This window comes from Emys orbicularis, chromosome 4, assembly GCF_028017835.1.
Source record: "Emys orbicularis isolate rEmyOrb1 chromosome 4, rEmyOrb1.hap1, whole genome shotgun sequence".
Taxonomy (NCBI): Eukaryota; Metazoa; Chordata; order Testudines; family Emydidae; genus Emys; species Emys orbicularis.
Window position 1 is genome coordinate 60,505,547 of NC_088686.1, and position 576,716 is coordinate 61,082,262.

Genomic DNA, 576,716 nt, shown 5'->3' on the forward strand with positions numbered 1-576,716 from the left:
GACATGCATGCGCCTCTGCTGTTTGCACTGAGCAGACAGCAGGATCAATTTCTCCTACAGTGCCTCCTTGATACCCGCAGTCCATGCCCAGTAACATGAAAGTGCCATCACTATTAGTATTGTTTCTCTTAAATGGGAATGCCATTTAATAGGGACAAATGGGCATAAACCAGAGTGACTGCTGACTGGGATAATCTGGCTGTATTGATATAACACCTTGCATTGGCTTTCTAGAGAAACATAGAGCCTGGTTTTTTAATCTGGTTGAGCTGCATTCAACACAGACTCCGATAGGAATGGGTTGTTTAGGTCACCTTTGTGTATTCCAGTCCCAGGGCCAGCTGGAGGATAGTTTGCCCTCCTGGCACAAGCTGCAGCCACCTCAGGAGAGCTCTAGCTTGCACCAGCTAGTAACGACTCCTGAAGAGCCACTCTGCCGCAACACCCAGTCCATACCTCCCGCACTGGAGGAATCTCAGCTTTCTACCACCCAAAAATTCATTCATGCCAGGGGAAATCCTCAGCTGCCTGGTTCATGCAGCTTTGTGGCCTCTTTGTACCACTGGAACAGTGCAAAGGGGATGGCACTAGGGCCAATGATCTGGCCCACAGAATTGGGTCTCTCCTTCCAACTCTGTCTTTAGCTATAACGTCCTCCCAGGAAGACCCAGACATTCAAAGTTTTATTTTAATTGGTGGAGGCTTTTGCCAAAACCCTTTAACATGAAAATTGTGTGTCTTATGCCAACGAGAAAAAGAAAAACCGAGCCCAGAAATCTCAGAATGGGGACAGAATGAGTGACTAATCAGACAGTCATATTCATTATTAGAAACGGATAAACGCCGACATTAATGAACTTTAACTTTCTCTGTAAAATGCTGACCACAAAATCTCTGGCATCAGAACTAGCAAACCGCCCATCAATGCATGACATTTTGTGCACTTAATTCTTTAACTGGATTTGAGCTAATGAAGGGGTCTTACATCATTGTCATTTTTCTGCCTGAGTGGCAAACGCAGAGCAGATGGCACAATTCCTTTTCTGTCCAAGTACAGTTACCTTTAGTAGAAATATTAAAACAGCAAAGTTTATTTGTCAGCCAATGACAAAGTCTGTGTCTAATTTTCAGCTACGCAAAGCCTAAATGTCCGAAGAGTTCAGCGGTCAGGTAGCATCACACAGCCACCTTGTCTAAATTCCACAGTAGCCAAGAAATTAAAACATTCCTCTCATTTTGCTATGGAAGATGCTTACAGAAGCACTGCTAGGCACAAAGAAGTTTCTATGTGTACAGTTTTATGAATAGGCTTTTGCTGCAGCCTATTGTTTCCATCGGCAGTTACAATGTTTCAATCAGAGGAAGAAATGGTTCATTATGTGGCTAGGTTATCAAAATGTAAGCGACTTAAGAGGAAAAAGTAATGAGGTCCCCAGTTCTTTGTCAGGTAAGATAAATCATTCAGATTATTTTATTAAACAGTTTGTTTTATAAATGATTTTAAATTGTTTAAACCCTGGAACTTTAATTTTTCTTGAGATTTGATTTCAGGTTTATATTTGATGGTACTGAAATCTAATGAAGGGGAACTTTGATTTGAGGCTACTTTCTGCCACCCTTACTCACATTGTGAAGTGCCTTCTTCCATGAGTACTCCCACTGAACGCAATGTGACAGCTCATTCATCATAAATTGACAGACTCCGGACCTCGGGGTAAAGTTTTCAAAAGTGTCGGAGGGCTTGTCTACATTTGAAATGTTGCTTCAGTGTAGACACTACATATGCTGACAGGAGGGGTTCTCCTGTCAGCACAGGTAGCCCATTTCCACAACAGGTGGTAGCTAGGTCAACTGAAGAATTCTTCTGTCAACCTAGGGCTGTCTACATCAGGGATTAGGTCGACTTGACTACGTCATTCAAGGGTGTGGATTTTTCACACCTTTAAGCAACATAGCTGGGTCAAGCTAACTTTTTAGTGTAGACCAAGCTTAATTTTGAGCCTAAATCCCATTTTCAAAAGTTACTTAGTCACTTAGAAGCTGGGGTATCATTGAAAGTCAAGCTTTAGTATCTTATCCATTTTCCATTATTCCTGTTTCTTTTTAAATGGACACTTATTTATGACCTACCTGCAGTTTGAAACGATTTCTTATTTGGGAATAAAATGATTTGTTGAAAATACAGAACAAAATCCTATCCATCTGTGCAAATGGAACAAAACAATTAAAGGTCAATGTGATGTCATAGGAAAAAGCTAGATCCTGTAGTGTTAAAAGGGTGATGTGTCCATGCCTGACAGTGAGGAATCTTTTCATGGATGGTGCAAGAATGAAGATGACAACTAGAGGCTACATCTGACTCTCAAGCAGGGCCGGCTCTAGGCAGCAGCAAAACAAGCTGGTGCTTGGGGCGGCACATTTTTAGGGGCGGCATGGCCGGCGCCAGAATGCCGCCCCTAAAAATGTGCCCCGGCCGCCCTAGCTCACCTCCGCTGCCGCTCGCGTGCCGCTTCTCCCACTCCCTCCCAGGCTCTCAAACATGGGAGGGAGGGGGAGATCCTGAGCGGCTGCGGCGCGTGAAACAGCCGTTTCGTGCGCCGCTGCTCCCCCTCCCTCCCAGGCTTGAGAGCCTGGGGGGAGGAGGCAGGGCTGGGGATTTGGGGAAGGGGCGGAGTTGAGGCGGGGCCGGGGGTGGGGGTAATTAAAAAACGGGGGTGGGGGGGCGGCCAAAATTGTTTTTGCTTTGGGCGACAAAAATCCTAGAGCCGGCCCTGCTCTCAAGAAGATGGTCGGAGAAGATGCACACTTCAGAATCTGAGTTTAAAAAAATGGAAGGAAGAACACCAGATGCTACCTGCTATCTGACCAGATGCTAACATTTGTGCAAATACCAACAGTTTGCTCTTCATGCATTGTAGTACATGGTTAACCAGAGCAGAACATTGACCACCTCCCTGAGGTGAGTCTGCTTAACATCAGCAATTGTAGCAGCATTTCTTCCATTGTCTACATTCAGATATTATTATACACCTTTCAACAGTTGTAGGTCATCCCATGTTTTTCTGCTATTAGATAACAAAGATAACAGGGTTTTCTGCTGGAACAAACAGCAGGATGTTGGGAATATTGATAATTTAATAGCATACTTTTGTTTGGCTTTGCTGGGGAGGGCACAGATGGGGTAGTGGGAGAAGGCAAGCTTTGGGAGTCCTTTTCATTTCCTCTCCCCTTTTACTTTCCAGTCACTAACTTCAAAAGCCTAGCACCACTTTGGCAAGAAAGATGGGTGAGAAGTGCTCAGCCTTGCTCCTTCCAAACCCATCAACATTATTCTGTGCATCGCCAGACAGAAGGTGGGGGCAGAAATCTCCCCCCTCTAATGAAGCCAAGCATGGGTTTGATCCAAAGCCTATTCAAGGCAATGGATAGACTCCCATTGGTATCAGTAGACGTGATCAGGCCCCAGGTCTGCACTCCCAACCCGAGACAGCAACGGAGGAGGGCAGGGCCTAAGTTTGGATCCTCCTAAAGCACATGCTACCTGGCTTGAATTCCTTTTGTCACATATGCTGTTATGTTCTTCACATCCTATCTCAGGTACACTATGCTCCATTTCACACTAAAGTCTTTTTGAAAACTAATCCTCACTCTCATTTTGCATTTCTGGAGTGTAGACTCTCAGCTCATTTGTTAGGAAAGCATGTAACTGTTCCAGTGGATGTACTTTGGTATGAATTATTTCACTGTTAATCTACTTTCCTTCCCTCACATGACAGGATTAAGATTTTATGGAGCCCTGTGTAAAAAAACCCCAAACAAACAATGTCATTGTTGTCACCCAATTACACAGAGGTTTGAGTCTCATCTTTTCTCCTTCCTTCAGGCAGTTAATACTTCCACAAGCTGTCTCTCAGTCCCCAATCTTACGCTCTGCTCACATGCAAGAGTGTAGGTTACTGGCTGTTCAACGACCTCCCCTGAACTACAGGCAGATCATGAAAAGGTACAAGGGGAAAAGCAACATTCTTAGGTCAGTTTCTTTAGATTGCGCTCATGAGCTGGTTGACAGCATCTTTTAAATTAATATCTGGGCCAGTGACGTTTTAAAGAGCATTTGCAGCTTCTCTGTACTAGGACCCTGTGCAAGTGCTACATTGGCAACAGCACTCCCAAATGACTCATGGCCAGACATTTGTTTTTAAACACACACGAGGAAGGGCCAGGGGTCTTCAAAATAGTTATTCTTCCCCAAAGGAATTTGAAAACAAATACATCTATAGGGATTTTCTTTCCACTACAGATCTGAGTCAATCTTTGACATGATATACAGAGAGAGCCAAAGCTTGGTCATTCTAAATCATTTGTACTGCGTATATTATTTTGCTTTACTGAAACCACTTTCTGTGCAAAACTATCCTCGTCATGAGAGATCCCCAAGATATTTATTTTGGTTTTCCTCTGTAAAAAGACTTTCATAATATTTTTGATAGTGATCAACTGTCACCCAAAAGCATCCTTTTTAAATACATTTATCTCAACCTCTTAGGTCCCAAAATCCCTTGGGAATTCTGGTCTTAACATCTGGGTTAGAAATACCAGGAGAATGAATGCTCTTGTGCTTTCTCTTTTTGTCTACAATCAGGAGGGGAGACCATGTCTATAGGAGTTCCCATGCCAGAAAAGATCAACAATTTAGTTAGCTCAGCATCCTGTCTCTAACCGTGCCCCAAAGCTGGATGATTCAGAGCAAACCACAAAATCCTCACATTACATTTACTTGTGCAATGTGATACGATGGGGGTGAAGTACAATAAGGCAGTTGCCACACACACACACACTCTTCCTCCCTCAAGGCCTGGGGTGACACTGCAGCACCCAGTTTCTCCTGCTCAGTGCCCCTTAACAACTCCACGCAGTCTGAAAGGTATGAGACAGAAGTTCCCTGCTGGGGTTCTATTTTATGAGAGTCCAAATAAAAAAAAAAAAAAAGTCTCTTCTACCCAGACTCCAGGCAGACCCAGCCCCTTCTCCCTGAGGGGCTGTCTCTTTCTGCTATCGAAGCAGGTAGAGTTGAAGACACAAAACCTGGCTTGCCTTTCTTTGCCTTCTCCGAGCTCCAGCCTCTGGTTGTCATTCAAGCTCCTCATTCTCCTTCTGAGTCAGGACCCTCTAGCCCTCCTTCCCAGAACTGGGTTTGAACCAAACAATCCCTTTTACTCCCCGCTGGAGCCAGCCTTGATCCCTGCAGCACTCACCTGTAGCTACTTTCTCAGACCAACTGCAGCTTTCCAGGCTTCTCTCCTGCCTGGCGCTCCCAGCCCTGACAAGCTGGAGTGTTAGGCTCCCACTCAAGCTCCATTCCCCAGAGATGACCACCGGCATCACTCCTTTCCTCCCTTACCTCCTCAGGCTTGGCCTGAGTTAATCACATGCCTCAAATCATTTTCCCACCTGGGGAGGTGAGCTGATCTTGTCCCAGGTGGGGGGTGAGGCCCCATTTCCCCATGAAGGGGTCAGCCACCATGTGACATGAAGGCAGGATTTTTTTTTCTCACGGTCACCATAGTTTAATGATCAATATATTTCATCACTTTGTCAGGTTAGATCTCAACAATATCACCATACGGATAACTTAACTTTAAATTGCCATGCCCATTTCTCATGTTAATTTAATGTGCTGTGTCATTCACTCTTACACTGCTGGACTTTTCAGATATATTTCATATCACCAACCATGCAAAATCACAGAATTGTTGATAATCTGAGATACAGTCAGACTTTGCACGGATGTCTCTCCAGTGCATTCTGAATGCTGCACCCACTTTACAGCAGGAATAAAATATACAAGCTAGGTGAAAAAAGTGGTGTGTCACCTTATTATTTGCTAGGCCAACCTATTACATGAAGTTCAGGCATGCTGGCTCTGTGGGGTCCAATAGAACATTGCCAGTCTTGTTAACTACAGTTCCCTCAGCAACCTATCTTACCAATATGAATGGCCACACGAGACAAAGGACTAACAAGCAGTCATTGAAGCACCAATTGGTACAAAACAACAGTGGCTAGGTTTCTGAATACTGCTAAGGGTATGTCTACACTACGAAATTAGGTCGAATTAATAGAAGCCGGTTTTATAGAAATCGGTTGTATACAGCTGATTGTGTGTGTCCCCACATAAAATGCTCTAAGTGCTCTAGTCGGCGGACCGCGTCCACAGTACCAAGGCTAGCGTCGACTTCCAGAGCATTGCACTATGGGTAGCTATCCCACAGTTCCCGCAGTCTCCACCGCCCATTGGAATTCTGGGTTGAGATCCCAATGCCCGAATGATGCAAAACAGTGTCGCGGGGGGTTCTGGGTACATGTCGTCAGGCCCCTCCCCCTCCGTCAGAGCAACGGCAGACAATAGATTCGCGCCTTTTTACCTGGGTTACCTGTGCTGACAACATACCACGGCAAGCATGGAGCCCGCTCAGCTCAGCTCACCATCACCATATGTCATCTGGGTGCCGGCAGACATGGGACTGCATTGCTACACAGCAGCAGCAGCTAACTGCCTTTTGGTGGTAGACGGTGCAGCATGACTGGTAGCCTTCATCAGCGATCTGGGTGCTGGCAGCCGTGGGGCTGGCAGCCGTAGGGCTGCATTCCACCAGCCTTTTGCCTTTTGGCAGTAGATGGTGTATTACGACTGGTAACCGTAGTCTTTTCCTATTACAAGTTGGATCATCGCACATTAGCAGAGTCTTCCCTGAGCAGCAGATCGTGCAATAGGCCTGAAGGCCATCGTCATCATACAGGAAAAATGTGGCTATCAGTCTTAGTACACTAACTGCCAAGCGCCCAGTATTTGCTTCCAAGCACCCAGAAGATGCTGAGGGCTATCAGTCATGCTGCACCGTCGTCTTAAGATGTAAAAAATAGATTTGTTCTGTATTCATTTGCTTCCCCCTCCCTCCGTCAAATCAATGGCCTGCTAAACCCAGGCTTTTGAGTTCAATCTTTGGGGGGGGCCATTCTGTGTGACAGTTGTTTGTGTTTCTCCCTGATGCACAGCCACCTTTGTTGATTTTAATTCCCTGTACCTGTACGCCATGTCGTCACTCGCCCCTCCCTCCCTCCCTCCCCTGGTCCGTCAGATACTAGTTTCGCGCCTTTTTTCAGACCAGACGCCATAGCTAGCACTGGGATCGTGGAGCCCGCTCAGATCACCGCGGCAATTATGAGCACTATGAACACCACGCGCATTGTCCTGGAGTATATGCAGAGCCAGAACATGCCAAAGCAAAACCAAGACCAGCCGAGGAGGCGATTGCAGCGCGGCGACGAGAGTGATGAGGAAATTGACATGGACATAGACCTCTCACAAGTCACAGGCCCCAGCAATGTGGAAATCATGTTGTTACTGGGGCAGGTTCATGCCGTGGAACGCCGATTCTGGGCCCGTGAAACAAGCACAGACTGGTGGGACCGCATCGTGCTGCAGATGTGGGACGATTCCCAGTGGCTGCGAAACTTTCGCATGCGTAAGGGCACTTTCATGGAACTTTGTGACTTGCTTTCCCCTGCCCTGAAGCGCCAGAATACCAGGATGAGAGCAGCCTTCACAGTTGAGAAGCGAGTGGCGATAGCCCTGTGGAAGCTTGCAACACCAGACAGCTACCGGTCAGTCGGGAATCAATTTGGAGTGGGCAAATCTATTGTGGGGGCTGCTGTGATCCAAGTTGCCAGGGCAATGAAAGACCTGGTGATATCAAGGGTAGTGACTCTGGGAAACGTGCAGGCCATAGTGGATGGCTTTGCTGCAATGGGATTCCCAAACTGTGGTGGGGCGATAGACGGAACCCATATCCCTATTTTGTCAACGGAGCACCAAGCCACCGAGTACATAAACCGCAAGGGGTACTTTTCAATGCTGCTGCAAGCCCTGGTGGATCACAAGGGACGTTTCACCAACATCAACGTGGGATGGCCGGGAAAGGTACATGATGCTCGCGTCTTCAGGCACTCTGGTCTGTTTCGAAAGCTGGAGGAAGGGACTTTCTTCCCGGACCAGAAAATAACCGTTGGGGATGTTGAAATGCCTATCGTGATCCTTGGGGACCCAGCCTACCCCTTAATGCCATGGCTCATGAAGCCGTACACAGGCAGCCTGGACAGGAGTCAGGACCTGTTCAACTACAGGCTGAGCAAGTGCCGAATGGTGGTGGAATGTGCAATTGGACGTTTAAAAGCGCGCTGGCGCAGCTTACTGACTCGCTCAGACCTTAGCGAAAAGAATATCCCCATTGTTATTGCTGCTTGCTGTGCGCTCCACAATATCTGTGAGAGTAAGGGGGAGACATTTATGGCGGGGTGGGAGGTTGAGGCAAATCGCCTGGCCGCTGATTACGCGCAGCCAGACACCAGGGCGGTTAGAGGAGCACAGCATGGCGCGGTGCGCATCAGAGAAGCTTTGAAAACGAGTTTTGTGACTGGCCAGGCTATGGTGTGAAACTTCTGTTTGTTTCTCCTTGATGAACCCTCCGCCCCTCCCTCCCCACCTGGTTAACTCTATTTTCCTGTAAACCAACCACCCCACCCTCCCCTACCCTCCCCCCTTCGAGCACCACTTGCAGAGGCAATAAAGTCATTGTTACTTCACATTCATGCATTCTTTATTAATTCATCACACAACTAGGGGGATAATTGCAAAGGTAGCCCGGGATGGGTGGGGGAGGAGGGAAGGAAAAGGACACACTGCAGTTTAAAACTTTAACTCTTATTGAAGGCCAGCCTTCTGATGCTAGGGCAATCATCTGGGGTGGAGTGACTGGGTGGCCGGAGGCCCCCCCCACCGTGTTCTTGGGCGTCTGGGTGAGGAGGCTATGGAACTTGGGGAGGAGGGCTGTTGGTTACACAGGGGCTGTAGCGGCGGTCTCTGCTCCTGCTGCCTTTCCTGCAGCTCAACCATACGCTGGAGCATATCAGTTTGATGCTCCAGCAGCCGAAGCATCGACTCTTGCCTTCTGTCTGCAAGCTGACGCCACCTATCATTTTCAGCCCGCGATTCAGCACGCCACCTCTCCTCTCGTTCATATTGTGCTTTTCTGTAATCAGTCATTGACTGCCTCCACGCATTCTGCTGTGCTCTGTCAGCGTGGGAGGACATCTGGAGCTCTGTGAACATGTCATCACGCGTCCTACGTTTTCTCTTTCTAATCTTCACTAGCCTCTGTGAAGGAGAAACATTTGCAGCTGGTGGAGGAGAAGGGAGAGGTGGTTAAAAAAGACACATTTTAGAGAACAATGGGTACACTCTTTCACGTTAAATTTTGCTGTTCACATTACACAGCACATGTGCTTTCGTTACAAGGTCGCATTTTTCCTCTTATATTGAGGGCCTGCCAGTTTGGTGTGAGAGATCACTCACGCAGTGCCAGGCCACAGATTTCAGCTTGCAGGCAGCCATGGTAAGACACAGTCTTTTGGCTTTTTTAACCTTCTTAACATGCGGGAATGGTTTCAAACAGTAGTGCTCTCATTTCCCATACCAAGCACCCGTTGGGTTGGCCATTTAAAATGGGTTTGCAATGTAAAAGGAGGGGCTGCGGTTTCAGGGTTAACATGCAGCACAAACCCAACTAACTCCCCTCCCCCACACACCCAATTCTCTGGGATGATCACTTCACCCCTCCCCCCCACCGTGTGGCTAACAGCGGGGAATATTTCTGTTCAGCAGAGCAGGAACGGGCACCTCTGAATGTCCCCTTAATAAAATTGCCCCATTTCAACCAGGTGACCGTGAATGATATCACTCTCCTGAGGATAACAAAGAGCGATAAGGAATGGATGTTGTCTGCATGCCAGCAAACACCGGGACCATACGCTGCCATGCTTTGTTATGCAATGATTCCAGACTACGTGCTACTGGCCTGGCGTGGTAAAGTGTCCTACCATGGCGAACGGGATAAGGCAGCCCTCCCCAGAAACCTTTTGCAAAGGCTTTGGGAGTACATCCAGGAGAGTTTTCTGGAGATGTCCCTGGAGGATTTCCGCTCCATCCCCATACACGTTAACAGACTTTTTCAGTAGCTGTACTGGCCGCGATTGCCAGGGCAAATTAATCATTAATCATTAATCATGCTTACTTTTAAACCATGTGTAATATTTACAAAGGTACACTCACCAGAGGTCCCCTGTGTGCCCTCAGGGTCTGGGAGCACGCCTTGGGTGAGTTCGGGGGTTACTGGTTCCAGGTCCAGGATGATAAACATATCCTGGCTGTTGGGGAAACCAGTTTCTCCGCTTCCTTGCGGCTGTGAGCTATCTACATTTTCTCCATCCTCATCTTCCTCGTACCCCGAACCCGCTTCCCTGTGTGTTTCTCCAGTGAAGGAGTCATAGCACACGGTTGGGGTAGTGGTGGCTGCACCCCCTAGAATGGCATGCAGCTCCGCGTAGAAGCGGCATGTTTGCGGCTCTGCCCCGGACCTTCAGTTTGCTTCTCTGGCTTTGTGGTAGGCTTGCCTTAGCTCCTTAATTTTCACGCGGCACTGCTGTGCGTCCCTGTTATGGCCTCTGTCCTTCATGGCCTTGGAGACCTTTTCTAATATTTTGCCATTTCGTTTACTGCTTCGGAGTTCAGCTAGCACTGATTCGTCTCCCCATATGGTGAGCAGATCCCGTACCTCCCGTTCTGTCCATGCTGGAGCTCTTTTGCGATCCTGGGACTCCATCATGGTTACCTGTGCTGATGAGCTCTGCGTGGTCACCTGTGCTCTCCACACTGAGCAAACAGGAAATGAAATTCAAACGTTCGCGGGGCTTTTCCTGTCTACCTGGCCAGTGCATCTGAGTTGACAGTGCTGTCCAGAGCGGTCACAATGAAGCACTGTGGGATAGCTCCCAGAGGCCAATAACGTCAAATTCCGTCCACACTACCCCAATTCCGACCCCCTAAGGCCGATTTTATCGCTAATCCCCTCGTCGGATGTGGAGTAAAGAAACCGATTTAAAGGGCCCTTTAAGTCGAAAGAAAGGGCTTCGTCGTGTGAACGTGTCCAGGCTTAATTCGATTTAACGCGGCTAAAGTCGACCTAAACTCGTAGTGTAGACCAGGCCTAAGATGCAGTGCTGTATGTGTCAGCCTGCTATCACTGTCCCCCCACAGCATACATCCATCAGTAACACAAGGTACATCCACAGCAAAGGAATAATAATCACTAATATGGCAAGAGCGGTTAGACTTAGGTATCTAACACTGTCTGATGGTGGGCAAAATCAGCCAGTACATCATGCGGAGCTTCTCTGCACAAGAAGTTAATGATACGCCTACTTAAGCCCAGAATGTGTGAGAGGTTAGACTATATGATCCCACTCCTCGCCCATTTACAGTAGTTACCAGCTAATTTTTCTTTTAGAGATATATGGTATGTACCAGCAGAGTGGGTCACCTGAGACAGCAACATTATGGTTTCTTTCACCAACAGCATCTCTCTCCCCATGGCTTTTCATGCTCAAGGGCTACATGCTGTAAGGTATGAAAACATTTATACATAAGCAGAAAGAGCCTAACCCTCTAGGAAAACCCTGTGTAAAGCCAAAAGCTCTAAGTAGCAGGAGGAAGGCTGCTTTTATATAGCATTCCCTGCCTCTCCTCTGAGAGCCTGATTTGGGCCTTCAGTCCCTAGCCTGCTTCTTTACCCTTCCCCAAGCACCTGTGGGAGATCTGAGGAGGAAGTTAACTCCCTGCTTCTGCTGCTCAGCTGGGGCCTCTATGCCCTATCATAGGGTCTATATAGATTTTTAAAACTCTGCAGCAATAGGTTAGTTTTGCATGGGAGTAAACTCTTTATTCCATTGGTTGCTGACTGAAGTATATTAGCAGAAGCTTTCTAGCACATTCAGTTGCTAGGCCACAGCTGTGTACTACCTAATGATGGTATTATTATTATTTTAAATACTTAGCATTCATATAGCGTCTTCTATTTGAAGTTCTCAATGCACTTTGCAAACATTCAGTCATTTTCACAGCAAAACTCTCTGAGATGAGTATTATTATCCCTATTGTATAGATGGGTAAACTGAGGCATGGATCGGTGGCATATCTTGGATCACAGAGTAAGTCAGTAGGAGCACTGGGAATTGAACCTAGAAGCCCAGACTCCCCATTCTCTGTTCTGATCACAGGATAATCCCTCCCCAGAATAGCCTTATTCTCTTCCTTGTTTCTATTAAAGTTCAAATACTTATTTTCACTTCCTACTTGATTAATAACACTGCAGTTATTCACTTTTATGCATCAACCTTTGTATTTTTGTCTCTGTACAAGTTTTCACTTTAATAACTGCCTGCACAGCATTTCATATGCTGGGAAGGGGAAGAATTAATTACAGTAGCATCCCAATGCAATGCTGCAAACTCTGTAGTGGAAATGGCAATTAATGCAGAATGGGATTTTTCTAGTTTAAAAAATATGGCTAAATTATGAAAACCTAGATGCAAGTATTTTCTGTGTCACTGAATCCCTTGCATTATGAAACTACTGCAAGCTGATGTTTTCAAAGCATCATTTACAGACAGAAAGTACTAAAACACCATGATTTAAAAGCAGATCAGCTACCACGAATGAGTCAGGATTTCATCTGAAAATGTATCAGTGAGTACATCATAAATACTGTCAAGATTTCCCTTTTGTGGCTACTGGTGGCATGCAAATTTAAAATCTCGTTACCTTTATACAAATACATTCTGCATTCTAGTTGTCTGGGTTTAGATACATAGAACTCTTTAGCCTATTAATATTCTTAAGATCTTGTTTATATTTAAACATATTCAGGACACATATATATATGAAAAGAACTTCAAATGCTGGCCTTCCATCTAAATAACATCAATCTGTTCCCTATCTAATAAGGATGTTTATTAAAAAAGGAAAAGGCTGATTTAGTTGACAAAGTACTGGACATAAACTATGTCCAAATCATATAATTCAATGTTGGCTAGCTTACTTCAGGGTCAGAGCCTAGAGACTCACACTATAACCAAGCCATGGTCATAATCGATACTACAATACCTGATTAATATTAGAATCCCTTTTGTAAAAAGAAAAAATCCTGTTTTACAGCCTCATGGGCCGTGTGTGTGTGCAGCTAGATGTGGAATTCCCTGTTCCTAGTTCAGATCATGCCAAGTTTGTAGCTACAACTCCATCCATTTAGTAATTTGCTTCCAAAATCTAGAGACACTAACTGCTCAGAGCAACAGAGAGTCCTGTGGCACCTTTAAGACTAACAGATGTATTGGAGCATAAGCTTTCGTGGGTGAATACCCACTTCGTCAGACTAACATCTGTTAGTCTTAAAAGTGCCACAGGACTCTCTGTTGCTTTTTACAGATCCAAACTAACACGGCTACCCCTCTGATACTTAACTGCTCAGAGAACTTCTCTACAAACATGCCTTTCCTTAAATATACCATGTGACAGTGTCTTTTGGATTCGTAGTCCTTTTCCCTTTGGCTTGCATGAGTTATCTGACTTCAAATTACATTTTCCAATAGAGAAAATGCGGGAAGCAGGGAAAGGAAAATAACTTCATTTTCTATGCAGATCATACATTCCACTGCCCTTTTAGTTTGTCTTCTGAAAGCTCAGATTAAACACGATTTCATACTTGTTCTTGGACTGGTTATTTTGTATAGAACATTGCCTGCTTAGGAATAAACATCTTGTCAGATACAAAGCAACACAGACTGATTTATTCAGCAGTATAAGAACTGTTTCTAGCATGTGATGAGCTGAAAAACTACACATTGATTTGTTAACTCCAGGGATTAAAAGTCTGCTTGAAGTAAAATGCCTTTTATCTATTTTTTATTAAAACCAGAAGATATTGTGTTTACCTGTAGCAGTACATATATTCATTAAATGCAAATGTATATATACATGCTTAAGTGTGCATGGGTGAGCTGGCGGATGTATGTTTACATCTGCAAAGTTGCAATACCTTCGGTTCTGTTTTATGAATTTTTTAGGGCTCTGGAATAAGTTTTAGTAGCTCAGTTTTGTTTAAACTTTTAAAATATTAAGTAATATTTTCTCCCATGCATGATGAAAGGTTATCCAGTGACCACAAAGGAGAGATTTTTCCCTAACCTGGCAGAAACTGCTCTCTACAAAGGGTAGTTATGGAATACTGGCATGTAGGATAAGTTATTAGGAAAGGTCATAAGCAGAAAGAGTATATACTTGAATTCAAAGAACACCTTGGTGGTTGGTTGTTTTTTTTTTGGAAAAGGGCATTCAGTGGTATGGTGAAAAAAAGCAGGAAGGCAGGATTAAGAATAGCCACAAAAGGGCAGATACCTTGGGTGAGCAGGTAGGTTTTTAAAAAATATGTTTTACACACAACAAATCCTGCACCTGGGCAGGGAGTTAGGCAAGATGAATCTTGTGGTCCCTTCTGACCCTATGGTTCTGTGATTCTATGTGTGCTTGAGGGTCTGAGCAGGGATCTAGATGTGCACACATGGGTGTATAGTGGAGCTAGAGGAGTTCATTTGTGTTGCTGAGTAGCTGACCAATTCCTTTAACAACACCCTACATTGTTGAGCTGTCATTTAGGTGAAAGTTGCTGAGAGGAAACTGCATACTCCAGTTTCCTGCATACTGACTCTTTTCTTAAGTGCTCACGAAAAATGCCATTTTTTCCAATTATAACCAGCATTGCAGGTTATAATTCTCCATTTAACCACAGAGTAGGTTTAGGACTGGACAGAAAGATGGCAGTGTAGTTCTGGGGCCAGACTGGAAATGCCAGGAGATTTGGGTTTTATTCTTGACTCTGCTGTGTTCTTCTTGTGTGAATGTGGACAGGTTACTTTAACCTAAACTTTCAAAGCAGCCTTAAAAATGGAGACACCCAAAAGCATCCAACTTTATTACTTACCTGTAGGCCCTGATTTTCAAAGGCCCTGAGCACCTGCAACTCCTAGTGAGGTAATGGATTTGTGAATACTCAGAACTTCAGGAAATCAGGCTTCTTATTAGGTAAACATGGATTTAGGAGCCTAATTTATACATCCAGATTTGAAGATTTTGGCCTTTGTGTCTAAGTTTGGAAGCACAAAATTTGCAGCCTCCAAATTAGAGGCCACTTTTCCAAATGTAGTCCTCAGTATCTCTGCACTTCAAATTCCCCATCTGTAAAATGTGGACAATAAAGCTTCCCTATCTGAGTTCATTAATGACTGAAATGTTCACCGATACTTCAGTGATGAGTGCCCTAACAATGACTATTAATTAATAACAACATAAAAAATAAATGTAAGCTGCCCCACTTTACTTCGCCAGCATGTGTCAGCCTTGACTCCAGCCCCTTTCCATGCCACTTACTGGTTAGTGGCATAGTTATTAAAAACAGTGTTTACATTCACATATCACATGCTTCATAACTGGTTAATAACCAGTGAACCTTAACAGCATGCTGCTCTGCGGGAGATCTAATCTTCTACATGGTTCGGTTTCTGTAGCTGATTGAGTGCTATTTGCCATGTTTCCAGGACCTCCAACTGTGCCACTGGAACTGATAAATCCAGTCCTTTCTCTTCCCATAACACTTTGCAGTTAGACCTCCCACAAAGCTCTTTACCATATATTGTGGGTGCCATTCTATAGCCTTGTGTACAGTAGGGAATTTTCACAAAAAATTCCAACCCTAATACCACTTCACCTGCACCAGAGTCAAAAACATTGGGAGCACTAATGTAAATAGCTATCCGGCCCTGGCGGCCACTTTCAATGGGGTGTTGAGTAGACTTTGGCAAAACTCTCATTGAGGTCAATGGGAGTTTTGCCTCACGAAAGACTGAGTAAAGTTGAAGGATTTGGTCTCTAGAATCTTATTGGGAGTCACCAGATGGCACTAATACAGTTATTCTAACAAGCTCTGCTTGACTGAATGCACAGGCAGTTAGACCTGGGAAGAAATGTTGTGTTAGTTGCAATGCAGGGTTCTTTTAGAATCTGTGTGTGTCACCAGCAAATCCCTGAATGCCTCTTTCACTGGAATAATTTCATAGATGCACGGCCACCACCTACTATGAAATCAAACAAGAGTATTATATGGTGTCAGCAACATTGCAACCCTCATGACTATATAACAATTCTAATGAATATCAATTTTATAAACCAATCACGTGACTTAAATTGACAGTCAGCCATTGCCATTTTTCCATATAAATTATGCTGTATGTGGTTTGTATTTAGGAGACACAAGTCATAGTAGGATACAGTTCTAAATGGTATTGTATAAGGACCTGATCCTGCACGCACTTATTCATACCAGTGGTCAAGGCAACAGGACTACAGACATGAGTAAGGAGTACGGCAATGAGTAAAGACCTGCAGGATTTGACACTGACTTTGAGATATAGAAAAGACTAACACAATTTGAAGATGGAAAGGATCCTCACATGTTTCATATACACTGTGCATCTAGAATGTGTACAGTATCCAGCTAGTTTACAACTGCAGCAGGCTTGTGAAGTTTCAAGTGCGTAAACTAATTTTTCAGTTGTCTGAAGGACTCAAAGACTTTATGGATCATTTCATGTTCAAAGTAATTTGGCAACATTTCTTTCTTGCTTGACTCCAAGAAATCGTTTGCAACAAAATCATGAAAATAACTATATGAGGCAATGTTGTTTAGTCTCCTCCCTCAAAATGAAACAGAATCTTTTCATTTCTGTGTTCTTCAGAACGTTGTCCATGTCACTATCTATGTGCATGTTGTGTAACAGCTGCAGCATTGACCCAATGCTGATACCCTGCAGAATTGGTAAAAACAACACGCAGGCAATTACTTTTTGTTTTACAGCCCTACATTATGCCTGCTGTAGCCTGCTGATCTAAAACAAATTCACAACACAGTTGCGACAGAGGCTGCTCCATCAGCTCCTCAGTAAGAAGAATTTAACAAATACGTTGTAATTTTCAAGCTCTCCTCCACATTAAAATATAATCACAATGTCCACTATTAATTTCTATGTTCTAATACTTTTAAAAACACCAGTAACTGAAAATGCAATGCCTGAAAGCCACAGACTCAACAATTCCTAGCATGCAGTTATTCTTTCTTCTCTGGAGTACATACAGTTTATTCATAGGTTATGTTAGTTATCTTAGATACATATTTTTAAGATGTGTAATGATAGCACAGAAATTTCATATATATATGAGCGTATATATAATGTTCAACTTCTGAATATATCAGCACCAACCTCGTTCTATTCATTTCACACTATTATGTCTGGCATAGATCTGCCTTCCAGTGCTCTTTTCACTGACAGTTAAAATAAAAAATCATGTAATCATACAGGATTTGTAATTTTTTTTTATTTAAAACCCTATATTTTGATCCTATTAATTGACCTTTTCCTTCGAATTAAAAAAAAGATGGAAAGAATAAAAGGAGGGTGGGTCCATATTTGACTATAGTATTTCACCATAATGGTCACACGTTGTGGTAAATACATCTCTGTTCCTTCCATTATAATTTAATCCTGCCTCAACTGTCTAATATAAAGGTAATTCAGAGATTCATTCAGAGTATGACGGTGCAGTTACCTCCTCCTCCCATTTTGTAAGTGAGAATGAATTCAACAAATCTCTTTCCTACTGTGTATGTGATTGTCATGAAAGGAACATAAGATCCTCATCTGCTTGTTGAAAGTACAAGAGAACACACTTGGTCACATTCTGCTCCTGGATGCTGATGAGCGTCTCTTATTAACTTCAGTGGGACCAAGGGCCCCAGTGCAGCAAAACTCTTAAGTGCATGCTTTAGGCCATCCCTATTCAGCAAAGCATTTAAGCATGTGCTTAACTTCGGCACATGCTTGAAGTCCAATTAAAATCAAGGGAACTTCAGCATGTGTTTAAAGTTAAATGTGCTCAAAAACTTTGCTGAATAGGGATGGTTTGCTGAATCAAGGGTTAGGTACTTGCATCAGAGGTTGAATGTGACCCATTGTTAACAAAGTAAGTTAACCAAGAAGTTACCATTATAAAGTTTTGACTGAATACAACAGTATGCAAACATTGTTCCTATATTAAAGTCAGCAACAAAAGTCAAACTGATATTTGCTTTCTTTCAGTGCAGACCACCTTTTCCTTTATTAATTGTTTTAAACAGGAGGAAAAGCAACATTTTCTATGACTTCGTAGTTTTGTTTTTTGATAGTAACAAGAAATGTAACTTTGAAGGAAGAGGATCATTGCACTAGCAGGTTCTTTTGATGTCCAACCACAAGGCAAGCCACCCCAGAACTCTGAAGTCCAGTAGTAATATTTTGGGTTGTTTGTGTTTGTTTGTGAAAAACAGCAAACTGGGGGAAAACAGTCTTAAACAGTTGATCTTGTCATTCTTGTTGTGCGTCTGCTGCCACTAGTACAGTAGCACGTGCAGTTGACTGTAAGCGAGTCATCTCACCACAATATTACTCCTTTAAAGCACATTCCTCCTATTAAACTGAGCTGTCCTTTGCCAATACCCAAAACTGACTAACAGTAAACAAATGCATCTGGGCTTATATTGTAATTTAGCAGAAACTCAGACAGCTGCAAAGATCTCCTCTTAGTAAGTGGTTGGGACCCAGTTCAATAACATATCAGTTAAGCGATCATTTGCAATTTCCCACAACATTTTTGACATAGGTGTAGGGCCACATTTGATGCAAGGAATTGAAAGGCAAAAATATCTAAAGTCTGAGTTTTGGATGCAGTCAGCATGCAGCTTGGGTTTGGATGAGAACATACATACAAACAAAAAATACTGATGTGCAGACCACCCCCGACACACAGACATACTCTGAAAGAAGAAATTAAGTTTTTAACTGGAATTTGCCTGGGTGGCCTCTTTCACTGAGATGCAATTGAGCCACCGGCCAGTGACCACAAGATCAAGTCTCATACAGCAGGAGTTCTGCCTGCACACAAATCCTCACTCCCAACATTATTTCTCCATTTCCTTTCTAGAGCTAAACATCAATTTCCTTAAAAAAATATTAAAACTAAATAGTGTTGCTCAGCCCGTGTGCTGGGTTGCGGGGCTAATGCACCGGGAGACACCAGGATGACAACGAAAATGAGGAGGAAGAAGATAATGGCTGACACTCCAAGGAGACGTGAATGATGCCAGTCAGAGGGCTAAACGCTTTGCACTGTCTTTCAGTCTGCTATTGTATTTCACTGTTTGTGGGATTGTTTATCTATAGTTCACCAAAGAAAGTCAGTACATGAAGCAAAAAGAGAATTGTGGCTTGTATATAATAGCGCGAGGGATGGCTCAGTGGTTTGAGCATTGGCCTGCTAAACCCAGGGTTATGAGGTCAATCCTTGAGGGGGCGATTTGGGACAAAAATCTACCTGGGGATTGGTCCTGCTTTGAGCAGGGGGTTGGACTAGATGACCTCCTGAGGTCCCTTCCAACCCTGATAGTCTATGTACATCATAAGTATTTTTAAAAGCATTGCTAAATTGTCAAACAAAACAAAACAATCCCCATAGCGTCATCACTGCTCACTGCAATTCAGAAGTTCGTGGTACAGTGAACAACACAGATACATTATACAGCTTCTTTTGGGACTTTCCATTTTTGGGAATAAGATACATAGGGTCAGATCCACAGGTAGTGTAAATTGGCATAGTTCCATGTACTTCAATGGTGCTATGCCAATTTACAATAGCTGAAAATCTAGCCCACAGTCACTATACCCACAATACTTTGATGTACATCATTACAAGTCCACTCAGTCCAACTTCTTGTTCAGCCAATCACTAAGACAAACAAGTTTGTTTACATTTACGGGACATAATGCTGCCCTCTTCTTAGTTACAATGTCACCTGAAAGTGAGAACAGGTATTCTCATGGCATTTTTGTAGCCAGCATTGCAAGGTATTTATGTGCCAGATATGCTTAACATTTGTATGCCCCTTCATATTTTGGCCTCCATTCCAGAGGTCATGCTTCCATGCTGACGATGCTCATTAAAAATATAATGTGTTAATTAAATTTGTGATTGAACTCTTTAGGGGAGAATTGTAAGTCCCCTGCTCTGTTTTACCCACATTCTGCCATATATTTCATGTTATAGCAGTCTCAGATGATGACCCAGCACATAGTGTTCATTTTAGAACACTTTCACTGCAGATTTGACAAAACGCAAAGAAGGTACCAATGTGAGATTTCTAAAGATAGCTACAGCACTTGACCCAAGGTTTAAGAATCTGAAGTGCCTTCCAAAATCTGAGAGGGATGAGGTGTGGAGCATGCTTTCAGAAGTCTTAAAAGAGCAAAACTCTGATGCAGAAACTACAGAACCCGAACCACCAAAAAAGAAAATCAACCTTCTGCTGGTGGCATCTGACTCAGATTATGAAAATGAACATGCATCAGTCCGCACTGCTTTAGATCATTATCAAGCAGAACCCATCATCAGCATGGACACATGTCCTCTAGAATGGTGGTTGAAGCATGAAGGGACATATGACTCTTTAGTGCATCTGGCACATAAATATCTTAAGACACTGGCTACAACAGTGCCGTGCGAAAGCCTGTTCTCACTTTCAGGTGACACTGTAAACAAGAAGCAGGCAGCATTATCTCCTGCATACTTATTTGTCTTAGCGATTGGCTGAACAAGAAGTAGGACTGAGTGGACTTGTAGGCTCTAAAGTTTTATATTGTTTTGTTTTTGAATGCAGTTATCTTTTGTACATAATTCTACATTTTTAAGTTCAACTTTCATGATAAAGAGATTGCACTGCAGTACTTGTATTAGGTGAATTTAAAAATACTACTTCTTTTATTTTTTATAGTGCAAATATTTGTAATCAAAAATAAATATAAAGTGAGCACTGTACACTTTGTATTCTGTGCTGTAATTGAAATGAATATATTTTAAAATGTAGAAAACATTCACAAATATTTAAATAAATGGTATTCTATTATTGTTTAACAGCACAATTTATCACATGATTAATAGTTATTAATTTTTTAATTGCACTATTAATAGCGATTATTTTTTTTAATTGCTTGACAGCCCTAAATAAAACATTAATATACTATCTTATACATTACTTATTGCTTTTCTCTTACAAGGACAGTCCATATTTTACTATACCCCCACCATGGGAGGAGACATCACTTTTTTCCAATCTATCTTTTTAAACCATCAATCTTTCCCCAGCCCTTAAATCTGGGTAATGGGGCAGATCCTCATCTGATATAATTTGTCATAGGTGTATTGAATTCACTGGAGCTATAACAATTACACCAGTTGATGCTCTTTACATTTCCATGTCTGTCTCCCCACACAACCTCCACAGAGGATCAAAGCTCTCTTAAAATACATGCAAGGGGCTTGTTTCTCAACAGCAATACACACACCAAGAGTGGGGAGAACCTCTTTCTCAGTTCTTGCTCCTTCGTCCTGCAGAGATAGTCTGGTTAAAGATGATCACTCTTATGTCAGAACAAAAGAAGTACATGTTCACTACAGGATTTGTAATGTTTCTTTTTTGGGCCAAAGTAACCTGTGCTGTATATCAGAACATATGGCAGGGGAGGAGGCAGAAGAGGGTCCTATTGTGTTTTTATGCTTGAATCTCGCAAAACAGCTGAACCAATTGGGTTCCAACTTTAAAAAAAAAAAACTATAAATGCCAGGCTGAGACCAAGCATAGGAAATTTCATTCCAAAACAAATTAGAGGAAGTTCTGAGCAATCAAAAAGGGGAAAGGGTGCTCTTTCCCAACAGATATTTGAGTTTCCAAATGAGAGTGCATTTCTGCAGCTAAACACATGTAATGTATGGTCTGCAATTGCAGTTAACATTTAAAAGCAACCATGTGTAGTTGCCATCTCATTTTGAGTTTGATTTGAGATTAATGTGACTGAATTATACTCCCTTCTTTACATGTACATAATATGCACTGCATACTAAATTTACACACTACATACTACAATTATTCACTATCCACTTATGCATAGGCACACTACCAACATTGTGCTCACATTCTGCATAAACAGAACTTACACTATGCTCAGACATTACATATATCGACTACATCGTCGGCGATCCCTCAAGGTCGAGGATGATCTCTTTCACAGGTGTTTATTTTTTATGGGTTCTTTGGTGACTGAGGAGTCTGATCATTGAGCCACAGGCTCATTGGCAGATGTTGCAGGTGGCGTTGGAAGTCAGGGTTGGGCAGCGTTTGCTGCGTGACAGTTGTCTGTCTTTTCTTTTCTGGTGTTTTTCTGTGACCAGGGCAAGGGGGTTTTCCTCAAAAATGGATGTTCCCTCTCTGACTAGTCTTTGCCATTTCTCCCTGTCCTGGACTGCTGTCCCAGTGTGTGGTGTCAATGCCACATCTCTTGATGTTTATCTTGAGGGTGTCTTTAAACTGTTTCTTTTGACCTCCCCGTTTCCTTTTTCCTTTGGTGAATTGGGCGTACAGCAGTTGTTTTGGTAAGCATACATCAGGCATGCACACACAGTGCCCGCTCCACCTCAGCTGGTGCTGGATAATCAGGGCCTCAACACTGAAGATGTTGGCCTCTGTGAGGGCACTGGCATTAGTGCGGCAATCCTCCCACTTTATCTTGAGGATCTTCCGAAGAAAGTGTTGGTGCTGACGTTCCAGGGTTTTCAGGTGTTTTCTATAGGTCAGCCAAGTCTCACAGCCATGTCCTTTACACACTACATATACACTCATACACTACTCGCACACACACTGCATACTTATATATACACGCATCACACACACATTGCATATTATATATACACAACTTACACTACTATTCATATGCACTACCCACTACATACACTAAACTCATACACTCCAAACTTACCATACACTACATGTACTATACTACACTCAAACTCAGCATTATTACTGGCACACACTACACATCGGGCATATGTACATATGCACTAAAGTCACACATATCCTGCCACCTAGCCAACCCACTCCCTCACACTACACTATAGCAAACTCACTCCGAATTTAAACTGCATGGTTAACCTGGAGACACATGTGTTACTGATCTGACTTGCTATCAAGCTTGGGGTTGGGGGGATGTGTGGGCACTTGTCTGGAGAAGATTGATAACCTGGGTCTCCTGGTAACAACAACAAGGCTGTACAGATAGATCTGATTAGCTCATACGTCTCATCCCACCCACTCCATTGCGTGGAAGGGCTGCTGCTGCTCTCACGTCAGTGCCAGAGGACATGAATGGGATTCCAGACAGCTGGAGTAATGCTGGCAAGGGACAGGTTCTGTCAGTGTGCCCTGCACCGAGATCCCCTATACACTAGGAGAGTACTGAAAAATCAACCACCGCCACCCAGGAGAATTACACAGCTTCCCAGCCATTAACGTACATCTCCTCAGAAGCGCCCGGGGAATAGAGAAGACCGGAACGAGAGATTTTTAGGCAGCAGAGAAAAGAAAGAACTGGCAGCAGTTTTCTTTCCCTGTGAACGAATAGCGATTGATGAGGAATTTGGTGACATCATAATTCTCTCCAACACTCAAGCAAGAATTGCACAAAAAGTACAACTGGGGAGAGCTGGTTTGCAGGGGTGGGGGTGAGTTTCAAGAAGCAACTTCATTATTTCCTATAAAAGGAAAAATGCACTTTCCCCTTAGGAATGATTAACTTGAAAACCATTTCCTCTCCGGCCATGGCGATAAGAATTCGCAGAGCGCCGCCAAGTGGACAGCTTGGATTGGGACGCGAAGGCTTTTTGAAAGTATGCCCATGATCAGAGAAATGCGTCGAGTTAGAGCCGCATTAAAGGTCCGTGTATATTTCACACCTCCGAGCCCCGCTGTGCAAACAGCCTGGCCGAGACATCCCAGGGTTTCAGCCAGTGTACATGAGCACGAAAGTATAGCCCCAGCCCAGCAGTGACCAGCAATGAATTAACTACTGGGGTAGCAGTGGGGAAACCAGACTGGGGAAATCATCTCTGTCACTGCCGGGTTGTCACCCTCTCTCTCTCAGATAGACCCTAGTGCTGAACTACTCCAGCGATCCTCTCAGGAATTCCCAGCACCCCGACTTGGGGTAGAGCAAATCCCTTCACAGGTCTATAACAGTGGATGGCAGAGCCTCCACCATGTGCTGCTGTGCGTAGAGAACTGAGAGGCTGGAGTGTGATCATCGCCCTCCCCCTCCCCCCCCCCCTTTTTTTTTTTTGAAAGGCTTGTTTCTCTCTTGTTGTGAGGTAACTGGATAAACACCAGCCCGCTTCCTGCCCGGCTGCTGCTGATTGGCCCGCGGGACTTTCAGGAATGCGAGCGACCCCTTAAAGGCGAGAGCAGCTCCTCCAGCCACTCCAGTGCACCGGCCAGGGGCTGCAAGCCAAGGGAAACCTCCGGGGGCTACAAGCAGCTACTGATCCGATCCACCAAGCAGGACTCACTGCTACCCTCGGACTGCTCCAAGAACACGAGAGACCCCGCTGCAAAGAGACACTGGCACTACTGGCTATGGGGCTTTGCTGAGCGCGTGTAGAGCGCTAGAGACAATAACTCACCTAAGAGTCACCAGGAGAATCCAAGGGCTTCAGAAGGATATTGATCGCTCTTTATTCAGTGGCTGCAGAAGATATTTCCTCCCCTGGGTTATCTCTAGGGTCTCATCATCTTTTTCTGTAAAGGTAAGTGCTGAAGCAGCACTTTTCTTCCCCCCTGCGACGTAATGTAATTTCTAAGAGACAAAATCCAATCAAGCAGGGGGGAAAAACCAACTGAAATGCGTGAGGGTTTGTGTGTATCTAGCTACATATGCACTCTTCGGTAATCTCTCCCCCACGTAGCCCTTTGCAGTGTTTTCCATCTTCAGGGCACCTGACAAACCTATTGATTGCCAGTGTCCCCAAACGTTACTTTTCTGAATGTAATGGCTATGAGATGTCCTTTTATTGTTGTTCGAAGGTTTGTCTGGGAGACCGATCTTTGCCATGGAGCTACCAGGCGGACTTTTTCTCCTCCTAATGCTTGGTGTCTGCGGAACAAACCAGATCCCAGGTAAGAACAGTGGCTTCATTCTGTATCTGGTGATTATAAAGAGATTTCTTGAGTCAATATTAATGGTCAGGATTTTTTTTTTAAGGCTTCTGGTATCTTTGGTGTTGACTTTGAAGGAATGAAACCTTAAACTGTGATGAAGAGCTGCTTTGATATTTCTAGCCCACAAAAATGCATTAGCCTGAGGAATATTCAGATTAGTGGTTATGAACAGCAAATTATTTCCTCCCGTGGAGAATTTATGTAACCTTCAAACAAGGAAGGATTGAGCACTCAAGGACTTTAAAGTAGAGCATGGTTTGCTCACCTTTCCACACTATGCTGGAAAAAAATGTAGCTGAGGAGCTAAAAGAAGCAATCTGGCATTCTCCCTTATCTTGCCTGTACTGTGCATTACTTAGCAGCATAGACCATATAGAGAAATTATTTATGTACTAGTTGAGATCTCTGTAGGTGATCAGAGAACTCTCACCTTAGATTTTAAAATGGGATCTGACAGATGTGGGCACTCTGCTCTCCTCCCCTTGTGTCTCCTGGTGTGCTTCCCCTCCTCTATTGGCGTTTAAAACTCCACTCGCTGTCCAGCTACCTTTGTGCATAAGTCAGGATGTAAGTGATACTTGCCTACCGGCATCCCAACTGGAATGCGCCATGCCCTTCTGCATAACAGCCCCCCTATGGAACTGAACTAGCTTCACAGCTGCCCCTGCCTGCACTGTCTCTCCACCAGCTCCCCATTCCATTGGACTGACCTTCAACTCCCTTTTAAAGCCCCCATTCAGCCTCAGTGAACACCAGCCCCCAATGGGGCTGAGCTACTTTCATAGCCCCCAGCACCAGAGTGTGCTCCCCCACCCCAGGGGTTGCACAGCCACTCAGCCCCTTACTGTCCTTGTTCACAGTGCTTGCTCTGGTCTCTCCACAGAGTCTGGGGGAGATGATAACAGTGTGTTTGACCTCTTTGAACTCATCGGCTTCACTCGCAAGGGGGCCGGACGTCGGGCAACTGGGGTGCACTTGGTGAAGGGACCTGATACCTCCAGCCCTGCTTACCGCATTGAGGATGCCAGCCGCATCCCAGCCATACCTGATGACAAGTTCCAAGATTTGCTGGATGCCATCTATGCTGAGAAGGGCTTCATCTTGCTGGCTACCCTCCGGCAGGCCAAGAAGAGCCGGGGCACCCTGCTGGCCGTGGAGCGCAAGGACAGCTCTGGCCATATCTTCAACCTGGTGTCTAATGGCAAGGCAGGCACCCTAGACCTGAGCCTGTCCGGTGATGGCAAGCAGCAGGTGGTGTCAGTGGAAGATGCCCTGCTGGCCACTGGGCACTGGAAGAATATCACCCTGTTCGTGCAGGAGGACCGGGCCCAGCTGTACGTAGGGTGTGAGAAAATGGAGAATGCTGAACTGGACATCCCCATCCAAAACATCTTCACCAGGGACCTGGCCAGCAGTGCCAAGCTCCGCATCGCCAAGGGTGGCGTCAATGACAATTTCCAGGTTAGGCGCCTTCTCTCAATCAGCAGCTTCATGGGGCTCCTGCAATGAGAGAAATGCTTAAAGGCACCGTGGCCGCACCTAGACACCCTTGTGACACAGAGTAGTAATGAGAATAGGAGGGGTGCAGCCGCTGATCAGCTTGTGCAGGAAAACTGTCCACATCCAACATAAATAGTCTCCACAATCTACTTGGATGCTTGCATGTTAATGGTGGGTTGTAGAAAATCCTCTTCAAATCCCAAGCTCAGTTAAGCTTTAGACTCATTGGGTGAGAGATGGTGAATTTCCTAAGGCTACAAGAAGAACTCGAAGTTTCTGATCAGATAAATAGTTGTGTAGTGAATTTTGGTAAACAAAAATAAAGCCCAGAATATAGAGAGGAGAAGAAAGGACATTGTATGTCTGTGGAGTTATTAGACACTTAGATCTGGGGAAAAGAGTGTTCAGACATAGGGCTTGCTATCACTGAGTAAACGGGGGGTAGTGAAGCATTCTGGAAACATGCCTCACCCTATTGCCTTTGACTTTTATGTTTAAATTGAAACTGGATTTTCTGTGCAAAATTACACTTCTTTCCCCTGTAATTGCTACAAAAAGTTGTCATTTTTCCTCTGTCCACAGGGAGTGCTGCAGAATGTGCGGTTTGTCTTTGGAACAACCCTGGAAGCCATCCTAAGGAACAAAGGTTGCTCCAGCTGTAAGTCTTCAACTTTTTCTGAATCCACTGACCTATTAAAATAGGATTCCTCAGCATGCTAGGAAGACAAGTTGAGACAGAATTCAGAAGTATGCTGAAATGCAAATCATTATTGTATAAGAAATTACATGACTTTTTCAGGCTTATAGGCAAATAAATGGACCTGGTGACAGCTATGTTAGCAGGTGTTATGCACACTTCAAACGATGAATTTTTCACTTGTAATCTTGAGAGATCAAGTGCGTGTATCTATATTAACATGCATATACTGTTTTGTTTTTAGCCACTAGTGCGATCATTACATTGGACAATCCCATCAATGGCTCCAGTCCAGCTATCCGTACTAATTACATTGGCCATAAAACAAAGGATATCCAGGCAGTCTGTGGCTTCTCCTGTGATGAACTTACAAATATGTTTGTGGAAATGCAAGGATTGCGGTCCATGGTTACAACACTTCAAGACAGAGTGCGCAAAGTGGTAAGTGCCGAGTAAACCCAAAGTAGTTTTCATTAGCTAGTATTTGAGTGAAATACAACTTGCCTCTAAGACTTGTAGACCAAACTACAAGTGTTGAGACAAAGGAGAGCTTTGTACAGAAGATACCTGTAATGCTTTTTCTTTTCTGTTTCATTAAGACTGAAGAAAATGAATTGATTGCCAAAGTAGTGCAGATCACGCCTGGTGTGTGCATTCATAATGGAATTCTGCACAAAAATAAAGAAGAGTGGACTATTGATAGCTGCACTGAATGTACTTGCCAGGTAAAGACTTCTTACAGTTCACAACATGCCAACATCTGTATATAAACAACTGCTACCTAAATGATATTCGTTATGTAAAAGAATGAATCCTAGACAAAACTAGGCACACTTAAACTGCATATTGTATCATCCTCTGAAAGACCCATCTAGCAGCCAGTGATGTAGTAGGCTGTGCTGTAAATGCAGCTTTCATTTAATGTTACTGAAGATGCATTTTAGAAGGGCGTAGGCTAAAAACATCCAACTGATATAGTAGTCTATTAACCAATCTATTTCAGTGATTTGGGGAATGCCTCTGTTTAGTTTACACAAACCAAAAAGTAAACTAAGTTAAATACTTGGGTTCCAAATTAGGCACTCAACTGCACCTTTTACTGACTTAAATGAATAGGAATGAATCCTTGCAGTTCACTGGTAAATGTAACCAGTAAAAAGAAAATCCTGATTCTATAATGAAACTGTTAATGCCACAGAATTTGCAGACATTTTGCAGCCTGAAAGGAAGGACTATTTCATAAAGTTGGTAACTGCTAGCCAAAACTACCACAGAACTATATAAGGAATTCATTCTTCAATATGTTCTGTTCCTGTAGAATGCTATAAAATATCCTAAAATGCTGAATAATGCCATAAATATAATACCACAGACTTCTTTTTTAAAAATTCCTTTTATGGCATTCTTCAAATTTTGATTATACCTTCTTAAAAACACTTTGGAGTACAAATCCATCAAAGCCTGCCTCAATTTGGAAACCAAAGGCTAAGTATTGGATATAAATGGAATACTTGTAGGCCTTCATATTCTTTTTAACTTGTATTCAGCTAATGACATTATGATTCTCATTATTGAATGCTGGTAGCTGTCACAACCATTTGCCAGACTATTTTCTAAAACTATATCAATAAGAAGGCCTGTTGTCCTGAAAGGAACGGAACTGGCAAAAGTATACACTGTATTTTAGTTCTCATTCAGTCTTCTGGTGGAGTTTTTTGTTCTGCCTTCAAAGATCAAAGCCACATCTAACTATAAGTTATGGATTGCTGTTTTTTGAGCCAACTCCACTCAACTCACTTTATATAATCAATTTCAATTCAGATTAACACATGAGAAAGCTGGTTTCAAATTCTTCGTTAGTTCCTTCAAAGTTTGAAATATTTGATATATTATGTAGCAGAGTTCGACTCAGACATTTGGCAGTTTCTTTTGCTTAATTTCTACAAATTCTAAAACATTTCCACCCTTGGTTGGAAAGTAACTAAAGAATAACTTGGGAAAACTGGTCTACGAATGACTGGAACAACTACCACTATTGTGTCAGCTCTAAATACAAGGAGTCATGCAGTAGACTTACTACTGAATCTTTTCCAAGAAGTTCAGTAGATAATAGTCTTTAGCATTTGACCTTTTTCAGCTAAAATTTCATCTTAAACTTATTTGTACTTGCTTAGTTATGATTCTTCTTCTTTGTAGAATTCTGCCACTATATGCAGGAAAGTGTCTTGCCCTCTCATGCCTTGTTCTAATGCCACCGTTCCTGATGGGGAGTGCTGCCCACGATGCTGGCGTAAGTAGTTAAATTTGCCTGGAATTTTAGCTGTAATCTGCTCTGCTCTCTCACTTAGCTAGATATACTGTACTAAAATGTACTCTAAATAACACAATTGGGTATAGGATTACACCACTGGAGAACCATTAGCCTTAGTTTGCATTAACTGAATTTCGAGACCCTTAAATGATCATGCAGTCCTGTTCTAAATAAACTATAGTTGATAAATTAGCTATATTAAATTCTAATTACCACTTCTCAAAGTAATGACCACTGTGATACTAGAAACATGAAGATACTTCAGGCAGTCCAGGCATGGATCCCATTGCATGTTTGCAATGAAAGGAGGGTGGGATGGACATTTCAGATGTGGTTACTTGCTTTTGAATTTGGTCTTTATGGCACTGATCCAAAGAAACATGCCACATAAAGGAAGTTTAACTGTCCCTCAAAAGCCCGTATTACAAAGTACTGTAGACAAATCTAGTCTGATGTAACCAGTATTGAAACTGGAATGCTCTAATACCAATCAAACATAAGTCCTTCTTTTAAATCCATCTGAATTTGGAACTGCTGTATTTGGATAGCTTCATATCAACTTTCTCCAGCAAAATATTTGACTTTTCAATATAAAATTTGCAGAAATACTCTATCTCTTAAAATATCAGAGAAGTAAAGCTGTTACCATCAGGTTCTCTGATAACAACTTTTCTGATTAGATTTCTATCTTCCGCCACAATAAATATAACTATACTGTAAACTATTTACAAAAATATTTTGTCTCGATTCTGCTTTTAAAAAAGTGAATCTTCAGAGTTTTTAGCAACTGAACTATGACCACAACATAACACGAATAATGAATTTAGGAATAACAATAGAAGCAAAAATAGCATAGAACTCAAGTCATAATGACACGTGTTTGCTTTTGACATATCACAGCTATCGCTGTATTAGATCTCAGTGAACAGAGGGTGCTTGTATAGTAAATAAGTGGCCTCATATCTTCAAAGTTTATGGTGAAAACTAAGAATGCAGGTGCTAAAGTTACAACATATGTACCTAATAACTAGAGCTGTGCAGAGAATGGACATTCTGTTTCATGAAAAATTTTGAAATTTGGCTTCATTTTGAATCTGAACAAAACCTGAAAATTTCAAAATTCCCCAAACGAAAGTTTTGAAAACTTTGTTTTGGACTGATCAAAACACTTCATTTTGATTTCAACTCTTTAAATCATATAATATAAAATAAATTTTCCCAACAAAAAGTGAAACATTTCATTCTGAAAATGTCAAAATCGGATATTTTGACATTGTTGGAAATTTTTTCGAGGTTTTTCTCCAAAATGAAATTTTGGCAGAAGCAACATGATTTTGCAAAGCATTTAGATTTTGACCAAACTGCATTTTCTGATAAAAAATGGTTCTGTTGAAGTTCTTCCAAGCAGCTCAACTTATGGCCTAATGGGTTCAAGATAAGCAGCAATAGAACATACATGCAGTCCTTGCCTAACTGTAAGCTGGTCCTCCAAACAGTGAACTGAGAAACTCTTATGAAAGTAAAGTACAGCACTAAACTAGGTGTGTTGCCCTTTCCTTCCTCTGTGCTTGCCACTGAGACAACACGACAGAACCTTCAAAGTTCATGCTGAAATGTTTTGTAAAAGGAAGGCAAATGACAAATGTAGCCTTTTATTTTTTTATATTTTTTTGGCGGGAAAAGGGTTTAAACACAGTCTATAAAATAGAAGTTTTTTATTCCCATTTTAAGCAGAAATGTACTTCTCTTACAGCCAGTGACTATGCAGAGGATGGCTGGTCCCCTTGGTCTGAGTGGACTTCATGCTCTGTGACCTGTGGGAATGGGGTTCAGCAGAGAGGCCGTTCTTGTGATAGTCTCAATAATCGCTGTGAAGGTTCCTCTGTGCAGACTCGTACCTGCCACATTCAGGAGTGCGATAAGAGGTGTAAGTATTTCATCTGCTTGCATAGTTCATAAAAATTACCTGAGCCCACCCTGGGCTTCCACAATTGTAATTTAAGTATTAAATTAACACACGTCATAGTAATGATTTAAACCACAATAAGCTGCTTACAGATGGTACAAAACATTGGTATCTAGCTCTAGCAGTTCCTGAGATTTTTGCCTACTAAACTCATGTCGAAATTGAAATGTATGCAATGGAAGCAAGCATGAATGTTTGTTTTGGCACTGGGCCTGAACTAAACATAGCAAAATCTCAGGGCAGCATGCACTTAATTTTTTTGAATCTGTAGCCATGATGGTGGTGTAGTAAAACTCTGGTTTTTATTTAATATTGGCATTCACACACTGCCAAAAGTCTTCTAGGAACTATGCAGACATGCCTCAAAGAACTCACAGATATCTCAGATTAGATAGTAATAGGTGTTTGTCTCTTCTAAAGTCAAACAGGATGGTGGTTGGAGCCATTGGTCGCCATGGTCATCATGTTCTGTTACCTGTGGCACTGGCATGATCACTAGAATCCGTCTTTGCAACTCTCCAGTCCCACAGATGAATGGCAAACCGTGTGAGGGTGAGGCAAGAGAAACCAAATCATGCCAGAAAGACCCTTGCCCAAGTAAGTATACTGCTCAAATAGAGACTATTACATTATTTAGCTTAAACAACAAACCTCTTGAGCTGGAAGTTGCTATATAATCTATTCCTGGCAACTGTCTCTTGTTAAATCAACTGCTGGGTAAAATCTCATATTTTTTTAAAAAGCTACTTCAGATAAAATAAGTAAATTAAAAAATTAGTTTGAATAACACTCAGGCTCTAATTTTAGCAAACTTAGAAATGAAAAATGTAGGTGCTGCCATTCTGTCACACATACATCAATACCTAGGTTAGATGCAGCTAGTAGTATCTTGCTGAATTTACAATCAGTTCTGTGAATGTTTACATTTTGCATGGATTTGCTTTGTAGTAAATGGAAACTGGGGACCCTGGTCTCCATGGGATGTATGTACAGTCACATGTGGAGGAGGCATTCAAAAACGTGGACGTCTTTGCAATGATCCTGAGCCTCAGTATGGTGGGAAGGACTGCGTAGGTCATGCCACAGGGACCCAGGTCTGCAATAAGCAAGACTGTCCAATTGGTGAGTAACTCTAGTTTTAAAAAAATGGTATTTTTGTAGCCCTTAGATACATTTACATCTTCAAATATTTGTGCAAAAATTACACCTCATCTGAAGTCTGTATTATCTACATTTTAGTGATGGAGAAAACTGAGAGTCAAATTCTGCTTTACATTACATTGCTACAAATCTAGAGTAACACAACTGATTTCCGTGCCATTACTTTGGATTTCTATTTGTGTAACTGAGGGTAGAATACGACAATAGCTGGATGACTTTGTCAAGATAGCACAACAAGTCAGTGGCAAAGCTGAGATTAGATCTGAAGGAGTTTTTGACTCCTAGACCCATGATCAATCCATTAGACAACACTTCTTTCTGTAGCTAAGAATGCAACTGAAACCAATGACTTCTTATTTTCATTTGGCATTCTAATGTCATTGCCACGTAGAAATTTACTATTAGTATTTTCCATTGGTTAGTGAGGCTGTTTTCAAGTCTAAAATGCTGCCATACCCCTTTAAAACAGTCCAAAAAGTTTGTTTAAATTCACATATTGTTAAGGTGCTGGATATGGCCAGACTACTAAAATGATTGACATTTACCATGATTTAATCTTGTGTCTCAGATGGATGCCTGTCTAATCCCTGCTTTGCGGGAACGACATGTACCAGCTCCCCTGATGGTTCCTGGAAGTGTGGTGCCTGCCCTACTGGTTACCATGGCAATGGTGTTCAATGCAAAGATATTGATGAGGTGAGAAGTTTGAGTTCTTGTTTTTAGCCTTTTTTTTAATAAAAAAGTACAAAACACTAAACTACAAGTTAAAAATCCAAATGTCCTAAAAAATCCTCTGTCTAATTATCCCTTTTACCCGAATCTTTCCCACTTCAGTGTCAAGAGGTTCCTGATACCTGCTTTGTCCTCAATGGAGTGCACAGGTGTGAGAACACTGAACCTGGATACAACTGCTTGCCTTGCCCACCACGTTTCACTGGAACACAGCCTTTTGGTCGCGGTATTGAGGATGCCACAGCTAACAAGCAGGTACTGCCAAGTTGAGAATTTTCCTCGTTTATAAAATCTCCCTGCTGCCTTCTGTATTCTGCCTTCTGTATCCTGAAAAGGTTTGAAGTTTTCAGAAAAGGGAAAAAGCAAGTTCTTTACCAGCCTTAATGGTCTGGGAAATTAAAGGTTATCTGAAAAGAGACAGCATAGTACAAGCGTATAATCTGCTTCAGTAAAATGAGTTTTAGAAGCTGTTGCTTTCTTAGCCTTTTAAAGGTGGGAAGGAGTTTGGGGGAATGAACTTTTGTTGAAATGTTGCCAATTCAGAAATGAAGTAAATATTTAACATGTGACTATTTAGACCTGTACGTGCCTGATCCCTTTGAAGATGAAAGGTTTGAATAAGGAAAAATAGCAATTAATGCTAAGATGGCAACTCTGCATCAAGATTTTGTTTCTGAAGGATCTAGGATCAAAACAGCCATAAATTCCTCTTGCCTTAGTGGTATATCCAGGAAGAATGGGGATAGAGACTTTTGCAGTGGTTTTACTGTCTTTGTGTGTGTGGTCTTTTAGGTCTGCAAACCACGTAATCCATGCACAGATGGAACTCATGATTGCAACAAGAATGCCAAGTGCAATTACCTTGGCCACTTCAGTGACCCCATGTACCGCTGTGAGTGTAAACCAGGCTATGCTGGCAATGGCATAATCTGTGGTGAAGATACTGATTTAGATGGATGGCCAAATGAGGACCTTGTCTGTGTTACCAATGCTACTTATCACTGCAAAAAAGTAAGAAAATTCCCCTGTTCTCCCATTTACGGTTTTAAGAAATTGCCTTAGTATATATCTGAGGAATGTGCTAAATGCTCAATATTTTAAAGGCTTATGAGACAGTCAGGTCTTTGAGTAATTACAGATATTAAACTACCTATAGTGCAAGATAAGAATATATTCCTTCAGGGATATCATGGCATTGTATTGTCAGAAAAAGTCCCAGATTGTCGGAGAACCTGTTATTACAGCAGTTGAGTCATGCCTGTAACATTCAGGAATTCTGAACATTCCAGTAATTACAAAAATACCACATTTATGTTCCTATGAAGAGCCTATTTTTGGCCACTCATAAACATTCTCAAATGTCACAGAGAAAAGCTTTAGGCAAAAAAAGATACAGGGGAAGATTATCAAAAGTGCTTAAGTACCATCTTCAAAAATAACATACACTTAGGCTTTTGACTTTTGAAAACTTTATCTGCAGTCCTTAATAATTATGATGACTGGTTGAAATCAATGGAATTACACTGAGGTAACACCAGTGTAAATGAGATCTGAATTATGCTGTATAACTCTAGCTGTTCATGCTCTTAAAAAAATAAAGAAAACATGGCATTTATGCCTGGGATAAAAATATTGTGCACTTTCTCCTTTCTAGGATAACTGTCCCAATCTTCCCAACTCTGGGCAGGAAGACTATGATAAGGATGGAATTGGTGATGCCTGTGATAACGATGATGATAATGATAACATTCCAGATGACAGGGTAAGGCAATCTGAAAGATTCATGCCTTTTCTAGTGTAGCTTTTCCTTTCTCCATTCCCAATGGTCAAGTCCTGGCCTCTGATCTTAATCTTAACAGAAGATTGTAGGAAATTGACGGGCTTGAAGGGAAAGTTGGCTATCTGCAAAGAGATGCCTAACTCTGATTGATTGCATCTTCAGTAGCTCCAGGAATTAGCTGCAGCTGCCTGAGCTTTGAAAATTAGATTGACTGACTCTTGACTTCATGCTTTATTCATTACAATAGCAGCCTAACCAAGGTTTTCAAAATGTCATTGTAATTCACCACTGCTGCAAGTGAGAGCAACTTTATCACTTCTGCTATTTACACCAGTGGTAAATTTGGCTGAGATGCAAAGGGCTTGAAATATTAGCCAATGTTGATAAGTAGGGTGCATGTTTTTTTGCAAATTCTAAATTTGTTTTATTCCACTTCTTCCTCCCAGACATCATTTGGATCCATTACAATCTGAGTTTATTTTTTTAAAAGAAACTGTAGTTCTGATCTGTCCACTGAAGAGGGCTTAACTAGTTTGAATTTTCAAGCATTTTCTTAACTTGCATTAAATCTCTTCCTAAAACAAAAGCCATACATTTCAATTGTGTTGATAAAGCACCAAAGTAGTTCTCTCTTTATTAATAGTGGTTTTGGGCCTCTCCTCCCTCTTGCAGGACAACTGTGCATTCATTTACAACCCACAGCAGTATGACTATGATAGGGATGATGTTGGTGACCGCTGTGACAACTGTCCCTACAATCACAACCCTGATCAAACTGACACTGATAACAATGGAGAAGGAGATGCATGTGCTGTGGATATTGATGGAGATGGTAAGGTGTTCTGTTGCCATTTCCACCCTCCTACACATACGCAGATAGTTCAGTACTGCATAGATGTCAGTTATATGTTGCCTCTGTTGGTACCCCTGTCTTATACTAGATAGAAAGTCAGGTGTGTGATCAAGTCACCTCCTAGTGACTGAGGCTATAAGCACTAATCCTATTACAACCAATAGAAATTCTCCTTTTAGTTTAGGAGCCTGTATTTTTTGAAGCAGGTGGTCCTGATTTATAGCCCTGTTCACACTGGCAATGGGTGTGAGATATAACTAATGAAGTCCTGTGCTATCCCATGGTTATAACAGGGGTCTCAATTGGTTGTTAGATAAATTACTGTAGATTATGCTGTACAAGTGTGGGTATTTTAGCAACATATAAACTGTTGGCTTAATTGTCAGCCTTATTTACTTTTTCAGTTCCATATACAGTATTCAGATTGTGAGTTTATGATCTATGTAAGCCACTTGAATTCATCAACTCTGCTCTGCTCCTTTAGGCATTCTTAATGAAAGGGATAACTGCCAATATGTCTACAACGTAGACCAGAGGGATACAGATTTGGATGGTGTTGGAGATCAGTGTGACAACTGCCCTATGGAACACAATCCAGACCAGGTAGGTTTTTGTATTCTGACCTCTCTCTGGATCTGCTATTCAAATCTTATTTACCATTTAATTTTTACCCTTTGTTATACACGCTGTGCTGACATGACAAATGATGCCTTTATCAGGTGATAACATATCTCACAGGGAGTTCACACAGCTGCTAGCTATTGACTGAAAAATTGAGTAATGGAGGTTTGTGGGACTCTTGTTTGAAATCATATGTGTCCTGAGCATTTTTAATGGGAGACACTCATGTCTGTAAACTTGTCTATGGATCTTGTCAGTTGCAGTAACTCTGGGAATACAGCATGAAATTCACATGGATAACAACTAATTTTAAATAGCCTATGAGAATTTCTTCTCAGTGATTCTACTGTACAGTCTGGAGTGTAGTCAAATGAACATGCTGTACAAGAAAAACGAAGACTATGTAAATTACAAATAGAGACACACGCATTACTAGGGTTGGGGTTTAAAAAAACCCACTGGATCCAAATTAGCTAAAATAAAGGAGTAATGTGACTCAAAAAGCAACCGTTGATTTTTATTTTATTTTTTTCTGAAAAAAAACAACCCCCAAACATTTGCCAGGTGCTTGACATTAATGCAGGTTGTATGCTGAACATCACAGAGTGTGCTAGGAACAGAGGTAGATCTTAGGCATGGCAGGGCCAGAGGCTTAACTAGTGCAGTGCCTTGCATTTCATTTTATATAGACACATTGCTTTTTTGAGACAAAGGTTAAAGCAGTACAAAACAACCACATTTCAAAAGATTGCCTTTGCCAATACAATAAGGGTAATACTGCCTGCTTTCCCCTCTTTATGGCAAAGGCTCAAAGGCATATTCCAATATTCATAAATAATATGAAGAACTAATCTTTACAAGATTAAGTGGAGGTGAGGGAGTTTCCAGCCCCTCCCACTGAATTTGCTGGTTCTAAGACACTCGACGGCAGCGGTGGGTAAAGCCTGTACAGTCCTGTCAAGTAAAAGGCAGTAAGATGAATAGCTTCAGGGGCATAACTGGAATGCTTGTATGGTTCCAGAAAAGTTGTTGCAAATCAGTGGAATCCAGTGTAGTACTGTAGTTGCCTGGGCAGTGTTACATGCAAGGATTTCAATGATGCTTAGAAAGTTAGGTGGCTTTACATTTGCCCCATTTACTTGACTTCTTTCTAATAGGTGGAGGTGAAGTGGGGGGAAGCATGGTCCATTCTATTGTTTTTGTTAGGTTTTTCCCTAGCTTTTCATGGAGTGTTTTCTTGAATAGTTGTTTTAAATTGATCCACAAAACTCTTACCTGTAAGTATTTCTGTAGGGTAGAGTATTAAGGACAAAATAATTTAAACTCTAGCACTTGTAGCAATTCAGAATGTGTAAGTTAAAATGGCCTCTGACACTTCAATAACTCCTGGGGTCTGAGGAGTGTCTGCAAGAATATAGGACAGGCTAACTTTTGATAGCTCTAACAAATATAAAGCTAGATGCCATGTGATCATATTATAGAAACTGACTTTTGTATATACTTCAGCAAAAACAAGATGCTAAAATATATATAAAATGCAAGCAGAAGAGAGTTTTCCAAACATAGTTACTTCCTTTAGTAATGGGCTATCTCCTTACAATACCACTTAGTCTGTATGTTTATAGAGGGCTTTGGAGGCTGTTTCTGTAATTAAGAAAATTATGACATGGAGCGGAAGCCATACAACAGTCTGTCAAAACATTCTTATAATGTAAGAGTGATCTAATGGCTAGGTACATACCAAAGTCAGTTTCATATGGTGCTTGGAACAGAAAGATACTAGGTGCAAGATGGAGGGTAAATTGACACTAGATCTCTGCAAATCTCATGGAGTAAATAGAGACTAGCCTGCAGTGGCAGAAACATTATATGCATAATTGTACATATCCTGGGAAAAAGCTGAAAACCACACTACTCTCTGAGCCCCAGATATTCAGATAAATAAGCCTAAAGCAACTGGTTAGTGAAATGTTAATAATAAAGTAGTTCAAAAGAAATTAGCACAGCTAGTCTTGTCTGAATCACAAAATGAGTGTAAGAATTTAATACTGGTCCTTTTTCTTTAAGTGAATAGCAATCCTAAATTCTAGCCTTCAAAATTTGTATTTCTGTGTCTTTCTTGTCAGCATCCTCAAGTGCTGCAAGAAGTGTTGTGCATTTTAAAGCTTGTTCTTCAAGCTTTTCCTCTTCTCCTTCTCCAACAGGAGGATTCTGACTCTGACCGTATAGGTGATAAATGTGACAACAATCAGGACATAGATGAAGATGGCCATCAAAATAACCTAGATAACTGCCCCTATGTGCCCAATGCCAATCAGGCTGACCATGACAAGGATGGCAAAGGTGATGCCTGTGACCATGATGATGACAATGATGGTATCCCTGATGACAAAGATAACTGCAGACTGGTTGCCAACCCAGACCAGACTGACTCTGATGGTACGTAAGATGAACATTATAATATCAAAACCAGTCATTTTCCACAAAGGCTTGTCTAGCATTACATACAGATGTGTAAAAAATTCTGTTATGAATAACTTGTTCTCTTTTTAAAAAGGATTAAAAAAACCCAAGTGTATACAGTTTGTATTTGTATTATGTCATTCCTTTTTACTGCAGATCTTATGCTGATTCCCAGTATCTTAATGAAGTTTGGGAATATGCCAAAATGGAAGAAATATTGGGATAGGGAGAAGGGATATGAACGTATTAATCGATCATGGCTACTGTAATTAATGTAAACCTAAGGCATATCTTTAAAAAAACTTGACACTAAGATACCAGGGTGAATATGTAAATAAATCTAGGCCTCTTACAAGAATTTGCCTTGTAGTAGTGGCACAGCCAAAACATTGCAACGGATTTCAGTCTCAAGTGTCATGTATGACTTTGAGGCAACTGTAGTGATGCATCATTCTCAAATTATGCCAATGAGTTTTCAGAGTTGTCACTGTGAACCTATACTTTTGTAGGTGATGGACGTGGAGATGCTTGCAAAGATGACTTTGACCAAGACAATGTGCCAGACATTGATGACATCTGCCCTGAGAATGTTGACATCAGTGAGACAGACTTCCGTCGATTTCAGATGGTTCCCCTGGATCCCAAGGGAACATCGCAAAATGATCCTAATTGGGTGGTTCGTCACCAGGGTAAAGAGCTGGTTCAGACTGTCAATTGTGATCCTGGACTTGCAGTGGGTGAGTAGAACATTTTGGATCCTCTCTCCTCATAGTGTCTTATAAAAGTCTAGAAACTTAGCTTTAGGTCCAGCATAAGGCTAATAAAAGCAGAGGCTTCAAACTTGGTTTCCTTATTCTTCACCCAGGATTTGATGAATTCAATGCTGTGGACTTCAGTGGCACATTCTTCATCAATACAGAAAGGGATGATGACTATGCTGGCTTTGTATTTGGTTATCAGTCTAGCAGCCGTTTCTATGTAGTCATGTGGAAGCAGGTCACCCAGTCTTATTGGGACTCAACACCAACCAAAGCTCAAGGATACTCAGGTCTTTCTATCAAAGTCGTTAACTCTACCACAGGTCCTGGAGAGCACCTTCGAAATGCTCTGTGGCACACAGGAAACACCGCTGGGCAGGTAAGAACTGCATTTGTGGTTAATTATTTTCTTGCACCGGAGGCCAGGCTTTATTCTAACAATAAGCATGGTAATTCTGGGGAGTTTATGCATCCTGTTAGTGTAGAAAGGGGCTCTTAGAAGAAATAATTATTTGTAATTTGTAGTTGTAGGATTTTGTGTATAAACTTGATTATGAAGAATAAGCTCTACATAGATTCCCTTTGGAGCTAAGGGACTCTACTAAGTTTAAAACAAGTAGGGAGTCCATTATTTCTGATGACCTTCTGAAACGTTCAACATCCAGCACTAGGCAGATTGAACAATTAAATAGGAACCTCTGTAGGAGTAGAGTTAAATCAGATGGGTTTCAAAAGACTCTATTCAGAGCCTGTCTTTTGGATACACTGTCCAGCTGTAGGCCCTTATTTTGAATATAAAAGCTTCTCGAGATGTTGTCATGGTGTCAAAATATTGCCTAAATAATTGGATTCCTCTGTTGGTTATTTATAATCGTATCCTTCTTTTTTAGGTGCGGACCTTGTGGCATGACCCTCGTCACATAGGCTGGAAAGATTTTACTGCCTACAGATGGCGTCTTAGCCACAGACCAAAGACTGGCTACATTAGGTAACTATTGTTGTGATATATCTGAAGGGACTTGAGGGCAAATGTCATTTTGGTAATGGTTAGCTTTATATTAAAGATAAAAACTTACCACAGCTGACAAGGATGATTTATTACTGCTCTTCTTGCAGAGTTGTAATGTACGAAGGGAAGAAAATCATGGCTGATTCAGGACCAATCTATGATAAAACCTATGCTGGTGGTCGGTTAGGATTATTTGTCTTCTCTCAAGAAATGGTGTTCTTCTCAGATCTTAAATATGAATGCAGAGGTAAGGATGGCATCTTGTTGGTATGACATTTTACTGAAGTACATTGAAATAACAATTGTTTTCTTCTGAGGCAACTTTCTTTAAAACAAATTTAAAGATTGAAATTTATCAATTTAAATTGTGTGTGATTATACAACATTTTGATAATCTTATACTACTCTTGAGACACATGCAGGATTTCTTTTGAGATCTGTGTGAGTTGTGCTGGGATGGATAGAGGACATCCTGTTAATGAATTTTGCATAGTTAAGTTACCATCCACTAAAAGTGAAATGTTGAAGAGACTTAATTGCAGGACATAATGTTTTAAGAGGCATATAAAATATATTTACTTCATGCTTTGAACTACAGCTAGTGATTTTTTTTTAACACCTGGCCAGATTTTTCAAACATGTGCATAAACTGCAGTGTGAAAAGACAAAATCCTTACTTTCATATTAATGTATACATATGCACATGCAAACAAATCCCAATTGGCTTGGACCCATGCAAAATGTATGCACAGCTCATGGTTTATGTGCCCATACAAGTCAGGGTTTGTGTTCTGCTGAGTTGGAGTGCATACACACTTGAAAACCTAGTCCATCACATAACTCAAATCTTTCTTACATTCCTGGCCATTTCATACAAAAGTCTGGCTCAAGAAATTGCTACCAAACGGGTAAAGAACTACTTTTCAGCTTAGTCCCTAACTATAATGATGATTAATAATACAGAAATATTTTAATTCATTCTGTAATAAGTTTTCTGTCTCCTCCCGCCCTTCCTCCACAGATCCATAATCACGAGGTTATTGATCCAGAGACTATTTAAAAATGCTGGTATTGCACCTTCTGAAATGTTTAATATTTTACAAACCCTGGGACCATTGTATTCCTTCCTTCTTTTCTTCTGCCTGCACAAATGTGGACTCAAAACACATGACCTGCCTCAAGAATGCTTTTGAAAGAATGAAACGGAAAGTACACTCAACATATGACCTCGGCTAAAATGGAAGGAAACAAATGTATTTTTCATGAATGAGAATTTGTCTTCATCTAAAAAGCACACATTTGCTTCAGTAAGACATTTGCTTTGCTGTTTATCACAGTGTAATGTCACTGCCTCTCTTTTACTGGTGGTCCCACCAAGTAGCATTTTTGTAATAAGAACATCTTTGGATGTGCTTTGGACTACTTAAAAACGAAAGACATTTCAATATGTGAGGAAAGGGGATTTGGGATGGGAGGGTGGACTTTTAAAGGTTAAACAGAAAATTCCCATGTTTGTCTAAAAGGTGTCTATGCTCTCTGGGGTTTATATCCAGGTAACTTGGAGAAACTGTTACATTTTGGACTAAATATCTTTCAGGTGACTAAAATATATTCCTTGATTTCATGATGTAGACTAGCTGTATTAGCGAGTTAATCCATACAGTATAAAATAGAAACTGTAAAATGGATCCCCAGTGGGGGAAGAGGGCATAAAGATTGACACACAGGATTGCACCAGCTTGGTGAGAACTGGGATTCACAATTGGAATCTAGTACCATTGCCTGATTAAATAGAGATATTTATTTTATTCCACATGTAGCAAGTGCAGATGTAGCAAGAACTTTTCTCCATTAGCACCTGTGCTGGCCTTCAAGGAACAAACATCTGTGCTTTATATTTTATGGTTAAAAAGGCACAACAAATGACAATAGTAACATTCCTTTTTCTACAAATTTCATGGACTTTTTTTTTTTTAATTCCTCACTTTTTGGGAGGAGGAAGAAGGCTGTAGATAAAACCTTAAAAAATGTAAAATATTTATTTTTTACCTATCCTGGATGTCATAATGACTGAAGGACTATTGATAAAACAAAACACAATAAATGCGTCAAGACTATCCATATAATCATTGTTACAAGTCTTCAAGACTGTACAATTGTAAATACAGATTATTTATTAATTCTGTTCTATACTGAACCTAGATTTTAGTTTAGAAAGCTTTTTTGTTTGGATCAGATAGCTGAGATGTATTAATTACAAAAAGCAACTTTCCCATAAAGAATGTGGAGCACAGGGAACAGCAGCAGGGAGGGAATGGAATGAATGTTTGTTGGCTTTTTCTCAGTCAGCGTTCCATGTGTTGGTTTTTTACTACTTTGTGCAAGGCAATTGGTGATGGCCTGGTAGGTTACCTTTCTGCTTCTTTAAGAAACCACAAGTCCTATTTAGATACTGTCAGTTCCTATCTCTTGAGCCTGTTACTGGAGAGACTGGATAGCATTTGTTACTAATCATTTACGTAGTGCCATTAGATGTACATGGTGTTTGACCATTGGTCAACAATATGCCAGACAAAGAACATAATCCCTGCCCCAACAAGTTTTCATACTAGAGGCACAAATGGCACTTGTCTGTATAGCATTGGATTGTAGCCATTTATGAAGTTGCAGGTCGCACATTGGAATGATCCATGTGCAGTGGCAAAAATAGGAGGCTTCACAGAGAAGGTGGGATTTTAGGAGCTCCTGGAAGGGGCTGGGGGGGGGGAGGGGGGGGGAAGACATACGTTAATTGAAGCTGTTCCAGGTGTAAAGGGCAGCATGATTATACCTATAATCCTTTGTCTTTCCAAAAAAAAAAAAAAAAGAGAAAAAAAGGAAAAAAATAACAAGGTGAAACTTTTACGTACAAATATTACCTCATTGTGTGACTGAGAAAAAAAAATCTTCAGATCAAGCAGAATTTAAATGTCTAACAAACTTTAAAGCTACTGTAGAACTTTTTAAAAAATTAAATGCTGTACATAGTCAAATTCTCTTTGCGGAAAAGTATATTCCCAGTAAGAAAATGGCATTGAAACAATGTTAAATACTATTTCTAATGTTGTGTTATATTTTTGTCATCTTGTATACCATTGCTTGTATTTTTATAAATTATTTTTCTCATTGCCATTGTAATAGTTAATCTCATAATTGTGTAGATACGCTATTTAAATAATTTATCAGGAAGTGCTACCTGTAGAGTTAGTATTTCTATTTTTATAAAATGTTTGCACACTGAATTGAAGAGTTTTGCTCCGCCGCCCATGTTTTTGCTATTAGCATAATTTTCTAAGAACATGCTTTTTTGTACACATTTTTAACCATTTTACATTTTAAAGCTGTGTAAGTTGTACAATAAAATTTCTTACATACAAGGAACAATAAACCAATATGGAAATTTATATTTACATCTTTTTTTATCTAGTTTCATTTCTTCTCACTATGATTCTATGGACTACTTGAATTAATGGGTCAGTTTACATTAACTCAGTTGTGAAAGCTCAACTCAATAAGGATAGCAAACTAAGATAGTAATGATAGGGTTGATATGAAAATGAAGCTTTTCCTAGAAATATAGAACAGGGCCAGGATTGAAGTCAATGGCAAGCCAGGATTATATCCCATATGTTAAGCACCAGATGAAAGTATGATGTAGACATGAATGTGTTCCATACTGTGGGCATGCGCCATGAAGGCATGGCTGGTCAGTATGCATTAGAATATGTCAATGGTATCCACTGACCTGCTGTTGGAACCTGGAAGTAGAATGTCAAGTTACTGGGGCTTCACTCTGGAGAGTCTTCTCCAGACAGCCATAGCTAGTAACTTAAAGCTGCCACCCATTGTCAGAGAGAGAAGGAGGGTGAGGTAATATTTTTATTGGACCAACCTCTAGCCAACAGCTTGCCTCTCTAATATGCTGGGACCAACATGGTTACAACACCACTGCAAACATCCATTGTCAGGGCTTTTAAGGAGGGCAGTGGTAGAAAAACTTTGTGACCTTACAAAAGAAGGTGTGAGGGGGGAAAAAGAAGAATCATTCTGTAGGGTGCAGCTGTCTCAACAGAGTGCAGTTTTCAGTCCCTCTGCACCAGCAGGAGGTTATCAAGCCCTTTTCATTAATGACACAACATGGCAGCCACTCCAAATAAATTTAGTGTATGGCATATGTTATGGATTTACAGTGTCTGTGCTATGCCCCAGCTTTTGAACAGTCCTCTGGGGCTACCCCTTTAGTGTGTCAGACCCCCGCAGGTTCACCCTGTTCCACAAGGGTAGGCCATGCAGCCTCAATGACTCTGGAAGTGAGCCACTGGGCTCCAGAACTCCTGTTTCACACCATTAGCTCTGCCCAGGGGGTCTGAATGAGCTAGACAGATGTTCAGCGATACTTACCCCCTTCAGAGATCAATGCATGTCAGTCAGTATGTGCAGCAACACCAGGCAGCCTTCTCAAAACCAGGTTGGTTTTAGTAGTCAACTGTGATACAGGGTTGGGAAGTCCTCAGGTTAGTATAAAGAAGCAAAGGTTAAGACAGAATTCATGCTGGCCAAAGCTGGGCTCTACCAAGCCACGCTGCTGTAGAATCCATCTGGCCTCTCTCCCTCTGTGACCCTTTGCCTCTCAGTCCCAAATGAGCTGCTGTATGTCTGTGTGAACCCAGTTCTTAACACAGCTCCTGACACCCATCTTCTTTGTTCTCTCAACATCGCCATGCTATGTTTGCATGTTCAGTTACTTTTGCAACTAGGTGTTGATCTTTGGGGTTAATTGCAGCCCTTGATATCTCATTCACCCCCACCCCAGACCACTATGTGACATACCTCATGCCTTCTCTCTGTTCCAGGAGAAATATTTGAATCCTACTGGGTAGCAATACCAAGCCAAATGGGTCAACTAAGACGCCTATCGTTCATAAAAATACTACAAAAAATTCCCACTTCCAGTACAGCACATACTTCAGACACATTGTCAATGGCATATATATATGGAACTCACTGCTGAAAAGTAATGAGGCTGAAGTCAGTTTGCTCAGGAATTTCTCAGTTGTTGCAATAGCAAATCCTGGAAAATATGCAAAAATCTCATGATGGCACCCATGACCCCCTGCTACTTTTCAGGGTGTCAACTGGTGTTGTTCTAACTTCAGTGGAGCTACGCCAATTTACCATATGTTGAAGTTCTGTCCTAATATTCCTTTTTCCACAGCTAAAAGATTGTTCAAGACACCAGAAGCATACAGACACCAGTGCTAGCATCTGCTGCCTGCTCTTGTTGTCTTCAACTGGATATTTTAAAACAATTTCTTCTCTGGAAAAATAGCAAAGGGTCATGGGTAGTTTTTGGTGCTCAAGTGTTCATTTTTTTCTTAATGGCACTACTTATAGATGCCAAGAATTCTGAAGGAACTCAACTGTGAAATTGCAGAACTATTAACTGTAGTCTCTAACCTATCATTTAAATCAGCTTCTGTACCAAATTACTGGAGGATAGCTAATGTGACACCAATTTTTAAAAAGGGCACCCGAGGTGATCCTGGCAATTACAGGCCAGTAAGCCTGACTTCAGTACTGGGCAAACTGGTTGAAACTATAGTAAAGAACAAAATTGTCAGACACATAGAGGAACATAATTTGTTGGGGAACAGTCAACATGGTTTTTGTAAAGGGAAATCATGCCTCACCAATCTACTAGAATTCTTTGAGGGAGTCAACAAGAATGTGGACAAGGGGGATCTAGTGGATACAGGTCTGTCGCATCTTATGCACATTTAACATGCGCGATTTCAGCTTTATGCGGTGTGACAAAGTTCCTCCTCTATCTTGGTGGGTCCTGCGCTTACTGGCGGATTTTCTTGCCTCAGAGATTCACCATATGGGTTGGGGAACAGCCCAGAGACCTTCCCCTCTGGGAGAACCCACAGTCCAGGTCAATTGGGAGGTTTGGGGGGAACCCGGGCCCGCCCTCTACTCCGGGTTCCAGCCCAGGGCCCTGTGGACTGCAGCTGTCTATAGTGCCTCCTGTAACAGCTGCATGACAGCTACAACTCCGCAGGCTACTTCCCCATGGCCTCCTCCAAACACCTTCCTTATTCTCACCACAGGACCTTCCTCCTGGTGTCTGATAACACTTGTGCTCCTCAGTCCTCCAGCAGCACACCCTCTCACTCTCAGCTCCTTGCGCCTCTCAGCTCCTCACACTCGCACCACAAACTGAAGTGAGCTCCTTTTTAAAACCCAGGTGCCCTGATTAGCCTGCCTTAATTGATTCTAGCAGCTTCTTCTTAATTGGCTCCAGGTGTCCTAATTAGCCTGCCTGCCTTAACTGGTTCTAGCAGGTTCCTGATTACTCTAGTGCAGCCCCTGCTCTGGTCACTCAGGGAACAGAAACCCTGTCTGACCTGGGATAATAGATCACTCTCCTGTAGCCCTCTGGCCTGGAGGGAGGGAGCTGCTCCTCCTCTTTCTCTGCTACCTGCTTGCTGGCTGGCTGCTAGACCCACCCACACCCTTGGTTGCTGCTGCTCCAGCTACAGCCCCTTGGGGGGGGCCTGCTGGCCCACTCCCCAGAGGAGGGGAGAGAGAGACCCCAGCCATTGCTCCTGCTGCTGGGGATGCCACCACCACCTCCACCTGAGAAGGGTCCTTCCTGCTGGCCACCAGACTACCGCCTGGAGCTGCTGCGTTTGCTGCTGGGGAGCTACTGGAGCCCTGAGGAGAAGAAGAGGACCATCTGCCAGTGGGGGAGCGCATAGGAATTCTACAGACCACCGTGGAGGGGGCCCTCCTGGACTGAGTAACTTTTGAACTGTGTTCTTGTGGTGGGGATCTAGACTGTGTTTGTGGGGACACAGGGGGTGTGGCGTGGAGCCTGCCCCCTGGTCCATCTGTGTCCCCCCCCCCGATCCCCACCACCACCATCATCGTTGCCCCCTCCACCACCCCCACTGGCTACTTACCATCTACCTTGAGCTCCTGCCTCTGGGATTTCAGCTGCTCACCTAGGCTTGCTACGCCCTGTTGCCACCATTGGGCCTGATACAGCAGCCAGCTTCCAAAGACTTTCTTTTGCTACAAGCGCACGTGGCTGCACGTACCCCCCCTTTTGGACTGACCCCCCCCCGTGCAGCAAGCCCCCAGCTTTGCCCCTACTGCCTACCCATTTGCCCCTTGCTGCCTTTTGCCCCTCCCCCTTGCCCCAGCCCCTCGCTAGCTCCAGTTTGTTTGCCTGCCCCGCCCTTTCCCTCTGCAGCCTTTGTTTGACCCACCCCAGCCTCTGAAGCTAGCCCTGTGGTTCCTCTGCCCCATTTCCCACCTGGTTGCTCCCTTCCCCCTGCGGTCCCCTTGCCCTGATTAGCCCCTCCCCTCGTGTGCCCATGTCCCCTCCTATGCGCTTGTACCCCTCCCCATTTTAGTTTGCTCTGTCTCACTGCACCCCCCAATGCTGTTATATCCTCCCTTCCTTGGTGCAACAAGAGGAGCCGGAAACCTTCCCTGAGTCGGTGACTGACCCCTAGCCCTTGATAGCCCCCCCCATCCACCCCCTCTTTTTTTTTTTTGGCGCCCTCCTCCCCTGCCTACAGCCTAGCGGGGAGGAGTGGTCGACCTGCTTCCCCCTTCCCTACCCCCCCTCCAGTGTTTGCTCTCCCCCCGTCCTCATTATGGCAGGGGACGAGGAGAGTGAGACCCCTCGGGCAGACCCTGCTGCCCCTCCTCCACCCGCCCCACCATCGTCCCCCCTAGCCTCTACCTCAACCGCCGCTGCCGAGCCACCTACTACCACCCCTGCTGGAGCACCGGCGGCGGTGGGTAACGAGGTGACCTCCGCTGCTGCCACGTCCCTCGCCCCCTCTGACTCTGGGGGAGTCCCTCCAACCGGCAGGAAGGGCCAGGGCACAAAGAAGGGTAAAGGCCCCGCTAAAAAAGCCAGGCCCTCCATGGCAGGGAGTGCCCCCACTGCCGCGGCCCTGCAACCGGCCACGGCGTCCCTCCCTGCTGTTCCCTCCACCAGCTCTGTGGGTGTCCCTCCCCCGGCCCCCAGGGCATACGCCCAGGTGGCGGCAGCCCCCCCGCCTGCCACTACGTCATCTCCCCCATCCACCACCTCTGCTACCATCTATAGCGGCCGGGGCCCCTTCCCCACCTTGACCAGGAAGCACGGCGTCCGTTGCCTCCTGGTACCCGCTTTGCCCCACGTGGAGACCTACGTGCGGGCGTTGGCGAGGGTGGTGGGGCCCACGGCCATTGTGGCGGCCTCCAAGATGTACGGAAAGGTCGTCTTCTTCCTAGCATCGGAGGCCGCCGCCCAGGAGGCAGTGGAGAAGGGCCTGGCGGTGGGGGGCGTGTACGTCCCCCTGGAGCCGCTAGAAGACCTGGGCGCCCGACTGGTCCTGACTTCTGTCCCTCCCTTCCTTCCAAATGCCGCCCTGTTACCTGCCCTCTCTACCCTGGGGAGGCCGATCTCTGTGGTCAGCCCTCTCCCATTGGGCTGCAAAGACCCCGCCCTCCGTCACGTCCTCTCGTTCCGCCGGCAGGTACAGTTACAACTGCCGCCGGCGGCACGTGACGGTGAGGCGCTCAAGGGGTCCTTCTTGGTCCCCTACCAGGGGGCCCGCTACCGGGTGCATTATTCAACGGGGAGGCCCGGTGCTACCTCTGCCGGGCGATGGGGCACGTCCGGAGGGACTGCCCCTTGGCCCGGCACGGAGGGGCATCTGGGACTCCCGAGCCCCGGCAGGGCGCCGGCCCTGTCATCGCCGGCGCCCCTGGCTGCCCGGCGCCCGAAGCCGCCCCTCCTCCTTTCCGGCCCAACAACGCTCCCGCTCGGGCCCAAGGGGTATCTCCCCTAGTGTGCCCAGACGAGCAGGAGGGCCCCGCCTCTGCCGCCTGCAATCTGGCGGGGCCTGTGGAGGAGGGTGAGGTAGGGATACCGCCGGGCATAGAAAAGGGCATGCCCCAGGGTGGCTCCTCCCTCCTACATGCTGCCCCACCATTGCCTCCCCGAGTCCCTTCGCCCTTGCTCCCTGACCCGACCCCTGTTAGCCAACCCCCGGATGATGCCATGGAGGGCTGGTCCTTAGTACAGGGGAAGCGGGGCAAGCGGAAGGCTCGAGCTCCGCTCCTTCCATATGATGCGGTAGCCCCCCGGAAGACCAGGAAGGGGGGCACCGATGCTGAGCCTTCCGCTTTGCCCCCGGGTGGGTTTTGTCCACCATTACCGGCTAGGGATGACATGGCAGCATCGGAGGAAAGCACTACCCCTCCTCCGGTGTCCCTTCCTATGGAAGCCCCTGATGGAGCCCCTCTCGCCCCCTTACAATCTGAAGCCCCTGCATGCACCAAGGCGAGCGTCGCTTCGGGTGCAGGCGGGGAGAGCCCTGGGGTGGTGGAAGGTGATCTCCCCTCCATTTATGAGGAGATCGAAGCCCTGGGTCTGACCCCGGTTACCCAGGGGGAGGACGACTCTCTGCCAGCGGGCCTCGATCTGAGCAACCTCGCCTCAGCCCCCCTTTCCCCATGTTCTGTCCCCTTACCCACTGCTTCCGCTCCCGCCTCCGAGGAGCCCCTGGACTCTTCCACCAACCCGGCTGCAGATGGCACCCCGCTAGCGGCCGCCGGGCCTCTTGAGGCGACGGCCAGTGCCATGCAACCGGGACCCGAGTCGCCAGGGGACTCCCTCGTGGCTGAGGGGCAGCCGACCTCCTCCCTGGGTGGGGGCCCCGTCGTTGATTCTCCACCTATGGATGCCGTGGCCTTACCATCTGCCTTGGAGCACGAGCCCGGCATCACGGAGGGCCCACCTCCCTCCCCGCAAATCCCTGAGCCCATTTGCGGGGTGCCACCCCCCCCACCCAGGAGCCTGGCTGCTGGGGCCCCCGATCCCACTGTCGCCCCTTCCCCTGTCCCTATTCCTGACTCCGACCCTGCCCCTGACACCGACCCAGTCTCTATCCCATCCACTTCCTGTGATGCTATTGCCGCCCCTGGGGCTGTCTCCTTCCATATCCCAGAGGACGACCCCCCAAGGAGCGGCCTTTGTTTTTCCTTGTCCCGACCCACCAGGGGCTGCTATTTTCCCTCCGCCGCCCCCCATTGAGCCAGGGTCTGAGGCGGGCCACGTGGCGCCAGCCCATCGGACGCCACGTCGAGGGTCTGCCCCCTGCTTGCCCGTCTCGGTGGGCCACGGGGCTGTGACAGGGGCCCCGCTGGGGGATAGCCATAGATCGGTAACCCCACCCCCCCCATACGCTGAGAGAGGAGCTACGAGAGTTCCTTGAGGACGTCCGTGGCTCCCGCAACAAGGTACAGCTTGCACTCCAGCGATGGGGGGATTTTCATCAGATCCTCCGGGCCGCGAGGGCCCTCATGGGGGAGGGTAAGAGGACCGGGAGGCAGGCCGCCGTGGCCTACCAACGGGTCCGCCTCTTCCGTGACTCCTTAATCGCCTACGGGGTAGGTCACGGATTGTTGCGCGGCCCGACGGAGGCCGCGGGTGTCTCTGCCGGCGAGGATCCCCCCCAGCCCTCCTCATGGCACCGATCATCTTCGCAACATTGAACACCCGGGGCTGTAGGATGGGTCTCCGCAGGAGCCAGGTGCTCTCCTTCCTTCGAGAGGGGGGGTACTCTGTGATTTTCCTGCAGGAGACCCATACGGATCTGGCCGCTGAAGCTAGCTGGCGGCTGGAGTGGGGGGACAGGGTCTATTTTAGCCACCTCACAGTTCGTACGGCTGGAGTGGCGACCCTGTTCTCCCCCGACCTACGGCCCGAGGTGCTGGGGTTCGCCGAGGCTGTGCCAGGCCGCCTGCTGCACCTCCGGGTCCGCATGGAGGGGCTTGTGGTTAATCTCGTCAACGTTTACGCCCCAGAGTAAGTGATTAATACCTGGGGGAGCAAACAGCTGTGCATATCTCTCTATCAGTGTTATAGAGGGTGGACAATTTATGAGTTTACCCTGTATACGCTTTATACAGACTAAAATGGATTTATTTGGGGTTTGGATCCCTTTGGGGTCTAGATGCTGGAGACAGGAGTACTTGCTGAACTGTTTTCAGTTAAGTCTGTAGCTTTGGGGGTGTGGTTCAGACCCGGGGTCTGTGTTGCAGCAGGCTAGCGTGTCTGGCTCAACAAGATAGGGTTTTGGAGTCCCAAGCCATCAGAGAAAATGGGCTCAGAGGTAGTTTCAGCACATCAGGTGACAGTCCCAAGGGGGTCACACATTCCCTCGGGTACCTGGCATTAGCCACTGTCAGAAGACAGGATACTGGGCTAGATGGACCTTTGTTCTCACCCAGTATGGCCATTCTTATGTTCTTATGCCAAGGTTGGTACCAGCACACAATGGCTAGCAATTTGTTTGTAAATGACAGAAAGGAAATATCTGCTGTGCTAAGTAAGCATCACTTGCAAAGAATTTTTAAAGGGAAACATCATACTTTCCCCCCCTTCACCTGTGGGGAACCAGCAGAATATTTCTCTTCTAGAATCTCTTCCTCTATAGTCTGGATCTCTGATGTATTCAGGGTGTGGTATTAGATTGTCATCAAACTGTTGCTGCAACACTGATAATTTAAAAGGAGAGGGAACAAAAGCATGCAAAGAACATGGGCTCTTGTTTTGTAATAAATGGGAAAAGTACAATTTTGTACCTCATGCCCTGCTCTTTGCAATAGTCTGAAATACACTCTATCCACCACAAACCTTTTAGCACATCTAGATTCTCAGTGACACACAAGGAATGATAGGTACAGCTGAGGGAGGGTAGGTGCAAAATTGCTCTTTGCATTTGATTTAGGGGCAAGTTCTACATTGGTCCACACCCCAGTATAGCTTAGAGCAGCCTCACAACTTTGTGTTTTTCCCACTCAACTGGCAGCTTAGGCATTGGGGTGTGATGGATGGGAATAAGAGGTAAAATTTACTCTACCTACATGTAATTTTTCTTTCCCTGAAGTGGGCATCTTGTTCTCCGTGTTCCATTACAACTGGGTTATTCTTCCTCATCCGCCAAGCACAGCTTAAATTATAAATAAATTAATGGAGATATCCTATCTCCTAGAACTGGAAGGGACCTTGAAAGGTCATCAAGTCCAGCCCCCTGCCTTCACTAGCAGGACCAAGTACCAATTTTGCCCCAGATCTCTAGGTGGCCCCCTCAAGGATTGAACTCACAACCCTGGGTTTAGCAGGCCAATGCTCAAACCACTGAGCTATCCCTCCCCCCAAACTGCTCCTTTTTCTTTTCCTTTCATTTCAATCTCTCTCTCTCTAACTTCACAATGACTCCAGGTGGAGCTGTTCACAGAACTGTCTCTAATAGCCCAGCCAACTGCTCAAGTTGGAAAAACGAATTCTGACTAATAAACATTATGAAAAATTAGCAATATCCTGGCAGGATACTTTATCTTTTGTCTACTTATTCATTCATTATACAAAAAGTGGAATGGAGACATACAGAAAACAAGATCCCAATATGAAGAAATCCCAATATTTCTCCATCTTTCCCTGCAGGAATGGTCCATAAGGGAAAAAGGAAGGATTAAGGTGTCTTCCCTCCAACTATATGTTAATGCAAATTAGGTAGTGACCTGGATGGGGATCACCATGTGCCCACTTCAGAGAAGAAAAATTGCAGGTGGGTAAGTGTTAATTTTCTCCCTAATAGACACTTAATACTCAGTAAGCCATTCCAAGTTGTAAGTAGCCAGCAGTAAAGCAATCACCACAAATGGGAAGGAAACTTAAAACATCAACAAAACTGAACCATGAGGAAAAACAGCTCTTACGTTAGATGCCTGGGTGTTTGTTTGCTTTCCCCTTTCTTCCTTCACCCACTAGATGAAGGATTTTCTGAAGGAAAACCAAGAGAGAGACAACAGAACCATTTGTCCAAAAGCTGTATCAGGCAAAGACAACACAACTATTTTAAAATGATAAAGGAATGCACTGAAGATCAGGAATTACTTGAACGAAGTTTCTTCACAGGAAATGGTCAGGTACCTGATTGAATAGCCTTCACAAAAGGAGGGAGATCTTTTACAACAATTTGTAGGCCTGATAATTTCCTGAATTTATCCATCTGGAAACAGTGGTTATGCTTTGCACTCCTTCTTAAATTATCCATCTAATCCTAAAACTGGATGTGATTTTTTTTCTAGGATTGATTCTGCATAAATAGAATTTGAGTGTTCCATCCATACCTAAAGTGTTCAGAGAATTCTCCTAGCTTATGGCTTAAAACACACAGAACACAAATCAATAGACTGGTTTAAATGAAAATCATAATTTTGGGGGTAGAAAATTCTAGTGCTGGCTGAGAATCACCTCATCTGGACAAAACACATAAGGAATCCAGAGTGATACGTCCCTCAACTTACTAACTCTCCTGGCCAACGTAATTAATAAAAGTAAAAGGAAGATTACTCTAGATATTAAACAAAGACAGTTCAGAATTACTAGTCTATTAGTCGGCATCTCTGCAGAGACACGGCTTTAAGAAATAGGGTAAAGTGAAAGGCTAGAAGTGAAATAAATATGTTACAAGACTCATAACACTGAGACTTGTACCTTCAAGAAGTTAGGATTTGGACCCAATCAATAGCCCACATAGAAGAAACTCCAGTATATCCCTGATTTTGAGAAAAAATAGGATTCTTGCACCATAAGGATCAAGTTCTCAGAATCCCCTAAAATCCCAGATTTGTGGATAGTTTCTACATTTGTTTTATAGAAGCAGGGGGTGGTGATGAAAGGGACAGAGCCGAACATAAGCACTCACATTTGAGGTCCCTTGCTTCAATGATGCACTCTCAATCCCTTGATACTGACATTTTAGAGCAGGATCACAGCCTTTCAGATTGTTCATTAGAGCTAGCAAGCCACTGGTGTGAGTAACTGAACATGCTCACCAATATCAATTGGATGAAAGCTGCCATCAGGGTCAATAAAATAGCAGGCCAAGATGATCTGGCACATATGAAGGGAAACTGGAAGGAGAACAGCTTAATCACACCTCTACCTGAAGATTCCAGCTATTTTGGTGGTCTGTTGGTACATTTAAGCTAGAAGCATGGGCGACTCGAGGATGCACTGCTGCATTGCTAAGAGAAGCAACCAGCAGATGCAGTAAAAAGACAGGCTAAGTTAGATCACACTGACCTAAAGGAGGCCAAACGGAAAACCAAAGGTCTACTGCCACTGATAGGCTAATCGTATAGACTAGCCTGCTCTGCTGCATCCTGTGAAAAGAAAAAAACAGAGAAAGCAGTGGTAAATGGAGGACTGGACTAGGCCATACTCGAGGGAGCCAAGGGAAGAGAGGGTTAACTGGCACCAGCAGGCTGGCAGTATAGTCTAGACTGCTCTGCTGACTTACTGAGGAATAGCCAGTAGAAGGAGTTAGAAAACTGTGGGGAAATGGCTGTCTAGGCAATGCTGGGCAAACCCACATCTGAGGGGAGAACAGAATCAGTGCACAGAACTCTCAGGCTGCCCTAACATAATGGTAACCAGCGCCAAATATGGAGAATCCAAGTCATATGAGTGCTTTGGGAGGCATTGGGGTTTGTTTGTTTTTTAAACTGAAGTTTCTATTTCAGAGCCTGTGAAAGTCATAGACGATCCCAGAGATAGAGGAGCTGACAGTGTGTGGGGGGTGGGGGGTTTACAGGATACCAACTACAACAAGGACAGACATGTTCTCCTTGAACAATCAAGGAAAAATTCATTGTTAGTGTGGTGGTCGAAAAGGGTGTGCAGGGTCCTGTGCCATGGGTTCTTCCTGCTCCTCTGACTTTCCAGTGTCTCTTGGAGACACTCTTGGACCCCCTATTTTACCCCAGGAAGAACAGAAAAACCAGTCACAGACTTCTGACTTGTTACTTCCAAAATGCCAGTTTCTGCTGCTGAATTTCTGCCCCAAACAGCTTAAGGCTGCCTGCCACACTGCTGTAGAGTGGGAGAGGCAGTGCACTATTGTACTGGGTTATGAGCTTTTGATCTTAGCCGGGTCTGCTACTCTGCAGCATTTTCACCTCAAATACCAGTTTCCTGCAGTCTCCTGTTCTCAAAAATCCTTTGCCTACCATGGAGGGCCCCAAGAAGAGGGAGAAAAATGAAAAAACACAATGGAAAAAGCTACTGGCTGAAGATAGAGAGCCCCAGAGGAACTTCTTGTCCTTGGAGCAGGGGGAGACATTGGGGAATTAGAAAGGCAATCAGCTGCCTGAACAGCTCTTTGTGCCAGTGCTACATTGTGAAGCTTGAAGGAAGGATTTAAAAAAATAAAATAAAGAGGAGCCTCCATGGTTGGAGAATAACGAGGAATAGTCCATGATAACTGTAGGTTACAGCTTTAAGTGGTCTTCAAGAGTTACCAGCTTATTTCCTAAGGGTACTCTTTCCAATATATAAATCAGTCTCAAACAGTAGAGATTTTTTTTAAATAAAGAACTCCGTTCAAATAAAAAGCAGATTTCAAGATTATTTCATAATGTTCCATGCCTTTTTTTCTAGGCCTTAAAAACTTTTCTAACTTAACACCCTCCTGTGAATCTGCCAATGTATCTTGTCTTAAATATGTCTGTCTTTCAAAGTGTAATACGATCCACAGAACAGGGACTGTCTTTATATTTGTGTCCTGTGCAGCTACAAGCACATTTTTGGAATTTAAATAATAAAATTAATTATATACATAAAAACTTAAAATAAGCGATATGATTTAAAATTGCTTTTAGAAACTAATACTTAGGGCAGGAAAAAGGGACTATAACTCTATAGTGTATTACTTTTTTATTTTGTTTGGGGAAGAGGAGGAGCTTTTCAGATAAAATTCATATCTGAAAATTCAGACAGAGCATTAATGAGTTTACCGAAATCCACCTGAATGAATGGAAATAATAATCTCTCTGCTGTCCATCCCTGATTATAATGTGAATGTATCCTTCTTAGCATACGTTCTCTGCCGCTCTTTTCTACTTCCAATTTTTTCCATACAGTTCTGAATTCCTAACAAACATGATGTAGTAATACCTACTTTTATCATAAAGCAAACTTCCCCTCTTTAATCTGTGCGGTAGATCACTGTAGGTTGTTCTTGGCCTGTGCTCAGAGTTTCCACTGACACCATGGATACCACAGGAGTTCTGCATGAGAAATTAGAGCATAACCAGAGAGCCACGCAGTGGATATGATAACAGCCATAGTCCATCTCAGAAAAGACCATTTTCATCATGGTTTTTTCTTCTTTTTTATGACACATTTGGGGTGTTTATTCTCCCCTTGCGATATGTATATAGTTTTTATAGCCCTAATGAGAGTATTTATGCCCACCAAGAGAATAAAAGATTCTATTATCCACAATTTCACTCTTTTGCTCCTAATTATCTGTAGTCCCCAGATGATTTTATCAGGAAATCCAGACATAGGCAGATACCTCCAGTACACTTCATCTAATGGGCCAGATCCCCATCAAGTGTAAACTGTCATAGCTCTATTGACTTCAATGGAGCTATGACAATTTACACCAGCTGAAGATATGGCCCAATAATTTTATATCACTGTCCTATACCAAAACCAACACTTAAGAGTTCCTTGAATCACCATAGCTAAATAGGTATTGCATAGCTTTTCCACAAATCATTTAAGTATGAGATATAATTTCTATTTTAAACATGTTAGTAGCAGGCTATGAAAGAGGTCTCAAATATAAATGCTCCTATTATTTGTCTATCTGAGCTCAAAGCACTGTGGAGTTTATCATTAAAAGGAAGCCAGCCATGGAAAATTGACACACATAACACTGGTCTACAATTTTTGAGAAGTCGTCTGCTTCAGAGATAAAATGTGCTATTTATTATGTATTTTGATGTGCTGAATTCAAATATGACAAAACAACTGATTGGCTACTGTTTCTAAGATATTTAAGTTTTTACATTTTATGTCTATGTATATTGTGTAGATAGTAGAGTTTTAATCATAAATTGTAAACCTAGGTCTTTTCATGTGTTTATGGTTGCTTTACATGAAAATATTTCACCTGTCCTGTTTATGTAACACTTTAAAAATCAGCAATAGGGTTATATAAATACAATTTATTATGAAACAAAAGGCAAAAAACTATTCTGTACATAGTTTAGTCCTATTCAGTGTCTACTCGGCGCTTTTTGGCTTGTCTCTTGTATTCATTAAATGGAGCATCTCTTGTGTCTGTCCAGCAATAGTCTGCAAGCATTGATGGGCTCCATTTGCCCTGATAGCGTTTCTCCATTGTTGCAATGTCCTGGTGAAATCGCTCGCCGTGCTCGTCGCTCACTGCTCCGCAGTTCGGTGGAAAAAAATCTAGATGAGAGTGCAAAAAATGTATCTTTAGTGACATGTTGCAACCAAGGCTTTTGTATGCCTTGAGGAGGTTTTCCACCAACAACCTGTAGTTGTCTGCCTTGTTGTTTCCAAGAAAATTTATTGCCACTAACTGGAAGGCTTTCCATGCCGTCTTTTCCTTGCCACGCAGTGCATGGTCAAATGCATCATCACGAAGAAGTTCACGAATCTGAGGAACAACAAAGACACCTTCCTTTATCTTAGCTTCACTTAACCTTGGAAATTTTCCACGGAGGTACTTGAAAGCTGCTTGTGTTTTGTCAATGGCCTTGACAAAGTTCTTCATCAGACCCAGCTTGATGTGTAAGGGTGGTAACAAAATCTTCCTTGATTCAACAAGTGGTGGATGCTGAACACTTTTCCTCCCAGGCTCCAATGACTGTCGGAGTGGCCAATCTTTCTTGATGTAGTGGGAATCTTTTGCACGACTATCCCATTCGCAGAGAAAACAGCAGTACTTTGTGTATCCAGTCTGCAGACCAAGCAAGAGAGCAACAACCTTGAAATCGCCACAAAGCTGCCACTGATGTTGGTCATAGTTTATGCACCTCAAAAGTTGTTTCATGTTGTCATAGGTTTCCTTCATATGGACTGCATGACCAACTGGAATTGATGGCAAAACATTGCCATTATGCAGTAAAACAGCTTTAAGACTCGTCTTCGATGAATCAATGAACAGTCTCCACTCATCTGGATCGTGAACGATGTTGAGGGCTGCCATCACACCATCGATGTTGTTGCAGGCTACAAGATCACCTTCCATGAAGAAGAATGGGACAAGATCCTTTTGACGGTCATGGAACATGGAAACCCTAACATCACCTGCCAGGAGATTCCACTGCTGTAGTCTGGAGCCCAACAGCTCTGCCTTACTCTTGGGTAGTTCCAAATCCCTGACAAGGTCATTCAGTTCACCTTGTGTTATGAGGTGTGGTTCAGAGGAGGAGGATGGGAGAAAATGTGGGTCCTGTGACATTGATGGTTCAGGACCAGAAGTTTCATCCTCTTCCACTTCCTCGTCTGACTCAAGTGAGAATGATTCTGGTGCATCAGGAACCGGCAGTCCTTCTCCGTGGGGTACTGGGCGTATAGCTGATGGAATGTTTGGATAATGCACAGTCCACTTTTTCTTCTTTGACACACCTTTCCCAACTGGAGGCACCATGCAGAAGTAACAATTGCTGGTATGATCTGTTGGCTCTCTCCAAATCATTGGCACTGCAAAAGGCATAGATTTCCTTTTCCTGTTCAACCACTGGCCAAGATTTGTTGCACAAGTGTTGCAGCATATGTGTGGGGCCCACCTCTTGTCCTGATCTCCAATTTTGCAGCCAAAAGAAAGGTGATAGGCTTTCTTAACCATAGTGGTTATACTGCGCTTTTGTGATGCAAAAGTCACTTCACCACAAACATAGCAAAAGTTATCTGCACTGTTCACACAAGTACGAGGCATCTCTGCTCACTTTGGCTAAACAGAAATGTGTCCCTTTGCAAAATCAAACACTGACAAATAAGAGAGCACGACACTGTATGATTTCTAGAGCTGATATAGGGCAATTTGTTCAGCAGAGTGATGTAAGCTTTGTTATGATTGCATCATCCATGACTTCTAGGAATAACATGATGCAATTCATATCATGTATGACGCAATACCAGCTTCAGATTGCATCATTCATTGTTTTGCCTAAAAAGCAAGTACTGTCCAAACCCAGTCATAGATTTATTCATAGATCCAGTCAAAGATGTATTTTAGTCATTTCTGGTTTAAATAGAGATCCCTTCCCTTTATAACTCATTTATCCTCCGCCATTCCCAAGTCAAGGGTCGTATATACTGACCCAATAGCATATCTTGAAAACTAGAGCCAATCAACAATTTTAAGCCTCATTTTCGTTCTCAGTGACCCAGAATTAGTAAAGTTTGACTACATTTATTTCAGAAGCATTTTGGCTGTAGAGCCGTGTAATCATTGAATAATGACAGGTTTCAGAGTAGCAGCCTCTGTTAGTCTGTATCCGCAAAAAGAACAGGAGTACTTGTGGCACCTTAGAGACTAACAAATTTATTTGAGCATAAGCTTTCGTGGGCTAAAACCCACTTCATCAGATGCATGCACTGACGTTATTCATTATCAACACTTGAGCATTTCCCAATACAGGACAATAGTGCTACATACAATATACATTACTCAGAGTTTCACTGACAATGGCACAATGGATTGCTCATTTTCTGCTCAGAAAACAGATGGGTCTTGCGCAAAAATCTGTTATCAGATGATGAAGTGTTGACATAAAATACCTTTTGTGAACAATCAGGTTACTTGGTAAATTGGGTACTTTTCTTTTAATAAAAACCTTACATTTTTGGAACAGAATTATTTGCAACCTGCTGAAAGACTCATACTGGGAAATATGACAAGAAACATAAAGCAGTACAAAGTTGAACATAGTCAAACTTTTTCTTTGCACAGCAAAAATCAACAGTCTCAAAACAGAAAAGGTCTGGTAAAGCTTCTGGGATAACTTTAAGTGTAAATATCCTTTGCTTGGCTGTGTGAGAGTACACCTGTCCTCGGGAGCCAAAAAATCTTACCGCGTTATAGGTAAACCGCGTTATATCGAACTTGCTTTGATCTGTCGGAGTGCACAGCCCCCCCCCCCCCGCCCCGGAGTGCTGCTTTACCACGTTATATCCAAATTCGTGTTATATCGGGTTGCGTTATATTGGGGTAGAGGTGTATAAGCAAAGAGCTGAGAAAGCCTAAAAAAAACTTGTTAAATCCTATTTTGTTGCAAATAGTTCTATGAGTTGAAATGCTGCCTTTTAGTTTGACAGACCTGTTACCAAATCCTGATTCAGGTCACAAATGTAAAATATTTAAAGGTCTTAACCTCCAGTGTTGCATCACCACACAGACTAACAATCTCTTATATTTCAGCCTAGCTGGCAGACTGCACAAGAATGGTCCAAAAGCAGGGGTTATTGCAGGTCACGACTGAGAGGCATTGGAAAAACTAGGGAAAAAACACTATTCTTTTGCACCCAACCTGTCTTTTTGCATTTCATCCATGATGCTCCAGCGAATGATATTTTGTGGTTACCACATTTTGTGTCTGTTATTATGAGTGTCGTTTTGAAACCAAAAGTTAACATATTTTCCAAATGTTTTCATTTCCTGTGGTTTTACCTAAAATAAAAGAATTTAAAGGAGGCCTCAATTTTATGTTTCAATTACCAAGCCACACACATAATGAAAGGCAAGAAACGTGGTCATGCTGAAGAAAACTAGCTGTGATTTAGAGTGTTTGATACCAAAGTCACACAAACATTTGGGTTAGTATTTTCCAAAGTGGCCTCTGAGTTTGGGTGTCCACCTTGAGATACTTTGGGCTAGATTTTTACAGGTGTTGAGAACTCACATCTTCCAGTGATGACAGCTGGAGTTTTGATTGCCTAGCACCTCACAAGATTAGGCCTACAATGTCTCAAGTTCAGCATCCAAAAATGGCGGCTCACAAAAATCAAAGACAACTTTTTACAGTTCCTTTTGTTCACCATGGCCACTACCACTGAGCCCAGTGCAGGGTGTGAATAAAATTGCTCAAACCTCTGGGATGCCACCTGGTATTTGTGCTCCATGCACTTAGCCATTGGTGGAACAGATGTGGGGGGTTGCCACAATGACCTGATGGGTTGCATTATCACCTCATTTATAGGAAGGGTTACCTTCCCTGCAATAGCCAAGTGCAAAATGTGTATATGTTTGTGAGAAATCTCCTCCAAAACCTCCATTTGAATACCAGGAGATACAGCTATCTTTTTCAGGACCTCTTTGTAGATTTTGTAGTCATCCAGTACCAGAGCGGAAGCTTCCAGTACAAGAGCTTCATCAAGTGATGAGGATTATGTATTCAGTGGAGGTTGATCTTGCACTGCTGAGGTAGATTATTAGTCCAAGGCAAGATGGGGAAACTCCAGCAAATCTGTCTCTGGAGACAGTTTAGTAACAACCATTTGTGTTTTTTTCAGAATCTTTAAAAAAATCACTTTAAAAAGTTCTTTTATTCTCACATAATAGTGCACAAGATGAAAAGAAGATTGCCTCTTTAAGAAAGCAAAAATTCAAGGGACAGAGTAGCGAGGGAGGGAGTGTGGACAAAGTAAATTTTTAATACTGTTATCTCAAACATAAAACAGCTGCTGTTTTCCACCTTACTGCTAGGCATTACCAGAAGGTTTCAGATTCCGATATTATCATTCCAGGTCCTGCATACCTTCTGTTACGTCCAACTTCTAAATTCCGTCTTCAGTTCTTGTTCAGACAAAACTCCCATTAAGGACTGTGGATCTGACTTTCAGTTACGCTATTAGGCTTCTCTATACTGTTAAATTGGTGTAAAGGAGCTTTAGTGCAACTGAGAAGCAGATCCTAAGAAAGGACTACAGAGACTGACTGTGCAAATTAGTTATGTACCTCAACAGTGATTTCCCTACACCCCCCTAGGGGGGGTGTATACCCCCCCTGAATTTCCCCAACACCCTCCCCCCCCAGTTTTGTGAACTAGTTACATGCCAATTTAGTGGCTGTTTGGAAATTTGAATTGAAATCGAAACATTAATACACACTTTAAAAGCATATACAGTGTATGATAAAATACGTGTATCTGAAAACGTATAATGGATTTGAAAAGTATGAACATAGACTAGCTTCCTTATACAGCTGTTGTTTTTTATGACAATGTCAGTGCATTCATTTCGGTGATGTTGGCCAACCTAATAATTTCAAATGATGATTTGTAAGCAAAGACTAAATGAGCTCTCCCTGACAGCTAGTGATGAGCTGGGGCTGGGGGGAAAGGCTTCAAGACCAGATTGTATTTACATTCACACCTAATCTACCTAGGTATCCAGCAAACAGAGCTGTGTTGCCCAAGTGATAGATTTTGGCTGGGGTTGGGTTACAAATCACTTGAATGCGGGGGGAGGGGGCGAATGAAATGTTGTTGTTCTTATTGTATGAGTAAAGGGCAGTCGAACTGTACTTAGCCTGTGCTGATTGAGGGCATCAAGAGAGAGGGTGGGGACCTGTCCCTCTCCACTGTTTAAAGACAGAGTTGATTAGGCTCCATAGATAGTCTTTTGTTCTGTTAAGTGACCACTGCAGCTGAAATCACTGATAATCAGGTCTAAGTGCTTAGTCCTGCTGTGGGGACAGTGTTTCTGTGGAAGAGATGGCCCAGATTGCACTAGCAGCCAGGTTCCCCCACTGAGAGCTCAGCTGAAATCACTGAGAGCTGGGTGGAACCTCAAGAGACCAACTTGCAGAGGTCACAGTGGCAGGTGGCAGCAGAAGGTGACTGCGCCAGGGCCATTGGCAACAGAGTGGTGGAGTGAACGGAGGCAAAACAAACAGCAGTGGCCAGAGCGAACAGTGAGCCGCTGGAGGAACGAGCAAGGTGCCTTCTTGCCCCCCACCTGGGAGGTGTACTCACATGAAAGCACCTCTGAACTCTGACCAAGGACAACACCGGTGAGTGGGGTGCGGTGGAGGGAAAAGTGAGGGGCACGTTAAATAAACATTTGTTTGTTGGACTATATTTTAGTGACTTTGCTCCAGAATGCTAGATTTGTGACTGGGAATGGAAACTTATATAAATATGTTTCCTAGTAGGCCAAGATTTTTAAAACGCATTATTTGCCAAGGTTGTTATCTCACATCGTTGCTATCTTGAGAGGTCATTATGTTGGGGGGTTTCTGTACTAAACATTTTTATTATTATAATTAATTTTTACATAAGAATGGTCATACTGGGTCAGACCAATGGTCCATATAGCCCAGTATCTTGTCTTCCGACAGTGGTCAAGGCCAGCTGCTTCAGAGGGAATGAACAGAACAGGTAATCATCAAGTGATCCATCCCCTGTTGCCCATTCCCAGCTTCTGGCAAACAGGCTAGGGACACTCAGAGCATGGTATTGCATAGGGCTACCATATGTCCGGATTTCCCCGGACATGTCCGGCTTTTTGGTCTATAAATAGCCGTCCGGGGGGGATTTTTAAAAATCTAAAAATGTCCGGGATTTCCCCCCGGTCGGCTATTTATAGACAGAAAAGCGGCGGCCAAGCGCCAGTGGGCACCCAAAGCCCCTTCCCGGCTCCCCCCATCCCCTGCAGCCTTACCACGCTGTCCGGCCCCGCAGCTGTCTTCCCCCTCCTCCACTCCCCTGAACGCTCCGCCCACCTGCTCCTCCCCCTCCCCTGCTTCCCGCGAATCAGATCTTCGGATCTTTGCGGGAAGTCTGAAAAGAAGCAGGGGCAAGCGGGAGGCAGCAGCAGGTAAGCTGGGGTGGGGGGCGCGAGGAGGAGAGCTCCGGGGAGGCGCGGCCCGGGCCAAGCGGCCCCCAGCGCCCCAGAGACTGCAGCCCAGCTCGGGCCCCAGCGGCTCTGGCCCCGGTTCCGGCCCCAGGGCGGCGACCCTGGTTCCGGCCGAGCACCCCCGGCCCGGCCCGGGCCCCAGCAGCGCCGGCCCTGGTTCAGGCCCCAGCAGCGCCGGCCCAGCCCCAGCCGAGCACGCCCAGCCCAGCTCGGGCCCCAGCAGCGCCGGCCCGGGCCCGGCCCGGCTCGGGCCCCAGCAGTGCCGGCCCAGGTTCCGGCCGAGCACCTCCGGCCCGGCCCCAAGCCCCGCAACCCCGGCCAGAGTGCAGCCCGATTCCTGGGCTCTTTAAAGCCAGCTCTGGTCAGGGGACAGGGGTTGGATGGGTCGGGAGTTTGGGGGGGGGGCTGTCAGGGGGGCAGGGGTGTGGAGAGGGGTTGGGACAGTCAGGGCCAGGGAGCGGGGGGGTTAGATGGGTCGGGGGTTCTGGGGGGGCTGTCGGGGGCAGGGGTGTGGAGAGGGGTTGGGACAGTCAGGGACAGGGAGCAGGGGGGTTAGATGGGTCTGGGTTTCTGGGGGGGCTGTCAGGGGAGCAGGGGTGTGGAGAGGGGTCGAGGCAGGCAGGTAGCAGAGGGGGTTGGATGGGTCAGGAGTTCTGGGGGTCCTGTCAGGGGGTGGGGAGCAGTTGGATAGGGCATGGGAGTCCCCGGGGGTCTTTCTGGGGGCGGGGGTGTGAATATGGGGTGGGGGTGTGGATAAGGGTCGGGGCAGTCAGGGGACAGGTAGGGTCGTAGGGGGTTCTCAGGAGGGGGCAGTCAGGGGACAAGAAGCAGGGCGGCTTAGATAGGGGTTGGGGTCCTAGGGGGCAGTTAGTGGCAGGGGTCCCAGGAGGGGGCAGTCAGGGGACAAGGAGCGGGGGGGGGTTGGGGGTTCTGAGGGGGGAAGTCAGGGGGTGTGAAGTGGGAGGGAGTGGATGGGGGCGGGGCAGGGGCGTGGCTAGAGCGGGGCTCCTCCCCCCCAGTGTCCTCTGTTTTGCTTGTGGAAATATGGTAACCCTAGTATTGCATCCCTCCCCATCCTGGCTAATAGCCACTGATGGACCTATTCTCCAGGAATTTATCTAGTTCTTTTTTAAATCCTGTTATAGTTTTGGTCTTCACAGCATCCCCGGCAAAGAGTTCCACGGGTTGACTTTATGTTGTGTGAAGAAGTACTTCCTTTTGTTTTTTTAAAACCTGATGCCTATTAATTTCATTGGGTGACTGCTAGTTCTTGTGTTATGTGAAGGATTAAATAACATTTTCTTATTCACTTTCTTCACACCAGTCAAGATTTTATAGACCTCTATCATATCCCCCTTTAGTCGTCTCTTTTCTAAGCTGAAAATTCCCAGTCATTTTAATCTCTCCTCCTGTTTCATACCCCTAATCATTTTAGTTGCCTATCTCTGTACTTTTTCCAATTCCAATATATCTTTTTGGGGATGGGGTGATCAGATCTGCACATAGTATTCAAGGTGTGCACATACCATGGATTTATATAGAGGCAATATGATATTGTCTGTCTTATTATCTATCCCTTTCTTAATGATTCCCAACATTCTGTTTGCTTTTTTGACTGCCGCTGCACATTGAGTGGATGTTTTCAGAGAACTATCCACAATGACTCCAAGATCTCTTTCTTGAGTGTTAACAGCTAATTCAGACGGCATCATTTTGTATGTATAGTTGAGATTGTTTTCCAATGTGCATTACTTTGCATTTATCAACATTGAATTTCATCTGCCATTTTGTTGCCCAGTCACCCAGTTTTGTGAGATCCCTTTGTAACTCTTCGCAGTCTGCCTGGAACTTAACTATCTTGAATAGTTTTGTATCACCTGCAAATTTTGCCACCTCACTGTTTACCCAATTTTCCAGCTCATTTATGAATATGTTGAACAGTACTGGTCCCAATACCAACCCCTCAGGGATACCACTATTTATCTCTCTCTGGACCCGGAGGTAAGTATAGACGTACCCTTAGAAGAGTTAAATGCTTGTCAGTTGGACCCCAAACAGATGGCTGCTTGTGCATTTGATGGAGCTGCAAACTTCTCTGGAAGACATGGTGGAGTACAAGCTTTGCTCAGAGAAAAGTGTAATCCTAATCTCTCCTATACACACTGCAGAGGCCATCTACTCCAACTAGCACTAGTACGAGCTGCAGAATCTTCAAAAGACATTAAAAAAGCTATAAATGTAATGTCTTCACTATATTCTTTTTTCAGCAAGAGTCCAAAAAGACTGAATATCTTGGAAAATATAGAAGATACACTGGTACTGAAGTTCAAATTAGTCCAACCTGGGAAAACCCGCTGGCTTTCTCATGAGCAATCCTTGGCTGTTGTCTTAAAATTACTCCAGATGTTATTACTGGCTTTGGAAAGTATCCACCAAGATGGGATGGATCTAAGTAGTGAGGCTGGTGGATTACTTTTGCTACTACGTTCAGAGAAGACTATTGCCATTCTCTCTCTCGTAAGTCTACTGTTGAAACCACTTGGGTCATTAAACAATGCCATCCAGGCATCTGCTACAACAGTAGTAGATCTTTGTCCAGCAATAGAAGCTACATTTGGATCAATCAGAGAGCTATCCATTGAAAAAGTACTGGAAGAAGCAAAGACTTCAGTCCATAAGTTGACTAATGAAGGCATTTCTATTGAATCCTTAAGTGAAGAAGACAAGAAGTGTTTGTTAAGACAACTGAAAAAGTACACAGATTTGATTCTTAAAAATCTACAACAGTGACTTCTAGATTCTACTCAACCTCTACGTAGCGTTTACAGATGCCTGTCCTACAAAATACCAACCGTTGAGTGGAGTGAGGCACTACCAGCAATGGGGCTGCTATGTGATCAGGACAGAATAGAGAATTTGAACACAGAGTGGAATATCATACGACAAATTAATGATTTGACTTCAACTTCTTTTTTATCATCACTAGTGGCTCGACCCAATCTTTGTGTTCTGTTTCCTGGGATGAAAGAAGTAGGAATTCATCTCTTGCTACTCCCAGTCACAACAGCTACAGCTGAGCGTTTTTTTTCATCATTGAATAGAATTTTGTGTTCTGAAAGAAGTCACCTTCTGCCTGATCATGTGAATGAACTAATGAGCATATCAATTGAAGGAATGGAAGTACCGGACATACGAGAAGCCACCAAAGATGAACGCATTGCATTCAAGAAGTTCATTAACAGAGTTGTGCAAAATTATAACAAGAAACCAAGAAGGATGTAGACGTAGTGCTTCATAGAAGGCTTGAGTAGCTAACTTTAATTTGTGTGATGATTTAAAAACATGAGTTAAATCTACTAAAATGGTCATGAAACATTTTTCAGTTTTTACTATGATACCATACAGCCCACCTTCAACCTCACAGTCTCACCCCTCATCAACCCTGACATCGCCCCCCCATAAATTCAAACACCCCCCCTAATTTCAATTCCTGGGGAAACCACTGTACCTCAACTAGAACCTAAGGCTACTTGCCACATGATTAAATTCTTATCTTCACCTATTGCTTAATCCTGCAAAGTGATGAGCACTCTAGCAAAGTACTTATGCACATACTTAACTATATGCATAGGAGTAGTCCTGTTGATGTCAATTATTGTTCGTTTAAAAATAAGCAAATGATTATGCACTTTGTTGAACCAGGGACAGAGTGCTCACCACTTTACAGAATCCAGTCTGTACCACAAACAACTCCACTGCAGACAGGAACAGATGCAGTCAGATTTTAGCCATTTTTCTTCAAAACAGTAAAGTGTATGCAAAAAAAGAAAAAATAGATTATTAGAATTGACATGTCATATTTTTACAAAGTTCATACTCAATTTTACTGAATTCAATACAACTTTGTGATTATATCTACTACTGTATGTTGAAATAATGTACATTGCTGGTAAAACACTGAACAATATTATGTAAAATATTCACCAGAAACTCAAGTGGAATATTTTTCCTTTAGAACTCAAACTGCAATGCGTGACAATAATAACTTTCTCTGTAAGAAGAAACTATTTCACAGTAATAATTATGGTACACAGTGTATATATGCATGCCGATTTCACTGTATTCAGAGTCTGAAATGATCATGTATTAATGAAAAACACTGAAGTGTAGTTTACCAATGTTTTATAAAAATGACTGTAAGTTGGAGTATGTATATTACTCTGCTGCCACATCTTCAATCTTCAGATCATCTGCACAAAAGAAGAAATCATACATGAATTGCTTGAAGGCCAATAATATTCAGAAGTATAAATGAAAAAAGTAGTAACTGATTGTGATACACAATCTTCCTGAACACTAATAAGGCCAAAGAAAGCTGGGAATAAGAGCAGTCACTCATGCACATCTACTGATTGGACTCTCAAAATTGAGAAATATCAACTTTTGATGTACATGCCTGTATCTGTGGATAAGTTCGGCTTCTGTTTATCCCAATGGGCATCACATGTGCATCCAAGGGTATTTGACCATCTGCCTTTACCAGTTCTCGAGGGGAAGTAGCGACTTTACTCACCTCTCAATGATAACTGTAATCACTGTTCTCTTAATGTAAGCGCTTTTTTAGCTCTGAAAGTAATTTTGCATCATAGACCTCCATGTTATGATGTACTTGAAATTAAAACTCATACTGTTTTGGAAATAAACAACTAGCTTTATATTTCTGAATTATTTGAAAGTGTAACATTATCCACTACTTAACTTAAACCACCACAGAAGATGTCCAAGCTCATGAGCTAGATAGAGGTCTGAAATTTCAAAGAAGAAAATAGGTTAGGCTGTAGAGCTCCAGTGACAGCTCTTTCCAGGTGAAAAGCTATCTCAAGAAATAGGCATCCAGAAGATAATCAGTATAAAGAGTTTGAGCAAGATAGCTAGTCACAGATGTATTTTAATAATTGTTATTAGAAGATTTATGGTACAAAAAACTTACATTATTTAATGATGCACACTCTCTCTGCAAAAGATTAATAATATAAAGAGAAATAAGTCTGGTATTATGTGACTGTAATCAATGTTAGGTGTTTTCTTTTTAATGCAGTTGTGAAGGTATCTGTGTATTTATTTAGAAAGTCAGTGTTTTTGATCACATGGTCCTAGCAAACACTCAGCCTCCCAGACACCACCATTTCCCTGAAACCGTTGACTTTAATGGAGTTACTGTCAGCTGACTGGGATGAGGGCAGTCTAGCCTAGTGGTGGGAGCAGGCATCAGGAACCAAGGACCAAGATCAGAGCCGGAGTCAGTAATCAGAAACCAGAGCCAAAGGTCAAACTCAGGAACTGGAGCAAGAAGGGTAGCAAGCAAGAAGGGATTCAAGGCAGGGACAGGACAGAGGAAAGGCTGGGTGCAAGGTAGAGGCAGCAGGAACAAAGTAACACAGACACAGACACAGTTGTGGGCATAAGCACTGAGCAGCCAATAAGCTGCTGCTGGTTTAAGAGCCAGCCTACTGCCCCCTGCAGGTGGCGTGACCAATCAGGCAGCCTGCTACAGGCTGGATGTCTGGATGAGGCTGCCTGGAGACTAGCTCTGCTGCAGGCCCTGATTCCTCACAGTTACTCAGAATTTACACAGTCATATGAGAAAGCAGAATTTGGCCCATTTAGTTAATCTTCAACTTTCCCGCAGACCCGAAGACAACATTCTTCTTTTCATCAATTCTAGCAGCAGGGGCCCTATGCATAAAGAAGTCAAATCCAGCCAGTTCTGGTTAGTTGCCTGTTTTCTTGCCTTACCTGACACTCTATGCACTCACTGAAAAAGTGCAAATAACAAATTCTCTATTTTGTGCCATAAATGGCAATGGATGCTTGAGTATTAAGATCTGATAATTACCTGCAAGTCTGTTAACTGGATTCTTTTTAATAGTACTAAATGTGTAAATCTTGCTAGGATTCTTCACTCTTCTTACAATGAAATTGTGTTTTTTAGGGAACTAAGTGATGTGGGAAGTTATAGTATTTCTTGAAGTTAAACACCTTCATTTACTTTTTTGATCATGAGAGACAGTGAGGTGAAACAAGGTTCAACATTTCCATCTGAAAGCTAAATAAATGGATGACACCTCAAATTCCCGCAGGGAGTTTAAGCTACCAAATTTTAATAAAATTTCTCTGTGTGTCTATATTGCCTTCTAAATTGAAAGGGATTAATAAACCAACCTTATAACAAAAGGCCAAATTCTTGGTTGATCAACTGTAACTCCAAGCTTCGTGCCTGCATCTGGGGGGGAGGGGCAGGGGCAGAATTTATCAGACACATTTCTCTATGAGATGACATTCTGTTTTACTGTTTTCTTCCAGATATTGAAGGATCTCAAGTATTTATGATATAGTTTAAGATTTTCTCTGCATTCTACAGATCAAAACATGCTCCATGTCTTAACTCTTGGGGGATATAAATTGACATTGATGTAACTGATTATTCCTCAGCACAGAGTCCTTCTAAAATATCACAGTGAGCACTAAAGTACCACAGTAAGATATTGTAAAAGTCCTGGATCGCTGCAGTCTGTATTTCTGCCTGCTTCAAGGGAGCTGATACTGTAAGATACTAGCATGTAAGATTCACTTGCCTGACAAAACAAGAAGGTCCACTGCAAATATTAAGGAACAGGTCAAAAGCAGACAAGAACCCCATAATATTTAAATAGAGATGAAGAAATATGAACAACTTCTGAGTTTTTCATTCTGTTTGCGGGATACTGTACAATATCTACTTCAGAAAGTGAATCTACAGGAATATATGTCAATGCTTTAGAGTACATCCATTCTCCAAAGGACTGTATTTTCTTAAATAATTTAAAGAAAAAAGATGTGATGCAAAAGCTCAAAAAGACAATTTTTAAGAACTTGGATAAGCTTTTCCCTTCCCAAATAAGCTAAGATAAAATAGACTTTCTTGCCTCCTGAGCTCTGAAAGTCTCAGTGAACATCCCAAAGTAGATCTTATAAGAGAAATCTTATCTCTGACAAAACAATACAGCCTTCAATAGAAACGCGTGAGAGGTACAAATGTAAATACCCCGAAGGCCAATGCACATACCTTCTCCCAGAAGGTCTACAGGCCAATGCCCATGCTCTCCTGGCCTTGTAGGAAAGAGTAGAAACACTGCTAACTTTCTAAATTGTCTAAGTCCAAAACATTATCAAGGATTTTTAAATAAGTATCTTCCACAAAGACCCTATCTTTTAGAAAAGCATAATTACCACATACTAAACTTCCACAATACTAGGAATTATAGTCATACTACATTTAGCAGTATAGTACATTGCTAACTATATTAGGATTTTTTCGTTGAAATTTATATATGCACAGTGTGCTTTAGTAAAAAATATTAATGAGTCATGATAAATCTATTTTTTCTATCTTAGAGGGCAATGGATAACTCACGCATAATGGACCAAATATTGGACTTAAATAGCTTTGTTGGATGGAGTTCAATCCAGCTGCAAGGCCCAGCTTGAATTGTGTCACCTACTCAGATTCTCAGAAGTCAAATGTCCCAAAGAATAGTCCATGATTCTAAACCCCAGGCCTGAGTATTCGCTCTATTACACCAGCTTTACACTGGCATAAAACCATTCACTTAAACAGTTACACTGAAGTAAAACCAGAGTAACAGAGTGAAGCATCAAGCTCCCACATCCAAACTGCCACATATGATGTTCCTGAGGTGTTTTGAGATGATATCAGAGAAGACAATGCTAGCATTGAGAGAGAGGCTGGCTTCCTCCACAGCTGAGCAAGAACTGGGGAAACTGCATGATGGCCTGCAGAGGCTCTGAAATAAAGCTATCAGCCATTCCCATAGTAGTTCAGGGTATGTAAACATGCCTGACCTGTATACAACCATGGCCATTAAGGTCTTACCCCTACCTTCCCTTGGATTTGCGGCTATGTGGCTAACCAGTGAAGTGGTCTGGTAGAATTTTTCACTATGTTTCCTATTTCCAAAAAAGTAAAACATACAATTATCCTTAGTGTGGTTCTTATATTAGGCGCAGTTTAAATATGTATACATAACATGATGCCACTATGGGGATGGCTCTTTTAAAAATAATTAAAAAAAACAACCTTGGAGCTTGGAATAAAGGATTAATAAATCTGTTTAAATAAATATGGGTTGAAACTTTGAAAAGAAATGTATTAGCCAGAGATTGGAATCCACTGGAGTCTCCAAGGGTTTAATTCCTACATTAGTCAACATAATTTATCACATCTAGCTACTGGAGTAATACTGGGCTCATCAATATAATATTGAATAATTTCACAATCTTGATAAATGTTATGAACTTCCAGTCATGGCCATGTACAAATGTTATAGCTACACATGATTTGTCTTTGCAGGAATCACTTTAGTCCTTTGGATAAATAATGGGATCTTCTCTTTAATGTTATATATATAATCAATAATAAACTGACAAAAATAATTAAAATATCTCATATTTATTTCTGAATTTTAAGTTCTACATGTATTTTAATGTCAGAATGGCACATCTGAAATACCGTCTATTGGCCTCAATTTATGGGGAACTGGAAAATGGATGAAAACTGATATTATAAATGTCAGAATTCTTTTTTTATACTTCCTTTCATTCTGCCCTACAGATCATCAGCTTTTCATGAGCCATATCCACTTGTTCCAATTACCTGACCAGAACCAATCTGATGAGTCTAAGGCCTGGTCTACACTGGGGGAGGCAGGGTGGTGGTGGTGAGCTAAGTTGATCTAAGTTACGCAACTTCAGCTACGAAAATAGCGTAGCTGAAGTCGATGTACTTAGAGCTACTTACCGCGGTGTCTTCACTGCGGTAGGTCGACTGCTGACGCTCCCCCATCGACTCCACCTACACTTCTTGTTCCGGTGGAGTACCGGAGTTGACGGGAGAGCGCTCGGCGGTCGACTTACTGCGTCTTCACTAGACGCAATAAATCAACCCCCGCTGGATCGATCACTCCGGAGGTAAGTGTAGACATGCCCAAAGACTCATGTGGCAGTAGGTAAATGTGAAGAGGCTTTTCATTATGAAAAACTGAACCACAAAAGTTTGGGCAGAAAAATCTCTGCTACTTACCTACTTTCTTTCAAAGTATTTGATAAACAAAACAGGTTGGTAAATAACTATGTGCATTTAAACTTTACATATTTTAAAGTGTATATAGCTGAATATTATTCAACAATTAAAGAAACACAGAATAAATATATCAGACAATGTTGTTCTGACATAGTGAACTATCATGACACAAAGACCCTTATATTATTATTAAGGCTACGTTTTAATCATGGGTATTTTTAGTAAAAGTCATGGACAGGTCACGAGCAGTAAACAAAAATTCACAGCCCGTGACTTGTCCATGACTCTTACTATATACCCCTGACTAAAACTTGGTGGGGGGCGTGCCTTGGGAGGGTGGCTCTGGGGGTGCCGCGAGTGCTGGGGGGGGACGGCCCAGGGGGCACTGTGGGTACTGGGGAGGGGGATGCAGCTCGCAGCCACCACAGGTGTTGGGGGAGTCGTGGCCCCGGGGGCGCCTCAGGTGCTGGGGCGGGGGGAGTGGTTGGTGGGGCTGGAGCAGGCTCCCTACCCGGCTCCTGGGAAGCGGTAGCCCCAGCTCCTAGTTCCATGTGCTGCCTCCGCTCCGCCCCAAACCCCAGTTCTACAGCTCCCATTGGCTGGGAACTGCAGCCAATGAGAGCTGAAGGGGAGGTGCCTGTGGGCAGAGTCAGCACATGAAGCTAGGAGCTGAGGGAGGAGAGTTGCTGTCACCCTTCCAGGGAGCTCCCCTACCTTGGGTAAGCAACACCCTGCACCCCAATCCCCAGTCCTGAGCCCTCCCCACACTCAAACTCCTACTGCTAGGGGGTCGGGCCGAGACTGCCCCAGCAGCAGCCAATGCGCCTGACCCAGGGGCTGCCAAAGCTGCTCAGGCAGTCCCCGGGCCAGACGCACCAGCCACTGCAGAAGTCACGGAGGTGACAGAAAGTCACAGAATCTGTGACTTGGTGACCTCCATGACAAACATGGAGCCTTAATTATTATGTAATAAATCTGACAAAGTAATTCTATAGACTTCAACGCTTTAGCATGTGATGTTCTACATGGGAAAATTACTTACCAGGTGTTTGTTTTGTTATGATCTCCTCTTTTCCCTACTCTGCAAGAAAGATACCTCAAATTATGCTAGTATGGCTCCAATGTCCTATCAGGAAGCAGGAACTAAGTGAAATTGCTAGTCTCACAGCCCTATATAAGATAATGGTTCATCTGCAAATTTTGTCACCTCAGTGTTTACCCCTTTTTCCAGATCATTTGTGACTATCTTGAACAGCACTGCTTCCAGTACAAATCTCTGGGGGAAACCACTATTTACTCCTTCCATTCTGAAAACTGATCATTTAATCCTACCCTTTCTTTCCTATCTTTTAACCAGTTACCAATCCAGGAGAGGACCTACCCTCTGAAAGTCCAAGTTCACTCTATCCACTGGATCACCCTTGTCCACATGTTTGTTGACTCCCCCCCCCAAAGAATTCTAATAGATTTGTGTTGAACAATGTCTCTTTACAAAAGCTGTGTTGACTCTTATCCAACAAATCGCGTTCATCTATGTGATCATTCTGTTCTTAAAACTTTGTAAAGAAGGCTATTTGCTTGTCATCTCTGTTTTGTCCTTCTCTGATCTCTTCTCTCTGTCATCCTTACACCTGTCATTATCGTATTTCTTTTGAGAAGGAAAGGGCAGAAAGATCTTGCAGAGTTGTCTCTCCATGCTTCCAGGATGAGGTGGTAAGATAAGACTGGGGTGTGGTAAGCAGGGTCTTCTCTCTGCAGGCTCAGTTTTTGACAGTCTTTCTTACCTCCTCATTCCTGATATGTGGAGTGATAACAGTATAAAGTGAGGCATCATTTTTACAGAATGGGGGAAGCAGAATAATGTGCAATCAAAGCAACCATTATAATCAGAGCTCAAAAATGCTACTGCTATAAGGAGGTGTGATGGTGCTCTGCTAAGTTATACCTGAATCCAAATTTGGAAGTGATTAGATATATAATGGCAATAATTAGTAAACGATGAAGTCTAATTTAGTAAATTAAAGAGGATTTTGTTAAATTACAATATAACCAAACTATCTCGATTTATCACAGACTCTGTAACATTAACAATGTTTTACCAATCTGATGCAATTTTAAGCTAGCAATGATGTATAGATATGTGCCTAGCTGATTTATTAGAACACAATTCTTTTTTTAAAAAAAGAGGGGTGACTCACACAGCTATTAGGCTAAAAATCTGAATTTGGATTTTTATTAAAATATCATAATACAAACATTTTGCATCAGTAAAAGAAATTAGAAATGTGGACACACCTAAAATTTTATAGTAATATATAGTCTCTATTTAACTCTGCACTGGGTGATATGTACAAGTCTGTCTTTACTGAATGTAAACAACAAAAACCAATATATAGAATACCAATATGTATATTTAGTATACTTTTAGACCATGTGCATGCTGTCAGCATACAGGGTTGAAGTGCTGTAAGCAATTCAGATTAATTTTTCTTATATTTAGATCATGATATCATTTTATTTTATTTTTTAAGTATGGAGCTTGTCATATCAGAGAAACAACTCAATAGATATATGTTGGGACTCGTGTGAATTAGCCTGGAAACTAGTATGAGAATATATGTTCTCCAGAAACAGAAAGGAAGTTCAAGATGAAGAAAAGAAACGACAGGTTTTACTATTATAAAAAATATTCCATGAGTATCTAGCATTATTTTCCTGTTGACAGTATTAATCACAATCAATACTATCAAGTATCAGGGGGAAGCCATGTTAGTCTGTATCCACAAAAACAACAAGGAGTCCAGTGGCACCTTAAAGACTAACAGATTTATTTGGGCATAAGCTTTCATGGGTAAAAAACCTCACTTCTTCAGCTGCATGGAGTGAAAGTTACAGATGCAGGCATTATACACATGAAGAGAAGGGAGTACTCTTTGATACTATTGATAGTATAATCAATATAATAAGATTCCAGGATTGTCACTCTGAAGCGATAGAAACAGCTACAAGCATGACTGAGGGCTCTTTTTGTTCAGAATATCACCAGGTTGAATCCTCACTGGGTTTTGCAATCTGTCACCATCAATTTTTAAGTTCTCAGCCATTTTGACTTTATGAATGATACCCATGTGACAGCATGGGCTTTCAGCTACTAGTATTTCATAAAACTATTAATTTGGGGGCAATTACATCAGGGCAAGAATTTTGAAAAACAGCTTGCGTGTGTTATTTTTGGCATGGTTTTATGCTTTATAAAAGTACTTTGTTGCCCCACCACTATAATTGTACTGCATTAGCGAATACCTTTGGTGAGAACCTGCTTCTTTAGTTCATCTTAATCAAAAGCCTATTCTAAATGGTTGTTAAGAGCCTCACCTCCTCTGGTCTGCAATGGTATGCTGGGAATGTCAGCCTCTGTGGATAGCTCATTGTTCATGCTGATGCAATAAAATAGTTCATCCAAGAAAGAGGGTTTTTTCAATCTTTTTGCGCTGAGTGCTCTTGACATAAAGTAACCTTCAGTATTATTCTTATTCTCCATCTCCTGTGAACTTTCTAGGTCATCAGGTTCTTCTATTTGGGCCACAGAATCATGATTTGATGAATGACTAATGGCCAAAGCTTTACTGAGATAATAGCCACAGGTTTCACTCTCTGCACTTTCACATATACTTTTATCTTCGATACCAGCCCTCTCCTGAGCTGTTAACATCCCCACACTACGGGCTTCATCTAACAGTTTGGACAGAGTAGACCTGGAGAGCAGGGTGGAGTCTTGAGTTGCGTAACAAGAGGGACTTATTCCATCAGAAAGAGATTCCTGTAATTCTGGCATGGTAACATTGCTTATTGTTCTTGGGAACTGCATACATTCTTCCAGAAGAGTCACAAGCTGCCCTTCAGAGAGACAAGTTAGTTCTTCAGGCTGGAAAAAACAAGCAAAAATTTATTCCTGTCAAAATATAATAATTAATAAAACCATCACAAAAGAGTTTGGCAGACACAAAAGAATGAATAGGACTCTTGAACATTGATGATATTATTTTGGGGGTTTCCTGAGTTTAAATATGCTTATATGTAATTATACTACTTATTAAACCGTTCCAAAAAGTGTGAGATAGATTAGACACTGAAACTTGTTAAGGAGGCCTGCTGTACACCAGGCACTTAATGGAGAGGCCTTTCATTTCACCTACAATCTCACACAAGACTTCATATTATTAAAGATAAAAGCACAGTTGTTTACTTACTAAGTTAAACAGTTTAGTGACTTTTTAAAAATATAATATTTCCTTGTTGATTTCAGGGCTCTCGGCTCTTTCAATTATCAAGAGAAACAGAATACATAGCTGAAAGATCCATAGTAATTTGGATGATATGTTTGGAGCTCTTACACCCATGTATCCCTTTTTCAGTCAATTTCTTATACTAACAATGAGGGGGCAGTTACGTTAGACAGGGCTTATGATGCAGAAGTTCAGTCATCACAACCTTTAATGCTCCTGTGTAACAGAGCAGAGCAACACCACACAATGGTGTAAGACAGGTACTGAAGAAGACTATCTTTTCCAGCTGAAACTACAGGGAGTTTATTAGATAGCCAAAGTGTAGATACTCAAAGAGCAATTTGGCCAGAGTATCAGGGGTAACAAAATATTACTTTTACAAAAAGTATAAGTTTTTTTTTTTTTAAAGATCACAATTGATCAGGGTCTCAGTTTTACCTGACATCCAAACATGATGGGCCAGATGATCAACTGATGATTTCAATACAGCTACACCAATGTATACTACCTGGACATCTGGCCCACTACAAAACCTCCAACACCACAAACCATGCTGGAGCATTGATCCAGCACTGACTCAGAGAACAGTGCCACCTACCAGCATCAGCACCATTTCCTGCAGTACCTGGCTTTTTTCTACAGGACTCTTATCCAAGTATTGACCTAACATGACTCTGCTTACTTTATGTGATGTGATGAGATCACAGCCCAAAGGGGCATAGTTGAATGGATTACATGTTAAAACTGCTCATTCATGTTTATGAATCGGAATAGCCTTCAGTCAAGAAGAAATGAATACTTCTTTGTTAAATATGTTTGAGGTATTAAAAGTTTCAAGTTGACTCTACAAATCAACAAGTTAGAGATCAGGGGTCGCTTCCAGTCATCACTCTACAGTGAGTGAGTTTTCAAATCTTAGTGTCCTTTAAAATATCAAGTAGATAAAAAGGATGTGAAAAAGCCTGCATTATCAAGCCACCACCAGTTATTGAATGATAGGCAGCATGAACTGAGTTCCTTTGCAGTGGTGCACAGAATCAACAGCAATGATGATGCCTGGGAAAATGCTTTTAAAAGAACAAAAGCCCATCTAAGATCCCACATCAGTAGCAGTTATAGATAAAAAATCTTTCTAGCTAACCTAAAAGGTAAAAATCAGACATGAAAAAGAATCAGGAAGCTCAACATGTAAAGCTGTGTGGCAATCTAATGATGTCAGAAAAAAATATTGTTCAAAGCAACAATCACTTGACTTGAGTTACAATTTATACATATGGATTTCCAATATATTAACACACTAATGAGAACATAAAGATTACATAACGCTTTAGTACTAAGCAAGAGTATTAATACTTGCAAAGTCTTGTTTACAAATCTGCTGGGTGTTAATGCATAGTAATTATTAATAAGTCCAGTCCAGAGGATGATAAATATTAAGTAAAATTATAATACCATTATATAATTCAACAATATGCCCTCACCTAGAATATTGTATTCAGTTCGCCCCATTTCTGAAAGGAGTTAACAGAATTAGAAGGGGCTCAGAGATACTCCTCCATGACCACATGACTGTCTCCATCCTGTGCAGGGGCTCTACCTCTGAGGCCTTTGTCATCCGAACTGGCGTAAAACAAGGCTGTGTACTGGCACCCACCCTTTTCTCCATTTTCTTAGCAGCTATGAAAACATTAACCCAAGACTGTCTACCACAGGGCATTGGCATCCAATATCGGATTGACGGCAACCTCTTCAACCTTTCTCATCTCCGTGCCAGAACTAAAGTAATATCGGCAACAATAACGAAACTCCAGTATGCAGATGATTGTGCTGGAGTTGCACACTCAAAGGACGATCTTCAAACAGCTCTTAATTGCTTCTCTGAAGCTTACAAAAGCCTACGGATAACGCTGATCAGCAGCAAAAAAAAAGTTCTCCACCATCCAATCCCTGGTCAATCATCAGATCCAGCAAGGAAGATCTATATGGACAAAGAAGAACTGGAAAATGTAGACTACTTTGCCTATCTTGGCAGCCATCTCTCATGGAGGGCAGAAATAGACGTTGAGATTCAGCAAAGAATTCCCTGTACCAGCCTTGCCTTTGGCAGACTGTCTCGCCGGGTGTTCAACAATCACAACATCAGAACACATACTAGACTTTCAGTTTATAAAGTGGTGGTAATCCCAATTCTCCTCTACGGCTGTGAGACTTGGGTGACCTATAAAAAACATCTGAAAAACCTGCAACTCCAGCACCAGCAATTTCTTTGAAAGATCCTCAACATAAAGTGGGAGGATTATCACACTAATGTCAGTGTCCTCACAGAGGCCAACATCTTCTGTGTTAAGGCCCTGATTATCCAGCACCAGCTGAGGTGGAGCAGGCACTGTGTGTGCATGCCTGATGTACACTTACCAAAATAACTGCTGTATGCTCAATTCACCAAAGGAGAAAGGAAACGGGAAGGCCAAAAGAAACGCTTTAAAGACGCCCTCAAAATAAACATCAAGAGATGTGGCATCAACACCACACGCTGGGAGACAGCAGCCCAGGATAGGGATAACTGGTGAAGACTTGTCAGAGAGGGAACGTCCACTAGAGGAAAATCACCTTGCCCTGGTCGCAGAAAAACGCCAGAAAAGAAAGGAAAGACAACTGTCACACAGCAATCATGGCCCAACCCTGTCTTCCAACACCACCTGCAATGTCTGCCAATGAGCCTGTGGCTCAAAAATCAGGGTATGTCTACGCTACGAGAGTAGTTCGATTTTACTTAAATCGAATATGTGGAATCGATATTACAAAGTCGAACGTGTGTATCCACACTAAGGACAGTAATTCGACTTTGTGAGTCCACACTAACGGGGCAAGCGTCGACATTGGAAGCGGTGCACTGTGGGCAGCAATCCCACAGTTCCTGCAGTCCCCGCTGCCATTGGAATTCTGGGTCGAGCCCCCAATGCCTGCTGGGGAAAAAAATGTGTCGAGGGTGGTTTTGGGTAACTGTCGTCATCCAACCGTCACTCCCTCCCTCCCTCCCTGAAAGCGCCGGCGGGCAATCATTTCATTTCGCGCGCTTTTCTGGTGAGTGACAGCGCGGACGCCACAGCACTGCGAGCATGGAGCCCGCTGCGACCATCGCTGCAGTTATGGCCGTTGTCAACACCTCACACCTTATCATCCACCTTTCCCAGAGGCAGATGCTGAGAAATCGGGCGAGGAGGCTACGGCAGCGCGGTGAGGACCTGAAGTCTGAGAGTGGCACAGACCTGTCACAAAGCACGGGACCCCGCGCCGAGGACATCATGGTGGCAATGGGTCATGTTGATGCTGTGGAACGGCGATTCTGGGCCCGGGAAACAAGCACGGACTGGTGGGACCGCATAGTGCTGCAGGTCTGGGATGAATCACAGTGGCTGCGAAACTTTCGCATGCGGAAGGGGACTTTCCTGGAACTTTGTGAGTTGCTGTCCCCTGCCCTGAAGCGCAAGGACACCCAGATGCGAGCAGCCCTGAGTGTCCAGAAGCGAGTGGCCATAGCCCTCTGGAAGCTTGCAACGCCAGACAGCTACCGGTCAGTCGCGAACCACTTTGGCGTGGGCAAATCTACCGTGGGGGTTGTTGTGATGCAAGTAGCCAACGCAATCGTTGAGGTACTGCTGTCAAAGGTAGTGACCCTGGGAAACGTGCAGGTCATCATAGATGGCTTCGCCGCGATGGGATTCCCAAACTGCGGTGGGGCTATAGATGGAACTCACATCCCTATCCTGGGACCGGACCACCAGGCCAGCCAGTACATTAACCGAAAGGGCTACTTTTCAATGGTGCTGCAAGCACTGGTGGACCATAGGGGACGTTTTACAAACATCAACGTCGGATGGCCGGGCAAGGTTCATGACGCTCGTGTTTTCAGGAACTCTGGTCTGTTTAGACGGCTGCAGGAAGGTATTTACTTCCCGGACCACAAAATAACTCTTGGGGATGTGGAGATGCCTATAGTGATCCTCGGGGACCCAGCCTACCCGCTACTGCCCTGGCTCATGAAGCCCTATACAGGCGCCCTGGACAGTGAAAAAGAACTCTTCAACTACCGACTGAGCAAGTGCAGAATGGTGGTGGAGTGTGCTTTTGGACGTCTCAAGGGGAGATGGAGAAGCTTACTGACTCGCTCTGATCTCAGCGAAACCAATATCCCCATTGTTATTGCAGCTTGCTGTGTGCTCCACAATCTCTGTGAGAGCAAGGGGGAGACCTTTATGGCGGGGTGGGAGGTTGAGGCAAATAGCCTGGCTGCTGATTACGCCCAGCCAGACAGCCGTGTGATTAGAAGAGCACAGCGGGACGCGCTGTGCATCCGGGAGGCTTTGAAAGCTAGATTCCTGAGTGAGCAGGGTAACCTGTGACTATGAAGTTTGTTTACAGAGAAGCTGAACCTGCCCCCGTTTCTTTACCCAGTGAATGTTCACTATCCTCTCCAGTCACATACCCCGTTCACCCCGTTCACCCCCTTCCAACACACGTTTAAAAATAAAATCACTGGAAATTTGTTAATGAACACCATTTTCTTTATTACTGTTTTCGCGGTAAAGTGTTGAAACTGGGACGCAGACTGTGGTGGGGAGCGGGTGTAGTGTAGTGATGCAAAGGACGCTTCTAAACTCGAGGAATGACAGGCTCCTGCTCCTAGAGCGGTCCGCACTGGTGGACTGGTTGTTTCAACGGAGCCTGCCACCCCTCCTGTTCGGGACTCTGTGTGTGGGGGCTATGTGACTTTGTGGCAGGGGGAGGACGGTTACAGATCCCCTGCTTCGTGGCTCTGTGATCCAGGATAAGGACCGCTGCATAAGATCTCTAACCGCCCTCCCCCGCCACAAAGTCACATAGCCCCCCCCCACAGAGAACATGAAAACCACCTCCAAGACTGACCAGGGTAACTAGTGACTGCAATGTGTGTGTGCCCTGCTGCTGAACCTGCCCCCGCGTCTGTACCCTGGTAAAGGTGACTGTCCTGTCCAATTACCAACCCCCTTCCCGCCCTTCAAACAGACTCTCCTCTAAAAGAACATGATGGAAACAGTAATTAACAGAAACGTATTTTTTATTAGCAACTACACATGAAACTGGGGGATGAAACTGGGACGGGGGCTTGGGTGAGGCGGGAAGGAAAGGACTTATCAAATTTTGGGGAATGACAGCCTTCTGCTACTTGAGCAGTCTGCAGGGGTGGAGTGAGAGTTTTCATGGACTCTGCCGCCCCTCCTTCTTGGGACTTTGGGTGAGGGGGGTATGGGACTTTGTGGCGGGGGAGGGCGGTTACAGATAGACTGCAGCGGGGCTCTGTCCTCCTGCCTCCGGTCCTGCAGAACATCCACAAGGCGCCGGAGCGTGTCCGTTTGCTCCCTCATTAGTCCAAGCAGCATTTGAGTCACCTGCTGGTCTTCCTGCCGCCACCTCTCCTCCCGTTCCATGTGTGATCGATGGATTTGGGACAAGTTCTCCCTCCACTGGGTCTGCTGGGCTGCCTGGGCTCGGGAGCAGCCCATAAGTTCCGAGAACATGTCGTCCCGTGTCCTCTTCTTTCTACGCCTAATCTGCGCTAGCCTCTGGGAGTGTGATGCCAGGGTAGGTCGGGAGACAGTTGCAGCTGTGGGATGGGAAAAAGGGAGTGAATTCCTCAGAAAGATAAATTTTGTTGGGAACAAAGAACATAGTCTTTCTCTGTGAACAAGACCATGCACAGCACCTATCACATGCGCACTCAGGACAAGGTCGAATTTTCGGCCTTTGCTTTCAGTGCCTGGGGTCTTGCAGTGCAGATCACACAAGCGGGGCAGGACAGCGGAATTTTGGTAGCAGGCTGACATGGTAAGCCGTAGACTTGTGGCTGCTTAAAACTTTAATAATAGCACTGGCCTCCTTTCACGTTCAAAGCAATGCTCCTAGCGTTGGCCAGTTCCTGCTGCCAGCAATCCGGCAAGCATGAACTCTGCCCCGTCCCACCCCCTCGCGGCTGTCCCAGGGAAAGATCCCTGTATGCTGCCCCTCTCCCGCCTTCACCGCGTGGCTGTAAACCGCCGGTTACAGTTCTGTAAAGGAACAGGCAAGCAGTCCCAATACTAACATTCCCCTACCTAATTCAAAGCAGGTCACCATGAGCGACATCACTCTGATGAGGATTTCAGAGACCGAGAAAGAAAGGATGCTTCGGGAAAGCCTGCAAAGACCAGGGCCGTATGCCGCCATGCTCTGCAAGGCAATGATACCCGAGTACTTGCTTGTCTCCTGGCGCGGAAACGTTTCGTACTACGGAGGACCCAATAAGGCCGCTCTCCCAAGGAACCTCATGCAAAGGCTTTCCAATTACCTCCAGGAGAGCTTCATGGAGATGTCCCAGGAGGATTTCAGCTCTATCCCCGGACATATAGACCGGATTTTACTGTAGCTGCACTGGCAAGGACTAAACAGTAGAGCGCCTAGGGCAAACCAATCATGATAAACCGGACATTGTTAGATTTTTTTGCAGTAGTTGCACTGCCAAGGACTGAAACGTTAAGCGCCTAGGGCAAACTAATCATGAAAAACCCATTGTTAATATTGTTAATATTCCTGTTCTGTTCAAAATAAATGTTTACATGTTTAAAACACTTACCGACTGATCCTTCCCCTGATTCTGGGTCCGGGTTAACGCCTGGGGACGGTTGGTAGGGGATCTCTGTAAGGGTGATGAAGAGATCCTGGCTGTCGGGGAAATCAGCGTTGTAAGCGCTGTCGACTGCCTCGTCCTCCTCATCTCCTTCCTCATCTTCCCCGTCCGCTAACATCTCCGAGGAACCGGCCGTCGACAATATCCCATCGTCAGAGTCCATGGTCAGTGGTGGGGTAGTGGTGGCGGCCGCACCTAGGATGGAATGCAGTGCCTCGTAGAAACGGGATGTCTGGGGCTGGGATCCGGAGCGTCCATTTCCCTCTTTGGTCTTCTGGTAGCCTTGTCTCAGCTCCTTGATTTTCACGCGGCACTGCGTTGCATCCCGGCTGTATCCTCTCTCTGCCATGGCTTTTGAGATCTTCTCGTAGATCTTTGCATTCCGTCTTTTCGATCGCAGCTCGGAAAGCACGGACTCATCGCCCCACACAGCGATCAGATCCAAGACTTCCCGATCAGTCCATGCTGGGGCCCTCTTTCTATTCTGAGATTGCATGGCCATCTCTGCTGGAGAGCTCTGCATCGTTGCCAGTGCTGCTGAGCTCGCCACGATGTCCAAACAGGAAATGAGATTCAAACTGGCCAGACAGGAAAAGGAATTCAAATTTTCCCGGGGCTTTTCCTGTGTGGCTGGTCAGAGCATCCGAGCTCGGACTGCTGTCCAGAGCGTCAACACAATGGTGCACTGTGGGATAGCTCCCGGAGCTATTACCGTCGATTTCCATCCACACCTAGCCTAATTCGACATGGCCATGTTGAATTTAGCGCTACTCCCCTCGTTGGGGAGGAGTACAGAAGTCGAATTTAAGAGACCTCTATGTCGAACTAAATAGCTTCGTTGTGTGGACGGGTGCAGAGTTAATTCGATGTAACGGTGCTAAATTCGACATAAACTCCTAGTGTAGACCAGGCCTCAGACTCCTCAGTCACCAAAGGACCCATGAAAAATAAAACCTGTGAAAGAGATCATCCTCGACCTCGAGGGATCGCCAACAAACGACAGTTGAGTTAGTATCAGTAATTAAAAGGTAAAAAAAATTTACAAGGATGTTGTAATTATCCCCAAAACAAACATTAGAAACTCAGAAAATGTTGAGTTAAGGTTATTCCTAAAAGAAATCCAAAAATGTTAAGGTATAGAAATGCACAGTGAAGGCATGCAAACAACCTTAATTCTGGCCTTAAGTGATGCCATATTGTAATTTTATAGTTATGATACTGGCATAATAGAGTTTGCAAACACGGATTAAATTAAACGGATTTTTAAAGACATTTGATGTTTAATCGTTTTCCCATCATGGTTTCACTGTATGGACTCACATCTTCCCTGAGGGCAACTTGGTTTTACTCCAGTTGAGAACAATGGGAGATGGCAGCCATTTAACTAAAAGGCTGTTTACTGTTGTTGTTGTTTTTTAAAGAACAGCGCTAATTGTCTGTATTATAGGTAGAATTTTATTTTGGTGAACATAAAGCATGGTAATTACACGAAGACTCAATCTAAAGAATAATGAGAGAATTTAGTTTTCATTAGCTAACTAGATCCTGGACCAAGTTATGGCCCTTTTATACCATTTTCTCATACTTTTAGGTTTTCATAACAGTGAAGAAAATCTTTATTAGCAGGGAATGGAGCCAGAGACTCCTGTAACTAACCCAAAATTACAGGAGAAATCAATTTGAACTCAGGACTTTAACTCCCACCTCTAAGCACAATCCACTAGCCCATGCTGTCTCTCTAAGCTTCTTGTAGTAGTGCTTTAACTTGCAGGGCAAATTTTTTTGCAAGTACTTTTTATTTAAAAGGTAACTCTTGAGCATTTAAAGATATAGTGATATCATGCCATGTGACAATTAACACACCACAACTAAGAAATATGTATTATTTCTGTCTTTTTAATCCACAGTGCCACTTATATGGGAATTACTTTTAGTGATTACATGACAATCTGCAGAAGTATGTAAATACTAACATAAAGAATTACACTGTGTTTACAAGGAACAGCATACTCTAGTTACCATGTAACTAAAGAGGTGTTATTTGTTAAAAATAAACACTTTAATGTACAGGGTTCTACAGCAAATATTTTTAAAATGTGCACCTATGTTTTGTATGCAAAGCTGGTAATTGCACATGTAAATGAGAAACTACAGCCCAGATCATCAAAGGTATTTAGGCAACTAACTCCAATTAGGTTTCAGAGGGGTAGCCGTGTTAGTCTGTATCAGCAAAAACAACGAGGCGTCCTTGTGGCACCTTAAAGACTAACAAATTTATTTGGGCATAAGCTTTTGTGGGCTATAACCCACTTCATCAGATGCATGGAGTGTCATGTGCTGTATATTTATACCTGCTTACTGTATTTTTCACTCAATACATCTGATGAAATGGGTTATAGCCCAGGAAAGCTTATGCCCAAATAAATGTGTTAGTCTCTAAGGTACCACAAGGACTCCTCGTTGTTTTAATTCCAATTAAAATCAATGGCAATTAGGTGCCTAAATATCTTTGAAGATCTGGGTCTAAAAGCACATTTTCCAGTTTGTCATTGTGTACTTTTCCACTGTATATGTAACTATCCTTCCTACATGTGAAACAGCATTTGTAGGATGGGTGCCTATAGTTATGGTTGTGTGCCATTATCTGTTGTGTGCATACACCAATGTGTTCCAACGTGAGTTAAATTGTGAATGCATATTTCCCTTTGTACATATTGGCCTCTAGCTTTTGAAGATTTGACTCTAAAGTGCTACCTTCACTTAATCTGCTATTATTTATATATTTCCATTCAGAGTCAAATATTTTTGTTGAAAGGCTGACAAATTCAGTTAAACAGCTGCCTTTGGACATAGTTTGTCTGTATTTCTATCTTTTCATGGGGTCTGATTTCACATTATTGCTTGTTCCCATGCCATAGAAAATATCTCTGAGAGTTCTCGAGCTACAGTAAGATTTTTAGTAAATGGAGAACAGATACTGAATAATCTACTGCAAAATTAATAGATTGTTCAGTAATGTGGGGAAGGCATAGAAGTGCAGTGAATGTTTAGAAAAAACTACATAAATTAATTTTTTTAAAGATTCTGGTTTCCCGCCTAACAAAAGTGGAGCTGAGTTACCCTGTGCCATTTCATTTATTCAGGTGTGAGGGTTTCTGTTTTTTGAGTATCTTGAAGTCTGATCTTGAGTTATAAAAATATTAATCTACGAATGAATGCTTATAATTGTGAAGGTTTGCTTTTCTAGCTGGTTTCAAAAAGCATAGAGAAATGGGAATATTTTCTACCAAAAAATATTCAAAAACTAAAAGCAAAGACTCGCATGAGTAATGCAATCCTCTAATTATTTACCCAAAATCAAGTTGCGTGTTCATTAGCGAAACTGATTTACTTCCTGACAAGGAGTATTTGTGTAGGGTTGCCAACAAGAAAATAGGACAAGAGAGGAGAAACCCCAGGAAAGGTTTAAGACAGTTCTTGATGTGTTAAATCTTCTATGCAAGAAACTGTTCCTGGCCAAAGAAAAAAAGCAAGCAATTTAGAGAAAACAGGGTTATGTCTGTAGAGTTTAGGACAGTCAGGTAGTTATGGAACAAACTTTCAAATCAGTGAAGAAAATGTTTCACCCAAACATAACAATAACAGAAATATTTTCTTTTTTTTTTTTACAAAATGTAAAAATATAATTTTTTGTTTGGATTTAAACATTGTCCTACTGCATTTGCAACCAGTCTGTGGTGTATGTAGTAGTACGAGACAACCAGAATGTGAAACTGGTCATACAAAAATGTGGAACTCAGTCTAATTTTAATTATCCATTTGAATTAACTGCAAATAAAAAACCACCAGCATCTATGATAAGAAGTAAATTAGTTTTGACATTTTAGACCAAATTTAGACCAGCTCCCAGTTAAACAGGTGCAAGTCTAGTGAAGACTTTACAGAGAAAATGAAGACAAGTGGATTGCATTCATTAAATTTTGGACCTTAATGGTGAGTCGCTAGAATATAAAAGTCAAATTTAGCAAATGCTGGTAATATCAGCACTTTTAACTGAAATGTCCTGGAATTACAAATTGATTTTGTATGTGGCAGCCCATTTCTGCTGGTAGCATGCCAAAATAACAACTGAACATGAACACTCAAAGGCCGGGCTCAAGGTGGACAACATGTGCTGGGAATGTCTAGGAACTTCTCCAACAGCTATAGAAGGTGAGCAGAAGGCGAAGAGAGCCAGGATGGGCTCCTGCCAATCACACTACAGATCTAGTATGTAGCCCCAGCAGAGCATCTAACACTCGAGGAGCAGGAGCTGGAGGACTGAGGAGAGGGAACAAATACTGTATGAATTATCTATGTTGACATAAACAAGAACAATTATGCGTTGCCAGTTATTCTTGTGGTGAATGGTTTCATCCAGGTTAATGAATTTTTAGATAAGTTAGATGTAGACAAGTCAGCAAGGCTGATAAAATTCATCCTTTGGTATTTAAGGAACTAGCTGAAGCAATCTCGGAACTGTTCGCAATTATCTTTGAGAACCCATGGAGGACGGGGGAAGTGCCAAAGAACTGGAGAAGGGCAAACATAGTACCTATCTTTAAAAAGGTGAACAAAGTGGACCCGGGACATTATAGATCAGTCAGCCTAACTTTGATATCTAAAAAGATACTGAAACAAATGATTAATCAATCAATCTGTAAGCATCTAGAGGATAATAGGGTGATAGTGAATAGCCAGCATGGATTTATCAAGAACAAATCATGCCAAACCAACCTAATTCCCTTCTCTGACAATGTTACTGGCTTACTGGAATGGGGAGAGCAGCAGACATGGTGTATCCTGATTTTAGTAAGGTTCTTTACACAGTCCCACATGGCATTCTCGTGAGCAAACTAGGGAAAGGTCTCAATAAAATTACTGTAAGGTACTGTGACAGGGTCAGGCCAGATGGCTACAGGAGGGTGATCGAAGGTAGATACATTAGCCCCAGATTAAGCAGGTCCCCTTTCCCCTGAATAAAATAATGGGCTTTTCCAGAACAATCAGGAAGTTGCTGGAACCAATTATGGCAGGCAGGCTAATTAGGACACCTGGAGCCAGTTAAGCTGCTAGGATCAATTAGGACAGGCAGGCTAATCAGAGCACCTGGTTTAAAAAGGACCTCACTCCAGTTAGTGAGTGTGCGTGCGAGGAGCTGGGAGCAAGAGGCGCACAAGAAATTGAGAGTGAGAAGGCGTACTGCTGGACGACTGAGGAGTACAAGCATCAACAGACATCAGGAGGAAGGTCCTGCAGTGAGCATAAAGAAGGTGTTGGGAGGAGGCCATGGGGAAGTAGCCCAGGAAGTTGTAGCTGTCACGCAGCTGTTACAGGAAACCCTGTAGACAGCTGCGATCCACAGGGCCCTGGGCTGGAACCTGGAGTAGAGAGCAGGCCCGGGTTCCCCCCATCCTCCCAACTCCCTATTTGATACAAGAGGAGTTGACCTGGACTGTGGGTCCCACCAGAGGGGAAGGTCCCTGGCCTGTCCCCCGACCCACTAGGTGGGTCAGCAGAGACTATGGGGATTGTTCTCCAACCTTTCTCCATGCTGGCCAGTGATGAGGTTCGCTGAGTGAACAGCAGGTTTGAGCCACTAGCAAAAGTGGCCAAACTGAGGGCTGCAGTGAATCTGAGGTGAGCAAATCCGCCAATAAGCGCAGGACCCACCAAGGCAGAGAAGGAACTTTGTCACTGTATGTACATAACTGGTTGAAAGATACTAAAAGAGTAGTTATCAATGGTTCACTGTCAAACTGTGAGAATGGATCTAGTGGGGTCCTGCAGGGATCAGTCCTAGGTCTGGTACTATTCAATGTTTTCCTTAATGATTTGGATAATGGAGTAGAGCAGGGTTTCTCAAACTTCATTGCATTGCGACCCCCTTCTAACAACAAAAAATACTACACGATCCCAGGAAGGGAGACCGAAGCCTAAGCCCTGGGGGGGGGGCAAAGCTTGAGGGCTTCAGCCCTGGGTGGTGGGGTTCAGACTTTGGCTTCAGTCCCGAACCCCAGCAAGTCTAACAGCAGCCCTGGCAACCCCATTAAAATGGGGTACCGACCCACAGTTTGAGAACTGGTGGAGTAGAGAGTATGTTTATAAAATCTGCAGATGACACCAAGCTGGGAGGGGTTGCAAGCACTTTGGAGGACAGGATTAGAATTCAAAATGACCTTTACAAATTAGAGAACTGGTCTGAACTCAACAAGGTAAAATTCAATAAAGACAAGATCAAAGTACTTCACTTAGGAAGGAAAAAATCAAAAACACAACTACAGAATGGGAAATAACTGGCTAGATGGTAATACTGCAGAAAAGGAGCAGGGGTTTATAGTGCATCACAAATTGAGTAAGAGTCAACAATGTGATGCAGTTTCAAAAAAGGCTACTATCATTCTGGGGTGAATTAACAAGAGTGATGTATGTAAGACACAGGAGGTAATTGTCCTGCTCTACTTGGCATAGGTGCCGACTCCATGGGTTCCCCAGGGCTGGAGCACTCATGGAAAAAAATTAGCTACCCTCCCTCCCGTACTCCCATCTGCCGGCGGCCCCCACTGATCAACTCCTCTCCCTCCTTCCCAGTGCCTTTTGCATGCCGCGATCAGCTGTTCTGCAGCATGCAGAAGGTGCTGGGAGGCAGGGCCGGCTTTAGAGCAATTCACGTGATTTCCCCCTAAGAGGGCCCCGCAACGTCCCTAAGGATCCTCCGCCGACGTAGAGCCGCCGCCGAAGTCCCGCCGCTGTCTTTGGCGGCAGCTCGATTACTGCCGCGGAAGAAGGACCCTCCACCGACGTGCTGCCGAAGGCACCGGCAGCCAATTGAGCTGCCGCCAAAGTCCCGCCGCTGTTTTCTGTGGCAGCTCTTTCGAATCGGGCCTCGCAGTGCCTAAAGTCGGCCCTGCTGGGAGGAAGGGAGGAGGAGGAACAGGGACAGGGCGCACTCGGAGGAGGCAGCAGAAAGAGGTGGGGCAGGGCCTTGGGGGAAGGGGTGCAGTGGGATTAGGGCCTGGTGCTGAACGGGGGTTGAGCACCCCCAGAGAAAATTAGAAGCCAGCGCCTGTGCTACTCAGCACTGGTGAAGCCTCAGCTGGAGTACTGTGTTCAGTTCTTGACATCACAATTTAGGAAAGATGTGGACAAATTGGAGAGAATGCAGAGGAAAGCAACAAAAATGAGAAAAGGTTTAGAAAACCTGACCAATGAGGAAAGGTTGATTAAAAAAATTGTGCATGTTTAGTCTTGAGAAAAGAAGACTGGGGGTTGCGGGGGAACCTGTTAACAGTCTTCAGATAAAGGCTATTATAAAGAGAACTCTGATCAATTGTTCTCCATGTCCACTGAAAGCAGGACAAGAAATAATTGACAATCTGCAGCAAGGGAGATTTAGGTTAGATATTAGGAAAAACTTTCTAACTATAATGGTAGTTAAGTTCTGGAATAGGCTTCCACGAGAGGCTGTGGAATTGCAGACTTTTAAGAACAGTTTGGACAAACACCTGTCAGGGATGGTCCAGGATATTTGGTCCTGCCTCAGTGCAGGGAGCTGGACTTGAGGACTTTTTGAGGTCCTTTCCAGCCCTACATTTCTATGATTTTATAGTGCTTTTGTACATTTTAAAGCTCCTAGATAGGATCATATGAAGTTAGTTTTAGAATCTTGAGTTAGGTAAAGTGTAGATGACTAAGAAGTACATGAACAGGGTGGTGGCCTAATTCCTCTGAGGTCAAGGGGGATTAGTAATTTCTCATCTGTTTACGGGGCCTCCGAGTTATTCAGGGATGATGGGGCTCACCTATCTGATTGGGGAGCTGACACACTTTTGGCCAGCATTAAAGAAGATGTCAGTAAATGTCTAGGACCCTGGCCAGCAATGGGGAGAGGCCAGCCAAACTAATTGCTGGCTCCCCCTTGAGGTAAATGTCCAGTGCAGGTATTCCCTAGAGAATGGATACAGACAGAATGGATAGGTAAAGGATTTTAAGGAGGCACTTTTTAAAGGAGCAGAGAAAAAGGAAGGGGATTGACTCCTTGCTGTACCAGTCATTGGAGCTCCTAACACTTTATGACCCCCCTTAACCCTCCTAAGAGAGGGAGAGGGTGGCAGGATCTGAGCAGCAGGTTGGCTGGGATCAGAATGGAAAAGGGGGAGGGCTAATGGCAGCCCCTGAGTATATGGAAATGATTATGGAATTACCTGAACTGTACAATTTTTATCAACTGAGTACTACCAGATATTTAAAAATAAAGTTGTGGCCTAATTAAAACCACATCCAGTCCCTCCTGTCCTTCTTCCAGCATAGGTGGACAATGACCCTGTCATCTACTCACAAACTTGGGACAGGTGGTCAGTACTGAAATCCGAGCAAAGAGGCTGCTCTTAGTGTCTATTCAAGCACTAGCTTTGAAAATTCTATTTAGAGAAGTCTGAATAACAGGGGGAAAAGATGGGAATATACTTACATTAAATGTATTCTTTATATGAAACCACATCAGCACTTTAATACCTGGGATTATATAGAAAGTTGATACAATATAATATTTGTATATGTAAAAAAAATAATTCTTTTATGGTTAACTGTACACTTTTAGGAGGCTCAATACTTGGACTCAACAGTAAATTCTTAGGATGACACTAAATTCCAGTTCTTCTAACTTTCATTGTCCTCACTGTAATGTACTTACAAAACCTCATTAAACAGACAAAACATTTACAGAGATACTATTTTAATAACATATAAATGCATCATATTCATATTATTCAGAATATAGAAACCACATACTAGACAAGGCAAAATGATCTATAAAGTCTGATTCCTATTATAATTGGAAAAGCTCCAATTGTTCTTGCTAATTTTTAATAGGGCACTGAATCCCATTCAATTGCTAGGCTTTTTACTGCTAATGGTCCAAGAAACTAATTCCTAGCCTGGAGTCCTGGATGCCTGTTAATGACCTTTCCAGCAGGAATCTATTTATGTGTGCAGCTAGTTCTCCTGACCCCAGTTGCCTTTCTCTACCTGAGGGTCTTTTGTGTTTAGCTGAATTCCTCAGAGGCATGGGTCTATAGGATAAATCTTACTGCATGTGGTAGGAATGCACACTTGTACTTATTTTGTGTACAGACCTGCTGTGACTCTGGGCTTACAAGTTCAAAGCATTAGGAATGTTTTCAATTTCTATACAATAATGGAGACAGACTACTAAATGCATTCTCTATATTAGAAAAAAAGACACAAAGGAATATTTAAGCCTTTTTGTTTTGTGATGTGATATATTTTTGTTGTTCACCTTGGAGGTACTACAGTTAACTGCTGTGACTATGTCTCTGAAATTGTTCAGTTTGATTCCTTAAAATTGTTGGAGATGTATTTTAACTGTAATGCAATGTCAAATGTACGGTTTGTAATCTGTTCTGAAATAATCTTCTCCCTTCCTGCTGAAAGGAATCCATTACAAGAGTGCAATAACCTACTGAAACAACAATCTGGCTTTTGACATATCAGCACTGGTATCATTTGGAAGTTTTAAATAGTTATTTACTAAATGATAAATAGCACTTTAAGTGCATAGCTCTACCATATCACCGACAAGGCAATCCTTGCCCTGTACCTTTCCATTTAGCATTTCACACCAACACGCCCTATCAACAGCCAGGCAATGCCATACATTACCCTCCCTCCTCAATAATCACACATTTGTCAGTCAACACCACTCATTAGGATATTTGTTTAATCTAATACATTGCATACAAAAACAAATGGAGACAGTTTATTATTAAATGTGAATGATTTGCCTGAAGTTTTCCAAAACACATTAAGGCCCAGACCCTGCAAACACTTACACACATGCTTAACTTTGGGCAAGTAAGTAGCATTTCTGAAGTCAGCACAGGACTGGGGTTTACAAAACTTGAAAACTGGTTTTAAGTTGCTGGGTCTTATGCTGATCAGAGTCATATGTTAATTCTGAAGTGCAATTGCCAGTTGCCCGTTATGTCTTTCTACTTTTTTTAGAAACACTAAGAACACAGGAAAAAGATGAAAGGAAAAAAATTAGTCTGACATCTGTGAGGTTAATTCCAATAGGAGATGTAACAAAGACTGCTAAAAAGAATGGGCTGCCAATATAGCTAAACAAGGGTTAATCTGGCCCAGAGTCTCCACTAATTTTGTGCCATTAAAAAAATTAAGGAATGAAGCCAGACAGAATAACTTGAAACATTTATTTTGTTATTTGTAATCCTATTTGCAAATTTTAATGATGCTAAAACTATTATTATTCTAAAGTTTCTACTCTACTGAAATGCTGCTCAGTTAAAATTTAAGGACAACAATTAAAACATCATGAAACACAGCATATGGAAACTAAATAAAATACTAACACGCCACAGTACAAAGATATATTTACATCTGAAAAGAAATCAATTAAAGCTACACAAAGGTTTGCATCCATTCATGCAAATAGCAGTTCTCAGCATTACACCTGGTTCATGAAGAATCCAACTAACTGAGTAGCAGGTGCAACTTGTCTTAGAATATCGGGGTTGGAAGGGACCTCAGGAGGTCATCTAGTCCAACCCCCTGCTCAAAGCAGGACCAATCCCCAGACAGATTTTTGCCCCAGATCCCTAAATGGCCCCCTCAAGGATTGAACTCACAACCCTGGGTTTAGCAGACCAATGCTCAAACCACTGAGTAACCTAACAAGACACTCAGCTTCTAGAGGCAGAGAGAGTACTCTGAATTAGCTAGAAGAAAACTAGCCAATTTCCTTCACACAATTTGAAAGGAGTGATTAAAAAAGACAGAAAAATAAATCGAGATATAAGGATCCCAGGTAATATTAACCATCATTCAACATCCAGAGGTATCAAGCCATTAGGGGTGGATAGAGGTATGGATGGAATTGTTCTACTACAACATTTCCCAGGGAAAAATAAAAGAGCACTGGGATAAAAGAGAAGGTTGTGCATAACTCCTGATCCATGTAGGAAACTTTCCTCTGTGAGTTCTCTCTTTCTGCCCATCTGTTATTCTCCTTCCTACATGTTAGTCCCTTCACCCTTTTCTAGTTTCTGCACTGTATCCCTTATGCTCTTTACTTGTGCTATTAGCAGAAAGTGAACATGTCTAATATCCCATTATCTGAAGATGCTTCTGGGAGCAGAAGAGCAGCAGAGAAACAATGGAGGGGGTGAGAAAGTTGAAGGGAGGAGGGGAATGACAGAAAAAGGAAGAAAAGAGGATTAGCGGGGATCTTATAACACTATTGGTCAAAGGGGAATGTCAACTTGCAGTGTCCTATTTTCATGGGCTCAGTATCAGCAAGGCGACCAGCAGCTTTCAGAACCACAACAAAGTGAGTGTTGAAGGTAGGTGGCTGATGGAAGATGTGAAGGCTTCCCAGGGGAAAACAACCTAGAAACAGTCAAAAATTAAGAAGTGAAAACAGCCTAAAAGCTTCATTTTGTTAGTAGTTTGGGAAGTGGGGGTGGGCGGGGGAGGGGGTGAAGAGATATCAATAAAAAGTTACTTTCCTTGTTTTCCTTTGGTGGGGGTAGAGCAAGATTCAGGTGAAATTAGTGGCCTTGATAGGGATGTTGGTTTGTGTAATTTTGTTAACATTTACAAGATCAATGCAGATAAAACAAGGAGAGACAGAAGAGTGAAAAAATAAAGGGAAGTCAGCTACCCAAACTTTGTGACAACAAAGGCTACTTGGGTAACTGTGCTGATAGCCTGAAAGCTGAAACTAATTTCTGTCTTTTTATCTATCTACACACAGAGTAATTAAAAATGAATATACTTGTGACAGCCTGTACCCTTATGTTCATCCTTTTTACAAAACTAACAAATTTTGTACAAAGTGCCTTGTGAGGAATCATTCGAAAACCCATAAGCTGCTGAACATTATTGTCCTGGTAAAATATGTGTAGCAACATTGTAGGTAAAGTTATAAAATTCTACTATATATGACATGTTCCAAGTTTGGGAAACAGCTTCAAACCAGTTCCCTGGAGACAAACGGCTGGCCAACACCTCAGCCAGGTGTCAACATAATCAAATGGACTATCACCTGGTTAAGCAGCCCTTCCTTGGCAGGAAGGGTGTGAGTGAGAAATTTACATCTTGGAAATGGAACACCTGGAGGTTCCTGTGCAAAGAGATTTTCTGTCGCCTGAACTTCAGCTGGAAATGATTTTCAAAGAGGAAAATAACTATAAGAAGTGAGAACAGAGGATACAAGTAATCTCTCCTCCCTTTGTCTCTGTCCACAACATCTACAATGACTGAAGGATAAGGAAAGGAGCGTTGGACTGGGTGAGGGGATCCAGGCTGAAAGGCATCCAGCCAGTAAGGCTGCAAAAGCATGTGGTGAGAGAGACTTTTTGCTTTGAATTCACTTAGCCTGTTAGATATTAATTGCATTTTACCTTTTATTTCCTTGTAACCAAATTCTGATTGTTTTATCTGAACCAGTGTGTTTGCATTGAAGTGTTTTGGAAAGTCTATTTGAGATTTGTGCTCTTAATAAACTGATGGACTTTCTATGAGCTTGTATTGTCCTCGAGGGTAGTGGGCAGTACAAGACACACACTTCTGAGGATTAGTCAGGGACCGGAAATTTGCTGGTGTCACTCTCCCATATAATTTAGGAGTGGCTGGCTAGAAAACTCATATAATACAGCTGGGAGTAATTTATATGCTGGAGGCTGTGTGGGGGCAGACCAGGAGTGGTTGTTTTCAAAGTGGAGCAGTGTAAAAGACACCCCAGGTTGGAGAATTGAGGGGACACAGCTGTTCAACGTTCCAGATTGTACTCTGGGTAATGTCACAATACTAATCATAGTATCCGATGTTACTTTATCTTCCTCAAAAAACAGAAATTTGTTTGAGTTGGCAAGTAATGAAACCTGCACTTGATCATCTTTGGCCTCACTCTGCAGTTACAAGGAGAGTTTAGCAGCTAGACACACACAGTGATGCCACAAGAGGGGGAAAAAATAAAAAGAAAGCTAATGTGTCTTTAAAAATGGTTTCCTCTAATTTGGAACTGCAGACTCTAAAATAACAAACAATCATATGGTATTACTGCAGGGCAGAGTTAAGGTTGTTTGGGTGCCTTATCTGTGCATTTCTTACCTTATTGTATTTGGATTTGTTTTAAATGTAACCTTAACTTTAAATTTCCTGGGTCTTTAAATGCTTTGTGTTAGGATAATTACAACATCCCTGTAATGTTTTTTGCCATTAAGTTACTGATGCACACTCTCAACCTCAACTCCTTAATATAGTTTTTTGGAAATTTGGAAATTTCTGGAAATTATATAACATGTTATAAATGGCTGCATACTATAGCCAAAATTTTCAAATGTGGGTGACTACATCTGTATTTACGTACAGAGTATGGATTTAGGTGGCTAACTTTAGGCACCCAAGTTTGAAAATGCTGTGTATGCATACAGTTCCCTAGTCTCCTACCAGCTCTTTATATATTGATCAAATAGCTTCTGTACTTACAGATTTTTCAACATAGTATTTTTCACAATTTTCTCTGTTTATAGGAGAATCGTTTGCAGTGGTTCCTTATACTGGGAATGCTTCATTTTCATTAATTGAACCAACTATAACATTTGTGACCTTGATAGTGTACGGCATAATCTGTCACTGTGGTCTGTGCAGTATGTAGATAGCAATGGATTTTTCACCTTCAGTCCATTTGGTATGATGTCCATCTGTTTGCATTTGGAAAGGAAGATGATATCTGTCTGTACTTGTGCAAGTTTCTTCATGAGGTTGATGGATTTCCACTCCATATGGCTAAATGCAGTGCCTTGCATGGTGTCAAGTATCAGAGGGGTAGCTGTGTTAGTCTGGATCTGTAAAAAGCAACAGAGTCCTGTGGCACCTGTTAGTCTATAAGATGCCACAGGACTCTTTGTTGCTTTTTACAGATCCAGACTAACACGGCTACCCCTCTGATATTTGTGACCTTGTTTATTTCCAAAATAGTTTTTGGGAGATTGAAATCAAACATGAATTGTTAAAACATTACACACAAATCCTTCAGTGGTTTATGTACTTTTTTCATATTGGATCCTTTTTTTTTCATTTTGAGAGCTAAAATAATAAAGAAATCCTGTGATAAGTTCTTTTCTTGTGTGTTTTGAAACCGAGGTAAAAATAATTTTGTTTTACAATCCCACTGCAAATTCCACGATAAGCATGTTTTAGTGGTTAATTTGCTTTTGAATAGTATGTCATACACAGTAAGACATAAACCAATGTAAATGGAAGTATTGTAACTGCAACATATACAGTTTTTAAAGATGAAGAACTTCTTAACTAGGAGACACCAGTTTGGGGAGAATTCAGCACTTCTAAATTCAAATCAGTTGAATGTTCAACATGCCCAATGCATTAATCTGTAAATACAAAATAAGCACTTTAGAGAAGGTCACTTCATAAGGTTTTTTTAACTTCTAAAATCTGCTTAGGTTAAAAACAAAAAAACAAACAAACAAACAAAAAACAAAGAAACACAAACCCCAGTGTTTTTGTCTGGACATCTATTTTATGTGCCCAAAAATATAAGACAAGACATTTCACTTTTAAAAAGATGTAAATATGTATAAATACAGATAATTTACTATGCTGAATAAAACTTTCATCATCTGGGCTCTGTAATAGTATAGAACTGTTACTTGGGAATGCAAGTTATTTGCCATGCATACAGCTATCTCATGTCTTTAATTGTTATTATACTGTCATCAGTTTTCCTGATTAAAATACGACTCAACTATATTAATTGAATATCATTAAACTGTGGCTTTGATTTTTAGCAAAGCCAACTGAGTAGACAAAAAATGCTCAGATGTGGTTTTGGCTGTTTTCTGTTACAAAAAGCCCACATACTACTATTATTTTTATTTTTTTGCTCATGTTTGCTTTTATTTTCCAAGCAGTTAGATACGAAGTGGCGAAAGGTGGCTGCTACTGTACCCTCTATCTCAATTTTTAAACTCTAGCACAAACTATTGAAAGATAATAAGAAAACTCCTGGATCAAACAGATCCCTTGCCTTAGCTGAGAAACAGAAGATATGTGAACAAAACCAAGGGCATGGACTCCGTTTCTGATGACATCCAAAAAGCTTCTAACAGTGGTTGTCAACTGACAGAATTAACACTTGCCCATCAAGCCAATGACATTGGAAAAACAGAAGCAGCAAACACAGGATTCCAGATGACAGATCTACCTCGTGGCTAAACATGCCACTGCAAAAGAACTATTTTGAGAACAAGAATTGGCCATGTGAGCAGAAACCCATTAATGGTATGTCTACACTCAATGTAAACCATGGGTTAGTGGGATTTAATCCTACATTGAGTCTTTTCTAACCCATGCTCAAACCTCGGGCTCTGGCATCCACACTGCAGCGCAGACCCAAGTCAAACCAACCATATCCCAGAGTCCCTAGTTCCTCCCTGAAATGTGGCTGCTCTAGCCCTATGACCATGATGCACAGTGGGAAAACTTTCCTGCCTACCATCCATATTACAGGAAGTTTGAATAACCCACCAACGCAGCCTGCCAATCAGTCATTTTGGTCTGTGTGCTCCCAGTTATCAGAGCCAGCAACATGGAGGAGGTGCCTTTTGAAGAACTTCTCTTGCTTGTGCTTTCACTCCTGTGTCAGGAAACTGGCAGAGCATCCGTGAGGCACTAGTGGACATTTCAACAGTATTTTCTGTCCCACCAAAGTACCTGACAGATTTCCTGATGGAGCAGGAGGAGGCGGCAGAGGAGGAATACTCTGTCATGGCAGACTTGCACTGGCAGATGCTCAGTACAATTGGCATGGCCACTGATGACCTCTACGTAGACAGCGCTTCTGGCGCAGGGTCACAAACACAGGCTGGTGGGATCATGCTGTCATGCAGACCTGGGGTGATCAGCAGTGGGTCCAGAACTTTTTTGCATGAAGAAAGCAAATCTGGAGCTTTGTGAGCAGCTTGCCGCCACCCTCCACCATAAAAAGACACAACTGAGGTCACCCTTGCCAGTCCAGAAGCAGGTTGCTATTACCATCTGGAAGCTGGTTATACCAGACTGCTACAGGTCCGTTGCCAACCAGTTTGGGGTTGGAAAGTCCACTGTGGGTAAAGTGGTGGCAGAGGTTTCTGAGGCAATCAGGCATGTGGTTACCCCAACGAGGTAGTCATTAATGATATTGCTTAGGTAAAGCTAACTTCGAAAGAATGGGGATTCCTAACTTCGCCATGGTCACTGATGGGACTCATGTGCCCACAGTTTGCCTTCCTCAAGAAGCACACGGGTACTACACCTACTTGTGGACCATAGAGGCCAATTTATGAATGTCAATGTGGGCTGTACTGGAAGAGTTCATGATGCCTGAGTTTTTCGCCGCTCGGGAATCTACATTCATGGACAGGCTGAGACACTATTCCCACCAAATAACATAGACATAAATGGAGTCAGTGTCTCCACCATTATTCTGGGGGACCCAACATACTCCTTTTGCCTTGGTTTATGAAACCATACCCTGATTTCAGAGGCCCTAGCAAAAGAAAGTTTAATTACACTGTCAGCAGGGATAGAATGGTTGTTGAATGTGCTTTTGGCAGATTAAAATCACGTTGGAGATGCCTACAGACTGTTTGGATACCAGTGTCATCAATGCTGTCGCATTACAGTGACTTGCTGTGCTCTTCATAATCTTTGTGAAGCCAGAGGTGAGCCATTTCCCCCTGAATGGACCTATGACAGAGAGGGGATGATGGATGGGTAACCTCAGCCAGAAAGTGCAGCTACCACAGTTGGAGCTGGTTGCACCCAGGCACCAGAAGTCAGGGATGCTTTATGTGCTCACATTATGGACTTGCACGGCCCAATGGAAGAGGGGGAATAGTGTCTGTAAGAATGTGTTTGTGGGAGGAAGGGGCTAATCAAATGTTGGGGCAGGGCATTTAGTGCTTTGGAAGGTGTGTGGGCTTGATTACCATACAATGTATTTATGAATGACATGATGATTAATGAACTGTGGGGGTCAGTATGGGTTTATGTATGGAATTTATTGAAATGTGAATTGCTGTACTTTGGTTTGCTTATTAATGTTCCTAATCATGTTTTTAGCTTTCTTATCTGAAATCATGATTGTATCATGTATCAAACTCCACAAAAAGTGGGCACATTGTTGGCGAGTTGTCGGAGGTGCAGTCCTTGTCCCTGGTCTTCTGATACTTGCTTTTCAGCCTCTTAATACACTCCCTGCACTGATCACCTGTCAGGAAAATCTGCAAGGCTGCCAGCTTTTTAGCTATCTGTTGGTACACATGGTCATTTCTGGTGCTTTTGCTAAATTCCAGTTCTACTGGCCTCACACCAGAGATTCACCAAAATCTGGCAGTGCTCCCGTGATGATAAAGCAGCTCATTTCTCAAAAGGCATGCTCTGCTCAGGCTCCATTGCAAATCCAGGAGGCTCTCCGAGAGTGTGCTTGCAGATTGGTGATCAGAAGAGAATGGGTTAATGATGACCTGAACTGCTGCTGTACGCCGGGGAGTGGGGTGGGGTGGTCAACTTCCATTTTCAGTAGAGTCAATTGGAGATTGTTGGGATAGAGAGGATTAAGGAATTTGGCCCATGGAATTATGGGATACTTCTGGTGGACTCCTAGGACACGAGTCAAGCGGGGCTGCTTCTACACTGCAAAGCAATTGGGCTCGAACCCTGGGTCGTGGCTTGACTCGTGCTCAGACTCTGCAAGGTCCTGGAACCCAGGGTCCAAGCCTGCATTAGCATAATTGCAGTGTAGATGAGAGGGGGGTAAGGCTTGAGTCTGAGTTTAAGCATGGGCTTATGTCACAGTACATTGTAGTGTAGGCATACCATAAGATTTGGAGAAAGTAGTTATTGACAGAAACACAATAAATGGCAGAATAATCCTTTTACCTAACAAAAGAGCTCAGGTCATCTATACTAACCTTGAATATTTCATATCGACTTTAGTAAGGCTTTTGATACTGTCTCGCATGACCTTCTCATAACCAAACTAGAGAAATATAGCCTAGATGAACCTACTATGCACAAGTGCACAAGTGGTTCGAAAACTGTACTTAGAGAGTAGCTATCAATGGTTCACAATCAAGCTGGAAGGGCATATTGAGTGGGGTCCTTCAGGGATCTGTTCTGGGTCCAGTTCTATCCAATATCTTCATACATGATTTGGATAATGCCATAGAGAGTACTCTTATAAAGTTTACAGGCGATACCAAGCTGGGAGGGGTTGCAAACGCTATGGAGGACAGGATTAGAATTCAAAATGATCTTGAGAAAATGAAGAAATGGTTTGAAATAAACAGAATACAATTCAATAAGGACAAATGCAAAGTACTACACTTACGAAGGAATAATCAATAGCACACATGCAAAATGGGAAATAACTGCCTAGAAGGGAGTACTGCAGAAAATGGTCTGGGGGTTATAGTGGATATCAAACTAAATCAGTCAACAATGTGACACTGTTGCAAAAAAAGCAAACATGATTCTGGGATGTATTAGCAGGAGTGGGGTAAGCAAGACACAAGAAGTAATTCTTCCACCCTGCTCATCAATGATAAGGCCTCACCTGGAATACAATGTCCAGTTCTGTGCACCACACTTTAGGAAAGATGTGGACGAACTGGAGAAAGTTCTGAGGAGAGCAACCAAAATGATTAAAGGTCTAGAAAACATGATTTACAGAGGAAAGAGGGGCGGGGGGAATGATAATCTTCAAATACATAAAAAGTTGTTATACTTGGAGGATGATAAATTGTACTCCTTATCCACTAAGGACAGGACAAAAAGTAATGGGCTTAAATTGCAACAAGGGAGATTTATGTTAGACATTAGCAAAAACTTCCTAACTATAAGGGTAGTTAAGCACTGGAATAAATTACCTAGGGAGATTGTAGAATCTCTGTCATGGGAGGTTTTTAAGAACAAGTTAGAGAAACACTGTCCGGGATGGTCTAGATAACACTGTCCTGCCTCAGTGCAGGGGACTGGACTAGATGACCTACTGAGGTCCCTTCCAGTTCTTCGTTCTATGACTGAGGAGAGTATAATAGCCAGGATGGACTGGCTGCTTTTGAGAAATATGCATTTCACAAGCTCAGCGGAGAAGAGAACTATGAAGACATTTACTTGTGGATACCAAGGAGATTATCCATATAGAGATCTATTGCAACATATTCATATACTTAGTCATTATACTGCATTGATTTCTATACAATTGTTTCCCCAATGAGAACTTGAAATAAGTAAACTACTTTTTCTTCTACTCATTCCTTCTTCATCTCCCTTATTGAAAAATTCAGTGCATATTTCATGCCTAATCTATTTTAATTGGGTAAATTGAAACTGCTTCAAAGTAAATTCAACATTAACTTAAGTTCAAATGAACAAACTCAACTCTAGTTTAATAGGCACATAACTAAAAAAAACTTAAAATCATTTTCTGCACAGAAAGAAGAGCCCTAAAAATAACTATATGTAAAACTGAGTTTGCTCTACAGTTTACAGACCAATTTTTGTCACAAAAGAAAATTAAAACACCAATTTCACTGAGCTTTTCTTATTTAAATCTATGCTAGATGTAAAAACAAAATCATTGCCAGCCAATCCATCCATCAGTTAATTAAAGTGCCTTTTACCAAGCATATAATCCCAACTGTCCCTGCCGCACTAGGATTTTCGTTAACTGAAACCTGGATAGACAATGAAAGCAGTCTTCTCCTGAAGGTCTCAATCCCACAATGATGCTAAGCACTCTGACTCTGATCCAACACAGTACCTAGACATATGGTTAACTTTAAACAAGTGCTTAGGTGATTTGTTTGATCAGGCTGCAGCCATCAGCATCTGGCTGGATCAAGCTCTATACTTTTGTGTAAAGTTAAAAGCACTGACAAGGATGATGCTGCCATTCCTACCACCGTCAACAAAGAACCACTTTTGTCAGTGATAACCAACCTCCTTTTTTATTTTTGTCAATGCTAACCAAAGTCTCCATTTTATTTTTTAAAAAATTAAAAACATAAGAATTGCCACACAGGATCAGACCCATGGTCCAGCTCACTGAAGGGGTGACATGTTCGGAGTTAAACTGCTACTGCTACTTTCTAGTAAGGTTAAAAAAAGGACAAATTGCTAGATACTGGTTTGAAAGCAAATAATTATACCATTAAAGAATAATGTATATAAAATTCGTATAGGACACCTAATCACTGTAGTATTTGTGTGCTTCATATTGTTTAAACAAAATAATATTAAAACAAACAACAAATAACCAGTAATACTATAGTCCACTGGTTGCAGTCCTTAATTTACAACAAAATAACCTCCATGCAAGAGCAATGTTTAAAGACAATTGGATCTCTACATAGTTTTACATGTTTAAGTAGACTTCTAATGAGTATTACCCTCCTGCATCTCAAAGCACTCTCTCATGATAAATGTAATTTTGCACATGGATATCACCATCACAGATAATATGTGCATGTATGTATGTGTGTTGTTATGGAGGGATGGTAGCCATTCCACAGTGAAGGCTGCAACTATCTTCTCACTATAAGCCCATTAGTATGCATACCCCAAAGTCATACCCATAATATCTTTTATTTTTAGATATACATTTTGCATATGTCACAAAACAAGTCTTTCAGGAATGTTCTAGAGAGATTTCTAAAATGTTGTAACTTTTTCTTTTCAAATCCCTCTGCCAGTAAAGCCATGTGCCTAGAGCCTGAACCAAAACTTACTGAAATCAAAGGGAGACTTTCCTTTATTTTCAGTGGACTTTGGATCCGACCCCTAGTTATCATGAGTCCAATTAAAATTGGACCCAATCAAAAAAATAACCCAATCAAATTTTTTCTAATTATAGACGCGTAATGACTTTAATGTAGGATATATGCAGGCCTTCCTTGGACATTCCAAATAAATGTTCACTTGAAATCTTCTGCCCACTGACATAAGGTTTCTGCTGTCAGTTACCTATCTACCTATCTACACACACACACACAAGCTGCCATTGGGGCAGGATCAACTTCATTGGTACTCCTGCGTGTTCACTGTATGATATGGACAAAAGCCCAGAAAGAGAAGACTAACCTGAAGAAAAATCAATAGGTGTCTTAAGAAAAAAGAACAGTTGTGTTGATTAAAGGTCAAAATCTCAGCTTTGTTTTAAAAATTCTTTGTCCCTCCTCACATGGCCCACTGAAGCTTAACTAATTTGTGACTGCAGGAAAAAATTAATAATGGTATCGTGTTGAATTCCTAAGTGTTTCATGAATAACTGCCAGATACATTCAGAATGTTTGCTGATTTACTAATGCTGCTGTTGGTTTATCTGAGTCTTTTCTTTACTTCACTTTTCTTACTTTTACATGACATGAGTAGAGATTCATGTTCTTGCACTTACTAAAAGGAGTATTTTCTTTGCTCAGAAACCGGAACCGGTTCAAACAGGTTTGAAAAGCCAAAGAAAATGTTTTCCCAAAGCAAGTATACTGTTCATCACATTCTTCCATAGGGCTCTTGTGTTTGTTGTGTATGGAAATAGAAGAGACAGATGCATGTAGCTCCTTCCAAAGACCCTGCCATCATTTCAGAAAGAAAAGCTGTAGTCAGAATTTCTAATCTCTTTCTTTTCATATTTTTTTCAGTAGCTCATAAAAATTATCCACACGTTGGTGAGCACTACTGCAATATGAGATTCCCATAGTAGCTTACCAGTAACCTCACCCTTAACCTGAAGAAACCACCTCCACTGAATCTGTGAAAGAATTCAAATTCCCTGCTGACTCAAACCTTGACATCTCATAACCAGACTCAGTTGTGCCAAAGTTACCCTAACCCCATCTATATATATACACAAACGTATGTATACCCCAAATAAAAAAATTGTAAGGGAACCAAAAAAGTGCACGGTGGCTACCCAACAAAGTAAAAGAAGCAGTGAGAGGCAAAAAGGCATCCTTTAAAAAGTGGAAGTTAAACCCTAGTGAGGAAAATACAAAGGATCATAAACTCTGGCAAATGAAATGTAAAAATATAATTAGGAAGGCCAAAAAAGAATTTGAAGAACAGCTAGCCAAAGACTCAAAAAGTAATAGCAAAAAAATGTTTAAGTACATCAGAAGCAGGAAGCCTGCTAAACAACTAGTGGGGCCACTGGACAATCAACATGCTAAAAAGAGCACTCAAGAATGATAAGGCCATTGCAGAGAAACTAAATGAATTCTTTGCATCGGTCTTCACAGCTGAGGATGTGAGGGAAATTCCCAAACCTGAGCCATTTCATTTTAGGTGACAAATCTGAGGAACTGTTCCAGATTGAGGTGTCATTAGAGGAGGTTTGGGGACAAATTGATAAACTAAACAGTAATAAGTCACCAGGACCAGATGGTATTCACCCAAGAGTTCTGAAGGAACTCAAATGTGAAATTGAACTACTACCTATAGTTTGTAACCTATCATTTAAATCAGCTTATGCACCAAATGACTGGAAGATAGCTAATGTGACGCCAATTTTTAAAAAGGCTTCAGAGGTGATCCCGGCAATTACAGTACTGACTTCAGTACTGGGTAAACTGGCTGAAACTATAGTAAAGAACAAAATTGTCAGAGACATAGATGAACATAATTTGTTGAGAAAAAGCCAACATGGTTTTCGTAAAGGAAAATCATGCCTCACCAATCTACTAGAATTCTTTCAGGGGGTCAACAAGCATGTGGACAAGGGGGATCCAGTGGATATAGTGTACTTAGATTTTCAGAAAGCCTTTGACAAGGTACCTCACCAAAGGCTCTTAGCCAAAGTAAGCTGCCCTGGGATAAGAGGAAAGGTCCTCTCATGGATTGGTAACTGGTCAGTTTTCAGAATGGAGAGAGGTAAACAGTGGTGTCCCCCAGGGGTCTGTACTGGGACCAGTCCTATTCAAAATATTCATAAATGATCTGGAAAAAGGGCTGAACAGGGAGGTGGCAAAATTTGCAGATGATGCAAAACTACTCAAGATAGTTAAGTCCCAAGCAGACGGCGAAGAGCTACAAAAGGATCTCACAATACTGGTGGGCAATAAAATAGCAGATGACATTCAATGTTGATAAATGCAAAGTTTGCACATTGGAAAACATAATCCCAACTATACATATAAAATGATGGGGTCTAAATTAGCTGTTACCACTCAAGAAAGAGATCTTGGAGTCATTGTGGATAGTTCTCTGAAAACATCCACTCAATGTGCAGCAGTAGTCAAAAAAGCGGACAGAATGTTGGGAATCATTGAGAAAGGAATAGATAATAAGACAGAAAATATCATATTGCCTCTATATAAATCCAGGGTACACCCACATCTTGAATACTGCGTGCAGATGTAGTCCCCCCACCTCAAAAGAGATATATTGGAATTTGAAAAGGTTCAGAAACGGGCAACAAAAATTATTAGGGGTATGGAACGGCTGCCATATGAGGAGAGATTAATAAGAATGGGACTTTTCAGCTTGGAAAAGAGACGACTAAGGGGGATATGATTGACGTCTATAAAATCATGACTGGTGTAGAGAAAGTAAATAAGGAAGTGTTATTTACTCTGTCTCATAACACAACAAGTGGGGGGTCACCAAATTAAATTAATAGGCAGCAGGTTTAAAACAAATAAAAGGAAGTATTTTTTCACACAATGTACAGTCAACCTGCAGAACTCCTTGCCAGAGGATGTTGTGAAGGCCAAGACTATAAAGGGGTTCAAAAAAGAACTAGATTAGTTCATGGAGGATAGGTCCATCAATGGCTATTAGCCAGAATGGGTAGGGATGGTGTCCCTAGCCTCTGTTTGCCAGAAGCTGGGAATGGGTGACAGGGAATGGATTACTTGATGATTACCTGTTCATTCCCTCTGGGGTATCTGGCATTGGCCACTGTTGGAAGGTCTACACATGTTTCATGAATAGTAAATGAACGAAGATTCAACTCTCTTGTTTTTCTGTCTGAAGTCCCACCTGTGTAACTAGGAAGAGACTTTCTGATGCCAAAGTTGCAATTCACATACACACATACATTGCTACCAACTCTCGCAATTTTATCAGAGGTCTTGAAATATTTGGTGTTCTTCTTAAAGCCCCAGCTTCTGAAGTCAAGCAATTAAGTGAAAATCTCAGCTTTCTTTTAGAAATTTTTAAAAAGCAAGTTCTCATGGTTGTAGAGAGAAGCTTGAAAACGTGACCAGAGTATGCCCATAAACAAGATGACAAATATAAATAACTCCAAATCTATTAAATCTCATGACTTTTGATTGTTTGGGTTTGGAAATATTGCACACAGAGATTTTATTGCTCTTTAGATGAACCACAAATGCAGAACAATAAAGGCTGAGGGAGTGAAGACTGAAAACCTGAAGAGTAACTTTTATAGGGATCCTGTAAAAAAGGTCACTCCATTTATCCTTTGATTTCCACCCAATCCCTCAAGGTCCATGTTGAAAAAGGGGGGGACATCATTCCATTTTACCTTTGACTGTCATGAAGTCCCCATAAGCTTCTTGTTGTAGCAATTTTCCATTAATTAATGGTGGGACATGATTCCCTCCTGGGCCCAGTTAATATCATGCTCAGATTTATTACAGGGATGGACCACAACATAACAACAAAAATATCAACTTCCCCTGAAGTTCTTCCAACTAAGTTGCCTCAGTGAATTCACAAATAGTATCTACTTTAATTTTAAAAAGGAATTAGATTCCCTTTGTTTACTAATTAAAATATAATTAAATATAGCTATTTGCATGAATGTTCTGTTGAAACTATCGAGCAGGACTTAGTGTTATGATTCCTGTTTGACAGTTATGAGTTTCACATTTTTGCTTTTTCCTGCACAGACATTCATAAATCTGACTGCACAGAGCAGCAGTTGAAACATTTACTGTTTGCATTGATGACAGATACATTAAAATTCATTGTACAGGACTTTGATTAGGCAGCCAAATTCCTGTACACAACCTTTATTTTCTCCACAAAAAAGTCACTGTTCTTTCCTTCCACTGCAGTTATTTTAGTTTTGTTTAATTCTCAAGGCCTTAGAAATAAGAGCCACTTTCAGGGTCTCCCATTGTTCTTCTCACTGATAAGCTCTTTCTCAAGTGCTAGAACACCAGACAGCTGAAAAAGTACATTCATTCAAATTCTTGCAATTCCTAGTTCTTTATCAATGCATCTACTGTAGCTAACCAGTAAGGGTGTCTTTCTTTAATAAGCAAGAGAAGGCTGTGGTTTTTGTAACTGTAAGTAGTGGGAGCCCTAGACCTGTGAAAACAATGAAGCTGTATACAAACACCAAAATCACCAACCCAGTGTCGCAGGTCTCATGACAGATGCATAAGAAGCTCGATGGAACCCCAAATATCTTATTTTGTACAGGGTCCCTCTGAAGGCTGGCACCACAATCATCCTTTTACATAATTCCCATCTCCTTCCCAAATGGTCAACATGGATGCTCTTGCTCCCTATTCTCCATAGATATGTTTCAATTAATGTGAAAAACATAAAAATAAGATATTTGTCTAGTGAGAGAGATTTTGCATGAATAATTTTTAAAGGTTTTTGCCAAATAAGATATCTATGTGAGCTTCCTCCCTCTCCAAACTTATGACTCAAGCTCTGTTATAGTCACAGGGTCAAGAATCAGCTGGCAAAAATGTGTCACAGCCAGTATGTTTTAACCATTGACCTTCAAATGTCTTGTGTCAGACAAATATGGCAAAAAAGTGAAACTGCACCAGTTTTCACCATTGTGAAAAACTATGAAAATGTAATTTGCCAAATTCTCTTTATGGACAAATCTTTCAGCACAATTAATTATATAGGTGACAATATTGCTATAGCAATGTAGCACAAAATGGTACACTAGGTGATTCTGCATTACAATTACTTAGGTTAAATATATTGCACTTACACAAAGTAATTACATTTGCCAAAATATTATTGAATAAAATATTTAGAATCTAAAATTAAACTCTCTATAGTTTAACAATACCCTTAAGTCCTTAAGTCCAGTTACCTTTCCACTGATTTCAATTATACTTACACAATTAACCATGCATAAGTGCCATCCTAAATAAGGATGGAGTTAACAGGCTTAAATGCTTTCCTGAATTGGGAGCAAAAAATTAAGTTGTTGCACTAGAGTCTTAAAGTCTCTGTGACAAAAGTTTCTTACAGTTAATTATCAAATCTCAATAGTGTAGGAAGGTTTAGTCAACATATTTTAATTTCTGATCTATTTTGTGCAGGATATGCTGAATAACATTAATTTTAGACATTTACCCAAATATTAATTTTAACTAGTTTTGCTTTTAGGAAAGCAAAACCATTCTGGAAACATATCACAGAAAGGTTCAAATGTTTTTGTATTCCTAGTAAGAGAAATGCAGTTAATTTCATTTCAAGTGCAGTTATATGTGTGATTTACAGGAAAGTTTATATACCCCAGCCATTTGAAAGATTATTTCCATAACAATTAAAATAAAGTACACATTTTAAAATTAACTTTTTGGTGATTGTGATAATTTCATTTACACCACTTTTACACAAATGTACCTATACTGACTTCATTGGAATTACTCCTGATTTACACCAGTGTGAAAGGAAAATCAGGATCAATACTTCTCTTGCTAGAGAAAAGACATCAACGCACAAAAATATTCAGATTTTTTAAATGGAGAAAGAATATGTTTTTAAAAGAAATATGTATGGTAAAATGATCATGACTTTACTGGAGCTAACTAAACTGTGTCTTTCTGCCTATGAGGTCAAAGTTCACATATCACTGATAAGATCTGAAAGATTCATTTACAAGCAGTCTGCTTGATCACATTACAAAGTCAATGGTAGAAACGCAAACCTCTCTGTACCCAGCAGTTTGGTAATTTCTTTACTACATATTGGAATTCTTTACCCAGTTACTTTAGTAAAAACAAGCTAACATTCACAGCTGTGCTTCTGATCTGAATTAATTTTGACAAGTTTTGGTTTAACAAGATATTGCACTGCTCATATTTATGTGGAATTTTATTATCATAGCTACTGATCAGCAGGCAATGCCACAGTCAAATATTGTATGTATATCTTCAAGGTATTTAACAGAAGGCTCCTTTGTTTCATAACACTAATTCAGACAGAGTGTTCCTATGGAAACACTATAGGGAAATTATTGTTTTTTCTAAAACACAATAGTAGCAGTTTAGGATGGATGAAATCAATTTAACTGACATAACTTATTTTGCCAAGAGCACCGCTGATTTTATTGAAGTTTGAGCATTTAAATGGTTTCAGGATGGTCAGTCAAACGATTCAAGTCAAATGTACTGGAATTCTGATTTAGTCATAGGGCAACCTTAATATGAAAAATACCATAGGTATCCATGGAAAGATTTGTGTGTCTCTAAACATGCATGTTCCTCATCTCTTCCATAATCAATTTCACTAAATGTAGAACGTACATGTGAAGGCTAAAGGTCTAGAAGTCTGGAGATTTTATGTTAACTATAGATTATCCTAATTTGCATATCTGATAGATGTGCATTTGCCTATTTTTATTTTTATAATGACAAATGGGACAGAAGGTAAGGCACTTTTCGCTGGGCACAAGAGCCAGGCCTATTCAAATTCTATACACATAAAAAATCAAAGCTGAATTAACCATGTAAAGAATGCATTTCCAAGAATGCATCAAAAGCACTGAACCATGGTTGTGTCCTTCACAATCACAACTTGTTTATTTCCTAATTTAAATTATTTTATTTCAGAGAGTTACATTCAGCGAAGAGAAATGTGAGATGTGTATAGTTTTAAGGACGCAATCACTGAGTAAAGAGAAGGAATTTTTCACAATCACATAACAATGGAAAGATGATTACAAGTGGATAGCAAAGTAAGTAAAGACAGAATAAACTTCAGTGTAACACAATGGGCGATGAACTGTCAAAGAACAGTAAAAGGTGGTTTGGTCATCTGAGTCTCAAAATCAGCAACATGGAGTCTAGTTGCAAAACATTAGTAATTTTCATCATGTTTCATACAATAGGTTTTTCCATTACCCAAATATCCCATTTAACTCATTGTTCTAGGCACTCCTGTGATTTGATTGCAGTGCATTGCCACCCTTTTGCAGGTCAGTCATGTGAACTCATGCGTTCATGTGTATGATCACGCATTCCTACAACTATATAAAAAGCATATTACAAACCTATCTGATTGAACAAAGAAGGCTATGTGTGGTTAAAAAATAGGCCTAAGAATAAAAGCTTGATTGAGCTTAGATATACATTGATCCCTATGAGTTTTATATTACAGCCCTGTGCACTAGATCACCACACCACACAGATGAAGGTTCTCAGTGCATTTGAATAACTGAAACAACTGGGCCAAACAGCCTTGAGCTCATCTCTTTTAAATGCCTTGTAATTTTGCATCTCTTACTCATGGTTTAGGGGTTAAGGTAGGAATGCTTCTTCACAAGACTTTCTTTATGATGTCCGTAGACTCAATTTGTGTTTCTTTACTATATGTTTCTGTATTTGTTAATGTGTTGTATAGAAGATTTTTCCATATATTCAATATTTTGCATTTATTTAATCTAGCTCAAATGAAAAATGAATTTTTATTTTTCATTTTCAAGGAGTCCTCGCAAGACAACAAAAGTCAGTTAGCAAAAACTTAGGAAAACAACTATCTAGCGATTTACCATACTTCTATGGTCTCCATTTCTGCAGTATCTGAGCACCTCACAATCTTTAATATGTTTATCCTTACAACACTCCTGTGAAAAGAGTGCTATCTTCCCATTTTACAGATGGGGAACTGAGGCAAAGACAGAGTAAGTGATTTGTCACGGGTCACAGAGGAAGTGTCTCACAGCATGAATTTAACCCAGGTCTCCCATAGCCCATACTAATGCCCTAACCACTGAACCATCATTCCTCTCAAGATGTTCCAAGAGTTTATTTGGTCTAAATTCATATAATGAGGATGTCATTGAAAAAATTTGTCACTCTTAATGAGAACGGAGAATTTAAATTCCCATTTTTCAAGATATACCACTTGCCCTTTAAACTTAATTCCAATCTTGTATTCCAAAAGCAGAGAAACACCAGAACAGGCACAGGTGGGGGGAAATGCATATAGTAACAATATAATAAAATAATAATATATTAAGAACTATAGTAATAATATGAATGTGTAAGAAATCATTCCCTATTCTGCAGTGAAAGCAGCCAATTATATAATAAAAACATCCTCCGTATTTTACTCTTAGGCATACACATAAGCTTGGACCACAGTGTACCCAAAAACCACAAAGTCAACCCATATGTTCATGAAAATAAACTATGTGGAAAAATCCATCTTTAAAAAAAAATCAAGAATAATAAGTGGATTGACAAAATAATTTTATTTAATCAAGTATACAAAAAAGGACTTTATTTTCCTATGACTTTGAGAAAAGTTTATGCTGGAAGACAACTTAATAAAACAACTCTGATAATATTTACAGGTGAGATATAAATAGGATACGTATCATTTAGATCTAAGGGACATGCTCTCTACCCCAGATCTGGCCTCTTTATGTAGTCTTAGCAGCTGGTTGACTGAGCTCAAAGCTCCCTGACACTGATGTGGAGGGGAGGTCCTGATTTGACCAACGACCATGAATCACTAAGATCACAAAGGGCAGAGCTGGAGCAAAGGGAACTCCATGGAACTCTACTGCATACATTGGCAGGAACCATCCAACAATCCAGGGAAGACAGGATAGTTGCCGGATAGTTGCCAGTATCTGAGTCAACAACTGTCCAGCAAATGATGAGAGGGACAGTAGACAGATTTCAACGACCCTTGCATGATTCTGAGGTGAAGTCTGGCATGTTGAGTCACATATGTGCAAGCTGCCATGTGACCTAGAAGTTTCAGGCAATTCCTTACTGTTGTATGGGAATATACCTTGAATTCTTTGCATAGGTTGAATATTGCTTGAAATCTGGCTTGTCAAATATGCTCTCACTGACATGGAGTCCAGAACCACTCCTATAAATTCAATCCTCTGTATGGGAAGAACTGATTTGGCAGTGTTGGTTAACAGATCCAACACATGAAAGAGGGACTGGATCTTCTCGATGACTTCAGGCAGCACATCCAAACACACACATTTTGCAAATTCATTCTGAAAGGTAGGGTGGTTAAGTGAATGAGACTTGCCATATTAGAAACCTAGGGTGAAATCCTGGCCCCAGTGAAGTCAATAGCAAAACTCCCATTGACATCAATTTTCACCTCTGAACCCTACATTGCCAAGTTTGATGTTGGGGGGGAAGGGAGAGGAGTGAAAGAGAGGCTCTACGTTTAGTTGCCCACTTACACTTGAAAAAAATGCTACACATATGGGCAACTTCATTTTTCCTTATATCTGATTTGAAAACTGAGCATAAATTATATTCTTGACCAGAGCTCTTTAGGTCAAAGAGATCATTTATGTCTAGACTAGATTGAACACTTCTAATTTTCTGACCTGATCCTTATCCTGACTTTGCCAAAAGGTGGCAAAATTCACAGATTATTGTTATCGGGAGCTCACGATGTAATTTGTAAAAATAAAAGATGTGATGAAATATGTTATCCATGTGCAAGTAAAACAAAATGCCTCTTAGATTCATGATCTTAAAGTATTTCCGTCTGTCTTGATAAACGTTAAGTGTGCTTGACTCGTCTGTTTTTAATCAGTTGGTTACAAGCAACCAGCACAGCATGTCTTTACAAATGTCCAACAAAATGAGATGGTAATGCAAGAAAGAGCCAAAGAAACATGAAAGGCAAGGAAGTGCAATCTTTTGGCTCAAAAACATTAATGTGAACACCTTGGCAAAATGACTAAACAGTTAATCTAACATGTGAACACTTTATATCTGACATGAAAACAAAACCTTCTGAATAACAATTCAGAAGTTTGTTTTGATTTGTGCAGTCAACAAATGGTTTCACTGTATTAGCATATATGGACCAGATTCTGATCTTGGTTATGCTGTGGTAAAATTGAAGTAGTTCCACTGAAGTATTTAGAGTTACTGCACATTTTATACTGGTGTAACTGAAACTAGAGTCAAGCTCACTCTCACTGAAATTTCATATAATTTGCAAACTATGCTGTTTGGTATTTTAATACAATTCAATCTTTGTATTACAAACAGGAAATCAAAAAATACAATTTCTGATTCAGAGCATTATACGATCTAAATACTGAGTTGATGATAATGTTGTAAAATTTGAAGTGATCGTGCACTAACAAAGACTGGATATGAGATTCGGTCACATTGCTAGAAAAGCATTTTTAATGTAATTATTAAAAGATCTGATATATCTTTTGCCTTGCAAAACTTATAAGCTCTTTAGAAATTAATTTTTGAAATAATTAGTCTGTCCAGAGTGGCTCACGATCATGACTGCCAACCTCAGGGCACCCGGTCAAAAAGCAGCACTTATATCTGCGAACAAACTTTGACAGTTATGAAGCTGAATTAATGTAAGCTGCGGTACTGCCTCCCAGACTACCATCTGCATGCTGTACTTCAGATGAGTGTCTCTCACTTTGAGTCAAACGTCAACAAACGGATTGATCAGAAACAACCTCAGACTTCTCGCTAACTCAGAAAGTGCACTCTTTATTTGTGATTAGGGAGAAGGTTATGTGTTTTTTCCTGTTTCCCCCCCCCCCCCCCCCTGTTTTCTATAATTCTGATACATGTTTTATGCACTGATTTGTTTATTTGTTTTTAATAGACAATGCTGTAGATAGAAACAACCTATCTAAATATATACAAAAAAAGCTGAACTTAAAATATAAATCAATACAGGTGACTTTAAATCTTATTACAATATGTAGAATCTGTTTGGCCTGTACAAGGTTGTGCTTAGGTTTATGTGGCCCTCCTCTGTTATAAGGTTGGTCACCACTGCTTTACACTATAAATGAATATTCAGTCTATGGACCTTTTCCCACTCCCCAAATCATGAAGATGGAGAGCCAGTCCCTCTGCTGCAGTTGCCAATGCTTGTGTCATGGACAATGAATCTACTAAAATGAGTTTATTTTGGCAATGAGAGACTGGCTGGATGTGCCTTACTAGAACAGATACCATGTGCCTCCTTACACTCTCTAGATAGGGCAATAAATGTTAATCTGCAATACAAAATTAATATACTCGCACAATAAACAGTCTGAAAACCATAGACTACTTAACACACTGGAAATACAGTGTCTGTGGCAAGTTTTGGTTATTTTGTAAGTTACTCTTATTATACAATATTAGGGTCTTCACACTATGAAATTAATTCTGACCCTCATGCTGAGGAGTCAATTCCATGAGAAAGACGAAGACATTTTTAACTTCCACTGAGGCTGCTCAGTACCTCTGAGGTCTAGGCCCGTACTGAGGTCTATATACGCGCGCACGCACACACTTAAAAAAAAAAATTATGTGGCAGTGTTTTACAGACTACTAATACGCCATCTCAAAACACCTCCTTATACTAAATTATATTGCATAGTGCATGTCAGTATAACATCACCCAGTCAAAGGTTCCCTGTCCTAGATCTTAATAGATTTGTGGATGTTTAACATGTATTTCCAAAGAGACTCTTTACTGCAGAAACATAAATGACATACAAGAGCTTGTGTTAAACATTTAATAGACTGTAAGAAATACAGCCCCATCACTTATTCCACATCAGCACAGTAGAACCCTTTGGCTGTTTCTACACATACCTTTTTTCTCTAAAATTTCCCATTATTTCTGACATCACTGGTACCAAAGGGAGGAGTGCTGGTGCAGAAAAGGCTTCAGGGGCACCAGCATTTTAACAAATGTAACATCTAACAATGCTCAGAGAGGTCCAGATGACATCGTGCTTAAAACATCAGTAGGTACTGGCAGCTCATCTACATCGACACACTACTGTGGATGGAGCTATACCAGTGGTTGAACAACAGGATATATTAAGAAAAAAAATTCCTAGCATAGACAAGTTTAACAAATAGATAAATTGAGCACAGACATCACAGACTGGAATATGATCATCACTACTGAAAATACACAAACTTCTTTCCAAACAGGGCATTTAGAATCAGTTGGCATGACTATGGCAGAACAGAAATACAATTGCTCCATAACCCTTAATAAAACATGTAAAATTTAAAATAATGTATCTGTTCTTTAGAGTTTAAGGAAGGTGAAAAACTTGAACAATCTAAAACATGCTAAATAACATATCTCACCTTACTTATTTAGGTTATTCAATTACATATTCTGTTATCTAGCTGTAATACATTGTGTGTGATCCAGTCAGATCTTAAAAGCTATAATCTGGTCAGAACATGGATGGGAGACTTCTAAAGAACTAGTTGCTATAGTGAATAATGTTCATGATTCAGCTGGCTGTGCTCTTCCCTTTGAGTCACTACTGAATTTCAAGCATGGATACTTGAAAGCACTGTTGTACCGGAGATGCCTTCTTCTGAATGAGATGTAAACTCAAGGTCTTAATCAATTTGTTAATAAAAAATGGTTACTGACCTTCCATAACTGTTGTTCTTCAAGATGTGTTGCTCATGTCTATTCCACATTAGGGGTGCGTGAGCCATGTGCACCATTTCTGGAGATTTTCCCCTCAATGGTATCAGTCGGGCTAGCTCTAGCACCCTCTGTTGCTGCATGCTTATGTGCTGGCATAAGGAGCACTGCCGGCTCCGCACCCTCTCAGTTCCTTCTTGCCAGCTAACTCCGACAGAGGGGTAGGAGCAGGGCCGGCGCTTCCATTTAGGCGACCTAGGCGGTCGCCTGGGGCGCCAGGATTTGGGGGGGTGGCAATTCGGTGGCGGGGGGGGAGTCCTTCCACGTTCCGGGTCTTCGGCGGTAATTCTGCGGCGGGTCCTTCACTCGCTACGGGATCCGCCGCCGAAGTGCCACGAAGACCAGGAGCGCGGAAGCACCCCCCCATCGCAGACTTGCTGACGACGACCGGGAGCGCGGAAGGACCCCCGCCTAGGGCGCCAAAAACCCTGGCACTGCTCCTGGGTAGGAGGGCGGGTTGTGGAATGGACATGAGCAACACACCTCAAAGAACAACAACAATTAAGGAAGGTCAATAACAGGTTTTTCTTCTTCGAGTGCTTGCCCATTCCATGTTAGGTGACTCACAAACAGTATCCAAAGGATGTGGGCTCAGAGTTCATGGACATGCGTATTGCAACACTGCTCTCCCAAATGTGGCATCATCATGAGCCTGTTGGGTGATGGCGTAGTGGGATGAGAAGGTATGCACTGATGACCAGGTTGTGGCCCTGCAGATGTCTTGGATCGGAACCTGGGCCAGAAATGCTGCTGAAGAGGCCTGAGCTCTCATGTAATGAGCGGTCAAGATGGCAGGCAGTGGAACATTCGCCTGCTCGTAGCATGCCCAAATACAGGAGGTTATTCAGAATGAGATTATCTGGGCTGAAACTGGTAGGCCTTTCATACTCTCTGCTATTGCCACAAAGTCATCTTGATGCAGAAGAGAGGACATGCCTAACATCCAACAAGCGAAGCTGCTGCTCTTCTGAATTTTTGTGCAGCTTCGGGAAGAAGACTGGCAGGAAAATGGCATGGTTGGTATGGAACTGCAAGACCACCTTTGGCAGAAAGGCAGGATGGGGGCTCAGCTGAACCTTGTCCTTGACAAATACCGTATACCGTGGTTCTGGCGTAAGGGCCCTGATTTCAGAGTCCCTTCTGGCTGAGGTAATTGCTATCAGGAAGGCAACCTTTCAGGAGAGAAACAGAAGAGGACACAATGCTACTGGCTCAAAGGGAGGGCCCATGAGTTTCAATAGGACCAAGTTCAAATCTCACGAGGGAATCAGTTCACAAACCTGATGGTAAAGTCTCTCTAACCCCTTAAGAAAGCAGAATGTAATCTCGTGAGAGAAAAATGACCTACCACCCACTGGTGGATGGAAGGCCGAAATTGTTGCCAGGTGTACCTTGATAGATGTGAGGCCAGACTTGTTTTAGGTGGAGCAAACAGTCCAGAGTAGACTGAAGGGAAGACTGAGTTGGAGAAAGGCCTCATTAGGACAACCATATTGAGAAACACTTCCACTTGGCGAGGTAGGTAGCCATAGTGGATGGCCTCCTACTACCCAGCAAGACCCGTCCAACGTGTTCCGAACAGGCTTGCTTTTCCGGGTTCAGCCATGGAGCTTCCATGCGTTCAGTTGAAGGGAACCAGAAGGCAAGGTGTTCAAGTCTCCCCATACTTCGATGACTGGCTGATCAAGGGTCGCCCAGAGGCCCAAGTAAAGAATAGCATCAGCCTGGTCCAAGCCACCTTCCAAGCACTGGGCCTGTTGACAAACGAGCAAAAGTCAACTCTCATTCCAGCACAGAGAACAGACTTTATGGGAGCAGTGCTTGACTCAAGCAAGGCCAGAGCCTTCCCTTTAGAGGCTCGATTCCAGACAATGTTGGACCTGGTATCCAAGGTCATGGTCCACTCAATCACAACAGCCCAGGTTTGCCTCAAGCTCCTGGGACACATGGCCGCGTGTACTTATGTGATACGACACACAAGGCTGCACCTCAGGCATGGTTAGCTTCAGTGTTATCATCGAACAGACACCATTTGTACTCAGTACTTACTGGTCCTCACCTCCCTCAACTGGTGGAAGGACGCCCGGTCGGCAATCGTAGGCATTCCCTTTGTCGCTCCCCCCGCCATCAATGTCCCTAGTGTCGGATGCTTCAGACCTAAGTTGGGCAGCCCACCTCGATCAGCTCAGGACACAGGCCCTGTGATCCCAGGAAGAGCTCTCCCTGCATATAAATGTTAGGGAGCTCAGAGTAGTCCACTTAGCTTGTCAAGTGTTTCTTCCCCAGATCACAGGCAAGGTAGTGCAAGTACTGACAGACAACACTGTGGCCATGTTCTACATCAACAAGCAGGGAGGAACATGCTCCTCCACCCCATGTCAGGAGGCCATTCGTCTATGGGACTTCTGTGTGAAGCACTCCATCGACTTTGAGGCTCTCCCCGGAATGTCCTGGCAGATCACCTCAGCAGATCTTTCTTCACTCACCACGAGTGATCCCTTCACCCAGAGGTCACCAGGTTCATCTTCCAAAGATGGGGCTCTCCCCAAGTAGACCTATTGATAACCAAGGAGAACAGGAAATGCCATCAGTTTTGCTTGCTGAGCGGGCACAGCCCAGAGTTCCCTTTCAGATGTTTTCCAGCTTCCATGGACAGAGCTCCTATTCTATGCATTTCCTCCTGTTCCTCTGGTACACAAGGTCTATCTAAAAATCAAGCAGGACAACGCGAGTTATTCTTTTAACCCCAACATGGCTGTGCCAACACTGGTTTGGCACACTGCTAAACTTATCAGAAGCAGCCACGCCCCCACTGCTCCCACTCTGCCCAAACCTGATCTCACAAGATCAGCGCCGGCAAGCGCCCTCTCTCAAAGCGCTGCTTTTTATGTTCCTTCCTCAGCACCAGAGATGGACAGCTGTGCCAGAATACACACGGTGCCGGAGGAGCACTTCATGCCAAGGCCAAAGTGCTTGGTGTCAAATCCGAGTGGCTTTGCTCTGAAGGCGGTCTAAGGACAGCTTCCGTTAGGATAGCCGTCTGTCTAGCCTCTCTGTCTTTCTTCGAGGCTTAAAGTCCCGACAAATCTGACAGTGCTCTCTTACATGAGCTTCTCCCAAACACTTCACACAACTGGAGTGTGGGTTGCTCATGGACATAGGCTTACCACAGGAGGCACAAGGTTTGAAGCCTGGGAACCCACTCAGTGATAAAGGAGGGGTTCTGATTATGTACATTATTTACACTACAACTACACTAAGATTAATAAACTACAGTACAGAGAAGAAACCACTGAAAAACGCCTTGCCGAAGCAAGAGGAGTTGTTTCAGCAACCATGATGGGTGGTAAAAAGGAACTGAGAGCATGCGGGACCAGCAGCTCCCCTTATGCCGGTGCAAAAGCGCGTGGCACCAGAGTGCACTAGAGCGAGCCCAACGGAGGCCATTGAGGGGAAAATTTCTAGCAACATTGCACGCGGCACACTCAAAGAAGAAAGATTCCTTGCGTCTTTGTGTAAGTATAGGGGTTTTAGCCTTGGTCAAATTCCAATCCAGGTAACTTTCTGCCTACTTCAATTCTTCCCATAGTTTCCATTGGAAAAGATATTTATCCTCATTTCCTGTTCTAAATCTGTTGCTATGCTCTATTAAGGTATGTGTTTCAACCCTGCTGATTTCTTTGGAGGGCGAAGTTTGTTAAGTGCTGTGTGAACCTTAGAGACAAAAAATACTATATACATGTCAATTATTATTACTACTAAGTAGCACAGAAGAATGGTAAAGATTAAAGGAGAAATCTTGTTCTAAACTGTAACGGTGATTTTAAAAAATAAATCTTATACCAATAAAATACTGATAAATAAATGCATACAGTACTTTGATTAAGAAAGTTGTTCCTAACTATACGGTCATCCATCTACTAGAAGCCATTACATTTTGTCAACACAGAAATGCTCCAGGCTGACAGCCACTTTTCTTTTCAGTTATAGCAATCAGTGAGCTTGATTCAGGATCAGTCCATCTAGGGATTGACTGCAATCATAGCATACCCATCAATTCTGCATACCTGCATAATCTCTCACCTTTATCAAGAACATCTGCAGAGCCTCACAGAATTCCACAGCAGCTACTTACTGAGAGATAAATGGGACAAGTATTCAAACAGGTTTGAGACTTTTTCTTTGCATAATAGAGATGGAAATACCATTGTGGATTGATACTTAGCAAACATATCTTCTCAAAATTAAGGTATAGAATTTTACATGGTAAACTGGATAAGAGGTAGAGGAATTTCTGGAAGAAATGCAATAGCTGCAAATGAAGTATTGCCTATTACTGTCAATGTGCTGAAATGCAGGAATTTAAGAACAGGTATTTAGTCATGTCCATGTCCTCTGAACACACTGGGAGATGAGCACTCCAAAAGGCAAGTCCAGGGCATAGTTAAGGTGTTGGTGATCAACTGGCATCTTTTAAAGCAGTGATTCTCAACCTCTTTGGGCTCAGGACCCATTTGTTAATCTTGATGGCCTGTTGCAACTCTGTAAATAGGCCGCGGGCAGGGAGTTGAGTCAGGTCCTGCCCCAAAGGGGTGGGAAGCCCTGGGGGGAGAAATGACCTGTCATAAGCCAGTAAATAGGCCAGGGGGTCAGGTCCTGCCCCTGAGGGGTGGAAGACCAGGTCTTTCCCGCAGGGTTTGGAGGTCCTGGGGATGGGTCCGAGGCCCTGTGGGGATCCCGAGCCCACCCTGCACTCACCTGGCAGCAGTGTCTTCTGGGGCTCTGGTCCCATGGGGCTGGCTGGAGTTGGCTCCCTGCTCTAGGTACTGCCTCCGGAATCACAGCATTGCTCAGGTTTGGCTCGCCCTCCTCATGGGGGGCCAACTGGGCCAAATTTGTGTGAGTGGCACTGCGATCTGGAGCATGGGGTTGCAGTGCCAGTCACTCAAATTTGGCCTGACTGGCCCACTGTCATCAGGATGGAGGGGCGACTGGGCCAAACCTGAGTGATGCTATGACCCCAGAGGTCATAACACCAAGCTGGGAACTGAGCCCAGCCAGCGCCACGGAACTGGAACCCCAGGAGCCGCCTGAAACATTTTGGCAACCCAATTTTAGGTCATGACCCTTCGGTTGAGAAACCCTGTTTTAACGCACTCAGAGCTCCACATTCATTCAACAAACTGCTTCAAACTTAAATCATGTCAGTGACTCTCCATTTTGATTAATTTTCATGTAGCCAAAGACTCTATTAGTCCTCAGTCACTCCCGTTTCCTTAAACACTGGCTACACAGGCCCCAGACTATGACCTAAGCCACTGTGTTCAATCCCCTTTAGTGATAGCTAATTTAAAAGCAAACCACTTTTTCTTAATAAAAGCCACTGACCATTTCTTAATCTGCATTTTTCTGAATGTATTATTACCACAAAATGTCCAATTCTGAGCAGTGACTAGATGCTGGCAAGTATGAATGTGCAGCACTGCTTGAACAGAAGGGATTTCACAACAACTAGTTAATTTATCAGAAAGTTACTGATCTCTTATCTTTGTCCACTCGTCACTACTGAGATAAGCGTATTACTGGTAAATTCAGGTGGCCAGAAGATCTTTCAGTGCACATCCTTCCTTTGCCCCTGCTGAAACAAGAACTCTGTTTAAATTCTGCCACAACGTGGACTGGCACCATTTTTAAAAACAAGTTACTGCTAAGCTGGCTGGTTACTCATTACACTTGGTAGAGAGTTGATTTGTGGTGGGGGCAGGGAGGTTGAGCAGAGTTCTCTGCAGGGGATATAACTGGTTATTATTGTTATAATTTATTATTTGCATTATCGTAGCACCTAGGAACCCTATTCATGGACCAGGACCATATTGTGCTAGGTACTGAATAAACATAACAAAACAATGGTCCCTGTCCCAAGGTACTTAAAATCTAAGCTATTGTTGTCTGTGTGCCCATGACAAGAGGAAAGTGTCTTCGGTACCTTTTCATTTAATAGCGAATATCCCCTACCCTACTCCATCCAGAACCCAGTTGCAGGTCACAGAGCATAACTTACTATAACAAGGGTGAGAGCGTTCTTTGAGTTAGTACAATCTTCAGAGATTCAAGTTGCTGCTGACAAAGCATGTTTCCTGAGATGGTCTTGCATTTATATTCTAAATCAAAGCTTCCTCTAAGCTGCACAGCCATGCAGCTGCCTATTAAGCCCCGTGCAGGGGCTCAGGGCTGCGGCAGGGAGAGACGCCTCTCCCCACCGGCCCCAGCACGGACCTGCTGCGGCATAGAGAGGTGCCTCTCCCCACCGGCCCCAGTACAGACGTGCCGGCCCCAACATAGACCTGCCCTGGACTTGCCGCGGCCGGAGGAGAGGCGCCAACCCAGCCCCGGCAGGGACCTGCAGTGGCTGGAAAAGAGGCACCTCTCCTCCCCCCACCCAGCCCAGGTGCTGCTGTGGGGAGAGAGAGCTGGGGGGAGTCCTCTCTCCCCACCATAGCCCCTGGGCAGCCTGCACTCCAAACCCCTCATCCCCGGCCCCAAAGCCCGCACCCCCAGCCAGAGCCCTCACTCTCCCACACCCCAACCCTCTGCCCCAGCCCTGAGCCCCCCCACACACTCCGCACCTCTTGGCCCCACCCCCACCACATGAATTTTGTTATGTGCACCAATATGGAAGTGATCACCTCCATATTGGTGCACATAACAAAATTCATTCCACACATGCGTGGGAAAAATTAGTGGGAACACTGTTCTAAATACATCGATTTTGGGCCAAAATAAGTTGCAGTAGCTCCTTATCCAGCATACGCTCCTTGTACTCCTTTCTCCTACACTTACCCTTAGTAGGCATAATATGACAGCAAGGATTTACTCATATCTATCCATCCACACATACACAAACACTGTGTAGTTTCCTGTCACGTGCTTGGGCCCCAGAGTAGCAGAAGGACACGTTTATTTTTGCCAGCAGTTCCGAGGCATCATTAACTCCTATGATAGCTGCTTTTTGAAAGTCCTGGTGGCCAAGCACTTTGCTAGAGCCAAAGTGCAGGCAGTCGCCCAGTAGAGGGGTTGAATTTTCAGAGTTACAGCCCCAGCTCCCCTCAGCTTTGAAGCATCCAAAAAGAAATTTCTCAAATTCCCTGCTGTGCATCCAGACTGCTCCCACAGTAAATTCTCCAGCAGTTGACTAGTCCAAGTTCACAGTGAGTCAGGGTGCATCTACACTGTGATATAAAAACAGAAGCACCAAGTCACAGAGCCTGGGTCAGCTGACTCTGGCTTACAGGGCTCAGGCTGCAGAGCTATAAAATTCTAAGTGGAGACATTCAGGCGTGGTATGGAGACTGGGCTCTGCGACCTGAAAATGGGGAGGGTCTCTGAGCTCAAGCTCCAGCTTCAGCCCAAATGTCTATACTGAAATTTTTAACCCTGCAGCCTGAGTCCCGCAAGCCCAAGTCAGCTGACCTGGGCTCTGAGACTCAGTGCCAGAGGTTCTTTAGCACAGTGTAGATGTACCCTCAGTGACAGAACCAGCAAGAGATCCCATGTATCCTGATTCCCAGTCCTGTGCTTGAAACATTAGGAAGCATTTGTCTATTGATTTTTTTCCTATACAGGTTAAGAATACTTAATAGAATTCTGGAAGTGAGAAAATAAGGAAATATTTTGAAATTAACTTCCCTTACTCTATTCTGCCTCTTAGAAGAGAGAAGCAAGCTGTACTTTAACATTACTGTAAGAAAAATGTAGCTCACCGAGCAGAAATACCAACTGCCTTGCCTTAGTTTAAACCCATTCTGTAGAAACAAATTAGCTGAGCTGCAAACCCATTGTAACAAGCACGGTGACAAAATAATATCTACACAATAGTTTCCTAGACTCTTGAGAAAAGTTGCCCCCAACCATCTCTAATTAGAGCTAAATTGGCTTTAATTTTCTTTTTCTCTTATAAAATGATGGAATTTCATGCACTGACTAAAGCTTCTAAACCCGGCTTACACCAGTACTGAATATTGCAACAAAAGAACCTGAAGTTACATGCCTACAGGTTGGCTGGATTTCTGCCACTCCTGCTTACTATACAACACAATACCATTAACTGATGTCACAGTAGAGGAATTTTCCTCCCCTGGAGTCACATATACTAGAGGTGTTAACGTTCAGGACAAATATGCCAGATTCAGTATCCAATTTCAAATTCATGCTGATAAGGACTGAAGAGAAGGGATGGAAAATACACACTTGGGCCTTGGCAGTACCTGCAGCTATATTCATAACCACAATAAAAAATTGTACTTGGTACTCACAATACTTCCTTATAATATGAGGTTAGGAATGACAGTGGACTAAGCCATTCTCATTGAGGGGAACTTGGGCAGAAGTAACAATGTGTGGTGAATTGAGAGGAATAATGTAAGAAACAACAGGGGCTAGAGGATTAAAACAGTCTGAATTTAGATGATAAAGAAACAGACAAAGGATCCAAAAGAATAACTTTCAGATTTTTTTTAATGTTTCTGAAAGCATTATTCAGTGATCCACTGTGCTCTATTTAAGTGCTGTTCCAGTGGGAAGAAAAGAATCTCATCAGGGTAGGTATTGTGCAGTGGAATTCAACAAAGCATTGTCCAGAGACATTGTCTATTCATCTCTGCCACCTGGTTTTGAATCCAGCCTCACTAATGGCAACTAAAAGCTTCTTGAATTGAAAAGCTTTAGGAGATTGCAAGTGAAATAAATGCAGAGAGACTCAGTATAGTTTTAAGCAAACAAGGATTTACACTGCATGCTTTAAAACGTATGGAGAGTGCTACGCTTGGATTGACACGAAAAAGCAAGGATTTCTTTAATTTCATTAACTGCACAAAAGACGAACCTTCTATAATTCTTGGACAGCTATAACTGAAGCGATCAACTGTAGCAGTGTCATAATGTATATTAAAATAAAGGGAATCAAAAGAAAGTTAAAATAATGGCTAAATAATCATAATTTTTATTTTCTTTTCAAACACTGATTATTGGTTTCTAACCTCTGCAATAACCCACCTCTAACTTCCTTCCTCCTTTTATCACATCCCACAATTATGACAAATGCTAATAAATACTAAAATCCTTAAATTTCAATGTCAGATTAAAAATCTTCCATTTTAGCATCAGTAGAGAATTTGGAAATACAGTAGTTTTAGAAAAGATGATCACTACTTAAAGCAGCTGTTTTCCTAAGAAAGGCACTGTCCATTTGCACCTGATTCATAGTAAAGTACATACATTCCCCACTCTTTGCTTTAAAATTGAGTTTCTGTAACTTTCACCACCACTGCTCCCCTCAGATTCAGAAAAGATACTCAGATTTTCTTGTTGGGGCTTATAATCATAGAATCATAGGGTTAGAAGAGACCGCAAGGGTCATCTAAGCTAACGCCCTGACAAGATGCACAATTTGTTGTGTCTAAACCATCCAAGACATATAGCTATCAAGCCTCCTTTTGAAAACCTCCAGCAAAGGAGTTTTCACAACCTCCCTAGGCAGTCTGTTCCATTGTCCTACAGTTAGGAAGTTTTTCCTGAGATTTAATCTAAACCCGCTATGCTGTAGTTTGAATTCATTGCCTCTTGTCCTGTTCTCTGTGGCAAGAGAGAACACCTTTTCTCCATCTTTTTTATGGAAGCCTTCAAGTATTTGAAGACCACTATCATGTCCCCCCTTAAGCTCCTCTTTTCCAAACTAAACATACCCACTTCCTTCAGCCTTTGCTCATATGGCTTGCATTCCACCCCTTTGATCATCTTTGTCAATTGCCTCTGTCACTTTCCAGTTTCTCTACATCCTTTCTATACACTGGTGACCAAAACTGGACATAGTACTCCAGCTGAGGCCTAACCAGCGCAGAGCAGAGAGGTACTATCACCTCCTGTCACTTGCCGGCTATGCCTCTGTTAATGCAACCTAAAAATGCATTTGCTTTTTTTGCTACAGCATCACATTGCTGATTCATGTTGAGGTTGTGATCCACCACAACTCCCAGATCCTTCTCAGCAGTGCTGCTCCCACACCAATTATCCCCCATTCTGTATTTGTGAATTTGATTTTTCTTCCCTAAGTGTAGCATCTTACATTTGTCTTTGTTGAATTTCATTTTGTTGTCTATAGTTCAGTTCTCCAGACTAACCCTAACCCTGCATGCAGAAGGGGAGGAAAGTGCTGCCTCAGGAGATCGTTATCTGTTTACATGCTCTGCTGCACTGCCACTCTGCACCCTCCCCTGCAGTGCTGCCAAGACTGGCTTCACTTCCTGTTTCTATAGTAACAAGAAGTTCCTAAGGGAAGCATGTCAGAGAAGCATGTCATAGGCAGAAGCTGGCAAAGATCAAGGACACAGAGCATGTGGCCCATGGGCACACAGCTTTTTTCTTTCCTTGAATGGAGGAGGGTGATGGGAAGCTGGGGCAGACAGGGATGATAGGGGGTATAATGATGGAAGAAATGGAAGGATGAAGTCAGGAGTAGACTGGGAAAGGTCATGATAATTAATTCCAAGGTAAAGGAGCAGAGCAGAGATAATGACCACAATGGAGAGGTGAGGAAGGAGAGACAAAGAAATGGAGAAAACAGAGATGGGGGTGGGGACAGAGAAGTTGTGAGGGAGACAAAGACAGGAAGATGGGAGGACTTGGAAACGTAACACAAAAAGAGGAGAAAATTGATAAAGAGGAAAAGAAGAAAAAATAGTATGAAACAGAGATGGAAAAAGAACAAGTCAATTAAAGAAAAGAATAAGCAAGAAAAGACAAGTTAAAGATGATTTTTCTTTTAATAATGTATTAATTTCACTATTTTTCTTTGTATTTTGCTGGCAGAAAAGAGGAAACCTGAAAGAATGGGAGTATCTCTGGGTCAAATCTGACTCTTCTGGAGAATAGGGATACTTTATTCAGGATGGTTGTGGTCCTCGAGTGGGGAGTGAGGGAAGGGAAGCTGGGCACTAGCCATTCCCCTCCACCTCCAATTCAAGCACAGCTCCTCAGACATAAATATTTTAAAAGAGCTCTGCAGATAAATATTTCTAAACTTTTTAATAGATGGACAGGACAATCTGTTTCATTTTCCTTTTGGCTGGATCATTTTCACTTAGGAAAGGTGGAATTTCCTATGAAAGATCCATTATGGAATAGACAATTCCCATTGCTGATTTGTTAAGTGAAAATGTTTAAGGAAGTAAACAATTCCCCCCCCCCCCCCCATCATCTCTTCTTGAACAAGCTTTCATTGGAAGAGGTCAAAGCATTCCCAAGGAAGTTCAGCCTAAAAGACTGAGGAATATTTCTGTAGAAATAATTTTTAACTTGCTACCTTTAAAAGGATTTAACAATATCATAAAACACAGGCAGATATTGACTCTTTTTGCTACAGGATAGGTTTGCAATGAGGGATAAATGATAGCAGAAAGGTGGGCTTGAGCCAAAAGAAGTCCCCCTTAATTGCACTCATATTATTCTATGAAGTAGAGACACAAAAAGCTTGTCGGACACTCCATTTGCCCCCTAGTCATACACTTCCAGCTGGAAATGAAAACAAAAATAGAACATCCTGATGAAACCTTGAAAAAAGGAAATGTATGAAGCTGATCATTCTTGCTGATCCATTTGTTACAGTCCAGGCTGTCTTCCTAGTTGATGGTTGTCAGACTGTGTTAATCAGAACCAAACTTTGGATCCCACGTGCTTACAAGCCATCTGGGCAGCATCCAGACACTGTTCCTATTTCTGGCATCTAAGGGTACACCCGCTGCAGCAGTGAGTCTCAGAGTCCGGGTCAAATGACTCAGGCTCACAGTATGTGGCTAAAACCAGCAGTGTAGATGTTCCTGCTCGGACTATAAAATCAGGCTGGAGGGGGTGGATCTCAAAGCCCAAGCTCCAGCCCTAGTGGAAATGTTTTCACTGTCATTTTTAGCCCTGTAGTGTGAGTCCAAGTCATTTGACCCAGGCTCTGAGACTCGTTGCTGCAGGTTTTTGTATTTTTTTGCAATGTAGATGTACCCTAGGGTGCAGACTCCCTGTCTGAAACCTTTCCTTGTAATGTGGATCCTGAGGATAGGTCTACACTACAATTAGACACCCATGGCTGGTCCATTTCAGCTGATTCGTGTTCGTGGGGCTCAGGCTAAGGGGCTGTTTAATTGCAGTGTAATTGTTTGGGCTGAGGCTAGAGACTGGGCTCTAGGGCCCTGCAAGGTGGGAGGGCCCCAGAGTTTGGGCTTCAACCAGAGCTAGAATGTCTACACCACAAATAAACAGCCCCTTAAGCTGAGCCCCACGAGCCCAAGTCAGCTGGCTCGGGCCAACCACAGGTGTGTAATTGCAATGTACACACTGTGACAGTCCAACTGCCCTAAGCCTCAAGACCAGTGTTGAGACTTCCCATAGCTCCCTGTCATTCATGCATGCTTCCCCAGAATCCACTTCCATGGGCTCTCTGGTTTATAGTTTAACTCTTCAGGGATATGTGGCAGGTAAGGTAATGAGCACAAGTTTTGCAAAGGAAATTCTTAAACACAGACATTTACTCAGACAGCATAAGAGTTACAGACCTATGCAAAACAATAAATGCCTGGATCAATCCTCTGCCTAACTGTACAGGGGAATGAGAAGCAGAAAGCAACTCTACCTCTATTGGTTATTTCACTACCTCTTCCCGATTAAAAAGATTGAATGATTAAAAAAAGAGTAAACGAACAGATGTGTCCCTGTAATATCAAAGCAAACTGTACTGTTACCAGTGGTTCCTACCCCTGCAACATACTCGCCCGTGCTGGACTGTAGGGACTGGCTCGACTGCTCTAGAGGCAAGAACAGGTCCTGGCTCACTGCACCACTGATCCCCGGTCGCCTGTCCCCCATACTCTTCCTCCTTTTCCTCATCCAGCACCTTCTCTTCACCGTTCACTTCTGGGGCCTGTGACTCCAGTTCCCCCGAAGTATCCACAGGACTCTTGAAAGTGGTCATGGGGTCTCCGCCAAGGATGGCATGCAGCTCTTTATAAAAGTGGCATATCTCTGGCTCCGCACCAGAGTGACTGTTAGCCTCCCTTGCCTTCTGGTATGCCTTTCGCAGCTCCTTGGCTTTCATGCAGCCCTGCTGCATTCCCTCTTGTAGCGCTTCTCCACCATGCCCTGAGTGATCTTCTTGTAGATATCGATGTTTCTATGGATGGATCTGAGCTGTGCCTGCACAGCCTCTTCTCCGCACAGACCCAGGAGATCCACCTCCTGTGTGCTCGAGAGGCATTAAGGTGAGCTCTCAACACCAAGCAAACAGGAAATGGAATTTCAAAAATTCGCAGGACTTTAAAAACGGAGGAGTGTGTACCTTTGTACTGGCTGCCAGGCAGCAGCATTCAAAATGGTGACAAGAGCAGTCACGGTGGGGCATTCTGGGATACCTCCTGGAGGTCACTAAGGTTGATGTAAGTAATGCAGTGTCTACATTGACACTGTGTTAGTCTAACTACATCAACCTAAGCGCTACGCCTCTTGTCGAGGTGACGTTATTAGGTCGGTGTGTAACAGGTGACTTACATAGACGGGAGTGACATTTTAGTGTAGATGCTTACAGAGTTAGGTCGATGTAAGCTGCCTTACATCATCCTAACTCTATAGTGTAGATCAGGCATCAAAACCCTCACCATCCCTGAAAGTCCTTGGGTTTGGTTAGTGTCCTTGGGGGAAAGCAAAGCCTGTCCTCCCCCATTCCTCCCGCTGTATCTTCTATTTCTGGTGATGGACTGGCCCCTTTGCTTAGAATGCATGTCAGTTATCTCATTTAAAAGCAGTCTGTGACACGTTTTCTCTTTTTCCACTGGAGATTTTATATGCTCAAACTCTTCCCCCCCCGTACCCTCCCCCACACACATAAACTGGATTGCTGGCAGAGAGTCATTAAGAGTCAGTGGCTTGCCAATAGCAACCCCAGTGTTCTACCAGGGTACAATTATTCAATATTGATGGCTCCTCGATAGCCCTATTTCAGCTTCCAAGACAGTCTGTTTCTGCTACAAAACAGAGGATCTAATCCACACCAAAGGTCACAATCAGAAATATTTCAGAAAATATAAAGAAATAAGTTGACAGACATATTCCTCAAACTGTCACACCATTCCATTGTGTCAACTATGAATTTAATACCCTTAAGACTTTGAGGAGAAAAAGATTCTCTCCCTTTCTGATTTTCCATTTCCCGGAGAGTCATGACTTGCCTCCCCATGCCTCCAAGAGTCACTAACTAATCTGCTCTGTTCATCTTTTTCAGGTGCTCTGCTGCTCCCCCATTTGAATCATACATAAAGTTGGGAAAGAGGAAAAGCCAGGAGATGACCCTCACATAAAAGAGATTGCAAATCATGCAATAAACCAATCAAGGTGCTGGTTTCACCATGTAACAATGTGATTAACACAAAATCAATGCCTCAAAAAGCTCCTCCTGTGACTGGTGTGTTTCCTCACAGAGCAGAGGATATATGGTAAATAGGAGACAGGTGGATTTGCTGCCTCTTTCATGTTGACTGGCACTGTAATAGTTACAACATGATAAAGTTATATTTAATAACTACAGACAGTAGCACATCCCTATTTATTACATTTTCTTTTATAGCACACAGTTTGTATTTGGAAGCCTGCCCAGAAATATCTGATAGACATTTAATACATGGGAAAGCTTTGGAAATAGTGAGCAAAAGAAAAGTAAGTGTCTGCTATTCCTTGAGCAATGGAGAGTTCTTTAAGAGAGAAACACAGACACATGCAGTGATAACAATCTTTCCAAAAGTCGTTCTTTATTGAAGGATAGCTCTCGACCAATTTACTTCTACAATATACCATTCTACAGGCTTATGCGTGAATGTATGTAAGGAATAAATGGAAGTGTTAAATAGAGACATGTAAAACAAAGTATTTTCCTTTCATTGATCTGAAAGAAGACAAATAAAAACGTATGGAAACCACTTAAATAAGCAACTTACATTTAAAGACACAATGTGGGTGAGGTAATATCTTTTATTATTTCAACTTCTGCTGGTGAAAGACAAGCTTTCGAGCTTACACACAGCTCTTCTTCAGGTTTGGGAAACTTAATCAGAGTGCCACAGGCCTGGTCTACACTACCGAGGTAAGTCGATGCAAGGCAGCTTACATTTACCTAACTCTGTAAGCGTCTACTCTAAAATGTCACTGCTGTTGATGTAACTCGCCTGCTATGCCGACTTAATACCTCCACCTGCGTGAGAGGTGTAGTGCTCATGTTGATATACTTGGGTTGACGCAATGTCAGTGTAGACACTGCATTACTTACGTTGACTTTATTGGCCTCCAGGAGGTGCCCCCCAATGCCCTATCATGACCATTGAACTCTGATACCCTGCAGCCAGGTACCCAGGTGAATGCCCCTCCCCTTTTAAAGCCCCGCAAATTTTTGAAATTCCATTTCCTATTTGCTTGGTGTGGAGAGCTCAGATAGCAACTTCCCAGCTGACCATGTCGGCTCCACACTGCAGATGTGTTCCTGCCTGCAGTACACAGGAGGTGGTGGATCTCCTGGGCCTGTGGGGAGAAGAGACTGTGCAGGCACAGCTCCGATCCAACCATAAAAATGTTGATATCTATGAGCAGATCACTCAAGGCATGGTGGAGAAGGGCTACAAGATGGACATGCAGCATTGCTGAGTTAATGCCAAGGAGCTGCAGAAGGCATACCAAAAGACAAGGGAGACGAACAGTTGCTCTGGTGCAGAGCCATAGACACGCCACTTTTACAAGGAGCTGCATGCCATCCTCAGCGGCAACCCCACCAACACACCAAGGGCCAAGTGGATACTTCAGAGGAGTCAGTGTCACAGGCCACCAGAGTGAACCCTGAAGATGACGTGTTGGACGAGGAAGAGGAGGAGGAGAATGGAGGATCCAGTAGCACAGCGAGCCTGATGCATGGGAAGGAATCTCTGGTAAGTATGCAGTTTGCTTTGAAATTGCAGTGGCACATCTGTTCATTTACTCTTTTAATCATGCTACAAGAGGTAGTGAAAAAAACAATAGAAGTAGAGTTGCTCTCTGCTTCTCATTCCCTCTCCCCCATTAATCAAAGGGGGAGTCCTGAAGAACAGTTTGCTTATGTGCACCAGGATGTCACTCCCATGAATCCTCCATTCCAGAGAGGATAGGGGGGAAGCTGTCCCTGTCCTGTCCCACCCACCAGCTGTGCTCAGGTACGGGTCTGCTTGCTTGAGCTTGCTGGAGTCACTCTGCCTGCCACTGCCGGTGCGTAAGAAGGGGAGCTTCTTTCTTGCAGTGAGGGGGCAAAATGGGAGGGCTCAGGGGAGAGAGGAAGGGCGGATGCCAGGGACACTGGGGATGATCATGAGGATCATGGGGTGGATGTGGAGGCAGCATAGGCCAGGGCTGGGAGTCTGGTAGGGGGAGGGGCAAGGAAGGAGCCATGTGGCCAGCCTGGATGGGCGTCGGGGGTGGGGAAGGGGAGCAGCAGGGCCAGGGGCTCACGATGGGGGCGGGGGGTGTTTGGAGGAGCAAAACCCATGGGGGATTTGTGTGGGAGAGAGATTTTTCTTGGCCTGGGTTCCTCCGGCCACGCAATAAGCTAGACGGAAATCCCTGATGTGCTTTTAGCAATGCACGGGATTCCTTTAAAGCCATAAGGGTAGGAAACAGGTATTTTACTTTAAATAAGGCACGAGTGCAGAATCAGATTCATATTTCATGAAAGGAAACCAAACTTCTCATGTGATCTGAGCCAGCCTACTAGTAGCTGGTAAGCACTTAAAACTCCAGTGCATCCTCCAAATCTTTGTTGTGTGTTGATATGAAATTCAAAGGAGGGGGAGGATGGTCTTGTGGTTAAAACACTGGCTTCTCTTTATAAGACCTAAATATTATTATTATTTTGCCAGAGACTTCCTTTATGCAAGTCGCTTAATTTCTCTCTGCCTTAGTTTCCCTATCTATAAAATGGGGATAATTCTTTGCTAAGAAGGGCATGTGATGATGAACTTCTCTGTGAAACTTTGGAAGACTGTGCTATAGAAGGACAACGTATTTATTAAAATATTAGGGATGAGACTTTAAAGAATGGGTGCTTAAGTCAGGCACATAGGGCATTATCTTGCATCACTGAACTCAAGGATACTATTGCCGTTGATCTCAATGGGAACAGGATCAGAGCCCTAAATCCTTATTGAGGCTCCTAAGTAAGTGGCCCAGTTTTTCAAAGCACCCATCAGCTTCATTTCTGAAAAACTGGGTCACATATTTCAGAGCCTAACTGGGGCACATATTTAAAGGGGGGAAAAAGTCTGGGTCTGTGTGTCTGGAGGTTATTGCCTTCTTTGAGGCAACAATTATTGCTCTTCGGGTATTTAAAAAAAAAATCTGCAGCCAACACTTGTAGAACATTTAAGAGCAATTGTCATGCAAGGGTATGGAACTGAGTAACTGACATGTGAGCAATATCAAGGTAACTTGGTGCAAGTTACTCATTCTTCCTTGATTATGAACACATTTTGCATTTGAGTAATGCTTGCAAAATTGTTATGAAAATTTACCAGTGGAGGCACAAATTGTACTAACCTGAACTTATATTTTAATGAAAGCAATATTTTACTTGCTTGTTCCCACCCCCCCAAAAAAAATTGTTTACCATGTGTGTGTGGAGTTTTGTAAGGTAGAATCAAGTCAGACTATGGGAAATGCTTCAGGAATGTGTGATTACGTTAGCAGTTCCAGAGTTTTGTGACTGATAATGTGGCATTCCCTAAATTAGTAGATTAGAGCCCAATCCTTCAAACATTTCCACACATGTGCAACGTTATTTACACAAGTAGTCTTATTGACATCAATTAGAGTAGTGATGTGGAATGCAGCTAATGTTGGTATGTTGATTACTTATGTGAGTACTATTTGCTGTGTTTGTACAATATGGTTTCAATCCGAGGACCCAATTCTGCACTTAGTGGAGAAGTAAAATCTTTAGCAGAAGCCATGAAGAAGACTCTGCTGTCTTCCTCTTTAACTGCAATATAGCAAGGTTTCTCCTGAGAGAAGTAGTTGCTTTGCCTGCTAGTTCGTAACTACACTTAAATGTCCTTACCACAACTCAATTAAATTGTATAAAGTACGTACACTATCACATTTTGATCTAATATGTATTTAAACACCCATATTTTAGCCAAGCTTTATACCAAAGATTTTTTTCATAATTCCTGAAGTAATTTCATCTAGTCATATACCTAAGTGCATTCTGTATTAACAGGAAAAAGAGCAGAACATTACTGCAGCCAGCTCAGGGAATACCTCCACGCACTGTGCAGCCACAGGGGTTAAAAAGCAAACAAAATGTTAGGATACATATGGAATGGAGACTAAATGGAAAGTAAAATAATGCCAATGTATAAATCAATGGTATGACCTCATCTGGAATACTATGCGCAGATCAGATCAGATAGGGATAAAGCAGATAAATAGAGGGAGTTCAGGCAAGGGTGCTTAGATTGATCTGAGGCATGGATAACCTCTCATAAGTAAAGATATGGAAAAGACTGGCATGTTTACCAGAGAGATGTGCTAGAATTTTCAGAAGAGCCCCAGGAGTTAGGTGTCCAACTCCCATTGAACTTCAATGGGATTTCATTGTCTAAATTTCCCAGGCGCCTTTGAAAATCCTAGCTGAGATAAATGAGAGAGGACCTGATAAATGTGTAGAAAACAATGAATGGTACAGAGAAGGTAGATTGGGAACTTCTGTTCACCCTGTCTCATACTCTGGGAACAAGGGGCTATTAAATGAAATCGAAAGGCAAATTCAATTCTTGTAAAGGGAATTATATTTTTCACACAATGCAAAACCAGCTTGTGGAACTCACTGCGATCTCATTGAGGCCAGAAGCTGAGAAGGAGTCCAAAAAGGAAATCTATCAACCTCATGAAGAAACTTGCACAAATACAGACAGATATCATCTTCCTTTCCAAATGCAAACGGATGGACATCATACCAAATGGACTGAAGGTGAAAAATCCATTGCTATCTACATACTGCACAGACCACAGTGAGAGATTATGCCATACACTATCAAAGAAACTGAGGAACCACCTGATCAGCATCCTATACAGCAAACAAGAAAACATCAAAAAAGAGCTCTCCAACCTGGAGACTTTCATAAATAACCAACCCTCCACACAAATGGACTTTACTAAAATAAGACAGGAGATCTACACTACACACTTCACCTCTCTACAAAGGAAAAAGGACCGCAAGCTGTCTAAAATCCTACCTGCCACATGGGGCCACAACAGTGGTACCCCAACTCACCCAGCAATATTGTCAATTTATCCAGCTACACACCCAACCCAGCAGAAGAGTCTGTCCTATCTCGGGGACTGTTTTTGCCCCAGCACCCCCACGAACATGATACAGTTCTGCGGTGATCTGGAAGCCTACTTTCGCAGCCTCCAACTCAAAGAATACTTTCAAGATAACACTGAACAGTGCACTGATACACAGATACCCTCCCACCAACAACACAGGAAGAAGAACTCCACATGGACTCCTCCTGAGGGTCGAAATGACAGTCTGGACCTATACATAGAATGCTTCCGCCAACGTGCACAGGCAGAAGTTGTGGAAAAACAACATCGCTTGCCTCATAACCTAAGTCATGCAGAATGCAATGCCATCCACAGCCTCAGAAACAATCCTGACATTATAATCAAAGAAGCTGATAAAGGAGGTGCTGTTGTCATCATGAACAGGTCTGACTACCAGAAGGAGGCTGCCAGACAACTCTCCAATACCAAATTCTACAGGCCACTTTCCTCAGATCCCACTGAGGAATATACTAAGAAACTGCACCATCTACTCAGGACACTCCCTACACTAACACAGGAACAAATCAACATACCCTTAGAGCCCCGACCGGAGTTATTCTATCTACTACTCAAGATCCACAAACCTGGAAATCCTGGACGCCCCATCATCTCTGGAATTGGCACTCTTACTGAAGGACTATCCGGATATGTGGACTTTCTGCTCAGATCCTATGCCACCAGCACTCCCAGCTATCTCCGTGACACCACTGATTTCCTGAGAAAACTACAAGGCATTGGTGACCTCCCAGAAAACACCATCCTAGCCACCATGGATGTGGAGGCTTTCTACACAAACATCCCACACACAGATGGAATACAAGCTGTCAGGAACAGTATCCCTGATGATGACACAGCACAACTTGTTGCTGAGCTTTGTGACTTTATCCTCACGCACAATTATTTCAAATTTGGTGACAATATATACCTCCAGACCAGTGGCACCGCCATGGGCACCCACATGGCCCCACAATATGCCAACATCTTTATGGCTGACCTGGAACAACGCTTCCTCAGCTCTCGTCCACTCACGCCTCTCCTCTACCTATGCTACACTGATGATATCTTCATCATCTGGACCCATGGGAAGGAGACTCTGGAAGAATTCCACCACGATTTCAACAGCTTCCACCCCACCATCAACCTCAGCCTGGACCAATCTACACGGGAGGTCCACTTCCTAGACACCACAGTACAAATAAGCGATGGTCACATTAACACCACCCTATACCGAAAACCCACCGACCGCTACACCTACCTTCATGCCTCCAGCTTCCACCCCAGACACACCACACGATCCATCGTCTACAGCCAAGCGCTGATGTACAACCGCATCTGCTCCAACCCCTCAGACAGAGACCAACACCTACAAGATCTTCAACAAGCATTCTCAAAACTACGATACCCACACAAGGAAATAAGGAAACAAATCAACAGAGCCAGACGTGTACTCAGAAGCCTCCTGTTACAAGACAAGCCCAAGAAAGAAACCAACAGAACTCCACTGGCCATCACCTACAGTCTTCAGTTTAAACCTCTCCAACGCATCATCAGTGATCTACAACCCATCCTGGACAATGATCCCTCGCTTTCACAGACCTTGGGAGGCAGGCCAGTCCTTGCCCACAGACAACCCGCCAACCTTAAGCATATTCTCACCAGCAACCACGCACCGCACCATAACAACTAACTCAGGAACCAATCCATGCAACAAACCTCGATGCCAACTCTGCCCACATATCTACACCAGCAACACCATCACAGGACCTAACCAGATCAGCTACAACATCACCGGTTCATTCACCTGCATGTCCACCAATGTTATATATGCCATCATGTGCCAGCAATGCCCCTCTGCTATGTACATTGGCCAAACTGGCCAGTCACTACACAAGAGGATAAATGGACACAAGTCAGATATCAGGAATGGCAATATACAAAAACCTGTAGGAGAACACTTCAACCTCCCTGGCCACACAACAGCAGATGTAAAGGTAGCCATCTTACAGCAAAAAAACTTCAGGACCAGACTCCAAAGAGAAACTGCTGAGCTTCAGTTCATTTGCAAATTTGACACCATCAGATCAGGATTAAACAAAGACTGTGAATGGCTATCCAACTACAGAAGCAGTTTCTCCTCCCTTGGTGTTCACACCACAACTGCTAGCAGAGGACCTCACCCTCCCTGATTGAACTAACCTCGTTATCTCCATACTGATTCTTGCCTGCATATTTATACCTGCCTCTGGAAATTTCCATTACATGCGTCTGACGAAGTGGGCATTCACCCACGAAAGCTTATGCTCCAATACATCTGTTAGTCTTAAAGGTGCCACACGACCCTCTGTTGCTTCAAAAATGATTAGACATTTATGGATAGTAAGAATATCCAAGTTATAATATAATTATACGTTAAAAGAAATACCCCAAGGAATTTTGGAAGGGATATAAACCCTTAACATTCTGTAGGGCATAAGCTAACCTCTGCTATTGGGGAATAGGAGTAAACTTTCCTATATTTCTGTGTTCCTGTTATTAGAAACAAGTATGACATATTTTTGGAGTCCATCTAGATTTAAAATTAAGGGTGTTAAATATATATATTTAAAATAGCCATTAAATTAACCCTACGCAATATGAATTCTCTAACCAACTTACGAATTAAAAATAAAGCAAAACAAAAAACAAAATTAAAATCTTAGTAAACTAAGCAGCATCTGTTGTTCATCTTGTTAAACTGCCATCTTCACAATAAATCCTGAGTTGCACTGTTTATATTACTAAATGCTGGAGGCAGGGTCAGAAAAGGTGGGTAAATATGCATTTATTTTGTGGATTTCTAATAGTGCACTACAGTGCTGCATTTAATTGTATGTTACCAGCTGCCCCATCATTCAGTTTATTTTTACTTTTTCTGCAAATGAAATATTCCTTTTATTACAAGTCAAAAACTCAGGAGTTAATGGAATATTCATGGTTAACAGCAGGCTACATCTTTCTATATAGTTCAAGTGTGTTGCTCACTTTGAGCCTTTTAAGGTATAGGTCCTCAACCTCATTATATCAGAGGGGTAGCCGTGTTAGTCTGAATCTGTAAAAAGCAACAGAGGGTCCTGTGGCACCTTTAAGACTAACAGAAATATTGGGAGCATAAGCTTTCGTGGGTAAGAACCTCACTTCTTCAGATGCAAGTCTGAAGAAGTGAGGTTCTTACCCACGAAAGCTTATGCTCCCAATACTTAGTCTTAAAGGTGCCACAGGACCCTCTGAACCTCATTATAGACTCACCCCACTAGTGTGAAGAAATATAGGCCTATAATGTTTAACTATGGTTTGATGCACTCTTGTGTTCTGTGTATGACAGAGTCATTGAGCTTCCTTATGCTATACAGAACAGTTCTGTGCACTCGAGTTCTCTTGTGCTCCTATCTAGCCCTTCCAATTAACAGGAGGCTAGACTGAAGATGAGAGTTCCTTCAGGCCTGAGCTCAATAGAACCTCCCAATATCTTTTTTTATCTCAGGCGTTCCAAAGAATAATTTTCCAGTCCTGGGTGGTGTTCCATGAATGCCTGTCAGCTTTATTTTGCTCATCAAAGCATCTGTTATAGAGGTACAAACATGTGGTAATTGTTCCAACTTAAAAATAAACCATACAAATTCCTCCTCCTCCTAACAGCAGGGACTATCTCTGCAGACATTTTTCCACCAGATGCTCTTTTTAGGTGTTTCTATATCTGAGTGAGAACACAAATTCCCAAATAGGGAGAGACAGAAATAAATTACTTTTGTGTCCCTTGCTTGTGTATGAACCAGACCACTTGCAGCGATTCTGGAAACACACTTTCTCCTGGGGTCTTTCTGGAGCACAAACCGCTTGATCGATAATGATTTGTCTAGGTTCCAGTATATATGAAAGATCTAAGGTTGGCTGTAGAGTAATATTTCCTGAAAGCAGGGTTGCAAATGTGCTTACACTTTTTATTAAGATGGCCACCATCCAAGTCCCCTTTACACCAGGCCTGTGACAGTCTGGAATTCCCAACGGGTCTAGGAGTCCTACATTCCTCACCCTCCAGGTGGGCAGAAACGTAGGATCACGGCTAAAAACACGTCAACTTGAAAAATCACATTTCTGTCTGAAAACTTTGTACCTACTATAGTGACAAGCTAACAAGTAAAATTATGAAAACCAAAAGAGATTACGGTATGTGGGGGGGGGGGGGAGAAAGAGTCTCCTCTACTTTTATGCAGTTTGTTTATGTATTGATGGCACTTTGTGTATAACAGGGGTCGGCAACGTTTGGCACGCGGTTCGCCAGGGTAAGCTCCCTGGCGGGCCGGGCCAGTTTATTTACCTGCTGACACGGCAGGTTCGCCGTCCCGGGCCAATGGGGGCGGCGGGGGGCGGCGCAGGCGAGGGATGTGCTGGCTGCGGCTTCCCGCCGCCCCCATTGGCCCGGGACGGCGAACCGCGGCCAGTGGGGGCCGCGATTGGCCGAACCTGCCGCGTCAGCAGGGTGCTTACCCTGGCGAGCCGCATGCCAAACGTTGTCGACCCCTGGTGTATAATCACTTTGTGCACAGTGGGATACCTGTGCACAGTGGGATACCTATCCAGAGTCCACTGCTCTCTGCATCAATGCAAGAGCTGCTAGTGAGGATGCACACCACCAACACAAGGAGTGTAGTGTGGACATGCAAAAGCGATTTAATTACTGTGGCAGCTGTATGTCAACGTAACTAAGATCAACTTAATGTTGTAGTGTAGACTTGCTTACAGTTAAACACTGGATGGAACAGATTTTTTAGCATGAGTAGTTAACACATGTTTCAAGAGACCATTCAACATGAAATAGTAGCCCGTTAATATCCCTCCAGTCACGGGGAAGAAGGAGGTGGGGGAAGCAGTTGGGGAGAAGGGTTGTCAGTGAGTTACAGATTATTGTAATAAGCCATAAATCCAGTGTCTCTATTCAGTCCATGATTTTTAGTGTCTAGCAAAGTCATGAATTTAAGCTCCCAGGCCCATTTTTGAAGGTGCTGTGCAGGTTTCCTTTGATGATGAGGGCTTGAGAGGTCAGCTATGGAGTGACAGCATTGTCAAAAGTGTTTACCCACAGATGATACAGTATTTGTATCTTTTATCATTTTTCTATGTCAGCTCATTCGAGAGCACAGTGATTGTCTGGTTTCACCCATAGTTGCTATTGGGGCATTTAGTGCACTGGCTGAGGTACACCACATATTGTGAAAGGCATGTATAGGACCCATGGATCTTGAAAGGTGTGTTGTGGGGAGTGTTGATCATTGTAGCAGTGGAGATATGCCTGCAGATTTTGCATCTGTTGTTCTGGCAGGGTCTGATGCCACTTTGAAATTGTGTGTCCTGGTCTATAGGAAGCTAGGCCAAAGCTGAGTGCTTTTGAAAATTCCACCCATAATTTTTGTGAGGGTTTTAAATAAGAGTTTTATGTTGGATTTTTATTTTGGGATTGCTGATTAATTTTGAGAATACTGATCAGTTATTTTGGGTCAGTATTAATATCACTGTGGTTTGATTAAATGTATTTTTCTTTGTATTTGATAAGAATAATGTATTTATGTTTGTCATGTGTGCAGCATAGAATTTATTATGCCCTTTACTATTCATTTAGGGATTGGTCCTATGAAGTCCTGAGATTCTTCAACTCTCAATGAAGTCAAAAGAAGTTGAGGCTGCTGAGCATTTTGCAAGATCAAAGCCTTACTTGATTTTGAGTGCCTGGATTCTGTAGCCAGTGTGATAGGTAAGCACACTTTTAAGGAATCCTTTTAAACACAGACATTATAAAATATACAAAATTAAACAGACTAATATGAAAATATAAATGATTCTGGTTTATGAATTATATTTCTCCCTTTTAAAATATATATTTTCCCAACAAAAGAATTAAATTTCACCTCTTGATATTATTCTTGTAGCCAAATATACTTCTCATAGCTACCTAATTTAAAAAATATTAAACTTTGGCAGTAAATCACCTTCATTTTTTCGAATGCCTTTGGTATTGAATTCTAGGTCTGCAGCTAGAAAAAAAAAACAAGACAAGTGTATTACTATTGCACAGCAGGATTCAGATTCCTTTTTCTAAGTAAAATTCCAGACATTCCATGTTTCCCATAAAAGGAGAAAATAGTCAGCGTTAAAGTGGATCAGAAGCGGTGCATCTACAGTTAAAGAATATCAGAAAAAAAGCTAGCCAAACCAACACACCTATTGCAAGAATATTTATGCTTAATACTCAGCAAAAACTGTTGTAATACATGCACTGCAAGTCATTGCTTGAACTTAAAATTAGTTAAAAATTGTCCAAAGGATTTGAAGCTACTTAACTAGTAAGTGGATAAAGTCAGCTTTGGGTCTGATTAGCAAAGCCCCATTCGGCCATAGGTGCAACCACTAGGTTGGAGGCAGAGGGACAGGGAAATGTGTTCTCCCCCTCACTCTTCACTATCCCTTTGATGTCTCCCAACAGTAAAGCTGCAGGTCTCTTATGACATTACATCTGGTTGCCCACAATTTTTTTTCCACATTGGACCTATGAACATAACAGATTATCTATGCTAAATGTGCATACTTATTATATAAGCAAATCCCTAAATTTCCATATGTAAATCCAGTAATTGCATAGGCAAATACTTATTTGCCTATGAAATTACACAATTGGTGTGCCCAACCAATGTATGTGGATTATGCACAGTTTGCCAACTGGGTGGGATTCTGAAAATTTGACCTTTTCCTGTGTTGCCTGACTGGCCAAGGTAACATATGAAAAAAAATTGTTAGTTTTGAGATTTAAATCACGGAAAGTTCAGAAATAAGGCTTCCACAATAACTTCAGTTCTACACCTTTCTCTATATGCATTATAAAACAAGCTCAGTACTAAGTACATATCAAATTGGAGATTTAAAATGAAAGCTGTATTTCACTTATTCTATCCAGGCATTTCTCAAGTTTTTTTTTTTAAATCAAACATGCATTTTTGTCATCTTCAAATAACTCAGAAGTGGCTCAATGGATTTTTGTGAAGCCTTCCAAAATAATTTACTTCTAGGCTTAGTCCAAGATCAATGGATAAGATTTTATTTTGTCACTCTCAGATTTCTGAACATACAAATTATGGAGCCAATCCTGCAAACACACATGTGAGTAATTCTGCTCAGGAATAGCCCTTAGAATTCACATTACACATGTGGGCTTGTAGGATCAGACTCTAACAGCAATATAAAGAATCTAATAACTTAAACAAGATATGGAATTGGTTAGACACATAAAGAAGATTTCTACCTGCATTAGCTCCAATCCTGCAAACATGTAAACACGTGCACAGCTTTACAGATATGAATAGTCCACCTGGTTTCACTAAGACTACTTGTTAAGTACATACTTATGTCTTTGTCAGATCAGGACCTTAATTTGTATAGAAGGTGACCAGATGTCTCGATTTTATAGGGGCAGTCCTGATATTCAGGGCTTTTTATTATATGAGTGCCTATTACTCTTCACCCCCTTTCCTGATTTTTCACACTTTCTATCTGGTCACCCTATTTTATAGTAAGTCAGGAAGTAAGTAAATTACAGTAAAAATTTGTTAGTCATCTCAATCAAGTTCCTACTGGATTCAATGGCATGTCAAAAAACCATGACCACCACATTTGGCACCTTTCACAGCACTCCTAGAAAAGGCAAGGATTGAAGACACAAGGAGACTTATTCCAGGTCAGGGCTGCTTTCACATATAAATTAGTTGTACCAATTAATTACAGTATCTGTATTTACTTTATTTGTGATGCCCTAAATTCATATTTCTTTATTTTCTTCAAAATGGCTCCAGTTTTCTCATTCTTAACTTTAAATTAAATGGCTTTTAATGCTGCACCCAGTCAAAACCTCACCAAGTTGTTATAGTGGGCTTAGTCATCTGTGAATTCACCTGTTTTACATTAAGACAACAAAACTTAAGGCTCTCAAGTCTGTTCCACAGAAACATCTACATACATATATTTTGGCCATATTATTTCAAATTTTATAATTATCCTCTTTCTTGTGGGATCTGGGTACACGGACACACACAAAAAGGAATAATTATACTACATTTTCTTTGTAGAAATACTGTAATATCTCTTGTGAAACACACAGAGAAAGCATTAACAATTTTATGAACTTAGGTAATAGATACCCCTCAAGAATTTTTAATATTTAAGCTAAACTCCAACCCAGTAGTTCGCCTTGTTGTTATGTGGATGAAACACACTAGGAGCAAGATCACTATTTTTCTTATCAATGGTTCTGGTGTTCAGTTCAAAGTCAATAAATAGTTGTCAAAATGAAATGATACTGAAGGCTACAGCGATGAGCCACCAATATTTCAGACAACCTAAGCCAAATTATTCTCCTGTTTCATTAATCCTTTTAGAACTAGAATGTTAAACAAAAACAGATGTCTGAAGAGAAAGATGCATGATTGTTGTTTGTACAAATCATCACCTCCTTGCCATCTAATTAGCATTCCAGATTCCCCATCACTCTTGTTTTATTACATATGTGGTCCTGATGGGACTCTCAGAGTGTGGGGAATCCATTTATTGTTATATCCTGATGAAATAATCCATTTAATAGTTTTACCAGTGATAGTCTCTCCTTCCAACAAAAACAATTACTTATGTTATTAACTTATAAAAAGGAAATTGAAATTCATATGCACAGAACGTACATCAAGCTCCTTTTTAAGGTGTCTCAAAAGTTGAACATCTGAAAATGGAGATACCACAATAACTAGTCATTTTTTAAAATCTCTGCCACCATCTCTCTCTTCTCTATGCCGATTTACATAGATAAATGCTAAAGGGAATGACATCAACATGCGTAATATTAGGCACCCCATGGGACCAAACCCTTCATTCACTGACACTATATATGGCTGAGTATTGGAAAAATGTGGGTGATATAGCTTATACCTGCCTTTGTACTCAAAATATAATCTATAAGTATTCTTCTGAATATTTTAGGGTGGATCTCAGAAAAGTGGACTAGTCAAAAATGAGTCATTTACAACAAGCCCTACAGATCTTGGCATGCTACTGTGATGCTCGCAGATCAGGTGTCAGCTCATGCCAAGGTCCCTAGGCCCCACCGAACACTGGAAAATGCATAGCTGGAAACCAATATGGCATATCTGTGTGTTACTAATATTAAAATAGATATCAGAGTTGTAAGACTGTTTAGTGTTTAGACTTTTTAGAATGCTTGTAGGATGCTTCATGTATTAATCCTATTTATAATATCTGTATCCCATGTTATCAAGTAATGTTTAAATGTTTGTTCTGTAACTAGAAAAATGTTTGCTAAGGACTTGTCTTTACATACAGTGCTACAGTGGCACAGCTGCGCCACTGCAGCACTTTAGTGAAGACACCACTACGTCAAACAGGAGAGCTTCTCCCACCAGTGTAGTTAATCCACCTCCCTGAGAGGCTCTCCCATTAACATAGTGCTGTTTACACCAGGGGTTAGTTCGATATAACTACATCACTATGGGGTGTTTTCAGATCCCGGAGTGATGTAATTATACCGATATAAGTCTGTAGTGTACACCTGGCCTAAGACTGTAAATTCCCCACAGTTAGGGGAGAAGCATTACCAAGTGTGAAGTGCTAGTTTACCACAAGAGATGTTATCTTCTCCCCAACAAAAGAAGCTCTTTAGACATTGGACAGGTCATTGTGGACAGAAGACTTTGCTTATTGCTTCCTCCATACTATGAGCCCACATCCCATCACAGCTTGAATGTTGGGAAAAGGGAATAAAAATGCCTAAGGAGAAATTAGTATCTTTATGCTGTCTGGTCTCTGAGGGGACTCTGTGTTTAGAGTGGAATCCTCATTACTTGTGGAAAAACTGAGTGAATGGGCTTTTCTCACATGACCTGCACATGGGTAGTGGTGGTGAACAGAAACTTTCTCCTTCAATGTATGCAGTATTTTCATAACCACTCTGCAGCTACAATTACAATCTCTGGGCTGTAGTAGTGGGCATAAGCCACTGTCCTCCCTCTGTGAAGGAATTTTGTGAAAGGTGTACTTGTGCAAGAGTGCTGGGGGGGTTGGTAAGACTTCTCCCCTTTCTAAATAATCCAAGTATAATATATTCTAATCAAAATACTTCTTGTTAAAAAGATTTACTTAACAAGCTGCAGAACAATCTAGGTGCTAAAAGTAATCCAGTTTATTCTTGTTTTTATTAGCATTTAATCATTTGCAGTCAGCACATCTTGTATACACAGAACACTAGTTCACCAAGTTGAAATACGAAGGATAATTACTTTTCAGCACTATATACTAATTGGATAAACAAGAGAGGGAAATTCAACAAATATCCCTAGAATTATTGTTAAGTGTGAATTTAAGAGCTATTTTTAATATTTTTAATGTTAACTAGTAGCAAATAAAGAATTAAACACTTGGTCTTAAAAGAAAAATTATTTGAAATTTTCATTTGGAGCTGACAATTGGCAGCCAAGACACCTGTTATCATCACTAAATTTTAACTTACTGCTTGTAGTTCCATGACAGTTCCAGGACTGTGGAGAAGAGTTGTTTTCTGTTTTGCATTCTTTTGTTTCTATGTTGGATGAAAGTTGGTCTTGTGGTAAACTCACCAAACTGGAACTCAGGGGATCTAGGTTCAACTGTTAACTCAGCAAGGATTCCCAAAGATGCAATGACAAATAAGAGTACGCACTTCCGGCATATGGCTTCTGATAGCACAAACAATGAATCAGATGTTTGGTAAGTGATGTAGCCACTCTATCCCAGCACCATCAACTGGAGATGTCAAGCACATCCATCCACCATCAAGAGGGTAGTCCATAATCAGATGGCATGCTGTTTGTTCTTGAGCTCCACAGGAGCAGGAGGGGGAGCTCAAGAAGCCCCAATGGCAAAGATGTAAGTTAAACAGCCCATGATTATAATGTATCCTGTTATAACAAAGAAGAATCTTTTGGTTCATATGGTTGTTCGGAGGGGCATGTGAGAGGTGATTTGGGGAGACTAGGGGATGCAGATCTGTCTTGTCTATCTGCCAAGAAATGTACCACTTATCCAAAATATAGTCCTGCACACCCTGTTCCCGCTGTTCCTTAAAGAGGTCATATCCGATGTACTGTCTGAGAGGCTCAACTATTTCAGAAAAGAGATGTCTTGACTACGGTCTGCATTTTTGATGTTGCTTTGAGATGAAATTGTGAAGTAAGTTATCTTAATAATTGGCTGCATGCAGTAATACAGCCAGGGACCTACCTTTGTGCCTAATCGTCGGAGAAGCTATGCCCGCCAGAACTGGAAGGCTGGAGACTGGAGTTGTACAGATCACACCAGTGGATCAGAGGGCAGAGTGGATCTTTGATTTCAACTTGCCATAATGATGACTGGAGTTCCATGCTGTTGCACAGTATTTGGTATGTACAATAAATTAGGGCAATGGTAGATGTCCATAAGATTGTGGGGCTGGTGCCTCATGAGCTGCTGGCAAGCCTGCGGAGGAGTGACACACTCAACTGGATTTTAGCGCATGTCTTCTTGATGTATTGTCGAAAGAACAGAGATCAGTCAAGCTTTATCCCCAAATAAGTAGGGTCTGTTAAGAAATGATTGGCAGATTGTTCAGAATGATGTGCAGCTGTCAGTGAGCTAACCAGTTGGTGAGATGGAAACAAGATGACACTGTCTTTAGTTTGTTTAGTTCAAATCTCCACTTTGAAAAGTATTTAGCCAAGGTGATTTCATTAGCATACACAAACTTAGTTTTGTGTGCGTGTGCACACGCATGCAAAAAGATCACCAGAGTGAGTACAGATCCCTGGGAAAGTCCATTGTTCAGACGACATGGTTGACTTAAACCACCTCCGCACTTAATCATTATTCTGTTAGAAATCATCTGCATAATAAACGCACTAAACAACCTAGAAACTGACTCAAAGACAAGACAAGAGACTTTTCTATTGACAAATCTAAATGTAAGGATTTTGTTTCCTATGCCTTTGTATACAAAATTACATTCATTTTTAAAGGCAGGTCTGATAAACACATGCAGCTCCAACTGCCATGAGATTCAGTACACCTCACTGCATTTAACCTGGTGCACTATAGTCAACATGTGTTCCACTGTGAACAGATGCAAAACAACAGATAAAATGAAAACAGCAAGTTGTAGCTTATAGCCCTCCTCTTGCATTCATTTTACTTTAAGAATCCTTGCATAGCTGACAAAGCAATACACTTAAGAACAGTTTTTCCAGTGTCTTGGGCTCATTTCAGGAAATCGTAGAACTCCAGTCTGGGATATATCAATGAACGCTGGTGAAGAAAACTGGATAATAAAATTATAAAACAATATATCACAGTGTGACAAGAATGTGGATCATATAATAATTTATTTTGGTTTTAAAATAAATTTATTGTGTCCCTTTATGGTGTGATTACACTGGTCCTTGCCTTACTGGTGCATGACTAAACATGTTTTCGTTAAGGATTTTTTTAAAGAATTCCATAGAAAATGAAATGTCCTAAATTGTCCCAAGGTGAAATCCCAACTCTACTGAAGTCAATGGGAGTTTTGCTATTAACTTCAATAGGGCCAGAGTACATAGATGAACTAATTCCTCTTGATAATCTCCTTTTAATAGAATAGACTGAAGCTAGCACCAAGGAGCATTAATGCAAAATACATTATCTCATCAAGCTAGGAAACCCCCAATACTGGCATTAAAGAACAAGGCATGCAGTATCTATTTAAAAAGTTGAACTGCGACTCAGTTCCAATAAACCATTATACTCTTCACTGATTTTCAAAAGGTGATATGCCCTTGCTGTCCAATCTTACTATTTTCCTCATGTAAAACTCTCATTAAAGCCACTGTGACTTTCATCTGAGCAAGGATGTCAAGATCAATCCCGTACTCTCCAGTGTACATTTTTTTTCTCTTCCATGCATTTCAGACTTTGGTCAGACACAAACATGAAATCCCTTGGCCTTTTTACAGAAGTGCTCTTTTTTGGTTTAGTGAAATAAATCCTATTTAGAATTACTGTATGCCTAAATTTTAAAGTGAATGGATACGAATTAACATGCGTCTTCCTTACATTCCCAGGTTTTCTTGCAAATAATGTTCCCTCTAATATTTCATCAAAATATTTCATCAAAATAAATAATCAAGAGTTCAACGTTTAAAATGTAAGTGATACTCCTGTGTCAGTCTTTGGAATTCTTTATCTGGATTGTGTATCAACACTATTTAGCTTAATCTGACATATGGCATATATGAATGGTCAACTAGCAGATCATAGCTTCAGGGAGTTATTACTAAACAAAACAGGGTTTGGGACACATGTTGAAACAGATTAGGTTAAGAGCGAACTGGGTTAGAGAACGGTTGGTGCACATTTTGTTGCGGAAATAGTATGATTGGGGAAAGTTAAAAATCAAAAACAAAACTGCATGTTAAAATCTGCAAGCAACGCAGCGAAATTTCTTTCCTGTTTTTTGCATGCACAGTAGAATTTTCAAAAATAAAATAATTACTATTATGTCCAAAAATGTTTTAAAGCAACAAGAACAGCCCAGAAACATATACTGTGACCTCATAATTCTACAGGCACACAGTGGGCTGAAAATGAAATCTTGTATGGTACTTTATTCGTGCTACATACTGTGCCTAATCTATTCACCCCACTGCGAGATGTAAAGGGAAACATTAAACCTAGGCTAAAAAATGGAATAAAATTTGCCTGAAAGAAGTACAAAGGGGGAAGCAGAACTCCTGGAGCTGAGCCAAAGCTCTCCCAGAGCACATTCCACATGGTCGAGTCTCTTGGACTCTTTAGAAGGGGTCACTCCAAGGTCCCAGATACCTGTAATAAGTACTAGATGTCATGATAAATTGGTGTAATGTAAGTACTAAGATTAGATTAGGATAGATACAATTAGACAGAGACAGACAAATGAAGAACAAGTTGGGGCAGCTGGGGTTCAGGGCTGGAGAACAGCCACTCTACATAGCATACACCCCACCCGAACCATTAGAACTACCGCCAACAAAGCAAGCAGGAGACATTGCTGCTAGTAACAGGGCAAGCCAAGTAACGATAAATAAATAAATTAAATAAATGAAAGATAAGAAGAGGCAGGGAAGGAATGGGGTTACAGCAATAACATCAAGTGATTGTTTAGGTTAGTAATACAAGCAGCCTAAGATGTGCTGCAAGGGATTCTACGCAGCCATGGCAGCGCTTTAACGTGGCTGTGTAGTCGCGGTTCCAGTGCTGGGAGAGAGCTTTCCCAACGCTGTAATAAAACCACCTCTGTGAGGCTCCCAGCGCTGTAGCGCTGTCTACACTGCCACTTTATAGCGCTGAAACTTGCATCGCTCGGGGGGGTGTTTTTTCACACCCCGAGCGAAGAAAAGTGCTGTAAGTGGCAGTGTAGACAAGGCCTCAGTGGCAAGCCCTGTGGGTTTAGACTCCCTTTCAGGAGAAAACAAAGTAGGTTTAAACTTTTTACTGCATTTATGTTTATCATTCAAATATTTGTCAATTTTCTTGATACCTATCTAGCTACTACTAAAAATATTAAAATAAGGTTTTTCCCTTGCATAGTTCCATCTTCTCCTACTTGCTCCTGCACTGAAGCCATTTTTTTCAACATTTATGATATCTGTTATTTACATGACAAACAAAAAGACTCCAAGTGAGAAATGCAGTAATTAATTCAGTAGAAGATCCAGCTGAAGTGGAAGGTGGGCACTGAAGTGGTATGCTCCTATCCATCCTACCACAAATATCAGCAGAAACAGAAAAGAGGGCTCTGAGAAAAACACTGGCCAAACAGATTTCCTGTTGTAGACATATCTTGCTTTACTTAAGTTTATTCCACTATCTTGTTAACACATTCCATTCTGCTACCTGGGGAAGCCATTAAAATATTTTCATAAACATGGGAATGTCCTGGAACACCCTAGGGCACTGGGACCATTTAAAGATATGATCAGTCTAAGGGCTAGTCTACACTTACCGGGTAGTTCGGCGGCTGCGGATCGAAGTTCCGAGTTCGATTTATCGCGTCTGGTGTGGACGCGATAAATCGAACCAGGAAGTGATCCCCGTCGACTGCGGTACTCCAGCTCGGCGAGAGGAGTACCGCGAAGTCGACGGGGGAGCCTGCCTGCCGCGTGTGGACCGCGTCTGAACCGCGGTAAGTTCGAAGTAAGGTATGTCGAATTCAGCTACGTTATTCACGTAGCTGAATTTGCGTACCTTACTTCGACTTGGGGGGTAAGTGTAGACCAAGCCTAATAGTTCATTCCCCCATTTGATATACAATACACTTGGATGAAGGACAGACAGGCAGTTTAGTGAATTAATAACATTAAGAAGGGAAAAGTGGTAACGTGGGGTCATCCCACAACTCAGCTATATTTTCTGGACAAATTGGGTTGCACAAATGTAAGTGAGGGCAAAATTTGTCTAAACTGATCAAACAAGGAATTTTTTCCATAAGGTTCATTTTCCCATGGAATTTTTTCCACCATATGAGATTACAGAGAGGTCAACCATGAAAGTACAAGCAAGATTTAACTAAGTCATTCTGTACCTGGCTAACATCCAAATATAAGGTCAGGTGAGGTAATATACTAAGTGGTTTGGGGATTAAGTTTTTACTTATTTGCATGTGAACTAGGTTCAGTGAAGTGTCAAACTTTAACTGAGATATTATTCTAATGCTTAACCACCATTCTTCCTTCCCACATTTTTAAGATTACTTAGTTATTAATATCCATTCACAACAATGGGAGTTCATTCTTCATTGTTTAAGGGCTGTGTTCTCAAAGCATAGAGATTCTTCTTATGCAAGTCTGTCCAAAAACTGATGTCTTGCTGATTCTCCCCATGGATATGAAACCAAGTATGGACTGGAGGGCTCCATCTCCCAAACTGAGTGATAATTTAGGCCCCAATCCTTCAAATGGCTCTGCATCAACAGACGCCTGCACCCACATGGAACCCACTGACTTCTGCATGGGGTATGGGATCATCCCATACTGGAACTAGCTGTAGAACTGTGTCAAGTTTGGGTCCTTAAAATAAATGCAAAATTTGATTCAGAACAATTCTAACAAGCAGGCTGGATGATTCAATGTATATGAACACACTAAAATACAGAAGGAAACCTAATTTAAAGATTAGACAAACTGTCAAGTTCTCTCTTCTCCAGGCAACAGATTGTTGCAAAAATAAAAACAGGGATGAGAGGGAGGAAATTTTCAAAAATGGAAGACATTAGGCTATTAGATACTGGGTCCCTCTTCTCCAAGACTAAACATATCAAAACATGTTCCACACCAGTTAAGTAAAGACACACATGCAATTTAAGAGTGCCCTAACAGATTTAATTTCCAACCTGAGAATTTATATAAATAATAGCTTACCTCTATATAGCACCTTGTTCCTGAAGGATCCCGAAGTGGTTTACAAAACCACACAGGAATCACTCCATTTACTACTTGAGTAGAACAAGTCAACTGCTTTAGCAGTGCACAACATTAAAAAAAAAAAAGCAACATATGACAGGATGCAAAGAACAAATCAACTAATTAAAATTATGGGGGAATTTCAGGTATGCAGAATATAATTACCCATGCAGGGATTTGTCCAGGACACTGGGGTTAATACCTCTACTCTTGTTAGGAGTAATGTAGAGCTTTAATGACCATAAGTAGTTACAGCTTCTGTTTTATATTTTATCCATCAGACTGCCATCCCTCTGGAAAATGTGCTGGGAAGCCTGCTTCTCAGAAAGAGAAACTGAATAAAAATCCAATCTCTCCTGCTAAAGAAAACCATCAAGCAACAGCAGAAAGGTTTTATTGAAGATACTTCTTGATAATCAGACAAAAGCGCCAGTCCATCCTGAATCTCGGAGACCTGAATCAGTATATGGACAAAGGGAAATTCAACATGATCATCCCAGGAACCATTGTGGCTCTTCTAAAACAAGGCAACTAGTTATGTGATCTTGCTCATGTGGACATTTGCACAGTGTACTTTGATCTGGCTGCCCTGACCATGTCAAGGGCCATTCAGTTCAAGACAGGGCAGCCTGTGCTGCCTGCTTTCAGGATATTTCCATGTCAGACATATGCAAAAAACCAAGTTATATTATCAGCTTTGCTACTAACTTAATAAGTGCCATTGGGCAAGTCACTTAATTTTTTGGTACTTCGGTTTCTCCAGCCATAATATACCTACCTCTGTAAAGTGCTTTGAGATCATAGGATGAAACATGCAATACAAGTATAAAATATTATGCCTACTGATATGTTGCACATGACTTTTTTCTTTTGCACACTTTTATTTTCAGTAACATTTTTACGGTTTTAGAAATCATCAACTTGGGGATAAATACGTGCCATCCTTAAATTGCCTTATGCCACTCTTTACTTCCATAAAAAGAACAGGAGTACTTGTGGCACCTTAGAGACTAACAAATTTATTAGAGCATAAGCTTTCGTGGGCTACAGCCCACTTCTTCGGATGCATATAGAGTGAAACATATTGAAACATATAGAAACATAGAGTGAAACATATATACACACATACAGAGAGCATGAACAGGTGAGAGTTGTCTTACCAACTCTGAGAGGCCAATTAAGTAAGAGAAAAAAACTTTTGAAGTGATAATCAAGATAGCTCAGTACAGACAGTTTGATAAGAAGTGTGAGAATACTTACAAGGGGAGATAGATTCAATGTTTGTAATGGCTCAGCCATTCCCAGTCCTTATTCAATCCTGAGTTGATCGTATCTAGTTTGCATATCAATTCCAGCTCAGCAGTCTCTCGTTGGAGTCTGTTTTTGAAGTTTTTCTGTTGTAAGATAGCCACCCGCAGGTCTGTCATTGAATGACCAGACAGGTTAAAGTGTTCTCCCACTGGTTTTTGAGTATTATGATTCCTGATGTCAGATTTGTGTCCATTAATTCTTTTGCGTAGAGACTGTCCGGTTTGGCCAATGTACATGGCAGAGGGGCATTGCTGGCACATGATGGCATATATCACATTGGTAGATGTGCAGGTGAACGAGCCCCTGATGGTATGGCTGATGTGATTAGGCCCTGTGATGATGTCACTTGAATAGATATGTGGACAGAGTTGGCATCGGGCTTTGTTACAAGGATAGGTTCCTGGGTCAGTGTTTTTGTTCAGTGATGTGTGGTTGCTGGTGAGTATTTGCTTTAGGTTGTATTTATAATTTGCATAGGAATGTCTACTTTATCATAATCATCTAAACTAAAAAGGCATTTATAATCTTCTAGGTTCCTGACTTTATTTAAATTTGCCAAATCTGCTGAAAAGATCAGAATCAAACTGTGTAAAAAAAATGCACAACAAAAAGAAATACATCCATCATCCATTTCAGTTCGGTGCCCTAGACTTTCTATTGTAGTTTAATCCCATCATCTCTCAGAGTAAAGCCTGTTACTATATAAAAGGAAAGTGCAAAGCTCCCAATTTAAGGACTAGTTACAACTCATTAAAGTGAGGACACACATAATTTGAAGCATTAGAATTTATGCTGAAATATAATGAGTGGCTATGAATCAACCCTGCATGGATTAAACTAATTCCTGGAATGCTATTATGGAGAGTACCTTGTGCAGAAAGAATGATCCTTCTGTTTGCACAGCAACTAAACAGCTTCAATTTACTTTTAATCGATTTGAATAGAGATAAAGGCCCAGCATTTCAAAATGTGGCCTCTAAACATAATCAGCCTGAATTATGCCTGTTTCACAGTGCAGTACTTGCAACCTGGTTACAGGAAGAAGGGATAAGGCTGCACTCAGTTTATTTCACTGCTTAATTTATATGGTAATTACAGCACCATAGCCAGAATGGAGAGCATCTGCCAAAACTGAAGGCCCCACAATAATAAAACTGACATGTGCTGTGATATTGTTGAAGTGCTGACTAAGAAACTTCTTTTATCTCCTCTTGAAGCCATAAAATGGTGTGCCTGTTATTACTAGCAGGGAATTTTAACAGCTTTGCATTGACAGCAATTATGTAACACATGCACAAAACAATAGAGTTTCACATCACTTAATAAATCCTTGAGCTCTCTTAGTGCCAGCTCTCTTGCTGGCTGGATTTTATGGTCTGGTAACTCCATCTGACCTCCAGAATATTGGAGTATACAAACCACAATAGCAGTAGAAAATTATTAGAAACAACTGGCTTTTGTCCCCATTAGATCGATTTAATAAACGGGGCATGATGCATAATCATGGGTTAATTAAAAGATTTGCTCATTCACTTTATTCTCTGTAGCTAAATGATATGAATGTCTGGCAAGAAATCAAGCAAGATATATATGAGTTTACTCACTTAAAAGAACATCCTTTATCAAACATCTGTCACGTGGGGGAAAATGTCAGTTCCTGAGCCATATCATATTAAACAAATGTCAAGTTGTTTTGGATTGAAATTTTATCAGCATAAAACAATTTCTGTTGAATTTCCCTAAATCTAAATCTGCATAATTGCCACCAATTATCCACTTGGGATCATCAGTCCGGAACTTCCAATGCTAAATTCTAATGCATTTGTATTAGTACTTGGCATATAAAACTCCTAACTCCAGTGCCAAGAATCTGGAACTAAACATACTGGAAATGTTCTTATTATTATAAAGAGTAAAAAGAACAAAGAGAAGATTAAGGGATGACTAGATTGCAGTCTATAAGTATCTACATGGGGAACAAATATCTAGCGGAGAAAGATATAACACGATCCAATAGTTGAAAGTTGAAGCTAGACAAATTAAGACTGGAAATAAGATGTAACTTTATAACAGTGAGAGTAACTAACGATTGGAACAATTTACCAAAGTGGTGATGGATTCCTCATCACTGAATTTTTAAATCAAGAATGGATGTTCTTCGAAAGATATGCTCTAGGAATTATTTTGGGGATGTTCAATGGCATGTGCTATACAGAAGGTCAGACTAGATGATCACAATGGTCCCTTCTGGCCTTGGAATCTATGACTCTATGAAAGAAATACCTATCAAAGAGGGATGTTTGGCTGACTGGAAAAGATGAGTACAGAGAAAGGTAAATAAGTTATAAATGTAGTGTGGACTTTATACAAATACAGCTGTAGGGAAAGGTAAACTAGCAACAGGCGAATCCTTCCTACCTTCCTTACACCAACCTGCCTGAGTACCAAGACCAACTACCTAGGGCAATTGCAAATTATGATTATTATTAATATAAAAGTTTATTCCTTTATTTGAATCCTAAACTCTCTGCCTCAATATCTTGTAGTAGTGAGGTCCACAAGATAATTATGCATTACATAAAAAGTTTTTCCTTTTTCAATTTGCTGTTAAATGTCATCGGTGTCCTCTTAGTCTTGTATCGTTAGACATAGTAAAACAGGGAGGGAGGGAGAGAGGGGAAAAATAGATAATCATCTATATATATTTAAAGGGAGACTATATCAAGGACAGAAAGGAATTGTTTAAGGAGTTAATTACATTCCATGAGTCCTACTTTATGTAAAGAAAACTGTATCCTGGGCAATAGAAACTCTTCCCAACAGAGTGATTTATCGGATTTTGAAATAATATTCCAAGGGAAATTGCAGAAGTCCCGTGTCCTCTGTATATGCACAAACCAATACAGGCCAAAGCATTTAAAAATACAATGTAGGGAATAATCTTGCACTGACAGCGGGAGTAACCAGGTGACCTAACAGCTCTCTTCCTTATCTACCTCCTACCAGTCCATGTTTTTTAGCAAGTTACCTGCAGGACATTAGGCATATACCATTATTTATTTAAGCTGTGAGCCACAAGGACAGACAACTTTGTATGACAGCTGAGTGAATATCTCAAAAAATATTTCCAGGAATATTCACTCAAAATAAAATTCAATGTTGCTTTGTCTGTGTTTGCACCCCTTTTGGGTTGCTTTCTGAGAACAGTCCAGCAACTGAGTTTACTGGCAAAAACATTCACAAGGAACAATGAATTTTAAGTGAATATGAGAGACTATCTGCAGAAAGCAAATTCTGAACTTAAGCATGAGTATTTACATTGGAAACCTGCTTCTAAGGGTTAATCTCATTCACACAGGGGATAAGAGAAAAGTAAACTGCAAAACACCTCTGGCATCTGGGCTGACCTGTAGAAGTACAGGCAGGAAAAAGTTATGCGGCTAAAAGATCAAGAGAGCTGGATCCCATCAAACAGTCAAGGCCAACTGCCTTGTACAGCAGAAAAGGAAGTGGCCCAGAGAAGAATAATGGAGATAGACTTGAGCTTAGAAAAGAGATGGGCTGTGAATTGGAGCACAGAGTTCCTGGACTAGCAAAATTGTTTGTATGGATTTTTTTTTATTTGAACTGCTGTTTGCATGCTGGTGGGGGAATAGCATTAGCAGAACTGCTGTTTACACCAGGGAAAGCCATTTACTTGAACTGGTTTTGCATCCAGAAAGGAGGGTCTTGGTGAGGAATACACCGTTAACTTGTGTGAAGCCAAAAGTGTCCAGCTAATTCTATAAACAGCAGTTCAAACAAAGCTTTCCTCTCCTGAGTACATACAACCAGCTGAGAGGGCGGAATAATATCTGAGTGTAAAGGGTTGGAGAGGAAGACAATCTTTTCTATTACAAGACCCATATATATAGTCTATTCAACTGACCAGTATCAACCTAACATTATCCACAAATAGGGACGTCTCTTTCAGTACCATCTGTATCAGAAATACCAAATAAGCCGAATAGTTATGGAAGAACATCTCTATTAGAGTACAATACAGTGTAACTAAAAACCTGTTGGGTGATTAGACTCTTTAGATTCATGTGGGAAAGCTTCCAGAGCTTTTCCAAAATCAGTTTTAATCCTGTTTATAGAGTCAAAAGCAAAATGCCTCTGAGAAAGAAACAAGAGCATTCCAGCTGGAAATAGAAGAGTGGGCATGAGGGAGATCAGGAGAAGGAATGGGATGGGACAAGTGGAGAGGTTACAGAAGGAGAGCAAATGAGACACTTCTGTATCTGTGACAGCGAAGAAGGAAGATAGCTGGAGGGGAATTAGTGGAATCAGAATTGCTCAAGGGTGTTTTGTAGACTCTATACCAATAAAATTTAACAGATTCTTCTTTAGCACAAATAGTAGCAACCTCTACTTTGGGAGCAGTGTCTGAATGATCTCTCTCCTGACATGCAGTCCCAGGTATCCATGGTGTAACACCATAGTGATAAATGTGAAGTCATAGGTAGTCATGGCTTTGTGACACTGTGTTTTCAAAAGTGAGAAAAAATTATATTTTAAAAAAGTAAAAAATGGAGAAAATGCTAGGGAAAAGATGTAAAAAGTAGGAAAAGTTGAAAAGAGTAAGAAAAAAGCTGAAAAAACAAGTGGGAGTCTGGGACTCTTGAGTTTTAATCCCACTCTGGTACCAATCTCCCTGTGCAATTTTTGATGAGTCACTTAACCTCTGTGCCTCCTATCTGTATACTATTCTATACATGCTTCACAGGAGTGTGGTGAAGCTTAAGATGCCAAACCTTTACTTACTAGTGTGTGGAGAGACTGCTGTACCCACATGGAGTCCCAATTAATTCAATAGCTATTATATGCAGGATCAAGGCCTAACTAATAGTTGTGAAGTCCTTTGAGATCTTGGGATGCCAAGTAAAATTTGCATAAGTTTGCAATGTTACTTGACTGCTATAAATGTATTCAGTTCAATTGGTCTCAAGTGTTCCGGGAAATTATTTGTATGTGTTAAATTACTAACAGTTCATATAAATAAGCATCTCTTACTTTTACAATTATTTGTTTTGAAAGTAATTATCACATTTTCAAATGGAGGAATTCATATTAAGAGAGTTCTAGCTAAGTGTTCATCTGCCTCTTTTCGTTTTCACTACTGTGAAAAACTGTAAATATTAAGAACATTATAATATTTTTTTGTTTCAAGCATCTGAGCAAAATAACTGCACAGCAGTTAATTTGTTTTTCTGTTGCATATTGTTTATGGCAGTGCTTTCTTATATCATTTTTTGTTTATACAGTAAGTGTTATGTGCAGGACATCTGGTTTTCATACTAATAATTACTTCCAGGAGGAAAGTGCTACCACTTTTCATTCTGAAATAGTTCTGTATAACCACATGAATAGAACACATATTGCAGAATTACGTAAGCAAAATATGATTAAATGTTATTTATCAAACCTTCAGTACCTGCTGGCTAATAGCGCTTTGCTGAAGTGAGGTCAACACAGTCACAGAATAAGAGTTGGCTTCATTAGGACATGTGGTATGCTTTTTTCCTTTCAGTTTATACAGTGAAGCATTTAATAGGAAATCACTATGATAAATAAATATTGTACATTTAAGCATAAACACGTTTATGAGAAAACCAGATGTTAGAGGATAGTGTGTATACTAATACATAATTTTTGTCTAAATATTTGTTACTTATGTGTAGGCTTGGGAGATTCGATTTTTGTATTGGTAAATGTTGATAAATGTCAATTTCACTGTACATACACAAACCACTGAAAAACTATTTCCATCAGTAATAATCCAAATTTACAGATAGACAAAGTAAGAAAAATGCTGCTAGAGAACTTATTAGAGTTTGATTTAAGGCTATTTACTTTGTATATTTTGATATAGGAGGTTGACAACTTGTGTTTTAGTGATAATAGAGCTCTAACTTTTTTAACCTCAACATTTACTGTCAAATAATTATTACCTGACCTCCCATAATTTCCCACAGTGAAAATTTAAATTGATTAAAAATAGAAAAATGCTTAAAATAAACAGATATTAGCTGTCAAAATTATCAGAAATAAAAATTGTATATTGACAAGCCTACTTCTGTGTTACTCAAATTTCTAACGGGACCACCACTGTAAGATCCAATTGAGTTCTGAAAACATGTTATGGCTATTTTCAAGATGTTACTTAATATGTTAGGATGACAGAAAAAAAAAACTGTATAGGAAACTGAGTGCAAACTCACTAGACAGATAACTATATTGTAGGTTTGACAAAACTAGATATGAGAAGGTTGCTCACCCTGTGCAGTAAGTGGGGCTCTTCAAGATGGTTGTCCCTGTGGGTGCTCCACTTTAGGTGTCTTGGCGCCCTGCACTTATAATCGGAGAATTATAGTAGCAGTGCCCCGGTTGGCCGCACCACTCCGAGCGGCTACTTAGCATATGCAGCCAACCAACCCCAGTTCCTTCTGTACCCCAGAGGATCAGCGTGAAACTCCGAAGAAGAGGGGAGGAGTGGGGGGTAGTGACGCACCCACAGGGACAACCATTTCGAAGAACCTCAGTTACTGCACAGGGTGAGTAACCTTCTCTTCTTCTTTGAGGAGTGTCCCTGTGGGTACTCCACTTTAGGTGACTATAGGGCTTCGGAGTTGGTTTATTGACAGTGGCTAGCACTGAGAGTCCAAACTGTGCATCTGCAGCTGATTGTTGCTCGATAGCATAGTGCTTAGTAATAGTGTGGGCAGAGGCCCAGGTGGCAGCTTTGCAAGTGTCCGTGATGGGTATGTCATTGAGAAATGCTGTTGATGTTGAGAATGCTCTAGTGGAGTGTGTGCAAACTCCTGGTGGAGCAGGGAGATTGTTCTGCTGGTAACACAAATGGATACAGCCCGAGATCCATTTAGATAGTCTCTGTTTAGAGATGGTCTGACCCTTTGATCGTTCTGTTGTGGAGAGAAAGAGATGAAACGATTTTTTTAATGGTTTTGTTCTTTCTAGGTAAAAGGTTAGCGGTCTTCAGATGCTGAGCATGTGAAGAGAAGCCTCCCTGTTGTTGGCGTGTGGTTTCGGGAAAAACACAGGTAAGTATATCTGTCGATTTAGATGAAAGAACGAGGCTACCTTGGGTATGAATTTGGGGTGCGGTTGTAGGACCGCTTTGTCTTTACAGAATGTGGTAGGTGGATATACCATTAAGGCACCTAGCTCTCCTACCCTTCTTGCTGACGTGATGGCGATCAGGAAGGCCACTTTTATTGATAGATGTAGCAACAAACAAGTCGCTAAGGGTTCAAATGGTTTCGCCATGAGGCTACGGAGGACGAGGTTAAGATCCCACATGGGTGAAGGGTCTTTTACCGTTGGGTAGGTATTCATCATGCCTTTTAGAAAACGCTTAGTCGCCGGATGAGCAAAGATAGTGGCTCCATCCATGTTATAACAGAACAAGGTGATTGCAGCGAGGTGTACTCTGATGGAGCTATTGGATAGCTCTGATTTTTTAAGACCCAGTATATATTCCAGGACCCTGGGTAGGGGGGCAGAGCACGAAGAAATATGGTTAGTCTCGCACCAGGTGTGAAATTGTGTCCACTTCTGTGTATATGTTTCCCATGTGCTTAGTCTGCGGCTGTTCAAGAGTATGTTTTTAACTTCATCGGAATAGTCTTTGTCAATACCCGTCAGCCATGGAGAAGCCAGGCCTTGAGATGGAGAAAAGCTAGGTTGGGGATGATTGACGCATCCTGAGTCCTGTGTCAGGAGGTGAGGTATTAAAGGGAGGGTTCGAGGTGGTTTCACTGCCAGCTCTCTCAGGTATGGGAACCATGTTTGTCTGGCCCATGTAGGGGCAATGAGAATGACCCTGGACTTGTCTTACCTGATCTTGTGTATAACCCGACTCAGAAGTGGAATCGGAGGGACCGCATATAATGGGGCGCCTCCCATTTCATGAGGCGGGCATCACGCAGGGAGTGGCGTCGCAGTCCTACTTGGGAGCAGTATTGAGGGCACTTTGTGTTGTGAGCTCTGACAAGTAGGTCTATAGCGGGGAACCCCCCATAGGCTGAAGATAGCGGTGAGGGTTACATAGTCCATCTCCCACTCGTAGGTTTGTGAGAAGTCTCTGCTCAATTGGTCTGCCATGGTGTTCTGGTGTCCCAGCAGTTAGGATGCTGAAATGTCTACGTTGTGGGAGATGCACCAATTCCAGAGGCGTATTGCCTCCATGCACAGAGGGTTTGATCAGGCTCCCCCTTGGCGGTTTATGTAGAACGTGCATGCTATGTTGTCCATAAGGACTTTGATAGTAGTGTTGTGGATTAGAGGAAGGAAATGCTTGCCTGCGTTTCTGACTGCTCTTAGTTCTAGTATGTTTATATGCAAGTTGGCTTCCACTGCTGACCGACGACCCTGGATCATGTTGTCACCTAGGTGAGCTCCCCCCCCCATGAGGGAGGCATCCGTGGTGATCGTTATTGTAGGAGCTTTCTGTTGGAATGGGACACCTGAGCAGACGTTTTGTGGGAGTGTCCACCACTCGAGGGAATCCTTCACTTTGCGGGGCATGGTGAGCCGCCTGTTGAGGGAGTGCTTGTGTGGTATGTAGCAAGTGCAAAGCCAGGCTTGTAGGCATCTCATATGCAGTCTGGCATATTTGACAACAAAAATTGTAGCAGCCATGTGCCCCAAAAGTTGTAAGCACATCCTGGCGGACGTTTGTGGGCTGTGTGACCGTAGCAATCAGAGTGGTTAAGTTGAGGAAGCACTGTTGAGGGAGGCAGTCGAGATAGGCTTCTATAAATTCTAATTGTTGGACAGGGACCAAAGTGAACTTCTGAAGATTTATTTGGAGTCCGAGGTTCATAAAGAGGGCCATTGTGGTTTGTGTGGCCTCTAGTGCTGCCAGCTGAGTTGGTGTTCATAATAGGCAGTCGTCTAGGTATGGAAAAATCATGACACCTAGTCTGCGAAGGTGAGCTGCAGTGACAGAGAAGACCTTGAAAAAGACCCTTGGGGCGGTTAACAGTCCAAAGGGTAGCACTTTGTATTGGTAATGTTGATGTCCTAGGGTGAAGCGCAAGAATCTTCTGTGCGCTGGGTGAATGGTGTCATGAAAGTAAGCGTCTTGTAGGTTGAGAGATGAGAACCAATCACCTTTCTCCAATGCCAGAATTATTGTTGATAGGGTCACCATTTTGAATCACTGTGTTCTCACAAACTTGTTGAGTTTGCGTAGATCCAGAATGGGTCTCCATCTGCCGTTCTTTTTCTGAGTGAGGAAATAATGGGAATAAAATCCTCTTCCCCTGTGTTGAGGTGGCACTGGTTCCATGGCCCCTAATTACAGGCGGTGGTTTATTTCCTGTTGTAATAGGGGCTCATGAGAGAGGTCCCTGAAGAGAGATGGCAAAGGGGGTGGGTAGGTGGGATAGAAATAAATGGGATGGAGTAACCCTGCTGAATAATTTCCACACCTATCCGTCTGTAGTGATCTTGTTCCAGACTGGGTAATATGGTGACAGGCAGTCCCCGAATGTTGTTAAGGTGGGGTTAAGTTCTATAGAGAGTAGAGAGGTCTCAGGCTCTCAACCAGATCTTCAAAATGATTGCCTGGAGGTGGAAGGCTGGGACGTGGAAGGCTGATCTTGATTCTGTCTTCGTCCCATCTGCCTCTGTTTGAGGCATTCCGTATAGTGTCTTTCGGGCAGGGAGCATGGTGCAGCCCAGAATTTTTGGCTGTAAAACCTGCCTTGCTTTTTCTTGATTCCAGAGACATAGATGCCCAGAGTCTTTAAGGTGGCCCGGGAGTCCTTTAAAGTATGTAAGGATGCATCTGTGGATTCTGTGAACAGTTTCTGACCCTCAAAGGGTAGGTCTTCCACAGCACCTCCCTCGGGAACCCAGAGAGATGTAACCATGATGCCCGACGCATGACAACGGAGGTCACGATGGAGTGTGCTGCTGTGTCCGCAGAATCGAGGGAGGTTTGGAGGGTCATCTTTGCAATGACAGAGTCTTTGGAGATGTTGGACTTACACGCTTCTCTCTTGTCCTCTGGGAGATGTTCAATAAAAGATGACATTGTAGAAAACAGGTTGTGAGTGTATTTTGCGAGCAATGCAGAGTAATTTGTGATGCGGAATTGCAAGGTGGTGGAAGAATAAGCTTTGTGCCCAAAGAGGTCTAGCCTCTTCCAGTCCTTGTCATAAGGGGTGGATCTGGACTGTTACTGTTTGCCTCTCTGATTTACTGCCTCCATGACCAGTGAATTAGGAGTGGGGTGGCTAAAGAGAAATTCAGCCCCTTTTGCCGGCATGCCATATTTTTTATCCAACCTTTTGCATGAAGGAGGGGCCATAGCTAGAGTTTGCCAAATGATTTTGGCAGGATCCATTTTGGCAGCGTTAATCATCAGTGCTATTTTTGCCACTGGAGAATGTCAGTGAGCTTATGTTGAGTCTCAGGGAGCTCAGACAAGGAGATGTTGAGGGAGTCCACCACCCTCTTGAAAAGGTCCTGAAAGGATTTGAAGTCATCCCCTGATGTGGGAGGTGGTGACATGATCGTTTCATCTGGAGATGAAGATGAGATATGCGTAGGTGGCAAGGTGTCCCCTTCAGGTGCGTCCTGCTGCTCTTCAGTCTCCTCATCCTGGGCCTCTGAAGGCGCTGCGTCCATTGGTGAGGGATAGCAGGGTGTTCTGGAGACCGATGGGTTAGGCGGTCTAATTTTCTGGGCCCTATAAATGGTCCATGGGTCCCAATATGGCCAATTGGGTGGGAGGGCCATAGGAGGTGGCAGCCAGGATTGGGGCTGCCAAGCTTGCATGTCTACCAGTGGCTGGTTATGTGAGGATCCAGATTTAGGAGAGGAGTAGCGAGGGGTGTACAGTCCTGGATCATCCTTATTGTCATCAGTGGAGGGAGGTGGTGCTGAAGCCCCTGGGGTGATGATCTGGCTTGGTTCAGGCCTTGCTGGGTACCGTCAGTACCAAATAGGGGGATGTCTGGTGTAGAAGAAACTGTCAGGTCTGCCTGTCTAGTGAAAAGTTCTGGTACCGTGAAGCTTGGTGCCGGGGATGGCAGTGCAGTCTGAGAGGAGAGGGTCAGAACTGTTGGTGCCGAGGTCTTGCTGAGCTGTATATGTGCAGCAGGTGGCGCCATTACAGCAGTCGGTGCCAGGATGGTCTTTGGCACGGTCGATGCTGAGCTAGGGAGCTTGGCTTTAGATCGCGCACCTTACTGAGAGCCTGCCCATACCGGGTCACAGAATCATAGAATATCAGGGTTGGAAGGGACCTCAGGAGGTCATCTAGTCCAACCCCCTGCTCAAAGCAGGACCAATTCCCAACTAAATCATCCCAGCCAGGGCTTTGACAAGCCTGACCTTAAAAACCTCTAAGGAAGGAGATTCCACCACCTCCCTAGGTAACCCATTCCAGTGCTTCACCACCCTCCTAGTGAAAAAGTTCTTCCTAATATCCAACCTAAACCTCCCCCACTGCAACTTGAGACCATTACTCCTTGTTCTGTCATCTGCTACCACTGAGAATAGTCTAGATCCATCCTCTTTGGAACCCCCTTTCAGGTAGTTGAAAGCAGCTATCAAATCCCCCCTCATTCTTCTCTTCTGCAGACTAAACAATCCCAGTTCCCTCAGCCTCTCCTCATAAGTCATGTGCTCCAGCCCCCTAATCATTTTTGTTGCCCTCCGCTGGACTCTTTCCAATTTTTCCACATCCTTCTTTGTAGTGTGGGGCCCAAAACTGGACACAGTACTCCAGATGAGGCCTCACCAATGCCAAATAGAGGGGAATGATCACGTCCCTCGATCTGCTGGCAATGCCCCTACTTATACAGCCCAAAATGCCGTTAGCCTTCTTGGCAACAAGGGCACACTGCTGACTCATATCCAGCTTCTCGTCCACTGTAACCCCTAGGTCCTTTTCTGCAGAAATGCTGCCTAGCCACTCGGTCCCTAGTCTGTAACAGTGAATGGGATTCTTCCGTCCTAAGTGCAGGACTCTGCACTTGTCCTTGTTGAATCTCATCAGGTTTCTTTTGGCCCAATTCTCTAATTTGTTTAGGTCCCTCTGTATCCTATCCCTACCCTCCAGCGTATCTACCACTCCTCCCAGTTTAGTGTCATCTGCAAACTTGCTGAGAGTGCAGTCCACGCCATCCTCCAGATCATTAATGAAGATATTGAACAAAACCGGCCCCAGGACCGACCCTTGGGGCACTCCGCTTGAAACCGGCTGCCAACTAGACATGGAGCTGTTGATCACTACCTGTTGAGCCCGACGATCTAGCCAGCTTTCTATCCACCTTATAGTCCATTCATCCAGCCCATACTTCTTTAACTTCCTGGCAAGAATACTGTGGGAGACTGTATCAAAAGCTTTGCTAAAGTCAAGGAATAACACATCCACTGCTTTCCCCTCATCCACAGACCCAGTTATCTCCTCATAGAAGGCAATTAGGTTAGTCAGGCATGACTTGCCCTTGGTGAATCCATGCTGACTGTTCCTGATCACTTTCCTCTCCTCTAAGTGCTTCAGAATTGATTCCTTGAGGACCTGCTCCATGATTTTTCCAGGGACTGAGGTGAGGCTGACCGGCCTGTAGTTCCCCGGATCCTCCTTCTTCCCTTTTTTAAAGATGGGCACTACATTAGCCTTTTTCCAGTCGTCCGGGACTTCCCCCGATCGCCATGAGTTTTCAAAGATAATGGCCAATGGCTCTGCAATCACATCCGCCAACTCCTTTAGCACCCTCGGATGCAGCGCATCCGGCCCCATGGACTTGTGCTCATAGTTTTTCTAAATAGTCCCGAACCACTTCTTTCTCCACAGAGGGCTGGTCACCTTCTCCCCATACTGTGCTGCCCAGTGCAGCAGTCTGGGAGCTGACCTTGTTTGTGAAGACACAGGCAAAAAAATCATTGAGTACGTTAGCTTTTTCCACATCCTCTGTCACTAGGTTGCCTCCCTCATTCAGTAAGGGGCCTACACTTTCCTTGACTTTCTTCTTGTTGCTAACATACCTGAAGAAACCCTTCTTGTTACTCTTAACATCTCTTGCTAGCTGCAACTCCAAGTGTGATTTGGCCTTCCTGATTTCACTCCTGCATGCCTGAGCAATATTTTTATACTCCTCCTTGGTCATTTGTCCAATCTTCCACTTCTTGTAAGCTTCTTTTTTGCATTTAAGATCAGCAAGGATTTCACTGTTAAGCCAAGCTGGTCGCCTGCCATATTTACTGTTCTTTCTACACATCGGGATTTTTTTTCCTGCAACCTCAATAAGGATTCTTTAAAATACAGCCAGGGTCCTTGGCTCCTCAGGAAGTCTCGATACCGGATGTTCCCAGTGCCTCTCGGTCCGAGGCTCTCAGTGCTGTCGGTACCGGGGCAGATTTTTTGACAGGAGATTGTTTCTTTTTAGGCGAATCTCGCTGTGGCGATGACTGAGACCGGTGTTTGGTCGCCTTTTTAGGGACAGAGTCCTTAGAAGCGGTCTTGGTAGTGGAGCCCTTGTCTGATGCTGCTGCTGGCAACCGTTGGCCAGGAGGCATCCTGGACTCTGGGTTGGAGACTGGCCTGAGGGATTTCTCCATCATGAGTAATTTAAGTTGGAAGTCCCTGGCATTTAGTGGCCTGGCAGTCAGTTTTTTACAATGAGGGACACTTCTGAGGAACATGGGTCTCTCCGAGACAGTGGACGCACTGAGCATGGCCGTCTGAAACAGGTATCGATAACCTGCAAGTCAGGCAGCATTTAAATCCAGGGGAACCAGGCATGCCTGTGGAAGGTCCAGTTCTGGAGAGAAACAGAACAGCCCATGTCCAAGAAGTTGGTGGTGGTGGAGGGCCACCAGGGCGGGAGGAGAAAAGCTACCCTAAAATATTTTTTTAAATATGGAAAAAATTAAAAGTAATGGTAACCGAAGTTAACTAGATTAGAGGGGATAAAAGAAAAAGGAAGAAATATAAACGTTCTACGGAGTTGAAGGGGCACTGCTGTCACGCCGACTCAAGCCAAGGGCGGTAGAGAAGGGACCGGGGGTCGGTTGGCTGTGCATGCTAGGTAGCCGCTCAGAGTGGCACGAGATGGCTGCTGTGTGTGTGTGGCCAACCAGGGCACTACTACAAATCTCTGATTATAAGCGCAGGGCGCCAAGACACCTAAAGTGGAGCACCCACAGGGACATTCCTTGAAGAAGAAATATAATTGCTTTCCTAATGTTTTGGGGATTGGGAGAGTTGGGGGGAGGGGGGTTGTTGCTGTTTTGTTTGTTTGTTTGTTTGGACTTAGTACTGCACTCCTATTGACTTCAGCTCGAGTTTTGCTTACATAGAGACTGCTGGATTGGGCCCACCGAGTTAAATTAATGCCAGTGCACAGGGCTTGGACAAGATCATATGCACTACTTTAGCCTCACCTAAGGTCCTAACATAGGGTTTAAATGGTGTGTGAGGCTTTGTCCAGCTCCTCAGAACTAAAATAAATTTTACCCTGTGACTTTCTCACAGACATGTATTATACATCATTACTAGCTACTATACCATCAAGGGTATAAAGAGACACTTCCTGCCAATATTTTCTGAAGACACCAATGTGTGCTAACATTTTCTAACTTTCATATATCCATTTAATTTTTTCTCTGCCCTCCCTATTCTAAAATGCTGACTTCCTCATGAGACTCTGAAAATTATTTTGATATTATTTATATAATATATTTTCCCACCTTAAGATTTAAGTTTTTATACAGGATAGGATACAAAAGATAAACACATAATACTAGAATCACTGTTAAGAATTTACAACCATATTTTATGCTCAGCTGTTGAACCACCTGCCTGGTCAGAATGTTAATTAACAAACTCTTTCCACAGCTGTGCAGACATCCCTGATGACACTGGTTCTCAAATTAAACAAAACTGTGTTTGGCTTGTGCTCAAGAAAAATGGGTATGGCAGATATAACTAATGGAAAAGGATATGAGTAGTTTACTGGTACTAAGTACTGTGAAGCTGAAATAAAGAGAAACTAAACTATTTAAAAATAAGCGAATAGGGTCCCAATTAAGGTAATATGTCACCACGTACCCACCTGTTATTCTCATTTACTTTGAAAATACCAAAACAATTACAAGTACATAAGGCCAGTGTGGACTTACAGTAAAGCACTGGGAATCAAGATTATTTTTGTAGCTTCACAGAAAAGAAAATATGGGGCCCAGAGGAGTTTCCTGTTAATAGCTTGCCTAGATGTAGGATCAAAATCAATCATCTTCGACACTGCAGCAACCCCATATTTTCTGAGTAGGGTTCTCACTTATCACAAACAGGTAACTAATGGAAGCCATATTTCAAAATGTAAAAAAAAAAACCCACTAGATTTGTTATCCTTTGTATACAACATTCTTTTTATCAATGCTCAGCAACAAGTCTTCGGAAGCTGAACATTTTTGAAGCAGTAACGACAATGCAGTTTACTAAACAAAGCTAAGCTCAATGGTTTCCAGGAAACTGAAAGATGAAAGAATGTGGAAAGACACTGCCATAGCTTCAAATGAAGAACAACTGAACTAAGGTCAAATAGAAAACCAAAAAGAAATTCAACAAGGGCCTAGAAACCATGGTCAGATAAATTTCAGTTGGATCGAGACTTCAGAATGCATTTTTAACACGGCATACAATACATTCCTTGGTATATTATTTCATTAAGGACGGGTTTTTTTAAGAAGTTGGGAGGGGAAGTCACATTGTAAATCCCGTAATGATTCTCATTTACTTACAGCATAACACTATAACTGATTTACTTTTATTTTTAAATACTAAGAACATAAGAATGGCCATACTGGGTCAGACCAAAGGTCCATCCAGCCCAGTATCCTGTCTACTGACAGTGACCAATGCCAGGTGTCCCAGAGGGAGTGAACCTAACAGGTAATGATCAAGTGATCTCTCTCCTGCCATCCATCTCTACCCTCTGACAAACAGAGGCTAGGTTCACCATTCCTTACCCATCCTGGCTAATAGCCATTAATGGACTTAACCTCCATGAATTTATCTAGTTCTCTTTTAAACCCTGTTATAGTCCTAGCCTTCATAATCTCCTCAGGCAAGGAGTTCCACAGGTTGACTGTGCACTGTGTAAAAAAGAACTTCCTTTTATTTGTTTTAAACCTGCTGCCCATTAATTTCATTTGGTGGCCCCTAGTTCTTATATTATGGGAACAAGTAAATAACTTTTCCTTATTCACTTTCTCCACACCACTCATGATTTTATATACCCCTATCATATCTCCCTTTAGACTCCTCTTTTCCAAGCTGAAAAGTTCTAGCCTCTTTAATCTCTCCTCATATGGGACCCATTCCAAACCCCTAATCATTTTAGTTGCCCTTCTCTGAACCTTTTCTAATGCCAGTATATCTTTTTTGAGATGAGGAGACCACATCTGTACACAGTATTCAAGATGAACAGGAGTACTTGTGGCACCTTAGAGACTAACAAATTTATTTGAGCATGTGGGTGTACCATGGATTTATATAAGGGCAATAAGATAGTCTCCGTCTTATTCTCTATCCCTTTTTTAATGATTCCTAACATCCTGTTTTTGACTGCCGCTGCACACTGTGTGGACGTCTTCAGAGAACTATCCACGATGACTCCGTCTCCAAGATCTCTTTCCTGATTAGTTGTAGCTAAATTAGCACCCATCATATTGTATGTATAGTTGGGGTTATTTTTTCCAATGAGCATTACTTTACATTTATCCACATTAAATTTCATTTGCCATTTTGTTGCCCAATCACATAATAACTAAAATTATGACTCAACATTAAGGGGCACATGTTGCTTCCCTTTGTGGGTTCAGCAGTTACCAGATCCAACAGAACCAGGGAGATTTTACTGCATGTATATGCAAGGGTAAGGGAGGAGTTGGTGGAGGCTTTTGGGATTTTAGGAGATAACATAGTGGTGAGCACCTAGTATTGGATGTCATGGACCCCAGCTCCACTGGGTTTCCGTGTGGTCTCTCACACAGGCACGGGTCAAGGGAGGTGAATAAATCCACCAGCCACTGCTCCTTGATGAAGAGGATCACAGATCTTACTGCAAACTGTGCCACCTGGAAGAAAAATTACCTTCCCCTGTCCTCATAGATACTCAGCACCCAACCACACTTGGGCTGACCAGAAAAAGGATTTGGGGATAACTATGCTTCATGTGTGTTTCTGAAAGTGGTTCTTCAGAGCTTTTCCATGAAGTGTCTCTGCAAACTTTTTTTTTAATTGTTGAAGGTCCATAGAGAATTAAATTCTCAATAAAATTGAATTATTTTTAAAGTTGCCTAATTAATTTTTAAAATGGCTTAGAACAGTTTCATCCCACAACAGATGTGTTTCAGAATGAGCAGTACCTGAATCAACAGATCTCAGATCTGAGAAAAGGGTTAAACATACTGTTACAACAGCAATTTGTAAAATGTTTGGTACAATAGATGTTCTCCATACAAAAGGAAAACATCATACAATTAGTTTTATATGCCATGTTCCTGTAGCCATGTTGGTCCCAGGATATTAGAAAGACCGGGTGGGTGAGGTAATATATTTTATTGGACCAGCTTCAGTTGGTGAGAGAGACAAGCTTTTGAGCTTTCACATAGCTCTTCTGTGCAAGATCAAAAGCTTGAGTCTCTCAGCAACAGAAGTTGATCAAATAAAATAAAATAAATAAATATATGGAGATATACCTATCTCGTAGAACTGGAAGGGACCCTCAAAGGTCATTGAGTTGAGTCCAGCCCCCTGCCTTCACTAGGAGGACCACGTACTGTTTTTGCCCAGATCCTAAGTGGACCCCTCAAGGATTGAGCTCACAACCCTGGGTTTAGCAGGCCAATGCTCAAACCACTGAGCTATCCCTCCCCCCTCACCTACCTTGTCTCTCTTTTTTATGACTGTGGCAAGCCATTTCCTAACACACAGTGCAGGACTGTGCACATTCCTGCTACCTGAATTATCAATTACTTCTAGTACAGACATATATCAAACAGGAATTTTATTTACTTGGGAATTTAATTTGTTATAATGCAAACAGATGTAATATCTTAATAATCAAATCAGTAATAATATCATACATTTAAAAATGTCATTCATACAGAAAGATAAAGCCCTTTACAAGTATGCATATAAGCATCACATCCTCTACTGTTGAAATGCAGCCTCCTTAAGGTGGAACATAGAAGTTCTTTTCAGAACACAGCCATATTACAGAACAATTTAGGGTAAAGTGAAGGAGAATACCCTATCCAAGTACAACAGGAATTTTAAACAGAGTATCATTACCCAAACTAGAATTTGAGTCAAGTATCACAGGGGTAGCCATGTTAGTCTGGATCTGTAAAAAGCGACAGAGAGTCCTGTGGCACCTTATAGACTAACAGATGTATTGGAGCATAAGCTTTCGTGGGTGAATACCCACTTCGTCAGACGCATGCGGTATACATGTGCAAATTGAGTATACATCATGGCTGACACCCCTACCTTGTGGAAAATGCCATGAGCTCTGCCATGATACAAGCAGTCATGATCAAGGAGTACATTTTCACTTTGAGCTGGGAATCACCCCCGCAGCTTGAGTAGACAGACGTTAGCTCCCATCACCTAGTGCACTAAAAATAAAATATAGCCATAGCAGCACGAACTGTGGGATGAGCTAGGGTCTTGGGCGGATACATATTCAGGAAGGCTAACCTATCCTACCATCCTGTGTTGCTGCTCGATAACGCTGGCTTGATGACAGTTGGTATGAGTATGTCTACTCAATCTGGTAATCACACCCCCAGCTCCAAGTGTAGATGTAACCTCAATTTTATATAATATAAAAGCACTTTCAGCAGCGCAATGGTCCCTAGCCCATAACTAGGCATTGCTTACTGACTCAGAGGGAAGGGTGCCACCTATTCAATAATGAACATTTCCTGAAAAAAAATGAGCTTTCAGTGCAAAGTCTGCCATCAAATACTGCCAGGGCCAAGCACTCAGTTTTGCCATGAAACTATTTGATGAAAAGTTAAAGAGCTGCTTTCCTAACTAAGGAGTTCTGCTATGCAAACTATGTCCAAAATTTTCAAACTTGGGTGCATAGGCAGCTAAGTAAACGTGGTCTGATTTTTAGAGAGACTGATTGAAAAGTCAGGTCACTTATATTTAGCTTCCTATATACAGACTGGGTACCTGAATGTAGCCATCCAAATTTGAAAATTTTGGCCTAAGAGGTCTAGTTACTGCAGATGACATGTCATGATGATATAGGAAAGCAATCATGTTTATTAATACAGGGATCTAAAATTAGGAGATGATTGATAATCCAAAAACTAGTAATTTACATATAACCTTAATCCTCTTGATAGTGGATTCCCCCAATAATAAATGAAGACTGGGAAGTGGCCAGTTTTTGCATGTCATTATGATGTACTCTAAGAAAGTGACAACAAATTTGGCAGTGCTGTGATGTCATTCCAAGAAGCTTCACTACTGAGATGTTGTTTCCTAGAATGTCATTCATAATGACAAGGTAAGTGGAGTATCTTCTGAAGGTTGATGTTCTTTCAATGAAGAAATGTATACTATTTTATTTCTATTATTTCAACTACTGGGAGGGAAACCCCATCTTAATTTACATTTGGATGCTTCCATATTTTATGCAGACAACCCAGAGAATTTATAAGATATGGCACATCCATATAATTTTGAAACTGTATGTCATAATTTCATTGTTATGCTACCAGCAACAGGTGATGTAAAAATGTAATATTTCCTTCAGAAGTAGTTTTATGAATTAAATGTTCTGAAGTAGTTCTCACACTATGCAATAAAGCTAACCTAGTCATGGCATACACATTACTACAGGCTGTTTCTATGTTGATAAATACTGTAAATAAATAATAGGCTCTAGTCATATAAGGTTCTAGACACATACAATCCAGTCAAGGAAACATGTTTGGCATGTTACGGGGGGTTGCGTGCCATAGCAGATACCAAGAAAATACTATGTTGTGCTGATCAAGCCTTGAACCTGAGCTATTAACATTCATAACATTCTAATGACTCAGTAGCCCATTACATTCCAAAGTGCAGTAATGTCCTGTTGTGGACCACCACACAGAGCTGCAGACACACTGCCTGCGATTATATTTGCCTCATTAGCAAGGGTCAGTGACGAGAGAGAGAGAGTAATGCATGGGTCAGTGACTGGAATGGATGACATAGCATGGATTTATTTTATCAGTTCCCCAGCAGACCTAATTCAGTTAAATTGAAGATTCACAAGATTGGCTTAAACTATTTGATTAACAATTACTTACATGCTAACCACAACGTACTAAGGTGGAGGTCAACCACAGTTTAGAAATTGAATAGATGAGGAGCTAAATATGTTCTCTTGCTGAAGTGGCACATACTTGGATGGAGTCTTTGAATCTCTCATTGTCTCTTTGGATCTGATCCTGTACTATTTATGTCGGTAAACCTCACTGAAGTCAGTGGGAATAAAAGAGTCAATTAGCCAAGCTCACTTTGCAACACCTATTTAAGGAGTGCGAGATTAGGTCTTTACAGTGTGAGTTAGATGGAAGGGTTTACGGTATATATCTCAAACTGGATTAATGTTGAAAGCAAGCTTGCTAAAAAGTCAGCCAAAGTAGGCAAGCAAGCAACAGCTGTTAATACAGCCTGTTGGAAGTTGTAATGTTTTTCTTTTCCTTCTCCCTTTCTGTGTTTCCTGCTGTTTGATAAGGAATTTTCCCTATTACGTAAATAAGCTCCCTTTATTTTTGCTTCTGAGAAAACTTCAAATTCAGTTATTTTTCTTTATCATCTCCTCTCTTTGTGAAGGACCTCTGTACCCTCATCTTAGGGTATGTCTAAAGTGCAATTAAAAACCTCAGGCTGGAATGTGCCAGCTGACTCAGACATTCAGGCTTGGGCTGTAGACCAGGCTCTAGGACCCTGCAAATTGGGAGGATCCCAGAGCTCAGGCTGTAGCACAAGTCTGAACATCTACACCACAATTAAACAGCACCTTAGCCTGAGTCCCATGAGCCCAAGTCAGCTGGGACTGGCCAGCCCCGGATGTCTAATTGCAGTGTAGACATACCCTTAGGCTGTTTGATCCTCCTGTGTCCACACTGTCACTCTCATGGCCCATTAGTGGCACTACTACAGAAGAGGACCACAGCCATCTCTATACCCTCAATCAGTGACTGTGATATGCCCATTGTTCTCTGCCTCCACTGAGACCAGAGCTCCCTTTTCTCCAAGAGCTTCACACAGTAATTTCCCAAATATTAGACTTTGTTCAGCTTGAATTAAACAAAATAAGTATTTTTGTTTTTTTTACAAAATCGAACAAAAATATAAAATAAAAGTTATCTTACACATTTAACATGTAATTTACTATACAATTCTTTAAACTGGCACTAAAAAATTAAATTACTGAATATTTGTATAGCTCACCTTATTCCTCAGGTAGAGAATGAATTCATTCCTATAGTAACAACGATATGACAAACATACAATATCTCTAGGAGTGTGACAGATCTTCCTAGAAGGAATGATCTCCCTTCTCCCAAGTTAAAACAGTTATGGGGGAAAAGATCATTTGATCCCAAAATTTAACCTAAAGAATCACAAAATACATATTAACTTTTGGAAAAAAATTTATTCAGTCCTTTGTTTGAATACACAAATGTCTAATTTATTTTCCTTTTACCCAGCATAATTCTTTAAAAAAAAAAAAAATTTTTTTTATTCATCTGTTTAAAATGAACAAAAGGGAGTATATAATTGTCAAATATACCAAAATAAATCATTAACTTTCTCTAATTTTGTTTGGCTAAAAAGTACATCCTACACTTTTCTTGTACCAGTTCTCTTTTCATGTTAATTAAGAATCACACTAGCTCTGGGAAATATATTAATGTGCTGAATGCTAAATCTTTTTAAAAGTTCTGACTCTTGCCCCCCTACCCACTCACCACTTCTGCAAACCTAGGGGTAGCTACCTACACAGAGAGAGGCCACCCGACATATTATGATACTTAAACTACCAAAGATGATCTATCTAAGGCAAATGTCTACACTATGGAGTGCCCCTTATTATAGATGCAGCCTACACCAACAGAAGGAGGAGTTTTTCTGTCGGTACAGGAACACCATAGCCCCAAAGGATGTTATCTACATTGATAGAAGCCCTCTTCCATTGGCACAGCTGTTTTGTGAAAAAACACAGGGGGGTTGTCAGCATAGCTATGTCAGCCAGGAGTGTGGTTTTTTCAGACTCCTGGCCGATGTAGCTATGCCGATGTAACTTTTAAGTGCAGACCAAGCCTAAGGTATTTATGTGGCCCCCATTACTACAGTAACTGAGCATTTCACAATCTTTAAGGTATTTATCTTCAAAGCACCTTTGTGAAATTGGTTAGTGCTATTATCCTCATTTTACAAATGGGGAACTGAGGCATGGAGAAACTAAAGATAGACATTTTGAAAATCCTAAGTAATTTAGGAGCACAGTTCCTTTGAAAGTCAGTGGGACTTGTGCTCCTAAATCAATCAGGCACATTTGAAACATCCATCCTAAGTCACTTGCCCAAGGTCACAACAGGAAATCTATGCCAGATGAGGGAACTGAATCCAGGTTTAAGAGTCCCAGACTAGCACCCTAATCATCTGACAAGCTTTCCTCTTTGGAACAAAGACAATGTGAGCCAAAGCAACAAAAATTGAGTAAAAAGCAATCCAGTTGTGGGACTTATTTTCAAAACGGGGCCAAAATTTCCTCTCAGTTACACCAGTGGCATCTGTGATCAGTCAGTGAGGTTGTTCCAGTTTAACTTACAGGAGGATTTAGTGCATATTAGAAGTCAAAACTTCTGCAAATGTAAACACCCTTTGTACCAAGGTCTGGCTTCTTGTTACTGCCTTGAAAGCCCTGACTAATTCTGGCCCTCTCCATCTTAGTCTTGTTTTACATGCAGGAGCAGATTTACCATGAAACAAACTGTGCGGTGGCACAGGGCCCCCAACAAGGGGGCCCCCAAAATGCAGGACAAATATCTGACAACCTGCCCCCGAATCCTGACTATCGGTGCAGCAGGGCTCAGGCCACCCCCCTTACCCCCTCCTGTACCCCAACCCCCTGCCCCAAACAAGGTACCTCACTTTATTTTTGTTTAATCCCCTTAACTTATAATATAGGAGGAGGATAAAGAAAAAAAAAGAATGAAAAATGAGGAGGGGGGAGACAAGAGAGCATGTTCTTTTTCTTGGCTGGGTCCTGGGGGGGGGGGGTGTCCAAAAATGAAGCTGCGCACAGGGCCCCACTAACTCTAAATCCACCACTGATCACATGCCATGCCTTCTGCTCTTCCAGAGATGCCGGCCTCATCCAACCACTTGGCAGATTCTCACACAAACATTTCTGTGGCTCCTTCTACATTGACCCCTACAGCATAGAACATTTTTGAAGGACCTACTCTTTCCATAATCCAGCTCTCCTGAAGGCCACCTCTGCCTTATTGCCTTTGGGAAATTTGCTAACAACCCAGAGAAATAATTTGGAATAGTTTACCTGTCCTACTTAAATTAACAAATGTATTTATTTATTTTTAACTGAACTTACAGTATACCCCTTTTTTCCTGCCTTCTGCGTATTTGTCTATCTTTAGATTGTGAGGTCTTCAAAACAGGAAAGCACTAAGTGCACTGTGAATACTATTAGAAATAATAACACTACCAACAACTCCCCCTCCTCCTCATTAGAAAGTAGTGATCCAGGTTAAGAATCTTGCCATCATTTTCAACAATGGCCTTTCTGTACAAACTTGTGTGTCAGATATGGTTCAAAATTGTTCTTTTCCAAGTGCACAGGTTGTGTCATTATTTAGCCTGTGATGATTTGACGACAGTATGCCAGCTAGAGGGGCACACCAAGCACTTCCATCAGGTGGAGAATGCTTCGCAGAAAATACCACGGTAAGAACATTTTGTTGCTTTGTAAATTTGGGGCACAACAAATGACAACACCATCTAGCCAAATTCTTAATCAAATAGAAAAGTCTGCTCAGCCAGTTCCATCTGTTCCACCTGAATCCAACTGGTTATATACCAACAGCAAAAATAGCTTAAAAAATTAATTATATTTATCTGCTAAGCTGTTTCCTCCAGAATTTCCCTACTTTTTCCACACCCTTTTGCCCTGGAAAATACACAGAAACAGTCTATGTCTTTAATCTTTAAGTGGGCACTAACAGAAATCTGGTCAATTAAAAAAAGATAAATTAGAAGTATTTTAAGGTATCATGCTGAAACTTGCTGAAAATTTTTAGTTTTATAAACCCATTTTCTTCATTTTTAAATGTTTTTCTCTTGCTTTTTGCAATATGAAAGACTGACAAAACTAAAAGGGAAAACTAACTGGCCATACAGGGAAAACTATGAAACTGACTATATTCAAAAGGTTGTTAAATGCACAAAGTTGGAAACTAATAAATTACTTTTCTCCAATCTCTTCCAGTTACCTCTATTTAAGGGATTACTCACAACAGTAGATAAAAGAATTTTGTATTGATGTAAACAAAAATTATTTTTTTTGAGGTTTCTTTTTTACCATTCCATCAGTGGTCATCACTCATCATCATCTGACAACTGCAGAAATGAGCCCTCTCTCTCTCCAAGCTCCATCCTCTGTATTGTTAATCTCCATACAAGAGACAGATACAATCAGTGTCTTCATTTTAGTTTTAAAGCATATGTTCTAGACTACACTCAGACCATTGTTCTTGGGACAGACATTTCCGGGATGACAGGCTTATACATGAGACTTCTTGCAGCAATTTTTTCCCCACTCAACTTGAGAAATGCTTGTTGAATCAACTGTGCTGAAAAACCTCTCCGCTAGAAAGACAAGGTGAGTGAGGTAATATCTTTTATTGGACCAACTTCAGTTGGTGAAAGAGATAAGCTTTCGAGCTACACAGAGCTCTTCGGGTCAGTCAAAAACCATCTACAATTTATTTTATAGAAATCAGTTTTCCTGCATCAAGTTGCCCATGCCGGTTTTCCCTCTGCTCAGTTTTTTGTCCACTCTGGTGCAATGGTGAATTACAGTTTAGCCCTCAAGCAACAGCCTAGGAAAACACCTCCCATTTAAGCATAAAACAAGAGTCCAAACAAAAACACACGTCCAAAACTTCAAAGAAACAAGTCCTTCAGCCCTGGGATTAAACAATAGCCCCAACATGGTCTGTCCTGGTCTACCCCCGGTTGATGCCATAACTAAAAAGGCACCTTCTCCAGAAATTCTGGAAGGGCCCTAAGTAAGAACCAGTAACAACAATGAGTCTCCAGCCCATACCAGAATCATATTGTCCTTAGCCTTCTCCTTTTATTTCATCCTCCCCAGAACTTCCATGTATTACCTCTTTACATGCCTTTTTCACAGCTCTTCGTGAGCTGACAGCTTCCCTGCTTCCCACACCATGTCTAACCTCTGTCTCCAGAGTGCTTCTCCAGCAAGCAAGTTCTGATGTCCACAATTCAAGAAATATGTTGATAATTGCAAGGGTTGAGAGAAGAGTAACAAGGAAGATTGGAAAACAGGCCTTACAGTGACAGACTCAAGAAACTCAATCTCTTTAATTTAAAGAGACAAAAGTGACTTGATCACAGTCCATAAGTAACTACATGGGGAACAAAACTTTGATAATGGGCTTTACAATCTAGCAAAGATATAACAAGATCCATGGCTAGAAGTTGAAGCTAGATAAATTCACACTAGAAATAAGACACAAAATAGAAAGATTACCGAGGATTGTGGTGGATTCTCCATCACTGGCCATTTTTAAATCAAAATTGATTTTTTTCTAAAAGACATGCTCTTGTTCAAACACAAATTAATTCAGGGAAGTCCTATGGTCTGTGTTATACAGGTAAGACAAGATGATCACAATGGTCCTTTCTGGCTTTATAATCTATTAATAAAAATAAGCAGCTGTTCTCCTTCAACTCTGAGAAACTTACCCTAAACAAAATATCTGAACATTGCAGTTCACCTAGCATTAGTTTTGCTCTGACATTGCTTTCAAGCTATAACAGAAAAATGTGTCCACAAATTAGAGTTAAAGGGAAAGAAGTCTGATATGTTATTTGGAAGATTCATGTGATCACTCAGGTTTGGGCTTGTTGTCAACCCTTGCTCTATGTTTTAGGCATAAATACAATATACTTTGTGCTTAGAGGATCTTTGTAAATTTCATTTCTCTTTCCCCCACTTCGCTTACCCTAAAATAATTATTGTCAAAACTGAGAAATTATCCATTTTTTTTCTAAAAAGTGTTACTGAGTTACAATTCACATTTTATACACTTACTAACATTTTAACTTTCTTGCTTCCCATTGGTCTTCAGGTACTGTATTGGGCTAGGTAAATAATTGTCAGTTTAAAAAAAAATCATATGAATTAAACAAAACTAGCTCACAGAGTTAATGTTAGAGCACAATGAATTATTTCAAACATATGTGAAGAAGCTACACTAAATTCTATAAGTTATTAGAAAGTACTTAAAATATTTACTTCTTTATGTGTATATAGCAGTCACTCTTGAAAGGCTTCTTCCATTCTAAAAGAGAGTTTGAGAGATATTCCCTATATATAAATGGGGAGTATCATTAGAACTGGGAATCGCTCTCAAAACTAGAGAAACTTGTATCATATATTTCTTCTTTTGGGGTTAATTTTATAAGCATATGTAATTTTAAGCTCCAGCACAGCTTTCAAGCTTAAACTTACAAGATTTCCCTCCAGATTTTTCAGCTGTTGATTAATCTCTTTAAGTCGGTTTTGTTGCTCACGGTGCTCATGTGTGTCTCGCAGGGCCTTCTCACCTGGAACTGCTTCCAAACTTCTATTTGCATAAGCCAGAGATGCCTGACAAAAGTAAGAGTGGACACAGCTAAAACATCTTAAAATATATGCTTTAAAACAGAAAAAATGCTAATTAGACCTTTACAGAAAAAAGTGAGAGAACATTAATATTTATGCATAATTGGTTAGTTTCACATTTTGGTCAATGTATGTTAATAGTATTTAAATATCAAACAGGATTTTTTCCACAAAGAGTATTAATTAACTCTGTTCAAACTTGTAAAGGAAAAGAATAAACATTCATATTCAAGATTTCCAACAGTGGAGGGAGGACTTTTCAACAGCACACAGCACTGGTCTAACTCCAGTTGACTTCAGTGGACCAATGCTGAGTACTTTTGAAAATCTCATTTAAAATGTTTCTCTCCGATACGAAGCCTGAGTAAACAGCCTTTGCACAGTGGATCTATGCGGGGACATGAAAGACAAAACCCACCCTCTAACCCATAGCCAAGCCATGCGGCACACATGCAGCTAGACTGCAACCACTACTACAGAGCATAGGTGTACAATTTTACAAATATTCAGTAGTCTGGGACCAGATTCTAATGTTCTTACGCAGAGAGTATTACCTTAATTATTGAAATCAACTGGACTGTTCATGGGATTAAGGTAATATTCAATGTGAGTAAGACCAGAATGGAATCTAGCCAACTGGGAATGCTAAATATTGACAAAATTGCAAATCTACAAATGACAAAAACAGGGTTTGCCTTTGGTAACCAAGGATTCAATATAAGAATCCAAGTCATAGAGTAGTCAAAGTAACAGCAAAAAATTTTGCCAAACTCTAATTACCTTTAACCCAAGAGAGTATGTCCAACTATTTAAATAAAATCCTAGTCTAATTAATCACTCTTATTTTCAAAAGCACCTCATCCATTCCTGATTAACATATATTCCTCAGTAAAGGAAACTAAGTACTATACTTAACTGGAAAGAGGGACAGTTTTCTAGATTTAATAATTCAGATGAAAACTTCTCAGCATACAGGCTACAGTTTGTAAAAAGTGTGACTGTTTAAAAACAATATATTTTCTGGCTAAAATGCATAAGACAAATAAGTGATTTTAAGGGGCTTTAAACCATAACACCAGTGAATCATGCAATATGGAGTTTATTTCTCAGAGTGAGTATTTGAAAGTACAAGAGCTATCACACAATGGCTCCCAGTATCACAATTCCAAGAAATCTCAAGCACAGCGGAAGAAGGTATAAGAAGAGTCATCTATTGAAGCCTGGAATCTCCTCAAACTGAACCAGCTTAACCCTCAATAGGGTGAGCTATCTTCAGCCAAACGTGAGCTATCTTCAGCCAAGATTCTCAATAATGACCACCTATGGCTAGGTACCTAAATGCATATTTAGCTATCTACATAAGTGGACTGAAGTCAATAGGCATGCATGATTAACATCTTTGCAGGGTATAATATCAAGAACCTGCACCACTTATCTCTATTTCTATACATTAATTCAATATACAGTATATCATCTTCATATTTTCAATATGAATGGAGAAGTGGCTCAAGAAACCAATAATAAAGATTAAAAGTTACTCCTCTTCAGGCACAGCATTTATTGGGAGTTGATGTAAGGCTTTTTTTTCTCCCATGACTGCAATGTAAGAAAACCCATTTATTAGGTAAAATAGAAAAGATTGTGACAACTTTACATTTTCTTACAAATTACACCTATTTCTGCAATGAAGTCAAATTTCTAAATCCACCTTTATAATCTGCATACTTACAGAGATAGTGCCAGTTCTATGGGTACCATTCAGTGTGGATTATAGCTGTGATTATAATTTGTTTAGGAAAATAACTAAGCGTTATAAGATATATACAGAGAGTGAGAACACAGTTAGTGGTACTGCAAGGTCACTAAATGTTATATTGTATTTCCCATTCATTTTGCTTCACTATTATTTTATTTGGGATTTTGAGTATATGGATAGCAGGTGGATATTTTTATATGAATTTAGACTTCAATGAACAGAGCTTAAATTGCATGTAAAGCCACTAAAAATGTTTTTATCTCAATATGACATAGCTTTAAAAGGGTAATGATGAGAGAAGACACTCAACTCAAAAGTTACTGGCTCCAAGTTCTTTTTTTCCCCCCTGCACATTGTCCCGAACAAGGCTTTTTACTGGCATTGTCCCTGGTCCTGCAAACACTTAGACACATGCTTCACTTCATGCCCATAAGAAGTCCCACTGCATAAGTGCTTGGAGGAGAAATAATAGATGTGGAAGGCAACTGTGACATATTTCCATCCCCGCCCCCATCATTTCACCCCATTATAGTCACTCAACATGTCTGAGTCTTGTTGCTTCTTTGGTATATGCTATATGGTCCTATGAGGAAGAAGGCATATTGGGGTTACCTAAAGCTACTACTTTATCCTACTCCAAACATGGCTTTAAAACTCTGCTGTAATGCCTACCAATCCCTGCCAGCTGACAATCACTAGGCAGACAGTGAACTATGAGTCTACGACTATTGTTTAACATTTCAAAGCTGCTTGTTTCAGTGTTTGCTCATGAACCCCTTCTCCTCACATCCCAAATCTATTTGTTCCAGCCACTTGTTGTTTCTTGTCATATGTCAAGATTGTAAAGTCTTTTTACTTCATTTCTGAAAAACAAGCGCATATGGTCTGAATTCGCAAACAGGGCCCCTAGGCACTACCATAATACAAATAAATAATTATAATAATTATAAAATAGTAATAAAAAGTCAAATTATTCCAAAGCAGTGTGTTTTGTTGGGAACAGTTTCAACAGGAGAGATTAAGAGTCTAACTCTATATATCACAATAATTAGGGCACTCCCAGGGAGGTAGGAGATGCACGTTCAAGTCCCTTCTCCGAACCAGAAGAGGGAGGATTTGAACCTGGGTCTCCTACATCTTGGGTGAGTGCTCTAACCACTGGGTATTGGACATAAAGGCTGGGGAGTATAACCTCCTCCTCCTCCTGTCTTTTGTGCAGGGCATGCATGCTCAGGGCACATACACACACACACTTAAGAAAAATATAACAGGGAAACTATGAGTTAGGGTTACATTAACAATTCTGACACATACCTTACAGTCAGCTTATATGTATACACAAAACAGACTATTTTTTCCACTGGCCAGCACAGAAACAGTCAAATATGTATTCAAACATCATTCAGATGATTATTGAAATGTTTACTATATCAAAGCCATGACATTTTGAATATTTTTAAACAATTGTAAGGGAATTAAATGTGTGTAAATTTGAGAAGTTATCAATTAGAGGTAGAACTTATTATCTAGATAGTTCATTAGCGAGACAGATTGAATGGATTGCATGATTTGTTATTGCAGCTTAGTCAAAAAGGAATATAAACACTATGACTATTTCTCTTTAGAATTATTGTTGTGCACCAGCAGCACACATAGAACACAGAATTAAACAAAGTTAAGAGCCTGACCTTTTCCCCACTGAAATCAATGGCAAAATGGCAATTGTCTTCAATGAGAGCAAGACTTAACCTCAAGACAAACCATATACCACAAAAAAGCACAAGGACGACCAGGCAACAATGTTGTTACTCAACAACACAGCAGATTCTGACTTTTTTATATATGTAATATTAAAGGACTTCAAAACTAGTGGGGATTAACAGTAAGGCTCAGTACAAGAACTATGTTTAGATGGATTTAAAGATGGCGGGACTGGAATTTGCCACATCAGGATGACAAGGGCATTTGAGGCATAGAAGGCACCACAATGGAAGGGAAGGAAAATGCAAATGAGATTGTCAGAAAGAACTCAGTAGAGCAGTGAAGGATGAGAAAAATATTGGCAGGAGCAAAGTTGGGCAGAACTGTGAAGGTCAAAGCAATCACCTTATAATTTATGTCAGAAGGAAGGCAAAGCTAAGGGAGGAGTTGAAGAGGAGGAGATGTAGTCAAAGCAGTGGGCAAGCAAGATGATCTCAGTAAGAACAGGTTTAGTTAGACTGCAGGGGTACAATGTGGAAGGCAAAAAAGGAGAATGTACAATAATCTGAATTATAGATTAATAAAGCCTCAATATCAATAAAGAGATTTTAACTTTAGAGATGAAGAAAGGACAGAATTTAGAATTGTTATACACAAAAAAGATAAAGTATCTGGCAAGGGTATGGATATAAGGCGGGGAGTTAGGGGGAAGTGAGGAAGAGGAGAAAAAAGAACGTTACCAAAAGGTAAGGAGCTGAGTAACAGTGAAGATGGAAAAGATGACAACCCAAGACGACCACCATTTCCCAAATAGTGCACTCTTTACTCTGACAAAGACACCTGATAAAATACATTTGTGCCCTGCAATTCTGTTGGGGCACAAACAGGCCCTTTGATTACTAGTCCCATTGATCTACCAATGCTGTTAAAATGCTTCTAAACAACATCCATTACTTAGAGTATAGGTACCTGCTCATCTAATCCATCATGTTGGTGTGGATGCTAGGAGCACACACTGCCAGAGGGTTCTTTAACAAAAACATGAGCTCCCAGAGGGTAGGTCTACACTTACCCGTTAGTTCGGCGGCAAGCAAATCGAACTTCTGGGTTCGACTTATCGCGTCTTGTCTGGACGCGATAAGTCGAACCCGGAAGTGCTCGCCGTTGACTGCGGTACTCCAGCTCAGCGAGAGGAGTACGCGAAATCGACGGGGGAGCCTGCCTGCCGCGTCTGGACTGAGGTAAGTTCTAACTAAGGTACTTCGAACTTATACGTAGCTGAAGTTGCGTACCTTAGTTCGAATTTGGGGGTTAGTGTAGACCTGCCCTAAGCAACCTTTTGCTCTTTTGACAAGTTACTTATATAATTCATCTGGTTATTATAGCTGACTGCTGTGACTAAGATGTCCGGTTTTTCTAATGAAATAAGCCCCTATCAAAGATAAATGGAGATCCAAGAGGTTTACTGTGACTGCCTTCATATCATAATTAGGGCTCCGTATCTGTCACGGAGGTCGTGGAAGTCACGGATTCCGTGACTTTCCGCGACCTCCGTGACTTCTGCAGGGGCCAGGGTGGCTGACCCCACAGCCACCCAAGCAGCTGGCTCCAGGGCCAGCAGCTCATGTGGCCCTCAGGACAGCCACATCAACCGTTGCTCCAGCAGCCCCCGGCAGCAGTCCCAGGTAGGCCGGAGCAGCCGTGGTCCACGGCCCTGGGCAGCGGTCCCCAGCCGACTGGCTGGAGCAGCCGTGGTCCAGGTCAGTGGTCCCTGGCCGGCTGGCCAGAACAGTGGCAGCGGTCCCCAGCCAGCTGGCTGGAGCAGTCGCGGTCCAGGGCAGCTGTCCCCAGCCAGCTGGAGCAGCTGCGGTTGACGGCCCTGGGCAGTGATCCCCAGGCAGCTGGCCGGAGCAGCCCTGGGCCGTAGCCCATGGCAGCAGGTGCCGCTGGCCCCGGGCGCCCACCCCCAGCGCCGCCCCTTAGGAGTGGGCCCTCCACGGCTCTCCAGAGCCCCCCCCAAGATTTAATCACAGGAATTTTTAGTATAAGTCATGGACAGGTCACGGGCCATGAATTTTTGTTTATTGTCCATGACCTGTCCATGACTTTTACTAAAAATACCCATGACTAAATCATAGCCTTAATCACAATCAGGCATGCAGATGTTCTGAGGCACTCTTTGTTCACTGATCCTGGGTTTATTTTATTCCCAGATGAGTTTTCCAGTTCTTCAAGTTGGCATTTGTAGTCACCATACCAACTCTGCATCCTGTTGTCCCAACCTAGCGAATAGACAATAGTGCGTCTTTGGTTAACGAGGTCAGACAATTTATTCTACCCTACAAATCTTAGGTTTCCCATCCCATTTTTTCAAAATTGTACTAAACTGAATCGATATTTTTAAGGAACACAAAACAAATTAAGAGACAGGCATTTGTAAAAACATTTAATTAAGATGGCATAAGGAGAAATGCTTCGGATAGAAATAAGATTTTCATGAGAACCATCTCTAAGTAAAAAAGAATATTAACCATGGAAAAGCATTCTGGATCCAACTGGACTGATTGCAAAGAGATTAATAAAGTACACTTCTGTAATACCCAAACTGCAGTACTATAGGCTTAAAGCCAGTTGTTAAAGATTTCAGAAACAAAGTCACAGCATAATTCCTAGAACCTGAAAATATATCTAACAGCGACAAAAAGCAGTTCTCTCCAGGAACTTATGGTAATTAAATGTTTGTACATGATACAATTTTATTTTGGGAATCTACTTCGAAAGTACTATCAAATACAATTCTTGGCAGAAAAAATGGACAGATTTATTACACACACTGGAGGCTAAATTTCTTAAATTAGTGATAGTATTCTAAACAGAAACAAAAACATATGATTTAGAAACGACAACAATGTTCTTTTTATTATTCATCATCATGACTACACTATTCTTTCTTCAGAGACTATGGGTGATATTCTCGCCCCAATGAAGCAAATGGGAGTTTTGCCATTGACTTCAGTGAAGCCAGGATTTCACCTCGTGAGTCAAATTAGTCTCCAATAGGAGTTGCACCCATGTCAGAATAATTTAGACTTTGTGCTGCACTGAATTAAGCTACATGGCAGGAATTCTCTCTCAGGCTTACAGACACTGTTTATAAATTTGTTGCTCTTCACTGTAAAAAAAAAAAAAAAAAACCCTAATGCTCCCTCACACAGCAAATTTCCTACATTTCTGTAAGCTGTCTTAACCATGAAGCCCAGAGTCCTTTGCCACAAGCAGGGCTGAAGCCTGGAACCCTGAGGGGGGCTGAAGGCCAGAGCTCTGCACCCCGAGTGGGGCTATAGGCCCAAGCCCTGCAAGGCTGGAGGTAAGGGATCAGAATCTTTTTGCGGGGGGGAGGAGGGGTGATCACAATTTTTTTTTAAAGTCCAAATGGGGTCGCCAGCACAAAAAGTTTGAGAAACACTGCTCTAAAGTTTTAAATTGTTTTATTTTTGAGTGAAGGTATGTAAAAAAATCTACATTTGTAAATTGCACTTTCACGATAAAGATATTGCACTATAGTACTTGTATGAGGTGAATTGAAATACTTTCTTTTGTTTATCTTTTTTACAGTGAATATATTGTAATCAAAAATAATATAAAGTGAGCACTGTACACTTGGTATTCTGTGTTGTAACTGTAATCAATATATTTGAAAACGTAGAAAACATCAAAGATATTTAAATAAATGGTATTCTATTATTGTTTAACAGTACGATTAAAACTGCAATTAATCGTGATTTAATTTTTTTAATCTTACAATTAATTTTTTTAATTGCTTGACAGTCCTAGTTCTAATCCCTGCTCCAAAGCAGACCCACTGGGGATTTGATACTGGGCTTCCCATAGCCCGAGTGAGTGCCCTAACCACTGGTTTATATGGAATAAGGGGGAGTACCACCTCCTCATTTTCTGTGCAAAAGGACTGACTTGGCTTAGATCCCTAACTCCAGGAGAGAGTTTGCGGAGATAAGTGCCTCCTGTTGCATAGCCTTGGGCACTTAACTCCCATTGAGGGCCAGGACTTAGGCCATACTTCTCTTCTCAGCATTTTATACTGGCTAGTTTAGGCGGCTCCTTGCTCACTGTGATAGCTTTTGTGAATCCCATTTATAGACCCCTAACTCTCCACATACATTGTATAAGGAGCCTCAGTGGGCTCTGGGCTGAAGAGTCCACTGGGAAGCCATTACCTAAAGTTAGGTACTACAACACTAAGCCTAAATTGTGGATCTGGCCAAATAATAGTCCCAGGGAGAATATATGCTAGAGCATACTCAAACCTCAGTGGTTCAGGAGCAAGATTAGCAATCAACATTACCCAAAAGAGTCACAATAGTGTGAATTCATTGTTTCATTTACTATAGTACTATATATTCATATTTAAACAGTATGACAGAGGAAATATTTAGTGTGTGTGTGTGTGTATATTTGTGTGTGTGTGTATATACACACACAAATATAGTGTTGTAGTATATACACACACACACACACACAAATATTATTCTCACAGCAAATAAGATAATACCCTAGTGCAAGTTGATAACTTAATTGGTTAATAACATAGTAAAAGGATCCTGATTGATCAATAACTTACACTGAGTAATAATTAAATAACACAGTATTTTGACACCCTGTGCTGCCAAATGTTGCAGGACACATTAAAGAGCCACTTGCAGCTCACAAGCCACAGTCTGAGTTTCACTGTGCTATAGTAGGTTGAATAGCTCTGCCAAAAACAACTCTCTGAGTTGCAGGGGCCCAGATGCCAGAATGTCTCTCCATTACTCTAGGGCATGCCACAGAAGCCAACCTCCCTCCTACAGCTTTCTCAGCCCTTTATAGGAATCACCTGACCCCTTCCCAGCTGGTCCGATAATTGAATGTGGCTGGTTGTCCCCAGATGTCCAGCCCTTAAAGGGGCAGACTACCTTGTTATACAATTACAGCTTCCCATTTTTAATTGAGGATGGGGTGGAGAGCTAAAAAGATAGTGCATGCTTTTTCAAAGTGTCATAGAGGTATATTAACAGTTACATGCAGGCTGCACAGGAAAGACAACTATATAGAGAGAGCTTGCAGTTCAACTATAAAGTACAGTTCAGGGAGAAGTTAAAACAAAATAGCAGATGCTTGAAAATGTTCCAAATTATCACACACATTAGCCACAACATCATTTGGCCAGAATGCTTGGTGCAAGACGAACTGTTCCCAAAAATGATCTTAGGAAGTACTTATGCTAGTTTAGGTTTCTAGAAATAAATAAAGTAAGGGATTTATTTTGTTAGAAAAACAGGAAATGCCATGAAAAAATTGAAAAAGGTATCAGAGGATACTCCAGTTTGCTCTGAAGAAGGATCAGTTGCACTGTTGTTGCTTTAGTTATTTTGTTTTAGAAGCTCACAGAAACCTCAAAAGCACAGATGTTTCTTCTTTGTACCCATAGTGATTAAAAATATATCAATGCAGGCAAAAGAGAATGAAGTGCAATGGAGAGAACTAGATTAATATAGATATAGTCCTAAACAGTCCTATACCCTGAAATATTTTAGTATAACATGTTTCTGTTGTCTAATATTTATAACCCTAGTTAAATTTAGTATTTTTATATTAAATGACAGCATCTGATAGGGTTCATGCTTTATTTTGACATCCTACATATTGAAATCATATCTTAGTTCTACCAACAAAATCCTCTTTTTTTAAAACTGACAGAGTAGCATTTGGGACAGTCTCCAGTTACAGGAAATTGTTATACTTCTAGGGGTGGGATGGGGGGGGGTCCACCTGAAAATCTAACTGAGAAATGAGAACCCTCTGAAAAATGTTTTACTTAGTGCTTTAAAAACAACAAACACAACACAACACTTCTCTGAACATTCCAGTTGCATGGTGCACGGTCCCAGACCCCATTACACTCCATGCATCATTCTGAAGTGATCATACAGAAATGAGCCTCCAGTTGGGACATAGACAAAATGGATCTTTCCCTGCCCCTTAGCAAGATACTTGTTAGCCCAAGGGAAAGCCCAATGGGTGGGAGACAGGTGATGTAGACTGAATATTTCTACTCACTTGTGGTAATAATTCTGTAGTATTTTTAGTAAAATAATTTTTGCCCTTCACAATCCTCATTACTGAAACAGACCTTTATACTCCTACCTTAGGAGGGAGACAAGTATCAGCCCCACCCCCCATTTTACAGAAAAAATAACCGGAAGGTTAAACAAGGTGGTTTCTGGCTGAGCTGGGAATAGAACCCCGGGATGAAATCTTGGGCCCACTGAAGTAGAAGGGAGTTCTGACAGAAACTTCAGGGGGGCCAAGTTTTCACCCTAGGTCTCTAATATGGCAACTCCAAGTCTCATCCACTTAGCCACACATCTTGGCAGATGTGCTAATCTGTGTGCTTAGCCTGGGGAGTTTGTAACATGGGGTGGTTCCTGCATGTGTAACTCATTGTTTCAAAATGCTACACATTCCCCCTTTACTGTCTGGCCACAGAGGATAACAGCCTACCAGATTGAAAATCTCTTCCATTTGGCCAGGTAGGTAGCCCTGGTGGCAGGTTTCCTACTGCCAAGGAGGACTTGTCTGACAGGGTCCAAACAGGAGAGCTCCATCAGGTTCAGCCATGGAGCTTCCACGCCGTGAGGTGCAACAACTCGAGGTTCGGGTGCTGCAGATGGCCATGATCCTGAGTTAACAAGTCCGGGAAGAGTGGTAAGGTGATCGGGGCTTCCACAGCCATTTCGAGGAGGGGTGTGTACCAGTGTTGGCAGGGCCAGGCTGGAGCTATTAATATCACCGAAGCTTCGTCCCTTCGTACTCTGAGGAGCACCTTGTGAACGAGAGGAATGGGAGGGAACGCATATAGGAGGTGGTCCCCCCATGGGAGGAGGAACACGCCCACGATAGAGCCTGGGCTGTGATTCAGAAAGAAGCAAAACTGCTGACACTTCCTGTTGCGTCCTGTTGCGTCGCATGTACGTGCAGTCATATGTCCCAGGAGTTTCAGGCAATTCCTTGCTGTGGTGGTAGGGAACTGCCTGAGACTTTGAATGATATCACCTAGGGCCCGGAATCTCGCTTCTGGGAGGTATGTCCCAGCCTGTGTCGAGTCCAGTACCGCCCCTATAAATTCTATCCTCTGAACCGGGGACAGCATTGATTTCCCCATGTTCAGGAGAAGGCCCAGTTTGTCGAACGTTGTTCTTATGAAGTCCACTTGTGCCTCCACTTGAACCCTGGAGCGGTCCTTGATGAGCCAGTCGTCGAGGTACTAAAACACCTGTACCTGCCGCCTGTGCAAGAATGCGGCCACGATTGCCATGCACTTGGTAAATACTCGAGGCGCCGCTGACAGGCTGAAAGGGAGGACTGTGAACTGGTAATGGGTGTGGTTGACCTCAAACCTGAGGTACCTTCTGTGGGACGGTGTGATAGCTATGTGAAAGTACGCATCCTTTAAGTCAAAGGCAGCATACCAGTCCCCTGGATCCAAGGAAGGGATAATGGAGGCCAAAGAGACCATGCAGAACTTCAGTTTCTTCATGAAGCTGTTGAGATCTCACAGGTCTAGGATGGGCCTGAGGCCATCTTTGGCTTCTGGCATTAGGAAATACAGGAAATAGAAGCCCTTGCCCTTCAGCTCCTGAGAAATCTCCTCCACTGCCCCCAGCAACAGAAGCGATTGCACCTCCTGTATGAGAAGTTGCTCGTGAGAAGGGTGCCTGAAGAGGGACAGGGAAGGGCATGAGGGCAGAGAATTAGAGGGAGTATCCCCTCTCTACCGTGTGGAGCACCCAACGGTCCAATGTGATACGGGCCCACACAAGGTATAAAGGGGATAGTTGGGATGAAAAGGTAAGGTAGGATGGATCCAGTTGTGGCGCTGGTATGTCGTCCTCGAGCGCACCTTCAAAAGGTCTGCTTCTGGCCCAAAGACGGCCTGGATTGGCCAGAGCCCCGGCCTGAGGATGGGTGCGGTCTTTTCCTGCCACTCCTGTTTCTCCTCCGAGAACCATCCTGCCGGTTCTGCGGTTGGTAGAACCGCGAGGGAGGCTGCGGCCAGAAATGCTTCCAATGAGTCGTGGGGGTATGGAGGCCCAGGGACTTGAGGGTGGCCCTTGAGTCCTTTAAACTGTGGAGTCTTTTATCAGTTTTCAATGAGAAGAGGGTCGAACCCTCGAAAGGGAGGTCTTGTACGGTCTGCTGGACTTCATAAGGAAGACCTGAGACCTGGAGCCAGGAGCCCCTTCTCATGGCCACCCCATAGTCATGGTGCGCGTGGCCGCGACCGCTCCATCCAGCGCCACCTGCAAGGAGGCCCAGGCAATGAGTTTGCCCTCCTCTACCAGTGCAGAGAATTCTGTGAGGAAGTCCTGTGGCAGCAGCTCAGCTAATTTGGCCATCACTCTGTAGGCATTGAAAGAGTACCTGCTCATGATGGCCTGTTGGTTTGAGATGCGGAACTGCAATCCCCCCGTTTGAATAGACCTCCTGGTTTTTCAGGGAGGGTCCCTGGTAGCCCTGGCGCTTGTGCTGCTTGGCTGCATCCACGACCAGGGAATCTGGTGGGGGGTGGGTATACAGATGTTTGTATCCCTTGGAGGGGACAAAATGCCTCCTTTCGTTCCTCTTAGCTGTAGGGGGAATGGAGGCCGGAGTTTGCCATAAGGTTTTTGTGGTCTTGTTGATTGTTTTTATCAGTGGTAGGGCAATGCGGGAGAGGCCGGAGGGGGCAAGGATGTCTACCATGGGGTCAGCATCCTCCACCACTGCCTCCGCCTGGATCCCCAGGTTCTGGGCCACACACAGCAACTGCTGCAGGACCCTGCTATCCTCCAGGGCCAGGGAGGTTGATGTGCCCACCACAGCCTCAGCCGGGGAGGATGAAGAGGAGAGCCCTGGGAGAGGGGCCTGCTCCCTCCCATTGGCGCCGAGGGAGTCACGCGGTGTCCAGTGCTCCCAAGCCGCTGTTCCCGCTATCGCTGGCGCCGGAACCACCGGTGCTGAGGCCTACGGTGCTGAGGTTGCCGGGCCCGCTATCGATGCTGCTGCTGACAGAGGTACTGAAGCTGGCGGTGGCGGTGTTGACATTGACAGAGCCAGGGCGACAGAAGCAGGTATCACTACCAACCATGCCCCCGGTGCCGATGGCCCAAAAGACACCGACACCACCGACGCCGATCTGGACCACGATCCGTTGTTCTGACCCTGGCTCTGATGGTAAGCCCAGGGTGTCCAGAAGGGCCACTGCGTCGGGGGTTGCCACTGGCCTGGCCACGGCGCCGGACAGGGCTGCTGGTCATGCCGGGGCCTGAACCTTCTGCTTCTGGTCCTATCGGAGCAGTAGGATTCCGCCTCCTACTCCAAGGTCTCCGAGTACAAAGATCATGGAGGAGCGGTGCTGGCGGGTGATGCTCGGAACTGGGGGACCGGTGTGGCTCCCCCGCATGGGCAGCCCATGCCAACAAGTGCCATGCAGGGGATGGAGAGCAGCATGCCATCATCGCCAGCTTGACCCTTGATGGTATCGGGGGTCAGGCAGTCACCGGCGACCTGTCTCTCCTCAGAGGGGAGGACAGCGCCGTGAGCCTCATGAGATTCTGTGCCACCTTGTACGCCTCTGGCATGGAGGGGAGCTGAAGCTCTCGGCCATGCCAGTCCGAAGACTGGGCAGGAAAGGAACAGGGACTGGCTGGGCAGGGAACTGGGATGAGAAGCTGGAGGAGTGGAGTCAGACGGGTACGCAGAGACAGAGACATGACTGAACCAGGGACAGGTTGGAGGGGACAGGGTGGAAGGGGAATGGGCAGAAGGGTCTGTGACCATTATAGAACACTCCCCTACAGAGCCTGTAATGGAACCCAGGTTTCTTGAGTCTTACTATTCCTCTGCTGTCTGTAAGTATCTGAGAAGACCACTAACAAAGTACATCTCATCCCCTTCTACTGCTTATCTACTACTACTACTATCACCACCACCACCAGTTACTCCCTTAGTTCAAGTGGTAGATGTCTGTGCAGTGGATCTAAATGTTCTAACCCTGATGATTAACTATGTGGGTGTCAATATGATGTGACATATTCAAAGCTAGTTTTTTGAGTTTGCTTTTTTAATACAGACGCCCCCCGGTTACTTACGCAAATCCGCACTTATGGAAAAGGTTCCATAAGCTAGAAATAGGAGGGGTTTTTTTGTTTGTTTGTTTGTTTTTACGTAATTGTCGGGTATACGTTTCCGACTTATGCAAAATTCGAGTTACGCAAGGCGTTCAGGAACGGAACGCTTGCGTAAGTCGGGAGCGTCTGTAAACCTAGGAAGTTACACACACAAAAACTATACTAAAAGGTTGCCTGTGCAACCTTCATTCTGCTCCCTTGTGCATATTCATTATTGTACAGCTTTTAATTACATGATCAAATACTATTTTTTCCACAGGACCCCTGCTTCATTCAATGCACAGGATGGAAGGTGTTCGCTTAATAAACAGCTATTCAGTATTTTGCTTCAACCTCATTTTTTCTAATGTGTGGTGCAATGCCTTATTTACTGCACACTATTCAAATCCTGTAACACAGAATTGTTAATTTTCTCCTGGGTTTTCTATGGTGATCATACCTATAGTATCAGAGTGCTTCACAAACATTAATTTTCAAAGCATCCTTGCAAGGCAAGGGATGGGGGTATTATTCCCATTTTATAAATGAGGAACTGAGGCACAGAGAGATTAAGGTCACCAGTCCCCACTAATTTTAGGTGCCCAATTTGAGATACTGAGGTCCTGATTTTTCAGAGTACTTAGCATTATACATCACTTTATACATTCAAAGCAAAGTTCCCACTGACTTCAGCTGCCATTGGAAGTATATAGCATTTTTGTAAGTCATATCCCAGGGTCTCACTTTGGGGACCCAGAAGATGAGGAACACACAATTAGTGACCACCTGTGAAAAAAGTTTGGTTTACGTGACTTGCCTACCATCACATAAGAACTCTGAGGCAAAGATAGGGATAAAATCTAAATCTCCAGGGCAGCATTCAACTGCTTTATTCGTGAGACTATCCATTCTCTTCCCACAATCCCATGACTCCTTCATGAATCACTTAACTGCTGCAACAAATGAGGCAGGGGTTCTACAAACACCTTCAATACATACACCTTCAATACATAAACTTGAGTCATCCCCAGAGCAGGTCCATTCTGTGCAGTGATGGAGGCAGTCATTTTGTGGAAAACATAGCATGCAATCACGTAATTAAAGACATAATGCAGAAATGCCCAAGCAGGCTAAATTAAGGTTACATAGGCAACTTCAATTCTAGCATTTCCTAACTTTCGAGTGCTTGACTTTAGAACCTTAATGTTATTTTACCATAGTTTTTGTGTTTCTAATATTAATATAACTTGAAAGCTTACTTTGAGTGATTACTACTAACTGTAGCTTATCTACCAAATGATGGTGTGTGGAAGGCAAGTGCTAAAAGAAGGTGTGTTTTTTTCCTGGTTTATTCTTTAATATTTTCCCTTTCTTGGTAACTTTTTTTTAAGGCACTTTTTATTTGCTTAGCCTTTGGCTGAATGATGAAGCATGCAAAACACTATAACTCCATGCCCTGGCATGTATTATTGGTTACCTAATCTCGTATCATATACGCTCATACTCCTATAAATCTTCGGCAGTACAATCGGTGAAAGAGATGCTCTTATCCTGGGGCACATTATATCTGGTGTGGAGCAGATCTGTCACAGTTAAAATTTATAAATCAAGTTATTCATTCTAAAAGTTCAACATAGTGGATTACAGGAAAAGGAAAATCCCCAGAGCATTCAACAGAAAACACTTGAAGCAAATGTTCTCTTCTTTCAAACCCCAATAACTATTATTATTTTTCAAGCACCCAGAAATGTGCTAGGTGCCTTACAAAGCACCTAAAAGACAGTGTCCCTAGAGTAGGGTGACCAGACAGCAAGTGTGAAAAATCGGGACGGGGTGGGGGGTAATAAGAGTCTATATAAGAAAAAGACCCAAAAATTAGGACTGTCCCTATAAAATCGGGACATCTGGTCACCCTACCTTAGAGTGTACAACCTAAATACAATATGACAAACATAAGGGTTACACAGATAATGGAAAGAAGGGAAAGGAGAAGCAAGGATGGAAATGGGTGACAAGTTCTGTTTCCTTTATTGTTTAGTTTGGTTACCTTTCCTCCACCTCACTTCTGTTGGAAACATGGCAAAAATGAGTTTTTAATGAGGGATTTCAATTACGTCAGGGATGTTGGTTGACAAACTGGAGAAAGCATTCCAAGAATAAGGGACAGGAGGGAGGCTCTGTCACGAAACTAAATAAAGGGGATATCAAGGCTGAAATCGCTTATGGAGCAGAGGAAAAGCAAAAGGAGACCAACTCAGTGATGTAAAGAGGGGTTATGTGATAAGGCCTTGAAGGCAAGTACGAGAAGTTTGAATTGCAGTGGAGTGGCTCAGAGGAGACAACATCTTGAAGTAACAGACAAGAAAGACTTTTGGCAGCAGCAATTTGAATGAACAGGAGCAGCAGAGGTTAGTATTGAAACATCCAGGACGAAGAGATTGCCATAGTTGAGACAGGAGATGATGAGGCTTTGGTCAAATCAAAAAGGGTGGATTTTAGAACCGTTTTGGAAGAAAAAGTTACCGGACCTTGCCCTTGTTAAAGGACTTTTGGGAGAGAAGGAGAGGTAGGACAAAAACTTTCTCTCAGTCTTTTGCTCTTCATAGACTACTCCTGCAGTTTTCCCAGGTCAGCTTTATCCTGAAGTCCACACAAAAAATAGAACCCTCTCTGAAGTTGGCTTTTCTATCTCTCTTCTGCAGATGTGAAAAGATTCCCTAGTGTTCTGAGGTAATAAAGATTACTTGTTGCTCTTATCTATTTAATAAAAAGTAACTGTCAAAAAGGCATTGAAAAGAATTGGAGGAAAGGGTTCTGTTGGTGTTAGGCTGCAGAAGATCAAGGCTTTATTCGGGAGTGAGGTGGTGAGAGTATATTCAGGATTATATATGTATAGTAATTACAGTTTGAGAACAATTATCTGGGTACCAATTGGTTAACACAAAGTTTAGATAAAACCTATCACCACATTTAAATAGGGAGTATAAAAGGATGCTGGACTGAATTAATAAAGTCCTTTTAAAGGGTTCAATTGTTAGGTACATTTCATCCAAATGGCTTTCTCGTTAGAAAGAATATTTGTGTAAAAACAAAGATACCATATAAAACCTTGCAAATAATTTCCTAAATTAGAATGTCAAAAAAAAACCCACCTTTATGTACTTCAAAACTGCCAGTTTATGGTCAATTTGTAATCAGTGGCATAGAATATTTATTTATGGAATTAATACACTCTCCAATTCTTTAGTTTTCATAACATACCTAAAAGGTAATAAAATGTTTTTAAACTTTCTAAAAAGCATATACACACAGTATTTCAGATGTTGTGTGTTGTTGTTGGTTTTTTGGGGTCAAGTCAACTCAAAAACTTCAGAGCATTTTTCTGCAAAAGCAATGACAGGTCTAATGTGGCCAAACATAGTGCTTCTTATCATGAATAGTCCAACTGACTTCAGCTGGACTGCTCATGGTTATGAGTGTTATACTGGATAGTGTTTGCAGGATTGGACCCATAAGCCTAAAAACAATGTATATTAACCATATTTATGAATGTGATTAAGTTAACGACCAGTGGGGGTTGCTGCTTCACACACTAAAACATCTGTTCCTAGTAGGGCATTAACATCAGTATCAGGAAGAGCTTCCTCCTGCACTCGGACAGCTGGAGGAACATTTCTGTTATTCTGACAAAATGTCAGAAACAGGATGCCAAAAAGGAGATAATTCAGAATAATGTAAAAATAAAACTAATGATACAATTTCAAAAAACTGTAAACCTCAAGGGAGAAGACAAATTCACTCCTCTTTAGCTCAAAGAGATTTTTGTTTCTTTGATAAATAGATGACTGAGGACATATGGCTTTGCAAATGTATGGCTCTGTAGAAACATCTGTTCCAACAGCACGGTAGATGTAGTACAAGAGAACAAATTTGTGTAAAGAGATGCAAAAATTGGGATATGTCCCTGCATTACTTTTGTTTACAAGAATGAACACTGTACTATACATTTTTAGTCAGCATTTTCAAAAACACACACCAGTATTTTGCTTTAGTCAACCCAAACTTTCTGCCCATTAATTCACAGTACACTACATTACTGAAGACAAGAATGAGAATTTAGACTCCTCCAGGCACAAAATCTGAACAATGCTTTTTTTCAAATAAAAAACTTTAACACCTTTTACTACTAGCATCCAAAGGGGGATTATTTTCACTACATTTGTTACGGTTTCTAACTGCACATACTTCAGCAACGGATCATGGAAAACCGTCTGAATCTTCAAAAACAAAGAGGAAACTCAATTTTAGTCCCCAAAAGACAGAGCTGTCAGCAACTATGGTAACACCACATTATAAAAGTACAACTGAAGTCCATTGTCTGTTTAATAAAATTCAAGTTACAGTACTCAGATTTTGCATCTGAAACTTCCTGATATATTTAAGTGTATTTTTCACTTTTCTACATGTTTATTTTCATTAAACCTCAACATATATTCCAAAAAAGAAATCTATAATTCATAGGCATTGTGCATTACTGTACCTGATAAATTTGGCTTGGGACTTTTGAGCAGGAGCTGTGACTTGCAGAGAAATCTCTATTAGAGAGTACTACTTGGAGTTTAGCATCTATTTCATTTAGGTGCTGATATTCCATTGGTTCAGGTGTGTACCCTTCTCCTGGTATTAGCCAACCAGACACATCTTCCTATAAAAAGTTAAGAGAAACGGTTATTTCATATGACCAAAGAAAATGGCTGTTTAAGGCAAACATCAACATATATTACTTCTCAAAGAAATGTTATTTTTAAGAACTAAAATATAGTGAGCTCTCAATCACATGAGTGTAAATCTGAGCTCCCCTGAAATTAATGATGTTCTTCTAGTGTACCTGAGAACAAAATTTCATCCAATAATTGCAGGAATACATTTTTAATTTTTCTTAAATATAACTAATCAGCAATTTTTAAAAAGTGTATGCAAACCTTCTACATTAAAAAAAATCTACATTCTAAAAAACATACATTTATACCATCATTTTTCCATGAATCATTAAAATTTAACAGAAAAAACATACTGCATATGTACAATACAGTTTTGCAATGCTTATAGCTTCTTCTTTCTAAACAAGACAAACATGTCCTCATTAAGTTAGAAATCTTCAAATTAAAAGCAAATCAAAAACTAAACCTCAGACTTCTTGGCATGTAAAAATTTGTTTATTTAAATCTCAAAAATCTCAGAGACAGTAATCGAATGGAACTCTATCAACAAATATGTCACTGCATAATAAGAGAAATTTTAAGTCAAAAGGTAGTTTTAAAAAGTTTCAAATGCTTGAAAATATAGGCTCTGAATAAAGGCTCTCCTTCAAACATAAATACCACCTCATTAATGTAATGTATATGCAAGTTCAAGGGTGTGCATAAGCTTCACATTATAACTTCTCCCCAAGAAATCAGATGCCACAGCTAGCACACCAGTGTTATCTGGCAAGCAGAGTAGGAACAGGACAGAAATAAGCAGAATCAAGACAAGACTAGCTGAAGGGGAGAAGAATCATGAGGGCCTGCTTTTGTGAATGTCGGGCATACAACTGTATGCAAAAATATGTAGTTTGTTTAAGTTAGTATCTGAATCTTTCCTGCACCGTAAAACATCATTTAGGGCATGAACAAGGCTCCACCATCTCTATCATGCTGTTTGCTCAAATAGCTACCTTGCTGTGTTTCTATACAGTAATTTTTTTTACAGGGATAGGTCCTTGGCCTATCACTCAACCCCTTTTCATCTGGTCCCTATGCTTTGAGCTTGGGTGGCTCTACCAGGGGTTAGAACTCCCGCTAGCACAGTTCTCCAGTCACCGGAACACACAGGCTTTCCCGCTGTGTTGAGGTGCAGTTCCCAGAGAAGGACACGTGTCTAGTGACACTTAAACTGGCCATTTAGACACTCAGTTGGGTACCTAACATTGGTGTAAATTGACTCAGTGATTTACTCTGGATTTACAGCAATGAACTTTACAGTGATATTTAAATCCAGTTTTGGGGGGGAGATGGGAGGGGAAATCAGGCCTCGAGTGACTAAGCACAAAGAAATCATCAGTTAATGAATGAATCCTTTCAATAAAGGGCCTAATCCTGCAAGCTTTCTGCATATGGAACTCTCATTGATTTCAGTAGGAGTTCAGCACTTGGGGATTTCGCAGGACTGGAGCCATAATCTTTTGTAGACAAATGGTGCTACACAGAAAAAATTGGTCCATGAAATGACACTGGTAAAGGAGAAAATAACTAAACGTAGCATTCATTTATTACTTTAAATAATAAACTGGTATCACTTCAAAGTGACATCTTACTGTAATTTCGAGGCATTGTATTTTTTTTTTAAAAATGAAACTTAAAATGTTTTAAATGTAAGTAATTGAATGGATTGGTGAAGATTCTTTAAAACCAATCTTTTGTGTAAATCAATTCACTAGAAAGAAAGTCATTAACATGCGGTCTGAGAAAAACATACTCATCAGTCCTAATTCAGTGCAATTCAAGCCAAAAATAATACCTTGCAAACTCTCACTATTGTCTTTCCCTGACAATATCTCTCTATGCAAAAACTGATTATATACCGCAGGCTAAAATATGAATTATGTAAGAGAATACACATGGAATTAATAGCAACCAAGAGTTGCCAGAAGTCAGAGGAGTCTGCATACTTTTATGATAAAAACCTGAAATAAACCTGAAAAAAATTAGAAGAGCATGTCAAACTAAATTCAACAGACAACCACAAATTAGTGGCAACATTTACTGTTTGAAACAGCACTATGTTAAAATGCACTAGGGAACATTACAAAGAGATTCTCTATAAATTATATTATATACATTACTCATTACAGTATATACAATGGAAACGCCCAGATGCCCCTTGATTTTAAACATCTACAATAAAACTCAAAAACTGCTAAAAAATAAACCCTGAAAAAAAAAAAAGGTTTAAATATAGTGTGCCAAATTTGTCCTGACTTACATCCCACATAACATCAGTGAAGCCAATGAGATTGGACGGACTGTAAGTCAGGGCAGTATGTGCCTGGCAAAGAGATGGTCTCCTAGGGCGCACCCTAGGTGAGGGATGAGCTTTAAACTCACACAGCCTTTAATCTTCCATCTCTGGCACAGGTCTGGCTATAGGACAGAGAGCCCTGACACTGAGTCTGTGGAAGTCCACACCTCCCAGGGCTATCAAAGATCAAAAAGAAAACCACATACACGAACACATACAAAATTACAGCAAGACTCTCTGAAGGAACTAGTAAGCAATAGACTGGTTCAGCACCCACAAGTCTCTACTAATAGTTCCAAAGTAATGGTTCAGCATCAGGCCCTCCATTCTCTTGAAGGGGGCCTCAACAGGCTGTGGGTCCCTGAGCAGCTCCTGCCTTCTGCTCAACCCTCTCCAAGAATTGAAGGCTTTGCCTAGAGCAGTTCATTAACCCTCACCAGCCAGTGTCAGGTTTATACACCCCGTCACAGTGCCCAAAAGTGTTAATCAGTTCTTGAAACAACAAGTATCGGAGCCCATTCAAAACAGTCAAGATTAGTCATTTTTTTGATAATTTCCTCAAAATCTTCCCTACCAAAGGTCTCAGGAAATGCCTAGGTCAGATTATAAATCAAATGTGGGGGGAAATAATCCATCTCTAGACTGGTCAGGTCTCAAGTGACCAAGGAAAGCATTTTCCTTTCTGTTTCCCCATGTTGGCCATAATATTCACATTTGTTTTCTACCGATCATTTAATAGAATAATCCTAAAACTGTCACTCCTATTTTCTGGTGTTCACTGTGTATTAAGTCTGCAGCAATACACAAGCATCTCCTAATGTGAGCTGCTGTCTGTCACACACAATAGAAAGTCTCTGATAGGTATCCAAATAACATGGTGACTGGTCCCAATATGAGAACCTAGGTAGACTGTTGCATTTCCATGGCCATGCTGCCATCAGAGTTGGTATAAGAAACAGCTAAAGCATTGCTAGGCTGAAACTTCATTATTCATCCTAAACAGGTGACTCCTGATACACAGAAAACCTTTATTAACTATTTTTGAAGTTGTTTCCTGTTTTAAAAATCTGAGGGACTACACATCTAGACAGAAGACATAAATCTGCATGTAGTAGAGAATGCCATTCTTCATGTTTGGAAACTGTATTACTATTTTTGATGTTGCCCACCAAAAAAACTGTTTAAAAGACTTTCAAGTGAAGGCATTTCTGAATGGGTCTCTCAGGTTTTTCTTTTGTTAATGTGAAAAGTGTGTGCTAGAATGTGGAGCATATAAAAAAAAAAAGAGGGCAGAAGAGGTTTGGGGTTTTTTCATTCTGTTTCTATTAGAATCTTAAAATATTTAGGTATCCTATTGACTAAAATGTCATTTTCATGCTGCCAAATCTGTTTCAAGCAGATTTGGCAACATGATCTGGTAGTATGCTCTGAACCATTTTCTGCAGGAATAGTTAACACATTGAGGGAAGGGAAGATTGACTCATAATCTGGTGAGCTATACTTTCAAATTTTGTTCTTCTAAAACTCACCAAATTAAGGATAGAGCAAAAGCATCTTCAACTACCTCAGTTCCTCTGAGCCACAGTAGCAAGAAGACCTTGAAACTTGCGCCTGCATTTTCATTAGGCCTCCCCTATTGTTTGTACTTTTAGTATTAATCGTTGTACACAGTTGATTAATTACAATAATCAGCATAGCTTTTGGCGTTTACAAGATTTTTAAGCATTTTTGGAAGTTTTTGGCTCCTCAGCCCTATTATGCAGCTCCCAGTCAGACGTAACATAGCTTCCTATCCAGAGATTTTACTTGCTTCCAATATGCACACCATCTGCCTAGTCTGCTTCAGAGTTCAGAGAGAGATTACCCATGTAAATGCTGTGTGATGCAAGTTCCTTTCCCAAGGGCCAGAAAAGAAACGGAGAGGCCAGGTCTTGTCTTCTCATTCCTTGCAGGGCAAAGCTCTGAGCCCTTCTTCAGGGATTAATAAAAAGTGGATACCCTGATGGGCATTGGTTCAGAAGGTTCTGGTGCTCGGCAGCAACCTGGCACACTTACAAATAGTGGGCATGTGCAGAGGCTACCCAAAGAACCTACGTTCACTTCCAATCCCAACCTCCACCTGAGCACAAAGTGAATGAGTGAGTTTTGTTCGTCTTTTTTGCCCTACCAAACTAGCCCAGTCTGTTTCCTAAAATCAGCAAGCCTGATGAGCAACCAACTTACAAAGCTTTCTGGAAACACATTTCCAAGAAGACTTTGTAGATTGCCTGCAATAGAAGTTTTTAATCACAAAGAATGCTTTATTTGAAAGGTAAATTTCCCTTCTAAAATAATTTGCAACTGACGGAATACAGCTCTGTATTCACACTGTACATATTATTGTAATAATCTTTGTACCCAGTATGCCTTAATAAAGTATTTATGAAAACTCAAATTGCTGGTCTGTACTGTCCTGATAAAATATGTGTGCAACATTGTATGTGAAGTTATAAGATTCCCCTGTATGATATTATTAACACACATTCCAAACCACACAGCCCTGCCCAGGCAGAAGTCAGGTCTGTCATAGACAAAGGAAGGAATGTGTGTTTGCCTTAATTTGCATTTAAGCAGTAAACAGAGTCATCAAGCAGGAAGGAAAAACAAAGGAAATTAAAATAGGTGAGAAAACCAGCAGGGAATATCCTTCCAGATAAACTCTTTATCTCCTGGTTCTCAGCTGGAAATATTTTTCAAGAGGGGGAAAAACTATAAAAAGGAGGGACAAACAGCCCAAGGCACCACTCTCTCTCTCTCCCCCTGCTCATTTCATTCTCTACACCTGAGAAGACAAAAGGATACAGCTGTTGGACTTTGGGGGCAGGGTCCTGACCTGAGAGTTGGTCAGTAATCTGCTGGAGCATGTGGTGAGAAAGTTTGCTTTGCAACAAAGATAGTTTGTTAAGTAGATATTATTACATGTTTTATCTTTATTTTTCTTGTTGCCATTTCTGGCTTTTATGCCTCATTACTCAGAGTCACTTAAAATATCTTTGTAGTTAATAAACTTATTTTACTATTTTATCTAACCAAGTGTGTTTAAGTTGGAGTGTCTGGGTACTCTATTCAAAACAATAAGATGGCTTATTATTCCCTTAAAAGAATAATGGACTTCATAAGTTTATACTGTCCAGGAGATGGCTGGGCAGATATGACATATATTTCTGGGGGAAGATCCCAGACTGGGGGTGGGTTGAAGTCACCATGCAGTACAACCAAGGCTGGTGAGAGCCAGGGTGTAGATGGTCAGCTGCATTTACACATAGACACTCAGGCAGTGGCTTGCATGCCAGAAGTTTGTTTGTGAGCGGCCCAGATAGAAGCTACTACAGTAAGGCATTGTAGGGCACCCAATGTTGCAGGACAGAGGTGACAAATCCCCCCACTAATCTGGATTATGGCCTGGTATGTCACAACAACATTACACTCTATTAGAAATATATGGCATTATAATGTTTTGATGGTACAACACAGTAAAATACTGTTAGAAAATTCCTGGCTTATAAACTTCAACACAGTTATACCACTGGATATTACTTAATCTCAACCTCACTCCCATTCAATTAATGGTGTTAGAACAGTATATGCTTATAACTTCTATGGTGATCCCATCACAAATGGATATAACATTGTTGTCTTCCTTACCCATAACACTTGTTGAGCAATGAACATAACATTATGTGCATCTAATGCAGTCATATTCAACTTTAGGGAAATTGATGGTAATGTGTTACCAGAAAAAAAGATGGCACAATAATTTACAGTACTCAGCTAAATTTTTTTAAAGTAGTAGAATCTGATACTATTAAGAGATAAAAAAAAATACCGTTCACTTATTTCCCAATCATATATTAACTTTGAAACTTTACATTTCAAAAAATTACAGAAGCTGAACAAAGAGTAAATAGTGTAAATCACACCTTTTCCCCTTAAATCCACTACCTTAAATCTGCAGTAAGACCTGAAAAGAAAGACAAAGCTAGAGATTTATAGTTTGATAATTGGGTCAGACCAGCGGGCCATCTAGCCCAATGTCCCATCTTCCAACACTGGCCAGTGCCAGATGCTTCAGAAAGAATGAACAGAACAAGGCACTTTATCGAGTGATCCAGTTTCAGCTTCTGGCAATCAGAGGTTTAGGGACACAAAGAGCATGGGGTTGCATCCATGGCTATCTTGGCTAATAGCCATTGATGGACCTAGCCTCTGTGAACTTACCTAATTCTTTTTTGAGCCCAGTTATACTTTTGGCCTTCACAACATCCCCTGGCAATGATTTCCACAGGGTGATTGTGTTGTGAAGAAGTACTCACCTGATGCTTTTTAATTTCATTGGGTGACCCCTGGTTTTTGTGAAGAGGTAAACAACATATCCCTATTCACTTTCTCCACATCATTCATGATTTTATAGAGCTCTATCCTATCCTCCCTTAGTTGTTTCTTTTCTAAGATGAACAGCCCCAGTCTTTTTAACCTCTTCTTTTATGAAAGCCGTTCCGTACCCATAATAATTTTTGTTGCCCTTCTCTGTACTTTTTCCAATTCTAATACATCTTTTTTGAGATTAGGCAACCAGAACTAGACGTAGTATTTAAGGGGTAGGTATACCACGGGTTTACATAGTGGCATTATGATGTTTTCTGTCTTCTTATCTATCCCTTTCCTAATGGTTCCTAACGTGGTTAGGTTTTTTGACTGCCACTGCACATTGAGCAGATGTTGTCAGAGAACTATCCACAATGACTCCAAGATCTCTTTCTTGAATGGTAACTGCTAATACAGACCCCATCACTTTGTATGTATAGGTTGAATTATATATTCCAATGTGCATTATTTTGCACTTACCAACACTGAATTTCATCTGCCATTTGTTGCCCCGTCACCCAGTTTTGTGAGACCCTTTCGTAACTCTTCGCAGTCTGCTTTGGACTTAACTAACTTGAGTAATTTTGTATCATCTGCAAACTTTGAGGTAAACTCACCGTTTACCTCCTTTGCCATATCATAAACATCCATGAAAATCCGGTCATGAATCAGTGCAAATTAAAATCATCATACCTCAATGCCTTGAAGTTCACTGCCATTGTCTTCTATATCTTTCAACAGTTCAACCAATCTTTTCTTCTCTTCCGGTAGCATAACCAGTTGGCTCCCTGAATCCTTTGCCAGCTGAAGTATTTATGGATAGAAAGCATTAAAAATAAAACTATAAAACTGGGTTTGCTCAGAATACTGACAATGGAAAACAGGTTTTCATTTCTGTGCTACTAGTTAAAACCCAAAACCTAGCTGATCGAAACCACTCACAAATCTGGTGGCCTGTAGGAAGTAAATTAGTATTCTTATTCCTGTTCATGGCACAGAAGTGTGCACACGTCAAAAAAAACTCTACCACAACCTTGTTGCAGAGAATGTTAGCAGATGGGTCAAGAACTAAATGATGCATGGAAAGTAAACTGCCCTCTGATAGCAGTAAGTTGCTCCTCTCCATTAGGGTTGAGAAATACTGGCTGAATGGTATAGGACACGTTGCTGTGCCATGGCCTTTGCTATAACTGTTCTGTAGATAGAGAATTTCAAGTCATTCAGTGTCCACCCATTATCTTTTAAGAACACCAAACATCGCTTTTGATTTTTTTAGAAACAGGTTATAAAGAAGTACTTGTCTACAAAATGTATGGGCTGTGGCCAGGCACAGATTGGAAAATATAAACTTTCTCATTGTTATATGACCATCTAAAAGCAAATGGGGAAATGGGGACCTAATTTGCAAATTTGGGCAACCAGTGAAGGATGAATACTCAGCAGCACTTTGCAATGAGCAACAAATTTCTGTAGTATAATGTTGTTCATTTAATCTGGATTAACTTTTACAGAATTAATAATAGGATGTGTCTTAATCAAGAAAGCAACCTATTTGTAGAAGTGTGTACACTGTCATATATATTTTTTGTCAATGTATTTAGTATACATCAGTAACTCCCTAATCTTTTAGTAATTTTAGGCCTTAACACATACCTCGATGTTCTTTTTAATAAAATCTTGAGTATTTTTATTTCTGGTGTCACTTTTATGATGTGTTTTTCCTGTTATTTTCAGTGAGCCACTTGTTTCAATTTCATTTAGATGGTCTGTAGTTAAAAAAAAACAGTTGCAAAAATGTGATTGTTGCCTCTCCAATAGACAAAATCAATAATTACTATTTTCACTATTATTTATTATATTTATAGTATTGGAAGTATTACCTATATTTACCATTAGAAACTATTATCATAACCATTTCAACAGTTAAATGTGGCAAATGCAAGTTTTTCAGGGTCCCCATTTAGCAAAGTTATTTCTTATATAAGATTATAGTTTTGTGAAGGCCAAAATATTTTTTATGGAGATTTGACCTCAAAAATGTTAGACACATTGCCATGATTTTAAACCCATTCTTTTTAAACCTCTTATTGTTTGAACTATATCACCAGTATTAGATAAATTAAGTGGTGATTTTTTGGGAAAGCATGCAACTGTTTGGGGATATTTCAAGCAGATTTCTTAAATGAAACAGCTGAAAAACAGATGAGGTCTTTGATGTTCTACAGTCCCTTGTTGTAACAATTTTTGTTTTAAAACTCACCTTAAATCTTTGCAAGTTATGAAACAAACATGGTTTCTTAGTAACAGTCTTAAATATATTATGTGTGATCATATAAAGATATGTTCTTATAAGCAGATCAGATTATTTAGAAAGTAGCACACTGAACATTTAATTCACCCTCAAGCTATTTTCAGATTTAATGTTTTCTGAATACAGTTTCTCCAAAAACCATATGAGAAGACAATATATGGTATGTGCCATTCAGAGATGTCTAATAATTTTAAAGTGGTAATTCTTTCATGACTTTGGAATGATCCAGATTCAAAGATTTATAAATGACCAAACTAAACAATCAAATTTAATGTCCTATAAATTTCACAAATTGATCTGTTCTCCTGCATACATAATAGTTCTTTTTTTTTTTTCTTTGATCCTGGGGTTAGACACAAGTTTGGGGATTATTTGATTATAAAACTAGAATGTGCTTACTTATCATTGGATTTATAAAAAGATTAACTATCACAGCCTCTAGGAGCACATACATTACATTTAAAAATATCACAAATTAAAGAATATGCAATCTGACCAAAAAAGGCAACTAAAAGTAAGTTCATATAAGAAGTTCTACCCACTCCTCTGCACAGAAGTCTTAGTATATATAGAGGCTGTGCAACGTTCTTTAAGGTCAAACGAACTCTGGCTGTGCAAATACCAATGAAGGAGGTGAATTCCCAAGTGGAGGGCCTCCCCCTTGAAGAAAAATTGCCTCCAACCCGCCAGGGTTCAAATCTAGGGCCTAGTAGGAAAAAGCATCCCAAACTATCTTAATTGCTATCACAGAGCATAGGAGAGACATTACCTTGAAGCTAACCAAGAACCAGAGCATGCAGGGTTTTATAGATAAAAATGAACACTTTGCATTGCATCCTGAAGCCAGTGCAGTCTACAAGCACAGGTATAATAAGTGTCATATAAGAAACACTGCTTAACACCGCATTCTGTGCTAGCCGAAGTCTGAATGGCCTTCAAAGGTAGACTCACATAGAACATCTAATGCAGAATGACAGAGACATGGATAATTGTGGCAAGGAATGCATCAAAGAGGAAAGATTGCAACCTGATGTCTGGACCAGCGGAAAGAGACTATGGCTCCAATCCAGCAGAGCATGTAACTGGATTAAATGTAAAATTAAACACATAAATAGTCCCATTAATGGGACTACTCAAGTATTTATAGTCAAGCACAGTCTTCTCTGCTTCACTGGCTCTGGGCCTATCTTGGCTCCTACCTGGGAACCCAGGCAGCAGAACCCAAGAATGCAACGGACCTCGAGATTACAAACCAATCCACAATAACAAGAAGCCTGAGTAGAAACAGCAAATATCACCTCCTCCTTAGTGCACCCCCCCAACAAACACACACCTCATCTCTCCCGTTGTGAACAATCTCTAGCCAAATCCCTCTCGTCCAACCCCCCCATCTTGGCCAGTCACCAAGAAACCAGGTTACTTTGAATCACATAATATGCTTGTAGAGCTGAGCGTCATTGGCATACTGGTGGCAACGGCAACTTAAAACATTTCACTACTCCCCTTGTGGTCATGTATACATGCTGAAAATAACCTTTTGAGTAAATAAGCAACTGCCCAATGCCACCCACTGGAATCTCACAGAGATGGAAGAATACAGACACTGAAACACAACTCAATCTATCTGAACTGATGCCTGCCACAATAGTATCTCATAAGCAATAGCATCAAAACAACAGACAAACCTAAAAGAACTAGCAAGGATGTCTGATCTTTGTCAGGAGATCCTCAAACATCAAGACAAGTGCAGTCTGTACCATAATCAGTTTAATAGAAAACAAAACAAAACAACACTAAACTGAAGAAGATTAAGGAAGTCTGAAGACATCAAATAGGGCCAGAGAACCTTGACCCAAAATAGGAACATTAGAGACTGGGTAATACTGCACTTTGCATCAACTACCAGATTTGAGAGAGAGTTTCTTGAGCATAGGCCTACTAATTGCACACCTAAGGGAAGATGGTGCCTCATAGTAAGTGTATGACTCAGTCAGGAGCACTTTAATTACCTGAAAATCAACAAGGAATCCTACAAAAAGTGGAAACATGGACAAATGTAAGGATGAATACAAAAGAACAGCACAAGCATGTAGGTCAAAATCAAAAAGGCTAAGGCAAAATGATTTACATCTACCAAGAGACATAACGTGCAATAAGAACAGGTTCTTTATATACATTAGGAGCAAGAGAAAGGCACAGGAAAGTGTAGGTCCTCTACTTAGCAAGGAAGGAAAGCTAACTACTGATGATATCAAGAAGGCTTAGGTGTTTAACACCTATTTTGCTTCAGTCTCCATTAAAAAGGTTAATGGTGATCAGATACTCAACACAATTAATATTAACAACAAGGGGAAAGGAACACAAGCCAAAACAGAGAAAGAGCTGGTCAAAGAATATTTAGATAAGTTAGATGTATTCAAGCTGTCAGGGCCTGATGAAATTCACCTTAGGGTACTTAAAGAACTAGCTGAAGCGATCTCAGAAGCATTAGCAATTATCTTTGAGAACTCATGGAGGACAGGTGAGGTGCCAGAGGACTGGAGAGGGACAAACATAGTACCTATCTTTCAAAAGGGAAATAAAGAGTACCTGGGGAATTACAGACCAGTCAGCCTAACTTTGATACCTGGAAAGATACAGGAACAAATTATTAAACAATCAATTTGTAAGCACCCAGAGGATAACAGGATTATAAGGAATAACCACTATGGATTGTCAAGAACAAATCATGCCAAACCAACCTAATTTCCTTCTTTGTCAGAGTTACTGGCCCAGTGAATGGGGGGAAGCAGTAGAGGTGATATATCTTGATTTCAGTAAGGCTTTAGACACAGTCCCACGTGACATTCTCATAAGCAAACTAGAGAAATATGGTCTAGATAAAATTACTATAAGGCTGGAGAACAACTATTTGAAAGACCATACTCAAAAGTGTAGTTATCAATGGTTTGGTCAAACTAGGTGGCAGATAATATATAGCTGGATTCCACATGGGAGTGGAAAGTATGCTTATAAAATTTGCAGATGACGCGAAGCTAAGAGGGGTTTCAAGCCCTTTGGAGGACAGGATTAGAATTCAAAATGACCTTGAAAAACTGGAGAATTGGTTTGAATTCAACAAGATGACATTCAATAAAGACAAGTGCAAAGTACTTCCCTTAGGAAGGAAAAATCAAATGCACAGTTACAAAATGGGGAATAGCTGATGAGGTGGTAGTACTGCTGAATAGGATCTGGAGGTTACAGTGCATCACAAATTGAATATGAATCAACACCATGATGCATTTACAAAGAAGGTTAATATGCTGGGGTGTTTTAACAGGAGTGTCATATATAAAACACAGGAGGTAATTGCCCCGCTCTACTCGGCACTGGTGAGGCCACAGCTGGAGTATTTTGGGCACCACATTTCAGAAAAGATGTGGACAAACTGGAGAGAGTCCAGAGGAGAACAACAAAAATGAGAAAAGGTTTAAAAAGCCTGACCTAGGAAGAAATGTTAAAAAAAAAATAATAATAAATAAAAGGGCATATTTAGTCATGAAAAAAGAAGACTGAGGAGGGACCTGCTAAAAGTCTTCAGACATGTTCAGGGCTGTTATAAAGAGGATGGTGATCAATTGTTCTCCATGTCCACGGAAATTAGGAAAAGAAGTAAAGGTCTTAATCTACAGCAAGGAAGATTTATGTTAGATATTAAAACTCTGGAATAGGCTTCCATGGAGGTTGTGGAATCACCATCATCAAGTTTTAAGAACAGTTTAGACAAACACCTGTCACAGATGGTCTAGGTTTTAACTGGTGGTGCCTCGGTGCAGGCCCTGGACTAGAGTACCCTTTCAGCTACACATTTCTACGATCCTATGATTATCAGTGATAAATTTTATACAATTTCCAAAAAGAACCACATTGTTGATAAACTCCTAAATTTTTCAATCAGGGTGTAAGCTTGTATTACCTATTTATATTCCATACATTATGGGAATGTTATGTTTTCTAACATCTATATGGCACATAATGCTTCCCTTTCAGCCTTGATATTTTGGAACATTTTACTCGTTCAAATCCAGAATACAAAAGCTCATTACATAATTATAGAACTGTAATAAGGGCTTACCCTGTACAGCTTGCTTTTCATTGCGGTCGTAATCTTCTGAATTAATTTGTGTGTGAAATACTGAAATAAATATTTCATCTTCTTCAGAACGGGAAGGATCTGTTAATTAGAAGTGTATTGAATAATTGTTGAATACTTATTTAAAGCAAATTTTTGTGACTTAACAGTATGATTTACGTACATTTCTCCAAGTATGATACGCAAGAGTCATAGAGGTTTATTATTGGTTTTCTTCAAGTAGTTACAACAATACAATAAAACATTTTACAAGAGATAGAATAGATGGAGTAAAAGAAAAGAAGAGAGGTGAGTAAGGGAGTCAATATGTGAGTAAAAGAATCATTATGAACAAGGGCAAGTAAGATTGGAAGAAAATATCAAAATGTATTATACCACTTCTGATGTATCTATGAAGTCTGATAGAGGTTTTGAGTAAATGGGATTACACGTTTTTTTCTTCTGATGCATTTGCAGGCTTCTATAGGGCTGGTAATTATACGTAAGTGATACAGCCTAAGGCCAAAATGTTCAAAAGCTTCAGTAGACATGAGTAGCCATTTGGGGAATCATCTAGAGATTCAATTGAAAGTTAAGTGCCCAGGGGATTTTCACAGCGGGTGTCTAGCTATGCCCAAGTTGTCAGAAATCCAACTGGCCTCTGTCAGGAGTGTAATCTGGGAGAAATGGGTACCAAACATCCCAGTGCTCAAGAGCTGCTTCAAGTACTCCAAGTGTTAGTCATGCTCCTGGCAAGAATTAGCCAGAGTGCAGGTTAAGGAGAAGCCCCTCACTGGCCGCTCTGCAATCTGTGCACACTTAAAGAGCACATACTGTAAGAATCTGCGTACATTTAAGAGATATAACGAATATCAACTAAACAACAAATTAATACTATCCTTCTCAACTGAAAGCATGATGATGATTGTCATTTCGTAACAACCGAATGAGAGTTTTATAGCTGCAGAGTCTAATTTCTGCCACAATTAGGACAGATGTGTTTCTGCTGCTAGAGAGGTTGAGACAAAAGTGGCTGGATATAAGTGATTTTGTAGATGTAGCTGGCATTTGATACTTTAATGACTCTTTTGAAAACAGAATATTTTCAAAACAGCCTTCCTTGCATCATTTATTGTCATCAAATAAAATAAAAACTAAATATTCAAGCACTAAAAGACAAAGTTAATTACGTTCATTTCTTTATTTTCAACCAGGGAAAGTTCCTCTGCTGCCAATCATACAAAATGACCTGATGAATGAAAAGTATTAACATACTGCATAAAACCTTGAGGCAAGGAGGACCCTGGAAAAATCTACACTATGCACACAGCTGTCCTGATGCCATGCATCAAAATCCACATGACCCATACAGCAGTAGTTACCTTTGAAAAGAAAAAGGAAAAGAAAAGTGCAGTGTGGAGTTTGTTAATAATAACCTCATAAACAAATTTTCTTTCCATATTTTAAAGGTTAAGAGACCTAGTAAAGCATATTCTTTTTATTAGATGCTGACACCTACTGGACAGTTTTAAATTGCTGTAAAGCTGATTTGTAAATCTTGTGTTTTTTGCCCCTGAACAGTAAACTAAATAAATGTTATGCAGTTATTGATGTAAAAATCCTCTTCTCCTGTGTATACTTCTTTACCATTTTCAAAAAGTCCAGCACAGAATGGTATAATTCAGTTATAAAACTACACAAAGTCACAACAAGTCAAACGTTAATGATCAGACAACTATACAAAAAAAACCATTGTGATAGGAAAAGAAACAATTATAATCCAAGATGATTCCAAGTAAAGATTCTCTCATTAAATTTTGTAACAGCCAATAATATAATATTTTTAAGTTTGGAATGCACGAGGTGGTGAGAATCAAAATTCTACAGTGCAACAGGCTACCAAAAGACAACTTTTGGTTATTCTTTTATTTAAGAGGATGAAATATTTTTTTAGATTACAGAGGTCAAAAATTTGTACTCCAAGAAATCTTTCCCCAACCAAAAAGAAAAAGTCTGTGTTTAAGAGCTGGACAAAACAATTAATACATTTGAGAGCAATATAAGCATTGCCAAGGTAATTCAGTGCAAAGCACAGTCAAAATCAAAGGTGGTAAGAGCAAAGCAGGTGTATTTGCTGCATTTTAAATGCAAAAGAGTTATTGTTAAATTATTCTTTGTAACAACGCTGCATAGCCAACTACCCCACAGAATGCTGTGTGTGTCTTCAAAAAGCTTTCTGACCCTGAATTTAATAACCGGAATGTTAAAATTCATTAAGGTATATTTTTGAAACTCTGAATCTGATTATTGTTGTAACCAGAGGTTTACTTAGCGTGCTGTACGATAGAATCTCAATGCACTGGAATTCCAGTTCCATTTGAAATGTTCAGGAGTAGCCCAGGTAAAGAGTGTTATAGGCTGTAGGTTAAATATCCTTGGTTTCAGTAAAGCAGACACTTATTTTCCAGATTTCTTTCTACAGTACTTTAAAGTCATTCCTTCTGAGGGTACGTCTATACTTACCTCCGGGTCCGGCGGTAAGCAATCGATCTTCTGGGATCGATTTATCGCGTCTTGTCTAGACGCGATAAATCGATCCCGGAAGTGCTCGCCGTCGACGCCGGTACTCCTGCTCCGCGAGAGGAGTACGCGGAGTCGACGGGGGAGCCTGCCTGCCGCATCTGGACCCGCGGTAAGTTCGAACTAAGGTACTTCGATTTCAGCTACATTATTAACGTAGCTGAAGTTGCGTATCTTAGTTCGAAGTGGGGGGTTAGTGTGGACCAGGCCTGAGAAGCAGAAGCAGCGTATTCAGAACATTTGCTGGGCCAACCTTCCTTTTCAATAGGATAGTTATGGCCACAGCCTCACACCGCAGGAGACCATATATCTGCTCTGCTGGATAGGGCCTTTTAAAAATGTTTAGCTTTGCTGATGAATTTTCAGACAAGGCTGAATGGCTAGGGATCAAAGGTCAAAATGTAAATGTGAGGGATAAAAAATGAAGATAAAATTGCCAATAGTTAGATTCTGAAGACAAATACAGGGTTCTGTACTGATTACAATAAAATGGGATTCGCCAACTCAGTCTATAAAGCAGCTTAGAATTTTTTTTTCTAACATCAGCCCTGATTTATCTATCACAGACATAAGTTATTCACATTTCTCCTATCTTGCTTCTACTTAGTTAAACCTTCATGGCTACCCAGTCATTTGAAATACTGCAGAATTATTGCAAAGAAAAATCTGTAAAGCAATACTGCCTTGTGAAGGCATGTGCAGCAGCAAAAATACTTTTTATTCAGTTTGAGGTTTAGAAAAATTGTCTCTACAAGTTTTTACATGTAAGGACTATTTTATTGATAAAAGTTTAAAACTGCACTTGTTATGGAAAACATTTTATTCTATTTTAATAGTAGTGATATCTTAGAACTTACAGAAATACAGCTATAATCAACATATACAATAATCTTATGAGATATTTATCATTTACCTGTTTTACTCACTTACCAATGGTCTCCTGCAATGAGGAGGTCAAAGCTAAAAATTTGTTTGTATTTTCTATCTCCTCTTGAGTTCCTGAAGCACTTAGTGAGGTTACAGACTATTTAAAAGAGGGAAAGTATGAAAATATAAGATGGCAGCAAATATATGATCAGATTGGAATTACAGTAAAATACTTTTCCTGATGACCTATCAGAGCCCCAAGTCTAGCAAACTTCAGATCACACACCAAAAGCCTTTTTTGTCAATCAAGCTTTTGGGTAAACATTATTTTCTTACTGTTTTTCTCTTACTTTTTTGCGTGATTTGAATGTCTTAGACCCTCTGAGCATTTATGAAAGTAGCACAGATTTTTAAGTTCTGTATACTCTTAGAATTATTGTACATCATCTATATATGGATTGTAGGAACTACTATATAGTTTTATACATACATACATTTGAATCCTGGTAGACTTGCAGTATGATTTACATTGCATATACTGCTTTACCATTTCAAACCAAATTTTATACATATTATATGCGGGGCTGGTAGCACTGCCTATTATTAACATTGCAAGACACTTCCCAATATAAGACTCTATTTTCACCTATTCATAACCTTGCCTAAATATAACTGTTTGGTCTGAAATTTCCCAGACTTCAAGCTGATTTTTTGGAAAAAGTTTCAGCCAAAATAGTTCATTTCTGAGAATGAGGTTTGGGAAAAATATGTTCTGTAATGTTAACAAAATTCTGGTGACCTTTTTGGTGAGAAGCTCTAGTATTCCCACACATTGGAGCAGGGACTTGAAAGGGGTGGGCTTTTTGTCAGGAATGTACCTTTTATTGTTGGGCCAAGTTATAAGTCTTTGAAAAATTTCAGTCCACACATGCTCAGCAGAGACTTCTTAGGGTTTAGCAGCTAAAATCTCCAAAGAGTCTGTGTGCACTTATTCCCTCACAGCTCCTACATGTGATTGGACAGTGCATGGTGCCATCACCACAGAGCAAGTGAGCATGCTCCACACCAGGAAATAGATTGGGACATGAAAAATGGTGAGATTGGGACTGGCTGGGCAAAAACACTGAGAATCAATTGTCTGGGGGTTGGGAGGACACTCTACTAGACACACCTGATCTGTGCTGGAGAGCCCAGGCAGCAGCTGAGAAAACTTGACATTCTTGTCAGTTTCGCCACTGCTATGGTGAAACTAAAAAGAATGTTAATTTCATATATTTCCATTCAAGATCATCATGTTTTCGTGTTTCCGAAAATAAATTCTGATCCCACTGAGGAGTACCAAAGGAAATGGCACCATCTGCTCAAGAAACTCCCTGAAGCAGCACTGGAACAAATCTACACAGACACACCCCTAGATCCCCGACCAGGGGTATTTTATCTGCTATTCAAGATCCATAAACCTGGGAATCCTGGACGCCCCATCATCTCAAGCATTGGCACCCTGACAGCAGGATTGTCTGGCTATGTGGACTCTGTCCTCAGGCCCTATGCTACCAGCACTCCCAGCTATCTTCGACACACCACTGACTTCCTGAGGAAACTACAATCCATTGGTGATCCTCCAGAAAACACCATTCTGGCCACTATGGATGTAGAAGCTCTCTACACCAACATTCCACAGAAAGATAGACTACAAACCGTCAGGAACAGTATCCCCGATAACGTCACGGCAAACCTGGTGGCTGAGCTTTGTGACTTTGTCCTCACCCACAACTATTTCAGATTTGGAGGCGATTTATGCCTTCAAGTCAGCAGCACTGCTATGGGTACCCGCATGGCCCCACAGTATGCCAACATTTTTATGGCTGACTTAGAACAACACTTCCTCAGCTCTTGTCCCCTAGTGCCCCTACTCTACTTGTGCTACATTGATGACATCTTCATCATCTGGACCCATGGGAAGGAGGTTTTGAGGAATTCGACCAGGATTTCAACTATTTCCACCTCACCATCAACCTCAGTCCACTTCCTGGACACTACAGTGCAAATAAGCAGTGGTCACATAAATACCACCCTATACTGGAAACCTACTGACCACTATACTTACCTACATGCCTCCAGCTTTCATCCAGACCACATCACATGATCCATTGTCTACAGCCAAGCCCTAAGATACAACCACATTTGCTCCAATCCCTCAGACAGAAACAAACACGTACCGGATCTCCATCAAGCGTTCTTAAAACTACAATACCCACCAGGGGAAGTGAAAAAACAGATTGATAGAGCCAGAAGGGTACCCAGAAATCACCTACTACAGGACAGGCCCAACAAAGAAAGTAACAGAACGCCACTAGCCATCACCTACAGCCCCCAACTAAAACCTCTCCAGCACATCATCAAGGATCTACAACCTATCCTGAAGGATGATCCCTCACTCTCACAGACCTTGGGAGACAGGCCAGTCCTCGCTTACAGACAGCCCCACAATCTGAAGCAAATACTCACCAGCAACTACACACCACACAACAGAAACACTAACCCAGGAACCAATCCCTGCAGCAAACCTCGTTGCCTACTCTGTCCCCATATCTACTCTAGCGACACTATCAGAGGACCCAACCACATCAGCCACACCATCAGGGACTCATTCACCTGCACATCTAATGTTATATATGCCATCATGTGCCAGCAATGCCCCTCTGCCATGTACACTGGCCAAACCGGACAGTCTCTATGCAAAAGAATAAATGGACACAAATCAGACATCAAGAATTGTAATATTCAAAAACCAGTAGGAGAGCACTTCAATCTCCCTGGACACTCAATAACAGACTTAGAAGTGGCCATTCTTCAAGAAAAAAACTTCAAAAACAGACTTCAATGAGAAACTGCAGAACTGGAATTAATTTGCAAACTTTGCAAATTAGGCCTGAATAAAGACTGGGAGTGGCTGGGTCACTACAAAAAAATAATTTTCCCTCTGTTGAGCCTCACACCTTCTTGTCAACTGTTGGGAATGGGCCACATCCATCCTGATTGAATTGGCCTCGTTAGCACTGACCCCCCACTTGGTAAGGCAGCTCCCATCTTTTCATGTGCTGTATATTTATACCTGCCTACTTTTTTTCACTCCATGCATCTGATGAAGTGGGTTATAGCCCACAAAAGCTTATGCCCAATAAATTTGTTAGTCTCTAAGGTGCCACAAGGATGCCTCGTTGTTTTGTTTTGGGAGAAATTTCTGTAAAATCTGGTTTTGCTCTGAATCAGACCAAAAGCAAATTGCAAAATACCAACATTTTTGGCAAACCAAAACCCCTGAGTTTTGGCCAGCTCTATCAGACATCCTCATAAGTCGTGATTTCTCTGCCAACAAAAATTGCTGCTCTTTTCATAGAGTGCATAGTAATGGGAGAAGTTGTACCAAAGGTTTTGAATGCCTTTGTTATAATCACCTCTGTAGGTTCTGTTCACATCTAACTTATACATGTCTACTTCCTTTGGATGTCTGGATGCATCCAAAAAAGGACTACAATACCACTTCATATTATATGAGGAAAATTATGGTGACCTTGTGGATGGAGGCCAGCTTAGTTCACAGAACTACCATGTTTGACAGAATGTGTAACTGAGCTTTCACTGAGAGCATGCTAAGTGCTGAAACCCCTTTGGACAAGGTAATGAGAATGCAAGATACTTTCAGGGAGAAAAGGAAGAGACCTACCAACCATGAAGCTGAAAAGTAGTTTTATGAGGATCGTAGATCCTACACACAGATCAAATTTGTTACAGGAATCTTCATATTGCCAAAGAACTGATAAGAGTGGTGAGTCCTCAGGAATCAATTATGTAACTGTAATGACAAATTCTCATGGGTTTCTTACATTGCAATATGTCTGAAGTTGCTGACTGATCTTTCCAAAAAGTGTTGGCATGAGCCTCTTGGTCAGAACAAACTAAAGAGTGTCCTTTGCTTCAGCTGACAGCCTGACTTTGCCCTGATGTGTGTCCCTTGCAACACCAATATCTAAACCTCAAGAGATACACAGACATCATTTGTGAATTTCCTCTGAAATGCTAGGACAGTGTTTATCATCTTCTTAGAATGACTGACTGTAGTTCCTTCCTCTCAGCTTCCCAGACACAATTTAGACAGCACTGGATATTGGTACAGGATAGTTCCCTGTTGCACTATGCTTTGTGTGTGCACTGAGAGTTTGAGAGGAGGTTCTAGTTGCAACTAAATCTGAGCTGAGAACCAAGACCTGAGGGGTTAATAATAAGATGATTATAATAATGTACAGTTCTTTCTGTTCCCTTTCATGTCAGTGTCCTTCACCAGTCAATAACTATTGAATAATAAACTGTGTTCATGAAACTAGACCAGTGGTTCTCAAACTTCATTGCACCGCGACCCCCTTCTGACAACAAAAATTACTTCGCAACCTTAGGAAGGGGGACTGAAGCCAGAGCCCCACTGCCCGGGGGGGAGGGAGGGCAAATCCCAAGCCTCACCACTCTGGGCAAGGGGGCCAAAGCAGCAACCGTCACCCAGGGCTGAAGCCATCAGTCTTTGGCTTCGGCCCTGGGCAATGGGGCTCGGGCTTCAGCCTTGGGCCCCAGCAAGTCTAAGCCAGCCCTGGCAACCCCATTTGAAGAGGGTCATGACCCACAGTTTGAGAACTGCTGAACTAGACTGTTCCCTTCCATAAGATAGCATTCTGAGATATTGTTTTATTGGTAAATATTTAAAAAAAAAAAAACCACACATTGCTAACCTGAAGTTCTTCCCAAAGTTTTGCCCTCACTTCTCTGCCTTGTTTTTTAATTTCTCTTTCTCTAGATTGTTTCTTTGCCAGTATCTTGTCCAATTTATTCATCTTCTTTATCGCTTCTTGAATCCGAGGATCTATATCTTTCTCTTCAGTATTTTCTAGATTGGTAGAATTTGCTGTAGATTAGATATAAAATAGGATGTGAGCTTCAAGCATTTAATAAAATAATCACCAGTCAATAGGAATTACTTGGCAGCAGCTTCAGTAGGAATAGGACCATTCACTAGCATATGTTGCTTTTTGTTGGTTGGTTACAGCAGGAAAGAAATATACAGGTCCTTCTAGAACAGGCCTGCACAACATGCGGCCCGCCTGGGCTCACTGTGCGGCCCGCGGGGGGGTGAGTAGGCAAGCGGCAGGTGAGGGAGGGGGGCTGAGTAGGCGAGCAGGCGGGGAATGAGTAGGCAAGCCGGGCAGGTGGAGGGCTAAGGAGGCGAGCGGGCGGGCAGTGGCAGGGGGGGCAGGTGAGCTGGTGGCGGGGGAGGGGGAGTTGAGGAGGCGAGTGGATGGGCAGTGGCGGGGGGTAAGTAGGCGAGCCGGGAGGGTGGGGGGCTGAGGAGGCGAGCGGGCGGGCAGTGGGGCAGGTGAGCCAGCGAGCCGGAGGGGTGGGGGGCTGAGGAGGCGAGCGAGTAGGTAGTGGTGGGGGGTGAGTAGGCGAGCCGGGGGAGGGGGGCTGAGGAGGCGAGTGGTGAGTCGGTGGCTGACCTGTTCTACTGATCTGGTCTGGCTCCCATCCCCTCTCTCAGGGCCAGCTCCAGGCACCAGCAAAACAAGCAGGTGCTTGGGGCGGCACATTTCTAGGGGCGGCATTCTGGAGCCGGCCATCATAGGTGCCGACTCCGGGGCATGGGGAAAAAGTGCCCTTGCCGCCCCAGCTTGCCTCCGCTCCGCCTCCGAGCGCCCGGCGCTGCTCCACTTCTCCCCCCTCCCTCCCAGGCTTGCCGCGTGCGAAACAACTGTTTCTCGCAGCAAGGCTGGGAGGGAGGAGAAGCCAAGCGGCGGGGCGCTCAGGGGAGGCGGCGAAGGTGAGCTGGAGCGGGGAGTGGTTCCTCTACCCCCCCGTTACTTCCTGCGCCCCCCCACCCTAGCTCACCTCCGCTCCGCCTGCTCCCCTGAACGCGCCGCCGCTCCGCTTCTCCCCCCTCCCTCCCAGGCTTGCCACGTGTGAAACCGCTATTTCGCGCAGCAAGGCTGGGAGAGAGGAGAAGCCAAGCGGCGGGCGCTCGGGGAGGCGGTGGTGGTGGAGCGGAGGTGAGCTGGAGCGGGGAGTGGTTCCTCTACTTCCCCATTACTTCCTGCGCCCCTCCCCACCCTAGCTCACCTCTGCTCCGCCTGCTCCCCTGAACGTGCCACTGCTCCGCTTCTCCGCCCTCCCAAGCCTGAGAGGGAGCGGGGAGAAGAGGAGCGGCGGCACACCCGGGGGAGCAGGCGGAGCAGAGGTGAGCTAGGGCGGGAGGTCACGGAGGGCCTGCAGGAAGCAATGGGGGAGGAGAAATGCGGCACGCCAGGGGAGGAGGCGGTTCTGGGGATTTGGGGAAGGGGTTTAGAAGGGGTGGAGTTGGGGTGGGGCAGAAGGGCACGAAAAAGAAAGGGGAGGCGGCCAAAAATTTTTTTGCTTGGGGCGGCAAAAATCCTAGAGCCCGCCCTGCCCTCTCCAAGGGTTGCAGCTGTCTGGAGGTGCCTGCCTTCCACGCCTTCCTCATTCACACCTCATTCATTCAACAGGGCAATTGATTACAAAGTGGGGGGGGGGAGATCTTATTCTACTTCTAGCAAAAACACATTTTTCTTTTACCTTAATTATACTACCTTAGGGGCCCGCTATAACATATTACCGAGGTTCAATACTGCTGTTTCGGTGGGGCAGCGCTGGGGAAGGAGGGTTTGTTTCCGCGGGGCAGGTGGCGCGGGGCGGGGGTGGTGTTTCGGCAGCGCTAGGGGGGTTGTTTCTGTGGGGCGGGCGGTGCTGGGGGTGTGTGTTGTGTTTTGGGGGGGCTGGGTGGCGATGGGGGGGTTGGCGGCGCTCGGGGGGTTTCGGCCCTCAGCTGTTTTCTTTGGAGTAATATGGCCCTCGCCGCTTTACGAGTTGTGCAGGCCTGTTCTAGAAGATAACAGAACTTTTCCTTTGTGGTAGAAAGGTAGTGGTAGATGTTTGTGTTTCTGGACACATAGGACCAGAGTTCTAGTTTGGCAGGTGTGTAATATTTATTCTGGGGAGGTAGTGGTTTATCCATAGCAAAGGTTGTAACCACAGTCCCATAATAAGGCTGAAACTCAAAAAAAATCTCATGCTTTCAGATTTTTAGAGGTAAATCTCATTAACAACTAAAATGTGTCCTGAATTTTTTTATTAAATTAAGTCATTTTGAGATCAAGAAGATTTTAAACTGCTCCATTTTCAAAATGCTACAAAGCATCTAAAGTTTTAATATGTTCCTCTACCTACTCAACAAAAAGTTTCGATACCAAAAGATGGGAAACTCAGGTACATTTTGACATTTGATCTGGAAATAAGCAGTTGAGGACAGAAACAATAATATGCTTAAGAAATTACCATTATTTCAAAATTAAACAGGATTCTCTGTCAATGATGCCAACAGAGAAATGTATATTTGTGATCAGCCTCTGAACAGGTCTGGTCTTCTTTTCTAAATTGAAAGGAAATTTCAGGATCTAGTAAGATAGTTCTTCTGCAGGCATTCCCCACTCAAATTGCCCCTTTGTTTATAGGAATGTGCACAAGTCCACTTATTTGAAGAGCTAAGAGAGGAAGAAAGTTGACATGACCTGCAAAAGTTACATGGAAAACATGTAATAGAGCCAGAACAGAACTCTGATCCAAGGCTTACTAGTCACTAGATCAGTGGTCACCAACCACTCGATCGCAATTGACTGGTCGATCCTAGAGACTGTTCCAGTCGATCGCGATCTCTGGTGGTGCAGCAGGGCTGCCACTAAGCAGCCAGTGCATCCCCCGCGGCCCCCTGGGGGTGGGGGGGTGGCAGGGGTCTCGGCACACTGCTCCTGCATGCAAGCACCGCCCCTGTAGCTCCCATTGGCCAGAAATGGGGAACTGTGGCCAATGGGAGCTGAGGGGGCGGTGCCAGCAGAGCGGGGCAGCACGTGGGGCCACAGGTGCATGTTGACCCCTTCCAGGAGCGGCGTGGGGCCAGGGCAGGCAGGAAGCCTGCCTTAGCCTCGCTGCGCCACCGACCAGGAGCCGCCCACAGTAAGTGCCGCCCGGCGGGAGGCCGCACCCCAAGACCCAGCCCTGAGCCCCCTCCCGGAGCCACACCCTATACCCCCTCCTGCACCCTGACCCCCCTCCCAGAGCCAGCACCCCAAACCCCCTCCTGCACCCCAACCCCCTGCCCCAGCCCTGATCCCCCCTCAGAGCCAGTACCCCAAATTCCCTCCTGCACCCCAACCCCCTGCCCCAGCCCTGACCCCCCTTCCCAGAGCCAGCACCCCAAACCTCCTCCTGCACCCCAACCCCCTGCCCCAGGCTCAGCCCAGAGCCCCCTCCCACACTGCAAACCTCTCAGCCCCAGCCCAGAGCCCGCACCCACTTCTGAACCCCAACCCCCTGCCCCAGCCCGGTGACAGTGAGTGAGGGTGGGGGAGAGCGAGCGATGGGGGTGGGGAATGGAGTGAATGGGGCAGGGCTTCGGGGAAGGGGCAGGGCCTCGGGGAAGGGTAGATCCTGGGTTGCCCTTAAATTCAAAAAGTGATCTTGGGCGTAAAAAGGTTAGAGACCATTGCACTAGATCATAGTGCCTCCCTTACGAATTACTTGACAACTCTGGGCCATATCCTCAGTTGGCATAAACTGGTACAGAGCCATAAAAGTCAATGATATATTTTTTGCTATGAATGGCCTCGTTATCCATATAAATGAGTAATCCATTTTTAATTCCTAAAAAGTTATTGGCCTCAATGATATGGAACAACAGTTGCAACCTTAACTATGGAATCACAAGTAGCAATTTTATACTTGGACATGAATTTAACAGCCTAGTAATGAAAAGTATTATAATAACACTCTTCCACATCCCACATAGATAATACTTTTTGATTTTCTGACATTTTGGAACCAGATTCACCTTTACAGGGGCCCAGCCCGGGGCTCAGCTGTGCTGGGGGGGGGGGGGAAGAATTCACCACAAGGGAGGATATTAGTGGTTCTGCCAGGGGAAAGCAGCTTTAAAATCCAACTTGGTCTCCATGCCTAAGAGTGCCTCTCCCACCTGGCCTGGACGTGTAGAATTACTGAACAAATCCAAACCTCTTTGGGGTCATCAGACCATTCCTGCCATAGTGGAATGGATGTGGTAAAAGTTGCCTAAAACTGCTCCAGACACACTTACCACCACTGGGTTCTGCAGCCTTGTGTTGCCAAAACCCAGAAAGGTGCATCAGGCACTCAGGGCAGGTCTACACTAACCCCCCAAGTCGAACTAAGGTACGCAACTTCAGCTACGTGAATAACGTAGCTGAAGTTCGAAGTACCTTAGTTCGAACTTACCTCGGTCCACACGTGGCAGGCAGGCTCCCCCGTCGACTCCGCGGTACTCCTCTCGCCAAGCAGGAGTACCGCAGTCGACGGCAAGCACTTCCGGGTTCGACTTATCGCGTCCAGACAAGACGCGATAAGTCGAACCCAGAAGTTCGATCGCTCGCCGCCGAACTACCGGGTAAGTGTAGACTTACCCTCAGAGACCACATCCATCACTATAGTATGAAAACCTAGATAGAATCAAACCCACAAATTTAAACTCTTGACCTTGACACTACATGAACAGTTATTTTCCTTCCTTTTCTTTTATTTAAAGAACTTAAATTAAAAAAAACCACAACCCTCTTGTACCTTCCTTAATTCCCCTCTTGAAATATCATCACCACACACTTCTCTTCCCTCTCCTCACTCCTCCTTTGCCTTTTCTAAGAATCTGTTTTACTGCTCTGTTAACTCAATGCATCTGAAAAATAATACCTTCTTTCACATTCCACTGAGATGCTTTATTGAATTTAGAAGCTTGAGTTTCAACACACTGATCTTCAGAACCTACTGAGCTAGAAATCTATTCTGACAAAAGACCATACAAAAATATAGATTATTTCATATAACTTAAAAATATTTGACTGAAATGTTAAATATCAAAAGAACAAAGTACAATTTTTCTTCCTGTCAATCATAAAATAGCATCTCTAAAAACACTCCACAGCAGATTACTGTCTAGAAAAGGCACATTCCAGTACATTATGACTTTGTGGTTTGAACACAGGACTAGGAATCAAGCAATCTGCTTCACTCCTGGCCCTACCGCAGAATCTTGGTGTGACCTGGAACAAGTCATTTAAGCTTTCTGTGCCTTCATCTCCCTACCTGTAAAATGGCAATATATGCTTACTCATGTTTTAGGGTGAGAGAAGTATTGGGAAGCTTTATTTTATTAATATCTGTAAAGTGTATTAGCACCTTCCATCTGAAGATCTCCTATAAGTACCAAGTATTATTATTAGAAAATGCAGTACTTCATTTTATTTAAAATATTTCTTTTTCAGATGTATATTGTACACTTGCAATTGCTAGGTTGGAAAAACTGAGATAACTGACAAATGCTAGGGCACCTGTCATCCATGACTTTTTTTTCCTCCTCCAAGTTAATTCACATAAGTGCAAATATGAAATACTCAGGGTAGGTCTACACTTACCCGGTAGTTCGGCGGCGAGTGATCGAACTTCTGGGTTCGACTTATCGCGTCTTGTCTAGACGCGATAAGTCGAACCCGGAAGTGCTCGCCGTCGACTGTGGTACTCCTGCTTGGCGAGAGGAGTACCGCGGAGTCGACGGGGGAGCCTGCCTGCCACGTGTGGACCGAGGTAAGTTCGAACTAAGGTACTTCGAACTTCAGCTACGTTATTCACGTAGCTGAAGTTGCGTACCTTAGTTCGAATTGGGGGGTTAGTGTAGACCTAGCCTAAGAACAAAGTTCTGCTCTCATATCCACAGGGTGAATTTTGACTCCATCATTCTGTTCTTACAGACACAGAATTCCCCATCTGCAGATTCAAGAGTAGAATTTTACCAAAGTTCTATAACAGTAGTTGGCATTGCTGACCGACAAGGTAAACTTAGTCATTCTCATACCTGGACGCTCATTAGCATTTTGTATCTGCTGCTGGAAAATGCAGTTAATTTCCCCCTCAGAAGTCTGTGGCGATATTCTCATTTTCTTCATTTCATGCTTCTCGCTATCATCATCTTTGTCTTCCTCTACACTGCTGTTTCGTGAATTGTCTTCTTTACGATCAACTGGTGAAGAAACCTAAAAATTATGTAAATTAACAATTTCCACAAAAGTATTAATCTTTAAAAAATACTTTCTTTTCTTTCTTATGACTGCTAATAATAGTGACACCAAACCAGACTTTGCAGTTCTGCAGCTGCTTCTATCCAGGGATCTCAGAGCACTTTACAAATAAAAAAGCTTTACAACACCTCTGTCAGGTACATAGGTATTATCCTCATTGTACATATGAGTGAACTGCGGCACAAAGTGATAAAATGAGTTGCTCAAAACCTCACAGCAAGTCAATGCAGTACTTTAACTCTGGCATCCTGATTCCCAGACACTGATCTAATGCTACACCACACTCCTTGCCCTGAAATTCAAATTTGATTTCAAAGATTAATATCTTCACAGTGGGGGCAAACACTGTACTTACACTGGAATTTGTTGAATAATTAAATAATGACACTGGAAACATCTCTTAATTGTAATCCACTCATTACAGAGCCCTCACCTTAGTCAGGATGTGCTTAATCAGGAATTCCACTTAGATGAGATCTCCCAAGTGTGCTCAGTTTACAAGTGCAATGACATTTATTCTAACTTGTTTGCAGTGTTAGTTGTAGCCATGTTGGTCCCAGGATATTAGATAGACAAGATGGATAATCTTTTATTGGACCAACTTCCCTTGGTGAAAGAGACAAGCTTTTGAGCTACACAGAGTTGAAGAAGAGCTCTGTGTAGCTTGAAAGCTTGTCTCTTTCATCAACAGAAGTTGGTCCAATAAGAGATATTGTCACATCTATTCTAACTGTTAACCACGCAAATACAACCCAGGATCTGAAAGTCAAGTTGTGCCCTTTCTGGCTCATGTATCAGCATTAAGCCTGTAATAGGGTGACCAGACAGCAAGTGTGAAAAATAGGGACAGGGGATGGGGGGGGGGGGGGTAATAGGAGCCTATATAAGGTAAAAACCCCAAAATCGGGACTGTCCCTATAAAATTGGGACATCTGGTCACCCTAGCCTGTAAGAAAACTGTGACTCTTTTTGTTCAAAAGTTGCAGACGCTGTTTGGTATAGTTGTGGTTTTGGTACAGTTAGTTCAAATTTGAGTGGTGTTGCAACTCCATGTGCCAGGCTGCGACACCACTCACTCAAATTTGGCCCAACCACCCCTTTAGAGGAGTGGTCAGACCAAATCTGACTGAGGGTCACAACGCCACTGACTCAAATTTGGTCTACCCACCCCTATGAAGGGGCAGCTGGGCCAAATTTGAGTGAGTGGTGTTGCAATCTGGAACACAGGGTCACAACACTACTGAAATTTGTGACAACTATAAAAAGTTAAGGTGTGTGCTAAATGTATTCAGAGTTTAGACTCTGTGAAATGCTTGTAAATTGCTGCATGCATTCATCTCACTTGTAATATCTGTATTCCATGCCATAAGGAAATATGTAAGCTTTGCTTTATAACTTTGAAAATGTTTGCTCTGAACTTGTGAAGCCAGGCATGGGAAAACCATTTAGGTGGCCTACCAAGATGAAATGAGACATTAAGGAACATCGTGACACAAAGGATTGATGAATGGCCCTATCACACCTTAGAAATGTACATGCAAGACAGCTCGTCTCATACTGGAAGATTAAGGGCATGTCTACACTACAGAATTATGTGGACCTAGGTTACGTCGGCATACAGCTGCCACAGTAATTAAATCGCTTTTGCGTGTCCAAACTACACTCCTCGTGTCAGCAGCACATGTCCTCACTAGCAGCGCTTATATCAATGCAGAGAGCAGTGAACCCTGGGTACTTATTACACTGTGCAACTTGCCACCATCTAGCACAGGGTATTTTTGTGAGGTTTGCAATGCCTCATGGGGCCCAAAAAAGTCATGCACTCCTGACTGGGAGCATGATTTCAACATCCCAAATTGCAGTATTCTCCATCCCATAATTTCATCTGCATCCCATAATGTTTCACACCTTTTTTCAAAATCCCCACAAACCCATGCTTCCAGCCCGTCATCTGTGTCAGAAGCATGGATCCTGCACAGCTCTGCACTATTGTGATGAGCATTGCAAGCATGGGGCACCTGATCCTGAAGTATTTGCAGAGCCATGGGGAACATGACGAGTCTGTGGAGGCTAGATAGCTGTGGGATATAGAAACAATTCAAAGTTGTTGGAGGCATTCATGGTGCAACTGCAGATGGTGGCACGCCGGTGCCAGGCCCAAGAAATGAGCACAGACTGATGGGATTACATTGTCATGCAGGTTTGGGATGACAAGCAGTGGCTGCAGAAGTTTCAGATGTGCAAGGCCACATTCCTGAATCTGTGTGCAGAGCTCACCCCCGCCCTCCAGTGCAGCAAAACTAAAATGCGATCTGCACTGAAGTGGAGAAGCAAGTGGTGATTCCTCTGTGGAAACTTGTGACACCTGATTGCTACCGATCAGTCGGGAATCAGTTTGGAGTTGAGAAATCCACCATGGGGGCTGTTGTGATGCAAGTGTGCAGGGCCATTAATTGAGTCCTGCTATGAAGGACTGCGAGTCTGTGCAAGTTGCAGGATATAATGGATGGTTTTGCAGCAATGGGGATCCCAAACTGTGGTGGGGTAATAGATGGCGCACACATCCCTATTTTGATACCTGACCACCTTGCCACCGCGTACATCAACAAAAAGAGCTACTTTTCTATAGTAATGTAAGCGCTGGTGGCTCGCTAGGGACACTTTATTGACATGAATGTGGGCTGGTCAGGGAAGATGCATGAGGCTCGCATCTTTAAAAACACAGGACTGTTGCCGGCACAGAGTGCCCGAGGACAGCAACAGCAGGGTCCGTTGCCCGGTGTGCGTCACGCCAATAAACACACCAGGGTGGAGAAGCAATCAAAGTTTATTTGAGATCTCAAAGTGGTGCAAGGAGACAGGCACGTCTCAAATCAAGCACACCAACATAAGCGGCCTTTATCTGTTATAGATTTTGCAGCTAACCCTTTCCCTTCTTCCCCCACCCTTTCTCACCCCCCCTCCTCCATTCCCACCTCTTCCCCTTTCTCCCTCTGGTTACATTACACGACCTTGGCTGTGCAGCTTGTTCTCACTGTTTCTTTCTGCAAGTAATCTTGTCCTTCAGCTAGAAGCATGTAGGTTTCCCTTATCACTACTGCTTCCCAGCTGCTGGCCTGTGAGGTTAGTAAAGTTTAACATGCAGGGGCTTTGATTCACTTAGGCCTAGAGCGGGAGGGCTTTATCTACTCTCAGGTCTTCCAACCCCCCGAGTTACCTAGGGTGATGCCTAGTGACACCAACAGGACTGTTCAGAAAGCTGCAAGCAGAGACTTTCTTTTCAGACCGGCAGTTTAGCATTGGGAATACTGAAATACCAACAGTGATCCTGGGAGACCCAGCCTACCCCTTATTCCCATGGCTCATGAAACCGTACCCCGGCCATGTCGACAGCAGCAAGGAGCGCTTTAACTACTGGCTCAGCAGATGCAGAATGACACTTGAATGTGCCTTTTGGTCATTTAAAAGGTCGCTGGCACTGTCTACTCATGAGATTGGACTTCAGTGACAAAAGTATCCCGCTGGTTATAGCTGCCTGCTGTGTCTTGCATAAAATCTGTGAAGCAAAGGGGGAAAAGTTTCTGCTGGGGTGGAGGGCAGACATGGAACAGCTGTCTGCTGATTTTGAGTGGCCAGATACCAGGGCTATAAGAAGAGCTCAACACAAAGCTCTTTGGCTCAGAGAGGCTTTGAAAGACCATTTCAATAGTGAGCCACAGTAATGTGTGTTGCTGTAGTGTGCTCTACCTGGCACTGCTCTTTTGCACCCAGTATGAATCTTGTAATGAGTGCTGTGTGTGTAGTAATATAACATTGCAAATGCACCTATTACTAGCACCCCAGCCAGCATATGTTGTGAACTAATAAAGATGAATTAAGTTTCCATAAATAGAGTTTTATTCCATGCCCATGCAAACAGACACATTATAACTAAATAAAACTTAATAAATAAAGGGGAAAGAACTTTTGAAGGGGAAACAACAGTCATTTCCATTTCAGAAACACATACACCAACTGTGTCTTTCACAGGTCAGTGCATGTGCAGCTGTGACTGCCTGTACTCTCCCCGAGGTAGAGTGGTAGTGCAGCGGCCCCAGCCGCTATGTGGAATGTGTGTGTGTGTAGGGAGGTCCCAAAATATCATTTTCTATGAGCTGCAGAGGAAGGTGAGCATGGTACTGTTGAACCTGATGGTCAACAAGAGTCTGCAGCATGTCTGTTTGCTGCTGGAGAAGCGCTAGCATCTCCTGCTGCACTTCCCTGTCCATTTCCCACATCTTTCTTCTCTCTGCTCTATCCCTGGTCATGCTGTCTGCGGGGGTGATTCTCCAAGCCCAGTGCTCAGTAGCCAAAGCAGCAGAGGCTTACAGGATCTCTTGGAACATGTCATCCCATGTCCTCTTTGTTCTCCTCCCTATCTGGCTGAGCTGCTCCACTGGTGTGGATGGAAAGAGCCTCAAGGCCACATTTCCAGCTGCAAAAGATACAATGCACATAGGTGCAATTGTGAGTGTATTTACAAGATAAGTGGAAACCTGCTATATAGAACTCACTGCCCTTGATCCACACAAGTTGCGAGCACTAAATCACTTCTCTTTGGGACTGATGGATCATGGTGACCGTCCCAGCTATGGTGAGCATGGCCCTGGGGGAAAGGGGCGAGTTAGGGAAATAAGGGGGCATAGCTCACGGCCATGATTACATGCATATTGGGCAACTGAACTGAATACTGGCACCGATTTCCACAGGCGGTCATGATTTTCGCTGATATCTCACTCCTGAGGGTAACGGAGGCTGAAAGGGAACTGGGCCTGCAGGCGTGCAACTGCCGACTGGGGCCATATACTGCTAGGCTGTGTGCTGCAATGATGTCTGAGGATGTAATCGCTAAGTGGCATGGGAAAGCAGCCTATTGCAGTGGAAGAAATCAGGCAGCCCTCCCAGAAAACTTCAGCAGAGAATTGCAGACTACCTCCAGGAAAGTTTCCTCGAGATCTCTGGAGGATTCATAGGACGTCCCGGTGCACATAAACAAACTGTTCCATGGGGCTCCCTCTGCTGAACTCCACAGGGGAATGAAAAGCAGATGGCAACTCTACCTCTATTGGTTGTTTCACTACCTCATCTAGCATAAGAAAAAAAGAGTAAATCAACGTGTATGTCTTGGTACTTTGTGGGTTCCATCCCTGCAATATCAAAGCAAACTGCATACTTACCAAAGGTTCCTTTCCCTGCATCACGCTCCCCTGTCCTGGACTGTAAGGACTGGCTGGACTGCGCAGGATTCAAAAACATGTCCTGGCTTGCTGCACAGCTGGATTCATCGGTCGCCTGTTCCCAATATTCCTTCTGCTCTTCGCTGTTCACAGTGGGGGCCTGTAACACTTTCTAACTATCCATGAGACTCTTTTGGGTGGTGGTGAGGTCTCGTTCAAGGATGGTATGCAGCTCTGTGTAAAAGCAGCAGGTCAATGGCTCCGCACCAGAGCAATTATTAACCTCCTTTGCCTTCTGGTTTGCCAGCTGCATCTCCTTGGCTTTCATGCTGCTGCTCCCTCTTATAGCCCTCCTCCTCCATGACCCAAGCAATCTGCTCATAGATGTCGACATTTCTATGGCTGGATTGGAGCTGTGCCTGCACAGCCTCTTCTCCCCACAGACTCAGGAGATCAAACACTTCTTGTGTACTCCAGGCAGGAGCACATCTGCAGCATGGAACCAGCATGGTCAGCTAGGAAGTTGTCAGATATGCTTGAGAGTTGCTATGTGAGCTCTCCAAGCTGAGCAAACATGGAATGCCATTTCAAAAATTCACGGGGCTTTAAAGGGGAGAGGCAGCTTCCTGTGTACCTGGCCACTGGGCAGCAGAATTCACAACGGTGACCAGAGTGGTCAAGGTGGGGCATCGTGGGACACCTCCTGGAGGCCACTAACAGTCTATGTCAATCTAAACTCTACGTCGCTTGTGGAGGTGGAGTTAAGTTGGCATAGCAAGTAAGTTACAGCAGCGGGAGCAAAATTTTAGTGAAGACACTAACATGGTTATGTCGACGTAAGTCAGCCTAACTCTAAAAGAAAACACGGTCACAAGAGAATTTTTCATCTCTTTGCTGTTTGAACTCTTACAGGGCCAGAGAATTTAAACTGAAGTAAGAGAACCCCCAGGATTATCCTTGGGTTTGCTCTGAAAGACGTTTTGAATTGACAGATCACTAAAACTCTGTGACTCTTAGGTTTTAAACTGCAACTCATTAGTGTGCATGTTAGCTTGCTTTAACCTGTAAATAACTCAAGCCTTTTTCCTAGATGATAAGCCTGTAGATAGTTCATGACAGGATTGGCTACAGGCAGTGTCTTTGGTGTAAGATCTAGGGTACCAATTGATCTAAGGTAAATTACTGGTCTCTTGGGGACTGGAAGCAACCTGAATATTGTGTGATTTTTGGTGAGAGCGATCACTTAATCACTAAGTCCAGCCTGCTTTGGTAGCAAGATAAACTGGAGAGCCTAAGGGGACTGTCTGTGACTTCACAGTAAGACTGTTATAATGATCCAGGAGTTCATATTTGTTACTGGGTTGGTGAAATCTAATTATAGAACATACCATCGGTTTGGAGTGTCTTCCCTGTTTCGGACACCCTGTCCTGAGCTAGGCACTCATGGTTGTGAGACAGTTCAGACAGAATGATAGCCTGTATCAAAGCAGAGCTGACAAACAAGTTTTCTGTTTGCCAGAGGAAAGATGTTTATTCTTCTCTCTGTCAGCATGTAAACTGAGCATTGTAAGTCGACACAATGGAAGCCACATTTCCATACAAAGTCAACAGGTGGAGGGATGTGAAATCAACACACTGGAGCACACTGGAGAATAAACTCTGGGTACAAGCTATGAACTTTGGGGGATAGAAGGAGAAGGTAAGGAAGACATCGCTTTATCCTCCACTTAGGAAGTAATCAGGTAGTGCAATTACATTCTGGAAAACAGGATCACAACAGGGGGGAGGTTTTAACAAGGTGATTCACAGTCCTGGGTACCCCACGAACCATTACAAACTCTGTCCCAAGTTACATCTGGGCAACCCTCCTGTTATCAATGGGGTAACAAAGCTTTAATTGAGGGAAGAATTTAGTTAATTTGACTAGTGGTACATAAAACAGAATATGATCTAGGCTAATAGAGGGGAAAAGTAGTACAGATTTATGTAAGTCATTAAAGCAAGCAAATATTACTCTAAATACATACAAAGAGCTGATCTGTGTACACACACTCACTCTTGAAACTAGAAATGCATTTTAAGTTACTTTCTTTCTATGATAATACTGACTAGCATTTACATATCAGTTTTCCATCCATAAAGCACGTTATAAATATTTTACAAAGGTTTATTCTTTTCATTTTATAGATAGGGAAAAATAAGACACCCGGAAGTTGTGACATACCAAAGCTCATACCTTTGACAAGCATGGCTCTGGTGTTAGAACCTCCAAAGATGCACTTAAAGCTCTGCTTACAGGATGCGCTCTTGAGCTAGATGCAGGCCTTGAAATTTCATCCAAGTTTCCCCTTGTAATATCCATTGTGATCTAAAATGGACAGACAGAGAACAACAAATGCTACCACATATCAATAGCTTATTTATTAAACAAAAAACCCCACAAGGCTTAGGCAACAAATTAAACAAAACTACAAGTCCTACCCCTAACAAATTAAACAACCTTTATAAACAATGTATACAATACACATACGTTTAAGAAAAGTGCAAAACAAAGTTAGGTATATGAGTTATATAGGGTCCCAGACCCAGCCAAAAATTAAGTAGGTTGGAGGCAGGCACTATAAGTGTATGTGAACAGCGTGTTCAATCCCTAAAAATGTTCTCACCAAGAAGAAATACCAAAACAGACCATTTTAAACCTTGGCTCAACAAAGATAGCATCAAACAAAAGAAAACAGCAAGGTTGGAGTATTTAGTGGACATATAGAATACATCCCAGTAAATGATGTGAAATGTATGCTACAGTCAAATGGCAGTGGGCAATATGACTTTCACTTCAGTGTAAGGCATACCACAATATTATTATTATTATTTAAAATCATATATACAGAACATTACATTTACACAGCATTTTACAAACACAGAAAAGAGGCAGGTATGACAGAAAGGAGAAATTTACCGTACTTATTTATTCTGATTTGCAAAGCTTTTAATCAATCAATTGGCTCCACATCCTATATTTTGGCTGCAACACTTTAAATGTACATTCATATTAAAACATTTCATATAATTATATAGTTACATGGTAGGTTGATCTTATTTATTTATGGAAGGATGAGCAATGACACACACTCCAAGCCCAGATAAATCTTCCCAAACCTTCAGACACTGTCCTCCCCAAATGCCTGAGATAAATGATGAGCCTTGTAAAGCATATGGAAAGTAAATCCACACGAGACTTGACTATTGCAAAAACGAGGAGTTTAATCAATGGGGATATCAAATAGAAGAAACTCTGATTAAAGAGTAAGAAATAAGACTTAGCAAGAGAATGGACAGAGGAAAAAAGAGAAAAGTCAAATTTAACACTGAAGTAGTGAGCCTGGGAGACAGAAAGGTGAGAAGTACGTCATAAACTTCTGCAACTTCTCACACACATAATTTCTTCCTGTTGTGTTCTTTCAGATATATTTTCCTAAAATAGTTAACTTGAAAAATATATTTACATTTTATTTCTCTTTATATCTAGTTTTCTGAGGTGGTCAAAAATTCTCAAACTTAGTCAAGGAGCATTTTGGGCCATCAGAAATTGTTTTTTCACTAAAACAAAAATTGTGTCTTATATTTTTCAGTTTCTTTCCTCCCTTTTTCAGTTACCAAATGGAAACAAGGGTGGGACTTGGCAAAAAAAGAAGAAAGAGCATTAAAAAAAGAAGAAAAGAAAAAAGGGAAAAAAGCCCCCAAAAAACCAAAATGAAAACTTTTAAAACTAAACTTCATAGATACTTTTGCCAAAGTTTTCAATCAATTCAAAATTGTTTCTTTTCAAGAAGCATGGAAAGAAAAGGACTGAAATTCCCTATATGGCTAGATGCAAGCAATTAATCCAAAGTGAGAGCATAAGCCACATGACAAGATATTTGAGTCTATTTTAGATATTTCTTTGGGTTGCTGAAAGATATGCTAATAACAGATGTAAGAGAGAAAATACAGATGAGGCAATATATTTTATTGGACTAGCTTCTGGTGATGAAAGAGACCAGCTCTTGAGCTACAAAGTGCTCTTCTTCAGGTGTGGGAAAGATACTCTTTAAAAATGATTTTTTAAAAGATCACCTTTCCCAGACCTAAAGAAGATATCCATGTACCTCAAAAGCATGTCTCTTTCACCACCAGAAGCTGGTCCAATAGAAGATATTATCTGACCCACCTGGTCACTCTCACATCCGGGACCAACACAGCTACAAAACAGCCAACAGCAACAGATGTAATCAGACATTGCCAATCACATAGCTGAAGCACTTCTTGCACACTGGTTATTCCATCATGTACAGGGAATAACCTACACCCAAGAAGTCTCTTCCTTGAGACAGCCGGATGCAAATACGTGGGCCCCCAGGCGTGCTTCCCTCAAGATTAGTGGCGGGTGCTGCTGCCAGACAACGCTTGCCACATGGCCCCCTTCAGTGCTCTACCACGCTGTGTGTGGGTGCATTTGGAACAGTGCAAACCCAGGCAGCAGAATACACTTCTCGGGCCCAGCAGCATGGAGCTCCTGCTCTGGGGCAACCGGTGGGATGCGTAGCCCTGGTTAGCTCCCCTCTGGAGAATGCCCTGTATGTCGTCTTCCTGTGCTGCCCATTACAGGGGATGCAGCGAGGGCGAGGCTCTGGGGAGGAGCCCCCCCACTCCCCTCATCCACAGGTGCAAGAACTAGGGGTGCTGGGGGGTGCTACTGCACCCCCGACTCGATGTGGTTTCCATCAGGAACAGGATTTACAGTTTGGTTCAATGGCACTCAGCACCCCCACTATAAAAATTGTTCCAACAGACCCTCCCCTCCAACAGACCCTCAGCTCCCAGCCCTATGGAGGGCAACAGACCAGAGCCCACAGCTATGGAGCCCCACAGCGTGCGCGGTCCCGACTCCACCCAGCCCCGCCCCTACACTCACCCTGCGGGAGCGCAGCCAAGCGCTGCAACAACGGACTCAGCGCGGGGTCGCGCGTGCCCCGCTCCGCTGCCCTCCCTGTGCCGGCTGGCGCACCGAGCCCCTTTCCCAGCCTCGCTGCGCTCCCGTGCACAGTACATCCGGGAACGCCGTTTCCATGCCAACCAACAACTACGGTCTCCACGTCCTAGTTTATTTCTCGCGAGAACTGTAACCCCACTCTCTTTACTCCCTGCCGTCGCCTGAGAGTGGGCGGTACCATTCATGGGGGGGGAATCGCTGTCCGGAGCAGGCCCTGCCTCTGTGCACCTAGCTGAGGGAGGGTTCATCTTCCACCCACCCGTTCGTGGCGAAGAGGAGGGGCCGCTCCGCTCTGCTCCCTTTGTATAAATAAGCGAATAGTGTGACTAAGCCTGGCAAGCTCGGGCCCAGCGTAAGCACAGCGCCGTCAGCCCTGCCTTTCAGACGGGGCAGAGAGCGGGCCACTAGCGGCAACTTTCAACTCCCTGCTGAAGCGAAACCCCCTCTCACTGGCTAGAAAACCTACATTGAAACTCACGAGACCCTTTTCTGTTGTCCAAACTGGGTAGGGTGACCAGACAGCGAGTGTGAAAAATCAGGACGGTGGTAATAGGCTTCTATATAAGAAAAAGCCTCCAATATCGGGACTGTCCCTATAAAATTGGGACATCTGGTCACCCTAAAACTGGGAGAATGGACAAGAATAAGTGAAATGTAAACTACATTTTCAAAACTAATTAACTTTTACTGTTTAAAATATTAGTAAACTAGGTAATGAAATAATTTTTAAACAATTTGTTAAAAATTCTTGATGAAAAACTAAAGAAATTCATAAAGTCCCTTTTCATCCACTAGATGGTGCAGCAAGCTGCCTTTTTGCGGGGGGGGGGGGGGTACACGTATCTAAATTCCATGGGGCTCCAGGAATCGCTCGCTATAATAGGGTTTCTGGATGGGTAAAACTCGTAACAACTTACATAGGATTGAATGTGAATGACCGTTACTTCAGAGTAGCACCTGCTAAAACAGGGGGGAGAGGGTTAGGGTTAGTATTCCAATATTCCAAACTATAATCTGACCTTGAGCAGTTAACTTGATAGCTTCAGGCTTTCTACACCGCACATCCTTCATAGCTCTTTAATTGGTTCACTTGTTGGCAGGTAATTTCTGTATCCCTCAGTAAGAGTTTCCAACTGTGGCTCTTCTACCTGTCAGGAAAGTTTCTCCAGAAATATAGATGCGTGCCTATTGGATACACATATATACTCCATGATAGGGTCTCAGTCTTATTCGCTGGTATTTGCCCTCATTTTTGTACAGTCTATATCCTGTCACATCACAACACATACTTCCAGATAATGAATGATTCTTTAGAAATATTTTTGAATGAGTGATATTGATTACGAAGGGTGCTGGACATTTAGACGTGAAGACTGAAATCCTCTCTGTCTAGGATAACCAGCCCAGCAGTATTTCAGTACCTCCCAAGAATTCAAAGAAATAATCTCTTTCTGTGTTTATTCATAGAGCAAGTAATGAACTAGCAGCAGCAGGGCAACATTCCCCACACCAATAGGTATATCAGCCCATACCTATTAGTGAAAGAGTCACCATAACCATCCCGCTCTCTGCTCAGCTTACTAACAAGGGTGCCAATCATGATGGTAGGGGTTTTTGATTATGTGGACACTTATCCATTTGGAACTAGACTAAAACCACTGAACAGTCAAATGATTATTACTTGTGGTCACAACTGTGACTTACTTGGGATGGATCTGAACACCCTATAGAGGCAAAAGGCTTTATCTTATTACCATTCCTTCTGCCATCCAGTGCTGTCTCAACAATTGGCCCAATTACTCATTGCCCTATGGCTCCTTTGTGGCAGCTGGGCTGGTGCCAAGGATCCATGACAGTAGTGCAGGGGCAAGGGGGTTTGTATGCCACCTATTCAGGAATAACAAGCTCAGGGAACATTCCAGAGCAGGGTGGGGACAGACAGGGAGGCATGTTCATAGGAGCCATTACAATAGGGGCACAAGCTTGCACTGGCCTCCACAAATCCCTGAATGGAAGAGGTGCAAGCCACCTCAGAAACCAGTACAGGGATTAATCTAGCCCAATATTTCTAACATATAATGCTAATTTGTGGAAAGGTGAAATCCCATAGAATCCACCATCATACTACAGTCAACAACTTCAACAGTTTTCTTCATAAGTGTCTAGTTTTTTTAGAACAAAAGCTAGGTTGAGATGATAGGAGCTGTGTGACACATTCAACTTGAGTCAACCTTGCTTCCAGCTTGTGCTACATTCTTGAACCAACAGCAATTCATTAGAACTTGCATGCCCATGAACTGTCTATTGACTCCGCTTGGGAACTTTTTAAAGCTCTATCGGGACATCTGCAAGCACTCCAAGGCTGCTTTTCATGGTGTATCTCATGTTCAAGACATAGGGACAAGGCACTTGCTGGAGGCAAAGTCCAACTGCTGCCTCTTATCTAGTTTCAGAGAGAGCACACAGCACAGGCAAGGCACATTGCCCCTAAGTACAGGATGCCACCTACTACCGTTGGAAAAAACATACTGCATTTTCACACTATGTTGTTCTCAAAGGTTCACAACATTAATGTAGGTTAAAGAAAGGACTCAGAACAAAAACCCAAAATCAGCCACTTCTATCTTTTTCTAAGAGAGAACTTTATATTTCAGTGAGATCAACAGTTAGCAAAAGATTCAAATTAATCAAACAAGCCCCAAGCCAGGATTTCTTGCCCAGAGATGAACCTGCTCACAGACAATCTCTCTCTCAGTGTTTTAGAAACAGATGCTTTTATGGCCTCCCCCTGGATCACCTGTCAGTTAGCCTAAATCGTTAACTTCTCATTTACCAGGGCAGGGAATGTGTACCTTGCCACAAGTGTAAATGAAAACCATTTTTTCAGGCCAAACACAGGCACTATATTTCAAATGAAGGATAAGTCTGCTCTAAGTGTCAGCTTTCATATTTCAGCTAGTTTGGACAAAGACCTATTTTTAAAAGTGGTTGACTTTAATGTAAGAAAAGCATACTTGTTTTATTCCTCTGAGAACTAAAAAAATGTCTGCATGGACTTTGTTTCAGCTCTGAAAAATAATTCATCTTTGGGCAGAACATAGAATATTTGAGACCAAAAATGAAATATTTAAGCAAGAGCTGAGCACATGAAAAGGAGAGGTTACAATGCAAAGCATATTTCAGATTTAACTATAAACACTTGCAACTAGCACCTGTTATAACCTATGTGTGTGTCTCTACATGTATTAGAAGTTACATTATAATACAGATTATAACATGCAGGAAGGACAAACCACCTTGTGCCTTTCTCCCCACAAATACTGTAGATGTTTCATGTATATTCCTAATAGTTGTATCTCACTCACTGTCAGAAATTCCCATATTACAAACTGACTGCCATCTCACAAAAGCTGCTGAAATAGCAGGAGACAGCAAGCTAACATAACCCCCCATGAGAGCGGGCCAGGGCCAGTATCCCTGACTACATTTATTATTGCTGCTTGTCCCTACAGAATGAGGCAGGGATTGCCACAAGGCTGTCAGAGCTAATAGTTAATTGTCTTAACACTGCTGTCTCAAATCAGAGCAGATTTTATAACCTACAAGTGTTACTTATCCTTTGGGAATTTCACAAAGGAAGAGAAGTAGGTTTGCAGAGATAGCCCTCAGGCCTGTGGTACAGAGGATTGTCAATTCGTAAGACACCCACACACAGTTCAAGAAGAAGGTGATTTATTGAGAGTAAACACAAAAGTTGTACGATATATACACACATGTAAATGCTGTCTAGAGGATGTGACCTTATCTTTGGAAAGTCTACTCCACTTCAGCAGCCCCATCCCTCGGACTCCCAGCACCAACATAGCAGAATGTTCTCTGAATATGGCCTCTATAATTAGCTCTATATTTCCTCAGCACACCCCTTCAAAATCTGAAACAAGTCACGTGGAAGTTTTAATAGACTATGAAACCATTAACTCTTTTGGCTGTTATACTGTAGAAGCATGGTGTCATGTAGTAGTTAAAGGACTGTGACACTGGGGATATGACTCTAGACTGAATTAACCTCTCTCTGTGCCTCACTTTCCCTATCCATAAAATGAGGATAACACTTCCCTGACTCACATGGGTGTCAAGAAGCTTAATTCAGTGGTTTTCAAGCAGAAGTACATGTACCCCTGGGATACACAAAGGGGGTACATCAACTAATCTAGATATTTGCCTCATTTTGCAATAGGCTACATAAAAAAGCACTAGTGAAATCAGTACAAACTAAAATTTCATACAATGACTTGTTTTTACTGCTCTATAATATCCGTGTTTCTCAACCTGGGGGTGGTGACTTCCCAGGGAGATCGTTGGGTGGATTTAGTGGGGTTGCAAGTGCATGGCCAGCATTAGGGGGTGGTAAGCAGGGAACCCTGCAAAGCTAAGATACATGCTGAAGCCTAAGCCCCACCTTTTTCTTCCCTTTTTACATCAAACACACTTCTCAAATGCCCAGCACAAACCTAATGCCAGCACTGGCAGCAGCCAAAACTTGCAACTAGCTCCTGTTATAACCTATTTGTGTCTCTACATGTATTAGAAGTTACATTATAATATGGATTATAACATGCAGGAAGGACAAAGAACCTGTGTATAACAAAAAAAAAAACACCTTGTGCCTTTCTCCCCCCAAATACTGGCATTATCGAGGATCCCAGACCAGTCATAGCTCTGAGAATGCCCATCACTTCTGCTCATCATGATGAGCACTGTTTCATAGAACCATAGAATATCAGGGCTGGAAGGGACCTCAGGAGGTCATCTAGTCCAACCCCCTGCTCAAAGCAGGACCAATCCCCAGACAGATTTTTGTCCCAGATCCCTAAATGGCCCCCTCAAGGACTGAACTCACAACCCTGGGTTTAGCAGGCCAATGCTCAAGCCACTGTGTCATTCTGTTTCACATGTGTTTGTTAAAGTTGTCCAACCATTTTAGGGGGTACATTAGATATTCACCTGCTCAGATATTTCCTAAGGGACCAGTAAGATTATTATCTAACTGTACAACAAACTAATGAGAGTATCTTGATATGAGAGCATGATGAACGCAGATAGACTGATTCTGAAATTGGTATGAATCAGGTATCTTCCAGTGTATAATGGGATAGAATAGGGCCAAAAATTCTCATCACACTCACATTTTTTTGTTTTAAAAAGAACAGGAGTACTTGAGCTCAAATAAATTTGTTAGTCTCTAAGGTGCCACAAGTACTCCTGTTCTTTTTGCGGATACAGACTAATACAGCTGCTACTCTGAAACCTGACATTTTTTTGTATATCTATCTGAGATGCATATTGTGTGATTTTTGGTGATTCCTTCCATTTTTACATCTGCGTGGCTCCACTAATTAGGTGGGTGGCCCTTCATTCTCTCATGTGTGGCCACCCAGGTGTGCAACTTACAGGGAACTATCTGCAGACAACCTGAATGGAGTTCGCGGACCACAGTTTGAGAACCTTTGGTCCATTGTGTTTTACTCTTCTTCCTGCTGAGGAGACAGCATATACTCAGTCTCTTTTTTCATGTATGTATAGTGCTAAGTTCACCTCTAGCACTCAATAAATAGTACAATATTTATTAAGTTGTGATCATTTTAGAGGACAACATGATAAATTCTGGCCCAGTATTGCTAACTCACGGGTTCAAAATCCTAAATTAGGCCCCCCAAATCATCAGCTTTTTAAAGCATTTTAAACTTTGGGGGTTTTCTTTTGCCTTCTGGTTTCTGAGCCCTTCAGATACACTCATGGCATATTTTCAAGTTTTCCTCTACAACCGTGAGGGCTAGAAACATAGGGTTTTTTTAAATGAAATCTGAGATTCTCACACAATAACAGGAGCTGGGGATTCAAACCAACACACCAAATAGTATGAGACTGACAATAAAATCATAAGAGTTGGCAGCACTGCTGTCCTGACTTATACCCCATGCAACTCCTCTGAGCAGAGTTATGTTGCATGGGCTGTAAATCAGGGAACAACTGGATTCACTCTAAAGAAAATGACAGAGCTTTTGTAAAGGTCATGAAATCTTCTTCATGTTAGTAACACAGCAGATGGTGTTTATGGTTTAAACAACACTATAAATATAAAAGCTAAAACAGATGCAGTTTTCATTTTGCCTTTCTGAGAATGTGTAAATTTTGTTCCATAAAAAACACCATAAACTCTGTATCCAGAAATTTAATTAGAGAAGACTCGTGTGTAGAGAGGCCACAGAAGGCAAGAACACTCCAAGATGTGCTCTTCATGTGGAGTGATAGGTTAGATCATGATTAGGGCACATTCATACAAGCCCCCTTGATACAGTCATAATACACAGTTTCCATGGCAACAGAATTCATTTACCTTTCTTTTCCTAAACCAATCAAGAAGTAGCACAAATTAGGGAAAATGCCATGGAAAACTTGCTTCCATTAATATCACTTCAATTTGCACTCCTCCACTGAACCCAGTTTTAGTTCATGTCAGATTTTATTTCGGCAAAACTGAAACAATAATTTCATCTGCTTTAGAACAGACCGGATGGCAAAATATCAAGAGCGTTTTTTAACTCTCTGGATCATTTATCTTCTGAATATTCTTTGCATTCCCACCAAAGAGAATCTTCTCCTGTCATCAGGCAAAATTATTAGGGTAGATGGTAGCGATGGAGGTGCCCTGTGACAAAGTGAACTCCTCTTCCTGGCCAGTTCAGACAGTCTCTCTCTCTCTCACACACACACACACACACACACACACACACACACACACACACACACACACACACACACACACACACACACACACACACCATTTATTTCCATTTTACACACCAATACCATGCAACACAGCTTATAGCACAGACATCCATCCTCTGAACCATCCTTCTGAGCGCCTCCTAAGATACACCTTGCTTTCTCTTTCCTCTCCTTATATTCTCCCCCCAATTACCCTGTTAGCCCTGTGATTGTCACCCAAATGTTCACAATCCCCCACCAGAATGTGTGTAATTGCCCTCAGCTGGGCCTGCAGCCTTTCCCAGGCTGCAGCAATGTCAGTGATCAGGGTGTTGCTGATTGCACCCCGTCACCCAGATCATAACCAGAAAGCCTTAGTACTCAAATCAGAAAAACAATTTTTAGGAGAACCATTTCTCTACATTTCAGAAAAACTGACCTTTTTCTCGTATTTTTTCTTCTATAAAGGTAAGCTAATTATGGGAAAAAACACTTCTTCTTTTTTTTTTACTCATTTGACTCTTTGACTCGTAGTGGTCTGAATACAGGACCGTGAACCAAGAATTCCAGAGGTCATATCCTAGCTGTTATACTGACTCCCTCAGTAGCACTGAGCACATCACACTGCAATAGCCAGTCCCGAGGTGTGTTGTACCAACAGTACAATCTCGCTTCTAGGTGTTTTGGGGGCTGCATATAATATTTCTTCTACTTTGGCACAGCACCCTAAGTATGAGTGAAATCCTGGCCCCATAGGACTGAGATTTCACGCATGGACTTGTGTTTGGAAAGCCCCCTCCTGCTGAGCCTTTTCCCTCACTCTGCTCCTCCTTCAGGGGCCAAGCATCAAGAGCTAGCAATGGTTGATGGCTAAGCAGAATTGCATTGGAGCCCCAGAATAGCTTTGTGTCCAAAGGCTGGCTGATGGGTGGGTAAAAGTGATCAGGGAGCAGGAGGCTCTGCAACTGCTCAGGCCACAGTGGCACCGGAACAGGGGGGTCAAGGAGCCATGGCCCTCTGACTTTTGAAAGAGGACAGGCCTGGCCCATCCACTTTTCACTACAGGCCCGGCCTCCTGTCCCTGCTCTTCTCTCCGAGGCCCAGCCCACCCTGGCAAGGCCAGAAGCTGGAGCCCAGCCGAGTAAGAGCAGCCTGGGCCGCCACGGACCGTCCACTTGCTCAGGATGGGGGGCCCGAGAGCAGTCCCCAGCCCATGTCCCCGCCTCCTGGCTCCCCTGCCCAGGGCATTTGGAGGGTCCACAGCTTCCCACAGCTGCCTGGGTGGCGGCTGCAGAGGGTTGCCAGGTATCCGGTTTTCAAATGGAATGACCGATCGAAAAGGGACCCTGGCGGCTCCGGTCAGCACGGCTCACCATGCCATTAAAACTCTGGTCAGCGGTGCAGTGGGGCTAAGGTAGGCTCCCTGCCTCCCCTGGTTTTGCACGGCTCCCAGAAGCAGTGGCATGTCCCTCCTCTGGCTCCTCCACATAGGGGCAGCCAGGGGGCTCCGCACTAGGGTTGGCAACTTTCTATTCGCCCAGAACCAAACACCCTAGCCCAACCCCTTCCCGAGGCCCCGTCCGCACTCACTACATTCTCCCTCCCTTGGTGGCTCGCTCTCCCCCACCCTCACTTACTTTCACTGGTCTGGGGAAGGGAGTTGGAGTGTGGGAGGGGGTGAGGACTTTAACTTGGGGTGCGGGCTCCAGAGTGGGGCCAGAAATGAGGTGTTCAGGGTGTGGGAGGGGACTCCGGGCTGGGGCAGGGAGTTGGGGTGAGGGCTCCAGCTCGGGCTCTGGGCTCTGGGGTGGGACTGGGGATGAGGGGTCTGGGGAGGAGGAGGGGGCTTTGGGCTTGGGGCCAAGAGATTTCGAGTGCTGGAGCAGGCTGCATGTTGAGGCAGGGGGTTGGGGTATGGAAGGGGTGAGGGCTCTGGGATGGGGGTTCTGGCTCTGGGGTGGGGCTGGGGATGAGGGATTTGGGTGTAGGAGAGGGCTCCAGGCTGGGGGGTGAGGCCAAGGGATTCGGAGTGCTGGAGGGGGCTGCAGGTTGAGGCAGGGGGTTGGGGTGCAGGAGGGGGTGAGGGTTCTGGGCTGGGGGTGCTGGCTCTGGGGTGGGGCTGGGGCTGAAGGGTTAGGAGTGCAGGAGGGGGCTCCAGGCTGGGGGTGGGGCAGAGGGGACTGCAGGTCGAGTTAGGGGGTTGGGGTGCAGGAGGGGGTGAGGACTCTGGGGTGGGGCCAGGATGAGGGGTTTGGGTGCAGGAGGTTGCTCTGGGTTTGGGAGGGCTCAGGGCTGGGGCAGAAGGTTGGGGCTCAGGAGGGGGTGAGGGCTCTGTTTCGGGGTGCAGGGTCTGGGCTGGGGCTGAAGATGAGGGGTTTGGGGTGCAGGAGGGGGCTCTGGTCTTGGGGGGGCTCAGGGCTGGGGCAGGGGGTTGGGGTGTGGGCTTACCTTGGGCAGCTCCCGGTCAGCGGTGCAGCGGGGGGGGCCAAGGCAGACTGCCTGCCTGTCCTGGCACTGCACTGCATGCTCACCAGAAGTAGCCAGCAGGTCCGGGTCCTAGGCGGGGGAGGGTGTAGGAGCTGGATTTTATAATGTACTATGAGAATTAATGTATGATTTGATTTAACCCTGTCATCCACCCTTTTTGAATAGCAGAAAGGAATGACAGACCAGAACAATCCTTATGACTGATTATGGTCACCCTTTTGTTTTAAGATAAGTTATAACGTCTGCTATGGTTTCCTATATGTATTACAATATAGGCACTCTAGTTAAATATACATTTCTTTGTTTTAAGGTTTTAGTAAGTAAGAGACAGGATTCTCTATTGTGTCTATGTTAAGTAGATTAGAGGAACATTGAAGGCCTGGGTCTCAATGTAAATTGTCTTGGTTATTGATTGTAAAACTTAGCTAGGTTTAATTTGCAATGCCTTTTTGCTCGATATAAAATACTACTGTTTGTATTCTCAGTCTGTTTGTGTGAATGAGGAATGTATGCATCAGGAAAAGATAAGGTGTGAAGGCCATTGTTATAGCCAGAGTCAAGGAAGAAGGAGTGAAGAGACTTAAAGGACATCAAAGAATCATCAACGCACATCCATAATGAAGGGCAGATTGACGACCCTGGGGTAAAGGCTGGCACCCCTAAGGACAATTGATTAAATCGGAACAAAGGACAGGATGACCCTCTCAAGGTGTATTGGAATGTTTACACCAATTAAGAAGTAACCGGTCACAAACGACACAGCAAAATCCATAGGCTTCAACAGAGAAAAAAACATACAAGAACAGGGTGCTTGGCCATGAGACTTTGGGTTCGTCTTGCCACACTCCAGGAGCATCGGATCGCGACCAATAGAGCCCTGCTCCCTTCTGCGACCAATCTGGCTGGCCACTAGATTGATCCAGACTCTGGACTGGTAACTATAAACATCACTGCAGGACTATGTGTGTGTGTGTCTAAAAAGTATATGCTAACTGTGGTATTCTCAATAAATGCTGTGCGTATTTACCTTCCTCTATAAAGATCCCGTGTGTTTTGTATGAGAATAACAAGGGCAGGAGGCTCTACGCGCCACTCTTGCCCGCACCCCCCACCAGCTCCCATTGGCCGGTTCCCAGCCAATGGCAGTACAGTGCTCGGGGCGGGGACAGCACGTGGAGCCCCGTGGCCCCCCCCCTCGCCTAGGACCCGGACCTGCTGGCCATTTCTGGGACACAGGGTGGAGCCAGGATAGATAGGGACTAGCCTGCCTTAGCGATGCAGCACCGCCGACCAGACCTCTAATGGCCCAGTCAGCGTTGCTGACCAGAGCTGCCAGGGTCCCTTTTTGACCAGGTGTTCCAGTCGAAAACTGGACACCTGGTCACCCTACTCCGCATGATGCCGCCGCCCCAAGCGTTGGCTCTGCAGCTCCCATTGACTGGGAACTGTGGCCAATGGGAGCTGCGGGGGTGGTGCCTGCGGACGGGGCAGTGTGCCACGCCTCTGCGTAGCAGCGAGAGCGGGACAAGCTGCTGCTTCCAGGAGCTGCTTGAGGTAAGCGCTACCCGAAGCCTGAACCCCTGAGCCCCTCCCGCCCTCCAAACCCCTCAATCCCAGCCTGGAGCACCCTCCTGCACCCCAAATCCCTCATCCTAAGCCCCATACCAGAGCCCGCATCCACAGCCAGAGCCCTCCTTGCACCCCTTCTTGCATCCCATCCCACTGCCTTAGCCTGGAGCCCCCTCCTACACCCTGAACTCCTCATTTCTGGCCCCACCTCTGAGCCCGCACCCCCAGCCAGAGCACTCGCCTCCTGCCACACCCCAACCCTCTGAGACAGCTCGGTGAAAATGAGCGAGTAAGTGAGGGTGGGGAGAGTAAGCAATAGAGGGAGGGGGGATGGAGTGAGAGGGGACAAAGCCACGGAGAAGGGGCAGGACAGGGGAGGGACCTCAGAGGTGGGGCGGAACAAGGGTGTCCAGTTTTGTGCGAGTAGAAAGTTGGCAACCCTACTCAGGCCAGGCCAGAAGCTGGAGCTGGGTAGGGGTAAGCGCTGCCTGGGCAGCTCTGGGGACCGCAGACCCTCCACCTGCCCTGGGCACGGGGCTCAGGAGGTAGGGACTGCTCTCAGGCACCCACACCCCAGGCAAGTGGAGGGACTCGGGCTCCCCAGCCTGGGCCGGCTCTGGCTTCTGGCTTGGCTGGGGGGCAGGGTCTTGGGGTAAGAGGAGGGGCGGGGGGCGGGGGACGGGACACCTTAGCATTCTACCTCTCTGCCTTTGTTCTCCTATCTGTAAGACAGATATAATACCTGCTGGCACCTACCTCAGAGCAGTGTCTGGGAGAAGAGCATATCAATGTTTGGAAAGCCTCTAAGTGCTAAGCACTGAGTATGCAGAAGACGAGTTCAAGGAGCAAAGAAATGTTATTACATTCCACATTTTTGGTGTTGCTGAGTAAAGTAACCAGAAAAATCAATCTTTCCGAACTCTTCACTGACCTTGACTGGTTTAGCAGCTTTAAAATTGACATGAAATGAAGATCTTTCTTGGCAGCACCCCTGCTGTTCCTCTCTCTCTGGCCTCCAGGGAACAGGAGGGAGGCTGCAGCTTTTCTCAGTTCAAGTAGTAGAGCTTGTGTGTTCAGAGTTGTGTAGAACAGGTTTCAAGTTACAAGGGGGTGGGTTTATTTAATTTTGTTCAGATGTCAAAGTTTTATTGCAGATTAGCAACCAGGTTTTTGTTTTTTAGGTTTTTTCTGTATGAAGAAAATTGATGTGTCCTTGAATTATAGGTTGTTAAAGATTACTATGACTAGTTCCAAAGCAGCAGTTCAATAGGTACAGATACCACTATAACTTCTTTATAACACCTATTGTAATAACCCCTAATTTTACATAGAAAAAAGTATTTTTCAAATGAAATAAAATGTGAATACTTTCCAGGTATATTCTTTTTTGAAAGTCTGAAGGCAGTCAGCTAAACCATTAAGTTATGGCTCCTTACAAATGAGTTTTATTGAAATCATACAGTGTCTTACCTTTTCATGAGTGCTCTTTAGCTTTAAAAAAATAAAAGCTTGATTGTAACACTTTAAACCATACATACCTAAAGATATGCCATTAAAGCCTAGTAGAGAGAGAGAGAGAGGCTATTTTAAAAAGCTCTTTATAATCCACTTTGCAAAGTCTATATGCTCTTTTGCATGCTTTGTAGGAGCCATGCCGTGGAAGGAGAGGAGACAGGAGCTGTGAGAAGCTTCTTCAGGACACAGCAAGTTCTTCAGGACACAGCAAGACAGGGAACTGGGCATCCTACAGAATTCTAAAGCTCTGCGGGGCAGGTGAAGCAAGAGGAAGACAGGAAACAAGAGTGCAGATGCATTTATTCCAGATGTTGTGTAAACTGTGAATATTTGAATACATTGTCAGCTTTCCCTCAACCTTTCATTTCCATTACTTTCTGTTGCTTAGTTGTTTTGTCTTTAAACTGCAGTGTTACTTGATATACATACGCTTCAACTTTAAATGTTAAGCTAGCAACTTAAAAAGTAACAATATTTTTTGTCTGTTGTTTTAGGGTTCGGTGTGATAGCCCCAAACATCACAAGATTAATGAAACTGGGAGTTCAAATCTAGTGGTGTATTCCAGATACAAAACAAGGTTACAACAACCCCTTAGAAACTGATTATTAAAGTACTTGCAAGCAGACCTCTAGTATAGACAAGAGAAAAGGATTATAAAAGGGGACAAATATCAGAGTAGAGCAAACCTGACAGCTTTTTATCTGCAAAATATACATACAGGTATACATGTGTATAAATATATATTAAAAATCAAGTGCATACATTAAATTACTACAACTTCAGAACAACTAAATGTTCTAATGTACTAAAAGACTCCTGGCTTTCTATGCAAGTGTATCCTGCTATGCAATCAAAATCCATTGTTGCCAGAGGAGCCAACCAATGCAGCACTACAATGCTGAATAATTGCTTTGTTTAAAACCCATATGTTATTTAAATATTACATTATTTTCAGGGAGCACTTGCGTACAGGAAATTGACATTGTTTTCTAATCTGTACTTTTCCTTGTAAAAGATTTATTCTTCCGAACATTATGAGTTATGAGTGATTTTTCTGTATTCTTTCTTCTGTGGGGTTATAACGTTCTTCTTAAAGGGATAAGATCATCTTCCAGTCTCTTTGCCTGCCCAAATTACCTCAGTCTTTTCTTCCTTCTTTTTCCATCATTCAATTTCCTTTACTTTCCCCAATGATTAGTATGGGGATGGATGTTTGGGTCCCCCCTCCCATTTGATTTGATGATCAGGAGAAGGTAGAACTCCTGATAGTTAGCTCTTTCCTCATAGCAGGTTACCAGAGAGCATATTGCATAGCTAGAAGTCAGAAGCCAACAAACAGCCTGTAATGGGTATACAAACCCCACACAGGGTTGACACAAGGTTAATGAGCTATTGTGGGCTCAGGCGGCCCTACCCTGCTGTACTTGTGAAAGATGTCAGACTTGGAGGGAAGAGCTTAAAAGGAATAGGAAGTCATTTTTCTGCGGGGAAGCAAAGAAATCTGCAGGGGACATGAATTCTGCACACGCACAGTGGCGCAGAATTCCCCAGGAGTAATCTCAGTGCTGGAGTATTAAGCAAGATGCTCATCCTGAGTTGAATCATACAAACTGGTGTGTATACTGACCCTTTGGGGACAGCAGACCTGGTATTCTGTGAGTGTTTAGTGGATAAGGGGCTGGACACTACAGCCCAGAGGAGAGTGCTTGGGTGGCTAACAGGCTGGTGGTGTCAGGGAGCTGACACCCAGGTAAGTATAAGCAAGTCTCTCTCATGCTGGAGGCAGGGGCGTTACAAGGTGACTCACAGTCCTGGGTACCCCAAGAACTATCACAGGTATGTGTTAATTTCTTTGTGTGTTTGTTGACAACCCTAGAAGAGGTGGACTATCTGGGGCTCTGCTGCAGATCTGAGACTCTCATGACTGGAATAGTGTGGTGGAACACCTGGACAGTGCAGAGCAGAGGCTTAGGTAAATGCATGAGGCTGCTCCAACATTTAGGAGGCACCCTGATGAAAGAATGTAGTGACAAGCCCTATGATGATAATGACTGTTCCTGGTGATCTATCCTGAGTTTAAACCAGCACCCTAAAAGTGAAATACTCCCTAGCTCATTATCACTCACCTGAATTATGTATTGTTCTTTGACTACAGTTCTATCAGAGTGTTGGTTGCTTATAGACTGACTAAAGCATCTGTATTATGCGCTATCCAGGGGCTCATTCCTTCTCTGAACACAAAAGATGTGCTTTCATACATTTCTCTGATTCTCACAGAAGTTCAAATGGATAAACTCTGCTGCAAAAATGACTAAAATAAAATGCTTCCAGCTATCATTTATATTCCAAAGCAATTCTTAAAGTGTAAAAAAATGCATCCTAATCAAATTTGTTTCCTGAAACAATGCAGTGTCCCAAGTGGCAGTTTGAAAAAAATACAAGCCAGCTTCTAAATACATTCAGTGTGAATGGAAACATATATGTTTGTCTTCATAATGAAAAACAACCAAACCCGGTCACCCTCCAAAACAATCCAGGATTAAAATGGTCAAATTCATGCCTGATGTAAGTCTATTGAATTTGACTCCATGTTTATCATTGTTATATTGAACGTGAAAGTAGGAATGGGCAAAACCAAGGGTGGCTTTGTTTTTTCAAGGGAGGTTCAGAGCTGGGTTCCATTTTATCTGAAGTCCCAAGTTTGGAGAAAGGGGAAAGGTCCAGATGAAGACTGCTGGCTTTGGCTCATGCCTACTAGGAAGTAGACCACAAATGTTTAATTTAACCAAAAGCTTATAAGAAAGATGCAGCAGCTGACAGCTTTCTTTTTTAGATGTGTTGTTAATAAAGGCTGCTGATTTAGTAACTCTGAAAAAACAAACACACATTCCATTGTAATGTTTTATCAACACTTACAAAATATAACTAGCAATGGTGATTCTCAACATTTTCCACCCTGGGACCTTCCACTCCCTTCCACTAGCCAGACCCCATTCCCATATAGCTAAATCGGAAGAGCAGGGTGGTTGTGACACCACTTTCTTTTAACACTGGGCTGGTCAGATTTGGCAAGTTATTTTAAACTAGACAGTACATTTTAAAGAAAACTACTTACTAAACAGGCAGTAGGCTACAGGTGAGGGCTTGGCATGCACCAAAGATCTAAACTACAGACGGAGAACAAGTGCGCACAAAGAGTACTAGGGTATCATCACTCTGTGCTTTTGATAAACTACAGTGTGAGACAACAGCAAATGCAGAGATGGAAGAAAGGAAGGGCTGCTTGCAACTGAATAAGGATTAAAGTTCCAGGGGTACAGTAGTTTTAAGGTTGTCTTACAGACTGTCACAGTTTAAAATTCACATTCAAGATACGCAAAACAATATATCTGTAATCAAGGAGGAAGGTGAGCTACAGTACAATGCCTGAGCACTCCTAGATAGACTAGCTTGTTGATAGAATGGACAGTTTGGTTCTGATTCACAAAGGATTTAGGCACCAGGAGTGGAAATCTGCTGTGAAAGTCATACATTGGATGATCTAGTATGAGATGAGTGGTGTAAATTACAATTAGCATATTTGGGGTTTATGCCCACCACTAAAAGGAAATTTAGGGGTTGTGATGTCTCCCTACTCCCGCCAAAGGTAAAGAATGGCACTTACATTTATTCCATTCGGCGGCTAATCATCAGCTTGCTGCAACATCACTTTTTTGCAAGGTATTACCATTTCTGCACCTTGGGAAATGCAGGCAAATAAAGGCAATGCCTTGTGTTTTCACAAAACAGTCAAAAGAAGAGGGCACAAGCAGACTACTCTGCAGGCACATATTTACCCAGGACTCTGGCTATTTACAGCATGCCGAAATCATGCACCCACTAGGCATATGCACCATGCACATCACCATGGGATCTAACTGCCATTGGCTCATGCCCTCAGCACATCTATGCATGCTCCTTTGGGAAGAAACTGTATCACATGGTCTACAGTCTACTTTTCATTAAACTACAGGAATGCATTTGTTTTTAAAGGGAGGAAATGACTATTTTAGACGTTTTTTTCTGTTAATTTTTAAACAATTTGGGGGGCCTCCTACACCACGAATTGGGCTTCCTCATGCTAGTTGATCCTTTTTAGGCCAAAAGTGAGCATACTTTAACTGAGAAAGTAACTGGGCTACAAAAGGAAGAGAAGAGCAACATGTATAAGAAACCTATGGGCTGTTCCTGACATGGCATTTTTTTTTACTTTGCTGTAAGAGGTCAGCTAAAGAGAAAGGGCATCTTTGTATATTTCATTAATGAAACTCTCAGAAACTTGCTGTGTCCACTTTTGTGTAGAAGGGGCATGGCCTAGCTATTTTGTGCTCCCTGAAGTCCTGCCTATTGGCTTGCTGCTGCAACACAGAATAGTTATGTTTTCATTTTACTAAACACTGGAGTGCCCAGACCACAACATGAAAGTTTCACAGGAAATGTACACAAAGCTATACATACCCTTTGGAAGTGAATCAGACCTGTACTACTGTCTGGATTTCACAAATAAAGCAGGAATGACATCAGTAGATATTTAATGAAAACACATTCATAAGGAACACTCTTGTTATATGTTTCCCTTTTGTTTTTTTATGTATTTGGCACAAAAATCAGCCTGTAACAAATTTCAGCATAACAATGATCCATGGGATCACATGTACAGTAGAAAGTGGCCTTCCTTTGTTATTCAGAGCTCCTGCTCCTACTAGGAATCCACCTTGGGAAAGATACTGACTTTATTGTTCCTGCTGATTTTTCTTTCTGCTTTACACTTGGGTTGCTTTGTCTGGATGAGCTCTTCAGGGGTATTCCCCAAGGGAGGCAGCAGTCGCTTCTTACTATTCCGATTTTCTGAGAGCCACTGTGGAGGCAACTCAAAAGGCCCAAAGCCAAACTGCATTGAATATTTGTCATTAACCAGATCTGCTTCTGTTGGCATGGCAGGGGCCACCTGAGCAGCTGAGTCTGCAATGGTGTGTTGTAGACATTTCTGAACTAACGTCTGTTCTACCTCTAAACTGGTGGTAGGGATTTCCTTTTGCTGAAAGTCACCAGAACCAATGGATTTTGTTTCATTCTCCTCATCATCCTCTGTTGGCTTGAAGATTTGCTGCTGCCCAATGTGAAACATCTCCAGAAGCTGGCTACCAGAGCGGACATTGGGCTCCAAGTTAGTATCTGCAACACTCCCAGAGCTGATAATGTTCCTCCTACTATATCTCCGGTGTAGCTGCACTATTGTCCCCACTAAGCACTTCCGTACAGATTTGTTTACAGTCAAAAAGAGCAAAGGATTGGCTAGCAGGGAGACTTTAGGCAACCAGATGGCAGTGAGGAACAAGAAGACTGAAATATCTGGTATGTTGAGTATGGTGCGGTAAATCACCAGAGTCACGTAGGGAACGCTGCAGAAAATAAAGATCATAACCATAGAGAGCAGCATGGCATGAAGCTCAGCTTCTCTCTGGGAGGCATAGGGAATAGAAATAGTGTTCTGAGGGGTTCTTAAGGCAGCTATGATGACTTTTTTCTTTTGGCTGGCACTCAGTGCTCTGCGGATAAGAATCATAAAAAAAAACACCACAGCCACTGGTACAATAACAGTGGTGATGTTATAAATAATGACATACACCAAGTGGCCTAGGGAGTAGCTCCAGGATCCTGTGCAGGTGGACATGGCGTAAATATCAGAAACATTGGTCACAGCAAATACAGGAATGCTGGCCACCACGGCATGGGCCCAGATGTAGATAACCAGGTCTCGAGACTTCGCATCAGATATCTTTCTTTCCAATGGGTATAAAACTGAGTAGTACCTGCCAAAAAACAAGGACAGTTTAAAGAGATGTGAATATATGTATTGATTGTTTAGGATCATACAGTCAGAGAATCATAGGACTGGAAGGGACCTTGAGAGATCATCTAGTCCAGTCCCCTGCACTCATGGCAGGACTAAGTATTATCTAGACCATTCCTGACAGGTATTTGTCTAACCTGCTCTTAAAAATCTCCAATGCTGGAGATTCCACAATCTCCCTAGGCAATTTATTCCAGTGCTTAACCACCCTGACAGTTAGGAAGTTTTTTCTAATGTCCAACCCAAACCTCCCTTGCTACAATTTAAGCCCATTGCTTCTTGTCCTATCCTCAGAGGTTAAGTAAAAAGAAAAATTCTCCCTCCTCCTTGTAACAACCTTTTATGTACTTGAAAACTGTTATCATGTCCCCCATCAGTCTTCTCTTTTCCAGACTAAACAAACCCAGTTTTTTCAATCTTCCCTCATAGGTCATGTTTTCTAGTTTGTCGCTTTTCTCTGGACTCTCCAATTTGTCCACGTCCTTCCTGAAATGTGCCGCCCAGAACTGGACACAATACTCCACTTGAGGCCTAATCAGTGCAGAGTACAGTGGAAGAATTACTTCTCGTGTCTTGCTTACAACACTCCTGCTAATACATCCCAGAATGATGTTCGCTTTTTTTGCAACAGTGTTACACTGTTGACTCATATTTAGCCTGTGGTCCATTATGACCCCAGATCCTTTTCCGCAGTACTCCTTCCTAGGCAGTCATTTCTCATTTTGTATGTGTGCAACTGATTGTTCCATCCTAAATGGAGTACTTTGCATTTGTCCTTATTGAATTTCATCCTATTTACTTCAGACCATTTCTCCAGTTTGTCAAGATCATTTTGAATTTTAATCCTATCCTCCAAAGCACTTGCAATCCCTCCCAGTTTGGTATTATCTACAAACTTTATAAGTGTATTCCAGTTTATAAGCCAGTCTCCTGGCTTGAAGGAGGGAGATAAGGATAGTGTTTTGGTAGCTGTCTGAGTGTGATGTGGGTTGCCAAATGACTACCAGTTTCTGCTTTCTCTTAAACAAGAGTCTGGCTTTACAGGTCTGGCTCTAGAACAGAACTGAAGATCCACACCTGGGAAGCACATGATCAGTGATAAGGCAATAGCTATCCCTACCATACCCGGGATTATATTACATTTTTGTTTGGATTTATGTTCATTAAAAATAACTTAATACTGGTCTTGAAACTTCCAAGTGGCTCTCTCATAATTTTTTTACCTCCATGCACATTGCACTGGTCATATTCAGAAAAAAAGAAGAAGAATGACTGAGGCACATTTATGTTCACTCAAAACGCCAGAGTCTCAATGTTAATCTGAAGGATGTCCTATGATGGATTACCTCTCACAGTACTTAGCACCATCCCCCCTCCCCCCAAAAAAACAACAACAAAGTGTCAGAGGTCACAAACAGGGACAAAATAATCCCAACATTTGTATGTAGGGCAATAAGAAATGTGGACAGTAGGCTAATGCACCGTCAATGTCTTCATCCTAAATATCTTCTGATGTTGTTTCTAAACAAAATGTAATTGTAATACAATATAGCAATACAATATACCCGGCTGATATGATTGGAGAATGGTTGCAGTATTTGGTGTCGTGTGGCATGCAAGTCAGTGAAGTGAGAGGCATGTCACATACATGCTTTTGGCTGTGGTAAGTCATCTACCCTGTGTAAGCAAGCATGATGTCTATAAGTGCTGTAAAATTCAGGAGTCTTAGCTTTACTCTTCAAGAGAGAGCACTAAAAATAAATTGGATATAATTTTACTTGGCATGTGCATGGAAATGGGTACAATAATTTATAAAAACATTTTGCTTTGTAATATGGTTGGTCCTTAACTACAAGGCCTCTGTCAGTACAGTATGATTTTTGCATCTAGGTGCAATGTATGTAGCACTGCATGTGTCCCTCTACTGTAGAAAATAGTGTGGATTTGATTTTCAAAAGTTGTGGTGCCCAAGGCCATCAGTAAATGGATAGTTATACACATACCTAGCAATTTGCACATGCATCTGTGGTAACTGAACAAATTACATGCTCAAATTCATATTCTTGTTTGCTTGCAGATGTGGATGTTTGAGCTTTTAAAAATCAGGATCCGTTCATGTATTTGTGATATTATTGTCCTTTAGGTGGCTTATTTCTAATCATAGGGATTCTCCTTATCAAGTGGTAGGAGCTTGTGCTTTTTGATGCTGAAAGTCATGAATATTATCACTGAGGCCCACATAGTATGCAGTTTCACTGGTGACCGTGGTGTCTGTTGCTTATATGGTCACAGATAGCTGTATAGTGTTTATTGTTTGAGATACTGATGCTTGAATATGAATCTTGAGTATTTCTCATCTCAATAAATGACATGCAAAGCCCCCATATCCTCTTCCTTGAAGATGTCAGAGATGAACAATAGCTTCAATTTAAGCCCCAGCCAATTAATAAATATAAAAATACATATCAGACTTCAAAGGCATCTCATGATACCACAAGTAATTAATGAAGCCTAGGGAACTACAAAACATGAGGTTTTAATAATCAGCCCCACTCAGCCCCTTTTGTTTAAAGAGAAAAGTACAATTCTTTTTCAGTCTCTCTTCAAACCAGAACAAACCAAGAGTCTAGTCAAATAAAGCTGTTCAAAACACTGCCAGTTTGGTTCATAGGGCTTCCTATAAACTTCTTCTTTAATTAGTTTAGGTGAGTTCCCATCCTGAGTTTCCTTTTGAGCTCAGAGTTTGAACAACATCAAAAACTCAAAGGAAAACTCAATTGAGTTTCTAGTGATTTCCACCCCACCATTAATCAGTCCAAGTGCTCTTGAAACTTGGCCAGTTTTGCTCAAACAAGGTGCAAACTTTTTAATGAAACCCAAAGTAGCAAATTATAATTACAAAGCTAAATCCTTCAAAACAGGGTTGTATATATTGGAACAATATGCATATGAATTATGCACCCAAGCCTGCAAACCCTGTGTGAGTGGCTCTAGCTCCTACTAAAAAAAAAATCAATGAGAGCTCTGTTTGCAGAAGCCCTGCAGGATTGATCCCTATGTTTACTTGTATATATTATCCTGATGCTCGCTAGTGCTGTAACAGTTATGGGCCAATCACTTTTCCCCATTTGAAAAATCTGTTTTTCTTGGGCTTGTGCATTTAGTTTGCATTGGGTCAAATACAATTCTCCCTCTTGATCATGCCTGAAATGTCAGGATGTAGTAGATCCTCAACACCCTAAGGGATAATTCTCTTTTCTCCCCAGTCAGGCACCATATAGGGAAGGAAGAGTCAAATCATGAAGACCAGTAAATACAGAAATTATAATGGAAGCTAAAGAGGCACTTCCAGGCATAGCTGTAGTTTCTAATATTTTGCCCAATATTAATGGAAAGGTATTGGACGAAATTCATACCTGGTTTAACCCTGCTGAAGTCAATAGATGATTTGGTTCCTTACAGAAATGACTCAAGTTAACTACACAGTTATCAGATTAGCACAAACTGCATTCGTATGATATACAATGTAGGGATCATTACTTGCAAGTAACATACAACTTTGATGTGAAGTAACAATTTAGTTGGCATTAATTATGCAATTAACTTGTATCACACTGATTTTTACAAGACAGTTTGCTTTCTTTTGGCAGCTGTAACATCCATTTATCTTATGTCATGTGACCAACCTGCCCAATATTAATCTTACACACTGCATATTTCTGTTTTGGTCCAGCACCCTGTTGGACCCAGGTCTGTGCAGGGAGACAGCCACCCACTCAGGGGACACTAGAACCCCCAGGCTGCCCCCCTCTGCCCACGGTGTGGCCTGGCAGAAAGCTGCCAAGAGGAGCCAGCCAGAGTCTCCAGCCGGTAGGGGAAGAAGCAGCCAAAGCAAGGACTGTTGGTGCTTTGGAGAACTTTCTTTAGTGTTGACTGTACTTTCTCTGCCCTGTGCTGATTGGCTGTTTGCTCCAACCCTCCCACTCCCTCACAGTCTCTTCACCTCAGTTTCACTCCAGACCTGCCCCTCTTACCCGCCCTGTCCCCCTTACCCTCTCACCTTCAGGGCCCCTCTCCTTTCCATTTTCTTTCCATTTACTTTATCCTCTCCCATCTATACCTACCTAAAGAGAGTGAGAAAACTGTGGAAATAACATGATTGCTGCCATCACACCGTTCATTCTGCTTGTGCGTTGTACCCCGTTCCCCACCCTAGGTCTGTCTGGTCTATTTATATTGTATGTTCTTTGAGGCAGGGACCATCTTTTTGTTTTATGTTTGTACAGCGCCTAGTACAATGGGTCCCGGTCCATGACTGGGGCTATGACTATGGTAATACAAATAGTAATTTTGTATTAGTCTGGAACCAAAAATGTGTATTTTGCTCACAGAACCACTCATGTGAAACTGTACTTTTCCCTGTTAATAGAGATCTGCCTCAAGATGGGTGGGATCAGAAAGTATTAATCACATAATTAGCGAGTTAATGGACAAGTATCCATGAAGTTTGTTCAGCACAAAGACTTAGTAATAAGAAGGATTAATGACAGGAGGAATAAGAGGATAGAAGCATCTTTGAAGATACATCTGCATATCAAAACCCCTTTGTGAAGTCCATAGATATCAGGATAAACTGAAATGAAACTGTTCCACACAACAGAGATTAATCTTTATATCCATACTTGTGTGCAAGGAAATTGAACTTTGTGGTCACAAAGCTGGGATGGAGGCCGTTGATATATCGGCACAAGGCACCATTAAACAATATTTAACATTCAGATGTGTGTAATTAAGCGGGGAAGGAAATAAAGAAAATCAAGGACAGGATGCTTGTAAATTTGATTTCTTACCTGTCCAAAGCAATGGCAGGAAAACTAAGGATGGTCACTGAGCAGAAGACTTTATGCAAGAACTTGACAATTTTACAGAAGAGCATGGTGTAGATCCACCAACAGCAGTGTGGACTGGCACTAAGGACAATATCAAAAGGCACACAGACTAGACTGGCACAGATCCCAGAGCAGGCCAAGTTCTTAATGAAGCGGTTTGTTACTGATTTAAATACTGATGTTCTGCAGGTCGACCACAGCACCATGAAGTTTCCTGGGAAAAGGGGAAAGAAAAAGACAAAATACAAATCCATACTTTTGACTAATTTGAATGTTTCAAAGTACTGCAAATAAAAGCACTTGTTTAGAATTAGCTATATCTCTTTGGTTCTGTCTAACATTTGTATTATGTAAGCAGAGCAAGACCACGTATGTATGTGCATGCACAATTGGCCACAAAGAGTTCAGTTTCCAAACATAGGTGGTTAACTAGGATGCTCAAACCATGCACTTACAGGCTTAAACTGACACATAGGTGTTTCAAATGGGCAGTTTGTTTTGAGTATCCAAATATGGAAATCTATTAAGGTACCCACATTTCAAAAAATTGGCACACAGTATTTTTAAAGATGGATATACAGAGTAAGAAAACAAAGATTCCAGGTAAAGCTGATTTTACACTACTAGTCTGGGTGTGAAAATGGGTCAGCAGCCTGCTTTATTTACTACCTCTGGAGACCTTGGTACAAGCTTACAGTAGTGCATTGAGGCCTGTATTAGGCGACAAATGAATGAGTTTATCTTCATTTACTTTTCAATTTATGGGATTCCGTGTAGACAATAATGTCTAATTATACCAAGGGGAAAAAAGAGAAGAGAAACACACAAGATGGAATCAACCAAGTTTTTCCAATATTCAAGATACTGTATATATAGTCTACAGTTTGAAGAGAAATGTGGGATGAGGGAGCGGGGAGGAAAAGAAAAAGGAAAGGCAGAAATCAACATTAGTTCAGATAGTATTTATCACTGATCATACTCTACTTCTGACACAAAAAGTCTGACATCAAAGACTCAGTTCTTCCTGAATAACCTCGACAGTAACTAATAATACATAATGTTATGGCAGGTGTCACCAAGTGGTGCTTTTATACATAGTCTTTCAAGTTCTTTTTCTTTAGTGTGCAACATAATGTTCAGTCTTGGGAAGACATGCTGTGCTGTTGTTAGTATTTCTTAGGCAGGGTTCTCTGTAGGAGGTAGCTTCTGTAGAGAGGGAGTTTTGTGAGCGGCAGAAAAGTTTGCTATCTGCCTTTGGCTTTGATTAAAATAAATTCTTGAGGCAGTAACTCGTGTTGCTGCTGGGCTGAGATTCCTGGAAAAAGGGACTGACTGCACTGCATGCTGTCTGACCACCTTTGTTCTAGAACTGATGTATGGGTATAAATAAAACAAGTTGCACTTAGCATATACTCAAAATTCTATGTCACTGATATCTTCTCCACTGGGAAGCTGACCTGCAAGGCTCCAGATATTTGTTACTTCTCAGCAGAAGCATGACACTGGTGTCAGAAGAAGGGACAACACCAGCATGCCATTTTTCAGGATGATTGTAGACCCTAAAATCTCATCATGTTTCCCCTAATTTTAAACAGAACCAGTAACAGAACACATATACCCAGTGACAAGACATATACCCACTACAACTAGAGAGCTGCATTTGCCAACCTTTTCAAAAGTGGCTCAGAAATATCACCCACAAAGCTTATCACCTAACACACAGAAAGACTTATATGCTAAAAACAGAAGGCGAGAGAAATATCACTGCCCCTGCTGAAGGCACAACCAATCCAGATGGGTAGTTGGTTTCACAAGAAGTTGTTAAAGGCCCACAGCTGTCATTGTACAGAGAAGGACTCCTTACCCATGACATTAAAATCTCACAGCAGCAGCACAACGGGAAAGGAAGCAATTTGCCTTTGTGGCACGTAGTGCTGGGTCCCTCCTGCTGCACACCAAGATGTCAAAAAACTCAGATACGAGATTGAGCATAAACAGATTACAAGAGAGAGATTTTTACAGAAAAGAGAACATTCCCTAATAGGAAAAGCACAACCAGAGATCACAACTAGTGTTAGCAGACAGATAGAAATGCCATTGAGTTGAGTGTAGGTCCTTGCTTCATTCTGCCAACTAGCTTTTTAGAAACTAGCCAGTATCTTTATTGTATCATTTCAGAAAAGTGTGCAGTATAACTTCTGAAATATTCCCCATTGATGTGCTGTATAGGATTACAGTAAATAAATATAACTCTTACACCATACAATTGATATAAAATTGAACTATCTCTTATTACCCAAATTCCTATTTGTTAGCTGACAAAATATTTAGCTAAGTATTTACTATTTGATGTGTTTAAAAATGGAATCATCATCTAGTTTTGGCAGGTGCTTGGGCATGATAAAATATTCACCAAGCAGCATTCAATCAGCTGTGTTTAAAGCTTCCTAAAGCACTAGGAGGTATTCAGTCAATCATATCACTTGCTCAACAAAGTATTCCTAGTTATTCCTGTCCTCCAGTTATTAAAGAAGGACACTTCAGACAGTAACAACATACTATTAGGATGCCCTGGAGCAGGGGAGAAGCGGATAGCTTTGTTTGTAAATTGAACCCATTTACCTATTTTGAATTTCTTTAGTAGCTCTTCACAGTAAATCACTAAATCACTGCAAGGTTCACCTCTGTTAGAATGAATACAAATAAAGAAGTTGAGAAAGAAAAGCAACTAGCGGGAGTTTTTATGGTTCAGACACTGCTAGAGAAGAGTTGAGCCATGCTTTCTATTCCTGTGGCATAAAGTTTAATGAAGTAGGACAGTCTGATTCTAGAGAGACAGCCTTGGAGTCAGTTTTATAAACCATGAGTTGTCATATGATTTCTTCCATTGGGAGGTATAGAGGAAATGAAAATAGCACAAGTCCTGACCAAACCTGGCTGATGAGTGGGAGGAGTAGAGCCCACAAGCATCGTTCCTCTCTCTCTCTCTAAGATGGAGAAATCCTTTACGTATACATGATGCAACTGGACCCCAACATGTTTGGTGGGTCATGTCAAACATAGCTTGGGGACAGAGCTGAGTGCAAGCACTCAAAAGGGTATTATACCTCCAAAACCAATGGTTTTTCAATGGAAAATTAATCAGGCACTAATGCTACTCAGAGAAGCATTAACTTTATTTGTACTTGCAGCCATGGCTAACTAGCTCCTAGGCGAGCCAGGCTACCAGAGGAGAATAGGACATTGGGCATTATGCATGGAGTGGCAAGCTCTCCATGCCGATTCCTTGAAATCAGCAGAATTTCCACCATATGCCACAAAGCCACTAAGTCAAAATAAAGTTTTTATTCGCTGTGGATTTACTCATGAAACCTTAGCTAACGTACCCTAATGTATCTAGTCTTCACCTGGATACCAAATTATACTTTTGTGAACATTAGCTAGATCAGGATTGAAGAAAAACTCCCAATACAAAGCCCACACACTTCAAATCTGACTTCTTTTTCCTACTTCTTACTTTCATGAACTCTCACATCCCACCTAGAGTGGAATTCACTGGATGTAAGTATCTTTACAACAGTAACAAATACATTGAGGTTAGTAATAGAACTGGTTGGAAAATGGGTTCCCCCACCCCCATGGACAATTTCATTGAAAACAAACATTGATACCTCCACTTAAAAACCAACAATTTTCAATTTTCAGTAACAACCACAACAACAAAATTTTTTTTTAATTTTTTTTTTAATTTTCTGATTTTTTTCCTTAATCAAAATAAAAGTCATATAGACTGACAGTATGCATCCTCTTTGCATATGGAAAATATAAAGCAAAGTTTCTAAATTCCCTAACCAATGAATTTTATAATGAGTAGGACTCCTAGGTACTATCGTAATACAAATAAATAATAATAATTCTTGCTTGCTTACATTAATGTCATTACCACACTTCTGTTAAATCTATGGCCAATTAATTTTGATTTCACTCTTTTTTGCAAACTTGTTTTTTCACTTCTTAATTCAGATGTGCGCACAGGCAGATCTTTTACATCTGAGGCAAAACGTCTGCTGCAGGAGTAACTAATATTAAAAGGAGTGGCTGCTGCACACTGGAATTATTGCTTCAGGACCAGCAGTTAAGAGAACCACCCACTCTACCTGACCTATGCCACACTTCTTTCTTTCTTACGCACCACCAGGGGATGTAGAGGGGTATTTTAAAACCTTGTGGCAAATAACACAGGATGGAGACTTATGTTTACCCATCTACGGTAAACTTTTGGACCATTTAAGTCAACAGAGAACCTCCCACTAACTTCAGTGTAACCAGAATTTCACCTCTGTGATATTTCATTGCGCACCTGAGGTGATGCACAACTCCCTATCTACATGCCACATGGGCTGTTACAGGATTGCTTTCCCAAACAGTCTAGATTAAGATCTGGGTTGTTTCCCTGTTTTGTTTAATTTCTTCTGCTAAAACCATTAGGTAATCCTTTTGGGATGCCCCACAGTGCTATACCATGGGGAACAGCAAATGCTCCCGTACAGAAAAAAATACAACAGCTCCAGAACAATGTGCACCAATCAGGGCTGGCTCTAGGCACCAGCAAATCAAGCAGGTGCTTGGGGCAGCACATTTGCAGGGGGCGGCATTCTGGCCATCCTTTTTTTTTTTTTTTTTTTAAACTCACTTCCTCCCCTCTCGCAACGCTGCAGAAGTGGAGAACCCATGGGACCCTGGGAGCTGTAGTTCCTTGCCTAGCTCCCTGCCTATAGAGCCAGCCCTGGAGCAGGGAAAGAACTACATTTCCCAGCAATCCCTTGGCAGCTATCAACAGGAAAGGGAGGGGGAGGGAGTGAGGTAGCTGAGCCATGCTGCAGCTTGCTGTGAATGGAGAGGTGGCTGCTAGAACGGGGTGGCACTGTGAGTGGGGGACAAGTGTGCCCAGCCCAAGGAGTAGAAGGCTTTGCCCCAGATATCCCCTTCAGAAGACTTCCCCAGACTGGATTAGGGATACTGGTGTGACCTCACCTTGGAGCCCCCAAAGAAGGAATTGGGTGGACTAAAGGGACAGTGCACCTCTCTATCTGAAGCCTAGCAAGGGATGTACGTGGATCCCACTAGAATTTAAAATGAAAAGTAAGGGAGGGGAGGCTCTGCTAGAGGACCTGGGCAGCTTTAGATACAGTACCAGGCATGTAGGAGGATTTCCACTTCTGAGCCATGGAAGCAGAAAGTGACTTTTCCTTTCCAGATATAGCTAATATTCAGAAAGGGAATCTAGCACTTGCCTTCCAGATTTGAACACCCTCAAAATTCAGGAGTGCTCAAGCTCAATTTGGGCAGCTGTTACTTCATTTCTCCCAAATCAAATATACTGATCCACTGTAACTTGCTGTAGAAAAAGTAGGATAAAATTGAGGAAGCAATGCTTCCCAGTGATTTTTAGGACTGGAATTGCTATTTTCAACAGCCATTGCTTTTTTTTTTTTTTTTTTAGTTTTATTTGTTTAAAAGGAAGACAGTGATTGCATTGGCAAATTCCCTATTGAAACAAAGAGTGGAACAAAAGAATAATAAAGGCACCTCAACTTTTCCTCATTTATGTAGGACAGTCTTATAATATGCATCCAGACATCCTCCAATTACACAAGCTGAAAATTGTTCCGCTTTACTGCAGTTCTGTAACCATATGGGAACCAATCCTGTCTGTGTTCTGTGCACATCCAAAATTCCTGCTGAATGACCCACCCTGGGAGCGAGTTACCAGTGACCCAGGGCTGGGACAGCAGGAGGGTGCAGGTTGGGGGGGAGAGCCCAGGGCTGGGGTGGGGGGCAGCCAAAATTTTTTTTGCTTGGGGTGGCAAAAAACCTAGAGCCGGCCCTGGCACCAATGTAGGTGAATTTAATTATTTCCAATACGTTTCAAGATGTGTGTTGTATCCTTGGGGACAGCAGTTTTAGGAAGAAATCACTTGAGACACAGAGAGCTGTACACCTTGAAAAGCAGCCATTTATTGCCACACACTGAACTAACCAACAACCAGCCAAAACTGGCTGGGCTATCCCCTAATTATCTAACTCAGCTGCCATAGCAACAACAAGATTTTATTACTACGACAACCAAATACACAACATATTCCTCCCCCCTTAATGAGAACATCCCCTAAATAAAACAAACACTATACTAGAGAAGGAGGGTAGACTGCCTCCATTCCCGGCTAAACCCAGGGGATTATTTTGCCCTGTAACTGCGGTGTTGCCCAAGCTAAAGATTCAGCCATTGAGGAGGCCTTCTGTCTCTACGTGGATTATGGTGAACTTTTGGTGTTGGTGCACCCAAAAGTATCTTGGGTGCAGGCCTGACAATGGGCTCAGGGTTCGTAGTGCGAACAGGCGAGGATGTGGTATCAGCTCGTTCAGGGAAGGGATGTATCTCCACCTCAGGCAGTAATGGAGGGGGAACGTCAGGAACAGGTGACTCTTGATTCGGTGTCTTGCCGGAAGTGGTGAAGTCAGGCAACTTAACTGAAGATGTGTCCTGGGGACTAGTATGACCTGGCAACAGCTGATCTACATGTCACCGCCAGGTGAGATCCTCAGCAGTCCGGACAGTGTAGCAAACAGGTCCTGCTTGAGCAATGACAATGGCAGGGACCCATTTAGCTCCAGAAGCATTCATAAAGCTCCATTTGCCTTCATAAAATTTCCAAACTCCTGAGAGACAAACTGCGGTCCGTTGTCATTCACAAGTTGTTCTGGCAGACCGAAATGACTAAAGAGTCCCGTAGTTTTTGGATAGTACTCTCTGCAGTAGTGGACTGCATTATAGACACTTCTGGCCATTTAGAATGGGCATCTACCACCACCAAGAACATGCTTCCTTTTAGTGGGCCAGCAAAGTCAATGTGAATACGCTGCCACGGGTTTTCAGGCTAGTCTCATGGGTGTAGGGGTGCCCACTGGGGTGCATTCCTCACACCCTGACATGACATACAAGCTCTTACCTTTTCTTCAATAGCACTGTCCAATCCCAGCCACCAAAAATAGCTTTGTGCAATTTCCTTTATGCGCACTATTCCACAGTGACCGGAATGTAGCTGTTCTAACATCTGTGATCTCAGTCGTGGTGGGATAATGACATGTCTTCCCCACAACAAACAACCAGAATGGACCGATAACTCCGTTCTCCTGGACATGTAGGTAATGAGGTCGGGTGAGACCGGAGAGGTTCTCTGAGATGTTCCATGCATCACCAGGTCCATAACTTTGGACAATACTGGGTCAACGCGAGTTGCCTTCTTTACCTGAGTAGCGGTGATGGGTGTGTTCTCTACCTGTTCAAAGTAAAAGCTTTCCTTCTGGGCAATATCTCGACATTTGACTGGCAAAGGCAGCCTTGAGAGACCATCTGCATTGCCGTGCAGAGTGGATTTCCGATACCGGATTTCATATGTGTGTGCGGAAAGCAACAATGCCCCTCATTGCATATGACTAGCAGCTAATGGGGGAATACCTGTGTGTGGTCTAAAAATTGAAGTCAGAGGTCGATGGTCTGTGAGAAGTGTAAACTTCTGTCTGAACAGGTACTGATGAAACTTCCAAAGTCCAAAAATGATTCCCAATGCCTCACGTTCGATTTGGGCATAGTTAGTTTCTGCTTTGCTTAGGGTGCGTGAAGCAAAAGCAATAGGTCTCTCTTCTCCTGAAGGCATAATGTATGACACGACCGCTCCCATTCCATAAGGGAAGGCATTGCAGGCCAACTGTAGAGGTAAGGATGGATCAAAGTGCGTCAGAACTCCCGAATTTAGCAATGCACCCTTAGCTTTGTTAAATGCAACATCACAGGCTTAAGTCCACTTCCAGACCTTGTTCTGCCCCAGGAGTTCGTGAAGTGATTTTAACAGTGTGGCTAACTGAGAGATGAACTTCCCATAATAGTTTAATAGTCCTAGAAATGAGCGAAGCTGGCTAACATTTTGAGAAGTTGGAGCCTCCACAATAGCCTTAACTTTTGCAGGGGCCTTATGAAGACCCGTAGCATCAATGATGTGTCCCAAATATTCAACAGAGGACTGGAAGAATTCACACTTGTCTTTGCGGACTCGTAGGCCATACTCTTCCAATCTTCGTAGGGTAGCCTCTAAATTCTTTAGGTGATTCTCCTCATTCCTTCCAGTGACCAGGATGTCGTCCAGATAGCACTAGACTCCTGGCAAGCCACACAAGATCTGGTCCATAGCCCTCTGAAACAAGGCAGGAGCAGACGTTATTCTGAAGGGTAGGCGACAGTATCGATAAAGCCCCTTATGTGTCACAATAGTCAACAGCTCTTGGGACTTTTCATTGACGTGCATCTGTAAATATGCTTGACTCAGATCAATCTTCCTGAACTTTTGTCCCCCAGCCAGCCCCGCGAAGAGGTCATCGATGCGAGGAAGCAGGTATTGCTCTGCACACAACATCAGGTTGACCGTGACTTTAAAATCTCCACAAATCCGGAAGAAGCCATCTTTCTTTACTATTGGAGCGATTGGAGTTGCCCATGGGCTATGGGTAACTGGTATTAGGACTCATTTGTGACCAGGCGCTCCAGGTCCACTTCAACCTTTGGCCTGAGGGCATATGGCACAGTTCTGGCTTTCAGGTATTTGGTTGACTGCCAGGTTTAATGTTCAATGTCACGGTGATTCCCATCAGACTTCCTAGATCCTCTCCAAAAACAGCAACATGTTTCCTTAGTACAGCGGTCAGACTGGTTTCATCTTTAGTCATTCAGTGCACTTCTGCCCAGTTCAGCTGAATCTTCCTCAGCCAAGACCTACCCATTAAGGCTCAGTAATTGCCTTTCACCACAAACAGTGACAGTTTAGCAGCCTGTCCATTGAGTTCCACCTTAACATCAGTAGTGCCCAACATGGGCACAGCTTCTCCCGTGTACATCTTCAGAACAGTTTTCGTTGCCTTAAGCGGAAGATGCTGTAGCTTTTCTTTATACACAGTCTCTGAGACCAGTGAGATGGCTACAATGGTGTCTAGCTCCATGTGTACAGGTTTGCTGTCCAACAACGGGGTTACCCAGTATTCATGTGAGCCCACTGCCAAAGACAAAACGTGGAGTGGCACTTCTTCTTCTGACGAGGTGTCATCTTGACCATCCTGGGTCTGCTCCAGGGTATGCAGATTTTCCTTTCTGGTCTGCCAGACCGCAGGCCTCTTTTTCTTTTGATTACAGGCACACTGTGTCCCTTTTTGCCACAGTGTCGACACACCAGGTCCTTACACCAGCATTCTGATGCATGCTGACCTGGCTTACCACATTGGCAACATTCCTGACTCCCCACAGTTTTGTGAATAGGTTCTTGTGACACCTTATGCACCCTAGGGGATGCACCAATGTATTGCACCTCCTTTGTAGCCAGTTCCATGGAGACCGCAATATCAACGGCCTTCTGTAAGGTAAGCTGAGCCTCTGTCAATAGGCGCTTCCGTATAGCGTCCCTGTGCAGGCCACACACTAACCTGTCACGTAGGGCGTCATTTAACATCCCCTTATATTCACAGTGTTCCGCAAGCTTTTTCAAAGTTGCTACAAATTGTACAACTGTTTCGTCTTCTTTTTAGTCTCTTTTGTGGAACCTATATCTTTCAGCAATTACCAGTGGTTTTGGAGAAAAATGGGACCCCAGGATTTCCACAACGTCACTGTAAGATTTGGTCTCTGGCTTAACAGGGTGTAGTAAGCTGCGTAGCAGGGAATAAGTCTTAGCCCCTACAACACTTAAGAATATTGGCACCTTCTTCTCTTCTGCAATGTCATTTGCAATAACAAAAAGCTCAAAACGCTCAGTATATACGTGCCATTGCACTGTAGTCTCCTCAAAAGGTTCCAGGAGCCCCGTAAGTGTAGCCATGGTTTTAGTTTCAGTTTGCATCATCAGTGCAAACAAGCCAGTTCACACCCCCTTCCAACAGCAAAAAGGTTTTATTTTTTTAAATATATTTTTTACCTTGACTTCTACCTTCTTCTGTTGCTGGGCAGCACAGGGATCCCACCCTCGTTGCCATGTGGTTGTATCCTGGGGGGCAGCAGTTTTAAGAAGAAATCATTTGAGACACAGAGAGCTGTAGACCTTGAAAAGCAGACATTTATTGCCACACACTGAACTAACCAACAACCAGGGCCGGCTCCAGGCACCAGCTTAACAAGCAGGTGCTTGGGGCGGCCATGGGAGAGGGGCGGCACCTGTGGCAATTCGGGGGCGGCAGGTCCCTCACTCCCTCTAGGAGCGAAGGACCTGCCACTGAACTGCCGCCACCGATAGCGGCTTTTTTTTTTTTTTCCCAAGAGCCGCCACCGATCGCGATCGCGGCTTTTTTTTTTTTTTTTTCCTTAGGGCAGCAGAAATGCTGGAGCCGGCCCTGCCAACAACCAGCCAAAACCGGCTGAGCTATCCCCTAATAATCTAACTCAGCTGCCATAGCAACAACAAGATTCTATTACTACGACTACCAAATACACAACAATGTGCATTTTTGTATTTTTGAGCAAAATTCATTATAAACTTGAATATTATTTTTTCATTCCAAGAATCAGGAATGCTTGCAGTTATCGTTCACACATGATTCTGAGAGATTTGAAACTGGTATGCAAATCGATGACTGTTGCTTGCTCCTGCATTTAAAATACCGGTTATGTTCTATCTCTCTCCAATACATCAAACAACTGGAATGCATTTTTAAATTGTTTCATGTATACAGAGGTCTTTAAATAGAAAAGTGTAACATTTCCTCCATCTTGCTGAGACTTCACTAAGCATGTTCCTTCCCTCTCCCCACTTCCTTCTTTGTCTGGCTTTAAGGAATTTAATAACCATATGCAATAGCCTTTAGTAACAAGCCATACTCCAGACCTAGCTTCTTCCATTTACACATAGCTCCTTATGCTACAAACACCCTACACACACCACTACCATTTTCATCAATGGGATTTAAGAATGTAGAGAGTTGGTAGGATTGGGCCCATAATGGTCTGACATTCATCCCGGTGCAAAGATACTAAAACCAATGGAGATACCCCAGAGATTAATTTGGCTGATACATGGTAACCAGCTGTGAAACATTTGGTTATAGTTGTAAATTATCTTTGAAGCCCTTTTATTAGAGTGTGTTCTGTGATTATGCTGGGCTCCTTTCCCAAGAGTGAGCTTCTTTTACTAGTGTAAATATAAAAGGTGGGAACATGGAGTATTTGTGGGAGATTGATTGGCAAATCATTGTTGAAGAAGTTCTGCTGTTGAAAAAATACATGGCTTGTGTCCTGGAGCTATTACACAAAGGTGAATGTGAGATTTATTGCCATTGGTTTACTCTCTATAACTAACTTGGTAAACCAGAAGTATAAAAAACTCTTTGCCTACTGAGGCACTGACAGCTTTCCAGGAGCTCAAATGCTGCACTTAATTCCATAAAATGGAACAGATAAAAGCCAACCACAACTCGATCATAAAGATGTGGCATTTGCATAGCCTCTATCGCCATAGTATCTCAGTGCCTTCCAAATAGAAATAACAGCCCAAGTCCCAGAATTCAAAGCTCCATCTTGATCCCAACAGCTTTTCACGGGGATCCACATCTTACTTAAAAATGAGGAAGGCAGTGGGCTGTAATCTAGTGTACTACTGACTGCATTCCGTCATATCCCTGAGCCACACTGACTTGCCCATAAAACTAACCTTGAATCACACTCATCACAACCTCAAACCTACACTTTTTTGGTTTACAGGTGAGTACCATATGCTTGGTAACTTGAATCTGTTTCTGGCATGTATACAGAGGAATGAAGTAAGTCTTACTCAGATACGAGAGATCAGTGCTCATTTTCTTTGAATGCCTGAGTGGATAAAAAAAAATGTCCCTTAGAATACTAAAAATAGTTGGAGTAAACACTGTGCAGTGGAGTTTGATGTTCTATAAAATCCTTGTTTGCCAGAGGAGTAGGTGTTCAGAAAGTCTGTCTGTCACGCTCCTGCCTCCGTGAATGCTTATCTGCTTTTACAGGTATAAAAGTTTCACATATTTACTTTCTCTTGATCGCAAAATGTAGTCAGTGTAATCTGGAGTGATATTGTATCCAACAATTACACCAATTATATCACTAGTTCCCAATTGTACGTACACAGCATGTTCTGCCATTCTTTATTTGCCTTTTATTTCCTTACTAATCACACTATGGAAAGAAAAAACACAAGAGTAAGACTCCAAAAACTGGACAACTTATTAAAATAAATACAGGCATCACTAGAAGAAAAAGAAAATAGAAGCAACACCCTGTCACTATTTGCAAAGTGATTAATGTATTTGTATCTTCATTAAAAGGAAATCTATACACAGTGATGAGCTGCCAAAATCTTAACAACCGGTTCCCTATCGGGTCTTCGGCGGCACTTCGGCAGCGGGTCTTCAGTGCCGCCGAAGACCCGGAGCGAGTGAAGGACCCGCCGCCGAAGTGCCGCCGAAGACTCGGAGCGCTGCCTGGTGAGTACAAGCCCCACGTGTTTTTTTACGTGTCTTTTTTTAGTCAGCCCTGCCGGAGCCCCGTCAAAACTGTTCGAATCGGGCCCCGCACTTCCTAAAGCTGGCCCTGCACATCAGGGTTGCAAAATTGTATTGGGGTGCAGGTAGGGAAGGCTGTGCCTCTCAAAACAGCCTGTTCCCCTCCCCATCCAACCCCACCCACATCCTGCCCCCGACTGCCCCCCTCAGAACCCGCAACCCATCAACCCCCCCCCGCTCCTTGTCCCCTGACCACCCCCTCCCAAGACCCCCCATCCTAACTGCCCCCCAGGACTCCACCCCCTACCCAACTCGCCCCGCTCCCTGTCCCCTGACTGCCCCGACCCCATCCACCACCACCCCGACAGACCCCCGGAACTCCCACGCCTACCCAACCCCCCCCCCATTCCCCATCCCCTGACCGCGCCCCTATAACCTCCGCCCCCTCCAACTGCTCCCTGCCCCTATCCAACCCCTCCTCCCAGCCTCGGCCCAGCCCCTTACCATGCTGCTCAGGGCAGCATGTATGGATGCCGCGCAGCCCGCTGGAGCTCGCAGCCCCACCCCCTTACCATGCTGCTCAAAGCAGCAGGAGCTGCAGAGCTGCCCAGGAGCAGTCCAGAGCGCTGGCGCCAGCAGCTCAGCACGCTGAGGCTCTGCGAGAGGAGGGAAGGCGGGGGAGGGGCTGGGGGAGCCTCCCCAGCCAGGAGCTCAGGCGGGCCAGACAGGACGGTCCCGCAGGCCAGATGTGGCCTGTGGGCCGGAGTTCGCCCACCCCTTTAATAACCGGTTCTAAACCGGCTTCTAAATTTAATAACTGGTTTGCGCAAACCGGCTCCAGCTCACCTCTGTCTATACATGCATCTCCTGCTATGGTCCCAGCGGTGTGAGTGTTAGTACAGATAAGGCGTTGGCACTTTTACCCATTGTCTAAAGTTACTCTGAGGAGTTAGATGACATGGGGTTAAAAGGCCAATGCCTGTCTATATTAGGACTCCCACTATAGCTACCACTGGTGGCACACTTTAAGTGTAGACTTCCTCACAGACTAGAAGTGTGGTTTCACTATAGCAGGCGAAGACCTATGTGACAAATGCTCCCCTCCACTCCATCTGAGGAGCAGTGGTAGGGCCTCGTACACCACATGCAGCTCTAGAAGGCCACATCTTTACTCTCAAGCCAGATCTGCTCTAGGGAACTGTAGCAAAAGAATCCCTACTGCTGGTGCAGCTGCATCGGACAGACCCCCCATGTTAGCAAGGATTGCTGGCTACTGGCGCTTTTACCACCATCTCAATTAAACCTGCTCAGGATGTTCCTGTCACTGAATGTCTTGCTAAAATTCCCTAATGTGGACATGGTCTGAAGCCAATATTACCCTATGGAAAGTGTTTGTTGCTGACAACAAGTGACAGCAATGAGTGCAGATGACCTACTGCTAGATATGATTTAACTGCAAGAAAAGCCAAGGAAAACATGTATTCTATTTCAGTGATTCTCAACCTTTCCAGACTACTGTACCCCTTTCAGGAGTCTGATTTGTCTTATATACCCCAAGTTTCGCCTCACTTAAAAACTACTTGTTTATAAAATCAGACATAAAAATTTGAAAGTGTCACAGCACACTATTACTGAAAAAGTGCTTATGTTCTCATTTTGTCTCTATGAAATTTTAGTTTGTACTGACTTCGCTAGGCTTTTTATGTAGCCTGTTGTAACACTAGGCAAATATCTAGATGAGTTGATGTACCCCCTGGAAGACCTCTGCGTACCCCCAGTGGTACATTTACCCCTGGTTGAGAACCACTGTTCTATACCAGCTCAGAAACAATTGAAAGCCAAATTCTAAAAAACAGCAAAAGCCTGTTATTCCATCACACATTTCTCTTCTAATTTCACAATTCTCACTTGATTTCTCACTTTTGCATTCTGTGCCATTAGGGTGACCAGATGTCCTGATTTTTTAGGGCTAGTCACGATTTTTGGGTCTTTTTCTTATATAGGCTCCTATTACCCCCCTCCCCCGTCCCGATTTTTCACATTTGCTGTCTGGTCACCCGTGTTTAACTCTCCTGCTGGTTCTGACACCAGTAAGAAATGCTGCTAGAGTATAAGGGAGATGGAATCAGTAGAGCTGTGACCTCTTTTATTTATCCATTACAAACAGGAGGAGGACACAGGAGGAAGTGGAGAGCATTTACTTCTGTGGTTGGCTGATTTTTCACTTGGTAAATTAGTGGGTTTCCAAGCTGAATCTGTGTCATTGGCACAGTATGTGGGAAGTAAATAAATGATGACTGAAATCCTTCCTAACTTCCAATAAATGGTACTTTCATCAGTTTCAAACCTAGAGAATGTTTTTGTAAATCAGCTCAGTAAATTGCATAGCCCTTTGGATCAGCACTTAATAGCATCTCTCTTATATATGTAAACCAGTGATGATTGCAGTGTTGTTGTAGATATGTTGGTCCCAGGACATTACAGAGACAAAGTGGGTGAGGTAATATCTTTTATTGGACCAACTTCTGTTGGTGAAAGAGACAAGTTTTCAAGCTTACACAGAGCTTTTCTTCAGGTCTGGGAAAGGTACTCAAAGTGTCACAGCTAAATTCAAGGTGGAACAGATAGTTTAGCAAAAGTAGTTAACACATATTGTAAGAGACCATTCAAGGTGAAATGGCCCTCTGCAGTCATCGGACAAAAAGGGGGGTTATTGGGTTATAGATTTTTGTAACAAGTCATAAATCTTTATTAAGGTCATGATTTTTTAGTATCTAGCAAAGTTATGAATTCAGCTCCCAGGCTCATCATTTGAAGCTGTTGATTAGTTTTCCTTTGAGGATGAGGGCTGAGAGGTCAGATTTGGAGTGATTGCTTTGTGAAAAGTATTCATCCACAGGCAATACAGTGCTTTTATCATTTTGCTGTGTGAATTCATTTGAGAGCACAGTGACCGCCTGGTTTCACCCACATCATTGTTATTGGAACATTTAGTGCACTGGATGAGCTACACAACATGTTGTGATAGGCATGTGTGGGACCCATGGATCCTGAAAGGTGTGTTGTGGGGCTGTACTGGTCATCATGGGGTAGAGAGATATCTGCAGGTTTTGCATCTGTTGTTATGGCAAGATCTGGTGCTGCTTTGAGTTGGTGTGTCCTGGTCTGTGGGTAGCTTGCTTCTGATGATGAGCTTGGCAAGGCTGGGGGCTGTTTGAAAGTCAGAAGAGGGGGGTTGGGAAAGATTTCTTCGGGATGTGGTCCGCATTGAGTACAGATTGTATTGTTTCATGATACCCTGTATGGGTTCCAGTGTGGGGTGGCAGGTCTAGCCACTTCACCTTGAATGGTCTCTTATAATATGTGTTCAGAGGTATAGTGGAGCTAGGATGAACAGTGTTCCAGCACTTTTGCCACATGACACTGTTTTGCTCTTGTGGTATCCTCCACCGAGTGTGATGTGGCACGTGCATGCAAGATCACACTGGCAGGGGCATTCCAGTAGTGTACAGCCCATTCAGGACTACACCACTCTATGTGTTAACTACTTATGCTAAACAAACTGTTCCACCTTGCATTTAGCTGTGGCACTCTGAGTACATTTCCCAGAAGAAAAGCTGTGTAAGCTGGAAAGCTTGTCTCTTTCAATAACAGACGTTCCAATAAAAGTTATTACCTCACCCACTTTGTCTCAGTGATGGTAGGGCAGTTTGGTTGGGATCAATATCCAAGCCAGGATGCTTATTTCATCCTCTTTGGTCCAGAAACCTGACTGTAAATCTCACAAGATTTTGTCCTTTTGTGAGAAGTCTAATAATTCCTGGTTTGGGTCCAGGTCAGAAATATCTTGATTATGCGGTGCTTATGTTGCCCTGAATACATTCTAGATGGAATTATTTGCCCACAGAAGCCAGTAAAGTTCCTTAAAGGATATTAGGGACCAGATTCTTGACTGATGAAAATCAGCATAGATTCTCTGAAGTCAATGGAGCTTCACAGACTTACATCAGCTAAGAATCTGGCCCTACAAGTTTAGCTAGTGATGAAAGAAATCGTCAGAGAAGTAGATGTTGCTCACTAATTTTAAACAAAAGAAAAACTATTCAGGAATTCAGAGTAGCAGCCATGTTAGTCTGTATCCGCAAAAATAACAGGAGTACTTGTGGCACCTTAGAGACTAACAAATTTATTAGAGCATAAGCTTTCGTGGGCTACAACCCACTTCTTCGGATGCATATAGAGTTATGTTTCACTCTATATGCATCCGAAGAAGTGGGTTGTAGCCCACGAAAGCTTATGCTCTAATAAATTTGTTAGTCTCTAAGGTGCCACAAGTACTCCTGTTATTTATTCAGGAATTGATATTTTTATATTGCAGCAAGCAACCAATAATGCACAAAGGCTGACATAGAAACAGCAATTGTCTATCTTCCGTAAAATTCAGAATGACTGTCTTTGGGAAACAAGAACACATAGCACTGTGCAAAACTTTAACAAATCTGGGAAACAGGTCAAAAATGAAACCAGAAAGTTTGGGTTAGATTTCAGAACCTGTGCTAAACTCTGAGCGCTGGATTAATGGTTTTGGTGAAAACATACAAAGATGAGGGGGTTTTATATGGTTATGTCCTTAATCTGGGAAAAACTTGGTATTTGTAGACTTTTATTTTGAGATTTTGGGGTTTATTTGATCACACACCAAATCGTAGTGGTGTCACATGAAAAATAATGCATGAAATATCAGCAAATGAACTGCCATAACAGAACACTTTGTTTTTCTTTAGTCCAGCAGGCTGAAAATTCATAAAAAGGCATATCTCAACAAACTGAAAAACATACTATGCTTGAAAAATACCGTGTTTAATTACAACTGGCTTTTCTGAGTCTCTTACTTGTGGCAGCCATCTTGCTATAAAAGATATGATTTGTCCCACCTTTGTCTGGAAGCTTAGAGAGATTTTAAACTAGTTTTCAATCTGCAGTTATACTGGTGTAACAATCAGAAAAGGGTTGTGTTTACTATTTACCTAAAATATTTCTTTTTGAACACTGAGCCTTTTAAGAACCTTAAATTCAACTGCCATATTATTAGTGTCAAATTTAAACACATTTTAGAAGTAAACAATCTGTTCAGCAAACAAGGCAAATCCTTCTTCACCCACATACCACATCCCCCTTTTCCCCTTTCAAGCAACATTATTTCATTTTCAGTAATTTCACTTTGTGTTTTTTACTTTCTCAAGCAGCAATTTATTTCTTATAGTATTGTCTGCTAAGGTTAAAGTACAACCTTTCAATGCAAAACACCTACATTATTGCAGCTTTATGGTTTGGAATTTACATAATATTTAGCTCTCATATAGCGCTTCAAAGCCATTTACACAAGCTTAATCCTCACAACAGTCTTTTGAGGTAGATAAGTTAGTAAACTCACAAACATCAAGAAATTCAAAGTTTTGGTTCCTATAGCAACCATAACTTGTTCTTAGCATATATAGGAGCTTCAGCCAAAGCCGCAACTTCAAAGCAGTCGACACAGCTATTTTTAGAGTGCAAGCCCCACTACCCCAAGTGTGAGTGAGCGAGTGACTCCTCTACCTTGGGTCCTCCTCTCATTCCTCTTATTTACCCTCCCCCTTGGTGGATTTGGCTAAATATGGTCTGAATTCCTGTCCAGCCACCCTCTTTTGGCTAATTCCACTCTGCTTCATGACTATGTATGTATATTCAAGTTTATGTGTTTAGGGGATGATATCATTGAGATTCTTCTGCTCATGTCCCAGGTGCTAATTAGTGCAGATTCACTTATGGTCTTTGAGATAATTCCAGCCCCTGGTATGTTCCCCCAGGGAATCCCCTTAGTGCAGGGCTGTTGTAGGGGCCAGGATAGGTTCAGCCCCAGCCTAGGGATATGCCCAGGATGGGGGTCGGAAGAGGAATGGCTCTGCACTCTGGAAGGTCTGGAAAGCAAAGTAACACAAAACTATCTACAATATCGGAGATGCCAACTGCAAGGAAATGAACAAACTAAAAAGTGTTTGGATTTGAGTCAATGGTGATCAGAAATCCTCAAAAGATGCTTCATTCTCCTTTCACAGCTTCTCAGGCTGTGAGCTCAAGTACCTTTTCAGGGATTCATCCTGTTCTCTTCCCACAGATTGAAAGTGAACAGTTAGTAGTGTGACTGTTTTAATTATTATTCTTGGCTTGATAAAGGACTCAGGACTGTCCACACTCATTACTTGTCTTTGGTCTGTTTGTCAATGACAACAAAATATTCACACTCTGATTCCACCCATTCTCCTTGCCTGCCTCCCTCTGAATATACTGCGGTGATCTGAGAGCTCTCAAGAGCATTCGAGTCTGTCAAGAAAAACCAAACCCTTGTTTTGTTAAAGTACACTTGACTTGATAGAATTTCTTGCCTCTGTGACTCTTAAATGAAGTCACGCCCAGCTCTCCTATTCTAGTCCAGGTGTGTCTAGTGTGATGTAATGAGGAGGGTGGGGCTGCCAGTGGGAGTTATAAATGAGACAGCCCAAAGGCAAGGAGGAGTCCAGGATCCTCAGGGAAAGGATGCCCTGAAGGAGAGTCCAGAGTGGGAGAGTTAAGAACCCAAGCCCAGGTTTTAAAAGCTGTTTAGGCGCTGCTGCGCTCAGTGTCACAACACTAACTGATTTAGGAGCCTATATGTCATATTTTAAAGAGATTTAGGCACTTGGGAGTCTAAGTTGCATCAGCTGTCAATGGGATTTAGAGTCCTAAGTGCCTAAATCCCTTTTAAACTGAAATTTAGGCTCTTAAATCAGGGGTTGTGACACTCAGCACAGCGATGCCCAAATAGCTTTAAAAATCTGGACCCCAGAGCTCAGAATAAGAACAGAGCTGGGTTGAGAACTTCAGGGAAGGGATGCCCTGAAGGAGGGAGTGGTAATGAGCAAAGAAGCCAGATCAGGGTGGCGAAAGCAGAAACTTCCCCAGGCTGGAGATCCATGGGTAGAGAGGGCTGGTGTATGAGAGCAGCAGAGGGAGATGCAGAGCCAGAGAGCTAAACCAGTGGAACCAAGAGGGCTGAAGGCTGGGGAATGATGGAGGGCTGAGCCTGCTGATGTCTCTGGGCAGGGGTTGGAGCCGTAGCTGGGAGCTGGGGCATGGTGACAGCTGTTGGAGCTCTACTTGGTGTTTAGATGGACTGCTGGGACTTGAAAGAGTGAATGTACTGTTTGGACTATACTGGGGACATCTGGATTGTGGTTGTGAGACTTTTTGTACCAAATCAACCCTGCAAAGAGCTATTTATATTTGAAAAGCTTGTCTGGGGTTACTGCACGCTCTGCAAGAGGGAAATTGAGGTGGGGGCCCACTTGCAGGGCCACCCGTGAGGCCACAAGGGGACATGCTGGAGGCAGTCATCCTGTGATAGTGACACTGACCCCCTCAGAGAACTTGAAACTATTTCCAATTTTTCTGCAAGGTGGAGATTTAAGATTACTACTGGATCAGGACCTAAGACTGTTCCCACACCAGGCACCAGCATGAACACATGGGGTTACTGTCAAAATATAAACAAATACATTAAAATCCTGAGAAAATAAATGGTTCTTTGAAAGTCCAGATTTGACCTTCTAGCCATGGAAAGCACCTAGAACTTTACGAAATCAGGGCCCCATTGTGCTCGGCACTGTACCAACACATACCAGTCCTTGTCCCAAAGACTTTACCAGATGACAAGGTAAAGGAAAACAGATGCATAGAGAGGTGAAATGACGTGCCCAAGGTCATGCACCAGGTCAACAATAGAACTAGGAAGAGATCCCAGGTCTCCTAAGTCTCAGCATACTGCCGCATCCACTGAATCATGCTCCCTCTCAGCTACAGAATGTCTAGAGCTACCAAACTTTATGCTAGCCATCCTCACATAGCAAATCCAAGGTGGTAACTGGAACATTGCTCTTGCTCCCAAGGGACTGTACTAAAACAGCAGACACTTCTGAAAATTCAGTTGGTCCACTTGACCACAGATCTTGTCCAAACCGTATCTCCCTTGCTATAATATGGATGTCTTTTTGCATTTTTCTTTATAAAGAGGGTAGTCAAAAGCCCATTTATATTCTGAAAATCTATTTTTGCAGGGTCTTTTAATAAGAACCAGACTCTTTCAAGGGAGGCAGTGATATTTATTATACTCTCAAAGATGCAGAATTCAAAGTCAAGCAGCAGGCAACTATTAACTAGAATCTCTTGATTAATACATTGAATTTAATTGCAAATAGGAAAGTTGTTACAGAGCAAATGAATTTCATTTTTAGAAAGAATCCTATTATAATTTCCAGAAGGTCTGTCTCTTTGGCTGTAGCTGGCAGGCATCCACAACTGTCGGAAATGCGAGTGCGTGACTCTGTTACCTTGGGTTCTCCTCTCATTCCTCTTATTTACGCACTACCAAGATGGATTTGGCTAAATATGGTCTGGATTCCTGTCTAGTCACCCTCTGTTGGCTAACTCCACTAATTCAGGACCATGCATGTATATTCAAGTTTATGTGCATTGGGGATGATACCATTGAGATTGTTCCTCTCCTTTACCAGGTACTAATTAGTGCAGATTCAGTTATGATCTTTGGATGGATTCCAGCCCCTGCTATGTTCCCTCCGGGAATCCCCTTAGTGCAGGGGTGTCATGGGGCCAGGATAGATACAGCCCCAGCATAGGAGCATGCCAAAGGTGAGGCTAGGAAGGGGAATGGCTAAAGTGCTCTGGAAAGCAGAGTAGCTCACGTGGGGCCATGGGGAAGCTGCCGTAAGTTAGACCAGTCTCTTGGTGGAACCAGGGGCTGCCCTAACTTATGCTAGGAGCCACTGTGACTACCAGCGTAGACTAGAATCTGTGAGATTTAAAGGTGGTTCAAAGTCACCTTTCCACCCTCCCCCTCCTGCGTCTTTTGTGCTCTGCCTCCTGAGAAGTGCAGCAGAGAATCTGGCTCAATGTGCATCTCAAACTATTTGGATTAGTTCAGTTGTTAAAAGGTGTTCTAGTCCTTTGGCTGCAAGTTACAGGCTTATTTTTCCCTCTCTCCTCTGAGTCAAAGAGGAGTCATTAGAATCTTACCCTTGCCTCTTGGAAAATAGGTTTGTATTGTCTTGAACTAATTTTAACAACAACCATCAGAAAGATCAAACAGGAAGCGTCCCGTGATTTGCAAGATCTAACAATAGGAGTCAGTGGAACGACATTAAGCATTTAGGGCCTGATTCACAAAGGGATTTAGGCATTGTGGCTGAGTGTTTCAAAACCTAACTTTTAGGTGCCTAGGAAATCACAGGAACACTCTGCAATTCACAAACCCTCAATTAGGCACCTGGACTCCCTGTACAATGAATGGGAAGACACATGCGCCTTAGAATGCAACTCACAAAGCCAGCACGCTAGGTGGGGAGTCACCTAAGCTAGCCAATGAGAGATGCTGATAAGAGAGGTGTGTCTTAAGTCCCTCCCATCTTTCAGAAATAGACACCTAAATCCAGGCTGCAGAAAGGAGATCCATGAACAGTGGGAAGACAGGCACTTCTCTGTCTAACTTGTGTGCAGAGCCCAATCTGGTAGAGGTGGCAGGTGCCTCTTCAGATTCCTTCTTCTCATTAGGCAGAGAGGGGACTAAAACTGGTGGCTTCCCACATCGTAAGTGAGTTCCCTAACCACAGGGCTAAATGTTATGAGGGAGGTCCCCCTCCCCTTATCTATTTTGTGTGGAGTTAGTTTCTGAAGATGCCTACTGGATTGGGCCTCACACAATTTCGGCAGAGGCACGGCGGTCTTGCCCTGGTTCATGAGTTGCTTTGAGGCTTAGGCGGAAGATAGGTGCCCAGCTGCCTAGAGTGAGGCAGCAGCACACATGCTCAGAGGCAGGAACATAAGAGCCTACGGAACTTTTACTGCAGAAACTGAGGCACCAAGTGAATTTAGGCACCCATAGAGTTAGGCGGCAGCCAAGTGGGAGTTTTGTGAATTGCAGTGGCACTTAAAAATAGGACTTAGGTCCCCAAGTCTGAAGGTTAGGTGCCTAAATACCTTTGTGAATCCCATACCTAGTCACCCAAACTACTGTCAGCTGCCTCTGGCTGCTGGCACAAAACAGGGCATTACTATGTATTTCACTTCTTATTTTAAAGTCCTGAGCAGTGAACCTCCTACCTCCCACACTGCAGACAAAATGAACCCAATATAAATCTGATTCTCCTCTGCCTTGCACACTTATGCCTATGCAAAGGTGTAAAATGCTACCAAACCAGAATAAAAGCAGTGGAGTATCATATCATCCAAACTTGCTCCAATACCATTATATAAATTTTAATAAATTGTATTTCTTTTGTATTTAATATTGTTCTGATTGTTGGTTGTGGCTATTGAGACAATACTCCTAAAGGAAGCTGGTCGCTGCCATATTGTATTACATAATGCTATATTTCAGACATCAAAATATAGGATCCATTGAACTATTTGTTTTACTTTTATTGCATTACTGTTTAGTTGTTTTTCCTCTTAGTTTTTGACTAAAAAGAAGATACTTCCAGTTAACATTTGTTAAAAATTACTGAGTAACAGGTGAATGCACAGCTGAAAAAAACCTGTGTTCATTACATGTAATCATGAAAGAGTAGTCCTTCTATTATTGGTAATTGAGGTCCTCCTGTATACTTTCATCCTCTCTCAAGAAAGATTTGATTCTCACCCATTAGATTCAACTTCTGTTCTCCTTAGGAGCTCAGACTATAAAGGCTGCAGCTCAAAGTTACCATAGCAACAGCTATTTCGTAGAAATGAAACGATTTTCTCAGTAGGAACATAGACTTGTGAGTCAGTTTTTGTTTTACACTCAAGACGGCACATGAAGATCCGGTGCCATTTCTGAAGCAATTTGAATGGACTTCCCTCCCCCTTCCTAAAACGCCAAAGTAACTGAACAAAACAAAAAAGCCATAACTTTATTCTATACGAATTTTTGCAATGTAATTACTCACCAGGTCATCTACGATCCTTAAGGTGCTTTTACTTTTATTTCTTTACACAGAAATTACTTAGAGTTGAAACACTTTTGGCATATTAGCTTTATTTTCTTTTATCTCTCAGTGGAAATATTTTAAGACTCTCTCAAGTCTCTAGTTTCATGCTGCCTTTGTAACAAAAGAAGTTCTTGCTGATCCTACAAACATAGTGAACAGAGTCAAAGAATACACACCGGGAAGAGAAAAATAACATCAAGCCACTATTAATTCTTGAAGTTTCAGAGATTCAAGTATTTGATTATATAAATTAAAACAACAACAAAAATCAGTAAGACAAAATTACATGGACAAATATTTTGTCTAGTTGCCATGTTAAGGCATTTCACTGAGACATATGTCTATAGAATTCCAGCTTTTTTATTCAGATTTTCAAGGGAAAGAACAACTTATAAATTAAATACCCAGGCAGTAAACTATCAACATCAAAGACCAGAGTGAAATTCTGGCCTCACTGAAGTCAATGGGAGTTTTGCCATTGACTTAGATGAGACCCAGATTTCACCCCAGGACTCCATCCCAGTCAAGTGTTCTGATTTCAGCAGAACTGTTTTAATTTTGGGTATAGAAAGAAGTCCACCCCTCTCTCTCTCTCTCTTTTTTTCCCCTGCAAAGCCCTGCTAACAAAGGGTCATCACTGTAATGCCTCTACGACACCCATTCCCCACAAACTTTTTTGAAATCTTGGTATCTTTTCTAGCCCCTAACTGGATTCCCCATTTGTCCTGGATCCTCTTACAAAAGAATTTTGCTGTTTTCAGCTCAATCCTGTGTGGCCTGGCACTTTTAGGTCTAATAAGTGCCCTAGATTCCTTTGTGCTAGCTACCATTGTGTCTCCTTTGACTGCATCCATGGAAACCCTGTCACTTTTTGACACCCTCATATGTTCCTATGGCAAGAGTCAGAACATTGGCAGGTATGTAATTCAGACTGACCCAAATTCTGTATTTCCTCCTTCAGGGAGGTGCAAGTCCCCTTGGCATATACCACCAGGCACAGCATAGGCCATGCGCAAGATGCATGGAGCTTGCTGAAGTGAAGGGACTCAGAACCAATCATATTGACTGAAAAAGGGCTGTAAATCAAAAATAGATTTATTTTTATCAAATTTACTTGGTTTTAGGAATAGTGGAATGACTAAAAGTAAGGGACTCAGAAATCCTCTGGCAATAAACCAATGCTTGGGACCAAACAAGATCCAAAGTAATAGTAAAAGACTGCCTGGAAAGTCTTGATTTTTGCTCTTGCCATCTTGTATTCATATTAGTTCAATGTTATTTGAATTTTCTCTGTACCTGGAGAGCTGTATAATTCGCACAGCATTCATCATCCAGAAATACAGGCACTGAAGCAAGGTTCTCCCAAACCTGTACTTGAGTATGTGTGTTGGATCCTCTTATAACTGAGTCTGCATTTCTCTACAGCTGTTCTGCACCAATAGTTAATGGAGAAACAAATTCTCCTTTTACTGTACCAAAGATCTAGAGGAGATGATTGCACTAATGAGATTGGGAAACGCTGTGATCATTTCCCCTGTCCCCTTCCTCCTTTTTGTCCCGCGTTAGATCTATGCTTACTAAAAGACACCAAAAACATTATTCAATCTAAATTAGTACCTGGTACAAACTGCCAGCAAAGCAGTTAATCAATCCAGCAGCAATCTAGAGCTCAATCACTGCATAACTGACTTTGGCTTAAATATTTAACCCCTCTGTCACTGCAGAAATACTACATTATTTATATTTCAACAAATTCCTCTATTTCCATATCTGTCACCTTTGTTTTAAAGGTTACTATCCTGCCGTTCAGCCTTCATTTTCATGTATTTGGGATGGCCCCACGTTTTAAAATCCTTCCACTAAGATATAAAAGAAACAAGAAAATAAAGCACAACTTCATGGTAGTCAGAATATCAGTTTTGCTCAGCTTACATGATAACCTCTCTCTCTTTATCCTGTATACCAGATTCTCAGCTCCCCAGATAGGAACAGTGATAGCAGAACAGGGCACTTCAGATACCTCTGCACCATCTGCAACCCACATTCTCTTGACTATTGTATATGAAGCAGCAACAAAAATTCCACCCAATCTAAAGAATTCCAATATTTTGATCATTTTTAAGAAAGGGGACAAGTCAATGTGTGGGAATTACCGAGGTATTGTTCTCCTCTCCATTGCCAGGAAGATCCTTGCTCGCATCCTTTTGAACTGTCTCCTCCCTCTTACTAAAGACATTCTTCTGGAATCCCAATGTGGTTTCAGACCGTCTCAGGGCACCACCAACATGATTTTTGTTGCACCGCAGATCCAAGAGAAGTGTAGAGAACAACACCGGCCATTGTTTATGGCATTTATTGACCTAACTAAGGCCTTTGATTCCATCAGTCATGAAGTATTATGGAAGGTGCTGTCTAGGTTCGGTTGTCCATTGAAGTTCATTCATGTTCTCAGGCTACTTCATGATGGGATGACCGCCAATGTTCTCTGTAATAGGTTGGAGATGGACCCATTCAACATCCACACTAATGTTAAGCAGGGTTGTGTTATTGCCCCAACTCTTCTTTCCATCTAATCCGTAATCTTTATTTTTATTTGTGACCGCCTTTCTTCTGGAATTGGGATTGAGTATCGCATAGATGGCCAGCTCTTCAATCTGTGACATCTTCATTCTAAAACTAAAGTCACCAGGAATGTTATTACCGACCTTCAGTATGCTGACTACTGTGCTATCCTCATACACACTGAGGCTGACTTGCAATCCACCCTAGAGCTCTTCTTAGGTGCCTATCATAGCCTGGGACATTCCCTCAACATTAGGAAGACAAGGTGCGCCACCAGCCTGCCCCAGCACAAGTTGCCTCTCTTCTCCCACAAACAGTCATGGCATTTCCCTTACCCTTAGTAGCCATCTCTCCCAGACAGTTAATCTTGATGTGGAGATTGAACATAGGATCTGTAGTGACAGCATATCTTTTGGAAAGTTCCTCCGTTGTGTCTATATTGACAGAGATCTGCAGATGGAAACTAAAATCCTGGTCTACAATGCAGTAGTCATCCCCATCCTTCTTTTTGGGTGCGAGACATGGTGACATACTAAAGCCATCTTAAGTGTCTGGAGTGGCACCAACAGTGCTACCTTAGGAAGATTCTCTGTATCAATTGGAAAGACCATTTTACCAATGCCAGCATGGTCTCTGCAACTAACATTATCAGTGTTGAGGCAAAAATTATGAAACATCAACTTTGCTGGGCTGGTCATTAGGTGCAGATGGCTGATACTTGTCTTCCGAAGCAAGTCCTCTTTTCTCAATTTAGTCATGGTAAGAGGATCCAGGGGGGACAGAGGAAACACTACAAGGATACCCTGAAAGTATATCTTAAGAAGGGAGGCATTGACCCCATGAACTGGGAAGAGCTGGCTGGCAATAGACTGCAATGACGTCACATCATACATCAAGCCTCAGCCCATTCTGAAGAGAATCACCTTGCTCAAGAGGCTGAGAAATGGCAGAGGAGGAAGGAAAGGGCACAGCATCCCGGCCAGCAGTTGTGCTCATTCCAAGCAACCACCTGTCAATATGTGGAAAAACCCGTAGAGGACAAATTGGACTTCTCAGCCATCTTAAGTCTCATCATGACTTTCCCCCTTGGTAGACATCATCTTCATATCAAGGGACAGACGATGATGATTTCTGCCAGAGCTGGGTCTCTCATGTCCTCTCCCATTTCCGGGAGAATGAGGATCAAGCTGAGCAGCCAGAGCGTGTAGAGCCTCCATCCCTGCCAGGCTGGGTGCTCTGCTCACTGTGAGCAGAATCTAGCGGCCCATAATGGTGGCCAGCAGCTCTGCAGCCCCAATTCTGCAGGGGAAATACGGAATTCTGCACAAATTATGCATTGCACAGTGGCACAGAATTCCCCCAGGAATCTCACAATAAGCCACTCACCTCCTGGTCCTGAACAGCAGCAGCACATCCTCCATTCCCTAAGGAGGGGGCCAGGAGGAGAACGTGAGGGGAGAGGGAGAAGAGACAAGGCTAGATAAATAGAGGGGGCAAAGGGGAAATGTCAAAGAGGAATAAGTGGGGAAGGATAGGAGTGGGGAAAGAGAACCGGGGAAGGAGGAGGAAAACAGTGATGAAGAAAAAGTAGATGGGAGACAGAACAGGACACAGAGAGGAGAGAAAGCAGGAGGAGAAGGGTGAAAAACACTAAAACTAATAATAGATAGGGGGAGCCAGACTGAAAGTCAAGCCTCTTTATTTGATCATATCGGAAAGAAGTTTCTCTCAAGGAACTACACAGCACTTAGTAGCTGATCTTTATTTACAACTGAACCCAAGTAACCTGAAAATAGGAGAGGAAGAAAGGGATAGAGAAAGAAAGAACCACTTTTGATGTGACTAAGGACAAGAAAACATAATTCAATTTTTTTGTAGGCAAACTATTTCTCTGAGTAGGTGGAAGAACAATAATATAAGAAAAAGTGCTCGGTGTCACAGTATATAAATAGCTGCAGCTGAGAGCATAACAATAGTTCTACTTCTGTTTGTTTTTCAGGACTAAATTATATTTTAATTAAAAAGCAACACTTGATCTTTCCAACAGCTGCGCCTGGCAAGTGCTGTAATATTGTCAGTTGCCTCAAGCTTGTTCCTGCTGGGAGGGCTGTGATTTGTCACACTCAAAAGAAAACCTTTCTGTGACCACCTATTGGTTTGCACATGACTATACTATGACTTGATATGTGATTTATAGAGATGACAGAGATTTATAGACGATGTTCAAAGCTACTAACACACACTATCTATGCATCTTAGATATTTCCATGGCAGCCATCATTGTAGTAATTAAGCACAAAAGTACCACTTTTTGCTCCCTATTATGCACAAGGGAAGAAACAGGTAATACAGTTCCTAATGAGGCAGGTTAATTGTGAATAATGTGGATGCAATAAAGAACCCAGTAGGACATGGTCACCTCAGTAGGACATCCAAATTCATTTGTATTTTTAAATTGACATCTCTTGTATATTTAAACTGACATACCAGTTTGGTGCACTTACCTGCCCATATGGGGTCCTGATACAGGACCTGATGGTTCTATTACAACACCGACGTTTAGAAGCTAGGCCTACGTATTTGTTTCCAAGAATACATGATATTTAGCTACCAGAAAATTGTACGTGTAGCATCTTCCAAGCTCTCATACCAAAGTGTATGATGTTCTGCATTAGTGAAGCATTAACAAAAATACAGTAGCCTTGGTGAAGTAAACTGACAGCTGATTAACAGGCATGAATAGCAATCAAAGACTGCAGTAATTATTAAAATTGAACACTTTCCTGCTCCTGCTGTTATAATTATTTCTCTAGCTTTTACCTTTTTTTACCTTTGCAATAGCATTATTTGAAATACAACATGACTATTAATATGAAAGCAATTCTGTGTGTTCTGAGCATAAAGTGTGGAAGAAAAGAATGGAATTCAAAAGGAGCCCCTCTAATTTAAATTAATACTATACATTCTCACTGGAGTTTAAGATATTGATACCTCACTGAGTTTAACTACCAAAACTTGCTAGTTTCAGTTGCTTCCTGCTGTGGATCTGAATTTTTAGTACCAAATGGACTCCATACAGGAACTTAAAATCTTCCATTCATGAAAGAAACTCGTGCAAGTGTGTGACTGTTCTCCAGATACTGAAATATTCAAGGCCCAATTCACATCAAGTAGCACTTAATCATCCGATTAGTCCCAATAACTTCAAAGGGACTACTTGTGCAAGTAATTGCTCTTGAATATGAAATAAGGTGTGCAAAATTAGGCCCTTGTATTTCCGCTGATCCTAGAAGGCTGTTGTAGCAGATACAGAGGTCATGATCTCTTCACAGATAGCACAGCCAAAAAAAAAAGTTTCATGTTAATAATGACTTACTGCATAGCTGTATAGCCTTCAAGTATTGACCTAAAATGGATTTTTTAAAATATGCGAATCCAATCCTTGGGCATAAAGTTGATGCTGCTGGCTTCTTTTTGTTTGGATCTAGAACCCTCTTCTAATGAACTCAAATATTTATTGAAATTCCACTTATAGTTAATATCTAAATGTGTCAGTGCATTGCAATTTGAAAACTTTGAGTAAAAACTCCCATTGATTGTACAGAATGCAGGCTTGGGCCCATATTGAACTTCCATTTATACAGTATGGTCAAATTCTGCCCTCATTTATAAATACCCATTCAATTCCCATTGAAATAAGAAGCAATTAATTAGTGGCAGAACTTGGCCCATAGTGATAGAGTTCTATGAAAAAAATCTTGCTATAAGAGTACCACAATATTATATTGGATTTTTAAAAAAAAAACTTGTTCCAAAGTCTACAAAAGATTCTGCATTGTACTGGACAAATCCAGTTGTGGGGGTTTTCGTATTTCAGTGTCTGGTCAATTGGCATTGTCAGACACTTAATTTGAAAGTACAATAGTTTCCCCTTATTTGAATGTTCATTATGTGTTAATTCCAGGAAGAAAGCCTTTCAATAAGCTAACGGGAGATTTAAAATCTAAGATACTGTTATTTTTATTACTTTGTGAGACAATCATAATTTTAGTTCCTTATAAATGCCTTTTTGTCTCAATTTATGCTGAAGATCGTTTGGATCTTTATATATCCTTTATTATTTGCACCAGTGGTACACTTGCTTGTATGAATACTGAACACAACACAATTTTACACACCCACATATGCCCCTATATCTGTAAAAACTCCAGTCTTTTGTGCTGGATAGCTGGATTTGTAGAAACCTATTTCTGTGTAATTTCATAGCAATAGTATTAGAAAGAAAGTAGATACACACTAAAACTAAATACAGTCCTTGGATACAGCAACTCTCATCATGTAAACACTGAGTGACTGATAAAAAAACGTTAAACTGAAGTAAAAACAGCTGGATATATCACATTATCTAGCTATTTTCTTATATAGCACCCACTGCTGTGGTACTAGAGTTCCATTTCAAACACAAAAACAAACCATCGGAGTACACTTTCACAAGAATGTTTTTGTATTTTATCCTTACATAGGCAAACTAATGAATATGGATTGTTGGAGCTGTCACCTACAATAACACATTCTGGAAAAGCTATTGTATAGAAAAATGAATTATTGAACAGTAATTACAGAAATTCTCTCTGATTTTTTAAAGACAATAAAAATAGCAGCTCAAGCGCTGAAGTGCCCTGGGAAGTACAAATCGTGTCTAACGAAGAGGCACTCATAGAGCCAAGCAGTATATTGTGTGATGTTACCCTCACTCCTCTTGATTTGGTACTGTGTTCGCTTGAATAAAAAGGCAATGTTTTGTGGCAAAGAAACAGAAGGCTCATCTGCACTAGAACAGTTTTACATAGTGTATGTGTATGGCACAAAAATATGTTAAAACCCACTTTTTCAAAGTGTTTGAAATGAGGGCCAGATTCACAAATGGACTTAGGACATCTAAACCCCAGATTTCAGTGCCTAAGACCCAGTTTTAGGCACCAGTGTGACCCACAAAACCGACGCTCAGGTGCTGCCTAATCCTGTAGGTGCCTAAACTCAGTCAGCGCCTAAATTTTCACTGTAAAAGTTCCCTAGGTGCCTAAGTTTCAGCCTCTGGGTATGCACACTGCTGCCCACTGCAGGTGCTCAGTCACCTCTCTCCTGCCTAAGCCCTAGCGTGAGCCACAGTGCAGGGGAAGATAGGTCGTATTTCCCTGCCTATTTTGCCTGCAGGGCCTGATCCAATAGGTGTGGTCAGAGCACACATACCAGACCGAGACCCAGTCAAAATTAGGGTGACCAGATGTCCAGTTTTCGACCGGAACACCCGGTCAAAAAGGGACCCTGGCAGCTCCGGTCAGCACCACTGACGGGGCCATTAAAAATCCAGTCTGTGGTGCTAAGGCAAGCTAGTTGCTACCTGTCCTGGCATCGCACTGCGCGGCACCCCGGAAGCGGCCAGCAGATCCGGCTCCGAGGCGGGGGGGCCATAGGGCTCTGCGCGCAATCCCCACCCCAAGCACCCTTCTCGGCCAATGGGAGCTTGGGGGATGGCATCCCAGAGCCCACACCCTGAGCCCAGATCCCCCTCCTGCACCCCAAACCCCTTATCCCCAGCCCCATCCCAGAGCCTTCACCCCCAGCTGGAGCCCTCACCCCCTCCTGCACGCCAAGTCCCTGCCCCAGCCCGGAGCCCCCTCCTGCACCCTTAACACCTTATTTCTGGCCCCATCCCTGAGCCCTCACCCCCAGTTAGAGCCCTCACCCCCTCCCATCACCCAGCACAGTGAAAGTGAGTGAGGGTGGTGGAGAGCGAGCCACCGAGGGAGGACGAATGTAGTGAGCGGGGGGTGGAGGCTCGGGGAAGAGGCAGGGCTAGGGTTCGGTTTTGTGCGATTAGAAAGTTGACAACCCTATTCAAAATGTGGGATAAGGAGGAGATGCTGGTTCGCTCCTTATAACTTTCAACACAGCGATCGGAGCTCTTACCCAGGATATGGGAGTCCAAGGTTCAGTTTACCCCTCTCTGCCTGATGGAGAGAAAGGATTTGAGGGGGGGGTCTCCCAAGTATCAGGAGGGTGCCCTAAACACTGGGCTATGGGAAACTCTGATATGGGGCTCCCTCAATCTCTCCTGTTGAAGCTGTTCCACTTTGGAGATATACCGTACTTAAAGGGTATGGGGGGGTACAGGGAGACAGGGCCGCCCAGAGGATTCAGGGGGCCTGGGGTCTTCAGCGGCGGGGGTCCTTCCGCTCCGGGTCTTCGGGGCACTTCGGCGGCGGCAGGTCCGGGAGCGAGTGAAGGACCCGCCGCCGAATTGCCGCCGAAGACCCGGAGCGGAAGGAGCTCCGGGTCTTCGGCAGTGGGTCCTTCACTCGCTCTGGGTGTGTTCGGTGGCACTGAAGGACCTGCCGCCGAAAACCCACCGAAAACTCTCGTGGGGGCCCCTGCGGGGCCCGGGGCAAATTGCCCCACTTGCCCCCTCCCCCACCCCCCCGGGCGGCCCTGCAGAGAGAGGAGAAGAACAAGAGAGATACACTATAGCCTGGTGATTAGGGCATCCAACTGGGAGACCCAGGGTCCAGTCCCCCGTTACAAAGACTCATTATTCATCCAAAGTGGAATATAGAGTCATTAGACTTTGGTAATGGCTCTGTCTAAAAGTAGCAGCTGAATTAGGAAGACATATTCTTGCACATACACCTTACTGGAAACTTACATAGCAGCTTTCATGAAAACACAGATATAAACGAACAGCAAGGTTGTGAGCTATTATTAATTAAGAGTGAAACACAGACTTTATAACCAGAGTGGTCTTTCCTCTATGTTTTGAAAATTGTATGAACACATTAGGAAAAATACAGCAATAGTTTACAGCAGTCCCGTCTGAAGATTTCTTTGTTATGTGACATTTGGGTTTCTTTAAAGTTTTTCTACATTCTTTTTTTATTTATAAGTCATTTAAAATTAATGGAGTGTTAATATTGACAGCCTGGGACACCAGGATCCTATACTAGCAACAAAAAATGTACAGCACAGGTGGCTGCAGTGCAAGCTGCCCCACACTACCCTACGTTGTTGTACTCAACCTTGATGTGGAGGGTCCTTTTCTTATCAGACAATATTGTAGCTGTGTCCATGATCCATTCAGCCCTTCCCCTTTGTGCTTAGACTTCTAGTAACAGGGCCAGAGGTGTGTGCAACTTTTGGGAGGGGGAGGAGGGTATTATGATCCTTCACTGTTTTTATTTTATTTTCTCATGTTTTAGAAATGGCAATTCTAGATTCAGCACTAGGAGAAAAAAACATTTTTTTTTGAAGTTTCCAATCTGCTTTGAAGCCTACACAATAAAAGTTATTGAGGTGTTACAACCTTTCAGACTAGTTTAAAAACCGCATTTTAAAGAACCATTTAAATAACCCTAAAATCATCAATCTTTGCTTCATATTTGAAAGTGCCTCAGGAGTAGAGAAATAAAATATTCAGCATTTCAAGCAGGGAGAAATCTGCTTAACATTTCAAGCTTTACTTATCAAGCATGTTAAAGGAAAGCATAAAATCATAGAAATGTAGGGTGGGAAGGGACCTAGAGAGATCATCAGGTCCACCCTTTGCACTGAGGCAGGACCAAATAAATGTAGACCATTCCTGACGGGTATTTGTTTACCCTGTTCTTAAAAACCATAATTAATTAAAATTATTTAACCATCTAAGGTACTGTTTGATAAAAATAATATTTATTGAATACATACATGCAAAAACGTGCAAATGCAATGTTAAAGGTTGAGTATTTAGATATACAAAAAACAATTCCGAAAATGCAAACGTTAATGTTCTTATTACACCATTAACTCACCGACATTGAACAAACTGTAAGTTATACATTGAACAGCCTACTTAGCACTAAAAATGTCATATCTGGCAGTGTAGCAGAACAAACATTTCTTGTATTTCCTTAATCTTTCTTGTGTCTAGATGCTTAACCTTAAAATTGCATTAATATAATTATTTTGCACCTAATTCCCTCTGGGTTTTTAAGCTAATCCTTCCCCCCAACAAAAATACTCGTTCAGGCTTTCAGCCTCATGACTTATTATGATTAGGCTTGAAGAAGTAGATTTTTATCGGTAAATGTCTGTAAACTTCAATGTCACCATACACACACAAACTGAGAAAAAATATTTCCATCAATAATAAGCAACATTTACAGATACCTAAAGTAAGAGAAATGCTGCACAAAAACTGAATAACATTTGATTTACGGATATTTACCTTGTATATTTTGACACGTGATTTTGAAAATTTATGTTTTAAAGGTTATAAAACTTTAATTTTTGAATCTCAACATCTATTGTCATTAAATAATTGTCTGATCCCACCCAAAAAATTTCCTGCAACTGTGAAAATTGTAATAAATAAAAGATGCTTAAAATAAACAATCAATATTATCTGTCAAAATTGTAAAAAAAATAAAAATCAAATTCTACCAAGCTTAACTATAATGTTAATGGCAGTCATGTAGCTAAAATCTCTGCAGTTCTTTGAAACTCTATTCCACAAACACCACAAGTAATTAGCAAGAAACATTCTTACAAAAACCAAAGGAAGTTGCTGGCCTTTTCAAAGTTATATATTTTTTAATTTTACTCGTTAATGTTATTTTGCAAAGAAAATGAAAATTAAAAGCAAATAAAAAAATCTACCGTAAAACAAAATTGCAGGATGGCCCACAGATCAATTTCAGTCAGGGCCGGTGCTACCATTTAGGCGGACTAGGCGGTTGCCTAGGGCGCCAAGATTTGGGGGCGCCAAAAAGCGGTGCCCCCAATTTTTTTTTTAAGTGTTCCAGTGGCCGCTGCGCTGGGAGGGAGAGGGAGTCCGAGCCGCCGGCAGGCAGCCCAGGGATTCCCCTGGGTCAGCGCGCCGCCGGCAGCCCAGGGGTTCCCCTGGGTCCGCGGCGGAACCCCTGGGCTGCCGGCGGCGCGCTGACCCAGGGGAACCCCTGGGCTGTCTGCCGATGGCTCAGACTCCCTCTCCCTCCCAGCGCAGCAGCCGCTCCATCCCATGCCATTCTTCTCATGGCCGGCAGGGGCGCCGGCGTCTGGGCAGAGCTCCGCAGCTCTGCATACGGCACGTGGCACGAGCCCAGCGACGGCGATGGGCGCGACTCAGCAGGGCTTCTGGAGGAAAGGGGCGGCTGGCTGCCTCCTGGCTCAGCCTCCACAGTCAGCCCCAGCGGGGGACACGGAGAAGAAAAGAGCCTCAGGCGGCAGTCTGGTGGAGCGGAGGAAGAAAGAGGACCCCGATGCCCCTGCGTTGGGCAAGGTAAGCGCTTCCCCACACAGCTCGGCCTCAGGTGCCTGTGATCCTGCCCCCTTGGTCCTTGGCTGGTCCCTGCTCCTGCTCCCCTTGTGCATGGGTGGCTGGAGAGGATGGCAGCCTGCAGAGCTTAACTGCCTCAGTGCCCCCCTCTCCCTGCTCCAGCCTCTGTCATGCCCGGTATCTGAGTTCAGGGCTGCCCAGAGGGGGAGGCAAGTGGGGCAATTTGCCCCAGGCCCTGGGCCCCGCAGGGGCCCCCACGAGTATGTCGGAGGCTCCCCCTGCCCCACGAGTATGTCGGAGGCTCCTGGGAGAGGGGGTAAGCGGCATGGTAAGGGGCCGGGGCCGGGCACCCCCCAACCCCATCCCCCACACAGCCCTGACCCCCAGCTCCGAGCTCAGCCCCTGTGAGCCGGGCACCCCCCGACCCCATCCCCCCCACAGCCCTGACCCCCAGCTCCGAGCCCAGCCCCTCTGAGCTGGAACCCCCCCGACCCCATCTCCCCCACACCCCTGACCCCCAGCTCCGAGCCCAGCCCCTCTGAGCCGGAAACCCCCCGACCCCATCCTCCCCACAGCCCTGACCCCCAGCTCCGAGCCCAGCCCCTCTGAGCCAGACACCCCCCTGACCCCATCTCCCCACATCCCTAAGCCCAGCCCCTGTGAGCCGGGCACCCCCGAACCCAGAGCCCAGCTCCCCACCCAGCCCTGGGCAACAGCACCACCACCCTCAGGCAGCGACAGCCCATTGGTACCAACCATCACCATCACCCAGCAACAGCCCATTATGTAATTGCAAATGTATACATACCATTACAGCTTTTAATGTTTTTAAATAATGTATTTAGTGTATTTTCAAATTATTACAAATTAATTTTTTAATGTATTTCACTAGTTATTTTTTACATTTCCAAATACATGTTACTATAGTATTGCAACTTTTTTTTACGGAAGGGGCCCCCGAAATTGCTTTGCTCCAGGCCCCCTGAATCCTCTGGGCGGCCCTGTCTGAGTTTTAAGCCCTGCTGCTGTGTTATGCCTGCAACAGGCAGGCCTAAGTCCGTGAGTGACCCCCATAGCAGCTTCCTGAATAAGTGCTTGGGGGAATCACGCAGAAGAAGCGTGATATTTGTTTGAGTTCTCTCCTCATGGAGGCTGCACTCCACTTGGCGCAGGACAGCAGTCTCAGCAGGACTCTACGCCCAGCACCTTGCCTCGGTTTGTAGACTTCTAGTGCACCCCTGTCACCGGGCTCAGTCTGGCACCGCTACCCCTCACCAGTGCCCAAGAAGCAGTCAAAAAAGTTGGATGGACTGGTTAGGTTAGGTTAGTTGTCATGCTGTTGCTTGGCCAGTGTAGAGACCACTGAATGCATAATATTCCTCTATGATGTTCTGTCCTGAGCAAAATTGGCATGTTATGAGGTAGTGCCTGTGAGGGACAGGTGTCTGTTTATGTCATCCAGCCATCATGTCTTAGGTCTTCGGGGGGAGGGGGGGGCTTTTCCATCCTGCTTTCATTGGATCAAAGTCAAAGATTATTCTCACAGGGAAATTAGTAGGCATTTAGAGCAGATGAGCATACCATCACAGAGAGCACTTGGTAACCATTTGAGAGTGTGTGACCTATTTAGTTAGAAAATGGAACTTTTCATTCAAATTGAGTTTGTACCGTTTGATGTTTTTAATCATTTGGAGGTGCAAGGCTGGTTGGACAGAATGGGTTCCGCAGCACTCCCAGTCAGATTTTGATATGAAGGAAGGAAGTATACGTGACTAAAAAGGGTGTATTTGTGATTACAATCAACATTGCTTAATTTTAAGGGAAAGTCATCTTGATCTCTTAATCAATATTTACGTCAAACAGTTGATGAAATTCAAATAGTGAATTATAGTAAGTGACATGTATTCTCGATCCTTTACTTTTAATAGTGAACAAGAAAAAGAACTGATAGGAATAAAATTTCATTTTTTTCGTTTTCAGTTGATGCAGCCTCATGGCAGATAAAAAAAAAGGTCTGGAGCACAATTTCGTAAGCGGAAGGCTGATAAGCAAAAAGAAGAAAGAAAGCAAGAAGGTTCGTTTCTGAAATATCTCCATCCATTGGCCAGAGATGAAGGTAGTTCAATGCCAAAGGATCAAGCAGAGATGGAGGTGGGGATGGGAGTTTCACAAGTTGAAGAAGAGTTTGAAGAACATAATCTGAATATTGAAGACGAATCAAATGAGACACGCGAGGATCAAAACTTGGAAGACCGTGAAAGCGAAAATGTCACTCGTTTGAATTTGAGCTTTAGTGATCCTGCTACTTGGGCCAAATGCGATGATCACGTCCGACAAATTCTGGTGGAACATGGGCCGGAACAAGTTCAGCAGTTCGATTTTCCCAAAGATAGTAAGCAAAGAAAATTCTCGACAATTCATTACAAATGTAGAGTTGTTAATGGAGAAGAAATGTACCGTCAGTGGCTGCAGTATTCCACATCAAGTGATTCTGTCTTTTGCTTCTGCTGCAAGTTGTTTGGCAGTAGTACTATTGGCATATCATCTCTTTCTGAAAAAGGCTCAAGGGATTGGAAAAACATGTCTGCAATTCTTTCACGGCACGAGAAAAGCAGTGAACATTTGACGAATGTTCAAACATGGAAGGAACTTGAACTGCGATTGGAATACAAGAGAACAATTGATGAAGAACATTTGCGCTTGATTAAGCAAGAAGAAAAGTATTGGCAGCAAATACTAAAATGTCTGATTGCTTTGGTCAGAGTTCTTGGTGTGCAAAACCTGGCCTTTCGGGGAACACATGAAAAACTGCACACTTTTGGTAATGGGAACTTCCTCAAATTTGTCGAATATCTAGCTTTGTTTGACCCACTTATGGATGAGCATCTTCGCAGGATTAAGGACCAGGAGATGCATGTACATTACCTAGGGAAAGACATACAGAATGAGCTTATTCAGCTTCTATCCAATGCCATCAAACAAAAAATCCTAGCATCTGCTTGTGCTGCAAAATACTTTTCGATCATTCTAGATTGTACACCAGATGCAGGCCACGTTGAACAAATGACCACAATCATTCGGTTTGTAGATAGGCCTACTTCAGAGACCAAGAATGAGACTGAATCAGTATGCATAAAGGAACACTTCTTGGGATTTGTGTCACTTACGGAGACAACTGGAGCTGGTATGACAGAAACTATTCTTCACCAGTTAGAAGAGATGTCACTGCCTATAGAAAACTTGTGTGGTCAAGGCTATGACAATGGGAGCAATATGAAAGGAAAGAAAATGGTGTCCAGCGAAGAATTCTGGATATTAATCCACGAGCCTTTTTTGTTCCTTGCAGTGCACATTCATTGAATTTGGTTGTTAATGATGCTGCAAAGTGTTGCTTGGAGGCAACCGCCTTCTTTGATTTAGTTCAACGTGGGTATGTGTATTTCTCAGCTTCTACACATCGCTGGGAAGTTCTAACACACCACGTATCTAATCTCACAGTTAAACCATTGAGTGAAACAAGATGGGAAAGTCGAATCAATGCCTTGAAACCTCTTTGCTATCAGCTTGGTGACATCTATGATGCTCTGGTAGACATCTATGAAGACACTACTCTAACAAGATCATCTGGCAATACGTCACGAGTTGATGCAAAGGCTCTTACAAAAGCCATTTCTAGTTTCAAGTTTCTTGTTTCTCTTGTTTTGTGGTATGACATATTGTTTGAGATCAACATGACTAGCAAACAACTTCAGGCAAAAGAATTCGACATATGTGATGCCATTAATCAACTTGGAGAAACCAAGAAGTTTCTTGTGGGCCGCAGAAGTGACGCAGCCTTTGAGAAAACATTGGTAGATGCAGGTGAACTTGCGAAGGAGTTGGATGTACCGGCACTTTTTGAACCAGATCCAATCCGTATTAGAAAGAAGAGGAAGCAGTTCACATATGAAGCAGATGACGAACCTATTTATAATCCGAAAGAAAAATTCAAAGTGAACTTTTACTTTGCAGTCATTGACACAGCAATACATTCGGTTGAAGAAAGATTCACATTGATGCAGCAAATTAGTTCAGTATTTGGCTTCATATATGATGTTTACAGTTTGCAAAATAAAACACCAAAGCAAATTATGGAACATTGCTTGAATCTGGAGAAAGCTTTGCAACATGGTGAATCCAAAGATATTGATGCCTTTGACTTGTGCAGTGAATTGCAAGCTATTGCAAGACGAGTCCAAAGGAGTTCATCACCGCAAGATGTATTGAACTTCATTTTGGAAAATAAGCTGCCAAATAGTGTCCCTAACACAGTTATTGCTCTTCGCATCCTCTTGACTCTCCCAGTTTCTGTGGCCAGTGGTGAACAAAGCTTCTCGAAGCTCAAGTTGATAAAAACATACATGCGAACATCAATGTTGCAACAAAGACTTGTTGGGCTATCTATCTTGTCAATAGAACATGACATTGCACACAGCATTGACTTGGAGGAACTTGTTTCTAAATTTGCTAAACTTAAAGCGCGGAAACATAAATTCTAAATTATAACATGTTACTCTGTGACCGTGTATTGTGTATAATGTATGCGATTTATTGGGGCGGGGGGGCGAGGTGGAAGTTTCGCCTAGGGCGCAAAATATTCTTGCACCGGCCCTGATTTCAGTATCTTGTTCTCTGGGCAAGCTTGGTTTGGAAGCATGGGAAAGGCAACACTCAATATCTCTCCATTGAGACCATCCTGCCTGATTCGAGACAGTGCTGACTGTTTCCAGAACATTTCACATCCAAACCCCTTTTACTGGAAGGAAGGTCACTATGATATATGAGGCTTGAAGAAGGCTCACACCATAAGACAAACTATAAAAGTAAACCAATAAAAATACAGGAGTTCAGAGTTAAGACTACTCCTCCATCCTTCAAGCAGCCCACTGCCATAGACCTAGATTGTCACAGCCCTAACTTGGCTGCACAAGAGAGTAAGACAACTGGGCTCCCCAGTTCAACCCTTCTCAGACTGTGAGGAGAATGGACTATTACTCCAATACTCCCTGCTGTGAGCAAATGAGTGGAGAGGGGCAAAGAGATGGAAGAGCTCTGCCCTTTCTACTCTCTGGCCAAGCTCACAAATGGAAATAAAATGCTCCCCAAGAAGAGATGAAGTCACTTAGTCCCCTTCACCCCAGAGAAGAAAAGGAGCAGGTGTCAAACTGTTACTCTGACTAATATGCAGATCATTGCTGCACTCTGTGGTCTTCACATGCTAGATGCAACTTCTATGTTTGGTGTATAAAAGGAGCACTCTCCACTCCCAGAGTCATGGACTCAAAACATCAGATCACTGCAGATGGGGCCGTATCATTTGTAATCTATTACTTTATCCTTGCCTGTCATTTTTCCGGTTCTGCTCTGCAATAAAATACCTCAACGCCGCTAGGGGACTTCTCATGTTCTACTCATTTACCCTTCAAATCTGCCAACTTCGCCCCAGTGATTAATATTAATACAACCCGACACCCCCAGCTGCAGTCAACCAGAGGAACTAGAAAGCATTATTTCGTTATACTTATACTGTTATTGCCCTTCAAATATAGGAATTAAAAATAACTAACAATAATGCAATTATTGGTCTCACACTGCTCTGACAATACATAAAGCTGAAATCCATTAGGTGCCAACTGTATAATTTATTCCTTCGCCCCTTTCAACCTTTATTTTGTTAACTTATTAAAGACGAAGAGATATCTTTCATCCAGTTCATGTTGCCAGGAAACAGAATATGTTGAAGAACAAATGTCAGCAACAGAATAAGATCTTTCTCTTCCTTTCATCCATACACATACGCTCCCAGAGTTACCATTACCATTAATAATTTTGTTTCACAAATATAAGCGTAGAGTTTGACAGAGACTCTGTTTACTAACTTACTGGTTTTTGTTTGGCTGTAGCAACAACAAATCTGGTAGCTTGTAGAGTTGAGCTAATACAGCACAGTGAATGTAGCTTCTTTCTGCTCTGGGAATGTTCACAAACAGATCATTAATTCAATTTACACATATTTTTAAATGAAATATTTCAGATTTTCCCCAAAATGGATTAATCACAGTTTGCTGTGAGTATTCAATACTCAGTATTTAAAATTCAACATGTGTGACCAGTCATAACTATCCAACACAAGTAACATGGTATTGATTATTTTTTGTAAATGGGTAAGAACATCTCAGAACCAGGAAAGGGTTCTGAAGAAACCTCTGGGGCTTTTAAATCCTTCCAGGAGAGATAACAGATAAATAGGATTAGGGAATTTTAAATCTTAATGTTTCAGAATCACAGAGGCCTTGACTAAGACATAATTCTTAGGAAAAGTAGGCTATTGTAAGATTTTTAGACTAGGGAGAACATTTTCAAAAGCACCAGCATGATGTAGAGCCTAAATTCCATTGAATTTTAATTAGATCTGGGCTCCTAAGTCACTTTTGAAGATGGAACTCAGGTGCTTTTGAAAATTTTACTCTAGATGTGGACTTCGCATTTTCTCCCATCACATCCAAACAAAGTAACTGTGGTCTTGTCTAGACTAAGATTTAAACGCTGTGAAATTAATATCTTGGAGGATAAGACCATTACTGGCTATTAGCCAAGATGGTCAGGGACACAATCCCATACTCTGGGTGTCCCTAAACCTCCAATTGCCAGAAGCTGGGACTGGAGAACAGGGGATGGATCACTCAATAATTGCCCTGTTCTGTTCTTTCCCTCTGAAGCATCTGGCACTGGCCATCATCAGAAGACAGGATACTGGGCTAGAGGGACCACTGGTCTGATTCAGTACGGCGATTCTTATGTTTTTACTTTCATACATATCACCTCTTGGTTACCTGCCTTAATTCCACCGCTTTGACAACATAATTTCTAATATAGATACATAACTCCTTAAATAGTATCCATACACGGAATTCATAATGACTATGATGACCAGTGGGTTACTGGCTCTTGGCAGAGATCTCACATGCCACCCTTTGGTAAAAACTTAATATGAATTCATCTGACCCAGCATCTCACAATGGGTATGGAACTCTGGCCACCTGCTCTCCTTTGCTGTTGTCTCACTGAATGTACTGCTCGGGAGTGTTTGTGCCTCCTACGGCTTTCATCCTTTTTCTGCTGCACGCCCCATGTCTAAGCATCTGTCTAATGTGAGATTGGCTTCCTGGAGCAGCTGCTCCTGCAGGTAGTGACCCCAAGTGCCACAGACTATGCTGTCCTTAATTAGGGAAATTGAATGTAGCAGCCAGTGTGTGTAAGGCTATAACATAGAGGTCTATCCCCTGCCCTTCAGATTGGTCTCTAGTGAAAAACCTGTGTTGCTCCATAGTTTCATTCTGTTTGGGGAGTGATACACCCTCAGGACTGTTAGCACTGCTGTGAAGCTTGAGGCAGGGGTGAGCTTCAGTGCATTGCAAGTCTTTCTGCCATGTTCCCCAGTAAGGTAAAATAACAGTTTTGCTTTCTTACTGTTATTGTCATCCTGCATGGCCAGGTCTGTGAACAGCTTGAACTCCTCCTTCCATTATGTCTGTCACTGGGCTAGGTTTGTGTCTGCAAAATCCAGGGCTCCAGATCACATTTCCAGGTTGCGGCACTGCAGAAAACTCACTTCTTAGATGTTGCCGCCATGTTCCATTTGCAAAGACTGAAGCTGAATGCCAGTTAAACTGAACTAGGGTGACCAGAAGCAAGTGTGAAAAATCGGGATGGGGGGGGGGGGGGGGGTAATAGGAGCCTATATAAGAAAAAGACCCAAAAATCAGGACTGTCCCTATAAAATCAGGACATCTGGTCACCCTAAATTGAACAAATGGAACTTCATTAAACCCTGTGCACTGCTCTTTGTGACTAAGTTGCTTCCCACCTAACCCCCTGCTTCCCTGATGTCCCATCAATTACAGTCCCTCTAGGGAACATGGGCCCTCTGACTCTAGTTCCACCGATCATGAAAAAATAAGCACACCATCCCCACTCAGGAGATTGTCAAGCAGTACTATGGGCTCTGTGCTTGGTGTAGTTCCCAGCAACCAATCAACTTCCTTGTAGAAGTGGCAAGTAGACAGCTCATTCCCTGAAGCGTGGGTCTCATCCCTGGTTTGGCGGCAGGCCATCTTAAGGCGCTTGCCAACTACTGGTATTGATCGGTGGTCCAGTGGATCCCCAACACCACCAGTCTTTCCAAGATACTTTTGTACACATGCTCATTTCTTGTGCTCATACTGAAGCTAAGAGTCTTGCTCTCCTCACACCACAGATTTACCATGCTGATGCAAGAATTGGACAGCATTCCTTCCTCCACTCAGAAAATGAGCACACTCTCTGAAGTTGAGCTTGAGAAGCAGGGTGGTCTTGGAACATATTAGATTTAGTGGTGGCATGATGCAGTGCACAAACGGGTTGCAAGGGTCCAATCCTACATTTCTTGTGTAACCACAACTTCCAATCTATATGAACAGTTAGCATGTGGCAAGCTGGAGTTTAACTCTACCTTGAACTAGCCTGCCATGCACTAACTGTCAGTGTGGACCCTCCTATTGTGTGCAAAAAGTTCCATATTGCGCTTTGATCTACTTCTATTTAAAAGCAGGGAGATCAAAGCAGACTATTGAACTTTTAGTGTGCAATAGCAGGGTCCAAATGGAAAAGCAGCATGCGGCAGGCTAGTGTGAAGTACATTTATACCCCAGCTTACCGCAAACTGACTGTTCATATAGACAGGTTGGATGTACAATCCTGCCATAAATCTGTACAAAAATTTGCAGCAGAAAACATGTTTATTATGTCAATGCCATTAACTTCAGCAAGCTTGCCTCAGGGATGAATTTGATCCATTTTTATAAGCAGAGGTCTTCTCTTAAAACCAGAGAACATTGTTTGGAATAGGCAGCTGTGTGTTAGTGTATATGTAATAAGACAACTGAGCAAGACTCATTGATTTGGACTGTGTGCATTTGTGAGAGCTCTTTTTGCTTTTAGCTCATGTGGTTTTATAACCAAAGTTTGCTTTGAATTTTGGATATGAAATTAACCAGAAAAATCTAAATGAAACTCAGCCTCAATTGCCCATTTTCAACTGGTTTCAAATCAAAACGATTAATTACATTTTTGTTCAAGTTTAGTGCAAAACCAAGCAAACAAAAATTGCAAAACATGGTCATGTTTGTTACAAACTTCAAAAACCACATGAGTTTCATAACAAAATTTTATACAGCTATAGCAGTTATTACCCAGAGAGAGAAGGAGAGACGGCATGTGAGCAAGCAGAGAGAAAATTACAGAAGATTACTGACCAAGAAGAGAATCAGGAGTCAGAATGAGACAAGATGTAATGGGTCATAGTCATTCATGGTGTAACTTTATTTTCTTCAAAAGAGCTTCACCAGGGTAGGATGTGACTTAATACATTGCAGAATTACTACTCCTAGATTAAAGTCTAGAACCAAATTCTGCTCTGATTTACTTTTTTTTTTTTTTCTGGTTGCAAATCAAACCAGATTTTGTCCCTAGACAGCTTAATGATTGTCAGTAGAGAGACAATAGTAGCAAGGAGCTCCAAAAATTCAAGGTTTCAGGTTATTTAGAATTTGTTATTTTAAGGAGATTCTCCTTGCTTAAAATTAAAAAAAAAAATGATATTCTAGCCCTCTAGTACTGTTCTAAATCAATGCACTGCTGCCTTTTCTGCTCAGCAGCCAGGTACACTGAATCAATACAGCAACAACATAGATGACCTTCCCCCATCCATTCTAATGGAGTGTTAGCATCGAACTAGTCAGATCAACAGTTCTCAGCACCAGGGCCGGCTCTAACTTTTTTGCTGCCCCAAGCAGCAAAAAAAAAGCGCCGCCCCGCCGTAACACCCCCCCACCGAGTGCCGCGCCGCCGAAACCCCCCCGCCGAGCACCGCCAAACAACCGCCGCCCCCCGCCGCGCTGCCGAACACCCCCCACCCCCCGCCAGGCTGCTGAACCCCCCCCGCGCAGAGCGCCGAACACCCCCCACCGAGCGCCGCGCCGCCGAAACCCCCCCGCCGAGCGCCGCGCCGCCGAAACCCCGCCGAGCGCCGCGCCGCCGAACAGCCCCCACTCCCCCGCCGCACTGCCGAACACCCCCCGCCCCGCTGCCGAACACCCCCGCCCCCCGTGGAGCGCCGCGCCGCCGAAACCCCCACCGAGCGCTGCGCCGCCGAACACCTCCGCCCCCCGCGCAGCGCTGCACTGCTGAAGCCCCCCCCCCCCCCGGCGCGGAACACCGCCAAACACCCCCCGCTGAGCACCGCGCCGCCGAACACCCCCCGCCCCCGTGGAGCACCGCACCGCCAAACACCTCCCGCCGAGCGCCGTGCCGCATTGCCCTCCACCACCCCAAGATTGGCCGCCCCTTACCAGGTGCCGCCCCAAGCACTTGTTTGGTTGCCTGGTGCCTGGAGCCGGCCCTGCTCAGCACATTTGTCCAAAATCTTTCTGGCTCAAGTAATTTAAACTTAATTTTAAAAAGTCTGTGTGAGCCTACAAATCAATATCAACTTTACAAATATTAAGTACACCACACTGGATTTTTGACTGGAAAGTGATCACATCTCGTTATAAATGGTTGGCACGTACAGAATGAAATGTATTAAACTGTAGATTCACAGTGCTTTTCTATTTCAGCTATTTCTTTCTGATTTATTGCAGGTGTAGTTGTAGGCGATCTAAGAAGGGCAGAACTCTTTTTGCCAAATTTAGAACAAATTCAAAAAATGTGGCACCAGCTAGCACTTCTTGATAGCCACTTCCTGTGAGTGAGCCCTTTGAGGGCTTAAACTGATACCTCTCCACCTTCCTTGAGGACAGAAGACAATTATAGTTGATAGTCCTCTTGTGACCGTGGGGCCTGGAGGGGGGCACACTAAGAATGCTTAATCAGGGCAAACTTCAAGGAATAGGGTACACAGTCCCCCAAACTGGTGGCTTATTCTATAATTAGATTCACCAAGCCAGCAACCAAACCGCTTCTATAATACCATACTGGTTACCAAGAAGCTAAAATACAGTCCCCTTTAAGCAATCCAGCTTTTGGCTCCCATCCACACAGTCAAGTCTAATATAGTGAGGAGTTACTAAAACCCTTATTCACCATATATAAAGTTCTAACAATCTCAAGAGACTGCCACCAGGTCAATGAATATTTCAAATCTCACCCAAATACACGCTTACAGCCAATCTTTATTAACTGAATCTATTAATAAAAAGCAAAAAGGAAGAGCGTGATGTATGGTTAAGAGATCAATATACTGATACAATATTCAGATAGATCAATATATAGATATGAGTTAAGTTCTTAGGTCAGTTTCATAGCAGAGATGATGAGGCTGCTGATTTGTAAAAGTCCTAGAATCAATTTAAAGTGCTACAGTCCAATAGGCAGACCATGTGCAGAGTCTGTTCAAATTCTTCCATGAGAATTCCAGGGTGAATCCAGAGTATATCTGGAGACCTCAGTTTTGTGACTTAGACTTTCCCTGTCTAAGTTTAAGCAGATCTGAGATAAAAAGGATCAGGCTTGAAGCTTCCTTTATAGCTGAAGCAAATTGGGTGCTGACAGGTAACTCAACCACCTGGGTTTTGATGAAAGTGAGTTGACAGTTTGGTCTCTATTCAATGGGTCCTTTCTCAGATAATACATTAAGCAACAGCCATTCAAACAGTTCACAGATAGTTTACTATGTGGAGTTACAAGTTCCAAAGAGAAATGAGGACAATAACATTATTACACCACAAGTCCCATTTAAATGATACTATCCCCCTTCTGATCTCTCAATCAATAGAATACATTAATGAATCATTAAAGACAGGAGGAGGATTTTAGCATCTACAAGCTAATTAGATCACATTAAATTTCTAACAAGATATAGGTAAACACAGATGCATACAATTAGTATCTACTCTTAATTCCCTAACAATACAGGCCTACATATTAAACATTCTAGTCTATTTAACATGGCTTTGATAACGATCTACAAGGAATGGCCCTGTTTACCCTTTCAATGCCTTCTGTTAAGTTGTTATGGGTCATGCACCGGTTGACCAGTTTGTCAGTGTCACACCGCTAATATAACAGTCACTATCACCAGTTTCAATTCAGGTTGCCTTAATAACAAGTTTACTAGAGGAAAATAAAGAATTGGTAAAAAAAAAAAACAGAATAAAAAATCAGAACTAACTACTATGCAAAAGTATACCCAACTAGGCTGGTTATTTTAGTTACAAACTAGTCAGTAACTAGTTTTCTAAAACTATACATTTCAGAATATCAGACCCCACTCCTTCATTAGTTACAGTTGGGCTCAGTGAAGATGGGATAGTCACCATCTTGGCCGACACCAACAATTGAACCAGGGACCTCCAGGCATAATGCCTAAATGTTCAACAGTGACCAGTGATTTTGGTTCTCTTAATTTTGTGGGTGATCAACTTGAGATATTTCAAAGAATCCTAACTTTCAGAGGGTGGGTGCTCAATACTTTCGGAAATCAGGCCTCTTTAAGGTGTCCCAAGTTTGGCATCTAAAAATTGAAGTACCCAGGATTACTAGTCATTTTGAACAACGGCAACAACACACTTAGACAGCAAAAGTCCCTAGCGCTGAGTGTCCATGGTCACACTGTACTGCTTTATTCCAGGCGTCTAAGAGCTCCACCAGGTTATTACTAGTCTGGTGCAGCCAGCTTAATTGCAGGTGATCGCATGGCCACCACCAGTCCATGACCAGGCAGTGTCCCTTCCTGACCTTAAGTCTGATCTTCAGAGCTCAATGAGTGAGGACCTTGTCTCCAAGATGAACAACATGACCAAAAAGGGCCAGCCAGCAGTGGCCAATGACGACTTCATTCCTGTTAAGGCCAGTTCTCGAAACATCCCTATAACTGATAAGATAGTTTGACTTTATACCCAATACTCACTCTGGCAATGCATGAAATGCCTCCAGCTTCCTGATGTCTTATTTAAGTAGTATCCATGTTTCAGATCCATATAAGAGGATTGGAAGTACGCAAGTTTGATAAATCTGTACTTTTGTATATAGCTTCACCTTCTTTTGGCTCCAGACCCTATGCAGGCCCTTCATGGCTGAGCCCAGTTGATGACAGTTTACTGCCTAGATTGATGAAGTCATCCACTACTTTCATGGTTTGTCCGGAAGCACAAATGTCACAACTTTTGTGCTGACACTCTGGATTTTTGTTTTTGCCCAAAAAACCCTTAGCCTCAAGCTTCCAGATCCAACATTTACACCTAAGTCTATAACATGAGAGCAAAGTGCTGTAACAGACTCACATCCTCCATGGATCAAGCAAAGTGGGACAAATAACACATATTGACTGGTGGGTTTTACAGGAACAGAGGTCTACCCACCCAGAGTTCATTGAAGAATTAGGGTCTTGATTTGCTTCTGTCTCTGACAGCAGCAAACTGTCAGTCCCTGTTAGTCTGTGCCCCATGACTCCTTTAAGTTGCATCCAGGGTAAGTGAGCATCCTCAAGCCTCCAAACCTTTGTCATAACCCAGTTAAGGGGTTTTCCATGGGTACCTCCTCTGTAATATAAGAGGCCATTTCTATTCTCTTCAGGGCTTTGTACCAGGTTTGAAAACTTGCTATTAAAATGTGGCACCTTAAATCATCAGTGATGCACCATCACCATTGTATTTCCCAAATTACAACATATTTGATTAGGTTCATTACCCCCTCTGTAAATTCAGTTTTTTAATATTGCTCCCAATTTGCATTTGGGCAAAACTAATGGTATTGACCTGTTTCACAGAACTTGTTGATCATGTGAAATGGGGAGTTGTTAAAATTGGTCTCCACATCCTTTTCTCATCAAAACTAATTAGGGCCTTCATAATCTGCATAAATACCCTTGTAAAGTACAGTTCATTAGCATGTTGATAGCTCCCTCATCCTGAAAGTGGTTACTTTGGTTCTTAGATGTTTTTGTTAGTAAGTATAATCTTGTTTTTAGACAAACAATTAAATGAATGATGTACTCATTGGATGGTTCAGGCTCAGACTTGCAAACATGTGCTCTAGCTTTAGAGCAGAGCATGTATCTTCTGAGGTTTGAGTTTCATTTAGGTCTGGGAAAATGTAAGTTCAGGACGGCTACATTTTTATTTTATGCAGCGTTGTTGTACCTGTGTTGGTCCCAACATATTAGAGAGACAAGGTGGTGAGGTAATATCTTTTATTGGACCAATTTCTGTTGCTGAGAGAGACAAGCTTTTGAGCTTACACAGAGTCCTTCTTCAGGATTTATTATTTTGTTTGTTTTATTTCACTCTCCTTGTAACCACTGAAGCAGGGTTCAGGGTCAGCTACACCTTTGACCCCTCTTAGGTCTCTCTCAGGTGCACCCTTTCCAAAGGAATGTATCATTCAGAGAAAAAAGGTTAACAAAACGGCCAACACGCATACGTCTTACTTAAAGCTTAGCATTTCCTTCAAAGTTCAGGCAGGCCTACCCTATCCCAGACACAATCCTGGTTCCCAGAAATTGGGTGTCTGCTTACCTATAGACCCAACTACTTACACTCTCTCTCTCTCTCAGCTTCAGGGTCGAGGGGAACTATGCTAAAGTTCTTTGTTTAATCCCCCCACCCCTTTTGATTCCTCCCTACCCATTCCAGTCAGCCTTTTAATCAGAGCATGGTGGAGGTAAAACTTAAAAGGAATTGACATCTGTATTGTTTGTTAAGTAACACTGAGATTGGGTTACCTAAAGCCATTGACTTTGGTTCCTGCAGACATCCAAAACAACCTAAAACTCAGCCCTGGTTTACACTACAAAATTACTTCGGTGTAACTGTGTTGCTCAGGGGTGTGAATAATCCACATCCCTGAGTGATGTAGTTATATTGATCTAAGCACTGGTATGGAGAGCGCTATGTCAGTGGCTGAGCAGCAGCATATCAAATTGCTCTAGAAGTTCTATAGAGGTTCCTGGCACCCACACATCCATTCCAGGTGAAAACAAAAAACTCTCACAATTTGTTTTTTAAATTTGGAGAGCGGGGTTAGGTTTGCAGAGGAAGACTCTGATTTTCCCAACTCTTATGTTCCAGAATTGTTATCATAGGGCCTGGACTACGCTTGTGGTTTGCACTGATTAAAAAAAGAAGAAGGTGGTTTGGTTATAAAACAATTCTTGTGACTTTTAAAACTCTATTTTAATGACTCTTTTTGCTCTTTTCATCTTGACCACCTCCTAACTTTTCCTACGAGATTTTCATGACAAATAATCACAGCTCTTGCCAGGAAGAACTAGGGCAACAACTGTCTCAGCAGATAAACCAGCATAAAACCCCAAAGCAGCAATGTGCATTGATTGTGAATCAAATAAAATGAGCCATACACTGGCTAACACCTTTGTTTATATAAACATTGTTTAATATCATCTGTCACCAAGAATCAATTTAAACCTTTCTCTTGCAACCAAAGTAAAGTGTAAGATTCTTCCTCTCTCCTATCACGATGCTACTAGTATATCATGCATTTCCCATATACATTCCTCCTATATACTCGTGTGGGAAGACACACTTTCTCTAGTAAGCCAAGATCCTATTAACGTGTGTCTCTTTATAACACTGCTTTTTCTGCTTCTGTTGTTATCTCAGACAAACTTTCACTTGGTTTCTTGCTAAGTAGACATAAACCACCAAAATATTCTTCTATATTTACAGTAATAAATAGTAAGTAATGGACTATGAAGGCAAAAAGCATGGCCATTTAAAACGTGTACCAAGGAGACCCTCGCTTCCCACAGCCAGTGGCTCAGTTAGATGGTCCAAGTGGGGATCCCAAAGTATCACATTCATTCTTAGCCATTCCTCATTTTTAATCACTTTCCCCATCCTGTAAGATGACACCTATAGCAACAGCTACCTCCAGGATTCCAGCCTTGCTCTGTAACCACCTACCAGAGGGTGTGAGGAAGTGTTGCTGACATCACCATCCACCACTAAGGTACAGAGTACTGTCACCTTGCAATGCCCAAACAGCCCAAGGACAGGAAAGCTGAAGTTATTGCAGACCTGGTATTAAGCAACGTGCATTGGTGCACTTCTACAGAACTCCTAAGAGGAGTCCCGGACCACTGGTGGGGGGACAAAAAAAGCCTGAGTAATGCTGTGATCCTGTGCACCAGGTCACACCACCACTCAGATCTGGCCCAACTGCCCCTCTGTCATGACAGAGGAGAAGCTGGGCCAAACTTGAGCAGCGCTGTGACCCCCATGCATCATGTCGCAATGCCACTCACTCAAATGTGGCCCAATCGTCCCTCCGAACCTGAGCAGTGTGGGGCCTTGTGAGTGCGGGGTGGGTAATGGGAGCAAGCAGAGCTGGGCAGCCACAGTCAGGAGAAGTCACTCTAGTGTGGGACGGAGTGGAGTGCTGAGCCCGGGGGAGGGGGAGAAGAGGAGTGCCGGTGAGTATCCAGGAAGGTCCCAGGGGCAGTGGGTGAGAGGACTGGAGAGAGTTATTGGTAGTCTATGGGATGAGTGGGGAACATTGTAGGGCTGGGGACCAGCATGCAGGAGGTGAGTGGGGGATGTTGGGGGCTGAGGCGTTGGGGGCTGCAGTGAGACGGATGTATGTCAGGGCTGCTGGGAGGTGGGGGGACTGTGTGTCAGGATGGAAGAGGGTTGGTGGAGGGTTGTTGGGATATATGTATGGAGTATGATATGTATCAGGCAGGGGCACTTTAAGGAAGGGGACACCCTTCCAATTTCTATAGTGAACAGGGCCCCAAAATTCTTTAATGACATGCTACTAACTCTGCTTACTGTGCCTTTCACTGAGCCATTTGTGTCAATCTTTCTGGCTCTTTAACAAGAGCAGTAAATAGATGTGCATTGGATCAAAAAGGCAGAGAGCAAAATGCTCCTCACCTTCTAGCAAATTGTTCAGAGAGGCAAGTGCATTGATCTTCCTCCCCCCTTCCATTCACACAAAGTAAACTTATTGTAAATATAAATTAACACCTCTGTAACATCATTTGTTAACATTAATCCCGAATAAGCTCTCTTTAGAAGTGTGTGCAAAAGCAGCTTTTACCCAAGTCAGGTTCCATGGCCACTACTATACCCTCCAGGTGTGCGGGGTGGGAGGCTGCCAGTAATCCTGTGTAGCTACGAATTCCCAGATCACATTCCCAAAATACCTCTCTCTGAATCGATGTAGCTCCACAATGCACAGCTCTGCTGAGTACAGAGCATGCAGATTCACTATTCATCATCCCTGCATCTTTGCCCCATTTGTGGAGCAGAGCCACAATGGTCTACTCTACAGCCACATGTACTGACAGGTGACAGGGTTTGTCTTTAGGGGAAACCAGTGTTACTGCTCTACCTTTTTCCAGTGGTTATGAATATGCTCTTTTCCCTTTGTAAACACAAGACTGTAAGGAGGATTGTGCCACACTGCCTCTGAAGCTTACACATTATTCTTCCATAGACTCTTTTCTAGGCTGGCTCTTGGATGTTTAGGTCTTTTATTTTATTATTTGACTTCCACTTTAAATAAACAGATATTGTCAAGTTATGAGTGAAGCCACTGCCAGGCAACATGCTGAAAGAGCGCACCTTTGGGCAGGTATGATATTGATGTCTGAAGGAATGAAAAATGTTGCTGGCAATCATCATTCTGGTTTGAACCAGTGTGCGCCCTTGCAGGAAAGTGTGGTGTTGCAGGAGAGCCTTTATTCTGGGTGAGGGAAAAAGTCAACTATCAACAAGTCCAAATAGCCAGTTAAATGTTAAAGAGCACCCTCTTGTGGAGGGTCTCATTTATTAACAGAAAAGCCAGTGCAGAACATAAACAAAACTTTCACTCCAATATCCCAGCAGGGCGACTAAGTCAATCTTAGACCATGTCCCCTACCTGGCCTCAGTGCTTGCCTCTACTGAGGCTCTTCCCCAAGGGTCCTCTTGGTTCTAGTCTGCACCCCTGGGGTTAGGTCTCTTTACTGAAGTAATGTCCTTCTCTGGAGTCAAGGGGAGGCCATCCATTGCGACTCTTCCCCAAGGCTAGCAGATTATCCTTGCCAGGCCAGGCTTCCAGCCAGTGTTTGGGAGACCCCTGGCATGCCTGCTGACTGCAGCCCTCTGTCTAGGAGGCGATCTTCTCCAGAAGTTCCTCTTACAGGCTTCCCATCCTGATGAATTCCCTAGAGCAGCAGTTCTCAACCAGGGGTCTGCAGCCCACTAGGGGTCCACGAGCCCTTTTATGGGGACCATGGGGCTCTGAAGGGCTGAAGCCAGGAGCCACAGGGCTGAAGCCCTGAGCCCCAGCGCCCCCCACAGGGCTGAAGCCCCGAACTGTGGGGCTGAATCCTGGAGTCCCAAGCCCTGGGGCTCCCCATGTGGCAAAAGCCCTGAGACCATGGGCGGAGTTGGGTGGCACAGGGGCATTGCCCCCCCAAAAATGCAGTGCCAGAGTGGGGCAGTCCCGAGGCAACTCTACACATCCCCAGCTCCTCCCTCCCCGCTCCCGAGGCCCCACCCCCTGGCCAGGTCAGAGGGAGGAAGCGAGATCCTGTCAGTGCAGGGCAGGCAACCGCAGGGTTCCCAGTCTCCTGCTGCTGCTGGTGCCCAGGGTTGGGCTGCTCCTCAGCTCCCAGCCCCCTGTGACTGCTCACATAGCCAGTAAGAGCCACCAGGGCGGGGAAAGCTGGTTCTGGGGCAGGCAGAACCCTCGGGGAAGCAGTGACCACAGGGGTGCCCTCTGGGCACCCAGCCCCTAACTCTGCCCTCCCTGCACCCTGAGCTACCCCCGTGCCTGCACCTTGAGCTGTTTTCAATTTTTTTGAGCTGAGCCCCCCACTTTGAGTAATAAATTTTTGGTTGCACCCACCCCAACCCAGAAAGGCTGGGTGGCCTGCTGAGGTGAGTCAGGGGGTGGAGGTAGCACTCCCTCCCTGAGCCCCGCTGGCTCCTGCCCCCCCCAAATAGAAATCAAACTACACCTGTACCCGTTGGCCCCCCTGACCCAGAACCCCGAGTCCCCACACCCCCATTGGGCCCTGGAGTTTTTATAGCATGTTGGGGGGGGCTCAGAAAAAAAAGATTGAGAACCCCTGATCCAGAGAACCCCTCAGCTCCCTGCTCAGCTCTCTAGCTCAAGCTTCTCCTGCAGTCTCACCTCCACAGGAGCCTCCCATATCCCTTTGGAGTTCTCCCCTGACTGAACTTGGGTAAGCTTTTTTAAGGTCCAGGTACCCATTCACTAATCAGCCACCTGGGCTGATTATGCCCAAGCAGGGCCTTCATAAGGCAGTCATGGGCAGACTGGGCCCTAACTCCCCATAAAGAGCAGCTGCCCCATGACCCTGGCAAATAGCGTTGCTCATAAGCGAGTGAAGAGAGGTGTCGTATTAATCATTCAGACACAATAGGAATGCTGGGGTTATGGTGGTCTTGTGCCATCAACACATGGGTGTTAGACAAGATTATGTATTCCCCCCAGAATGATTTGAGGAAGATAAAGTACTGTTTATTCTTTACCCCATGACATATGTTTCCTGAGAGAGGATTTTTAAAATAGTAATAGTGCCCTTCCTCACTTTCCTTGAAACGCTGAACTATGAGCCATCTACATGTGACGATACATTGAGCGTGATATATTCCCTTTCCAAAAGGGGAAAGTTATTAAAACACCCCCCCGTCATTTCCACTCCTTCGATTTTTATAGAATAGAAAACGAAAGAAGCAAGGAACCTGCAGGAGCTCTCCAAGGTGTGTGACATGCTGTTGAAAAAGCCAAGAGCAGTGGATCATATAGAACTATGAACTGGAGAAGCCCTACTGAGTTACCTTGTTTATCTAGAAAGGCTGGGTTTACAGCAAGCACTCTTGATTTAGTGACACCTTTCAAAAGCGTTTCAGCAGCAACTGGGTCACATTTAACTTTCTCATAATGTTTCCTTAATAAAATGTTGGGAAGACTGGGCAAAAGCGCAAACAGCCTTCCTTACAGAAAAAGAAGGTGTGTGTGTGGTGTGGCCACAGTCTAAGCAGCTGGAGAGACTGCACAGTGAGTTTGATTAAACAAACCAACCAGTGAAACACTCCTTGGGGTTTCTCATTTATTTATAGGGTTCTTGTCCAATACAAGAACCAGCACAACTCCAAGCCATGAATATAAAGCAAAACAAACAGAGCAATTCTGTCTCCAGCAGTCCTGGTCAGCAAACCCTGATCTTCCCTTTCCTGAAAAAAGACTAACCTGTTTTTAAGGTTCTGAGCCTAATTAAGCTCATCTAATTGCCTGAGCTCGGGAAACCATTCCCATATGCAACTCTGAACCCTCTGCTGGTATTTAACTTAACTCCCCACCAAAACCACACTATTGCCTGCTTCTGTGGATGTTCACCCTAGAGTATCTAACTGAGATGGGTGTGGCAGGGCTGTAGGATCTGCTCCAGGGGACACCAAACATTCTGGCATTGGGCAGGGAGGGCTGAGGCGTTAAATGAGAGACTTAAATATGGAGACTTAAATATGTTAAATATGGATCCTCTCTGGCTCTCTCATGTTTAGTGAAATTACATGTGTCAACTCCTCAAGCAAAAGTCAAGCTCCAGAACCAAAGTTTGGTCCTTGCAACCATGCTAGCAGTGTGAAGGGGCCATATGTCTGAGAATCCGCAGTTGGTGAAGACAGCACCCGCTGGCCAGTGGAGGGGCCCCTTGAGGGCCATTACAAGCCACTGAAAATGAGATTATCCCAAGGCTGATCTAATTTACACCTAAATTACACCTCTAAGCTAAACTGGCCTCTGGTTGCCCTGGAGACTGAGGGAGCATAAAGGTTGTATACAACCACCTTCTCCCGTCCCACTTGTTTTAGTTTGAGCCGTGCAGCTTCCACGCTCTTATTTTCCATCTTGAGTACATTGCCTCTAGGGCTGTCTAGCTGCTGTGAAGCCAAGCAAGTTAAATATAGTAAAGGCACAAGCTCCCAGATATGATCAGAATCAGTCCAGGATCCCCATAGTTTCATTAAATAGAATGGGGCTTTCTGGAGACTGTGTTTTGGGTAGGTATTTCTGCAGTACAGTGTTATAATTTAATGCTCCCCACTGACTGCTAAGATATAAAATTCATGACTGCTACTATATGTCACTGTTGCAGGAGCAGCAACCATACAAAAGACATAGCACTCAAAAACTACCATTCACTGCACTTAGGAGACACAGTGACAGAACAAAAAGCCAGGAGGTTAAAGAAACAAGAAAATTAAGGGGACTTGACAGTCAGATTGTCCCCTTCTTTTCCACAAAATAACTTTTTTCTCTCATGTATCTACAGCCAACCCTCATTTGCTTTAGCCCACTCCTTTTCAGGCTGTATCACTGCTATGGGGTAAATCAGAAGAGGAGAGCACGATTTTTACTGCACTCTCCTGAGGCAGTCATAGCCTGTAATCAATCCTTCAGCAACACCTGAGTAGCAGCAAATTGTCCAGAAAGACTCCCCCAGGTACCAGTAGAATTATTCTATACAGTGGTAGTATCTGGTTAATCAGAGTAACAAAAATTTGATTGCCAGCAGGGAGTTTCTAACTGAGACTCTTCCACTGTATTTAATAATTTTACAATCAACATTTATTTCAAGAGTAGGTTGGGTTAAATAGAATAAAGGAGATTAAAATCAAAAGTTAATTTTCAATAAAAGTTAGCTCAAAATTCAATCACTACGGTTGAACTGCCAGGGAGTCAGCATGGTTAGAGCAAGGGACTAGAAATATTCTTGTCCCAGCTCTTCTGACTAGCTGTGTCACATCAGCTAAGTTACTTAGGGCCACATTTTCCAGAAGTGGCCAGCCATTCTGGTGCTTCCATTTTTGGGCGCCTAATTGGATGAGCATCCAGAGCTCCTGCTGAAGTCAATGAGAGTTGTGGATATTCAGCACCTCTGAAAATCAAGCCCTAGGTGTCCCAATTTGAGCACCCAAAGTCACTGGCTACTTTTGAAAATTTCAGCCCTAGGCTCACCTTTTCAGAGGCGCTGAGTCACTGATGTTAACTTCAGGCATCTTGGTTTGAAAATGTGGCCTCGATGTCAAAGTTGGACACAGAGAAAACTGAGGCACCCATAATTACAGACCACTTTTGAAAATGTGTCCCTTCACCTCTCTCTGCTTCAGTTTCCTGATCTGTAAAAAATACCCACAGTGGTCAAGGTCTTGAGTTCACTGCATGAAAAATGCTAGTTATGTGCCAAATACTATTACCACCTTCATGCACTCCTGCCCCCTAGTCTACCCTGCTTAATGGATGTTTTAAGTTAAAATATAAAATGTTCACAAACTTCAGGGAAGAACTGTTTATTTCAAAAAGTGATTTTAAGTAGAGATGTCCCTCTGGCAAAATGCTGGTGCTGAATGCCTCCAAGCTTCAGGACCGTTTAGTTTCTAATCTGGATCCAAACTATGCAGCTCCAGCCTATCTGTGGTTTTAAAATGAACTGAAATATGAAATCAGCAAAGAAACAAGTAAATCAGTTCAAGAGAAAGCTATAAAAACCATAAGATGAATTCAAGGCCATATAGTCAATAGCTGGATTGTTGTGGCAAAGAATACACAACACATGATCATGAATACTGGAGGACTGGGGTATAAACAACGCCTCCCCACACAGAGGAAAAGGCACAAGATATTCAATAGTACCAAGAACATATACACCAAGGATTAATACAGAATGTAATAGGCTGCAGCATATTTTAAGTTGCTTACAGTCTTGTCCACAGTCCTTCATATCTATGATACAATGAGGGGTAATTCAACATTTTTGCTTTCCTAGGGCTTATACAAACATTTTCTTTAGGCCCGATACTTGTGTCATGTTCTGCTGTTACATAGAGCCTCTGGACCTCCCCCATCCCGCACGGGGCATGGGGAGCGACTGTTGCTCTTCACGGGGACAGGATTCTTTTCCACTCGTTGGTTAGCTACACAGGCTGTGTGTGGAAGAAAAGATTTTAACCTTCATTTATTTTACCTTGGGAATTTCTAAAGTGCCTGTTACTTTGATAGATAAACATGTAAATATCAAGTTTATCTCTTAACTTGTGCTCAAGTCCCTCCGCAAGCTCCCAGTTATTTTCAGGTGCCAGTTTAAAAAGTTTGTCCTAATCTTCAACGCAATTAATGGGTCAAACCCTAGCTACACTCAAGATTGAGCTTCAATCTAAGAACCACTGATACAGCTATGCTTCTCTGGGACCAGGCAGATCACAAAGCCAGGGATGAAGCGTATGAGTGCTGGAGAGAAAACAGTCTCGGTCAAGGGGATTCAGCTATGGAACAAACTTACAAAGGAAATCCAGTCTGACTGTCTATAGGAAATGCTGCAAAAACTTCCTCTTTGACAGGTTTCAGAGTGGTAGCCATGTTCGTCTGCATCAGCAAAAACAACGAGGAGTCCTTGTGGCACCTTAGAGACTAACAAATGTATTTGGGCATAAGCTTTCGTGGGCTAAACCCCACTTCATCAGATGCATGGAGTGAAAAATACAGAAAGCAGTATAAATATTACAGCACATGAAAAGATGGGAGTTGCCTTACCAAATGGGGGGTCAGAACTTTTGGTCAAATGTTGGAAATGGGCGATGTCCACCTTGATTGCATTGGCCTCGTTAGCACTACAAAAGTAATTTTCTTCCTTTGATATTCACCCCTTCTTGTCAACAGCTGAGAATAGGCCACTTCCACCTTAATTGAATTAGCCTCGTTAGCACTGACCCCCTACTTAGTAAGGCAACTCCCATCTTTTCATGTGCTGTAATATTTATACTGCTTTCTGTATTTTTCACTCCATGCATCTGATGAAGTGGGTTTTAGCCCACGAAAGCTTATGCCCAAATAAATGTGTTAGTCACAAGGACCTTGTTCTTCCTCTTTGAGAAAGCCTTTCCACCACAGCAAGAATGACACTCACAACACTGAAACCACCATCTACCCAACACTTCCCCCACCCCCACCCCAGCAAAAATAAAAATAAAAACCTGTGGCAAACAAATCAACCAACCAACCCAAACCAAAAGATAGACATAGCAGAGTTTTTACTGCAAAATGAGAAGAGAGCCAGAGATTCCAGGAAGTACACCAGGGACTTTGCTATTGCTTTTATGTCAAGGCACTGAGATACCAGTGATTGGTAGCAATAAAAAATGTTGAGATATATAATTTCCTTGTATATCCTGTTAGGAGCCTTTAGGAAAGGGATAGATAATAAGACAGAAAATGCCATTATGCTACTATATCAATCCATGGTACACCCACACTTTGACTACTGCATGCAGTTCTGGTCATCCCATCTCAAAAAAAGATATATTAGAATTGGAAAAGGTAGAGAAAAGGGCAATAAAAATTATTAGGGATTTGGAACAGCTTCCATACGAGGAGAGATTTAAAAGACTGGCACAGACGGTGGCTTCTAATTTTCCTCAGGGGTGCTCGAGCCCCAGCCCCACTCCACCTCTTCCCCCAAGCCCGCACCCTGTCCCACCTCATCCCACCTCCACTCCACCTCTTCCCCCAAGCCCACACCCTGTCCTGCCTCGTCCCACTTCCACTCCACTCCTGGCCCCACCTCCACTCCACCTCTTCCCCCAAGCCCGCACCCTGTCCCACCTCGTCCCACCTCTGCTCCACCCCCCAGCCCCACCCCCACTCCACCTCTTCCCCCAAGCCCGCACCCTGTCCCGCCTCTTCCCACCTCTGCTCCACCCCCGAACCCCACCTCTTCCCCCAAGCCCACACCCTGTCCCGCCTCATCTCACCTCTGCTCCACCCCCGAACCCACCCCCACTCCACCTCTTCCCCCAAGCCCACATCCTGTCCTGCCTCATCCCACTTCTACTCCACCCCCGAACTCCACCCCCACTCCACCTCTTCCCCCAAGGCCCCACCACTGCCCCCCTCTTCCTGACCCTACTCCTTCCCCGCCCTACCTCTTCTCCACCTCTTTCTGCCCCCTCACCTGAGCATACCCCATCCCCACTTCTCCCAGCGCCTCCTGCACGCTGCATGGAACAGTTGTTCCGTGGTGTGCAGGAAGCACTGGGAGGGAGGGGGAGGAGTTGGTCAGCAGGGACCACCAGTGGGCAGAGAGCTTGGCTGACGGTGGGTGCTAAGCACCCACTAATTTTTTTCCATGGGTGCTCCAGCCCTGGGTGCTCCACCCCTGGAGCACCCATGGAAAAAAGTCGGCGCCTCTGAAAACTGGGACTGTTCAACTTAGAAAAGAGACGACTAAGGGGGGATATGAAAGAGGTCTATAAAATCATGACTGGTGTGGAGAAAGTGAATAAGGAAGTGTTGTTTACCCCTTCACATAACATAAGAACCAGGGGTCACCAAATGAAATTAATAGGCAGCAGGTTTAAAATAAAACAAACGTACTTCTTCACATGCTACACAGTCAACCTGTGGAACTCATTGCCAGGGAATGTTGTGAAGGCCAAAAGTATAACTGGGTTCAAAAAAGAATTAGATACGTTCACGGAGAATAGATCCATCAATGGCTATTAGCCAGCATGGTCAGGGATGCAACCCCATGCTCTGGGTGTCCCTAAACTTCTGACTACCAGAAGCTGGGACTGGATCATCGGGGATGAATCACTCGATAATTGCCTTGTTCTGTTCATTCCCTCTGAAGCATCAGGCACTGGCCAGTACTGGAAGACAGAATTCTAGGCTAGATGGACCATTGGTCTGACCCACTATGGCAATTCTCAGGTTCTTATGTTCTGTGTGCAAAACTAAGGATTTTAAGGAAGATATATGAAATAAATATAGGGTATAATAAAAGGGGGAAAATGCATTATTTAGATTATTTTGGTACACTTGCCCTTTTTAGGTACTTTCCGCATTGTTAGTCTAGTGCCTGAAAGTTTAGTTAATATTTAATTGCCATAATCTCGGTATTACCCTTAGTAGACCTCAATCTCCCTCTTCAGGAGCTAGCCATGTGTCATGATTACAGACGAGCCATGCCTTAGATCCCTTTTAGTCCCTCTTGAGAGCACCCCTTTGGGGACAGATTTCATTACTTCCACACCTCTAGTCCTACCACTCAGACTAGATCTCTGGACTGCAGTCCCCATTTACCAACTGTATTAACGTGACAGGCCCAACACTGTTTGGCACCTATAAGCCCTTTTCCTCACAGGACCTGTGTGCGGCAAGCTAATTAAAGCTGGTTCTGACAGATGGTTTAAACTCCCTCATAGATTTCTACCACAACGTCAACAACAACACCTGTTCATTAAACTCTTTCTGGAACACTCCCACACTAGCATCAACTTCCTGGACATCACAGTCAACTTCAACAATAGAATCCTACAGACAACCATATGCAAGAAACCCAGAATATCGCCACCCCTCCCTTCACAGTTCCAGTAACTACCCCAAATACACCAAGAAATCTATTATCAACATCCAGGCACTCAGGTACCACCAGGGCCGGCTCTAGGATTTTTGCCGCCCAAAGCAAAAACAATTTTGGCCGCCCCCCCCCCCCTATTTTTTAATTACCCCATCCCTGGCCCCGCCTCAACTCCACCCCTTCCCCAAATCCCCAGCCCTGCCTCCTCCCCCCAGGCTCTCAAGCCTAGGAGGGAGGGAGGGGGAGAAGCGGCGCCCGTGCCGCGGCTGCTCGGGATCTCCCCCTCCCTCCCAGGTTTGAGAGCCTGGGAGGGAGGGGGAGACTCTGAGTGGCCGCGGCGCGGGCGCCGCTTCTCCCCCTCCCTCCCAGGCTCTCAAGCCTGGGAGGGAGGGCGAGTAGCTGTGGCGCGCGAGCGGCAGCAGCAGCGGAGGTGAGCTAGGGCAGCCAGGGCACATTTTTAGGGGCGGCATTCTGGCGCCGGCCATGCCGCCCCTAAAAATGTGCCGCCCCAAGCACCAGCTTGTTTTGCTGGTGCCTAGAGCCGGCCCTGGGTACCACATAATATGCTCTGAGGAGAAAGTCCAGGATATACACCTTAACACACTTAAAACCACCTTCACCAAACAAAGACACTCCATTAGAGAAGTAAATCGCATATTGGAATGGGCCATCCAAATACCCCAAAATAACCTGCTTCAATACAGAAATAAAATCACCTCCGACTGCAGACCCCTAGTTGTTACTAACCACCCCACACTGGAACCCATACAGGGTATCAACAAACAACTACAATCCGTATTTGATGGGGACCCCCATCTTGAAAGAAATATTTCCTGAACCCCCACTTCTGGCCTTCAGACAACCCCTCCCCCCTGCCTCTCCAAGCTCATCATCAGAAGCAAACTCCCCACATATCAGGACACACCAACTCAAAGCAGCAGCAGACTGCCAGAACAACAGATGCAAAAGCTGCAGACATATCTCCACTGCTACAACGATCAACAACGTCCCCCACAATTCACCTTTCAAGATCCATGGATCCTACACATGCCTATCACAACATGTGGAATACCTCATTCTGTGCACTAAATGCCCCACTAACAACTATGTGGGTTAACCCAGACAATCACTGTGCTCTCAAATGAACGCCCTATCATTGGTAGGTGAACACTTTTCACAAAGCAGTCACTCTATATACCTATCAGTCCTCATCCTCAAAGGAAACCTGCACAACACCTTCAAAAGATGAACCTGGGAGCTTAAATTCATTATTCTGCTAGACTAAAAATCATGGCCTGAAGAGAGACACTGGATTTATGGTTTATTACAACAACAACCTGTAACCCATTACCCCCCTCTTTTTGTCCTAAGACTGCAGAGATGTTAATGGGCCACTCTACCTTGAATGGTTCCTTACAATATGTGCTAACTACTTATGCTAAACAACAACCTTACTCTTTCCTTGCAAGCTTAGTGAGTTCCATTCAGCCCGGTTACCTCCATCTCTGGGTTGGGAGAGAAACCCTACTTTCTGCATCTCCTTCTTGGTGTGTCTGTCTCCATCTCTCCTTAGGGAGCTGCTGACCCCTGCTTCTTCCCTAGCAGGGCTGGCTCAAGCTTTTTTGCAGCCCCAAGCAGCGAAGGAAGAAAAAAAAAAAAAAGCCGCGATCAGCGGCACTTCGGCTGCAGCTCAACCGGGCCGCTTCATTCCTCAGCAGCAATTCGGTGGCGAGTCCTTCGCTCCGAGAGGGACTGAGGGACCTGCCGCCGAATTGCCGCAGAAGACCCGGACGTGCCGCCCCTTCCCATTGGCCGCCCCAAGCACCTGCTTCATTCGCTGGTGCCTGGAGCTGGCCCTGTTCCCTAGGCCAGCATCTTTAAAGTTTTAGCAACATCTTTGATCCTAGGTTTGGCCTAGGAACAGTAAACCTTGCCAGCCTAGTTTGAGTCAGACTGGGGATATTCCCCCAATTAATAGCTTCTCTGATAACTACTGTCTGGAACAGTTTTCCAATCAGTTATGCACCCACCTTATAGCAGCTCCATCTAGGTTGCATTTCCCTAGTTTGTTTATGACACGGTCATGCAAACCAGTATCAAAAGCCTTACTAAAGTCAAGATATACCACATCTATTGCTTTCCCCTATCCACAAGCTTGTTACCCTGTCAAATAAAGCTATTAGGTTGGTTTGATACGATTTGTTTTTCACAAATCCATTCTGTTACTTATCACCTTATTATCTTGTAGGTGTTTGCAAACTGATTGCTTAATTATTTGCTCTATTATCTTTCCGGGTACTGAAGTTAAGCTGACTGGTCTATAATTCCTTGCGTTGTCCTTATTTCCCTTTTTATAGATGAGCACTATATTTGCCCTTTTCCAGTCCTCTAGAATCTTTCCCATTTTCCATGACTTTTCGAAGATAATCACTAATGGCTCAGATATCTCCTCAGTCAGCTCCTTGAGTATTCTAGCGATGCATTTCATCAGGCCCTGGTGACTTCAAGACATCTAACTTGTCTAAGTAATTTTTAAACTTGTTCTTTCCCTATTTTAGCCTCTGCTTCTACCTCATTTTCACTGGCATTCACTAAGTTAGATATCCAATCACTACTAACTTTTTTGGTGAAAATTTAAACAAAGTCATTAGCATTTCTGCCATTTCCACATTTTCTACTGTTGTTCCCCTCCCCCATTGAGTAACAAGCCTACCCTGTCCTTAGTCTTCCTCTTGCTTCTAATGTATTTATAGAATGTTTTCTCTAGTTTAATCTAGTTTTGTGCCTTGGCCTTTCTAATTTTGTCCCTAAATTCTTGTGTTATTTGTTTATATTCATCCTTTGTAATTTGACCTAGTCTCCACTTTTTGTAGGTCTCTTATGAGTTTCAGAGCATTGAAGAGCTCCTGGTTAAGCCATTGAGGTCTTTTCCCATACTTCCTATCTTTCGTACACAGTGGGATAGTTTGCTCTTGTGCCCTTAATAATGTCTCTTATGTTTGCCATTGTTTGGTTTCCTGTTGGTCCGTCTCCCCCCCCTCCCCACACAGCTTCCTTTGATTTAACTCAATGCAGCCATGAGGGATATTACTACACAGGTAAATTGAGGTGCACATGATATTTATAAAAAAAAGAATATACATAACTCCCTCATTCTCCACACCATATAAATAAAGTTTCCGGAATCCCCTGCCCTTCCAAAAAGAAAAAAAATCATTGATGTATATTCTAAAACTGCAGCTTCATGAACAAGTTAAGAGGGAAAAAATTGTAAATCATTATAAATCAGCTTTATAATGTCTAATTATGCTCAGTTTTGAATAAGCAAATTAAATACACACACATTTTTTAGATAAAATCTGCCAACCATCATCCTGAACTTTTTTATAGACCAAATCTGTGTCAAATGTTCCAAGCTGAGAAGAGCTGTGGTGAAAAAGGAAACCCAGTCCTCCCCTCCAGCAGGAAAGTCTGGAGGAGAGGGTTAAAGAGGAGGGAATAGCCACAGAGTTCAGAGATTTCTCCCAGATCGTTCCATCAGGCTGGTAGGATCTGCCTCTTTGCAGCCAGGCTATGGAACCCGCCCACAACCCTGTGAACCCCTGGGATGCTAATGAATCCCAGGGGATTAGTAGGAGGCTTGAGCCATCCATAAGATGGCCTTGTATCTCTGTGCTGGTTCTGTGACTAACACCAGCCTCTCCCATCTCCAGCTACTTATATGACTCCTCTCCCTCTCAAAAGAGGATCCTCAGATAGAATGCATCATTCTCTGTGATGAATCTTTGCTAGGCTGGTAGAAGGGCATAACATCCTCACAGACTCATCCACTGTCTGTCCACTCCTCTCCCCAGACCACCACCCATTGGCTTGATCTATAAAACCACAGAGCACCCTTTGCAGGGTCCAGTGATGCTATTTGCCATTCAGAACAGGATGGGTGTGCTTTGCATATGGAAGGGAACAATAAGATCCTGAATTACTAGGGGTTTATCTACACAAAGTTGCAGTTGTCATCTTAAGGTGATTTTAAGCCAGTGCAAAAGGTAAGTTTAAAACTTGTAAACTGAACCCAGCTTCTCCAATCGAAATAAGAAGGTCCAAATAACTTTTTACAATGGTTTACTTAAATTAGTTTAATTAAACTGATGCAAGTTTGTGGGTAAACAAGGCATGAGTTAACGGATAGTATGCTAGATAAATGATACCTACAACCTATCAGCAGAAAAAAAGCACCAGATCTGAGATAAAAGTTCTGCTGTTCATAGAGAGGAGTAGTACGCACTAGGTCAGGGGTCGGCAACGTTGGCACGCGGCTCGCCAGGGTAAGCACCCTGGCGGGCCGGGCCAGTTTTATTTACCTGCTGACGCGGCAGGTTCGGCCGATCGCGGCCCCCACTGGCCGCGGTTCGTCGTCCCGGGCCAATGGGGGCGGCGAGAAGCCTTACCCTGGCGAGCCGCGTGCCAGCGTTGCCGACCCCTGCACTAGGTAGTTGATCTCAAACTATATCTCATCAAAGCAAACAGACATATACTGCAGAATTTCTTAAACTGTAAGGCTGGCCTTACTAGGGAATCTGTTACCTCTCCCAGAATTTTCAGAGAAAAGCTTACAAATGTAACTGTTTATCTTACATAATTTAATTTGTAACACAGCAAAATAAGATTTTATGTAATGTCCTTAATGACTGCAAACTAGGGAAGAAACAGTGGCAAAGCTATATAGTTTCTTGGGGTTTTTTGGGGGGGGGGGAAGACTATGTGACTACACACTTGCTGGGGCCAGGTGGAGTGACTCTGATGGAGGAGCTAGAACCATCCAGAATCTGGGGTGTGTAGTCACAATGTGTGTTCAGTAGCCATTCTGAATCTATATAGGAAGCTTTCAGTATGGCCAAACTATGCGGCAGGACACACCCATGGTCACCATCTGAAGGTTGAGCCAACTGCAGCTCAGTGAGGAGGAGGCTATGAACTGGAGTATGTAGGAGCCAGCCTGTTGGAAGCAGCTGAACCAAATGGGGATAAAAGGTGTCTACTGTGAGGTCTGTGTCTCAAAGACTGCTATCCATTTGAATTCGTTCCCTCCTTCTCACTAGGGCCAGCTAAAGCTGGTGTGCCAGTGCAGGCTCCTGAACTCACTAGGTTTCAAACTCACTCTGAGAATAAGCCGCACAAAGACAGGGCCAATGAGTCAGTATAACACTACAGTCACCTAATATCCACGGTCAGTGTGGCCTTGGCCCCAAACTGCTCACTTCCCCTACAATGACAAAGATCACCATGGTTCAGAGATGCAGCAGAATCATGGCCAGCAGAGCTATTTCACCTAATAAATTGGCTTATCAACTCAGATAGCATAGTCTTGATTCTGATGTCTGGGCTAACAAATGTGAAGATTGTCAGCATGCTTCGCTGATAAGGAACTGAATATGTATGGAACTAACTGAAAGAAAATTCTACCCCTCACTAGATCACATGATCCACATCACCCTTGAGAGAGTTTGGCCCCATCACATATGCCAAAGTTCAAGAAGCTCTGAAAAAATATTTGATCCACAACCTGTGAAATGGATCCATTCCCCTCCCTGGAAAATCCATTTCCCTTCTGGGGAAAGCCAGTCAAGAACAAGTATGCCCATTACTAATTACTCCTGGGGTAATTCTGTGCCACTGCACATGCACAGAATTCATTTCCTCCACAGATTTCTTTGCTTCCCTGCAGAAAAATGACTTTCTGATGAAGAAGGAAAGGAAAGCCACAACAGCAGTCATGTGACCCTACCTAGCTGTATGTTTTGGGTGCCCAGGACAGGTAAATCACTGTGGGGCAGGAGGTGGGACTGAGAAAGACCCATCTGGTGGCTCCTACCCTACACCCGGCTCAGCTGCTAGTCCCGGCTGGGCAGGATGGGACTTCCTCTTCCTCTGCACGGCATCCGGGGCTGGGTCAGACCCCCACCCCAGATTTCTCCCCAGGCTCCAGGAAGCTCTGCAAACTCCCCTGCCCTGCTTCCTACAACCATCGCTCCTCAGCTGCAGGGGGAAGGATCACTGTATAGGGAGCTGCTCCCCCATCCACCCAATCCATCCAGATCCCATCATAGCCAGCCCCTCCCGCTGAGCCTCACCCCCCACACACTCCCAGAAACCCCCTGCTGGGCCCCACTCCCCCTGCATCTGGACCACCCTGATGAGCCACCCACACCCAGATCCCCACCCCACCGAGCCCCAACCAGCTGCACCTGGATCCCCACCCCCACTGAGTCCCACTCCCCCAGCATCTGGACTCCCCCACATCCAGACCCCCGGGCTGAGTTCTATTCCCCCCACACCCAGACCCCACACCCATGAATCCCAACCACCTTATCAATCATAGAATCATAGAAGGTTAGGGTTGGAAGAGACCTCAGGAGGTCATCTAGTCCAACCCCCCGCTCAAAGCAGGACCAACACCAACTAAATCATCCCAGCCAGGGCTTTGTCAAGCCGGGCCTTAAAAACCTCTAAGGATGGAGATTCCACCACCTCCCTAGGTAATTCATTCCAGTGCTTCACCACCCTTCTAGTGAAATAACGTTTTCTAATATCCAACCTAGACCTCCTCCACTGCAACTTGAGACCATTGCTCCTTGTTCTGTCATCTGCCACCACTGAGAACAGCCGAGCTCCATCCTCTTTGGAACCCCCGTTCAGGTTGTTGAAGGCTGCTATCAAATCCCCCTCCCACAACACACACACTCTTCTCTTCTGCAGACTAAATAACTCCAGTTCCCTCAGCCTCTCCTCATAAGTCATGTGCCCCAGCCCCCTGATCATTTTCGTTGCCCTCCAATGCACTCGCTCCAATTTGTCCACATCCTTTCTGTAGTGGGGGGCCCAAAACTGGATGCAATACTTCAGATGTGGCCTCACCAGTGCTGAATAGAGAGGAATAATCACTTCCCTTCACCTTTACCTGGACCCCCTGCAGAGTCCCATTACTGTTGCACCCAGACCCCCCCCCCACACACACACACAAGCCCCTGTGCATCCAGATCCCCCAACACACACCCAGATCCCACACTGAGCCATCTGCACCCAGATTGCCCCACACAGAACCCTCTCAACCCACTCCTGGATCCCCCCCCACTACACCCCTCCACACTTGGATCCTGCCAGGCTGAACCTGCCTGCTCACACCTTGTGCACCTGGCACGGAGGGACAGGGCCCTGGGGTGTTTCTGGTGCAGGCCCAACCCTTGCGCTGTGTCACGATTGGGTGCAACCTTACTGCTGAGTCCATGTCCTCGCGGGGAGCTGCAGAGTGATCTCCCACCTCTGTGCAGGCAGTGGCCTGTACTCCCCAGTACCATGCTGGAGCTTCCACATTTGTTTGACAAATAAAATTTGCAGAATTTTAAAATATTGAGTGCTGAATTTTTATTTTTTTGGAACAGAATGCCCTCAGGAGTAACTAATGGAGATAGCCAATTCCTCCATCAGAGCTGTATACCTACCAAACTCCTTGAAAACTGTCATAGTTGCCCAATTCTCAAGAATTCATCACCCAACCTTGAAGACCTATCTAACTACCATCTTATCTCAAAGCTCCTATTCCTGGGTAAAATAACTGAGAAAGAAGTAGCCATCAAGCACCAACAATATAGGACATCAGCCTATATCTTGGATGCCTCAACAAGGGCACAGCTACTGAGACAGTTCTAGTAGCACTAAAAGACAACCTTCTGGCCTGTGTCCAGGGCCATAAGATCTCCATGATCATACTGCTGGAATTTTATGCAGTTATTGACACAGTGGACCAAAAAGTATTGATTTCACATGAGAAGATGTCCCAGCACTACAATAGCTACAATTGTTCCTCTGTAGTAGAGCTGAGAGCAGTGATGAATAACTGCTCCTTCTCTCCAAAGGCCTTCACCTGCAGGGTCCCACATCCTACCCCTTCTTCTCTACAGTATCCACATGAGACCACTGGCAAAGGCAGCAAGATACTACAGGCTCAGCTGTCAATAGTATGCTGATGTATTCTGAAATGATGCAACTACCATCACTACTAAAATGTTGGAATTCCTACAAGAAATCAGCTCTTGGATGATGAGCTGAAGCTGTACCCAGGCAAGTAATGCGGTTGAAAAGGAGAAATTCTTTGAAGAGCTACCCAAGATGTTGTCTGCCCCTTCCATTGAAGGTATACAGCCTCCTTTTATCAAAGCGGTGTAACGTCTCGGGGTTCTGTTTGACTAAGGTTGGGTAACTAGGTAGCATGAGTATCTAAAAATGCCTCCTTTCACATCCAGCTTGCTAGGAAACTTCATCCCTTCCTTCTAGTCAAGGACCTGGCCACAGTGATCCATCTACCTGTTACACTTAAGACACAGCCTTCCACACTGGCAGTGGAGAAGGAAGAGTGGTGGGTTTGCTTTGCCCCAGAGAAAGGCCTGTAGAGCAAGACCCAAAACTTCATAATTTTTGTGTGTGTGTAAAACTGTAGCACAAGTTTGGCCGCTATATTAACATAATTATCTCATCTAACTGCACTAGATTATAAAAAGGATTTTTAGACCAAAGTTCATGTTTGTCCAGTCAAAACCTGGCATTCTCTGATTCTTTATTACTGATGTCAGAAATGCTGAAGTAGAAAATGAAGGTTATTCAAAATATTTACACATTTAAAAAAATAATAATGAGCCCCACATCATTGCATGCCCTTCTGATATTTTTGGTTTGTGTCTACCAGTTAAACCCTCTGTCACATATTTAAAGGTCACTGTCCATATTCAGGCCTTGGTAGGCTAGTGACAGCTGGGATCCATTCCCCTTTAAAGCAAACTAACATCTGCTAATATTATCTAATATTATCAATTAAATTATAAAATATATCATCTGCGAATGTACTGTTAATGTATTTTTAACATTATCCATAAAGAAAAAATTACTGGAGCTGTTTGTTTACTTTGTGTAGAAAACTAAAGTCAAATACCAAAACCATTCACACTAACAACCTCTTCACATATTAAAGGAAAAACTAACATAAATACACCACCTACTGTTACAAGTCTTCCCACAAGTCACAGGTATTAAAGAAAAGAAAAAAACGTTATACATCTTTCTTTAAAAAGACCTGTTACTGTTAAATTTTCTTGTAGGGCTCAATCTACATATGGGTATTTAAGGTAATGAGGGTGCTCACGTGAGTATTGATCTGTGGATCTGGTCCCTAGGTTTATATTACAGCTATAGTTTCACAGGGTTTAATCTTAAAGATTACAAAGTAATTCCACACCATAGACACCTAATCCAGCAAATATTTAAGCATTTGCATAACTTTACCATGGGAAGTTAACAACATGCTTACATGTTTGTAGGATCAGCTTCCATTCAAGTGACCTGAAACAAATGACAAACCCTCTACATCCTGAAATTACATTCAACACAGTGCTATCTGCAATATCTGTACACAGCTGTTCTGTCAGACAGGAAGGATGATTCAGTGATTAGGGCAATAGCCTGGAACTCAAGGGAGTGGGGTTCAATTCCCTGCTCTGTATTACAGACTTCCTGTGTGACCTTGGACTAGTCCCTTTGTCTCTCAGCTCTTTGTGAGTCTCCTATCTGTAAAATGGAAACAGTCTAACTTCCCTACCACACAGGGATGTTGTGAGGATAAGTACATTCAATAGAGGGAGGTACTCAGATATTATGATAATAGGAAGTCATAAGTACTTAAAAGAGTTAGTGATTCAGTGCAGCAGAGACATATATAGGGAGAATGGATTTTCAAAAACTAAGAGGTAGAAGTAGTTTTAAGATACTACATCTGCTCCAAGCCCCCTGACCATTTGTGTTGATTTTCAATCACATTTTCCTATTAAAAAAAGTCTTCCCCTCCTTTTTTGTTGTGTGAAAGACCTGCACAGACAAAGGACGCTGACAAAGGCCCCAGACTGCAATCTAATCTGCAGATGCACCCTTGCACCTATGCCAAAGCCTCAGTTACTTCACTGGGGGTCTTGCTGGGTGAATCAGATTGCAATGTTGCCAACTCTCATGATTTTATTACAAGTCTTGTGAAATTTAGTATTTTTCCTTAAAGCCCAATTCCTGGGAAGACACCAATTGCATGAAAATAAGTTTTTAGCTCTCATGCCTGTAGAGAAAAATCTGAATAGATAACCCCATGCTATTCTAAAGCCTCAAGAAACAGAAGGCAAATGAATTGTATTTAAAAATCTAATTTTTAAGCCTGATTTTTTTTTGGAGTCTGATTCATGAATGCCAATATTAGGACTGGGGCTTAACTGAGTATACATATCATTACTTGTATTACAATAGCACCTAGAGCAGTGGTTCCCAAACTTTAACAACCTGTGAATCCCTTTCACTAAAATGTCAAGTCTTGCAAACCCCCTCCTAAAAATGAATGTTTCCAGGGATTTTCTCCTTTACCTGAGTATAAATTATAAAAGCAGTGATCTTGGAAATATAAAATTTGTTTTTATGACATGCTTATTACATGCTATTTATTATTAATTATTTATCATTACAGTATTTTTATTACATTATGAAAATGGCAACACTCTTCCAAGATCTCACTTTAGTAGCTTGTATCACTTTGAATAAGTCTGTTATAAGACAAGGCTCCTATGTTTCATCAAGGAGTATCAGATGTGAAACAGCATGAAGGTATTTAAGAAGCCAACTCAAATTGTTCCTCCTACACAAGCATTCAGGTCTTGAGCAGTCCAGGCAAACAACGCACATTACAACAAAGCTTAAACTTGTTCTTCATAATAATTTTAAAAACAATACTAGCTGCTTATTTAATTTTAAAAACAGCAAAAAATATCCACCTCCCTTTCCATTTCTTATAAGGAGTCTTGAAGTTTAAACCTCCTCAGTGTGATAGATATGCTTGCTTTGATCTGCTTAGCTCTTGGAAGTCCAGGGGCTCCAGGCTGCTGGCCCCCTGCTGTCCAGGGTCCCTAGGGACAGCTCTGTCTGCCATTAGGGAATTTTTTCCTCCCGAGAACCTCCTGTAACATTTTGCGAACCCCAGTTTGGGAACCACTGACCTAGAGACTTTGACAGAATCGGTGGATCCACTGTGCTAGGAACTGTACAAACTCCTAGTAAGGGAATCCATACCACAAAGAGCTTACAGTGTGAATAGACAAGAATTATCTCCATTTTATAGATGGGGAAACTAAGGCCCAAAGAGTAAGTGACTTACTCAGTGTCACACAGCAAGGCTGTGGCAGAGCTAGAAATTGAACTTGAATATGAGTCCCAGTCCAATGTCTTTATCACAAGACTTTTCTTATTCTGTATTCAGAAAGGAAACTATTCAGTATAATCATTTAAGGTAGACTAAAGAAATATGAATTGTTACCAGGGAGAAGTTAATTTTTAAAATTATCACCACCACCAAAATATATCCTAGCACCACTGAAAATGTTCAGTCAGTTGTGTCCAAAAGACTGTAGCCTCCTCCTGAGAGGTGGGGACCATCCGCAAGTCCCTTAGAACTCAGTCAAAGCCACAGGTGCTCAGTAGCTCTCAGGATCAGCTCCTATGTGAAAAGTCTCATCTTGTTAAAATAATTGGCTTTGCATGACTTACCTATTAGTGGCATTTTATTAAAATCTAATGTATTGAGCTCCCAAACTGTATAAATCAAGATCACCTACAGATATGACAGACAAAACTGTTTCTAATGCCTGTCTTGGCTTGTCTCTTGAAAGAAAAGAAAATGTAATTGATAACAAAATGCCACATTACAAATCCTTAGAAAGCAAATATATACAAATGGGTAAAGTTATGTAATAATATATTAGCAGTTACTACCATGTATCTAAACTGTATATGATCTTAATTATTTTAATTTGTTAGCTATTACATAGCAAATAAGTACAATATCACATGGATAACTTACAGCACAAACATTTACAAAGGATTCAGTTGAAATCTGCAGGAGACCAATGTAAAATTGACTGTCTCAAATATAAAAATTCAGTATCATTTATCCAAAACATTTTAAATTAATTTCTATTATAATTACTGTATATCTCATTACCTTTGAAAATAAGAGCACCCTCAATGCATTATCCTTTCATTTATTTGAATTCCCAAGGGAAAGTTTACTAAATAATACATATGCATATCAAGGCAATTTCAACTGACTAATTTTTGATAGCGGTAATCTATATTACAGAGAGCATCAGAAACCTACAGAAAACTCGAAGGCACACTTTATTAATTCCACTTGAGGAGACAGCAAAAACCTAAAATGACAACCAAGAGTTGCCTGTGTAGTAGTAATTTGTGACCACAGTAATTATTGTTTGGGTGTGGGTCACAGACTGCAGCCACCAGTAAACCCACATAACAGAAAAACTGCAACAATGCTTACTTACCCAGTAGAGAGCCTATAAAGATGACAATTTGCACAGTGGTAGTGAAATGTCTGTAGGTTTGCTCCTCACTGTACTCCCCATTTTCCAAGGGTCCGATCCCATTGTAGCTTCTATTGTTCCACACAATTTGTGTATTAGACACATTCCTAATTTCTAAAGCTCTGGTGACATCCTGATAGAGGGCATGGTCACTTTCATTTCTTGAAATCCAGCTTCCATTGTACCCCATGGTGAGTGTTCTTTCTTCCTTCTCCCTACCTAATAATCACACATGATTGAACCAATGCTTTCCACTGAACAGAGCGTACAGGCAAAAGAACTGCTTTTGTGAATAAAGCCAAGTTGATTGTACCCAGCAAAGTCTTCACTGAATTTGTGTCCTGGAAAGCAGGTTTGACTTGTCATGTCTCTACCTCATGAATCATTATACTCAGGAAAGGAAAGAAGGGGGAAAAACATGACTCTGCCCTGCTATTACTTTTCCCATATTTCTTGTTTCTCCATGTCACAGTGTTTCCTCAGCATGTTTTACCGCAACAAACATGAATGAGAAAAATCCAGTCCACACCATACATCACCCTCCCAGCAGATCATAATAAAAACAACTTATTGTACATTAAAATAGGATTGGAAAACTTACAGAAAAATCAACTATGTTATTTCCCCCTGTTCTCAGTCTTTGCTTAGCCTTTTCAAAAAAGGGAGGAAAAGCATCTCTTTTTCAGTGCCAAGTCCCCTACAACTGTCCTAACGCACTATATCCACTTTTCTTACTGTGAAAAATGAATTAATTTTGCATATATGTTCTTGCTCACTTGATAGTAAGAAGACACTTAAATTCCATTCAGAGGAAAGTAAATGAATGCTCAATGGTTTCCACAAAACACCAGCTAGTTCCCATGAAATATAATTTTTAAATCCTAAAACAGATACCACTCCAGTCTTCAATGAACCAAAAAAAACCACCATAATCCTATGTGACCTTCTGTGAGTGTACCCCCAGATCAAGCACAATTCTCTTTAAAAATTGTAATACATGACGGAGCATCCAAGTAATAGAATCAACATGCATTTCATCTATCTGTATTCTTAACGCTCCACAGATTGCAGAAAACCTTCAAGTCTTCAGAGCTTTCAGCAAGTCTGCTTACAGCACTGGCTGCTAGACTGCTTGCTGCTGTGTTCATAGAGATCCTAAAGAAGAGAGATTAGATCACATGACCCTCAGCTGAAGGCTTTGGTTTTTGATGGCAGCCATCTTGCTTGTGGAGCTGTCAGCTCAACGTGCCTGAGAAAGACAGAGGAAAATCAGAAGTTTATTTTCTGAAGGGGGAAAGTTTCTGCCAATATCTAAAACAATTCTAATATTAGGAGGGAGGGGGGAAAGTATTTTATTGTCAGCTTCTGCTGGTAATTTTTATTTTGTTCAAAATTAGGAGTTTCCAAATTTATATTCGTGCAAACCAGTCCTGCAATGTCTAGGGTCAAATTTCCAAAAACCTCTCTGAAGCTGCGTGAACATATCATCTGTTCATGCAGAGTAGGTAGCTTTTAACTGGCTGATTTAGGTGTTTGGACATGCAAATTCTGTTGTTTCATTGCACAAATAACGGTGCATGCAAATTATAGGCAGTTGGGATAAAGTAATTTTGCAAATTTGTCTCTTAGATTGGGTGAAATTTTTGCTTCCTAGCATATTAAAATCAATCTGAGTAATATCTTTTTGAAATATATATACTTTAAGGTTCCCAGTAAATTTACAAATGTTAACTTATTCAGATATATAGTTACATTTTTAAATATGTTACATTAATGTGGGCAGGTAAAGGGTTTCTCAGCTACTGGCAATCAATTATTTCTTGTTGTAAAGATTGGTGAATTGAGTTATTACACCTACGTGTCCCTGTTGTGAATAGGGAACATAGCCAACAGACAGCAGGTTGCACAGGGACCATGTCAGCCTCTGTGATCATGATTTCCTATGACAGCTATGTTCCACTGGAAAATTTAAACTGTCAACCTTAAAAGTGAACTCGTGTGTAGGAAAGATAACTTTCACAGTAATTGGTCAGCAAATCAGGAACTCCATCCCTGAAAGAATGGGGATGATGATGAACTTTAACTCCTTCAAAGAAAAATGCAACTCTCTTTATTCTAGCCTTCTCATAACACCAGATTTTTAAAAATATGATACAAAATAAACAAAGTCTGCTTATTCTTTAATCTTAACCTAAACTTTATCTCTGGCAATTATGCATTATAATAGTCTTTAATTACATAGTCACACACCGATAAATTATGTTAGAAGAATATTAAGGTTACAGAGTTAAGCACTCAAAAGTTAGTAAATGCCAGAGTTAGTTACCCAACAACCTTATTTCAGCCCACTTGTATGGATGTGTGACGGGGTGGACTGGCCCCGCACTGGGACTGAGGGTTAACCCTTCCCTGCTGGCAGAAGAAGCCACGCCCCTGAGGCTTTGCTGGGCATGCTCGAACCAGGAGTAAAGTATAAAAGCCTGCAGAGCTGCTCAGTCAGGGCTGGTTGCTGAGGAAGGAGGATGCTCAGCAGAGGCTCCAGCCCAGGAGCAGTTGCGACCCTTACCGGAGAGAGCTGAGGAGCCAGGGACTGGGACCAGAGGCTGGCAGCTGTTGGAACCCCAGGGAGCACTGGGTGCTGAAGAACCTGGAGACTCTGATGCCACAGGGACTGCTACGTTTGGAGAACGGGTAGGAAGTGACGAAGGGAAGGGAGTGGTATCTCCCACCACTCTGTGGGCAGCGTGTTGCGGTAGGATTCCCTGCTGACCCGTGGCGGATCACGCCGTCACTGATAGGGCCCTGGGTTGGAGTCCAGTAAAGGTGGGTGGGCCCAGGCTCCCCTACTGGGGGTCTCTAACCCCTCCCCCCCCTTTTGGTGATGACATAGTTCACCGACCCCTCTTTTACCTCAAGGAGATAGATGAACTCCGGCCGCTGGGCCGCACTATCCTATGAGGGGAAGAGAGTTTAGAGAGACTCTGGCCATTGGGCCACGCTGCTTTAGGAGCGCACTATATGGACTCTGGCCACTAGGCCCCGCTATCCCACCAGGGGAAGAGGATTTAGAGGAACTCCGGCCATTGGGCAATACAGCCCTGACTACCGGGGAGGTAGTAGAACCGACGTAGACGCAAGGAGGCGGGGTTAACCTCGCCCTCCCTTGAATCGAAGGGGTTGACGAGGTACAAAACCTGCCACAAGTGGTGGAGAATGTGGGCATCGACCAGGGCCTGCTAGAAGGACCCACATGTACAAGTTCCTAAAATGGCTGCTGGAAAACAGGCTATACAACAGCAACAACAGCAGACACAGCTGTTACAGCAACTGGCTGCACAGCAGCAACTGCAGGTGGCAAAGCAACAAGAATCCCAGCAACAGCTGGTTCGGGAGTTAGCCGCCCAGCAGCAAGTAAGTCAAGATCGACTCTTTCAACAGGTGGCGACCTTGTTGAAGATGGCAGCCAGTCCTCCCCCCAACCCAGCCGGAGGAGGGCCAGGGGAGGGCTGCTGGGGAATACCAGTGCGGCTGACGAAGATGGGGATGACCCTGAGGCCTTCCTAGTAACTTTTGAATGGGTAGCTACGGCCACTCAGTGGCCCCTCGAACATTGGGCCACTATTCTCGCCCCGTATTTAACGGGCCCCGCGCAGGCTGCTTACCGCAATCTTGACCCACAGGAGGCGCTGCAATATGAGAAGGTTAAGGCTGCCATCCTAGACCAGATGGGCATCAGTCTGGAGATGTACCAGCAGAGGCTGCGTCGAGAGAAATATCCGCCAGGAGTCCGGCCACAGGCAGTAGCCCAGAAGGTCCGAGACCTCTGTTGGAGGTGGCTAGAGCTGGATCGCCATACTAGTTGCCAGGTAGCTGAGGCTGTGGCGTTGGAGCAGTTCCTCCGGATCCTGCCCATCGGGGGGAAGGAGTGGGTGCAGCGACACTGGCCGAAGACCCACACAGAGGCTACGTCCCTCGCCAAAGACTACATGGCGGCGGAGCCGGAAGAGCGAGCGGGTCTTAAGACAAGGACTTCAGGAGGGGGAGACCGACCTCCAGAAGGGATGGTGCATATGACCGGCGAAGGAGGTCCCCCGTTTGCCCACCTGACAGTCGGGGTTGCCAACAAACCCCAAGGCCCGAGGCCCCTCGGGGGCGCGCCTGTCCCGGGACCAAGAGGACCCGTCTGGGGAGTTAAGCCTACCGCAAGGCACCCTACCCACGGAGGGAAATCACGATAGATGCTACCAGTGTGGACAAAGGGGGCACTTCAGGAGAGAGTGCCCCTACATGGACTGTAATTATGGACAGGTCCTGACGGCAGACCAACGAGCCCGGAAGGACAGACCGACGAGCCTGGAAGGACCTGCCGATGAAGATGGTGATCCCAGTGCAAGTGGAGGGAACCCCAACCTTAGCACTGGTGGACTTGGGGTGCAGCCAAACAGTCATTCGCACGGGACTGGTAGAGGACTCCCTTCCCACCGGGGCCCCGATACAGTTACAATGTGTACACAGAGACATGAAGTCTTACCCCACCGTCTGGGTGCAACTGGAGGTCGCCCAACAGGAGTCTCATTGCTTAGTGGGGGTGGCCCCTAGATTAGCGTACCCCCGTGGTGTTGGGTCGCGACTGGCTGGGTTTCGCCAGTCTTATATGGGGGTGGAGTTGACAGCCTGAGAAGAGGAAGAGAGCCCGCTATGGGAGACAGGGTTTGTTGGGCCAACCCGGGCCACACGACCCCTTGGAGGGGACATCGAGAGGGCCCGAAGTAACCAAGGAGAGCCAGGCCTCAACCGATGGTCCGACGGGAAGAAATGAGGTGGCTGGATGTTGATGGAGATTTTTTGGAGGAACAGAGAGGGGACTCCAGCCTTAGTTGAGCCTGGGAACAAGTGGTCAGCCAGGACAGAGAGGTCCATCCTCAGCAATATCGGCCCCAAGGCCCCCATTTTGAGATCCACAAAGCCTTACTTTATCGAGTGGCCCAGGAGCCAGAGACCCGAGCCAAGGTGTGCCAATTGTTGGTCCCCCGAAGGTTTTGAAGAGGGCTGCTCCACCTAGCCCACGCGGTCCCCTGGGCGGGTCATTTGGGGCGAGAAAAGACCTTCCTAAGAATAGCCCAACAGTTTTTCTGGCCAGGCATATACCAAGAGGTCCAGGATTACTGTACCTCTTGCCCAGAGTGCCAGAAGGCCAGCCCAAAGGGGGTACCCAGGGCCCCTTTGGTGCCTTTACCAGTGATTGGCACTCCTTTTGAATGGATTGGTCTCGACCTGGTGGGGCCCCTGGAGAAAAGTAGCTCGGGACATAGATACATCCTGGTCGTAGTAGACTATGCGACTAGGTATCCTGAGGCAGTACCCTTACGAACAACTACGGCCCCGTTATCGCCAATGAGCTATTACAGATATTTTCCCAGGTGGGGCTACCACAAGAGATATTGACAGACCAGGGGACTAATGTAACCTCCAAGCTGATGGCAGAGCTCTGCAGACTACTGAACATCTGGGCCCTTAAGACCTCTGTCTACCATCCCCAGACGGATGGATTGGTAGAATGCTTTAATGGGACCCTGAAGGGGATGCTGCGGAAATTCATGGGGGATGACCCCCGCCAGTGGGACAAGTACCTGCCAGCACTCCTCTTCGCCGTACGCGAGGTGCCACAAGCTTCCACCAGGTTCTCCTCATTTGAGCTCCTCTATGGGAGGCAACCCCGGGGGATTTTGGACCTCTTGAAAGACACCTGGGAGGAGCAAGAGATCCGGGTCAAAAGTTCGGTCCGGTATATTCTCCATTTCAGGGAACGGCTTCGGGAACTGGGCACCCGAGCCAGGGAGAACGTGTTACAAGCACAACGCAACCAGGAGATCTAGGACAATCGAGGGACGAAAATGAGGAACTTCGAACCGGGAGACTGAGTTCTGTTACTGCCCTCCTCCGAGTCTAAATTATTAGCCAAGTGGCAGGGGCCATTCGAGGTGGTTCAGCAGGTGGGGCCCGTTGATTACGAGAGCCGGTTGTCGACGGGACACCCAGGTATACCACGTAAACCTGCTGAAGGTGCGGAAGGACCGCGAGGATTTTATGATTGCCCCATACTCCCCAGAACCTGAACCTGGGCCCTTAGCTGGCAAGTACGAGGAGCCAGGCATGGTAGCCATTGGCCGAGAGCTCAACCCTATGCAGCAAGATATGGCAGGTAGTAGCAGCGTTCACCACAGTACTGTCCGCTCTGCCGGGAAAAACGACACATTGCCACTATCCCCAGCCAAAAGGTGAGAAAGAACCACCACCCGCTCCCTAAGAAAATGTCCATGAGAAGTCTGAATGGAAAAGCTCAGACCTGTAGATGGAAGCAGGACCAAAGAATTCTGAGGGGAGACTGCTGGGCGAGGAAAGTGGACGGTGGAAGCATGTGACTAAGAGAACCAGGCAGAGGAAAAGACGGGCTAGTGATGGAGAAATAGAGCTCAGGAACAGGTTTGCAGAGTTGGAAAATGGGGCACAGCAGGTGGTCGCTGAAGGTGAGAGGGCAAGGAAGAAGAGAAGAGCAGCTAGTCCTATAGGAAGAGGGGAAGAGTCAATGGAGATATCAACACCAAACATGAGCCCCAGGAGGATACAGGATGGGTTGCAGAGGATTGCAAGGGTGAATAGGAATCGAGAGGACTAGCAGCCAGAGGGAACAGGGGATAGACCGGAGAATCGCACCGTCACCACGAAAAGGCAGGTCTACGTGATTGGAGACTCCTTACGGAGAAGAATAGACAGGCCTGTAACCCGAGCTGATCCAGAGAACAGAAGGGTGTGCTGTCTGCTGGGTGCTAAGATACAGGATGTGGACCTGAGGCTGAAGAGGATCCTAACGGGAGCGGGGAAGAATCCACTGATTGTCCTTCATGTGGGAACGAATGATACGGCTAGATTCTCGCTGGAACGTATCAAGGGAGACTATGCCAGGCTCCCCTGAGATAGTGCTTGGGGTGTGCTATAGACCACCGGGATCCGATATGGATAGAGACCTTTTTAATGTTTTTAATGAAGTAAATACTAATAGGAATTGTGTGATCATGGGAGACTTTAACTTCCCACATATAGACTGGAGGACAAGTGCCAGTAATAATAGGGCTCAGATTTTCCTAGATGCGATAGCTGATGGATTCCTTCACCAAGTAGTTGCTGAACCAACAAAAGGGGATGCCATTTTAGATTTGGTTTTGGTGAGTAGTGAGGACCTCATAGAAGAAATGGTTGTAGGGGACAACCTTGGTTCGAGCGATCATGAGCTAATTCAGTTTAAACTAAATGGAAGGATAAACAAAAATAGATCTGTGACTAGGGTTTTTAATTTCAAAAGGGCTAACTTAAAAAAATTAAGGAAATTAGTTAGGGAAGTGGATTGGACTGAAGAACTTGTGGATCTAAAGGCGGAGGAGGCCTGGAATTACTTCAAGTCAAAGTTGCAGAAATCATCAGAAGCCTGCATCCCAAGAAAGGGGAAAAAATTCATAGGCAGGAGTTGTAGACCAAGCTGGATGAGCAAGCATCTCAGAGAGGTGATTAAGAAAAAGCAGAAAGCCTACAAGGAGTGGAAGATGGGAGTGATCAGCAAGGAAAGCTACCTTATTGAGGTCAGATGTAGGGATAAAGTGAGAAAGGCCAAAAGCCATGTACAGTTGGATCTTGCAAAGGGAATTAAAACCAATAGTGAAAGGTTCTATAGCCATATAAATAAGAAGAAAACAAAGAAAGAAGTGGGACCGCTAAACACTGAGGATGGAGTGGAGGTTAAGGATAATCTAGGCATGGCCCAATATCTAAACAAATACTTTGCCTCAGTCTTTAATGAGGCTAATGAGCTTAGGGATAATGGTAGGATGACAAATGGGAATGAGGATATGGAGGTAGATATTACCACATCCGAGGTAGAAGCCAAACTCAAACGGACTAATCAAACAGATTATCGGGGGGCCCAGATAATCTTCATCCAAGAATATTAAAGGAACTGGCACATGAAATTGCAAGCCCATTAGCAAGAATTTTGAATGAATCTGTAAACTCAGGGGTTGTGCCATATGACTGGAGAATCGCTAACATAATTCCTATCTATAAGAAAGGGGGAAAGTGATCCGGGCAACTACAGGCCTGTTAGTTTGATATCTGTAGTATGCAAGGTCTTGGAAAAAATTTTGAAGGAGAAAGTAGTTAAGGATATTGAGGTCGATGGTAATTGGGACAAAATACAACATGGTTTTACAGAAGGTAGATCGTGCCAAACCAACCTGATCTCCTTCTTTGAGAAGGTAACAGATTTTTTTAGACAAAGGAAATGCAGTGGATCTAATTTACCTCGATTTCAGTAAGGCATTTGATACGGTTCCACATAGGGAATTATTAGCTAAATTGGAAAAGATGGGGATCAATATGAAAATTGAAAGGTGGATAAGGAACTGGCTAAAGGGGAGACTACAGCAAGTCATACTGAAAGGTGAACTGTCAGGCTGGAGGGAGGTTACTAGTGGAGTTCCTCAGGGATCAGTTTTGGGACCAATCTTATTTAATCTTTTTATTACTGACCTTGGCACAAAAAGTGGGAACGTGCTAATAAAGTTTGCAGATGACACAAAGCTGGGAGGTATTGCCAATACAGAGAAGGACCAGGATATCCTACAGAAAGATCTGGATGACCTTGTAATCTGGAGTAATAGTAATAGGATGAAATTTAATAGTGAAAAGTGCAAGGTCATGCATTTAGGGATTAATAACAAGAATTATTGTTATAAACTGGGGATGCATCAGTTGGAAGTAACAGAGGAGGAGAAGGACCTCGGAGTAGGTTGATCACAGGATAACTATGAGCCGCCAATGTGATATGGCCGTGAAAAAAGCTAATGCGGTCTTGGGATGCATCAGGTGAGGTATTTCCAGTACAGATAAGGAGGTGTTAGTACCATTATACAAGGCACTGGTGAGACCTCATCTGGAATACTGTGTGCAGTTCTTGCCTCCCATGTTTAAGAAGGATGAATTCAAACTGGAACAGGTACAGAGAAGGGCTACTAGGATGATCCGAGGAATGGAAAATCTGTCTTATGAAAGGAGACTCAAAGAGCTTGGCTTGTTTAGCCTAACCAAAAGAAGGCTGAGGGGAGATATGATTGCTCTCTACAAATATATCAGAGGAATAAATACCAGAGAGGGAGAGGAATTATGTAAGCTCAGTACCCATGTGGACACAAGAACAAATGGCTATAAACTGGCCATCAGGAAGTTTAGACTTGAAATTAGACAAAGGTTTCTAACCATCAGAGGAGTGAAGTTCTGGAACAGCCTTCCAAGGGGAGCAGTGGGGGCAAAAGACATATCTGGCTTCAAGACTAAGCTTGATAAGTTTATGGAGGGGATGGTATAATGGGATATCCTAATTTTGGCAAAAAATATGCCCAATGGCTTGTGATGGGATGTTAGATGGGGTGGGATCTGAGTTACTACAGAGAATTCTTTCCTAGGTGTCTGGCTGGTGAGTCTTGCCCACATGCTCAGGGTTTAGCTGATCACCATATTTGGGGTTGGGAAGGAATTTTCCTCCAGGGCAGATTGGCAGAGGCCCTGGGGGTTTTTCGCTTTCCTCTGCAGCGTGGGGCATGGGTCACTTGCTGGAAGATTCTCTGCATCTTGAAGTCTTTAAACCATGATTTGAGGACTTCAATGGCTCAGACACAGGTTTGATACAAGAGTGGGTGAGTGAGATTCTGTAGCCTGCGTTGTGCAGGAGGTCAGACTAGATGATCATAATGGTCCCTTCTGACCTTAGTCTATGATTCTAAGATGGAATTTTCAGAGATTTTCAACCTCGAGCAAGTCTCTTCTGAGCATGTGCAAACTACAGCTTTTCAAAGGTTTGTAACTTGGACAAAGTTGGGCAGATTTTCACAGACATAGCAAAAGGCATACCCTTGAGACAAAGGCCACCCCCACACCAAATTTTAAGTTCTTACTACAAAGCATGGGGGCATTAGAGCTTCTCAAAGAAAAGGTCACTAGAATTTTTTTTACATGGGCAAAACAATGTATTTTTAACTAGCCTTGCCCTCAGAAATGGCAGAACCATTTTGACTGAAACTTTCCATTCCGCATGAGACAGACATCTAGCATGGAAAATTTCAACCTGAATGGTTACAGTTTAGCAAAGTTATAAGCAACTGAAAACAGGGTCTTATGATAGGAAATGTTGGGCGACCTTAATATGTGGTGCTATGAGCCCTGCCTTTAATTATGCAATATGAAACATTTTTTCTACAACATTACATACATATGTTTAATTTTTAGCACTCTATCCTATTCTGTATATGCCACATAAGCAAAGTCCATTGATTTAATGTATATTAAAATTACACGGGGTAAGCCATACTTACTTCATGTTAAAGTATATAGCTCTTTAATAACCTGAAAATCAAAAAGAAATCTTACACAAAGTGAAAACATGGACAAATTGCTAAGGAGGAGTATAAAAGAATAGCCTTCCCACAAGCACAAGGTCTCAGCTTGGCTTCCCCCAGCTAGTTACTCCTTGCAGAATGACACCAACAACCCGTCCAGTCCCAAGTTTCTACAAATTTGTCCTTCCTGAGTTCTTTTAACTATCAGACACTCAGACTTTTCCCGTTCAGTTCATCACCCCCTATGGCATGAAACCAGCTCCTCTGATACCAGCTTACTTTGGTCCCCACACTCCACCCAGTTTGCACACCAGAGATGTGCTTGGGGTAAAAATAAACAAAAGGTTTTATTTAATAGAAAAAACACAGATTCAAAGACTAAATAGTAAGGGAAAGCAAATGTATACAAATTACACCGTAAATAAACATAAAGCTGCAACCACAGGCTTTACACTTCCATGTTAGATGAATTCCCTTTTCTAATACAAGTTACCTATTTCCTTTTAACAGTTCCCCAGTGTACCCTTTAACTATAGGAGAGATCCAACGTTTCACGGACAGCTTCCTGCCTAGAGGCTGTCCCTCAGTTTCTGGATGTCTTTCACTTCAAACTCCTTCCATTTTAAAAGGGTTTGCAGGGTGTCTTTTTTTTTTTTCTTTAGTCACTATACCTATTCAAAGTGGGGAAATCCCCAGTTGTCACAATGTCTTTCTATTAACTTTAATGGCCCATCCTAGACTTTTCCTGGGTTGTACAGGGAATGGGTACTTGAAGCTGGTTTCATGTAAACAACTGGTTTGGGAGGTACACCTCTACCCCGATATAACGCTGTCCTTGGGAGCCAAAAAATCCTACCGCGTTATAGGTGAAACCGCCTTATATTGAACTTGTTTTGATCCGCCGGAGTGTGCAGCCCCACCCCCCCAGAGCACTGCTTTACCGCGTTATATCCAAATTCATGTTATATCGGGTTGCGTTATATCGGGGTAGAGGTGTAGTACCTCCCTGCCTGATTGCTTCACTGTCCTGTTGTGAGATGATGCTAAAGTTGTACCACAGTTAAAATGTATAATTTTCTCTATATATCCATGTATACATTCATAACCATAGTCTGTAATCATATCTTATAATGACCATCAAGTTCAGAACATTACAACCTTTCATAAAAGACCTTACTCAGTATGTGTTATAGTACAATAATATTGTATACAATTGTCAGATGCAGTGTTGTACTTGTGTTGGTCCAGGATATTAGAAAGACGAGTGAGGTAACATCTTTTATTGGACCAACTTCTGTTGGTGAGAGAGATAGACTTTCAAGCTTGCATAGAATTCTTCTTTGGGTCTCTAGACCTGAAGCTCGAAAGTTTGTCTCTCTCAACAGAAGTTGCTCCGATAAAAGATATTACCTTGTCTCTCAGTTGATCTAACAGGTTATTTTGAGGGGGGGGGGGAGGTTAAAGCTTCTGCTCTCCAATGGGGGTGTCTGGACCCCAACTGTTACAACCCCCCACACTTTTCTTAGTTCCTGGAGGGCTGTGGTCCCCCTCCCTAGTGGAATTACATTCACTCATGGCCCACAATGATACATAAACTAGTAAGATCTCCCAAAGATATTGCAGGAAATGGCAATATTTGTCACATATGCCACTTAAGTTTGCAGCTAAATAAATGATTTTTGCAGTAAACGCACTTGTCTGCTGTATTGTGTCTAAAGAAGGCTATGTCCATTTATTCATTATTCCTGTATATATTTCTGTATATAAATATTTTTTCACAGAAAATAAAGAGGGACTGATGCAAATATTTACACTTCTGTTTATTCCCTGGAGACAACTACTACCAAATGGCACATTCTGCTATTCCTTATATAGGAAGGCATTAGAGGGTGGCTGTCTAGTACCTGCTGGTGAGTCTTAGTACCTGGAGTTGTAACTACCTGGAAAAGGAAGAGTGCAGAATGTGTGTCCAACTCCTGCATGCCCAGAAACATAGGCACCGATTTTCTGATTTCCCAGGCCCTGCCCCCACTCCACCCCCACCCTGCCCCAGCCCCGCCTCTTGCTGTGCCCACTCCGCCCCCGCTCCTCCCAGCCTCCTCCCCCTCGCTCTGCCTCTTCCTGCCCCTGCTTCTCCCCATATCCCCCAGCGCCTCCTGCCCGCTCCTGAACATCTGATCAGCAGCGGGCAGGAGGTGCTGGGGGAAAAGGGGAGGAGCTGATCAGCAGGGCCCACCAGTGGGTGCTGAGCACCCACTATTTTTTTTTTCAGTGGGTCGGGTACTCCAGCCCCGGAGCACGCACAGAGTTGGTGCCTATCCCTAGAAAGATCTGCAGAGATACACTAGGAGCACTGAGAAAAATGTGTCAGGACAGAGTAGGCATGATAATTATCTGCAGTTTTAAGTGATTCTTGCTTCTGAAATATAACAATTGCTTCTGCAATGATTTTGATGTCTACTGACTTTTATCTAGTTTCCTTATATTAAGGAATAATAAGATTTTATGAATTAACAGCTCTTCAATGTAACAAGATTTTGCACAATATAGTCTTTATTAATAGTAACCATATTTTGCCATTCTATAATTATTTTCATCTGAGGCTATCTAAGCACCTTAAAAATACAGTGGAACCTCAGTGTTACCAACACCTCAAGGAATGGAGGTTGTTTGTAAATCTGAACAAAATGTTAGGTTTGTTCTTTCAAAAGTTTACAACTGAACATGAACTTAATACAGCTTTGAAACTTGGCTGTACATTGCATGAAATATAATTTTATTAAGCTTCTGGGGCTGGGACCACGTCTTCTTGTGTATTCATGCAGCACCTAGCAAAATGGGGCTGCGATCTTAATTGTGCCCACACCCCCAAAAGAAAGTGTATGAGAAGTCTCTAGGGTTCATAAACACTAGAAACTATCCGTTTACCTAACAGACTTTGAAATATTTACAATCTTAGACTGAGGACTTTTTGAGAGCCAGTTCTAGTCAAGTTAAGAGTATCATTTCCCCCGCGGGTGCTTCAGTCTTGTTCCTTTCCCCTTCATCTGTCAGACGCCAGGCGGGGTCTGGGAGTATCAGGGGCTGAGGTGGAGAAGCTCTGTGCAAATGTCAGGACATGTCCCGGGGCTGAGCTGTAGGGAGGAGGCCGTGGCGGGGGCCCGGGAGGCCCTCGTTTCACTGGGCCTGAGAGGCGGCGGCTCCTCCTGCCACCGCGGGGGGCAGCACCAGCGGCGGGTGGGGCCTGCAGCAGAGACCAGCTCCCAAGGTGGAAGGGCCGCGCTCTCGCTGGCGCCTCTGCCGCCTCCACGGTGGCAGGCGCCCGGTGCGGCCAGTGCTTGGCGGCGGCCCTGCCATGGCTGGCAGCGGCTCCCGCTGCAGCTGCCAGAGCTGACATGGCCCGGGTGAGCGGCGCGCCGGAGGCCCCGGAGAGTTACCCGCTCCGCCAGGAGAACGAGCTGCAGGTGCTGGAGTCCATCTACGGACAGGACTTCCGAGACCTGCGGCAGGAGCGGCCCTGGAAGGTAGCGAGCCGCGCGGCCTGAGGCAGCCCGGCGCGTGGGGTGCCCTGAAGGGAGCTCGGGTAGCCTGGCACTGCTGCGACAAAAACTGTGTCCTGCTGGGGTGTCCCCTTGTCCTGCCCTTCCCCTCTTCCGAGGAGCCTGGGGCGGGGTTTCCGTACAGAACCCCCACCCGGGGGCCTTTCCAGCCCCCCTGCCTCGCCCCCGCGTCGCTCTGCTGCTCTCCACATAGACCTGCATGGAGGGGGCGTTGCGGCTGCTTGAGCTACCCCACATACTCTCGCACAGCACACAAGGCGGTCCCTGCTTGGCCTGCCCAGCCAGATGTGCGCTGCTCCCTTCCCTTGCAGCCCCGGAGCTGGTGCTAACGCGAGAGCCCGGTGGGAGGTAAAGAGAGGGAGCCTTGTTCCTGGCACGCTGTCAGGCAGGCGTCTGTAGCTACCGCTGCGCTGCAAGGTTCTGAGCCTGTCCCCCCAGCGCAGCTCCATGCACCACAGGGACCTTTCTTGGAGACCTGGCAAAGGTTTTCGTACTTCCCCTGCGGAGCAGGGTGTAAGCGGCAGGGCCTGCCTCCGCTAGCATTACCAGCACTGGTTTGGCACTACAGGAGCAGTGGAAAGTTAAAACAATAACGATAAACTGAGCAGACAGGCTTCTCGGGCCACGTTTATGCTAGGGAGTTGTAGCAAAAATGATCTCCTGTTTAACTGCATGCTATAGCCAAAACTCAAGCCAGTGCTGGGCTTTTTATCACAGTATTAATTAAGCTTTTCAAGGAGCAGCTTTAATATTGAATTTAATTAATACAATTAACTAAGAAGCTGCTGACCCCTTGTGTAGACTAGGGTTGCCACTGGTGCTACCACTGAAAGTTGGTGGGAAGTTTTTGCTAAAATTCTCTAGTGTAGTAAAGGCTAAAATGGATTTCCTCCTTTCCTCTATCTGGAACTCCACTTGAGAGTTCTGTGTATAGTAATCATTAAACAGAAATGAGCAAGACTGTGTAGACAAGGCCTAAGTGTAAGTTTAGATTTCTTTCTTTGTGGAATGCCCCTCTAACTTGCTGTTTGTGACATTCCACAAATAACTCTAAATTCCATTCATTTTAAAAAAATGCCAGTCACTTTTCACATACCTTTCTCCATTTAAAATATAGTGAACCACTGTTTAACCTCACCCATTAATCCCAGAACTCCCTCTTACCTAAATATGACCCATGGTAGGACACTACTTCTTCAGAATATCTCTGTCTCCACTTATTACATGAATCTTCCCACATAGGCCGGATAAACTAAGGTTGAACTGTTTAAAATAAGATAATCAATGGAGTTAGTTCACATGTTCACTAATCAATTGTAAATAAATTCATAGATTTTTAAGGCCAGGAGGGATCATTGGGATCATCTAGTCTGACCTCCTCCATAACACAGGATGGGACGTTCCTGAATTCATTCCTGCTTAAATTAAAAGTCTTGTTTTATATTTTAGGTAAAACAGCCTCCGGAAATCAGTTTAGTTCTGCGTCCTCAGGGTTTGACAGGTGACAATGAAGTTTATGCCAAAGTTGATTTGTGGGTCAAATGTCCCCAAACCTATCCTGATACGTGAGTGAAAATCAAAATATAGTCTTCTAATATTTTCTCTATTCTCTCCTTGACAAAAATGAAAGTTGAAGTGTAACATTGTGTTCATTGCCCTTATTCTTGCCTTGATTTAAATGTGTCTCTATTCGTTAGACATATAGTGTTGAAGTATAAAAGTGGGTAACCTTATCTCTATAATTAATCCATCCGAAAACATGTATCTGAGATAGAAGTATCCTCATCCCTTCTGTGATGTAGCTGCCAGTGAGTAATAGAGATGCATCTGCCAATTGGAGATTTAGGCACTAATTCAGCAAAATATTTAAGCCATATGTAACTTTAAACATGTGAGTACTTCCACTGAAATCATCGAGACAACTCATGAATTTAATGTTAACACAGTACCTTGCTGAATGGGGAACAAAATCTTCAACTTTAAAACTGTCTGCTTATCATAGTTCTATCATCTGTTGGTCCTGTATTGTGCTGAATTAGCCTTTTGGAGGGCTAATGGATATTTCCTTTGAATTATGAAAAGGGTTGTTGTTGTGGGTGATCAGCTGGTACTGGGATTTGGCCTTGATAGTAATTTTCTGGACAAGTATTGTTGTGTCAGAACAGCCCAATAGTCCATCTGCCTCCAACAGTGGCCAGTGTCAGATACCTCAAAGAAAAATAGTATGCCCAGTTGTGCAATGATCTAACATATGGGAAGGGAAATGTTGTTCCTGACCAAGTGATGATTTCATTATACCCTGAAGCTTGAGGCTTGATAACCATTATAATTTTTGTTTAAGATAGTATAACTGCAGATGTTTTTCTTACTCCTAAAATGTCTCAGCTTTTAAAAAATGTTGGTTATTTATCTGAATGTACTTTATTGCAGTGTATTCCTCAGACTAATTATATATTGCTTACATAATGAAAAAGGAAAATCAGCAAATCCAAAACTGCCATATCTTATGCTAGAAATATGTACTGCATTTTCAGTACATCCCTTTAAAAAAAATAATGTATTGGGTTAGAACTGTAGTTGTCACAAACTATGGGGTTACCCTGATGGTGGTTCTGCTAGTTGAAACTGTTGAGTATTTGTGTGCAAGCAATTCGGATTATGTTGAATATAAAGCAGAACTTTTTTATAATCGTGTAGATCAGGGGTCAGCAACCTTTCAGAAGTGGTGTGCCGAGTCTTCATTTATTCACTCTAATTTAAAGTTTCGCGTGCCACTAATACATTTTAACGTTTTTAGAAGGTCTCTGTCTATAAGTCTATAATATATAACTAAACTATTGTTGCATGTAAAGTAAATAAGGTTTTTAAAATGTTTAAGAACACTAAACACTTCATTTAAAATTAAATTAAAATGCAGAGCCCCCCGGACCGGTGGCCAGGACCCGGGCAGTCTGAGTGCCACTAAAAATCAGATCGCGTGCCGCCTTTGGCACGTGTGCCATAGGTTGCCTACCACTGGTGTAGATAGAGTATTACTTGTTTGGGTGTTGAATGACAATGGTTGGGTTCCTGCAAAAAAAAAAAAAAAAAAAGTTCTTATTGACCTGTCGTGTGGCCTATATGCGTCTCCTTATCTGTCTGTACACCTTATCCTTAATAAGAGAACATTTCTTGTGATCTTTTTTCTCCAGTGTCCCTGAAATACAGCTGAAAAATGCGAAAGGTTTGTCAAATGAAAACATTGATTTGTTAAAATCCAAACTAGAGGAATTGGCAAAACAACGCTGCGGAGAGGTAAGAGCTCTCACTTTGTGAAAAGCCTAATTGATCATAAATAGTCTTGAAAATTATGTATAGTAAAATGTTATCAAAATAAGGGACTACAAATACATCAAAACTAGAATGTGATTATATATTATAGTAAAGCAGGGTGAGGGTTCTGTTCTTCCCATAATGGTTTTTCAACTCAGGAAAATTCAGTGTGCGCATCCAGCAAAAATAAACCACATAGAGACTGAGTTTGCATTCGCTGCCTGTCTAGGGACTGCAGGATCATACCCTTAGAATGTTTGTCATCTTATAGAAAGTAACAAGCAGTGTATAAAATTGAGAGGATTTTATACAGTTTGTTGATTTTTACAACGAAATTAAAATTTGTTGTAACTATTTAGTCAAAAACACTTTTTACTTGGTGAAGGCAAAGGCAGTGTGGTCTGGTGCACTCAACAGTGGATTCTGGGACAAGAGATCTGGATTCTAACCCCAACTCTACTGGTCACGTCATGGCTGTGTGCCTCAATTTCCGTATCTGTAAGATGGGGATATTAATACTGACCTTCTTTTGTAAAGCACTTTGAGATCTATGCATGAAAAGTACTAGTTAGACAGGAGCTAAATATTCTGATTATTTATATACTACAAAATATAGATTTTGTATTTACTTTTTTCAGATTTTAATAAACACTTCAAGTATTTTAACTACAGGCAACAATGTAAATGTTTTACAAACTCAGTATCCATGTAGACTGAGTATATACTGAAATGATCCAAATGGTTGACAATGAATGTGGAAGCCTTTTGTAAAAGTAGTGTTTGCAATATGCATTTCTTATGTGCATATTTTACATATAAATATGTTTGTGTTTAACTTGCTTGTTTTAACCTTTAAAAAGAAAAAAAAATTAAGCAGCAGTAACTCCTACAATGTATTAAAACAGGAGAATATTTTTGCTACCAATTTTCTATGTCCATATGCCAGTTCACTTGGCACATATACCTCTTTTTCCATTTATACAGCATATTCTTGTTCTATTATTTTTAATATGTTCTCTGATAGCTACTTTCATAAGAATTATTTTAGATAATTTTTCATTCAAATTGTGTTTAGTAATGAATTGTTACTACAAAACTTTTTGGTACCTTCTAGGAATTAACAGTTCAACATTGTACTCTTGATTTTTGTAATAGATGTGTTAATGATAAATGAAAGCAATATTTGAACTAAGGCAGATGTTCTCAGACTGCGATCTGTGCACCCTGGTGGTCCCCTGTGCGCTTGCTGGTGGTCCACGGAGAAGTGACTGATCACATCATGCTGACATTCCTCATTCCTTCTAGCTGCTGTATCACATTAAAAGGAGCTAAAATAATCAAATAATTTCCTAATATTACTGTTCCATGTGAGCAATTTCCTGTACTTGCTACAGGAATATATTATACAATCATGAATCAGGGTTATCCTTACTATCAGGAATGGGAGGGTGATCCCTGAGAGCCTCCTTATTAGATTGTGGTCCGCTATGTGGACCCCTCAAAGCAGGGTCCTTATCTTCCTACTCTAAGTAAGGGTGTGTTAAACAGTAGGTGGAAAGCTTTATTTCTAAACAAACATTCTAAAAAATACCTTCTTTATTTTCTCTCTCTCTCTGCACTTGCTTTTAGTTCAGTGATGCCGTAGGAAGGGTGTTTTGCTTTGTGCATGGCACAAGCAAATGTGTTCATGTTGTGCTATGTCTTCTGTTCCACACTGCCTTCTGGCTTCATTATTGCAAGCAATCCAGGGATTAAATATTTAAGATTCTTGGAAATTTCAATTCCCTGTAGGCAGACAGTTTAATGTGCTGTAGTCACGTGCACACCTGAATTGAAACCAAACCCTGTGCTGTGGGTTTATCAGTAGATCACTCAGCTGAAAAGATGAAACCCTCTTTGTGCTGTTGCTTTCATTTTGGAGAGCTGATAGTCTTTTTCACTCAAGGGGTTAATTGACTTGAAAAGCCCATTACTAGATGGTGTATGGGACAGGTAATTGCCTTTCATCCTAGGTCATCAGCATACTGGCCAACATTTTTCAGATTACCTTCCAGGGGCATCCCATCCCTCCAATGTCACCACAGCCCCTCCACTAATATCCCCGTTCCGTCTTTCTCATCCCACTCAGTGCACTGCCATGTACTCTATAGAGTACACAACAAGGTGAGCAGAGTTCCAGCTGCCTCCCCCTCCGGGCCCCACCCCAGTGGGGCTATAGTAAACATGGCTGTTGGCAGTGGTCAGGGAGGCATGGCCATAGTTACACCTGGTAAAGTGGAGACAAGATGCTCGCTCTTGGCAGGATGCTTGCAGCAGAACAAAACCCCTTGGGCTCACCCCCTCCCTGCTCCACTGTGTCCTGGAAGAGGAGGGGGCATTACCCCTCCTTCATCCCCCTCCTGCTGTACCAAAAAGCCTGGGGAGAATGGGGCATGAACCACCCTGCCTGATCTCTGAACCCCCCTTGCTGCATTGAGGCCCTAGGTGAGTGGGGCTGTTCTCCATCCCTGAACCTTCGCCATCCATCCTCTCCCTCCTGCAGTCAAGGCCTGGAGAAGAGTGGGGCATAATCCCCTCCCTAACATACTGACCTTCCGACCCACCTACCAGTATCTGCCTCTTACCTTGCGCTGCCTGGGCTCTACGCTTTCACTACCATGCCCCCCGCTTCATACTCCCCTTGTGCTACCATTGGTGGCCAACGCTGCCCCTCCCACACTCCCATTGGCAGAAGCATAGCAAAGGTCAACTACGTTACCCAGAATCTTGTGTGTCAGCCACACAGCGTATCAGTGTCTGCAGGAGCGGCACCAGGGTTTTTGGCGCCCTAGGGCGGGGGTCCTTCTGAGCTCCTGGTCGTCGTCATCAATTCTGCGGCGGGGGGGGTCCTGCCGCGCTCCCGGTCTTTGGGACACTTCGTCGGCAGGTCCCGGAGTGAGTGAAGGACCCGCCGCAGAATTGCCGCCGAAGACCTGGAGTGCGGAAGGACCCCCCGCCGCCGAATTGCCGCCCCCCCCAAATCCTGGTGCCGGTCGCCTAAATGGAAGCGCCGGCCCTGAGTGTCTGTCACTGACTCAGAGAGAACACAAGAGGCTGATTCATGTGTGGCCAACACACATGATTCTGGGTAAGGTAGTTTTTATGCTGGAGATAACATTATGAAGTCAGGAGTCCGGAGTTTTGCTTGCAAACGACAGTGTCCTTGACGTATTGGGAGGCTTGGTCAGTCTGGTCATCAGTTCATATCCAGCCAAAATTGGCAGTGACTGAAAATCATTATCATTTGACAGGCCAAGCAGTGTAATTAGGTAGTAGTCTCAATCCCATTCCTATGGGATGGTGAAGGAACTGCTGCGCTTAATATTTGTAGCAAATGTTTACAACATAATCATCATTATCAACTCAATTGACACATTTCTGGCAGTCTCAGGAAGGCTAACAACTGTGTGGTCTTTAGAGACTGATGTGCTCTCTGAGCACACAGAAGCAGTCCCTCCAGAGCATGGTTGAGGCATATTGGGGAAGTTTGCACTACCTTTCACTGTCCATGTTGCTTTGTTTAAGGAATGTAGGGATTCATTTATCAGAGCTATCCATCTGGCCTTTTTATTTTATTTATAGAAAATAGTTTAGTGAGAGGGACCTGTGCCTTGCTGACTTTGACAGTGTTGATTTTCAGTGTCAATCTGCATAAAAGTTGGAACTGAGATGAGCTGTCTTTTTCATCAGGATGCCAAGTTGCCCTGGATAATGAAAAGTGGTCCCCACCAAAGTGGTTCTACAGCTGTAACTGTGGATTTGGCTTGCAGAGAGATCACAATTTAATATCAGCAAATAAATAAGCAATATGTTCTCAGCAACATGGACAATAATATGCAGCTATAGAGACACTAAATGGCTTGCATTTTATAATATGGAATGTTTTTTGACCATGTACAGAAGAATACTAGAATTCTTTGAGGGGGTCAACAAGCATGCGGACAAAGGAGATCCAGTGGATATAGTGTATTTAGATTTTCAGAAAGTCTGTGACAAGGTCCCTCACCATAGATTCTTAAGCAAAATAAGCAGTCGTGGGATAAGGGGGATTCTCTCATGGATTGGTACCTTGTTAAAAGATAGGAAACAAAGGGTAGGAATAAATGGTCAGTTTTCAGAATGGAGAGAGGTAAATAGTGGTGTCCCCCAGGGATCTGTACTGGGCTCAGTCCTATTTAACATGTTCATAAACAATCTGGAAAAAGGGGTAAACAGTGAGGTGGCAAAATTTGCAGATGCTACAAAACTACTCAAGATAGTTAAGTCCCAGGCAGACTGCGAAGAGCTACAAAAGGATCTCACAAAACTGGGTGGCTGGGCAACAAAATGGCAGATGAAATTTAATGTTGATAAATGCAAAGTAATGCACATTGGAAAACATAATCCTAACTATGGGTCTAAATTAGCTCTTACCACTCAAAAAAAGAGATCTTGGAGTCATTGTGGATAGTTCTCTGAAATCATCCACTCAATGTGCAGCAGCAATCAAAAAAGCGGACAGAATGTTGGGAATCATCAAGAAAGGGATAGATAATAAGACAGAAAATATCATATTGCCTCTATATAAATCCATGGTACGCCCACACCTTGAATACTGCATGCAGATATGGTCGCCCCATCTCAAAAAAGATATATTGGAATTGAAAAAGGTTCAGAAAAGGGCAATAAAAATAATTAGGGGTATAGAATGGCTTCCATATAAGGAGAGATTAATAAGACTGGGACTTTTCAGCTTGTAAAAGAGGCCACTAAGGGGGGATATGATAGAGGTCTATAAAATCATAAGTGGTATAGAGAAAGTAAATAAGGAAGTGTTATTTACTCCTTCTCATAATACAAGAACCAGGGGCCACCAAATGAAATTAATAGGTAGCAGGTTTAAAACAAACACAGGAAAGTATTTTTTCACGCAACACACTGTCAGCCTCTGGAACTCCTTGCCAGAGGGTGTTGTGAAGGTCAATACTATAATGGGGTTCAAAAGGGAGCTAGATAGATTCATGGAAGATAGGTCCATCAATGGTTATTAGCCAGGATGGGCAGGAATGGTGTCCCTAGCCTCTGTTTGCCAGAAGCTGGGATTGGGTGACAGGGCATGGATCACTTGATGATAACCTATCTATTCATTCCCTTTGGGGCATCAGCCATTGGCCACTGTCAGAGGACAGGATACTGGGCTTGATGGACCCAGTATGGCCGTTCTTACGTTTTTAATACCATTAAAATAATTTGGTTTGGAAGAAGTTATGTTTTATCCAGGAGAGTGTTTGCATATTTGTAATGAAATTAGTGAATTTTTTTGAGAAAACTATCTTTGATGCCCTATTAGTGACCATCATGTCACAGTTAATAACCATAGTTTTGACAGAGAGTGGTATAAGGAGAAATGTGTTAAATTCTCATAGCTGAGCACTATCAATGAGAATCTACTGACTTTATTGCTTTTCTAAAGCCTCATTATTATATCATTTTGTATTTTGAACTGTTTTGAAAACTGGGTGTCATTTGTGTTTACCTCTTTTTTTAGGTGATGATATTTGAACTTGCGGACCACATACAGTCATTTCTCAGTGAATATAATAAGCCACCTTCTAAGTCTTTTCATGAAGAAATGCTAAAAAATCAGCAAAAGGAACAAGAGAGACTGGCCCAGGAAGAACAGCGCCGGATGCAAGAAGCTAAGAGAAGAGAGGAACAGGAGGTAAAAGAATTAAAATGTTCATGTTCTCATTGTTTGTTATGAATATGTAAACGTTATAAGTGGATCCTTATATATATAACTAGTTGTGACGTTCCCCTCTGGTGTTATCTGGACCGGTGATCTGCTAGGTCACTCCAATCCTTGATTCTGGGAGCCAGCCTTACCCTGCTCTGCTGTGAGAACCCCCACTGCTGGGCTGTTCACGCACGGCATCTGGCATGTAAGCTGCTCTTTGAATTGTGCAACCAAATGACACTATCCAATATCTCCAGTCCCAGACACAACACTAGGAACCTCTGTCTTGCAGTGTCCAGTTATGCCTGCTTAGGGTGACCAGACAGCAAATGTGACAAATCAGGACAGGGGGCGGGGGGTAATAGGAGCCTATATAAGAAAAAGACCCAAAAATCGAGACTGACCCTATAAAATTGGGACATCTGGTCACCCTATGCCTGCTGGACACTGCAAGCTAATATGAGTTCGTCAATTTAACAAAGAAATTGATATGTACCAGGCTTGTTATCCCAAGGGGAGTCTCTGACGTGCTTCAAACCAAACGCACTATTTCAGGTAGAATAAACAAACAGATTTATTAACTACAAAGATAAATTTAGAGTGATTATAAGTCAAAGCATAACAAGTCAGATTTGGACAAGTGAAATAAAAGAAAAATGCATTCTAAGCTGACCTTGACACTTTCAATGTCCTTAAAAACTTAGATGCTTCTCACCACAGGCTGGCTGGTTGCTCTTCAGCCAGGCTCTCCTCTTTGATCAGCACTTCAGTCACTTGGTGTGGTGTCTGTACATGTAGGTGGAAGAGAGAGGAAGAGCATGGCAAACGTCTCTCCCTTTTATAATGTCCTTTCTTCCCTCTTGGCTTTACCCCCCACCCCTCCGGCCCCTTCAGAGTCAGGTGAGCATTACCCCATTGCAGTCCCAAACTGACCAAAGGCAGGAGGGTGACTCACTCGAGAGTCCAACAGATCCTTTGTTGTTGCCTAGGCCAGTGTCCTTTGTTCCTGTGGGGCTGGGCTGGGTTTGTCCTATACATGCCCTGATGAGGTGTGAACTGCCGCTCTGCTCTTGGAGAGTTTTTCCCTGGGCTTGCTTTAAGCCATGAGGATACATTTTCAGCCTCATAACTATATATATGAAATTATAACCTATAACATTACTGTAACAACAATGCTCAGTGCATCATGAGCCTTACAAAGACACCCATCATGACAAACTTTGCATTGGATACCACACAATCATTTTACAAGGATGAACATGGGGGTGCTGGGTGTTCCCCCGAGGTACAGAGCGTCACAATAGTTTATAAAGGTTACTAGTTAATAGATATTTTAATAAATGGCTAATCAGTTGGTATAGATTGTTACAATGCAACAGGGTAATAGCTTCCTTATAACAATGACTTATAGTCATCAATAACACCTTTTTTTCTGGTGTGCTTATAACCATCAGTAATGCATATTACTTGTTATGATCTTGTTGTGGACATCGATTATTATTAACCTATTGTAAACCATTTTCTATATAAAGTTTTATTTATAAGAGTGACCATATAAATATTTGAAATGCATTTCATCTTCAACTACAAAGGGAGTTGGTGTGTTAGCTCACACCAGATACCCTGGAAACTGGTCCTGTCTTCATACCACATCTCCCTACATACCTGCAATACCTCTGTTTTGGAGTATAATAAATCCGTGCCTAAAACTTCCTTTTCTTAGCATCATTAAGAGGCTATGTCTTTGAAAGTAATTTTCCTTTTGTTACCACTCCCCTTCTCTTTCAACATGGAATTATCATTTCCTTGTAGTGATTTGACTGAAATATTTATGCATCTGGGATTAGTAGATCCTTTTAAAAATCCTTGAAAAATCAATACTTTAGCTTTTTTCTCAGAAGTAAAATTAAAGCTTGTTTTGTGTTTGTGTTTCTAAATACCAGTAAAATGTATTTCAGCAACGTGAAATTCTTGATGAGATTCAGAGAAGGGAGGAGGAGAAGAGAGAAGGAAGAAAAAAGAAAGAAATGGCAAAACAGGTATTGTTTTTAACCTAATGTGCAAGAACACTTTGTAATATTTGCTGTAAGCACTATAGCACATGATTATAAAAACTAAGGAGAATAAAATGAATACATTTGTATCACATGCTTTCTTAATTTTCTCTATGAAATATTTTTGATGGGTATTCATAAATTTAAGTAATTATTTTTGTTCTTGAAGTGTAGCTGTTGCTTCTGAAATTAATTCGGTATATACTGAATTTTATCTGTCTTATTGTATTTTTTCAGGGCACTGACATTCTGTATTAATTTATCCAAGTGAAAGATATCAAACAGATTAAATAAAGCTAATCTATAATCTTCAATTTCAACATGAAATGACTTTATGGGCATGCCAGTGCATAATGCTGAAACCTTCCGATTCTCAGTCTTCTTCCCCAACTTCACATATGTACTCATAGTGGAAACCTACCATTTCCTTACCTAGGTGATTTTACAGGATGCATAGTGAAGTTAATCCATGCATTTTGAGGACAGAAGCAATCCTTTTACTTGTTTGTTTCTTTCACCTATTCTCAGGAACGTTTGGAAATTGCCACTTTTACAAGCCAAGAAAATTCTTTCAAAAGAGATACTGTAGGGAACAAATCTCCTTCCGGTTTAAATGGAGGTGCAGTGGAACATGGAGGGAACAATAAGCATCGCACACATTCCACTGGGCGTTCAAAGTATGTAATGTTTCATTTTGGATGTGGTCAGGGTTTTTTACTATTTGGCAAATATTAGATTTTAAAGTGCTGTGGGCATCATGCAATACTTTATAATTAGGCTTGGAAGGATTATCAATATTGACTGATAAAAATCTAATCATCTGTTACACACACACACACACACATATATTTCTGTCAATGATAATAGATAGATACAGATAGGCAAAGTAAGAAAAATGCTGCTTGAGAACTTATTAGATTGATTTAAGGATATTATATTTTGACATGTGATGTTGATAGTTTGATTGTCTGACTCCACATTGTCTAATCTCCTCCTCATAATTTCCTGCAATTGAAAATTTAAATAAATAAATCTAGAAAAAAATGCTTGACAATAAACATTGATATTATCTGTTGAAATTATAAAAATTGAATTCTGCCAAGCCTATTTATAAGCTTTGTTTAAATTGGGAGTGCTTAACATGATAGCGATAAGTAGAAAACTTTCTTGTGTGTGTGAGGCTTATCCATCAGTTTAAATTAAAAATATATATTTCTGTCCTTTGTGGCTATGAGGAAAACCTCTGAATGTGAATTGATGCAGTGCTGTCTTCCTAAGTCTGCATTCTAGTGGCAATTCCAGGTGAAAATTATCTGGTTCCAATTGATCTGAGATACTGGAACAAAGCAGCAAATATATTAGTCTGTTCTGATTCATGTGGTTACTGGTCCTCCACTTGAAATCAAATCAATAACTAATTGAGACTACTTAAAGGAGTCTAATGGATTTCCAGTAGAACAGACAGATTGGAACGGTATAAGGTGTGAATTTCCTATTCCCAAATCCTGTCTTTAATGGATAACCTGAGCAGTTTGCCTGTGTACCATGGAGTTTCTCCACGTCAGAACAAAAAGAAATCCTCCTCCTCCATCTCTGGTCTCTGTAGTTGCTGCTCCCGCACAAGGCTCAAATGGCCTCTGTATCACTTATGCTATTGTCTCCCTTGCTGCTTGGGTGGGAATGGCTGGTGGATTCAAGTAGTGGTAGAACCAGAGCTCTGTCTCCAATTCCCACAGCAAAAACAGAGGATTCAGGATGCTACTGCAGGTTCATGTGAATAACTGTGCACCCACTGTTTTCAGTATGAACAATGGGAAGATTGGTGCACTATCTAAAAAATGCAGGAACACAAGAGACGAAGATAAGTTTGAAAAACATGGAACCAACAAGACACACTAACTCTACCGCTCTATTCCTTTGCTTATGGTTGTTACCCATCCCTTTTTCTGCATATTGCTATAACTTGTACTGTCATCTTATCTACAAAGCATGTAGCTCATCATATTTCTTTCACTCTTCTTGTTAGTTATAGTTTGTGTTTTCTTTTCCTCCTCAGATAGCTTTATTACACACTCCTTGATTAATGCACCTTTTAAAATATTTTCTCCACAAATATTTCACAAAAGTTAAAGATATCTTTAATAAAAAAAACTCTTGCGCCTTCTCTATCTGCTCACATAATGCTGTCACTGCCCTCCCTCTTCTGTCCCGCATCATTCATATTTGACCACCATTATATTCCATAAAGCTTTTTTAATATTCCTAAATTGTCTTTTCTTCTCTTTAATAAGGTTTCACTAGGCTGTACTAAGATGATTTATTTGTGCCTGCTATACAAAAGACAAATGACCTTGATGTATGAAATCACAATAATACATGCTATTCTTATTTGTGTGTGTATAAACTGCATCTTCTGTATGGACTTGGCACAGTATCATTTATATTTTACTTGTTCATGTAAAATAAATAGATCTTTTTTTTTTTTTTAACTCTCCTAAATGTGTTGGAAATAAATAGGGACAACTGAAACCTCTCATGGTGCCATTGTTAGTTTCTTGTTGCAGAATTAACAAAATATTTTAGTTTAGTTTTTGAAGGTTGTCTTCACAACAAGGAGGAGTAGGGGTTTTATTTGTTAATCAAACCTTAAATTCTGGCCAAATACAGTAATATCTCCTGGAAATTTGTAAGAGGACTGTAGATCTTACTAACTGAAATTTTCTTCATTTGCTAATTGCTTTTGTCCCAGCTAATGTGGTTATTTTTGTCAGGTGACCATGTGGTTGCTGTTATGATATAAGTTTAAACTGTCATCAGTTTCCTATTACTTCAGATACTTGTCTTGTGATGAATAGGATTTGCTGCACCAGTCCACCATCTCAGAAAAACAATTTTATCTATAAGAATGAGAAATGAATTACTTTTTGTCATGTTCCTAGTTTGAGGACTGTATCAGTTTTAATTAAGGTCCTTGTAAAATTATGCAGTTTATTAAGTCTTCTAAAATGTTGGTTAGAAATGCTAACATAATATGTGCACCTGTATAGCCAGATAAACTTCTCTTTTCTATGAGCGACACCTGTGCTGAGTTGGACATAAAATCTTTTAGAAGGTCAATTTTGGTACATGCACTTTGGGGTTGGACACTGGAAATTATGCAGCAGCTCCAAAACATTTTAAATCCCTACATTTTAATGGACTATTAACATTGATATTTAAGTATTAATTATATAAATATTTAATATGAGAAATAATAATAGTCAATATAGTAACTCCATGTTATTTTACTATTTTCTGCCTTGGGAGCTGTGGAGGCAGTTTGGGTTTAGGATAGTTACATTTGCTGAATGTTTCTGCCAAAATGACTAGCAGTGATCTAGTTACATGATGACGTAAATTGTCATCTCTGGGTTTTAGCATTAACAGACCAATGAGGCTAGGTCTACACTACAGCGGGGGGTCGACCTAAGATACACAACTTCAGCTACGTGAATAGCGTAGCTGAAGTGGCGTATTTTAGGTCGACTTACCTGGCTGTGAGGACGGCGGCAAGTCGACCGCTGCCGCGCCGCCGTCGACTCCGCTACTGCCTCTTGCCGCGGTGGATTTCCGGAGTCGACAGCAGAGCCATCGGGGATCGATTTTTATCGCGTCTTCACTAGACGCGATAAGTCGATCCCCGATAGACCGATTGCTACCCGCCGATCCGGCGGGTAGTGAAGACGTGCCCTTAGATGAATGGGGCAGTTCGCAGCGCTGAGCTATTTTTTTCTGCCTGTGCAAATTCAGGCATTACATTGACTACGGCCAAGTCTACACTACAGACCTATGTTGGTATAACTACGTTGCTCAGGGGTGTGAAAAATCCACACCCTGGAGCAACATAGTTATACCGACCTAACCCCCCGTGTAGACAGCGCTATGTCGGTGGGAGAGATTTTCCTGCCAACATAGCTACCGCGTCTCAGGGAGGCGGATTAACTACGCTGACGGGAGAAGTTCTCCTGTTGGCATAGGAACATCTTCACTAAGGCTGTTTCTACACTGCGCACCTTACAACAGCGTGGCTAAGCCGCTGCAACCATGCCGTTGTAAGGTGCACTATGTGGTCACTCTTTGTCGCCGGGAGAGAGCTCTCCTGGCAACAAAATAAAGCCACCTCTAGTGAGGGGTGGTAGCTTTGTCCTGCCGACAAAGTGGTGTCCACACTGATGCTTTTCGTCACTAAAACTTTTCTCGTTCAGGGGTGTGTTTTTTCTCAACCCTGAGCGACAAAAGTTTTAGTTACAAAAGTGGCAGTGTAGACATAGCCTAAAGTGCTGCAGCGCTGTATGTGAAGACATGCCCTTACATTCAGCATGTGTTTTTATGGTTATCCTCATCACCATGAAGGGCTAGAAACATATTTTTAAATAATGAAAGCTGAGATTTTACAGCAGGAGGTGGATTTCAAGGCATGGAGGGGATTCCATTTTAAATTCCGCCACTACAGCATCGCAGAATCCATGAGGCCCTAGCTATGAGTGAGCAGTTTCTTATGGGACTTTTATGTTTGTTTTTAGGATTTCTTTTTAAACTGTACCAAATAGAATAACGTGATGTATTTATCTGATAGGGCAAATGAGTATTAGCACAGTAAATTAGTCAGCCCTCCCTACGGAGGAATAACTTGGTAGTACTGTTAAACACAACCTTTCTCAAGTGCCCAAGGAGCAGCCAGACAGAAGTAGTGTTCCAAGGGGAAACATGCATGTTGGTCCCTTGGAAAATAATTTGCTAGCACTAATTAAATCCTAGGTCTGTTAATGAAGTTCTAAGGGGAATAGTGCATTGAGAATTCAGTTCCCCATAGTCTGTCTGTAGCAGCTCCATGGAGTCATCTCAGCAGCACACCAGTAATCTTGGGAGTAGCGTGGCACTTATTTTCAGAATTCTGCTTTTAATTTCTGTAGGGTTTTTTTCTGCTGTGATTTGAACTGAGGGTACCCAAACTTTGTAACATTGAGGGTGCGCATAATTTGCGTATAAATCTTATATAATTATTTTAGCTAATGTAAATGTGTACAAGCAGGGTAGCTTGTTTTGGAATCTCCCTTGCTGAATAAAGGTTGCTTGTTTGAGTTCACCAGCAATAGCAGCAATACTACTTAGTGCTACTAAATCTTTAAATTGCTTTACAGACTTACTGATGGGTCAGTGAAAACCTGGTGTTGGTCAAGTTTATCTTCTCTTTGCATTTATAGGAAGTGTGGGGACTAAGGCTGCACTTAGTTCTTGGCTTTTGCTTTGAGCATCCCTCCTTTAAAACAAGAACAACAAATTGCCATATTTGTGTGCTCCCAAACAGTGCAGTTTCTGCTTAGAATTAATTCTGCATTGCTTTGTCACTGGACATGTGTAATGATTCATAACTACTTGTAGATAGGAATTGATTGACAGATATGAAGTTTTATGTGCAACATCAATATTTGAACACTTCTTCTGACTTTATAAATGAAAGCCTCTGCGCAGTGGTTTCCATTAACTCTGTTGTCGTTACTACATAAGCACTAGTAGTGTGCTTCATGCTAGTAGTGTGTGCAGAGAGCATAAGGGAAAACTCACTGGGCATATTATCTCATTTAGATCCCCAAAAATTTCAGCCAGAATGGTTCAGCCATTTCTGAGAATGAGGCTAGAGAAAAGTCTGATGTTTTGCCAAAGTTAAAATCTGGTGAGCTTTTCTTTGAAAACCTCATAGACTCATAGACTTTAAGGTCAGAAGGGACCAATATGGTCATCTAGTCTGACCTCCCGCATGATGCAGGCCACAAAAGCTGACCCACCCACTTTCCCTTAACTCAGCTGTTGAAGTCTCTAACCTCTATTAGCCCCATGCTTTGGAGAAGGAAATTGAAATTTGTCAGGGAGTGGCCTCTGTCAGGGATGTGTCTATTGCCTCCATGTGAAAATCTGCCCAAGCTTGGCCCAGTTATAAGCCTTTGAAAAATCTCAAGATATATTTTTGATTTTAGGAGCTAAAAATCTCTGAAGACTCCATCCTCACTAGGCATAAAGCCTCTCACAGCTCCTAGTGCTGTTCAGACTGTGCATATGCCATCCCCACAGAGCAACTGAGCATGCTCCCTCCATCCCAGCACTACAGGAGCAATGCTGGACCTCCTTCAAATTGCTGCTCCAGGCCAGGATGGAGCTAGATCCTGGAACTGCAAGTAGGGAGTCTCTCTCCTCTGCCCGCTGTGACCTAGACAGTGTAGAGGAGGATGTTGTCTGATATAAATGCAGAGGCGACAACAGCTGGAGCCAGGAGGGGAAAGGAATAGATTGTGGTAAATTTAGTAAGACTCTGGCTGGAGCGGAGAAGAGAAAGTGGGACTGGGAGGTAGGGGGAGGGGATTCTGGGACTAGTTGGGCAAGGAGACTGAGACATGGGCCAGGAAGTGGAGAGACTGAGACAAGGAGCTGGGAATGCAGTAGAGAAACAACAAACTGGAGCTCAGAGAGGGAGACTGAGACTGGAAGCCTGTGAGGGGAGGGAGGAGGAGACAGATTAGGACTATCTGGGCCAGGAAACTGGGATGATGAACCATGGGTGGGAAAGGGATATGGCAGAAGGGATCAGCTTTGGGGGGAATGGGCAGAAGAGTCTGTTTCCACTAGAACATGTGCCCCTCCAGAGCCCGGAATGGAACTCAGGATTCCTGAATCTCACCATCTCTTTGTTGTCAGCAAATATCTGTAAAACCTATGTGGAAATGGTGTGTTGACTCCCCCTCTTGTGCTGCTCCAGGTAGAGGATAACTTATTAGAGCTATCAGTTACTGCATTCACTCAAGTGGCAGAGGTGTGTGCAGTGGATAGAAAGGATGTCAACATGAGGCCACATGATTAAATTTGTTTTTTTCAGTTTGCTTTTTTAAAAACCCAGGAAACCACACAAAATATGATAAGAGAATATTACTATTGCAAAGTCAAACACTCAAAAAATTAGTAAATACTAGTGCAACCTTAATTAATTTTCCTTGTGTGTATGTATTATTATACAGTCTTTAATTATGTGGCCACATACTATTTTTCTGCAGGACCCCTGATTTCATTCAGTTCACAGGGTGGACCTGCTGTAAGGATGAATTGGGGCTGTGTACTAAAGAAGGCTGTTGTCTGTAGGACCCTGCCTCATTTGTTGCAGAAGTAGGACGGTGTATAGTGAATGAGGCAGGGGAGTGTGCAGGAAGCGAAAGGATGGTCTCATAGTTAAGGGCAGTTGAATGCTGCCTTGAAGAATTGGATTCTTGCTACCTTGTCCACAAAGTTCCTCTGTGACTGTCTTGTAGACCTGTTGATCAGTGGATCTAGCTTTAATAAAACAGTTGCATGTGCTTTCTTTCTTGAGGGTTAAACAAAAATTTTATTCGTTCTTCCTCAGACTGGGAAAGGACATGCGCAAAGCCCTTTACATTTTTTTTTTATTGCTTCACTACCAGTGCATTCCATGTGCTGTCTTCCCAGCTTTGGTCTCAGTTCATGAGGTTTAAGCATCCCAGTATCTGGATTCTGAATGCCTGCAGCTTTCAGAATTTAAATTGACTGCATAACTGCTCCAGTAAACGGCTTGCATCTGCCTATCCTGACTTCAGTTCATAAATTAGCAGTTCCAGTTCAGAAGCTTCATCCTTACCAGACACACAAGGTACCCATTCTTTTTGAACCACCCACTCTTCACAAATTCAGGAAAATTGTGTTTTTTTTCTGTCCCGTCCCCTGTGCTGTTTGGCCCAGAGCCTGCTTTCCTCACCAGGCATAACCATTCTTTTCCATCCCCTAGAATCAAATCAGGGCAATTCATTCCCATTTCTTTTGGCTAATTGTTGGCATGGCAACTCCAATTTCCAAGTGTCAGCACTCTCTGGAACTAGTTTAATTTCCAAAGAAAGTGAAAAAGAACGAGAACAGGAAAATGGTACACCATAAGTAGGCATAAAGCCTGTGGCAGGGGAGACAAGCTGAGAGTTTCTCTCATACTCCATTTGTATCACATTTACGCATTTAATCATACCATATGCAGTGCAAAACTTTTATAAAATACAGAATTTCTTAAAGGTAAAGAGAAAAAACCTCTTCCAACTTACACAATTCCACAGTGCTTCAGAGTACCCTGTCACAATGATTCTAGGCAAGTCACGTAAACTACACTTTTCCCAAGTGGTCACTAATTGTGTGTTTCTTATTTTCTGGGTGCCGAGCTTGATACCCTGGGGTCTCATTTACCAAAGATCTGAGCACTCAAAGCTACAACTGAAATCAGTGAGATCTGTGCTATGAACATATCAAGTTCTTTATAATACTAAATATTCTGAAAAATCAAGTCCTAGTCATTTGAAATTGGCACCCAAAATTAGTGGATACTTCTGACCTTAATCTCTCTATGCCATCACCTCCCCTCACAGTGGTTTTGTTAAGATAAATTCATGTTTGTGAAGGACTCTAGTGATGGGTGCCATAGAAAAGCCCATGAGAAAATTTATAATTCTGTTTTCCGTTCAGGGTTTGAATAGTGTGCAGTAAATAAGGCCTGGGCTACACATTGAACACTGAGGGTAAAACGAAATATTGAATAGCTGTTCATTAACTGAGCACCATCCATCCTGTGCACCAAATGAGGCAGAGGTCCTGTACTAAAAATAGCGTGTGATCATGTAATTAAAGCCTGTATGGTAATACTTAGGCACAAGGAGGCCAAATTAAAGTTGCACACTCAACTTTAATTCCTGCATTTCCAAACTTTTGAGTGCTTGATTGTGCAGCCATAAAAATAGATTTAACATAGATTTTTGTGTGTAATACATAATAGTGTGATTGAAGATCATCTTAATGCAGCGAGTAGTACTTAATAATCAGCTTGAACAAGGCAAGGTTGATGATGAGCAATCACTGTACACCTTGTGGTCAAAGTGCATTTTGACAACAGACTGGATTTTACTTGACCAGTAGATGGAAATTGTTCTATACTTGAACAGATTTGGCCTATATCTCATGAAGAACAGTAGTAAATATACACACTAGTCTCTACATTTGTCTGAGGTGTAAGTTACAAACTTTAGGTTCTTTTAAGTTTACCACTGTTAATAAATGTCTACACACTACATTTGAAGGAGGGCGGAATACATGGGAAAGAGAGGATTATGTATTCTTGTTTTAAAAAAAAAAAAACCAAACAAACCTGTGCAGAGGCAATAAATAGGCTGAACAGTTTTGTAGTAATTGTATTCTGTACCATAAAAAAACACAAATGCATAAATTCCTCCTCCTCCATGGAAAATCCCAAAGGGATCACTGCCTCCTTGCAGATGGAGCACCACTTAGATCGATCTCTGGCTAGGCCCAAAGGTGATCGGGCTGGATGTTCAGTTTATGTCCATCCCTAGCAATCTAATTGTGCCACCTGACACTTTTGCTGCCCACATGATCACTGGCCATGTAACCTGCCTGAAACCAAAGACCCCTAGATTTCCTATATATCGTCATAGGATCCAGGTTATTTTGCAAATATTTTTGGAGCACTTTGTCAAAAATATTCACTTAAGGAGTGAAGGGAGGTAGTGAGCAATGTGCTTAATCTTTGTTTGTGAATAGTGTAATTAATGATAGTCATGTATGGGGAAGAACGATAATAGACCCTTTTTGTTAAATCTTAATCTGACCAGGCCATGTTTGCTATCTGGTTATAAATCTTCAGTGACATTAACTACCTCTTAAGACAAAATGGAAGCACTCACATGTTCAGTTTCGCTAAATTAAATTAAAAAAGCACTTGCAGCCTCTGATAGTCTTAAAATCCTTTTGAAATGTAGGTGCTTGGATACCGTGGTGACTGACCGTATAAATACCTAGATAGATGATGACAACTATGAAAGTCTTGAGTAGAGTGACCAAATGTCCCGATTTTATATTTGGGGTTTTTTTTTATATGGGCTCCTATTATCTCCCCCCACCCCCTGTCCCGATTTTTCACACTTGCTATCTGGTCACCCTAGTCTTGAGTTGGACATCATGTTGCCATTGGAAAATGTGTCTAGATTAATGACCTGGCAATGTGCTTGCTCATTTTTATGCTGTTGCTCACAACTCAAAAGTGCTTAAATCCCACTGTCAAAAGTGACTCAGGCACTTACGACCTTTTGGACATTTTACCCTTAGCCTCCAATTATGTGCAGTCTTTGGATACAAAATGTAATTAAAAATTTATCGCCTAGTTATTGATAGTCTTCAAAGAGCTCAGTCTTGCTCTCTAACTATTGCTGTCCCATGCGTTTGGCTCTTCTTAAGGTTAGAAGCAAAAGCTGTTGTTTGGCCAGGGGAAACTGCCTTGAGGAGATGTTGATATACAGCAGTTTCAGATACTCTGACTGTTCTGTCCTTAATTCTGCGCTGTTCTAAACTCTAGCCGTTGATGTGCAGTACATCTAAGTGACTATTTGAAGTGCTATTCTTGGAAGGCCCATCTATTGAGATGGCTTTCAGTGCACCATCCTGCAAAATAACTGTTTTTTTTCTGCAGCAGTGTGGTTTTCATAGCTGGAAGTGTTATCATTTCTGATTGTTTTAGGTTCCTTATATTTTCCACCAAGAGACATCTCATCAAGGAGCATCTGTGCAATGTAATCAATTTATTTAAATAATGTAAAGATCATCTAATATAGTGGCACGTACAATATATTTAACTTTCTATATTCACAGAACAGTGCATTTCTTTGTGTAATAGTATTTACTGTACATCTATCAGAGGAATCTTCTTTTATACAACATTTATGTCATAAATGCTTTGGGGACCTCTCTTGTTAACTTAGTTTTTTCCTTCTTTTGCATAATTGAACATTTCAAAAGGCTTCTAGCCTTTGTGCTAACTGTATGTGCTAACATATATTTTTGCCATCTCTAAGTATCACTGATTGTTATTTGGAAAGGTCTTTCTGTGTGCTGGTGTTTTTGCTAACAGAATTTTGAAGCTGATTAAACCTGTGCAGGAACTTTAATTCCTGATCCTGTTAAAATGCAGATAATTTGAGTGATTTTTGGATGGTGCCTGCCTCATTGTTGAGTGTCCTTTGTGACCTTATACAAACACAGCAATATTTATATTAACTTTGAAAAACACCGAGTGCACTCCGGGGTTAGAGGGGAATAATACTGCTGTGATTGCTGGTTCAATATACACTGGCAAGCGAAGCATTCTCTACGCAAGAAATAAATTCTTATTTCTGTTTCCAGTAACACTTCATATTGTTTTTTAAATGATTTCATCTTTAATAACCTAATTTCCTCTTCACAACTTGTACTATATACTGTTTCGCTTCATGCAGCTCAGACAGTGAAACTAGGTTGGTCTGTTTCATATGGGGGTTCTAACACATTAGCAGAAGGCCATTGTATTGGGGTTTCCAGGGAAACAGGCAATGCTTAATTAAAAAATAAACCTGTTACTTAATATTTCCTTTAAAAAAAAAAAAACTGTTTCTATAAACATTTGGCCCATACGCAATCCTTTTTTGAACAAAATCTGTTTTAGGGACTAGTCTGCTGCATCATCCCTTTAAAAGAGTGGGCTTAAGAGAAAATAGAAGAAATAAGTGGAAACTCCACCTTATATCACATAAAATAATTAATATAAGATGGCATTGAATTTAGCAAAATTAAATCCATTTCTTTCAAATATTTTGAAAGATGTAGCAAAATTGAGCTGTGTTCATTTACTGTTTTCAGAACTACAGTATCAATTACGGGTATATTCAGAGTAGAATTGCCATCAGAGGCTGCAGAAGCATTAAGGCCTGTATTAAGCATGGAAGCATAAGCTTCAGTGCTTTGCTGAATTGGGGCCTAAGTATAGAGACCCACTGCAATATGTTTACTTATCTATAAGCTAATCACAACTAGGATCCTGATCTTGCAGTTGGATTTATGCAAGTAGATGTTTACTCTTATGCAGTCCCATTGAAATCAATGGGTATCTCATTGGGTGCAAAGGTCTGCTTCTCCAGATCCATTTACAAGATTGAGACTGTTATTGATTGTATTAGTAATATATTTCCAAACTGAAGATAACACTGTTCACATTTACAGGCGAGAACGTCAGCATTCTGCATGTAATAGTGAAGATTCTCCTGGAAATTATGAAATTTTGAACTTCAGTACTGGTGGTGCTGGTCAGCTTACTGTTCACAAAGGAAAATGTATAGGTGAGCAAAACAGCAATTGAAACTTTACTTTTTTAAAACATGCATTGCTCACATAAGAGGATTGGGTGGATAGGTGTTTGCCACATGGAGGGAATCATGCTGCAGGGACTTTTAAATGGTGTAAATAGGGGTAAAGTGTGGAGGGTGGGATGGGATGGGAAGGGGAAGGATGTTGTTCTAAGGGCTCCGATAGGGATATGGAGAACCTCGGTCAAGGGTGGAGGGAGAAATGAGAGATTTTACTTGAGTGAATATTGTTTATTTGTTTTAGGAATATTTGAAGTGAAATGTATCTAGATCTGCAAAGAAACCTTTCCAGGGGAGAAAACATTTCAGTGTGTTTACTGTTATTCTTTACTTGACTAATATACTCAGTAAATGGATTTTGTTTTTATATTTGTAAATAGAAGGCTTGTTAAACATTGCTACCAAACTTGAAATTTTACAGCTATTAATGAAATACTTAAAACCAATTATAATAGTAGGGCTAGACCAGGGGTCGGCATGTTTGGCACGCGGCTCGCCAGGGTAAGCACCCTGGCGGGCCGGGCCAGTTTATTTACCTGCTGACACGGCAGGTTCGGCCGATTGCGGCCCCCACTGGCCGCAGTTCGCTGTCCTGGGCCAATGGGGGCGGCGGGAAGCCGCAGCCAGCACATCCCTCACCCGCGCCGTTTCCCGCCGAGCCGCGTGCCAAACATTGCCGACCCCTGGGCTAGACAATACTAGGATGCCCCCCACCATTGCTAGCACTGGTACTACAGCATTAATAGGAGAGTTTCACAAAAACCTCAGTGTTGTAGACAAGGCTAGGAGGTTCAGATAAGCATCTGAGCTTTATACTGTCTGCTGAATTTAACGATCAAACTTCTTCAGCATTCTCTCTCACTACATCACTTTAATGGATTTGCTGTTGAAAATACTACTTACTTTGAACAAACATAGTTTCATTATTTATTGTACATTTTGAAGACACATGATTAAACTACTATATATAAAATTAAGCATTTGGTCAGAGGAAAAGGATGTTTGGTTACTGAAACCTCAAATTCTTACGTAAAACATATGAGTCATTTTATTTTAATGTAAAGTTTGTTGTGCATTTTCCTGTAGTTTGATTTTTTTTTTTGTCAATCATTTGACTTCAATGGAGCTGATATTCTGTTGGCAATTTATATCAAATTCAGTTACAGATTTTGTTCTCATTTTGATTAGGTTTATATTTTAAGATTTAACCAAATTAACTAAAAAGCAAACCTTTTAATGTTTGTTCACCATTTGTAGGAACTCTTTCAGGCCCATTAGAAGTGAAAGAAGTTATCTTTCTCTCTCTCCCTCTTTTTATGTGTAGACAAGGATGAACAGCTTGGAAAATCAGTCTACAATGCCTTGGAAATATATACTGGCAACTTTGTCTTAGTATATGAATGGGTTCTTCAATGGCAGAAAAAAATGGGAAGATTTCTTACAACTCAAGAAAAGGAAAAAGTTGATAAATGCAAAAAACAGGTACTAAATACACTTATTTTTCTATTTGGCTTGATTTTTTTTTCTTGCTTTTGCTCTGGCTGTCAGTTATACTGTGTAGCATTGTATATTGAAATGAGACACTGGTGATGAGATTGAAAATTCTAGTGTTTGAAAAGTTTGCATCATTCACTAACAGAGATGTTGATTTGTTCAGAGGTCATAGGCATATTTTCTATAGTACGTAAGTAAAATCTGTTAATACAATATTAAGGAAAAACCTAGAGAAGGGGAAAATCGAGCTTCTCTGGCACAGCCCTATGGCAGAAGAAAATTTTGTCTTTGGTACCTGGCTGTGATGTCCTCACTTAACACTGGGATAGGGCTCTCAATCTGAAATTTTTAAAGTACAAATGTGCTGCTGTGCATGCTCAGTAGAACATATTTAAGTCTTTTGGCTTGAAGTTTTAGGGAAAAATTCTGTCCTGATTTGAAACCCTTGCAAATCAAATATTGGGCTGAGACCAAATAATGCAACATTTCAGCTCAGAAGGGGATTTTTTTTATAAAGGGTGAGCAAGTGGAAACAGATTTATTACAGAAGTGCTATTGCAACTTAAAATACAATATTTGGGACTGTGAATTTAATACATAGCACTCCCTTGTGGAGACAAGGTATTCAAATAGAGATGTGGGACACAAAGGAGTGTGAGTGAATTTTGGGAATCTTTTAGTAAATAAAAGGCTATAATTTAATTTGTAGTAGATAATTTTTATTATCTAGCTTATACATCTGACACCCTATTATTGAATTAAGGGCATGTCCATCAACCCCATTTCAGAATAAGTTAGGTTTGAATAAACAATTCTCCACAAAGGAGAGGCAGAACAGAGGTGCTTGAGGAAGGGACCCTAAGAGCCAGGAAAAGGAGCTGGAGCAAACCCTACCGCTCCCAGAAACACTACAGGAACAGAATTTCAGGGTTATGCATTCCTTTAATCTTTCCAGTAGTCACATCCTGTGTATTCAGTATAATTACACTGAGTAAGCTGGTCATTAATTCTAAAATGTGTGCTTAAAGTCAGTTCCCATCAGGACACATTTCTACAGCCTGCTTGCCATCTCCTTTGAATATACTAAGTTATCTGGGCATCTCCCAGGGCTTTGTATTATTTGGGTTACTCTGTGTTAGACTCTGATTTAAAAATTACTAATGAGTACATCTCAAAAGGCACCAGGATGGTTTTCCTTCATATATTTGGATGTTGATTGAAACTTGAGCTAAACCCTTGACTATGCAAGATTTAAGTTGGTGCTGTTGAGAGAATAGCCTTTGGTGTTTCAATGCTTCCAGTCCCATCTAAATTTAGAAGCCAGGAAGTGCAGAAGCATGAGAACACAAAACAGCTCTTACTGAAATTATCCAAATTTTTTTCAAACCTCAAAAAAATTGATTTAGGTCTTGGTATGAAGTTTGGTTCTTCTCTTGTTCATACAAGTTCACTTGGCCTTATTAAAAATGTACTTTTTTAATACCACTTTCATGAAATGTGAGATTTTGTTAATGCATGTTATATTTTGTTTCTCTCAAACAGATTCAGGGTGCAGAAACAGAGTTCAGCTCACTGATGAAGCTAAATCACCCAAACATAGTACGTTACATGTCCATGATCCTTAAAGAGCATGATGATTCAATTGTGGTAGATATTTTAGTGGAGCATATTAATGGATCTAGCCTTTCTACACACCTGAGCAAAGAGGTTCCGATTCCTATTGATCAGCTGCGCCACTATGCAACCCAACTTTTGTCTGCTCTTGACTACTTGCACAGTAATTCAGTGGTGCACAAAGTCCTGTGTGCTTCCAGTATCCTGGTAGATACCGAAGGAAATGTCAAAGTGACGGACTACAGCATTTCAAAGCGCCTAGCTGATATCTGTAAGGAGGATGTTTTTGAGCAAACCAAAGTTCGATTTAGTGAGGATGCTCTGCCTAACAAGCCTGGAAAAAAAGGAGATGTATGGCGGCTGGGCCTGCTACTGCTTTCTCTCAGCCAGGGACAAGTAACCAGGGAATATCCGGTCACTATTCCTAATGACTTACCTGCTGACTTTGAAGATTTTCTGAAAAAGTATGTGCCCATCATTTTGTTCCTTTTCTCTGCCGTCTTATTTTTTTTCCCTTTTCTAACTTCTAAAAGAAAGTTTTCTGGAACAGGTTTTCAATAGTATAACCAAATCCATCTGTTTTACTAGTAATAATTCTATAGAAGAATGATGGTCCAGGGCTTTCTGCATTAGCCTGGGACTCTGGAGATGTGGATTCAGTTCCTTGTTCCACCACAGCCTTCTTGTGTGACCTTGGGCAAATCACTTAGTCTCTTTGTGCCTCTATTCTCGATCTGTAAAACGGTGGTAATTGTATTTCCCTTCCTGTTTCTAAAATGTAGGGAAGCGCTCTAGTAGTTTAGAGCCCATACATAGTTTTGTGAAAAAAGGTTTGTTTCTGGTTGGTTTCTAGATGTGTTTGCTTGGAAGATAAGGAAAGATGGAGTCCTCAGCAGTTGTTACAACACAGTTTTATAAATCCTCCACAAATGAAAATACCAGTTGGGGAAGAAAATCCAGATGGTAAAGAATTCAGTCTCTTCTGCTATACCCTGGCATTAAGTAATTAATGATGGGAAGGTAAACACAAATGCATATATAAAATTAGGTGCATGCAGGTAGCTTGAGCTGTAGGAATATCAAGAACCTGTGCTTATTTGTATAAAATATTTTATAAGGTAAAGACCACAATATCTTTGTTTTGTGGTTACTTGATGTGAACTGGCTCAGTCTGTACCCCACCTTCAGCAGAACACACTGACCCTGAATTAGTGTCCAGTCTAGCCCCCTTCCTGGAGTCTGGCTTTACTGGTAATTCAGAAATAACAGAATGTAAAACCTTAGCCTAAACTTTCTCCTGAGAAAGGCTCTTCCTAGGATTTCCCTTCTCTGGTCCAAAGACACTTTTTTCCAAACCCTTTCTGTTATTGTTGGAGCTAATTGTGCTTATCTAGCGGCATGATTCATTAGTACTTACCCTGAACTTTAATGCAGGGTTTTAGTACCTGAGCCTAGCATAACCCAATAGGAGAGCCCTACATTCCAGGTCTTAATCTGCCATCCTGTCATACTTGATCATGGTTCTTTAAAGTATGTGTCATTATTCCTTCTGATGACTGGTTAACATTGCATTGCTTTTTTCCACATTCTGTACTATGGTTAACTGTTACCTTTGTTTCAGATTCAGCAGGAATAGATTACATTGAGACTGTTATCGCCAGCAGTCACGTACCTAGTGGTGCATTCTTCACAGAAACGCAGAGGCAATTTTCACGTTACTACACTGAGTTTGAAGAGCTACAGCTCCTTGGCAAAGGGGCTTTTGGAGCAGTCATCAAGGTTCAGTATGGAAAGTCATTCCCCTTTGTTTTATAGAACCATTCTTGTGTATGCATTTTTTCCATGAAATATATATTAAATGTTATGGTATTTTATTTTTGAAATACGTGGAACTCTCATGAGAATTGGTATCCTTACTGATAGCCCTAAGCAGAGGCCAAGGATTGAATAGGCCTAACTACACTTTTGCTCTAGTCCAGGGGTTTGCAACCTTTCAGAAGTGGTGTGCAGAGTCTTCATTTATTCTCTCTAATTTAAGGTTTCACGTGCCAGTCATACATTTTAACGTTTTTAGAAGGTCTCTTTCTAATAGTCTATAATATATAACTAAACTATTGTTGTATGTAAAGTAAATAAGGTTTTTAAAATGTTTAAGAAGCTTCATTTAAAATTTAATTAAAATGCAGAGCCCCCCCCGGACTGGTGGCCAGGACCCCGGGGAGTGTGAGTGCCACTGAAAATCAGCTCACGTGCTGCCTTTGGCACGCATGCCATAGGTTGCCTACCCCTGCTCTAGTCCATGGGGTCAGGGTAGAGGTATACTGGTGAGGTAGTGTGGGGAGGCTTACACTGCAGTTGCATTTGTTTCACAGATAAATAGAGGACTTCTTCAGTGCTGTCACTCTGGCACCTTTCAGGAGCTTCAACTGTGAATGAACTAACAGTCCTGTAAGGTTAGATTTATTTTAATTCGCAGGTACAAAACAAACTTGATGGCTGCTACTATGCTGTGAAACGTATTCACATAAATCCTGCCAGCAAGCAGTTCCGGAGAATTAAAGGCGAAGTAACGTTACTTTCTCGTCTGAATCATGAGAATATTGTGAGGTATTACAATGCTTGGATAGAAAAACATGAAAACCCCCCTCCCAGTAGCTCAACATCAGAAACTACAGAAGGGAAAAAAGCATCCGCCAAGTTAGATCTGAATGGGAAGAATGAAGAAGAATCAACAGATGATGTGGAAGCCAATGCCCCTCCTCCTGTTTTGACAAGTTCAGTTGAGTGGAGCACCTCTTGTGAGAGATCTTCTAGCACCAAATTTAGTGGAGCTGATCAGGAGTCCAGTGATGAAGATGATGATGGTGGAGGAGTGTTTTCACAGTCATTCTTGTAAGTAGGCTTTAGCATTAGGAAGAAAATTGTCAAGTCCAAATTCTGATCTCCCTTTTACATCCCATATCTGTTTGGCAAATAACATTTATCCATAATCAGAGGTGAAAGTAAGCCGGTATGCCCTGATACGGTGTACCAGCAAGAGCCGGTGCGCTGTACCAGGGCGGATCAGCTTCCCCGGCGACAATTTAAAGGGCCTGGGGCTCCCAGCAGCAGCTGGAGCCCCGGGTCCTTTAAATTGCTGCCAGATTCCTGCTGCCGGAGCCCTGGGGAAGCGGTGGCGGGGCTTGGGCAGTGATTTAAAGGGCCTGAGGCTCCTGCCGCAGCTACTGCCCCGGGCCCTTTAAATAGTCCCCGGAGCCCTGGGGTAGCGGTGGCGGGGCTCTGGCGGCGATTTAAAGGGCCCAGGGCTCTGGTAGCCGCTACCGCCCCGGGCCCTTTAAATCGTCCCCGGAGCCTGCCAGAGCCCTGGGGTAGCGGCGGCAGGGCTCGGGCGGTGATTTAAAGGGCCCGGGGCTCGGCCGCTGCTACCACCCCAGGCCCTTTAACTTGCCGCTGGAGCCCCGCTGCCGCTACCCCAGGGCTCCGGCAGCAGGGCTCCAGGGACGATTTAAAGCGCCCGGGGATTTAGAGACCCCGCCTCTTCCAGTAGAGGCCATGCCTCTTTCAGTTGAGGCCCCGCCCCCTCCCAAGGACTCTGGAGTACTGGTAAGTCCTTTAAGTTACTTTCACCCCTGTCCATAATGTGCTATTCCAAATGAACATTTTAATGTTTTGTATAATACTTTATTTGCCAGCAGCCAAATAGCCGTGATGAGCAAAATTTACAATAGATCAGTGACAGCTTGCATTCGGGGGGCAGGGAGGGATGGAAAGTTCAGCCTTAAGCTTCTAAGCGTTTTTATAAATGGGGTTATTTTGGAAGATAAGATTGCTCAATCCTGCTCTATTGAACATTTTTTTCCCTACCTGACAAAAGCCTGATATGCTGTCCAGGAGAAATTGTTAGCAGTGCTACCAGCATTAGACACTGGAAGAGAAAAGCAAAGGGAGAACCAAGTGCTTAATCCTGCAATAGGGTGACCAGATGAGAGGAAGAAAATATCGGGACACGTGAGGGATGGGGGGTCGCTGGCGGAGAAAAAAAAAAAAAAAAAGCCGAGTGCTGCCGGCGGAGCGAAATATCGGGACAAATTGCGTCCCGACCGATTAGGACAAACACCTAAATATCGGTACGGTCCCGATTTTTATCGGGACGTCTGGTCACCCTATCCTGCAAGCATGAATGAGAATGAAGTCACTCGCATGAGTAGTCCCCTTGATGCGTTTGCAGGATCAGGCCATACAATAGTTTTATCCTATATCAGAGACAATCTACTTGCTGGGCACAGACAAAAAGTAGTGGCTCTAGAAAAGTCACATCAGATGCCAGGAAGTAGCAGGACAAATAGGAGAGTGAGAGCAAGATAAAATAAAAAAAATATATGGAGATATACACCTATCTCATAGAACTGGAAGGGACCCTGAAAGGTCATTGAGTCCAGCCCCCTGCCTTCACTAGCAGGACCAAGTACTGATTTTTGCCTGAGATTCCCTAAGTGGCCCCCCTCAAGGATTGAACTCACAACCCTGGGTTTAGCAGGCCAATGCTCAAACCACTGAGCTATCACCCCCTCCCTGACCTCAACTAAGAAAAGTAGCTGGGATGTGTTCCTCCACTATATTTTTTTGTCAGTGATGGGACATGATCTTCTGGGGACACATTTCTGAAATATATATAAAATCTGCCTAAGAGGTGCAGAAATAAAATATATGGTTGGAAATACTTGTCTTCCTTTTAGTAACTTGGAGATATGATGATCTGTGCATTTAACTGCACAGTTTGGGTGCAGTTTTTTGTCATGAATGTAATATCTCTCCACTCTAAGCTCAAATTTTCTATGTTTATAGTAAATAACATACTAATATCCTTGCAAAAGGGATGGTAAATGTATTCATTACAAATACAAGTTTTTGCTTTTTCTTCTTTCTTTTTTCATAAACAGACCAGCTGCAGATTCTGAAAGCGATATAATTTTTGATAATGAGGATGAAAACAGTAAAAGTCCTACTCTGGTAAATATAAAATTACTAAGTACTGGAAGAACAAAGGGGATAAAGTAACATTTGGAGGTAGGAATATAAATTTACAAACCGAAGATCAATCTGGCTCTTCGATATATAGGGACACCGTTGGAGATCTTCCCTGAAAGCATACACTACACACAACCAATGTGTATTGTAACAGTAATAAAATGGCCTCTTGCTTATAGATGGAAACTGAGAGTCAGGATTCCAATTTTCATTGAGTTAAATGAGACTACTCATTTGTAAACTCATGAGCACGGGTACTTGAAAGTTTGGAGTTTTAGTATTCACAGAATTTTAGTAGCTGATCTCTGACTGCCAAAATTAAAGATGAATGCTTTATATCAATTGAAAGCTGGGATGCTGAGCTGCTTTTAGATGGTATAAAACAAAGATTTTTATTATAGTTCTAGTAGTTCTTAATTTAACAATTGAAATGGGGGGGGAAGTTGATATTAATCAGAATAATGTGATTTTTTTTTTTTTTTTTTTTAAGGTCCAACCCCTTACCACTTGCTCCATGAAATAATTACAACATCTCAATGGAGTATCACTAAAAAGCTGTCAAGTATCAGGGGGTAGCCGTGTTAGTCTGTATCTACAAAAACAACATGGAGTCTGGTGGCACCTTAAAGACTAACAGATTTATTTGGGCATAAGCTTTCGTGGGTAAAAAGATGCATCTGAAGAAGTGAGGTTTTTACCCACGAAAGCTTATGCCCAAATAAATCTGTTAGTCTTTAAGGTGCCACCAGACTCGTTGTTGTTTTTACTAAAAAGCTGGTGTTCCCAGTTATTTTGTAGCAGACAGCATATGTCTCTAGTTCTAATGGTTGACAAGCTATTTGACCTTAAATCTATCACTCTTTCCTCCTTCTATTTGTGCTCTTTTGGCACTGTGGACAGCTTGTATCAATATAGCTTTCAGTTACTAACTTTGATATGGGTTAAAAACACAAACTCCAGTGCAATGCATTTTGATCACTAAAGAATAGACTTTTTGTTGGATTTTGTAATATATTTATTAGTTTTATGTTATAGCTCACGGAACTGTATGGTAACATTTTACTTTTCTAAGTATATTACCCATGCTTATTTTCCACAAATAATTTTTTTCCAAGATAAGGTAGTTTGAGGTTCAGATTAAATACAGATATTCCACTGTGTACCCTTTCTCTATTACTTGGTAATGATAAAAATATTCATTAATATTTTGAAAATGAAGCAGTGTTAATGGATAGATAAGGTACGACACTTCTTCCTGTCTTACTATGCTCAAAATTCAGCCATAGAAAGTCACAATACAAGAATGTATTCTGGCCATCCGAAAATGATTTGATGATTAAGGAACTGGACCACTCTGTATTAGCTTAACTGTTTGTTTGTTTGTTTGTTTGTTTGTTTGTTTCTGTGGTGTAGGATGAAGAATGCCATCAAAAGAATAGTCACAGTAAAGAAGACTCCACTTCAGTGGTTCAGACAGTACACTGTCTGTTCATTCAGGTTAGACATCTGATGTGGGTGGTATTTGGTTATGGAGAATAGCAAGGTTATTAGATAAACCATACATTGTGTAAACATAAATTAATTGCTTTCTCTGTGTAGCTGGACAAGTAACCAAACAGAATCAGATGGCTGAAATGAAACTCTGAAGATTAAGGTTTCTTTAGTATATAAAACTAGGATGTTTTTTAAAAAGGCTTGGCCACTTAATGTATGTATTCTTGGTATGGAAAAAAGAATGTGAAATACATCGAACCTGTCGACGTAAATACAATACGTTGACTTTTTTAAGTCTTTGTCTAAACTGAAAGGAGCCAACTGAAGTCTGTGGTCACTGGAACTGGAAAGCCCTGCCTATGTAGCACTTAATAATCAAAGAGTGGGAACAATTTCCACTAGTCAGTGTGACATCACTTTTGCTTGCCATCTTCACTAGTAGTGACTTGCCCTGCCCTGATTGATGGGAAAGGGATACATGGGGCATATGCTGGGAAGAAAGATGACCCCTAATGAAGTAATGCTGAACACTCCCACTTGAAGTTGTTGCTGTTATCTGTGATGAGATGAGATTAGGGACAGCCCCTTGGCACGTACTTAAGAGTGGTACAAAAGAAGCTTAATTCTTGGATGCCTGGGACAACTCTGCCTCCTTTTTTTTAAAGAATTATGATCAGCCTTTACTTTAGCAGGATTTTAAAAAAGCAGCCTCATCACAAGCAGTTGCGTACATTGAAAAATAGTAGGAAAGTATCTGATATATTTTTAAGCTTCTTGTCATGTGATTTAGTAGATGAGAACAAGGAGCAATAGAATCATGGAACCAGTCAGCTCTCCCAGGACCACAGTTAAGCAATCACTAGGTTAAGGGGCTTTACAAAGCAGTAAGTTAGACACTGTAGTACCAGTATGTATGTCAGCAAACAAAACAGCCATTGTACGTTCAGCAATGTCTTGCTCACCACCTTGAACATTAGATCACTTAAATGGAGGGAATGTTAACCAGGGCATGAGGGTTATCCCCTAGTTTTTGGAAGGATGGAAATCATTTGGGGATATTGAATTTCCAATTAGGCTGACAAAAAGGGTCTCTCTTTAATGTCTCATCACAATATCCCCCATTGTACCACAACTGCTGTATGGATTAACTTGGATCCCAGTATGGGACTTGAACATACACCTCTACCTCGATATAACGCGACCCGATATAACATGAATTCAGATATAACGCGGTAAAGCAGTGCTCCGGGGGGGTGGGGCTGTGCACTCCGGTGGATCAAAGCAAGTTCAATATAACACGGTTTCACCTATAACGCGGTAAGTTTTTTTGGCTCCTATGGACAGCATTATATCGAGGTAGAGGTGTACTATATTCACTTTCACTTCACTTTTATGAAATTTGATTTTCATCTTTGGAATACTTCAGTGTTCTCTTCAAAGCTACCACATTATGTGTTCAGTTAATTAAGAAAATGTAATAATTAGAAAACTATTATACAGTTATAATAGAAAATCCAAAAACTGAGTTTTTTGAAAGCGCTAAAAGCCTCATGCTTCAGTACGTAAGCCAGTCTGTAGTTGTTAAGGGTTAGGAGAAGATTTCGCTGAGAGTCAGACTATCCTACGTGTACCTTTCTCTAAGGCATCTGATGCTGGCCACCGTTGAAGGCAGGCTACTGTACTAGATGGACTTCTGGTCTTCTCTGGTATGGCAATTCCTGCATGTATTTACATATATACATTGTTTTAATACAAGCAGTTAAAGACCTAAGCAAAATCAACCCAGAAATATTTTAAAAGCCAATTTTAAACTAGCATTTTTTCTAGACTAGAGTTCCACTAGGTGTTTTTTGTTGTTTTTAAATTAGAGGTCAGGGAGGTGTTGGTTTTTAAGTGTTTGTTAGTACAGAAATGATGGAAGTTGTGATAATATCCATAGATTACAATACAATTCTTTTTCTAGTAGAAATACTTCTCACAGAAAATTCCAGATTGTTCGACATCACAGTTATGGAGATATGGTGTTTACAAGTTGCTCTTGACTGTGTTTGGTTATAGTACAGAGCTGAGTATTAACATATTGACAGAGGAAATCTTCTGACAATTTTTTTTCTTAACTGCAACCATCTCTCTCTTTCCTTGTGTCTGAAGATGGAGTATTGCGAAAAGAGCACATTACGGGACACTATTGACCAGGGATTGTATGAAGATACTAGTCGGCTTTGGAGACTTTTCCGAGAAATTTTGGATGGATTAGCTTACATCCATGAGAAGGTCAGTAAATGTTACAATATCTACACTCGTTAGCAACTGTCAAATCTATACAATGATTTTTCTTGTTTCACACCCATTTTTATAAGGTTCTGGAATAGCGTATCATAAACCTGCACTGGTGTTTTTAAATTGCTCTAGACTTGTTTTATTGTTACCACAATTTAGTTAGTTTTAAAATACCTTATTGGGTATATATTGTCACTTAAAATTATTTTTAGCTGTTTTTAGCACCTTCAAATATTTTCCCAGTATCAATCACTGATGAATTAGTGGAATGGGTTGGTACTGTATACAGAACCAAAAAAGGGGACCCTTTCCGATACTGTTTTATAGCCTGGAAGGAATTTTTCTCTCAACCACTCTGATTCAAACTTTTTTTTTTTTACTGTGTTAACAGGGAATGATTCACAGAGATTTGAAGCCTGTGAACATTTTTTTAGATTTTGATGATCATGTGAAAATTGGTGATTTTGGTTTAGCTACAGATCACCCAGCATATGCAGTAAGTATTACATAAAATTAAGCTTTGCAACACATCATCTAGGCCATTACAGAAAGCAAATGAAATAATTTTAATTTGGTACAGGAATAACATGTAAAAGAAAAATGTCAATAAAACCTAACGTTGTTCAGCAGATTTAAATGTGCAGTCCATAATTCCTTTATCATTTCACTATTGCATATTCTAGTGCAGGATTATAAATTGTATAAAACCATTTTCTGTGTTTACACATACATATGCCAAAGGGTTAAATGCATTTCACACTCATTAACTGGTTAAAGTGTTGTCTAGAATTGTGGTAGTTGATCTTTAGAAGTTTAAGCCAAACATTTTAAACTTAGGTGCCAAAAGTTACAGACTTGTATTTATATTTGAGAATAGAGGCTAATAAATGATGAAAATGCTTTATTCTGAATAAGTCTTTTCAGTTAAGTCACTATATTCATTGCAATCATGAAAATTATAAAATATCTGACCTTTGTGTGTGTTTACTTTTCTGTTTCAGGCGGACACTAAACAAGGAGAAGATCATTCAGGAAGCCATCTGGCCAAATCTGACCCTTCAGGTAAGTGCAAAAAATATTGTTTACTCTAACTGGTGCCAAGAAAAATTGTACATCCAACAGTCTTGCTTTCTGTACCCAAATGGAGTGAAATCTGCCCCCTCCTATGCAAAACAAAAGGCCCCTTCTATATTCAGTTTTATTTATTTATTTTATTTTGCACCACAAAAAAACCCTGTGTGTGTATATGTGTATATATATATATATATGTGTGTGTGTGTGTGTATGTATGTGTATATATATATATAGTTTCCAAATCATCTGGCTTTGGGTAGGGATGTCTGCCTCTACTTCATGTTATGAGCTGGAATAGCAGCTGCTTTCCTTCCATACCCTCTTTGCCAGGAGGTCATTGCCACTTGATCTACATAAAAGTGAATTCACTCTCTCTTAACCTAACTCTATAGGTCAGGGCAGATCCCATCTCTGACCTGCATGGGTTGCAGAGATTCCTGTGTGGACACTATGCCTATACTTTCTCCCACCCTTCCCCCACCCATGCAGGACTTTTGCAAGACTTCAGTGGTACAAACCTCCACAGAGAGTGTGTCTATGTGTGCGGGGGGGGACGACTCTTAATACATTCTCATTTGATCTACCTTGCAAATATGTTGAGGATGAATATAATGAGAATTAAATTTGGTTGTGACTCTAGTCTTAGTACACCTCTACCCCAATATAACGCGACCTGATATAACACGAATTTGGATATAACGCGGCAAAGCAGTGCTCCGGGGGGGCAGGGCTGCGCACTCCAGCGGATCAAAGCAAGTTCGATATAACGCGGTTTCACCTATAACGTGGTACGATTTTTTGGCTCCCGAGGACAGCGTTATTTCGAGGTAGAGGTGTATTAACATACTGTGTCACAGTATCATAATGGAATCCTATAAAGACAGGGTGATTGGCATACAAAAAGGAGACATGTCCAAGTTATGCCTGTTTTGTCTACAAATATGTAGGATATTTCACTCCTCAACTTTCACAAAGACGGAATTCCCATTTAAAGAAGAGTTTTAAAAAAAACAAAAAACTACATTTTCTTAACCATTAGATGCTGTATTCCACTTGCAGGCTCTGTGAAACCAGTAACTCTTTTATATCCATACAGATAATTTGACAGGGATGGTTGGCACTGCACTATATGTGAGCCCTGAAGTCCAAGGAAATACTAAATCTTCATATAATCAGGTAATATTAATAGGACTTAATACAAGGGCATTTTGAGAGAATAGCAGTAGAGGTTTCTATTTTGAGTTGCATAATGTATGATCTTCACCTGTTGTAAATAAGATCTGACCATCCATAGACTGTCCAGTGATCTAAATGTAAAGGCTTAAAATGCCACGGGTCCTTAATATACAGTAATTTTAAAAAATGTACACAGTACCCATTTTTAATGTGATTAGTTGGGTAAGTTCATTATATTAATAAAATCAAGACACTAGTCAAACTTAGGAACACTTCAAAACATTTATCTCTTTAGAAGTAAGATTTGTTATCACTTGTTTACAGAAGTATCAATTTTATATTGCTAAATTTGCTTGCTAAAACTCCATCTAGGTTGCATTTCCTTTGTTTGTTTGTTTTGTTTTGTTTAAAGTTTGTCATTCAAAAATATTGCATTATTTCATATACTTTCTGCAAAATTCACAGTTAACAGAATTTCAGTTAATTTCTGTTTTCACTCAAGTTACTGCAGAGAATCATAGAATTGCAGGATTGGAAGGGACCTTAAGGGGTCAGCTAATCCAGTCCCTTGCACTCATGTAGGGTGACCAGATGTCCCAATTTTATAGGGACAGTCCCGATTTTGGGGTCTTTTTTCTTATATAGGATCCTATTACCCCCCACTCCCTGTCCCAATTTTTCACACTTGCTGTCTGGTCACCCTACACTCATGCCAGGACTAAGTATTATCTAGACCATCCCTGACTGGTGTTTGTGTAACCTACTCATAAAAATATCCAATGATGGAGATTCCACAACCGCCCTGGGCAATTTATTCCAGTGCTTAACCACCCTGACAATTAGCAAGTTTTTCCTAATGTCTAATATAAACCGTCCTTGCTGCAATTTAAGCCCATTGCTTCTTGGTCTATCCTCAGAGGTTAAGGAGAATAATTTTTCTCTCTCCTCCTTATAACAGCCTTTTGTGTACTTAAAAACTGTTATCATGTCCTCACTCAGCCTTCTCGTCTCCAGACTAAACAAACCCAGTTTTTTCAATCTTCCCTCATAGGTCATGTTTTCTAGACCTTTAATAATTTTTGTGGCTCTTCTCTGGAATTTCTTCAATTTGTCCACATCTTTCCTGAAATGTGGTGCCCAGAATTGGATACAGCACTCCCGTTGAGGCCTAATCAGAGTAGAGCGGAAGAATTACTTCTCGTGTCTTGCTTTCAAAACTCCTGCTAATACATCCCAGAATGATGGCTGCCTTTTTTTTTTTTTTTAATTTTTTTTGCAACAATGTTACACTGTTGACTCATATTTAGCTTGTGGTCCACTATGACACCCAGATCTCTTTCTGCAGGACTCCTTCTTAGGCAGTCATTTCCCATTTTGTATGTACTCCTAAGTGGAGTACTTTGCATTTGTTCTTATTGAATTTCATCCTATTTACTTCAGACCATTTCTCCAGTTTGTCCAGATCATTTTGAATTTTAATTCTATCCTCCAAATCACTTGCAACCCCTCCCAGCTTGGTATTGTCCGCAAACTTTATAAGTGTACGCTCTATGCCATTATCTAAATCATTGTTGAAGCTATTGAACAGAACCGGACACGGAACTGATCCCTGCAGGATCCCATTCGATGTGCCCTTCCAGCTTGACTGTGAACCACTGATTACTCTCTGGGAATGGTTTTCCAACTAGTTACGCAACCATCTAGGTAGCTCCATCTAGGTTGCATTTCCCTAGTTTGTTTATGAGAAGGTCATGTGAGACAGTATCAAAAACCTTACTACGGTCAAGATATACCACATCTACCACTTCCCTCCATTCACAAGGCTTATTAACCTCAGAGAATCAGAGAAGGATATTAGGTTGGTTTGACATGATTTGTTCTTGGCAAATCCACTCTCACCGTTACTTATCACTTTATTATCTTTTAGGTGTTCGCAAATTGATTGCTTAATTATTTGCTCCATTATCTTTCCGGGTACTGAAGTTAAGCTGACTGGTCTGTAATTCCCTGCGTTGTCCTTATTTCCCTTTTTATAGATGGGCACTATATTTGTCCTTTTTCCAGTCCTCTGGAATCTCTCTCTTGCCTCTATTTTTGCCAAAACCATTTTCATCCACTAAATAAAATTTACTTTGGGGCTGAAAACTGAACCTCGCCAGCCACTGTGGGTACATCTATACAGCAGAAAAAAACTCATAGCAGTGAGTCTCAGAGCCCAGGTCAACTGACTCAAGCTCATGCTAAGGGGCTAAACATAGCAGTGCAGGTGTTCCCACTTGGGCTGGAGCCCGGGCTCCAAGACCCGGTGAGGCAGGAGAGTCTCAGAGCCAAGGCTTCAGCATGAGCCTGAACAGCTAAACTCCTATTTTTAGCCCCACACATGAGCCCAATGGGCCCAGGTCAGTTGACCTGGCTGAGACTCGCTGCCACAGGGGTGTGGTGTTTTGTTTTGGTTTCTGCTGTGTAGCTGAGTTGCTATCGCAGTATTAGCATTCATCTTGCAATAATACACATTCTTAATCAGAAAAGATAATTCTGTATATTGTAACACCTCTCTCAAGTGTTAGGATGAAGCTTATATGGGGTGGGGGGGCAGGGGGATTCTCAGTGAGGTAAAATGGTCCCAACTTACTGATCTACTAGACTCCTAGTGTTGTATGATTTTTTGGTGTGTATTTTTTTTTTCTGCTAAACTAGAAAATTTAACTAAAAGATGGACATGTGTGTGTCAGGTTACCTACATACACACAGTTAAACCCCATGATTTCAGTGCATAACTACAGATTTGATTTTTCTGGACCTAATGCATCAGTATCCGATAATGATCAATGCCACTTGGTATTTGAAACTTGAAGGTGAAACTGTCCTCCTGCCGCATCCCAGGTTTGTGGCATTGCTGGCAGTATGCACTACATAGGCATTTTTAGAGACTGATATTTGTTTGTTTACTTTTTTGCATTTCTCTCAGGTTAGACAATAAACATAGATTGGCCAGTTTGACTTGTGTTTAACCATTTTACCATATGTTTGACTTGGTTTCACAAGCAGTAGCACGCACTGCTGTCACATTTAGGTTTAAAATACTGCAGGAGAATATTTATTTGTTCAAAAATTGTGTTTATATTTAAATTTAAAAAAACAATTCATGGAAACGTTTCTTTGTCTTAGGTTTTGTAAAAGCTTGACAAAATAGACTCATTGCCCAAAATTTGGCCAATGTTATCAACTGATATATTTTCATTAAGGAAAATCCTCGAGAATTAGGAAAGACTATCAATATTCCCCCCAAAAAAGGGAGATTTGGGGGGGAGGGTTAATAATGTACTGTGGTGAAAAATCATCTCTTAAAAGCAGCCCCAAAATACTTGTTGAAATCCTCTAACTTTTATAGGGCTACTTTCTGAGAGGTGCTGCAACTTTTGCTGGAATCAGTGAGAACTGCAGATGACTGGTCCCTCTTGAGATGTGGTCTATAGTTTTAGTCATGCTAGTTAGAAAATGCTTCGTTATCAAAATGGGTTTCAGTGAAATATATCTTTCCCATAATTCCATTTTAGACCTGATATATTCATATGAAAAAATTTACATGTCCAAAAATGGGTTTGCACTGTGTCCTTTGCCTACTTTAATCACTCACTTAGTAGGACTAAACTATGAGAATGTATGATGAGGCTAAAGAATAGGCAAACCGCTAGCTTGAGAAAGTGAAAATATAATTGCTAATAGGATTGGGCAAAAATAGATTGCAGCATTGGTGACATCAAAGAGAACAAAAAAAGCAGATGTTTTCTTTTGAGGGAGGGCAACTAAGTCCTTCTCAGAGCACAGAAGAGCCCTCCTGCAAAGGAAGACAAGATGCAGCTCCTTCTAGGTTGGATATTAGGAAACACTATTTCACTAGGAGGGTGGTGAAGCACTGGAATGGGTTACCTAGGGAAGTAGTGGAATCTCCATCCTTAGGTTTTTAAGGCCCGGCTTGACAAAGCCCTGGCTGGGATGATTTAGCTGGTGTTAATCCTGCTTTGAGCAGGGGATTGGACTAGATGACCTCCTGAGGTCTCTTCCAACCCTAATATTCTATGATTCCTTCTAGGGACTTAAGATGGAGAACAAGTATCAAAAGTAGATAAATTCTTAGATAAACAAAGATCCTGTTTTCATACAAGTGTGGTTCGAGAGAAGAAATATTTGGTGCCATGTATAAGCAGAATATTTTCTAAACAGAAATGTTTTCAAAATAAAATGTACTTCCTACCTACCTCATGAGAGCGTGGTGAGGATAAAGTACATTAAAGATTGTGAAGCACTCAGGTACTGTAGTAATGGAGGCCATATAAGTACTTAGAATAGAATGGAAAATATGTTCATTTTTGTCTGCTGATAAGTTACTATCATCATGGATCAGAGACACATCTCTTGCAGTTAGGTTTACTATTTACTTGATTTTTTCTTCCCTAGAAAGTTGACCTTTTCAGTCTGGGTATAATATTCTTTGAGATGTCCTACCGTCCCATGAGTACTGCATCAGAAAGGATCTTTGTTCTCAGCCAACTAAGACAAGTATGTATAAATGTTGGGGGGTGAGGAGGATTGGAGGGGAGGGTCTCCATCAAATATTTCATTGAGTAACAGAGAAGGAAAAAGTATGCAAAATATTAACAGTATGCTTTATATTGCAACCAAATGTTTGAAGGTTTTTTTTTATAGTAAGCTAAAGAGAAGAAAATACGTAATTGTCACATGAAGAAAATGGGGGTTTTCTGTATGAACCACATTAACCCATTGTGGTATTTGTCCCCTTCTAGTGACAGGACTACGTATTTGGTTTGAGTAAACTGTTGCCTCTAGGTTAATGGAAGCACAAGAATCAGAGTCTCAAGCTTTTACATAAAGAGGTCAATCAGTCCTTCCTGGTTCATACCCAGCAGCTTGTCACACAGAGGGTATGGGGCTGTGGTTGTATCTTGTAAACTCTTATTGTGTGTGTCACAAAGCACCATATAAATGCTTATGAATAATAATAGAACACTGTCTTGGCAATCTTAACTATAACAGCTAACTAAATTTTTTTGCTTTGAGTAATAAAAATATCTAGACTTGCTGTTTCTGATATATACATGTGTTAATATGTATATGCTCAAGTTTGCATCCTTATTCTAATTCAAATATATTTATCTTTTTTAGTCTACTATTGAATTTCCAAAAGACTTTGATGAAGTGAAACATAAAAAGCAGGTAATTTTATAGACATTTTAATTATTAGGTGTTCGCTATTAAGAAATGTTAATGATTATTTTTTCACTTCATTTTAAATTAGTAAGCTCTGCCAAGTCATCACATGACACTGGAACAAAGTAAAAAAGAAAACTCAAAAGGTTAAAGCAATTAATACAACTGACATTGAAATATATTTAAAACACAGTTCCTGAGTGCAGTCATAATGGATTAACAAACTGCAGAGTTCATCGGCGTACCTTTTAAACTCTGAAGGACTATTTTGACTCTAGGCTCAGACAAATTGAAGCTACACTGTACAGCAATTAATTTAACCCTTTGAAAACTCTTTGTTTCAAACATAGTGGGATGTATTGTAGAAAAAAAGGTTTGTAAGGTGAAATGATAGCTATACATTGTGTCCATGGGCAATGGCCACCAGTGGCCCCCTCTGGCAGCTGGGGACAGCTGGAGCTTAGTGGATTCAAATGCTATCTTAGGTTATTTTATAGCCCGTTTCTCTGAACCATGCCTCCATGGGCCAGGAGTGGGGTCTGCTGCAGAGATACCATATTCTCCTGTACACCATCTGGAGATTTTCTTTACATTAGGAGAATCCCTGGATAGCCAGTAACACCAGCTTTCTGGCTGCTTTGCCTTGCTGAACAGTCATATGGCTCTTTGTTAGAGCATCATAAGAACATCAGAACGGCCATACTGGGTCAGACCAAAGGTCCATCTAGCCCAGTATCCTGTCTTCTGACAGTGGCCAATGCCAGGTGTTTCAGAGAGAATGAACAGAACAGGTAATCATCAAGTGATCCAACCCCTGTTGCCTATTCCCAGCTTCTGGGAAACAGAGGCTAGGGACACCATCCCTATTTATTTTTTCGCAGCAGTTTACTAAAAGAATCCCAATACTTGAAGTTATACCAAATAGCCAACAAATAGAATCTTCATTAGCCAATAAGATTCCTGCTTTTATATTTGTATTTTATAAATCCTTGTTGCATGTTTTTACCTGCATATCTTCTATAAATTAATAGTATTTAGTATCATACTTTACATTATATTGAAGTTTTGCATCATTTTGTGTCTGTTATGAAATTATTACACAACATCCCAAGAGTCTTGCCTGGGGGAGGATAAATTTTTAGGGATAATAGTGTTGATATCCCAGTTAAAGATATTCAGAACTAGTGAGGAAAGAATAATTTTTCTCACAAGATTCAAATAGTATCAAAACTTTCTCATACATGAGTATCTTACTGACATGATAATGTAACTGATAATGCTTACTGAGATATTCATACCATGAGATGTTTTTATTAGGAGTTAAATTAGTAACATGATTTGGTTTAATTTGTAGAGATCGGTTATTACTTGGTTGTTGAACCATAATCCTGCAGAACGACCAACTGCTGTGGAGCTGTTAAAAAGTGAACGCCTCCCGCCACCTCAGATGGAGGAATCAGAACTTCATGAAGTGCTTCATCATACCTTAGCAAATGTAGATGGGAAAGCTTACCGGACTATGATGGGCCAGATATTTTCACAACGCATCTCTCCAGCAATGGATTACACCTATGACAGCGACATGCTGAAGGTTAGTTTTAAATTGATTTTTAATAACTCCAACCAAGAAAATGTGGATATGACTTAGCTCAAAACCTGTGCTTCATAATGTTTTACCTCAGTGCTTAGTGTCCCTTTACAAACTGATAATTTAATACTATTGGTCTGATATCTCCAATCTAATTCATATCCTGCTCCCCATTTGAATTTCACATATTTAGTAAAGAATTAAACTAAATTTGGCTATGGCAACAAATGGTCACAAACCTGTGTGCATATGATTGCTTCTTACTCTTAGCAATTATAATAGTCATGATACTCACATCTAAGTGTCAGTAAAATATTTTTGTTTTGGGGCAACAGCCATTTCTACCCTGTCAGACAATCCCCTTTAATGGCTGCAGTCAATATTCTCTTCTTATTCTAAAACACTTAAAAATGATTGTTCTAAATGTGTTTTGTTTCCTTGTTTCCATTGCACTTTTTAACTATTAATCAGTGTATAATGGGAATGTTATGTGTGGAAAGAATAAGGACATTATGTTGTATACAGTGCTCATTGTGGTTTGCTATGGTCATTTGATTCATATGTTGATGTCTTCTGTATTGGAATATACTTAAGTGCTCCTTATTTTGGGGTGGTTGTTGTTTTCAGGGTAGTTTTTCCATTCAAGCAGCCAAGATACAGCAGCATGTATGTGAGACTGTCAGCCGGATCTTTAGAAGACATGGTAGGTTTATGTTCAGATGTTATTGTTCCTTTTGTTTTTTCCTTACTCAGAAAATGGTGTTGAATGGATTTGAGAGATGGTGAAATGTTTTCACTATTAAAAAAAATAATCACAAGGTTGCATGGGATGATAGATGCACATTTAGAACTTTGACCTTCATTTTGGCTTCCATAAGAGAAATTGGTTTGAAATCTCAATTATTAATCTACCATAAATGGAATATGATGAGGATTTCAAATCTTAATCCATGTAAATCTTTTGTCTTTGAATTTATACTAAATAATTTTGTTATGATGACCAATACTTCAGGGCTTTTTCAGGGTAGGGAATGCTATATGAATATTATTTTAGGTTAACATGTAGACCATAGTAAGACAGTGATAGAGAAAACTTGCTAAGGCTAGTTCAAAGAAATGGGGTGCGGGGGGGAGGAGGGCACCATACAAATGTTGGGAAATTTTGAAACCTTTTCAGTCACATTATAATAATCACTTGTTGAATTTTCCATTAAATTATTTCCAGAAAGCAAAAATCAAATTTTTTAAACATTTGAAATGAGAAAAAAATTGATCAGCTCTCATCATATGGCTAAACTGACCAATCAGTGGCAACCAGAAAATGAGAATCAGAAACCAAAACACATTAAGCCAAACAATCAAATGGCCTACCTTTTTTTAATTTAAAGCATTTCATACTTTTGTAAATTTTCTTAAACCAACTACTTAGGAGAAATTTAAAGGTTTTCACAAAATATTCTGTTTTTGGTGAACATCTCTAATATTTATACTTGCTGTGGCTGAATCAACATGTACAGATTTTTATGGGTACATACTTCTTTGCTCAAAAGTAATTTTAGAGGTGAAACAGATATTTTCAGGAGGGAGGGAAGGAGGTTTTGATTTATTTTTATTGTTATAAGGTTTATAGGATATAGGTCTGATTAGAGGACAGGTAATGTATCTGAAAAGTGCAACAGACTCTGACTTCCAGATCAAAATTGCTCATTTACAGTTGAAAAGATTTTCTAACTTCTAGCGCTGCAGACTTAAACCAGATTCTTAAGGTCAAGCTGGGTTTGTTCTTACTCATGTATTATAGCAACTAATAAAACTTCTTCATTGGAACTTGACAATAACGTTGATTATATGTGAGTTAGAAAATAATCCAACTGGATGTGATGTATTTGTATGGACATCCAGTAGTAAAAAGATAATATAAATTACTCTAGTCATTTAAGGGCAGCAGCTGTGACTTCAAAAACACAAAGGTGTTAACAGCATTAGCCCAGCGACTGAACCGCAAACTTTTGTGCTGCCATGTGGGCCACTCTGTGAGATTCCTAGACTTTGCCTTTCAGTACTTTGGAAGAAGGATCCTCAGCTCACCTTGCTTAGCAGCAGCCATACCTGACAAATATAATAGTATTGACAAGCTTAATGAGACTCTTACCTGTCCTTTTGTAAGCCTTTGTGGAAGCTGGAGGTTGAAGAGGGAGGTAAGACTGATGATTTCAGAATTCTGTCTAGGATATGGAGTTAGTCTGTAGGATTCTGTAATTATCTCACACACCTCTTCTCCCTCTCCTCCCCCTCCCCAAGAAAAAAAATAAAAAAGGTAACACTTAAGGCTATCAGTTTATTCATAGACCCCAAAATTAATCTATTTCAAAAGGTAACAGATTTTAAACAAATATTACTTTAGATTCTTATACACTTGGAGTTTTGATTTTTTTTTTCTTTTTAATGGCTTCTGAAGAGAAGGTGTGACCTCTATTCGAATTGTGTTTTACCAATTTTGCATAGGAGCTATCAAGCTGCATACCCCACTGCTAATGCCTAGAAATAGGAAACTGTATGACCATAATGAAGCTTCATATTTCATGGATCACAGTGGGATGCTGTTGATGCTTCCTTATGATCTCAGGGTAAGTGGTGTACCCTTTATACTTTAAGCTAGTAGGTTTGGGGAATGTTGTAGTTTCTATTATTGTCTTTGATTCACTAATCAAGTTTTAGGCACAGTCTTCTACTTCTTTCTCTCAACACTCAGGCATCTGATTGTACAGTGTCAGTCTCTTTTTCCCTTGACTGCCAATCTCTCTCCTCTACCCTGAGTTGATGACATTTCCAGAAATGATAGGGAGGATAGAAAAAATGGCCACTGGAAAAGAGTAACCTTTGCAAGTTTGCCTTACTTTTTGCATCATAATTGATTTCACCCACAACTCCAAGGAGTGTGTCCAGTCAGAACTGTGCCTGCATTTGTCTCCACGTGTAAGCATCACACCAGTCACAAAAATGAACTACGAAGAGTGGAAGTACACTGAATACAATGAAAACATTGCTACTTTTTCCACACTTAAACACTTCTTAAAAAAACATATTTAAGAAAAAATGCTACACCACAAATACAGTGGATGACGGTGTTGTAGATTTATTTTTTTTTTCACTTATGCACATGTGAGGGAAAAGACTTCATAACTCACTTTTTAACGGTCCCTTCCTTCACACTTGTGACCCAGTGAGAATAACAGCATCCCACTTCCTTTCCTCTTCAGAAATTTGCCTACACTATGTGTGTAACTGCCATCGTCCTAATGTGGCTACTGCCTATATTGCCTATTTGGTCATTTTACCTTCCTATATACTCACAAAAATAGTCATTGTCCTGGCCACAGCAGGAGAAAGACAGGAGGCAATGGATCATAGGAACTAGGGGTGCTATTGCACCCCCAGGCTTGAAGTGGTTTCCATCATATACAGGGTTTACAGTTTGGTTCAATGGCTCTCAGCACTCCCACTATACAAATTGGTCCAGCACCCCTGCAATGGATGTGGTTTAATTAGGCTGCAAATTTATTCAAACTTCACGTATCTGGGAATACAGTGAAGGACGTCATTATTTTCATAATTGTTTCTGCCTATTTGGAGGAACTGCTGTCAGCCCATCCCCTTCTCAGCCTGGTCCCAGCCCATTTCTGGGAACCTGCTACCCTCCCCTTCTGTGAGTGTGAAAGGGCTGGAAAAGAGGGGGGTTGTCTCCCCGCTGTACCAGACATTAGGATGATGTCTAAACTGCTTGCAGATGATACTAAACTGCTCAAGATAGTTAGGACCAAAGCAGACTGTGAAGAACTTCAAAAAGATCTCACAAAACTAAGTGATTGGGCAACAAAATGGCAAATGAAATTTAATGTGGATAAATGTAAAGTAATGCACTTTGGAAAAAATAACTCCAACTATACATACAATATGATGGGGGCTAATTTAGCTACAACAAATCAGGAAAAAGATCTTGGAGTCATCGTGGATAGTTCTCTGCAGACGTCCACGCAGTGTGCAGAGGCGGTCAAAAAAGCAAACAGGATGTTAGGAATCATTAAAAAGGGGATAGAGAATAAGATGGAGAATATATTATTGCCCTTGTATAAATCGATGGTATGCCCACATCTTGAATACTGCGTACAGATGTGGTCTCCTCATCTCAAAAAAAGATATACTGGCACTAGAAAAGGTTCAGAGAAGGGCAACTAAAATGATTAGGGGTTTGGAACGGGTCCCATATGAGGAGAGATTAAAGAGGCTAGGACTTTTCAGCTTGGAAAAGAGGAGACTAAGGGGGGATATGATAGAGGTATATAAAATCATGAGTGATGTGGAGAAAGTAGATAAGGAAAAGTTATTTACTTATTCCCATAATACAAGAACTAGGGGCCACCAAATGAAATTAATGGGCAGCAGGTTTAAAACAAATAAAAGGAAGTTCTTCTTCACACAGCGCATGGTCAACTTGTGGAACTCCTTGCCTGAGGAGGTTGTGAAGGCTAGGACTATAACAGCGTTTAAAAGAGAACTGGATAAATTCATGGAGGTTAAGTCCATTGATGGCTATTAGCCAGGATGGGTAAGGAATTGTGTCCCTAGCCTCTGTTTGTCAGAGGGTGGAGATGGATTGCAGGAGAGAGATCACTTGATCATTACCTGTTAGGTTCACTCCCACCTGACATTGGCCACTGTCGGTAGACAGGATACTGGGCTAGAGGGACCTTTGGTCTGACCCAGTACGGCCGTTCTTATGTTCTTCTGTAACTCCAACCCTCCTTCCCCATCCCCTAAGGGGATGCCTTCTCCTAAATCCAAAGCCAGTTTATCAGAGAACTCTGTCCCTGCTATAACAAGTACCTGCAGTGAACACCTGCCATGAAGAGGCACCAACATTTAGCTTGGATGCCTCCCCACAGCTCAACTGCTGCAAGAGGGGGCTTCTCCAGAACTGCCCAGGATATACATACCCCCACCTCTGAGCAGTGTCAGCCATCTGGTCCAACCACTTCCTGCTCCTCCCTGCTCTGTCCAGGTCAATTTTCCCCTTCCTTCCCACCCCTGCAACCCAGTTGCAGAGTGTGTCCCTTAAAAGAGCAACAACCCCTTTTCTTCTGGTCAGCTGGAAAAAGACCCACTGCATTCAGATACAGGAAGCACATTCTGTGGTACTGCTTCAGAGAAAGACTGCAGTATGTATTGATGAACTGGTATGCCAACAAAGTTATCTTCACCTTTCTCTGCCTCCAGTGAAATCACAGATTGTTTTCTTCAGCCACAGCTCCAGAGATATCAGATACCCAGTTCAGTTCAGCTTAAACAAAAGGTTTTGTTGGTAGTTTTACAGAAATTGATATGAAAGGAAGCTGCACTAAACCTAAAATGACAGCATATTACAGGATTAGCTTGCCTGTAGCTTGTGAGATATTATGGATAAATCTCTCTCCTTGCCTGGGAAGGTTACAGCAGAAAAGACAGGCTCCTCTGTGGAATCCCCAAGGGTATGTCTACACTACGAAATTAGGTCGATTTAATAGAAGTCGATTTTTTAGAAATCGATTTGATACAGTCGGTTGTGTGTGTCCCCACTAAGCACATTAAGTCGGCGGTGTGCGTCCACAGTACCGAGGCTAGCGTCAACTTTCGGAGTGTTGCACTGTGTTAGCTATCCCACAGTTTCCACCGCCCATTGGAATTCTGGGTTGAGCTCCCAATGCCTGATGGGGCAAAAACATTGTCACGGGTGGTTCTGGGTACATGTCGTCAGGCCTCCCTCCCTCCATGAAAGCAACGGCAAAAAATAGTTTCTCGCCTTTTTTTCTGGGTTACCCGTGCAGACAACATACCACGGCAAGCATGGAGCCCGCTCAGCTCACTGTCACCGTATGTCTCCTGGGTGCTGCTGGCAGACGTGGTACTGCAGTGCTACACAGCAGCATCCCCTTGCCTTGCCTTGCGGACGGCAGGCGGTGCAATACGACTGCTAGCCGTTGTCATCGTCCCATGAGTGCTCCTGGCCGACCTCGATTAAGTTGGTCGGGGGCGCCTGGGCAGACATGGGTGCTCCGAGCCGGCCTCGGTAAGGTCAGTCGGGGGCGCCTGGACAAAAATGGGAATGACTCCAGGTCATTCTCTTCTTTAAGTTTCATCTAATGGAGATTCAGTCCTGCCTGGAATATCATGCCAGCTGGAGGCTTCTGCCCCAGGCAGCACCGCGCGGTCGCACCTCCCCAGCCTACCCCTTGCTCCCATGGCTCATGAAGCCTGGACAGTAGTAAGGAGCAGTTCAACTATAGGCTGAGCAAGTGCAGAATGGTGGTAGAATGTGTCTTTGGACGTTTAAAAACTCGCTGGCGCAGTTTACTGACTCGGTTAGACCTCAGCGAAACCAATATTCCCATCGTTATTACTGCTTGCTGTGTGCTCCACAATATCTGTCAGAGTAAGGGGGAGACATTTATGGCGGGGTGGGAGGTTGAGGCAAATAGCCTGGCCGCTGATTACGCGCAGCCAGACACCAGGGTGGTTAGAAGAGCACAGCAGGGCGCACTGTGCATCAGAGAAGCTTTGAAAACCAGTTTCATGACTGGCCAGGCTTCAGTGTGAAAGTTCTGTTTGTTTCTCCTTGATGAAAACCCTCCCCCTTGGTTCACTCTACTTCCTTGTAAGCCAACCGCCCTCCCCTCCCCCCTTTGATCTCCGCTTGCAGAGGCAATAAAGTCATTGTTTCAAATTCATGCATTCTTTATTAATTCGTCACACAAATGGGGGGATAACTGCCAAGGTAGCCCGGGAGGGGTGGGGGAGGAGGGAAGCACAGGGGTGGGGTAGTTGTAGGGGCACCCCCTAGAATGGCATGCAGCTCATCATAGAAGTGACATGTCTGGGGCTCTGACCCGGAGCAGCCGTTTGCCTCTCTGGTTCTTTGGTAGGCTTGTCTGAGCTCCTTAAGTTTCACGTGGCACTGCTGCGGGTCCCTGTTATAACCTCTGTCCTTCATGCCCTTGGAGATTTTTTCAAATATTCCGGCATTTCGTCTTTTGGAATGGAGTTCGGATAGCATGGATTCGTCTCCCCATAGAGCGATCAGATGCAGTACCTCCCGTTCAGTCCATGCTGGAGCTCTTTTGCGATTCTGGGACTCCATGGTCACCTGTGCTGATCAGCTTGCTACACTGGCCAAACAGGAAATGAAATTAAAAAGTTCGTGGGGCTTTTCCTGTCTACCTGGCCAGTGCATCTGAGTTGAGAGTGCTGTCCAGAGCGGTCACAATGGAGCACTCTGGGATAGCTCCGGAGGCCAATACTGTCGAATTGCGTCCACACTACCCCAAATTCGACCCAGCAGGGTCGATTTCAGCGCTAATCCCCTCGTCGGGGAGGAGTACAGAAATCGATTTTAAGAGCCCTTTAAGTCGACAAAAATGGCTTTGTCGTGTGGATGGGTGCAGGGTTAAATCGATCTAATGCTGCTAAATTCGACCTAAACTCGTAGTGTAGACCAGGGCCAAGATTGTCTGTGTGCAGTCCCCTCCTTCCAATTACAGGCCCTCTTTCTCTCATGCGATAATGTCTTAACTTTACTCAAGAATGGTCAGCTCCTTGTTGAGACTATTTGAATAGTTTGTCATCTGGAAGTATTCACTTTTCACCAAGTCTTGCATACCATGCCTATTAGCCTTTGTGTATCATGGCTGCATGACGGTTCCAAGAATCCATGTGCATTATTTTTCTCACCATAATATCTACTATGTAACATCAAGGCTGCTAATCATCTTAGATCAACAAAACATGCACTGTTTGACTACAGCTGGTCTTTTACTTCACCTATGGCACTCTGCTATCTTTGACTCCTCTACAGTTATTAATAAGGCTGCGATTATGTCACAGAATCCGTGATTTCCAGAGACCTCCATGGCCTTTTCTGCTTCAGCCCCCGGGCCACAGGGCTGGACCTGTCAGCTAGGAGGCCCTAGTGCTCTGAGTTGCAGGGGCTGCTGCAGCTGCCTGCCCTGGAGCTTGAAGCTGAGGCAGGGCCCTGCAGCTCCCAGCAACTGTGGGGAGCTCCCAGCCGCATGATGTAGTATGAATCAATATATTTGAAAATATAGAAAAACATCCAAAAATATTTAATAAATTTCAATTGGTATTCTATTGTTTAACAGAGCGATTAATCATGATTAATTTTTTTAATCACAATTAATTTTTTTGAGTTAATTGCGTGAGTTAACTATAATTAATCAACAGCCCTAATTTTTAAAGGTATAAAGGCTAAAGACTTTTTTAGTGTCATCCTTCAATAGTGTTAGTTATAATGTCTAATTCTGCCTCTGTTACCCCAGTTTTAGACCAGTGTGATACCATTGGTGTAATAAAAGGAAGAATCAAACTAAATGCTATCAATACTCTCAGGGCCTCCACAGGTTTGATCTCTTTGTTGGAATGAGTGGTTTCCTAAAATGTGTTGGGTACAGAAGCATTGACTGAATATGGCAGCTGATAATCACCTTCTGTGTTCCTGGAAATAAGGTTTTATTAACAGCACACAAACAATCGTGGTTAGTACGCCTTTTGCTAGATGCATACCCCCTTTTGCAATGCATACCTCCTGTATCAGCATAACTGAGAAACTGAGTTCTCCCCCACTCAAAGAGTGAACACCGTTTTCCTGAAAGATACACCAGAGATGCTTAATACCATTTAGTTGTGACAAATACACATTTTCTGAGACATTATTACAGATGGGAGAATAAAGGTGTAACTGCATGATGTGTATATATAATTCAGCATTAGTCTAAGAGCATAAGTCAGAATGAAGTTATGCATATTTGTCTCAACAACCTTTTTTTTTTGTTTTCAGATTCCTTTTGCAAGATTTGTAGCTAGAAATAATATATCAAACTTGAAAAGGTAAGAAAATGGCTGGGAGGAATTATGCCTCATCCAAATAGGACTAATATTCACCTGTTGCACATGTAACTTTCTACACAATGACTGAATAAATGACAGCACTGAATGTATTGTATTGATTCCTTCTTTGGTGTTTTTTGTAGATATTGTATAGAGCGTGTATACAGACCTCGGAAGTTAGACCGCTGTCACCCCAAAGAACTCCTAGAATGTGCATTTGACATCATCACTTCCAGTGGAAACAGCTTTTTACCTATTGCAGAAACAATCTACGCTATTTCTGAAATCATCCAAGAATTTCCAGTACTACAGGTTGTTTCCCTCATTTTACCTCCTTGATTAACAGACATTTTTCATTGTCTTTGATTTTTTTAACCATAAAAGGCTGTTTCATTAGAGAGGGAATTGTAAATAAGGAAATATGTAGGCAACAATGACTAGAAAAAGACCTTCTCACCTTGTAACACACTAAATATTTCCAAGTTTTGACTTCTGATAAAACTTGCAAACTGAGTCAGTATAATATAAACTGTAAATGACAAAAGTTTTTTCAAGTAAAATTTCCAATGAACAGTCTGTTTGCAATGTATACACTACTGAACATTTTTACAGCACTGTTTGAAATAATAGCTATCTTCTTTTAGGTGAGTGAGAGTTTGGCTCTTAATCCTGACATTAAAAATATAAAATAGCACAAATCCTGCCAGTTCTGTAGTACACAGAAGGGAGTTAAGGCAATGGGGAGATTCAAAGTTAGTCTTATGAAACAGAAAAGCTATTTTACATATTGGAATGCCAATAAAACATAAGATTTTTTTTTTCCTCTGTTAGGAAAGAAACTATAGTCTTTACTTGAACCACACTGCTTTATTGAAAGCTATACTCTTGCACTGTGGGATACCAGAAGAGAAACTCAATCAAGTCTACATCATTCTGTATGATGCAATGGTAAGATATTAATGACTCATGCAGAGATCAGTTTAATAACTGTAAAGTGCCACATTAATTATAGATCCATCTTTAAATATGAGTAATAATACTTTGGTAATTTACCAGAGAGTATTTTAACCATATATTAAAAGTGGTGGATTATTCCAGATTATCATTTTATATTAAAGCCTTTTCTGCTATCTCCTTATAGGAGAACAGTTATCTTAAAATACATATTTATTGGGGGGGGGGGGAGATTCTTTACCTATATGACTAAAAACATCCTAAATTGTTAAAACTGAAAACATTGCATTCAGATATATTTTTATTGTTTTATATTTTGCTTTTACTTCACACAGTTTAATCAGAGAAAATGGACTAGTCAGTTTCATTTGCGAACACTACAGAGGAATGTTTAAATCATAACAAAGAACTTCCATAGGTTTTTTTAACTTCATGTAATATTTCTGTTTAACATAGTTTGTATTTTTTTTAAGCAAAAGCTATGTTTTAAATAGACTTTTTACATGTAATATGACCAAACCAGATATGGAATCACTGAGAGGCAAGTAAACATTTTGCCATTGTTTACAGTGATATTTCAGAGAGTAATTGATTGAAGATGGGTACATCAAAGGGGGGGGGAAGTAACCAAGGAGCTGCATTATTAATTCTTGTCTCAAACAATTAGTAAACTTTTTTCTCAAAAGTGAATTTTCTAAAAATATGCTACAATATAATGTTTTTTTGTTGTACTTTAGACCGAAAAGTCAACAAAAAGAGAAGTGGAAGCCAAATTTTGTAATCTTTCTCTGTCATCAAACAGCGTAAGTAGTTCAACATTACACATTATATTTGTATTTCCTTATAAATTGTTATAAATCTATAGTACTTTATTTACTATGAAACCCATTAAAACCTCAGCTAAGAATATGCCACTCATTGTATAGAGATGATGCCATTGCATTTGCAACTGAAATGCCATTGATCTCTTTACTGTCATACCTCTTTGGAAATGGTCTAACTTGTCTCTTTCAGCGTTACTATTTTCTTGGTTTCTCCCTTTTTTAATATTTGTGTTTCAGATTATGCAGATGTTCAAAGGGTAAATGGAATATTGTAGACTGAGATTTCCAAAAGAAAAATGTGTGAGATACTAAATAATAATAAGCAGAGTTAGGTGCATGAATATAGAGAATGGGTTGAGATAGATCTCTCACCATCCAACTTTTTGATGCCCTGATTAGGAATTTTCATGTGTCCACTCCCTCCCCCAAATTCTTAAGCAGAATTATTAGTCTGCTGTGCAAAACAAGTATAAATGGTAAACCTTTAGTCACACCAAACCAAAGCTATGTTGTTGTTCATATGCCTTCTATTCAAGCATGTGTATGGTATTGTATCTGTGTATTTTCAGCTTTGTCAACTGTACAGATTTATTGAGCAGAAGGGAGAGTTGAACGATTTAAGCCCATTGATAAACACAATGATAAAACAAAAAACTGGTGTCACCCAGCTGGTAAAACACGGCATGAAAGATCTGGAGGAAGTCATGGGTCTCTTAAAGAAGCTTGGTATAAAACTTCAGGTTTGTAAAGCAGTCGGATTATAAATTCATTGATTTATAGCTCTGTACAACTGCTCTGTCTTCATAAACCTTTCCCCGGGGACCAATCCATGGATAGTCTGAAGAACAGAAAAAAGCACCATCAAATTGTGGTACTGTATATGATAAACACTACTGGTGGCGCCTGTTTTTAGATCCTTACTCTCAGAGTAGGGCCTGTATTGGTAAGAAACCTTCAGCTGAAGAATACTTATATCTGTGTAATTGGACTATTTCAGTTGCATTCTTAGTTGAAAAATAATTTTCTCTACATACATATCACTGAGAGCACTAGGGGATTCTTTGAAAATTTTAAATTTTGAAAATTTTAAAAGTTTCTAAAATACTGATGGTAACAATTGAAATAGCTCATTTTCTCTAAAGGCTTGCTATTTGGGATGTATACACAAATCTTCAGTAGTTCATGTCCCCTTGTGATCCTTTAGATTTAAGACATTCTTTCCTCTTTCCAGCCTTTTTGGCTGAATCTGTCTCTTCAGGGATCAATATTTTAATTGCAGTATTAAATCTCCTCAAAAGCAGAGAAACCATGTTAAGTTTTCATGATATGCTGATGTGTACCTTTTAATACTTTACAATTGTTTAACTAGAACTGGTGTAAGACTTAGTGAGGATATAATACTCATTTTTGTTTTATAGGTGTCTATAAATTTAGGACTCGTTTACAAAGTGCAACAGCATAATGGAGTCATCTTTCAGTTTATAGCATACATCAAACGCAGACAAAGAACTGTGCCTGAAATTCTTGCAGCTGGAGGCAGATATGATCATCTGGTGTGTGTAATTAACTTTTTTTTTTTTTTAAGCATATACTTTTTTGATACCTTACTAAAAGCATTGTTTCTTGTCTTTTCAGATTCCACAGTTCAGAGGGCCGCAAACAATAGGACCTCTTCCTTCTGCTGTTGGAGTCAGTATAGCTATAGATAAAATAACTGCTGCAGTTTCCAGTATGGAGGACTCTGTAAGTTTCGGTTCCTGTTTCATTCATATTTCTGTCATTTCAGTAATCTGTATGTAGCCATAGATACTCAAGAAATATTAAGAGGTTCAGATGTGTCTCAAAATAATTCCATACTAAAATAGACAGAAGCCTCAATATATGGTGCATTTTCCTTTGCTTCTATCTATGAAGATACTTTAAAAAATGGTAAACTGAAATGTAGTATATGGCTTGTTTAATGGCATAAAAATTTCCTTTTTGAAATTTATTCAATGATTAATATCTGTGAAAGGGGAAAAGATATGTTTTCCCGTATGTAGAGTCATGTTCTTCCCCTTAAAAAAAAAAAAATCGTATTTTTGTCCCTAGCCCTTCTTTTTGTCATAAAATGGGCTTTTCTACATAAATCATATAACAATTTCACTCAGCAGCAGAATGTGTATATTTTTAATCCTTCTTTGTGAAGAGGTACATTAACATTGCTAAATGGGGAGGAGGTAAAGCCAGGTAACTCACTGATTTAGGCTTTGCAAGTGCTTTTTCTGTAACAGGGTCAGATTTGCTGAAGAGCTTAATTTAAAAAAATGCTTAATAATGAACCATCTCCTAATCTCTGCCTAATTTGCTTGAAAAGCAGCACAATAATATATTTGTTCTCCAGGAATATCAACATTTTTACACCTGAAAACAAGCTCTGGTAGCTCACATTGCCCCTCTCACTTCTACTTTTCTTCCAGGTTACTATGGGCTCTTGTGATCTGTTGGTTGTGAGTGTTGGGCAGATGTCAATGACGAGAGCCATCAATATAATTCAAAAACTCTGGACTGCGGGAATTCCAGCTGATATCATGTATGACTGGTCCCAGGTAAAGAGTCTGTCTACATATTTGTTAGCTATATGTCAGTTTCATAAAGGCTGGTATTGCTAAAGCAGCCTCTTAGAGGTTATTCATTTATAGAATCATAATATTGAACAGCTGGGTGCAATTCAGCTATCCTTAAATCAATGAAGATTACATTTGCTTTTATAGTATTTTTCCTCTGTAGCTCTCATCACCTTTTACAATGCGAATAAGCATCATAATCTTCGTTTTACAGCACAGACAGATTAGGTGACGTACCTGTGACGGGTTAGATCACAGAAACCCCCCTGGGAGCTGCCAGCCGATGTGCCAAGACTACTTCTATCCCTGTTTTCCCTGCCAGCTCAGGACTCCAGCACCCTGTCTTGCTGAGCCAGACACTCCCGTCTGCTCCAACATAGACCCAGGGTCTGAATTACTTGCCTCAAACCTGCAGTCTGTGTTGGAGCAGACGGGAGTGTCTGGCTCAGCAAGACAGGGTGCTGGAGTCCTGAGCTGGCAGGGAAAACAGGGATAGAAGGAGTTTTGGCACATAAGTTGGCAGCTCCCAGGGGGGTTTCTGTGATCCAACCCGTCACAGTACCCATGGTTACTCACTGAGGCATGATACAAAGTCCACTGAAGCCAGTGGAAAGACTCTTGGGACCAACAGTAAGACAAGAACCAAGTCTCCTGATTCCAAATCCGGTGCTATATTCACTGGGTTATGCTGCTTCCATGGGATGACATGTAGTGGAGACAGCTTTATTGAAAAGCACCCAAGATTCTGTAGATCCTGGACAAGTATTTGACATAAATCTTCCCCAAAAATGTATTTTGCCAACCTACATCAACAATATAAAAACAAAGTATACTCCAACCCCCCCCCCCCCCCGCAAATGAAACAGAGGGAGTCATTCCTAGGAGGAAATGGAAAGGTTCTAAATATGGGGCCAGTAGTGGCAATAATGAAAAACACCTTTTGCAGGAGCAGTTTTCATGTATTGTTTAGCCGTGGGAAGGGACGGGCTAACATGGCTGCGAGGCAGGAGCATATTCTGCACTCTAATGGCCACTACAGTGGCATAATGAAGCTGTACTCCAGGGACTGCAGACAGTACCGTTGGATTACTGACCTAAAACATACAAGTGTCACCACATCGTTAGTCATTAAGAATATCCAGTGCTGCAAGATTCCTGGAAATACTATTTGTATTGAAGGACTGACTTCTCATTCCCTTACAATGAGCCCAAACGAAACAGTAGGTGCCCAGCACAGATAGATTATGGGACGATAAGCAAAGTACTTACCTACCTTACACCCCTCTGGACAGTTTGCCAATCTGGTTCAGTTTATTTATATATATGCTAAATGGTGAATGTCAAAGGAAATGCCGTGGAATTGCCCATTCTCTCAAATTTAGTGAACTGTGGCTCTGCACATTCAGAATGCCCCACAGCATAGAGTTCTGAGTCACTTAGCTTCCTTGCAGATATTATGGTATTCTATGGTCTTAGTATTGGCAACAATTTCCCTACTTTTTCTCACTTTTTTCCTGCATCTGGCTATATGCTGTTGAAGTGCAAGTATAACTGGTGTTTAATCCCCTTCAAGTCACTTGTTTTTTCCTGTGTGTACATTGGCCCTTGCTGGCCTCCTTGAGGCTGTTCACAGATGGCAAGTTGCAACCTCTTGATTGCACTTAACCTTGGACAGTTTTCTGCCTTGACATCTAATGCTGACAAACTTTTATGTCAGTACAACAAGCATTGGCCCTGATTCTTCGCTGAGAACTGCACAGATGGACACCCTGTGCAAAGCCCAGTTGAAGTCAGTGGAGCTCCACACAGGGACAGGGATCCATCCAGGCAGATCTCCATGCAGGAGTGAGGCTAGTAATGAAAGTTACAAACACTGGAAGAATAACCCATTCTTGCTAATAGATGCAAAGGAGACAAATATCCAGCTTCTACTTCTAATTCTTGGTGAAACACACTTTAGTGAGTTATAGGTTTTGAAACATGAAAATAAAGAAATTGACAAGGAGATTGTTCTTCCTGGACCGATGTACAAAGCTTTTCATTACTCAGAAGGTCAATAAGTACACTATATATGTATTTCCAGTCAACTTAATTGAGATTTTGATTTCTAAATTGTCATTTTATACTCTGCCCCACTTCTCTACTATTACTTTTTCTTGTTTTAGTCCCAAGAAGAACTGCAAGAGTATTGCAAATGTTCTGGGATCACATATGTGACTCTTGTCTCTGAGAAAGAAGGAAATCATGTAAAGGTAAAGGTGGGGTTGGGGAGAATTTTCGTAAATACTTCAGATGAATAATCTGCTCTAATATGTGTTTTTGTGGAGCTAATACAATATTTTCTGGGGAAAGTGCTCTATAATTTAATAGTTGGCATTTCAGCTCAGTACAGTTTCAGAGTTAATAACTAGTACGAAATTACTCTGAAGAATGGATAGAGGATGCACAGCAGACCCATCTTCCTAGTTTTTTACCAGGCCCAGTCTCCCTCCTCTTTTATCTGGGGGGGAAAAAGAATCTGGTAACTTAAATACAAATCTGGTATCTTAGACTGAGTCTCATCTAAGATGTATTTGTGTATTCTTTTTAAAAGGTAGTGACCAAGTGTTACCACTATGTAATGGCTGTTTGGTGACATTATGAAATGAATTGGTGATCTCTGGCCTCTTCCAGTTGGGCAGTTGTTTACATTACAAAACAAATACCAAGAAAATTGGCAGCCTTATTGGCAGCTAGCAAAATAGACAATGTTTGAGTAGACATAGAACTATGACCTACCATTTCTGTTTGTCTCTCCAGGTCAGGGTTGATGTGCAAAGGCGTTACTGTGAGGAAGCTTGAATTGCCACTGTCTGTACTGTATCTCTTCTGTGCATAAACAGAGGTTTTTGGTGCCCAAAGCTGTCACTGATTCTGGGCCATTATCTCTGCTACTTCTTTTAATCATTTTCATAAAAAAACAGTGATCTGTTAAAGTCATTTGCCCCTATATAGCATGATTGTATAACATAGCTATAATGTATAACAGTAAGATACCTTTCACTTACTTCAATTATCAATCTTCCTCTTACACTAACTGTAAGAACAAGCTGATCTTGACAATTATTTGATCATAGAGTGATGTATCTAGGCATTAAAGATACAATGAAAAAAACGCATTTAATCTTTTAAAACCTAGTGGTGATATTTTGTTACGGTAGAGCAGAAATACAAAGAGCATGTCAATATATTAAATGGCATAGCGATTCTCTAGTTTAATTAGTCTTTTCGTAATTAATAAAACAAAGACTGAGCAAATATGTGTAGGTTCAAATGCTGGAGAGTTACCTCTCTGCAAATTCAGTGAAAGGCAACCACATTCCAAATTAATCCTTTAATTTAAAACAGAGAGAGAGAGAACCCCTGTGTTTAACGCAGTATTTCCCCCCGGACACCAGCCAAAGGTCATTATCCCATATTAACAAGTGCAAGCGGCAAAGCCTAAGCAGTGAAAATGCAAAAGAAATTATTGTTAGTTATTTGGTTGCAGAAATCTAATCAACCAAGCCAGAGGGTTTAATTGGCCAGTGATCAGATGAACTGATAGTCTCAGTCTTATTCCATCTGATAATTGCATCTTTAATAGGTGATGAGCCTATTCAAACTTACTTTTCTTTGTTTCCACAGTATATTTATGTAGATTACCAGATTTAGCAATCTCATTAAACTCATTAAAATGTTAAATTACCATTTTGTAGGTGAAATCCTTCGAGAAGGAAAGGCAGACGGAGAAAAGGATTTTAGAGACTGACCTAGTAGAACACCTGGTCCAGAAACTGAAGACTAAAGTCTGTGATGAAAGAAGTAACAGGTAGCTGCATAAATAGTGAACAGGAGTATTCAAATTAAAGGTCATTTCATAAATCAGATTAAATATAGTCTTTCAAAATAAGACTTCCGTTGAGGTTTCTATTACATTGATTTTTAATTAAAATTACCATTGAGAAAGATTTGCCAAATTCCTTTTTGAAAAAGAAGGAAAATAATGTGATGGTATGACTTCTGTTATGTCTTGAGATTTGCCAAAGGCAACTGAGAGTAACATTTTGAAGTATTCTTCCTACTGCTTTACAGATTTAGGGCCAGATTTTCAGCTGGGCTTCTATGTGAGCAAAATTGTTCAAACTTGCAACATGTGAGCATACCTGCCTGAACTTTGATATTACTTATTAATTGTATCGCAGTAGCACCTATGAGCCCCTTTCGTGGACCAGGGCCTTATTGTGCTAGGTGCTATACAAACACAGAACATTTTTTTCAGCTAATTGGAGTGAAAAGAATACAAAATACCTTTGTATGTGAAAGTTTGCTAACAGTAGCTTACATTACTGTACTGCTTTTACATTGTCTATTTTTATAACTGTTTTTGTTTGCTTGCTTTTAGAGAAACTTCAGATAATCTCTCAGTACAAAATCTAAAAGGATCATTTGCTAATACTTCAGGTATATAATCACTAATTCTAGGCTAAAATTTACTTTTTGTGTACAGTAAACATTCTTTGCAATAAAGTAGTATATATTTTAATCACATTACAAGAATCGCTATAAATAAACCACAAATGTCTTTCCTTACAACTTTTACCTGGCTAGAGTTATTTCTTTCTAATCTCAAATGCTGTGTCTAAAATTTGAAAAGTTTAAATTACATTTTCCTATAAAATGCAGAAGTCATTTTATAATAAACTTACAGGAAACATGCAACCATATTTGCTAGGCCCACCAGTTAAAATGTTCACAAGGCATGAAGGACTTTTTGCCACACTGAATAAACTAAAACTTTGTTTACAGTAGACATTTCTGATTCTATAGCTGGAAGTGGCTATCTTGCTGCAAAGTGATGTGACTTATAATGCGGACAGTGCAGAAAGCTAATGGAGACGACTCTCAACCAGGTTCCATCCTGTTTTTTCTGTTGGTTTAAGAATCAGAAGATTTTGCAGGATGAGTCCCTTTAAGTTGCAGCCACAAAAATTGCATAATTGCTTTAATAGCACCCATCAGAGTAGTCTTGACCCATTAAGATTAGTGGGGGTTAGTTTGTTTAAAACAGGATATAACATGCTTGTTTATGTGAAGAAAGAATACATTCTCAAACTGTTTGCATTTTAGGTTTATTTGAACCACATGGAACTTCTGTAGTGCCAAATGTGAGTGTTATAGCTCCTGAAAAATTGCCTGCTAGTGTCAGACGGCGTTATGAAACTCAGGTATATGTAGTTGTTGTTTTTTTTTTTTTTCCGTTTTGGTTTGAATTTTTTTTCCGGCCTGCATGTAGCTGTAATATCATGATCACAGGCTGTTTGTCCTGCAGGATCTGTGCCTCGTTTAGTCTGCAGAATGGACAGTGAATGGGGCAAAGGGTTACAAGAGGAGGAAAATGGATTTTTTTCATGGGTGTAAAGCATTGAAATGGGACCTAAGGAGACCAGTTCTTGGCTCTAACACAGACTTCCCACGTGATTGGGGGCAAGGCTATCATAAGAACATAAGAACGGCCATACTGGGTCAGACCAAAGGTCCATCAAGCCCAGTATCCTGTCCTCTGACAGTGGCCAATGGCAGGTGCCCCAAAGGGAATGAACAAACAGGTTATCATCAAGTGATCCATGCTCTGTCACCCAATCCCAGCTTCTGGCAAACAGAGGCTAGGGACACCATTCCTGCCCATCCTGGCTAATAGCCATTGATGGACCTATCTTCCATGAATCTATCTAGCTCCCTTTTGAACCCCGTTATAGTATTGGCCTTCACAACACCCTCTGGCAAGGAGTTCCACAAGTTGACCGTGCATTGTGTGAAAAAATTCTTTCTTGTGTTTGTTTTAAACCTGCTACCTATTAATTTAATTTGGTGGCCCCTTGTTCTTGTATTATGAGAAGGAGTAAATAACACTTCCTTATTTTCTTTCTTTATACCACTCATGATTTTATAGACTTCTATCATATCCCCCCTTAGTTGCCTCTTTTCCAAGCAGAAAAGTCCCAGTCTTATTAATCTCTCCTCATACGGAAGCCATTCTATACCTCTAATCATTTTTGTTGCCCTTTTCTGAACCCTTTCCAATTCCAATATATCTTTTTTGAGATGGGGCGACCACATCTGCATGCAGTATTCAAGGTGTGGGCGTACTATGGATTTATATAGAGGCAATATGATATTTTCTGTCATAATGCATGTGTACAAGAGATCTCAGTGAAGATTCTATGGGGAACCTTAATTCTGGCATTTCCTGACTTTTGAGTGCTTAAGAAAATGTTAAGGTTACAAGTTAAACATAGATTTTTTATTTAGTGTGTATGCAGTGGACTCAAACATTTGCCCTCTATAATTTAATGTTTCATTATGGCCTCACAAGCTAGGGGGTGCAAGCAAAAGTTTTCCAACATGATGCATACTAACAGTGCCCCGCTTTGCCAAAAACAAAATGTTTAGTGGTATAATGTTAGACCACTGTATGAAAGAGAGATGGAGTTTTCCTCACTTGGATGTTAACAATGTACCAAACGTAAGAAAATAAAGAACAGGCTCCAATCCAAAGTGGATAGAAAATTCAGGATTTACTGGCTTCCAAAATACTTGGATTGTATGATGGGATATAATTTTCCTTCCGTATCAGCAAAACCCATTTTTTAATGCAAGAATGCAACCATTTTTATAGACTGCTGGATTCTCATCCTGCTTCAGAAAGGAGGCAGTAATGTAATGGGACTGAATGCACCAGCAGTTCAATATCCTATTGCCCAAAATGCAGCTATCTTCTCTGAATTGCAGAGGAGCTACAGTGTATTCCAGGACTGCCTTCTGTGATTCTACTGCCAATTTCTGATTAAAGTAGTGTCTTCTCTTATCTTTGGGAAAGGTGGCCTCCACTAGTGCCCAAGAACAGCATAACTTCGACTCTGTCTAGGGAAATTCATAATCATGTGTTAATTCTGCCTAATCTCAATAGTCCTAATATCATCTCTCCTACCACTCTACTCCTAATTGGCAAAAATACTTCATGAGTGGACATGAGCCCTGTGCTCATGCTCCTGATATTAATGTAAGATGCCCACATATTCCTAGTTAACAATTGACCATCTGGCATATCAAAGTTAATTATCGAGAATTAAATCTTACGTTTCCTGAAATAGAAAACAAAGGTTCCCAACTTCAGTGTAACAGGAGAAATTTGTATGCAACTTTTACCCACTATTAATTTTAATTTGCAGGTACAAACAAGACTCCAGACCTTCATTACTAATCTGCAACAGAAAACAAGTGAGATTGAAATTTTAGCCGTAAGTCTGTTTGCTACAGCCTAAATGAAATGGCAAATGCTTGGTCATTAGAGTCTTTAATGTTAATTGCTAGCAAGGTAGCTGTCACCAGCTGTAATCTCAAATTTTAGAATTGGCAATTGTAACCAAATTTAGAAATCTGTTGTAAAATAAAACCCACACAATGTTTAGCTAGTATATTGAGAAAGCTTCCTGCTGTATGAATTGAGACTGTTCCATATAGTAAAATGTTTACATTTTAACTATTTGCACCTCTAACTCCTATGTGGTGGTGGATTTAATATTAATTTGTTGCTGCATCTTATCACTATAAAGCACATTTAAATGTTACTTTCTGGGTTCCCTCTCAACACTTTCTGAAGAGGTTAAAAATAGTGAATCCTTCCTATGTGCCCTTTAGGAATAAGCATGTTTACCTTTTTTGAAATTAAGGGAAGACTTGCCATGTACACAGATGAACTCTGCCAAACATAAATTGTCTTTGGAAATGCCTAAAATTCTGATGCAGTCCAAATGTGTTTGCAAAACTTCTTTATAAATTAGAGATTAAATTTTGACCCCTTTTTTGAGAACTGAGATCTTCACGTGGCCAGAATGATGACAGGAATAGAACTGGAAAAATAAGTTACTTTTACTTGTTAAACTATATAACATTTGATTCCTTGACATTGACCTCTTTGCCCTATTTTTGCAGGTAGATCTGTCAAAAGAAACTCTAATACACTTCTTGTCACTAGAGGTAAGCAATGAGTTGTGTATATGTAATTTGGATTAAACAGTAGGTTTTCAAAGGTTTAAAGTTAATGGGGTGAAATCCTGTCCTTATTGAAGTTAATGGTAAAATTCTCACCCCCGTTTTTTGTTGTTGTTTTTTAAAAGAGTTTAAGAAAGGCTAAACAATTCTGTACAGACACACAGGGTTTAAAACAAGCCTTGAAAAATCCATTTGCCAAATGCACAAGTAGGAAACTTTCCCTCTTGAGCTTGGTGGAGTCCTTAGCCAACAATTTTTGCAGAAGTTCAGCTTTCATTTAAAATAAAGAAAAGGTTTTTAGTCTTTGTTCATGAAGATACCCTGCTGAATGTGAACAGAGCCGTGTTGGCTTGAGCTGTGGCTGCTCCTGGCTTTCCCAGGCAGCAGCCATTGAAATTAACATGATTCTGATCCGTTTTCTGGTTACTGCTCAGAACCCTGTGAGCTACAGTGTATAATGCGAGTTTTGTTCTGCTGCAGCAAGGGAGTACACCGCAGCAAAGGTGTGTGATGGAGTTCTTAGTGAGGGAGGATGACCCAAACAGCATAAGATGAGGAACTGAGTCAATAAGCAAAAACCCTATCCCCATTTCTCAATGCTATTGGGAAGTTGAGCTGAGGATGTATTATGGTACTGTGGACTTCCCCTACAAGTCAGGAGACTCTGAAGCAGTGGGAGGGAAAGGGGTGGCTTTTATATCAGTTCAGGGGAAAAGCCCATCCTGTGGCAGAGGGGACCAAAGAATGATCTGGTGCATGTACATGTGAAAGAACAGGGGTGGGACAGGAGAATCAAGTGTTTCTACAATGGTGATAACTCTGTAGAGGAAAAGTGGGCTACTCCAGCCTTCACAGCATGATGCTGCTGTTGTACTGTAGGAGGGGAGAAGCTGATCACCAGCAGCCTCCTTACAAAGATCTCTGCTATAACAGAGTCAAGTTGTACATGCAGTTTTGTGCATTTTGTTTCAAGAAGCTAGTGCTTTGGCAGGTTAAGAAATAGAGTATTGCTAGTCTGTCTGCATGACCTTCAGAAAAGTGAACCCTCCCTCAGTGACACTATTTTTTTCATTCATAATGAAATGTAATATATACGAAAATTCCTCGTCCTTTTTCCTTACAGTGTGATGGAGATGAACAAGCCTTTTACACGACTGTAAAACAACTGATGTCACGATTGCCAAAGCAGAGATACCTACAAGCCATTTGTGATGAAATTTACAATATCAAAATAGAAAAGAGGTAAAGATATTTGTTATACTACTGTAGGTGCTGCAACAATTGAGCTGTTCCACACATTTGAACTGTGGTAAATAGGCTGCTGTAAATTTTCTCTAGAAAGGCAAAGAATGCACCTTCTTGAAAAGTGTCTTACTCCATATAAATATTTCCTAAAATTACTCCTGTTTATCTTAGGTTGAACACACCTGACTGGTCCTCTTGTCCCCATTTTTATAGTCTTAAGGTGTGACCTAACATTCATCTAAACACCACAAAAAGAACGAGGAGTACTTGTGGCACCTTAGAGACTAACAAATTTATTTGAGCATAAACTTTCATGGGTCTGATGAAGTGGGGCTTTAGCCCACGAACGCTTATGCTCAAATAAATTTGTTAGTCTCTAAGGTGCCACAAGTACTCCTCATTCTTTTTGCTGATACAGACTAACATGGCTACCACGCTGAAACCTAAACACCACAGTTTATATAACGATAAATAAGTAACTGAGCTGTGGGACATGTAAATTCTTGACAGGGAGATGTTAGTCAACATTTAATCATCACATTTTCCTCTCTGGGTAATTTACACATTTGGCAGCATAACTAGTAACTGATTTAGACAGATGTGGGTTCTGACAGCTGGGAATCTTTGTTCTCTTATGTCAGTCAACTGTGCAGAATTTCCCTTCTGACACAAAGACTTGGACTTCAGGACTGTTCAGTATCCATGGCTCCCACTGATTTTGGTGGAAGCTGCGGGTATTTGGCATAGGTGAAAAGGTTAAGGACCTTTTAAACAAACTCTTTCCATTGATATATAGTAAAACATAGCATAAATACCCTCAGCATAAATGCAGAAAATAAATGTGTAGATGAAGAAAATAATTTAGAACTCAAAATGCCTGGTTTAACTTTTCATTGACCATTTCATTCTCTTAAAAATTGAATATTTCAAAGTTAATATTTAACTTTCTGTGCATTTTGTTGAGAGCCACTCTTCCCCCTCCGACATGAGAGCAGTATTCAGTTAACTTTGGTGAGCCATTCAATGAGACTAGAATTTGGCTTTCTAATAATAGTGCCTTTCAGTACTGAAGATATCAAACACTTTAGAAGACAATGACACAGACACTAATCATGCATTAACAGCTCAGACAAATTCCAGTATTCCTCAACAGCTTGTAAAGCTTTGAATACTAAAACCCAGTGACTGCACTCTCTCCTTTAGTAGGAGACTTCCAGACGATCTTCTGTTAACTTTTTTTAGTTGTTTAGATCAGTGTTTTTCAACCACTGTTCCGCGGCACACTAGTGTGCCGCGAGATGTTGCCTGGTGTGCCGTGGGAAAAAAATATTGCGCACTGAATAAAGTATTTTATAATTTTTCATATTTCTGTTTACTTACTATTTCATAATAAAGTAATTATAAAATACTTTCTTTGTGTTTATTTGATTCCTATTCAAGAGAATTACTTTATATATAGTCAATATAGGCACAGAGTTAAATTTTTTAACATTTTCTAATGGTGGTGTGCCTCGTGATTTTTTTCATGAAACAAGTGTGCCTTTGCCCAAAAAAAGGTTGAAAAACACTGGTTTAGATAACACTTCCACACTCAACCTCTACTTTATATGAGGAGAAAAGGTTGGCAGAACCTTATCAGAAAAGAAACTTAAGTATATTAAAGTTGAGTGTAGAGATAATTGTTATTTAGGGTAGCAAAAAGAGGTATAATGAGGAAAAGGTTGAAATTAGGAGTAAAAATTTAGGCTAAATTTTAGGAAAAGCTTTGACAGTGACGTCTGTTCAGGGAAATTGTAGAAATACCATTACTTGAATCCTTTTAAAATAAGTGGACATATTACAAGAAAAATTATTTAGAACAATCCTGCATTACAGCAGGATTGACTAATGATGTACAATAAGATCTTTCCTATCTCTAATCTCTTAGGGTCTTAGAGTAAATTATGGCCTCTGAATTCTCCTGTCTCTAGAAATTACTATTTTTGGAGGATTTAGAATGATCACTGACTTACTCTGTTCTCTTGAAGGTAAATTCTAACACTGTCCTTTTTCCTCTACAGAATTCCTGTGCTTATCCTGTACTCTTATCGAGATGACTACTACAAAATTCTGTTTTAGTTCTAAATTCTGTTGGTGGGATGCTTAAATAGCATGTGACTCTACCAAAAGGTACATAATCTGGAACCAAAACCATTAATCAAATAATGTGAAATAATTGTTGCACATTCATTATGACTTTTCTGATATAGGAATATATACTTCATGAAATTTCAGTAAGCTGTGAGATAAAGAGACTCAGGCAATTACTGCCTTTATTTTTTTAGTGTGTAGTGGCCAGCTTCATACTTTGCATTTTTATATGTAAAACGTATTAAAAGTGTCATAAAAAAGTTCAAAATAAATGTTAAATGGTCATGTTTCTTAATGCACAGTCAGATTACTGAAAGACACTGTACCTTACACTTCTAAAACTTTTCTTGTAATAGTATTTGCTTGCACAATAATCAGTGTTAAGTAAGGAAAATGGATGGGAAAGTGAAACTGACTCAGCAAAAGAATTGCAGAGCTGTTCCAGAATGTCTATAACTTGCAGCTGCCTTACTACATCAGTTAATGCTGCAGCCTACTGAATAGTACTATAACTAAATTTCTTTAAAAAAAAAAAGCTATTTTAAGTAGGTAGCCAGTGTTTTTCAAATATGTATGGCATTAATCATCAGTATACGGGATAAAAACTCCATGAATGTTCTTACTCAACTGTGATCTTAAAATAAGGGGTCTTACAATCCCCTTATATAACATTCACTTCCTGTGTAAGCCAGCTGCAGATGGTGGAGGAGCAAGAATCAGTAGGAATGAATTTTACAAAACTAATATAAAACAGATCTTTTTGGAATGGAGGACAGGTTTGCTTTGAAAATAAATACCATTGTGTCCCAACAGCTTAAGTACACAGAGAAAAGCAATAAAATCAGGGGGGAGAGGGAGTGCATTTTAGGAATGATTTTTAAAAGTAAAGGTATAAGTGGACTTAAGATGCCCCAGCAACCTTAACTTACCCCCCCTTGTGCATCTAGAGGGGAGTTTTCTAATAGTTACAGACCCACCATTTCCACTCTGCTCTTCCTTTATATGGCCGCAGTGACAGCCTCTTCTCTCAGCTCTGAGATCTGGCTGCAGGAAGGACCAATTTCAGGGAAAGTCTTGGCTCAGAGCATACTCAGTACAGATAGCAGCATATTTAGGGAATTTTGCTAACATGCCTCTAAGCATGTCCAATGTTGATTGTTAGAGGCTTATAACCACAGTTAACTCAGACAATTAACTGAAAAAAATGAATCACAATTAATCGGAGTTTTAATTGCACTGTTAAAGAATAAAATACCAATTGAAATGTATTGAATATTGTGGATGTTTTTATACATTTTCAAATATATTTATTTCAGTTACAACACAAATATAAAGTGAGCACTGTACACCTTGTATTCTATATATATTTGCACTGAATAGTATTTTTCAATTCAACTAATACAAGTACTGTAGTACAATCTCTATCATGAAAGTTGAACTTACAAATGTAGAATTGGGAACAAAAAAAATAACTGCATTCAGAAATAAAACAATGTAAAACTTGAGCCTACAAGTCCACTCAGTCTTACTTCTTGTTCAGCCAATCGCTAAGACAAACAAGTTTGTTTACATTTACGGGAAATAATGCTGCCCGTTTCTTATTTACATCACCTGAATGTGAGACGAGGTGTTCACATGGCACTTTTGTAGCCACCATTGCAAGGTATTTACATGCCAGTGATACTAAACATTCGTATGCCCCTTCATGCTTCAGTCACAATTCCAGAGGACATGCTTCCATGCTGATGATGCTTGTTAAAAAAATAATGCATTAATTAAATTTGTGACTGAACTCCTTGGGGGGAGAATTGTATGTCTCCTGCTCTATTTTACCCTCATTCTGCCATATATTTCATGTTACAGCTGTCTCTGATGATGACTCAACACATGTTGATCATTTTAAGAATGCTTTCACTGTAGATTTGACAAAATGCAAAGAAGGTACCAATGTGACATTTCTAAAGATAGCTACAGCACTCGACCCAAGCTTTAAGAATCTGAAGTACCTTTGAAAATTTGAGGACGACAAGGCGTGGAGCATGCTTTCAGAAGTCTTAAAAGAGCAACACTCCAATGGAGAAACTATAGAACCCAAACCACCAAAAAAGAAAATCAACCTTCTGCTGATGGCATCTGACTCAGATGATGAAAATGAACATGCGTCAGTCTGCACTGCTTTGGATTGTTATCCAGCAGAACCCATCATCAGCATGGACGCATGTCCTCTGGAATGATGATTAAAGCATGATGGGACATATGAATCTTTAGCGCATCTGGCACATAAATATCTTGCGACGCCAGCTACAACAGTGCCATGTGAATGTCTGGTCTCACTTTCAGATGACATTGTAAACAAGAAGCGGGCAGCATTATCTCCTGCAAATGTAAACAAACCTGTTCGTCTTAGTGATTGGCTGAACAAGAAGTAGGACAGGGTGGACTTGTAGGCTCTGAAGTTTTACATTTTTGAATGCGGTTTTTTTTGTTCCCAATTCTACATTTGTAAGTTAACTTTCATGATAGAGATTGCACTACAGTACTTCTATTAGATGAATTGAAAAATACTATTTTTTTACAGTGCAAATATTTGTAATCAAAAACAAATATAAAATGAGCACCATACACTTTGTATTCTGTGTTGTAAGTGAAATCAATATAGTTGAAAATGTAGAAAACATCCGAAAATATTTAAATAAATGCTTTTCTATTATTAACAGCACGATTAATCGCTTGACAGCCCTACTATAACACAATCAAGGTTGGGTGAAATTTCTCCAGGACAACGTAAGACACCTCTCTGATCCCCACCACCTGCAAAGTTTCAAGTCCTTACTCCACACTATGGAGGTGCTAAAACTGTTCCACTGAGAAACTAAGGCTTGGTCTACACTTACCCCCCAATTCGAACTAAGGTACGCAACTTCAGCTACGTGAATAACGTAGCTGAAGTTCGAAGTACCTTAGTTCGAACTTACCTCGGTCCACACGCGGCAGGCAGGCTCCCCCGTCGACGCCGCGGTACTCCTCTCATCTAGCTGGAGTACTGCAGTCGACGGCGATCACTTCCTGGTTCGACTTATCGCGTCCAGACAAGACGCGATAAGTCGAACCCAGAACTTCGATTCCCAGCCGCCGAACTAGCGGCTGGGTGTAGACATACCCTAAGAATCTTTCCTAAACCACAGTTTCAGAAGCAGCTAAACTGTGTTAGCTGTAACTTTCCCCACCAAAAAAAACCATGATAGTCCAAGCAGAACCCCAACATGGAAAATTCAAGCCCAAAAGGTTAGCAATGTTAAGTGAGAACAGGATCTTAGGATGGAAAGGTTTAGGCAATCCTAAGCTCTTTGGGGTAGGGACTGTATTCTTAGTTTGCATTGTGCCTACCAGAACTTGATCCTGGTCCACAACTGGGGCTCCTAAGTGGTAAGATAATATAGACCTTCATCCCAGTCCCCCTTATAATTAAGGGTACAACTTTATTTACAGGATTGCTTAACTTTGTCTTTTGTTTGGGGGGGAGGGCAGGGGTTTCTGCCACTCAAAAGTCCAGCAGCTTTCCCCATTCTGAGAGTTTCATTGACCCTAGCACAAGTACAGCATTTGGTTTGACTACACAGGTATACAGTGCCTTTATTTAAGCTGCTTACGGTATGGTATGCCATCTTAGTCCTGTACTCAAGTGAACTTTCCAGTGCTGCAGTCTCTCTGGCCCTTTATTACATAGCTAGCCTTAGTATGACCCTCCTACATGCTGCTATCAAAGTTTACCTTCAGCAGAGAGTGACCAGAGGAATTACCTTCCACTTACTCCAGGGGAGGGGCCACTAGTTTTTTAGAACAGAAATTATAGACAGCTCAGAATGCTACAAGAAAATTCCATACTTATTTATACAAGTACAAAAGGTCACTATGTATGTGCAGGAGGAGGGGTTCTAATGCCTGTATCACTACTTGTAAGTAGTACAAGACCTGTGTGACTGGCTTGGATCCCCACTGTAAACATGGACTAGTATATGATCAGACTAATCATTCACTAAAGACCAATACAATTACAGAAGTCATTTCAACCAAATGCATTTCTGATTGTTTAATAGGAACAAGCAAATAATACTATATTTACAATTTTCAGAGTGGTAGCAATATAACCATTCAAAGTAAGCAGCACCCAATAATGAGACTTTTACTAAAACAGTCATTGCAATTGTAACATGAAGCTCTAGGACTTGCTTTTTTTGGTCATGACCTCTTAACCTCCAACCACTTCTAGAAGCTAAAATAGAAAAAAGTCAATGTTCCCACTAATTCTCAACTTCCTTACCTAGTTTACATGGGGCTTATCTACAGAATTAGGCTTTCATTCACTAAAGATCTATTCTTACTTTGCCCTTGTGACCACCCACTGCATCCCCCAAAACAGTTTACACTGACTATCCTGTGTAACAAAACACGGCAGCTGAGAGTGAAGAGGTTTCAGTCTAATCCTGTGAATATTCCTGCCAAATAATCTACAGAAACCACCTTTTATTTTCATTTTATTTAAGTGAAGGTACTATTCACATCTCAGTATTCTACCGCCAAAAGAAAGTGTTGACTTAGGAAAAAATGGACTTTGAAGGCTAGAATGCAAGTCTTGCAGTGATGGAAAGACATTCTGTTCCATCACTGGGTTGCTTTACTTTTCTTATTTTTGCTTTTCTTGTCTTTCTTCTTCAGGCCATCCATGTTAGCTCTCAACAGGTTGGAATAGGCCTGCAATCATGAAATAAGCATCTTTAAGATAGACCAAATACTCAGAGGCAGTGCACTGGAGTCAAAAATAAAAATTATACAAAATCTCCGTTTTAGATAACCTATATTTCCACATAGCTCCTTTTTACAGAATGTTCAAACTCATCAGGAAACCACCCTTTTCTTCCCCACAATGACACAAGAGTTAAATAAGATGCTTTGGAGAATTTCATGCAAATGGAGAGACCATATACATATCAAGATATGGAAGCATCTGTCCTATAACTTTAAATATTTAACCAACCCATCCATTTAGGGATGGGAGAATGATTTGTAGCTTTCCATAGCTTATCTTAAATTATTGAATACTCCTCCTTACAATACAGAAGAACAAAAAGAGAAGAAGAGAGAGAACATAGGAAACTTACCATCTGGAATTTATTTACTTCCTTTGAGCTTACCTGTGAAAAGCAAATTCGGGTGTTAAGCATAAAATACTGGAAACATTTTATCCTAGGACTAAAAATTTCAATAGACATTTTCCTGTCAGTTAAACACTAGGTCCCACCTAGCAGCACTTATGTCTGATCAAGTGATCACATTCAATCTCATGAAGAGTTGGCATCAAAATAGGTTCAGAGACCCCATGTGGAGGGGTAACAGGAAAGTACTCTTAGTAACAGATCTAGTTTTTTGGAGGACTATTCCCTCTCCTACCACCACCAATTTAAGTCACCTCTTAGTAAAAGGGTAGCATTTCTTCTCCAAATCTACAAACTTTCAAACAGTGAACAATCCTCAATGTAAAGTCCCAAGCCAATTACATCTGCTTATTCCAGTGCCTTCCACTTCTGACTAGATTACAGACTAAATTATCCTGGCTAGTTTTTCAACATAACATACTCTCTTCAGATTCCTTTTCATTCATTTGTGACATTCATTCAAGTTCTCCCACAGCACATTCAAACTCTCTGGGGAACACTGAGCCCCATATCTCCAGCATCCAAATGCCCATGCTATCTTCATATGCCCAAGCTGTGACTGCTCTCAGACCTGACACTGATGGTTTATTCACCACATGTAAAAATTCCAGACAATGCTACATGAGCTAAAGTTGGCCTTCAGCCTGAATGATGCAGGCAATTATTTCAGGAACAAACTAGTTTGCACGCTCTCTCTGACCCAGATTTGCTACTTACCACTGTGCTAATCTTCTTCTTCCCATCCGTTGCTCTCAGAAGACATTTATTGTCCGCTGGCTCAAAACCTTCCACATGGCCCTTACGTGGAATGGGTTTTGTTCGACCATCATCTGTGTTGAAAACCAAAGGCATGTCATAATCTGTTTATCCAGATTTTATTAAAACAGATAAATTTTTCCAAACTCTCAGTGCATCAAGAGGATGCCAACCACCACCACCACCTGTATACCACTAGCTTGTAAAGCAATTTGGAATCCAAGACACCATATCAAAGATTTTTCTGCACAGGTTACCCTGAAGCTATGCAGCATATGCCTCCCCTCAGGAACAGATAGTGAGCTATTTTGCTGGCCCAGTTCACCTCCTCTCTACAGCATTTATAAATCTGAGAAATAAAATTTCCATAATATCTCTTAAAAAGTTCCAATGAGAGCTGTTCAACATTTCATTGCAATGTTTAAATTTCAAACAGTGCATCACTAACAATTTGAAAGTGAAACGACTTGACTTTTCTTTGCCTAAGCTGAGAGAAATGCAAAAAGTACACAAAGAGCATAAATCGCTTCACCTGGATTTTTTAAACTCTTATTTAATGATAACAGTATTAGGAACAGGAGAACTTTGATTTAAACCGACAGTGTTCCTTTAATCCAATATAAAGGCACTGATACTTACATTTTTTCAGTGTTATGTAAACACTCCCTGAGGTTCTGCATTTTTGAAAAAGCCTTGTTAGTTCTGTCAAGAACTGTAAATGAAAGAAGAGACCCATCTCTGGTTAAGACCACTGGGGGGGGGGGGGAGGGAGGGAGGAGGGCAATAGACATGGAAGTTTTCTGCTAGGTAGCAAATATTGCCATTCTCAATGTAATTAATGGCAGATGTCTCATTAAAGTAGCATTCTTACAACACAATGCTTCCCAGCAATTTATACACAGAATTTGCATGGATTAAACCAGTGCACTTTCTTGAGCGTCTGCAAATCAAGCAGAACAGCAATTTGCTGGGATGAGAGAACCTGAAAGTCAGGCCGACCCCACGTTGTCACTGGTCCCTGCTGAGCGCAATGCCAGGGGGAACCAACCCCGCAGATGGTGAAAGGGTCACTAAGAGCCGGTCCGCCGCAGCGCTACTGTTCTTCAGCTGCCTGCAACCAGACTGACTAGCCGCAGCCGAAGCGCCGGGCTCTTAGGCGAGGCCCGGGGCCTTGCCGGCCCCTGGGGTTTATGGGCAGGGCAGGGGACACCTTGCCCCGAGGAGTGTGTCCAGGTGGCCACTGAGCGGCCCGGCCCCGCGGGGACCCGTACATGCCGCACGGGAGCGGCTCCGCTCCGGACAGAGGCCGAAGGGGCGCCCGGCAGCCCCCGCCGGCCTGGGGCCCATGGAGCGGGATGGGCCGGGGGCAGCCCCGCGCGGCCTGGCCCGCACCTGCTCGCTCTCCAGCAGCACCATCGCGCCGACCCGCCGCCTGCCCCGGAAGCGGAAGAGTCGCTCCGAGCTCGCACCATGGAGCGCGGGGCGGGGCCAGGCAGCTGCTCCCTGCCGCCCCCCGCGACGCAGCCTGAGAGCGCCTGGGGCCGGGGGACTGTGCTACGGGTCCCGCCTGAGTCTGTCCCGGGACGCTGCAGCCTCGGCCCCGGGCGTCTCCCTGTCAGCCCGGCTGGGGTCGGGGGTCCTGGGGAGCCGCCGTGTGCGCGCCCCTCCCTTTGAGCGGTCTCGGGCGGGGTGGGCACAGTGGGCGCTGCAGGGGCAGGGCTGCCCGCCTGGCCCGTTTATCTGCAGGCAGCATCCTGGTATCCACCCAGCAGTGCCATGGCTCGGGCAGCTGGCCCTGGGGTTGCCAACCCTCCAGGATTGGCCTGGAGCAGGGGGTCGGCAACCTTTCAGAAGTGGTGTGCCGAGTCTTCATTTATTCACTCTAGTTTAAGGTTTCACGTGCCAGTCATACATTTTAACGTCTTTCTATAAGTCTATAATATATAACTAAACTATTGTTGTCTGTAAAGTAAATAAGGGTTTTAAAATGTTTAAGAATCTTCATTTAAAATTAAATTAAAATGCAGAGCCCCCCGCCCAGTGGCCAGGACCCGGGCAGTGCGAGTGCCATTGAAAATCAGCTCGTGTGCCGCCTTCGGCACCGATGCCATAGGTTGCCTACCCCTGGCCTGGAGTCTCCTGGATTTAAGATTAATCTTTAATTAAAGATTATGTCATGTGATGAAATCTCCAGGAATACAGCCAACCAAAATTGGCAACTCTACAATACCAGATGCTTCAGCGAAGGGTGCAGGAAATAAGCAGTTATGAGAGGGGTGGGCAAACTTTTTGGCCCGAGGGACACATCTGGGAATGGAAATTATATGGCAGGCCATGAATGCTCACAAAATTGGGGTTGGGGTGCAGAAGGGGGTGAGGGCTCTGGCTGGGGGTGCAGGCTTGGGGTGGGGCCAGAAATGAGGAGTTCAGGATGCAGGAAGAGACTCCAGGCGGGGGGAAGGGGGCTACATCTGGAAGTGATGGCTCTGGGGTGGGGCTGGGGATGAGGGATTTGGGGTGTAGGAGCGTACTCCAGGCTGGGACCAAGGGGTTTGGAGGGCAGGAGGGGAATCAGGACTGGGGCAGTGGGTTGGGGCGCAGGAGGGGCTCGGGGTGCAGGCTCCAGAAGGCACTTACCTCAAGCAGCTCCTGAAAGCAGCAGCTTGTCCTCCCTCCGGGTCCTATGCAGAGGCGCAGCCAGGCAGCTCTGCTCACTGCTCTGTCCGCAGGCTGCGCTTGGGGTGGGGGCAGCGTGTAGAGCCCCCTGGCTGCCACTAAACGACGGAGCTGGAGGGGGGACATGCCACTGCTTCCGGGAGCAGCGCGGAGCCGTGGCACGCACACATAGACGGCGCGGCCACACACCCCACTCCCCGGCTGGAGCACAGGAGCGGGGCAAGCCCCACACCCTGCTCCCCAGTGGAAGCTCGAGGGCTGGATTAAATCGGCTGGTGGGCCAGATGTGGCCCATGGGCTGTAGTTTGCCCACCCCTGAGTTATGTCATAACCTCTTCCTACTGAAAGTTTCTAAGCCCTATGAAGTGGAGGTGGGTTATATCCTGAAGCATAAAGGATTGTATCCTTCCCACATTTTTTTAACAAGCTTTACTAAAGTAAATGGCGATTCTCAGCATCCATATAAATGTCCAGGGAGTTTAGCCTTCTAACACTCCTCTGATGTAGGGAACCATTATTATTCCCATTTGACAAATGGGGAAGCTGAGGCACAGAGGAGACGAGGGATATGGCTAGCATCACTCAGCAAGTCTGTGGTGAGCTGGGAATTGAACGTAGATCTCCTGATTCCCAGTCCAGAACTCATGGTTTGAGTTGGGAGACAAAGGGGGACATGGACGGCTCTTATGGTCGGGAGGAGAACACATTCAGAATGATTACATGAGTCAAGTGTAACTAATGAAGTGCGATGTGAGTTTGCAAACCTCCTGAAACAAAAGCTCTGAGAAGTGTGAACTGCCTCACTTCATTTCCATGAGATGTTTACTCAGAGCCCAATAATGATAATATAAATGTCAGCATTGTTAACTATTTTACTGCTGATGAAGACATGTAAGAAAGGAAAGGGATGATCATGTTACAAAGGTTTGCATAATGTATTGTGAGTGACCTCTCATTGACACTACAAGTGGATGGTGAATTCACAAGTTATCCCCACTTATTTTTTTCTCCAGTGAAGGGAGCTAAGCCAAGCCCAAGGAGCCTAGCAGAAGTCTTGGGTGCATTTTTGCACTGAAGGGCAGTTCAGACTGGAGCCCAGTAGATCAAGTGTGCTCATACTTACAATATGAGAGGATCAGTGCCAATAACGATGGTGGCATCTCATTCTGGCTTCTCAAGTGAGCAGAACTTGATTTATTCAGGAACTTGAAGAATACCACTTATCTTTTTCATTTCCAATTTTAATCCTCTCTGTGCCTTACTCACAATGCTGTTTTTCCTAACCCTGCTCTCCACTGAGCCCACTGCCAGCACCCATTTCCCTTTCCAGTCTGAACTCTCCATATAAATGTTTCATCAAAAAGAGCTTCCTGAATGGACCAGTACATAAGACATTCACATTAGAGAGTCAAGGTAGGTGAGCTAATATCTTGGACCAACTTCTGTTGGTGAAAGAGAAGTTTTCAAGCTACCTTGTCCCTGTAATATCCTGGGACCAACACAGCTACAACAACAAACAAGCATTCATATGTTTATTACACTCTTTGCAGGAGAATACTATGGTGTTACTTATAAAAACTATTCATAAAGTGTGTTCCCAAGGGAATTACCAAAAGTAGTCTATAGCAGTGGTTCCCAAAGTGGGGTTCGCAGAACATTACAGGGGGTTCGCAGAACATTACAGGGGGTTCGCAAGAAAAAAATCATTAATGGCGGCCAGAGGACCCCGGCATTGGAGGAAGCAGGTGGGACCTGGTTGCAGGGCAGACAACCAGAGCCCCAGGGAGAGCAGGGCCGTGCAGTTGGGGCTGGCAGCCCAAGCCCTGCCCCCGTCAGCGGGGGAGCCGGCAGCCCGAGCCCCAGGGAGAGCGGGCCGGGCAGTTGGGGCCAGAAGCCCAAGCCCTGCCCCCGTCAGCGCGGGAGCCGGCAGCCCGAGCCCCAGCGCTCCGGCAGGGATGGCAACCCCGAGCCCAAGGGAGAGCGGGGTCGGGCAGTTGGGGCCGGCAGCCCGAGCCCGGCCCCTGTCAGCGGGGGAGCCGGCAGCCCGAGCCCCAGGGAAAGCGGGGCCGGGAAGTTGGGGCCGGCAGCCCGAGCCCTGCCCCTGTCAGCGGGGGAGCCAGCAGCCCCGAGCCCCAGCGCTCCGGCGGGGCTGGCAGCCCCGAGCCCCTTGAGATCGGGGCCGGGCAGTTGGGGCCGGCAGCCCAAGCCCTGCCCCCGTCAGCGGGGGAGCCGGCAGCCCGAGCTCCAGGGAGAGCGGGGCCGGGAAGTTGGGGCCGGCAGCCCGAGCCCTGACCCCGTCAGCGGGGGAGCCGGCAGCCCGAGCTCCAGGGAGAGCGGGGCCGGGAAGTTGGGGCCGGCAGCCCGAACCCTGCCCCTGTCAGCGGGGGATCCGGCAGCCCGACCCCCAACGCTCCGGCGGGGATGGCAACCCCGAGCCCCTTGAGAGCGGGGCCGGGCAGTTGGGGCCGGCAGCCCAAGCCCTGCCCCCGTCAGCGGGGGAGCCGGCAGCCCGAGCCCCAGGGAGAGCGGGGCCGGGCACTTGGGGCCGGCAGCCCGAGCCCTGCCCCTGTCAGCGGGGGAGCCGGCAGCCCGAACCCCAGCGCTCCGGCAGGGCTGGCAGCCCCTTGAGAGCGGGGCCGGGCAGTTGGGGCCGGCAGCCCAAGCCCTGCCCCCGTCATCCGGGGAGCCGGCAGCCCGAGCCCCAGGGAGAGCAGGGCCGGGCACTTGGGGCCGGCAGCCCGAGCCCTGCCCCCCATCAGCGGGGGAGCCGGCAGCCCTGAGCCCCAGCGCTCCGGCAGGGCTGGCAGCCCCGAGCCCCAGGGAGAGCCGGGCCGGGCAGTTGGGGCCAGCAGCCCGAGCCCTGCCCCTGTCAGCGGGGGAGCCGGCAGCCCGAGCCCCAGCGCTCCGGCGGGGCTGGCAGCCCCAAGCCCCTTGAGAGTGGGGCCGGGCAGTTGGGGTCGGCAGCCCAAGCCCTGCCCCCGTCAGCGGGGCAGCCGGCAGCCCGAGCCCCAGCGCTCCGGCGGGGCTGGCAACCCCGAGCCCCTTGAGAGCGGGGCCGGGCAGTTGGGGCCGGCAGCCCAAGCCCTGCCCCCGTCAGCGGGGGAGCCGGCAGCCCGAGCCCCAGGGAGAGCGGGGCCGGGCACTTGGGGCCGGCAGCCCGAGCCCTGCCCCTGTCAGCGGGGGAGCCGGCAGCCCGAGCCCCAGGGAGAGCGGGGCCGGGCACTTGGGGCCGGCAGCCCGAGCCCTGCCCCTGTCAGCGGGGGAGCCGGCAGCCCGAGCCCCAGGGAGAGCGGGGCCGGGCACTTGGGGCCAGCAGCCCGAGCCCTGCCCCTGTCAGCGGGGGAGCCGGCAGCCCGAACCCCAGCGCTCCGGCAGGGCTGGCAGCCCCAAGCCCCTTGAGAGCGGGGCCGGGCAGTTGGGGCCGGCAGCCCAAGCCCTGCCCCCGTCATCCGGGGAGCCGGCAGCCCGAGCCCCAGGGAGAGCGGGGCCGGGCAGTTGGGGCCGGCAGCCCAAGCCCTGCCCCCGTCAGCGGGGGAGCCGGCAGCCCGAGCCCCAGCGCTCCGGCGGGGATGGCAACCCCGAGCCCCTTGAGAGCGGGGCCGGACAGTTGGGGCCGGCAGCCCAAGCCCTGCCCCTGTTAGCAGGGGAGCCAGCAGCCCGAGCCCCAGGGAGAGCGGGGCCGGGCACTTGGGGCCGGCAGCCCGAGCCCTGCCCCCCATCAGCGGGGGAGCCGGCAGCCCTGAGCCCCAGCGCTCCGGCAGGGCTGGCAGCCCCGAGCCCCAGGGAGAGCCGGGCCGGGCAGTTGGGGCCAGCAGCCCGAGCCCTGCCCCTGTCAGCGGGGGAGCCGGCAGCCCGAGCCCCAGCGCTCCGGCGGGGCTGGCAGCCCCAAGCCCCTTGAGAGTGGGGCCGGGCAGTTGGGGTCGGCAGCCCAAGCCCTGCCCCCATCAGCGGGGCAGCCGGCAGCCCGAGCCCCAGCGCTCCGGCGGGGCTGGCAGCCCCGAGCCTCTTGAGAGCGGGGCCGGGCAACTGGGGCCGGCAGCCCAAGCCCTGCCCCCGTCAGCCGGGGAGCCGGCAGCCCGAGCCCCAGGGAAAGCGGGGCCGGGCAGTTGGGGCCGGCAGCCCGAGCCCTGCCCCCCATCAGCGGGGGAGCCGGCAGCCCTGAGCCCCAGCGCTCCGGCAGGGCTGGCAGCCCCGAGTCCCAGGGAGAGCCGGGCTGGGAAGTTGGGGCCGGCAGCCCGAGCCTTGCCCCTGTCAGCGGGGGAGCCGGCAACCCCAAGCCCCAGCGCTCCGGCGGGGCTGGCAGCCCCGAGCCCCAGGGAGAGCAGGGCCGTGCAGTTGGGGCTGGCAGCCCGAGCCCTGCCCCTGTCAGCGGGGCAGCCAGCAGCCCGAACCCCAGCGCTCCGGCAGAGCTGGGAGCCCCGAACCCAAGGGAGAGCGGGGCCGGGCAGTTGGGGTCAGCAGCCCGAGCCCCAGTGGTCAGCGGGACCTACAGCACAAGCTCAGTGGAGCTCAGTTGACGGGGCGGTCAATGGGGTCCAGCAGCAGGAGCCCCACGGAGTGTGGATCCAGCAGCCCAGGCCCTGGTGCGGGGCCAGTAGCCTGAGCCCTGTGGTGGGCAGGTTGGCAGCTGAGACCCCCAGACCTGCAGGTGGCAGCTTGGACTCCTGTCTTTGTCAGACAGGGGAAGTTGGCATGGAGGGCAGAGTTAGCAGGAGCAATGCTGTACGTGGGGGGTGGTCCAAGCTAATTTGTCCCTCGCAGGACACCCTCCTAGGGAGAAACCTCGTGGCGGAAGAAAAGCTGTTTGGGAGCCAAACCAGCCGGAAGCACGTTGTAGCCAGTGTAGCAGTGTTAAGGTGCCTCTGTAATTGTCATTCTCTCTGGAGCGCTGTTTTGCTTCAGTGAGACTTGAGTGAATCTTCTCATTTTCTAGTTTGTTGGTTGTTAGCAGTCTCTCTGTGTTGTTTTTATTAGAACTTTTGTACACAAGTTCAATGGATAAGTGACTGAAAAAGGAAAGTGTAGAGACGCAAGAATCAGCTAGTGTTTCCTCAGGTCCACACTGTGGAAAATCTACATCTAATGATCATGATGGTCCTGGAAAGTCACTTACAAAGAAAAGAAAATATGATGATGATTATATAAAATATGGCTTTACATGCATTGGTGATCAAGAATGTCCAAAACCACTGTGTGTGATTTGTGGTGATGTTCTAGCAAACAGCAGCCTCAAACCTTCTCTACTTCGGCGCCATTTAGAAACTAGGCATCCTGCACAACTCGACAAGCCTGTTGATTTTTTCAAGCGAAAATTAGCTGAGAGGAAAGGTGACATTACCAGTTTTATATCCAAAGCAAGTACTGATAATGAAAATGCACTTGAAGCATCATACCGCGTGAGCTACCGAGTAGCTAAAGCATCAGAAGCCCATACCATAGCAGAGAGCTTGATTGGTCCATGTATAAAAGACGTAGTTCATTGCATGCTCGGAGAAAAGGCTGCAAAAAGGATTGACATGGTACCTTTGTCCAATAATTCGTTGTCACGAAGAATTAATGACATGTCAAATAACGTAGAGACCACAATTGTACAGAGTGTGAAAAACAGTCCATATTATGCTATACAGTTGGATGAATCAACTGATGTAGCTAATCTAGCTATTTTGCTACTGTTTGTACGTTATGTGAATGAAGGTCTGGTTGAAGAAGACTTGTTGTTTTGCCGACCACTGGAAGAACGTACAACTGGAGAAGATATCTTCAATCTGACTAATGCATATTTTCAAGAAAAGGAAATAGATTGGTCCCATTGCCTAAGCATTTGCACTGATGGGGCCACATCAATGACGGGGAAGTATACTGGATTTGTAGCTCGAACAAAAAAGGTTGCATCAAAAGTCTCTTGGACTCATTGCAGCATCCATAGACAAGCCCTCGCAACAAAACACATGCCTGAGGGACTGAAGGAAGTGCTGGACAATGCAGTGAAAATGGTGAATTTCATAAAATCACGGCCAACAAATTCCAGAATATTTCACGTACTTTGTGAAGAAATGGGTAGTATACACGATTGTCTGTTGACCCATACTGAAGTTAGATGGCTCTCATGGGGCAAAATCCTGGTGCGCTTGTTTGAGCTTAGAACGGAAATCCTAGTTTTTTTCAACAGCCACCCTTTCCACCTTGCCAGCTGTATGGAAAATAATGTCTGGCTCCAGAGCCTAGCTTATTTAGCAGATATTTTCTCAAGAATTAATGACCTAAATTTATCTCTTCAAGGTCTCAATATAACAGTTTTCAATGTGCAAGACCGAGTTGAATCCATGATAAAGAAGTTGCAGTTCTGGGAAAGTTGTTTGGAAAACAATCAAACTGAGTGTTTCAGTAATCTTCATGACTTCCTGGCAGAACATAAACTTCAGTTGGATCAGTGCACTAAAACCAATATAACTGCACACCTAAAAGGACTTTGCACAACATTCAGGGATTACTTTCCAGCTATATCAGGCGATAATGACTGGATTCGCAACCCTTTTGATGATACCACTTTCTCAACACAGATATTGAACACTGAGGAAAAAGAGAAATTGATTGAGATCTCCTGTGATTACGAACTGAGAAGGAGTTTCAGAAATCTGTCACTGATCAACTTTTGGCTGAGTTTAAGAAACGAGTACCCCCTTCTGGCAGAAAAAGCTGCTGCAGTTTTGTTACCATTTTCAACAACATACTTATGCGAGAAAGTGTTTTCCTCGTATGCACATCTGAAAACGAAATACAGAAACAGACTTGATGCCGAACCAGACCTGAGACTTTATCTTTCTCCAAAGGTTCCGGACTTCAAAGAGCTATGCAGAGCAAAGCAAGCGCATCCATCACACTGAGGAAATTTAAATTTAAAACCCTGGAAATATTCATTTTTAGAAGGGGGTTCACGAGATTTCACAATTTAGAGAAAGGGGTTCGCGGGCTGTTAAAGTTTGGGAACCACTGATCTATAGGGATGGTGGGTCATGAACCAGCTCTTATTCCCTGTTTCAATTATATTGAAGTAGATTTGCCAAGTTCCTAGAAGAATCATAGAAGATTAGGGGTTGGAAGAGACCTCGGGATGTCATCTAATCAAACCCCCTGCTCAAATCAGGACCAACCCCAACTAAATCATCCCAGCCAGGGCTTCGTCAAACCGGGCCCCAAAAACCTCCAAGGATGGAGACCCCACCACCTCTGCAGGCAACCCACTCCAGTGCTCCACCACCCTCCCAGTGAAACAGTTCCTCCCAACATCCAACCCAGACTTCCCCCACCGCAACCCGAGACCACCGCTCCACCACCACTGAGAACAGCCCAGCTCCATCCTCCCAGGAACCCCCTCCCTCAGGTAGCCGAAGGCTGCCACCAATCCCCCCTCACTCTTCTCTGCAAACCAAACAAGCCCAGTTCCCTCAGCCTCCCCCCACAAGCCACGTGCTCCACCTAATGCTAATTGCCACTAAAGGACATAAAATCCTGCCCGATATGACACTTTCTCTCAAGTGCTATGGAAAGGATTTTGGGTTATGTCTGAGAATGACTGGTTATAGTTTCAGGGAATGACAAATGTAACTTCAGAATATAAAAAGGGTAAGACTCTTAGCCTTGTACAATAAATGGCTAAGTGAAAACAAAGTGTATTAGGGTGGAGAGAAAGGGCACTTTCCATCCATAATACTTGTAGTTCTTGACTAAGGTCAAAATTCTGAAGAGTGGAAATTTCCTGTCAGTCCTACATTGGTTCAGCTATAATTGTAGGGTTCTCTGCAGCAAGTGAAATTTGATCTAGTGCTTTTTCATATTTCTAACAAAGCTCGGAAACTGACAAACTTTGTCTTTTGGTCTTCATGGGCCTGACAGAATGGATATTGAAGAAATAATTCTTCACCAATGCATGAAAAAAGAAGCATGCCAAATATTTTAGCTCAGTAGATGGATAAGCCTCTGAGTGTACAGTCCCACACCCAGAGATGAAGTTTCCTCTAGGGTCAGCACCTAATTTTTTAATGGTAAAACAATCCAAGCTGTTCGCATGAGAAAAAAATTACACAACAGTGCCTTAGAGTTATAGGTAGGGCCCTACTAAATTCATGGCCATGAAAAACACGTCACAGACTCTGAAATCTGGTCGCCCTCCCCGCCCACGTGAAATCTGGTCTTTTGTGTGTTTTTACCCTATACTATACAGATTTCACAGGGGAGACCAACATTTCTCAAATTGGGGGTCCTGACCCAATAGGGAGTTGCAGGAGGGTCACAAGGTTATTTTAGGAGGGGGGAGGGTTGCAGTATTGCCACCCTTACTTCTGCACTGCCTTCAGAGCTGGGCATCCAGAGAGCGGCGGTTGCTGACTGAGGGCCCAGCTCTTCAGGCAGCAGCCTGGAAATAAGGGTGGCAACACCATACCATACCATACCATACCATACCATCCTTTCTTCTGCGCTGCTGCTGGCAGTGGCACTGCCTTCAGAGCTGGGCTCCAGACCAGCAGCCACCACTCTCCAGCTGCATGGCTCTGAAGGCAGCACCGCCGCCATCAGCAGCACAGAAGTAAGGGTAGCAGTACCGAAACCCACACACACACACACAAAAATAGCCTTGCGACCCCTCCCTCCCCAACTTCTTTTTGGGTCAGGCCCCCTACAATAACAACACTGTGAAATTTCAGATTTAAATAGCTGAAATCATGAAATTTACTATTTTTAAAATCCTATGACCGCAAAATTGACCAAAATGGAATGTGAATTTAGTTGGCCTAGTTATAGGTCAATAAATATTGGAGAATTGATCTTTTTCAGCACCTATTAGCAGTTGCAGTCTGTCTGCAGATTGCCTAAGAGGCAGTAGAGGGTGCTATGACTGCACAGACAAACTAAGATCAACAGTGTGGGCCTGAAGTACAAGTAAAGAAATATATGAGAGAGACAAGAGATCACAGCACTGGCAAGGCTCAGACGAAATCTACCACATTATACGATTCACTCATTTATGCTGCTGGTTTCAAGGTAATTCAACCACTCTTTCACAGATTTCTGATGTTGAAGGGTCCCCCGACCCAGTCTCTTTTCAATTGTTATATTTACCAGAAGGAAAAAATATTTTCTAAGTCTTCTGAGTACAGGTTTTCTAATGGGACATCAACATCATAATCATTAGCAGTAGTAGTAGTACTGGCCAAAGCCCCATTGTGTTGTTATCATCATCATGGCAAATTCCAAAGGGATGTAGCCTCCTTGCAGATCGAGTGCCACCTGGATTGATCTCTAGCTAGGTCTTTAAGGCAATCTGGCTGGATGTTCAGTCTACATCTGGCATTTGCAATCTTACAGCACTACCTAAGCTTTTGGTGACCATGTGATCACTGACTGCATAGCAGCATGCCTTAGTAAACTGAACACACTTCATATTTCATTGATCTTTCATCCTAATAACGAGTCCATACGAAGAAAGCCACTGAAACCGAATCAGTGCTGATGGAGGTGGTTGGTGAGTTCAGTTACACAGTTACTCATTGCTGATCTTGTCCTGCCATTTAACATGGAGCAGCTGATGAAGATGACAAGAATCACAAACAGAAGCACAAATCTGGTACTCTTCAGCTTTCCTCAGCACCCAAGTTTCACTGAGGTACAGTAAAGTTGGTATAACTGTGGTTCTAATAGAGCCACAGCTTTGTAGCAAGCTTGATACCACAATATCACCACAGAGGCCACAGAAGGGCCTGAAACATGGCAGCAGCTACGGCTAAATGAGCAGCCACATCTTTTGAGCATCCTCCATGACTGTCTATGATGCTTCCCAAGTATTTGACAGTTGCCACCTGCTCAATATCCCATCCAGACAGGTTAATACTACACTGGTTGTAATTTGGAGTTAGAAGCTGCTTGATGGTAATGGTGAGGGACTTAATTTTATCTGGACCAAATCATGCTGCTTCTTGCCGAACCAGACTGGTTATCAGCTACAGTGATGCACCAAACTGAGCCAATTACACAATATCATTGACATATTTCATATTTGAAATGTCAAAGCATAAAGGTATTCAGCTCAGTACCACTGACAGCTGCCTTCTTGAGCTTATTCATCAACCAATCAATGCCAATATTGAACAACGATGGTGACAGGACACGTCCTTGACGAACTCCCATGGAAACAGGAAACTATGCCATGTATTTGCCATTGACACAAACAAACTTTCTGTTCCATTACTGAGCTCTTCTGTCAATGGCATTGTTTTCTCATGGTGCTAGACACTGTACAAATATATAACAAAGTGATGGCCCCTGCCGTAAAGAGCTTACAATCTAAGTATTTCTCTAAGACAAGAGAAAACAGACAGAGGGAGCACAAGGAAATAGTGACACAGCTGGTCAACCTGATAAGCAGCAGTCACAGCACCTCAGATGCCTAACCATTGTAAGAGACATTCATAGAATTCATTGTAAGAGACAGAGGAGAGTTTCAACCAGGAATTTGAAGGGGGTCACTGTTACAGCTTGATGGACTTTTATGGGGAGCTCGTTCCATGCATAAGGAATAACATGGGAAAAGGCGCAACAGTGCTCTCAGATTTGTAGTGCAGGTCCATGGAAAATTGTCCAGTTGTTGCATACTGCATGTACTGATGAAACAGAAGAACAGAAATGGAAAAAACACAGCAATTACAATATATATCCCTTTGGAAACTTCCGTGATCATGGACACTGGGACAAAAGAGAAGCTCATTTCCATACAGGCCTGGTAACAGAGATTAAGAATGGTCTTTTGGCCAAAGCATTGCACTGGGATTTAGGAGATCTGAAATCTATCCCTGAGGTTTATGACTTTGGACAAGTCAGTTATCTTCCCAGTACCTATCAGTGCCCCTACTTATAAAATGGAGATTATTATACTTCCCTTCTTCATGGGGTTGTTTTGAAGGTAAATTCAATAATGTTTATGGAATGCTCAGATGATATGAGCACCATAGAAGGGATTTTTTTGCCTACAATTCTCTCATTCTGCCACAAGGAGCCACTGCTGTAGCTTCCAGAGTTTGCCTTTCTGCTCCCTTGCTGCCCCTACACTAAGTCAGTGGTTCTCAAACAGGGGTACGTGTACCACTGGGGCTCCGCAGAGGTCTTCCAGGGGGTACATCAACTCATCTAGATATTTACCTAGTTTTGCAACGGGCTACATAAAAAGCACTAGCAAAGTCAGTACAAAGCTAAAATTTGATACAAACAATGACTGTTTTATACTGTTCCATATACAGTACTAAACACTGAATGTAAGTACAATATTTATATTCCAATTGATTTATTTTATAATTATATGGTAAAAATGAGAAAGTGAGCAATTTGTCAGTAATAGTGCGCTGTGACACTTTTGTATTTTTATGTTTGATTTTGTAAGCAAGTAATTTTTAAGTCAGGTGAAACTTGGGGGTAGGTAAGACAAAGCAGACTCCTGAAAGGGATACAGTAGTCTGGAAAGGTTGAGAACCACTGCTCTAAGTGTTTCAGTGGAACCTCAGAGTGTTACCAGACCCCATCAACCTTAAGCAAAGAAAGCAACTTCCCTGAGGGGAGTTAGAGAGACAGGAAGGACGAACACAAGCGGGGAACAACCAAGGGGCATGGGGAGAAAGGAAGAAACAGTGAGATCCAGAGACAAGGAAAAGAAAGATAACCCTAGATGGGGAAGAAAGGAAAAACACCCCAGATGGGAGGGATGAGAGAGAGAAAAACCACAGGGAGAAATGTTGCAGCTTCCAGAACAAGGGGACATCAAAGATTACAGAGGGAGAGAGTAATGGAAAAACACTGCAGTGACTGAATTGGAGACAGCCTGTAAAAATGGTGGAGGGAAAGGGAGACATGCCCCCCGCCCCCAAGACAACAGGTAGGAGCTGTACCAGTACCAACAGGAATCAGTGGATATTGGCATGTGACAGGAGTATTGTCCTTTTGTAACCCTGATCCATGTCATGTGACTGGGGTGAGGCAATAAAGATAAGTCTCTTATCAGCACTCCTGGTTGCTACCCTTTATACATAGTGTCAGAAGAAAACTAAAATGAAATCATGAAATTTACAATTTTTAAAATCCTATGACCGTGATATTGACCAAAATGGACTGTGAATTTGGTAGGGCCCTAGTTATGGGTCAATAAATATTGGAGAATTGATCTTTTTCAGCACCTATTATCAGTTGCAGTCTCTCTGCAGATTGCCTAAGAGGCAGTGAAGCCACCTGAATCATTGAATCTTGAAGGAAAACTGGCAGAGAACTGGAATAAATGGTTGCAATAGCAGTGGTTTTCCTGGAAGCTGGCAATATTGAAGAGGACCAAAAAAGGTTAAATCATCTACACTGGTACATGCAATAGTAGACCTCCTGAGGTCGCTTCCAACCCTAATACTCTATGCTTCTATGATAGTCTCAGAGGCAGGAAACAGAATGTGAAAGAACTACACCTCTACCCCGATATAACACAAATTTGGATAGAACACGGTAAAGCAGCGCTCCGGGGGGGCAGGGCTGCACACTCCGGCGAATCAAAGCAAGTTCAATATAACGCAGTTTCACCTATAATGCGGTAAGATTTTTTGGCTCCCGAGGACAGCGTTATATTGGGGTAGAGGTGTACTAGAACTAAATTAAATTTTTGATCACCTTTGGTCAAACATCGGCAAAGATCTATTTGCATTACATGGAAAAGATTATCTCATTAGTGGACTACCACTCTTTTCCCCCCCCCCTCAATTGAGCTGTTTCATACCACATTGAGCAACAATGTAATAACATATTGTAAATTACAGTTTTCTCACCATGGGACTCTACATGAGTTAATAACAGATAATGGCCCACAATTCACAAGTGGTTCATTTTGGCAGTTCTCTTTGATCTATCATTCAGCACACCACGGTCAAGCCCTAACTATGCACAGTCCAACAGGTTAGCGGAAAAGTTAGTACAGATGCAAAGAACTTGATAACAACAACAAAACCCCAACATGTTCAAGGGGTCTATAATTAGCATTGTTAGCATATTGCAACACACCTCACAGCTTTATTAAGATCACCAGTTCAGAGACTAATGGGCAGAAGGAAAAACTTGTTAGTGTCAACATCTAACAGACTCCTTGAGCAAAAGACAATTAACCCTGAAGTAGCTACAGAAGAGTTATATGCCAGAAAATTAGTAGAGAAGAAATACTATGGCAAGAATGCCAGTTAATGTCTTTACAAATGGGAGAGGCTATTAAATTTTAAACAGAAATTGACTGACAGTTTGCCAAGGTAATAGGTATGTATCATCAGCACCAAGGTCATATACCCTAACCCAGGGGTAGGCAAACTACGGCCCGTGAGCCATTTTAAGCCGGCCTGCAAGCTCCCACTGGGGAGAGAGGTCTGGGGCTTGCCCCACTCAGGCACTCCAGCTGGGGCAGGGTCAGGGGCCGCACCATGCGGCTCCCAGAAGCAGCCGCATGGCCCCACTCAGGCTCTTACGCGCTCCAATGGGAGCTGCAGGGGCAGTGCCTGCGGATGGGGCAGCGTTCAGAGCCGCCGGGCCACGCCTCTACGTAGGAGCCAGAGAAGGGACATGCCACTGCTTCTGGGAGCCGCTTGAGGTAAGCGCCGCTCGGAGCCTGCACCCCCGAGCCTCTCCCCCCGCCCCAATCCCCTGCCCCAGCCCTGATCCCCATCCCGCTCTCCAAACCCCTTGATCCCAGCCCAGAGCACCCTCCTACACCCCAAACTCCTCATCCCCAGCCCCATCCCAGAGCCTGCATCCCCAGCTGGAACCTGCACCCCTGCCCCAGCCCTCATCCCCCTCCTGCCCTCCGAACCCCTTGGTCCCAGCCCTGAGCACCCTCCTACACCCCAAACTACTCATCCCCAGCCCCACCCCAGAGCCCTCACCCCCTACCACACCCCAACCCCAATTTTGTGAGCATTCATGGTCCGCCATACAATTTCTATACCCTGATGTGGTCCTCAGGCCAAAAAGTTTGCCCACCACTGCCCTAACCACTCGTGTGGGTCACTCCTACAGAAGGAACAGAAAACATCTAAACAAAAATAAGGAACTTTGGTTCTCTTTTCTTGAGGACATCCAGAGTACCACAGACTTGGGCTAGTGGGGCTCGTGCTAGCACTCTAAAAATAGCAGTGTAAACAGCGCTTTGAAGTTGCAGCTCAGGCTGGCTTCAGAGCCTGAGCTGTAGCCTGAGCCACAACTCCAAAGTACTGTCTATACAGCTATTTTTAGAGCTCCCTTTATATATTTCTTATCCCTCCAACTGTACCTGTTTCCCTACCCCAATATATTTTGCCTGGGGGGTTAGGGTGGGGGAGCAGATTAATCCTGAGAATGCAAGGCAGAGGTGAACAATAGGGACAGGGAAAGCTGAATGACCACAGATCCAGGGCTGTCTTTAGGCATACGCAGCTGCGTAGGGCACCCGAAAATTTGGGGCACCACCAGGACAGCAGGTAAGAGCAGGTTGGCTCCCGCCCACCCAGTCTCCTTAGGCAGGGGCCGTATTCACAAAGGCGAATGTGCCAGTGCGGCGCATTCTGCATGAGGGAGAGCGTACGGGGGTCTCTGCGGGGAACTGTGACTCTCCACTGCCGTGAGGCAGGCAGGCCGGGTGGCTCAGTATCCTTTGCTGCCTCGTCCCTCCCCCCTGGACTGCGAGCCCGGGCCGCCGCAGCGCCTGCTACATACAAAGCTCGGTGTGTGTCAGCAATGGAATGGGGGTCTTCTGGGGATACGCAGGCGGGGGTGGTGGCTGTGCCCCAAGTCGGGCATAGGGGCACCAGTTTAATAATACGGTGTAGGGCCCCATCAATCCTAAGGATGGCCCTGCACAGATCTACCCTGTTGTGCACTTTAAATATGTTCCCATGGGTACAGGTAAAGCAGTGGCAGTTCCTTGAAATTTGCCTCTCTTCCCTCCCTGTGTTGGCAGTAGCCTCTATAGTAGCTCATGTATACAGGGCTGAGGGCCAGGAACTAACTTGCTGGTTCAAGCTTCTCTTCTTCAGTGATAGTTCACCTGTGAGCAGACATGCAACTAAGTAAACCATGCCCATTCTAAGCAGAATGCAGCTTTCCAGCCTTTAATGATTTGGGAACTCCTCAGGGGAGGAAGAACAAAAAAATAAATATAACAGAAATTTAAAAAATAAAAAGAGAGAGGAAAAAAGTTTTTTTTTTTTATTATTATTAAATAGAGACAGAAAAGTGCTCCAACAAAAATGGTGGGGAAGTTACTCTGATGATTCTGCAGCTGACGTATATAACCTGAAGTGGAGTGAAGCAGGATTGTGTACTGGCTGCTACATTGTTTAATATTTACTTCTCATACCTGCTTCAACATGTGTTCTGTGATTTTCGAGGGGGTGTCTATCTTAGCACTAGACATCCTGGAGGTTTGTTTAACACTGCAAGGTTCAGAGCTAACTCAAAGGTGAAGCAGATCTTCATAAGGGACCTGTTGTTTGCAGATGATGCAGCCCTTCTGGCTCACAGTGTTGATGCCCTATAACATCTTATTACCAAGTTCTCCGATTCATGCAAAATCTTTGGGCCAGCAATAAGCTTGAAGAAGACTGTTATCATGCACCAAGGCTCTTCAGAACCAGTTCCAGATATCACCTTAGATGGTATTCATCTGAATGTTGTTGACCAATTTTGCTGCCTTGGCTCTACTGTTACCAGCAGTGTAGATCTTGATGCTGAGATCACTAGTAGCATCGGCAAAGCAGCCAGGAGCTTTGGTCTTTTGCAAGACGGAGCCCGGAACAATAACAAATTGTCAACTAAAGTGAAAATCCGTATTTATAAGATGTGTTTTATCCACTGTTCTATATGACTCAGAAACATGGATGACTTACGCCAAACATACTAAAAGACTAAACAGTTTTCATATCAGATGCTTGCAGAAAATTCTTCGAATAAGATGGCGAGACAGGGTGACAAATGTGGAAGTGTTAAATCATGCTGGTATGTCATTCATGGGAACATTGATTAGTAAGAAAAGACTCAGGTGGCTCGGACATGTCAAGCGAATGCCGGATTACAGGATCCTGAAGAATGTGCTGTACTCTGAAGCTCACGAAGGGTCTAGAAAGAGAGGCAGACCACTGCACAGATTTTGGATGACTTAGTATCCTTTGGAATCTCTGTGGATGATTGGGAAAGGAGTTCAGAATGCCATTCTGGTTGGTGGAGCCAGCTTGTAGCTGGGGAGAGGCGCTGCGAGGTGGACTGGATCAAGCTTTGTGATGACCGGCGTCAGAGGAGGAAAGAATCTGCTGCTCAGATTCAGAGCATTGTTAGTGCATGAGTGTGCCCTACCTGTGGACGGGACTGTCACTCGCACATTGGACTCAGCAGCCATCAAAGAAGTCATCAGTACATATACCATGCTCTGTAAAGAGCAATGGTATCATTATTATTATACAACCTGATTACACCTTTTTCATCCTACTCTTTTCTCAGCAATTTTCCTTATTCTGGCTATATTATTTCTTGCTCCCAGCTCTCCGGAGAGAGAAGTGGCTTTCAGTGTCTTGTCTTTATTAATGAAAAGAGCAGAAATAGCCTGGCTCCTCCCTCATGAACTTCCTAAAGAGACCTATATCTTGTATTCTATTGGTCCCTCAGGCTGTCTTTCAGCTTCAAGATCCAATCCCATTACCTCATTCACATTAAGAGGTGGAATCCCTTCCTCACTCTCACAACAGCCAGCTACTTGGCCTTGATGGGGATGGATGCCCAGAGCTTCTTCAAATCGGGGTCTCCATCTAAGTTCCCTCTAAGCTGTGCGGCCATGCAGCTGCCTATTAAGCCCTGCACAGGGGCTCAGGGCTGCGGCGGGAAGAGATGCCTCTCCCCCAGCATGGACGTGCTGTGGCAGGGAGAGGTGCCTCTCCCCCAAAGCAGACCTGCTGCGGCAGGGAGAGACGCCCCTCCCTGCCAGCCCCAGCATGGACCTGCCCTGGACTTGCTGCAGCCAGGGGAGAGGAGGCCCTCCCCTGGCCCAGGTCCGCCGGAGCTGTGGGGAGAGGCGCCCCTTCCTCGGCCCAGCCCAGCCCCACTGGAGCTGCTGTAGCCGGGGAGAGGCACCTCTCCCCTGGCCCCAAGCTGCTGGGGTGAGAGAGGGCTGGGGGGGAAGTCCTCTCTTGCCACTGCTGCCCTCGGGCAGACTGCACCCCAAACCCCTCATCCCTGTCCCCACCCCAGATCCTGCACCCCAACCCTCTTCTCCAGCCCTGAGCCCCCTTCTGCACCCCAATCCCCTCATCCCCCCCCCCGAGCCTTCACCGCTAGCCGGAGCCCTCTCCCCCTGCACCCAACCCCCTGCCCCAGCCTTGAGCCCCCTCCCACACCCCAAACGCCTCATCCCCAGCCCCACCCCAGAGCCTTCACCTCCAGCCGGAGCCCTCACCTACCCCCCCGCACTCCAACCCTCTGCCCCAGCCCTGAGCCCCCTCCTACACTCCGAATCCCTCGGCCCCACCCCTACCACATGAATTTTGTTATGTGCACCATTATAAAGATGATGTGTGTACATAACAAAATTCATTCCGCACATGGATGTAAAAAATGAGAAGGAACACTGGTCTCCATGCAATCTGATCTTAGAGTCAGGATATGCATAAATGTATGTGGGGCTCCAGCCACTGGGGCACTGTATCAGACAAGTTTCTCTCTCTCTCTCCCTCATATATACACACACACACACACAATTTCCTCTCTTTTTGTCTCTCAGTTTCTTCCCTTTTAACTTTCTTGAGAGATCCCCAGATTCTAGGAGAGTAAAACCTAGTTACTACTATAGTAATAACAATAATTAATAATAGTCACTGCTATTGGACAGCCTGTCATCCATTCAAAGCACTTCATTAACATTAAAGGCTAAATTCTCCCTTCAGTTATACCCTTGAAGGCCCTCTGAAGTTAATGGGGTTGCGTGGATGTAGCAGAGAGCAACTAATTAACTTGTACCTTTAGAGTGACATGTTCTATAGACTAAGTTCTTTCTGGCAAAGACTGTTAGTTGCTTTCAACAATTCATCTAATGTGGGGCTCAATCAGGCCCTCATTGAAGTCAATGGCAAAACTTCTGTGGACTTCAGTGGTGCCGCATCAGGCTCATATAGCACTATGTACTTTGAGAATGTGATCTAAATCATAAATACTTACCAAACCGCACACCATCTCTCTCTGGCAGAAAGCAGACATATAGTGATCACGTCATATTGGCTATACGTAACACAACTATTTAGAGATGAAATGGAGAATACCATATCCAACTGAAATTGCAATGGTAAATTTAGGTCAGCAGAAAGTCATTACATAAACTGGGATTTGGCCTGGATGACAGTTAATAATAGGGGATGGTATAATTATGAGAACTTTAATCTCCTCCATGTTACATCTCATTGAGAAGATGGAACACCGGCTGCATAGGGTTCCCTAACACCATGCTGAGGCTTTGTTTCCTACTAACTTTCCAACACCATTTCCTGTAGAACCTCTGTGTTCCTTGGATGTCTCCTAACCCAATACCAATCTGGCTTGACTTGTGAGATCTAAGAGGATCACAGCACAAGTTGGAATGACCATAAGACAATAATTTCCCAACAGCCAGAGTGAGAACACATAATGTCTGATGTAAGAGCTGTGCAGAGCAGCAGGGAGGTAACGTTAGCATTCAAGAGTAGTGAAGTGATAGAGATTATATTGAACATTATTTCTTTCACTTTAATGTGCCCTAATTTCAGAAATGCAGTTTTGAAAAGTTTCCACCAGAGATTTCCAGGAACATTACAGTCCTCTTTGAAGAGCTGCCGCATTTACCTGCATATTCAGACTTCACTTGTATTTCTCCCTCATCCCCTAGTGCCCCTCCGAAAATGCAGACACTTTCTAAGAACCGGGTGGCCGTGGTGAGGCCACTTTCAGCTACCAGCAGCTGGGCTGTATTCACTGGTGTCAGAGGTTGGAGGAAGCCGTTTCCTGTTTTGATGGTATTCAATGCCATTGAACAATAGGGGGAAAGAAAGCTGCATTAAGACTGCAGGATCTAAGCATGGGGAAATTGTTTTCAACATTACAACTCTGCACATCTCCCTGTTCTGCCCCTACCCTTGCCTCCATCTCCTGTTCCTAAGTCTAAAAGTGGGAGGCAGCGGTGGAGAGAAGAGGAGGAAGAGTCAGTTAGGGCTTGGATAATAGGTACTTATAGATGTCTCTGCCACAAATGGCCTAAAGGCCTAAGCATCAAGTTTGAAATACTAGACTGCCTAAAATTACTGGTTCATATCTCAGTCCTTCTTCCTTCTAAGTGAGATATGCCGAGCTCCATGTGTGGGTCTTTCACAGACTTGGTGCAGCAAGTTTCAATCATGCTTTCTGTGACTGTGGTGAAAATATTTGGTCTTGTCTACTAAGCAGTTAAATTGTTTTCAGCACCAGATGAAGGGGACCAGTAGCTGATAACCATTTTTAGCAATGGTCAGCTTACTGGAGTAGAAAGGACATTAGTGTAGGACATGCTTAGCCATTTCCCCTCAGTACAGAGTTTCTTATCACCTTTCTTACCTGCAGAGTCCTTAATCCCCTCGGATCTGTCTCAGTTCACAGAATGTCTTTATCCCTTCCCCCCTCTCATTCTACTTCCCCATAATGTATACTTGTACAGCATCTCTCACTTCAGTCCATGCAGGTCATCCTCAGGGACTCTCCATCTAGGAATCCCACCTCACTTATTGGCCCTCTTTTTCAGAAAGCAAGCTCTGGGACTAAGAGTTTGGGGTACAAGTGGGTAAAGAACAAGTTAATTAAAGTAAACAATATAGCTTCTACTGGAGCCATTCAACAACAGGAAACAGGTGTTTCTAGAAACCCAGAGAGTAATTTGAGTTTGTCACCTTCCCTCCCACTTCATTTCTGCATCCCCCGCCTGGCACTCCTGAACACGCACTGTCTTCAAACATGCAGAGAGCAGGAGCATACAAGGGCCCCAGGCAGATTAGAAGTTGCAGACTCTTCAGCACCTGCACTGCAGAAATCTCAAGTGAGTCACCTCCATCTGCGGTAGCAGGTAACCCAGCCATTGGCAATCAACTCTGCAGAGCCTAAAGCACAACACTGTCAAAAACCAGTACTGGGACAAAACTGAGCTTGTAAATGTAATTCCTTTACAATGGCCTATAACCTTAAAGAACCTCAGAATCATCATAAGTAAGTCCTGCAGTTTTTAGCTACATTCCAGAATGATTTTGCTTTAAGGGCACACAGCCATCAGGTGTTGAGATAGGTTTACAGTACAGCAGGACAGGAACCTCTAAGTCTGAGTGTGCAGTGAGGGGAAATGTTCTGAACTGGTTGGGACTGGGTTACAATGCCAGTGCTAAAGATAAAAAGAATTGGAGGGTGCCAGGAATGAAATGGATTGGGGCATAGCACCAGGGTAGTAGGAGAATGTAAAGAATAAAACTATCTTAGACCCAGACTGCATTATGAAATCTACCACGCTTAAATACAGTAATTGCCCAACCAGCTTATATCACTGTCTGGACTTGCCTGTGTAGACAGAGCCAAACTGTTATCATTATGTTCAGAAACTTCTCTCTAGCTCTTTACCAGGGATGCCACGAAAGAGTATTTAAAAAAACAAAAAACTAGGCTCTTGTTAAGGCCCCATCTACACTAAATACAACATTGTCTGTAGCCAAGCCATGACATGCTTCTCTGATCTCAGTTCTTCAAACATGACTGAGATGTGTTCACACAGCAGTTTTTTTCACAACACAGCCCTGTGTCAACTGCATTTGTGTGTCCACACCTATCATCCTGCTTGATCATGCAAAGGACTATAACTACACAGCAGGCACATCCCAAAACCGAGGCATTGGGTGTGGTAGGGCCAGGGGAGAGTGAGCAGATGTGCCAAATGTAGGCCAACCCAACCTATCACACTTTCAGGGCTGTGGGCTAGGACTTGGTGGAACGAGAGAGCCAAGTTCCCCTTCGCCTAGCCCTGGTAAGGGCAGGGCTAAGGGATTCGGGATACACTGAACTAAAAGAGGGACTGGAGCAGCAGGACCTATCACTAGGCCAGCTGACCAAACAGACAACCTTGCTACAGGGAGCCAGAGATAGATCACTGCTGGTGACAGTTGCCTACTGAGAATACCAAACTATCTCCAAGATTTACCAGCTGAATCTGTGGTAAAGACAGGACTCCAACTCAACTATGTGCTAGCAACCTCTGGCTGCAGGGACACAAGGTGGGGGTCTGGGTGTCAAATTATTTGTTGTTAATATTTATATTAAAATGGTTGTAAAATAGAGAAGATGTTTCATGATCAGTGGAACTGGAGTCAGAGGGCCCATGGTTCCTAGAGAGACTGTTATTGCAGGGATACCGGGAAATCGGGGAATGTGAGGAATTGGGCTGGAAGCAATGCAGCCATATGGGCGGAGCAGTGCACAGTGTTTAATAAAGCTCCACATGTTCAGCTTAACTTGCATTCAAGCTACACTCTTTGCTAGTGAAACGGGGGACTTGGGAGATTGGGTGCTGCTGTGTTGGAGTAGCTGGGGGTTTCAGAGTGAGCCCACCCACTGTTCATCCCACAGCAGCTGCTCCCATGTCTCATGTCCTGCAGAACTGGCTGGTCTCAGCTCCCCACTCCAGGCATTGTGACCTGTCCCCTTGCACACAAGGTTGCTGCGCCACTCAGTTTTGGCCTGGCTCCTCTAACAGGGGTGGCTGGGCCAAATTTGAATGAGTGGTGCTGTGAACCAATGAGCCGGGGCCAGGTTGAAATACCTGGAGTGAGGATTCGAGTCCAGCCAGCCCTTCAGGACATGAGCTGCTTCAAAAGGGACAGGGGGTTTTGTGGGTAAAAGCAGGACAGTCCCACAAAACCTGGGACTATTGGGAGTTCTGAAATAAGACAACCTTTTCTGATGGCCCCTTCTTCCTTGAAATTTTAGCTTGTGGCTTCCTATCTTTAGTGTATAGGAATTGGGTAGTATCCCTTTAAATCGTTTGGGAGCTCTCTAATGCACCTCTCTGTCTTCTATTGCACAAGCCCCCAGAACGTAACAGGGAGAAGTATATATATGTACTAGACATTGGCTGTTTATATATAACTAGTAAACATGGTTATTTGGAACTCAACAATGCCCATGTGGTCTTTGCAGAGTCTTAATGTTGGATAGAGAACAAGACACTTTCACTTTTCATGAGGCAGCTCAGATTTTTATGGGTCACTCCCACATGTTGCTAGCCATTTTGAAAGTCTCCAAATCTACTCTGGGTACAACACTGTGTGACTTAATATTATTCAATTGCAATGCAGGGTCATGGCATGATGTGAAAAGTTTGTGCAGCAAGAACACTGGTAAATCTCATGTGACAGAGAGCGCAAGCGCTCCCTTGGGATCACCAGTCCACCCTGTGGCAGCAGGAATTCCAGCAAGGCCTGTCCTGGGCCTAATCTCCACAGCAGCAGGAATTTTAGGGAAGATCAGTCCTGCTGCTGTTCCCCATCCACCCCTGTAATGGAAACAATGATTCTAGGGAGGCCTATACTGGGCATGATCCCCAATTTGCAGGAATTCCAGGGAGACTTGTCTTGGGCCCAAGCATTACCAGCAGCAGGAACTCTATATGTACAGCATCTCCAAAATCTGGTTTTGCCAGATGTTGGTGTTTGACCAAAGGCAGGCCCTGACATCTGTCATCAGACTCAGCTGACTTACATTATACTTATATACAATCCTTTGGTCTTTGGAAGGAATTAAATGGTACATTCTGCTCCAAGCTGAATGGAAAACCACTTGACCTTTGGAAAGGTGTCAGTTCCATAACACAGTGCTTTCAGCCAAAGACTGTGCCGTGAGACTGATTTGTCACTTAGGCATAGGTCTAGCGCAGAACTGCTAAGCTCCTTCAGATTTAAGAGGCTGTTTGCTGCCAGGACTTCTCTGCCAAAAGATAACATTATAATCCTGATAATCAGGCGCTCTATGATGATAAAATGGCAGCTGCCTGCACCTGTATGAAGAGTTTCATTCTGACAAGCTTGTTAAATACGGAAAAGCCATTTGTGCTGTTTCCTATGGAACAAAGCAGAGCCTTTTACTCAGAGGTATCTGAATGCAATGTCCAGTCCTAAACTAGAAATGGAGAAGATGCAACAGACTATGCCTTATCTCTTAAGGCTTATCACCAAGTAGACAGGTTTCTAGCTGCAGCAATGAATTGCTTATTACATTATAAACTATTCATGAGGACTGCTGTCAGTTCTAAGAACGCCCTGTTTAGGCCTCTCTAAACTATAACTTTTAGTGGAGTGTGTAACCAAATAGTGACATGGTTGGCTTTAAACAAGATTTGTGTGTACATACAACATAATTAAGGCTACAATTTAGTCACGTAGGTCACGGCAGTCACAGATTCCGTGACTTCGCCGGACCTCCGTGACTTCTAAGGCTTTAGGAGAAGGAGGCAGGACTGTGGGCCCCTGCCCTGCAACAGGGGCTGGCTGGAACAAGGACCCTGCAGCTCCAGCCCAGCAACTTCCTCCGGGGGCTGCAGCCGGGCCATGTACTGCAGCCAGGGCCATGTGCCCCAGCCCCGTGGCGCCCCGGGCTTGGCGGGGCTGCAGCCAGGGCTGTGCGGCCCAGGCCAGTGGCTTTTGCCAGAGGCTGCAGCTGGGCCACACACCCTCCTTGCAGCTTCCCAGCGGTGTGCCCACCCCCCGCTGCAGCCAGGGCTTGGCAGGGGCTGCAGTTGGGCTGCACATTCCTACCCCACAGCTTGGCCAGCTCTGGAGCAAGGGCTGTGTTCCCCTCGTGGCTGCTCCCCCCGCTGCGGCCACTGAAATCGGGGCTCTGCCCCCTGCCACTGTTACTAAAAGTAACTGAAAAAAAATCTTAGCCTTAAACATAATTAATATGTGATAATAGCGACTGCTATTTGTCACCCTTGCAAGAGGATTAAGTTGCACCTGGTCACCTTTCTAAAATACTGTTGCTTTGCTGTTTTGATGGCACCTCTCTAACCATGCCTGTGTAACTGAGCTAGGAAATCTTCAAAGCTCTATGTACAACAGGACATCCCAGAGAGCATTGCTCCAGGTCTCACTGATACCATGCTGTGCTTTTCCTTGGACGCTCTATCCCCTGCTGAGGCAGTACGGGAAAACTGCCCAGATTTGCTCAAAATGCACAAGTTTTTGGACTAATGAAGATGACCTTCTGGTAACTCTGCACACGGTTCTCCCTACCTCTTGGGTGATGTCTAAAGGTGGGGGGGGGGGGGGGAAGCTCACAGCCAGACCTCCTCAGTAAGGACTTCTTCTCCTATTGTTGCAGGGCAGTGATCCTTCAGGAGGTGGCTTCTCTCCTCCCCCTTGCCTGGGCTGCTGGACCTCTCTTTACTCTGCTCCTTTCCCCAGCAGAAGGCCTGAGGTGGAGCTTTCCTATCCCAGTAGAATCATAGAATATCAGGATTGGAAGGGACCTCAGAAGGTCTGCTCCAGCTGCTCTCTTAACTGCATGTAGTTGGATGTCCTTTTCCATAACTGCTTTGATTTTCATCACTTTCACTGATGAAACTGGGAGACAGTGCAGCATGTTAATGGATTCAATGTCCTGATACCCACCCGCCAACTTGCTGCTCAGAGCACCAGCTAACATCAGTAATCATCCTGGATAATATCTGACCTCTGTCTGGTAGCACTGGAGGCATGTTACTATGTGCTGCAATCTCTTTGGAGTACTAAGAAGGGACTTTGCCAGGACTGTCTCTAGGGGTTTGTGGTCTGATTGCACTATTACAGGTGGACACAGGTGTACTGTTGGAATCACTCCACTCCATAAACCACAGTCAGTAGCTCTTTTTCTATTTGGGTGTACCCCTATTCAGTCTCTGGCAGGGTTCTGCCGGCATAAGCAACTGGCTGCTCCTGCAAAAAAGCTACATCCAGTTCTTTCTCCAGTGCATCAAACTAGAGAGTCAGTGGTTCTCCTGGCTGGTTGTACTTCAGGACAGGGGCATCTGTTATCATTTGTTTCAGTACACCAAATGCTTGCTGTTGGGAACCTGCCTAGTCCCATGCAGAATCCTGACTTGTGAGCTGACATATGAGTTCCACTACTGCCTCCAGGTGTGGATAGAATGGAGACAAATTTTTTTATCATTCCTACAAAGTGCGGTAACCATTTCACATCCACTAGAGCTGGCATGTCTCTGACTGCCTTGATCTTGTTGGGATCTGCTTTTAGTCCATAGGAGCAGATGGCCAATGTATGTCACCTGACACTCTTTGAGTTGCATTTTTTCTGGGCTGAGTTTTATGTTCTTGTCCCTGCATTGCTGTAGAAAAGCTTGTAGTTCCCCATCATGGTCTAATTTAGCTTCTGTAGCATTGCTGTCTTCACCAAAATGAGGAGATCACCTGCAATTATTTTCCCAGGCAGTCCTTCCAGCACTTGGGTGAGTCTTCTCCGAAACACCTCTGTTGCTGGGCTTAGGGTTAGGGTTCAGGTGTGGGCAGCAACTCAATGCCTGGTTCAGAGGCTTTGGGTCTATGCATATGTGTAATTTGCCTAATGGCTTCTTTGCCATTGCCAGGCTGCTTACCCAGGCTCTACTGGCCTCTACAGATGCTATGATACCCCTGTTCTGCAGACTTTCAAGCTCTCTGCACACTGGATTATGTAGTGCCACTGAAATTTTCCTTCTTGGTAAGCACATAGGTCTACTTCAAGTCACAGTTTGCCTTTAAGACACCCATTGCTTTTGAAAACATTCCCATATGCATTTAAAATTGTCTTAATTGTCCATGGGACTCCTCCTTTTGCTTCTTGCACTGCAGCTATAAAATTCTGATGCTGCACCTTGATCAAAACCAGTTTGTATGACCCCAGGAGAGGTCTGTGGTGCTTCCCTCCACCGCCATAAACTTCAGTTGGCACCATCTGTTATTTTTCAGGTTAGTTACTATGTGGTCACTTTTTCCTTTGGGCTGCATTATGCTCTCGTATATTATTAACTTGCGCCTGCTCTTTGTAATGGGTGTGTGTCATGGGGTCCCCAGGGTGTAACCTGGACTGTGGGACCACTGAGCTCTCCAAACCCACCAACCCGGGCTGCCTCTCACACTGTGATGCTGATGTTAAGCTACAAACCTCTGACAGGCCCCACACTAACACAGACATCCACAGGCAGGGACACCCCAACTGAGTTACATGAGTAATCTCCCAGCCACTCATGAACCATCAACAGGGAGGCTCCAGCCAATTCCCCCCAGCTCCCCATTCTTGAACCCCAGAACTGTACCATCTTGCACTGGTCAGAAGCCTGGCCAGTGTAAGCTCATTATCCAGTTTTCCACTACTTCATAGGAAAATGGACACACACCAGCCTTTGTAATCAGAGCAGAGATTCCCCGAAACACTTCAACCAAAAAACATTGTTTTAGGTAAAATATAAAATAGATTTATTAACTACAGAAAGATAGATATTAAGTGGTTATGAGTAGCAGGCATGAGATCAAAGTTGTTTATTTAAGAAATAAAATTAAATTCCCAGTCTAAATTCTATAAACTAAGCAGGATTTGAATCAAGCAGTATCTCAACCTGACAGATGGTACAAGCAGGTTACAGTTCCTCAATACACAGGCTGGGACTTACTTCCCCAGTTCAAAGTCTTTGTCCAGGGGAGGGAGGAGAAAGGCCAGCCACTTCCAGTCTTTATTCAGGCCTAATTGACAGTGTCCAGGGAGACTGAAGTGCTCTCCTACTGGTTTTTGAATGTTACAATTCTTGATGTCTGATTTTGTAAAAGAATAAATGGACACAAATCAGACATCAAGAATTGTAATATTCAAAAATCAGTAGGAGAGCACTTCCATCTCCATGGACACTCAATAACAGACTTACAAGTCACCATTCTTTAACAAAAAAACCTTCAAAAACAGACTTCAATGAGAAACTGCAGAACTGGAATTAATTTGCAAACTTGACACCATCAAATTAGGCCTGAATAAAGACCGGGAATGGCTGAATCACTAGAAAAAATAATTTTCCCCTCTGTTGATACTCACACCTTCTTGTCAACTGCTGGGAATGAGCCAAATCTACCATAACTGAATTGGCCTCGTTAGCACTGACCCCCCACTTGGTAAGGCAACTCCCATCTTTTCATGTGCTGTATATTTATACCTGCCTACTTTTTTCCCCCCACTCTGATGAAGTGGGTTATAGCCCACAAAAGTTTATGCCCAAATAAATTTGTTAGTCTCTAAGGTGCCACAAGGACTCCAGGATATTAATATTCAACAGATCAAGACTTTTAAAATGATACCTCACACAAGCCATACTTTGTACAAAACATCTCAATTATATGACAGTGATGAATATGTGGGTTCCAGGGTGCTTACATTAAGGTACAATGTGTCACAGTGCATTTGAATCCAATTCACCCCAAGGAATCACACTGCAGGAGGCCCTGCTATCCAGCTGAAATCGCACCATAGTTGCAGGCACAGAGACTGGTGTTGTCCCTGTTTCCTGTCCTGACAGCCTAAACCGGATACGTTCTCAGACACAAGTAGAGACTCATGATGATGAGCCACCACTGTCTGGTGTGCCTTTTCCTGCTGAATCTTTTTGAGAGCTGGTTCTGCTCTTGTACACTCTGCTAAAATGGTTTAATTTGCCACATTCCTGGCAATGCGGTCATAGTGTGGGGTACTTCTCCTTTACCCGCTCCTGCTGTCTCCCACAGTAAATGCATCTCACTTTGGATATGGAACCCTGGCCACCTGCTCTCCTCTGCTGTTGTCTCCCTCCATGTATTCCTGGGGGTGTTGTATCACCTAGGGCTTTCATGTCTAAGCATTTGTCTAATGTGACACCACCTTCCCAGAGCAGCCACACCTGAGCGTGGTGATCCCAAGTGCCACAGACTATCCTGTCCTGAATTGGGAAGTCTGTCAAGTCCCCAAAATTGCATGTAGCAGCCAGTGTATGTAAGTCAGTAACATAAGGGGTCTTTCCCCTCCCCTTCAGATTGGTCTCTAGTGAAAAGCCTGTGTCACTCCACAGTTTCATTCTGCTTTTGGGGAGCAATACGTCCCCAGGGCTCCTAGGACTGTACTACTGTGAGGCTTGAGGCAGGGGTGAGTTTCAGCGTGCTGCAGACTTCTCTGCCTTGTTCCCCAGTGAGGTCAAATAATTTTACGTTCCTGCTGTGTCATCCTGCATGGCCAGGCCTGTGAATTGCTCAAACTCCTCCTTCCATGGGATCCATCTCTGGGCTAGGTTTGTGTCTGCAAAATCCAGGGCTCCGGGGGGCTTCATAGAGAGTTCCCTGGCTCCCACGGACAGGTGCTGCACTGCACACTAAACACTGCCACCATGTTTGTGTGAGCCTGAATGCAGGATAAGCTGAACAAGTGGCACTTTATCAAACCCTGACCACTGTCCTGTCCAGGTGGCTGAGTTGCTTCCAGACATTCCCGGTTTCCACTGGCGTCCTGTCAATAACAGTCCCTCCAGAAAGCATGGGCCTTCTGGCTCTAGTTCTACTGATCACGATACACCACCCAGAGCTTCCCACACTCCAGGGGTAGCACCTAACCCTCTCACTGGCCGGGTCTCCCATGCAGCAGAGGTAAGACTTCTCTGGTTTTACCAACTTGAAATGTTGGGAGGTATGTTATTGGGTCAGAATGTTGTAGTCGGCTTTAAGCCTTTGATGAGAAAGCCTCCATCAGCAAAGCCCAGGAGCTGTCAACACTGGAACTACCACTGCAGCTGCCTGAATGATGAGGCGATAAAGAGAGGAAGAAATTGTTCCAGTGGAAGATGCTAAATTTGCTGGAGGTTTTTACATCCCACACATGGATGAAACGTGGCAGAGTTGTCCCATGGTAGATTTAAGAAATAGGAATCTTTCCGTCTCATCTGCCTTTATGTCCTCTTTTTTCCCCTCCACATTTGGTCAAGGACTTGGGGCTACCTTATTGCTCATACCCCATCCTGATGCCTGAATTAGATTTTTAGATGCAAAACTTCTTCTCTACTGATACAGGGTGCTGTTTCTGGCAAGAAAGATATTGTCATGTTCTCCCTTTATCTGTTCCCTTTTGTTTTCCTCCTGCTTTCCTTCTGTCTCTCCCCTCCTCTCTTTCCCTTCTCTTCTGTAAGGGCGCCTCGATCAATTTTTCACATGGTACCCACAACTGAACCACTTTCACTTTGACTTAGCATGGTGTCGACACATACACTTAGTGGCAAAACAGGCAATTAAAAAACTAAAAGGAAGATAATAAATACACAAGTTGTAAGTTAATGTCAACAATCAGGAAAATGTATTATAAATTTTAATGCTAGAGACTAACAACATTCAAATACAAAGGTGCACTTACCATGCAGAGTCCTGGAAGAGGAGCAGTATTCTTCGGATTCCTGTTGTGAGAGCGGAATTGTTCCTGAGTGCAGCAACCGCTGAGCCCAGAGCAGGGAGAGCCGGGCAAATCCCAGACGTCACCGCCAATCCCTGTGGAGCCATCCCTGCTGCAGATGTTGGCCCCAGCACCTCACCTGTTGAGTCCATGCCATGCTCAACTCCCACCTTCCAGCCCAGCCCAGTCAGCTGCAGTGTCACTCCCATCCTTAAGTTCCCTTACAGCCATACCTGAAGGAGCTGAGCATGCCCAGGAGCACCTGAAGTCACTGTCCACTTCTGCCCCCCACGTCTTACAGCTGCAGGTGCCACTGCTCTTCTGTACTGTTTCCTTTCCTTGTCTTCTCTCATCCCTTCTTCCCTCCTCCCAGATCTCTCTCTCTCCCTCACCCATCTATCACCCCCTTCTTTCCTAATAGTCTTTCTTTGCTGCATTCCCTGTCTTGTATCTCTCCATTCCCCTGTGATGCTTTTTCCTAACTGTGAAGCAGACAAAGAGGAAATGAGAACTCTCTTTAGAGTCTCTTCTGGGCAAGTGTTCTTTGATGGAGCAGAATGTAATACTTGTCACTGACTGTCCCTCAGCTTTAGAGTCAGTTCATGTAGCCATGTTGGAGAGGCCTGTGACTGAATAAATGTGGCTGAATGAGACTGAATTTCCCTTATCCCAGAAAAAGGTGCTCACTTCCTCTGAGGATGGAGGAGTGACTGAATGAGCAAGACAAGTGAATCTTTTTTTTTTTTTTACTCAAAAAGAGAATAGTCCTTCTATTGGGTGAAGAAGCAGTGGGGGCCCCTGGAGGAGAAGTGTACAGATGCCAGTGAGTGACTGAACATTATTATTGTTTATATGACAGTAGCTTCTAGAAACACCAGTAAGGATTGAGGTCCCATTGTGCTCGATGCTGTACAAATATATATAAAAGACGGTCCTTGCTCAAAGAGCTTACAAGCTATGTGGAGACTAAATTCATTTCTTACACTAACATTACAGTCCCTAGTGAAAGGCTGAAATGCTTTCTTGGAACAGGTTGGGGAAATCCCTCTCTGTGTCTGGAGTGAAATGAAAGTCCCATCTCTCTGGGTGACAGAAGATTTCTCTCACTTTTCTCAGCTACGTATTTTGCTGTTGTTCATAAACTAGAAAACAAACCCAGTGTTTCAGGGGCCGTACAAACTACAGCTTGTTCTCAGATGATCTTGTTGCAGGGAGCAAGCCTCTGGCTGATTCACTAGCTGTAAAAATAAACACAGTCCGGGGGGGGAGGCTGCAGGGTGCCGAAGGAGGAGTAGAAGCTGCAGCAGCTGGTGTTTTCTTTGCTGTTTCTTTTCAAGGGATCTAGGCAGGTTGGAGGTGCAAGTGATTAATGTAGAAATGATAACACCTCCCTGCCCCCTCATAGAGGAAAGGCAACTCCTTATGTATCACTGTTCTTCAAACTCTTCCCATTCCAAACTTAAAACATCCCATCCCCTCTGATGCAATACTGTGCGGACTGACAGCACATCTGTGTGTATTAACTGTACACTGTGTGGTTTTCATATATGCTGGGGGTTTATTCTGCAAGTTTTATAGGGTTGCGCACACGTTCTCTGAGACTTCCCTCTTGGATTTGTCTAGTCCCAGGGCAGCATACTATATCGCTTGTTTGCAACTGATTCTTTGCTAGGTGGTTCCATCCCAGCCCCTCTAGAATAGGGAGCATATTGGAGGCATGTCTGGAGCACACTGCACTCCATTGATCCCGGCCTCCATAATGGCTCCTATGCTGCTCTAGAATGAACCACAGATCAGAGACTCCTTATTTCTGTTGCAGCGATTTGCCTTGCTCTTACCTTTTTTGTGCAGGAGCAAAAATCCAGTAGACACAGGCAGGCAAGGGCGGGCATTTAGTTTCCAAGGCTAATGAACTAAAGAGGGATGGCAGAAGGTCCATACACTAACTTATGGACAAAGATTTCCCACAAGTGATAGCTAAAGTCCTGAGGTGAAGGAGCCTGGTTGTCATCTTTCTCAAGTGGGGCTGATAAGAGGCAAAAATTAAACTCTGTAGATGTTTGTGTATAAAGACAATAAAATCTTCCTGTTTACTCAGTTGTTCATTTATTTAGAGAGCAGGACAGGTTCAATTTGGGGACTGGTGATGGGATAGGGAGCCTTTAACATCTAGGTCACTGGTTGTAATCCAGAAAAGATTAGCAGTGGCGGAAAGTTGATTCTTCACTATATGACAAATGACTGGTAGCCTGTGTGGAAAATCAAATGTTCACAGGGTGATTTCCAGTGGGCAGGTGGCCGTGTCACACAATCACCATCAATGATACATCTTCTGGCTGACAAGCTCTACAGAAAAGACAGAGCTTGACTGGACAGAGAGATATCCTAACTCCTAGAACTGGAAGGGACCTTGAAAGGTCATCGAGTCCAGCCCCCTGCCTTCACTAGCAGGACCAAGTACTGATTTTGCCCCAGATCCCTAAGTGGCCCCCTCAAGGATTGAACTCACAACCCTGGGTTTAGCAGGCCAATGCTCAAACCACTGAGCTATCCCACACCAAAAGCTTGAGGCACATTGGCAGGGCTGTATCAAGCTGCTCACGCTGCTGTTTTACCTGCTCTGTGCACAAACAAAGGATTTCAGTCTCCAGGACTGTCAGCCTGGCACTTGCTACTTTTCAACACTGAATCTGAATGTACTTTCCAAACTGAAGTCCAAGCCTGTATTCAGTAAAAATGCTCTGTTATTTTTAATGTGGATGTTGGTGTGTATGCTCCTCACTCTGTGTGGTATATGCATGCATAATTGTGACAAGGCCCTGATTTACAGAAGCGCAGACCATGCATGTTTGTGAAGCGCTGTGTGGATGTTCCCAGCATGTATCAATGTATGTTTGTTTCTCTTTGTGTGCTGGAGCAGGGGGAGAGGAGGGCTACTAAAGACTGTGTGAGTCACGAACACACTGGAAGCTTCTTTAGTTTTACTGTGCAAGGTTGGCTCCTGCCAAGACATGTGCTGGCAAATCCTGCAGCAAAAAGGGGGAGGGGGGGAGAAAGGGGCAGAAGGGAGACAAACAGGACAGAGCTGGCTAGCCCGCTGCATTTTAAAGTGATGGCCCTGTGGGGTCTAAGAGGTCTGTGTGCATATGCAACACAATTGGGTGTTGCCAAGAGTGTCTGTATAGATGTATGTCAGCAAGAGGGGAGGGATAGCTCAGTGGTTTGAGCATTGGCCTGCTAAACCCAGGGTTGTGAGTTCAATCCTTGAGGGGGCCACTTAGGGATCTGGGGCAAAACCAGTACTTGGTCCTGCTAGTGAAGGCAGGGGCTGGACTTGATGACCTTTCAAGGTCCCTTCCAATTCTAGGAGATAGGATATCTCCATTAATTTAATTTAAGAGGGCATGTCTTTCTGTGCCCTCGCCTTCACCTGTTAAAAGGGTGTGTTTTTTAATCTTAGGGTAACCAGCAACCATGAGCTATTGTGTGGCAAAAATCACAGTGAAGAACAGGCAATTTAGTTTTTTTCTGTGAGGTAAATTAGGTGAGGTCATCCCCTATACCCCTACCTGGGGCTGACCTTGCCTAGTTTCTCTCACAGTAAAACTGAAGTGCCTTGTCTTCACTTGTTTTTATATCATGATAGCTCACATGCATTAGCTAACCTGAGGTAAAGAACATACTTTTTTTTAAGCAGTGAAGACATGGCCTGTGAGAATTGTAGCAGTGACTAATGTATCAGTGTGTATTAGGCTAATTGTGTGTGTGTGTGTGTGTGTGCGCGCGTGTGTGTGTGAGAGTTTTCTCAGCTTTTGATAGTTAAATTCTGGGCCTGCCTCGACACTCCTAGTTTAACACAATTTTAGATCAGGCTCAGGGAGTACACATTGTTCTCCAGGGCATAATTTTTAAACCATCCTACACCTATGTTACAGAGCTGTGCCGCAGGCTCACTTCAGAGGTAGTCGTGAACACAATGAAGAGCACTGCTTCTTTATAAACGTGGTGTGCCTATTCTACACCAGTTTTGAAAACAGCTGACAAGAAGGGGTGAATATCAAGAGTTGGCAACGGGGTTTGTTGCAGGGATTGGTTCCCGGGTTACTGTTTTTGTTGTGTGGTGTGTAGCTGCTGGTGAGTATTTGCTTCAGGTTGGGATGCTGTAAGCGAGGACTGGCCTGTCTCCCAAGGTCTGTGAGAGACAACACTAACCCAGGAACCAATCCCTGCAACAAACCCCGTTGCCAGCTCTGCCCGCATATCTATTCAAGGGACACCATCATAGGACCTAACCACATCAGCCACACCATCAGGGGCTCATTCACCTGCACATCTACCAATGTAATATATGCCATCATGTGCCAGCAATGCCCCTCTGCCATGTACATTGGCCAAACCAGACAGTCTCTGTGCAAAAGAATAAATGGACACAAATCAGACATCAAGAAATGTAACATTCAAAAACCAGTAGGAGAGCACTTCAATCTCCCTGGACACTCAATAACAGACTTAAAAGTGGCGATTCTTCAACAAAAAATACTTCAAAAACAGACTTCAACAAGAAACTGCAGAACTGGAATTAATTTGCAAACTGGACACCAGCAAATTACGCCTGAATAAAGATGGGAGTGGATGGGTCACTACAAAAGTCATTTTCCCTCTCTTGATATTCACCCCTTCTTGTCAACTGTTGAGAATAGGCCACTTCCACCTTAATTGAATTGGCCTCGTTAGCACTGACCCCCCACTTGGTAAGGCAACTCCCATCTTTTCATGTGCTGTGATATATATACTACTTACTGTATTTTTCACTCCATGCATCTGATGAAGTGGGTTTTAGCCTACGAAAGCTTATGCCCAAATAAATTTATTAGTCTCTAAGGTGCCACAAGGACTCCTCATTGTTTTTGCGGATACAGATTAACACAGCTACCACTCTGAAACCTGTCTATACCACTTGCCGCCCTTAAAGACGTTCTGGCTGACTCAGTGAGGATTCCAAAAGGAGTGTGCATACCAGAACATGGGAGCCTGCCAGACTCCCAGTGCCAGCTCAGCTCTACCCTCACCCCACACTTTTGGGCAATTGTCTCTCTGGGCAATGCTAGTCTTTCCCTCTCCTTGTGCTCAGAAATTCTAGAGGGGGTTATGCCTGGCTGCTGGCTCAGGGCTGCACTGGGTGGAGACTGCATGTGGCTTCTCACCAAGCAAGGCCAACCCCAATCTGGGCTCAAATATCCCTCTCTACACCCTATTGCATACTATATGAACATTTTAAAGACTGCCAAAGACTCCTTTGCATTCAGCAAAGTGCACAACCTAAGTTGTGGATTGAAATAAAAATAATTAGGAGGTAAGAGTTGACAGTATGCGTGGCACTGTACAAAGCCCAGAAGATGACAAAGCCCAAGTTGTTTGAAATCTAAAGGGGAGATTGTGCCCAGCTCCTGTGTGGGCATGTGTAAGGGAGGGAGCTCTTTGGGACAGGGACTTTGTTGTTGTTCTGTGGTTGTACAGCACCTAGCACAGTGGGGTCCTGGTCCACGACTGGGGCTCCTAGGAGCTGAAGCAATTCTGCTACTAATAATAATGAGCCTTCCTGCTGCCCCTTGTGTTCTCGGGGTCAGGCACAATGGGAGTTGTGAGGAAGTACCAGAGATTCACCCAGGGCTTTAGACAGATAAAATAGAATTGGTCAAAATAATTTGAATGTTCAACTAAAATCTTTTGCACAACTGAAATTTTTGGCAACAGTTTTTTGTTTGTTTTTTGACAATTTTCAACTGGCTCTGACATAAAATCAGTATCAGCAATCTCTATCTACCCTTCAACCTAGCATAATTAGTTGGGTGATTTCTTATAGGCAGGTTCCTATGTATTCTGTAGTTCCATAACCATGATACTTGCCATGGAATTCACCACTTGCCACAGAACTGTGTTTCAGAATCTCAGCTCTCATTTAAAAAAAAATATATGTTTATACCCCTTCTGGTTATGAAGGGTTGTTATTAAAATAATTGTTCCTAGATAATTGCTTTGACAAAAGGGAAAGTTTGCTAATAAATTTATTTGACAAATATTATTTGACCATCCATGGAGTTTAATGGATAATGGAAATATGTATTCACTTATTATTAATTCAATAGCTGACAGAAAATGTCAACAGATATATTATTTGCAATTATTATTCAGGCAGCTTGGAGTACTATAATGTATAACATACTATTAATTGCTCCTGACAACAGATATTCTCAATAATCTATTTACATATGAGAGATATTATTGGAGGAGAGGAGACCCCAGATGTTATAGGGAGTCCATACAGTACCTGTTAACATTGGGGAGCTATAGAGAAGTTTGAGGAGGGAAATAAGAATGTAACTTCATTGAAATACACTGATCTAGGAGAGATTTTTTTGGAGGCAAAGAGTGAGGAAAATGATCAACAAGTTATTAAGGTATAAAGAATGGCCCTTCTAAATGGTAGACATTTGGCATATATATGGATTGGGTTTATAACTTCTCTCCCAATATGAGACACCCCTTAAAAGGGCCAGAGAAAGAACAAGAATGACTCTTTAGCTCAGTGGTTTGTCACTCACCTATGATGCAGGATACTCAAGCCCAATTTTCTAATGACTATTTATGCAATATGGAACAGCTTCAACAGAAGAGATTGAGAGACCCTCCACTCCAGAATATCCCATAGCCCAGTGTTTAGAGCACTCTGAGAGTTGGAAGATGCAAGTCCAAATCAGATGAAGTTGGGATTTGAACCTGGCTCTCCCACAGTCTGGGAGAGTATTCTAAATACTGAGTTATCCTCCTGCAGCTGTGTTTTGTTCAGGGTTTGATCTATTAGGCTGCCTGTAAGAACATCTACTTGCTCAATCCCTGCAGGCAAGAAAGGCAGAGGAATGCCTACTTGAGGATCCTACCAGGGCTCAGGTGTGAGCTAAGGGCCTGGGAGTCAGGACTTAAGTATGCACATGCCCAAGACAGATTTTTAGGCACCCACAGGACTTAATCAGCAGAAATTTAGGCACCTATAGGCAGAAGATGAGTGGGTGTTATGAGGATCGAAATTTTGGCCTTAGGTACCTAAATCCCTTTGGAATCTAACCCTTAGTGCACCTTTGATCCTAGGTTCAGGCCTGGGAAAAATTAATCTGCTAGCCTATTTGGAGCCAGGCTTGTGGACATTTCCCAATTAACAGTATTCCCACTGTTTCCTTAAGTACCCTTGGTAGTCTCTCTGCCAGTCCCTTACCTTTATCACTATTGATTTGTTTCCCTCTAACAGCCATCTTTGCTTTAATCACATGCAGCTGGGCAGGATGATATCAAACAGGTACATTGGGGTGCATATAATATTCCTAAAAAAAGAATAAAAACAACTGCTTCATTCTCCACAATTGGCATAACAATTGTCAGGAAAGGGTAAACAAGCTGCTGGTGTTGGAAGTCAAACAGCTACTTGGAATTGCTGGAGTTTGTTTTTCTAAACAGAAGAATAAATAGATATTTTAATAAGACTGATTCTTACTTTACACAAAGGAAATCAATAAAACAAAAAAGAATGAAAGTAAAGTCTCTTTGAGAGAGCACTGTGTATATGCCTCACTCCATAACAGTAGCCATCTGGAATAGAAACTGCTCCTCAAACTCAAGGGTCTCACAGAAAGCAGGCAGGCAGACTCCTTAGAAATTATACAGTGCAGTACACAGAAAACAGTCATAATAGCTACATACAGCACAGAACTGAAACCTCCAAGAGGAACTATCATGCCACCCCATAATCAACCTCTCCCTTACTGCAAACTGCCTCCTTTCTTACCTTAGTTCTCTTTGTGGGATTTTTGGGCTTGCTTGTGGGGAGGGAGAATCAAGGCTAGATATGAGGAAGAAATCTTGAGAGCTTTTGCCTGTGTGAGCAACCTTAGCTTATGTGCACCAAGCTGTTTTGAGCACTGGCTGCAATTTATAATCTATCTACTGTTGGGCCCAAGGCTCTGTGGGCTTGAGGTGCAATGTGAATGTTTTCCAGTTGTTCATAACTCTGTGCACTGGGTTGGATTATTTGATTCACTGAGATATAAGTGAGAATTAATGGGAGAGGGGCTTCTTTCCATTTAATATTTAGGTAGATTGCAAATGAGGTGTTCCTGTTACTGATTGCTGAAGTTGGTTCACTTGTTCATCTATATATGGGGAACCATATCCCTGTGCACATTTCATCAGCTTTCTTTTGCAATCAGTATCATTGTCAGCTACAAATTACAGCTGTGTTTCATGAGAAGCTGAGAGTAAGTAATGGAGCCATGGCAAAACCTTAGCAAGGAAAGAATTTCCTCCATAAGCAATAAGTGGGAGTGTTCCCTTGTAGCTAATGGTAGCAGCAATTCTTAAATCAAAGGGCATAATGGGACTATCTCTAGACAGCAACGTGCGTTAGATCATGTTCCTGTCTGTGTCTGTTTATACATATTGTGCTTGGACTATCCCCTTTTTCTATTAGCAAGATTCCCCTTCCCTCCCCCCGCAGCTGAGCTGTGGAGAAGCTGAGAGGCTGTGGGTACTCGATGCTGATTAAATTCTGCTGACTGAGGAAGATGTCAAACTCTACCCAAAGCAGAGAGCCGCCAAGGAAAAGCTGCTTTTCTTTGCTTTTGACAGCTGGAGCCATGAATTTAAGCAGAGGTCTCACCTTCAGGCAAGTCAACAGCTGGGCAGAGAGCAGCCCCTCTTAAAGGGAGAGGGCTCTAAATTTTCAGGAGTTCAGTGTTACCAAAAGGTGAAGAAGTTGAAGTACAGGAGAACATTCATCTGAAAGAAAGGTGGTGCAGCTGCTCCCTCCTCCCCCCCCCCCCCATATAACTTTTTTCTTTTGTTAAAGAACCACCAAGTGACAAACAAGAAAGAGGAAATGAAAGTCCAGCCAGAAATCCTACCAGTGGTGTTTTCTTCTCTTCCCCTGCCCCTTAAAATGTATTACTAAAAAATAAGGAGGCAGAATAAAAAAATTGTAGTGCAGAAATTCAAAGAGTCTATGAAATCTAGGCTTCCTGAGAAACAAAAATGTGTGTACTGGGCCTTATATACTCCTATATTTGTTAAGGCCACCCATGTTGTGGGAATTGCTGGCTCAGTAGACTAGTAATGGGTTAGTGGAATTTTTTTTACCACTGGGTTGCCTATTTAAGTCTAGCTCTGTATAGTGTTGATCATAAGGTTTTTAGCATCTAATGGCAGTTCAGTTCCTATGTGACATGAGTTTTCTGGTCTCCATTCAGTGGATAGATGTCCATGTCCCAAAAATCTGTCATAGCTGCCACTAATTGGCAATTAGTGGCAGCTATTAACAGTCATAATGGAGAGATCGAGTACAGAATGGTCACTGAAATGGAATTAATCTACACAAACATTTTCTCCCTAAAAATTCCTGCATTTGCTACTACATTTTCAGTTCCATTAGTGATAGTAGTGGTGGAAGCCCTAGCAAAGACAAGTTTTGACCAATCTATTGTCTAATTTTGACAATGTGCCAAACAACTAAACCAAATATAAATGTGATTTCATATTTTTTTATCTATGCCAAGAGAAAGGAGATTAAATGCAATTTCTGTTAGTGATGATTGATGACTTCAGATAAGAACCAACCCAAAACTTTGCCCAAATTTGGGCCAAATCTAACTGCCCACATTTTTTCAAATTCAAAAATGATTGGTAATTTTTTTTACTAAAATTATATTTCAGTACTAAGCAGCTCTGAAATTCCAGCTTTTCACAAGAATTAAAAATGGAAGGGTCAATATGATGAGAGGCTGTTTTCATGGAACCAGTATTTCAGCTCCACTCAATCAGGAAGGAACTGGAAACTGGTGCAAAGCCTGTTCTCATGAGATTTCCAATCCAGTTTTATCGATCCACATGGTTCAGCTAGAAGTTTGGCTAAGTATTGAACCAGCGGGGTATTTTTCTGAACCAAATCACTGAACTTTTAAGGATCATCCACCATCACTGATTATCATAGTAAAATCCAGGATCTAGCTGAAGTCACCCTAGGACCTAAGCCATTAACTGAAACACTATCCTTGTGAGCACTACAGCCAGGCTTGCCAGCCTTTTGAGTGTGCCTAGTGAAACAAACTCAACCGCCACATCGCGACATTTACGGCATGATGTTGCAATGTCCCGTGTTGTTACTTTAGTGTAACATCATGATAACGCATCCATATATTATGTAGCAGCAAAGCATCATCACCTTGTGTTGCAATGTTGCTGCTATAACTGTGCTAATACTCAAAGAAAGTCCACAAATATTCATTGTTTGTAAAAGAATTCACTCCTTTTACTCCCCTTCTGTGTTTGCTTCTCACTAATATTCTAGCAAACAAGTTTATTGGCAAAGATGATTGCAGAAACAGCAAATTTAAGGGAATTCAAGAAAATATTTGAGGAAAATCAATTTAAAATTCATTTTCTGCAAACATTCACACTGGAAATCTGATTCTGAGTTACATTCATCTAGTCATACCATGTAATCAGGGCCGGCTCCAGGGTTTTGGCCGCCCCAAGCAGCCAAACAAAAAACAAACAAACAAAAAGCCACGATCGCAATCGCGATCTGCGGCGGCAATTCGGCGGGAGGTCCTTCGCTCCCAGCAGGAGTGAGGGACCGTCTGCCGAATTGCCCCCGAACAACTGGACGTGCCGCCCCTCTCCGAAGTGGCCGCCCCAAGCACCTGCTTGGTAAGCTGGTGCCTGGAGCCGGCCCTGCATGTAATCTATGTGACCAGTCACACACACTTAATTTCAGACACTTATTATGATTAATGAATAAATTAGAGAAAACCATTATGTGCTAATAGATGATTTTCCAACAGAAAAAATGTGAAATTCTTCTGATAAAGTATCCATTAGGAATTATTCTCCTAACTCTAGTTCCCATATGTTTTGGGGATCAAAAGTGATTTTGTGATCTGCAAATCTCTCTCAAGCTCTGTGTGTAAGACATAGGATCACCTTATTAAAACTGGAGTCATCCTGAAAAATCTGGGACAGGTGATAATCCCAACTTCAGCACATAAAGTGCTAACCTAACAGTAGTGGGAGTCAGATGGCTAAAACCTTGCATGCTACTTTGAAATTTTAGGGCATGTAAGTGTGTAAATTCATCAGCTTGGTGTCAATGAGAATCAGGCCCTGGATCTTCTTTCTTCCTTTTGTCACTTAGAACAGATTCTCAGGGCTAGATGAATGTAGATTTTGTATTTGATTGGACAATAGCCTCCCACATTTTCATGCTCAGAGTATGTATTGGAGACAGCAATAGATAATTTCATCTGTGCTAGAGATCACTCTGTTCCTGTTACCAGGAAATAGTTAATATTCTTCCCCGCTAGGGCCCACATGCACCTGCAGGTCTGTGGTGTGTGGTTTCTTCTCACAGCTGCATCTGTGACTCTGCAGCCTACATGGAGGTTATAAAGTGTAAATGGAGAGTTTGTGAGATTACCCTTCAGTGGTAATGCAGCCTCAAGGGCTAGTACAGAGGCAGTGAAACCACTATCTTAGTAGAGAAGCAATTTCTGTGTGGTGAGCAGTTTCAACGAAGCACAATTCTCAGCTGTTATATTTCCCACTTATATAGTATCTTCCATCTGAAGATCTCAAACCACTTCATATACATCAGTTAATGCATCTTTACAACACCCATTTGAAGTAGATATTTGTTATTATCATCCTGATTGTCCAGATGAAGAAAATGAGATAGAGAGAGGTTAAATAAGTTGCTTGCGGTCACAGACAGCAAGTCTGTGGCAGAGCAAGATATGGAATTCAGATCTTCTGATTCCCAGTCCTGTGCTTTAGCCACTCAACCATCCTTCTTCTCCTATAGTTAGTTATCTAATAGCCTTAAGCAAGGAAAGAATTGTTAATCCCAATAGCTAAAACCCATAGTTAACTATATCAGCTAGCTCACAGCAGCGAGGGGATTACTGGGGTCAGGAGTTATAAGGGAGAGTTGTCTGCTAGCCCTGGGCAGAGGGAATAGTAATTAGGATAATCTGTTATAAACTACACTCATATGTTCTGAATAAAATGACAGCAAAAGAGCTTGATTCTTTCCTGCATCTGAGGTCTGCTTGGTGCAGGAGCGGTGGAATGTGAGTGTTGAGCTCATCAGGAAGCTGGTTATAACTCCCTGTTTCTGTGGGCTGATCTACTTTGGCCCTAGCTCTGGCATGAGTTAAAGTAACTGCTAGGCGGCTCTAGCTTATGCAGCCGTAGGATTCTGTTAGAGACTATGCCCCAACTAAGGATCAGCACTTGAGGAAAAGTCCCCCTGCCATTCTTTACTTGCTCTCTTGTCCCTATGCCATGCTGGGGTGGGGACAATTGGCATGTGAGCCAGATGCACTGGCTTTATGCCAGCTGAGAATGCCCTGCTATTAGGGGAATTTTTAGCCAAAGGCACCAGTGTAGGCCTCTATTCTTAGTAAAAATGTCCTGGGATCTTTAAGGCTACACCTTCTAAACAGAAAGAGGAGGCTTTCATGCAGAAAATAAGAGCACACGTGCACCCAAATATGGTATGACTGCATGCACAAGTCAGGCAAATGCAGACAAATGGAATTACCATACACAATTCCTGCTCCACTTTTGAAGATGGAGTTGTGACAGTGTACCCCATTAGGCTTTATGGGGGAGTGCTTATAAATGTATGTATGATATAACTGGAATAGAGTTTTGCTACATATGCCATGTAACATATCTATGTAAAGGTTATGATCTACTGGTTATGTTCATCCTAGTTGTATGCAGGTACCATTTGTGTGTTCAAAGTTATGTATACTTGCTTGATTTCTAAGTAAGCTTTGTGAGGCATTTGGTCAGCTTCTTTAGGAAGGAATTCGCAAGGTTAAGAACCCAGTCAGCAGGGCCGGCTCCAGGCACCAGCCTGGCAAGCAGGTGTTTGGGGCGGCCGCTCCGGAGAGGGGCGGCACGTCCAGCTATTCGGCGGCAATTCGGCGGACGGTCCCTCACTCCCACTCGGAGCGAAGGACCTCCCGCCGAATTGCCGCCGCAGATCGCGATCGCGGTTTTTTTTTGGCTGCTTGGGGCAGCCAAAACCCTGGAGCCGGCCCTGCCGATCAGGAAGCATTGGGGGAACAATGCATCTTGGAATGCTCCAATCCACATAAGAAGTCTTTCTGGAGACATACAAGATACCATAAAAAGAACAGGAGTACTTGTGGCACCTTAGAGACTAACAAATTTATTTGAGCATAAGCTTTCGTGGGCTACAGCCCACTTCTTCGGATGCATAGAATGGAACATATCTGAAGCAAGATACCATGTGGACAGTGGCTTCTGCCTGTAAAGACTGAGTCATGCATGGACATGTGACTTGCCCAGGTGACTCCAGAACTCCATCTTGGAGCTGGACTTTGCATAGGAGTGAGAAGGGGGGTCTCCACCCACAATAGAAAGTCTATTTAAACCCATGGGAGACCCCTCCATGTTGTCTTCAGCTGGCTAAAGAAGGAGCCTCTTCACCCCCCCCCCCCAGGATAGTTGAAGGAAACTGGAACAAAGGACAGTAACTACAGGGGGTGTGAGTGATTGCTGGACCCAGGCTAAAAGGAGATTAGTCTGTAAAAGGGAGCATTCTGGAACTGGTGAGGATATTATCTGTATTTAGTTTGATTAGACCTAGATTTGCGCATTTTATTTTATTTTGCTTGGTGACTTACTTTGTTCTGTCTGTTACTACACGGAACCACTTAAATCCTACTTTCTGTATTTAATAAAATCACTTTTTACTTATTAATTAACTCAGAGTCTGTATTAATACCTGGGGGAGCAAACAACTGTGCATATCTCTCTATCAGTGTTATAGAGGGCGGACAATTTATGAGTTTACCCTGCATAAGCTTTATACAGGGTAAAACGGATTTATTTGGGTTTAGACCCCATTGGGAGTTGGACATCTGAGTGCTAAAGACAAGCACACTCCTGTGAGCTGTTTTCAGGTAACCTGAAGCTTTGGGGCAAGTAATTCAGACCCTGGGTCTGTGTTGGAGCAGCCGGGAGTGTCTGGCTCAGCAAGACAGGGTGCTGGAGTCCTGAGCTGGCAGGGAAAATAGGAACAGGAGTAGTCTTGGCACATCTGTTGGCAGCTCTCAGGGGGGTTTCTGTGATCCAACCCGTCACAGGAGTTTTACTTAATGTCCATGCAATGAAGACAGCATCTCATTTTCAAGCAAAAGGAACTCATGTTATATGAGGCTATGTAACTGGAAGGAGATGCTGTCATTCTGTTTTCTGTGTGTTGCGCCTTTAAGGGAAAATCTTCTCTGCACTGCCTGCACTGTTGTTGTTTTTTGTTTGTTTGTTTGTTTGTTTTGCTTCTGGTCCAAAATACAAGTGTTACAGAGCGAGCCTCTGTTTTCTTATTCTCTCTCTCATGGAGACTTTATATTTGTGCTTTCTTGTTTTTTGCTTTTCTTAATCTGAAATAAAAGTTGCCTGGACTGTTTTATGAATGGGAAAACATAACAGTCCCCATTTCTGACCACACCACCTGGTTCTCAATTTATCTGCCTTGGAAGGCTGAGGGTTTGAATTAACATTCCTAGGATTATTATTATTATTATTATTATTTTATTTATTATTTGTATTACCAAACTACCTAGGAGCCCTAGTCATGATCCAGGGGCTGTACACACAGAACAAAAAGATGGTCCCAGCCCCAAGGAGCTTACAATCTAACTTGTGGTTTATGGATTTTTAAGGGTCTGATTCTCCTTTTAGTTATGGTAGTGTAACTTAGTTGGACATACTCCTGATTTGTGCTTGTGTAAATGAGAGGAGAATCAGGCCCTATGTGTTTCAAAGCTGGTGCTATGCCACTAAGCCATCTGCCTCTGGCCACACAGGGGAGTAATGCCAAATTAGGCAATAAAAGACATTGCTTACTTTGTACAACCTTTTATTTTCCTCCTTAAATTATTTTTAGTTAAACAACTTTCTGCCAAGGAGCTCTGTCTATGTACAGAACTGCTCTGGTCACCAGCACTGTTACTAGGGACTTGAGCTTTATGGCCCTCATAACACTGAAGGGCGAAGGTCAAGCTGTGGAGCCATTGTGCCAGCCCCACATTTCTTTTTAAACACATGTGAGAGACAAAGCTCCCCTGAGACCCCTATGGAAAACTGCCTCAGGGGGAGATGGGACAGAGAGCAAGAGAGCACTGGCCTGACAGATAAAAGCTACATCAAAAGAAGCAGGGAGCAGCTGTCCATCTGGAGAGGGGGGTTTCTTTTCTTTTCTTTTATCGGGGAGAGAGAGACTGTCTCAGAGAATAGTCTTAAAGTATTTTGCATGCAAAGAAAAAAAGGGGGGGGAAAACAACCCATAAGGAGGAGGGTAGAAAAGCCCCCACACCAAACAGAAGGAGGTGCTGCTTGCCTGGAATCTCAGGTTGAATCACTTAAATCACTTTTAGTGCCTCCAATGCAAGTTATTGCCTCTGTTTATAGAGTTACAGCGAGAGGCCCAAAGTGAACACACTTCCCAAATCAACATCTGAACTCGGGTCTGAATCAAAATTAATATCATAAACTTCAAAACTCCTTCATTCTGACAAAGCTTTTGTTCTGTGCATGGGTCCATTTTAAGTCTGTATCTCCATAAGGAAGAAACATATCCTGATCCACAGACAGCTCACTGTATTTGCTGTAGCATAGACTATTTCATTACACAAAATCTCCAGTGCATATAATAGCTAATAATAACCTTGGTACATACTGATAACTGTTGATTATTAAAACAGTACAAAGTTACTCTACTGTCCTAACAGTAACACATTCCATGTACTTATTTTATTCATGTATTTAGCTTTAGATACACAAAAAGCCCCAGTTCCCAGTCGTAGATGCTTTAACAGTTGCTACCCCCCCCCCCCCACACACACACCACAGCCAACCCTCAGCCCAAACAAATCCAGCAGCAAATCCCAGCCCACATAATAAAGCAACCAGCTGACAGGAATATCTCCCTCTCCAGCCCTTGCCAGAGACCCCTCTCCCCCACTTCTGCTTGCATCTCAGAGCACTTAAAAGGACACCAAGAAGTTTAGGTCTTAAATGTTGGTTGAAAGTGTCCCTTTAAAGCTATATAATGACTCAGATGTGTAAACTGAGAAAGTTCATTTGCTCTTTTGTTAAGTTTTTTTTCCACACCTCCAACCCATACCTCAAAGTTTTAAATTGTTTGAATATCTGAGAGCAGCCCAACCTGTAAAATTTGGATCCAGCTTTCAATGCCCTGCCTCCCCCCAATCTGATGGTGTTTTGATCTGGGGCTTAGGTTTGGTCTGTAATGACTATCCCAATATGGTAGTAGTTGAGCACCTCACAATCTTTAATGTATTCATCCTCCCAACATCCTTATAAGGTGGGAAATACTATTATCTCCATTTTAGAGATGGGGAGCTAAGGCTCAGATCCTCAAAAGTATTTAGGCTCCTAACTTCCACTGATTTCCATCAAAATGAGAAACAGCCTAAGTCCAAAGTCACTCAGGAAGTCCATAGCCGAGCAGGGAACTTAACCTGTGTTTTACAAGTCCTAGTCTAGTACCTAAACACTGAATCAGCTTTCCTCTCATGAAGCGGAGACTGGATCCAAATAGGAAATGCATCTCTGGGTCTAGAGCAGGGGTAGGCAACCTATGGCACGCGTGCCAAAGGCGGCACGTGAGCTGATTTTCAGTGGCACTCACGCTGCCTGGATCCTGGCCACCGGCCCGGGGGGCTCTGCATTTTAATTTAATTTTAAATGAAGCTTCTTAAATATTTTTAAAACCTTATTTACTTTACATACAACAATAATTTAGTTAGATATTATAGACTTATAGAAAGAGACCTTCTAAAATGTTAAAATGTATTACTGGCACGCGAAATCTTAAATTAGAGTGAATAAATGAAGACTCGGCACACCACTTCTGAAAGGTTGCTGACCCCTGCTCTAGAGTCAGATTCCAATCTCCTCCAAGTTCTGTGGTTCGGTTTGGGCCCATCTTCATTAAATATGGTATTTACATAACAGATTGTAATGGCTGGATGGGGAAAGTAATAATCTTCAAAAACATGCATCAGGACATAACTTGAGGTGTTTAGAACAGAGTTCCCCTCCCAAATAATACAGACGTGCATTACTGGCTGACTACATTGTGGGATTTTTCTCTTTCTTTGTAGCACCTGGTTTAAGTCTTTACAGGAGGCAAGACACCAGACTAACTGAACCAATGGTCTGTTCAGGTACAGTAAGGCCTATGGTATGTTTCTTCATACATATGGTTTTAAATGATTCCTTCTGTAGAAACTTCAGTGAATCCTGCAGGTTGATGGAGGGTATGACCATGTTCATGATCCAGTCTGTGATGCTCACCAGCCCAAAGTGTCTTTCAATTTTTGTCACACACTGTTGTGTGCCATGATGCCATCCCACATCTATCCACAAATCCTTATGATTCAGGCTATCTGGCATCCAAAGTATAACTGGGACATGGTGCACCTGTGTGTGTGATATTGCATGTAATACTTCAAGCCTCACAAGCTTGGGTAAAGAGACGTATGTATCTTTGGAACTGTCAAGAGATGTTGCCATTCTGGGTTTCATGTACTGCCGCCTTAAACTGAGAGGCATTTCTCTGCCTGCTACAGGGATATCTGAAAGGCAACTGCCATTTTGTGTTGCTGCAGCAAGTTTGAGTCTGATCTGCACCCTCCTGAGCAGCGCAGGCTGGGGGCACAACATTTGCACTCTCCAATTCTAGGCCTGCCTGGCCCCCACATAAGCTAGAACAGCCTCAGGGGCTACACTAGCTTATGCAGTTCCGCATACCCACCTATGGGACACCCTGGTTCAGAATACCCAAAAGACAGAGAGCATTATCCACACCCCCATCAGCCTCAGGATTGCCCTTGATACTCCCCTGCACCAAGTACTGCAACAGGATCTCTTATTCTGCCCCTATGCTGTTCAGAGATATTCCTGGCTGGGCAGGGGGAGGAGCATCCACCTGTGTTCTGGATAAGAATGTTACAGGTGAAATCACTGTGATCTCGCGATATCTCTCTCTCATCCTCCTCCATGGAGGCCTTATATTTGTTTTTTCTTTGTTTGAGTTCCTTAATCAGAAATAAATCACCTAGACTGAGATATATATATTTCCCTCCTTGTGTGTGAGGGGGAAAAACAACAAAGAATGACAAAAGAAGATTCAGCTCAGAATCTGTGACATGTCACCATCCATATCAGGTTGCAGTCTGGCACTTGTAACATTCACATCAACCCCACAGGCATATTTCCTTAATTTCAAGGATCTGATGGTAAGGAAAGAGTTTATCTGTAGTGCTCTGATTTACATGGCAGTTTTAAGCACCAAAAAATCAAACTACCACTTGGGACCCCATACCCTTGTGCTGTCTTGGCAATTCACAAGCCTGCCTAATCTCCCCTTCTAGATGTGGGGCCAGAGTGGGAAGAAGCCCATAGCCCAATCCTTCCGAGTAGCTCAGGATTCCATTTTTCTTCGAAGCCCCACAAACTGTCAAAGTCAGTTCTGATGGCCTCAGTGAAAAGCAGAGTGCTAGTTTTTCCCAACAATGTGCTAGCTGCCATGAGCTGTGCTCGATCTGTAGCACTAAGGTGAAAAGTTTGTCACTGATGTGGTATGAAACGGTGTGGACAATTCATAGTGTCTCGCTTTTTGTCTTGTAACAGATCAGACTAAAGCCAGTACTTCAGTGATCCCTTTGTCTCCCAGGCTGTGTCTATATTAAGGTTTGGGGGTTGTTTTTGTTTTTTTACATTTCTCTCTACTGCTGTCATTGGTTCTGCTCCATGGGTGGCAGCAATGGTAGGAGCATGAGTGTAGGCCTTGAGTCTGATTCCCAGCTTACACTAGTAAATATGGAGTGACTCTATTGACTAGAGATTTACTCCAACGTATTTGAGATCAGAATCTAGCCTTTGTTTGAAATCCATTTGGACCTTTGGCTAAAATCAAGCATGTATAATCTTGTTTAATCTTGTGTAAACCTGTTTAAAAGCCTGTGTAATGTTGCAACAGTTGCAATCCATGGGTTGCCCTGATTAACTAGACCTAAGGCAAAATGTGTGGGGCCAGAGAGAGGTGTTCCTAATGGCTGTGCATAAATTCTGGCATTTGCTTCTGCTGGAGATCCATCGGAGCTTGAGTCTCACCATTTTTAGCGTGGCATACTTCTTGGGTTATTTTTTTAAAAAAAATCCCTATAAAAACCCTACAGATTTGGAGGACAAACCTGAAGAATTGATTAGGGAAGTTCCCAGCCCAACTTCCACAGATTCTAAAGAAAAGACCCACAGGAATTTCACAGACTGGGGAGAAACTGAAGATTTTTCAAAGATCTCCATGAGATTTCCTTTCTCCCCGCTCACCAGCACTTATTGCGCTTTTCAGGACTAGAAAATCCTCAGGCCAGAATCCTCAGCACACACCTACACAGGGAAAGCTCATGAGAGGAGCGACTGTGTTAACTCAACACCCTCATCAGATAGTATAAAACCTTCTGCAAAGGCCTTTAGAAGCTTTATTACTTTATATATTTTACTGCTGCCTGTAATGAAAGGGTTACAGTCTCATAGACTGTAACAGTCCGGGCTGACTTGGCTGGAACAGACATTAACTTCCACAGTAAATCTGGCAGGAGCTGGTAATTACAGAAAAAGCAGCCAGGGGTCATGGCCAGCCAAGGCTCTGGGGTAACAGAGCAGAAAATCAAAACAGAGGGGGAGGGGAAATCATGTTCATCATAGTCTTAGGGCTGAGGTCGGTCTCCTCCAAACTGTCAGGAGCCTGTTGTCAATTGTTATGTTTAAAAGGAGCCCCTGGAAGATGAGGTAATAATAATGTTAAACATTAACTGTGTTAGTGCTCCCACTGCACTGTAAATTCACCTCCACCCCAGCACAGTTGGGAACGGCAGAGCACTTTGTAGAGACAGTCAGAAAGTGCAGTTTTATAATTGTGCTTTTAGAAGTGTCCCTTTTTCCACTGAATTGTGGCACTAACCCTAGACTCAAAGGCTCCTGCTTCTTTGATTGTGTACTCCCACTTCAGAGCCCTGGTTCAGCTCAAAGGTCACTGTCCATATGCACGCAATCTTTATCCCACCATTGGTTCAGCCTCAGCAATGGGGCTAATGTCTGTCTGCATACCTGCAGTGTTGTTTTCAAGGTGGTGGTGAGAGTGCTTATCCACTCTCACTAGTGACAGGACAAAATCTCAAATGCAGAGTGGCAGGGAATGTGCTGACCTTCTCATGATAAAGCCTTGGAAATAGGGAGACTGACTATATGACTGCCTTGCAGTACAATTGCAGAGTTCCATACTCCAGGGTCTCACCTTACAACTGCTCTAAATTGCGGTCTGTCATATGGCTATGTCTCTGAAATACAAATACTACCCTGTCTCATCCATGAAGATGGTGGGGATAGGGGCATGGCAGTGTGGGAAGAGGTGTAAAATGCAGATCTGTTTACAAACTGTAAAATTCACCTTCCACTGAGTAAATCAGAGGCTTTTCAGCATCCCTGTGGGCTTCTCTCACACACAAGCAGACTCTCATGCTATGCTGTTCCTTTCCCACCCCCATTTAAACTCCTCATGCCTCAACATAGTTACTCTGGTTAAACACATGATGTATCATCACAAGAACAATATGAGACAGTTAGGCTGGAAAGTTTGGTTCTAACCCTGGCTGCATCAGTGACTTGCAGCATATCCTTGGGCAAGTCACTCACTGTAACCTCTTGCTGTCTCATCTTCCCCATCTGTAAAATGGGGATAAAAAACCCTACTTTAGAGATGTGCTGAGCCTTAATTAATTCATGTTTATAAATAACTTTTATTAGGAATTTTAAGATGCTTCCAAGACAAGGCCAACATAAATGTAAAATATTATTATTGATAGTAACAATTAATGAAGTTTAATACACTTTCAGGTGCATCTGAAGTTATACTATTCTCTTGAAAAAGTCATCAGAACTTACAATTCTACATGCTTATACACAATCTGCTCACTTGTTTTGCAACTGTGTTCTGCTTCAAGGAACAAGCCTCGTCACTATCTCCTCTAGGCTAGAGACAAGAACAAGAGCCCCTTTAGCTTCAAACTGGAGTCCCATCTAAAGCTGAGTGACCATGGATAAAGCTGGAAAAAGTGGTTTGTTTACTCATTACACTGTAATTAGCTGCGCGCATCTGCCTCTTTTAGTGCATTATATGTTGTCTAACGAAGCGGAGATACACTAAGATAGAAACCATTTATTAAAAACTCAGGGCTATGAACTTACTCAGAAAAAAGGGCATTGCAGCAGCAGCAAGAAGGTCCAAGCACCAGCTGAAGGTCAGGAGTAGCACTTCTGTCTGTGGTTTCCAGGCCGTCTGACACTTGCTGACTCAATTTATTCTGTAAGAACTGTTGGTTTTACAGTGAAATGTCCCACACCTAAAATTTCCATTGACATAATAATATCTGAAATTGCCCTTTTGAAGATAGCTACAGCACATCTGCTAAAGGTAATTGGGCCTGTTCTGTGTTCTCTGAGCCTCATGCCAATTTAGAACTGAAAGTTTGTATTCATTTTTCACATTCCATTTTCATTAAGATGAGAAATTTTTTGGAAGGTTGTGTGGATTAGAATCCAATCAAATGCTTCCATATGGTCCTCAGTTATCTCTGTTCAGTTACTAGTAGATCTTACGCATCTGTGACAAACCATGAAACAAAGGGCCAAGGTCAGAGGTGATGTGTGAGGTGAAATAACTTGCACATCATTAAACTCCCTTACGCCCTTTTAGCTTGGTAGAAAGAGTAACATAATATAAGTTAAATCCTATCCTCCTGCATGTTGCTTTTCCTGATGCACCTCTGTCTTTCAGTCAATCAGCATTTAAGTTACAAAAATGTAGAATTATGCAAGTGGTGGATTGGTCCCGCTGTTGTGGGGAACTTTCCCGGCTTATACACTACCTTGGTGGAATTGGCTAGCGAAAGGATCAGAGTCTTTGCTCCAACTCCTTTACCTAGAGGCCTGCCTGACCTCGAGGACTCCCCTTTCACTCTCCTGGGTGGTAGAGTCCTCATAACCCCGACAAGGCTGGGCCCAGGATTCCTGGGGGGCTCAACCCCCAACCTTGTTGTGGTCACTTAGGTCAGGGTCTAGGGTGTTCCCACTCCATAGTGCTCTCTCCCTGACCCACTGAGCATTACATACAGTTCAAGCAAATACACTTTATTAAAGAGCAATCAATTTAAAAAATAAGGAAAAACTGGGAATGGTTAACGGAAAACACATAACCCCACTCTGTGACATCGGGACATCACAACCAGCATCTCTGGAATGTAAGGGAAGTTCACAGTCTGTTCCTCACACGTCCCAGGCCCTGGCTGTGCTGCAGGAATGCTACGGGTCAGACACTTGCTCTGGAGGTGGCCACACGCTCTCAGGCTCTAGGTGGCAGGACCCTTCTTCCCAGTGTCAGGGCCCCCACCCCCCTCCAGGGTTACAATCCCCCTCCAAGTCTGGCCTGCAAGGCCTCTTGGCTGGGGCGTCTCCCTGCACTGGGCCCACTGCCCAGGGTCCTCCCCCGCTCTTCTCAGCTGCTCACCGCACCTGGCCAGCCCCAGCTCCACTCTGCCTCCAGCCCCCTGGGCTGCTCCTTCTGGTTCTGGTTGGCGTGGCTCTGCTCCCCAGCTCAGCCCAGGCTCCTGCTCTCTCCTTAGCTCAGCCCCACTCTGGCCCAAGCAGCTCCAGCCCACATGGAGGACAGGACCCCTGGCCTCCTGATTGCCTCATTAGCCTGCCCATCCTGTCAGGAGTGTTTGCTGACCTGGAGCGTTGGCCTCTCCTCATTGCCCCTGGGGACTGTCAGTCTCAGGGTCCTGGTCTCCCATCAACCCTTCCCCTTTCTTTTGGTACTGGGAGATGGCCAACCAAAAATCCCCACTAAGCTTTAGTAAGGGGTCAACCTTACATTTAGTTAGACTCCCTTTCTCCCACTTTTACCCACTTCATGACATGTAGTTTGCACCACCTCACACATCACCTCGGAATCTGGTTGCATATATTCATTTTACTTACTTGGTTTGACAGAACACTGAATGTGGTCAGAATGCCTAGCTGGCTGCAGTGACAGCCCGAGTGTGTTGGGATGAGATTCTAGTTCAGAAAGGCTGCCAGAGATCAAATTTAGAACAATGTGAAAATGAAAAACACAGGTGGCTCAGGTGATTGGTGATAGGAAATAGACCTTTTGCCCTAGATCACTCGTTCTAATCTCACCAGGCTGGTAATGATCTAACTTACCGGTAATTATTATGTGATGGCTGTGATTTGGAATATATGAAATGAGTCGATGGTCTAAGTCCAGTTCCTTGTGGACAATAAATGAATTGCTTCTGAAAAGTAAGACTAACCCTAACCTTCACCTCAAACTGAACCTTTTGTGAGGTTCAAAAATGATGATAAAGTTTTAGTTTTCATGTTCACTGCTTCCTCTGCACACCTGGTTTCTTGCTGGAAGCCAAAGTACCAAAATACAGTGAGAACGGCTGTTCTTCTCGTATTTCTGTCTGGATAAAAAAAAACAGAAGTACTAGAAGTCTCAAGAGAGAGCCTTTTCTCATGAGATTTCCAGCCCAGTTTTGCAAACCAGGAGATTCAGACTGTCAGAATACGCTTCAGATATGCTTTCAAACATTGTGGTGTTTAGCTGAATTGAACATCTGACTTATTTGAGGTTCTTCCATCACTAGGGTGAAAGGTGCCCTTGTCACAATACTACAATTTGTCCCCTTATTTGTAGCCTCAATAAGGCCAAAGATTGAATGGACTTAGAGATTCACTACTTTCTCCAGGGCCGCCCGGGGGGGGGGGGGCAAGTGGGGCAATTTGCCCTGGGCCCCGGAGGGGCCCCCACGAGAATATAGTATTGCAACTTTTTTTTTAAGGAAGGGGCCCCCAAAATTGCTTTGCCCCAGGCCCCCTGAATCCTCTGGGTGGCCCTGACTTTCTCACCACGAGAGGAGGTCACTCTGTAACAGGGTGCTGGCACATTGGTAGGGCTATGTGTGGGAAGCTTGCACTGCGGCCCAATATGGTTCTTGAGGTCTTTGGTAGACAACCATTCCAAAGACTGTTAAACAAGCACTGTCTACAAGCATTCAATTCACTGAGGGTCGAATTCACCCCTATGCAGAGGACCAAGGTCAATGCATCCCTTAAATCCTATTCAAAACATAACACATAAAGACACAAGGAAAATAATAGTATAGGGATTTTACAGTGATGTGGGAATAATTTTTACTTTAACCCTAAAAACCATTTTATCTAACCTCAATGTCACGATTCAGCATTTCTCACATAAATAATTTAGACTAACAAAAGGGAGAGATTATCGGGTTTGTGTGGGATGAAGGTAAATATGAATTTTGTAATGTGGCACAGATGAGAGGTAAATTATGGTGAAGCGGGCATCTTGAGCCCACCTTTTAAGGAAAAGCCAAATCCTCTTCCACAAAACCAAGGCTGACTCATTGCTTAATGAACTGAACATTGCTCACAAAAGCTTAGCTCTGAGTTCCTTTTTTATATACTGAATGTGAGTCTTCACGAAGAACCACAAAATTGCACTTTGCCTTAGAAACGCCTACTGCATAGTAGTAATAAATCCCAAGGGTAACAAAAAGGTCCTAGAGGAATTGTTTATTTAACCTTCTTAACCTCCTCCCCTGCTCCCACCCTAGTATCTAAACCCACTCATTTGCTTATTAGGAATTATGAGGTAGGTTCCCAGGGTCACTGCTTTTACATTGTGGTTCCAAAGAAGTGTAGAAACTGTTCTGTTCTTTCCTTGTACTTGCTAGCACCACTGACATTGAAAAAGAGAAAATATAGACATAGCTTAAGTCTCAGTGGAGCCACAGCAAGTTATTGCTATGTTGCACTTACAAACCATTCATAGGGTCTTTCATCCAGTGATCTCAAAGCACTTTACAAAGCTGGGTAAGTATTATTATCCATATTTTACAGATGGGGAAGCGGGCCCAGAGGATAAGGTGCTGTCTAAAACTGGAGAATTTTTACAAAAATGGTGCAGCTGCTCCAGAGTTAGCAAGGTCAGGAGCCATAATGCAGATAGCTCTCCAGCTTCAGCAGCAGAGTACTGAAAACAGCTGTTGGAGCCACAGACCTGTCTACATAGGAGCTCCAAACCTTGCTAATACCAGCTGCACCAACATGAGCACCAGTGGATTTGTTTGTAAAACTTCTCTAATGCAGAGAAGGCCTCAGCGACTCGCCCAAGATCACAGAACCAGTTAGTGTCAGGGTCAGGAATAGCGTTGTTCCCAGAATGGTTAGGGATATGAGTAGACCATTGGGCTGGAATCATTTCCTGGGAAGTGAAAGGGAGAGGCCTCTCTTAGAAGACCTCAGTGCTATTACTGCAGAGAAATATTCCAAAAGATTGCTCAGCAGAACATGATCCAGATGCTAGAGTGAATTCAGTCTGAAACACCTTGATTCCTTTTGCCTCTGGAAACATGTTACAGCAGATCTACTCCAGCTCCTAATGCAAGAAAACAGTAGTGCTAAATGGCCCAGGAAGCCTTTTCCATAGAAAAGCACCACTTTGTCACATTCCATTATTTTTAAACCAGTCCTCTCACCTATTTCAACTGTAAGCTCCTTGGGGCAAGGACTGTCTTTTTGTTCTGTGTTTGTACAGAGCCTAGCACAATGGGGTCCTGGTCCATGACTGGAGCTCCTAAGCACCACGGTAATACAAACAAATAATAATACATTGTCACCAAAACTATTATAGACCTAGGTTAGGACAGATCTCATCTGTGACGATTTCCACTAGTCATGTGACTAGACCTTTGGTAATTATTAGTGCAGAGCAGATGGGCTAAGTTTGAAATTGCACTTTACCTCTATGTAGCCCTTTTTCTTACCCTTTGACCTATCAGTTTGAATGCTGCTGACAAAGGTTTTCAACAGCCCACTTCGATTACAATATCTCAGGTACCCGCTTCAGTAAAAGTCAGTAAGTAATAGTCTGTGTGCTTGGCTCCCTCACCTTGAGCCTCCATGGGTCTGGTTGACAGTGTAGTCACTGATGTGTGAAAGCCAGTGTTCCCTTGCTCACTCATTTGCTCTCAACCCCCACACCCCATGGCCATTGAAATGTTGCTTTTGGCAGGAGCTAGGAGGTAGGGGAGGGACAATTAGCATGAACACTCATTGTTTTCAGAATGTTTTTCTTAATGTCTCAGAAAAAAAAGAAGGATCAGGTTGAAAGGTCATTTGACCTCTTTGTTTTCTTTGGAATGGGAGATTCAAACCCTTCAGAAAATGTTTTATTAGTTCTTCTGAATTTCATTTTCCACTTGGGTTTTCTCTCTAGGCATTGCTCTTTGAAGGCACCAGCAGGCAGTGCCCATGTTTATCAAACTGGGGGGTTATTTAAGGAGAAGAACAACATCTATCCCTTGGCTAACGGAAAGCAGTTCTTTTGTATTTAACTTTAAAAATAAGAGACAAAATTCCACTCCCTTACTTTCAAGGGATTGAGTAGCTCAGGGGATTGATAAAGGGATATAAAGTTTTTTGCCATTGGGGGTCAATTCGTCTTCAACTAAGGTCGATATTAACCAAAAGTTGTTTCATTCGCTACTGAGCAGATAGCAATTCAAAATAGGTTTGTGGCCTTAGTAAAGTTCATAGTGGACAGAGGCTGGTATCACAAATTGGCACAAAGTTGCATTCTTGATTGCAGTCTCAGCACACAAGCTACTGAATGAGTGGACCCTACCAAATTCTCGGCCATGAAAAATGTGTCACGGACCTTGAAATCTGGTCTCCCCCATGAAATCTGATCTTTTGTGTGCTTTTACCCTATACTATACAGATTTCACAGGGGAGACCAGCGTTTCTCAAATTGGGGGTCCTGCCCCTAAAGGGAGTTGTGGGGAGGGGTCATAGTTTGCCACCCTTACTTCTGTGCAGAGCCATCCTGTCTATAGGACTGACCGGGGCAATCGCCCTGGGCCCTGCACTTTGGGGGACCCCGCGCTTTGGAATGTGGGGGTCCAGGGCGGCCTGAGGGGTTAGCGGGGGGCCTGGTGCCGGCAGCAATGACCCAGCCCCAGCCTGCCCTACTCTGCTCTGCCCCGCTGGCTCCCGGCGTCGCTCATTGAAGGGGGTGAAAGCCAGAAATAGGCAGGGCGGGGGCAGGGGCTTGGGGGAATAGGTGGAATGGGGGCGGGGAGAGGCAAGGCGGGTCAGGGTGGGAAGAGGCGGGGTGGGGTGGGGGTTTGGGGGGAAGGGGTGGAGTGGGGGTGGGGCCTAGGCCAGAGCAGGGGGGTTGTCCTGGGCCCCGTACCCCCTTAGGGACGGCCCTGCTTCTGTGCTGCCTTCAGAGCTGGGTGGATGGAGAGTAGTGGATGTTGGCCGGGTGCCCAGCTCTGAAGGCAGAGCCACTGCCAGCAGCAGTGCAGAAGTAAAGGTAGCAGTACCACACACCCCCCCCGCCCACACACACACAGTAACTTTGCGACCCCTCCCCTGGGTCAGGACCCCTACAATTACAACACCATGACATTTCAGATTTAAATAGATGAAATCATGAAAATAACGATAAAAATCCTATGACCGTGAAATTGACCAAAATGGACCGTGAATTTGGTAGGGCCCTATGAAGCATGGTCATAATATGATCCTGGGTAGGCAGTGTGACCTAGTGCATACAGCAGTGGACTAGGAGTCAGGAGGGCAGGATTCAAGGCACTGCTCTATGCTTCAGTTTCCCCATCTGTAAAATGGGGATAATGAAACATACATCCTTTTTAAGCGCTTTGAGAACTACAGATGAAACATGCTATATAATGGCTAGGTGGTATTATTACTTTGAGGTGGTCAGTCCAGGTCAGGTTTGGGATACTCTTAAGTAGGTTGGTGTGGGGAAAGCTTGTGCTGCCACGTGCTATCCTGTACCTGTTATGCAGTTAAATAGAACACATCAGTTTTTAGTCCCCTCAGTTTAGTCCCTTCTAATGAGCACCATGTTCACCAAAGTAAAATGTAGCTTAAAAAAAAATACTTTCAGGGTTGTTTAGAGTGACCATCCCACGGCTTCAGTGAAGCTGAATTGCCATAAGAAAATAGTGCTGCCTGCATCCAAGAAACAAATCTTAAAAGCTGCATCCCACTTTTTATCAGAACAAAGCATAAAGATGTACAGTAAAGGGGGGGAAGAAAAGGGAGAATGGAACAACTGGGGAGCAAGGAAAAAGGGTAGCAATTAGAGGACAGGAGGGAAGAGAAAAACAGATACCAGATATGAGAAGAAGAAATGTGGAGAACAGGAAAAACATGTCAGATTGGGGACATGAGAGAGAAGGAGCGAAAAGTAGAAGAGAGGAGTGGTCTGATTAGATATGAGCCACACTTTTGTGATATTCAACTCTGCAGTGCATATGGTTTAGATTAGAGTCAGAGGCTGAGCCAGGTCTAGCATTTGGATTTGATGGCATCAAAATCTTGCGAACTCTTCTTGTGAGATTTCAACCCAAAATGTTGGCAATCTCATGAAGATCAGCTGTTCTTGTGAGATATTCTCCATCTGGGGCCACACCAGAAGCACATCAGAAAATAGGCCCCTCTGGTTTTGGATCTGACCTGGAACCAAACCCATCAAAATCTGGAATCAAAAGTGGTTTTGATGCAAGAATCCAAATATATACCCAACCCAAATGTAAATGGAAGAAGATGGATTTCAACTTCAGGATCTAGTTTGAGCCTCTCTCTAGTTATGACCAAAAGACTGAAGATCATTTTGGAGTAAGGGATGGATGAAGAGAAGTTCTGGCACCATTTGTGAGAATTGCTGATTAATTCTCCCTACAGATTGTCAAAAGAAGAGAAACGCTCGTTTAACATGTCTTCCTATTCCTATTTCCACCAAACTGGTTCAAATGTCCTCCTAGGAGATGGGAAGAAAAGGAGGGAATACTGCTGCATCAACCAGGTATTTCTGTTTTTTGTGCCCTTAGATTTATTCTTATCCCAACTGAACTGGCACATACATCTCTGCTTAGAAGCTCCTTCTGCTTGGGATCTGCAGTCCACTAACTGCCTCCCCTACGTACACACAAAACCATTATTTCTCTAAGGGTATGTCTACACTACGTGATTACTCCGATTTTACATAATTTGATTTTTGGCAACAGATTGTATAAAGTCGAGTGCATGCGGCCACACTAAGCACATTAATTCGGCGTTGTGCGTCCATGTACCGAGGCTAGCGTCGAATTCCGGAGTGTTGCACTGTGGGTAGCTATCCCATAGCTATCCCATAGTTCCCACAGTCTCCCCCGCCCATTGGAATTATGGGTTGAGATCCCAATGCCTGATGGGGCAAAAAACATTGTCGCGGGTGGTTCTGGGTACATGTCGTCATGCCCCCCTCTCTCTCCCTCCCTCCGTGAAAGCAATGGCAGACAACCGTTTCGCGCCTTTCTTCCTGGGTGAACTGTGCAGACACCAGACCACGGCAAGCCTGGAGCCCGCTCAGCTCAAGACAGCAGTCATGAACATTGTAAACACCTCGCGCATTATCGTGCAGTTTATGCTGAACCAGAACCTAAAAAACCAGGCGAGGAGGAGGAGGAGGCGGCGACGGCAACAAGAGTGATGAGGACATGACACAGAATTCTCTCAAACCGCGGGCCCTGGCGCTTTGGAGATCATGATGTTAATGGGGCAGGTTCTAGCCGTGGAACGCTGATTCTGGGCCCGGGAAAAAAGCACAGACTGGTGGGACCGCATAATGTTGCAGGTGTGGGACGATTCCCAGTGGATGCGAAACTTTCGCATGCATAAGGGCACTTTCATGGAACTTTGACTTGCTTTCCCCTGCCCTGAAGCGCCAGAATACCAAGATGAGAGCAGCCCTCACAATTGAGAAGCGAGTGGCGATAGCCCTGTGGAAACTTGCAACACCAGACAGACCGGTCAGTCGGGACTCAATTTGGAGTGGGCAAATCTACTGTGGGGGCTGCTGTGATGCAAGTAGCCAAAGCAATCACTGAGCTGCTGCTACCAAAGGTAGTGACTCTGGGAAATGTGCAGGTCATAGTGGATGGCTTTGCTGCAATGGGATTCCCTAACTGTGGTGGGGCGATAGATGGAACCCATATCCCTCTCTTGGCACCAGGGCAGCCAGTACATAAACCACAAGGGGTACTTTTCAATGGTGCTGCGAGCACTGGTGGATCACAAGGGACGTTTCACCAACATCAACGTGGGATGGCCGGGAAGGGTTCATGACGCTCGCGTCTTCAGGAACACTAGTCTGTTTAAACGGCTGCAGCAAGGGATTTACTTTCCAGACCAGAAAATAACTGTTGGGGATGTTGACATGCCTATAGTTATCCTTGGGGACCCAGCCTACTCCTTAATGCCATGGCTCATGAAGCCATACACAGGCAGCCTAGACAGTAGTCAGGAGCTGTTCAACTACAGGCTGAGCAAGTGCAGAATGGTGGTAGAATGTGCCTTTGGACATTTAAAGGGTCACTGGCGCACTTTACTGACTTGCTCAGACCTCAGCCAAACCAATATTCCCATTGCTATTGTTGCTTGCTGTGTGCTCCACAATCTCTGTGAGAGTAAGGGGGAGACATTTATGGCGGGGTGGGAGGCTGAGGAAAATCGCCTGGCTGCTGATTATGCGCAGCCAGACACCAGGGCGATTAGAAGAGCACACTAGGAAGCGCTGCGCATCAGAGAAGCTTTGAAAACCAGTTTCATGACTGGCCAGGCTACAGTGTGAAAGTTCTGTTTGTTTCTCCTTGATGAAAACCTGCCCCCTTGATTGACTCAAGCAATCCACCCTCCCCCTTCGATCACAGCTTGCTTTCAAAGGAAATAAAGTCACTATCATTTAAAAATCATGTATTCTTTATTAATTGATTATAAAAAGAGGGAGAGAACTGAGAAGGTAGCCCGGGTGGGGTTGGGGAGGAGGGAAGGGAAAGGCCACTTCAAAAGTTGTGGAATGCCAGCCTTTTGCTTGGGCTGTCCACTGGGGTGGAGTGGCAGGGTGCACAGAGCCTCCCCCCCCCCCCCGTGTTCTTGGGCGTCTGGGTGAGGAGGCTATGGAACTTGGGGAGGGCAGTTATACAGGGGCTGCAGCGGCACTCTGTGATCCTGCTGCCATTCCTGAAGCTCCGCCAGATGCCGGAGCATGTCCGTTTGATCACGCAGCAGCCCCAGGGTTACATCCCGCCACCTCTCATCTCGAGCGTCCCTCCTGGCCTCACGTTCATCCCTCCTGGCCTCACGTTCGTTGGCAGCTTTCCTGTACTTTGATACCGTCTCCTTCCACTCATTCAGATGAGCTCTTTCATCGCGGGTCGACTGCATGATCTCAGAGAACATGCCGTATCCGCCTTATCTGAGATAGCCTTCGGGACGGAGGAGGGAGGCTTGAAAAATTTGCAGCTGCGGGAGGGAGGGGAAAAAAGGGAAAGATACATTTTACAGAACAATGCTTATATTCTTTCACGGTGAACACTATTCACATTACATAGCACATGTGATTTCGGTACAAGGTCGCATTTTGCATCTTAATATTGAATGCCTGCGGCTTTGGTGTTAGAGATCACAGACACAGGGCCGGGCAACAGAATTCGGCTTGCATGCAGCCATGGTAAGCCATTGTCTTTCGGCTTCTGCAACCTTCATAAAAGCAGCGCCCTCCTTTCCCACATACCAAGCAAAGCCCGTTGAGTGCTGCGGTTTTCGGGTTAACATGCAGCAGCAGCGGAAACCAAACTACCCCCCCATCCAATTCTCTGGGATGATTGCTTTACCCCTCCCCCCACTGCATGGCTGGTATCAGGGAAGATCCCTGCTAGCCAAACGCGAACGTCTCAGCGCCAATGGGTCCCCCCGTCCCCCCTACCCCCCGCTTGGCTAACTGCAGGGAAGGATTTCTTTTCAGCCACAGGCAAACAGTTCAGTAGGAACAGCCACCTCTGTCCCCTTAATTAAATTCCCGTATTTCAACCAGGTTACCATGAACGATATCGCTCTCCTGAGGATAACACAGCGAGATAAATAACGGATGTTGCTTGAATGCCAGCAAACACCGGGACCATATGCTGCCAGGCTTTGTCATGCAATCATACCAGATTACTTGCTACTAGCATGGCGTGGTCAAGTGTCCTACCATGGAGGACAGAATAAGGCTGCACTGCTCAGAAACCTTCTGCAAAGGCTTTTGGAGTACCTCCAGGAGAGCTTCATGGAGATGTCCCTGGAGGATTTCCGCTCCATCCCCAGACACGATAACAGACTTTTCCAGTAGCTGTACTGGCTGCGAATGCATCCCAAGTCCTCAGGGCAACTTAATCATTAAAAAACGCTTGCTTTTAAATCATGTTTTATATTTACAAAGGTACTCTCACCAGAGGTCCCTTCCATGGCTTCATTGTCTGGGATACCGCCTTGGGAGGGTTGGGAGGGTACTTCAGTCAGGCCGAGAAAAAGATCCTGGCAGTTGGGGAGAACGGAGTGCTGTGTGCTCTCCGCAAGCTCGTTGTCCTCCTCCTCCTCCTCCCCTTCCGCAAAATCCTCAGGCATGGATGAGAGTAACCCCTCATCGGAATCCACAGTCAGGGGTGGGGTAGTGGTGGCGGCCCCCCCTAGAATTGCATGCAGCTCAGCGTAGAAGCGGCATGTCTGTAGCTCTGCACCGGACCTTCCGTTTGCTTCTTTGGTTTTCTGGTAGGCTTGTCTGAGCTCCTTAACTTTCACGCGGCACTGTAGTGAGTCCCTATTGTGGCCTCTCTCCATCATGCCCTTGGAGATTTTTTTCAAATGTTTTGGCATTTCGTCTTTTGGAACGTAGTTCTGCTAGCACGGAATCATCTCCCCATACAGCGATCAGATCCAGTACCTCCCGTATGGTCCATGCTGGAGCTCTTTTTCGATTCTCAGACTGCATGGTTACCTGTGATGATGAGCTCTGTGTGGTCACCTGTGCTCTCCACGCTGGGCAAACAGGAAATGAAATTCAAAAGTTCGCAGGGCTTTTCCTGTCTATCTGGCCAGTGCATCCGAGTTCAGATTGCTGTCCAGAGCGGTCACAATGGTGCACTGTGGGATAGCTCCTGGAGGCCAATACCGTCGAATTGCGTCCACACTAACCCTAATTCAAACCGGCAATGTCAATTTCAGCGCTACTCCCCTCGTCGGAGAGGAGTACAGAAATCTATTTTAAGAGCCCTTTATTTCAAAGTAAATGGCTTCGTTGTGTGGACAGGTGCAGGGTTAATTCGATTTAATGCTGCTAAATTCGACCTAAACTCGTAGTGTAGACCAGGCCTAAGTCCTGGCACAGAGGTGGCTGCACACAAACGTCCCCTCATCAGAAGTTGCCCAATCACATTTGCTCTGTGATTTCATCAAGAAGTAGGGCTCAGTCCTGTACTTTCTCCCTACATTTTCCAGTGTGTGAAATGTAACATTAATAAAATAACAACAATAATACCTAGCTCTTACATCAAACTTTTCATTTTTAGATCTCAAAGTGCTTTACAGAAGAGGTCAGTATCATTGTTCTTACTCACATGTGTGTAAGTATTGATTCTGTGGAAGATATATTTGGTGTTGGTAAAATGTTCATAACTTATTGCAAAGGCCTCAGCTGCAAACAGAGTTTTCTTTGTCGGGGGAGGGAGGGCCTTCTGTTATTAAGGATCCACAATCTGCACTCCCTTCCTAAAGGCTGTGCCTTGGGATGACCTTCCTCCAGCTGTGAGGGCCAGGGATTGTCCTCGAGAGATCGTCTGACAGCACCACTCCTAGATGAGTAAGAGAGGATCACTGCAAACTCATAGAAGGTGCTTCCTCCCCCAGAGGTTGATCTGAATGCCTCTGTAGTGCTGCAAGACCTGTCAGCCCCAGGAAGCAAGAGACCAGCCTGGATGAAGCTTTTCTTTACAAAAAAAGGAGCCTTGCCACCTCTTTTCCCCACTAAGACATAGTCTTAGTGTTCATGGAGACACCATCCATTTTGCAATATGGCAGAGCCCTGCGTTAAAGGGCATCAGATACCTTTGGATAAATGGGATCCCATGTCAGATGACAGGGAGGAAATGGATGGTGCACATTTATGTCAGGGGATGCCATAATGCTTTGTTTAAGCAGTAGTGTTGGTACTTTATGGGTTTGGCATGATAGATCCAGTTCTACGAAGAAAAAGCCACTGAGAATTATAGTTTGAATCGGTGTGAGTTTTGGAGATAGGCAGTATATGTGAATATGAACCACAAAAACAAAATTTTGACCCTCTTTTCAAGCAGGGTGACCAACGCCCTGGCAGCTCTGTAAAGCATTGACTCTTGTTACCTAATCTCCAGCTGTGGGCCCTGCTTCGTGCCAAGTCTCCTTTGGCTCTGTCTAGTAATAATGGTTTCTGGAGTCCAGCCAGGGACTGCTGCCAGTTCCAGTCACACTCTGCTAATGCAAGAGGCAGAGTTTATTAATTCATCGCCAAGGCCCATTGTCTGGGACACTGCCTGGCTGTTTATTTACTCCAATATGGTCTGTATTTACTCAGACAGAGCAAGCGAGGGGACATTGTTTAACTTTGCAAGCCCTTCTGCTGGAGTAGACATGTGACCTTATGCAGGGCTCCAGATAAATGTTCAGAACTCGAGTCTTTTTTTAGTAGTATGGCCTCAGATAACTCTGGTAGCTAGTTGCCGAATCGTGGCAATCTCATAACAACGTTCTTATATAAAATGTTTGATGGGACAAAACCAATTGAAGCTAAAAGGAGAAAAGCAAGTGTGTAACCTAGAACTAAGGACATAAAATACAAACTCTAAGCTAGGTTAAGTTCCTGCCTTAAAAGAAAACCACAAGACAGGACATGTAGAGCTGAGACTACACTCTACATTGACCCGAGTGTAGGGTTGCCCTGTCTGCATTTTACCCGGACAGTCTGGTTTTTGGCTTCTGTGTCCAGGTGCCACTTATGGTTGCCAGGTGCCTGGGGAAGAGGCAGAGAAGGGGTGGGGCCTCAGAGAAGAGGTGGGGCATGGACAGAGCCTTGGGAGAAGAGGCAGGGCAGGGCCTTAGGGTCCGGTTACCAACAATTAGAAATTTGGCAACTCTACCCCACTGTGTCTATAGATTTGGGGGGGGGGGGGAGGCACTTAGAAGGGTATGGGATGTTACAGGATAGTAGTATATTTGCTATAATGTCTAAGGGCACATCAGGGGAAGGCACTAAGGCCCAGTCTACGCATATGGTATAAAGGTGACAGAAGCCTACTCTACAATTAAAAAGTAGATTGACCTAGCTACGTCACTCAGGGCTGTGAGAAATGTTGTGCCCTGAGTGCTGTAGTTAGGTCAAACTAATGCCTGGTGTAGATGCATCTAAACTGATGGAAGAATTCTTCTGTCAACGTAGCTACTGCTTGTCAGAGGTGGATTAACTATATCGATGAACAACCGCCTTCTGTCAATGTAGCGCCATAGTGTAGATGCTCCCTACAGCAGCACAGTGGCAGCTCTGTCATGCTGCTGTAGTGGCAGCAGTATAGAGATCCCCTTCGAGTGCTACAGCTTAGTGCCCTGCCCAAATGGGAATAGCTATAGGATATAACACATCTTTACTGGTATATCTTAGCCACTCTATGTGGTTTATCTAAAGTGCTACAATGTTTGTATGTAGACAAGCCATTGGGGGGAGGGGGAGACAGAGTGGCAACCTGAACTGTGTATGCCCTTGTTTGGGTTGATTTAAGTCAGATCCTCTATGCTATTGTAACACAGTTTTGTATTTAATTTCCTGTGTTTGTAACTCAAGCCGACTTCCAGTGTTGCATGTGTGAATGTTTGTTTGGGTTTTTGTAAGGGCCTTTCAGTTGTTGGAAAGCATGAGGATTTTTAAATAGCTGTTAACACTAAAAGCCTGATCTTCCTTCCATTGTGGTCAGTGATAAAACTCCCATTGATTTAAAACAGAAATGGCTTTGAGCCCTAAGGGCCAGATCCACCATTGACCCGGGGGTGTGTGCTGCCAGATCAGAACAGGAGCATTTTACTCTCTCTTTGCACAGGTGTAAATGAGCACACAAGGTACAGGGCAGTGGCAAATCGGGCCGTATCTCCATTTGTGTCTTGTTTTTGTTTGTTTTTAACAAAACTGGTCAGACACCTCCTACTGTGAAAACAGCAATCATACTCATCAGCACTATCAGCAACCACTTCCCACCCTGCACACACACACTTTGGGCATGAACAATCAATACCATGGCACGCATATGAAATCTGCTGGTGGGGTCCTGACTCCTATTCTTTCAGGAATTATGAGAACAATTGGCTGCCCAAGCTGAAAGAAAGGGAGGGTTACATCAACTGGGAACAATCCCAAGAAGTGCACATGGGCTCATCTTGCTCTGCAATAGCATCTACCCTTATGAGATTCCCCAGAAAGACATTACATTGCATCTGTGGTAATGTTTGTTTGCAGTGTTGTTTGGCAATTGTAGCTGTGGTTGCCAGTTGACCCCCATCCCCACCCCCGGTATGGTTTCACGTCAGGTAACACATTGGTTTTGTTTCAGTGACACGGTGATACCATGGTTGGCTGTGCTGTACAGTAGCACAGCCGAGTCTTTGTTATGCTGTCAGCAGAGCTATTTATACATTGTGACTCTCCGAAGGGTTGCTTCCTGTGTTTTGCTCTTCCACAGGCCAAAGCAGTCTGCCCAGATATGTGGAGTAGCTAATGCCATTCATTTGTTTACCGGTATTTTCTGCATGGAGCACGTTATACTTGTGCTATGTGAACTGTACATGCTCCCTGTTCATTTCTGGGTGTAATTTAAAGTGTTTATTCTTAACTTTATAAACCCCTGAATGGTTAGATCCTAGGTTCCTCTCCAATGTGTGATACTGCAATGGTTGAGATTAACTGAGATGCTGGTACCAACACACCTCTTAGTTTAACTGGGAGGGGGCTGGGGACAGGGTTACTTCTGTGATGTAGCGTCTATGGGCTAGTCTACACTGGCAATGCTAATGCGCTGCCACAGCAGTGCTTTAATGTGGCTTGTGTAGTTGTGGCATAGCACTGGGAGAGAGCGCTCTAAAAAAAGAGCGCCTCCATGAGGGGTGTAGCTACCAGCCCTGGGAGCGCGGCTACCAGCGCTGGTGCACTGTCTACACAGGCGCTTTACAGCACTGAAACTTGCTGTGCTCAGGGGGATGTTTTTTCACACCCCTGAGCGAGAAAGTTGCAGCTCTGTAAAGTGCCAGTGTAGACAAGCCCTATAACTTGCCTCTCCCACTGGTTCACTTGAGCCCAAATTTGTTGACCTTTAGCTTATGCATGCTGCAAGTTCACTTTATGTCCCATGTTTTTTCTGGGACAGGTTGGCTGTACTGAGTAATGTGGGAAGCCTAGTTTGGGGTGAATTGAGGAGGACATTATATTATTTTGGACATTAATAAAATATACAAATTAGGACCAATTTTTAAACATGCACCCAGGGCTCTAGATCTATTTTTAAATAAACCAAAATAGAAATAAATAAGTGCTTGGTTATGGGTTTTGATGCTATAGAAATAGCAAGTCAGGAGGGAACACTTTACTAACCTCAACAGGAAAAAAAACTGGACTGAGTGAAAACAGGCTCTAAAAGAAAGAGGAAAAGACACACCAACATGTATTTTAGAAGGAAAGGGGGAAATAGTACAGGACTTAACAAAAGAGAAGCAAGAATGAAAACAGGAAAGTTATTTAAAAATGTGTTTTATAGAAGATTTTATGCTCAGACATTGCAGTAAACCACGTTGCACATTAATTTCCATTAGAGACAACTATAAATATGTATGTGGAAGGGAGTGGTAATTGGACAAAGGATACAGGTTTCTGAAAACTAATACTATAAGCTGCTCTAGCATTTGCCTGCATTGTTTGTGCCTGCCAATTCATCCCTAAGTACAACAAGTCTTTATGTGTATCACATTAAAGACTACATGCAATTGAACTGAAAATGACACTCACTCTCCTGCATAATGAAAGTAGCTCTTAAAAAGACTGGGATTTTTCAGCTTGGAAGAGAGATGACTGAGGGGGGGATATGTCTAGAAAATCATGAATGGTGTGGAGAAAGTGAATAAGGAAATGTTATTTACCCCTTCACATAACCCAAGAACCAGGGGTCACCCAATGAAATCCGTAGGCAGCAGGTTTAAAACGAACAAAAGGAAGTATTGCTAAACACAATGCACTGTTAACCTGTGGAACTCATTGCCAGGGAATGTTGTGAAGGCCAAAACTATAAAGGGGTTCAAAAAAGAATTAGATAAATTCATGGAGGTTATGTCCATGGCTATTAGCCAAGATGGTCAGGGGATGCAACACCATGCTCAGGGTATCCCTAGGCTCTGACTGCCAGAAGCTGGGAGTGGATAACAGGGGATGGATCATTTGATGACTGCCTGTTCTGTTCATTCCCTCTGAAGCACCTGGCATTGGCCACTGTCAGAAGACAGGATACTGGGCTAGATGGACTATTGGTCTGACCCATTATGGCTGTTCTTATGTTCTCCATCTGTGGCAGTGGAAGAAAGAGGGAGACAATTAGGAGGTCTGTGAGGGCAAGGTTTCTGAAGGGGTTAGCACATTTCTACACAGAATGGCTGCTGGGTACCACCCCAGAAGTAGCTGCATACAGCTAGTGAGTATTTAATCCTTATATCTTCTTCTTTAACGCTTAGCCAGACAGTCAGCCGTAGCGACTGTTCGCCATTTGGTCCATTCCTGCACAATCACACAGGCTTGATGGCCTGAGAGTCCAACATCGGAACAGACTTGATGAACCCATGTAATGGGGGTCTGCCTCTGAGCCGCCTCCACCCTCGGTTGCTGGAATTTTAGCCCGGATGTTACAAGCCACCCGGAGCAGTTTATAAAATGCTTTGGGATCCTTCTGCATAGAGTGAGCTACAGGGTTCAGTTTCTTTGCGTCCCCAAATGTCTGACCAACATAGGGACTTATGAGAGACCCATTTGGCAGAAACTCAGTCGACACAAGTTAGAGGATGCTGGTGGGTTGAAGCAAACACCTAGTGGGCTTGCACAGATGATGTGTGTCCTGGCTGAGAAGGATCCCAAAATGCTTTACAAGCTGCATATAGGGGACATCATTGTACATGTCATATTCAATGATTGCTTCTTTCATTAATGTTACAAAATTGTGGCCACTTATTGCATCCTTGTTGTCACATGCATGGCATCCTGAAACTTTGCACAATAGTGGGGCAAGAAGTCTGGACCAAAAGCACAGGCATCTACCATTTGGACCAAAGGAAATTCTCTTTTGTTTGCGTAGCGTCTGTGACAGGCCGCTGAACAGGTCTGATTCTATACCATGGAGCTCAACTGTACAATACATTTTTAGCTAGTGCATTACGATAAATTAACTAGCAAAACCAAATAGCTTCAGCGACTGGGACTGGAATATAAAGTCTTTCATTTTAGATTGCTAGTTCAAATCTGGCCTAGACTGCTATACCCTCTGAAGGCTGTCTAGTATCTGCTGTGAAAAAAATTGGTGGTTGCAGTCCATTTCCTAGTGAACAACTGTTCCCATGTTACAACCACCACCACTGACTAACTGGCACTCTTGTTAGTAATCTCCGAAAATAAGACAACTGAATAGACATGGCGACTAAATTTCACCCTCTCCACTAGAGGTGATCCCTCCAATGCAGGGTTGAGGCATATTGGCAGGGCACTGTGGGGAAGCTTGCCTTTGTCATTCCTGTTCTGTGGGGAGGACTCGGCTTACAGAGATGTGAAAGGTGCCAGACTGACAAGCACAGCATTCATGTAAAATCTGTTCTTTAAAAGAATGTGTCCTGTGCTGTAGTAGGTTGTATACCATCTGGTTGAACTAGTTGCTGAAGTAGGAGTTCTTATAATTGGCTGGACTCAGACAAGAGACTCACAAGTTTTCATCAGTGTGATTTAGCATAGGTGTGAAATGTCCTCTTCTTCTTTGTCTGGTTTGTCAGCCAGGAGACGTCTGTTCCAGAAGCAAAGGTCAAAAGTAGTAGTTAGTGTGTGCAGTGTTTGCTTTGTATAAGACCGAAGACAGGGGCTGAACTTACAGCCCATTAGGAGAGAACACATTGTGGGTGCAGTGTTGGGGAGTGCAGAGAGAGCAGCTTTGGAAGTGGGCAGCTGGTAAATGATGGGCTGATGCTTGGGTGGTTAAAGACTAAACCAGAATAATAAATAAATGTTATAAAGAACTGAGCAGGGGACTCCAAGTATTTCTGAACCATGTAGCAGCAAAGAAATAGGTGCCTCAGGGGAGTACTCAGTGCACAGCTCAGCAATTCATTAACTACAGAGACTGGAATGATTAAAGATTTCATATTAAAGACTGAGGAATGGCCCCATGTAAGGCCAGATACCCACCACTCTCCCTTCCATGCCCACAAGGGTGGGCACCCTACTAGTACCTAAACAAGGACCAACCCACCTTTCCTGGAAGTCAATGGGAGTTGTATTCTGTTAAGATTCTTACACTGTGCCTATCACAGTAGCATATGAGCACCTACTGTTTTGCTGCTAGCATCTACAAGAGCAGGATCAGACCCTAAATGCATGTTTCATTGGAGCTACCTTTGACAAAGGTAGGCTCCATGTCAGCTTTCTTGCACAGGCAGTGAGTGGCAGCCTGCTAGGTCAGCTCTAGATCCCTGGCTTCCCTGTGACTCTCATTCTCCTACTTCTATTTTTGAAGATCCTTCTGAATAACATATACAGTGTCAGACCATGGGGAATTATGCTATCCAGGCAGCTGTGGTTTATTTGTGTCAAGGTAGGGGCACTAATGTGTATTTGGCCATTCAGAATCACAATTCTTTCAACATCTTCTAAATCTCAACTTCATCATTTCTACAGAAATGGTGTCTGGTAACTCTTTCAACAGCTTAACCCTTAAATCACTGGATTCCCCCCGCCTTTACCACTCCCCCAAATGCTTCTCTTTATGTGCATATGTGTTTGTATGCTACACAATGGTTTAGTCTTCAAATGGTTAAAAAAAATAAAAATAATCTTGCACTTAAAATTTCCCCCCACAATCAGCTGTGACAGGGCTGCCTACTTTCATGCAGTATGTGCCTTTGATTGTAAAGCATTGGATACAGGCTTATTTCTTTCACCAAAGCTTGATGCTTCTACAATTCTGTCTTTTCTCCAACTAATATTTCCTTCAGTTCTCTATGTTTTCTTCCCTTAAAGCCTTCAATTTTGCAGCCCTGCCAAAATGTCTGCATTTTCTTAAATTCTCATTTCCTCTGGCACTCACTTCTTGCTTCTAGTTACAGTAACTTTAAAAAAAGATTTTACATTGAGCCCAATTTCCAGTCTGTAATCTTCAGTTTTAATATTGCTTCACTGCTGACTTTATTCTCATGTTTCTGCTTGATGCAAATATACCTGTTTCGGTTTGGAAACATTAATTCACTTCAAAGTCGGACCTGGTTTTTTTTTTTGTTTTTTTGTTTTTTTTTATAAACCAAGGGGGGTGGGGTTTGATGTGTTCTGGTTCCTTTTATTAACTTAATTTTTATTTGCTGTGCAAAAGGCTTAATTTGTGTTTAGTTTTGTATCAGATGTTGCTGGTTATCCATATCTCTTCTGCCTTGGGCCTCATTGTGCTGTTCACAAAATTAGCATTTTGTGTATAATTTGTTTTCTTCTGCAGATACACAAATATGGTACAAAAAACACCCCCCCACACACACACACACACACACACCTCCAAAATATGCAAGGCTAATTCATGCAATGGGCTGATGCTTCTTGAGAGGTGCAGATGAGAGCTATTCAGCATCTTTAATGAGTCATTAAGCATCATGTTGAATCTGAACCTCAGTGCACCAAGAATAGATAAAGATATTTGCTAAACAAGATGGTAAACAATAGCAGAAGTAAAAATAATGATGATTTTCCTTTAAGCCTAGACTTTCAAGACATTTTAAAATAATGAAACTTCACAATTCCATTATTAAATGTTTTCACAGCCATTTTTCACATGGGTAAACTGAGACAAAGAGGTCAAGGCCTAGGTTTTCAAGATCATTTGTATACCTGCATGCCTCAATTCTACATGCATTTACCCCAATTACACATATAATCATAGCAAGTATGCATGTGAATTAGAGGCACAATTACACACACTTTTCTGAAACATCTGAGCCTGACAGGTTTCAGAGTAGCAGCCATGTTAGTCTGTATCCGCAAAAAGAACAAGAGTACTTGTGGCACCTTAGAGACTAACAAATTTATTAGAGCATAAGCTTTCGTGGGCTACAGCCCACTTCTTTGGATGCATATAGAATGGAACATATATTGAGGAGATATATACACACATACAGAGAGCATGAACAGGTGGGAGTTGTCTTACCAACTCTGAGAGGCCAATTAAGTAAGAGAAAAAAAAAATTTTTTTTGAAGTGATAATCCAGATAGCCCAGTACAGACAGTTTGATAAGAAGTGTGAGAATACTTACAAGGGGAGATAGATTCAATGTTTGTAATGGTTCAGCCATTCCCAGTCCTTATTCAATCCTAAATTGATTGTATCTAGTTTGCATATCAGTTCCAGTTCAGCAGTCTCTCGTTGGAGTCTGTTTTTGAAGTTTTTCTGTTGTAAAATAGCTACCCGCAGGTCTGTCATTGAATGACCAGACAGGTTAAAGTGTTCTCCCACTGGTTTTTGAGTATTATGATTCCTGATGTCAGATTTGTGTCCATTAATTCTTTTGCGTAGAGACTGTCCGGTTTGGCCAATGTACATGGCAGAGGGGCATTGCTGGCACATGATGGCATATCACATTGGTAGATGTGCAGGTGAACGAGCCCCTGATGGTATGGCTGATGTGATTAGGTCCTATGATGATGTCACTTGAATAGATATGTGGACAGAGTTGGGTGACTTTCTTAAGCCACAAAGTGAACCAGTGACAGAGCTGGTGATAGAATCCAGGAGTTCTGACACCCAGTTCTCTTGCAGTTTCTACTTTTCTTTAGAAAGTAGGGCTTGCCTTATATAGGATATTGCATGGTCTTGATCAGTGAACAAAGGCCATAGTCAGTGGTTTTAGAAAGAGGCTCTTTCTTGTATTAATATCTTCTAGGAGACTGTATGAAGCATAGAAGGGGCAGTGGGAGCAGAAACTTATTTTGTGAAATGTAATAGGAAGAGCATAACTAAGTTTGCTACAGACAACAAAGATTCTCTGACTATACTGAGAAAATAGAGAGAGACCCCTAAGGGGAAGTTGAGACACAGCAGTAGTTAGGGAAATGAAAGTATCATTTTTGAAAATATCAGAAGTTGCAAATCTGTCGCTGCTTAGTGAGAAAACACCCCCTTCCATGATTTGCTATGCTATGCATGATTTGCATATGTTAACTTCCTCAATCTGATACTTTAAAGAAGTTATCAGCACTAAGGGTCACATGTTACTAAAGTAAATCCAGGAATTAGTAGCAAATCTGAAGGTGGAAGACAATTTGGGTGAAAGGGATCATGAACTTATAGATTTCATGATTCTAAGTAAAGGAAGGAATGAAAGCAGCAGAATAAGGACAATGGATTTAAAAAAAAAATGATTTCAAACTCAGAGCTGATAGATAAGCTCCCATGTGAATAATATCAAAGGGAAAAAGGAGTTCTGGACAGCTGGCAGTTTCTCAAGAAGACAATATTAAACACACAACTACAGACTATCCTGATGCAAAGGAAAGCTAGGAAGAATAGTAAGAAGCCAATATGGCTCCACCAGGAGCTTCTTTAATTACCTGAAAATCAAAAAGGAATCCTACAAAAATTGGAAACATGGACAAATTGCTAAAAAGGACTACAAAGAATAGCACAAGTATGTAGAAACAAAATCAGAAAGATTAAGGCACAAAATGAATTACACCTAGCAAGGGACATAAAAAACAATAAGACAAAGTTTGTTAAATACATTAGGAGCAAGAGAATGACAAAGGAAAGTGTAGGTCTCTGTGACAGGGTAACGCTCTGTCCCAGTTTTCTGATGCCCCAGAACCTGCTCAGACCCACTTTTGTCTTATGCGTTGGCTGTATTTTATTCTAAACCTGTTCACAAACACCAGTAGGGTACAATATCACAATTTTAACTTCTAGAGCCCTACCAAGGACTCAAAGGAGTAGAAGAAAAGGAGGTCTCCCCTCTTCTCTCTAGGGAGCTCCTTCATTCAAGGCTCAGCTAGTCCTGTAAGACTGCCTTACTGTCTTTTTACCAGGTTGTTCAGCTGACGACTAATTAGTTCCTTCCCTCCACAGTCTCTGATTCACTAATTATTCAATCAGCTCTTACTGGGAAACTAATTGAGGCAAGTGATCAGAGTGCTGATCCAGATCTCAGAGGAGATGACTTGAATAGAATGGTAACATGGAGACCTCAGAGCAGGATGGTCAGGCAGCAGAAGAAAAATGTAGGGCTCTTGAATCAGAATGAAAACTTTGTGCTCCTAAAAAAATAGAAGCTTCAGGAAAATACCTTCCCAAAACACTGATTTATTAAATACTTCCTTTAGATTTAAAGATATTGTCTCAGTTCTTCCAATAAGTGAAACTTTGGAGTCACCTGTTTCTCAGTCATTACATTATTACTTCTAATGAGTAATATGTTGATCTCAAAATATTCAATATATTTGTCTCCCTCAGAGCTAAAAAAGGTCAGCCACATTCCCATTATTATGCATGGACATTCCAGCCATCGCAAGCATGTTCAATAAGCATCCATGGGCTATGGTCAAGAAGTGTTGAGAAAAAGGGTCTAGTAGCCAGCAATAAACATTTCCCTTCTTTAGAGTGAAGCTCATTCATTTTGACTCCATTTTAAGGCTTTTGGCTCTGGCAATGATTGAGTTTGATACTGTGTGGTCAGGGAGAGCTTTACAATTCCACAAATATTTATTTTTAGATCTTGCACATTTGAATTGTCACAGCAGTTTGGCAACTCTGTATTGGTGCCTCATTGCAGGGGGGCTATCTAGCAACTGCAGTAGCAACCAGCGACAGAGAGGGTAGAAATCCACCCTGTTTCTGGATCAGGAAAGCCACATGGTCCAACAGGGAGATGTAAAAAGTAAAGAGATCACAGATTCAGACCCCAAGAAAACCCTGAAGTTTCATTTCTCTATTATGATACTTTTGAAATGGTCTCTGCACCTTTAATGGATGAGTTAATCATCTGAAACCATACTGGAGATGACTTTTTTCATGTTTTTCTGTCTATTTTCAATGCATCCCAATGGAACAGCGAAGTACCAACCTATGCACAAAGTCTCATGAGAGTTAATTGTGATCAGCTCCCAAGCGCTCACAAGAGGCTCCGTTAAGAGCCAAGAGCCTTGGTCTGTTGAAGAGAGGCTCTTGTTGGAGGAGGAATCTTGACAGCTCAGGCTCTTGACAGGGAATCAAGTCTTCTGGGAGATTCAAGGTTCTTGAGGGGGTGAAGAGACTTCTTGACAACTTTATAGGCACTTGGCCTCTGTATATATTTTCATTTTACTCTCTAGATCATTGGTGGGCAACCTGCAGCCCATGGGCCGCACACGGCCCATCAGGGTAATCCGCTGGTGGGCTGCGAGACAGTTTGTTTACATTGACTGTCCGCAGGCATGGCCGCCTGCAGCTCCCAATGGCCGTGGTTCACCGTTCCCAGCCAATGGGAGCTGCATGTTTTCCAGAGGGTGTGGAAAATACATGGCGGGTGCAGTGAAAAATGGACTGGAGGATAGAGGAAGCAAGGAGAAAAGAATGATTAAAGAACTCCACTGCATCCTTTGATAGGGACTTGCAACCCTAAAGATTTCTTCACTTGCTACACCACTGCTCCAGAATGATGGCATTGCTATCACCATTCTTCCTTCCTGAGCTGTGACTTTTATTAGCAAGAGGTGTTGCTGTCGAGGGATACAGTGTGCTCCTTACCTAGTGTTCCCTGCCCCTGCTGGATGCAAGAGTTAGGGACCATGATGGGTAATGGAACTCAAGTTTCAGACAGCACTGCAAAGCTCAGCCCTTAAAACAAACTCACAGCATCCAAAAAAAAAAAAATCTGGTGTACTTATGCTCAAAGCCATACATTTGACACAGTCTCAAGAGATGATAGTTTGTAACTGAGCAGTATGACTCAAAGAGAACCCGTAATTTGTGTGTGCAGAAACATTATAATTTCTGATTGTAGCGGGGTGGTCACCCCACTCTGGCCCTGAAGGGGTTAAAGCAGCCCTGGAGAGGGCTGTGGCTGGGGAAAAGGAGTGAAAGCAGCAAAGCTAGGCCGATTGAGGTAGCAGGCACAGTGGTGGCCAGCTCAATTAGAGCCCAGCTGACCCTGATAAGAGGGCTGTGGGCCAGAAGCTGGAGGAGTCTCACTGTAGCACTGGAGGGAGAAGGACTAGCTGCCTGAGAGGAAGGTACCTGAACTGGAGCAGTGCTGGGGAATAGGGCAAGGGAGATGGGGAGCTCCAGCCTGGTAAAACCCTAGGCTGCAGGCCTTGTTGAAGGCCTACAAAGAGGTACTGGGGCTACAGAGGTACAGCCTGGGAATAGGCAGAGGCAGCTGGTCCTAACCCCTTGCCAATGATGAGTGGCCATTACAGACTGCAGTCTGCTCCGGGGGCTAGATGATGACTGGCAGTAGCCACTAAGGCAATGTGGGTTTAGAGGGTTGGGGGTTCCCCGGGGAGGGGAGACTGAGCGTGTGGAGGTACTGCAGTGGGCAGAACCCTGAGGTAAAGGGGCACTGGGGCCTGAGATGGACACGGGGCCTGAGGCAAGCAAGACATCGGCCAGCAGAGGGCACTGTGGAGGCTGAAGAGCTAATGCAGGAGAAATTGTTGAAAAGTATTGTTGAAAAATTGGTAACAAGGCTCTGGACACTTGGCTCACATTGGACACCCGTGCAAAGCCCATTTCTGAGTACAGGTTAAAAAAAAAAAACACCTGCAGAGCAGGTGGGACCAACAGGATGTGCACATAACAAACTTAAGTACCTATAGGATCATCTTTTGTATCTTCAAGCTCCTGCTCTCTATGCCCCCCACGTCCCAAGTCACATTAATCACTGTTCTGGGCTGACTCGTATCTAATTTTGCATTGTAAGCTCTTCAGGGCAGGGACTGTCTTCTCAGCACCAAGAACACTATCAGGCAGTTGATTAACAAAACAAGTAGAGGGGCAGAAATAGCACTGCATGGGGTCATGGTGCATTTATCTGTTGATAACATGTTCAAAACCAACCAAGGCTGGTAATGACCTAAAGTAGCTACTAGCTGTCTAGTGTTTGGTAGCCTCTGACATGAGTTGGTGTTTTAGTACAGTTCTCTGCAAATATGTCCAGATCACAAATACCACCACATTTGCCACTAAGTGGTATCCTTGTAGACAGAAGACAGACCAAGGATTGAACCGGCATGAAAACTAAACTGCTCCAGTACCTAACGCTGATCTCAGTAGACCAAGATTGAGACATATTGGCAGATTAGCAAAAGTTCAAAAATCATGAGTCAGACTCCAAAATAAATAAATAAAATATTTGCTCAAAAAACTTGATTAAAAAAATGTGTTGACCACCTTGTGCCCTTCCCGCCCAGTATGTGTGTGCGGGTGAGAGAGAATTACAGTGTTAACTCTTCCAAGTGTATTGTGAAAGATTTAATGGAATACTGGGCATCAGGATTCTTGGCTCAGCAGATTGTAGTCTAGTAACTACAAACAGCATAACCAAATGTAACACGCTCATCTTTGAGTCATCTGCCTGGAGTGAATTTGGGATATCTGGATATAAAAACATGAGCCTCTACCACTTGAATTAAAGAAGCTCTCTTAGGAGCACTAGCAGAGTCAAACTGTTACATGTGGTTTTGTTGCTAAACACAGAAGCACATTGTGTTAGTGTGGGTTACAGAAACACCTAATTTGGTATTTTCCTTGTGAAAAACTATGTGGCAAAGAGAATCAGATTTGGATTCTGTTCCTAGCTCCTTTGAAGTGATCTTAATGATCTTATATTGAAATGGATGAATGATAGTTACTCTTCAGGGTATGAGATGGTGGCTTATAATAAGGTTTTGATGGATATTCAAATAGAAACAGTCTGAGAGTTAGGACTAGAACTCATGGTCTCTCAAGCATGGTGAAATCTCTCTTGAGATTTTTGCTTCCCCAAAATTATGTGAAGGCTGGAGTTTTTGCATTATTGCAAGATTGCTTGCAGCCAGGGCCAAAATTGCATTATCATAGAATTATAGGACTGGAAGGGATAGCAATAGGTAGTCTAGTCCACTCCCATGCACTCAAAGCAGGGCTACATAATAATTAGACCATTCTTGACAGGTGTTTGTCTAACCTGTTCTTAAAAACCTCCAATGAGGGAGATTCCACAACCTCCCTAGGCAATTAGTTCCAGTGCTTAACTACCCTGATAGTTAGGAAGTTTTTTCTAATGCCCAACCTAAACTGCCCTTGCTGCAATGCAAGCCCACTGCTTCTTGTCCTATCCTCAAAGGTTAACGAGAACAATTTTTCACCCACCTCCTTGTAACAACCTTTTATGTCCTTGAAAATTGTTATCATGTCCTCCCTCCACCCCCCCGGGTCATCTCTTCTCCAGACTAAACAAACCCAAGTTTTTCGATCTTCCCTCATAGGTCATGTTTTCTAGACCTTTAATAATTTTTGTTGTTCTCCTCTGGACTTTCTCCAATTTGACCACATCTTTTTGTGAGAGTTGCTAAGGAAGTTTGCACTTCAGCTATCTGTGTAGCATTTGCTCTGAGGATAAATACAGGACTTCATACTTTAGCTAAAGTCTTCACTAGATTTGTTGAAAAGAAATGACGTTTCTGAATTGTTGGTGCACCTTTCCTTGTAAAGGTTAAGGGCTTAGGTCCTAGAATAGGCCCATTACCACTGAGAGCAGTTTTCTACACTGTATGCAGCATACATTCCTCCAGTTTCTCTGCTAGGTTTGTAGAAACTGCTGAACCTATCAATATATCCCCTTAAGAAGCACTACCTGGCAAAGTAAAGAAGTGGCCCTCACCTGCACCACATGAGGGTCCTGCCTCTCAGGAGACAAGAGATTAAAAATAAAAACCCACCTCTAAGGCAAGGAAGTGCCATGTACTGTAGTAATACGACTTTGTCTTTATAGAGCATCTTCTATTTGAGACTCTCAAAGCTCCCTACAAACTAATGGATTAAGCCTCACATGGGATATCAATGAATCAGTATTCACAAATGGCAAACTGAGGCCTAGATAACTTACTGCAAGTCACTTAGTCTATCACACAACACAGTATCAGATCCAGGAATAAACCTAGCTTTCCTTTCCCCATCTATTCTTTAACCATTGCACCATATATGGCAAGTGACCCAGCCCAAGCTCCCTTCCTTTAATCAAGAGATTACAGCCTATCTGGGACATCAGCAGCATTCCAAGTTTAACATGATGCTCCTGGATGGGTCATCAGAAACAGGGATCAAACCCTGGGAAGAATAGATGGAAGAGAATAAGCCTCTACTTTCTAAGCTGAAAGAAAGATCCAGCCCTGTTAGTTCAAACTCCCATGTGGTCCAGCCTCTGTGTGGGCAGGGGTTAAATATTTCCCTTAGCCAGAGAAGCTCACTCCAAGGTTCAACCCAACTCGTATTCCAAGATGGGACACCACTTATAACCCAATCCAGGTTGGTTAGTGGCAGTGGGAATTGAACCCAGGATCTCTGGATGTAGAAGAATGAGCCTCTGCTGCCCAAGCTAAAAGAGAATTTCATTGCCCAAAGGCTATAGCAGATTCAGTGTGGCACAGAGGCTAGAGAGAGCCACACTTAGTGTGGTTTGCATAAGGATATACTGTACCTGCAGGGAATCATGTAAAAGCACTGTGCTCCAAGGACTATATAATAAGCATATCTGCACCACAAGGCAACCTCCACCATCACCAAGGGTGAAGAATGGTTGCATGCCAGCACCTGTGTGCAATGCAACCCCCTTCTGCATCCCCAGACCTAGCTTAGAAGGGGCATCACCAAGAGTAACTATTACATGCATATTTAATAAGAAATAAATCCAGGGCACATCTTGTACAGTTGCAAGGATGCAACAGACCTTCTCTGAAATAACCACTGAAGCTGTGCAATTTCCATGCCCATTTTGACAGCAGGAATTTAGGATCTGGACAATGCAGCAGAGGAGAACTCTTGCTGTTCCAATCCAGGCTCTGAAATGCAGCATCACTGTGGTATAACTTGCCCAAAGATGTATTAAGAACTGCCTTTTTTTTTCTTAGGAGGCTAGATTGATATTTTGTGGGTGAGGTTGTCTAGAGAAATGACATTTAGCTCAGGAATAAGGTTAAACCTGTGGCCATAGAACTTTAGGTCATAAAATAGAAGGACATTTTAAAGTGGCTTTTGAGTGAGATGGGGAGTGATAGATATTAGCTTATCATTGTTTGTGTGCACAATTCAGTTTCACTTGAGCCCTCTACTCATGTGAATTATGAGTCATGATTGCTAAGAAGATAGAATGAAGGCCTTGTGTTGTATTAGATATCATATTATTAGTGTAGTCCCAGGTAGGACTACAGCCATAAGGGAAAAATCAGTCACAGGTTCTGGAAAGCTTCAGACAGCTGGCAATTACATTGCATTCCCCCTAGTGGACACTGTTCAGGTTGCTGTATTTTGATCCCACTACTGGGTCTCACATCTTAGGATGGGTAGAGTCTGGGCTCTGCCTCAGTCTCTGGGGCTCAACAGGCACTTTCACAGTGTCAATCTTCTAGCATGCTTTCCTGAAAGATGGGACTCTGCAGTCCAACTTCCTACACTCTGAAACTAGGGCCAGCTCTCCCAAGTGGCTCTTGCATGTTCCCAGAGCTCCACTGAAGCTGTAGACCCAAAAAATTACTGTATCCTCCTTCAGGAACTATGAGACAGTGAAAGCAAAGGGACACAGACTTTGCAAAGGAATTTCTAAACCAATCACACCTTAACACACACTTAAGCACAAGAGATACACAGATTTAGGAAGTAATAATAAATACCTGTAGACAAAACCTTTCTTCCAGTGTCCAGAGAGCCCTTTGGGTTTCAGTCAGTGTCTTCTAGGGAGTCCAGGATTCTTTCTTACCACTTGCACGGCCTTGTGTTCTGGTCTCCACTCAAATGGCCAGTGAGAGAGCCTTCCTTTTGTAAAAAGTTCCAGTCCCTCATCAGGTGATTCTCCTGAGTGGCTTCAAGTCACTCATCAGGTATTTTGTTGCTTTGGTTACAAGCCCACCTGGGACAGCTGCTTCCTTGGGGGCAGATAGCCAACTCATTGTCCTAGGAATCTGAATGGAAGATCATCCAGGTTAACAATTCCTGATTGCTCTCCATTGTTAGCCCTCTACTAACACCTCCTGGAAGCCCAATTCAAGATGGAGGTTAAAAGGCAACAGTGAAAGTACAGAGGGTCCTGTGGCACCTTTAAGGCCTGGTCCCCACTAACCCCCCACTTCGGACTAAGGTACGCAAATTCAGCTACGTTAATAACGTAGCTGAATTCGAAGTACCTTAGTCCGAACTTACCGCGGGTCCAGACGCGGCAGGGAGGCTCCCCCGTCGATGCCGCGTACTCCTCTCGCCGAGCTGGAGTACCGGCGTTGACGGCGAGCACTTCCGGGATCGATCTGGGATCGATTTATCGCGTCTAAACCAGACGCGATAAATCGATCCCAGAACATCGATTGCCTGCCGCCGGACCCTCCGGTAAGTGTAGACGTACCCTAAGACTAACAGAAGTATTGGGAGCATAAGCTTTCGTGGGTAAGAACCTCACTTCTGAAGAAGTGAGGTTCTTACCCACGAAAGCTTATGCTCCCAATACTTCTGTTAGTCTTAAAGGTGCCACAGGACCCTCTGTTGCTTTTTACAGATTCAGACTAACACGGCTACCCCTCTGATAAGTGAAAGTACAGTGTACTTTAAAGTCAAAATGGTGTTCACAAAACAAAATGGGATTTGTAGTTTGATATAGACATATTGTCATGGAATTACAGGGGTGTACAATGCCCTAGACTTTATACAGTTTCTTTGGGAGTACCGCCAGGGCCAGCTATAGCTTTTTTGCTGCCCTAGGCACACAAAAAAAGGCGCCGGACTGCTGAAGCAAAAAAAAAAAAAAAAAAGGGCAGCTGCAGGGAGCGCGTGGAGTAGCTACATTACTTCAAGATTGGGCTTTATGGGTTCAGCATACCTGTTGCTCACGGGGGCTTTACAGCAAGTCCAAATGAGTTCAAACTCCTGCTACAGATTTTACTCCTTCAGGGAGCAATGCAACCAGTAAGTATCGGCAGCAACACCATAAACAAGTCAGCATTTATTAGTCAGCTGTAGCACAATATTTAAGAGTGCAGGTTTGAATGGTAAAGCAAAACTTAAGTCAGTTTGCCCCACATATTGCCCCACTGTTCCATAGTCTCCTGGGATTCATCTTTTGTCTCCCTCTCACCCTGTGTATCTGCTTGGGTAGCTGGAAACTTAAAACCAGGGCCGGCTCCAGGCACCAGGCAACCAAGCTGGTGCTTGGGGCGGCACCTGGAGGGGGGCGGCGCGGCGCTCGGGCCCCCGGGGAGAGCGGGGCCACAGCCGGGCTTGCCGCCCTGCCCCCGGCGCTCTGGCCGCCGGGGGGAGAGCCGAGCCCCCGCCGGGGCTCGCCGCCCTGCCCCCGCTGGGGCTCGCCGCCCTGCCCCCGCCGGGGCTCGCCGCCCTGCCCCCGGCGCTCTGGCCGCCCTCCTCCCAGGGCTCCGGCCGCCCTCCCCCCCGGCGCCCTGCCCCCGGCCGCCGGGGGGAGAGCGGAGCCCCCGCCGGGGCTCGCCGCCCTCCCCCCCCGGCGCCCTGCCCCCGGCGGGAGAGCGGAGCCCCCACCGGGGCTCGCCGCCCCCCCCTGGCTCCGCCCCCCTCCCCGCGCGGGGGGGGGGGGGGGCGGGCGGCCGGAGGCTTTTTTGCCTGGGGCGGCAAAAAAGCCAGAGCCGGCCCTGCTTAAAACACAGTTTGTTCACACCTGGCCCCTTTGTCCCAAGTTGCAGCCCCTGCTGTCTTCCCATGTTCAGCTTGCCTTCCTTTTCCAGTCATTAAAAGCTAATGTTTGGTTGTTGGAGCTTCTATTGTCTCTCCAGGACACACCATTCATCTGTGTTGATTCCAGTCAGTTCTTGAGAATATAACCAGTTCCAAATCCAATCCAGACAGGCTCACATGACATACAGCCATGCCTCACTACCCTTCTCCCCAGGGAGAAATTAACCCCTTCAGACTCAATAGGTAGCAGTACAAGGTGAGTGGGAAAACTAAGTCATGCGTATTGTTCATAACAATATTACCAATATTTTCTCCACACTTAGACAGACATAAACTAATCTGTTACACAGGTGAATAGGCCAGGTAGATCTGATTTTCTAGAGCCTGAACCAATGCCCATTGAAGTTAATGGGAGTTTTTCCATAGATTTCAATGGGTTTTGGATCAGGCTATGAGTATGTATTAGCTATAACAGTTGCTTGGTGTATTGTCTCTTTACAAGGTGGTACAAGGGCATATAACTAGGGTAGTGGAATACAATTAAGAAAGAGAAAATGTAGGATGAATATTGGGGGGGAAATCCTGTCAGTGAGATTTATTAGGCTGTGGAACAGTCTCTCTAGGGAAGTAGTGGAAAGCCAGTCACTTGGGACATTTAAAATTAGACTAATCAAAGCACTGGAGAATATGCTCTAGGGAACATGCCTGCACTGACAGGCGAATGGTCTACATGACCTAATACTGTCAGAAGCGGCCTGTCTGTATCAGGACTCAGAGGAGAAGACAGAGCAAAGTTATTTGTTCTCACCCTTCTGAAGAGCCTCAGGAATTCCTGACTAAAGAAAAGCAGGTCTAAGAATTGTGCTTGAGGGTACAAATTCTGAGTGGCCAAGAAAATTTGCCTGTAAAACAGCCGGCAACTGTGAATGGGGTCACAGAGAGGAGATCTTGAGGAGATTGTTGAAATACTTTTTTTAAAACAACAGACAGACACTTTTTTTCTTGTAACTCTTGCCAAATTCTGAAAGAAATGGTGAAGCATTTTAGATGACTGTAAGGAGGAGGAAACGGATTGGACTGGAAAAACTTTGACTGTTTTGTAGGAATGTTTCTCTTCCCCCACTACCTTCTGAGGTTGTAGCAAAAGAGCAAGAACCCCTCACTGAGAAGGATCCCTGTCTATTTTTGAGGTCTTATTAATATGAGTGGGAATTAAACACAGAGAAAAAAAAACGATAGTCCTTTGTCTGTGGACATTATCAGTCCTTTTGTGTTCTCTCTGCATGGAACTAAACATGACTTCAGGCTTTTCAGTTGTTAACGACCCACTTCCTCTATAAAATGTTTCTTCTCCCACCCAATCCAACCCCAAAGATTACCATCTGTTGGCTGTTGAATGGCCTTTGTGAAATGTGATTGTCATCTCAGCCAGTTCCCAATGGACAAGTGTACACCTTATGAAAAGCCCCCCCACAATTGGCACCCTTGTTGGCAGTCTTAGCGTAAAGGTTGAAGAGTGACTGAGTACTGAAACCAAATCCCTTCATATACACAGATGGTCCTGCCATCTCAGGGTTGAGCGGCACGTTAGCAGGGCAGCATGAGGAAGAAACCTGAACTATAACTGATGAGCTTTGCCTGCTCTGTTGATACAGAAGACTTCATGCTTCAGACCTATCATTCTGGCACCTTTCACCAGTGGTTAATTAACTAAAGAATTTAAAAGTAGTCACCCCTGAACATGGCTGTCACTTCACTGTCTCAAACAGAATTCACACTGCCTAAAAACAAACACACACAGAAGAACTATTCTAATAAATCATCTGCAATAAATGCCAGGGGTGGTAAAGGAAAATGACTCAATGAACTTTTTCCTTATATAACCCATTAGCCATCTCCTGCTTATTATTTCTGTTTGAAGTTTCCCATAAACTCTGGAACTCATTAAGTTATGCAAAAATCAAGATTTGTTGTCCGTTTACTAAAAGCTAGTGTTCTCCATCATACACAGTTTTCACGACTGTTGCTGTTTTGATTTGAGCTACAGACATAAATAGGGTCATCTCCAGCCACAGAGGGTGAATGTTTAGTTTACAGCATTGAGGTTAAGCATGTGACTAAGAGTGAAAAACAGAGGATCCTTTGTATACATCAAGAGTCCTGAGGCAACACAGAGAGGGAGAATGCTGACACAGATTTCAATAGGGAACGAAAAGAGACCATTATAATTTTAGAGAGGAGAGAATTAAATCATTTAGGAGAAATCAAGGTTTAAAGACCTTTCATATGGAACATTTATATTGATCTCAGACACTTAATTTTGTTACAGGGACAGACAGATATCAGGACCTCAAAATAACAAAAAGCAATACCTGTATCAGATGGAAGGAAGTCTATGTAGTAGCAAAAAGAACAGGAGTACTTGTGGCACCTTAGAGACTAACAAATTTATTAGAGCACAAAAAGTAGCCCACAAAAGCTTATGCTCTAATAAATTTGTTAGTCTCTAAGGTGCCACAAGTACTCCTGTTCTTTTTGCGGATACAGACTAATACGGCTGCTACTCTGAAATATGTAGTAGCAAACACTCATCAGTAGCAAGTATTATAATATAATAGCAAGTAGTTCAGTGCTAATAGCTATCATCTACTTTTTAATTCAAATCCCTGTTGGAAGGAAGCATATTTGTTTTCATGCAGCATGTTAATGCTAATTAGCAATATGTGTATGTTTATATAAAGTCTGCTCCATTTTCAGACATACCACTTCATTCTCCAATCACGTGGTATTGTACATGTATTGAATGCTCCCTAGCTTGTATTGGAAGCTCCTTGAGGCAGGGACTTTGTTTGTCATTATATGGCATTAAGCAAACTCCTACTGTTCAGCAAATATATGTATAATTATTCAGATAGAAACAGCTGTCCTGACCTGCCAGAAAGGAGGAAATTAATTGGCAAGTTGCCTCTGCTCCTCACCTGCGGTGGAAAATTGCTCAGCTTGTGTGACGCCCCCAAAAGCACAGGGGCCAAGTCACTTCTGTTGCACATGGTTAAAAATGTCCCTGGCTGTTTTTTGTTTGCTTGTTTGTTTGAATGTCACAATGCAGTTGAAGCTCTCCCATTTTAAGCCACTATTTCCCAGTCACTTAGGTCTGTCTCAAAAAATTACTTTTTGGACCCCCCAAAAAGCCAAATAAACATAAAAGGGACTTGGTGCTAGACCAGAAATGAATGGATTTTCTAAAGTATCTTTTAAATACCAATCTATTTCTGAATGATTCAGATGTGTAAGCAGACAGAAGCTTGCTTTGGGCAGTGTTCATATACATCATGCTCAGCAAGGACCGGTATTTTTGCCATATATTAAGGTATTTAATTTTGAAATTTTCTGGATGTTTAATCATAGTCCACTAAGTGCAGTAGCTTCTTCACCTTGACTTCAGCAAAAAGAGGCACTGGAATTTAGTGCTTTATGTATCTGGTCGTGTAAGGCGAGAAGAACTTTGAGCATCAGAACAGTGCATTTATTATAATTTTATTTTATTTCAAAGGTAGGCTGAAGACTTCTTAATAAACACTTTCCTGCAGCACTAACCCAACTTAAACTATTTATCTCGTCACTAAAGCGTACCATTTAAAGTTAATAGTATGAAACTAAAATACATTTTCTTAAAGCTGTTACTATGGTGCAAATACGTCCTAGGAAGAACACATCATGATTGCCTCACCACGTTACAAGGAAGGGACAGTGGCTGGAAGCAGACTGTGTGAGGGACTCTGCTCCTATCTAATTTTGATTAGTATGCACGTTTGAGTCTAGTCAGGCTCTGAGGAGGAAATCGCCACCTTGTTGTTGAGCCTAGTGGGAGTATTCCAATGTGTAAGAGCATGTCGGATTTGATTTTGATGCTCAATCCCATCATCTCTCTTCACTCCAGGTTCTAATGTATACAATTAAAAAAAAACTCACTTGGCTGCACTCATATGACTACAGGCTGTGATAGCATCTAATTTCATAACTTAAGCAAGGCTGGGTTTAGTCCTTTGGGAGATCTCCAAGGAAGGATTGTGTTCCAGCCATTTGTGCACCAGCCTATGTTTCCTGTTAGATAAAAGCTCTTTCAGCTGTTCCAGCTACGTGTCAGTGCTAAGACCATACAGTTAGTTTTTAAAGGCCACATTTTATTTTAATAAAAAAATTATGAAAAAATTGAGATTTTAATCATACAAGAGTCAGGAAATTCAGAGTTAATTCCCCCAGCTGCATCAATCTTACCTCTGTCCCCTTGTACGAGTGTATTACAATAAGCTCTTTCATAATCACATGACACTGGGCAGGGGACACATTTCTCAGCAAATCTAATACAATGAAAAGAAATTGTACTTTTTTCTATAATTTTAGATGTGCATGTTGCTTTTCATATTACTGCATACATCATGTGTTCGTGGAATGAAAGGCCCTATTGTAATGCATACACCAAAACAAGGCAACTTAACATTGGAGTGGGAACATTAACTCAGTTTCCTAAGCCTTTTGGAGATGAAAATCTCACTAGTAACATTGCTTTAATGAAGTATATTAAAATTATTAAACACATACATTGTCCTGCCTGGACTGGTTACCATTATTCAATGGAAATATTTTCTCCAGTCATTTACAGGAACTCAATAAAATTGAATTCCACAAAGGGGTACACATCAGGGTCCTAAGTATAAGTGTGCATTTACTAGCGCAGCGAAATCAGGAATTTGACTTTGCAACTGGAGGGGATGCATTACTGTCTGGGATGACTTGGGGAATCTGTACAATTCATGAATGCTGTGAGATTATGAATGCTCTATGTATCTTTACCAAGCTGAAAACTCCATTTTAAAAGTGGTCCTTTGTCTTCTATTGCCTTTTCACCTCCATGTTGAACCAAAATTCCAACAGCGGGAGTGGCAAAGGCCTAACAAGATAGGGTTGTTAAACCATGCTGGTCCCCTACTCAGAAAGGACAAAGGGCTGGTTTCTATGCTAGAGAAGGTTTCAGAGGGGTAGCGGTGTTAGTCTGTATCAGCAAAAACAACGAGGAGACCTCGTGGCACCTTAGAGACTAACACATTTATTTGGGCATAAGCTTTCGTGGGCTTCATCAGATGCATGAAGAGAAAAATACAGGAGCAGGTATAAATACATGAAAGGATGGGGATTGCTTTACCAAGTGTGAGGTGAGTCTAACGAGATAAATCAATTAACAGCAGGATACCAAGGGAGGAAAAATAACTTTTGAAGTGGTAAGAGAGTGGCCCATTACAGACAGTTGACAAGAAGGTGTGAGTAACAGTAGGGAGAAATTAGTAGAGGGGAAATTAAGTTTAGGTTTTGTAATGACCCAACCACTCCCAGTCTTTATTCAGGTCTAATCTGATGGTATTCAGTTTGCAAATTAATTCCAGTTCTGCAGCTTCACGTTGGAGTCTGTTTTTGAAGTTTTTTTGTTGAAGAATTGCCACTTTTAGGTCTGTTATTGAGTGACCAGAGAGATTGAAGTGTTCTACTGGTTTTTGAATGTTATGATTCCTGATGTCAGATTTGTGTCCATTTATTCTTTTGCCTAGACTGTCCGGTTTGGCCAATGTACATGGCAAAGGGGCATTGCTGGCACATGATGGCATATATCACATTGGTAGATGTGCAGGTGAACGAGCCCCGGATGGTGTGGTTATGTCCTATGATGGTGTCCCTTGAATAGATATGTGGACAGAGTTGGCACTGGGGTTTGTAGCAGGGTTTGGTTCCTGGGTTGGTATTTTTGTTGTGTGATGTGTAGTTGTTGGTGAGTATTTGCTTCAGGTTGGGGGGCTGTCTGTAGGCGAGGACTGGCCTGTCTCCCAAGGTCTGTGAGAGTGAGGGATCGATCTTCAGGATAGGTTGTAGATCATTGATGATGCGCTGGAGAGGTTTTAGTTGGGGGCTGTAGGTGACGGCTAGTGGCGTTCTGTTACACCATCATAAGACCTAACCACATCAGCCACACCATCTGGGGCCCATTCACCTGCATATCTACCAACGTGATATATGCCATCATGTGCCAGCAATGCCCCTCTTCCATGTACATTGGCCAAACCAGACAGTCTATGCAAAAAAATAAATGGACACAAGTCTGACATCAGATTAGGCCTGAATAAAGACTGGGAATGGTTGGGTCATTACAAAACCTAAACGTAACCCCCATCCTTTCATGTATTTATACCTGCTCCTGTATTTTTCACTTCATGCATCTGATGAAGTGGGTTCTAGCCCACAAAAGCTTATGCCCAAATAAATTTGTTAGTCTCTAAGGTGCCACAAGGACTCCTCATTGTTTATGCTAGAGAAGTGATTTGTCAGGGGAAGGTCACCTTGGCAACAAAGCCACCTGGCAGGGGTCTGTGATCACCTGGGGAGGCTGAGCAGGACATCTGATAAAGGGGGCTAAAAAGTTGTAAGAGTGCAGGAGCTGCTTTACTCAATGGCCATTTTTCTCCTGTTTAAGAGGAGTGAGAAGCAACTCAACACTATGTAGGGGCCTGATGAGACAGTCTCTCCTACCTGGACACAGCTGGTCCCCCAAGGGAAGGGTGAAGTAGTGAGGAGCATTGCATTTAGAATGTTTGTTTTCTAAATGATCTATACTCTGTATATGTCTCAGGTGATTAAGTAAAGAAGTAATAATGTGTTAGATTCTGGTCAAAGTGTTTGTGTGTTGTATGCTTCACAACTACCACGTGTCTCCCGAGAGAGTTAAATGATAACCCAGAAGACACTCACTTTTGGTGGGCTTCCAGAAGCAGGTGCACAAGCTGCAGAAGAGTCTGAAGGGTCGGCACTCTAGGCAACTGGACACCAGTGTTCCAGCTCTCAAGTTGGGGTACTAGAGAAAGGGCCTGTACCTCAAGTATGTGCCTAGGGCAGTGAGTCTCAAACTTTTGTACTGATGACCCCTTTCACACAGCAAGCCTCTGAGTGCGACCCCCCCCCTTATGAATTAAAAACACTTTTAAATATATTTAACACCATTATAAATGCTGGAGGCAAAGCGGGGTTTGGGGTGGAAGCTGACAGCTCGTGACTCCCCATGTAATAACCTCACAATTTCCTGAAGGGTCCCGACCCCCAGTTTGAGAACCCCTGGCCTAGGGGCAGTGGCTGAGCTCCAGTCAAGCTCTGGAGACAGACACCCAGGCAGGTGGAGGCTCTGTTCCCTCACAGCAGACTAGGGAGTAGCCAAAAGAGGGCGCTCAACTAGGACTGGTGACACCATCTTATCCTCCAGAGCCACAGCTCATTTGCATAAAATATAGTTAATAGTAGTATAGACCTGCATCTTCCTTGGTTGATTAACAAATGTAATTGCATTCATCATCAATAAAAGCCTGCAGCTGATCAACTTTGAAGGCGCTTGCATAGGAAGTGCAGGTAAACAGCCGCCAGCAGCCACATTTTAAGAGGCTGGAGGCAGCACATTGTTACCTGTGTTAAGATACAATTTTCAACTTTGTGGATGGAAGTGGAAAGTTTAGCCGTGCAGCTCCAATTAGCAACAACCTTGTAAAGCCCAGCATACTATGGTGAGAATACAGCCTCAAAAGCTTCATATTTTATGTATTTGATAATTCAGTCACCAGTGGGCTGGGAAATACTTTTTTTTTTTCTGTACAGAGACAGAATATTAAAGGAAAATCTTGGTTTAGCTGCAGAGGTTGGTAAAGGCTAGGTAATAGAGAGTATACACATGGATCTACCAGCCATTTACAGAGTTTACCAACCGAAGTTGTACTTCCATATTATTTTACTAAATTACAGAACTGTTGGTCAGTTTGCGAAGGTTCAGGTCACTAGAATGGAGTCTCATACAGCCATTAAACCATACAAAAAGCAAAAGAACAGAATACATAGCATTTAACAATTTTATTAAAAATTGTACCAGTTATTAGAAAAAAATTCCAAGTATTAAAAAGCACCAGAGAGAAAGCACAAAGCAAATATACTGCACAGATACAAAAAAGGAGCTCCTCCCAGTCGTCATCACTACAAGCAGGAGTCCTGGAGGCACACAGCCAAGAAAAACAAAATGCTACATTCTCACTGGGTCTCAGTCCATGGCAGAGAGGGCGTGTGCACTTCAGGACTAGTCTAGACAAAGATTTCACAGGAGAGCATCGGCTGTACTTCTTCAGCTGGGAGAACATAAGATTCATTCAGTAGGGACATTCTCCATGAAAGTGTAAGAGTATTTTTAACAATACATTGAGAACCTCTCTCCCCCTCATCCCTTTGATTCTCCAAGGCAGCCACTGGAGGCAATTAATTACTCCAAAGTTTAAAAATGAAACATCTCCGACAAGAGTAGAAAAGTCCAGGGGGAGATGAAGCTGCACATCAAAATATGCTCATCTATGGATCTTTAGAGAGAAATGCAGAGGAGATCTGAATACATTTCTGATACCACAGAAGGAAAGGAAGAGGATTTGGAAAAGAGATACATGCCCAAGTTGGGAGGAGAGGGTTTGGTTTTTTTTGTTTTGTTTTGTTTGTTTTTTAAAGTAGTCCAACTTTGGGCACCAAAAGTCCATATTTAGTGTCAGGATTTTCAAAAGCACCTAACTCTCTTAGGTGCCTTTGAAAATCCCCCACTAGCATCCATTTAGTAAGATCTTGGCCATGTTTGTCTTCTTACATCATGTGACTACAACACATCAGTGAGAAGGGAGAAGTGTTACATCCCCTTTCTACCCTCAACTTTTCTTCACAGAGTAGTTTGACCAAACTGGAGTGGTCTTCTGAGGGGTGCAGGCCTAAAGTTGTCTCCCTAGAGCTGAGGAGTCTGTGGCGATGCTCTCCTGGGGCTGAATCCACACATCAGGGAGACTCCACTTGATTTTTAAAGATAACTTTGTACATGCAAAATCTTCATAATAAAATTTAAAACAGTTTAAAAATCTACACTTCCCACACCCTCCCTCCATTCCCCAAAGGCAGCAAATAGTCTGAAGACAGAACTGGAAAATGGCTTTTAAAAAAAACTCTACAGACTTAATTCACTTCCCAGAAACCAACTTCCAGCATGGGATTCATAGGAAGAGACCCTCCCTTCTGTGGGGGAAGGGGGTGTGAGGTGTGGAAGAAAGAAGGGGGGGCGGGAGATGTCAGACTGCCTTTTTATGTAAACACACAGACAGACACACACACGCGCGCGCATACACACAATTACATTCCAGTGCATTTGATGTGTTTGGTCTTTTTCTGCTTTTCCTTATGGGTAAGAACTAAGTTGTGTACTACCTGTGTGAACATGTACAAACCAAAGAAACAATGATCATAGGAGCTTTTTAGGAACTGTAAGAGATCTTGAACAATCTCTCACCATTTCCTTGAGGTATTTTTTTTTTCTGAAACAAATCAAAAGCAACAGGGAGGTGTTGGGTGGTTGTTGTTTTTATTAAATGACCATAAATGCCAATTTAAAAACAATATTATTTGGAATGACTATGAATAGCTTTGCTGCCAGCTCTTAATACTCTGTAGGACTTGACTCACATGCAGAACTCCCATTAGTGTGAATGGGCATTGCAGAGATGAATCAAGGGCATTATATCCTGTCAAGGTTGCTCATAGTAATTAATATGAGCCTTCCCTTTCACCAAAGTAGGGCGGTTAGTAAAACCACCCTTTGAATGTACCTGATATGTTCCAATATTACCACTTCTATAGCTTCACTGGAAAGCATAGTAGGTGCTACTGAGGATCAAAGGAAGGGTTAAAGTGAATCAAAAGTGACTTTGCAGAGTTTAGACATCAGGTTGCAGCAACTGCCTAGAGAGTCTTTGTTTTACCTCCAGCTAGTTTATTAGAATTCAGAACCTGTAATTTCCCAAAGGGAAGGGGCAACCTTCCTCCTCTCTCCATGAACCAAATTCATCTGTAGTATCACTTCACTGACTGCAATGAAATTACACTGGTATGAAGTGGCCTCAAGGTGTCTAAATCTGGTCACATCTCAGATGGCTTTTATTCAACCTCGGTTCAAGCCCGAAGGAGCAAAGGCAGCTAGTTATTCCTAGTCGACACTGAAAGTAAACAAATCTTCACAAGTGACCCTTCGTCACAGAGGTTGGGGTTCCTCTTCCCCATCCCACTGTGGATATAGGCAAAGCTTAAAAAGGAAAGGCTAAACAGAACATTTCACTCAAGGGCCAATCTCCCAACAAGAATTCCAGCCTCCAAAAACACTGACAGTGTGACAAGTATTAAGCTAAGCTTCAGTTGGCAGCAGAAGACAGGCAGACTTGGTATAATGGGGAAATTGGAATAGAATATAATACCCACAGAAACCAACGAAACAGTAGCAGTTAATACACGCAGTAAGTTACACAGAAGTCCACTGCTAGCAGAGACGATCAGCACCTTGGGAGAAGCCTTCAGTCCCACATCCATTTCCAATGTCAGCTCTTTCTGTTGGAAGTCCATTCCCTTGTCTACCTCCACCTTATCCTAGCTATGGCAGTTTGCAACTAACCTTGGGCAGTCACTTTGTAATTACTGGCTCAGCTTTCATGAATTGCAGGAAACAGAGTAAGACTAACACCCACTAGCACCAGGCTCACTGGATCCAGGTAAGGTTTAGGTTACAAGAGAGAGGTTTGAAGAGGCAGGATGGAGAGATACAGAAATAAATTCTCTCCTCTCTCAAGTCAAGAATGTCAGGGTCAGAAGCAATTTAGTGATCCTGGAAAGGGAGACAGACTTCAAACACGGTAGGTGCTGTCAGCTGAAACTCAAGTTGTCTTGACTGTTGCCCATTAAACTAGAAGTAACTTTAGGAGAAAGCCAACTGTTCTCTAAATTGTTAGAGACACTTCACTAGTGTTTGAGTATATAGAAAAGGAGCTGAAAACTGAAATCCCACCCCTTCACTCAGGCAAACCACCAATTAAATCATTCAAGAATTGCCCCTCCCCCCCACCAGATTTAGGCCTTGCTAATTGAAAATACTTCCCTAACCCATCCACATACAGTATTTCTAACTGTGCTCAGACTGTAATAAGCACTTTGAGGGAAGGATTTTCTCAACAGAAGTACATACTGAAGTGGGCCTTGCCTAGACAGAATGGGTGGCAAACAGTGCACAGATGAAGTGCATGTGCTGCTAAACTATACTGTAGAAATTTAAGGGAAGCTGATAGTAGCCCTACCCCAGGAGCGCCGCCAGCTTTTCTGCCACCCTAGGTGGCGGAAGGTCCCGCCCCAAAATGCCGCCCCCCACAGAGGTGGCGGAAGGTCCCGCCGCCGAAATACCACCGCGGTCACCGCCCCCCAAATTGTAGCGCCCTAGCTGTCCGCCTAGGTCGCCTAATGGGTTGCGCCGGCCCTGCCCTACCCTCCCTACTTATCTGGAGGCAACAGAACCATATGGTTGGGCAAAGGAAGGGAACAACTCTAGATAACAATCCATTATTTCCTGAAGAAGATGAGCTGTTAAGTAGTGACCAAATCCTGCTCCCTTTGGAGTCAATAGCAAAATCCCCCTGGACATCAAAGAAGTAGATTAAGATCCTTAGGTTTAGGGTGGATAGAACCCTGGTTCCTTTGTTAAAGAAAAAACATCAGTAAAAATGAGGAGTCCTTGTGGTACCTTAGAGACTAACAAATTTATTTGGGCATAAGCTTTCATGGGCTATAACCCACTTCATCAGATGCAGGGAGTGGAAAATACAGTAAGCAGGTATAAATATACAGCACATGAAAAGATGGGGGTTGCCTTACCAAGTGGGGGGTCAGTGCTAATAAGGCCAATTCAATTAGAGTGGATGTGGCCCATTCCCAACAGTTGACAAGAAGGTGAGAGTATCAGAGGAAAAATTATTTTTTGTAGTGACCCAGTCTTTATTCAGGCCTAATTTGATGGTGTCAAGTTTGCAAATTAATTCCAGTTCTGCAGTTTCTCATTGAAGTCTGTTTTTGAAGTTTTTTTTGTTGAAGAATGGCCACTTTTAAGTCTGTTATTGAGTGTCCAGGGAGATTGAAGTGCTCTCCTACTGGTTTTTTAATATTACAATTCTTGATGTCTGATTTGTATCTATTTATTCTTTTGCATAGAGATTGTCTGGTTTGGCCAATGTACATAGCAGAGGGGCATTGCTGGCACATGATGGCATATCACATTGATAGATGTGCAGGTGAACGAGCCCCTGATGGTGTGGCACCATCAAATTAGGCCTGCATAAAGACTGGGAGTGGTTGGGTCACTACAAAAAATAATTTTCCTTCTGTTGTTACTCACACCTTTTTGTCAACTGTTGGGAATGGACCACATCCACCCTAACTGAATTGGCCTCGTTAGCACTGGCCCCCCACTTGGTAAGACAACTCCCATCTTTTCATGTGCTGTATATTTATACCTGCTTACTGTATTTTCCACTCCATGCATCTGATGAAGTGGGTTAAAGCTTATGCCCAAATAAATTTGTTAATCTCTAAGGTGCCACAAGGACTCCTCGTTGTTTTTACTGATACAGATTAACACGGCTACCCCTCAAAAACATCAGTGGTTGTCAAACCTCTTGTTAAAGGCAGCAGCACGCATGTTGCAGGAGTCAGACTTTGTCTAGGACTAGTCTTGTAACTACAGTGAAGTCTTGTTTATATTCCAGCCTTCACTACAAATACAGGAACAAGTGGATTCCAATTTAAGACCTTGGAATAGACAGTTTTGATAAATCCATTGCTAGCAGTGGACATCATGGCCAGGAAAGGCTCCATCTCTCCGTGAGCCAAACAATTCTGTACAGTTAGATGGTCTACAAAACTATTTCAGCCATTTATTCCCCCCACTAAGAAGGGTGTTATTACAGAATAAGCTAGTGAGGGCAGACCATCATTAAGTACCTATATCAAACTTACTTTTTCATCTTACACTTCTATCGTGGTTGGCTGAGCAGTCCAGGGAGACTTATTTGCTTTGGGGTTTAACTGACCAGGCTGGAATTTAAGGAAGAAAGATGATGCTAGTTTGATTTCTTGATATGGTGATAAAGTAGTGTTCTAAAGTCAGATGGGCTTGCCCAATCTTTGCATGATTCATAAGGCTGTTATTAATCTGACCCCTCTGTGATGGGATGAAAGGATTTCAGCCAATCAGTGTGGAAAGGAGTGTGCATTACCTATGTCTGCACCATACTGGCTGACAGCTTTGTTTCATTCTTTTCCCCACTGCAACCTCTAAAGCTCCACTCCCCTCTCCCTCAGAGTTTCCTTGACAAGCCTACACCTCATGAGCGGTGGGTATAATAGGCCTCCCCGGCGCGGCCACGGCCACCAGACCCCTGGTTGCGGGGTTTGGTGGTGAAGTTTTTGCTTTATTATGCCCCATGCAGGTTCCGGTGTGGCTGAGGAGGCAGTATGTGCTATTCAGCTTCCTGGGTTCATCAGTAATCTCTCTGGACTCTAGGGAGATTACTGATGAACCCAGGAAGCTGAGTAGCAAATACTGCCTCCTCAGCTGCCCCTGAACCTGCATGGGGCATATCAAAAGCGTCTTTGAAGAGAGACGCTTTTCCTCCAGGCCGCTTGGGTCTGGAGAGGGGAGGAGAGGCGCAGCTGCAGCTAGCCCGGGGCTCCTCTGGCCAAGGGTGTGTGTGTGTGTGCTTGGGGCTTCTCTGGGCAGGGGTTTGTGGCTCTGGCTGCGGGGGTGAGGGGGGTCTCAGCGCTCCAGCTGCAGGCGGAAGGGGTGGAGCCAGGGACTAACTTCCCCAAAGGGGGACTCCACCTGCTGCCTATGCTACACCTTCAGTTCTAAGTGGGCTCTCCCCAAGCTCCAGATTCCGAGGGCTCACTCCCCTCAATCCAGTCTGTGCTTACCCCACCCCTCAGGCCTGCTTCCTACAAACCCCTGTTCTCCAATTACCACACACCCCAAGTGACTCTGTTTTGCAGAGCCATGGAAGGTATTTCAATAAATAAGTAGCAGCTTCCAGTACCGCTGCAAAGTAATCAATGACAGGTACCACTTACATCCCACTGAATAACTCCATAGTGCACGTGCTTAACTAAAAGGAAACAAAGCTAACTTAAGAATCATTGTTCTGAACTCCTGACCATCCCAGAGGAACACATTACTCTGCATAATGTAGCTTTAGCTAGGGGGAGAAAAAAAAGTCAGTTTGCATGAGGAACCCCTTTTGTACTGAAAGATCGCAGCAGAGCTGTGTAAACTGAGAGGGTCCTGGGAGCTGGTTTGGAGGGGGCTAGACAACTCCTGCCATGAAAAAGAAGAATGCCAGTCAAGAGATGGGATTGAGAAATAGAGGGGAAGCATCCAAATACAAATGTGTGCTACAAATCATTACCAGGCACTTTAATGGGGTTACTGAGGGTACATGGGAACTGGGTCATTACAAATATCAGAGATGGAAACAGACTTAAAGAAGGGCAAGAAAAGGGGGGAAAGTGGAGGGGAAGGAGAATGTGCAAGAAAACTCCTCTTCCAATACAGTGATTCTTTACTGTTCATTAGGCTTCAAAGCAGACCAGGAGCTCCAGAACTCCTCTGTGTTGACAGCTGTAGCAGGACTGAAGGGCAACTGTCCAGAAAGATTTTTCCTAGTGTTAGTTTTATAATTTGTGATTTAGAATTAGCTCTGGGCAAGTATGGAAACAGTCTGTGGAAAGCAGAGGCTATATCCTTTTCCCTTAGTATTTCACACTTCATAAACAAACGAAACCCAAATTTTTGGGGTAGGTAGTTCCCCATCCCTGTTCCAAGAGTGGCAGCCAAACAGATTTAAAAACACCAGAACAGTCACAAGTCAATGACAATGAGCTATCACTCCAAGTAGTATTTCTGTTGTCAGTGTACACTAATATCACTTCCAGTATTACTCATTAGAATAATAGACTGATTACTTGTACAAACCTGCAGTGTAGGGGTTCAAAGTAATTACTAACTAATCTCCTAGTCAAATTATGAAGCAAACATATCAGATGCTTGGGATCTGAATCTTCTTAACAGCACACATGATGGGGGGGGGGGGGGGGAAATCCACCAGAGCACTAACAAAAATATACAGATTAACAATTCCAGAAGAATGATGCTTAGATTATATTCCATCTTTAACAGCTCTATCCTGGTTTATGGGGACAGTATATAGCGTACAGGACCAAACAGCCCTTTGCACAAAGATACTGAAGAGTCACCAACATCTTCTGAAAGATTCTGAAGACTCTTCTTCTAACAGAAACAATTCCATCTATTAGTGGCAATGACAAAGAGCGACTTCATGTGAAGAATGTCCAACTTGGGCCAATTAAGTCATTAAACAAAACTAGATTTTTACAAGTCTCCCTAGTAATAAAATTCAGGGAAATAAACAGTGACCCACCTGCTGCTGTACATAAGCTACTTAAGTGTAATTGTTTCTAAAAAGAACTTTTTTCAAAAGTTATCCCATTGAGGAGTCAAGTGTCTCTAATCTGGAAGTAGCCCAAAGAACATTTAGAGCCATCAGTCCCAGACACCATCATTAACCAGCAGCCAAAATTACAAAACGCTGCATTCTATCAATTAAACAAAAAAAACCCCCAACAACACAGAGCAGAGGAACCTGTTCATCTACTACCTGCCTCACTTGCATAGAGGTTACTGATTTGGGGAATCAACAGCAAGCTTTACCAAACACATCCAAATTCTAAGACTTTCCTTCAACAGTGTTGGACAAGAGCTCCCAACCTCATTAGGCAAGAAGCAGTAAAGAAGAGTCCTTGGGGGGGGGGGGAAAAAAAAAAAAAAAAAAAAGCTTGAGAAGATGAGTAAAAGTTTGACAGAGTCCTCACATCCGGCCGGCGGTGTGCAAGTCTCTCTCCCCCAGACACAGTGTTTGTTCAGTGCTCCCTGCAGACTGGATGTGACCTGGAACAGGTGGAGGAGTCTCACCTCTGACCTACGTGGTTCCTGTTCGCCTCCACATTTAAGGCCAAGTTATGTAGGAAGAGAAGGATCTGCCACCACACTTGATTTCTGTTCTGCTGATGCTGTAAAGGAGAATGATTGAAACAAGGTTATTTATATTTTACAATTGTAACATACCACTTATCTTTTCCAATAAAAACTCAGTTACTTTTCAAGAGCAGACACTTTAATCCCATCAGCACGACAAGAGGTAGGGGGTGGGGAGAATGATAAGTTCTCCAGAAATAATTATAGCTCTAACATTAAAAAAAAAAAAAAAAAAGCAGACCCTTATGCATTGTGCACAAGAGGATTAAACCTTTTTCTGCTTGCAGGATTTTGCAGAGTTTAGCCAAGTGCTGTTTTTAATCAGATTGGCTTCTGAGCCTCTCAAAAGCCCCAGCTGCATGAACAAACAACTTGCTCAAAAAAAGTTACCCCCCTTCTTCACCCCAAAAGTGAAAAAAAAAAAGTAACTGGTGATCCATCTGTAAGTGATTTGACACCGTGAAGGTCAAAGGGTTAATCTTCAATTTAAACCACACTGCTGAGGCAGCAAAACTCTGATTTCATCCAGTACAAGAAAACACTCGTGCGCACACACACTCCCCCATTCCCTCCCCCCATCACATTTTCCTTCCCAGCATCTCCAAGATAATACTGCCCTTTTTATAGCTACTTTTGACAGTAAGCCATAAATAATCAGCCTTGGAGCCCTTTCCTACTGACTGGAGCCAATTAAACCTTAAGCAAGAACATACTTACCCAAAAAAAAAAAAAAAGAGAAAAGAGAAAAGAAAAAGAAACAAAGAAAGAAAAAAGCAAGAGGTTATTTCAGGTCCCACTGTCAAGTAATGAAGTTTGGAAGTTAAGTTTCAGGGGGACATCAGACCACATAATGCTGCTTTTGGGAAGGAATGCTGTCCCCTCTTTTGTTATATGTAATCACCTCTGTGAAAGTGTTCTCCATTATGCCCCCTTTCCCCCCCCCCCCGCCTTCTTGTTCTTTAATGGCATCTCATACAAACAGGTGGGTTTCTCTTTACACTGCACAATCTGGGATACTGTTTCACATCCCTAACCAACCCTCAATTAAAAAGCCAGTTCTTGTTTTCTCATCCAGAATTCCCTATTTGTTAAGCCAGGCTAGTGACCATTTAAAAAAAAAAAACCTCCCCAGCAGACAAGGAATAGAAGGTTGGTTTACAGCGACTTCACGTTAGCACATGAGAGCATTACAGAGCACGGAAGCACGCTATATGAACAAGGTGTTTCAATTTAGATTAGTCCAACAGGGCAGACCCACATTATCATGAGCTGGAAAAAGAGAACACCTTAACTGTAGTTTGCATACTAGAATTGTTTCAAGAGAAATACCCAAAACATTCCAATAAACTCTTTATATTGTGCTCATGCTTTCCGGAGACTAGAACTACAGAAAAGGTGCAACATGAACCTCAAATGCACTCAAATTAGGCCTTGGAAAGGATATACGCTGTATTCACTAACCTAACAGCAGTTCGTTCAATATTTTATTCTTCTCCACAAGACTTAAATGTGTCCCCAGATTTAGGAGGGTTTACACTGTTCTAATTACAATGCACCAATGTCTTTCTGTTCAGAGCATGGCCCACGACAGCCATTTGGGAGCCTGACATCATTTGTTCCAAACAGCGCCAGGTTTAATACCCACAAGCAACCTGTCCCAGAGGTAGTTACATTCATAGGTGAGAACAACCATTCCCACCATGCAACTCTTGACAATACTATCCTCTAGGGTTGGGTTAGTGTCATAATGAACCCCTAAAATGCTCCTAAGGAGGCAGATGCTTTTGGTTTCCCTCTATTCTTATAACCAGCCTTGAAAGACTTTTTGTCAGAGACGTTGGAGATCTCTCACTCTCTTCCTTCCCCTATCCCAAGCCACATTTCAGAACCTACTCTGACGTGCATGTGCAACCAAGACTCCTGACAGTGTATCCAGAAAACATGGTTTTCACCAACTCTGCTATACATTTGCATGGGTGCAAATGGTTAGCGTACATATGAAACCAAATACCAGACACTGCTGCCTTATTTGAGGTAGGAGGTTGCCTTGAGTTTTGTTTGAGTTTCTTATGCAATATATTATGTTTCTAAATGTTTATCTTCACACTTTCCCAAAGCTCAATAGGCAAACTTCAAAATGTGTTTGTGCTTTATGATGATGGACAAAGGAAATCTGGAATTATTTCCTCCCACCAAAAAATGGCTTTTTCTACTTACTTTTTTATACTTCAGAATTTCAGACCTTTTCTACCTTGAAAGACTCACTGGACAGCTGGAGAGCTAGTGGAATCTGACATCACAAGTACTAAAGTGAAACCTGATTGAGCAAGGAAGTTATTTTATCCAGACTCTGTTCTGTATTTGTTTTAATTGATACCCGTTTGAGTTAAACACTTGGAAAAAGCCATCTTTGTGCAAAACAAAGGTGGGGAGGAAAAATCGGAGTAGGTAATGTGCAAAAAAACCTGTATTAAATTAACAACAAAAAACCTCTTAAGCCTTCTTTATATGTCAAAGCAGCAAAAAAGGGCACAGACTTAGTTCCTGCACTCCCCCTCTTCCCTTATTTTGCTGGTCACCTTTAGTACCACTGCCAGCTACCTCCTGCTTCTCCCTCTAATAAAATAAAATAAAATAAAAAATAAATAAATAATGCCACCAAGCTTTTCATCAGCAGATCTCGGTGTGTTATGAAGGTTGGTATCATTATTCCCAATTCACACATGGGGAAATTAAGGTACAGAGAGGTGAAGTGACTTGCCCAAGGTCACCCAGCATGCCAGCAGCAAAGCTAGGAATAGAACCCAGGTCTTTAGAGTCCCCATGCTCTAGACCTCACTGCCTCTTTATATTTTCCTATTTAGTCAGATTCAAGAGCAGCACTTCTTCAGTGACAGGACGTATGTCAGATAAAAATCAATGGTACCATTTTAATGTGAGACAAGAGACATGGAGGGAAGATGGCAGATGATCTCAGCAGTAAGGATGGAAAAGCCAGTTCAGAAAAAGAACTTACCCAAACCTGAGTAGGACCTTCTTGGAAGTTTCATTAAGTAAGTTCAAATAACATGCCTCTGCCAGGACTGGGAGCAAAATACTCAAATATCACAAGAGAGGATTTTTTCCAAGGCACTGCTTGCCTGCCAGAAAGGACCAGAAATATCAGGAGAGCCAGTTCATGAGATTTCCAGTTGGATTTCTCAGACACAAGAGGCTCGGTCAAGTATCAAAGTCACACAGCCTTGAGATTTACCCATCACTACCTCGTGGTGCAGATTTATATTCTTCCCAAGGCTGATTCTAGCCCACAATATCCCTGCCAAAAGTAATTCATTTCGTAACCTTACTCTGGGAGAAAATATTAGGGAAATATAAATTGCTAATGACTCTAGAAGGGAACTAGCCTGTGACTAAAGCAGACTAGAGTAAGTCAGCAAGTGACACACAAAGTTTGAGGCACATGAAACAGCTTCCTGTTGTAGCTGCAGCCTTTTAAGGAGGATATCCTTACGGGACTCTCTGTCCAAGCTGTTACCATGGATGTTTCAGTAAGTCACAAGAAAGGTAATTTTACAAGAAAAATGTGCTATACCGCAACAGTCAGCTAACAAACCTAAATTCCATTCCCAGAACCGTGCTCGTATCAGCCAGGATGCCTCTACATAAACAAGTTAATAAAGAACATAAGAGCCATGATGGGAGGGAGGAAGTGTGCCAAAAATGGAATAGGGACAAGAATTGGCAACAGATGTTTTCGATAATCGATATTCCTACTGGGTGTTGCACAGTGTGTACAATAAGTGATAGGTGTCTCTCTCTCATATATAAATAAATCTGTCACCAACCAATCAGCATCCCAGTTCTTGTGTCAAACCACTTTTATTCATACTCTGCCTTTGGATACAAGTCTGTGGCTCAAGATGATTTCAGGAGCTGTGATACACAGTTAAAGATAAAATGGGTCACTATGGCTGCAGCTCTCAAAATCACAGGTAGCAGCTGATTGCTTGAAGAAGAGGTTTGTTTTTTTCATGCTAGAGGAGCAGCTGTGGATTCCCTCCATACAAAACAAACTGTCACACACATACATTTCTATATAGAGTGTGTATATATTCACGGTACTATTGATGGTACCTTTTGTATAAGACAATGTACCTTTGTTCACAGCATGTGTGTCAGTCGCGCTCTGCTTTGCTTCACAATTCTTACCCCATGTGGTTCTTCAAGGACCAAATTCTGTTCCCAACACAGTCAGTGGCCAAACTTTTGTTGAAGTCAGTGGGACCAAGATTTAGCTGTAAGTGGCAACATTGTTAAACAGGAACATCAGTGGATGTGTGTCTAGGGGTATTAAACAGTCTCTTTTTAACTACTAATACAAATCTTGGCAAAGAGTTGCTACTTCTTGCAAAGAAACAAAAAACACTTGCAACCAAGAAGCAGTTGTTGACTCACTGTTGAAAGCTACATTTAATTCCAGGTGGCTAGAGGCACATTTGTGCTACTACAAAACAGATTTGAGTTTAGTAAGACTGGGAAGTCACGTTCCCCAAGGCAACAGACATGGATGATGTCCCAGCTGGAAAAGGAAGTGAGGGGAGGGGACAAAGGAAGTCACACTACAACCTCATGGGTTCCTAATGATTAGAGAATAATACACCTGCAAAAAAGTAAAAATAGTGGGAGAGAGAGAAAATGGACTGATTTAGAAGGAGCTCCATTCTCTTGCTGCCACACTCAGAATAGGATTGTGTTGTGATAATTGCAAATTTACTTGTAATTTTTACTGCCTGCAAATTTACTCTAATTATGAGCTCAACTGTAACAAGTATGTGACAGTTCATAAGATGTCACAATAACCTATAATAATAAATGTTGATGGGAAAAGGTATGAAAAAGAGACAGGAAGACAATCTAAACCAAAAGGGCTACTAATCTAACTTAAGGATTGTGTTAAAATCACCCTTGGGAAACAAGAAAATGTGCATCCAGAAATTAATAAGCCAAAACTGGCATGTCAGATATGAGGCCTAACTGGTGGACAAAATAATGAGGGGATGGGCTATTTCACCCATCGCTCCTTTTTTGTTCCTTAAAGAAAGACACTTTGTGGGAGAAATAAGGAAGAACAGATAAAGGCTACAGGAGTGAGCATCATCATGGCTGCCACTCCCACCACACCCAGGCCTTCGTCACCCTGATCCTGAGAAATATCCTGACCAGACCAAGCCAGAGAAGAACCCAGAGGACATCACCACCTCTACCAGCTCCAGCTGAATCCCAGCCACCACCTGGGATACACTGGGATTGGACTTTAGCAGCAGGCTGGAGCTGTTGTAGTTGCTATCTCAACTCGCTACTTCTCTTCCCCCCCTCCCCCCGGGGCAGTTATTACCATCTTAGATACCATTTAAAACAGTGGTTCTCAACCTGTGGTACCCCAACTGCTGGGGGGGTCTGCAGACTATGTCTAAGTAGCCTGCAAAAAAGACAGAATGAAAAGTGACAACAGAATTCAACTATACATACAGACAATAGGTTTCCAAAGGGGTCCACACCTCCATTCAAAATTTCCAAAGGGGTCGGCAAATAAAAAAAGGTTGAGAACCACTGATCTAAGACGGTCAGGGTTTTTCCTTCTAAAAACTCTCTCCAGTTAACAGTGGGGGGGAAAGGGAGGTTGTTAAAATAAAGCCTTATTTAATTTCAGATGCTTCAACTGTTTTCCCTTCTTTTCTTTATCTTTAGTAAAAGGTTAAAAAAGATTTTTAATGGTGTTTGCGCCATGGTACTAAGCAGGCTGAGGTCTCTGTGTACCAAGCCCCGACCTTGTTCAACACTGTTTAACGTTGGACAGTGACTGGGTCATGTTAACACATTTGGGCCACTTACTCCATCTAAATTAATACAATATTTCTGAAAGGAAGGCAAGATAGATCCTTCCTATCAAGGACATCATGGCACCATCATGCAGAAATTAAATTTGTGGAAGAGGGAGAAGTAGTCACAAGCACTATCTGGTTCTTATGATGCACAAATTAGAAGCCAGTTAGTAAACATCTAGAGAAAGCCACTAAACATTTGGGGGTTCAGAATGCAGAGATGGAGGAGACACATGGAAACGAGTTGAAGAGACCCCCAGCTGCAGGAGCAGTGGAAGGAATAACACCGACGCTCACCACAAAGGGGATGCCAGGAGTGGCAAGTAACTACCTTTATTAAAAACACACATTCTCCGGCTTGGGGGAAGGTTTGGCAGGTGAATCATTTCTCGAAGTTTTTCTAACTCAGAACAACCACCACCATTTACTTGTGCCTTCCTCTTTGAGCTGAGCTTACAGGAAGTGGAAGCTGACAAACACCATGGCAACAACCAATTGACTTTCAACCTGGAAAGGGCAACTGCTGGCCAGTACTTTCCCAGGCCACAGTGCTTCCTATCCTGTGCAACCTGGCAAGGTTATTTAGTTGTGTTTTCTATTCGGGGTGGAGGGAGAATAAAGGCTCCTCAAGACTCATGGGATCTTTCCATCTGCTGCTGCTTTATGCCCATAGCCCTCGAGACCCTAAGTCACAGCCACCATTTATATGGACTGGGACAGGATTCCTTTACAATTTACTCTAAATCAGTTGCAGGGGTCCAAAACGCCAACCCCTCCCTAACCTCCTTCCCTGACCAGAAGTGCCAGCTAAGGACTGACACTCCCACCTCATCCTCCCCAAATTGAACCCTAGGAGATGTGGGAAAACTTCTCTTCTCTGATGAAGTGTCCCAATCTAGCATGTGGGGTGCTGCCTGCCCAATCTGCCTTTGCTCTCCACATCAGCAGAGCACTCCCACCTGAGAATTTCAGTCAAAGTGGAGGCAGATTTTCTAATTTGCCTAGTACTAAACTTACTAAAAGATTGGAAAAAAATCTTTAATTGATTTGGGGGTGAAAAACTAAGCCTCCCATTTGGAGACATGGTGCTGGTTGTCAGGAGAAGTTTGGCTTAACCCATACCTTGAAGATTAGCTACTAGAGCCCTGTTTTCTAGGTTTACCTTGTTCATAATCCATTCTACTGCATATGCATCAGGGTCCTCCTGGCCTTTGTTTTATACAGATCCCTTCCTCACAAAGGGTGAAGTTACAAAGGAGTTTCTTTATCTGATGAAGGCACTGGGTAGAGGGGGCAGGACTAGTCTCCCTATTTCTAGATATTGACATTAAGTAGAAGAGGAGGTAAAAGTAAACCTTTCAGATCTACTGCAAGAAAATACCCGAGGAGACTGAAATGGAACTTTGAACAGAGCAACACCCCCCCACTCCACTGGAAACACAAAGGCAAGCAATCAGGTGCAGCACTGGAGCCTGTGGGTAGTTCAGCTTCTTGTCAGCAGTTCTGATGACTCAGAGGCTAAATATAGAGAGTGATATAAACAGAGCTGGCCGCAGAGCAAACACTGCTGAACTGACCCATCTCTCACGCATAGGCTCTGAACCGGGAAGTTGCAAGCCCTCCTGTGAGGGGAGGCTGTTGGCTCCAGAGCCTTGTCATTGTGCAGCCAGAGGTGCAGCTCCCTTTCATCACAGGGTTGCATTACATCACACGGCCTAATCAGGGTGAATAAAAGCAGCCCTGCTGCTTTAAAGGGACAGCATACAGCAGAGTAAAGAAAATGTTTGTTTGTAAATAAACCAAGTTCCCTTTGCCAGTGACCAGAGTAGTTACTAAAAGATCATAAAGAGTTCATAGGATATTCTTCAGTAGCAAGGAGGAATTTACAGTTTGAGTTTCCCACTTTCTTGTCTCTCCACCAGAGAGTTTCACTGACACGCAAATGTGCTCGCACAAATCCCCCCCCCCCATTAATAATCAACCCAAGCATCCCCCCCAATCCCTAGAGAGATCTCAGTGGGATCTAGCAGTCAGAGCAAGGGACTGGACACAGAGCTCTTGGGTCCTATTCAGTGGTCTGCTCCTCTGTCATTCTGCCACCTTGGGCAAGTCACAACCTCTGTTTCTTAGTTTCCCCATGTGTAAAATGGGATATTACTACTTTTAGAGTAAGAAATAACTACAGTATCTCAGATGCCACAGTGTGGTAATAGCTGAAAAGTGCTGAGTTACTAGTGACCATTGTCCTCAAAGGGACTCTTAAAGGGATGCACTGCAGTTTATAAAGTGCCTTGGGGTCCTCCTATGGTAGCACAAAAAGTGTTGCAAGTTATTTATCACAAAACAAGGCTGTAGGCAAAGCGAGTACAATTCATCCCACATCATTTGAGGTGTCCTGCACTGGTTATAGAATCATAGAAATGTAGGGCTGGAAGGGACCTTGAGAGGTCATCGCCTCCTGCACTGAGGCAGGACCAAGTAAATCTTCTAGACCATCCCTGAGAGGTGTTTGTTCAACCTGTTCTTAAAAAGCTCCAGTGAAGGGGATTCTACAACTTCCCTTGGAAGCCTGTTCCAGATCTTAACTACCCTTATAGTTAGACAGATTTTCCTAATATGTAATCTAAATCTCCCTTGCAGCAGATTAAACTCATTTCTCCTTGTCCTACCTTCAGCAGACATGGAAAACAATTGATCACATCCTCTTTGTAATAGTCCTTAAGTCTCCATATATGTTATCGAGTTCCTGCTCAGTCTTCTTTTCTCAAGACTAAATATGCCAGGGTTTTTTTTTAGCCTTTCCTCATGGGTCAGGCTCTTTAAACCTTTTCTGTTTTTTTTTTTTTTTTTTTTTGCTCTCCTCTGGACTCTCTCCAATTTTTCCACATCTTTCCTAAAGTGTGGCACCCAGAATTGGACATAGTTCTCCAGCAGAGGCCTCACCAGTGCTGAGTAGAGCAGATTTACCACCTGTGTCTTACATATGACACTGCTAATACACCCCAGAATAATTAGCCTTTTTCACAACTGCATCACATAGTTGACTCATTCAGTTTATCCATTATAACCCCCAGATCCTTTTCAGCAGTACTACCAACTAGCCAGTTGATTTAAGACCAATTCCCTCATTTGTCAAGGTCATTTTTTAATTCTAATCCTATCCTCCAAAGTGTATGCAACCAGCTTTGTGTCATCTGCACATTTTATAAGCACACTCTCCGCTCCATTATCCAAGTCGTTAATGAAAATATTTTCTAGTCCCAGACTCAGGACTGACCCTTGCAGAACTCTACTAGATATGCCATTTCAGTCTGACAGCAAACTATTGATAACTACTCAGAGTATGGTCTATCAACCTGTTATACACCCACCTTATAGTAATTTAATCTAGACTGCATTTCCCTAGTTTGCTTATGAGAATGTCATGTATGACTGTGTCAAAAGCCTTACTAAAAATCAAGATTTATCATGTCTACTGCTCCCTCCATCCATTAGGTCAGTAACTCTGTCAAAGAAAGAAATTAGATTGCTTTAGGATAATTTGGTCTTGCCAAATCCCTGTTGGCTATTCCTTATAAACGTATTATCCTCCAGGTGCTTAGAAGTTGATTATTTAATAATTTGTCCCAGTACCTTTCCAGGCATCAAATTAAGCTGACTGCTCTATAAATCCCCAGGTCCTCTTTGGTCCCCTATTTAAAAGATAGGTACTATGTTTATCCCTCTCCAGTCCTCTGGGACTTCACCCATCCTCCATGAATTCCCAAAGATAACAACTAGCGTTCTGAGATTGTTTCAGCTATTTCCTTAAGTAACCTATGGTGAATTTTATCAGGGTCTGCCAACTTCAATACATTAGCTTATTTAACCTGTTATCCCTATTTTGGCTTGCATTCCTTCCCCCTTGTTGTTAATATTGTATTGAGTATCTGGTCACCATTAACCTTTTTAGTAAAGATTGAGGCAAAAGAGATATTAAACATCTCAGCCTTCCTGATGTCATCAATTAACAACTTTCCTTCCTCACCAAGTAGAGGACCTACCCTTTCCTTCATCTTTTTCTTTCTCCTAATGTATTTAAAGGCAATAAGAAAGAGGTTCTTAAGGGCATGTCTACACTTACCTCTGGAGTGATCGATCCAGCGGGGGTCGATTTATCGTGTCTAGTGAAGACGTGATAAATCGACCGCCGAGCATTCTGTCAACTCCTGTACTCCACCGGAGCGAGAAGCGTAGGTGGAGTCGACAGGGGAGTGGCAGCAGTCGACCTACCACAGTGAAGACACCGCAGTAAGTAGCTCTAAGTACGTCAACTTCAGCTATGCTATTTTCGTAGCTGAAGTTGCATAACTTAGACCGATCTTATCTTGCCCCCTCCCCCCCCCCAGTGTAGACTAGGCCTTAATGTCCCTTGCTAAGTGTAACTCATTTTGTGTCTTAACCTTTCTGATTTTGTCCCTACATGCTTGTGCTATTCTTTTGTACTCCTCCTTAGCACTTCTTCCATGTTTTCACTTTTTGGAAACATTAAAGATCTCCTGATGGAGCCATGTTGGCCTCTTTCTCTTCTTCCTATCTTTCCTTTGCATCAGAATAGTTGGCAGCTGTGCATTTAATATTGTCTCCTTGAGAAACTGCCAGCTCTCCAGAACTCCTTTATCCCTTAGATTTTCTTTCCATGGGACTTTACTTAAAAGTTCTTTGAGTTCATTAAAGTCTGCTTTTTTCAAGTCTATTGTCCTAATTCTGCAGCTCGCACGCCTGCCTTTTTTTAGAATCATAAACTCTATCATTTCATGATCACGTTACTCAAACTGCCTTCCTGCTTCAGATTTGTAACCAATTCCTCTCAGCTGGTCAGAATCAACTCGAAAATGGCTGTTCCCTGGTTACTTCCTCCACTTTCTGAAATTAATCCCACATCATTTGAGGTGTCCTGCACTATTATTTCATTGAATCCTTTACTGTGGGGGAAGCACTATATATTTAGGCTGCAATCCCATTGCTATTCCAGAGTTCCCCAGGACACCCCCTTAGATTCTTTTTATCCCAAGCTAAACCTTTGCTGCAGTTACTTATGTAGAACTCTCAATTTTCCCACAGCTAGGCCTTTTCTTACCCTCCACTCACTGCTTCATTGGTAATTAGAACAGAGCAGGAAACAGTTTTCCCATCCTAAGAGATTTCTGAGATGTCTAAAATTTCCCCCATCCCAAATCAAGACAAAGTCAAAGTCTCCAATGTTTGCAAAACAAAACAACCCCCCCCCCCAAAAAAACAGATCAAAATATTTTGAAGGATTTTGATAACATTAAAAAAATTAATTTCAAGCTTTTTTATACTATATATTATATTTCTAAAAAAAGTAGTTTTGAACCAAAAATGGACCTTTTCATTTTGAAAGTGTTAAAATAGAATGTTTTGAGAATTTGGTAACTTTTGAAAAAAATTCCCAAAATGGGAAATTTGTTTAAAATGATCCAGAACAGTTTCAGTTTTGACATATTAGGATTTTTGATTTAAAATGTTTAGTTAAAAAAAAAAATCACTAGAAACGGGAGCAACTGTGATGCAGAAAGGGATGGATAAATCTTGGACAATGTACTGTGCCGACAGCCTAAACTGGAGGGTCTTAGACCACAGATTCCCTAATGGATGGATGATCCAAAATGTTTCAAGGGAGGCTTCAGCTGATGAATTTGTATAAGAAAAAACATATGCGAAACATGACAAGTTTCACTTTCAAGTGGAAAGTTTTCAGGAGGAAGAATTTATTTTGCTGTTTTTAATTTTACTGGAATGGGCTCATTTCCAGAGACCTGCCCACAACCAGTGTGGATCTAGTCCTAAACATTTCATACACAGGGCCAATGCTCAGGCCAGTCACCCTTTTCTTCCTCACAATTACATCAAGACAATTTGCTAAAGTACATGGGGAATTTCCACATAGGGTAGCAATAAATTTCTATTGCTAGGTCCCATTGTTTTCTGAACATGGTCAGCACACCTAAATCAACTGTGGGATTTCCGATGTGTTTGAAGGGGGCTTTGTTGTTGGTTGTAATGTACTTATTTACCCATGATAGCTCAGCTCGGATTCAGCATCTGGTTCTCATTGAGGTTCTGCTTTTTTTAACCCAATCTTCCAGCTGACTTGATTGGAGCACAAAGAGGTCAAGAAACTTTTCTGAGGACATGTAGCAAGTCAGTGGCTCCACTTGGATTAAAGCCCAGAACTGTCCTGGGCTACTAGGTCTTTATTCTTAAAGAGACAATTTTACCTTCTGTGACATGATCTTACAGTTGTGCACAGTAGCCAATGTTGGATTTAAGGGATGAGGGAGGAATGGAATAAAATTGGCCCCCACAAAATTGCAGCCTGTTCAGTAAGTGCCTTTCCAGTGGGAAATTGCTGAAGTGTTCCATTGAGTTATCGCAGCAAGTAAAACTCAGGTTTAAGTGACTTAGGTGCTCACACATGTGCTGCACAGCATATATGCATGCACCCAACCTACCAATCACAGCAACATCCCAAATTTCCCATTTATGTCCAATCTACCTCCAGTAAACTAGAGGAGAGTTCTCCAACGTCTCTCCCGCACACAGAAAGTTGTGTTTTAGCTCCACCTCCTGGCTTCTTGATACATGATGGGGGTCTTGGGGGGCAAGAGGGGAGATTACCAGAAGGTATTGAGCCTTAAACAGATGGAGGGCACTATGGGCACGCAAGAGTGAGGAGAGAACTAAAGGTCCCTTGTGCATAGTTTGAAAAGGGCCCTGCAGAACCATGGACTGACCATAGCAATTCTAAGTAGCAGAACCTGCATGTGGAAATATTTTCTATAGTAGCCCACATTTCATAAGCACTTTGAAGAGTAAAACTATGAAGTGCTCCATAAGATTACATCATTGTTCTAACTCTGTACTGGGGATGAAGATGCAATTATTTTATTTAAATATATCACTGCATCAAATTAAGGCATAAAAAGCCTGAATATGCCAAACAGCTAACAGGACAAGCAACTCCAGTACTGGACGTTTTTCCTACATACTAGTGCAGCAACTGGCACCTATTTTGCCAGCTCAGGATCCACCAGACACTCATATCTGTTGGAGGAACGTCCCATTGGCCGCTAGTCCTATTTTTTGTTCCAGGTGTTCAGGAGGTGTAGTGGTGTCTATGACTATGATATTCTAAATGTTTCCTGTTATAACCCTGGAATCGTGGTCTGTGACCAAGACTCTGAGTTGTTGAAACGGGGCACCCAGTTTTGGGGTTAGTTTCACAGCAAAATAGCTTTACAGACAAATGGCAGCTCAGGTTTCCTATTCTCAAAGATTGCCCCTTCCGCTGCCCCAAAGGACAAACCACAGCCCATCATAAGCCAATTCATGTGTCTCTAGGCACTGACTGCCCTTTAAACAGCAGGCACAGAAGAACACAGGACTGTTTTTGTGGATTGTGCCAACAGACAAAGGAAGTCCTCCACGTAGGGTCAGTAGGGAAGAGAATGCATTGGCACAGATAGGACACTAAAACTCTATGTGGTCCAAGGCACAGCTCCACATTAACACAAGGGCTCAGTACTACCCCCCACCCAAGAAAAGAATCCCTGAGCATTTCTTAATGCCAATACCTGTCCCAGTGTCAAGTCCTGCAGAACCACTGGCTGAGATTTTTCACACCTGTTTTTGGTTTTGTTTTTTAAATGGTTGAACAGCTCCCCCTCCTTTTCAACTGACTGTCCTTCCAGTTCAAACAAAGACACAGGAGCTCCTCCTTGGCTGGCTGCAGGAGCTGGTAGTGCAGGCGGATGCTTTTGTTTAGTAACTCTCCCACATGCTTGGCTGACACGCGATTCAATTCTATTCTCCTGGCTCAGTCAGTCCCCAGGCCTGTCCTGCACTGCAGTCAGTCGCATGGCTCTCTCAGTGCCATAGCAGCACACACTTCTTGCCTGGGGGAGAGGGAACAGGCCAAGATTTTCTATTGGTGTTTTTTTTTTTTATTTGTTTTGAGGGGGGCATTCTTGGACGCATTTCCCTGACAAAGACATTGGATAGCTACACTCCCCAGATGGAAAGGGTCAAGTTACAACCAGTTCCACTGCTTCCCTTCAGGACTCCTGACAGCAAAGATTGTTAATCTTCCCTTTGCTGTAAGAAGCTAGCTACAGTGAGACAGGGACAGCTAGCAAGAGAGTGCCATTTAGAAAGGGGGCGGTAGGGTGACCAGATGTCCCGATTTTATAGGGACAATCCCGCTATTTGGGGCTTTTTCTTATATAGGCTCCTATTACCCCCCACCCTCTGTCCTGATTTTTCAGACTTGCTGTCTGGTCACCCTAGGGGGCGGGGAAGAGAATAAACAAACAAGTCACAAAAATAATTCGTGATATGGTATTTCTAATGTCAGAATGACATCCCACAGTTCAGATAGCCAACTTTCACATTTCTTCAGTTGATCTTTCTAGAACATTCCCTTAAAAATTCTGCTATTGGGTCATGAGAAGAAAACTTTGGGACCCTTCATCTCCATAAGTTAAGTGCACCCAAACTTTGCCCAACCGAGGGCCATCCCAGCAACTCTCCAGGAACTAAGTTCCTCACCTAACTTGAGTAAGACGAAAGCAGCACCCATCTTTAAATGACTCCAGAGGGCGAATGCTTCTCTCACCCCAGTGAAGCCCACAGGAGGGCATCAGCAGCTACAGGTCCCAGCATGTAGCACTCCTTGATCCGAGTGGAAGTCTGCTCAAATCATGAAGAGGTACTGCATGTTAGAGCCTGTGCACTCTGCTAGCTACCTCCACATCAAAGAGGAGGGCAGCGCTGGGCTGCACTTTGGATATGCCAATTCTAAACCCTGGGTGATCAGGGACTTCTATTTCTCTTCTCCTCAGAGAAGGAAGGCAGGGCGGAATGGTGTCATACAGTTGCCTTTTGCTGAGTGGAAGTTAGCTAAAATATGACAGACACCGATTAGGATTGGCTCACGATGGAGAACCTAGCCACAACAGAGTGGTGCAAGTGTGTATTCAGCATAGACAGTGACTACACAAAGATGTGAGATGAAGGAGGATCAGCTGAGCCGGAGGCTGCTGGATGCCATACCTGGATAACCAAATCCCCTTCTCCCCCCAGAAAGAGCGCCTACCCTCTGTATGTGGAGCCTGTGGAACTGGTCTGCAATGCACTGTAACTTCCGTGCAATCTGAACCTCAGTACGTGCTTCCCGTTGACCTTCCCGAGGCTCCTCTTGGAGGTGCGGATTCAATGCAAAGCCAACTGGGGGGACATGTAAACGGTACCCAGCATTCCCTGCAAGACATTAGAGATGAGAAGACTCAATGGCTCAGTCTCCCAGCGTAAAGCCTTGTTCCCCTTCTCACATCTGAAGGAAAACCTGTGTAATTGCAAACTTCTGACTCAGGCTAAAGTCCAGTTTCTGCAGCCTAAACAATGACTAATCACGCTAAGTATTCAGTAAAACATTCACTCAGAGTTTTAAGTAGATTTACATTGATCCAGCAGAGTGTATTATGTTCCTCCCATAACCGAGTGACCTGAAAGAAAGAAACCACATTGAGATAGGGAAAGCTCTCACACATGGATCAGGCTTGTTTATAGTTCAGTCAACGTTGGGATTTTATCTGGAATGACAGTCTTACACTTATGCAGTACCTATGTCCTTCCTATGTCTGTCAATAATCTCCTGGCATAACCCTTGCTGCAGCTTCCAAGTCAGGCTTCACTCACAACTGCCTAGCATTTAGGACCAAGTTTCACCTTGGGGTACACATGCACGGCTCTTCATTATAACAGGTGCCACATGTGAGAATCCAAAGGCAGAATTTGACTCAAAGTTAGGGGGGGGGGGCGGTTGCCTTTTTTTTTTTTTTTTTTTAAACCTGAAAAGTAAGTGGGGAATGATTCATGTCTCCAATTCAGCTTTAATAGAAATTCAGGCCAATTACCACTTTACCACTGAAAAACTGGTTGTTCACGTTATTTATCTGACAACTTTTTTATCAGCAAAGAGCCCAACAAAAGATCCACAACATTTGAACCTCTGTGTTTACCGTCTCTGCACTGACAATACTCATGCAGTCCCATCCACATGAGAAAATTCACCTGGGCGGCCTGGAGAAAGGGAAGGTTTAACTCTTTGCAGGCAAATCAGCAGCATGTGCACTGGGGTGAGGGAAGCACTCGATCACCCTCTGAAGCCTGCGGGAGGGTCTCCGTCAAGTGCTGCTGTAAGTGTCTAGCAATAACTTCAGCTGCCCTATAATGGAGTTGGGGGGAAAAGGAGCTGGTGTTTAAAGGATGGCAGAAGCAGTGAACAAAGGGACAGCTCCTGCAGTGAGTAGGCAAGGGTGAGAAGCAGAGAGACCTGTCTTTCTTCGAGGTGCAGCAGAATAGCAGCAGAATAAGTAACCCTCTCTTGTCCAGTGGGGGGTTGGGGGGGAAAGAGCGGAAGCACTAGAGGGGCAGTTTTCCCTTCTGCAAAGCTAGTGATGCTGGAGTGCTCTTACCATAGAAGAGTCTCTGGGGCTCTTCAGTGACTCCACATGGCAACATGACATCCTGAGTGGAAGAGGATGGACTGAGTGTTTGGGTTGCCTTGTCTTGCTGCTCAGCATGCCTGATACCTGGACCACAGCAGTGTGTGAGTGGGAACAGTTGAAACCTCCCCAGGAGACAGCTGTAGGATTGGTTCTGTGTGAAAATGCCAGGAGGGGTCATCTCACCAGGCTGACCTGTGAGTCCAAAGTCAGAGTGAAACACGTCATCGTCCAGCCCATCCAGGCTGGAATAGTCCTCTTCCAGGTAGCTGGGGGGATCCATTGCTCCTGCAACAAATGAACTCTTGAGAAAATGGCTAAGATACAACCAGAGTGCAGTCCAGAATAACTCCCCCTCCAATTCCATTCAGGAACACACAGTTCTCCCTACTTCCCCAAGCTCTTTCCTCCTAAAACCAGTCTACATGGCCTGAAAAGATCAGAAATAAGCTTATGATTAAGGCCTTGTGGTCAAGTTCTGCAGCCCTTGAACAGACAGCTCTGCAAGCTAAAAAGGCTCCACCTATGGTTCGAAGTCTTAAAGACCGCCCCCCCCCCCCCATAAAAGAATAGTCATGGCGAGACAGAGGGACATTGTTTTAAAAAGCAAATCCAACCTGCATAGCCACCCCCCACACACATATTTTTGGGAATCTTTATATTTGCCTTCTGATTTACCATTTGGTGTAACCCAAAGGCTCTGAAGAGACTTGCCATCAAACCATAAGACTTGTCAACACTGCTTTCTGCCAAACACTCCATAACCCCTGGTTACTTCATTCCCTGCCCTGCAAACCAACCAAATGCCCAAAACTCATGCAGCCCCACCACCCCCACGTACCACTCACTACTACAGAATCTACCCGAAACACCCTTCCTTTAGTTCACCCTAGAATTACAGAAGTTAGTGTTTGCTCATGTCAGTATCTCAAGCAGGGCTTTTATACACATCAAAGTACACCTCTACCCCGATGTAACACTGTCCTCGGGAGCCAAAAAATCTTACTGCGTTATAGGTGAAACTACGTTATATCAAACTTGCTTTGATCCGCCGGAGTGCTGCTTTACCGCGTTATATTTTAATTCGTGTTCTATCGGGGTAAAGGTGTATATTCCTTTAGCCCCATTATGTCCTCACACCAGGCAAAAGAGGGTGGGAAAATGAAAACCACTCTTTTAGAGCTCCTGCTAACACAGGATAGGGAGAAGCAGCCTGGCCAATGAATCCAGCAATCCCTTCCTGTTATCTGTGCATCTGACCCCATTTGAAGACAGTCTCCTAAGAGATCCATGCCCAGGATTTTCACCCAGTTTTCAACAAGGAAGTGAAATTCAACTCTTCACTCTCCTTTGCTCTGGTTTTGACCAAAACTTAACAGGCTGGCAGACTAGTAAAAGGAATCCTAGGCTTGAAGGAAATAAAAAGACAACTGTTAGCATGATCTATCCAGTACTTCCCTCACAGTTCTCCACATGTACCTCCTCCCATGTAAATATGAACTCAGGACACCATTGTCCTAAAGAAGATACAGAGATGGCAAGGAATAAGGTTTTCCACGCTCAAAAAGAGGTTACAACTGCAAATAGCATTAAAATGTATAGCTAGACCTACATTTGGTACAAAAAGCTAAACGTGACAAACCCCAAAGCCAGGAAGTTTACCAGGTAGACCAAACATTTAACAAAAGGGGCTTCAGAACAATCAGAAATCTTAGTCCACATCCTATCCTGGTGGGCCAAGGTGAGCTCATGCTTTGTTCTGAGGAGAAGAACAAGACGTTTGACAAGTCCAGAGCATCACCTACCCTAAGAGCGACTTAATTTCTTCAACTTAAGTTTGCTAGCTCCTTCAAAAACAAGAACAAAAATAGAGTTTCTCAAAGGAAGATGCATCAAACAAATCAGAGTTTACTAGCGTTGTTTATGACTGTGGGAGCACAACTGCATGGAGTATCATACCTTCAATCTGCCTACCACATTCTCCTGAGGAAACAAGAAAACCTGCTATCTGAGAAAGCCTGAGCACACTGACAGTGGAATTCTTATACAGTACAGTATCAGAGGCTACTCTCAAGATGAGCAGACAGGAAAAACAGAGGGAGGGTTCAACATACATATGCCTCTGCCTTCTTCCCAAAACAAAGTTGGCTGGTCTAAGTTTAGGACTACCATATTCCTTTCCTTCATTTCCTTCCCTTTGTGGGCTTACGTACTGCAAAGTTATACCTGTGCAGAGGACTTAAATACAATGTTTGAGGCCAGCAGGATTTAAAACAGAAACTTTAAACCCCAGAATAGATTCAATAGTGGAAACACATTATCTGGGCTATTGGAAACTACCATAATTTCTAGCATCACAAGTGTACTCAGCATTGTACGTACAAGGCACTGTCTTATACAGGCACTTCAGGTAACTGTTTCCAAAAAGCAATATGTTTTGGAATAATGCTAGCACTAACTTGTTTCTTTATCATCATTAACATTTATGCAAATCACCAATTTTTAAAGTCTCTGCCTTTGGCAAGTGCCCAAATAATTGCTTTGTGAGCAATACACTGAATTAGCTCACTGCCAAAGAGGCACAAGTATTTTTCAACAGCTACTTGCATGAATCTAACTATAAGGAAGTGATCACATCAGGTTGAGGAAACTCAACAGAAGAGGAGCTTTATTTATTTTAAGTAAAACAGATACCATGGTGAGTAGGACTAACGGAGGACACTGCAAATAGTTTTCTGGTGGAAGGAGGGGCTTATTTTACCGGACTAGAATTCAGCTGCAGAGACAGTACAATGAAAGGATATAAAACAACGGTAAGATGTGGGGAGCCCTTTCAGACAGGGGATGAACTGCTGTAGAGATATATGATTTTATGATAAATATCTTTTCCCTTTAGTTCCCGGCAATCTAATGACTCTGCCAGTTACCAGTTTATAGTCAGAGAGTAACAGGCGAGAAGATTCCCCCCTCACTAGTTTGGGGTTCATGAGCTCACAGAACAGAGAGAAACAGATGTCACCCAGGCTCAACTGGGGACAATATAAACATCTCCCTGATACCAACAGGGGAAGCCATTTCCTGGATGGGGGAGAAGGTCACTTAGCATAGTGAACTAGAACTAAACGGTACCAGCAGAGAGCGGATTTCTCCATGCTGAGGTGATGAAGGTCGAGGTCTCCACTCCAGGACCAAGACCGGGGAGAACGAGAGGCACCCGGTCCCGTTCTAGGCAGGTAACTGCAAACCCCATGGGTCTAAGTGCAGGTCCCGACCCTTCTCAGTCCCTACCTGACTCCTGGCCCTATGGCACAAGCGGCTGCAACCGGGATGGCTCGATTTCGGCCCCGAGCCCAGCCAAGAGACACAGAGAGAGAGAAGCTACCACAGGCTCGCTCTCTCCCCACCGCCCTAAGGCTCCTGATCCACGGCCCCCTTCCAGCCAACCCCGCCCGGACCAGGGGCGGGCTGCTAGGTCAGTGCCCGCCGGGACTGAGCCCCCCTGCAGCAGCAGCTCCGGAGCCGCTGCCATGAGCGTGCGGGGTCTCTGCCCCCCGGGGAGGGCAGGAGCCGGGGAGCACGGGGTGCAAAGGGGCCTCCTGACTGGCCCGCCCGGGAGCGCCTCCCGCGGCAGAGCTGGGGCGCGCTCCGCTCCATGCCCGCAGTGGGGAGGCGGCCGGCAGGAGCCCCCGGCCCGGCGGGCACTTACCTGCGGCAGGGGAGGCAAGGCAGGGCAGGGCGCCGCCGGGCGGACGGAGGTGGGGGGACGCGGGCGCCGAGCCCGGGCAGAGCGAGGAGTCCCCAAGCTGCAGCCTCAGGCGCCGCTGCGCCGCATTGTTTCCAAAATACACTTGCTTCCTGGCATCCCCCAAACAGCTGATAGGAGCCCCGCCCCCAGTGACGTACAGCCAATACGGAAAGAGCGCGCCCCCGCCCCCAGCGCTGCCGCAGCAGCAGGGACAGACGCTAATGTGCAGCCTTCCATGTAAAACAGAGTAAGGGAGGGAGGGCAAATCCCTAGCCCCTCATAAAGCGCACAATGCACAGCGGGGCTGGTGAAGGGAGGCTCCGGCTTGGCCGGCCGTCTGGTGTTACGCTACAGCTAGCCCGAGGGGTGCAGGGCAAGGAAGGCTTATGATAAGGGCTTTGACACAGTCCTTCATGACGGGTTCATAAGCAAAGCAGGGAAACGTGGTCCAGCTAAAACTACTATAAAGTGAGGTGCACAAGTAGTTGAAAGACCATCCTTATCGAACTGGGAGGGTGTATCTAGCGGGGCCCCACAAGGGTCAGTCCTAGGTCAGGTACTACTCCTTATTTTTCATTAATGACTTGGCTAATGGAGCAGAGAGTTAATTTATAAGATTAGGGGATGACATCAAGCTGGGAGGGTTGCTACAACAATGGTAATACCTTGCAGTCATCCACGGATGTTAAAGCACTATGGAAAGAGGCATAAATATTAGGGCTGTTGATTAATCGCAGTTAACTCACGCGATTAACTAAAAAAAATTAATCGCAATAAAAAAATTAATCACAGTTTTAATTGCACTATTAAACAATAGAATACCAATTGAAATTTTGGATGTTTTTCTACATTTTCATATATATTGTATTCTGTGTTGTAATTGAAATCAGTGTCTATTATTTTTATTACAAATATTTGCACAGTAAAATGATAAACAAAAGAAATAATATTTTTCAATTCACCTCATACAAGTACTGAAGTGCAATCTCTTTGTTGTGAAAGTGCAGCTTACAAATGTAGATTTTGTTTGTTACATAACTGCATTCAAAAACAAAACAATGTAAAACTTCAGAGCCTACAAGTCCACTCAATCCTACTTCTTGTTCAGCCAATCGCTAAGACAAACAAGCATGTTTACATTTACAGTAGATAATGCTGCCCTTTTCTTATTTACAATGTCACCAGAAAGTGAGAACAGGCATTTGCATGGCACTTTTGTAGTCAGCACTGCAAAGTATTTACATGCCAGTTATGCTAAACATTCATATGCCCCTTCATGCTTCGGCCACCATTCCAGAGGACATGCTTTCATGCTGATGACTCACTCGTTTAAAAAAAAGGTGTTAATTACATCTGTGACTGAACTCTTTGGGGGAGAATTGTATGTCCCCTGCTCTGTTTTACCTGCATTCTGCCATATATTTCATGTTATACCAGTCTCAGATGATGACCCAGCACATGTTGTTCATTTTAAGAACACTTTCACTGCAGATTTCACAAAACGCAAAGAAGGTACCAATGTGAGATTTCTAAAGATCGCTACAGCACTTGACCCAAGGTTTCAGAATCTGAAGTGCCTTCCAAAATCTGAGAGGGACAAGGTGTGGAGCATGTTTTCAGAAGTCTTAAAAGGGCAACACTCAGATGCGGAAACTACAGAACCCGAACCACCATAAAAGAAAATCAACCATCTGCTGGTGGCATCTGACTCAGATAATGAAAATGAACATGCATCGGTCTGCATTGCTTTGGATTATTATCAAGCAAAACCCATCATCAGCATGGATGTATGTCCCCTGGAATGGTGGTTGAAGCATGAAGGGACATATGAAACTTTAGCACATATGGCATGTAAATATCTTGCAACGCCAGCTACAACAGTGTCATGCAAATGCCTGTTCTCACTTTCAGATGACATTGTAAACAAGAAGTGGGCAGCATTATCTTCTGCAAATGTAAACAAACTTATTTGTCTGAGCAATTGGCTGAACAAGAAGTAGGACTGAGTGGAGTTGCAGGCTCTAAAATTTTACATTGTTTTATATTTCAATGCAGTTTTTTTTTTTTACATAAGTCTACATTTGTAAGTTCAACTTTCATGATAAAGAGATTGCACTATGGTACTTGTAAATAGGTTAATTGAAAAATACTATTTCTTTTGTTTTTTTACAATGCAAATATTTATAATAAAAAATAAATATAAAGTGAGCACTGTACACTTTGTATTCTGTGTTGTAATTGAAATCAATATATTTGAAAATGTAGAAAACATCCACAAATATTTAAATAAATAGTATTCTATTATTGTTTAACAGTGCGATTAATAGCACGATTAGTCGTGATTAATTTTTTTAATCGCTCGAAAGCTCTAATAAATATTATTTCCATTTTTACAGATGGGGAAACCAAGGCACCAAAAAGTCAAGGCCAATATTTTTAAAAGTGGATAGTGGCTTGAGGTATAGGGTGTCCATATTTCCCAAAGGGAAAACAGGACACCACATAGGGCTGACCCAAGTTCTCCCCTCCCCCTCCCCCACCGTGGGGCTGGCCCGAACTGCTCGTCCCTGCCCACCTCTCCCCCACCACAATGCTGTCACTGGTCGCTCCAGCTCTGCCTCCCACCCTGCGCCAGGCTGGCATTGCTGATCAGCCCCCGCACATTCCTTTGCACAACACCCCACTTTTTTGTCAAATGTGGGCATTTGTCCCATTTGCTCTTGCCAACTGAACAAGTTGCCAAGAGCAAAGGGGACAGATGCCCACTTTTGCCAAAAAAGTCAGAACAGCTGGGACAGGGCTTAAAAAAGGGACTGTCCTGGCCAAAACGGGACGTATGGTCACCCTAACTTGAGGTATCTCAGCTTTTGGGTATCCAACTTGACATACCTGAAGCCTGATTTTCAGAAATGTTGAGCATTCACAACTCCATTTGAACTCAACGTCACACAGGCCCAGGTCATGAAGGAATGGATTGCCACTGAGATCTCCCCAACTCCACATTACACCTGGAGTGCTTTTGCCCTTTTACTTACTTTTGGCAGCAAAGGCTTCCTGTGGAAAATTCTAAACCTCCAGTTAAGAACAATGTTCAGGTTTTTGGAGGAGGTGATTAAAGGCCTTCTGATATGTGGTGCTTTTCCTTTGGGACCTTTGACCTCCTTTGTACCAGGACACAACACTATCTGCAGTAGGTATGAATCAATCCATCCTTTTAGCAGAGTTTTCTAGCCAAGGATAGGAATTAGGGACTAATTCTCTGGTACTCCATTTCTGCACTCAGTTCAGCATAGCAAAGTTCAGGGGAAAGGTGGCTTCAAACTACCATTGCATTCCATTTATTCTGGGCCCATCTGGGGACCTGCCTTGCTCCCAGTGTAGATGAGGGCCCCCTCGAATAATAGCTGGTGTGCAGGCAATGCTTTGGCCACAGCTGTTTCCTCTTGGCCAACCTCCAACCTACCCTGTATGCTGACCTGTGTGGCCTTCTATGCTGAGGGTATTTTCTAGAGGCTAGAGGGCAATGGAGAAATCAGCCTTAGGGCTTGCTGCAGAGAACTGCTGCCTCCACCCATATCAGTTAATAGGGGGCTTCTATGCTATCAGTGAGAAACACTTCATCTGCCTCCCTCCAAAACTGAGCATGTCAGCTCTGCAACATTCCCACTACCTGCTTGATCTGGGAGCATGGGACTGAGCTCAGAATCAGCACTTGACTCTCCAAATACACTGCATAGTACAAAATGTAACTGCTGGGCTCTCTGGTCAGTGTGTAGAGGGCTCCACTTCCTTTCTCTCTCTCATGCTCATCCTAACCAGTCTACCCACTCAGAAAGGGGGACTCCCCCAAAGTCAATAAACTTTCATGAGATGTAAGCGAATAATACATGCCAGGCCTCATCTTGCTGTTTACAGCGTAAAACTGATGTGAGATCAGAATCAGACCTGCCACATTTTGCAGTTATACTGAAAAGCCTGCATGCCATCTGTACATTTTGGGGGGGAGGGGCGGGGGAGAGATGAGGCTGAAGCCCTGTTCTTCACCTATTGGAGAAGTCTGGGAATTCCTTAAGAAGTGTTCATCATGCAGCGAGTTATTTTGGGGTTTTGTTTTTTACCCTGTTTATTTTTAATAGAAATTTCTTACAACCAAACTACAAGAGTTACACACACACACACACAAGAAATAGTATTACTGTGCTTTAAGAATACTGGGGTGAAAATCCTCCAACCCCCCCAACCCCCCCCCCCCCCAAACAGTGACATAAAATTTAATCAAAGCAAGATCTTGCTTGAACATCAGGAAGAAAATTCTTAAGAATGAGATCTCTTAGAGTGTTGAATAATCTCCCAAAGGAAGTGGTGGAAGCCCTACTATCTGAGTCATTAAAAGCTATTATTATTATTATTTGTATTGCACTTAGAGGCCTCAACCAAGAACAGGGCCCCATTGTTCCAGGCAGGGCCGGCTCTAGCTTTTTTGCTGCCCCAAGCAGCAAAAAAAAGCGCCGCCCCCGAGCCCCCCCCAGCCGAGCGGCCGCGCCGCCCCCCCCCGAGCGCCGCCGCCGGAACCCCCCCCGCCGCGCTGCCCCCCGCCGCGCGCCGGAGCCCACCCCCCCCTGCGCCGAGCGCCGCCGGAACCCCCCCTGCGCCGAGCGCCGAGCCGCCCCCCGCCGGAGCCTGCCCCCCCTGGGCCGAGCGCCGCCGGAAACCCCCCCCCCAGCCGAGGGCCGAGCCGCCCCCCCCGCCGAGCGCCGCTGGAGCCGCCCCCGCCCACTGCCGAGCGCCGCCGGAACCCCCCTTCCAGCGCCGCGCCCGCGCCGCCCCCCCGCCGAGCGCCGCGCGCCGGAGCCCGCCCCCGCCGACTGCCGCGCGCCGGAGCCCGCCCCCCCCCGTGCCGAGCGCCGCCGCCGGAACCCCCCCCAGCGCGAGCCCCGCGCTGCCCTCCCGCCGAGTGCCGCGCCGCTGGAGCCCGCCCCCCCCGGAGCCCGCCCCTGCCGAGCGCCGCCGGAGCGCCCCCCCCGGATGCCGAGCCGCGCTCCTCCCGCCGCCCCTTACCAGGTGCCGCCCCAAGCACGTGCTTGGGTGCCTGGTGCCTGGAGCCGGCCCTGGTTCCAGGTGCTGTATAGACACGTAGTAACAGACAGTCCTGCCCTGAAAAGCTTTCAATCTAAATAGAGAAGACAGACAAAGGCCTGGTCTACACTATGAGTTTAGGTCGAATTTAGCAGCGTTAAATCGAATTAACCCTGCACCCGTCCACACAACGAAGCCATTTACTTCGACATAAAGGGCTCTTAAAATCGATTTCTGTACTCCTCTCCAACGAGGGGAGTAGCGCTGAAATCGACATTGCCGGTTCGAATTAGGGTTAGTGTGGTCAAAATTCGACGGTATTGGCTTCTGGGAGCTATCCCACAGTGCACCATTGTGACCGCTCTGGACAGCAATCTGAACTCGGATGCGCTGGCCAGGTAGACAGGAAAAGCCCCGCGAACTTTTGAATTTCATTTCCTGTTTGCCCAGCATGGAGAGCACAGGTGACCACTCAGAGCTCATCAGCACAGGTAACCATGCAGTCCAAGAATCGAAAAAGAGCACCAGCATGGACCGTATGGGAGGTACTAGATCTGATCGCTATATGGGGAGAGGATTCCGTGCTAGCAGAACTACGTTCCAAAAGACGAAATGCCAAAACATTTGAAAAAATCTCCAAGGGCATGATGGAGAGAGGCCACAATAGGGACTCATATCAGTGCCGCGTGAAAGTTAAGGAGCTCAGACAAGCCTACCAGAAAACCAAAGAAGCAAACGGAAGGTCCGGTGCAGAGCCACAGACATGCTGCTTCTACGCTGAGCTGCATGCAATTCTAGGGGGGCCCCCCACCCCTGACAGTGGATTCCGAGGAGGGGGTACTCTCAGCCATGCCTGAGGATTCTGCGGACGGGGAAGATGAGGAGGACAAGCTTGCGGAGAGCACACAGCACTCTGTTCTCCCCAACAGCCAGGATCTTTTTCTCAGCCTGACTGAAGTACCCTCCCAACCCTCCCAAGGCTGTATCCCAGACCATGAAGCCATGGAAGAGACCTCTGGTGAGTGTACCTTTGTAAATATAAAACATGGTTTAAAAGCAAGCATTTTTTAATGATTAATTTGCCCTGAGGACTTGGAATGCATTCGCGGCCAGTACAGCTACTGGAAAAGTCTGTTAACGTGTCTGGGGATGGAGCGGAAATCCTCCAGGGACATCTCCATGAAGCTCTCCTGGAGGTACTCCAAAAGCTTTTGCAGAAGGTTTTTGGGCAGTGCAGCCTTATTCCGTCCTCCATGGTAGGACACTTGACCACGCCATGCTAGTAGCAAGTAATCTGGTATCATTGCATGACAAAGCCTGGCAGCGTATGGTCCCGGTGTTTGCTGGCATTCAAGCAACATCCGTTATTTATCTTGCTGTGTTATCCTCAGGAGAGTGATATCGTTCATGGTAACCTGGTTGAAATACGGGAATTTAATTAAGGGTACAGAGGTGGCCGTTCCTACTGGGCTGTTTGCCTGTGGCTGAAAAGAAATCCTTCTCTGCAGTTAGCCAAGCGGGGGGGGGGGGGGGGGCGGGGAAGGAGCATTGGAGCTTACCTTTTTGCGTTTGGCTAGCAGGGATCTTCCCTGATACCAGCCACGCAGTGGGGGGAGGGGTAAAGCGATCATCCCACAGAATTGGATGGGGGGGGTTAGTTTGGTTTCTGCTGCTGCACGTTAACAGGAAAACCGCAGCACTCAACGGGCTTTGCTTGGTATGGGAAAGGAGGGCGCTGCTTTAATGAAAGTTGCAGAAGCTGAAAGACAATGGCTTACCATGGCTGCATGCAAGCCGAATTCTGTTGCTCGGCCCTGCATCTGTGATCTCTAACACCAAAGCCGCAGGCACTCAATATAAGATGCAAAATGTGACCTTGTACTGAAATCACATGTGCTATGTAATGTGAATAGTGTTGTTCACCATGAAAGAGTATAAGCATTGTTCTGTAAAATGTATCTTTTTAAATACTTCTCTCCCTTTTTTCCCTCCCTCCCGCAGCTGCAAATTTTTCAAGCCTCCCTCCTCCATCCCGAAGGCTATCTCAGATAAGGCGGCGAAAAAAACGCACATGAGACGAAATGTTCTCGGAAATCATGCAATCGAACCGCGATGAAAGAGCTCATCTGAATGAGTGGAAGGACACGGTATCAAAGTACAGGAAAGATGCCAGTGAACGTGAGAACAGGAGGGATGAACGTGAAGAGAGGAGGGATGCTCGAGATGAGAGGTGGCGGCAGGAAGATCAGAGGTGGCGGCAGGAAGATCAGAGGAGGCAGGATGCAACGCTGGGGCTACTGCGGGATCAAACGGACATGCTCCGGCGTCTGGTGGAGCTTCAGGAACGGCAACAGGATCACAGAGTGCCGCTGCAGCCTCTGTATAACCGCCCCCCCCCAAGTTCCATAGCCTCCTCACCCAGACGTATAAGAACACGGGGGGGTGGGGAGGAGGCCCAGTGCACCCTGCCACTCCACCCCAGTGGACAGCCCAAGCAAAAGGCTGTCATTATTTTGAACTTTTGAAGTGGCCTTTTCCTTCCCTCCTCCCAAACCCCACCCGGGCTACCTTGTCAGTTCTCTCCCTCTTTTTATAATCAATTAATAAAGAATACATGATTTTTAAATGATAGTGACTTTATTTCCTTTGAAAGCAAGCTGTGATCGAAGGGGGAGGGTGGGTTGCTTACAGGGAATGAGTCAATCAAGGGGGCGGGTTTTCATCAAGGAGAAACAAACAGAACTTTCACACCGTAGCCTGGCCAGTTATGAAACTGGTTTTCAAAGTTTCTCTGATGCGTAGCGCTTCCTGGTGTGATCTTCTAATCGCCCTGGCGTCTGGCTGCGCGTAGTCAGCGGCCAGGCAATTTGCCTCAGCCTCCCACCCCGCCATAAAGGTCTCCCCCTTACTCTCACAGAGATTGTGGAGCACACAGCAAGCAGTAAAGTGCGCCAGCGACCCTTTAAACGTCCAAAAGCACATTCTACCACCATTCTGCACTTGCTCAGCCTGTAGTTGAACAGGTCCTGACTACTGTCCAGGCTGCCTGTGTATGGCTTCATGAGCCATGGCATTAAGGGGTAGGCTGGGTCCCCAAGGATAACTATAGGCATGTCAACATCCACAACGGTTATTTTCTGGTCTGGGAAGTAAATCCCTTGCTGCAGCCGTTTAAACAGATTAGTGTTCCTGAAGACGCGAGCGTCATGAACCCTTCTCGGCCATCCCACATTGATGTTGGTGAAACGTCCCTTGTGATCCACCAGTGCTCACAGCACCATTGAAAAGTACCCCTTGCGGTTTATGTAGTGGCTACCCTGGTGGTCCGGTGCCAAGATAGGGTTATGGGTTCCATCTATCGCCCCACCACAGTTAGGGAATCCCACTGCAGCAAAGCCATCTACTATGACCTGCACATTTCCCAGAGTCACTACCTTTGGTAGCAGCAGCTCAGTGATTGCTTTGGCTACATGCATCACAGCAGCCCCCACAGTAGATTTGCCCACTCCAAATTGAGTCCCGACTGACCAGTAGCTGTCTGGCATTGCAAGCTTCCTCAGGGCTATCGCCACTCGCTTCTCAACTGTGAGGGCTGCTCTCACCTTGGTATTCTGGCGCTTCAGGGCAGGGGAAAGCAAGTCACAAAGTTCCATGAAAGTGCCCTTATGCATGCGAAAGTTTCGCAGCCACTGGGAATCGTCCCACACCTGCAACACTATGCGGTCCCACCAGTCTGCTTGTTTCCCGGGCCTAGAATCGGCGTTCCACGGCATGAACCTGCCCCATTAACAGCATGATCTCCAAAGCGCCGGGGCCCGCAGTTTGAGAGAATTCTGTGTCCATGTCCATGTCCTCCTCACTCTCGTTGCCACGCTGCCGTAGCCGCCTCCTCCTCGCCTGGTTTTTCAGGTCCTGGTTCAGCATAAATTGCACGATAATGCATGAGGTGTTTACAATGTTCATGACTGCTGTCTTGAGCTGAGTGGGCTCCATGCTTGCCGTGGTATGGCGTCTGCACAGTTCACCCAGGAAAAAAGGCGCGAAATGGTTGTCTGCCATTGCTTTCATGGAGGGAGGGGTGAGGCTGTACCCAGAACCACCAGCGACAATGTTTTTTGCCCCATCAGGCATTGGGATCTCAACCCAGAATTCCAATGGGCAGGGGAGACTGCGGGAACTATGGGATAGCTACCCACAGTGCAATGCTCCGGAAGTCGACGCTAGCCGCGGTACATGGACGCACACTGCCGAATTAATGTGTTTAGTGTGGTCGCATGCACTCGACTTTATACAATCGGTTGCCAAAAATCGAATTCTGTAAATTCGGAGTAATCCCGTAGTGTAGACATACCCAAAGGATGGCAGGTCAGCTGCAGAGTTGAGAAGAGAACGCAGATCTCCTGACAATTAGTTCAGTGCCCTTTCAACTAGATCATGTTGCCTCCCAACTAGACTGGACAACTCAAGAATATTCTCTAGAGCAGGGTTTCTCAACCCATGGGTCAGGACCCAAAATTGGGTCACCAGAATGTTTCAAAGGGTCACGTGGCAGTTCCTGTGGCTCCGGTCCCATGGGACTGGCTGATCTTGTCTTCCTGCTCCAGGCACTGCAACCTCTGGGGTCCCAGCACCACTCAGGTCATGATGATGAGAGTCCAGGTAGGCCAAATCTGAGTGAGTGGCACTGCAATCCCATGAGCCAGGTCACAACTCCACTCACACAGATTTGGTCTAGTGAGGGAGGTGGGGCCAAACCTGAGTGGCGCAGCAACCCTGGAGGTTGCAATGCCTGGAGCGGAGAGCCAAGCCCAGCCAGCCCCACAGTACAGGAGCCGCTACTGTGGGGTGAGTAGAGTGCAGGCCCCAATCCCATCCCCCTCCGGGGGGCGGGATTCGATCGAAACCACCCCAGGCCTCCACCCCTAGACTATTTACTGGGTCGCGATAGGCCATAAACATTTACAAATGGGTCCTGAGCCCCAAAAGGTTGAGAACCACTGCTGTAGGGAACAATCCTGTGTTGGTTAAGTGGGAGAATGGAGTCACTAGAAGTAGTAAGTCTTTCCCATCTCTAACGTGTGTAAAGCAATAAATTTTAGGGGAACAGGGTGCAAGAAGAGACACCACAGAGAAACATTTTTTTCCAAAAATCATGTTTTCATTTTTACATTCATTCGATCTTACTATTCAAACCCCATTGTGCTAGGACCCTGCACTGCCCGCCACTTCCATGGCAGTGGTTCTGACTCTGACAGCCTTTATAACAAATGAGCTGGGAAGTTGTTGGCTGGGTTTGAAAGTGATGTGAGAGTCCAACAGCAGCTAGTTATTTTCAAACAAAACCATTGTTTGTTTGTTTTAAATGACTTAGGAGACTCCCATAGGCTTTTGAAGTCTGAGTGCTCCAATAGTAGGGTAAGAGAAACACTGAAATACACTGTTGTGATATATGTGCATAATATGCAAAAATAAATAATCAGGAGGAAAAAGGGGGGTTAATTGTGGAGGAAAAGCTCTCAGAAGTTACCTTTGGGCACCCCCCCCCCCATTCTCTGCTTCCCATAACAATATCAAAACCAGGTAGGAAAACACTTTGGGATTTGGGAAACAGTCAGCAGTTTACTATTGTGTTACTTGCTTGTAGGATTGCTTTCCTGGGGTCTGCTCCTGCTTCCATGGAAGTCAATAGTAAAACTCCTATTGATTTCAAAAGTGCAGGATCAGGTCCCTAGATACAAAATGACCGTGTCATGCTGTCTTTAAAACCTAGGTAACAAGATCACTTGGAAGGGAGATTTTAAAACCCAGCTGGCTGCTGAGTAATGTTAATTGCTGTCAAGACTGCCACAGAGTTATTGAGGTTTGTAACCTAAACTCAGGAGACGGGTTAGATTGGGAACCGATTACCAGAAAGGTGAGGCAAGTTACTGTGAGATCTTAATATAACATTCCCCCTGACTGGGCCTTGTGATCCTCTTTAGTTTAACACTCCAGACTCTCAGTGATTTTTGAGAGGCTATTTACAAGTGGCATCGCTAGATCTATGTGCTAATAATGTGCACTCTCTCCAAGAAACACTGATACATTTCTTTATGGCTCCTGTTCCAAAGTCCATTCCATAGTCTTTTATTTGCCTGATGAAGGGTTGATCCTGCTCCTCATTACAGAGGGATTAAGGCACCTCTGTTTGGGTTGCGTATCCTTATCAAGTGAGAAAGAGAAAGGACTGGTTCCTTTTATTTTCAATAAAGGACTGAATCCTAATTTAATTAAGCCTAGTTCCCCACCTTAGAAAATCAGACAACCTGGAGGAAATTGCTACAAAACAGCAACATAAAGCTTTCTATTTATTAGAGATGTGCAAATTTTGTGACACCAATGGCCAGACACTGGCAACTTGCCAGACACCTGAGGGATGCATCTAATTTGCATGTGCAGTGATATAAATAAAAAATGAATGCACCACAATTCCCATAGCTTGTATCTTCCGTGATAAAGAAAAAAGCTTGTTGATTGTGCTTATTAGTGGTAAAAAAACAGTATCAATCTACTTTACCCTCATCTTGTGGGTGAAGGCGGTTAGGGGCCACACTTTAGATCCCCGGAGGCTGACTTTTGGAACCCCTGCGGTGCAGAAATGTATGGTAACTGAAATTCATGTCTATAATCAAGCTAGATGGTTATAAAGCTCAGGAAGGATATTTGTGCCTTTCAGTGATTTAAAAAAAAGATATGGCAGCATATCTGAGAGAATGGACTCAGAGGGATTCCTTGAGGAAATTAGACATTGTTAAGAAATGGCTCCGAGTAAATAGACCGAAACCAAGACAGAGACAGAGAGTCTGAAATGGAAATTTGTGAACTGAGGGCAAGTTATACCAGTGACCTTGCTGCATTCTGCTAATAGAGCTGCCACAATAGCACTGAGACAAACTCCTTACCTGGGAACTGGACCCCCTGGGGTAGACATTCTGTCAGTAATTTCTGCTCATTAACGTACATGATGGTATTTTTATACATGGAGGTTTATCTGGAATCACATGTGATGGCGTCCCTGAGACATTTGTAGGAAAAAATGTCCCAACATTCCATTCTGATCAGTGGAGAACAATCATTCAGTGGTAGACTGCTGTGACGCTTAGAAAAGTGGTGGGAGAACGTTTTTTTTATATATCTACTGCCCATATCTATTCCATGATGTGTCTTCAGAGCCATTTCTGCTTTATTTTACTACAAAAACATGTTGATACTACTGTCAGCACAAAATAATTGCAGAATAAGTTGTATTCTTAGGCCCCAGTCCTGCAAGCTGCTCTGCATGGGTGGATCCTTACTTCAGTGGGGCTCCATGCAAGCACACATGTCCTCCCACTCAGATGAGCTTGCAGGAGCAGGGCCTGAAGCTGTCAATGCCATTTGGATTGGGCCAAGCTTATTGGTGCTTTATTATCTGTTAAGTAATAAGTAATGTTATTATTATATAATATTAATAAGTGTGACTAAGTTTCATGATTTTATTGCAAGTCTTGTGATTTGGTGTTTATTCTTAAAGCCCCACCTACTAGAATCAAGAGATTGCATGAGCATCTCAGCTTTCATTGACATAAAAAACTTTTTAGCCCTCACGGCTGTGGTGAGAAGCTTGAAAACATGAACTGAGTGTAGCTTAAAGCCCTCAGAAATCAGAAGACAAATACCGACCTCCCCCAACATTTTTTTAAAATCTCATGATTTTTAAGGAAATGTCATGATTTTAGTGGGTCTGGACCACGATTTTTGATTGCTTGGAGTTGGCAAATACTGTTATGCTCTGCCTTATCACAATAAAATTGCCATCTGAGTTCTGTCGCTACAGAATCTTTATTACTTGTGTTGTGGGAAGCAGAAAAAAACCCAGCTTGATTTTCAGGCTTTGACCCTGATCATGCAATCCTCACACAAGCTAAACTTCCATCCCAGGTAAGGGAGTTTGGTCTGTATTAGACTGCAGGGTTCATTGGGTTCAGCATGGCTTGCTGATAGATAGAAAAAAGTGTTGCTCACTTTGAACTGAGCAAATTTGATAATGAAGTCATTTACAGAGAATAAACATCCACTGAGATGGTGTTTCTGTTGGGCCTTTTTCTGAATGTAGCCAAATTTTAAAAGACATAGGTCTCAGGGGGCTTCTGTCTCTTTAAATGTTTCTGACAGCAAAATAAAAACAATCCTTTCTTCCTAGGGTGGCCAGGTGTCCGGTTTTTGACTGGAATGCTTGGTCAAAAAGGGATTGGCGGTTCTGACGGGTGCTGACCGGGCCGCTAAAAGTCCGGTCAGTGGTGCAGCGGGCTAAGGCAGGCTCCCTGCCTGCTCTGGTTCCGCATGGCTCCCAGAAGTAGCCGGCAAGTCCTGCTCCGAGGTGCACGGATGGCCACAGCAGTCTGCGTGCTGCCCCAGCCCTGAGCACCAGCTCCGCAGCTCCCATTGGTTGGGAACTGTGGTCAATGTGAGTTGTGGGGGCAGCGCCTGCAGGCATGGGTGGTGTTTGTGGGCATGGGCAGTGCGCAGAGCCCCCTGGCCCCTCCACCTAGGAGCCAGAGGGGGGACATGCCGCCACTTCCAGGAGCTGTGCAGAGCCAGGGCTGGCAGGGAGCCTGCCTTAGCTTCACTGTGCTGCTGACCGGGAGCTGCCTGAGATAAGCACCACCCGGCTGGAGCCCACACCCCAAACCCCCTCCCACATCCCAATCCCCTGCCCCAGCCCTGAGCCCCCTCCCGCACCCTAACTCCCTCCCAGAGCCCACCCCAACCCCCTGTCCCAGGTCAGAACCCCCTCCCACACCCTAATTTCCCCCCCGAGCCCATACCCCACACTCCCAGCCCTGAGCCCCCTCCCACACCCAAACTCCCTTCCAGAGCCATCACCCCCTCCCGCACACCAACCCCCTACCCCAGCCCTGAGCCCTCTCCTGCACTCCGAACCCCTCGGCCCCAGCCCAGAGCCCCCTCCTGCACCCCAAACCCCCTCATCCCCTGTCCCACCCCAGAGCCTGCACCCTCAGCTGGAGCTCTTTCCCCCTCCCCCACCCCAACCCCCTGTCCCAGCCTGGAGCCCCACCCTGGAACCCGCACCCCCAGCCCTCTCCCCCTCCCACAACCCAACCCCATGCCCCAGTCCGGTGAAAGTGAGTGAGGGTGGGGGAGAGCTAGTGAGGGAGTGAGGGGGGGATAGAGTGAATGGGGGTGGGGCCTCAGAGAAGGGGCAGGGCCTCGGGGAAGGGAAGGGGCGGGGAAGGGGGAGGGGCAAGGGTGTTCGGTTTTGTGCGATTAGAAAGTTGGCAACCCTATTTCTTCCAAAGCCATCGAAATCCCCTTGGAAAGCCATTCATTCTGTCCCAAGGAAGGCAGAAAGCCCTGTGATAAATGAGACCTGAGGAGTGGCCCTCAGTTTGCATTGTCAGCTGGGCAAACATAAGCTTGTATGTCCATTCAGCATTTCTTTTCTTCTTCTGCAACAGTGCAAGCTCACAGCCTAGAAAGCCTAAAAGCAACTTGTTGAAGGAATCAGAGTAGCAGCCGTGTTAGTCTGTATCCGCAAAAATAACAGGAGTACTTGTTAGTCTCTAAGGTGCCACAAGTACTCCTGTTATTTTTGTTGAAGGAAGTTCTACAACTCTGATTGTGTGTGTGTGTGTGTGTGTCAGGGTGGTACATGTCATTCATTGCCCCCTGTGATCAGACTGATTTTCCCCCTCTGCCTTTTCTTTCTCTCCTCCCTAGTCTCACAGACTTCTGCTGTAGAATTCCATTTTCTATAGGGAACTGGCCCAATTCTGTAGAGACTCTCTATAGAGTAGAATTTCTATAGCATGCTACTGATTTCTGTAGAAAGTAAGGATTTCTCATCATTTACTTCACCTATGGAAACAAATCTGGAATCAGAAAACGATTCATTTACATTTAACTTACTGTTATATAAACTGCAGTTTATTCTTCCCCCTCCCCTTTCTCATCTATCTCCTTCTGTTTCCCATCTCCTGTCTTTACCTTCTGCTTCTCTAAACCTGTCTCATCCTTTTTTACCATCCCACTTCTCCTTCTTACTAGCTGTCGTCTCTTTTCTCATCTGACAGCCTATTCTATCCCCACCTTGCTGTTGTCTGGACGCAATCCTGCAAGCTAAATTCATTTTATGCCTTAATCCTGCAAACACTTACGTAAGGGTTTAACTTTGCTACCATGATTTCAAATAAACGACTTCTGGTATTAAAGATAAGCATGTGCATAAATGTTTGCAGGATTGGGCCCTCCCTTTCTAGGTGCCTGATCAGATGCTTATTAAAGTCAATGTAAAGGCTCCCACTGCTGTCTGTGAGTGTTGGATCAGGCCCTAACTTCGGTATTGTACAACAAATAATAATAATAAATAAAAAATGGGAATTGTAGGTGCTTAGCACTTGCCAGAGGCACTCTGCACCTCTCAGGATCAGGCTCTTTACATCTGAATATAGAAAAATACATTGTTGTTAAGTGTCATATTTGGACAATGCTTAACATATGGGGCCTGACGCTGCACCCCTTACTTCGATTTCCATGGAAATTTTGCCTGCATAAGGTCTATAGAATTGGGGGCCCAAAAATTCTTCCTAACTGAAAAGCTTGTTGAAGAGAAAAATCCGGTTTAAGAACAGTGACAGGCTTAAAGTGAACAATTGGAATATTTTAAATAGATTTTTTAAATTTCCCCAGTCTACTTTATTTCCCTCCGGTTCAAGTAACAATAATAACAGTTAATACTTTGCATATCTATAGCACTTGCCTATAAACACTTATGTGGATGCTTAACTCTATGCATTTGGATTAGTCCCAGTACTACTCACAGTATGTAAAATACGTAAGTGTTTGAAGGATCAGGGCCTCATGGATTAAATTCCACCTCACCCCCCGTTAGGGTAAGGAAATGTTATCCCCATTTTACAAATCATTTTGTACAATGTACAAATCATTTTACAAATACTTTTTTTAGTAACCATTTGCTTCAAGATTGACTATGATAACATTCATACCAGAAAATATATTTTGGGTATTAATGACATCATTGCTATGGATCCCTTCTTGTAAATTTAAAATTAAATCATAGAGGCTTGATCCTGGGAAGTGCTGAGTACCCTAATTTCCTACTGAAGTTTGTGAGCACTCTGGGTATTCAGCACCATGCACAATTAGGTCCTAAGACAATAAAATCAAAACCAAAGTAAGACAACAAAGTAAAAATAGAACCATTATTGCCCAGTCTTGCTAATATTCCGAAGGAATCATCTGGCTCTGATACCTGCCAGCAGATTAACATTTCTGGTCTATTTCTTTAAAGTTAATATGAAAAGAAATATGTCAGGGTTTGATTTTGTTGCAATGATCCTGTGTTTTCCTGACAATTTCACATAGGAGGGCATCCAGCCTGTTGAATGGTCTATGGGCCCGATCCTGCAAACCTGTCACAGGAGAATTTGCTTTAGGGTTTGTTGGACCAGGCCCTATATTTGTCCATGTAAATTTATCTCCTCTTTTTCATCACCTATGGGCAACCCTTAGATTGCTTTTAGCTAATTGTAGTATTTACTCTATGTAGTATAAAAAAAATTATTATAATAGAGGTTTTAAAGGTTGATTATTAAGACATTAAATGTATTTCTGAAGGGGCATAGGGAGAGATTCTCATTTTGTTCCTTTGAATTTTTGTGTACAATAATATTTTTTCCACCTATTTTCAATGTAAATTGAGTATAATTTTCTCTCAGACAGTTAATTAATAGGATTAGCACAAAAACTAGGGGCTTAATCCTGCTCCCACTGAAGTCTCCCCTTAAACTTCTATGTGAGAAGGATCAGACCCTACATTTTTAGAGGAAACTGTTATCCTACAAAAATCCCCAAACCTGGGAAATAAACTTGAAAAACAAAATAAAATAAAAAAACAGATCAAAAATGAAATCTCAGAATTCTCCTGCCTGAGTGTTTTTGCAGCTAATATTCACCAACTCCTTATGAAACCTTTCCCCCTTCATGAAAACTTCAATCCTCACATAGACCCAGGGGAATAAGCAGCAGATTTGCTGGAAACTTTGAAAAAGTTTTTCTTTGGATTATAATACTGAAGCTTCTTAGCAGCAGCCCCTGTACTATACCATACATATAAAAGGAAACTGGATATTTCTTACATGAAATATGCTAAACATCATAGCTTACCCATTCCCCTCTGTACTCAGGTGCAGCAGTTCTGATGCCGAGATCCCAATGGCAGCAATGCTTTCATCGGGAAAGGGTCCTTCGCTTTGGCTCCTTTCTTCCTCTTCCCTTTATACTACCTGATGTTTCTAGGAAGTGAGTTGAAAGGCTGAGACAGATTTTCATTTTTAATAACTGAGCTTCAGGTTCCCAGGAAAAAAAATGTCCTCCATTGGAGACAAGAAGGTCCTGTGTCACCCAAATTCTTTATTTATTAAAGAGACAAGGAGATCCTCTTACAAAACTCAAGTAAAGACTCCTCCTTAAATCTGGCGAGAGGTTCACTGGGCCTGCTTCTTTCTTTCAATCTCTTTTCATTTCCACATCTCTGTCATGCAAATCTTAAAACATGTCCAGTGATGGAAGTGAAGTTTCCCCACGCAGGAAGCATTGTCCGTTGGTTAAAACACAGGGCCTAACTACATCAGGAGATGTAGGTTCTGTTCTGCGCTTAGCCACTTATTCACTGTGTGACCTTGAAAAGTCACTTAATTGCTTTGTGCCTCAGTTTTGTCATCTGTAACATGGGGCTGATAATAATACTCCAAACCTCTGCGTGGTACAGTGTAGAACACTGCTGATATAAAAGCACATTGAGCTCCTCTGATGATAGGTCTTATGAAAGTACAAAATATTATTGTTGTCATCCAGATTTACCAAACCTGGTGACTGAGGAATGGGAGGTGATCTTCATTTGAACTCCCTCCCTTCTTACTGCTCACTGGTGTGGATGTGCAGATGCAGGTGTATGCTAGTAATTTGAGAAGACTGTAGAATCATGTGGAAAATTCACAATGAAATGTGAAACCCTCCAAAGTGGTTTTCATGTTTTGATCTGAATTTTAAAAATGATCCATTTTTGTGAAAAGAACCATGAAATGTTGCTTAAAAATAGGGCCATCTTGGAGTGGAAAATGAGCCTACCACCACTCAAAAAAGGGAGTTTCATTTAGAAGAAAACATGACATTTTCAAAATATACATTTCTAGGCAAAAACCATTTTGCAAATGAAAACCTTGCTGCATTTGCAAAGAGCCACATCAAAGAAATGTAGCAAAACCCAGAAGGCCATATTTTCAAATATGCGTGTGCAAATTGCCCAGCGCATAGGTGCAAAAATTTGGGGCTGTATGACTTTTCAGGTGTGCAGTTTGGACACGTGCAAACACACACATCCACGTTTGAAAATCTGCCCCCGAACTTCTGGGTCACGAAAGGGCTAAGAACAAAACAAGAACATTTTTGTCTCTTTTGCACAGTTCAGAGGAAGGCTGAAAGCTGCTTAGGCAACTGTGGGCAGCATTCACTAAAGCCTTGGCAGGGGGCTTTAAACAGACTGTGGAGTTACAGCTGATTCCAAAGGAAATAGGACAGGAAAGAAGTGATGCCAAGGGAGAAGTCAAATCAGATGGTGTTTTGAATCCCACTGCTAGGTGGTAATGTTGGGGGCAGAGATAATTGTAAATGACAATAGAAATGTAGCAACTTCTCCTTCCACTTTATTACTCACAATTTGTTTATTCCGTTTGCCTGCCTTTTGTGAAGCAATTTGGCTTCCCTGCTTGCTCCTGCACTTGTTGACACCTGACCTCATCCATCATGAAGCAGAACTACTCCTGGGGACTAACATTAGGGGCTATTTCTGGCCAGATACATTTTCACATTCTATGTTCTTTCTCCCTCTCTTATAGAGTTTTCTCTCAATTTTTCTCTCCTCTGTCTTTTCCTCTGTTTTCTCCTGCTCTCTCTCCTCTCTTTTGTAATGTTTTGTCCTTTCAACCCCCTTTTTTCTCAGTCATCTCCCTTTTCTCCCTCCATCTGCTCAATTTTTCACATAACCTTTCCCTTACTCCCAATAATTTTTCCAGAGATGAGGTTGGGAGATGCTCACTTCCAATGTTATTCTCTGGGTTAATGATAATACTTAGTGCTTTCCATCTTCAAAGCACTTTACAGACATTAGTGAAACCCCACAGTGTCCATGAGAGGTAGTGACGCAAATATCTTATCTCCATTTTACAGATGTGGAGACTGAGGCAGAGAGGTTAAGTCTTCAGTAGTGGCCACTTATTCTGGGCGCCTCAGTTTTTGGATGCTTTAATTGGGCAACCAAAATAGTTAGCCACTTTTGAAAATTAGGCTGTGTCTATCTGAATTTTTTTAAGGTTCTATCACCTTAATATCTAAGCACCATAAGTGATTTAACTGTCTTGACCACTCAATGGTTCTGTGGTAGAACCAGGATTAGAAAGTAAACAGTGTTTGGTGATTCCCCTTCCTCTAGCCTCTATCTAGGATCTGTCTGTCCCTAGATTGTGAGCTTCCAGAAGCAAGCACTCAAATGTCTGGAAAGCACCTAGCAAAGTCTGAGTGTTACCAAAACCAAATAATAAATAATAACACTAATGTAGGGATTTCTGGCTCCCAGCCCTGTGCTTAGTTCAATAGACAATGCTGCCTCTAATATCAAACCTTTAAAAAAAATATTCCAATATTCTACTGGTCCAGGCTTCTGTAGCAACACTATTGTAAGCTGGAATGTTTAGGTCTTTACTGTAGAATAATATATTTCTTTTTAACGGGAAATTACAATTGAGCGATACGATGGCTTCTGTCTGAAGCCCCATTGAGATGCCGGGTACCTGTAGAATCCTACTTTCCTTTGTGTTGCATAGTTCTCTAGGAAAGCTAAATGACAAAAATCCAAAAGCACTTGCAGTTTGATTCAATAGTTCCTTCTGATTCACATGAACTTGGGGAGCATTTACTAAGGAAAGGGGTGTATTTTAAGACTGGAGGACGGTTAAGCTCTCTTTTTGTACTGAATCAATACTGTAGCTGTACCCCCTCGTTTTGGAAGGTTTGTTGCCCTCCAAATACACGTATAAATCCTTTAAAAATAGTTATAAACCACCTGCTCTTCTTGGAGGGCCCAATCCTGCAAACACTCTGCATGGCTAACTTCCACTGAAGTAAATGGAGTTCTGCATACAGAGACCTTACAGCATCTAAGTCCATAGTGCTTAGTACTTTATCTTAATGTGCAATAACTTGGGGATGATTCTGAGGTCACTGGTGTAGGTGAGGGGAGAATCAGGCCCAGTGTGTCCAGTGGCTAGAGCAAGGGAGTGGGAATCAGGAGACCTGGGTTCTTTTTCTGAACTCTGTTACTGAACCTCTGTGTGATCTTAGACAAGTCACATCACCTCTTCAAGCCTTGGTTCCTCCATCTGTAAAATTGGGATAATTTTACCTACCCACCTTTGTGAAGCTCTTTGAAATCTAAAGATGAAGTAAAAAACATTATTGTTATGATTATTATGTCACTGGAAAGGTAATTTTTTCTAGATTTGGAATAAAGGGCCTGATAATCTTCTCACTTACCCCAGTTTTATAGTAGGGTAACTGTACTGACTGCAGTGAATCCTGATTTACACTAGTCTGAAAGGAGAATCAGGCTCACGGTCACAGATTTTACCAATGAATGCAGTGCCACAATAACACATGCATTCTCACTTCATCCCTTTCACAGACTAATACCTCCATTAATTCTATGTAGCCTTTGTGCAAATATTCTACCTAAACTCCATTAGAGTCAGAGCCTTTCTAAGCTTAAATAGTCTTACAGCACTTATCCTCTAGTCCCCTCAACTTGTATGCTCTATTTTGAAGTTCTCTTTCAGTTTTCACTGTGTTGACTAAAGCTGGGAGAATCTTGCAAAAAAAAAAAATCTGCAAATAATTCACTAATATTTTTAAACAAATTCAGTTTGGCTGTGTTCGTGGCCCATTTGTGTCTACTTTCTTTATCTAATTCTTGTCTGCTAATAGTTGTATGATTCAGTTTTACTAGCACAAAAACTCACAGAAGATGAAGCTCACACATTTGAATACTCATGGAGAGTCGATTACAACTTCCTCTTCTCTGAGAATTTATACCAGAAACCTGACTACAGTATATGGTTTACACGCATCCAGTCAAGAATAGAAGCCATACCATGTATCTTTGGGAACCAATCACAACTAAGCAATGCAATTGAAGTACTACACTATGGAGTAGAGGAAAATTGTGGAAAATGCCACTGAATAATTTCAAATAACAAATCCATTTAAGGCCATTGCAAAACGACATCCCATAAATAGAAAAAATGGCATAATGCATCACATTATATGTTACAAATTGTTCACTCAGTTTTAGAGTTGGTATATTCCAGAGGGAGCTTCATTCTCCCTGAAGAGCAGGAGCCTTAGAGTGAGCTGGGAGATCCTTGGATGATCCTTGAGGGAGGTGAAGAAACTGGCATTCTAGTTAATGGGTTCAGGACTTGTCAGGCTTATCACTAGTAGAAGTCTTCTAAATATGGGGGATTATGATCTCATGATGCATAAACAGGATTTGCATAAACAAGTTTTGATAATATACTGTAGACCAGTGATTCCCAAACTGGGGTTCGTGAACCCCTGGGGGTTCGCGAAATGTTACAGGGGGTTCTCGGGAAAGAAATCCCTAATGGCGGACAGAGCTGTCCCTAAAAATCCTGGGCAGCACCGGGCCAGCAGCCCAGTGCCCCTGGATTTCCAAGAGCTAAGCAGATCAAAGCAAGCCTATCTATCACACTGAGGAGATTTAAACTTCAAGACTCCTTATAAGAAATGGAAAGGGAGGTGGATATTTTTTGCTGTTTTTAAAATGAAATAGGCAGCTAGTGTTGTTTTTAAAATTATTATTAAGAACAAGTTTAAGCTTTGTTGTAACTGAGTTGTTTGCCTGGACTGCTCAAGACCTGAATGCTTGTGTAGGAGGAACTCTTTGAGTTGACTTCTTAAATACTTTCCTGCTGTTTCACATCTGATACTCCTTGATGAAACATAGGAACCTTGTCTTATAACAGGCTTATTCAAAGTGATACAAGCTACGAAAGTGAGATCTTGGAAGAGTGCTGCCGTTTTCATAATGTAATAAAAATACTGCAATGATAAATAATAATTAATAATTAATAGTGTGTAATAATCATGTCATAAAAACAAATTGTGTATTTCCAAGATCACCGCTTTTATAATTTATACTCAGGTAAAGGAGAAAATCCCTGGAAATATTCATTTTTAGGAGGGGGTTTGCGAGACTTGACATTTTCGTGAAAGAGGTTCACAGGTTGTTAAAGTTTGGGAACCACTGCTGTAGACAGACACACTGAACTAAATCCACCCCTAGTGTAACTCCCCTGCCTTACACCAGGGATGAATTTGGCCTATTGTGTGACCTCATCCAAAGTTACCGCTGCCTCCTCTTTTAACATTGTATTTGCTCAATGCTTGTATTGTATATAACTCTTTATTTTTAAGTGGGTTTATATAGCACTGTGCCTTCCAGAATATATAAGGTAGGATTTTGTGTATTCACGTGTGTACACACGTGTGTACGTGCAGCATGGCACGATCTATGCTCTCTGCATGTCTATATATGGTAAGTAAATACAAGCGTCTAGGCAGTAGGGGCGGGGGAGCCCTTGGCCCTGATCCATTACACCCAGCCTTTCTAGAACGCTATTAAAATTTGATGTTGTTTTCCTCCTGTGTCTCCTGAGTTCTTTGTTCCACTCAGGCCAGTGCTGACCAGCACGACTCCCAGACTAGACAGATGGGGGAGGGGGAAAGAGAGGGAGAGAGAGAGAGAAAGAGATGGTCTGTAGTTTGGGTTTCGCTGGTCTTGCAGTTTCTAATGAGCTGTCAATCACATGAGCTGTTTCTCCAGAGCTTATCTGTGACTGGTGAGACGCGCCAGCACCAAGGATTCATTCTAACCAGTTAGAGAGACATGGACACAGACGGTGCATTAAAACACCTTTTAGCTTCACAACCAAGATTTCTCTCAGAATTCTGGTCACGTTCAGAGTCTCACATTAAGAGTCTCACATTAAGAATATTTACGCAGTCGTACAGCATATAGACAACTGTGTGCCCGTATCATAGAGAATAGGACCAGTGCCCACTTCACCTCAAAATTGGGTAGGCAGGATTGATTCAGGCCTTTTATCAGACAGGCTTGCAGGTCAGGGCTGGGTTGGCTCACCTTTTTGGTAGTCACAGTGAGGAAGCTGATTTCTACATGTGAATCAAAACTGGGATCATTTTGTGAATCTGCGAAAACTTTGGAGGTTTGATTAGAAAACAGGACCTAGATCTACATTACTCTGGGGTTTGGGTTTGCAAGCAAAATCTCAGCTGACAAAGATTTACAAAACCAAAGCTCTATGGTTTCCTTCCCTTGGAGAACACAGAGTGAACTGTTTGGAGAGGAAATGCTATAATATATCCCTGAGCTCAGTGAAATATTCAGCACTTCCCAGGATCAGGCCCTATGGTTGTCAAGGTCTGCTGGCATTTTTCCTATAAGCCTTCATTAAATTTGGTATCTTTTGAAGCCATACTGAACCATGTGAACTGACTATTGAAATCTTTTCTCACCATATCCTTCTTCATTATATAATTGTAACCCACAATCATTACTGACTCTTAGGGGAAGAGAAGTAAATTGAGAGCCCACCAATTCGCATCAGCCATGCAGCTTTACACTACACCTCAATAACGGTGTTAGTGCTATTGTAGCTACTTTACTTTTGTAATCAATAATAGAAAAATATTTCAGAACAGTTGATCTGTTCACCTTTTTTTTAAAAGACAAACAAGTTTTCCTTAAAATCCATTGTAACATATGTTTCTTGGATATTTTGCTACATTTTGATCTGTGCTTTTTCTAACATTCTGTCCCAACCATTTCCCTTACTCTCTAGAAGAAGAAGGGGCCTGAGCAGGGTGACCAGTAGGGTGACCAGATGTCCTGATTTTATAGGGACAGTCCCGATATTGGATTTTCATACTTGCTATCTGGTAATCTTAGGCCTGAATCTCTTTCACTTATACTAGTATAAATCAAGAGTAACTCCACTGAACTCAAAGGAGTTAAGCACATAAGAATGGCCTTACCGGGTCAGACCAATGGTCCATCTAGATCAGTATCCTGTCTCTGACAGTGGCCCGTCCCAGGTGCTTCAGAGGGAATGAACAGAACAGAGCAATTTCAAGTGATCTATCCCCTGTCATCCAGTCTCAGCTTCTGGCATTTGGAGGTTTAGGGAACCTGGAGCATGGGGGTTGCATTACACTGGCTTTACATTAGTGTGAGTAAACACTGAATCTGACCCAACAAGTAGACCCTGCCCCGGAAGCAATAATGGTTATAACCATCTGACACACATGGCGACCCATTACGAAGCCCATCAGAGCTCCAGAAAGCTCCCAATGTTTGGCAGACTTTACTAGCTGAGATTTTGTTTTGCATTAAAAAAAACAAGTGCCTCTTACTTTGTGGTTTCTGGAGTCATTTTTAATATGATGGGCAATTTTCGGTTTAGATGAACTATCTGGAACTTTAAATGGTCAGCTATTGAGTCTGTGATCACCTAATCTAGCCAAACCCTGAGTCTTCACATCTTACAGTAGGATCTGAGTCCCTTGCAATGTTTAATGTATTGATCCTCACAACACTCCTTATGTGGAAGGGAAGTGCTATTATCCCCAGTTTACAGAAGGGGAAACTGAGGTAAACCTGTTATTTGTCTGAGGTTACACAGGAAGTCTGTGGTAGAGGAGTGACTTGAACCCAAGTCTCCCAAATGTGAGGCCAACATCCTAGCCACTGGACCATTCATCCTCTTCTGTTAGTTACACCTATGCAAAGTGGGCTACTGTTCTGATCCAGTAGCATTTTATACCCACTTTGTACAGATGTAAATGGCTATATAACCTTGTAAGCAGCTATACAATGTTGTCAACTCTCATGATTTTATTGCAAGTGTAACGCTGACAAACCCCAGTCATCAGCAGGCAGGATCGAACCTGGGACCTCTGGAGCTAAATGCATGAGCCTCTACTGCGTGAACTAAAAGTCATGTGACTGTTAGCTAAGGCTGTAGCAGACTCATTAATCTGAAGTGGTCTAGGTGCCACTAGAGGGGGACAGAGCATCACACCCAGGAGGTGTGTGGTTACATACTTCCCCTAGCTGAGGAAGCGTGTCCCAAGCTTCAGAGACTTCCCAGTTGATATCCCAGATGAGCCCCCACTTGTAATGCCAATAGACCCCAGTTGTCGGCAGGCAGGATTGAACCTAGGAGCTCTGCAGCTAAATGCATGAGCCTCTACTGCAGTGTTCTTCACTGGAAGGCCCACAAGCCAGTGGTGGCTCCCATGGACCCTAACTGCAGCTCCCTGTTGATCACGCTCTCCGGCGGTGCAGTGGGGCTGCAACTAAGGCAGGCTCCCTGTCTACCCTGGCCCCCGCCACTCCTGAAAGCGGCCAGCATGCCCCCATGAGGTAAGGGGGGAAGCAGAGGTCTCTGCGCGCTGCTCCTGCCTGCAAGCACTGCCCCCGTAGCTCCCATTGGTCGGGAACGGGGAACTGTGGCCAATGGGAGTTGTGGGGGTGGTGCCTGCAGAGAGGGGCAGCGTGCAGAGCCATGTGCCCCCCCAGGGGCTGCAGGGGCGTGTTGGCCCCTTCCAGGAGCGGCGTGGGGCCGGGGCTGCCTGAAGTAAGTGTTGCTCCTTCAATGGGCAGGTTCTGAATAGCTCTTCTACCACGCAACCTGCAGCCTCCCAGAGCCAGCCCCCCATTCCCCCTCCTGCACCCAAAGCCACTGCCCCAGCCCTGAGCCCCCTCCCTGAGCCCACACCCCATAATCCCTCCTGCATCCCAAGCAATATTACCAATAACGGTAATATTACCATATCAACCAACAAAGAACTTAGAGCGTTCAACCGTCTGTATCGGGTATGTGGTTCAACCATCTGTGTCGGGTTGATATGGCTCTCACATTGAAGGTTTTTTGCCAAAGTGGCCCCCACTTCAAAAATAGTGAAGAGCACTGCTCTACTGCATGAGCTAAAAGTTACAAGCCTAGTAGCTAAAGCTGTAGCAGATTCATTAATCTCAAGTGGTCTAAGTGCTACTAGCGGGGAACAGAGCACCACATCCAGGAGGTGTGGGGGTTACACAAGTCTCATGATAGTTGGTGTTTTTCTTAAAGGCCCAGCTCTTGGAGTCAAGTGATTCTGTGAGAAGCTCAGCTGTCATTAAAAAAAATCAGTAAGTTTCTAGCCGTTGTGGAGACAAGCTTGAAAATATGAACCCTATAGGTGCAGACACCGAAAGGCAAATAAAAAGATCCCCACATTTATTTTTTAAAATCTCATGTTGTTTAAACCAGTCTCATGACTTTTTGTGGCTAGATTCATATTGAATGCTTGGGGTTGGCAATACCGTTTTTCCTAGATGTAGTCCCAGTAAAACTTAACTGTCTGAGGCCTGATCCACACTAACCCCCCACTTCGGACTAAGGTACGCAAATTCAGCTACGTTAATAACGTAGCTGAATTCTAAGTACCTTAGTCCGAACTTACCGCGGGTCCAGACGCTGCAGGAAGGCTCCCCCGTCGATGCCGCGTACTCCTCTCGCTGAGCTGGAGTACCGGCGTCGACGGCAAGCACTTCCGGGATCGATCCCAGAAGATCGATCGCTTACATCCGGACCAGGAAGTAAGTATAGACGTACCCTGAGAAAATGGGCCCTACATTGAAACAAGAACAACAGGAAGAGATTCATAAATTCTAAGGCCAGAAGGGACCATTGTGATCATCTAGTGTCTGACCTTCTGTATAACGCAGGCCATAGAACTTCCCCAAAATAATTCCTAGAGCATAGCTTTAGAAAAACATTCAATCTTGATTTTAAAATGGTCAGTGATGGGGAATCCACCATGACCCATGGTAAATTGTTCCAGTGATTAATTACTCTCACTGTTAAATATTTATACCTTATTTCTAATCTGAATTTATCTAGCTTCAACTTCCAGCCATGGAGTATTTTATATCTTTTTCTGCTAGATTGAAGAGTCCATTATTAAATATTTGTTCCCCATGTAGGTACTTATAGACTGTGATCAAGTCACCTCTTGATCTTCTCTTTGTTAAACTAAATAGATTGAGCTCCTTGAGTCTCTCAGTGCAAGGCATGTTTTCTAATCCTTTAATCAGTCTTGTGGCTCTTCTCTGAACTCTCTCTGATTTATCAACATCCTTCTTGAATTGTGGGCACCAGTCCTGGACACAGTATTCCAGAAACAATCACACCAGTGCCAAATATAGAAGTAAAATAATCTCTCTACTACTCGAGATTCCCCTGTTTATGCATCCCATGACAAATATGTGGGTAGGGTGGCAGAAACAATCAGACTGTGTGATCAGTTGGGTGAGCAAGACATGAGTCATGAGTGTTATAAAATGTTTTGTTTTTTATTCTTATGTCCAAAGCAGGCAGGGTGGGCTGGGTGCACAGACTTTGAAAGGCTGGAGATTTAGAAAGAGTTGCTCTAAAAATCCCAGGCTTCTATCAAATGCAACATTCCTTCAGTTATTGGGCACGTTCAAGTAATGCTAGGCAGGAGGTGTATATGAGGGTTGATCTTAACTTAGTCTGGGAAGACTGAGTTAGTAAGAACTTCTGTTCCAAATACAGGAAAATTCCTGCTGCTCCTCATGCTATTCCAATATCATTGTCTATACACAGTTTTGAAGTGAACTCTACTTTTATTGGACTCTTTTCTAATGTACTCTCATGGGAGCTAAAACAAACTTTGGTTGGAGGTCTAAGGCTGTGCCAGATCTGTGAAGCAGATGTGTGCTGCTGGGATTCAAGCACACTGCACCATATGCTTCAATCTACCCTCTCTGTACCTCACAAGCTGCTCCCACAATCCTGTCCTCTTATTGACATCTGTGATTTGATCTGAAGTGGATCCTTGGTCCCACTGCTGTTCTCCTTCAACAACAGACTTCATCTAGAATAGAACTGGACATTCCATCAAATCAATTCTCTCAGTGATCCCTGTTCTACTTGGAGCTTTTATGTGTAGAAATACACCTTCTTAGTGTACAGAATATGATCCCAGTTTGCATGAGAGACTTACTTCACTGACAAAAGCAAGTTTTAGTCCTGGGGGAATTCTGCGCCACTGCGCAATGCAGAATTTAGCAGAAATTAACATTGTGCGTGCAGAATTTCCTTTCCCCCCCGACAGAAATGAGCTGCACTGCTGATAGCCGCCACGAGGGGCCACTGGACTCAGCAGAGCCCAGCTCGCACATAGAATACACTGCTGCAGGGAGGGAGAAAGAACTACAGGGTTTCCGGCAGCTGCAGTTCCCAGCATGCCCTGAGGGAAGGAGAGGGTGACACGCAGGAAAGTCCGTGCAAACCTGGGATGGGGGGAGGGGTGTCTGTTCAAGGGGGGCCCCGCAGCTGGGTTCTGGGCAGAGGGGGGTGCAGGTATATTGGCTGGGGGGCCTCCACAGGTGGGCTCTGGGGGGGAGGGGTTGTGGGTGTCTGGCCCTCCAGCTGGACTCTGGG

General features: G+C 43.1%; 7 protein-coding genes and 1 long non-coding RNA gene across 8 annotated transcripts; 3 read left to right on the forward strand and 5 right to left on the reverse strand.

Annotated features, from left to right (window-relative positions):
* Positions 1–24,351: 24,351 nt before the first annotated feature.
* On the forward strand, positions 24,352–44,424 carry THBS1 (thrombospondin 1). The gene is made up of 22 exons (XM_065404251.1): positions 24,352–24,718; positions 24,996–25,088; positions 26,014–26,591; positions 27,213–27,288; positions 27,572–27,768; positions 27,927–28,052; positions 29,524–29,617; positions 31,392–31,565; positions 32,025–32,201; positions 32,553–32,726; positions 33,334–33,461; positions 33,600–33,752; positions 34,290–34,508; positions 35,152–35,259; positions 35,950–36,109; positions 36,615–36,733; positions 38,956–39,190; positions 39,724–39,951; positions 40,080–40,351; positions 40,863–40,960; positions 41,089–41,228; positions 42,003–44,424. The coding sequence occupies exons 2-22, from the start codon at positions 25,022–25,024 to the stop codon at positions 42,008–42,010; spliced, it is 3,531 nt and encodes a 1,176-aa protein (XP_065260323.1). The 5' UTR covers positions 24,352–24,718; positions 24,996–25,021; the 3' UTR covers positions 42,011–44,424.
* Positions 44,425–68,996: 24,572 nt separating this feature from the next.
* FSIP1 (fibrous sheath interacting protein 1) lies at positions 68,997–239,508 on the reverse strand. Its single transcript, XM_065404378.1, has 12 exons — positions 239,436–239,508; positions 236,718–236,849; positions 229,043–229,220; positions 222,834–223,006; positions 218,116–218,209; positions 214,609–214,707; positions 209,834–209,946; positions 208,874–208,984; positions 201,258–201,422; positions 182,900–183,037; positions 77,296–77,845; positions 68,997–69,031 (listed from the first exon to the last, which is right to left on the reverse strand). The coding sequence occupies exons 2-12, from the start codon at positions 236,841–236,843 to the stop codon at positions 68,997–68,999; spliced, it is 1,782 nt and encodes a 593-aa protein (XP_065260450.1). The 5' UTR covers positions 236,844–236,849; positions 239,436–239,508.
* A 17,086-nt stretch (positions 239,509–256,594) lies between these two features.
* GPR176 (G protein-coupled receptor 176) lies at positions 256,595–337,240 on the reverse strand. The gene is made up of 3 exons (XM_065404425.1): positions 337,012–337,240; positions 262,597–262,849; positions 256,595–257,705 (listed from the first exon to the last, which is right to left on the reverse strand). The coding sequence occupies exons 1-3, from the start codon at positions 337,238–337,240 to the stop codon at positions 256,595–256,597; spliced, it is 1,593 nt and encodes a 530-aa protein (XP_065260497.1).
* A 13,647-nt stretch (positions 337,241–350,887) lies between these two features.
* EIF2AK4 (eukaryotic translation initiation factor 2 alpha kinase 4) lies at positions 350,888–420,437 on the forward strand. The gene is made up of 39 exons (XM_065404270.1): positions 350,888–351,016; positions 352,502–352,617; positions 354,244–354,346; positions 359,931–360,104; positions 362,078–362,158; positions 362,702–362,850; positions 374,294–374,409; positions 375,761–375,918; positions 377,473–378,008; positions 378,398–378,507; positions 379,166–379,323; positions 380,021–380,436; positions 382,485–382,554; positions 383,986–384,069; positions 386,218–386,340; positions 386,738–386,842; positions 387,348–387,408; positions 388,517–388,596; positions 393,055–393,156; positions 393,781–393,831; positions 395,180–395,416; positions 396,041–396,116; positions 397,919–398,040; positions 404,298–404,347; positions 404,491–404,659; positions 405,179–405,295; positions 406,039–406,104; positions 406,695–406,865; positions 407,544–407,678; positions 407,761–407,868; positions 408,585–408,713; positions 410,897–410,983; positions 412,469–412,581; positions 413,155–413,213; positions 413,880–413,977; positions 415,982–416,050; positions 416,745–416,789; positions 417,928–418,046; positions 420,110–420,437. Exons 1-39 carry the CDS (start codon positions 350,888–350,890, stop codon positions 420,165–420,167), a joined length of 4,950 nt encoding a protein of 1,649 aa, XP_065260342.1. The 3' UTR covers positions 420,168–420,437.
* Positions 411,552–412,586, reverse strand: LOC135878568 (uncharacterized). Its single transcript, XR_010561395.1, has 3 exons — positions 412,523–412,586; positions 411,779–411,857; positions 411,552–411,667 (listed from the first exon to the last, which is right to left on the reverse strand). It is a non-coding gene; the product is annotated as an uncharacterized LOC135878568 (long non-coding RNA).
* Positions 420,438–424,254: 3,817 nt separating the features above from the next.
* Positions 424,255–427,606, reverse strand: SRP14 (signal recognition particle 14). Its single transcript, XM_065403213.1, has 5 exons — positions 427,541–427,606; positions 426,788–426,860; positions 426,110–426,222; positions 425,339–425,371; positions 424,255–424,931 (listed from the first exon to the last, which is right to left on the reverse strand). Exons 1-5 carry the CDS (start codon positions 427,562–427,564, stop codon positions 424,842–424,844), a joined length of 333 nt encoding a protein of 110 aa, XP_065259285.1. The 5' UTR covers positions 427,565–427,606; the 3' UTR covers positions 424,255–424,841.
* Positions 427,607–429,974: 2,368 nt separating this feature from the next.
* On the forward strand, positions 429,975–435,708 carry LOC135877743 (zinc finger BED domain-containing protein 5-like). The gene is made up of 2 exons (XM_065403296.1): positions 429,975–430,002; positions 433,880–435,708. The coding sequence occupies exons 1-2, from the start codon at positions 429,975–429,977 to the stop codon at positions 435,706–435,708; spliced, it is 1,857 nt and encodes a 618-aa protein (XP_065259368.1).
* A 91,944-nt stretch (positions 435,709–527,652) lies between these two features.
* BMF (Bcl2 modifying factor) lies at positions 527,653–544,452 on the reverse strand. Its single transcript, XM_065404250.1, has 3 exons — positions 544,140–544,452; positions 542,759–542,922; positions 527,653–527,754 (listed from the first exon to the last, which is right to left on the reverse strand). The coding sequence occupies exons 1-3, from the start codon at positions 544,450–544,452 to the stop codon at positions 527,653–527,655; spliced, it is 579 nt and encodes a 192-aa protein (XP_065260322.1).
* Positions 544,453–576,716: the final 32,264 nt, after the last annotated feature.

Excerpts from the sequence above, each read along its gene's own strand:
- SRP14 (XM_065403213.1), bottom strand. The coding sequence starts at position 427,564 with ATGGTGCTGCTGGAGAGCGAGCAG. Across the intron at positions 426,861-427,540 it reads TGCTGCTGGAGAGCGAGCAG|TTCTTGACAGAACTAACAAG; the intron begins GTGCGGGCCAGG and ends TTTCATTTACAG. Across the intron at positions 424,932-425,338 it reads AAGTAAATAAATTCCAGATG|GCCTATTCCAACCTGTTGAG; the intron begins GTAAGTTTCCTA and ends TCATGATTGCAG.
- FSIP1 (XM_065404378.1), bottom strand. The coding sequence starts at position 236,843 with ATGGATATTACAAGGGGAAACTTGGATGAAATTTCAAGGCCTGCATCT. Across the intron at positions 214,708-218,115 it reads CTCATTGCAGGAGACCATTG|ATCCTTCCCGTTCTGAAGAA; the intron begins GTAAGTGAGTAA and ends TCTAATTAACAG. Across the intron at positions 77,846-182,899 it reads AAAATCTGGAGGGAAATCTT|CCTGAAGAACTAACTTGTCT; the intron begins GTAAGTTTAAGC and ends TGTTTTTTCCAG.
- GPR176 (XM_065404425.1), bottom strand. The coding sequence starts at position 337,240 with ATGGGGTACAATGGAAGCTGGATTTCAAGAAATGAAAGTGACCATGCC. Across the intron at positions 262,850-337,011 it reads CTTTATAGGCTCTCTACTGG|GAAACTTCATGGTGCTGTGG; the intron begins GTAAGTAAGCAT and ends CCCTTTTCCCAG. Across the intron at positions 257,706-262,596 it reads CCTGCCATTGCTTTGGACAG|GTACTACTCAGTTTTATACC; the intron begins GTAAGAAATCAA and ends GTTTTTTGGCAG.
- EIF2AK4 (XM_065404270.1), top strand. The coding sequence starts at position 350,888 with ATGGCCCGGGTGAGCGGCGCGCCGGAGGCCCCGGAGAGTTACCCGCTC. Across the intron at positions 404,348-404,490 it reads AATATATCAAACTTGAAAAG|ATATTGTATAGAGCGTGTAT; the intron begins GTAAGAAAATGG and ends TGTTTTTTGTAG. Across the intron at positions 412,582-413,154 it reads TGTGATGAAAGAAGTAACAG|AGAAACTTCAGATAATCTCT; the intron begins GTAGCTGCATAA and ends GCTTGCTTTTAG.
- THBS1 (XM_065404251.1), top strand. The coding sequence starts at position 25,022 with ATGGAGCTACCAGGCGGACTTTTTCTCCTCCTAATGCTTGGTGTCTGC. Across the intron at positions 26,592-27,212 it reads GCGTCAATGACAATTTCCAG|GGAGTGCTGCAGAATGTGCG; the intron begins GTTAGGCGCCTT and ends CTCTGTCCACAG. Across the intron at positions 39,191-39,723 it reads AGACCAGACTGACTCTGATG|GTGATGGACGTGGAGATGCT; the intron begins GTACGTAAGATG and ends ATACTTTTGTAG.
- LOC135877743 (XM_065403296.1), top strand. The coding sequence starts at position 429,975 with ATGGTGGCATCTCATTCTGGCTTCTCAA. Across the intron at positions 430,003-433,879 it reads ATCTCATTCTGGCTTCTCAA|GTCCACACTGTGGAAAATCT; the intron begins GTGAGCAGAACT and ends GTGTTTCCTCAG.
- BMF (XM_065404250.1), bottom strand. The coding sequence starts at position 544,452 with ATGGATCCCCCCAGCTACCTGGAAGAGGACTATTCCAGCCTGGATGGG. Across the intron at positions 542,923-544,139 it reads GCCCCAGAGACTCTTCTATG|GGAATGCTGGGTACCGTTTA; the intron begins GTAAGAGCACTC and ends AATGTCTTGCAG. Across the intron at positions 527,755-542,758 it reads ACAGGCTCCACATACAGAGG|CATCAGCAGAACAGAAATCA; the intron begins GTAGGCGCTCTT and ends TCTCCTTTACAG.